Source organism: Ischnura elegans, chromosome 3 (assembly GCF_921293095.1).
Source record: "Ischnura elegans chromosome 3, ioIscEleg1.1, whole genome shotgun sequence".
In the NCBI taxonomy this organism is placed as follows: Eukaryota; Metazoa; Arthropoda; class Insecta; order Odonata; family Coenagrionidae; genus Ischnura; species Ischnura elegans.
This window is the reverse complement of record NC_060248.1, coordinates 20,635,294-21,129,425: the sequence shown is the minus strand read 5'-3', so window position 1 is coordinate 21,129,425 and position 494,132 is coordinate 20,635,294. Positions and strand designations below refer to the sequence as shown.

The window sequence follows — 494,132 nt, the reverse complement described above, 5'->3', positions numbered from 1 at the left end:
GCATACCGCTTTACCTGTACCCCACCTTCACTCCCTCCCATCTTCGCCTTCCTTCGCCCGCTTTTTTGGCCTTTTCCTATGCTCCCCCTTCCACCAAACCTAACCCTAACCCCACACCAAACGTACAAGAACCCCTACTCCCCCTCTTCCTTCAGAAATAAAAAACCTACCTCTCCTTCAACGAAAAATCATGCGACACGGAAGGGGATGGCCAGTTGGGGAAAGGAAGGGTGGGGACAAGGCAGACCCTTCCCCAAGCCCTGGCTTCTCTCGTTTCAATCGCCTGTTGCTTGCTCCTACCCCTCCGATCCCTCATCCCCGGCCACACCATTTCCGAGACTTTATAATTTCCTCTCCCTCCTGAATGCATGCCTCCGATTTCGAAACTTACATTATCGCATTGAAAAGATAAAAAGGAGGCGTCAAATTCAAGTTTATCCCGGAATAATATTTTATTTGTTGTTTTTGGCAGTCAGATCGGGATATTGTTTGCTATCCGGTAGGCACAGATCCAGAGACCCCCACAAATTACTATTCATGGACTGGGATCGCTCGCATTTCGAGTCTTCAACCAAATGCCTTCTCCCACAGTCCCCTCTTCAAGTCCCGAGCTTACCGCTCTTTCAACCCCATCCCGATCGCACCCTGTCTCAAGAAGTGTTCGAGAGAAGGGGGAGGGGGTGCAGGGAACAAAAAGTAATGTAATAATCTCGAGGAGCTTCAACTCACGAGTTTTCCCATTGGCGCGCACCTGTTTGGACGGTCGAATGCCATTGGACGACACGCTTCAAATATCTCTCCCTGTCCACTTCCCCTCCTTACCCCCTCCCTCGCACTCTTCTTTAAGGCAAAGTTACGCCGTCTACCCCCTCCTCTCTCGCCACCTCACCGTCCTCCCACCCACCTGACTTCGCTGTGAGGGGAGGCAAGAAAAAGAGAGACGGCCACCGCTTCTCAATCCCCCCCTCCTCGCCCGTTTCCAAGCCATCCTGCGAAGGAAAGGAGGGGCCCCTTGCTATCCCACCACCCACTCCCCCTCCTCAGTCAGTGGTTTTCTTACCTGAGGGACGAACGGGGCAAGTCGAGGGGATGAGGAAGAGGTACTAGCGCCGGGGTAGGGGAAACGGCGTGGTGTGAGGCTGACTTCGAAAGTTCCCCTCTGCGAGCTTGTTCGCGGAGGGGAGGGGGGGAAGAGCAATGGAAAGATTCCATTGGCCGTCGGGGAAAACGTGGCATGCGATACCTCGCAATGGCCGGTCGCTCTCGACTATCGTGAACTCGAGAGAGAGGCGAAAATTGGGAGGTGGGTGGCAGGGAGGTTGTAAAGCGCCCTTCTCCATTCTGCAGCTCCGAATAACGCATCACACCCACTCCTATCGTTTCCTGAAGAACTCGCGCATTCCGACAATGCATTCACGACAGAACAACAATTTGGCATAGCTTGTGATTCAATTTAGGCTTGGTTACGCATTATGAATTTGAAAATCTAAATTGAAATTCTGTGAGGTAAAAATTCACAAAAAAACTTAAATCGACACATTTACAGATTTAATGAGAAATAGATTTTGTAGTAACATCCACCTCCGCCATTGTTTCGGGGTAATATGCAAACTAATTGATGATTTGAAGGATAGAACTTATTTTCAGGGTTAAAATATTGATAAATGCTGCGTAGGAGTGTTATCATATGATATTTAAAAAATAGACGCAAAAGTTTGAAGAGGGGTTAGAACATTTTTGATTGTGTGATAATTAGTGAAAATTATCAGACCTCTAAAATGCAAAACTAAACTTAGGGAAACGTCGATGAGAGAACTGGATGATTTTCTGATAATCTGACTTACTTATCTAAAAATTTAATTTAATTTAAATAATTAAATAGCGATCAATAAATAATCACCGTCGTTGAAATGTAAATTAAAATTATTAAAAAGCAGGAATTTACCTAATTAGTATTTAGATACAAATATTTTGTAATATTCAGCGAAGGACTTGTCAGGATCAAGGTTAGGATATGTTAGGAAATGTTGGCAAAAGACTATTAAATTTAATGTGTGGTTCATGTGAATTCAGTGACTCATCTTGAATACAGTGACTTTTTACATCAAAAGAAACTAGGGAGGTTTTACTCAAATGAGTGTTCTGACACAAATTGAAAACAAAAGATTCGTCATTGTCCCTATCACAACCCTCTGCAACGAACAGCTATTTCAGCAACCTCCCTAGTTTCTTTTAATAGCAGTTCGTTGCAGAGGGTTGTGATAGGGTCTATGACGAATCTTTTGTTTTCAATTTGTGTCAGAACACTCATTTCAGTACACATTGATTTTTGCTACTTTAATTATTATATTCAGTTCCGTAATGATATTTTCCGGTGAAAGGGGAAGGGTAAGGAGGCGGTGGACCACAGGACAAAGGGCAGCATGTTTATGAAAGACATGGTGAACAGGGGCGCAGCTAGGAATAGGGTGGTTTCCTATTATTTTTTTATTCCCTAAATCGAAAGATTATTACTCCTGGAGTACGTATTTCACGCTTTTAGATTTTTAAATGACGATATCTATTTTTCGCGATTAAATGAAAAGTGAAAATTTTCAAGCGCGCGAAAACGAGACGCGTAAGTATGAATGCCGGGAAATCTCTGTCCGTATGGCGTATTTCTGGTTCCCGCTGCCGCCCTGTGAGGTGACCTTGAGGCGAGTTGAGCGCTGACACGACGCAGGCTGCTAGCGGGTAGCTGAGTACCCTGCTGGCTGGTAGGGCTTGGCTTAAATAAGGATTATTAATACCTTATCAAATGAAGAAAACTTTCCCACCTTAGCCAGTTTTAATAGGTGATTATTAAGACATGTTTCCCTGAGCTCTGCGCCTCATGCATGCATTGGTAACCTCAGACGATGTATAACTCCTATCTTCTCGTATAGAAACTAGGTCCCTGTGACGTCACGTGGAGCGGCATCGCATGGGCGCCAATCTGGCCCTTTTCAAATGAGGATAAAAATGGACCATTGCCATTCGTCTAAACCGGTATTTCTAAAACGAAATAATTTTTATATTATGAATACAGTAATGGTGAGTAACGAATCGCAATCAATGCCTTTCGTTTTATTTGATGAAGGAAACTACCCTATTAAGGCTAGGGGGGGTTTTAGGTGCAAATGGACCTGGGGTGTGTGGTATACCCGCCGGGATAAGCGGGGGGTGCGGGGGCCCTCCCCCAGAAATTTTTTACGATAAATGGTTCAAAATGGTGAGTTTTATGGCTCTCTGAGGGATATTTTATTAATCCTTACACTCTTCCATATTTATATTAATCAAATGAAGTAAAATGGAATAAACTTAAAAGTTTCTCTGAGCTCTGGGGGGGGGGGGGGGGGTTATCCCCCAAAACCCCCCCCCTCGCTGCGCCACTGATGGTGAACACAATCATTCGATATTGTATGGTCTGTGTACGCTGATATTTTTTTTAAATTTTAAACTCATGTTCGTATTTTTGATTAATAATGAAGGAAATTTATGGTACCATTAACGTTTTTCTTCAACGGTGTGAATGGTGTTTGCTTCAATGTTTGGGTAAAATGGATAAAGATGATTTAGAGAGGAATCAAATTGGAAATGATTCTTTGTCCACAGGTAAAGATTTTCATCAACTTATTGGAACCAAAAATTCACATTTTTAAGATACTGGCTACCAGGTTGGAAAAATTTCCTTTCAAGTGAATTTTATATGAGCTCAGTATAAAGTGGAGAACCCATAACTAGTCTTTCTAATTGGCTATAAAACAGTTGCTGTAAATAAAATTCTTTTTTCCATCATTTTCATGTCGGATATTATTTCTACAGAAATGGTTTGGTCTGCTTATGAATCATCCATAATCTCTAAATAGGACTTATGAATTTGGCACAAGAGCAAATATATTTGTTATATCAAAAGAAACTTATTGATCATTAACTCTTATACTTTTGGCATCTAACTTATATGAAAGCTGAAATGAGCTTTTGAAGTCTTATTTTGGCCTTTGATCTATATATTCACGGAACTACACAGAAAATCGGGATGGGAGGACTTAGCGGAAACAGCAGGACGAATAGGTTTTCTTACGTAGAATAGGAATCCCTTATAGCTTGGAAGATGAGGGATTCAGCTGGATTAAAGACCTTATTTCATCAGCACCAGTGGCGCCGACTCCATGGGGCCTGAGGGGGCCCAGGCCCCCTCGAAAATTCGTTATGGGTGTGAGGAAAAAATGTGTCAGGCTTGACGATTTCCCCAGTGTCCAGATATCGAGATTCGAGTTATCAGTGTTCTAATGTTGATCATATGACTCCTCTAAAATACTTTAAAACTTTAAAATCACTAGTTTTAAAATTTCCCGGGGCAAGATCCCCGGTTTGGGCCCCCCAATATTTTTTGTAAGTCGGCATCCCTGATCAGCACTAAACATTTCAAACCTACACAGTGTTCGCTTCACTTCCTTTTGAAGTATCGAGGAAGAATCTTTGATTAGAGGAATAATGCTATATTTAGTGATGAAATCCTAGCACTTTTCAATATACCTACTTACTTTCAGGGATGCCGACTTACAAAAAATATTGGGGGGGCCCCAACCGGGGATCTTGCCCAGGAAATTTTATAAGTAGTGAGTTTTAAGTTTTTTAGGCATTTTAGAAGAGTCATATGATCAACATTAGAACCCTGATAACTCCAATCTCGATATCTGGACACTTCGGGGAAAATCGAAAAGCCTGACACATTTTTTCTTCACACCCATAACGACATTTTGAGGGGGCTCGGGCCCCCTCAGACCCCAGGGAGTCGGTGCCACTGCTTACTTTTTTCCCAAATTACAATTCTGATTCCCTTTTCCGCTTTCTGTAGATCTTCCTTCTCAATCGTCTCTCTCTTAGTTGTTGGATCCATGTTTTAATCTTCAGACTGAACGGAAAGGCCTTCGCTGTCACATTCAAAGAATTGAACATTACTTCGGCGACAAGGTGCTCCGTAGTCAGGGTCTCCTTCCAAGGGCGTATCCAGGATCAAAACTAGGGGGGGCAAGCCATGGTTTTTCAAGTTGTAGGTAAGATTTAAGCATAGAAAAGGTGAATAAAATCAACATTTTAAGGAAACTGTAACAGCTCTTTATTAGTTTTTAAAATTATTTGCTTGAAAAATATTATTTTTCTCACAGACATTTGCGATTTTTGATCCTGGGGGGGGGGGGCAGCTGTCCCCTCCTGCCCCTTGCTGGGTGCGCCCATGTCTCCTTCCGAAGCGCGTAATGCATTGTAAATAATGAGGTCAACAAACGCTGGCGTCATTGTTAGTTAATAATTGAAGCTGCGGTTTATCTTACTCTGGATTGGAGCAGTTATAACATCTAGGAAGCTGTATAATAAACCTAGGGAATGTATATCTTCTAATGGAGGAGCAGGAACGCCATAAGGGCGAAAAATTTAAACTCTTAAATATATTCTAAAAATCCATTTATGAGTTGCCACTGAATTTTATTTTTATAATTGTGAGGTAAATAAACATGTCTGCATTATGAAATTGAATTTTGGGCCAATACGGAGTTAGAATATTTGAGAATGTCGTTTAGCGATTTTCTAAACATATAAATATAACAACAATACTTAAGGAAAATTTTGTGGCCTCGGCAAAGTCTTAGCTTTAAGGTAAGCCATAAGTCATCACATCTCTACAGCATTTTGGTGGTGAAATAGAAGGAATTATTGGATTCAAGTCTCATTTTTTCGGTAAGAACGCAAAAAATTAAAATGCGGATTTTCTTCGCTAAATGGCCTCGTGGTATTTAGTTTGAAGTGGACATCCATCCATGGTGGATGAGACCCACTTCAAAATTTTCAACGAAATCTGAGACTCGACGGGACAACCACTCATTTAATAGGGTGTTATCCCATTATTTTTTTAATGCCTAAATCGAAAGGTTAATACTCCTGAAATACGATTTTCACGCTTTTAGATTTTTAAATGACGACATCTATTTTTCGCGATTAAATGAAAAGTGAAAATTTTCAAGCGCGCGAAAACGCGACGGCTAAGTATGAATGCTGGGAAAACTCCGTGTGACGTCGTTCTGGTTCCCGCTGCCGCAAGTGAGGTGACCTCGGAGCGAGGCTTTGAGCGCTGATACGACACGGGATGCTAGCAGGTAGCAGTGTTCCATGCTAGCTGGTAGCGCTTGGCTTAAATAAGGATTATTAATACCTTATCAAACGAAGAAAACTTTCTGACCTTAGCCAATTTTAATAGGTGATTATTAAGACATGTTTCTCTGAGCTCTGTGCCTCATGCATGCATTGGTAATCTCAGACGATGTAAAACTCTTATCCAAGGCCGTAGCCAGAAAATATTTCCGGGAGGGGGGGGTATTATGGAATAGTAGACAAACATAAAATTATTTTAATAAGATAAATAAAATAGCGTATACTGTTAAATATACGTATTTATTATAATACCTTAAAGGAAAATATAAACGTATTATTAAATAATTAAATTTAGCCTTCTAGATTTCTTTGCAACGAACAAATTAATTAACTCCTCGGTGTCGATGTCAACTCTGCGGCAACACACAGATGGCAGTAAAATATTGAGAAATGATAATACGTCTTTGTGATTTTGAAATGTCGAGGAAAGCTGGACAATGAAATCATCCATAAGTTATCATTATAGTATCATTATAGTATCCATCCATTATCCATCATTATAGTAATTTTAAATTAAGTCTCAGACTCTTGTGTTGTAGTTCACCCTATGCTCTTGGCGGGCTGTTATTCGCGGAATTTTCATTTCCTCGTTAACAGTTCTGAGAAAGTTCTCCGCGTTCATGCAAAGTTCAGCAAATTTGTATCAACATTTTGAAGAACATCTTCAATAGTCTTAATAATTAAATCGACATGTAGTAAAGCTGCTGCCAAATCGCATAAGGGAGATTGGAGTATTTTGCATAGCGACAGTGTGTAAGGGAACAACATTCCTAAGCAATATAAGCTTACAACAAAATCACTTGAAATGACTGATCTTAGAAAAGAATCAGCCTTTAAATATGTTTCAGAATCCATGTCAATGCATAAATTGTATAGTGTATGCAGAATTGCTTTATAGATGTCTTTAAATCTTAACAACCCATTATGATTTTCAACCCGACGGGTCTGGCACATTGCCGCAAGGCTTTTCCATTGCGTTTCGGGGAAGTTTTTTAGATATTCTGTTTTAGGCACTTTGATCGTTTTGCCTAGGACTAGATAAAATTTCCAATCGATTTTATTAATCAAATAGCATTTCGAATAAGCTGAACCTGGCATAAGCTAAAAGTGATCCAAAGCTAAATTCAGATCCGATTTTCAGCTATTTGCGCGGAGTCAGGTAGAGATTTTTAAAATAAATATTTAAATAATTTTTCTTGCCATTTAAAATGCTGAATAGACCTGTAAAAATTAAATTGACTAGGTAATCGTCATATCTTCGAATCTAAAGCTATGATTTTCACTCTCGAGCGAGCGCGCTATAACGCGTATAAAGTACGCCAATCTTTGAATACCAAGGATTTCGACATTGTACGTACATTCTGGGTTAGAATGGTCCATTCATTATGGTTCCAATCCAATGGTTCATTCCTCGTCCATTATTATAATGCAGTTTGACGGTCTATAGTGCGATTTATCAAAGCTCGACGAAGTATTGCAGCTAATTTATGTTTAGATCGGCAAGAGGAACCGACACCCGTGGCGTTCTTAGTACGCCACACGACCGGCCGCGTACATCGTGCTTTGCTTTTCTTTAATGGTCTCGTGTACTCTTACAATGTAATTTTCACTATCTGCAGCGTGATTTTTTAAAGTACAAATTATTGTAGAAAAATATTTTTGGATCGGCAAGAGGAACCCGCCGGTATAAATTACGCCGCGCGACCGAGCGTGTACCACCTCTACCATCTGAGTACCCTTTATATCAATATCACCTATACAATCAAGCTTGAGCTAATTTCTACAAATAAAGATAAATTTTAACAATAATCGAGAGTTATCATATAAATGCATCTATCGTGGACAAAGTACGGCACGCGCCCGTCGAGTAAAAATATCAGGCGCGCCCGCTCGATAGTTAACTAATCCAAACACAAATATCTACATACCTTCAAATGTACTTGCCACTAAAGATTCGTGATCCTTTTTTCAAACTTTTCTGTCTCCGAAACGGCTTGTTTTTATTTAATACAGTGCTCTAAAAATACAATGCCAAATTGAAATACCTACCGATTCATATATTAAACTGCCTGATGATGATAAATTAATAGGTATATTACACTTCGCAAGTTTCACTTATTGTTAGTACGGACTCTTAAAAAATCATAACCCACTCATCTCTCTTATAATTCACAACACTATTATTTCACACACTGCACTGCAACTACACACACTGGACCTACAACTTCGCTTAGATGATTATTGACTAAAGTCGCATTGGATCACTTTCCACGACGGAAGCGCCTCTCCGTGCTTGCCGGCGCGCTTATTTATTTCGTAGACGCGGCACAACGAAACATCGAGAAAAATCTCTAAGCCAATCCAATATTCCTGAATTCAGCTCGAACACGACCCCAAAGTTTCGTTGCTTCCTTAGTTGGCGTAGTACGTGCTATCTATTGACATTTAGTAGTGAGTATTTATACTACGTAGTATCACCACTCACTACTACATGTCATTGCGCCGCAATATAAGCATAAAGAAGGTATATCTATTTAATTTTTGTTTTCATTTCGGGGGGGGATCAATCCCCCTTGATCCCCCCTGGCTACGGCCTTGCTCCTATCTACGGCCTTGCTCCTATCTACTACGATGTAAAACTCCTACCTACTCGTATAGAAACTAGGTCCCTGTGACGTCACGTGGAGTGGCATCGCATGGGCGCCAATCTGGCCTTTTTGAAATGAGGTTAAAATTGACCATTAACATTCGTCTAAGCTGAGATTTCTAAAATCAAATAATTTGTATATTTTGAATACACAAATGGTGGGTAACGAATCTTTTCGTTTTTGTTTTTTTGATGAAGGAAACTACCCTATTGAGGTGGAATTATAATTCCACCTCAATAGGGTAGTTAATATTCAACGCTATAGCGTATTGAATATTATCGAAAATTTAAAAGGATTGTTTGCGGAAATGCGTTATCAAGGTGAATATGAGGGTAACTTGATTATTCCGTCACTTTTTGAAGAAAATATATTTTTTCAGCAAATAATTGCTTTCAGTGTTAACCTCTAAGTCCGGCCCAAATCTTTTTTCTGTTCAGCCATTTCTTCAGATTTGGAAACAGAAAGTAGTCACAGGGGGCTAAAAAATGAAAGGCGGAGAATATCATAAATGGTCTCGCAGTTTGCAGCCTAATTTACGGATATTAGTCATGTTGACTACACACGCCCGCACCCGTGCCAGTGTCGGATACATATGGCCTAGGGGGTGCAAGGGGCGCCCCCCACCCTTGCGGGATTACCCGCATTGCCGAACATTGCGGAACCAAAATTATAACTTTTTAATGTCATGTGATAGCATTGTCTTAATCAGTTTAAATAAAGCTATCTTAAATTTTTCATGCAACTAGATTATTTTTATTACGATATAAGTTTAGGTAGCTCAAAACATCTTTTACTTGAATGTTTAAAATATTTTTCTGTATCTGTTACTGACCAATGCATGGTCTTCGTGAAACAGAACTTTTTTCTTTTTGTAATGCGGTCGTTTTTCATACAAATCTTTATTGAATCGGTCAAAATGCTCTGAATAATATTCGCCGGTGATATTTCAACTTTTTTAAGGTAATAAATGTAATTACACCGCGTACATCCCAATAAACTGTGGCCATGACCTTGCTGGCCGACAGAACCACCTTAGCCTTCTTTGGTGCACGTCCACCCGCCTAAACCAATGGCCTTTATTGTTCTTTGGTCTCTTGTGTGTTGTAATTGATCCATCCTTCGTCCACGGTTATGAGACGGCGAAAAACTCGTTCGGATTGCGACTGAACATCGCCAAATACTCATTTTCAGTGGCCATACGGTTGCGCTTAGGATCGCGTGGTTAGCTTTTTCATGCCTATTTCTCGTCTAAAATGTGATTTACCTGCTCATTTGAGATACCTACAGCAGTAGCGTAACTATGGGGGTGATGAGGGCATAGATTACCCCCCCCCCCCAAAAGCCTTAGAGAAATAAAAGAATATTTGAAACTATTGTCTAGTTTTGACATGTAATAAGTGCATCTGCTTAAAGTTAAATCTTTAGTTCCAAAATGATGTAAAATGTATTTCCAGGTATGTCATTTTTCAAAAAATTTCCCAGACCCCGTAGCCTGGGGGTCATCCCATTCCCCCCAAAGCATATTCCTAGTTATACCACTCGCCTACAGCATCAGTCATCTCACGTACTTACATTCTTTGATCGTCCAGTATCATTCCATGGATTTTATCGATGATTTCTGGCGTGATGAGCTCTTTCGGACGAACTGAGCGTTGGATGTCTCTTGTGCTCGTGTGACCTCGAGGGAATTCACTAAACTATAATTTCACCAATGAAATTTATGGTGCAGAATTTATTAACACATTGTGTTAATCAAGTCTTTTCTTGGTTTAGGTGATTAAATTTTTTTACACAAAAATGATGCTTGGTTAACGCATGAAATTAACATTTTTTTCCGTTTTAGTTAAAATTCGAGAATATTTCTTGCATTGATTGTCGTATGTTGTTTTTAATCTCAAATATCAGAAGACCGTTTGGCTGTCAGGCCCTTCCGCCCCCCAGAAAAAATCCTGGATCCGCCCTTCATGCGGTCTAAATGCTTTGAATAACGCGTAAATTCCAGCGGCAACCCCCGAAAAATACAAAATTAACCTCACACGAATCGTGGAAATCGAATCACCCCTCAAATTTAGCCCTGGCCAGCCGTTAAATCTGGACCGTCGATTATTTTACGTTCCGAGTGCCGTGCTTCATTATTCTTCACAGCCTAATGACCGAGGATGGGCAATAGCCACAGTCCATCAGTGATTTAGCCGGGAAATAATTTTGGCGGACGATCAGGAAAGATAGGTTGAGAGTGCAAGGTATTGAAGTGTAACTGATTAAATTGAAACGAAATCAGATGTGGGTCGTGGTGGTCTAGGGGAGAGAGCATTGTCTCCCATTGCAGGTATTATTAACAGTTAATTTTTTGGCAAATATCTCGCCTCTCAAACGGCATCTGAAAAAGGCTAATTAGCACTATTAAGTTAAGTCCAAATTGCTCAGTAGTTTCATGCTTTTCATCTTGAATTATTTTCTCAGCGATTGGTCAAGTGGAACCTAATTTAGTTTTGCCGTTAAATTTCTTGTAATTTCTTGACATTTTTGAAAGGAAATGGAATCGGACGCTACAATTTAATTGTAGATCGAGGAAAGTGGAGAGGCATTGTCCTTTCCCTCTCCTACGAGACACAAAGCAACACAAACTATGGGTCGAATTCAAACGATTAAATCTTTGATGGAACAAATTCTGTGAAGACTGAACATTACTGTGGGATTCCCCGAGTCCTGATATTTGAAAAAAAAAAAGATTTCGACTTTTCTCCTCTGCCGAAGAATTAATTGAGGCCACTACACATAACACCTTTCATATGAACACAAATATTCTATTTGTGTTCATATGAAAGTTATAAATATGAAATGAAATGTTTGAGGCTCCGTGACACACAAAAAAGAATGAAAGTAATGATAACCGTATAAAAATCTTGTCTATTTTTAAACTTCTGTGCCCCCCCCCCATCCGCCTATGTACTTCTACTCACCTTCTCTCCTCCATACCTCCGCTCGTAATAATCTCTCCTTCCCCACCATGTCTAGGACTTCCTCGCTCCTTAACATCCCCGTCAACCGTACCTTCTTCATTCTTCCAATGTCAAACAGAACATATCTAACTTTTTAGCCTATTTTCATTGCTCCTTTTTGGAGTCTACGATTCCGACTTACAGAACGCTACGCCACATATCACTATAATCTTTGCTTACATTTGCTCCGCGTAAGTGGCACCATTCTACCTCTCATGAAGCAGTTAGAATAAAAACACACCCTCAAGTTAGGATATCAGAAAGAGAATAGTGTTGGCAAAGCAGGAGTTAATGGAAAAAAAGTCGATAAGAGGATCAATGCGTTAGGGTAGAGTATGATGTGAAGCGTGTAGCGTCATTCGAGATGAGGGTATGGAGATGTTTGGAGCACGTGTGGTGGACGGAGAAGATAACTAGCGAAGATCTAGACTAGGACAGCGACGATGGGAAACTTCAGTAGAGGACTAGATAGAGACAAAGTACAGATGGACCGATTCATAAGGGAAGAGGGAGCGCTGAAAAAAAAGATAAGAGGATAGGTATTTAGGAAAGTGGCGATGCCGTTACCACTGGGCGAGGGAAGGAAAAGGACGCGCTATGGCTTTAAAACTCCCAAAACTTTCTGAGTTCGTTTCTGGTAAATCCTCCCCAAATCAACCCATCATTCCCCAATACATTCCCCTTCTACTGAAACCCTTCTTTCCAGAGCCTCACCAAGGCCTAAGCAATGCGGGGGGAGGTTGGGAGGGGATCCAGGATTTTGATTAAACGAGAAAACCGCCCCTGAGAGGGAGAAGAGAACAGGGCCAATGGATGGAATGAAGTAGATGGGCCGATGCCAAGCTAAAATAAATGTAGGGAAGGCGAAGGGATAAGTACAAAGGATGTTTTGTTTTTCCAAGTAAATGAGGAAGTGGTAGACTAATAGTAGATACGCGGTGGTAAATACCGGAAAATAAATAAATATTAAAGATGAAAGTGTACATATAAACAAGCCGGATCGTTTTTTTTATTATAAAGTCTGAATAAGGATCTTCATTAATCTCAGTAGTATTTAGTCAATTAAATATCACTAAAATTCGCAATTGCTGGATTAGGAATCACATTGACAACCCCGATAAATCAATCAATCCTCAAGCTTTCTATATACGCTGCGCATTGCGTAGTTAAAATTATAATTTTAAATAATCATGAAATTTCTAGGATGGACCCCCAAATCTGTTATGATCACCAGCCAACAAGATTATCTTCCAAAAGATAAACTATGACCAAATAAAACAGCCGCAGACAGATTTTAATGAATCGGCGCGGCGTGGTGGAACGCAGGCATAAATTTTCAGTGATAAAAACTGAATAAACGGGTTAAAAGGCTTAATAAAATGAAAACTTGCGCCGATATCACGCCTGGGAATTTTATAAATTTCTTCAAATCATGAGTCGCGGGCTCAGATCGCCGATATATTTTGTTTTCGTAGACCTCTGGCGACGACTGGGTGAACTTAGTCGTAGCATTTGCAACATGGCTGTCAAAGAAAATGCGGAGCCTGTGTCGGACGAAATTGTCTGGGATGTTGATACTGAAGTTCAGTTATTTTATGCCATGAATGGCCACAAACCTGTCGGTAAGAATATGGATTTTTCTACTTTAGATAAATTATCATTTTCTATGTTATACTAGCAGAAAAATGTTGGTGCTCTGGACCATTTAAAAGCCGATATACCTTGTGTTGTAATGCATTTTTTCTGAATTAATGGACCCTTGGTATTTACTCTTCTTATTAGGCGTGAACAAATATTTTCAAATGGCGTGCATTATTGAAAAATTTAACAACTCGATGAATAAAAACATAACATCTAAAGTTATATGGGATCACTTGGATACAATGTATGATCTGCAAGCGTTAGTAAGTATGCAGAGAGGCGTCCATTTCGTCGACGTGTTTCGTAATTTGTAACTGATGGTTAATTGTATTAATCTTGTCTTCTCAATAGGATGATTCGGAAATATTACCGTTTCCAAACGACGAGAAGGAATTCTGCCTACCAGCTGCAGAATTCGCTGAAATGATGTCACAAAAACTAACAGTGGAAACGAAGAAAGATACGAAAGAAATTAAGGAGCAGAAAGACCTGATCAAAGAACCCAAGGAAGGAAAAGAAAAGGTCAAAGAAAGTAAACAAGAGATCAAGAAGGATGCTAAAGATGTGAAAGAAGTCAGTAAAAAGGAAATTAAGGAAGTTAAAGACCCTAAGAAAGATTCTAAGGAAGTAAAAAAGGAAAGTAAAGAGGTAAGGAGAGAGAGTAGGGAAATCAAGGACGGGCGAAGGGATAGTAAAGATATCTCTAAGGAAATGAAGAAAGAAGTCAAGGATATTAAGGACGTGAAGAGTACCAAAATCAAAGTGAAAGATAAGAAAGATGAACCAAGCAGGGATGACTCGGTTGGTTAGTATTTTGTGACTTTTTTATCGGTAAAATAACCATAAATTATTGTGGAACTGCTAAGCATATATTTCTAGCAGCTAACCACATTAATTCGCCGTTTTTTAGTTACTCCTGACTGAAGTAGATGAGGGTTGATAGCATATATTCTTTTTTACTTTTCAGTACTTTCTGCCCCTAGAAAAGAAAGAGGACGAGCTAATGACACGGAATCAAACTCAAGAGCAAGCCCTGCACCTGTGGCTGAATCAACACCGAAAAGAGGGGGGATGACACCCACCCTTAAACGTGGATCAAGAGGGGGATCTCATCTTGGAAGACGTGGTGGTGATCATAATAGTGCAAGCAAGCCCTCCAGTCCTCTCTCTTCTCCTTCCCTCGCACCGTCTGGTCTATCCGCAAATGCGGTATCTGGCCTAATGTCTGGTGCTTCGCCCTCATCCAGGGCATCATCTCCTAGTGTCGGTGGCGGTGCATCTTCCGGTTCTTCTCTAGTCTCATCCTCTGCTGCAGGTGCACAATCATCGTCATCCCCATTAGTCACAAGTGGAAGCGCGACTCCTGGATCGGGACCCTCGGGCCCCAAAAGAAGACGGACATAAAGAGAATGTGACATGACAATCTATGAATAGCATTGTGACGTCTCCATAATATGCAAGAACGTTCCGACAAGTTGCATGGAGGTTTTTTGGTGATGCTAGTGTGGCACTGGCATTTGTGCTGTTCCTTAGTTTTTACAACCGGTGTGTCTCGAAAATTAAGGAGTTTTATTGAAGGTTTTGTGAAGTTCAACGTTTTGACTGCTCTCTTGCTTTTAATTGTATAGTTAAAAATCATGTTTTTAAGCCCTGATTTGTAGTTAGGTACAAGTGACTTTGTTTTAAGAGTCCGAATAAATGTACACAGTTGTTGAGCAGTTTAGCAGTCTCTGGATGTCTTTACAGATTTGTATTAAAATACCTGTGGCACTTCAAAAGATAGTCATTTCGTTGCTAGATGGAGTACTGCTGTTGGTAATTTTCGACCTCACAAACTTGGTCAGTAGTGCCATGCCAATTACTTATCGAGGAATACGATAAAAAGGTTTACTAGTGACGGTATTGGTGTTTAAGTACCGATTTTACTGTGAAGAACTTGTCTACTGTAAGTTTAATGGATGAAAATACAGATTTCGGCGAATTTTGTCAATCTGTTGATTGAATTAGTGCCTATAGTCGTGCCCTTTTCAGTGAGTGATAAGAAGCTAGTATAGTATTTTAATACCACCTAGTAAGTTTTTCTAAGAACACAGGCAAAATACTTCTTAATGTGATTCGAATATATTATGATTGTCAATTTGAGTAAATTCTCAAGATGTTTGTGTTGGTATGCTTGAAGTGCACTCATAAACGTCCAGGATAATGTTCTGGTTGAACTTGCAGGTCTATCATTTCAAACTATGTTGCGTAATTTGACTAGGGTCAGTACTTTGTTTTCATGTGAATAAATTATTGTGGTTACCATTAAATTTTAATGATTAATCTAGCTCATTATGGCACATCCGAATGAATTTCTTCCAAGTAGTTTAGCCTGTAATTGTTTAGTGGACCAAGCTAACCCTCCTTGGATTATGTTTTATATTCCAAACAAGTGCTTGGGCATCATGGGCAGACCTAAAGAGTCCCTCTATCTATGCTGTGATTGAATACCTGATGAATACTTAATTCTGCCCATCTTGTGTGCCGTACTTGAGAGATGTCAATAATACTCTGCTTCCTTCACAGAAGCTCATCAACAATCCCAAAAAATGTTTACTAATTAGAAATATTTCCAGGGCATCAAGCACTAGAGGATGTATCTTTTGAGCCATGACATGGGGTACTTTTCCATATTTAATATATAATAGCTTTTCATGCATATAATGCATTTTATTGCTGAGCATTCTATAGCTTGGAATTAGCATCTTAGAGAAAAATCTGCCTCACATAGACTAATATTTAGTTTAGTAAGAATTACCTAATAGCAATATTTCATTAGTCAAGTAGAAATATTCTATTGATGTTAGGTTCCTAGTAATTAAGTTAAAATAAATTATAAAATAGGCAGTTTTGAGGTAGTTAAATAGCCTTTCCTAGGTATGATTTGTACTATAGTCTGTTCACTTTATTTTTGTGGGTGAATTTTCGTGAGAGCCTGGACACTCTCGGATGGCTTCACGGTTAGGGGAGGGGTAGTACCAAGAGAGAGAGGAGGAAACATAACGTTGCCATATGTACATAGCCGCCGTACTATGTCACTGAAAACGTGTGAGTCATAGGTATTTTGGGCCAGGCACCGAGACCTACTCATTTGGAAGGCATTGGGGATAATCCTTTCACAGAAGCCCATGATATTGTCAGCTACTGCGCTGGATGAGGCACCGTTGGTGGAAGGCATACTTAGTCACATACAATGAGAACGCGTGGGGTTTGGCAACACTGCTCCTAGAGCAGATTCACTCGGTGGAGGTCTGAGAGCGACTCACTGAGGCCACGCCTACTGTTTGCTGATTGGCAAAGTCACGTGTCGAGAAATTTTTCCCTCCCCTCATCTCCACTTGCTTTGGTCATACCAGCTCACCCGCAGAGATAAAATGAACAAAGTATAAAGGTTGGGGAATTTGCCTTTGTTTGGCTTAGTGAGGGGATTGTATGGAGGCCCTGTGGGTCTAGTGTTAGGTTACAGGCCGAAAGGTACTAGGTGAAGTCTTAGAAAACCCTCAATGAAATCCTTGCTCTGTGAGGTGGACCAGGGGAAAGAGCCTACATACTACATATGTGTATGTGAAAGATTTCCTTGTTTGCTGCCATGTATAGCTCTTCCCTCACCCTCCAAAGTGATCCATCGTTAAAGCATAATGAGAGCGATAATTGAAGATGGAGTTAATATAAATAGAGCTGTAATCAACATATCTGTGATAAAAGGGTTGTAAGAAGCCATCACCATATATATCCACTCTCCAAAAAAATCTTGATCAATATCTCTATCTATTTCTCTAAATTTTCATTGATGTAACCACCACTCTTCTCATGAATGATTACTTCTCAGTAAGTTAACTTAGTTCCCAAGACTATACCATCTCTAACTACCACTCTTCGGAATTCATGTTTTCACAGTGATAGTTTCACTTCCTTAAAACAAGTGAATTGACTCAAATATAATTCAGAATAAATTGAAGAGATGGAAATCCTGTCTCTATTGAAATTTTTTCATTCACAAGCTTAAAAATAAACATTTGAAGCGTTGATTAATGGATACAAGCCACTTGTCTACACATTTCAGACCTCAGATGCATATCACTGAGAAGTTTTGTACACCATTTGCCTGCACTGGAAAGAAATGAACTGCCTGCCTCCCCAAAACAACCACCTTAATCTGCTCTGTGGACCTATAATATCTATGTTTTTCCTCTCTTATGCTGCTAATCCTCACAACACATCTTTGTATTTCCCTCTCAGACAAGAACTTCTCACATCATTTCCTAGCCATTCACTCAGGCCACATTTTTATCATATCGATAATCTACCACTTAACCCTAGATTATTTGACATTCACAATCCTGAGGTTGATGTGCATACATTTTGTTCTCTGCTCAATCACATTGTGCAAGTACATGCCCCGTTTATAACCGCTTTCACAATTTTCGATAACCCTTTGCCCTCAGTACCTTCTCCAGCCCGGCATTCTGCCCATCTTATCACCGCAAGCAATTTATTCTCCTTAATCACAATGAGAAAAGACTGGAGGCCTTTGTATTTGGATGAAATGGAGATGGTGAAGTAGACCAAGAGGAAATAGTACAATAAATAAAGTCTGAGAGGTGGGTAGGAGAGGAAACATAGGATGCAAAGGAGACAGAAGGCTTGGATGGAGGGAAGTAGGTAGGGAATTTTTAAGGGAAGAATGTTTGGTAAGTAAGGGAGGGGAAGAAAGAGAAGAGGATTTTTATATAGAATGAAAGGGGGTGGGCCCTATTATGAATTGAAGAGGGATCTTCAAAGTGGGTAGGAGAGACAGGCTGGGATGATTGGAAAAATGATCCATGTAAACCTACCTTGACCAGTGGAGTACTTTTTTAAGTTTCCCAATTAATAATAGTTAAAAGCATACTTAGGCAATTAGAAAAATTGACCACAATCCTATGCAAAAACTGGGTTGGTTAAAGACTTGAGTCCCACAGCCCAGAAACAGGACAAATGGTAGGAATTATTTCTCCAGAGAGAATATTCCCTTCTAATGGTCTCTGAGGAGAGCTGTGCTATCCCTCCAATCAAGCTCCATTCAGTTAATATATATTTGTGGAAAGAAATATAATTGGACATTTAGAGAGAACGAAAGAATGATGATGAATGAAACCTAGTGAATGCAAGAGAGAAGCCCCATTTGGGAGAGGTGAAGGGGCACACTTAACTCCATTTGTAGAACCACCTTAACCGGTAGAATACTTGAATATTTATAATAATAACCCATCATGTTGAAAAATTACACCCCCTTATACTTCTTCCTTTCTATCAATCTCATCTTCTCCATTCTTTCCCTCACACCTCAAAAATGTAATTCGTCACCACTAATCCTCCCCTTACTTTATTATTACCTATTCTCCCATTTCCACCCGAGGAAGTGCTGACATTCCATTTCACATTCTTCTATTAGCCTTTCTTTACACTTCACACCATTGATTCTTTCCTTTCCTTAAATGCCTCCTGTTGTCAACATTAGTCTAGTATGTATCTTTTCTAATTGTCCTGACTGCCAATTCTATTTTCCTTGAAAGTGCTGGTTCAATTAGTAAATTTTTCCACCAGCCAAGGATATTGTCTAAGGATATTGACTTAAATACTAAGCCTCATCTCATCCTATACTCTCTAAATTTTACAAAACCACATGAATTTTGAACTGGTGAATTTTTAAATGCTAACTACCTTGCCCGTATGAGCGTGGTAAAAAATCTCCATTGGGCTCCTACAATTAAAGGGCTGAATTAAATCAGAAAGTGAACGGCCATCAATAGGCATTAAAATCTGGTGGCTGAAGGTTGATTCAGCTGTTATCCCACTACCATGGTCCTTATATACTGGTTGCTATTCTTCCGACATATTCCGGCTCGGGAGTGTTGCCTGAGATTCAGCTTCCACCCCTCAAACGCTTCCCCTCTAACACAACTATGGGCACAGTGCGCTGTCACTAGGGGAAATATGGAACTAACTGCACTGTCAGCGGCGGTATATGCTTTCGCCAGCGCAGTTAGTTCCATATTTCCCCTAGTGACAGCGCACTGTGCCCATAGTTGTGTTTGAGGGGTGGAAGCGGAATCTCAGGCAACAAACTCCGAGCCGGAGATAAGTAACCAGTATATAAGGGCCATGCCCACGACCTTCTCTAGACCTTTCCTTCATTTTGAAATCCATACTCTTACCTCTTCTTCCACACCCCATAATACTATCCCTCTTCAACCCTTACCATTATGCTAGTGATTAGGTTCCACTTCCCCTCTCATCCTCTCTTTACTGTACCCCGTTCTGGGTATATGTTCTGTATGCCGGTGACTGGCTCTCTTTTGCAAAGGAGAACCAGTGCAGGCAGGAAATAATTATGGCTTGCCAATGTTTGTCTCTCGTTATGTGGGCAGGCTGTTATTGGTTCGTTTTTGCACTATGCAATGTCGATCAACTGCGATAGGAACAATTCTAAAATGTGCATTGAGAGATTCTGTATCAAACTGCAAACTATGCGATGTATTTTCAAAACATGCTTTGTGTCATGCAAGCACAAATTTACTCATCTCACCATGAGCACCTACAGGCGAGAATTTTTTGTTTGAATCAATGCCACCGGACAACATCGACTCCAGCTACGAATTACCTTCCTGCTGCTGTGATGTGGGAACGTCTGCCCCCTAAGTGTCGCTATCTTCCGTCGTTTTATTAAAATAAGCTTTCTCAGTAAAAAGAAGCATGTTGAGAAATAGTTTGATAAACTTGATATTCAGGATGCTACTATGCTAAAAGTAAATGCAGGGATATATCACTCACGCCTTTACAAGATAGAAAGCTGATTGCAAATGACAGTATATTATGTTAGTGCAATATATTAAAAGGCTTCTAAAGAGACAGCACTGAATGCTAAATTGTACCTGACCCAGGGCCAGAACTAGGAGTTTTGTCAGAAGGGCAAATATTAGTTTTCCACCCCACCTCCCCCGATTCCCCTCTCCTCCACCACTAATATGCATTCGTAAGCTATATTTTTAGCAGTAGCGGAACTTACACACCGAATTTTTGTAATTAAAAAGTTTTATTAATATTATTGTCAAATAATTTAATACGAAAAATTAAATAGCTTTTTAAAATTTCGCAACCCTCTGAAATCTGTAGTACCAGGTATGTTTCTAGTTCCGGGCCTGACCCGAGCCATAAAATTCTGAATTTTCTACCATGGAGTAGAGAAGACAAATGGAACTTTTTAAAGATTTACCAGTGTCAAAATATCCCAAAAAGAATACCTTAAAGTAGAATAACAGGAAATAAATTTTCTCAAGAGAATTTAAGTGTAATTATCACTCTTGGTTATCTTTTTCTGCATATTTAAGAGCATAAGTGGGTAAGGATATTTTTGTTCACATTTTGAAGGAATTTCCTCCAGAAGTGCAAACTTATGCCATTAACACGAAGCAGCTAGGCTGTTCACATAGTGCCAGGATTCAAATAAGCTGTTCAGTTGGATTTGTCAACGTTGCCATTTCTTTTTATCCTAATCCATAATGAATTTTGGGTCAGCATAATAAATTGATCAATTTTTCCGTAATTATTTATATTTTGGTTTTGGTAAACAACATGGTGCATGCAAGCATAATTCTAACAGAATGCCTTCTGCTTCATGGATTACCAAGTGGAAAACTGTGGTCATCATCCATATGAGCCTAAGTGACATCAACAGTAAAATGTTAATTTATGTTATGATTTTCGCAAAAAGTCCCAGAAAAGCTCTCATTCTTAGAAAAAAAGTCCTCCCACACAAAGAAGTCCACAAAAATGATTCGACTAATTCATTTAAATATGTTTTATTTCATTAAACTGGGAAAATTTTGAATAAAATCAGGACCTTTCTCTCACTCTTTCAGAAATATGACCTGTAAATTGCATATTTAATACTTCCATGTTTTAACTTCAATTTGAAAAAAAGTGAACAATATTAAAACTTGTCACAGACTTTTAAGGAATGGCAAACACTCTTATTCTTTTTACTTTAGCGTAAATCATCTTGGGCAATAATATTTTGAAAAATCACTATTAGAGCCCCCTTTCCAAGATCATTGAAGGGAAATCATGTACAATTGTTGAAATACACAAGTCTTATTTGTAGTTGGCATAAAAAATAATGAAAATATTCAATGGCCTGATTAACAACAGAAATTTTATATTTAAAACCTTCAAAATTTCAGTAATTTTTACAGATACAATAAGTAATATGGATATTTGAATATTTACAAGTAATGAGAATATACAATATCAGCATTGCAGAAAATTGATGGAGGCAAATTATTCATATAAATATAATCACAGGCATACCAAAACATCAAAACAAAAAGAAATTTTTGGGAGTCATTGTTTTGGCTTTCATAATTACACATATTGCACCCACTCAGTCCCATAACTTATCATTCAGTCATGACCACACACCTGACAACATTTACCACACACAAGCACCCATGATCAGACTCAAATGGAAAACATCATTGAACAATTAGTAGTAAATGCCACATCAAATCTAAGCTCTACTTTCTGCAGTTCAACAGTTTGTTTCAAGTGTCCAGGACTTGATAACATTACATCACTTTGGACTTTTTTATGCTTTAAATGACTTTGAAGTCACATGAAGTTTTCAGATTTTCATCATTTTTAATGATATGCCTATTCCATCATTACTAAACATACTTGAGTACACACAGACAAAACTCTACATTTCCTTGAAACATATTTACAATCGTTTTGACATAGCAATAGGAACTCACAAATCAAGGCTCAAACAAAGAAATTTTGGAAATACACGAATACGGTGATCCTTCAATATTTATACCTAATTTTGGTGTTACTGAGTCATGGAAATAAATCCATAAGTTGACAAGATTCTTCACTGTTTCGGATATAATCACTGGCAGTTTCTGTAAGAATTGAAAACAATGTCCCTCTCATATAAAAAAATTTACTTCATTCTGGCTGCTGTTGCTGAAATTTTTTTATGTACAAATCTATTAAAAATACATATTGCTTTTGCCAGTTCCATTTTGAATAGGAAAAACATCCTTCTATTATAAATTTATGCAAACTTATTTTTATCTTTTCAAATGCTAAAATGCACATGCAAATGAATCTTTACAGCAACATATTCATTACCACCATTTTTGAGGCCCCTAATTATGAGAATTGATCAAATAAAGATTTCATGACACAATGCAAGTAGACAGAATAATAAATTAAATTAATAAGTCCCACAAACCAAAGCATACAACTCCAGCCACTTCAAATGTCTCCCACACTAAGCCAAGCCTAAAGCGTGAGTTATGGAGAATTTAACATAAAATAAACATCTAATGAAATTCTACACAACATGATAAAAATTCTCCAAAATTCTTTGCACTCTCAAGAGTATTTCTCACTGAAAACATTTCAAAAGCAGAGTTGAATCATGGAATGAGACATGAATATATTCATTAAAATTTCCAACCATCTATCACATGTGGACCCAATAAATTTTCACGAAATGCTTTCCTAACCTAGTGCACTCTTCTTGAAAATAACATGGATACGCTATTCACTGCCATAAATTGGTGGAAAGAGTTTGGCCACTTGGAGCTACTTGTGAAGTGAAAGTCATTGCACTGGGATTCATCCCAGGCATCCCCATAGTCATCCCAGGAGCCATTCCACCGCCAGCTAAACTCATTTGAGCCATTTGCTGGGAGAGCTGCAAACAAAATGGAAACTTATTCATTACCAATCCCCATTACTCAATAACAGCAAAGGACATCCCAAAGTACAAAAAAACAGCATACCCCTGGCGAGCTTTTTACAGCACTTGTGCTTGATGAATCGAAATCAAGAATGAGATCCTGAGAAGGAGGTGCAGCAGTATCTGTGGCTCTGCCATTCTGGCCATGCACCTACGGTAAATCATGCACACAAAATGGAATGCAAAACAACAGCCATTGGTAAATTTAATGATCTACATGATGGTAAGTATCTATGTATGTACATACTACAATACTCACAAACCAGTCATTACTGAGTAACCTTTGCTTTGGAATAATTCATGCAGCATTACCTACTTCATCTAACAAATTATGGATTGTTAATATCACTTCAGGTTTGATAGAACTTAGGATTGCCAGATATTAAAATAAAATTAAATAAAAAACAGTAAAATAAAACAAACACAACAACTACATTGCACTTAAAATAAATTAGTTTAAACCAGAAATTTACTATGCAGCAGAAAACCTAATATCACACTATAAGACAAGAGGGTAGCCTATCAAAGAAATATGAAGGTAAAATAATGAATGGCTCTCATAATAAGTATTCAAGAAAAATTCCTGACTGACTGAGTAATCAGAGCAGGAATCCAGGCAAGGATTGATGTTCATTGTCCAAAGTGAACTAAATTATACAAAATGTGCAGAATTGAACTTTGTTATCTCTAACATTTCTACTTCTTGTTGAATTGAATTCTTACTAACCATAAAATAGGTTCTATTACAATGAAATGAAAATACCTGTGAGGAGGAAAACAAAGCTCGGAATGTTGAGTTAATGGGCATTCATTCAACATTAAATTTTTTCTTAGAAAAATCATTTAAAATTTTTAAGCCATTATATCAATGCAGATTTAAAAAAAGTAAAATAAAACCATCTATATTTATGCATATCAAGGAGGTTGTAAATATCTGGAGGTGCTGTTTCCCAGTTCTTAGCATGGTGAAAGTTAACCATCTTGTTAGATTGAAAATTTTTGGACTTAGTCTCAAACTGATATTTTGAGGTGGGTAAGTTATGTTCTGAAAATGAACTGCATTAAGTGAAAAATGATACCATAATCATTAGTACCACACTTTCCTATCATTTGCATTACTTCTATTAATGTATAAACTCTGCATCTGTTAGTGACTTTACTGGTAATCCTTGAAAATTAATCCTTTATATCCTTGAAAATATACTTTATTACTGTAATTGTTAATTTCCGTAGGCTATTATAAAATTAAATACCAGTACAAGTGCGGGTAAATGACTACTAGTTTACTCTTGTAAAATTTTATTTTCAGCTGAGCTGGTTGTAGAACATAACCGTGATGATTAGTGGTGAAACATTTTTCCCTGGGAAAAGATGTTTGAGTCATAACTTTGCGAAACCTACCTATGAAGTTAGAAAAAAAGGCTAAAATGGTGCATTCCATAGTTTATTTTAATGTATGACTGAGTTATGACCAAAAATTTCACCAAATAGTAAGCATTGACCCTTCTGGGATGGTCAATGTTTTAGTCAAAGTGGGCGTGGCTTGTCCTACCAAAGCACCCCCATTCTGGCCACACTTCACTCCACGCTCGGAACCAGTGGTGCCCCCTCCAGATATTTACAACCTCCTTGATGCATATGCTGTGTTGTCCAAGCAAGTATGGTGCCTACTTTGCATTTGACAATTGCAGGGGAAAGAATATTTTTTCACGAGGATTTACTCATTCATTTCCCATTTTACTGACTGCAATAAGTTAATAACTACAAAAATTTCTCCAAAGGTGAAATACTTTACTTTAAATTATGAATAAGTAATTAAAACACTTGCATTAGGCATTTACCTGTAACTTTTAATACATTGTTAGAAACTATGAATTCGGCTATTCTTCAAAGTTAGTAAAATCGCTGCATTAGTTACTGCATTAATTACAATAATATTACCGAACCAAAAAAATATTACACTTAAGCATTCCAAAAATACAAATGAAGAAATTTAATCCCATCAGCTACATTTTGTTTTACTTGAGACTTAATCATATTCTTAAGGAACAATAGAAAATATAATTAAGACTTAAATGTGTCCATTTTGTGAGATTGCTGCACTACAGCCTTGGCAACCTTCAAAATAAGTCATCAACCTTTTTAATCTCTTAGTTTTCATATTAAAATTGAATTTTAAATTTGGAAGCATACTATCTGGTAACTACAGAAACTCAAAATTTTTAAATTGAATTGCAAGGTGTCTCCCACTTGTTACACGAGGGACTTTCACGCTGTAGCCCAGAATGAGGCTTCTAAAACTAGCTTACCTCATAGAAAGAATACAAAACAGCCCACACAAAATTTTACAAATCATCAAGTACTTAAAATGCTCCAATTGAGATCTCAAAACAAATAACTTCTGATGAATTCAACTTGGAATTATATGAATACTATGAGCATTAAAACACTATTAGCAAGGAATATATTATAAAAATTAAAGAGCACTACTTAAGAGGTTGCTTCTACATTATAATTTACCTGTCCTAGAGCGGGTGATGCACTTCCAGCAAAATTAGAACCAGGAGGTATGAAGGGAGGGCAAATAGCCAGGAAAGGATTTGATGGAATCCCCACAGCAGGCTGAGCAGCACCCATTGGATGCTGTTGTCCCTGGGCCAAGGTGGGGACACCCACAAACATACCATTCTGATGAAAGACAGGCAAAATAAAATGGCTACTCCTCCAAATTTTTACCCTAAAGCTTAATATGAAACTAAATTAGGCTCACATAATTTACCTACAAAGAAACGGCATTAAAAAAGTCACTAAGCATGACCCATTTTGTCTACCTTAGTGACCTACATTAATGTCTAGCCCTAAATTGGAATATGATCCTAGGGGTAAAAGTTTCATATAAAAAATACATAAATTTCCATCACTAAACTAAATATGTATCAACAAACAGATAATTAACAATGAAAGCTAAGCAACTGTACCCCAATAAAATCACAGTATTACACTTCACAGTCTATGATATTAATGCCACTTCATCATCTTGAGTTATTTAATTTATTACATTGTGATGGCTTGGATATTCTTCTAAATTTGAAAATGACCCTGAATACGCTTGAATACACATGATGATGCATGGTCTTTATTTGAAATGAATTCAGAGTTTTTGTAGGATTTACAGGTATATCAAAACCCAGATAATATAAGAAATTAAATTCCAAAACATTCGCATTCGATAATATTATTTTTCCATCAAATTACATTGAAACTCGAGATAACTGAAATGACAGTTGTTCTACAATCACGGAGAAATCCATCTCCTGTAATTTCCATCAGAACCATGTTTATTTTCTGGTCCAGACAACTTTGTTACACAAGTAATTCACAGCTGGACAGCAAGGAGGCCACAAAATCATATAAGTAACATCTTTCTTTAAACTAAATTTTTAGTAGGCGTTTCATAAATAAATGAAAACAATAAGAACAACACACGGACAAAAGTTTTCACTGCTTTCTTTAAGTTTTCCCTTTTCATTATATAAATACAAAGAACTGCTTTACTATACTATCAGCTGGAAACTTCAGTAAGATTGACTGTATTTGATGGCAAATGATTTATTTTCTGAGGAATTACACTGATCTGCCAAAAAAAAAGTTCAAAAAATGCCTGGCTACAATTTAGGGTGTTTCTGGCTAATTTTGGGTCGCTGAATCCGAAAATGACCTCCGTTTTTTTCTATCACCCTCCATTTTTACGAGCAACCCCTAAATTGGGGAAAACAACCCCTTATCTAAACTTATTACTTTTCAAGGGACTTCTACTATTGTCATCTGCTTCTGATTGAAAAACTGACGTTTTAAGGCTATCAGGATCACGAGAGAGACAAACTTAAGTGGGGTTGAAAAGATTAAGGGGTGAAAATTGAAAAAAAAAAACTTATGGCTAGGCAGTAGTTATGTTATCTTATAAATAAGTTATGTTTTATGAAAAATAAAAAAGAAGAAACTTGTATTTCCTTGTCCTAATCAGTGTGTCAATGTTGTGAAGGAGGTATAACACTGCTGCAATGTGGATGTTTCCAGACAGACAAAATGTAAAATTATATGCATAAGTAAAAGAAAAAAATTATGCATGCATATACATATTGAATTATAGTCATTTCAATATACAACTATCTCTACCGATGCCATTTATAATACCATCACTTTTAATTTTCAGTTTATTGCCAATTAGACCAGTGGAACAAAGTAAATGATTTTTGTAATAACTACAAATAGTAAATTTCTTTAAACTAAGAATATCCTTGAATCCTGGAAAAGATTACAATTTCTAAAACTCAGATTCTAAAACTCTAGGAAATTTTTTTCAATAACATGAATATTTCAAATTCCAAGAAAAAACTGACAACTGTTTGCATATCATAGCTCAAAACAGTCGAATAGAAGTTTTACTTGTATCCTCCAAAAGTGGTGTGAAAAAAATGCCTATTGAAATTAAATGGAACTTGGAGCGACTGAATCCTCATTACTTATGCTATGGGTACCATTTTATCAATTGCTGCACTTCAAAGAAAGATATTTGATTTTTTAAATAATTTTATACTTATTTGGAAATATAGATTTTGAGTCAAGAAAACATTAATTTATGAGTAGGGACATGCAAAAGTCGCAAATGCGATAACGCGACTTTTAACGCGAATTCCGGGATTTTCCCGCGAAATACGCGATTTCCGGGGTTTTCCCGCGAATACGCGAATTTCGAGTTAATTGCGATTTTCTCCAATTCATGGGCGATTTTCACTAACTCAGACGCGATTTTCACCATTTTTTTCTTCTGCTCATGCTCCTCCCACGAAATTGTTTTTCGAGGCCTACATTTAAGCCGTAATATTTTCCCTGCATTGGCCGCTTTTCGACGCGACGAATTTCCATGGGCCGCCGTTCACGGCACAGCACCGTGAGATGTCTCGTTTGAAAGTGGCCTGAATTTCACGGAACCGTGCCGTGTACGGCGGCCGGCGAAAAGTCGCCGCGTTCGAAAGCAGCCTCAAGATAGCACGATGTGTATTTCACGCCATAAACGGCGCACCGCCGGGCTGGATTGAACCTTGCCTTGCTGACCGTCAACAACGCCGTGCCGTCAACTGCGCGATTCGACTCGCTTGAAGACATGCATTGAGACCAATGGTTATTTGAAAGCACAGTGCCGTGCCGTTGACGACGGCCGGAGCAAAGCAAAAGCCTGAAAGCGGCAAAAAGTGGCTGTGCGCCGTCTATTCCGTGAAATACACGCGGAGCAACATTGTGGCAGCTTTAAGCCAAAACGACTTATCGCCGGCCGCCGTTCCCGGCACAGCGCCGTAAAATTCAGGCCACTTTCCGACAAGGCGACTCTCTGGATTTCACGGCGCTGTGGCGGGAACGGCGGCCGGCGGCCGCGGAAATTAGTCGCGTCGGCGAGCGGCCAATGCCGTGAAAAAATTACGGCTTAAATATACGCCTCGAAAAACAATTTCATGCAGAGTAGAAGGAAAAAAATTATGAAATTCGCGTCTGAGTTGGTGAAAATCGCCCATGAATTGGAGAAAATTCATGATTTCCACAAAGAAACACACTCGAGGAAATAAGGCGACTTGTTTGTCCGGAGGATGTCTAAACCGCATTCTACAAAGTCGCCAAAATGCCATGGGAATCTGATGGTTGACTTAATAAAATTACTGGAGGGTTCAAACTATCCAAATACTCACATTCTATAAAGAGATAACCCTTTCGCTGCTAATGACGAAAATATGCGGCAGGACGTTTCTTGACCCGGGAGACGAAAGGCGAAATTTTTCGTCTGAGATTTTCCTACGCAGGCCTAATGCCGAAAATACGTTTCCTTGCTCTCCTCCTTTTATGACATTCGTGGGTTCGCAAAGTCTTAGTTTCGGGACCCAACACAGGCCAACACCATGGACTGGCAAAATCTGTAACTCCCGAAATCCGGAAGCATGAACCTAGACCCTCGTCTCTTATTATTATTACCCCTCTTTGCAGCAAGGGACCGCAATCATACAATTGTTCATTCAGTTAGTTTGCGAAATAAATACATGGTTCTTTCTCAAAAAATATAAACGAAGAATTGAATTCTTTGTCTTTTGGCAGAGTTTACAATTTTTAAACGAAATTCTACCATAAATATTAACTTATATCTCGATTTCAGTATAAAATCAACATGGAAATTGTTAATGCATTAAATTCGTTAATGCTGACGGTAGAGCTTCATTCAAAATTCTCAGAATAAATCGAGGAATTCAATTGGAAGTCTGCAATTTATGTGCAAGCAACAATCATCCATATAGCTAATTCACATAAACAAAGCATGAGTTGACAGCGAACCAATGCCGCTGGTAGGGCTGTAAACCACGAAAGGAGGGAGACCAATTACCCTCAGAGTCCAAGATAATGCAAAATGCCCACTAGGAAGGATCAGAAAAGGTTGGTGTTGAGAGTGTTTGATTATCTGCAAGACCTTTCTTAACAGATGTCCAACATAAATGCTCCATACAGAGGGGACCAAAGAGTCTCATGGAGCGCAGTCCCACATTCATGATAAGGAGAGAACTCCACCATTTTGAAAGAGTTAAGGAAGTTAAAAATGAGCCTCAAGAAAATTCATAAGAGTACTTTTTTAGATAAAACCACTTATTAAATCTGCAAAACATGAAAACCTCTAAAGCAGCTGCTGTAAAGTCAATTCCTATGCAGATGGCTGAAAAAGCATCAACCAAACTTAGTTCTCTTATGGTAGAAGACCTAAGCAGAAAAATAGGTATTTCAAAAGATCTCAGTTTTTGATCCCCAAGAAGTTCCGTCTACAGACATGAACCCTGACTTAAAAACAAAAAAATTCATGGCCCGGAATCAATGGAGACAGAGAATTTGATGTTGGGGTTGGGAGGATTACAGAAATTACTACAAAAGCAAAATTCCCGGGGTTCAGCGGATGTAATTAAAGCAATCCAGGAGCTAAAATGTCTGAGACATCGTTTGCATCTAAGTGCCTATAAGCAATTTGGATCCCTTCTGCAAACATGGACTGAGAAAGATTTCTTTCCTGCTATAGCACTGTGTTAACAGATAAGAGAACAAATGTAAAAGATGACAACTTGATCACAATAGCAATATTTCATTTGAAATTACAGACATTTAAAAGTAATTTCTCTCTATGTAAGCTAGATATATGTATACGCGAAGGATAAATATGTAAAATAGGTTAATTCAGTCAATACTCCATGTATATTATTGCTTTAATTATTCCCGATCAATAATATCCTAAATTTAGGGCAATGGGTGGGCCACTGGAAGGATGGCTCTCAATCAACATAAATTATTTTGCCATTAAAATAACACCGATTTCAGGGCAAAATAACATCGCTTTTGTAGAAAAATAACACCACTTTTGGCTATAAAATAACCCCACCTTTTGCATGTCCCTATTTATGAGTCACAACAGGCCTGCGTTGGACCCAAAGGGAAAAGTCCCTCAATTCCCATATCCACCCCTGCTTTCAATTTTTCTCGTTTATCTGTATGTATTCTTTAGTAGAAGAAGATGATGGGTTTCTGCGTTAACTTGGATTATCAACAATAATTTTGCAAATTAAATCTCATAAAATGATATGAAATTTATCTTGTTTTCAAACACCAAGCATCTGTGGGAATGTTATGCACAATAAGAAGCAACAGGATTACAGATCTAGCTTCATCCAGGATATCTATGATGTGCCAAAAGGTTGCACAGTGGCAGAAATCATATTCAAGACACTGCATCACACAGTCACATTGCATGAAATTGCCTGAGTAGAGGGATGTGGCACTGTGACTATGTAGGGCTCTCTGCCTTCCCTCCATCCACAATGCTTGAAAACCAGAAATATAAGAGTTTTCAAGATGGCAACTAGGGAGTGATCACTCTATCAGGTGTCACACAACAACATGTGGCTCATGGATACAAGCTCTGCTTAATTTTATCTCTTTTGTTTGTTAATAAAAGCCTTTCTGACAATACTCTGCCATTTACTTGCAATAACGAGGTTCTTGCTGAATGCTGTACACACACTTACAGGATTTTTATGTACCTACAGAATCTAATTTCACTCAGTTTCTATTATCAAACAGCAAAAAAAAAAAAAAATGGAAAATGGACTAAAAAGTTTCATTATCTTTTTCAAATTTCTATACACCTTTCTTTCTGGCAACAATCTTGCCACAGTCGAAAGATTTGCGTTCCTATTACCCCTAGTTCTGCACTGGCGGAATATATATTCTTAATTATTCCCGGTAGGGCCACCCATGCCAGATAGGTCAAAGGGTAGGAGCCAGGCTAAAGGTAGTCCACGTGGTGGAGTCAAATAAAAAACACAGTTGGAATGGAAGCGAGAAAATCTACCAACTATTTCATCACTGAGAACATGGGAGACAAATGAAACAAAGTGGACACGGGAGACTCACTGGAAAAGACAGTGTGGGAAAAAGAAAAGTTTCAGAAGGATAGATGCATTGTACGCCAAGTTAAGTTGCTATTGGACGGCAAAAAGAGGGCAGGCTAAGGCAAAAATTAAGGCTAAAGATGCAAGGATACTACCCGAGTGAGGCAAGGTTCAGTGTATTTGGAAAGAAAACATAGAGGAATTATATGACAGCCGGAACAGGCCAGAAAGATTGAATTTAAAAGAGGAAAGAGTAGCGGAGGAAGGCCAGGCATCTTAAACATGAAAATCGAGAGTGCCCTTCCTAATATGAAGGCTAGGAAAGCTGTGGGTGTGGACAATATACTGTGTGAGTTTCTAATGGATGAGGAGGATGATGGTGATGAGAGGGAGGAATGGTAAGAGAAGGCTATTTGAACTACATAGTACACAGGATCTGAGGATATGATATGATCAGGATATGAGGAGGAATGTTGGGCGGAGGATTTTGTGAAAACAGTACCAATTTCACCACTGAAAAAGAAGAAAGCTGTGAAACGTGAATATTTTAGAACTATTAGCCTAATTTTGCACGCGGCAAAAGTGGTACTGAGGATATTGAACAGATGAATAGAGGTGAGGGCAAACGAGTATTTGAGCAAAGATCAGTTAGATTTCAAATAAGGTAAGTCAACTTGAGATGTTATAGCCATAATGAGATCCCTAGAGGAGAGGAACCTAGAATATAACCTAGACATGTATGCCTGCTGCATGGATTTTGAAAAAGCATTTGAAAGAGTGGACTGGGTGAAGTTAATGGATGTTCTCTAGAAAATAGGAGTGAATTGGAGGAATTGGTGACTCATTTGTAATCTGTAAATGGTTAAGAATGCACAAGTGAGGGTAGTGGAAGGAGAATCTTTGTGGGTAAGCATTGACAGAGAAGTGAGGTTAGGCTGTCCACTATTGCCGTTGCTTTTTAATATGTACCCTGAGGAGGTGGTATGAGAGGAGTGGGATGAGTTGGAAGCTGGAGCAAAAGTGAGGGAATGATGTTTAAATCATTGAGGTTCATGGATGATCAGGCATTCATTAGCCAGTCAGCAGGAGAGCTGCAGGCTCTGGTGGACGGGTTAGACAAAAATTGCGAGTAGTATGATTGATTATTGAGGATATGTAGATTAATCTCAAGAAGACCAAGGTTATGCAGTTTTATAAAGCATAGTGAGCTAAGAGTGTAAGACTCAAGGTAAAAGTAGGCAGGGAAAATCATGAGCAGGTATAGCACTTCAACTGTTAGGTCAGCACTTTCGGAAAATGGATACATTAGTAGGGATATCAGGAAGGGAATTGCATTAGCAAAGAAGGCATTCATGAACAGGAAGGATCTTATGAGGGGATCGTTACATAAGAGTTTAAAGAAAAGGCTAGAGAAGAGTCTGACCTGGATTGTAGCACTTTATGGAGTGGAAATATGGACACCTAAGAAGGATGACGAGAGAAGACTGGAGGTGTTCGAGATGTGGGTCTGGAGAAGAATGGAGAAGGTGAAGTGGACGAAAAGGAGGAGGAAGGACTGAGCGCTGGAGGTGAAGGTGGGCAAGGAGAAGCAGCTTGTAGATGAGATACGGAGGAGACAGAAGGTGAGAATGTAGAGTGTGTTGAGTGGGAAGGGGATGTTGAAAACAGTGCTACCAAATAGAACGTCAGGTAAACGATGGAGAGGATTAAGAGAGTTGGATTTTAAAATAAAGTGAACCTGAGTAGTCCTTATTGTGAATTAAAGAGGGAATTCCATGATGGCAATGCAGAATACCAGAATATGTACTTCAAAATTACTCCATGGAAACCTACCTTAATTGGTACAATACTTGGATAATAATCAACATATAGCTAGATAACAATATCAGTACAAGGGCACTTGGCCCAGTTAATATTGGAAACAAAGGTGGGATAAATGCAATAACTTGCTTGGATGAACCAGCTGGTTGGAATTAACTGATTAGGCAGTTTCTTCTCAAGAAATCAATTATTTCTTTTCTTTTGGAGTACAATTGCACAAGGACCTCTAAGACCCTAGTCAAACCTGACATAATTTTGGCATGGACAGATTTCAGTTGAGTTATGGCTGTGCTCCAGTTAGGTGTAACTCTTTTTCCTACAGCTATAAGAAAAGCTTCAACTGAAAGACTTACCATTTTCCCACAATAGAGGAATCCCTGAGTTGAAGGGTTTCAGTTGATGCATTGGAACTGTTCCATTTTAATAATACATATTGTAATAATAAGTCTATAATCCCCATTAGTGGTGAAGAGATATCCACACAGACCAAGACTTCCCTCTCAATTTCATTGTTGAAGTCTCTTAGAGCTCTTTAATTTTAATTGAACAACGATGTAAAATTCTTAAATTTATACTGTAGTTAAAATTGATAGCTATATAAATAAAGCCGAAATTTGACCAACATTTCAAACATGAACTGTTAAAATCTAGTTACTTTGTTTTTACATCAAGTACTACTGCATTGAAGAAAGTTCAGTAACATGCAAGACACAGTAAAAACTATGAGGTAAAATAACCATAATTCAACTGCTAAAAGACAAATTGATATAATATCTGGCAGAAAATGTACTTTACAATAAGCTATAATTTATGCAATCCAAATTATCTAAGACAGGGAGAGAGATACAAAGATACAAGCAAGAGGTTTTGACTGGCAGGAAGAAAGTTTTATAACATCAAAATTATCAAGCAAGAGTACGAACAAAGAAAACCATCCCTAGATTGAAACAAGAATATCCATAGTGTAACATGTTTTTGGGGCATCTAGGTATAATAAAATATTTTTATTATGTTGTACGATACCAAAATTATTATAAAATGTCCTACAGAAAAACAAACGGAAAGAAAATACATATTTTACTACTCATATATAAGAATTAATATGTAAGTATGGATAATAATACCATAAACTCCAATGACTTTTCACTCCATTTAAAGCAAAAAATGAAATTTAAAAAATTTTCATGCACCTATTTAAATGCATGTCGGATAAACATAATGCATAATACATAACATAAAAATTATACCCAATTTATGCAGTTGATGTCTCATACAATCAATGCTGGAAAATTATCTTGTGCATGATTTATTATTTTACACCTTTAGGTGATGCAGAATGGCTTATAAGGCAAATGTGAAAATCGACAGTTTGCTATAGAGAGCCAAATTTGATAAAACAACTCCATAGGATTCTAATTTTTTCAAAAGGAGCCAATGTAAATAGAGAAATAGATCCACTTAGTAACTTTCTCAAGATTATGACAGAAAACAGGTTGATACAAAGTAAAAGTTAAAACTTATTAGAAACTAAAGAACTTACTTACTAGAAAATTTTCAATTCAAAGTCACATGACTGTCAACATGCATGATCATGATCAATAAGACATTAACCCATTATTCCCCAGACTGCATATAGGGCTTTTACCTTAGGTTATTTCGTATTTTACGGTTTATTTTGGCCAAATTAAGATTAATTTTCAGAAAAAAATATTATATTCATCATATTATATGATTTACATAATGTTGCGTTTACGCAATGCTGGGAAAACCCTGGTAAATAAAAACAAAAAATAACTTTTTAAAACTTAGGTTGCGTATTTTATTTTTCATCGTCTTTTCTGATGTAATGTTCAATAATATTCAGCGTGGAATTAAACGTAGCACTTTTCACAACATAACTTATCTTTGATTTGCACACTCAACATCTTTGCCGGGAGTTATAAGTATGCTTGCGGATGAAATGCCCAATTCTCCCTTCACGGGCATCTCTTGGTATGTCATTTTTCCTAAGGTGTCCCGCCAGCGGGCACCGATTTTTATGACAAGTCAGCATATTCATCAGCATTGTATTGGAAACGATTACTTGCCTCAGTAAAATTTTACGATCTCAGACCAAAATTCTAACAAAGGAATTGCTTTGCCCGTGACTTTGGCGTAAAATCACCACGGAATCAACTTTAGACTATCAACCCCTTTTCGGAATAGAGGTTTTTTGCCCTAAATCTGGATATGGTAACATGCAACATAATTATCGAGTAAATCTACCCCTCCCATTCCCTGATTGTAATCGTTGATGATATTTCGATTTTTCTCGCGAATCTTCGTGAACACCTTTCACGAAATAACACTTTCAAGTTCTGCCTCTCCATATGGCAAATATTGATAAAAATAGCCTGTAGAAGAGACCAGACACTACAATGTATAACCTACTCTGAATTGTTCCCAACGAATAACATTTTAGCTGTGTGCCACCTGAAATATGGAACCATTTGTTAGGAAAATTCCTAACTGAATGGAATTTTCGTTTAGTCTGTTGAGAACAGATCCGACTTCCAAAAATTTATCACTTTGTGTAGTTGAGAATTATCGGAGAGCTGTCTATATTTTTTTAGGTAATTCATCAAACCGAATCCGCGTCATACATTGCCTCACAATTGCGACAGACATCTCCTCTTAGCTTGTCCAGTACAACTTAGTGCGCAGTAATATATGATACCCCGACAACATTAGGATTCCAATTATATTTTTAAAATCTCTTTCTTACTACCTTACTCTGAGTAAATGCATGGTTATTTATCTCCTCATCGTACATAGTTATTTGAGTATCGTTGCGTAAACGCAACATTATTTACAACAACCATATTTATGCCAGTAACGACGGAAGTTTGTGACAAATATAAACATGATGAATAAAGAAACTTCGAACTAAGAGAAAACATTACCTATAGTAAGATTACTCAATAAAACTTTGTAAAAAATGATTTACAATATGTAGTACTTCAACTCTTCGAAAATAGGCAACTTTCGAAGTAAAATAAAAATTATTATTTTGATGAAAATTTTTCCAAAAATAACTGAATAAGAACAAAAGGTATTTCAGGAATTCAGAAAACCAGAGAAAAAAATATCCTGACGCAAAGGTTTTTTCTAATAATTACGATTCTATAATGTTGCGTTTACGCAACGCTGGGGATTAATGGGTTAACAGTAAAGTAGGTAAATATTTCAAAGCTTCTATTAGTTAAGTACACTACTGTTCAAAAACATCAACACTCTGGATCCAAAGCAAAAGTCTTGAGTTGATGCTGACGTGACAATGTAGCTGAAGCCTGCCCCCTTTGAGACCATAAATACTTGCACACTTACTGATTAACGAAGGCCCCAGGTAAGAAGACAAAGGACTTGGGAAAGGCAGATCTGTAACAGTATGGAGCCTCTGAGGGAAGGTAATTTACTGCATTTCCCAAGTTCAGAAGCAAATGTGAGATTCTCCAGAGATGCAAAATTCTCCAGTCCAAGAACTCTCTTAACATACAATGATTTATATGCTGAGAAAAACTAATGCATATTATGGGAGGCAGTTTATATAGCCAATTCTTTTTCATTCAATGAGTATTCCCAGGTTATTAGCAGTTAGAGTCAGTGGTCGCCTGTCATGACGATTTGTAATATATCCGGTCAGAGATTTATGGCTGTCACTAAATAGCCTTTGGCCCAATTGAACTCCACTCGTCCTATGTCAGATTCCCGGTACACATTCAATTTCTCTTGCTGAATCCTTGATTAACTGCTTGGTAACAGCAACTACGAGTGATAATGATGGAAATATCACAGAAATCATTTTTGAAGGGTTGAATCTTACCACAGCAATGATAGTTCAATGAATCCTTTCCCAGCTTCTCATCCTTACTAATACATATGAAAAAAGGGGGAGTTCCATCTTCATTTCTTTCGAATAGTTCACCACTCTCACACCTCAGACACATTCCATTCCCTTCAAGGATCGCTGATCCATTGGATACCTTCTACCCTCAATCTAACATAACTGCTTTACAAAAAAAAAACCATTGTTAGCCCTGAAATTCTAAATCATAGAGCATGGAGCATTGGGGAAAAGCTTTGTGATTTTTATACAAACAGAGGTTTTAAATCCTGTAGTGTGTGGATCAAACTTTGTGACAACATTTAAAAAAATACTGCTAGGAATGTGATTTTGCTTTGTAAGTTCTTGATGTTGAACATTTCGTAACATTATTTCTCTCACCAGATGTTAACATACTCATTAGTGACAGTAGAGATTACAACACTGCACAACTGTTGTGCGACAAAATGTTTTTTGTAAGAGACAACAGAACCAACTGAAGTGATTTCTAATTATGAGGAAATTGGAATCATGATTGAAAGCAGTAAAAATCTAGAATAGACCCCAGCAATAGTGAAAACCAATTCACTCATACTTGCATGTTGACATTAATATTTTACGGAGTCAATATGTAAATCTATTAACTTTGAATTTTTTTAATTAATTCATATTGACCATCTATAATTCCTGTATGACACTTTCATGCATGAATTAGAAGAATACAAATGTTGAAGAAAATGCTTCTTCTATTATTCTCTAATCATAAGTTTTTGAATGTGTTTTTTATTATTGACATTAAACACAAGTAACCTTTCCAATCTTTCCTTATCAGTGGACAAATTATAAGTGATAAAAAAGATTATCAACATAAAATTCTTTAATTATATATTTGAATGGATAAAATAAATATGAATTTGATCAAATTAATTGATTGTTAAAAATTTAAGGATATAACAAGACGGCCGTTCAGTGATTGTAGTCTTACACCTCATTTGTGTTCTTATCTTCCACCAATTACCACACTTAACTAAGGAATTTTTTTCATAATTATTAGACAATGTGTTACCTGAATCATCCCAGGTGATCCACCGGGCAGCCCAGACACACCACGACCAACAGTTTGCACGGGCATGGCTGACTGAACTCCCATCATCCCATTTGGCATCATGCCGTAACCAGCGACCGGGATGCCAGAACCCTGAAACACTTGTTGAGAAGGTTGCTGCTGCGGGAACATCCCCCTTCCACTTCCCCCAACATCCATCATCATACCTGGAAAAGAGATCAGAGTAGTTCGTTAAAACTGACACCCAGCATCATGACACTATCACAAACAATCCCAAAAGAAATATATTTGATAGATTATTCAATATCCATACGATTTTTCAAATATGTACCAACAAACCTGCAAAACAAATCATAATTATATAGTAACTTTTGAATGCCTTGTTTTATGTAGCACGAAAAAGTGCAGTCTGCTTGAGCTTTGATTATAGAAGGGTGGAAATGGGAATAAGTTAATGGTAGGTGAACAATATTCAAGGAATACATAATTAGTATACTAGATATTAAGGTACTATTTCTCATTTAAGGGATGTTTTGTTCGGAAAATAAGGAGTCATTTTATTCATGATCTATTTATGGACTCAGACTAAGATATATTTTTAAAGGAATTGATAGAATTAGGAACCAAAGTAAGAGTATCCAAATATCAGAAACAGAATCTGCAAATCTAATTCTACCAGTAGATCACTATTGGATAGTAACAGGAAATTGTAGCAATAACCACATACATGACAATTGATTTGTAATCATTGTTTACCCATGATATTGGTTAATGTAAATTAGAGAGTGTCAAATATATTATGCATTAATTCTTTGCAACAAATGAGGTCTGACATTTAACTCACCACAAAAAGTAATAAGGAGAGAGGACTAAATAATACACAAACCCTTGTGTACCTTGCATTGATCCAAAAGCTGGTGCAGGTGTAGCTGAAGCCACACCAGAACCTTGAGAGTACAGGGCCATGATTGAGTCTTTAGTAAGTTGCTTTTTCTCCCCTTGACTTCCTCCAGCTAGGGCTTGATTGAAAAAGCTTTCTTCCTCTGCAGTTCTTTTTCCTGCTTCATTAGCACTAGCATCAGCTTTACTGGCACCAGTGGATACCACAGCTGGAGGAGGTGGAGGGCCACTCAGAAAGCTGCTGAATATATCATCCCCACCAGAACCCAAAGTTCCACTTGAGGCAGCAGTTATAGGAACAGGTGCATCTAAAAATAAGGATTGAAGAAAAACACAAATTAAGACATTTTTTCTCACCAGATAATCCATTAGTTATACTCAAATGATTTGGGTTTACAAAATCGTAGGTTACAGGAGGATGGAAATTCAAATTTTAGTTCACTTGAAAAGGCTCATAATAATGGCACTGCAGCAATCGAAACTACAACACCAAATGTAGCAATTTTAGATTTTACAGGACAGGGAATTTTCTTACATGAATGAATTACAGTAGTCCGTACATCCTAAGCCATGGTTAATATGTGTTGACATTCATTTTCAAATCACAAACAAGCCTATGTACACATTTGCAAAATCAGCTCCATAGATTTAGTACCTGGTTCTATAATACCATGACATCCAACAATTGAATAAGTATGCAGTCATGCATTTATGTACATATTGTAACCGATGCCTCTTGGCTTGGTTCATGGGCATTCAAATTGGCGTTCACGAGGTAGGGAAGGCTAGCGTAATTTTGTGTGTGAGGAGAAGCGTGAACGAACCCAAGTGTGCAGTGTATTTCCTCCCCCCCCTCCCACGATTCTTCCGCCCATTTCTCGAGAGTGGAATTTTCCCGGGTGAAGGTGACTAGTGCCAGGTTCATCTTACCCCCCCTTCAAGAAAACAAAAACACCTGCACGCAGCAATCGGAAGGTGATGCAATTTGCCACCCCCACCCTCCACAAACTTTGGCAAAACCCCCCCTATGGACGATTAGGAGAAAACCTGTCACTCAGGGTTTCCCCTCCGACCCCAAACCCAGAAAGTTGACCTAGCGGGGCTATAAAAGCAAGAGTACAGCTGGCTAGAAAATCATTATTCGGCATGGAGATGCAGCCGGAGGCTATGTTGGTCAGCAGACGCGCATCCCTGTAGTCCTATGGAAGAGAGAGAGAAATAAGCGAGGTGTGGAGCTTGACAGAAAGGTGAAGGACGGTGACAGCAAGGAAAGAGGAGACATACGGCAGATTTCCAGCGCGCAAAAAAGAGGAGAGTCATTCCACGAGGCCAGAGTTCAGAGATTCTCTCAGCCCACAGTGAAATTAGACGCAACGACCCTGACCGGAACCAGCCAAGGAAGCCGTCTCTATCTACCACACAGAGAGCTGATAAGTACTCTTGTTACCCTACATTCTGTCCCCCCCCTGAATTCAGAAGATCCCCGAAGAGCCCCATTTTCCCCCATTCAAGACCAGAAGAATCGTGAAAATATTCCCTTGAATTTTTTAAAATTTTTTTTGCCCTCCCCTTTTCCCCGTGTGTGAGTGAATAATTGTAGTATTTAGGACAGAGTGTTTAAATTGATATTGACGTTGTTCATAATTTAACTGTTTCTTTTTTGCATCCACGCCAAGCATTTGTTAAAAGCAGAGTTTTTGCCTAATTGTTCTTATTCAGAGTATTTGTCCTAATTGTCCTGACACGGCTAGTTACTCAAGGGCCCCAGCATTGACGTGGTCAACGGGGCCAAAGAGTTTGGCCCTAGAGCCAAAAAAAGAGAATTAAGCATGGCTGAATGAGATGTTACAGTTAAAATACAAAAACCATAGGGTTAAAATATGAAAACTAAACCATACAGTGAGTAAGATGCCACACCTATCCCTGAGGTTTGATAATTATAATGTTGAGATAGTGAGGAGAAAGATAGATGAGCTGCAACCTCTACAAGGGGGTCTTGCGTGTTCTTTCATTTCACATTTTATTCTAAGCAATTTCCAGGGAAAATGGAAGGTGCTGAAAAAGCCCTGGGTTTCTGGAAGCCATTGGGAGCCTTCAGCTGTGGAGCCGCCAGTATTGACCTCACGATTTTTAAGATTTAAAAAATCTACACTGGTTAAATTTTATGGGAAAAAAATTGACCACCCTTGAAATAGGCCACCCACCACACATGGGGTGACTAAGCTTGAATGTCATCCTTTGCCACTGGCATTAAGTCATAACAATTGAACCTCGGTACTTGAGTGATCTATCATCTAATATAAATTAAGTAGATTCCATGCTTTCACATCTTACAATCACGAGGCATGCTATGAATGATCCATTTTTCTTACACCTAAAATATTGTCAAGATTGTATATAAAAATTTTTATAAGTTAGCACTATTACATAGCTTGACACAAAAATTTCATAAGGGTAATACCCTAAAAACAATTTTCAACATTACCTAGCCCCAAGAGGTCCTCAGTAGCGGAAGATGGCTTTTCTTTAGTTTCAGACACACGGCCAGCCTTAGCACCAGCTGTGCTTCCTTTCTCCGGCTTCGGAATAGGGGTGAGGGCACTCTGCCTTGGCCGTCTTTCAGTTGCACTAGTATTTGCTGCAGGGGATGAAGATGGTGATTGGGTTACATTGCCCGTGGATGATGACGGGGAAGATGATAACTGAGACGATTGGCTCCCTCCCCTCCTCTTAGCCTCCCGCTTCTTTTTTGCCTCTGCCTCCAGTTCTTTATCCCAATCTACCTTAGCAGGAGGTTGAGGAGGCACCCACTCCCGGGCAACATACTTCCGTGCCTCGTACTTGGCTCTAACAAATGCTTCTAAAGATGAATCACTTTGAGGTCGTCGGAAGCCATCAGGTAGATTTGCTTCATACACAGCCCTGGCCCTACTATTGCCCATTTGCTGTAAACACTAAATGAGAAAATAAAATTTAGAAGTCCCTCATGATAAGGAAACATTGATTTACCCAATAAACTATTACAGCGACCAAATGAGAACTATAATTCTCATCTTCATTGAATTAGCAGCTGTAATTTTTGAGTTTAAATGTAAAAATAAGCACCTAAAGAGTATTGTTAATGCTCACACTGAATGCTGTTTAAGATATACATATTTAGTTATGAATCTTGAAAGATAGAATACTAAGTACCAGGAATAATACAAATTTATACTCTAGATTTTATTAATATCTACTCTACCAAGTTATAATCACAATTTGTAACCATAACACCCCCTCCCACCAACTCTATATCATTTATTGGAAATTCATTTCAAGTTTCAAAAAGAATATGTCAGCACCTAACATTGAGCATCAGTCAAAGTGGTTCAGCAATATCAGAATGAAATATATATAACTTCACGGAGCATTAAAATGCCATCGTGCCATCTATGGACATTAAATTGCATCAGTACATAAACTTAATGCTAGGATATTTCTATCGCAACTAGAATTGGCACTATTTAAAGAAAAATTAAAGGCAGTATGATTGACACCGAAAGCCTTTATTATGCATTATAACGAAAATAAATCCCATGAAGGGTAACGGATTTACTTTGAAAATGATATAACAAGCATTTTCCAGGTAGATAGGCTGCGTTTCACTCACAATGTAGACGAGCGATGCTTTCATGGGAAAAACCAACAGCGCCTTTACCAACGATCAATTATTAAAATCACATCGCCCGTCAAGCATCGAATAAAAAGCCATTTAAACAAATACTAATGGCTGTTGAGGCGAATTACTCAAAGCCCAGTTCCCAATAGCGTTATATAACCGCAAGCTTGAACAAACCAAGAAATCAGAAAATAAGAATCAAATTTTCTTACCACAACTTGCTCAGGTGTCCAAGTGTCCAGGTTGACTGACTTAACTTTAGATATATGAACTCCAAGGTTACGGTGTATACCAGCACACCTAATGCATAAAAATACTCCCAAATTCCATGACGCCCATCGAGGACCTAAAGCATATCAATAAAACAGCAACTTTTCAACTCGATAGGTTACAGGGACATTAGAAACTACATAAATAACATGAAATACATGCAGCCAACGAGAAATTTTGACATAAGCAAGAAAATGAGATTACTGTGAATTACCTTTCGCGTCACAATCAACACAGTATTTGTTATCTTCATCTCTAAGCATTTGATTTAGTAGTGTTTGGCATTTTTCTTGAATGGCTTTCTGCTTGTCTCTTTCTGCCTTAGAAGTCATGATTAAATATTTCAGGCCACGGAAGCAGTGATCCTCCCTAATAGGACCGGAAAGCGTCACTGACCACTCGCGTCAAACTTTCCCAAAAAAAAAGCTATCGATAATGCGGGGTACATAACCTAAAAGGAGTTGCACATTTGTGTCAATAGCGTAAGTGAAAATATAGACCGTTTAAAAGATATATCGTTCCAATAATTTATTTAATGGGTTAACTTATGGTATGCATCAATAAAACCCTTATTTGGTGAATTTAAATCACTTTTATGCATGCGGTCAACTTACAAACATATCTTCCCTTAACAGCATTAGGTTTTGGTAGACAGTGGAAATGAAACATTGACATTATTGATGAAAGTCAGTTGCAAATATAATATTCATAATTCGTTTTATTAAATGCATCATTCTATGAATAGGGATGGCAGAAGTCCTCACGCTACACGTATCGGATGTTTTACCTTTTACATGGAAGGAGGACTTCTTCCACTTCTTCTTCTACGGAACATGTTACCTTCATCCTATTCAGCATATGGTTGCAAGTCAGCATGCATACCTGAACCACAATAAGGCTGGTGGGATTTACCTCAATATCCGCCTCCAGAATGCTATTATATATAACTATAGTGACCTGCTCTACACCTACCACTCTCTTACCAAACTTCTCATTTAAAACCAAGGCACCCCTTACTGATTCTTACCCCCACAATTATAGATGTCCTAGGTAGCAAGCCAAAGAACTAAGTTATCCTGAAGAATGTGACTTCAATTTATCGGTAGTTATAAGTGGTGGGATGCTATTACAAAATGGGAATTTCAAATGTTATTTCTCATTACAGGAATTGCATTGCAGAGATTTTGAGCAAACACCAACTATATTATCAGGAACATTTCTTACATGTCATATTTTGTTCTATGAAAACAATTTAACAAAGAAAACAAGAACTTGTTTTGTAGACGACCCTTATTACTCGCTTAACTGTCAAAATCTACTACAGATGTTTCCTCCATAGCCAGAGGAGGGCATGTGCCCTCACCTCCCCTTAAAAAATAGACAAGATTTTTAATATAGCTATCATTATGTTTGTTGTATTTTGTCCACTAAGGAGCCTCAATTATTTAATTTAATGTTAATATCTTTCATATTTTTTATCTATTTTATTTTTTATTTTATTTTCATACCACCGGATACAGCTCTTATTGGCCATTTTACACCGGGGTGTTCAACAAATGTAACAAGTGAATGTACACAAACGACCATGCCCTGGACCGGGGAAACCAACCCAGGCGGGACTCGAACCCGCGACCTCTTGTTTGGCCGGCGAGAAGGTCACCCCGCCGCCACCGAGGCTGGCAATATCAAAATAAAGAGAATATTTTCTACAGTAGGTAATTGTTGTACAGCTGAGGACCTCAAATCCAGAAACCCGGAAAACCAGAAATCCGGAAAGTTTGAAAATTCCTCTGGATAGTGTTTCTACTTGCCACCTTTTGGCACCACTCTCCGAGCTCTGTTCCAGGACAAGTAGGAAGAGACACCATGAACATACACTAACAACCTATAGGCAGGGACAAGTAGGGATATCAAATATTGAGCACAAGAGCCAGAACACATTTATAAATTCATTAATTAACAAAATAAAGAAGCATTTGCACATATTTACTGTCTAAGAAAGGTATCAATAGATATAGCAATGTCTGCTAGCGAATACTATCAACGGAAGCTAATGAGTAGAAGAAAAAGATGTATCTATTGCTCATTCTCATCCAGCATTAAGCACGTGTAGTTTATGCTGCGGAAGCTACGATCGTGAATTGGCGACTTATTCGGCAAGTTTTATGCCACCTTCAAGTAGTGTACTTGATTCCATCTAAGGCGATGAATGTTCTTCCAGGGATTGTTCAACAGACCATCCACACATTCACGTGTAGCTCGGCTCCTCTAACACAGCTGAGAGGATTGAGACTGTATATTTGCTATCCAACGGTTGCATACTTCAGTTGCGAGGTGTACAGTGAATATTTTACAATTTATGACTGACATACAGCAGCATCCACATGTCTGAATGACAAGACGAGCTTTGCTTTGCCAATCAATGGTTGATTGGTGATCGCTATTTGTTGAATGATACATGTTTGGTGCTGGCTTACGAGTGTTGGTTAATTCAAGCATCAGCGGCATTGTCTTGCGCAACGACTGTACATTCTGACATCAAACAGTGAATGACTACAGAAGTAAAAAGAATGCTGAGTCTGCGTTACTTTGCTACATAAGCATTTACGTAGATGTGCCATGAGTGACTGCACGCACACCCTTCACTATGGAAAAATACGAGTGATGAAACAAGTCATCAGCTTCACTCTCCTTGATCATATATGACTTAGAGAAAGGGAGAATTCACCTATCCTACTTTAAATCAAAGAGGAGTTAATAAAAATGGGGAATACCTTTCGAAGTCCACCGTCTAGAGTCATCTATCTTTCTCGTCGCAAGATCATTGTGGGTAGACAGGAGAGCATAGTGAAGCACCGCTAAGTTGCATGCTAAGTGCTTTGCCCACTATGCCCGTAGGTGAGACTACCTTAGTGTAAGAACCTATATTGTTAATATCCCTTTCATGTATAATATCGGAGTTACGGTTTTATTGAATTTTTGACAGGACACTCCAGACCAGTTCTCGTTGTCCAAACAGGGGTTGGGGGGAACAGCATACAGGCGAGGTCGTTCTCATTCTTCTCAGTGGTGACCGCTGGAAGGTTGGCGTGACAGACATTCAGGGCATTCATTGGAGATTAAGGAAGGGAAAGACATGGTAGGATGAGGTCTTGGAGGGAGAGAGAATTTTGATAGTTGAAAAGTGGAGTACATCTCATTCCAAACTGCAGATTATGCCTCAGCACCAACTTCCCCTGGATTTTCAGATCCAGGTAATCTTCAACCATACTTGATATTTAAGGCTGGTTCGGATGGCAAGTTCGGAGAGCAGATTTTGGAGACAGAGTTCCGAGACTTATAGTCTCCGAGCCTTTGAGTTGAAGGCCTTTAAGCGAAAAACCTTAGCGCGAAAAGCCCTTAGCGGGAAAAGTTCAGTGGATAAGTTCACAGGATGTTTGGAGGAATTTCTGGGGGGGTTCCAGAAATTTTGGAGGGGTACACTTGAAAATGCCCCAGGATCCAGAATTTTTATCTTGGAAAGGGGGGGGGAATGGTCTTCTTATATTTGTGTTTGAAAACAACATACAATTACTATGCAAAACATTCTCTTTATTTTAATATGAAAGAAAAAGAAACAAAACGAAGGCAATGATAACCATATTAAATATCTTGTCCATTTTTTTAAGCGTCTGAAGGGGAGGGGCACGTTAAGAGTTAGTTTTCATGAGTTAACTCTAGGATTTCTTACATTGCTTTAAGCGGAAAAATGTCCTAATTTTTCAGGAGTATGATATTTGGGAGGCAGAGAAAATACTTTTAGGATTTTGAGGGGATATCCCACAGAATGGAGTCCCTTCTTCATTTGATGAAGCTATAATTAATTTGCTTCCAGAACATCTGTGCAGAGTGCTACATATGGGCTAGGTTGGATTATCCTACTGAAGGTTCTATGAACAGGACTAGTAATGGCATAAACAACTATTTTTGTTGAGTTGCTTCACCACTCATGGCACACTCCTGAGAGCCACTCGCACTGTGGGACTCTTCAAATCGTTTCTGAGTGAGGGAAGGGGGAAGAGGGGAGTGGAAAAAAGGGAGGGGAAGATGTTGAGGGGGGATTCTGAATGAATATTTAAAATGCAACATCTCCTAGATCACAATTTTAAATACTTATTTCAAATCAATCAAAAATTGCATAATCACAGGTGATATAACTTAGGAACTATTTCTAACGATACATTATATCTTTCATGGAAGATGGGCAATATATTCTGTCTCCTGTGTGCAGAGATGACAAAAATTTTAAAAGTTCTATTGTATCAAAATATCCTATCCGAAACTACATGATCATGTTAACAATTCATAATCCATTAATCTCCATTAATCTCATGTGTTTGCGTTAGAAAAAATTTCAATTTTGTCTCGTATTATTTCCAAAAAATTGCCATCGATGAAAACTTTTACATGAGCATCTTCAACCCTTTTTCTCTCAAAATGCAAGAAAAATACAGGAGAGAGAATTAGGATAACAGTCGTATAAGATTCTTTAGAGCAATACCAAGAAAATGAATGAGGAGAATCTTTCAAGCGATGAGAAAAGCTGAGCAGTGGGCTACCCAGGAAAAGTGCCATGTGCTCCTTTAGACCCACCAAATGTGCGATGAGCCTCACAACGAAAATGTATGCAGAGGGAGTCTTGTACGCTTCAACTCCCACCGCACACGACTCCAACACACAGTGTGCGCGTAGGGAGTCATGAGTGCTGGGAGTCTGACTTTGCCTAGCACATCTCCAGCGGAGAGAATCATGTCCGGAGGAAGCCATGACTCACCAAAAAAGACTCTCTCGCCTCACAGCTCAATCTAAACATTTGAACTGACTCAATCGCATAGTGTCCATTACTAAACAGGGCCAAACTCACTCAGTAGCCAAATCCAAGTGTGTTAATGCAGACTTATTTAATATGCCACTCAACTTGTGGTGTCAGCAAGCTGTGCAACCTTCAGTAAACCATGCTGTAAATTACATTGAGAGTGGAGCACCATGAAATCCCACCAAAAATAGTTTGCCTATGCAGTGAGGAAATGAAGTTTCAAATTTGAATTGAAGCAAGTCCTGTATTCTTTAATTTGATCAAAACACAAATTAATTTTATTCCTTCAACATTGAAAGATTTGAAATGTATGTGATGTGTAGAATGTTTCTTATTTCAAAATGAAAGTCAATCTTTTATATGTATAGTTAATCGTGGCCATTCAAGAACTTGCCTCTTACCACGAACTGCTACTTTTTTAAAACTCAAACTAAGCACAAAATATATTATTTGTTTAGAGCATAATAAGATTTTGAAATATACCTAATATCATTCCACATTAACCTGATTGACTTAAAAATTTATCAAATTCTCTTCATTTTATGATTTTTAACAATAAGATTATGATCCATGTGAAGCTTCTTTTTACAGAGTATTTTTGGTAGATTGGTGGGTAGAAAAACTGGTTTAAATCAAATATGAAAATGGAAAATATATATAACAAAAGACTTTTTATTTATCATAAAAATCATACATGACTACCCTGCCGCCACGCCAACTTCCAATTTACTCCTCTTGGGCAACCAGGAATGGTTCTAGGAAAAAAAAAACAAGATTTTATACTGTTATTTCAATTCTTTCACTTTATTACATAGTAAATATATAATTAATTGAAAAGAACATGTGTGTGTAAACAAATTGTAATGCGTGCCTATTTTAGGATTACTAGCATCTAAGAATACAAAAAATTGATAAATTTTGTAAGAGGATACATACATCATTTAACATTTTTGCAAATACTTAGAGAAAAAAAAGTGTGTATAAAACTACTATGCATAACCACCGCAGATATTTCAGGCATCAAGCAGTTACTACTCACTATTAGGAGTGTTACAAGCCATATGCATAGATATTTTAACTTTTATATACCCATGTCCACAAAGGGAGAAATTTTAATGCCTAGCGATAGACACACTTTAACCCAATTAAAGCCTAGTGGTTAAAAAACCACCTGATAACCTAATATTGCAAGAGGTCAAAATCAACCTTGCAACTGGCATCAATGAGTGTAAGTATCTATGTGATGCCATTTGCATTCTTTTGAAATATGGTAGCAAAATGCTTTTTCTATTTCCGCGGTGCCGTCTGTGCCCATGAAGGAATGCTCACAAGGTACTAACTAAGGAAGGCGAGTTATTTTCATTATAAATCCCATTCTCAGATGCTCACAGTGCATCAATCCCACATAGCGGTCCATTCGCTTTTGTTGAAAAAATAAATTCTTATATACATAATTTAATTTCCGAACCAAATTTTGTGAGTCGATCATGGATATCTATCGCTTCTTGTAATGAGTAATTTAACCAAAGCAATACTTACATAAGTAAAATGACGGAATATAGATAATGTAAATTCCCTTATACTATTGGAATGCATATTATAATAAATGTGAAGCATTAGCAAAGTTAAAGTTATGTAAATTTTATGTTTCAAGTGTTTAATCAATCATGTGTATAATTAAGAACATACAATTAGAGTGCTACCATGGCTCTAGCGTTGGAGATTATAATTTTAAATCGTCAGCTTGGGCCTAAAAGTGTAAACAATAGTCCGCCATGTGGCTTAAAAAGTGCCGGTAGGTCCTACCGAGCCTTTGGAAATCGTCGGTAGCTACTATTACAGACATTCATCAGTAGAACATGTCCGGGGAATCACTTGTACCAAGAATCGTCGGTAGGATGCCCTACCTACACCGATTATTGTCGGTAGCGAGTACAGAATTCCGCCACAGTAGTCATTTTTGAGCACAGTAAAGAAAACTTTTAATAGATAAAATAATGTACTAGTCAACTTAATGTAGCATGAAAGGAACATTTTATACCATATTTTGCACTCTACTCATATAAAATACAGTTTTGAAATCCTGGGATGGGCATTCAGGGGTATTTCAGATTCCACAGTAGTGTGCTTAAATGGGTTAAATCTCGTGTTCTTAGCAGGATTTAAGTTTCCAACACATGGTATCACTTAATTTAGCATATACCACCCTATCAGGTGTAATGTTAATCAGGAACAAAAGCATATCCATCAAGCAAAAAATTACTTAAGCATATAAAAACTTGTTTCTTTTGAACTTGAGAAAAAATGAAAAGAGGAATGCTCTGATAAATTATATGCATGCATCCAATCCATGATGAAAAGCATACTAAAATAGAATTTATGATATTTAGACTTCAGTAATACTCACTAGTTTCCTGGCTCTCTCCTCCAAAATGCCGTATGAAAAGTGATTTAACTACAAAAAAGAAAAAATAAAATGACTAATATTCTCAAGCAAAAAATTTTATTAAGTACTTTCAAAATATTCTGCACATGAGGCCAAAGTTGAAAATCCCTAAGTCAATCAACCAACAACCCCACCATCTACATTTCAATGATAGTGAAAGAAAACTGATTCAGGGATCATTTACACCAATTTAGGAACATAATATTTACAATTGTTTTGACATGGGATCATAAATTACGAGCAAAGTTTTTATTCTTATTAATTTTTCAATATTGGCCTTTGATTTTGAGTGTGCAGTTAATTCAAGCACTTCATACATATAATCTGAGGTTAAGAGAGCTACAAAAGATGAATTTATTAAAATAAAATATACATGCACTTTTCCACAATTATTTTAATGCATAATGTTGGGCGAACAGAGTCATCTGTACAAGAATAAAAGAGTTTTAATGTATATCTTCATCTCACAAAGCTATCATCTGCATATCTTTGTATGTATATCTTCATCTACAATCACGTCATGTCACAAAGCTATTATCTGATATAATTGTGAAAAGGTGAACACAAAGAGGAAATTGCATGTTCATTTTTTTCCACCTTCAACAAAAAAGTTGATCAAGAATAATTAAACCCAATACAGAAATAAAAACACTTTTATCCCACCATTCCATAAGGAAATGTGTCCTCATATGAACATTGTCAAGACAGTGATGGTAGAAGATATTTACTTCTCACCCAACATTGCAGCTGTCATATTTGGTACGTCCCTTTCACAATTAGGTAGGGGGCACAGGAGAGTAAGAATAAAGAAATACAGGGTACTTAAGTACACCAACGTACCAAACTTCTTAGTCACTAGGTGATATCCAGAAGAGCTACCCGAAAAATTTAAAACATACGACTGAAAGTTTAAGGGAGACAAACGGAGAGTAAAAAATATTAAAAAATCAAAGTGACACAAAAAACGTTTAAAATTTCAAGGGAAGGGATTTCAATTGCACTTGTATGCCACTACCTCTCATAAAAAATTTCCTTGATGCTGTCATAGTAACAAATTATATCTTTCTCAGCCATTCTAATGCCTGACCAGGTAACAAATGGGTTAACCCTCAACCAGTGACGTGCAATTCTTGTTACACTACCAGTGATGTGCGGTATGGGAAACCACGATAAAACAAAAATTCATAAAATGCTGCAAAGTCATTTTTATTGCTTAGCTTCATGTTTCACTGACTTCTGAACTATCATAAAACTTATACTTAATATTAGGCATTCCCAGTACGAACTAAATTTTTCAGTAAAAATTGTTACTTGATACAGGATCTAAAAACTGATATCAAAAACACTTGAGTTATTTTTATTATGGTAATTTTTTTAAATTAAGCACTAAATTATCCACGTTATGCAACTTAAAATGCTTTCTTACAAATTATTAATAATTATTATTATTCTTGAAAAATCACTAGGAATTTGTTTTTAATAACTTTTCGAAACATTTCCACCAGCAGTTTATCGGTTTTTCCAATTTAGTGATGTGAGGTCTCACAGACCGCTACTCAAATTCAGTTGCAAATTTTCAGAAATAAATACTAATATGAACGTTAAATTTTAAGTGCGTTGTTATACAAAATTATGATGCTCACGAGGATTATAGATATTTTGAAATAGCAATTTTGAAAATATTCATAATTTTAGAAATGCAGCAGTCTCACTCAGTCACCGGTTAAGGGTTAAATTATCCCATTGAAAATTGCTTGGAGAAGCCTCCTTTCACCAACATATTACAAAAATTGTTCATTTGTTTTCCTCATCGCTGAACTTGAATTTTTCCATTCTCCTCTAGCTCTGCACTTCCGTGCCCTGGATTCTGCCTTTCTCTAGCTTATTAAGTGGTCAAGTTTAACTATGAGCTCACTCCACATAAATTTCTAATCAATTGTGGGATGTCTTCCTCTGGAAACCCTTTTCAGCCAGAATGATACTTCTCGCAATATCAGTTATCCTTATATCATCATCTTTTGTACTACACATTCCCAAGTAGCAGCTCTTTAATTGACATGTCTTCCATTTCTTTCAATGTCCATACTTTTCACCTTCATTTCTTTCCCTAGATTTTTCTTGGAATGTACATATTAAAGAGATACGGTAAAATGGAACAATCATGGAAGGCTATTCGGGAATTCCACCGCGTAAGGTTCTCCAACCCCATCTTGGCTGATGTTCCATTGTACGGCATTATGCCCAAATGACGATGGACAACTCAAACATGAAAACGTCAGATGAGATGGAGTTGGAGAACCCGACCCGGTGGAATTCCCGCACAACCTTCCATGATTAGATATGCCGGGAAAGCCTGGGATTATTCTTGTGACAAACTTGTGTGACTACTCTTTTTATTTTGACCCCCTATTCATCAACATTATTAAGAATGTCCATGATTTGTTATGGCTGAGTTTATTTACTCTAATATACTTAATGTCAATTTATATTTTTTAATAGTGTCGACCTGCAGCTTTCAATTTCACCTATAACATAGTTTTTCAAGATAAATGAAGTTATAATAAGTTCTTATCTTCTTTTCAATCATGTTAATTACAAGTGTTGTACCTCTTGATCATTTTCCCTGCTTAAATCTGAGATATTCCTATTTAAATTAATGATCAATTAGTTATATATCACATTTTTTATCAAAATGATTAGATTTTATATGCATACGATAGAAGGAAGAGATAGTTCTGGAGTTGGCATTGTCATTTATATTTTTCCTACCATTCAATCTTTGGGATCACATTACTCTAAATTTTTATACAATAAAATGAAAATACTGGATTCATGTAGCAGCTGAGAGTTATTTGATGATGAAGTTAGCATGATGCTCAATTTCTAAGATTCACTCTAAACTTAACAATCCTAGATGCCATTCTTTTAAAGGTCATTCAGTCCTAATAGGGTGGTTTCAAATTTCTTATTCATTGCCTAAATCAAAAGATTATTACTCCTAGATTACGTATTTCATGCTTTAGAATTTTAAATGACGATATCTATTTTTCGCGATTAAATGAAAAGTGAAAATTTTCAAGCGTGCGAAAATGCGACGGCTAAGTATGAATGCTGGGAAAACCCTGTGAGACGTCATTCTGCTTCCTGCTGTCGCCGTGTGAGGTGACCTGGGGGCGAGGCTTTTAGCGCTGATACGATGCAGGCTGCTAGCAGGTAGCAGAGTACCCTGCTAGCAGGTAGCGCTTGGCTTAAATAAGGATTATTAATACCCTATCAAACGAAGAAAACTTTCTGACCTTAGGCAATTTTTATAGGTGATTATTAAGACATGTTTCCCTGAGCTCTGTGCCTCATGCATGCACTGGTAGTCTCAGGCGATGTAAAACTCCTATCTACTCGTATAGAAACTAGGTCCCTGTGACGTCATGTGGAGTGGCATCGCATGGGTGCCAATCTGGACTTTTTCAAATGCGGTTAAAATTGACCATTGCCATTCGTCTGAACTGGGATTTCTAATAACAAATAATTTGTATATTATGAATACACTAATGCTGGGTAACGAATTGCAATCAATACCTATCATTTTCTTTGATGAAGGAAACTACCCTATTACCATTCTCCCTATCCCTGGATATTTGTATTTCACGCCTGTGTAAAGTTACCTATTCTGCTACAAGATAAGAAGATTCCAACCATACAAGATTAATCAAAAAAAGTATTTGTGTATTGATCTGCCTTATCATTGGATATCATCCTTCGTACCTTATTGATCGTCCCTGACCTTGTCTCTCCTCTCTCCATTTCGACAAGATTACCCACCCTATTTGAGCTCTAATCTGCAAATTGGTGGTCCTACTAAGTCTGTAGAGATCATATATTAATTCTATATTAATTCTGTCAGTCCTTTTATCTCAAGCCAGGGGCCATCAAGTTCCCATGGAAAGTATGCAGACTTCATTCCTATGCTTTATTTAGGCATTTTACGGTATGTTGGTGTTTGACAGAAATGGGTCATAACAATAAACCTGCTTCCTAAACTTAACCTCAATGCAGGTATGTAATAGTATTTTGCATAGGGCAAAAAATGTCATTATGCAATGCATGCAAGATGGTTCATAAAAATATAAATTCTATTCTCATGAGTTATAAAATAAATGTAATGTATATTTGACCTTAAAGTACTTGCTTATGGAATGTAGACTTATAGCATAATTAGAAAAAATGAAGAGTAACACCAGTGTTATTGGCAGGGATGCTGACTTACAAAAAATATTAAGGGGGGGGCCAAACCAGGGATCTTGCCCTGGGAAATTTTATAAGTAGTGAGTTTTAAGTTTTTTAAGCATTTTAGAAGAGTCATATGATCAACATTAGAACCCTGATAACTCGAATCTTGATATCTGGACACTCCGGGGAAAATCAAGAAGCCTAACACTTTCTTTCCTCACACCCATAACGAATTTTTGAGGGGGCTCGGCCCCCTCATGCCCCATGGAATCGGCACCAGAGGTTGGTTATCAGAGGAATATAATACTGAATATGGAGATACATTTGTCTAGCAACCATTGCTCTTTTATTTTTTAATTATAACTTCATCAGACAAGTCACAAGTTTTTGTCAGTTTTCAGATTAAATAGATGCATATCCATTAACAATAAATCCATTCATAAAATTCTTACCTTAATTCCACTAGGAAGAGCAACTCCTTGAAATCTATACAAGTGGTCATTACCAGATACAATCTTGTGAACCTGGAAATTGAATTTACACATCATAATAATAAAATTATGATAAGTTGATTCAATAAAAAATTATTCCATAAAAAATAAAATTCAATGATAACAACAACAAAATTCACAACTATTTGAAGATGCATCTTACCGCTGCAATGGTGCATCTACCAATAAATGCTGAGTTGGCTATCATTGGTCCTCTACTAATATCTATATGATCTTGGAACCTATACAAGGTGACTTGGCTACCTGGAAAAGCAGCAACATATTTTGAATTAAAAATAATGGCATTTATATTTGAAAAATGTTTAAAAGGCATTGTATACATAATGGATAAATTGTTAAATTTAAATTACAGTATTGTTTCCACAGGAGGTACATAATTCTTACAAAACATCTTCCTCCTTCCTTAACAATTATTGTACTGTATATCAAAATCATCCAAAGACATGGGTGAGCATCAACCAAGCCTTTAGTCGAAGGATCCTGAGAAGTGGTGTTATGATGCAAGGCAAGGATGAAAAACAACAAAATACAAAAATATTGTATATGATACTACCTAAAGGGGAATTTCCATAAGGCTAAACACAACAGGCACATAGTGTGAATCTTTGCCAAGAGATGGAACTATTATTGGAAGAACCTCAGTGCCGTAGAATAGTAACTACATCCCACATTTCCCAAAATCCACTATCCCCACACATCAGTCCTCAGTCCACCCCCCTAACCTTTCCCTCCCCTCTGTAGCCCCCCAACAAGCCTCTGGCACACCAGATCATGGCTTGCCCAGGTTTCATGTTACGAAGGCCATAAATCTTTTGAAATAAAATATCAAGTTATACGAGAACAATTGAAACATGTTTCACACCTCCCCCTTTCTTGCCAACTGACTTTTTTCAGCTAACCTTTTTCGAAGCTCCCAGTTATTGAGGCTAAAAAAATGAGTCATCTATTGGTGTGTCTAACCATGTCTTTCTGAAAATGATGAGGTATCTTCATTGGATTGAAATATTCTTATTATGCACAAAATTCAAAAGAAAATGGCACCAAACATGGTGTATTTTTGACATTTTTTTAAGCATGGAAGTAGTTTCCCGTCAAAAATTAAAAATGGAAGTGGCATGGGGAGTAGGAATTGATAGGGCCTGGAGTTCTATAGCTGGAGAAATTTTCACTGAAGTCGAGTAAAAGTTTCAAGCTGCCTGAGAACAATGGGAAATGGTTTTGTTCGAATATCTTCCCCCTCTCCTTCTTGCCACCTCTTTTCACATAACCTTACTTCCTGGTCCCCAATTTATGAAACACCCTGATAGCATGAGTCACATATGTACTGTGTTCTTCGGTGACAACTAATAACTTTCTGCAGTTAGTGTTTTACCTTTGTATGATTTCAAGAATAGGAATGCACACCAAATATAAAAAAAGAATGAGTCCAAATATGAATCATTTCCGACATAATTTAACTTTGTTAGCAATGGTTCAGTCACTTTTATTTATCGATTAATCAACAAAGCACGAATTCCTATATTAGACCATACCCAGACAGACTGGAAACTCAAACTGCACAAATCACTTAACTACCACGTTTCTGCCTAGAAAAAAAGGCTTCACAAAACTTCATGATCTTACATGCTCCTCTCTTGCACCCGTCGGTACTATCTCCAGTGCCTCGTTGCTAGGAAGGCAGAGTTCCCGAACACCCAGAGAACACTCGACATCCCCACCACAGCCACTACCCTCCCATGCTTTTGTAGGATCCCCCTTCCTCTCGCTAAGCAGTTAAGTAATTCTAGTTCCCCAAATCACTGCAGGCGACGCCCTCCAACGGGTCATATTTTTGTCATTGCTATTATTTGATTTATTACTTTACCCCTGCATATTTCTTAGTTTAAAAAGTCGCATTAGACTAGTTACTTGGCTAGAATTCTTTTGTTGAGACACTTTTTTCCAAAAATAATATATTCTTTTAATTACAATATGTAAAACTTACATATTCCAATTTACCTCCATTTAGATAAGATAGAAAAATTGCAGTGACTGTTATATATTAGCGATGATTTCACGTCGATAGTATCGTACTCATCATTCAAATTGGGAAAATTGTTTAACGGGGGAATCATCTTTTGCCTTAATCAGAGGCTATCTGAAGACAACAGCAAAAATAATGAACGTGGTAGACAATAGTGACAGACTGTGAGACATTAGATTATATTTTTTTCTTAAATAAGGGTGTGTAGCGGTAAATGTGAGGTCACAGAACAATTTTCACAAAAATAAAAAAAACGCTCGCCGTTTGCCCCTGTAAAATAGGCACCACACGAAGATGTTTTAAACCGCGATTTATCAGAGTCCAATATTGTGCAGGTGATTTTTAAAAAGTAGTTTTCTGATGAAATAAGTCTCTCACACTTACAACTTTTAAACATTTTTATCGGTAACCATGGGTCTGATGAGTAAGTTATTGAAAAAAATCAAGCAAAAGTGACGAGTTTTAGCAGAAATGTGTATTTCTTTAACTTCTTTTTTTTATTTTCACATTCGAAACGAAAACCGCATACTTATTTAGGCTCTGCCTTGTTAATGCCGAAATTTCAACGACGATTTCCATACCCCAGTTATTTTCTACCTTCCGTTACCCAGGTGGAAATATCGAACACTCTCATGCAGTTTTCGAAGTTCACACGATTGAAATGTTAATGCCGCTTTAAAATTAATTTCCTTGAAATTTTAAACGAAGGGACTTACTGCCTTGTTATAACGTAATCACTGACAGTTTGAAAAAGAGGAACCTCGCATATCGTCTTAAAAGTCCTGGCGAAAGGTTATGGGGTTGCGCGGAATACGATATCAGGACTGGAAGGGTCTATTCCCGAAAAATCGGTGGAAGGCTTGCACCGGCGGGATAAAGTACATAATATTCCGAGTCAACTTGGACATTTGCTTCCGTCCTTTCGACAAATTTGATGCTTTCGGCTATTCGCCGCAATTGGTTATGAAAGAGCCGACTGCGTGTTCCAGGTCCATCTAACGCTCACATAGTAGGCGTTAAATTGGTCTCTCCGCGACACCGCTTTCCCGCGGTTCCCGCTTCCCATATTCTGAGCAGTGCCACCCTTCGTAATCAAATATGGCTATCCGGGCATCTAGCTGGGTAATCTCTCTCCATTCGGCCGAGTTGCATTCAATCATTAGGACTTCAGCCCTAATGATTGAACGCGACTCGGGTTCCGAAACGCAAGCTTAATAGAGAGAGATGACCTGGCTAGAAGCCCGAGTTGCCTTTTTTGACTATATTCACAGGGAAACCATTAGACCTTAATTCGCACCCTCGCACAGTGAGGCAAAACCACACATTCAGCGGACAAAGGTCTAAACATTAAAGTTAGAATATGGGTTTTAAATATTAGGTTCGGTAATTGGATGTTTGAAAAGCATAACGGCGTATTTCATAAGTTGATGCGTATGCACCTGCACTTAGAAATAAGTGCCAATGTGAGAGAAAAGCGAAGCACTGGTCCCCCAGACGCCTAAATGGACTGTCGATTTTATACTATGAGTACAGTACGCTGGTCCTCTTGATTTCATTTTTTAAACTTTCAATCGATTGAAATAAGCATGGAAAATATAAATGTGCTTTTAATAATTATATTTAGGAGAAAATAACTGTGGAGCAATTAATTATCACGACTGGAAAGTCGTTGAATTTTCACGATGAAAAGTTTTATTAAATTGGAGAAAATTTATATAATCGGATGGAATCGTATCATGATTTCATTATTCGTTAAAGACTGCTCTAAATATTGTGAAAGAAATCAACTGCCATTGAGTTGCAAAAGGAGTTTTACGATAAAACAATAGCTATGCATGACAAGCCGAAAGGGAATTCATTCGGCCGCAATGGCCACATGGCACTACAAGCGTCAACATGCGGGATTTTTTCATCTTCGCCAATCTTGGGAATTATTTCGACGAAAAAACACGAAGTGCATTAGAAGTTGCTCCAACTATTTTTTTTTAATACCTGCAATCCCTCACTTTATTCCAAATCTTTCGCCGCCACGTATTCCATATTGAGTTTATCTCCTCCTTCCTCTACCACTGAATACCAATACCTCATGTCAACGATCTTTTTATGCCCCAAGAATACAATTTTTTTCTTTTTTCTAAAACCCTGTGGTTACTTATGAATATATCGTACTTATTTCACAATTGGAACCTGCTTTCCCATTGAAGGTTTACGCGCTATGGCATTTTGGAAGGGCTATGGCATGTGAATTTACGAAAACAAAAAGCTCGACTCGACGTCGGCATATCCATGATAAATGGTCGAGCGTGACATATGCAACCAAAGGGAAAAGGTGAAGAGGATAGTGAATCGCGAGAGAGACTATCATGTGATTTGATTTCTCTAAATAAAAAATTCTCAAAAAATAATAATAAAGAAAGAACCTTACTGATATAAAAAATACATGTGGGAGAAGAGGGCTAAGGAAGATGGCAATGACCGATTAAGGTCAAGGAAGGTCAGAATGGGTCATACCGAGGGCAATAAATACTAGAGGGGCACAGAAACGTGTATTTAATTCCATACTATACACGTCTTATTAGACGTCAGAGCGCGGTTGATAACGCTACATACGCAATCGAGCCTGGAAATAGCCTCCTCGGTGGAAAATAACTCAGACCCGCCACTATTTCGACACACATATTGCAATAGGTCCCTATAACGCAAGAAACACAAATAAATTATACCCTACTATAACATAAACGTACTTAAACATTCCACGTCAAAACGTTAAAAGAAATAGGTATCACCGTATTAATTTCCTAAAATATTTTTTGAGAAAATTCCTTCATTCTTTTTTTTAGCTGCTAAGGGTTTTTTTTTAATTTTCGCATTTCATAAAAAGACATTAATTTTTCACCCTATATCTCGAAAATGATTCCAAAACTTCCTATACCAATCCATTCCAATCCTCATTTCAGGTTTCAAATTTCCGTCACCGGGTGGGGAGAGCAATACGCGCACTGCGACACAAAAAGTAATCTTATTCCTTTAAAGGAAAGTCACCCTCGCCAGATTTTTATAATGGACATGACGAGATGTTAATCTATAAGACATAAAAATGCACGAAATGGAAGGGATAATTGGAGAAAAGTAAGCCGGAAATTTCATATTAGTAGTCACGCTAAAATAATTTTTTTATCCGATTTAGGGATATGACAGTATGCAGCAATGCCTCACTACATAACTCCTTTTCGAACTACTTTGGTGAAATTATTTTCAAGACACTGAATGTAAAAAAGTGGAATTTTACGGAAAGCTAAAAATTTTAACCATCTATGGATATTATTATTTTTTATTAACTTTTGATCATTATTAACTAGACAACGGATACATAATTCTAAAAACTTTTAGGAAAATAAATAAGGTGATCAGCTAGAGTACATCCTGAAATTTCTTCCCAACCCTGGGGGTAAGGCTCAGTCTATCATCAATTTGACATTCAATGACCCGAGAGGAAAATGAACATAATTTATTCAATAATAGGGCTCTACGACGGGTATGAAGTGTCTATTCCAATAAAAATAGAGGTCAGGAGCGAAGAAAATTTAAGGTTTTCCGGGTGTCCCACCGAGTACAAATAAAAGGTCCCCAGGTAGTGGGCTCCATGAACGCTGACGTTTCGGGACACTACTTGTCTTCTACGCTCTCTCTCAATCTCCACAATCTCGAATGAATAAACGATGTATTTAAAAATACACTGTAACAACAGAATAAACGTGGAGTAAGATAGTTATCAAAACTTGGGCAAAAACTCCTTGACACGTGGATTAGAAGTACGGTCCTCTTTGCCATCAACAACAAAATGTAATGGTAAAAATAGACTGACGTCCTTGCTCGGCGATACCGCGAATCTGAGAGTTCGCGGCATGGAAACTGCGGGTCGAGGATAATTATCAAGGTCGAATAACAAGTCTTAACACGCCCAAACAAGATATCGCACGGCGCGGATTTATCTATACATAGGATGAAGAAATAGAAAGTAATATCTGTGACGTCATACTCATGGCTTTTCAACGCGATCTTCCAAAAAAAAATCAAGTTCTCCGATGACATGTCCGATAAGAAAACTGTATTCTTTATAGAGAAACATTTTCGTCCGCCAGTAAGCTGGCTTTGCAAAGAGGAAAACGCGATAAGGCTGACCCTCGCATCAAAAGCCACAAAACGTCACAAGGCAAGGCTCGGCCATCCACCGCTGCTGATTGGTCAAAAACGGCCGTTATCACAGTTCACACCCGCATTCAACCGAAGCTATTGACGCGGGAGACACTAAACGTTGAGCGCGTAGTTATTTTGTCATCTATAAGAAGAAAAACAGATAACAATACTTCACATTTTTTCTACCGTTTGTCCACAACATGGCAAAGGACGGGCACATTGACCTGACGACGCTATAATACTAAAGCTCACGCCTTGAAGCATTCTCAAGATTGGTCGGAAATGAATACGTCAAAGACTGCAAGTTGCGAGGTACCAAACTAATTGGTATGAACTCCGATAGAGAACAGAAATGAGAAAAAATTCTCTGGGTTGACCATGCACACCATTTATTAGTTTTTACTCCAAAGGAATGAATTGATTTAGAGGAAGATATTTTCCTTATCCTTTCTTAAAATAATGGAAGCTAAATAGATTTACTAAATACAAATTTTGATAAAAGATATTGATTTGAAACTGACAATTCTTCATAGAGATTGTTATTTTAGGCATATTTAAATATTTTTAAATAATTAGGGATGGTTGGTTCCACTTGGTCAGTTCTTACCTTCAGTTTTCTATGTCGGTTCCTAATTTATTACTTAAACAGCACAATTTTCAATTGTGAATGGAGTATTTTGTCTGATTAGCATGCTTACCAAGGATGATACTAATGAATCAAAATGATCAATTTTGACGGCTATACATATTTTTTTTTAAATATTGTAGAAAACACACAGCTAGTAAATGAAAGTAAAGTTATCTACAAAAATGCAATGAATCAATAATCTTAACAATTACACGTGCACGAACAACCATACCCTGAGTAGAGACAACCCACCCAGGCAGGACTCAAATCTGCGATCTCTTGTTTGACAGGAGAGGACGTTTCTCTGCCGCAACCGTGGGTGGTAAAGCATGAAATCGCCCACTCAAACAAGGGCATCACATTGCAGTGAATTGGGAATTGATTCATTCAGCTGTAACAATTTATTGACATCATGCGCCGGTTTTACTGATCAGTTTTTCAGGTTAACAAAGAAAATATTAATGAATAGCTCAGTCACACCATTACAGCTCCTGTTATTATTTCAGAGAATATTCAATCAGCACTCATCAATAGACATTACAATTGAAGATAAAGTGTCACAAAATCATTATTTTCAACCTAGAGTAACAACTCGAGCAACTACAGAAAAATGATTAACTGACATGAACATTTCAATGACTGACATTGCAAATGTTGAATGATAGGCCTTTCCATATTCGAGAAATGTTCCTTTTCTATTAGCTGAGAGCATCATGACACAACCACAGCCATTGTAAAGAGGGATTCTAATGTTGGTTCTGAAAAGCTACCACTGGAACCATCCGTCAGACAGTCAAATAATTTTCTCTTTGTGTGCTTGATTTGTTTATTACCAGAGCAGGAAGTAAGCACGGAGGATAAAAGAACTCACAATTCCAAGAAGCAACTTCTTACTGCCACTAAAATGACTTGTGCCATGGTAAGCTATAGGTTCTCTTTCTCTATCTACTCTCTGCTACAGTATAATTTCAAGAATATTCTCGTAAACACATAAGAAAGAGCAGACTGAATCTACCAGGTAGCGCTTCACCCACATTTTCCGTGAATGCAAAAACCCTCCAAGTCACTTATGCACCCCTGAACATTTTCTAGCTATTCCAAAAATATTGTAAGCAACCGACCAAGCAAAACATTAGTTAGCACACGATCATGTATATGCTCAAAAATTCCTACTGACCATAAATGCATAAGTCTACAATTTTACATAAACCTGCAATTAAGTTGTCTCTTCACCAATGGAATTTGATGACTTTCAGCACAGGAAGAGTACACCCGAATTACATGAGACTTAGCCCCCATGAAACAAATGTGATGACAGCAAAGAAGTCAAGAAAGAAGCATTTTTAAAAGCAGTGTGACAGAAGTATGATGAACATCAAATACTCCAACAGAGAAAGTAATGTGGAATTTTGATGAAGAGTGAGAGAAGTTGACTGAAAACCGTTAGAGAAAGATAGGATAACTTACCTAATTAGCCACATTTTGAGGCATGATGGAGACAATAGGGTGGTTTCCTATTATTTTTTATTGCCTAAATCGAAAGATTTTTACTCCTGGACTACGTACTTCATGCTATTAGATATTTTAATGACGATATCTATTTTTCGCGATTAAATGAAAAGTGAACATTTTCAAGTGCGCAAACACACGACGGCTATAATTTGCTGGGAAAGCACCGTGTGACGTCATTCTGGTTCCCGGTGTCGCCATGTGAGGTGACCTTGGGGAAAGGCTTTTAGCGCTGATACGATGCAGGCTGCTAGCAGGTAGCAGAGTACCCTGCTAGCAGGTAGCGCTTGGCTTAAATAAGGATTATTAATACCCTATCAAACGAAGAGAACTTTCTGACCTTAGGCAATTTATATAGGTGATTATTAAGACATGTTTCCCTGAGCTCTGTGCCTCATGCATGCATTGGTAGTCTCAGATGATGTAAAACTCCTATCTACTCGTATAGAAAATAGGTCCCTGTGACGTCACGTGGAGGGGCATCGCATGGGTGCCAATCTGGACTTTTTCAAATGCGGTTTAAATTGACCATTGCCATTCGTCTAAACTGGGATTTCTAAAACCAAATAATTTGTACATTATGAATACACTAATGGTGTGTAACGAATCACAATCAATGCCTTTCGTTTTCTTTGATGAAGGAAACTACCCCATTGTTTTGGTGAAAATGAAGAAAGTTATTTGCGGACAGAAAATAGGAAAAAAGCCAAGCATAGATAAAGGAGGTTTTCTATGACTTTAAAAATCTATTAACAGCCAAGATCAGAAGAGTCAAAGATAAGAAACAATATATGTGCCAAAAATTTCATCTAGAGCACATTTATAAAGCAGTGAAGTAAGGATGACATCATCCTGTGGAAGGACTCAAACGCTCAATTTTTAAAATTAATTATACAGGATAAATCATGAAAAGAGATGACATATGTGCATCAAAAAGTTCAGCCGCTTGGATAACTGAGTAGAGAGCCAAAAACCATAACCAGGAATGTTGACAGTAGATGAGGGTGAATTGTAGGTAGCTTGATGAATTTGCATTAAAATTATTTTTACTACAAATGATTCCGATGCACCCCGATGGCCCTCACAACAGGCAATAAAATTGAATCATGCTATAAATGAAATATGTTAAAAGTAATTATAAATATGATGCCTAAGCCCCATGGATTTTCAACAATATGAAGACTAAGGTTAGTATTAGCATTTCCATTCTGTAGACCATTTAATTAAACCTCATTGAGAGACCATGGCTTTAAACTCACACTATTGCCAAACAACACTTTAAAATGATGAAAACTCAAATCAAATGCACTAACAATTAAGACAAGACAGAATAGCTCACAAGAAAAAAAAAGTAAATCGCTATCAATAACAGCAATCATCATTATTTAGGTTAGCTATTTTCCTCACACGCACAGCTAAGAGCATGAGAAAATAGCTCGCATAAGTAAAAAAAAAAGTACAGGACAAGAGTTTAGCAACTTAGTTCTTTCAAAGGCGTCACGTACAATACATATATTGGAACATAGATTTTTTGTCAACGTTTCACCTAACCTCGAATAATCTCACTTTTTAATTCAGTCATAATCAGATAAATTAAGAACCATTTGATGAATACTCACCATTGGCTTGTGCTATTGATGGAATTTGCTTCATTTTATGTCCATTATCAGAAAACATTTGCATGGCCAAATCTGCACTGACATCCAAACGCTCAATTTTAAACTTATCTTCAGAATGACTAGGATCATGAGTCAATTTGACCATTGCAGCAGAGATCACCCTCAGTTCATCCTATATTGAAAAATATAAATAACTAAATAAATCATTCACCCAATTTGTCTACAGATGTATACATAATACAGGATTAGCAAATCTTATTGATTGCCTTTGTTGAAGCATTTAATGACATTATGCGCATGTAATGTGATTTATTAGATTTTTATTAGCTCTGCCAATTTTGATTAGAGAACCCAACTGCTAATTTAAAAAAAACTCATGCAAATTCCAAAAACAGACAGAGGTATTGAAGTCTGCAGTTTAGTTAAAGGAATACTTAACATAAGTATCATTTGTTAATAGGTGAGTGTGGAGACATAATTTCCCTCATCACTTAAGCAAGAGCCACAGGAATGATGATAGAAATTCCTCCCGAGGCAATGAAGGCATTTTTAAATAGCAGGTGAATTTACTATTTTAGACATTAACCTATGAACTTTTGACTCTACAAAAGCAACCATGTGACATGATAAACTTGAAACAGCACCCAGGGCAGGCCAGCAGGTTTACACTTTTTGGGCCAGCCTTTTAAGTCAGAGACTTATATTTCCAGACCCCAGGAATAGAAAATTCGCAAGAAGTATAGTCCAAAGATTTTTCTTATGATCATTCATGTAACATGACAGTTGGATAACCATTCTCAATATTAATGAAATTGAATAAGGTTATTTTTCTTCATTGAAAAATTGCATAAAAAACAGGGAAACTCGGCAGGTAGGTAGGGCAGAGAGGCACTTAGTTTTGGCATCAGCCTAATCTTAACAAAAGGTCCCAAGGGTGGTGCAAGAGATCAGCTGCATGGACCACATCCTTCCACTGCCACCTTCTCCCCATAAATGAAAGATGTGGAAGAGTAGAAATGACTCACTCATACAAAAAAATAAAGTGCATACAATGCTCCTTCCTGTTACAGTGTTTATATCAATCACCCCAGCATAGAACCCTTGCATTGCAGACACCATCACAATGGAGAACATTGTCAGTGCTCAAAGCCGTTCTTGTGTTACAGTATTCTGTAGGTACCTCTTGCACCACTCTTTTCAGTAATGGCTGCTATTTACAAAAAGCACTTGAAACCAAGGGTGTACCCAGGATCAAAACTAGGGGGGGGCAAGACATGGTCGCTCAAGTCATAGGCAAGATGGAAAAGGTGAATGAAGCCAACATTTTAAAGAAACTGTAACAGCTCTTTATTAGTTTTAAAAAATATTCGCTTGAAAAAATATTATTTTCCTTAAAGACATTTGCAATTTTTGCTTCAACGGGGAGGGGGGGGGGAAGCTGCTGCCCCTCGCTGGGTATGCCCATGCTTGAAACAAATGACTTTGGTGCTTTTAATGTGAATAACATTTATCATTTGAAGCTATTAATTAAAAGGTTTAAAAAATCACATGTTCCCTGGCAATAATGGTTGGTCATATATTTTTGACAAAAAACTTCAGGAAACTTAAGAATTATGACCCAAATCCCTTAACCCTAATGCTCACTTCTAAAAACTGAAACTCACTTATTTGAAGTACTTTCATTCTTAGTATTTCATTTGGGTGTCACGCCCCCTGGGGGGGCGTGACACCCAAATGAAATAAATAAAAAAATTACATAAATAATTTCCTCAGATCTTTGAAATAAAGTCTTTCTAAGTTTTCATAATTGTTTTTGTATAGTTTCAATAAAGTTGTAAACTTTATCAAAGAAGGTTACAGGTAATTATATTCGTTTTTCATGTAATACTTGTTTTAATTTTCATCATACGTACAATTATTGAATCTTTCCATTCTGCATTACCGCATTCAACAGTGAACAAAAAAATCTACCGACTCACCGTATCAAGTCGGCATATCCTTGTACGAGTACAAGTAGGAGTTGGTATGTACGGCACCGTGGAAATAGGGTATTGCAAAATGGAAAGCTGATATGTGTAGCGAGGGGGAGGGGGGGGGCGTGGTACAAAAAGTTTGGGAACCCCTGATCTAAACCATTGGACTGCTTCCAACTGAAATTTGGAACCCTCACTCAATAATAGTAAATAACAATCTCTGCAATATTCAAAAATCCTTTTTCATCCCAAAGGTGAAGTAAACAATCAGCTATGAGTTGTAATTAGAATTGAATATATCTAAATAATCTCTTATTCCTAATTCAGACACTCCTTCATATCGTATATGGTTGACTTATAACATTAATGTAATTACATTCATGCATTACTGATTCTCAAAGGAGTTTCCACAAAAATAAGGATATGAAGACAGGTATCTCCATAGTTTTAACTCACTAGTTCTTTGTCGGATAATAGATTTAGCTACAAGGACTATTAGGCAACAGGAGATTAAAAAATCTCATGGGAGTAGCCTAAGTATACTCCAAAACTTGAAGCTCAGAGGATCACTATGAAAAAATCAAGTCAGACCAGTGATCAACTACATTATAAAAATTTTAGGCACATAAAATTAAAGATTTGAAGCAATGGGGAAACTGATTCATTTTACAAACAGAAATAAGACATTCTAAATGAAGAAGAGATCAAATGAAGTTGGGATGGAAAAAGATCATACTTTTAGGCATAAATTTTTATAGAAAGACAATGTGACTACCTGCAAAATTCTACTATCTGCCGAGTTTTACTTCAAGACTGGAAACGATACTTACATATACTGAATAAAGAAAAATAATGCACTGCACTACTTACTCATAACTTAAACCTATCCTTTCTACGCAAATTTTAAATGACCATGTACAAGATGAAGTAGAAAGTAACAACGAAAAGTGAAGTAAGACTTCATTTTCGATAATTAAGGAAATTATTCCCTAAATATGTACAAAGCAGTGCTAAAATCATGGTCTTAATTTCTCCAGTGGCATATCAGCAAAGTGGAATTCTACTGGTAGAGGGGGAAATAAAATTATATGCACCAGTTGATGTAATACACTTCTGACGAGAGAGAAACAAATAATTACCTGAGTTGGTTTCCAATCTTCCAAATTGAGGTCTACATCATACACAAAACTTCCGCTTTTCACTGTAAAAATGAACAAACACATTTAAATGGAGAATTGGTAATAATAGTGAACACTGGTATTAGATCACAGTAAGAACCAACCAATGTAATTTCAAATACATAAATTACGATGGAAAGGTAGCACTAAGAAGATTCAAATATAAACTAATTAATAACACGAATAGTATCTTACCGTTTGGAGAAGGAAAGCTGTGAAGTTTCACTGAAACATGTTCCTTAAAAATATTCATAATGGTTGCTCCGAGCAAAAATGAACATGTTCGCCAAAAGGCCTTGTTCAAGTGAAAAGGATCTGTATCTCTGAAATGCAACAACAGTAAGTCGCAATCTTCCTCCAGAGGTTTATGCATGTCCCACAGTTCTCCGTTGACACAGGCTAACGCTGATCGTTCAACGAGCATTGTAGACATATCTATGGAGCAAAAAAAAGTATGAATTGGAATTTTCACTTTTTTAAACGACAAATCGTCCATATAGCTTTTCTAACTTACGTTGGGCACAATGAAATGGAGTAGAGATCCCTTTATTCATCCCTAATATGACGTTTTCCGGTACTCCTTTATATTTAACTTCAATTTTTTCCACTCGTCCAATTCGTTGCCTCTGACGTTCTTTTTCCTCGTTGAATAATGCATTTCTCTCTTTCATAGCAATTGAATAACTTGAAGAATACTTCCTTGATTGCCCTAAACAGTCAATAATTACAACCATTAAATATATTAAAATTAATGAACTTTCTCAAATAAAAAACATTATAATAAAATATTATACGTACTTGATGCCACCCAATTTGTTCTTGAGTGGTAAACACTGCACCGAGACACGAATGCCGATATTAACCTTAGCTTTTCGGACGACATCTTCGCTAAATTACTAATACTTGCAGAACAGAAATGAGCAGCACATATAAAGCCTCTCAATAAAAATATTTACATCCTTATCAATCTCAACAACGCAATATTATCTTCTCAATAACCTACGCTAACCCTTACAGCCCACGAGCAGTCCGGAACACGACTAAATCTCCCCCACCTCCTATTCACCTCTGCACTTGCGCTCCCATCGCATCTCTTGTCGCGGGTGAAGCCTGACGTCATCACGTCACCATCTCTGGTTCACCAGTTGCTATGGTTATCTCTCCCCTCGTATAAATCATTGAGCTCAACTAGATTTTATGCGATCAGGAATTCTTTACAGTGAATATTTGTTCTAAACGTTACGACGTTACCTTTCAGCCATCTCTTCACCAATAGAAGTTGCTGAAGAATGCCCGCCGCTCAACTAATTTTCTTTACGATTCTTGAGTACCTTGAACGACATAAAACGTATTAACGTCTGTAGCGGACACCATTGACTTTCGTACGTTGGCTTTTCCACGTCTCCTTGTTCTCATAAATACTCATATTGGCCCAAGAGGTCTTGATTAACGAAAAATAGGGGCCGCATGTATTAATACTGTGCCTTTAAAACACAGAAATTAAAGCGCTTTTTTTAAATCACACTAAATCCATTCACCGATGTCCCTGATACGTTTGCATAATCTATCATGACAAGCAGTGCGAATATCGCACCACCGTAATGTTCATAGAGTTTATATTACTAGTGTACAGTATTTATGGTAGTAACATTATATTCTGAATTAATAATTGAGAATAAATATGCTCTTCCGTCCTGATTTTTGCCTCAAAATTTAACGCGGTCTTTCGGCAATCTTGTACATCACCTGTGTCTCGTACGTGAATATATAAATTGTAATAACATATGTTCATGGTCTCGTACAGTGGTGAGGCATACGTGACGCTGATATTCATGGACTGCATAATAGGTCCTCACTCTGCGTCAAATAATGCGCGCCAGTTTAAAACCAGCATTGTCTCATACTAAACATTTACGAGCTCGAAGTAGGATTAATAAAATTGAATCCTTATCCATTAGAAGACTCACTACTATGGCACGAGTAATATGTAAAATTTATATTACTTTCCCTCGGATTCTTCCATCAGGACCAAGTGGTGCCAACAATCACATGGTGAACTGGTTGCCATGGTTATCTCCAATCATTTAGAAATAAGATGGCTACTAATAGCTACCTTCATTGAAATATTTTCTTTCACAACTGAGAAAGATGAATGTGAAACGTGCTTTTTAATGCAATTTAACAGAGTTTTCGTTGTAGAGTTTAAAAGTTGTCCAGGATAATGTAAGTATATACTCTGCATATAGTTGAAAAACCAGAAATTCTAGTTGTCAACAATTGTCATAGGATACTACAGTGATTTTCAATGACATATGTACGGAGAAGTGGGATTTATTACTCCTTATACCTTTTACAAAATTTGATTGGGCTTTTCACTGAGTTGCCACTCTGTGGTAACTAATATTTATGGTACCATTTGACTTTTACAAATTTTAAAATTCAAAAATATTTGATATTCAGATGATTCATCCAACCAGAAAGAAATGTTCAGAAATACCAACAACGGGCGTTTTATCACTTACCGGGAAAAGGGAGAGAGAATATGTTAAATTCATTAGCAATGGTCAAATAAGAAAATTAATTGTGCCAAAAGATGAACCAGAAGTTTTCCCAATAGTAATGTGTCAAGAAAAATTTCAAGAGTTAGCAGAAAGATCAAAGGTAAGAATTAAAGAACTCCTTTAATCCACTTTTTTTATAGATAGTGCTGTGCAGTAATGCATGTTATACATCCATGGATACTTTTTTGTACTGCAGAATTTTGGAGCACTATGATCATTGGCACTGAGCCCCTCTTGCACTACATTGCTACAAAAAAAACCACAATACCATGTATAGTATTTGTATAATCAATGAGAAGACAACTAAAGGAAACGAAACCTTGGGGAGAGTGCAGAATCCCATGGCTAGGTCCTTCCCTATAAGGGAGGGCACACTCCTGAGGTGGATCACGCTCCTATGGGATTGGTGGTTATGTATGCCGAGGAGATGATAAGAGAGGCATGGGATGAATTGGAAGCTGGAGTAAAAGTGGGGGAATGATGTCTAAATCAGTGAGGTTCACAAATGATCAGAGGTTGATTAGCCAGTCAGCGAGTGGGCTGCAGGCTCTAGTGCATGAATTAGCCCTTTCACTGCTGTTCAATCTCCGAAAACTTTCCTCACATGCAGCGAAAAGGTCAAAATGCGTTTTGTTGGGCCATGGAGCAGGTACTTCCAGGATGGGCGTGGTACACCCTCATAGGGTCACAAATCCGGGACCCTTTCCTCAACGAGCTCACTCTCGATGGCCTGTCTCTTGGACCCTCTGAGCCTCCCTCCCGAAAAGTGACCGCTCGGACTGCAATTTGAAAATCGACCAATCAATCCGATCATCAAAAAATGGTTGTTTGCATCGAACTCCTGCCAATCAAGTAAGTCTTTGAACCGTGTTTCTGCAATGAAAAATAACGATTTTATTAACTTTGCTTAAAACGCGGTTGCGGACCACCAGAAATTGGCTATTTTAGCAAAGTTAACAAAATCGTTATTACTCATCGCAGACACACGGTTCAAAGACGTCCTTGATTGCCTGATTGTCAGGAGTGCAATGCAAACAATCATTTTTCTATGATAAAATTGATTGACAGTTTTTCAAAATACAACCAGAGCAGTCACTTTTGGGTAGGGAGGCTCAGAGGTTCGAAGAAAGGGGCCAGTGAGGCTGAGTCGTCGTAGAACCTGAGAAAGGGTCGTAGATTAGGGACCCTTCGAAGTGCTTCGGCGAAAGTGCCTGTCAAGGAGAAAGAAAAAGCACTTTGTCATTCCTCTTTCTCACTGTCCACTTCACCACCTTCATCCTATGCCACACCCACATCTTGAATGCCTTCAGTCTTCTCTCATCATCCTTCCACACTGTATAGTGTCCCCTTTTCCGCACTGAAAAGAGCTACACACCAGATTAGACTCATCACCAACCTTTTCTTTAAACTCTCATAAGCTCCTTCCTGTTCATGAATGCCTCCTTTGCTAATGCAATTCTCTTCCTGATGTCCTTACTACTGTATCCACTTTCCTCAAACATGCTGCCTAAATAGTTGAATTGCTCTACCTGTTCAAGTTTTTCCCCATCTATTTTTATCTTGAATGTCACATTCCTCACTCTTGATGCTTTACATAATCGCATAACCTTGGTCTTCTTGAGATTAATCCTCATCCAGAAGAACTCACAACCCTCGCCTAACGCATCCACTAGAGCCTACAGTCCCCTTGCTGACTGGCTAATCAGTGCCTGATCATCCGTGAACCTCACTGATTTTAACATCATTCGTCCTACTTTCACTCCACCTTCCAACTCATCCCACAATTCCCTTTCCATCTCCTCAGCGTATGAATTAAAGATCAGTGGCGATAGAGGACAGCCTAACAACCGGGAAAGCAATTGGATTAATGAAGGCAATTGCAGTTTCAATAGTGAAAAATTTCTCTCATACAAATGACCATATAATGCATAATTCAGATCTGCCTGTAGTACCTTCTGCAACTTTCAAATTATGCAAAAAATAAGTAAATACTGCAGTAGATACTATCTTTAATTAATTTATATATCAAACTTGTACATATTTACATAATTTCAAGTGGTGATTACTGGAGATAAATAGGAATAAAACATAACTCTAAATTCATCCTAATGTAATAAGCTAAAGATGAATTTGAATTTAATTTTCTTTGGAGAGAATCAGTTAAAAATTTAGCAAACACCTAGGGAAGTAATTCACTGAAAAAAATTTTTGACATGACCAGGATTTGAATCTGAATGCATTTTTGATCAAGAACGTTATGAGCTATGAAATATATTTCCTTTAATGGTTATATCTTTGCAACTGTGTTTGAGACTGCAGCCATGCATGGGTGCCAATATTTTGCATGTGTATTAATTGTAAATCACTTTTCTTAGTTTGTTTTCAAATATACCACATCACTCTAAGGTCCTCGAAAGAAAGTAAAGCTACTCTTGTATTGTACATTTACTTTATATAGTCCTATAGTGATTCAACTATGAATAATAATAACTTCCAATTAAAATAGGTGCTGACCCCTCAAGAGCAATGGGAAGAGCTTCAGAAAAAGGAAGAAGAAAAAGAAAAGAAGATTGCCGAATGCAGAGCAAGAAAAGAGGAAATTAAAAAATGGGACACTGTGAAGGAAAAAGGGCAAAAACTAAGCAAAATTGATCAGGAGGCTGAAAGGAGAGCAAATTACACCCTCAACCGTGCAGCATTGCTCAAAGCTGAACAAGAAGATGAAATAAAAGCAGCTAATCGACTCATTCTTGGCACAAAATGCCATGCCATCCGCTGTGCTCAGATAGCAGAAAAGGCATTGACTAAGTAAGACCCTCAAATAAGATATGGTTTCCATTGATTTCTTCGAATTCAAGTTCAGCTTGATAATCGAAGAATCTCCAACCTTCAGCACAACCAAAATTGTTATATACAAATGGAGATATGGTAATCTATTGGTTGGAGTTCTTGGCTTCTGACGAAAGGGTCCCAGGTTCAAATCTCAAGTGAAGCCTTTGCTAACTACCAAATAAATTCCCTGAGGTGGCCCAGTGGAGGGAATGGCGAGCAAGCATATAAATAATATAATAATTAACATGAGGTTTATAAGCTGTGCTCTACTTGAGTGTTTAGCTTAGGTGGCTCCCCATTCACCCGCAATGGAAATTTCTAGAAAAATCGAAGATGGTATTTATGGAAGAAGTATTTATGGTGGCCTTGCAATGAAAATTATTATTTCACCAGTTTAACAAATATCTGCAAATAATGGATGGAATTATGAAAGCATTTGCTCTAGGCATTTCAGATGCATTATTGCTAAGAGGTTTTACACAATACCAGGGGTGGTCAGGTCAGGTTGGCTGGTAGGCAATCGCCATAGGCTCCGAGCTAAGGAGGCGCCCACAACGATCGTGTCTATCTTGAAGCTTATATGAAAGGTGTACTAAAAAAAGACTCAGACTACTTGAACCAAAGTTTTTTTAGCAATTATAAAATTCTATGTTTCCATTAGCTGCTCTACACTGTATCTATACTCATGTCAGTGTAAAAAGATTATACAAAAAATAAATAGAAGAATAGAAGACGAAAAAAACCTGATGCTTTTTTGAAAGGGTTATTTGGAAAGGTTATTTTAGAGGTTTTGTAGATGTCAGCACAGTTTCAAGGAACAAATTCACTAAATAATAGAACCATAATATATTACCTATTAAAATTGATAATCAATGTAATTCTCACTTTTCATAGTGTTTATTATTCTATATTCTTAGGAATTTACCATTTTTATTAACTTTTATCTACTTTTTAAGATCTAGAATAGTGTCAAAAATCCCCCTGAACCCTCCATTTAGGGGAGGCCCTGTCATGAGGCCCCGACGAGGGCCCACAATGACCCCAGACTGCCCCTGCACACTACCAAGGCACAATGGAAAGTGATGAACTGCCCATCTGAAACAATTACCAAAAGTGGCCCCTGATCTGTGATGGGGAATTCCTGAGGAAAATTAGATGCATTAATCAAGGATAAAAATTAGCACAATATAAAGAGAATGATGTTGAGACCAAATATGCAAATGTAAGACGAGAAAAGCTCATACGTCGTAAACTGTCTTTGAATGCCCTGGAAAGATGAGTGGGTGCACTGAGAAATAGCTATTAAACCTTTAGAGGACTTATTTGTGCCCTCTGTAGTTGGTTTATGATAGATGATTATGGCAGGTTCATCAAGTACAAGAAATCATTCCCTTCATCTATTTATATAAAAGTGGATGTCAGTCAACTATGTGTTTCCATACGGTTGTACGGATTGCAACCAAAGTTCACACACAGGTGCATCTCATGCTATCGAACCCCATAGTGCTGCTTTCGGTTGCGTCCGACGTGTCCTTTGCATTGTTTTCTCAGTACTTCTTGTTGCATCAAGTCACACAACTTCTGCAGTTGGATATCCTGCCAGATAGGTACACTTCTTGTCACGCTCAAAGAGAAAACATAAAAATCCCTCTATGTGACCATGAATTCCAAGTTTCTCACTTCCCAGGAACTATCCTTCCCAAGCAACACTGGGTGGCCTGCTAGTCAATTGTATATGTAGTCTGTTCCCTTAATGGCTTTGATGGCCCCCATGAAAGATTGTCAAATCTGCCACGTTATTATTGTGGTGTGCTTGAAATTTGAGCTCAGGCAGACTGGCCCATACACATGGTTTCCCATTTATCTTGACCACCCGAAATAACTTTTTGTCCAGATGCAAATTCAAAAATATGTCAAGCAAATGTTCATTAGCCGTCAGGGGGACATTAATCAGCATGATTGCCATTCCTTGTAGCTTTGTTACTTACAAAGATATGAACAGCGGTATGTCTTTTTTAAGTGGCACCCTATATTTTTTATTCAGCAATTCATTTCCTCTCCTAAAGACTTATTCAAAAATGTACCACAGTGGACCATTAATATAAACACAGTGTTATGAAAAATGACTGACTCTCTAGCGCTTAGTGCAGGTACCATATTGGAACCACTCCACTTGCTGACGTTGACAGTGAACAAATGAAAACATAGTAAAATGCACACCAGTCATAAGAAACTCGTCCTCTTACTGTGGACTTTCATAACGTTGTGTTTATGCTAATGGTCCACTGTGCTACATTTTTGAATAAGTCTTTAGGAGAGGAAATGAAATGCCAAATAAAAAATATGGGTTCTTAGGTAAACATAAAAGGGAAGGGAAAAACTCTAAAATTATTTTTTTAAACTAAGGAAAGAGCTGGAAAAAGAAGAGAGAAGATTGGAGGAGATGATGGAACAAGAGAGGCTAAAATTAATTGCCAGTGAAGAAAGAAAGAAAGAGGAGGATAGAATTAGGAAATCCAAGTATGTTGAACACATCAAGCAACAAATACATGAAAATGAAACTCAACAAGCAATTTTAGCTCAGCAACTTGAACAGGTGAGTAAATATATTATTAACGATTGATATACACAAATTCCAATTTTTTGCTGGACAAAGGATAAAGTCATTAAAACAGCAAACTGGTAAGAATGTATTTTGATGCCCATCCACTGATGAATTCTCAGAAGAGGAAAAGTACATTACACTCAACCACCATGGTGATCAATAATCAGTCCAAGAACTCTCAAATGCACCATAGAAGTCTCGAGACTGATCAGAATACATATTTTTGATTTACGGAGTGAGAAATTTCATAAAGCTAAATATGGTATTCCATTGAATGGAAACATAATTGTTTCTATAACTGTCATAATAATTGGCATTGTTCATATGTGAAATATATATCATCAAAATTCTTACTAGTATTATTTTCTAGGAAAGTAAACTGATCCAACAAGGAATGATACAAAGCAATTTTGAAGCCTTAGAGAACATGAAGAAAAAGGCAGCAGATCAAGCTGCTATGAGAGCTGAATTACATGCAATCAATGAGCAGATTTTACAATTGAAGAAAATTGAAAAGGAAGAATCCATAATTGCCGATTTAAAAGTGAGTGGAGGTTGTAGCATAAAAATAACTCATGGATAATTTACATAAATACAGTGAATACCTCGCTCATTAAAGTAGTTATAACTTATCATCTCACTAAGATCACTTATAATAATAATAAGTGATCTTATTGCGTAAAAATGACTTTTTAATTCTCCGCATGGTATTTATGTATTCAACTCAACCTGTTTCAATACTTACTGTCATTCTCGATTATATGACTCAAAAATTTTTGGGAGCAGGAGTCATATTTCACATACCATGTGTGATTCACTTTGTACTAAGTTGTTATTATGTACTCCCAATAATGTGACGATATTCCACAAAGTTGAGCTAGCGATGATCGAATCATTAAATATACGTGAGTCTGCTATACATTTACATATGTTAAAGATGGAAGCCAACATGCTATACAAAAGAGGGAGGAAATTGTGTTTTAATATTCTATAATAACTGTAAGCCAGAATAACACTTAAAAGTGAGATACATCAATTCAGGATATGGGACCAATCCCGTACACTTAGCTCCCTAATGCTATATTGCTAAATTCTGACGAGCAGAAAATAGCTTCACAAAGATTTTTACATTGGATACTGAATAACCTAATGCTCAACCTATGATTATGATTTCCTTACTACAAAAAAACATTGATAAAGATATAGGTAACTATGTATAAAGAAGAGGAGAGAGTGTAGATATTTGATATATGAAGTGATATCAGCCTGATATCTCTTCGTGACTTCTCATTCACTCTGGAATTCATCATCTAAAATCTCTCATGAAGACATAGACATGTACATACTTCTAAGGTGCAGTAATGCCCTGATATTTATCTATAATAAGCCCTTGTTCAATAAACTTTTAATCAGTTTTTTACTAAATTTTATCCATCTCAATGGTCCTTATTTAGTACCCTTACTCCCTCCTCTACCCTTGATTTCCTACTTTCCTTGATTCTAGCTTTGACCAATACTTTTTCCTCCCCACCAATCTGCCACCATCTTGATGATCTATTTGGTCTCACATAGAGTAACCAAGTTCTAGTCGACAAAATTGATGCATCTCAGCCACAAAAAATCTTTTTTTTTTTTTGGTGGTACCTTTAAACTTATATGTGGCTAAGATGTATGAATTTTGTTGACTAGAACATGACAGCTGTATGCGAGATCAAATAGAAGTGGTTGCAGATTGGCGAGGAGGAAAGAGTAGGTTCAAAGGCCTCATCTTCCTCTCTCACAGGATTTTTATGAAAAACAAAAAGCACATATTTAAATGCATTTGGTGTAAAAGAACCAGAAAATATGCAGAATATAAAGGTACAAAACCCAAGGTCAAAATTGCAAGAAAATTGGTCATGTATCATTGTCAAATCTTAGCCTGCTAATTTTTTCTCCATGGGTATTCACTCCCGAGGCCTTCTCTTTGATTTTGCTAATGGATTTCTTGATGTGAACATTGAAAATTATGGGTGACAAAGCACATCCTTGCCTCACTCCTTTCCTAATGTTTGCTTTCTTACAGCTGGGCCCTAATTTTATCACTGCTACTTGGTTTATGAATAAATTGTGGATGATTCTCCTGTCATTGTAAAGAACTCAGACTTCTTTCAGGATTCCAAACATTGTATTCCAATCCACGTTGTCAAATACATACCTTCTGTAAGTCCATGAATGCATCGAACGTTGATTTTTTCTTTTCCATTCTCTTCTCTATGAACAGCCTATTGGGCATTGTTGCTTCTCTTGTGCCTTTGCTTTTTCTGAATCCAAATTGGCCCTCATCCAAATACTCTTCTGCTCTTCGTTCTATTCTTCTACGGATGATCCTTGTCAGTATCTTCGACACATGCGTTGTCAGACTTATCCTCCTAAAATCTTCACAGTTCTCTGCTCTTTTCCTTGGGAATTGGGATTACATACAATGTTCCACTTGAAATCCTTTGGTATCTCACCTGTCGAATAAATTTCACTAATGATTTTATACAGCTGGTTCAATGTCTTTTCTCCTGTATTTTTAATTAGCTCTGCAGTAATAAAGTCAATTCCATATGCTTTATTTATCTGAAGGTCTCTTACAGTCGTGTCAAATCCTATCTTAGAATTGGGGCTCCCATGTCTTCTTCATCCACTTCCCTCTTGTTTTTGATAGCATTGGATCTCCCCTATTATTTTTTCTACAGCTTCTTTAAAAGCCAGTTGATACTGAACCTTCATCAATTTTTCAACCTGGCATATGTTTTTCACGGCTTTCTCCAATTTTTTGGATTTCAGGCGGCATTTCATCATAACCAGGTTATGGTCACTGTTGATATCTGCCCCTTGTTAGCTTTTGCAGTCTTTTACCTGGTTCCTAAGTCTTTGTTTCACAAGAATGCAGTCGATTTGGAACCTTTCAAGGTCTCCTGGCATCTTCCATGGGTATCTTCTTCGCAGGGGCTTTTTGAATCAAGTGTTGGCAATCACTACCCTGTGTTCAGCACAGAATTCAAGTATCCTTTCTCCTCTTTCATTTTGGTTTCCTAATACATATTTCCCAGTTATCATTTCGTCATGACCTTCGCCGTCATCTATAGACATTTTTCAATTATCCATTTCCTAGTCCATTAACATGGAGAATTGGGGGTCTAATTTACTAGGTTTTCCTCTTAAAGGAATTTATAGTTGAAGAAATACTGTGGAGCAATTCTGCTGAAATTCACAGGTTTTCCACTTAGAACAATGCCAAGACCACATAATCCACATTTGAAATGGATAATTAAACAGGTCCAAGAATATATGCGACAGAAAGCTGAGAGGGAGGCTGAAAGAGAGGCAGAAATACAACGCATGAAGCAAGCAAAGGAAAAGGAAATTGCCAGATTGAGAGCATTACAGGAACGGCAGCAAGATCTACAATCCCAGAAAGATGAGCTGAAATCAAAGAGGATTCAAGAGGAGGTAAGTTAAAGAAATGAGCACAAAAATTGAGATAGTGTGATCATAATTATATTTTCACAGTTACCTTGAAAAATCAGAATACCTAATTAAAATCAAAATATATAACACTAAGATTCCTCAAAAGTAGCTATCTTAAGGAAACTAAATTAGTCACTTTCAACGAGAAGAAATGAAATGGTACCAGTTGAATAAGAATTAAACCTGACAATATTGTTCAATTATCATTATACGACTAAGGACTGCAACTCAAAAACATAATCATTATATGTATAAGCATTACTCACAATGCATACATACGAATAAGTTTTCAACCCCATTTTCATTGTTACACCTCATTACACCTCACACACAGTGTTAGAGTAAATGAAGTCCCCTCCATTTTGTTCAAAAATCAATTGGCAAAGGGCTACTACATTCAATGGCAATTGACTTATTCTTTTCTAAATAGGGTCACTTATGAGTGCACTCACACCCAAAATAATAATTCGTTTAAATTTGGCAGATGTTTAATGTCAAAGTTAAAAATTCAAAAAATTTTCTCCATTCAGACATTCGCTGTAGTAGGTTTAAAATAAGAAAACTCAAAAGTTAATGACCACTTTTCGTGAGATAGCCAGGCCATTGGATTTCCATTGCATTTTCCTATTTAGAGAGAATCTTTCATTTAGACGTCAATCACAACAATGTAGGCAATAACGAATCATGCAAGACCCATTTCCAAGCCCGAGGAGCAGCTGAGAAGTGGCGGCAATGATTCCCAAATGATACAAAAAATGTTAGAAAAATGGACGGAGATAGGTACAAGCTCAGGGTATTCCGTTCAAAATATAGGTGATAGTGATTGATTTTTTGCGAGGAAAATTTTCACTTGCGTAAGACTCTGCAACAATTTAAATCTGGCTACTATAGAGGTTACTATGTAAAAAAATGATTTGTAAAGGATATGGACAGAGGCTGGCTGCTTTAGGAGTGACTCCTAAGTGTAAAATATGGTTGATGCAGCAACGGGGAATAATGTGGGAACAGGAATGTGGCTACTTAAGGTTGTGGGCATTTAGACAACTTCACTGTATTATCCCATTAAAAATCACCCATTGTACTGCAGTGCACTCTAGCTTCAAATTATGATACATATGGATGACCATGAATATGGATAGAATAAATTTGTGGGCTGAATTACCTGAAAACTAATAAAGAAGATACAAAATTACAGATGTAAATACTAATAAAGAAGATATAAAACTAGAAATTTTGGGGTAAGAATACAATCAAGTACCTATACCAAATATATATAGTATCAAATACCTATTGATGGAGTGGAAGTGATGGAGTAAGGGGCCTAGTGCCAGAACTATTTATATTTGTTTTTATGATATTTCCTCAAACAATATATCACATAATGGCAAAAATATATATGTATATTCTGCAGTCCTAAAAAACAATAGGGTCTAAAATACCAATCGTAACACTAATTTTTTTTTGATCTATCAGGATCCACAATAACTCCTTGAAAGTATGCATACCATTACAGCTCCCAAACTCTTTCCATGACAGTAAAGCATTGAAATACAATGAAAAGAAATGAAGAGAGGGTTGTGACATTTTAAATAAACCTAAGATAGGATTCTATAGGATATATTACAGACACTATTCATCTGAATATAGGTGGAAAGGGAATGGAGACGCAAGGAGCAAGAACTTGCTCGAAGACATGCCAAAGAGGAGGCTGCCTTGAGAGAAGCAAGGGAGGCCCAAATTCACGAAAGGAAAAGAATGCAGGCACGAGATATTGCATTGGAGAAACAGGAATTTAACAGAATTTTAGCTGGCCAGATTCAAGCTGCAGAGAAACTTCGACAGGACGAAGAGAATAAAAAGAAGGTGAGTTTGCCAACAATCAGCAAATCAATTAGGAAGTCTATAAAGTACAAATAACCCAGGAAAGAAAAACTGATTTCCAACAGTTTTGAACCTCATTTGAATCTGATCTGAATCCTTAAAATCTGATTTGACTCTGGCTTGACACTGATTTCCACTGGTTTCCAGCGGACAGGAAATGGAAGGAAGTGATTTGAATCTCATTTCCATTGTAACTGGTTTCCAGCCGTCTTCCACATGGACTGTATTGACACTGAATTGTATGCCATTTGAAACTCTTTTCCTTATTTACTGGCTTGAAAGTGTTTTCCACAAGTGCTTTCCAACAGAGTTGAATAGTAGAATGAATTTGAAATGAGTGTCTTATAAAAACCTATCTCACACAGGCTTTACGACTGCGTTGATTGGAAAATTACTTCTTCTGAGGTGTCAATGAGTATATTTGGTTCAAAATCATGGTCAGAAATAATGACGTAGAGGAAATATGTACTTTGCCGTCTTGCAAAAATTCACGGGTGATGAAAAAATTTACTGTACATCATCCACATTTTGTATTGTGCATCATTTCACCTGCTGGAAGTCACCGGGCATGCAATTTAAGTGGCTAATACGGCTTAAGCACGTTTAAACCTCACTTTGCGATTTCGCTTTTTAAAAAAATATAGCGGGCATAGTGCTGCCACCTAACTACAAAAGATAGCAAGCCTAAGTAGCAACATCGATACGCCGATTCCGTTGTAATGTTTACGTGCTGTGGTTCTGTTTTGTGCTAAAGTAATAGGGCGTGGAGAAAAAATAATCATATCAGTATTATTTAACCAGTGCTAAATTCCCGCAGCGTTGAATTAAGCCATTCGTGCATCCTTTAGTGTTCAAGCGACAGTGGAAGTCTGATGTGATTTCGATCTTTTGTGTTTTCATTGAATAATTTATCTTGTGTCAACAGATTTTGAGCGATTACTAATATTTTTGTATGCAATATGTATAATATGTACTTGCGTTACGTCGCCGAATAGAACCTACCAGGATTTTCAGAGTATTGTGTATCTTGCTGGTTTGTTTGTGCTAAGTGAAACGACCGTGTTCGTGTCTTTAAACATTAATGGCAAGTTTCTGTAGTGTAACATACAGATATCGTTGGCTTAATGCTGAACCAAAATTATTTTCATAAGTCACGTAAAGAAGTCTTTCTTTCATAAAGGCATCTGAAATATTTTCTAGTGTTGTGATTTTTCTGTTAATCACGGAAAAATTTGTGCTCTTCGATAATTCAAGATTGTGGAATCTGATGTAAGTTGTTGTTGTTCTGGTGCAGTGACTGTTTCGATGACTTTTCAAGAACTGATAAACAAGTACAAAAAGTTTGTCTAACTCTCCTTCAAATGAGATTTCATCTGTAAATTCTGTGTTTCCCTAAATTATTTCTAACGCATGAAATTGAGATTTTAAGTGTATTCTGCCTCAGAAGTTTACCAAATTAGATGACTATGTATTTTCAATTGAATATGTACTTCCAATAGGATTTGTGCATACTTAATAAATACGTTAATAGAGCCTGTGTTATTTTGTTGTGGTGGGAGACTTACATGAAGTTCATTTTGTTAGGCTGTATTTTGTAAACTTTTTTCAGCTGAGTCTACATCCAGATTGATGATAGAGATGTAGTATGTGAGTATGTGAAGTTAGAAACGTTGGTTGAGTGCAGCTCTGCGAAACTTGGAACTGGCGGAAATAATTATTTCCGCCTCGGGTATCAGCAGTTACCTCATGTATCCGAAGTTAACTTATGCATCAGCAGGTCATAGGAGGTGAGAATCGAGTCGCAAACAAGATTCAGATAGGTATGAAGGTGGAAAACAGATTCGAAAAAGCTTAAACGGGGAAACCGGATTCAAATCTGTTGAACAGTGGAAACCAGAGTCAAACCACATTCATGGAAATGAGAAGGAAAACAGCCGCCATGTTGGACCCTCACAACTGATTTCCCACTGTCTTCCGACTGATTTCCAGCTGTTTCAATTTTCAAAACAGATTCAAAGGAGAAGGAAATCAGTGCGTCAAACCTGTTGGAAATCAGTGTCAAATCTGATGGAAATCAGTTTTTCCTTGCTGGGAAAGGGTAGGATGTCTGTTAAGGGACTTTCAAAGCATGATGAAATTCTTATATGCATGCGTGTTTGACCCGATTTTTTAAACTACGGCTGTAACATAAATGGATAAGAATAAAAATTATGTTCACTTACTAACTTTCATACCATTTTTCATTTGGGTGTATTGTGATGTAAATTTCACCTGAAAGATGACCCAAGAAAATATTTTCTAATCTCAACTTGATATACAAAAACAAAAAAACATTCTCCCATTTAAATTTGCTCTTTAATAACTTAAGCATCTGACATGATGTGCACATAAGGGTGTAATAAGAATTAAATTATTTACAGAAAACTGCAGATTATCGTATAAGTTTGTTGGCCCAAATAAATGAAAAAGTTGGCGAGAGAGTGAAAAATCGCCAGAAAATTCTTGAAGAGGGAGCTGCTTTGGCATTAGAAGAAGAAAAAAGACAGCAAAGAGTGAATGATGTATTGCATAATAAGATTGAAGAATTGAAGTAAGTAAATACTCAGTGTTAAGTCCCTCATCCTTCAGTTTAGTCATCCGAATCGTAACTTCTCTTTTCTTCTTCCTTATGCTCCATGTAGTCCTATCCACAGGACTTAAGGTTAATAAGACTTCATATTATCACACTGTCAAAAAAATAATTAAAAATATATTTCTTAAAACTCAACAAATATTTCAAATACTCTGACAACTGAGGCGGTGGGTAATCAGTACAAAGGTGGGGGTAGGAAGTAAAAATTTCATGAATGCAGTCACAAGAAATAGCTAGTAGTACAGAGATAGCAAAGAAATATTGTACCAGAATCATTAGACCTAGGGAATGTTCTCTAATGAATGAAAACTAGACATGTGAAATAAGAATTTATTTCCTCACTTGGGTCTAACCTTTTTCTAGCATTTTATGACAAGCTAAATTGGAAGTAATTTTAATGCATACTTAATCATAATTATCAACCACGATAGGCAGATCTAGGAGGGGGGGCATGTCCCCCCCCCAGACCCTTAAAAAATATGGAAGATTTTTTACGGTCCCATTATAATTGTGTTCGTTTTGTAATACGAGGAATCCTTGAGCCCCTTATCCAGAACAAAATCCTGGATATGGCCTTGCTTGTGCCACCCCCCCAGAAAAAAATCCTGGATCCACCCCCTGTCTACCAATCAATATTCAGAATTTGGCCTGGAAGCGGTCATGTACATTATAGAATAAATGTTTCATCAAAATATAAAAAATAGGTATTAATATGCCAATTTTGAATTATAAACACAAAAATTAAATAAGATCAGATAGTAATTACAAATTCCTGTTGTAAGGGTATTCTTCACTAATGCAGCTGATACAGAGGATGACCTGCTTTGACTTAAAACAATAGTAAAAATGGTCTATGAGCAGTTATATTATTGTAAAAATTATATTCTATAATCAATTAGTATTTCTCTTAGCCTTCCATTCTTTCAATTGGATATTTGTAATTCAAAGGTTATTTAGCCTATCACTTTTAAATTAAATGTACATATTTGTAACCCCGGTTTTTTTTAGATAAAATGCTGATACAAAACAAATATAAAAATGGAAAGGTACTGAAGACATTATCATCTTAAGTACACATTAATTCGTAAGCTATCCAAGGCACTTGAATACAAACCTGACTATAGGATTAAAGTATCACATGGGCTTTATAAATCTAATGACTAAAAAAATGGAAAAGGATGTTATACACGAGGTTAAGTTTAGCAAAGTGTATACAGGGCTCATAATTAAAATATAATGAGCCAGATATGCAGTTCAAATAAAAGTATGTACATATTTTTGTGAGCTGCACAGGTACACACATATCTACTATAAATAATGGCATAATATTTTAAAGTCCGAAATCAGATGACGTCTTCTCAGGAAATCATCTGGTTCAAGAATGCCATTGAAACATTGGTAGCAATGGCTATCTTGATGAAGCTGATTTCCTGAGAAGACTTCATCAGCACTATTAGTGGAGAAAGCACCAAATCCTTCATAAATCCTAAATCAACATTAAGTAATGAATATTCAAGGCAAAGAGTTGTATGGTAGAAGTGCACACTTTGCTTTGAACGATAAAATCCTTTCCCAGTAGCGGTAACCCCATAAACAGAATCCAAAATGCCTATTGTTGCACTTAGTGCTTGTCTTCAGTCCGTAAATCTGAAAATCTTGAACTGGCAAAACATTTCTGCAGTCAGTTTTAATATAGTGCAAGAAATCTTTAAGAGTATTAAAGGCTACAGGATTTTGTAATAGAAGCAATTATTTAACTTATAATTCCTTTCTACCATGCTTTGTAAAGAAAATACCAATTTTATATTCTTTTTCTCTAGGATCCACAAAGTACCAGAAGTTTATATTAAGGAAATAGAGAGACAGCTGAAACTGAAGTCCTAAAAGTGGAACTAAAACTAAGGAAAAAGATGTAACAGGAGCCCAATCAATAAGTGGATATTAGATCATCTCTTTTGGTTGGATATTATATTATGTGACTCTCAATTTGACATAGTAATAAGTATTGTTAAAAGAGATTCAAGGAAATAAATACTTATTTTTTGTCGTGTATTAGCTCGTATTTGTTATCATATTTCCATATTACATTGTCTGCTACTGTGAGTTTCTGAGGAATTGCAATGAAATCACCTCCACGATCTTAACCTTGAACACTCAAAAAGGTCTCTACCATGTCAGGACTCTCTTTCTCACCCGCCATCTTCCAGTTTCCAATGGATACGATCCTAGCAGGATTGGAAGGAGTGGTGGTCTATTTGGACTATGTCCTCTCCAAGCCACCAGTGAAGAGGATCTTTGGGAGCACCTGAGCAATGTTCTAAAAAAATTCAGAAAGGCTGGCCTACATCTTAGGTTAGACATGAGCAATTTTGCAGTGCCAAGACTTGACTTTTAGCGCTTTTCTATTTTGGAAGAGGGAAGTAGGCTTGCGGGTTATAAGGTTCAGTCCCTGTTCAGTGCCCCTTCAACTAAACATTTGACTGAACTCCAGGCATATTTGGGTTATATTAATTATTATGACCTGTTCATCCCTCAAAAAGCAACTTCTTTTTCCCCTTTTAAATGACTTGCTGAAGGAGTGTGTCCCATGGAAATGGACACAGAAGGAAGAAGCCTGTATTAAGTTGGCAAAGGAGGTTATGGCCTAGGGTGTTGTGCTAATACATTACTCCTGAAAACTCCCAATTGCTGCATCTTATGATAAGCCACTGAAAGGGGTGGGAGCATTAATTTCCCTGATGGCTGTGTAAGGCCATCTGCATATTCCTCAAGAACTTTGAAGGGCAGCGAGAGAAACTATTCTCAGAATGATAAGGAGGCCTTAAATATTATTTTTTCTATGCTAAAGTTAAGGAGTTTTATGGCTGGTCATCACTTTGAAATCATTACCAACCATAAACCCCTTCCGAGTATTTTTAAGCCAGGTAAAATCCTTTCTTCCATAATGTTGCATTAAGCCATTACGCTTGGTTCCTATGACTACAAACTGACATATAGACCTGGAAAAGGTGTGGTATGCGGAATTCTTCAGAAGGCTGCCAGTGAATATTGATAGAGTGAGTGATGCAGAGAGTGTGTTCCCTGTCCGAGCAGAAATTCTTCTGCTAGAAGCCCCCAAAAACTCACCACTTACTGCCTAATCAATGGAGAAGGTAACAGTGGACGATGAGTAGTTGGGAGAAGTGAGAGAGAAACTGCACTATAGGTAGGGTTGGAGCACTGCATGCGGCAATCGAACCAAGTGTTTCTTCCATGAACCATCAGGAACATTTACAGTTCTCTGAGGTTGTATTCTGCTAGGCAGCAGAGTAGTGATCCAGGGAAAGCTGTGACCCATAGTTATGCAGCTCCTCCACAAAGTGCACCAAGGAGCGGTGCACATCAAGGGACTGGGCAGGAGCTACATTGGGTGGACATTGACAAGGAAAGTGAGGGCTGGTGTTCTCATGCTCCGCCTGCTGTGAAAAAGAGGCCCCACCCCAAGCCAGCACCCATTGTCCCCTGGAATGTTCCTGAAAAGCTGTAGTCAAGACTGCATCTTGACTACACAGAGCCAATTCACGGCTTTACTTCTTTAATACCAGTTGATTCTTATTCCAAAAGGGTAAAGGTGGAGGAAACAAAGGGATCCATGAGTACGAGCACCACACTGTGCTATCTACGGAGATAGTTCTCAAACATGGTATTTCAGACCAGCTGGAGTCTAAAAATGGACCTGCCTTCTGATCAGAACAATTAGGTGTGTTTGAGAGGAAGAATTGCATCTCCCACATTAAAATGTCACCATATCATCCAGCATCCCATGGACAGGCTGAGCGAATGGTCCAAACAGTTAAGAACAGTTTGAAAAAGCTGCCTCCATTCAACTGGAGTGTGGAGCTGGCTAACATCTTGCTGGTACTTCATGTCACACCCAGCATTGTCACAGGAAGAGATTTTGATGGGTCAGTTTATCCAAAAATTGGTGAATATACATCTGATGATATAGTGTGCTTCTTACAGGATCCATTCCCTGTCCGGGATATGGATCTGAAATTTTTGGTGGTAAATTAAAAAGAGTTCATCAGGAGAAAAAATCTGAAAACGCCAAAAGGTTAGATACCCTTTGAGATAATTCAATCCACTTTGACATGGGATACGCTTGACGGTGAAAGTCACCCTAAACAAGATCAAATTGCTTGATGAGCCTCCTGTAATGGAGTACCCTTGATTAGGTCATTATGTGGACCTTTCCCTTACTTGAAGTAATTCCGGACAAATTTAAGATTATGTAATACAGTACCTAATCAATTTCATATATGCTGAAATTTAATGTTACAGGCAGTCACAAAAATACGTTTTGCAATTTTCAGGCAATTAAATTGCATTTCACATGCCAGTATTGTCCAAGATTTGAGGATATGGCAATACAAAGGCAAAATATGCCCAATCCCGAGAGCAATCAGAATAAAAATACTTTTAGGGGTGTTAGAGGTTTTGATCGAAGCTGGCTGCATGAGTGTCATACTTTGACACCTACCATGTGGGAAGGTACAATAAAAGCAACTGCAAGAGATATATGTAAAATACCAATTTTATCTTAAAAACAAAGCCATAAGCAAAAAGCCTAAAACACAATACTGTTTCAAGCAAGGCAAGATAGCGGTTAAATTTTGCTACGGACATAAGGATATCATTTCAACTTCATGTGAAGCCTTTAGTCACCTCGGGTAAAAAATCTGTACAGTCTTGGTGGTCCAAGGAAAGTATCTGGCCTCCCTACCTCTATGAGATAAAGTCAATTACCTGCAGATAAGTGAAGTTAGAGCTCTGCTGAAATAGTCTGCTTAGCAATTACAGTGTTTGAAGAAAAATATTTTAGATACGGTGGGATCCAAAGAAGTTCATGATGAAACTTGCATGGCACTGCTTTCCACCATAAATAGATGATGCTTGGACCTTTGGGAGTCTAGTGCTTACTGGCAGATGACAACTGTTTTCAATATGCTAAATGAAATTGAGTGAAATAAAATTTAATCCAATAAGGAGCCAACAGTAACCAGTATGTACATCCAAATGCAGACTTGTGCGAAAGATCCACAGAGAAAAAATCATTTGCCTTGACCGGGATTCGAGCCCGGATCCCCTGATTTCCGGTCGAGTGCTTTAGCCAGTTAAGCTATCGAGGCGTCATTCTTCCCTGTGGATATTTTTCGGACACTACCGGACAAGGTGTTACTGGGCTGCTGAGCATATGATGCCACAAGCAGTCCAAATCGTGCGCACCTTGTCCGCTAGTCCGCTTGATCAAGGCTCTGAGCGCTGATAGGACGCAGGATGCTAGCGGGTAGCTGAGTACCTTGCTGGCTGGTAGCTCTTGGCTTAAAAAAGGTTTATTAATACCTTATCAAACGAAGAAAACTTTCCGACCTTAGTCAGTTTTAATAGGTGATTATTAAGACATGTTTCCCTGAGCTCTGTGCCTCATGCATGCATTGGTAACCTCAGACGATGTATAACTCCTATCCTCTCGTGTAGAAACTAGGTCCCAGTGACGTCACGTGGAGTGGAATCGCATGGGTGCCAATCTGGCCTTTTTCAAATGAGGATAAAATTTGACCCTTGCCATTCGTCTAAACCGGTATTTCAAAAACTAAATAATTTGTGTATTATGAATACACTAATGGTGGGTAACGAATCGCAATCAATGCCTTTCGTTTTCTTTGATGAAGGAAACTACCCTATTGGCTAAATAATAATGGGAATATAAACAATTATATATTTGAGCTTATTTATTATAACAGACAAGAATTGCCATTGATAAACACTTTAATGAAGATCACAAAAGTGTTATTATATACATTATTATTTCATGAATGTGATATTCAGCTGTTTGCATGTCGACTGGAATTGGCTGGGTGCCGATGCCAGACCACATTTTGTGATTCATTTGTTCGTATAGGGATGTGATTTTTTTAAATAATAAAAAATTGAGTTACTGTCTTGCCTGGAAACTACTAGGTTGATTCTTTCATCATATCCTTCCTCACCTGTCGCAAAATTAGTTGATTGAGTTAAAACTAAAGCGATTCTAACAAAAAGAATGTAATTTTTCCCCATCAAAAATATGGTTCTGATTATTCATGACATCACTTTCAACTCTTAACATAGATAAAAATTTAAGGAAAAAAACACCAGAGTTTTAGTCCATAGGTTTCCAGTAAACCGCATACCTATGAAGACAGAAATGACAGGTTCTTCTACAAATCAGAAAAAAATTTGAATGATGACTTTGAAATGACCACTTCAAGAATTCATCACAGTAATTCCATTGAGACGGATGCCAACTTTTCCCACACTGCATGATATCAAAAGCACTGCCTTAACTTACAAATAAAACCATATGGAGGAATACTAGGAAAGAGTACATCACACTAATTCAGCCTTAATGAGAAATAGAACTCAACAATGTAACACATTATATCAATTTCAAATAATGAATTAAAAGTAGTTTATTTAGTATTATCAGAGCCATTTATCACAAGAAAAATCAACAAATTTCAGAAAAAATTAATTAATCTGATTCTGCAGTGAGAATAACTTTCTAAGTATCAGAGAAATATAGAGAGAATTTTTCAAATATGCAAAGTAACTGAAAGATATTGTAATAAATATTAATTACAGTGTAAAAATATATCATACTATAAAGCTGCCAGGATTGTTGTACTCACAATTATATTTGAATTCACAAGGGTATGACATTAATGTGCACTTTTGACACCCAATAGTTTATTTTATCATACAATCAACAAGAAAATAAAAAAACAGCCACAAGAATCACCAATAAAGATAAAATAAATTGTATTTCACCATTAAAAAATCAATGTAAGTGAAACATTACTTTACAAAAATCAAATAACCTAAAAATATCAATAGAATTAAGGATAAGCTATGTACAGAAACAGCATTGTTTCACTGATAGAAGCATGCAAAATCAAGGAAGGAAACATTTCTCAATCCTATTTAATGGTCGAGAACTTTAACAAAAAAGTAAAACATTTAAAAAATGTACAGATTCAGAAATCATAATATTTAGAGATAACTATTACTTATAAACAAAAAGTAAATCTCAGAATACTTTCGGCTCTATACCCCTGTAATGAACCTCAGCTGTCTTTCATTTGTGTACCACATACCATCATTAAACATCCATGAAAATCAAACTAGTAAATTACTATATGACCTTGAAAAATATTGATGAGCTAATACCACGTGATATTTTCGACGTTGCTTAAAGACACACATGAACACTCATGAATTACATGGAAAATTCACCAAAATGATAAATATTGATCACAGTTGACAAAAATTGGCATGATTGTGCGCTTGAAACAAGCAACTAGTTTGATAGCAATTGCAAGTACATAATTATGTAAAAGACCTACATCCAGTAACTGGTCTTTAAAAATTCTTAAAAGGCTCCATTATCAGATAAATAATTTAAGCTGTATTCCTATCACCTAGAGGCAGAAGTAGATACAAACATTGCCTAAAAATCCTATCCTTTATCAAATTATTTAGAAAAATCTTCAGTTATTTCTTGGAATAAACTTATGTTCGTTGATTAATATTCAAATTAAAACAAAAATGAGTTTTTCAAAATAATTTAAAGAAGCAGAATCCGGTCATAGATTAAAATTATGACTGAGATAACATTGATTACAGCATACGTATTACTCATACATCCAACTTTTAGAAAAAGTAATGCAGATGTAAATACAGGTGGTAAACATGGTACCTGAGTAAATATGGACATACAGCGAGTTTTTAAAGCCTTTCCTGAACATGAACCACAGAAGACAAGTAGAGCAACTACACAAAGTCCATGACATACCATGAGGGTGCAAAAAAGTAACTTAGCTGACTGAAGAGCAAATAACTTCACCATTCATATATTTAGTATGTGGAGGCAGAGTTGGAGTAAACCTTGTACACACCAATCAAAATTATGGCATTGCACACTCCATATAACAAGCAATCATAATTTCATTTATACTTCAATTTATGGGACTATAGTTGTTCACTGGGAGAAATCTTAAAACCTACCCAATTAGTTTTCCTCAACATTTATATCAAAGCTAAATTATGCACACATGATATAATGATGCACTAAGGGCATTTTACATAACACTGCCACAGAGGAATGGAATTCATGAATTTCAAATATAAACCCAATGATTGAATTTAAGTTAAACCTCAAGTCCCAACGTAATACTTTGTGATAGCATTCCCAACAATGATCAGATCAAATATGTACCAGGCTTTTCTGCTTAGTATGCAAGCAAGAACTGATAATGAAATGGTTGGCTTCAGGAATATATTTTGTCTATGAGTTTAGCACATAGCATAAATTGTCACAACAATTGCTTGTAACTTGGCCCAGCCATTAGAATCACATCCCACATCAGCAAGTCAAGATAAAATCACAGATTTCACGAATAATAACAACTGATTTGAACTAAAAACCTCGCCCAACTTTCAATACAAAAAGAAATTTGAAAATTTATAAAGATAAATTAATCTCATTAATGAAATGACCATGAAAATCAACTTCTCAATAATATACCTTTAAAAGTAGGTGCACTGAATTAATGATAAGTGCGACCTAGCCAAAGCATACTCTATTTCAAGACACAACATGTTTAGTTAATTTTACATCCAGATGAGAAAAATATTAATAACCTTTCGAACATTAAATTATGAGCAGTTTGAAGGATATTTTTTGTTTTGTTTTGGAGTAGTTTATATTTATGACCTACCTCATTCAAATCTACAGTAAACATTCTTACTTCAAGGGAAATCATCAGGTGTTTGAGAAATTTCTTCTGGAAATACAGATGAATAAGTCAAGGTTGACATGCCTCAAAAACAAAAACAAGATTACAAGAGACAATTATTAATATTCAAAGAAAATACTTTGAATGAAGGTTCAAATGATAATATTGCAGCTTCTTCATTTAACTTATTAATAAATAGGAACATGACAGTAAATATTTCAACAGGGAAAAAGTTTCCAATATCCCACAAAAAAGGCAGTGATGAAAGCCCACCTTTAAAAAAAAAAACTGAATTATTTTAAGTTGTTTGAACCTGAAATGCATTTGGCAGTCAAAAGTTTATGATTCTGCGAGATAATTCACAAGATTATGAGGAGAAATCGTTAAAATATACACACAGATACACAAGATACTCATGGATATATATTCACATACATACAATGGGAGAAAAAGCTTTTGAAAATTACGTTTAAGCGCTGGTTACTTATTTACAACTACTTAAAAAAAATATCACATTTTGGCTTTATAAGTTACCACCACAACAGCAGCTTTCCCACACATCAAAACAACAAGAGCATAAAAAAACAATGACGTATATAACATTGCCAAATGCTAAAATATGCCAAGGAGGTTAGAGTGAGAGATGGCCTAAACCTCCACGACGGAATGTCACAAGGCAGCACGAGCAACCGCATCAGCAACGCTACCCCTCCAGCTGAGGCACGGAAATATGCCTCCACATTTACTATCACCTTCCCTGGGAGAAAGACCAGGGCCTTTCCCTTGAAAGTCGTTCCCCCCGTTACCACTGGGGGTCCAACCTCCACACAGCCTGCGTAAAAATGAGCAAAACAGAGAGGAATGTGGGATTTGGGGAGGAGACGCAATCGCATTGACCCTCAACGACTTTGTAATGGGGTAAGGTGAGAAGGAAGTGATCGTGGCAGAAGCCGATGAGCATGCGTTAGTCCAATCATCATCCATCTCCTCCCCTATTTCCCTCAAACTTGCTCTGTTACAACCAATCATCTTCACCACCATTGATCCAGGCAGCAATCATCTGCCTTCACAATCTCCACTGCTATTAGTCTCCTCTGGCTTGACTATCTGGTAGGCGATCAAATATTCAGGATATGCCTAAAATTAGAGAGCAAGAATTTGTAATTTCAACCATTTTTACTTCAAATTGCAGTAATTATTTTAAAAAATTGCATAAAATTGAGCAGAATCCAGTACTGCCTAATCCAGGAACACCAATAATGCAAGAATATTTCCAACGCATGCCTTTGGGGAAACATAATGTTTTGCTGAATAATTGCATAGATCTGCTGAAACTGTTTCCCACCCTGAACAAAAAGTTTCCCAGTTGTATTCGTCAACAATAGGGCATACAGTTAATCTTATAATACTTTATTGCCAGATTAGGAATTGAGAAATTTACTCAACTTGCATTCCATAACATTTAGAAATATAAAATGCTCCCCTGTTAAGTTGCAATAAACCCAATTAAGTGAATTCATGCTTTTTCTGCTCCCAAGAAATTTTTTGTGAGGATATTTACCATATTGAGCATTTTCAAAATGGAAAACTTGTACTTATTACTTAAGAAAATTATTAAATAAAAAACATTTAAAAAGAAACACAGCTTTCTACTTGAATGTGAAATATCAGGACCATTAGATTGTTCCCTTTAGGAAAGGCAGACTATCAACATACCATTCAGCAATACTTACAAGCAAATGCTTCTGGTGATAAAATCAGGGTAATTAACAAATTAAAAAAAATAATTAATAGAAAAATGTATACGTCCCGATGTATTTTAATCCATTCAATCTAATAAGAGATGTCCACAATTTTCCTATTAATTAAAAAGTGAACATTTTTAACAGCTCACAGAATAGGTGCAAATCTTGTGAATGTTGGGAAATTTTACTCAGTACGTGAAAAAAGATCATTTCCATGCTGCTAAATGTTTTCGGGAGCACAAGCAGTTGAAGAACTATGGTAGGATGAGAATGCATGATTCAGAGTAATAATTTTCAACTAAAAAAGTTAAAATGCCCCCAATTTATTCAACAATATCTTATTTAAATTTTGAATCATTGTTTGCAACATGAAGAGTCTTAATATTGCAAAAATAGAATGAAAAACATATGTATTTGACTAGGCTCGTTAAGTTATGAATTCAAGCCACAAAGTTCACTTTCTCACCTAAAATGGAACTTTTATGCACTAAACTAGCATTTGAATATACTCTATCAGCTCTTCTATTACCTTTCAGTGACATTATCAGATTTAAGGTTGGAATAAAGTTCACAGCGATTACAATGAAAATGTACTGATTGAATACATTCGGCATAAGTAAAAACTTTTATAAGTAAAAGTAAGGAAAGACAAAAAGGATTGTAAATGAAAAGACAATCAGACAAAAGGGGAAGAAATTAAAAGTAATCAAAATTAACTCAGATAAAGCAGTTGGAAGTGAAAGCTTACTGGTGCATCTGATGTACACGTTTTAATGGGTCCATTTGTACAATTCTAACCAATTATTCTTGCTTGAATAGTAGACTCTGGTCATTTGGTCTACTGAACAGATGGGAGAACTGCTTACCAGGGACATTTCTCTAAGAACAGATCTCAATTGAGGAAATACTTCTCTCCAGATCATCAAAACAAAAAGCCATTTAAACAGGCCATACATCAGTGGTATTTGTCCATACTAATGGGAAGTGGTGTGTTCATTACAGTGAGTCCTCGTTTAACGTCACTTACCCTTCCTGAAAAATGTGACGATAAACAAAATGACGTTAATTGAAGCATAATATCCCATAAGAATCAATGTAAAAAGTGAATATCGGCTCATAGACCTCACAATTCCTGCGCGAAAAAAATGTTAGCATATCATATCTGGGGCATTTTTTACGGTGGGAATGCTAAACTATCGCATAAATATGAGTTCCTGTCTTCATCAACGACAATAGCAGCAGTGACGTAAATCCTTCTCCATTTTTGTATCTTCCAGCATTTGCTTTTCGGCTTCTCTATGGTGGTCGCCCGGGCGAGCGTCGCCTCGGCATCATCATCGCTGAAGCATCGTCGCAGTTACAGGAACCAAAATTATTGTGAACTCAGCAAAAAAAGTGATGACAAAAACTCCGAGTTCTACACGGAAAAATGCCTTGAAATCACTTTTTAGGTTCCTGAAAACCATTATGTCAAGTAAAACCTTGCGCACCTACGCAAGAATTCATTTTGCAGAAATTTTTGCTAAAACCATTATCGCAACTAAGAATAAACACACCGTTTTACACTTTGCTTAGACAGACTGTATTACCACCCACAAAACGAACAATCCGCAATGCCCGCCGCTTCACCTTTTTTTTCGCGCGAAATTATAAGACGTGACGTTATCGCGAAGCATAAATGAATGACGGTCTCAAAATTTTCGTGACGTTATCGCGAAATGACGTTAAATGGGGTGATGAAGAACGAGGACTCACTGTACTTATATGAATTTTCTAAACATTAGAAACTGATTTTTACATTCTCTCTATCCACTTATCGAATCCTAAGTACCGTATCTCATGTCTCTCCAATCAGAGAGTGAGAGCAAAGTTTAAATTTAATTAAATGCTTAAAATTTTGGATGCATAATTTTGGTTGAACTTGGCTAACCAAAAATGCATTAAATACAGTCTTCTTTGTTGGATTTCAACATCCATGCACGGATTTTAATGGAAAGTTAAAGATAAATGGGCCACTCACTTTATTGGGGAAAAAAGTATTGGTCCCGATGTGTCCCATTTAATCAGAATGCACTATATTACATAATAATCTAAAAGTTTTGTGGAGGATTCAAATAAATGAGATATAATGACCCGTATAATGCAGTGGCCTTCAATAAAGAGAGAAAATCTAATACTGGAAGAATGAATTACCTGTTCTCCTCGATAAACAACATATTCTGGAAAGTTGAGCCCTCCAGCACTGGGTCGGCCCATAACTGAATGGTGGCCAGGAGGAGCATGAGCCATTTTCATTGCACTAAACTGGAGAAATGACTTTCCAAGGGTAACACGGCAAAGAAGCAGATGCCTAAAATATTAATGATATATTACAGCTTATTTTAAACAAAGATATACTTAAGGCACAATAAAATTATGAGACTTTTCATACCTGTGACAGATGTAACATGACCTATCCTTATGTGCAGGACATCCGGTGCCACCACCAATTCCATAAACATATTGATTACTTTTAGAGGAATGTTCAGCAAAATAAATACCTAAAAAATAAAATAAAATTCTTAGCCCTTATTTGGAAAATAATTTCTGACAACTACAAATTCTGTTCTACCCATTTTTGTACTTAAAAATTCCTACTGATTATACTACTCTCATTAGCATTTTAATACTAGGATGATGATGATTTTTTTTAGTTCATAGTATGTATTTATCTTAACAATATGACAGGAACTACACATCCTTATGCAACAGTATTTCCACAATGTCAAAAAAATGAATAGTGGCTGTAATAATTTTTCTTGTTTATTCTAATAAGGCAGCACTGTTACCATATTCACTTGTATAAACCTCACCCTCGTGTACCCCATGCACCCCCATTTTTGGGCCAGCATGTGAAGAAAAGAACTTCTTAGCACTTTTTGGGTGGGGTCTAAAATAGGAACTCATGATTCATTGGTAAATCGATAAATTTATGTTATGGTACCATGATTGATAAAGTTAAATAATATAAGAAATGTAATTCCTGCGAAGGTTTCCGTGGTAATGTTCATGATGATTCGGGTTTTCACTACAGAAAAATGCACCTCGAGAACCCAGATAACTGCACTCATCATGTCAGAAGTGAGTCATATTTGGGCTCATTCTTTTTTATCCAGGCGCACATTACTAATATTGAAACCATACGGAGGCAAAACAGTAATTGTGGAAAGTTACTGGCTGTCATCAAAGAATGCAGTAGGTAGATCATATTATCAGCTTGTTTCAGAAATTGGAGACCAAGACACAGATTACGTGAAAAAAGGGGAACTGGCGAGAAGGGGAGGGGTGAAGACTCAAAGAAGGGAAAAGAAACTACTTCCTATTGCTATCAGGTAACTTAAAACTTTTGCTCGATGCCCGTGAACTTTTCTCAGGCAAATGAACTCAGAGCTCTGTCCCTTCCAACTCCCCATTCTACTTCCATTTTTGATTTTTTGCACGGAAACGACCGTATAAGCCCGTGTAAGAGCGACACACGTGTAAGAGACACACCCCTATTTAAAGCATCGAAGCTAAAGAAAAAAAAATTTTGTGGCATTATTTAAATCCTATTGCATGGTGTTGCAGACGTATGCCTGGACTTTCGACAGTCATAAAAATTTCCTCTTTCAATAATAAAATTTACGTGGCATTTTTTCAGCTAAATTTACACGATATGTATGGCATTCGGAGATATATAGGTATTCACTTGTAGCCTTAACCTTATGATACTTATATAGTCTGAGGTTTCAGGCGAGATGGAGTGGAAACGTGACATAATGAAAAGGAAAAAGCAGGAGCAATTTCCACAATTTTACATTTGTTGATACGACCGGTTTCCCTTTTCAGCATCATCAGGTCTGAACTTATGATTTAGAAATAGACCTGATGATGCTGAAAAGCGAAACCGGTCGTATCAATAAATGTAAAATTGTGGAAATTGCTCCTGCTTTTTCCTTTTCCTTATGATACTTACTAGAGATGGTTGGATCGGATAACTCCGATCCAAATATCCACGGATAACGCCTCACCTTATACTTTGGATCAATGCTGTAGTTGGGCTGGTACAGTGTACCCCCTAAAATCCAAACTCGTTATAAGCGTACCAGTTAAAATACCTTTGCAGCTGGATGTTTAATTGTTCAGCTGTTGTAATTTTTGGTGAGTACCGCCTAAATTTTTTTTCCAACTACAGCAGTGCTTTGGATCCAAATTTGTCAAAGAAATTGAATCTAAATCCAAAATTTTAAATCAATGCTTTCGTGAATGCAACTTAGCATAAGAGGGAGTAGAAAGAGTTCCGATCTTCTCTTCGCATACGCTGTTGCTCTATGATGCTTGTCCTACTCACGAAAAATTTTGTTTGAAAGCTCTCGTAGGAGTATTGCAATAGAATTGCAGCCTTGAAAATTTTTAAGGCAAAACACGACAGGCACATAGCACGAACCTTCCCAAGAGACACAATCGGGGGACCAGCACCATAGCATAGTAACCACGTCGTTGATTTCACGGAACCACACTCAGCCACTCAGCACTTTTTCTTTACTTTCCGAGACCCCAATCACCATAAATCACTTGCCTCAAAGGAAAATATCAAGTTACACAGGAACAGTGGACACATGTTTCATCCCTACCCCATCTCACCAACTGACCTTTTTCGGACTACCAGGTTCAATTCTCCCAGTTTCTGGAGGCCAAATGCTAGGCGAGTCACCTACTGAGCTCGAAGATATCTCTTCAACAGTTGTATAAGTGCATGACATGCACGAGGTTCAAAAAAGAATGAGAACTAACGCGATGCATATCTGACAGCATTTAAGTTTATTAAGCTCGACTTTATTGACCCAAAGATTAATATGTAGTCACAACAAGGCTATTAATATTCAACATAGTCCAAACAGGACCATTTCCGAAGAAACAAGCATAGCTTGAGCGTATTCAAACAAGACGAGACTGACTGGAAACTTCAGGCAACGCAAACTGCGTACATCACATTGCTGCATGCTCGCCCCTTTGCTTTGAAGGCAACGACGTCACATGCAAGATCGGACGTGTTCTTCCCTTGCTCCTTCACTTGTAGCCTCGTTGCTTGAAAGAGGGAGGGAACGTGCTCCTTCCCTTCTATCTCCCCTTCAGCTCTCTTTACTTATGAGCATTTCCGAATTCTCCTATCCACCATTTAGTCCAACAATGTACACACTCATTTGAATTTTTTAAACTCCAGGATTTGACACCAATATAATTTTCAGTTGCAATAATCCTCATAATAGCGTCTGAAGATGATTTTTGAAAACTCAGGTCCTTAGTGTAATGGAAATTACTTGGCAAGACGGATGTTGACTACTAACCAGGTATTGTCCTTCAAAACTATGTGTTTCTCTACTTTTGAAATGCTATTTGCTATTATATTGTATTATATGCTATACTATTTGAAGTATAAATGCTGCAGGATGCCCACTCATGGCAGTAAATTTAGTGCTCCCTCCGGAGCGAAAAACCCCGTGTGATCTTTTTCATGTTCACCTCTGTGGTACCCACGTGATGGCGTGATGCTTACAAGCAAGAAAAGCAAACAAGAGCATTTTTAAAAATGCGTCACAAAGGGAGAAACTCCCCTGCCTGCCGCTTCTTTTTGACCTAGGGTTTCAGATGACTGACATGCTGAAAACCAAGGCCACTCAGTTCCCCTTGGACTTGAGACCGGTGAAGGGGAGGAGGGAAGATAAGAAGTTTGTGTATGAGAAGCACCCCCATTTTTGACTGCAATTTCTGGGAAAAAAGGTGCACCTCTTTCCACATGCTTATACGCTACTTCCATGTTCAAAGGCTTCCAAAATATCAAAAATTCACATGTTTGGTCTCATTTTCTTTAGAATTTTGTGCATAATACGAATATTCCAATCGAATCAAGACACCTAATCATTTGCCGTAGGTTATTGTTAGACACTTTTGGGCCCAATAGGTGACTCATCTTGCAGTTGGCCTCGAGAAACTGGAAGCTTTGAGGAAGTTAGGCTGAAAAGGCTTAGGTCAGTTGGCGAGAAAGTGGGAGGGGTGAAACACATTTCTGTAGTCCTCGTGTAACTTCATATTTTATTTCGAAAGATTTATGGTCTTTATAACATGAACCCTATGCGAGCGATGATCTGGGGTTTAAGAAGCATGCTGGGTGGTCCAGGAAAGAGGGAAACATTGGAGGGGTGGACTGAGGAAAGATAGGTTTGGGATAGCAGATTTAAGGAAATGTGCAACATAGTTACCGTATAAGCTTGTGTAAGAGACGCACCCCTATTTTGAGGATCGAAGCTATAGAGAAAAAAAATTTTGTGACATTTTTTTTATCCTATCGTGCGGTGTTGCAGACGTATGCCTGGAATTTCGACAGTTATCGAAATGTCCTCTTTCAGTACTATTTGAAAGAGGAAATTTTGATAACTGCGGCGGCATAAGAGGGAGTAGAAAGAGTTCCGATCCTCTCTTTGCATACGCCATCGCTCTACGTTGCTTGTCCTACTCACGAACAATTTTGTTTAAAAGCTCTCGCAGGAGTATTGCAATAGAATTGCAGCCGTGGAAAATTTTAAGGCAAAACACGACAGGCAAATGGCATGAGCTTTCCCAAGAGTTTGAACAACAATCGGGGCAATCTCAGCGCCGTAGGATAATAACCACGTCGTAGATTTAAGGCCCCTTGCACACGCACCGATTTTGGACGGCTGGTAAAATATCAGCCGTCCCTATTCCAATAGTGAACAATGGGAGAGCATTGGAGCTTGCACACGTACCGACCACACGCCGGCACCGGCAAAATGCCGGTTAGCTACCGGCTATTGTCACTGTGGATCGCCGACGCCGGCTCAAAAACTTAGCAACGTATCGTTTGACCGGTAAAAATCCGGCGTGTGTGCAAGCATCGCTTCGCCAGTAAAATATCGGCCAATATTTTACCGGCCATCCAAAATCGGTGTGTGTGCAAGGGGCCTAACGGAACTACACTCGGCTCTCCATCAGCTAATGCCTCTGCCGTTTTTTTCCTTTCCGAGACTCCACAGGAAAATATCAAGTTACAGGGGAACAATGGAAACGTGTTTCATCCCTACCCCATTCCACCAACTGACCTTTTTCGGTCTACCAGGTTCAATTCCCCGAGTTTCTGGAGGTCAAATGCTTCGTGAGTCACCTTCTGAGCTCAAAGATATCTCGATATCTTTCAGCAATTGTATGACACGCACGAGGTTCTAAAAAGAATTAGACCTAACGCGACGTATATCTTACAGCATTTAAGTTTTTTGAGCTCTAATTGATTGACACAAAGATTTATAGCTAAAATAAGGCTACTAATATTCAACATAGTCCAAACAGCACAATTTCGGAAGAAACAAGCGTAGCATAAGTGCATTCAAACAAGACGAGACGGACTGGAAACTCAGGCAACGCAAACTGCGTATATCACATTGCTGCGCCTTCGCCCCTTCGCTTTAAAGGCAACGACGTCACATGCAAGATCGGACGTGTTCTTCCCTTGCTCCTTCGCTCGTAGCTTTAAATACGGAGGGGAGGGAGCCCTCTTCCCCTCGACCTCTCCTTCAGCGCTCTTCACTTATAAGCATTTCCGATTTCTTCTATCCACCATTAAGTCCAACAATGAGCACACTCGTTCGAATTTTTTCAACCGCAGGTTGTGACACCAATATTACTATATGCAGTATAAATGCCGCGGGATGCCCACTCGTGGCAATAAATTTAGCGTGCGCTCCGGAGCGAATCACCCCGCGCGATCTTTTCAATGTTCACCTCTGGGGTACCGACGTGACGGCGCGATGCTTGCAAGAAATTGAAACAGGAGCATTTTAAAAATACGTCACTAAGGGAGAAACTCCCCTGCCTGCCGCTTGATTTTGACCCAGGGTTTCAGATGACTGACTCACGCTGAAAACCAAGGCCACTCAGTTCCCCTTGAACTTGCAACCGGTGAAGGGGAGGGGGGGAAGATAAGAAGTTTGTGTAAGAGGCGCACCCCCATTTTCGGCTGCAATATCTGGGAAAAAAGGTGCGCCTCTTACACGTGCTTATACGGTGGTTCACACGTTCTGTGCTCATGACGTGACATCTACGTCATGGCAGTCCCTGCAATGATGTCTTTGGGGGTGGTTTTTTTTACAATCTATTTCATTATTAAATTCATTTTATAATGCAGAAAACAGTAATATAATCTCACGCTTGTTCTGATACCTTAAAAAAAAACTTTTACAAATATTCAAAGCGAAATAGAAAAAGATCCTTTTGCAGTTGACGAGGATAGGTAAGATACTTTATTACAAGGTATTTTATACCTAAGGTATCTAACACTCCTGTGACCAACTGATTATTCAAATTTAGCCCCGTTATAGACGCATTCAAGGAAACAATGGACAAAGTAGTGACCCCCTCACGTGACCTAAGTTTGGAAGAGTCTATGGTTCCATGGAGAGCTAGGCTGGCATATAGTGAATATATGAGGGGCAAGCGCTAAAGGCACGCAATAGGTTGTATATGTTGACGGAAGCAAAGGGTTTGGCGTTGCAAGTCCTCAAATACCATGCATCTTCCAACTCAGAAGTGTCTGGAAAAGGGCATTCGGAGAAGATGGTAAACAAATGACGAAGGATCATTTTGACTGCAGTCAATCCTTTTATATGAATAACTTTTATAACAGTGTAACCAGTTCTAGATTCCATCCAAATGGGAAAACTAACGTTACGGGGACACTGAGGAGAGGCAAGAAAGGTATTCCTCTCGTGGTGCTCTGCCAGGATTTAAAGAAAGATGAGGTGGTGGAGGCCTTTTCTGAGGATGAAATCTGTATCCTAAGGTAGAAGGGTAGGAGGGAAGTGTGGACGACCAGCACTGAATTCAGTGAAAAAAAATTATTGAATCCACGAAAAAACTAGGGTGCATGCCAAGAAAGCCTCAGGCGGTGGTTCCGCATCACGAAACCCCGAACCCTGGTCTCCTGGGTGGTAGCCGTAAACACTAACCACTACCCCACCTGCTGAATGCTGCGATATCATGGAAATATAGGCGGCTTGTGAGAAGTACCGCATGAAAATTAATTAATTACAGCCAAAGTAAGGCCCATTCAACGAAACCACTACTAGTTCAGGGATGTGTTCACCATTCCGAAGGCCATAAAAAATACGGCATTGAAAAAGGCGGAGCAAGTTTCGTGGTCTCCCCTTGTGAAACGAACATACCATTCGGATCTTTTTCTATACTACTTATAAGGTTTTATGGCAATATTTATATTTTAATTTTTATCTCACTTGGTATCAGTTCAAATGGAATAGTATTGATGAAAGTTAGCTGATAATAACAGGAAAACATAGCATGAAAAAGAGTGACACTTACCAGCTCCAAACATTCCTCCAATATATGCATGTCGTTCATCGAAACCTTTTTGAACAATTGCATTTATGAAGGGAGATCCATGGAACAACATGCGCTCATTTGCCTGATTTCCATTTTCTTCAGCAACTTCCTGACGCCGATGGGCATACCGTTCCCATAGCTTACGATTCTGAACTTTTTGGATCTGCAATATCATTATTAAATATACAAAACAGTAAGAAAAAGTAAGGCTAAAGTTGCTACAGCTTCAGTTTCAAAAAGGATAATAATATATTCTAAACATAACATTAAATCTATAGTAAAATTAATTAATGGGGAAAAATTAGACTGTGGAAGACTAAAAATAAAGTATAAAAAACAGGATTAACACAAAGATTTCTAGGTTTGATGCAATAATTATGAAGCAGGTAAGGCCTATGAAAAAATAGTGGCATCGAGGCAGAAACCCTTTTTGGCCTCGACAAGTCCATTTCTATGAAAGTCCATGACAGGGTTTGGAGCAACAGTTTGGTTCCTTCACCCTCTAGGCTGAGGGTATGGTGACCTTGGATTTGGCTGGTTTACTTATCAGCCTCTGAGTGGTGGAAATTGGCACGACAGTTGGGCAGCCATGCAGTCCCTACCTACCAGCGAGAGGTACATGGGTCACACGTTTGAAGTGTGAGAAGAAATTTTCTTAATTCCACCAGCCAAATTGCACAAGACCTCAAAACTTTAGCCAAAGAAATGGAGAGATTTAGCCTGTAAGGACCTAGAAAATTCAAAGGAACTCCCATTGCAGAGCCAAAATTTATGGAAGTGGATATGTCATGCTTTCGAAAATTTTGTGGCATAGCCCTACGAAATTGCTATTGAATAAGGGTAGGAACTCAACCTGTTCACTCTTGCTTGATGCAGGAATAAAATGATTTACTGCTAGTTTCTTTGCTGTGGTTGAAAATGTTGTCTTCTCTATTGTACGATAAGGTAGCTCCCTCCATTGCCGATGAAAATTAACAAATAACTAGACTTCAAGAACTTGAGGTGATATCATTCTAATAGGCCTTGTAAAACAATGAAATAGATGTAACACAAATCAGAGGCTCTATTTTACAGCTTTCCTATATGTGTGATTGGGACCAGGAGAGTAGTAGCATAGAGTAAGTATATATAGAGAGCTCACCACACGTACAAAAATCGGATACGTTTTTGGTGTAGTTCTAGAACAATTAACCAGATGGCTATGAACAATTTTGCCAATTTTTTAAATTTGCTCGTTCCACAAGTATAAAAATATATTCTGGAGCAGAAATGGTTGCTACGTTTAGTGGAGACATTAAATATTCGATTTTGTTTATAACAATTGTTATAAAAAATATTTTCTCGAATTTCGGCTAGTTACTTGACTTTTCCGAGTTTATATTCCTAATCCATTTTCCGGCAGACTGTTCTTAGTATAAAGTTGAAACTTGCAGGAAATGTTTATAGCACATTTTTCTCCATACTGGTAAACTTTAATTTGTTTATAACTCAGTTTCAACGTTGTTATGTGTGTTTATATATCTTTCGAACGAAAAATCTGGAATTTTGCAGGGTAAAAATCAACCGCCTACTAACTTTCGTATCTTACGATATAGGTCCATATATGCTGCGTATGAAATTTGGACAAAACTAGACTGACATATCTAGCCTTTATTCAGAGGTCCCATCCTTGAGTGGCCACTTTTCTTTTTCTGACTTGGTTGCCATTTTACAAGTTGCACAGTACACCAATACCTTTTCTACAGACAATTAAACCAAGAAGTTATTATTACTTACCCTTACAATATTGTAGCGACTAAATATACCCCCTGAGTGGCCATTATCTCTGTGCTCTCTTATAGTTGACTGCATTTCCTCCTCAACCGCCATAAATTCTTTATCCTCACTCAGCAAATCAACCAACAAAGTCCCCGGAGAAGGCAGTGGTGACCATAAATTGACTGCAAATTGAAGTAAAAAGAATAACATTTACAGTGAATAAATATGAATGATCATTTAGGTAAGCTATTAAACTTATAAATTAGCAGATATGGGAGTCTTGTTTGAAATTTAAAGTAAACAAATTAAAAAATTAAATACATCTCAAATTTCCAATAGTCGTGGGTTTAAGATAAAACAGTAAAAAAGTGATAACACATATAAGTTCCAAGATACAATAATTGTAAGAGTTGATGCATTATGCCTTTCATATATCAGCCAAAACTGTGAGCTATCTCATTCTCAAAGAGTGCACAGGGTATGAAAACATAATAGTGTAATGGTGTATCAAACCAGTAAAAAGATGAAAAATTCTTTCTTTCACATTCTTTTCAAATTATAACTAATTGAATCTGCTATTACTAAATTTTCCAACAAAAATGGAATGCCTTTAACATGAAAGTTTCATCCATACGAAATATTACAGAAGCATTAAAAGATTCAAAGTACACTTGGGTAATGAAGTTGTTAAAAAAAACTTCATTAATGGGCTAGGCAATATCGAAACAAATATACTCACCAGAACTACTGTAAAGTTTCTCAATTCCTTTTATAAGCTTGTGACGGTGGCCATATGCAGATATACCAACTTGCTTCAAGTCCTCATGGCCCATTTCAGCCAAAATATCCAATGTAATTTGTTCCCTTTCAAATAACTCTGATAAATGCTTTAGACCCAAACTGAAAATGAACACAATAATTCCATCTTTAACAAAAGGATTATAAACAAATCCAAGCATTTAAAATACTCAGCAGGGTTGTTTACAGTTTATCTTGAGGGTTCATCAATATAAGAGTACATAGTTCTTTGCCAACATTTTCATAATCATATTCTAAATCTCAGGGCTATTTTATAACAATAACATTCAAAAGTCAAATTAAGAGGTAATAATAGTATCAACAAAAAGCTTAGAACTTAATTAGGATACTCAAGAGACAAAAAAAAGCCTTTTTGTACTCAACAAATTATATAAACATCACTTAGTAACAAGTAAAAAGACAGCATATTTAATTTAGCAAGTATATCATTTAATAAAGTTAAAAAAAGCAAAGAAAACATTTTACCAATCCAACCAGTTGCTAACCCATAAGGTTAACTATAAAAAAATCAAACAAACACATTTGTAATATTATTTCACATCACCACAAGACTGAAACCCACCTGCACACAAAGCCTGAGATTGTGGCGACATCATGACCAGCACCTTCATGTTTCCCACATCCATCCGCCACACACGAGTCCACAGGTGGTGTGGGCGAGGGAGATGAGGACGATGGGGAAGGGGAAGATGATGGCAGCGGAGGAATGTTTTGAGGCAAGGGCAGGATGGGAGTGGCTGATGACCTCGACTGACGATGACTCAGGGCAGGGACCACTCCTAAAGTGATTGGAGTGCCCGATGGCATGATGACAGTTTCTGTGGTCGGAGCGGCTGGTGTTGGAGGAGGGGATGAAGGTTTTGGCAGCGATGGAGATGTGGGGGGAACTACAGGGGGAGCTGGGGCACTTGGTGGCCTCGTTTGAATGGTTGGGACATTCTGCTGAGATGCCATTGCGTCTTGGAGCAAGCAACGAACATCTTCGGCAGATGCCAAATCCACAGGAGCTTGGCCTTCTTGATTTTTAAGGAAGGGATCAGCTCCATGAGCAAGCTGTAAGTAAAAAAACTTGCATGTGGATAACAAGGTTGACTCAACATACATTAATCATTTAAGCGCCAGCCGGCAAATTTATTGGGCTGAGGGCTATGCGTGAAGAAAGCCACAGGCTGATCTATTAACCAGATTTAGTTGATTTCAAAAGTAAATATTTTCCCAAGTTGTGCAGGAGAGATAGCAACATGGGTGAACATTTTTATTGAACACAGGAGTATTAGAAGAAGAAATATAATAACAAATGTAACTTTTTTTGCTCTGATGTACAGAGTAAACAAATTTTGAAAATGAAAAGGTTACAAAATTTAAGCCAATAATATGGATGGCAAACATTATATTAGCTCCTTATTGATTTTCTGGGACTTAGTTCATTTTCTGCATCCATTTCTAAATTATTGAGTTTTTATCTATATTTATTTACTTGCTTATACTCATTTTTTATTTACTTCCACGAATCTTGAAGACTATTAATAATGAAAGACACTTTGTTTCTTCCACAAGTTTATAAAAAATTCTATATTGGAGTAGATATTAAGTTCTGCTGCTTTGAACTTTACTGACAGTCTGATATAATGCTTCATTTTAAGTGCCTAACTCACACTCGAAATTAAATCGAAACTTGAAGCTTGTGCGTGGTGGAAGGGCTCCATATGAATAATAAAAGACACTTTGTTTCTTCCACAAGAAATTTTTGTAAACTTGTGGAAGAAACAAAGAGTCTTTCATTATTGATATGGAGTCCTTCCACCATGTACAAGCTTCAAGTTTCGATTTAATCCTGAAGACATTTTGAACTCGATCACATACTCAAAGACCAATGAATGCGAGAAACAAATTGTGAGCTTTATATAAAAAATTTCAATCCTGAAGGACTCCAGTAGGAAACCAAAGGCATAGTCAGGAATCAATGCAATCATTCATGATAAGCATTTATTCAAATGTATTTTTCATCATGCACCAAATCCTAATAAGTATATATGTGATGAGTACAGTCTAAAGATTTTTAGAATAAACAATACTTACCAACAAAGCACAGAGTTGTGTTCGGCCTTTTTGAGCAGCTTCATGCAATGGAGTGAAGCCCCATTTATCAGTAGCATTCACAACAGTGCTGAACTTAATAAGAAGAGCTGCTATATCTAAGTGACCATACGATGAAGCATTGTGTAATGGTATCAAGCCACCTTTATCCTGAGCATTAACATCAGCTCCTCTTTCGAGAAGGAATTCTGCCACTTCTAAATTGTTGTATCCAGCTAAAAAAAAAATTCATAAATCATCATAAGCTGAAGTCCATAAAATTTCCAAGGCTAATTGATGATGCATTTAAGAGAGCATTGAAGTATAATTTTTACTTTAATAAGACCAAAGCATAGCCAGTTCACATGCTACTTTGATCATAAGCTTTGCAAATAACATTCATTTCAAGTTAGGAGCGGAGAATTGTAGCTAGAAGCAAAGAAATTTAAACTAATATCACTGAGAAATCCAGCTCTTAACACATTCAATGCGGGCCCCATTTTCATGAAAATTGTCAGAATTGGCCGATAAAATAAGAAAGAAAAAGAGAGAGATTTTCACGCCATAACTTCCGTTCAAATGCGGCTATTTACAAACGGTGCACATGGGTCAAAAGAGGGAAGTTTGCTGAAGGCCATTCACACGATTGGAACACTCGGAAGTGGATATTAGTCACGTACGGAGGCGGAGAAAGGGCTCCCGGCCCGACCGACAGAACAAATCAATTGACGAATCTCGGCTTGGACGGGACCACATCAATTGACGTGCTCCGCTCTGAATGTGTTAAGCAGTCTTGACAGATGACACAAGGAAACATATTATTAAAGAAAATCAGCAATTTTATTTTATTTGCCATGATAATATTAATCACCCTATGCATACCTGCAGAAATTGATATGCTACTGTTGTGTCATGCCATGAATTTTTATGCATATATGCTCAGAAAAATGCCCACCACTGCATATAAGGATACAATGAAAATGAAAGCAACTCACATTGTCCCAACTTTCCCTTGACTCTTATTCTTCTTTTTAAACATTCTAACAAGAATCTACAACAACACAACTGTTGCTTGAGATATGGCAAAGTTGCATCACAAATAAGAATAGGCATTTTCATTATTAATACAAGGTAGGTCGTTCACAAAGCCCAAATTAGTCCAGTTCTGAGCATTAGGTCACTTAGAGTGCAACTCGCGAGAAAGTAAACGTGAATGCAAATAAATAAACAAAGATTCATTGGCAACTATAACTTCCTGTACAAGGGAAACAAAGGAGTTGGCCCATAGAGTAAAGAGGAACCATTTCCAGGAATGGACTACAAGATGTAACACCGTGTGGAAACATTTTGATACAAAACGAAGACGAAGATGAGAGATGGAAAGAATACCTGGAGGAGTTATGCAATGAAAGCAAACTCAGCTAAAAAATTAAGGAAGAGGAAATTGAAATAGAGAAGGATGACGTGAGAGCCAGCATCTTAGGATTGGAAGACTTGGCTCCAGGAATAGATAATATTAAAACAGAGCTAGTCAACAATGCAGGAGAAAAGGTTTTAACTCAACAGTATAAAACTGTACGTGATATGTACTCAACAGGATATTTACCAAGTGACTTCGAGAAGAACATCAAGGATGAGCAGAAGAATTCCTGAATAAGAACCAATTTGGATTTAAGAAAAGCAAGGGCATAAGAGAAGCAGTTTTGGCTCTACAGCTGCTATAGGAGAAGAGATTGGAGAAGAACAAACAGACTTTCATAGCATTTGTCTATTTGGAAAAGACATTTGATAATGTGAAATGGAATTCAAAGGTAGCTGTGATAAAATCTGGACCTAACTATATAGAAGCAAGATTAGGAAAAGGAGTGAAACATGGGAGTGCACCGTCCTCAGTAATATTTAATGTTTACATCGAGAAGGCCATCAATGAAATCAAGGAAAATCTTTGGGAGGAAAATCTTCACAGAGAAAGAATTAGTACGCAGCAATTTGATGACGACATAGTAATCATAGCCAAGACAGAGAAAGAAGGCTTTGAGAAATATGGATAGGATAATGGCAAGGTATCAGATGAAAATCAACAAAAAGAAGACAGAGATACAATTATGCAGCAAAAGAGAGAATGCAACATGGACGAGGGAAGAAAGAAATAGTCAGAAAAATATCACAGGAGAGAAGGGCTTTCCACCAAAAAAAATCTACTTACAGCTAAAAATACAAGTTTAGAAATGAGGAAACAATTCATCAGATGTTATGTATGGAGCATGTTTCTCTATTGAAGCGAGGCTTGGATATTGACAGCAGCAAAGAAGTCAAGAGTGGAATGATTCAAAATGCAGTGCCAACGAAGAATGATGAAGATCAAATGGCACGACCACATTAGTATTGAGGAAGTTCTAAGAAGAGAGGGAGAAAAGAGACGTCTTCTAAAAACCTTAAGGAGAAGACAGGACCAACTTAGTTGGGGGCATTATGAGACATGATGGCCTGATAAAAACAATTATAGAAGGACAGGTGGAAGGGAAGAAGGGCAACGGATGGCCCCAAATGATTTACATAGGACAGATTATACAGAAAACTCTCATTATTACATAGTTCACGGGACGGAAAAACCAGAGGTTCATAATAACGAACTTTGTAAGAGCAATTTTTTCAGGAATCATCGCAAAAAAAAACACCTTGCCAAAATTCCTTGTCTTTTCAGTCTCCCATACTTGTACTCGCACTGTGGAATTAGTTTCAGAGTATGATATGTGCGATGAAATTATGTAAATACACAGTAAGTCTTCGACATTTGAAGAAGATGCATTTCAAGAGCTTGATTGTAAGTTGATAAACCTGTGCAAGGTACTGAAAACTGTGGTTATCCTGCAGAATGCAATACTGCATTACAATTTTGCGTTAACTCATGATTGTGACAAACTCATCTGGGTGTGCGTGCGACGCAGATGGAGACGAATAAAATGGGCCATCCCCGGGAAGGAAGAGTGGGCAAAGTGCTGAACAGTTACTGACTTCGCAGCTGATTTGACACTCTCCAGACTGTGTCCAAAGGGCAAGTTCCTTAACACCACACTGCGTCGCAACAGCCAACTCCAAAGGTGCCAAATTTGAAATTTTGGGCTCGCTAGAATTTTTTAAATGTTCGTTAGTTGATGCTTGCGAGTAGAGGGCATACTCATCGTAATTTACGAGCGATAATGAGCGTGTCACCATGATTCCACAGGAATGAAGCTTAATATGTGATGTTACATGGACATTGAAGTATATCCTACTGAAGAAAGAACTATAATTGATGCTCTTGGGCACACTTAGACTACGACAAGTAAAACGTAAATGTAGCTCAAAGATTATGACGTAGCATAATGTATATCCACCTTTAAAAATGCTGTTATAAAACACCGAACAAGTAAAGAGAGATGTGAAAGAGAAGAAATACGTAGGTGTGACAAGATTAGCTGATAGGAGAACTGAGTGGAGAGCTGCATCAAACCAATCCTGGGATTTTTGACCAGTGATGACGATAAAACACCATTACTTAGTGTATAAATGCTGTTGCCTATCTGTGGAACTTCGTAATAAAGTTTACTTTAAAACCCCCAGGACCGGAACTGAGGTTTATGATTTTGTAATAACATTTCTTTTAATGTAGATTGGAATAGCCTTTTCCTTGAGACCAACAATTTGCTTCATAAAAACAAGAACTTCGTAATAACGTTGTTCGTATTAACGAGAGTCTACTATGAGAATAGGTAATATGGCTCATAGAGTGGAAGTATTTTGGTCACTGATGGGTTAAAGAGAAAGATGCAGTTACTTTAATGAAAATGTTTTTGTTGAAGAGCAATGGAGAACGGATAGGGAATGCACGATTAGGATAGAATGTTCACGAGTCTTTTTCATGTGATTCTAGAGTAGCTACAGGGTGTCCAGCTCCTTCTCCTTTATTGCAAGTTGTTACCCTGACAAAATGTACAATGTATACATAAATGGACCAACAAAATTGATATCTTCAGTTCAATCTATGCTGTATTTCTCTGAATATAGTTCCCCTAATTCTGAGGCTTCAGTATCAGGAAAAATAAAAAAAATGCATTTGAATATTGTCCCCAGTTTACTTTTACCTTGGGCATTTTAGGAAAAAAGGGGGGACTATATTCAGATAAATATTATATATTGGGACAATTGATTTTTTAAGAAATAATCAAGTTAAAGGATACATAAAAATGAAGTAAATAACTTCAGAAATGGCAATTTTTTGCTAGACATAAGTATCGTGTGAACATAATCTTGACCGGAAAGGATATTTAAAATATGAACACAATAAAAGATGACTAAGAATTTTTGACACATCTAATTTACTAAGATATGAAAAACATAAATAAACTGCATTCAGTCAGAGCGAAGATTTAACGAATACAACTTTAAGTTGCAAGGGTTAAGATAAACATTCACTTATATGATCAAAAGTTAGCATAATTAAATCCAGCCACTAACTGGCATTTGAATTTCCTGTCTATGACACATTCATTACATATAAGCTGTGTTATTGTAGATTCTATTGACATTGTTTATAACCATACTTAAGATACTTTCCGTAATTTGTAAAACATAGTGTTTTACACCTACCAGCAAGGTGCAGTGGAGTTGAATTCCTTCCTTGAGCATCACGGCAGTTTATATTGTCTGCAGTGACTAGCCTCTGGACACGGGCTAAATTCCCTTTCTTCGCTGCATCCAAGAGGGCTGCATTCCCTCTTAAAAGATCTGCAACATCCTGATCACCGGTGCTTCCTCCTCCACTACCCTCACCTCGGCTCCCTCCACCACTGGAATTTCCCCCTCTCACCAGATCCAATGGAGTCGCCCCATCACGATTTTTCTTGCTTGCATCAGCCCCATGCTGCAAAGAGAAATGGTAGGCAATTAAGGACAAATTACTAACAATGATTTCCTAAAGACAGCAATAAGTAGAGCTGGTGAAAAATGGTGAATGAAATTCCAGAATTTCAGTGAATAATGGTGGATTTTATCGCAAAAAAAGCTGTAAATAGATGAAATTTCTGTGAAATTTTTTTATTAGGAAATAATTTATAGCACAATAAAACATTAATAGTCAGTTATATTTAAGCAAATTTTAATGTAATAATGAGGAAAAGATCATTAAGGCTTATTTCAGATTTAATACAATAGAAATCATGAAAATAGAAAGAAAAATAAATTATAGGTTCTTATCAATCAAAAATTCTGCCAATAATTAAAATTGGCTTAATTCGGTTCGGTAATATGATTCTACTAGTCTCTCCATATTATCCGGTTTTAGCGATGCCCTTTTATCAAACATAATGTCGCTGTAAGCTGATAATGCTCTTTTGCTGCCAACGTTACAGGCAGGAATAGGAAGTACACTCTGTGAAACTCTGCGCTATATAGTCTAGCCCAGACTAAGCAATCAAACGTAATTACTACACAGAGCAAGTAAAGTACCAACATGTTATTAACAGTAAATTCTTACCTTGAGGAGAAGTCTCACAATTTCATATTTCCCTTTGGCTGCAGCTTCATGTAAGGGGGTAAACTTCCATAAATCAGCCACATTAACACTTGCTCCATGTTTAACCAGTAATTCTGTGACTTCATAATGACCATATGAACAAGCATTGTGCAGAGGCACTAATCCCCTGGAAAAAACAAACTTTTACTTTACTGAACTCATGGACTACAGATATGGATGCACAAATATTAAAAATATACTCACCCTTTGTCCTTGGCGTGGACGTCAGCCCCATGGGCAAGCAAAAATTCAACGACTGCAACCCTGTTGTAACCAGCAGCAAAATGAAGAGGTGTGGAGTGCCTAAAACATAATCATTAGTAATATTTTTGCAGTGTTATTAAAATTTAGGAAACTTAGTGAGAAGGTGGCTTACCTCCCATCCAAATCCCTGCAATTAACTATTTGAGGGTACGCACTAAGCAGTCTTTTGACTTGCTCTGTGTCACCAGCCTTTGCCGCTTCCAACAATTGGCATTCTACGTCAACACTGCTAGATGGAGGGTCTGGAAATATAAACTCAGTTTAAATTAATAGTACTTAGTTGATCCATCAAACTATTTGGTGGTCTAAGGAATCTTTCAAGGAAAAATTCTGGATCCACTTTATAATAACTTCCAGTCGGAAGCAAGAGCTAAAAGTGTGAAAATTTATGACTTACATCCCAGTGCTTGGCATACTACATGAGATTTGATGTAATTGTGCCTGAGATCATGAATAAATGAAATTTGTAAAATTATTTTAATCGGTACATAATCAGAACATTTTGCAGCTCACAAAAACCACTAAATTTGTCCTGGAGCAAATATTTAATCATCTTAGAAAACAGAGGAGTTTGACATTACCAGTCATTCCTAAGTTACCCAGAACACTTTTGACTATATAGAGCTTCCAATATACAAGAACAAATTCTAGCACAATAGAATATTTTTTAAATAAAGCAATTAAAAAGCATAGTAGAGAAATACACCATATTTCATGGTCACCTCAAGATATCGAATAAAAGTAAATTAAATTTTGCTTCATTGAGAATAATGATATTCACCTCGTAGAACTTTCAAAACATTCTCCTGAGCAACTTGAGCAGCTGTATAGCCTTCCAAAGAGACAATTGAAGGGTCCACACCATACGACAACAGGAGTCTACAACCTTGTAGATTGTCTTTACGGGCACACAAATGAAGAGCTGAAAAATACACCACGATGATTGCATTAGAATTAAATAAAATGAATATTCATACCATATTTCTCCCAATACATGTATTTATTCATTTATTATGCATGCATAATAATAGAAAAATCTTTTCATTGCAAAGGTTAAAGAACATATTTAGTGCTTGTGGCACACATCACTATGAATTTACATTACGATTAACTAGCATCTAAATTTTTATTGACACATTTTATTGATAAAATGCATTCTTGCATTATAAATATCAATCAGAACGGAAGTACCTCCCAAAAATTTTCGTTCCTAAAATGCAATCCATTAGGGAAGGATGGATCCAGGATTTTTTTCGGATCCGCATTTGGATCGGATCCTTGAATTTTGGAACCGGATTTTTGGATACAAATGCATTTTCGAATTCCTACTATAAAATGAAGTAATTATTCAAGTTTTTCTGGGTACATAAAATCATAGGGATGCTTTTTATATTTTCATACCTATTTTAATATTTTTATAAATTGAAAATCATTTTTATAGTCTTCCAAGTTGTTTTTTTTTTTAATATCGTTACACACTCAGGACCTAAACTGCTACACTTGGGTTTGGAAATAGAAATAGGATAAATCTTTGGATAAACCATTGACCTGAGGCATAGCGAGGGGGAAAGACCGGAGGGTCCCGACCCCTCCAAAATATAAAAACACAATTAATTTCTTTTATAAAAGAAAACAAAATATTGAAAAATCATGAATTTACAAAAGAATTCTTTGAAAAATAAACTTTCTTTTATTATGAAAAGTGTTCAAATTACACTAAAACTTTGATTTTATGCAGTTTGAGGGACCAAAATATGGGCACTGTGTAAAATCAAAGTGTGTTACATCAACAGTTGGTATCGAGGAGGAGTATACATTTTAGGATAACACTTGCTCATTATTATTTTGAATGCCTAGTCATACACCTTTGTACACCCATGTCTCATATAGCGCAATTTCGATTAGCGCAATTTCGATATAGCGCAAATTTTTTCCTCGGGGAAACATTGCAACGCAGGGTAGCCTACTCACAAATCTTAAACGCTCTCGTGATAAAACGTGAACTTGCGCTAAGTACACACGAAATTTCTATCATTTTACGCATATTAATATTATTGCTTTCCTCAAATTTTCTTTTTGTTTATATATTAATCGAAATCCATTGCTGTGCAATGGCCAAAAGTATTACTCGTCATTGGGTCCAGATAGCCGGCCTACCGAAGTAATTTATCTCTTCTCCTTAACAGAATGAGTTAATATAGATCATTAATTAAGCGTTGGGCTAGTGGAAATGAGTTTTTTTTAAGCAATACTGGTTGAGACGTAATTTTTGCCGCCATAGGTTATCGGGCGATTGACTTCCAGGTAGAAGGTCTACACTAAAGCCTTCAAGGTCATCGGTATTCACGGGGGAGAAATGGAGCTGTGGCCGAGTTGCGCATGAATAGCATCAACATATAAGAGGGTCCGCTATAGAGTCTCAAACACAATAGCTTCGTTCCCTCCCCGCAGTCGTAGGCCCTCTGCATCTCAAGAATACAGTTCAGCAGTAGAAGGTGATTTCGATAGAGCCATATGCAGAGTAAAAACCAAGAGAAAATGGCAAAAAATAGGAATGCGGGTAGAAAAATCAAGAATTTATCAAGAAAAACCATAAACCTTGAAGAGAAATTGATATAGGTCAATTGCTTTGAAAATGGAGAACGTCAAAGCGATATTGCGCGAACGTTTAAACGCACGATGCCTTATTCTGAATAAAGACGATGTTAAAACATCAGTGACCTCAGCCGCACCAACTTCAACCAAGCGGTCTACACATACGGAAAGTTCATAGTGAATCAGTACAAAAAGACGAGAGTGGTAATCGCTCCGAGACATTTAGTGAAAGCTCCGGTTGGTTCCAGAATTTAAACGGCAAGCAGACATTTTCAGTGCGGCGATATCAGGTGAATCTGCAAGTGTTGATAGCGCAGTCAACACAACATTTTCTGATGAACTCCAAGCTGTGATTGAAAGTGGCTCCTTTTCCCCTCAACTAGTTTTTAGTGTTGACGAGACGAAATTCTTTTAGAAAAGAATGCATTCTCGTTCATTCATTTTCAGGGAAGGAAAACCAGGGTCAGGTTTCAAGGCATTTAAAGACTGTTTCACGTAGCTGCTAAAGACTCGGAGGATTTCAAATTAAAATGATTTATCATTCATAAACTCCGCTAGCTATAAAATGGCATTCAAAGTAGCATTTGCCTGCCATTTCGATGAGCGACAAAAGGGCCTGGGTGACACAATAGTTGTTTTAGACTGGTTTGAAAAATCGTCAACTGCCGGCAATGCATTACGAACCCCTGAGATAGCAGATGGTAGCCCACCCGCACGACAGGAGGGAATTTCAAAAGCACGTAAGAATATTTTTAACGTGAATAAAAGTCTTCAAATGCGTGAATACTATCTTTAAAGATGTTTTAAACTATAAACATTTATATAAATAATGTTTTCTAAGGCTATTTATGGAAATATATATGTTTTAGAGGAAATTCAATACCCAAGACCTATGCTACCAGGAACGCATCCCTATCTTCCCAATGTTAAAACGATCTCGTATAACGCAAATTCGTATAGTGCAAAGAACCCAAGGAACGCATCCCTTGCGCTATACGAGACATGGGTGTATAACTCTGATTTATGGGGATTCAGTAGAACCTCACTTATGAAACTTTCAGCTGAGAACCAGAACATGTTTCATCAGTGAGGAAGTTTCATAAGAGAGGTTTTACTGTAAAGGAGCATGAAATCTTTTACAATTGGGTCAGATATATGCTTCCCACATAATAACATTTGTTTCATCGCATCCATTATGAACTTGAGCATATATTATGACTATTTTCAAAGCCGTATTTTCTAGTTTATAATTCTGTGGACAAACTCCTAAAGTCGACCCAAAAATATGCTTTTATTACAAAAAAAAATTATTAGGGCTCTCCAAGGTCTAAATAAGGATGAACAATGCAAGCCTCATTTCATTAAAAACATCAAGAGAGTACTCCTTGTATGTCCTGGAAATAACTTCCTACGAAAAATTATTCTTTAACCATCCCAATAAGAGGAGAGTCACAGTCACAACACTTGGCATAAAGGTCTTGATGCCCCTTTCTGTAGATTTGAAAAGACAAAGCAGAACTTCAACGTCTAGTCTTAAAACTGTTCAATACATTACCCTATGCGACCCCAATTAATTAATGACATCTGCTTCAAAAGGGGCATTCAACAACTCTCTTTATAGCATTGATAAATTTTTCAAATCTTACTCGTCTGACATATTTTAATGCTGTATTGCATAGCACTTTATGGCTCTGAATGGGTATGTTTTTTGTACGAACATTTTTATTATATGGATTTAATGTTTTAATTTACATGTAAAAAGCCTTTACGTAAGGCAATAAGTGGATCAATAGAAATACATAATGATGGATGTATTTCTAAAGATCCACTTATTACCTTGATTATTTTGCTTTTGAACTGTGTGATATTGAACTAATGACATTTTCTTTAACTTTATTGTTGGCTGAGTGATTGAAAAATACTATTACTATAATTATTATGCTATTTAGTGAAATATCATGAGCAAGGAATATGAGGCTCAAGATAAAAGTAAGGGGGGCAAAACTTAAACAAGTAGAGCCATTCAACTATTTGGGCAGTACATTATAGGAAAAGGGATACAGCAGTATGGACATCAGGAAGAAAAATGCATTAGCAAAGGAGGCACACAAATAGGAAGGAAATTATGAGAGGATATGAGTTATGAGAGAGTTAAAAGAAAAGGCTAGCGAAGACTCTGACCTGATGTGTAGGATGGCTTTACGGAGAAGAAACATGGGCACTTGGAAGGAGGAGACGAGAAGAGTAGAGGCATTCAAGATGCAGGTCTGGAGAAGACTGGAGATGGTGAAGTGGACGGAGAAGAGGAAAAATGACAAAGTGATGGATAGGAGAGGCACTTTTTCGATGAGATGCTAAAGAAACAAAGGTTTGGATGGATCGAGTACTTAGTTGAATGGGGAAGATGAAACGATTTTGATGAGGGAAGAATGTAGGAAAAACAAGAAAGAAGAAAGAGAATAGGATTTCTGCAGAATGGGAGAGGGCCTTACTATGAATTGAAGAGGGAAGTCCATGAAGGGAGGGGATACCACCAGAATACTTAGTAAATACACCATGTAAACCTACCTTGATTGGTAATTACTTTCATACAATGAAAAAAATAACTGACTGATTAAATCCATCGATAAATAATAATTAGCCATTCCAGAGGCAACACAGAAGATAGAACCATTTATGATAGGGAATAAACACATACCCGTTTGTCCATGTCCATCAAGAGTATTCACTTTAGCACCGTGATGAAGCAAAGCTTCTAGAACATCATTATGCCGGCACTCAGCAGCAACATGAAGTGGTGTAAGGAAGTCCTTATTTTTTTCATTCAAGTGGGCTCCTTTCCTTGCAAGTGTTTCAACAATTTGTTTCCTCTTAGGAAATATTGAAGATGCAGCAGCATGCTACAAAAGTAAATCATAGAAACATAAATTGTGAAAGTAAGTGCTTCAAGATAGCAAGGAGTATGAAATTTTAATAATGCAATGATGTAACACCCCAGCAAAAAGATACAGGTTAATTAGTATGATGTTCAGTGAAATCAAATAAGGATAAATTTAAGGCATATAATTCCCAAACATGACAATGTGCCCAGATACAATTTCTTTCATTCACTTTCTTAGGAAATGAAAACAAATGGAATCTGAAATTATTTAACTTGATTTGCCAAAAACCAGTACTTTAACAAGTAGAGTTTGAAAATTTTTAATTCAGCAAACTTTGAGTCAAAATATTGAGCATCCAAATATGGTGCTCAATTTTAAACCATCAAACTGTGTTCTCATATTATGTTTGCCTTGAGGTAAAGGAAGTGTCTAGAGGTTTTTAGAAAAGTCAAGTTCTAATAGAAATAGCATTTAAAACCATGATTTGAAAGAAGTGACTCACTGGCAAAGCACTTAATTAAAATTAACCTGGCAGTTACCCAGAGCCACCCCAATCTCTTCCTGTAGGTATATATGAATTCCTATCTATAAAAAAAAAAAAAATATAATAAAAATCTCAGAATGTAAATGGACCATACATTTGAGAGTTATGCAACTAATGATCAGATATTTAAAAAATGATCAAATATATTCAAGTAGATTATTTTTAAGCCAAAAAATGATGTTAACAAACATAAAATCTCTAAGTATCACATAAAAAGTACAGTAGATGTGTGGCATAGTGAGTAAGGCATAAGGGTGATCCTTATTTTTAAAGTTTTTGAATATCTTTTGGGATGCCCTCCAGTTTTGTTCCATTTGGTGAGAAAATAAATCATGAAAATTATTTTTGCAATTGGATAACAGGAAAATGTGCTGAATTGCACTTAAAGTTTTGAAATTTTAGTATTTTTGGGTGTTTTTCGATATAACTGAAGATAATGTAACTCTCAAATTATTCTATCACTTTTTTGTCTTCCACAACAACTCGTTAGACAGTTGCAGTGCATCATTTCAAATATCTTTCATTTCTGCCCTTTGGTTCCTGGGATATCTCACCGAGAGTGAGCATGTGCAACCCTAGTCAGACAATTTGAGTCTTTGAGATCCATCACACAACCAATCACTGCACCAGCAAAAGCGGTTGTATCAGGCATAACATGCACATTACTCTCATAAATATGTGTACTTGAAATGGCGTGTGATAGATAAGAATGTTTATATCACACAGAAATCCACAATAGCAGTGAAAATGCCGAGATGAAGTGGAAACATTTTTAGCGAGGTGGTGTGTTCCTTTAGGATGTTTGAAAGAGATATTAATCTAACCAACAATATGCCCTACGTGTTTCCATAAAGTATTAATATTCCTGTACACAGCTAAAAATCTTCTTTAGCTGTATACAGGAATAAAATGGCGTGTGTATCCTGGAACATAGGCAACCCAGTAAAACATACCCACATTCATCGTTTTTTTCATACATCCCCTTGAAAAACGATAGATACGTTCCACTGTATTACTTAAAATACCTATTATGATAGTAGGCACTCATTTAAAGAAATTTCTTCTTGTAAAAATTTTTGTAAGTGCTTTTGAAATTCCCTCCTTTCCTGTGGGTGGGGTAACATATAGAAAATAATGCTTGCTATCTCAGGGGTTTGTAATGCATCGCCGGTAGTTGACAAATTTTCAAATCAGGCTAAAAACAATGCTTGTATTACCCAAGCTCATTCAAATAACAGGAAAATGCTACTTTGAATACACTTTCAAATCTTGTGGAGTTTTTGAATGATAAATCATAACAGGCTTTAATTTGAAGTCCCCCGAGGCATTAGCACCAAGCAGTAACATTAAACAGTCTTTAAATGCCTTGACACCTGACCCTGGTTTTTCTTCCCTGAAAATGAATGGATGAGATGGATGGATCTCTCCCAATACAAAGCAGTCTCGTCAACATTAAAAACTAGTTGAGGGGAAAAGGAACCACTTTCAATCACAGCTCTGAGTTCATCAGAAAATGTTGCGGCAACTCTTCTATCAGCACTTGCACATTAACCTGATATTGCAGCACTAAAATAAAACCTTGCTGTTTAAAATTCTGGAACCAACTGGAGCTTCCACTAATTGTCTTGGAGCAATCACCACCCTCATCTTCTTTTATAGATTCAAATAAAGCCACATCTTTTGCACAAATAACTGCCTGTGACACAGGAACATCATTCACCTGTTTATTATAAATCCAGGTAATAAGAGTCTTTCGATATTTTTCAGCAATGAACTTTGCATATACAGTGGAACTTGGTTAGTACATTCCTCCTTAGTACGTTTTCCTCCTTAGTACGGCGATTTCCCTCGGTCCCGGTACCATCCGAACAAAATACAGGTAAAAGAATTTGGTTAGTACGTTTGAAAAAATTGCGCTTTCCTGGTTAGTACGCTCAATTGCTTGCCGTGACGCAACCCGCAATTCGTTCTCTAGTGTCTTCTTAAGGGTCGCAAGCGTCTGAATTCATGATTTAATTTATTATTATTAGCCATTAACAGTCTTCAATTCATTCCACATCTCTTTCTTCTACCGTAATTTATCCAAATGCATTTCTGAATTCTTGTGACGTGCTGAATAATAAAATGCGGCCATTTTTCGGGAATGTCTGACTATGAAAAACTACAGCCAATAAGAAGCCCCAATTTTCCCCACTCCGAGCTCCTCACCTTCTGCTGCCTTTGGAGCGCTTGGGAGTGCCCACTGCTGCGCACCAAGTTCGTGAGTGGGCAATTGTTGCTATTGCACGAGTTATCATGATGATGAAATGAGTCTTAACGGTATTAGACAATTCCCACATTATCTAAAGCAGTGCTGCTCCATAAACTCGACATCGTGCGTATTTACTTGACTACTGTTGCGGGAGCAGACGATCCTCTGGATCTCCACACGAAGCTTAGCTTAAAAATACTTGATCTCGGAACGAAAGCAGACGACATTAGACAAATTTTGAAAGTAAATTTCAACTGTTTAATATAAAATTTTCTTGTAATTACGTCGTAATCTAATAATCTTGCGTGTCATCAGTCGATATATCGATCGATTTTACAATCGAAATGGTATAATTCCAGAAGCGAATGTCTACGGCTGTTGCCGTAATTTGAAAGTCAATATAATTTTGCCCAATTTTTATGATGTTTAAAAAACCAGTTGACTTACTCCGGGTTGTTGTTATATTCTCCGAGTACGCTGTGAGAAAGAAAAATGACGTCTTCGCTTGTCTGAGCTTCACTCGTCCTCGTTCTGTAAATATATATAGGATAAATCACGGGAGATAGACGCCGTAATCATGGAATCTCCGGGATGTCCATGAAAAATTGCGATTTTTATTCACATGGTATTGTTTTTCATGGTAGCGCTCATTTTCTTGATTTTAAATGTGAAAAGAGTTCAGGAAGGCGATCCTATGAGAACTACCGATAGTAATTATGACGACTTTTTCACTGATTGCAATAACCCCGACTGCTATTATTTACTTTCCTCGTTAGTACGTTTTCCTGGTTAGTACGTTCATTTTTCGTGGTCCCTTCAGAAACGTACTAACCAAGTTCCACTGTATGTTGACTGCTTGGATGAAGCTGGTGTGGCTGATGTCACTGACATTTTACCTTCGTCTTCATTTAGAATAATAGTGCGGACTGTCTACTTCGTGAGCTTAAACTTATGTGCAATAATGCTTTGATGCTCTCCATTTCCTAAGCAATTTTTCTTCTAGGTTTATGCTTTTCCTAGATAATTTCTTAATTTTTCTATCCGAATTCCTATTTTCTACCACAGTTCACTGGGTTTTTACTCCCTATGGCTCCACCAAAATCACCTTCTGCTACAGAACAACTGCCTTGCAGTATTCTTGAGACCCAGAGGGCTAATGACTGCTGGGAGGGAATAAATCCAATGTGTATAAGACTCTCTCTCAGATCCTTTTACATTTTGATGCTATTCATACGCAAATCAGCCACCATTCTACTTCTCCCCTGTGATCACTGATGACCTTGAAGGCTGTAGGGTGGACCTTTTACGTGGACATGTGGAAAAGACAATTTGTCCAATAAACTATGACTGCAGAATTACATCTCAAACCATAGTGCTTAAAAAAACTCATTTGCAGACTCCCAAACTTATTTGATGATCTAAATTAACTAATGTCATTCCCTTGAGAGATGAGATTAATTACTTCGGTAGGTCAGCTATTCAGACGGCATGACGGGTAGATGATGTTTTTGGCCATTGCAAAGCAATGGTTTTAAACGAATACGTAAAGACGAAGATTTGAGGCAAGCAATACTACTAATATGAGCAAAATGAGAGTAATTTCATTTGTACTTGTGGCAAGTTCACACAAAATTTGACCAAATATTTTGAATAATGAGAGGAATTTGCTCTATAACCAAATTGTGCTCAGCGAGGAATGGGTATCTCTTTAAAGTGGTGTATAAATAATAATGTAGAATGGCTTCGGGTCATTCATTTTATAGGTGAGGGCGGAAAGAATAACTCCGAAAAGAGGTGCATGAGGTTTACTTCAGTCAATAAATGCTTAAGCACCACGGACACATTGCACTAACTGTGCCCATTAAATCGCATTGCACAACTTGAATGATTACCATGCTTGTGGGCACGGAATCTATGAAAGACCCATAACATTAATGTGAACATATCTTCGTGCAGAGATACAACTTAGCGTGCTGGGATGCCTGTCGTCGATTGGGGGGGTAGTATCCACCTACTCGACGAAACCGAGGCTACATGCCCGAGCTCTATGGTAATTGCTTCTAAATATCACGGATGGCACGATTGTGCCGCATGCGCATGGGACCACATCTTTCGGTTACGTCTGCCTCTCATACAACTTAATGCATTGCGTCACTTTGGCACGGCACCTAGAATATGGTTTCGGCTGTCACACAGTGATTTGATGCCCTCACCAATCCCAGATCCGTGATCACATCACTACACATCGAACAACACACAGCCACAATTGCCAAGTTTTGAGGAAACAAGGCCAATACTTGTTTTTGTATATTTTACTAGCAAAATTATGTACAAATACACTATTCAAGGCAAACGCTTCATATTCCTCACTGAATTAGCACTGATTAGAAGAAAAGCTGTAATTAAAGATGAAAATGGGAATTTAGGTACAGTGGAATTTGGATAGTACGTTCCTCCTGAGCACGTTTTACTCCTTAGCACAGCAATTTCTCCCAGTCCCGGTACTATCCGAGTGAAATACAAGTAAAACTATTTGGTTAGTACGCTTTAAATAGTGGTGCTTTCCTGGGTAGTACGCTCAATTATTTGCTATTAAGCAACCCACTAGTAGTTTCCTAGTATTTCCGAGAGTGTAAACCACCAAATTCATGAATTACTTAATTATTATCAACTACTGACCTTCTTACATTCATCCCAAATCTCTCTTTCTACGACCGTGATGCAACCAAATGCATTCCTCAATGCAAGGAGTATGTGCGTCATTACTTGACAAGAGTTGCGGGAGCAGATGATGCTTTGGATCTCCACGCGAAACTTATTGCAAAAATACTTGATCTCAGTACAAGAAATAGAAAGCGAACTACATTGAGCAAATTTTTTAAAGAGAATTTAACTGTAAAATATAAAAATCCACTAATAATAATCTTTAAATGTCTTATTAATCGTTATATCAATCAATATATTCTCACTGATATGGGTTCATTCCGAGAACGAATGTGTACGGAATGTGCCGGGATTTATGATTAAGAAAATGTTGCACAATTTTTATGACTTTTTAAAACAACTAATTAATATACTCAGGGTTATCATCATTTTCTACGAATAATCTCTGAGAAAGAAGATATGACATAGCTAACCTTGTCCTCTTAAAACATACACGACAAATCAAAGGAGAATGACGACAGTTTTACGTAATTGTCCCTGGGAAATCTATGACAACATTTTGATTTTCGTTCCCAAGGTATTTTTTTGGCAGTTTAGCACTAATTTTCTTGATTTTAAATGTGAAAAAGAGTTCAAGAAGGTGATCTTACCAGAACTTCAGACAGTAATTGTAATTATGACGACTTTTCAATGGATTGCAATTACCCCAATTTCTATTATTTACTTCCCTGGTTAGCACGTTTTCCTGGATAGCATGTTCATTTTATGTGGCCCCTTTAAAAACGTACTAAAGAAGTTCTACTGTACTTGGTCTTTACCTTCATATAAAATGAGTCCCCACTAGAGCAAGTGATTTTCCTGGTATTTTGAGCACTTGCGAAACCAAGGTTCCACTTCATAAGTTTAACTACTCAATTATTTAAGCATTCAAGAAACACCAGGTAGCAAATGAGGCTTTTTGTCTTATCTTAATGTCTACTCTGGTTCAAGTGACAAGGCATAGTGTAGGAGTGTAAAATCAATAAGTTTTACATTTATTTATCATCGATTGAATTAGGGCCTTGAACAACAGAATAATGAAATAAAATTCATGTTATTACAAGGGAAACTAACCATAGAGATGTGACACACAGACAGTGACGCATTCATAGATAGGCCATAGTCAATATTACATAATATATTTTTCACTCTATTCTTAGGTTAAAACTTCAAAAACTTACCAATGGAGTACTACCCGTATAAGGATGCTTATAATTGACAACATCAGAGAAAAGGTATTTTTTCAACTTGGCAGGATCAGCATGAAGAGCAGCATTCAGCAAACACTCTCCTTTAAATTCATCTAGGAAACAAAATTTATTTTCATGAGGTCACGAACATTTACTTTTTCTTAAAAAAAAAAACATATAGAAACACCTGACTCTATATGAAATTATAAAATTACAAAATTATCCCAGTTCTGACAGTCATGCGAAAAGTCAGCTCGTTTGAAAGTGGCCACGGCTACAGAAATTTTACAACGTTGGCGAGAGCTACAATCTGACAAATCCTTAAATGCACGTGTCTGCAAGCCACTCTCAAAAGAAAAAGGCAAACGAACGCCATGCAATTGGAAAGTAATACATGCATTTTTTAATCTTTTTTCTATTTTTGGCTTTGAATATACTGCAGACCATTTCGGCTATGGGTACCTAATTCAAATCCTCGCCACTGCACCGAGTCTGTTCCAAAGTACCGACTTTATGGGATCGGTTCTCGATACTGATTCCACAGGCCAAGAATCAGCAGTACCGAGAACCAGGAACCAACCCATCTTTAGATCAGAGCTTAACCTACCATCTGATAAATGAAGAATTGCACTTGAATGGAGAACTTGCAAGGTTTTTCTATCACCATTTCAATCCAAACATCTCATAGATAACCAAAATTGTCCCATAAAAATACTTTTCTTTCAAATGAGTGACCTGTATTTATTGAGCTACGGTAAATCAAAGAGACAGCATAGTTTGAAACCCAGTTTTCTATGTGCCTTTTGGGAGATAGGTGCTTGACATCATAAATGCCGTTGGGTTCTGATTTCATTCCGTTCACGATGTGGTTTAACAGAGTACAGTGGAAGGTAAGTGAGTTCTATGATCTGTCTAAAGTTTTCCCCGTATTTTAATTCCTGGTTAGTCTCGTTGTCATTTACTAAAGTATTCTTGAGGAGTTAGGTAAGTATGAAATTAATATTAGTTACAATAATTACAGACTGATTTATCGCTATTGGTGAGGGATATGTTTATGGTGAGTCAGACAATCTGCCTGAAATTGACCCTTTTGTCTCATGATGAATTACTTTATGAGCTGCGACAAGTACATATCAGCTGAAATTCTAAATGCTTAAGCATTATGCTAAGTAATTTCTGTTATTTATGAGGGTGTGGGAGTGTAACTTGATTGAATTTGATTTATATAATCACATATTAATCCCAGTTCTCTGCAATGTGGATCCTGTGGGAAGATTCATTGTGTTGATAGTTCATCTGAATCAGTAAACTGTGGCACAGAAGTCAAGTAAGTGACTGTAAATCCATTAATACAACCTGAGTACAGTAGCTGGGAGGCAACTTATTAAAGGCCACAATATTAACTTAATCATTATGATTGTTGTTGAAAAATACATCTTATTAAATATTAAGGAACACCTTCCGAATAATCAATAAGAAGTAACACTACGGTTGCCACATATACTTACAAGCAAGTCGCTCCTGAAGTTCTCTAGTAGGGGCAACATCAATGGCTGACCTTGAGTGGCAATTTAAGAGAGTAGGATCGGCACCTTCAGTGATAAGCAAAGTGCACACCTCAGCTCTGGACTTAGATGCAGCTTCATGAAGGGGGGTGAACTGCCACAAGTCCATGGCATTCACTAAAGCTCCATGCTTTAATAACATCTGAGTAACTTCGAAGTGGCCGTATGAACAGGCATTGTGCAGGGGTACTAACCCTCTAAATTAATAAATAAAAAAGGAGAGCTTCTGTAAAATACATAATTTTGCATCTGAAAAACATTGCATATCTATGAATAGTTTAACTTATGAATTAATGTTGAAAAAATTCAGAAGTCGTTGCATTAAATTGTTTTAAAAAGTAAAAAATTGCTATTCATTCAACAATACATTATGAAACAGTTCCACCACATCGACCTTGATACCATTGGTTATTAGAAGTCACAATATACAGACACTCATTATAAGTAAGGCCTATAGTAAGAATGGTGCTTTGGCAACAGATTTTCTTCGTAATATCAGCAACTTAAGAAGGATCTTGTGGTATAACTTTTGTAGAAAGATAATATTTCTTTCATACTGTAGTTCACTCACCCTTTGTCTTTCGCATGAACATCGGCTCCATGCCTCAAAAGTAGCTCCACTACACGTGACCGGTTGTAACCTGCAGCCAAGTGGAGGGGAGTGGAACGCCTGCCATCACTTGCATGACAATTAACGTTTAACGGATGCAACAGGGCACGCAAACGCTCTTCATTTCCAGCCCGAGCTGCTTCCAGAAGTTCTTCTTTCCGATGATCCCCAGTGAGCACAGCCCTAACAGCCCCATCTCCTGCTAGTTCCAATGCAGTTTTCCCTTCCGAATTTCTAATATTTGCATCTGCTCCATGCTGTAATAAAGCTATTGACCCAAAAAGAAAGTACAGAATCATATTATTTTCAGAATTTTGCGTACATTTATTTTAAGAGAAAAAAATACAACAATAAAGACATTACTGCCTTTGTATGATGCAAACAGCACCAATAAATGTATGAACTCTTTAACATCCAGGGGGATCAAATCAGTCCTATTTTATTTGCAATGTATTCATATTAGAAAACATAGTACATGGAGTTAATTTTCTCTCATGATTTTCAAACATATTTAAGCTGTTTTGTCTTTGGACCTCAAATGAGAACCAAGAGACTTCGTTAGATAATTTCATTTTTGCTTTAAATTTCTATAAGGATCAAATTGATCCTTAATGATAAAAAATTGTATCACAAAAGGAGACAGCGAGTTTCTGCGATGGTACTAATTTTGTAAATGCTAATCCTTCTAACATTTTCCAGCCATTTTTTGTAGGTAAGTCCATTTTACTCACTTCCATTACCTTTCCTCTATTCATTTCTACTGCCTTCAGTCAAATAATCAAAGATATCAAAATCTATTGATTGAAGCTTGTAACCATTCATTAATTGACATGCTACTGACTGGTATCAAGTAATCCCTGTTTACAAGAAAATTATCGGTCAAAATTAAACTCATTTGAAAAAGCTCTGAATGGTGGCCATTATGGCTTTCAGGACTATGACATCGCACCAACGTGCTTTAGGTGGTGATAGATAGATATTGAACGAAGAATTGAACTTATAGGAGCATTTCAGAAACACAGATCAGAGAATCATAGAACCTTGCATGTGACCAACAGCATTCTGGTCCTCATGCCTGGCAAAAAAAGAATACAGTAAACTCCCGATAATCCGTGTTGTGGATTATTTGAACATGAGTTCCACCATCCTTCAATGTTTCCTGTGACCATTATAAAAATAAAATGGGATGAAAAAATGCCAGGATTATCATATTTTAATGCATAATACACAGGGCTTATTATTTCCATTACAAATTCCTTCGTAAAACATAATTATTTTCTTTACATGCATTTTCACATTTTCTTTTTTCTGGCAGGGAATTTGTCAAATTTACTTGTACGTCTGCTCTAGTTTTACAGAATGTGATGATCAGTGGAAAGAACTCTTTGATTAATTTTAGAATATTTCTTCAATAACTAACCAATCGTGAATAAAGAATATGTTACCAACAGTCATTAAATACATTTTTCATACTCCAAATAGGCAATTTTTGTGGCTGTATCTATTGTGGTTGAATGCAGCCTCAAGTACCCCAGATTTTTTAGCAGTCAGGCATGTTTATGCTGCGATCAGTCAAAGTATAACAGGAGAGGAATGGAGAAGTGGCAGTGAAGTCGGAAGGGGAAGTGAAAGTAGAGATCGCACACGGCAAGAAAAGAAATTGGTAACTACCCTATTTTGCAGAAGCTATGGACTGACTTATTTCATATATTTTAAAGGCTGATGGAAACTCATCATTAGGCACATGACAAAAGGTCTACAGTTGAGGATTTTGTGAAAACAATTTCCATTCCATCGAAAAAAAGAAAGCTGTAAAATGCAAAGAATATAGGACTATAAACCTTATATAGCAAACAGAAAAAGTGGAACGGACGAAAAACGAATTGCTGTAAGGCAAAGATAAGTTCTGATTCAGGAAAGCCAACTCATGATGTGATAGCAGTAATGAAGACCATACTGAAATTGGAATGTAGACTATAGGTGGGACATGCATACACTCTTTGCAGATTTTGATAAAATATTTTCTACAGTTAACTAAATGAATATTCATAAGAAAATAGGCATAGACAGCAGGATTGGAAACACATTCTATGCTTACAAAAAATGGCTCAAAAAGCACAAGTGCATATGCTGACAGAGAATCAGGGATCGCGAGCATTGGCAAAGGAGTGAGGCAAGGTTGTCCACAATCATCAATGCTGTTTAATGTGCATATGAAGGAAATGGCAAGATAGGCAAGAATATGAATTTATGCAATGATGATTCTAGTGATTTTATGTACTGTCATGGCATATACCCACAAAAATTGAACACCGTGAAATTATGGCACAGTTGGAGATACAGTGGAACCCCGATCTATTTCCCACATTGATCGTTTTCCTGCATTCATCGTTTGCCGTTCCTGGTCCCAAATAAAGTTCCATTAAGACAATGTAATTTTTCTCCCATCTATCGTACCCCAAAGTATCATTTTCCCACATAGATCGTTTGAAGATCGCGTTCCCGTCGTATAATTTTCCCGCATCCATCATTTGACGAAAATGAGACGAAGTGTTTACGATGCGTTATACGTGGCTAATGACGACAGACACATAGTTTGAATCTTCCTCAAGAGATAGAAATACCGTAGGGAGAAGCTGTGCACCGTGGGATAGTGATATTAGCGCATTTCCCAAGATCCGCTTTCCCCCTCCATTCAGCACTCGCCTCCTCCCTCTGAACCTTTCCTCTTTTACGAAGCCAAACGAAAGGTCCTAGCTAGTGCAGCGATTGTATTACGAAGACCTTAGCTTCAAAAGAAAATATCAAGTTACACTAAAACAATAGAAATGTGTTTCGTGTCTCTCCGATTCTCGCCCACTGAATTTTTTCAGCCTATCTCCATCAAAGTTCCCTGTTTCTGGAGGTCAACTGCTGTATGAATCATCAATTAGCCCAAAAGGTGTCTAACAACGACTTCCGGCAATGGGGAACATGCAAAATGTTTTAAAAGCTCTTTAAAAAGAAGGTCCCTCCCTCAAATGTACTCACCGAAAATTTCGCAGATGAATAATGTTTTAAAGTAGAGTTATGAGTCTTTAAAAATTAATATTCATCGGCTGCTAGAAAACACAACGTCATCGGAGCATGACATCACGGCAACCACTGATGACAGACTGAGGCAGTGGATAGAAAACCGGTCTACGCGAGGGCTAAAACGCAAATTTGGCAAAAATAATTGCTGTTCTTATGTCAAAATGCAGATCATGAATATATTGGGTTGCCAAGGCATTGTTGAAATAAATAAAGGGGATTGTTTGGGGAGAAATGGAAAGATTAAATGAAAATAAGTTGATTGCACATTGTGATCTACGCTGCACATCTACATCATTTGCTCAGTGGAATAAGTGTATGCAGCATGGGTATCCAATAGAAAAATGTGTGAAATCGTGCATAGTGCCCCAGCACTCAAGTACCTCTATTTTCTCACCGGAGAAGGATTGTGCTTGTGTCCCAAAGTACAAAAATAATAGTAGAAAGTAGTTGACAACCTACAGAATGGAGTTATATACGTTATCTACGGAATATTTCTCAACATAAGTACACTCTTGAATCAGGGTTACAGTAGAGTTTTATCGAATTGCCAGTTTTTCTCGGATAGCCACCAAATTTACGATTTATCACTCATTTCACTTTGTAAACAACCCTAGAAATGTACCTAATAGTCCCAAATACCTAATGCATAATATCATTTGTGACTGTTTGGTCCGCACATGTAATATTTTTGCATTCGATCCATTTCTTTCTTTCTTTGTTTCACTTCACTCGTTCCCTGTCCCGAGCTTTTGCTCATTCAAATTCGCGGGCACAGCAGCAGACAGGTGGCCTTGCTCTTAACTCATTTAAGGTTTCGTAAGTCAATTGTTTTTTTTTGTCACTTGATTTACGATATAAAACGGGCCCGGCGCAAGGAGGTGTGTGGTTGTTGAACTGTGAGTGGGCGGAGCTAGGAGTCAGAGATACTCCGTAAGCCTGGCGAGAGAAGGCCGGCAGTGCACCGAGGAGAGAGAAGACGGAGGAAGAGGAGCAGTGTCGTGGAGATTTCGTCAAGTCAAGCAATGCAAATACACCTCAGGCAACCAAAATCCTGTGGGTTGATGACGCGCCCAGCGGTGATCTCGACGAGGAGCCACATCTCGACACATAAGTACTCTACAAATCCCCTTCTCCCTGGATAGTGAATTATCCACTCTCCCTACTCCAACCAGCATTTCTTCCGCTAAGAAGACACCTCGTGTGGAGGTGATCGTTTGCAACAGTGAATCAGGGACGATTTCACTTAACGTCAAAGAAAAAGCTTGTCATGAAGCTAAAATCTGTATAATTATTCTCCCGTCCTTGCAGTTTGTGCTTGAAATTCCAATAGTGCTGGATACTGTGGTACGAGTGGACGTGGAGCATGTAAAATTCAAGTTGGACAATCTAACCGACATTCAGAAATTGTCGTAGAGATTCCTACAGAGGCCATTATAAATTTTGTTATGCACTAGTATTAGTTTTTTGTTTTGGTGGGGTATTACATTCTTTATTCTTTTTCCATCAGTGTGTCATTTAAACAGATAATCATTCCATCCCTCATTGGATTTAAGAAGGAAGTTATTAATGTTCATTTCATTTTCTTTTGTCGACAATAAATGTGTAAAACCATTCACAATCTGAGAAAAGTCGGTTTGTTTCTGCTGTGCTTCGCATCGGGGTTCAAAAATTCCTGTATTTTCCTTTTCTTTCATGATCGTGTGCCGTAGAACCCACGTGGTTTTCCTATTAGTTAAGATCCGTCCACAGTCAGTGGATTACGTGAAGGTATGCACTGTCGCCGCTGGTTTCCAACCAGTGGAGCCGGGAAATCGTCCAACATTAGAGTTGGCGAATTCATTTGATGGTACATATCGTCGCACATTGTAGGATTAAATATAAAGGAAGGTGGTTATTCACGAGAATAAATACTGATTATGATTTAACCACAGAGAAAAATAAGGAATATATGAGAAATAGGAGGCTTTTGGCAAGGTAAACTCAATATTTGCCACTGTCATCACAAAAAAGTTCACTGCATGCCAACACAAAACCTAAAATTTCGACTCGTTTCTGCAGTGGATTTCTTTTCAAAAACAGGAACTTGAGTAAATACAGCATTAATAGTACTTGAAACTTATTTCTGTGTGTATCAAATACTTTTTTATTAGCATTTAACGATCATTTGGATCTCAACTACGGCCGATTGGGGAAAGTTCCTCAAGGTTACTAATTAAATACATAAGATAGATTTTCAGCTATCAATGGATTTAATCTTAATAAACAAAAATAAATATTTAAAAACGTTTGTAATGTAATTTTGATTAACCGCATAATTATTTACCTGCTTGTTTCTACTCCACACATCGAGCTAGTGAGGAAGCAATCACTGTTTTTCAGAAATCAGCTGCCATATATAGGAGACGACCAAAAGTAAACTGTCCTATTGTGCCTTCTTAAATCCCTCTTAAGTCAATTTGTCCTATTAGGAACTACTACAAAGCTCGACGAATATTTTATTTCGATATCTTGCATTAATGCTCTACTGCTCTACTCTCTTAGCGAAGTGAATGGTGTACCGTGCGATGACGTCAAAAGTCGTTTCAAGTCACGTGATTTCAAGCGGTATTCGAGCACTTTTAATTATCATTTGCTGACGTTTGTGGAGTACGAAAAGAGTTTTGGCTTACATACTTGGAATCATGACAAAATTGTCTATTCAATGAGACTTACTAGCATGATGAAATAATTTCATGCATGTTCCCCATTGGTATAAAATATGTATTACATTGAAATATTAGTAATGTGCATGTAATTAAAAAAGAATGAGACGAAACACGAAGTATTTATAACCTTATTTAAGCATTTTCAGCAAGGAAATAATTGGCAAAATACGATGCTGATTTCTGATGAAACTCGATATACTCCCGGCTGAGCTTCTTGGCAGTTGATGCAGAATTTTTTTCCTGAAAACAGGACATTAGGTTACAATTTACGAACTATACTACAAGTCTCACTTGTCAGAGTTACTCAGGAAGGGATATCTTCTCAGGATATTTCGTTTCTCCCTACTAGCTCTCTGAATTAATCTGCTCATTTGGCAGTACGCTAATTAGAAAAGAATGTTTAAGTTGCCTTCTATTTAGGACAAAAAATTTCATGGTGCAGTCATTTGGTCATGCTTCACCCTCTGCAGTATGCTCTGCGTACGCTGTACACAATAGCATCAGTTCCGAACTTCACCTCATACAAGTGGTTCTGTACTTTCCAGGGTGGGTTGACTTCAAACTAGTGAGTGTTTTCCGTGTGTGTTTAATGAAGTCAGGTTTCATTTTTATTAGTTTTATTTTTATCCGTCTTCGGACTATGGCCCTTCCAAGGAAACAATTGAGAACTTTAAAAAATCGACTGAAAATAATTGAAGATGAAGAAAAGAATCTGGGCTAGTGTACTTCAATGCCTCGGGCAGGGGTGGGGGTAGAACAAGATACCTAGTGAAAACAAGAAGTGGGATGAAGCCTAGGATCAGGTGGGTGTGCCGCTGATGATTAATACAACATTGTTCACGCTTTCCACATTTCCTCAATTATATTAATAATTTAATTTTAGAAGGGAAAATTTCAAATAATAAACTATTTTTGGCTTTTGTGATCCATCTCAACCAATCACTGCATCGGCGAAAGCGGTTGTTCTAGGCATAACATGCATATTGCTCTTGTAAATATTGAAATGGCATTTGATGGATAAGAATTTTTACATCAGACAGAAATCCATAATAGTACATAGTGCAAATGCCGAGTGGAGTGCAAACATTTTTTAGCAAGGTGGCGTGTTCATTTAGGATATTTAAAAGAAATATAAGTTGAATCAACAATATGACCTAAGTATTTCGATAAAGTGCAAATATTCCGGTAATCAGCTAAAATCTTGTTTGAATCCCTTAATGAATATCATAATAACGTGCTGAAATCCAGCGGATCCTGGGACATAGGCTACCTAGCAAAACACCCCCACATTCATCATTTTTTTCAACCATCCCCTTGGAAAAAGATAGAACGAGGTTCCACTGTACTAAATTCTTTCCTAAGCATTACCAAGCATTCTCAAGCAGTGTTTCTCATAGCTTCAAGTACCCTTGTTAACAGTAGATTTGGGGATTTGAAAAACTCTTTCTCAAATTTACATAATCCCAAGTTCCAAGTCAACAGTACAAAGTCCTCAAGTTACAAGTACACAAATTTTATTAGTACCTTTCAACAAATACTCTATGGTAGTATATCACAACCATGGGCAGTAGTGTTGAAAGTTAAATTTGAAATGTGTGTGTCCAGCATTGATTGTTGCTATTTACAGTTTACTCATTTAAAAATATAAAAATATGTGTTGATTGATGTTTTAGTAGCCATCTTAAGAGAATAAAGAGCACACCTTTTCCCTATTAAAGATGAAAATATGCATCTGGACGTTTCTTGACCTGGGAGACGAAAGCCACAAATTTTCATCAGAGATTTTCTAATGCAGGTGAACGAATGCTGAATATATAAGTTTCCTAGCTCTCCCCATTTTATGATGGTCGCAGGTGTGCGATGTCTTTGTTTCAGGACCCAACACTGCGGGGCTTAGGCTTTACCAGCGAAATCCTGGAGCAGGTACCCAGACCCCTTTTCTTATATTATCCCTCTTAGCGGTAAAGTACTGCGGTCATACAATTGTTTATCCAGTCATTTTGCAAAATAAATATTAATTCCTTTCTCAAAAAATATAAACTAAGAATCGAATTATTTGTCATTTGAGAAGGGTTAACATTTTTTACACGAAATTCTATGATAAATATCAACTTATATCTCGATGTCGGTATAAACATCAACATGGAAATTATTGATGCATTAAATGCGTTAATATTGAAAGTGGAGCTTTGTTCAAAAATTGAAAATTCTTAGAATAAAATGAGGAATTCAATTCAAAGTCTGCAATTTACGTTCAAGCAACAAATATCCATATAGCTAATTCATAAAAACAAATCATGATTTACCGTGAACCAATGCCACTGGCACGGTTATAAACCGCGAAAGGAGGGAGCCCAACTACCCTAGGAGTCTGAGGTAATGCGGGAGTCTGAGGTAATGCGGAGTCCCCGCTAGGAAGGGTCGAAAAAGGTTGGTGCTGAGAATGAGAGATTATCCACGACACCCTTCTTAACAAATGTCCTGCAAAAATTCTCCGTACAAAGGGGACGGAAGAATATCTTGGGGCATAGTACAGCAGTCATGCTAAGTGAGAACTCCACCGTCTCATAAGGGTTAAGATGCTGAGATATTTTTTAAGAGGCCATGGACCCAGATGCGCAGAATAAGAAAAGATAATAGTTCCAAGGCATAAATTAGAAGAAAGAAAGTGATGTAAACAAGGGCCAAGTAACATAGAAATTCGAAGACAAATATATAAAATGTGCGGAAAGAAAGAACACATTGTCGCAGAAGAAGAAATTATATAGAAACATCGAAGTAAAGAAGATAAAAGTTATTCTCTGGGTCACCTCAGACTTTCAGGCCAAAAGATAATGGAGCTATAAAAGAAAACTGTTGGTAGAAATGTGCCAAGGAATCAAGAAATCAGGGGTCATAAATGACTTGCAAAAGGATATAGTGGAAAAGAATGAAGCAGAAAATCTAGGAAAAAGAACCTCTGCTAGATTTAGACATGTCCTTAAGGTGGGAGAAGAAGGAGAACAAAAACTGTTCAAAAAAGAGGAGGAGGAAAGAATCCCAAAACAACATGGTGGTAAGGAATGAAATATACAGGATGGGTTAGATGCACTAACTTCATTTGACACAAGTAGATAGAGTAGGGATAGGGTAATTGACTAGTGATACTAAAAGACATGGTAAAACCTGAGAGAATGATAGAGGAGGGCTGGTTAGGTAAACAGCAATATATATATGTACAAAACAAAGTCGTAAACCTTGTTAGTAACACCATTTATAACTCAAGAATGGCTGTACTGATTTAAATGGTACTTGATTTTTTGGATTCTTCTCAGTCCTGCATAACAGAATTAACATTAAATAAATAGTAGCAGTCGCCAAAAAATTAATCATGATCTTAGGGTTATTTTTTAGGAGTTGGTAACACTGCAACATCTGTCAAGTCAGTAAAAACTACTTAGTAAGTAATTTGTTTTTACCAATTTAATGACTAACATTAATAAAAAATTTTAAAAATAAATACATACTAAAATATTAAAAGCATTTAATTTGAGATAAGCCAAGCTTCAGTAGACACATAACCACCGTGTTTGTAAACAAATCTCCAAGCCATTGTTGACTATTGGTAATAGCCGATTTACTGTTGTCGAATTGTATGGATTGATTACATTTCCTAGGAATTTTTGCAATTTTGTTTCACTGAGAGATGAACTCATCAACAAAGTTTCCAATTAGGCTTCTGCGGAGATTATGATGATATCAGGTGATTTTTCCGGATATTCTTCCGCGTTTATCCATTCGATCCATGACGCTCCAGTTGGCAAAATATTGTCCTACAAAATGGATAAACGCAGAAGAATACCCGCAAAAATCACCAGATATCATCATCAAAGTATTTCCGAAAGTGTGTCAAATAAGCACAAACATCACAAATGGTTGAGTGAGCAGTCAATCTTTTAGTGTTTGTGGTCTTAAGCTAGAAAATCCATGTTTTTCTCATGGTCATTTACATGTGGCATGTTCACATGTTGGTACCATCCACTTTGTTCTTACACCTGATAACAAATCATAAACTGTTGTATATCAGAAGGTGTTTCACTCAAGAGAAAAAACACCATGTGTAGGGTAGACTGGGGCATGTTTATGCAGTGGACTTTTTCCGATTTGAGTTATGACTGACGTTCCAAAAGGCATAACATTTTAATGCTACTCCCAAGGGGCTATTCACACATGATATTAAGTGTCAGTCGGCCAAGCGTTGTGCAAACTTTCTCCAAGAGCGGGGTAAGTTTATGCAACAGACTTGGACCTAAACAGTTTTTAAAAGTTAAAAGCACAAATAGGCCAACAACTGAATGCATAAAATTTTGAATTAATGATCTGATTTAACTACAATGGCTAAAATTTCCTAAGTGAAAACAAATATAATAAAATTCATTTTAAAAAATCAGCCCCAGTTTACCCTACGTAGAGTGAATTAAGAAAATGTCTTTCTGACAAGACATATCAAAATTTATTTCAGTAGTTTAATTGAAAAATTTCCCCCTTATATTGTAATAACAAGTCAAATAAGATTAAAATCGGTAAAGCCGTTCTTAATTTATCAGTGGTGTAACCAAACTCTTCAATGACTGTTAGGAGGTAAGACGTTCGCCGAGTCAGCTAGTTCATGATAAATGAAAAATTCTGAAGCTGGGCAGTGGATTTCTCATTCAACATGAACGCTTAACTACCCAATAGGTGCAACACCCAAACAAAAATGGTCATTGCTATGACTAATTATCTGCCACAAAACTAGTGTAGTGATACAAATCCAAAAAATTAGTTTAGTGATACGAAAGTGTTTCACAACAATAGACTCATAATGTGGAACAAACTAAGCAGTACTAACCTATACACACGTCTACTTTTCCCTTTATTGCTGCTTCATGGAGGGGGGTAAATATCCAGTTGTCCTTAGTGTTGGGGTCTGCACCAGCTCGCAGAAGCAGACGAACAACATCTGCATGTCCAAAAGAGCACGCATTATGCAACGGATGTAATCCTCCGTCATCCCTTGCCTGAATAGAAGCTCCAGCACCAAGGAGGTACTCGACCACGTCCCTTCGACCGTACCCTGCAATTTAATTCTTTTTACTCATCGGTATCAGTCTCCCGCACATTCACCCAGCTTGGAAAGGATGAAAAGTGCCTAAATTGATAACTCTCGCTACAGACACTTTGTTACAGCTGATGGCTGGGTTTAACGCCGACCTAATCACCAATAAACTAACATGAAAGTTCAAAAGGGACAATAAATATTGGTAATACACGAGTTAATCGACTTAAACACAAAGAGAGGTTTTCTACAAGATAACTTTGCACGGAAATAAGTAACAAAGTTGAAACAATTCTATTTCCACTGCAACCTGATCAAGTCAAGGTCAGAGGAGATGGTATTGCTGGGTTATTTATAAGTAAAGTAATTCATTCAAGACCAATTAATGAGGACAAGAAGCATAATTAGAAATATCAACAAAAAAGAAAACTGTACCAGCAGCAAAATGCAACGGAGTGGACTTCCTGCCTGCAGTATCTCTTGCGTTGACACTTTGGGGAGTAACTAGTTTTTTCACACGCGCTATATCACCAGTTTTGCAAGCTTCAAAAAGTTCTCTAAGGGGATCACTGGCCGTGTTAGGCTGAGGATCCATCGTGGTCAATATTGCCGACCGACGACTCGCCATCTTATCATCCTGTTAGTCTCATTAAATGCGAGAATTCACGAGATTTGGCCGCCATTACGTATTTTGACTCTGGCATCAGCTGATTGTAAATATTTACCATTTTTTCTGTATTTCGTTCCTTTCCGACTGTTCCGGTCTCCGTTCAGTTGTCAAATAGTTGAAATTTGTATTTTTAGCAATAATGATACCCTCCCATTTCACCTTCAGCTATCCAGTAACTGCTAAAATGGTTTTGTTTTCGCATTTATGTGAGTATAAAATACTCATTATATTTGGTTCATTCCCATTATATGAAAGCATCCTCATTACCATGAGAAACTGGGATTTTAGTCGAACCTAACTTCTACGTACTAGTTGAAGGAGAAATAATAAGTTCCATGGCTTTATTTTGAGTTTATTATTGTAGTTGTAAAATTTCACAATAAATATATATATTCATTTTAATACGTACATACAACAGCTGCTCGAGGGACACCTCAGATATAAAATTACTCTTTGAACACCGAGCTATATAAATATCATAAGTTGTAACATTCATAGTGAGATCAAATTCTTACCAAAAACTTCTCAAATACATACATGAACATCAAAATGTTATATGCAACCACTCCGAGTGTACAGGTGTGGACGAATATGAAGAAGTTCGTAATCTACAAAGACATGATGTGTACACAAAATCACGAAAAATACTTCTTAAAAACGTCGGTGACAAAACAGCAAGACATTAAGAACACAAATAATTAGATTTGGACCACACATTTTACTGAATATTACCGTTACTCCATTCGCCCTGAGTTCTATAATTGAAAATTTGGAATTTTAAGGTACAAAACCATTTGGCACACAATATGACACATATTACCATATTTAACACATAAGCGTACATCAACTGATGCCACTTCAATCAAAAATATGCCAGTTAGGTAGTAACTGGGCAACTTTGACTGAAGAATGCCTTGAGATATTATACAGCAACGTTTCACCTCCAGCTAATATTGCACCCCACACCCCAAAAGTTCCATAGTCTATGATGGAATGGTTGCAAGCTGCCATTATGGCCAGATCCCTCCCTGGTCCGAGAGAAGAGCCAGGAGTCCCACTAACGACAAACACATCCCCATTGGATGTGGCTAAATGATGCTGGCACCAACGCGCTTCATCACTTACAACCACAAATGCAACATTTTCATACTTCTTGCGAAAATAGTCCATGGCACGGTGAAAGTACTCGGGTCCAGCAAGATGCATCTGCCGGGTTCTCCATAAGTAATTTCGGTAATCAGTCCGTCGAACATGGATGCCAACAAATGTAATGGATGTTATTGAAGGAAATGTGGGAGCATTATTTCTTCTGCGACCAGCAATGGAGCTTAAAACTTTCCTGCTGGCCTCTTCCAAAGGGCCTCTGAATTTGAATTCTTCTCTTATGTCATACTTGTCAGATAACACCAAATCAGGCATAACCACAAATCTGGGTAAGAGGACACTAGTTTGCAGGGATTCATTAGACTCAAGAAAACTTGAAAGGCTGTATCTATCAACTACAGTGCCCCATCTTATGATGCAATGTGATATCCTTGTCAGAGTGGGAATACTCAAATGAGTGAAAACCTGATCTAGAGCACGACGAAGGCAACGAGGTACGTAAGGTTCTAGCCCTGTACTACGGGCTACGGCCCAAACAGAAGCATACTCCCACATCTGGTTTCCTAAACGTCCTCCTTGGGCTACAGTGACAATACCTTCCTGAGGGCACCTCAACCTCATCTTACGCCGTAGATTTCCGCCTGATGGCCACCTCATTGGCTGCATATTGGAACTGCACAACGATTGCTCATAATCACCTACATATTTGAGGGTTTTTGTGGCTTGACTAGTTTCATACAATGGAAAAATAAATAAGTGTACAAAAAGAATTGTACACACAGCAAATATTAGGGCAGGCATCAATAGATTCTGATTAGGTGTCACCATGCTTAGCAGCTGTACATTCCTTCGCTTTAAGCTAGCTTCAAAAAAGCATTTATTTTTACAAAGCCATTCTGTGAGTTAGTAGGGCTTACATTAGTTGTCACAATTTTACGGTACAATGTCAAGTTGCCGAAGCAACTCTGCAGTTCTGAAACCTTACATGCTCAAAAACTTCATAAGTTACTCAATGCACAAGCTATCAGATCAACCCAAGCTTCATGCAACTCATATTCAGGCAAATGTTTTGTACATTCACTTCACTCATCCTTAAAATATGAAATTGTGTCCATACACAATTATGATCCAAAAAACTGTGTGAAAACACTTTGTACTTTTTACCAATTACTTCAGTAAAACGGCACATATTCGACATGAACATATGCTCCATCTTTACATTCTAAACTACAGCGTGGTTTGCTTGTGCTCAAAGCAGTTCCAATGATGGAATGTTATTGATCTCACAAAAATAATTTAATTCTAAATAATTACAGTGCATTATAAACTGTCTATGAATGAAACCCATTATCATGCAAATATCAGCTTAAATAAATAAGTCGTCGAAGTTTCTACTGGTTTAAATGAACGCTTGGAGTGATGATACCAGCATAGCGTTTAGGGATGTTGCTTGCATAAACAGGATCGGTGCCACTAGCAGCAATCTGGCGTACCTCCATCCCATACGTGATCAATGTTGCCACTAGTTCTACTTTCCACGGATAAATCCATGCCGATGGTTACTTTACGCGAAGCGCTTTAGGAACCCATATGAAAATGATTACCGACCACTACTGTCGAACAAATACGACACTTGTGCAACTACGACATACTACCATTTACTACCAATAACTACAGTCAACTGTTTTTAAGACAACAGCAACGCCAGCAACTGAGCAACACGACGGTTTCTCTGTAAACTACGTTGAGTAATCGAAATCAAAATGCTCACGTTGAGCGCAGTAAAGTGTTAATTTTGGAATTCTGTGTCGCCTGTATTTCAATAAAATTTTAAATTCATACCTAGTACCTACCGTTGTGGATGGTTAAGAGGAACTCAATGATTCAGAAAATGCTGTAATGTAATTAGAATGATTTTTACGGCTGATATCTTCAGTTTTACATAATATCACTTTTGATGTTAATTCTAAGTACTTTGAGCAGCAGAGCATCAGTTCGCTGCTGCCGGGTCATACACCCATCAAAATTCTGGTATCTTTTAAAAATTTAATTTTTCGTGATTTTCTGTTTATATATAAATGCATTCCCTCGTAAGGTTTTCTTATATTGACTGATCGCTAAGTGATTTCCAAATTATTTTATTTCAGGAGCATAGCTAGAAATAACAGCTACAAAATGAATGGAATCATAAAGCGTGTTGATGATATTATAAAATCCGCGGAAGACCAACGCTTATACCGCGGCCTTATTCTTGAAAATGAAATGAAAGTTCTCCTCGTCAGTGACGATAGTACTGATAAATCTGCAGCTTCAATTGATGTTAACATTGGTACGTAAACCATTTTTTATTCTAGAAATACGCCTTGATACAAATTGACTCTGAATACTTGCGATGAAATTTTAAGGCGTACGTGTGAAAGGACACGTACGTTTATACATCATCATCTCAAGTCATAGACAAGAACTACTACAATAAACAATCTTTTATGAGAGTGAGGGATAGGAACCTAACTTTGATCTATTGTGTAAATGCAGCTAATATCGACGCTGTTCCTCAACAAGTTTTTTGTGACAATTGAGATCCCTCCATCCAATAATAATTACTGAGCTCCAGACTGTCATTAGGGTATTTGCTTTTGAGTTGGTACTCCGTAGGAATGAGTGTCATTTCTTGGCCTTCATTTATTTATCTTTCTATGGTAAACACCACCAAAAAACTTGTTAAATACAAAACTTTTAGCAAACATCTAAGTACAATAAATAAAGTTAAAATATGCTTTAATTCTAGCTCATTATATAATGTTATAGTTAATAAGTTTTTCAAGATCAGGATATCCATTTCTGACAAAGCTCTGAACAAAGTGGTATTCAGTGTCCATGTGCTTAAATAAATTACAGTACTTTCACTTATCCTGCGCGTCATTGCTTATGACTGGTTGTCTTGTAACACCTTCACGTCTTTTGTTTCAACATCTTTTGTAGAAACTTTTTGGTGTGGCATTGTAAATAAAGATTAATCTGTTTCTTTGGTTGACAGGGATACTGCATGCAGTAGCATCTGTAGATTGCTTTGGAGTTGTCTATGCTATTGTTACACTATAAACGTCAAGCATATGTTGCCTATTGTTGATTAATATGGTCACTATATGGTAAATCAGCATCTACATGGCCAACAGATGTTTCTTCAATTGATTCCAATCACCATGATTATCCCATTGATGGTATTGACATTCGTAATACCATTAGAGGAATCATAGAAATCAGTAACATCCTTTATATTTAACATATATTGATTATTGGTTCCCATGATGTCAATGAGTTTTTCTGGGAAGCATGCCTTCATTGGACTTATTCAGCTTGCAGACCTCCTCCTTAGTGATCTAGCTGAACACATTTTGTTGAAGTGGAAGAAATACTCACTTTGATTACTAATTTAATGCTCCAATCAGTGCTCAATGATTAATAATTTAATGCTATTGGAGAGGTGAAATATGGTGAATAGCCAAAATAAACTTCCTGCCCTAGTTAACAACTGAGATTTTCATTTAGCTGAGTCAGGGTGCTGTATTAGAGTGCTCCAAAAACTTTATATGAGGAGCTTTAAAGCTGATTCATTAGCTGAACATTGAGAAATAGAGTAAGCAGTGAATATGTATTTTGAGTTGCTTACTGAACACAGTGAGGATGATTGGGGCACTAATCATCCAATTGATGGAAAATGGAGCCACAAAATTCACTAACTCTTGGTTAACTATGTGGTATTCCATTATTTCCTGGATATAGACAGTTACTTATACCACTTATTTAAATAAGTGGTATAAGTAACTGTCTATATCCAGGAAAAAATGGAGCCACAACCAGCTTATTGATGTTTTTTGATGGTCCATTTCCAGGAAGACTGATATCTTGGTGATCCTGGATGTGGTGTTATTATTCACAAGAGTACCTATAGTTAACCCCGTGGCTATGCTAGGGAAAAAAATTTGAGCCAGAAACAGTGGACTCTTTCACCACCCACTTCTTTTACATTGGGTACTCCTAGAAACAAACAGATGGATTGGCAGTGGGATCACTGCTTTGACCAATGATGGGTTAATTTTTCATGGAGGACTTTGAGGAAAAGACCCTCAACTTGGCTCCAACATATATCCCTTGTACTCCAATGCATTGATTACACCTTCATCATTCTGCCTCCCCCGGGGATGGACAACCTGAGTTAATTTGTTGAGCTCATAAACAACCGTCTTTCATTTATATGCTTTACTCTGGAGATGAGAATTAATGGAGTGCTATCTTTCGAAATCATGCTAACCTTATGACCTTTTTGTCATAAGGGAGATGAAACCCTGGGACACAAGGTAAATTGGAAGTCCATCCAAGGTATATAGGACCTATATCTCAATCGGAGGAATCATCACCATTCATATCAAAAGAATGTAATCTTTTCATTTCTGAGTCAAGAGGAAATATCTATCATATTAGGAAAATCTCTCGGGAGAATTGGAACTCATTCAAGAAAAGTTTTAGAAAAAACAGTACAAACAGCTGCTCCTTGATGTATGTGTGACTGAAAATCCACCAGATAAGGAATGGCTGCTGATTTCCAAGGATCGTAGGCAGGATTCTTGGAAACCAGAAGGTCCAAACAATTCATTCGCCTTTCTCTTAAAAAAAACAGAAACATGTTACTTCAGGCAAAAGATTCAATTGTCTCAAGACTAGGAGAATACTACATTCCATGGAAATGTGGCTAGATGTATATATTGTTGAGATACGTGCAGACTTGGCAACGCAGCATTTGTTTACTCCAGCATATTTTCTTAATGTCCATCTATAATTTATACTATGTATCAATCAAGTGTTATAGGATCATAGAAAAATTACTAATAAATTAAGATGTGTTTCTATTAGGGATGGGAAAAATCGATTTTTTTCAAATCCATCTGGCCCCATGAAAAAAAGTTGTGAGACTGATCCAAAATAAGGCCTGAAAATTTTGAGACCTCTAGGTGAACCACATGACCCTCGCTCAAATGCAATTTCGGGGGAAAGGCTCACAATTAAAAAAATGCAATATTTTATGGTCTCTGAGGTATTGGTTCTTTTGGACAGAAATACTGATTTACTATTGTTGGAATCAAAGCAATCATGTCTCACATCTGGTTTTGAAAAGGTATGAAGGTAAGGAAGCATCACAATTTTTTGGAGAAGTAAGCCACTGCTTATCCACAGTCATTTGAATTTTCAGTCTGTGAACAGAATTAAACTTCTTGGGGAGAAGAGGTTGATAAATATGTGCTTAAAATGTATGCTGTGAGATTATTTTGATATTTCTTCATTTGTAGGGCATATGAGTGATCCTCGGGAACTACCTGGATTAGCACATTTTTGTGAGCACATGCTGTTTTTAGGAACTGAAAAATATCCATCAGAAAATGAATATAGCAAGTTCTTGTCAGAGCATGGTGGGAACTCCAATGCTTGCACATCTTCTGATCATACTACATATTATTTTGATGTAGTTCCTGAACATCTCGATGGTGCTTTGGACCGGTAAGAAATTATATGTGCATTTGGAATTGTACTTGATTGTAATTAAATGATTTTTTTGAAGTTAAGTAAACTCCCGATTATCAGTGAACAGATTATCCATATTGCAAATTATGCATTCATGAGTTTCACCCTCTTTCGATGTTTTCTGCGATCGTTATAAAAAACAAAATCAGACTCAAAAGCATCAGGATTATTGCATTTTAATGCAATGCTAATCTGGGTTATTATTTCCATTTGAGTTCCCTTTGTGAAAGTGAATTATTTCATTTACTTTATGACAAGGAATGTTTCCAGGGTACTTAGACATCTGCTTTAGAATAGCAGATGATGAGTGGCAGGAAAAAGCTCTTGATTAATTTTAGAAGATTTTTTTCAATGGTTAACTTATCGTAAGTTAAGAAAAATTTTATTTACTACCTTTAAATGTATATTTCATATAGAAAATGTGCAATTATTGCTGTGGCGTTGAATACAGCCCAAGGGAAGTGGAGATTTTGTCACGCTCAAGCATGTTTACGTCACGACCAGTCAAGGTCAGACTGGGGAGGAAGGGAATAGTAGAAGTGAAGGCAGTGGGGGAAGTGGAGGCAAAGACGAAGGAAGTATAGATTGCACAAGTCATAGGCATGTGCTCGCCTACATAGACAGTTAGCTGCAGTATATGGAGCAGTGGGAATGCAAATACAATCATTTTGTTGTTGCATTTTTAATATTATTAAAGGCCAAATATATATATAATTAATGTATTATTAAAGGCAGAATAGAGCTGTTTTCAGGTTGATGAATATATACATTATTTTTAATGTTTTTTTACATTGTTGTATTTTCAGTTTAGCTTCATACATTCCAATATGTATTTCATAGATCAAATTTCTTTTAATTTTTGTTTCCTAAACTTGTTTCTCCCTTCATTTCAGATTTTCCCAATTTTTTCTGGCACCATTATTCACTGAAAGTGCCACTGATAGAGAAGTAAATGCTGTTAATTCAGAATTTGAAAAAAATCTCCCAAATGACTCTTGGAGGATTGACCAGTTAGAAAAATCAACATCCAAAGAAAATCATGATTTCAACAAATTTGGAATAGGTTTGTATTTCAAAGTCTGAGAGAGAAAAAAATTCTATTATTTTAAATATTAAGGAGAATTTATGATAAAACTGTGATTGTCCTGGGTATGACTAAGATATGAATAATTTGTTATTTTTATCAGGAAACAAGCAAACTTTGGATATAATTCCCAAGGCTAAAGGTATTAATGTCCGTGATGAGCTTTTAAAGTTTCATAAGAAATGGTACTCATCCAATATTATGACTTTAGCTGTGTTAGGAAAAGGTAAGTTTGGAGTATGAGTTTTCTGAAGTGCTCTTATTTGCCTTCTGAAGTGCTCTTATTATTAAGTATTTAATTAAATCAACAATGGGTTGTCTGTTACAGAAAGTCTAGATGAACTAGAAAGGATGGTGGTGCCTCTGTTTTCAAAAGTGGAAAACAAGAATGTTGTCTCTCGGTCATGGACAGAGCACCCCCTGGGGCCAGAGCAACTGAAAATGAAAGGATATGTGGTTCCTGTCAAAGATTATAGGCACTTAAATATTTCATTTCCCATACCAGACCTTCATGAGCATTATAAGTCAGGGGTAAGTCAAATTTCATTTATGTGTTGGAAAAAGTCCCTATAATTGCACAAAGGCTTTCTAAATAAATGAAATATTTAGTAATTTAAATCTTTTGCTTTGTATTGATCAGTAGTAGTTCTGCACATCAATTATCTCCTAACTAGTCTTATTTTTACCCAGATGTGTTAACAGTGCCATCTGTAGTATTTTTTTTTAAATGGCATTATAGAGGTATAAGAAAGGCACATAACCAATATATTTATCATTTTGGTCTGAAGGTTGTTACAGTTTTTAGTGCTCACTTTATATGGGCACATTTTTTCAAGGTTACACTACCGAGATTAATATGCTTTAAGAATAGTAAAAACTTTTGCCGGTTTTGGTGGCGGCAGGGCTAAGTCCTCACCTGCCAAACCAAAGGTTGTGGTTTCGAGTCATGTATGGTCAATTGCTCCTGTCCAGGGCTTGGGTGTTTGTGATAGTATATCATTCTTGATTGTCAAAAATCTCCTTATGTGAAGGCCATAAATGTGCTGTTCTTGGGGATATGAAAATAAATATACAGCAGACTCCCGATTATCTAGCTGCGGTTTATGCGGGTTGCGGATTATCCGTGCATGAGTTCTGCATCTTTATAAAAAAATTAAAACCGGACGCAAGAGCACCAAGATATTTGAATTTTTTAAATAAAATGCCACACTGGGCTAATTATTTATATTAGAATCCCCTTCTCATAGGGGAATTATTTTATCTACTTGCTGACAAGGAATGTTTCAAGTTTACTTGGAGGTCGGCTCTTGCATTATAGACGAAGATCAGTGGCGGGAAAAAACTCTAGATTGATTTTAGAAGATTTTTCAATGGTTAATCATTGGTAAATTCAGAGAAATGTTACTTAAGATCTCTAATTGTATATTTCATACTGCAAATGTGCAATTATTGCTGTGGCATGGTATGTAGTTGAATTAGGTGTAAGGGAACTGGAGGTTTCGTCGCACTAGGGCATGTTTACGCTGTTACCAGTCAAGGCCAAACTGGAGGGGAATGGAATAGTAGCAGTGAAAGCAGCGGGGAAGTGGAAGTGGAGATAGCATGAGTCATAGCCAGGCACCCGCCTGCGTAGACAATTTGCCTTAAGTCCTGATTTCCTATTATCGCTACTGAGCGATGGCGTAATTGCGTGCCTGTTGCCTTCATGGGAGTTCTGGACTCCTCTTTTCCAAGCATTGCGGTGTGGTATTGGGCTCAGTGATTACGGATTCGCCTCCCGCAGCAGTTGCATCTCATGTGAGACGCGACTCGGTATGGTGCCTGTCAGTGCAGGGTCCGGCGTCACGCAGTGGTTTCGAAGTGTTCATGCAAACCACTTCTCTGAATCTGTGATCAAGCAGCCACAGGTGTGTGGTTTTCGGAAACCAGGTATTACAAGTAGCAGTAGGAATACGAGTACAATCACATTATCATCGTGAAAAAGATCGCAGTCAGGAAGAGAAAACTCTTTACGATTTTGGAAAGCAATCTAAAATAATAGACGATGTGCATAAGTAATAATAGATTGTTTGATTTACATAAATTATGAATATTACAAGAATTAAAAGTAAACTTTGGATTATCCATGCTTTCCAATTATTCGTGTCACCTTTCCCCATCATTTGCCCGGATAATCAGGAGTGTATTCTATATGTATGTATTCAAGCTATCTTTCCATGTGATGAAAACTATATTTTGTACATATTTATCCCTACCCCCATTATTGCCTCAACATAGCAATGTACAACAGCAACAATGAACTTAGAAAAGGAAATTTCATGTTAGCTCATTACTATATTTCTTGCCTTAACCCATTAGTGCATGGCGTCCGATATATCGGACGTTTACATGTCTCACATAAACGCTTCTCGAGTCATTAAATTCAATGAGTCAACTAAAATATTAGCAGGGGGTGAAGACAGACATCCATTTGAACTTAATACAGTATTAAAATGCGGCACAAGTCAACTGGAGCACATAAAAAAATAAAATACACCCGTCCGATGCATCGGACGCTATGCACTAATGGGTTAAATTCTTATTTTCTCACATTTTACATTAAAATATATTGAAAGCACTTGGCTATGTTAACATCATAATCAACAATATGGAAGCTCCTCATTCAGAAGAGAACTGGAACTATGCTTCTTAAATTTTAATGCTGATTTAAAATGTATGACATTGTCAGCTGAAAAAAAGATGAGTTGTGCAGATTGTTTTTTGCATTTATAATTTTTCTTCTGAGAAAATTCCTCTGTGGGATGAAGAAGTTAAATGAAGGCCAGTCGTCATACTCTCCTAAGGTAGTCTTTCAGCATGAAAATCTTCTGTTATCAAATGCAGATCTCTTCATTAAATGGTAAATGATGTGGTATAAAGTTTATACCAATTGATTGAAAAATTATGTGCAAAAATATACATCAGAATCATGGCAGATTGTCTGGCACGATTGATGCATATTTTGCTGGTTCCTCTGTAAGATTTCCTTTTCTTCTCAAAATCTTAAAGACATTTTAAGTTATGTGCCAGTCAGTGGCAGAGTTGTGTACATGGGGCAGGCAGGCATGGGGTCTGCTGGGCTAAAGCCAAACTTTGAGCGCCAAGAAAGGTCACTTCTTGTCAGATTTTATTTGTGGCCATTGACTTGGCAGTTATGAGATTCAATGGAGCCTCTAGTAAGTGCTCTGAAGTGCAAAAAATTCATCAAAGAAATGGCATGAAACATACTGTGACGGAACACGCATGGTACTGCAATCATATCGAGTAACAAAATTTCTATCAGAAATTCCCATCACACTCACCTTCTTAGTGGATTAATGCCCTGACGGGATTACCTCCTTGCCATTCCCAGAGGGATTTTGGACCCTAGATTTCAATATAAATTACAAAAAGGGCGCCACTAACGCCAAATTGAACCCCTGAAGCCAGCTCATCAGTCGATAGAGCGAGAACGGAACACATCAACGGAACAAGGGCATTAGATACGATCCCGATACGTTAACGACGACCAGATTTGAGTCCGAGCGTCGAACAAGTCGAACAGGCAATGGTGGCAAGGCAAATATGTTGGCAATCATCGATAAAAAAATTACAGGCTCCTCATTCAGGACAATATGAAAAGTCTTTAGATGATAGAACGGGAGAATTGTGATATAAAATAGAGGCAAATATGACTTTCTCATTAAAATAAAAGAATTAAACACGTAACGGAGACTCGTTCGTGTGTGAGAGATGCACTCGGAAGGATTCAGTCAGAGATGAGGGGAAGCAAACACTGATCAGGACGATCTCCGGAACTTGGGAAATTCGTGAGTACTTAATTATGCGGTTCCTTACTGGATCCTTGCTCCTGTCACAGTTCATAGTACTCATTGACGTTGCACGGGAGCTGCATTGTCTCCATTCTGCATCCAGGAGTGTATTCCTCCCACTGTGGATGATTCAGCAGTCAACCCCATAATGGCTGTGGCCGGCTCAGCTAGTAGCGGCTCCCCCTTCCACTCTCTTGTTCTTCCGTCCTTATCTCTCTACGCCAGCCTCTCTCTGAGTCACACAACTCGTATGCAAGTTCGCCTACAAACTCATCTGCCCTTCATCTGCTCCATTCACACATTTCTGCCCCTCTTTATACCCCACCAAAAAAAACATGTCATTGACGAAATGCACTGTGGTTCGTAGATGACCACCAAAATAGCACCAAGTACCCACTCAACTTGAACGCCGCACGGATTGTGACCAGCGAAAAACAAACGTGTCAGAGAGGGATATAATGACCCTAACGTTACCATACCAATATCATGATAAAGCCATTATTTTCTCATGGGTAGAAGCAAGTCTTGAAAGATTGATAAGTGAAATTATGTGGTAGATAGTTGGGTGATCCTGATGTGAATATGGGTCAGTGGGAGTGATTTTTGTTTTGTGGAATGCTTGTTTTTTGTGCTATAGCAAGTTAAGAACTCCTCAAAAATTTATCTGGAGTACTCCAGGATTGTTTAAAAAATGTTTCTTGTAAATGCTACTATAATCAGCCATTTTTTGCTTGTAAATTAAAATTTTGAGGCTTGGTAATCTTAATAAACAAATGGTCTTTAATGAATACATATTGAAATCAGGTAGTGGAGTAACAATTAAATTTCATGTTTTTAAAGGCAGGAAAATATTTTCCCTAATATTCTTTAACCCTCTTATATCCTCTCTCATGATGTTGGTGACTACAAAAAAGAAATAATTTGTTGACTATTTAATTGCAAATGTTTTATTTTTCATAATCACCCATCATTGTGATAAAATACCTGATCTTCTTATCTTCTTGTGTTTCAGCCTGGGCACTATCTTAGCCATCTTTTTGGACATGAAGGGCCTGGCAGCCTGCTGTCTGCTCTGCGTGCTCTAGGGTGGTGTAGCAGTCTTATTGGTGGAACCCGCATAGCTGCACGGGGATTTGGTTTCTTTGGTATTAATGTTGACCTCACTGAAGAAGGCATCGAGCATATTGATGACATAGTGAAGTTAGTTTTTCAGGTTAGTTCCTTGCTCGAGTGCTTTAAAAAGTGCAAGTATTATTCTTGACTGGGCCTCTATCTGCTGTACAGGTTGAGGAAGAGGTTTCCCGGCTAAGTCAGGGTTAAGTGAGGTGACTCAGTCAAAGAAAGAAGTTTATTAACGGATGGGAAAACAGAAGTTGTGTTCATGTAACTTAAAATTGTAATTAAGGAATTACTCAACTTGACCACCTTTTCAAAACTCCAGTCGAGTCAAAGCAGGTGGTTGGTGGAAGAACAGCACATAACTTGATAGTAGGATATTTTTATGTCATCGTATGTCTATGTAGTAGTAGTAGATTTGAGATAAAGGGTGCGTCGACGGCAAGGTCATTTTGCACCACTACTCAATCGTTTGATTCAAGACTCATTATAAATGGATCTTTACTACGCAATTTTTAACATAAAATAGAGGGAAGCTTTTAAATTTTGTTGAAAAGACCTATTTCCTTGAGAAACAAAATTGTACTACTTAGATTGGTGGGGTGGTCTCCTAGAATAGATTCTAGGTCCCCATCCAGATTGAACCGTGTCCGCGTATGTCTATGGCTGGTAACACTTTTGGCTGGACAATTTAAAAAATTGCAAATGTGCCCCATGAAATGCATTGCAATCTGTCATACCAATATTTGTCCGATATTCGTGATTAGATCAATTTATTTCGAGAGACATTTGTTCAATTGCACTGACTGTAATAATGTTCAGTTAATTTGTTGGTACATCCTCAGCTGGCTGAGAATAAGTCCAGTTCTTAATGAAGAAGACAAGGGCTCTCAGAAAAGAGCTGAGCTCCAGATACCAGCTCACCAATTTAGGCTGCTGTTTTGATGATGCAATGTGTCTAACACTTACTTAACTGTGTTGCAGTTTATTTTAAGCATGAGCAATCACTGGAATACTTAAAAGATTATTTCATGTTACAAGCAGTAAGAACTGATTTTGCCATCATAAATTATACTGATGAAGTAAAGTGGATGAGCAAAAATAGCTTACAGTGAAAAAGCCCTTCTCTTTCTGTATTCTGCCCCTATGTATACTCTTATGTCTATTCCTGAAAATTTCACCACATCGTGCTTTGTCGTAGACTCTGCCGGGATGATAATACTGGGGCATGTGATTCAGCTGGCTACTTTATCTTCACCACATTCCTCATTTTGCTCTTTATGTTGAAATTGGATACTTTTTGAGTTATAATATATTTTTTGTTCTTGAGTTAATTTCTATGGTATCTGTAGAGGGCAGCTATTCAGGGTGTTCTCAGACCGAGAATGCATTGGGAGATCCCTCTGACCCCTGTCTAACCCATCTCACTTGAGGTTGCCCATTGCTTGCCCTGTATTCACCCAGTCTTTAACCAGAAGCAGCAAAATTTACTACACAGTCCCCTCAGAGATGTGCTTTGTTGCACATTCCCAGTTCAGTTCTTGCAGAGGAGCTATGGGAGGGGCGGGGTACTGTTTCTCCCTAAATTTCTCTCTGTGGTGAATGAGCATATTCTTCCTGTGTACAGTAACATCATGGTGAAAAGTTTACCATTTAATCACTGTCACTTTTAATTTGGGATACAGAAAACTTTACCATTAGTAAATTGTTCATTGAAAGGATATTTTGAAAGGAATGACAGCAGTGATTTATACGTCTAAGAGTCAGCAAAACCAGGAAGAAGGTGGTCTGCTCACTCAATATTAAAAAAGACACGGATGAAGATGCCTTTATGAAGATGTTTTACGAAGGGGGTTCTAATGGAAATAATAAGCCTAGTGTAGCCTACCATTAAAATGCCCTAATTCTGGTGCTTTTTCATCCGATTTTATATTTTATAAAGATCGTGGAAAACACTGAAGGAGAGTCGGATAAGCCGTAGCCAAATAATCGGGAGTCTGCTATACTTAGATATTTTTCTAGAGATGTGCGAATAGTATCCGCGAATACTCGAATACCTCGAATACTAGAAAGTATTCGATATTCGAGGTTTCAAATAGTTATGCAAAAAGTAACGCCTCGAATACCTCGAATACTTTGAATTTCGCGTCATACACTGTCGCACGCACGTCGTTGGTAGTTGACTCGGAAAAAGGTAGAGAACTGTAGTCATTTAGTGCTCGCAGCGCCGTTTTACGCAAGTTGACGAATTACATCAAATTCGTGGATTTTAGCGGTGAAAAGAGTTCCACGAGGGGAACCGAAAATGGTCGGGTGAAAAAATCCGAAAATCCCCGATTCCCCCCACCAGGAGAACCTCAGTGCCGTGGGATAGCAACAGATAGCAACCTTAGGGCATTTCCCACGATCCGCTATCCCCCTCCATTCAGCACTCGCCTCACCCACTCTGACGCTTTCCTCTTCTCCGAAATCAAACAAAAGGTCCCAGCTCGTGCAGGGATCGCATTACGAAGACCCCTGCTTCGAAAAAATATCGAGTTACACTAGAACAATAAAAACGTGTTTCACGCCCTCCCCCATTTTCTCACCCACTGACCTTTTTCTGGCTACCTGCTTCGAAGTTCCCCATTTCTGGAGGTCAACTGCTGTGTGAGTACCGTGGGATACTTACATTAGCGCATTTCCCAAGATCCGGTATCCCTCTCCATTCAACACTAGCCCCCCCTCTGAGGCTTTCCTCTTCTTCGAAATAAAAAAAAGGTCACAGCTCGCGCAGGGATCATATTACGAAGACCTTAGCTTCGAAAAAATACCAAGTTACACGAGAACAATAGAAACGTGTTTCGGGCCCACCCTTTTCTCCCCCACTGACCTTTTTTTTCCTACAAGCTTCGAAGTTCCCCATTTCTGTGGAGGTCAACCGCTGCATGAGTCATCTATTAGCACAAAAGGGGTCTAAGAATGACTTTCGTCAATTGATGTTAAACCTTTATCGAATAGAAATATTAGTAATGTGTGTGTAATTTCAAAAAGAATAAGACCAAACACGACGTATTTCTGAGTTTATTTAAGCATTTTACGCAGAGAAATAAATGTCAAAATACGACGGAGACTTAGCATTCTGGCGAAACTCGATATGAGCAGCAGAGCTTCTCGGAAGTTGATGCGGTATTTTTTTCCGAAAACATATATGAAGTTGCAATTTATGAGTGGTGCTATAAATCTTTATTGTTACAGTCCCAGACAAAGGGATATTTTCTCAGCATATTTCGTTTCTCCCTGATAGCAATTCCAATTCATCTTCTTATCTCGTGAGAACTCCCTAAGATGGACTGTAAATAATTGAAGAAAATCCGGTGGAAAAGAGCTTGTATTTTACAAAATGCCTCAGATTGTCAGCTAGCACTTGGCAGCAGGAGTGGGGGTAAAGCGATGTTAGTTGAATTAATTATATGCCCAATTGTTTCCATAAAATTAAAATATTCAATAATCAGCTAAATTTCTGTTTGAATCATTTAAAGGAAATCAAAATTACTCCCCATAATATTGTGTTGCCTGCTGCATAGGCAACCGAGTCAAACACTCCAGCATTCATCATTTAGTATTCGAGGTATTCGAAATTCGAGTTATTCGAATATTCGAGGAATGATTTAATATTGGAATTCGAAATTCGAATTTCGAGAAATCTGATATTCGACCCATCTCTAATTTTTTCTTTTTAAAGGGGAGTAGTTTTACTCCCGTATTTGATGAATTTGACATCAGTGTCAAGGCTATATGCCAGGTGATCTATTCTTTAGTCACAAAAATAGTACAATTTTTTTCTGGAACACAATTCAAATTGACTTTGGATAGAATAAAAATCAGTTTTCCTACGAATTCCTCAAAAGAAATTATAATCATTCCATATAGCTTTGATTGTAGTTTATTATAAGGATGTTGCAAGTTGATGAGAGTATTTTAGCAGTGAAAAGTCTCTCAGCTTTTAAGATTACAGATCACGTAAGAAATAAATGCTTGGAGGGAAGTTAAGGAATGAAGATAACTCAAGAAAACATTGATTGTGGATTCTAAATTTCAGAATTCCTTCAAGATCTAGGAAAGTCTGGAAATTCCTGAAGAAGAAATGCAATGATAATCTATTTAAAGATAAAGTTTTAAGCTTTCTTTTGTGAGTTGGGAAGGTCATATTTTTTTAGAAGTGGACTTGGGTATTCATAAACTTTAATTATATCTTACAGTATGTCAACATGTTGAAGAAGGAGGGGCCAAAGGAATGGATTTTTGAGGAATATAGGGACATTGTGGCTATGCACTTCCGCTTCAATGATAAGGAAACTCCTAGAAGCTATGTGTCAAGTTTAGTTCATAGCCTGCAGGTAAATAACCTCTCCACCCTTATCCTTTTTGAAAACTGATTGAGGAGTTCTTAATGTCCTCCTTGTGAAAGTCTCAATCAGGAGTTCCCCTTGTTCGAGTCATGTTAGTGTTTGGCAGCATCCTTTTCTCCCCTCACTCATGTGATGTAGTATTACTTCCCTTTTGGTGTTTTTGTTTTGTAGCAATTTAAATGTTTATGTCTGCAAATTTTGAACCCCATCCCTCAAGAATTATAATAATAATATCCAGATTATGCGGGGGTCCGGATTAGTGAGAACTATATTTATTTTATTTTTTTATTTTTATAATAGCAAATGTTTGTACCTGATTTGCAACTGAGAAGATGCCCATTTTAATATTATTATTATTATTTATTGACAGGAATTTCCTCTTGAAGAAGTGCTGTCAGGAGGGTACCTCATCAGCAGTTGGCGACCAGATCTTATTGAGATGGTCATGGGTTTTATTAATCCGGAGAATATTAGGTAATTGATATAGTTCCCAATTTCGTCAGTATTCAGAATGTTTAATGAAATGTGATTATTTAATTGAAGTTTTAGTGATGAATGCATTGGTAATGTTCATATCAACTTATATGTTCAACCATTTCCTTGCTCGAATCTCACAGTGGGCAGTCAGACTCTTCAATGTGTTGGTTAATGCTAACAGTACCAAGCTTGAGCATAGGAGAGCAATATTGACTGACCTCATACCCAAACATAAATATGGCCTTCGCTGCAGTATTTCACTGCCTATAGAACCCTTAACAGGTTGTGTTATAGTTATCGATGTGATCAACGTAATTCTTAAATCTCTAAATTTCTAAATTTGCTTCGTTTTCTTGTAATCTCTTGTTAGGGCAAATGCCACTTGTGGGTATCTGATAGTGCTGCTAATTATGGCTTTGTGTAAATGTAACCAAATCTGAATATGGATTCAAATGTCGAAAGGCTTTCAAATATGTACCTGAAATCTTGGAAATATACTCTCTCTAAAATTGTCCATGAAATAATTATAAGTAGAAAAGACTTTATTGAAATGCATGTATTTTCATTGATGGAATGATAAATACATTCATGAATGCTTTACAAATATATTAATTTAAAAGTTTAAATTTTATTGGCATTTGCATTAAATTTTCAGTGGTAAAGTTTCATATTTTCATCATGTTTGGAAGAAATTTTTGTGGAAAATTGTTTCTCATGAACTTAAAAAATATAAGCGACTGTTTGAGTAGCATGCTAGGGGATCACAATTTTAAAAATTAATGATTAAAATTCATCTTTAAAGGTGTTGTTAACCAATTGATACAATCATAAATGGCATCCCACCCTATAAGATGCAGTTTAATGTTTTAGGTTAGATTTTATGAAGAATACTTGAATATCTGAGACCACCACTGAGATCAATGAACTGTTGTGCGGGCTGACATAGATTCATCACGTAAAGAAGATATAATTCAATTTATTTTTTTTACTTTTAGAAATATTTACCATCATGGAAACAGTAGAACCCTTTATCTTTGCACTGGCTCAAAACAGAGTTTCGATTGATAATGATAACTAGGACAACCATATTCTTAGCAAATTAGCTTGTGTTTGTAGATGACAAAGTTGGACCCTCAGCCCAGTAGATGCTGGCTGATTTTAGGGCTCATTTTCTAGTTAAAATGTTTGTCTTAAGAGCCAGGAAATACAGTACTTTTTAGAAGCATTGATATTCTCCTGTTAGGGGTTGAAATTCTTTATTAAGTGTTCATTACTTACTTCAATTAGTAGTATTAGTTAATTTTTAGTAAATCTCAACCAGGCAGAATTTTAGCTCACAATTCAGCTACCCTAAGGATAGCTAACGCTCTCTGCATAGCCAAAGTTTCCATTTGTGAGCTAATGGAGATGCATTTGACAATTTTTACTCTTGTTTTCTTGTTTAGTGATCATTCTTCAAATCTTTCTTAGAAAAGCCAGATACATCATCACAAAATATTTTGTAATTATATTATGGAATCTTCACCTTTTTCATTATTGTGTATTTTTAATAAAATTAGGTAAGCATATGGTTTATGTGTCTCCTTAAATCGTAGTTTTGATGAAATTGTGAAAAACGTGTTGTGAAGTATTGCTTCCAAACTTTAATTTCAATTTCTTTTATATACATCAATTCCCAACAGGATTGCTGTGGTTGGAAAAAAATTTGAATCTATAGCTGACCAAGAGGAGAAGTGGTATGGAACTAAGTACAAGCTTGAAAAAATTTCCAATGAAACTATCAAGGTAATTTAAGTTTTAATAATTTGCAGCCTAGCTTCACAACTTTGAAGGAGTTCAATAGCTATGAAGTAAAGGGTCTTCACTGGGAGTTTATGCACTTCATTCATGATTATTCTAGATAATGGCAGGCCTACTGAGGGGGTTGAGGCTATTTCCCAGAGATCAAGGGTCAGTGTGGCATGTGTCTGATGGATTGTTGTGGAGAGTTGGCTGTTTGGAGAGGGCAAATGCTAATGCATTACTTACCTAAGCTTCAGGTCCAGCTTGCTATTTTAGTAGTTATAGCTGAAGCAGAATTTTTATACAAATTGTATTGCTGGGCTAAGGATATCGGGATATCCATTGATCCAGAGGAAAGCCTTCAAATATTTGAATTTTCAGAACCAAGAAATTTATATGAATTATGGATTCATGACTTTCTCTGTTATTGTCTGAAATTTTTATACATAAAACCTCTTTAGAATGAACTTCTAGAGAACATATTTGTAATGATAACATATTTCAAGTTGGTTATTGTGGTGTATATAAATACAGCCGGATCCAGATTTAAGGTTTTCTTATTTAATGTTTTTCTGCATTTAGTGTTTATTTTTTGGGGGTTTACTTTCATTCCCTATGCGAGCAATGTAAAAATTATCCTCATTCAGTGTTTCCGCATTCTGCGTTTCTCTGCATTTAAGGTCATAAAAAATTTTCCTGCACAAAATATTTTTGCCCGATTTAATGTTTATTCATTAAGGTGGATTCAAATAATAGGGTAGTTTCTTTCATCAAAGAAAACGAAAGGCATTGATTGCGATTCGTTACCCGCCAATAGTGTATTCATTATATACAAATTATTTGGTTTCAGAAATCCCAGCTTAGACGATTGTTAATGGTCAATTTTAACCTCATTTCGAAAAAGGCCAGATTGGCGCCCATGCGATGCCACTCCACGTGACGTCAGAAGGACCTAGTTTCTATTCGAGGAGATAGGAGTTTTACATCGTCTGAGATTACCAATGCATGCATGAGGCACAGGGCTCAGGGTCACCTATTAAAACTGCCTAAGGTCGGAAAGTTTCCTTCGTTTGGTAAGGTATTAATAATCCTTATTTAAGTCAAGCACTACTAGCTTGCAGGATACTCGGCTACCTGCTAGCATCCTGCGTCGTGTCAGCGCTCAAAGCCTCGCCAGCTGAAAGCTGAAAATTTTCACTTTTCATTTAATTGCGAAAAATAGATATCGTCATTCAAAAATCTAAAAGCGTGAATTATGTACTCCAGGAGTAACAATCTTTCGATGTAGGCAATAAAAAAATAATAGGAAACCACCCTATTATCAAAATATTTTAATTTCTTCTCAACAACAAGGTAATTCTCATAAATTTTAGATTGAGTTGATTGAATCTACCAGGGAATGCTTCTTCATCAGCATTCTTTCGCAGATGTAGTGCTGGGACGTGCAAGCCCAGTTATTTGTCTACAGGTAATGTTTCGCTCCCCTTCTTATCCAAACACTTCTTGTATCAAATTTGATGTAAAGGAGTTAAGTCATCCTTTAATAACATGTAACGACCTTATCTTTCACATCTTGAACTTTACTTCGATGATTATGTGATGACTGATGACACGAGTTATTTTCTGAGGGCCGCTACTATGATGGTTTTCTAGGAAGGTTTTTCATTGATGGCTTATGCATAGAGGTCTGCGAATTTCGTGACATGCGATATTGCGAATTAACACGAAATAACGTGAAATCGGTATATAAAAACAAAATTTTGCATTTTTTGGTGAATTTGCAAAAAAATCACTGCTAATGAGTCACTATCTATTGAAGCCTGAATCTTCATTGTTTAATGCTGCCGACATTCACTTGCTCTATCTCATTATGATTCCAAGGTTAATCGGCTTGTTTAGTCTCGCACACAATGCATCCACGTAATATTGTGCACTGTAGTGATTTCTCCACTAGAATTTGCTGTTAAATTTATCACAGCCTCTCTCTTCGATTTCCCATGTATCAATCATGAAATATTTAGAATGAGGCGCTTACTCACCTGAAGAATTAGATATTATGAATTAAAAATGTGCTGAAAGAAATTTAATGCGGCCGTGGAAGAGCGGAAATACAAGCTCACATGCCCGGCATGTGTCAATGCCGAGCAGCAATTCCAGTGACTCACCGCGATGCATTAGACAGCGTTATCAGGTAACTTGTTGCAGGAAAACCTTGAGTGTGGGTCTAATGTAACAATTCTGTTGGCTTAAACAATTCTTTGACTGCTGGCTGGGAATGGGCCGCCGTTCACGGCAAGGCCCACAGTGTGGCAGAGAGTTGTCTCGTCTGAAAGCGGCCTGAATTTCACGGCGTTGTGACATGAACAGCGGCCGGTAAAAAGCCGTTTCGTCAGAAAGCGGCCTCAATGTAGCACTGCCTGTATTTCACGCCGTAGACGGCGCACCGCCAGGCCGGATTGAAATGGGCGACCGTCAACTGCACGATTTGATTCCTTTAACACTAGAATGCCGAAGGGTGTCATTTTGACACCCTACGCAAACATTTTTTTTTAAAGCTGGCCTTTAAAGAGTTTTTTAGAATAAAATATGTCATGACTTTTAATCATTTTTAAGGCTTAATAAGACAACAGTGTTAGGGATACTCCCCTCTCTTTTTTCCGTCTTCAAATTCAAATTTACCTTGAATGTCGGAGGGCGTCATTTTGACACCCTGTATATTTTATCATTTCTTCATTCGGTTTAGGTGTTTCGTGGGATGCAGTTTGATTATTACAAGCCAAATTAGTATTTTAGAATAGTATATCACCTTCATGATTGTTTATGTTTTACATAATTTCAATAAATATCAGCTGTTTATCATTTTTTCGAAAATTTATTAGCTCGTGAGGTAAGTATATTCCGCTATATTTGAGAATGATTTTCCTTGATACCAGCCAAATTTTACCGCGACGACACTTATTTGCCGTGAAACATAAGTTTAGTGACGCGCGTAGCAATGCAGGTGGCTTCTGCTGAGCCTTTGTGTTCGGCTGCCTGGCGCGAAGTTTGACAGACTGGCTCGCTGGCACGTCACGACCAGTCGAGACGTGCTTCTCGACGTGCATAGGCAGTTTGGTCTTGATAATGACACTGTATAGACGTGTTACGTATAGACGTGTTACGTATAGACGTGTTACGTTACGTGTACGCCAGAGAAAATTATTCCAATACTAAATGATATTCCTGTCTTTGATGCCATGCATTGCGTGAATGGGCATCTAGCTTTGTTTGGAAACAGCTCTTCGTCTAGGGTTATGTGTGGTCCAGGCTTTGGTTGGGGCATTGTAGTACTTCAGTTATGAAAGATAAACATCTTAGCATGCACACATGATTGAGTATTTGTATCTGCTACGTACGGTATTAGCGATGTGTTCCTCGTGTTTTAGACGAACCTGAATCAGCACTGGCTATCGGACAGAAGATATTTTTGCGTAGTCGTGAGGTTGTGCGCCGACGTGGAAGGGGCGCTGGCCAAGCCTCAAGGAGAAGACGCCTTCTCGTTCAAGATCCTACCTGAGAAGGAGATGGCTATGCTGTGGAACCATAGTCTGGGCCACACATAACCTTTGACAAACAGCTGTTTCTAAACAAAGCTATATGCCCATTCACGCAGTTCATGGCATCAAAGCCTGATAATTATGGGCAAAAATACTGACTTTTAGTGGATAAGGTTAGTAATTATTTGATAAACGGATTTCATTACCTTGGAGAGGACGACTCTCGTGAAGCTGGAGATCGCTTTACAGATCATGCTGTATTGAAACTTATGCGGCCCTACTTGACCAACGGCAGAAATATCACTACTGGCCAATTTCACATTACTTTGCTTGGTTTTGCTCGAAAAAAAAAGGATACAAGCCTTTTGAGTACCATAAATAAGAGAAAGAAGGATATATCCGCTGGAATAAAAGCTTCTCAGGAAGAGTTGTATTCAAATAAATTGCATAAAAATGGTTATGTTACACTTACCGTTTATCAGGGCAAACCGACAAAATGTGTTCTTGGTCTAAGCTCTCTTTGCCCTCATGTTGTCAGGGAAAACTAAGAATTCTCTCGCAACTGAAGCAGAACGGACTAGAAACTGTCACGTAAAGATAGAATACAATATTGGTTTTTGGTTTTTGTAAGCTGTGTAAAAGTCAGTATGTATGGCGAAAACAGTGAGAAAGTGCCAGAAATGTAAAGAATCTGCAATTTAGATAAAGCTTTTTGGAAGTCTGCACAAAAAAGTATTCGATTATTTTGTGTTTTTTACAAAGTGTTTGTTTTCTTTTATACAATTTTGTAGTTAAATAGTCGTAATTGATTTATCATTTTCAAATGTTCATCTTTAAAAGCAAATTTCCACATTCAAAAACGAAAACGAGATGCTAAAAAATATGCCGCAGTCCAACAGAACTGAATTTTTTCCATAATATTTTTTTACAGCAGTGGAAATCCCTTAAAAATCATTATTTTTTAAAAATACATATTACAATGACGATGACGCTTTAACCTTAGCGACTAAGAAAAGAATAAAGTGCAACATAACACGGCTATAAGAACATGGGTGTCAAAATGACACCCTCCCGGCATTCTTGGGGTATACCAATTTCCCGGCATTCTAGTGTTAAAGACATCCATAGACACGTATGGTTATTTGAAAGCACGAAACGCTAGCAGTTGGGGGAAGGGAAGGAACAGAAAGGATAGGAGGAGAGGGGGTTCTCCTTATTAGCGGACAGATCTTCGGATATTTGGCTCTCCACTGAGCTTAATTCCAAAAAAAAATCATTTCGACATTGGCCAAATCTAATATCTAATTCTTCAAATGAGAAAGTGTCTATTTCTAAATGTTTCAGGATTGATAAATGGGAAGTAATTTTTCAAGTTTCTTTCAATCTGATTATTTTTAGTTATGTGTGATTCTTTCATTGCCTATCCTGACGTATTGGCAACAGCTGTAATCAAAACTAAGTGATTTTGTTGTATCTAGCTGCTGTCCTACCTTCCCTCAACACCTGGGTGAGGGGTATCAAAAGAGAGCCCACGACCCTTCAATTCGGCCAATTTTTAAGTTATACAGTACTATGGTTATACTGTAGTTACCCCTCATTGGGTATTTTAAGGAAAAACCAATAAGAAATTGCTTTCCTCCCCATTACTGGGAAGGCAATAGGTAAAGTAAACAGCTGAGAAAAGAAATATCCATAAGGATGAGTATAGGCACTGAAATTTTCATAAGAATTGACAAAATTTACTTGGTTCTTCGAAAATGTGTTTTGGCTTTTTTTTTCTTTGGATTTTGACTATGATCCAAGGGGCACACTATTTGCTTGGAATTCCTTTTATGGTTTAGTTAGAAATAAAATCATATATTATTTCAAAGTTAAATGCATTGCTTTTTCACTCCTTAAATTGATGTTTTGCCATGATTTATGTCTTTACCTTCACCCCAATGGTTTCTTTCTCATCTGAATGTGATGAGGCTGGCAAAGTTATTTAATGATCTGTCATGTGTGGTACTTGCTACCATTTTGAAAGTAAATTTAAATACACCATGTAAATCAGTGTGATTTCTTATTTTGAATCCATCTTTTGTATAAATAATAAGCATCTTCAAAGTTAAATGTATTCAGCTGTACACCATCCAGTTATGTTTAATTTTTGTTTCAGGAATGGTCTCGTGATGACTTATGTGATAAGCTGAAGCTGCCCCCGAAAAATGAGTTTATTCCTACTAGCTTTGACATTTTGCCAAAGCCTGTCAATGTAAGTAGTGAAAGGTTGGATTTTTTATATGTAGTATTTTTTGCTCCACTAAGTTTTGTGAGTTGCCAATTTCTAAAAGTTGGCTGAGTGACTAATGTTGTGGGAGTCAATTTTATACCCCTCATCTGGAAGTGATGGATTTTCCTATTGCTGTAAAACTAAGTAGACAAAAAACATAGTAGTAATATTATAGCTAACAAGATGCCTGAATTGCATAAATTGTAAATTGACTGAGAAAGGTAGTGATTGGAGTTCACTTAACTAAGGAAAATTGAAGCTACAAAATTTGGAACAGGGTGAATCAAAGATAATTTTGAATGCATTGGAATACAATGCAGCACTGATTTTCCAAAAATCTGTTTACATACTGCCTGTATCCGTCACTACTAGCCTTTTTTTTCCACCCCTGACTCACATGACATTAACTTAATGGCTCGGCCAAATCCACTCTTTATATATGGTGAGCTTGGGGATGAAATTGGCAGATGAATTTAAGCCTATATGAAATATCTGGAAGGGTAGGAATGGTGGAGGGGACAGTATTTGGAGTATGTGTTTACAGAAATGGACTGAATGAGGTGGACAAAAGGATTCAGCACTTTGGACATGATTTTTTGTATCTACTCAGAAAACTCCTGTCTCAGACAAAGAAACTATTGGTACATTCCTGAGAATTAAAATTTTAGCCATAAGCTGTAAAATGGCTAGAATTAACTGGTTGCTCTTATATCTTCTGGACTTGCTTTTAAGAATAATAAGAAAAATGCACTTGCTAATGAATGCCATGAGTTTTAAAGAAAATAAAATGATAAGGTAGCACAGGATAGAAATTTGATGACAAAATTTAAGCTTTTAAATTACAAATTTGCTATGTTTTGGTTCATTGAAGTTCATTACATATATTGTAGTTCTACGGCATTGAAAATTGGTTTTGAGGAAAGTGTCATTGCTTCATATATCTGTTACATCCCTTTGGAATTCAATTGATATAAACATTTGTTTCTTGTACTACTTCTAACTACTGTTCTAAGTGTAAACTTAACCCATCTTAGAGTGAATGTGATGGATTTCAGTAATTTTACTTCCAAAATTATTTACTAAGATTGTGGAAATCGTTGTAAGTAGTACTAGGATTGTTATGATAATAGCTTTAAAAAAGAGCAAAAATATCATGCCATCAGGCATACTTCGTATTTTCACTTGAATAATTTCACGAGAACCTTTCAGTGAGAAGTTTGAGAAAAAATGGTTCATTTTGGATATAAATGCATGCCTCCATTAATTTCTTCTACACTTGTTATAATTCTGAACTGCATATCTCTAAGCTCTTCATTTGTTTCAGGAATCCGTTTCCCCTTTTGTCATTCAAGATATACCATTGTCGAGAGTATGGTTCAAGCAAGATGATGAATTTCTCATGCCAAAGGCAAATATCAGCTTTGAATTCACCAGGTGAGGCCTATGTCTCATGCATATTTGCTTAATTTATGTACCAAACCCTGATTTACATGATGCAGTGGAGGCTCAATTAAATGTATATTGTAGTAGATATTTTGGAGCTTATGCTGTGCAATCAATGAACATTTGTGTTCTTTTTACATATGAGGTTGAAAGTTGTTCATTTAGCATTTCTGAATCATGTCATGTGCTCTTTATCTTGGATTAGCCTCAAAGGTAAAAGTTGAAAATCGTGCCTAATGCATTCATCACTTAACAATTTTTTTTTATTAAAGAAGACCAAAAGTCTTTGAATTCAATACCTGTCCACCATAAATTGTACAATCCCCAGAATTGCAAAATTGCTTAGGGGTCAAAAATATTATCTCTATGGCCTTCTGGTGTTAATGTTTTTACCTATCTTCCACTGATTTCTTGGTGAGACCCTTTACGTCTTGGCTACTTGAAATTACAGCTGATGTTGTAACTTTCTCTTATTTTTCTACTTGCTAAGTGTTCTTTAGTTTCTATTCTAGTTCTTTAGAATTTTTAATGACAATTTATCATCAGTAAATTTTGCCAATGTTATCTTCCCTTGTGTTGCTCTTGCAGCCCTGCACACCACTTTTATCAATGCTTTCATTTTATTTTGGTTTTTATGGGGCCTCAGTCATTTACCTTAATATTAATAACTTTCATATTGAAATAAAGAGAATATTTTATACATAAATTGTTATATTTTGTTTTTAACGAGAAGACCTATCAGACCCTTGTGCCCACGCCCCCCCCCCCCTCCCCCAAAAAAAATTCCTGAATCCGCTCCTGCACGTCATCATCAGTTATTAATCCAAAGATTGGGTTGATGCTGCTCTCTTCCTCATTCTCCTAACACCGAGTTACATACTTCACCTGCTGTATTATTCTCTTCCCCACTGTTCTCCCCTTCCACCTGTCCTCCAATGATTATTTTCATCATACCATCAGATGTCATGATGCATTAGGTTAAGTTGTCCTGTTTTCTTCCCAAGGTTTTCAGAAGCCCTCTCATCTCGGCTATTCTTCTTTAGACTTTAAAATTACTCACATGATCTATCCATTTTATCTTCATCATTCTTCAGTGGAACCACATTTCAAAAGCATGACTTCTCTGCTGCTCTAATAGGGTGGTTTCGTTTTATTTTTTTATTGCCTGAATCGAAAGATTATTACTCCTGGAGTACGTATTTCATGCTTTTAGATTTTTAAATGTTGATATCTATTTTTCGCGATTAAATGAAAAGTGAAAATTTTCAAGCGTGCGAGATCGCGGCGGCTAAGTATGAATGCTGGGTAAACCCCGTATGATGTTGTCCTGGTTCCCACTGCCGCAAGTGAGGTGACCTTGGGGCGAGGCGTTGAGCGCTGATACGACGCAGGATGCTAGCAGGTAGCCGAGTATCCTGCTAGCTGGTACCGCTTGGCTTAAATAAGGATTATTAATACCTTACCAAACGAAGGAAACCTTCCGACCTTTTCCGGCAGTTTTAATAGGTGATTATTAAGAGATGTTTCCCTGAGCCCTGTGCCTCATGCATGCATTGGTAATCTCAGACGATGTAAAACTCCTATCTCCTCGTATAGAAACTAGGTCCTTCTGACGTCACATGGAGTGGCATCGCATGGGCGCCAATCTGGCTTTTTTGAAATTAGGTTAAAATTGACCATTAACATTTGTCTAAGCTGGGATTTATAAAACCAAATAATTTGTATATTATGAATACACTATTGGTGGGTAATAAATCGCAATCAATGCCTTTCGTTTTCTTTGATGAAGGAAACTACCCTATTGTCCATACTTCACCTCCGTAAAGAAGTATGTTCTATGTAGAAGTCCTAAGAAATTGCTCATCTGGTTCATAATTCACTCTTTCAGCAAGATGTACCCTTTGTATGAGTTTCATACTCCTTCGATGTTTCCCGCAATCTTAATGAGAAATAAATTCAGACACCAAAGCACAAGAATTATTGCATTTTAATTTAAGGCCATACCAGGTTTATTATTTCCATTAATATTTACTTTGTAAAATAAAATTATTTTATCTACTTGCTGATAAGGAATGTTTCAAGTTTACTTGGACGTCTGCTCTTGCATTGTAGATAACAATCAGCGGCGGGAAAAAACTCTTGATTAATTTTAGAAGATTCTTCAATGGTTAATCATTCATAAATTCAGAGAAATGTTACCCACGATCTTTATTAGTATATTTTATATCGCATATGTGCAATTATTGCTGTGGCCTCACATGGGTTAAAATACGGCCCGAGGGAACCGGAGATTTCGTCACACTCGGGCATGTTTACCCAGTTACCAGTCAAGGCCAAACCAACAAGGCCAAAAAAGGAGAGGGAGAGAATAGAAGGAGTGAAAGCAGTGGGGGAAGTGGAAGTAGAGATAGCATGAGTCATAGTCAGGCACTAGCCTGTCGAGACAATTTGCCCCAAGTCCTGGTTTCCTATATGCTAGCGATGGCGTAATTGTGTGCCCATTGCCAGCACGGGAGATCCGTGCTCCTCTTTTCCTAGCATTGTGGTGTGGGATCAAGAAGCTCAGTGGTTAAAAATCCGTGTCCCTAAGCAGTTGCATCCCGGGCAACTTGTGCGAGGCGCGACTACTCGGCATGGTGCCTGTCAGTGTTGTTTCCAACATCGTGCAGTGGTTTCGAAGCTTTCGTGCAAACCACTTCTCTGAATCCACGACCTCGCTGCTACAGGTGTGTGGTGTTCGGAAACCTGGTACATATTACATGTAGCAGTAGGAATATGAGCACAATGACGTTATCATCGCAAACAAGATCGCGGTCGGGAAGAGAAAGCTTTTGATGGTTCCAAAAAGCAATCTAAAATAATCGACAGTGTGCGTTAGTAATAATAGATTGTTTGATTTATGTAAATTATGAAAATTACCAGAAATTAAAGTAAAGTTTGGATTATCTGTGTTTTCCAATTGTCCGTGTCACCTCACCTCATCATTAGTTTGGATAATCGGGTGTGTACTGTATTAGATTAGATATTTTATACCCATTTTAGCTGTAAATAGTTTAAAAGTCATATTTCAGACCTTGCACTGTGGCCAATAGTCATAATCTTTCTTATTTAGTGAAGTCCGCAAACCTGATTGTCAAATTGTGCTAGCTTTGTTTAACTCACTTTCTGTATTAGTTATGGTACATATTTAGTGCCTTGAGCAGTAAACATGAAGTCATGAAATTGTATTGCCATATGCATTATGGAAACCTGTGGCCGAGTATGTTAACAATTTACAATGAGTGAGGAGGGGCTGGAAGGAAAACGACGTATTTTCATTGTGCTATGCATGATAAAAACTTTTCATCACTACTCCTTTGTTATTACCATTGCCATACCATCGATAATGAAAATTGCCTGTGACAAAAGTGCTTGTGGAATAAGAGCAGGTTTTTGTTCCTTAATTACTGATTTGGAACAATTTTATATTTAATGGCAAATATTATTTACATAATGCTACTAAAAAGGGTTTATGCTGTGGTTGACTCTCTCAGTATACTATGTATTACTGATAAATTACTCACCATCCAACTCTGACCTTTGCTAGTACTGTATTGGCCCTTAAAAGTCTCTAAAGGTATTGTAAATACATACCTGCTGTTCAAACTGTGGCAAAGTTTTCATTCCCCTTTCTCAATGTGCTGACAAACCTGTGAAAGTTGTTTACATGCTGCATAATATGTAATAATAAATGTACATTAATAGTGGCTGCCAATGGTGCAGTTGCCTGTAGTCAAGATAGATAAAATACAATCACATACATATGCAATAAAATATTGGAGGATATCCTAAATCAGAGGTGACTTCATTTGAATTATTTAATATAGAATTTCTCAATGACTGACTAATTGTTGCTTACTTTCTTTTCCTAGCCCCCTGGCCTATTTGGATCCTCTTCACAGTAATATGTTGCATATGTTTGTCCATTTATTTAAAGATGCTTTGAATGAATATGCATATGCTGCTGAATTGGCTGGACTCAAATGGGAGCTGAGTAACACAAAGTATGGAATGATTGTGAGTACATGTACATAAATTTGAGTACATTTGAACTACAGTAGACTCTCATTTATATGAATAACAATGGTATTATGAAGTTAAGTCATGGTCTTTGCGAAAAGGGAATGTTAACATTTGGTAAAAGAAATGATATTACAAAATTTTGATGTTAAGACATTACAAACCTAAGTTGAGGTCCCAATGGTATTTTATTTATTGAATAAATATATAGCACCGTTTTGGTTAACCACTGACTGATTGATACAAATTCAGAGCCAAAACTGTGATATGTGTGGGTATTTGGCTCATTGGACGTAAAAGTAAAAAAAAATTCTAAAAATGGGACTAAAACTTTTTGGCTTTTATTTTGTACTTTTAAACGTCTGTGGAACATGATAGTCAATGGACATAAACTAGATTTTTTGGTATGGCTGCCATTGCGACGAATTGATATTTAGTATTTTTTTAAAAACGTTTTCTATGCTTTTCTTATGGAAAAATTTTAGGAATTCTTTTTTGACCATCTTGCAATAATCGTATGACAAATTCCTTGAAATATAAGTTGGAGGATTTTTTGGTTGATTTTTTGGCTATCTTGGAATTTTCATACGTCGAAACAATTCCGAGGAATAAATGATTTTGATTGAAGGGCGAATTTTGTGAAAGTTACCAAGTGGTAACAGTTGACTCTTCCATGTTAAGAATGTAAACTTTCAAGGCTTGAGGAGGAGAGGGATTATATAGGGAGGAATGCATTATCTTCATTTTGTAAACTCTGCAATTACTGTTTTTAAATCTATGGTGAAAGCATAATTACTATATGCAGCAGACTCCCGATTATCTGGCTGCGGTATATCCCTGTTGCGGATTATCCGTGCATGATTTTTCACTCTCGCTCTATATTTTCCGCGATCTTTATAGAAAAATAAATTCAGATGCAAAATCATCGGAATCACTGAATTAATGCTAGGATACATCGGGCTTATTATTTCCGTTAGAATCCTCTTCGTAAAACGGAAGCAATCTAAGCGCTAGCTGCATTCATGGGAACTCCATGTTCCTGTTTTCCAAGACTCGCAGTGTGCGACCCCACTCCTTGATCACAGATACACATCCCGCGGCATTTGCAACCCAGGCAACTGGTGCAAAACACGACCACGTAGCGTGGTGCCTGGCAGTATAGTTTCTGACGTCGAGCAGTGGTTTTGAAGCATTCAGGCTGACCACTTTTCTGTATTCGTGATCACATAGCCACGGATGTGTGGTTTTGGAGACCAGGCCTTACGTGGAGTATTAATAATACGAGTACAACCATGTTATCACTGCTAAAAAGATCGCGAACTGGCAAAGAAAGCTCTTAATGAGTCCGGGAAGCACTCTAAAATAGCAGAATAGTGGCATAAATAATAATATATTGTTTGTTTTACATAAATTATGAACATTACAAGACGTTAAAGGAAAGTTTGGGTCATCCGTGTTTTCCGATTATTCGTGCCGTCTCTCCCCATCATTAGCTCAGATAATCGGGAGTGTACTGTACCAGGTTCCTCTCTATTTGGGGCCTCATCACCGTAATTGCATTATGGGTTATGTTGTTTGCTCTTGTGTCCGTTCTTCTTTTGATGATCCTCAGCATTACTTTTGCAACATGCTATATTGTTTATATTCTATGGCTTTCTTCATTTTCAGTATCAGAAAATAATTGTCCACACACAATCTTCTGGTCAATGCTGTAAATATTTGCCTCTGTATATACATATTGGATTGTGAAATCAAACGTGTCACAGTTTTGTTGCCATGTATGATTAGCTTTGATAACAGCAAAGTACGTATTTTAAGTTTCAATTTTTATTGAAAGTAAGTTTCTGTGATGTCTTATTTTGCAGCTTGGAATTGTAGGCTATAATAGCAAGCAGCATGTGCTCTTGGAAAAAATTATGGAAAAGATGACAAATTTCCAAGTTGATCCGAAGAGATTTATGATCCTGAAAGAAAATGTAAGTGGAATCATTTAATTTGTTTTGAATTAATACCGATTGGAATGAAAAAAGAAAGGATGTTTGAACACACCTGATCTGTGGAATAGTTACTCATAGGATCATTTACAGCTAGGTAATATTTCTACTGGAATATATGTAATGCCTACTGCAAGTCTTAGTGTTCATACCCTTAACTCCAAGTTATGCATGCTCAACATTTTTTCCTGCAATGTGTATGTTTAATTCTCACTTTGTTAAAATTTAGTATTGACCTTAATAAAGGATTATTATTTAATTTTATCTATTAATTATGTTCTGAAATGTAAGGGTTATACATAATTAGTGATATTTGGAATCAATGGTTTGTATTAAAATGGAACTTTTAATCGAACTGCTATTAAAAGTAATCTTATTCATTAATGTAAACATCTGCCGTCATAGTAGTAAGTCCTTACTTATGGGCATCCGGCCTATGAACTCTTTGGAGTTGGCTGATGCAATGCTGTGTGGCATGAAGGAACTCTCACTTTGGGTCTGACGTGTACGTGACAAAGCCTTTGATGTGACGAATTCTATGCCTCATCAAATGTGAAATCTAATATCATATCACATAGATCCTTTGGGGACAAGCATTCAAAAATATCGCATGATGTACAGCATCACAAAGTATGACTGATAGAGTATAGCAAAACTGATGGCTATGGAATGGTACTCCAGAACCAATCAAAACCGCAAAATCGCTGATGTCTTTTAAATATCTAATGTTCACTAAAATGCTATTACAAGAAAATATGTAATTGTACCAATATTCCACTATATTCTGTTACAATTTATTTTTTATTTTTTTGCATGTATCTTATTCTTCTGTGCACTGAGCTCTAATATGAATGTAAGCCTTTGTATGTTCTTAGTGGACCATAAAGGTCCAAGAACAATAAATATTTCTTCTTTATCTTTATGGCCAGTAGAGAATTGTGTATTACTTTTGAGTACTCACTTTGATTGATGTTAGTAAAATTGTGCTACTGTTTAAATCGAATAATTTCTGCTGGTGCATTTTGTTGCAGGTTACCCTGCTTATCTGGTTAGTGGAAATAATGTAACAGTGGGTGGTGATATACCACCCATCACTCAGTTATTTTCTGTTACATCAATTTGCAACATTGAGTGCATTAAAGTACATAGCGCATTATTTTGGCATGGTGTTTGATCTGCTATTTCATTGATGCTTTAAAAGCAAGGCGAAGTACCTAATTAGCATACTTGTGTTATTACTCATCTACAAAAATGACTAATATTTCAGTGGTTATAAATATTTTGAAAGGGGTCATTCATACATGAAGATAAATTGGCATTAAATTTTTCTGATTTATATTTTTTCCCTCTGTTGTGCATGCAATAAAGTTATTTAAAGTGTTCCATGTAATTGAACAGAGTTTTTTAATAGGAAGTGAGTGTATAGCATGCATTCATTTTGTATCACTTTCCATATCGAAGGACATGAAATTTGTGAATTTGATGCTCTCGCTCTTCTGGCTGGTAAATGTTATCGCTTGCAATGCAGCACCTAAGGGCTTCAGATGGGAATTAAAAAAGTGCCTGCTCTCCTCATTGCAGTAAAGTCAGTTTGTAGGGGGAAAGAGAGATACAGATGGAGATGGGTAAGAGGAGGGAGAGAAAGACCTTAGGGTGTGGAGTTCCTTCCTTGAGAGTGGGGGAAATTCTATTGCCGAGGCAGAAAAGATTTTACAAGCTCAATTAATTACACCACAGCATATTCGAGGGACAGATATTCTTTGAAATTTATTTCATTGCTAAAGAGGGGGATGGATGCCCAGGGCTACCGCAAGAAATCTTTAATTCACGCTTTCTACGTTGCGGAAATAGAATGAGAAAATTGGCTTATGCTACATTTTTGAGTGCCTTTTGCTATTTGTCAAGTACTTTCCCAATAAAACTGATTCACATGTCTAGGGCATTCATATTTGCAGAAATCATCCTCTAAAACAGATATGTTGTGGAGAAGTTCTGCTCAAAATGAGCTATTGGCGATGAAAACAGTGTGTGCAGAGCCATTTCCCGTGGGTGTACAGTTTTGTGGAACAAACTCATATTTTTAAAACTAAAAGCTCATTCCCAAAAATATTCCCAAAGTGGAAATAACTTAATAGATTACTAAATGTCATCAAATTTAGAAATAAAGTGTCCACACTAAGGGTTTTGAGGTATTATGCATGATATTATGAAATTAGTCATAGGATATAGGTGGAATACAATTAATTCTTTATGCATGAAGGCTGTTCTGTGGCTTGAGTAAATTACAAGGGAAGATTTAAAGATATTTTCATTCAAAGTGTTGTCATGTGTGCATTTATTGCGACAATGCTGCAGACGAACACAACCAAGGTGAAAAGCCAGTGGTGATTCATAAACACATAGTGATTTTTTTTAAACTATTTAATTTATGCGTCAATATTACAGTTGTTAATTTAGGCACTGTTTGGCCCGCTCTTCCTTTGCAAGTGCGGGAAATTTGTTTCAGCCTTAGCCACTTCGTGCAAAATTGTAATGCAGTGTTGCGTTATGCAGGATAGTATACGCTGTTTGATGTCTTGCTTAGGTTTTTCAAAGTGTGAACAAGGTCACGGCACACATCTTTGTTCGTATGTTGAGGACTTACTGTATTTAAAATCATAGTGTTTTTGCTGGCTACACATTTTGTAGAGTTGTATTATATTTTGTTCATGTTATTAATATTTTTTTGATTTTTACAGTATATCAGGACTTTAAAAAATTTTGATGCTGAGCAACCGTACCAGCATGCTGTATATTATCTGGCAGTATTATTAGTTGAACAAGCATGGACCAAGAAGGAGTTATTGGCTGCTGTTGAAGGTATTGTTTTAGGAAATAGGTCATGAAATGAGATATACCTATACCTTATTTGGAGTATAGTTGCATTCTCAAATGTTAATATTCCCTTGATATTCTCCTTAAGAATGTAATTTTCAAATAAACAGTGTATTTAAGGTTGTTTTAAGAATACGAAGTGTTATACATTTACGATAACATCTGTGGCAAAATCAACTCGCTATAGTGCTAGCGCAAAAACGATCGCTGGTTATAGGTGATGATTTCCCTATGCTTTTCTGTGTGGGATAACCAACACAAAAAATTCATTCTCTTTGTTATTAATGGGCCATTTCAGTGAACTTATTATTAACCTTAATTATTATGGAATTATTTGAATTTTATGATTAATTATTTGAATGAATTTTAGTTGAAAAATACTCCAACTTTTCAACCAAAACTAGAAAAATTGTTAGAAATTTACGCATTACATTTATTTTTTTGATCAAAATAGAATGAATTTTCATTTTCGATGTATTTTGCACCAAATTATGAGCGTAATCAAATTATAGAGAGGTTGATAAGATTTATGGTAGAGAAGTAGATTATGGTTCAAATGAAGTGGTTCGTATGCTATTTTCTGCATAGCACTCCATAATTAGTCACTGAATCCTATCGCTGGAAAAACCATGATTGCCCAAGGCGTTGCATTTGATAGGGAATTTTGTTTGCATGCAACTGGTTTTTTGGTTGTGAATAACTGGAAGTCTTTACTTGATCAGGAACGAGTGACTTTTGTCGCAATTTATTGACAATTGATATACTCAAATCAGTTGCGTGTGATCAATGACTGACTTCAATCGTGAATGATCAATGAATGAAATTGATCGCAAATGGCCACAAAAGGGCTCTATCATTTGTCAGAGTTATCCCATTCATCAATAAATCTCACAAAAGACCTCAATTGTCCATGTTGGTCATTCACGACCGACCCATCACTAGCTATCATGCCACCCTCACTATAAGCCACACTCATTATTACGGACTTCTATTGAATATAGCAAGGTTTTTAGATCCTATCAATAGGATTAGAGAAAACAACACATGATACGTTGAATTAGGAGTAATTTATTACTCATGGATATCAGAATATCATCAGGCATTGGAGGAAAAAATGCAATGTAAGTATGTCATCTCTGAGAGGAACATCAGGAGATGAGCTAAGTTTAAGTGGAATCTCAGTGAGAAAGTTGGATTAGAAAAGGGTAAAAAAGAATAGATATCCCATCAATTATTCATGTGAACATGCCAAAATGATTATATTTTAAATGCAAGTGATTATTTTGTCATTTCAATATAATCCATTATGTTAGATTTTTCATGCTAATTTCTTATGTACAATTTTTGCAGAGGAAGGTCCTCCTAAGTTTTCCATAGCTGCAAGGTATTTCATGTAACCGCGGGTGCACCAAAAATGATTTATCTCTACCCCCCTTTAATCCAAGCGATCACCAGAATGTCTGTATGAAAGAGTATATGCATCAGTGAGAGTAATTCATTAAAAAATAAGTAATGTAGAAAGAGATTTCTGTTGATTCAAATATTAGTGGACCAAATATGTTCAGCCAGCACCAAAATGGGAAATTAAATTTGAGAATGAAGCACAGAAGTCTACATATAAGGACTAGTAATGAATTTGAGATAAATGGATAAATGAAAGGGAGGGATTTTTGGACTTATCTGGAAGACAAATTAAGTTGGAATGTCAGCTGAGGATGAACTGGGGAGGGTTTTGATGCCAATTCCATAAAAGGAAAAGGCTGAAGAGTTGACATTACTTGTATATTAATTGTATATATTTTGAAGTTTAAGTTAACCTTTATCATTTGACCATGATATTCAGACAAATGGATTATTTTAATTGCTATTATTTATATTTCCAGAATTGACATTGGAAAGGGTTGAGGCATTCATTCCACAGATGCTATCCAACATGCACATAGAATGCTTCTTTCATGGAAATGTGAATAAGTCTGTAAGTTAATTAGATTGACAATAGTGTAAATATTCTCATTATGTAATTACCTTAAAAAAAAAAGTCTACTTCCTTTGCTAACTTGAATGAGCAGCTTAAAATTTTTATTTCAAATATGTGAAATTTGAAATTTATTTCCTTTTAATGCTGCATCATACCTATCCTTTCTTGAATTAAAACAAATGATGATAAAATTATAGAGTTATTTAGGCAGGACTTTAATCAGAGGGAGCTTGAAAGAAGTACCCTGAAATTTAAAATCAACAAAATAAAAATGGCTGGTAATGCCTGTGAATTTCCAATTTTTTTCCGATTTTGGTATTATAGAGAATTTTAAGTGACATTTAGGTGTGCTATTTTCTTATGCTTATAATGCTAAAATGGTGCTGCTTATCCATATTGCTTCTACCACAACTTAGAGTAGCTATTAATTTCAGTTAGTTGCTATGGTTAGTTACTTCAGTTCTCAGTTCCGGTTCTAAATAATATCTATTATATAAGATCATTTTTCAACAGCTGAAGAAATTTTTTGCCTAAATGTTTTTCTTACCTATGGTAATATCAATTTCATTAAATAGATCATCTAATTAGCAAAAAGTAATCCAAAATACATTAGTTCTTGGAACCAGCTCTTGGTTCCTGTTTATTCTTCAGTATTTAATGCATCAAATTAATAATTTATGATTATTTCGCTTGAATGTTGATTTTGTCTATGATAGCATTAATTTCATTTAATTGACCCTCAAATTTGCATAAAACAATCATCTCAGAGATGCTGGTTCTTGGCACCATTTCTCAATTCCTGTTCGTTCTAAAGACTTTAATATGCTGAATTATCAGTACTTATAGATGATATTCAGGCTGACTGTCGATCTTCTTTGTGATAACATCAATATCATTCAATTTATAATCTAAATAGCAAAATAGTCACCCCAAAGACACTGGTTCTCAGTTCCAGGGACGCAGCTAGGATTTAAGGCTAGGGGGGGTTTTAGGCACAACTAGACCTTGGGTGTGTGGTTTGCCCGCCAGGATAAGCGGGAGGGGCGGGGGCCCTCCCCTAGAAAAATTTTAAGATAAGTGGCTCATAATGGTGAGTTTTATGGCTTTCCCCTTCCTGTCCCCTAAGGTGCAACTTTGCCTGAGTTTGTATGATGTATTTTGTATATGTATGTATATTTTATTAATCCTTACACTCTTCTATAAGTATATTAATCTAATTAAGTAAAATGGGTTAAACTTAAAAGTTTCTCTCAACTCTAAGGGGGGTGTTTTATCCTCCCAAAACCCCCCTCGCTTCACCACTGCTCATTTCCTGTTCCTTCACTCGAGTTAGCTAAATTACCAATACCGAACTGACACGTAAGTTGAGAACCTACTTGAAGACTATCATTGCTCTGAGAAAAGTTAGGATTGGGATTTTCATTTTTCATGGAGGAGTCGAGGGTTCTGTGAAAGTTGATGAGATACAAACGTCGAGCAAGTGCTTAGTTTAGAGATGTGCTTCAGAAGAGATGATGAGCTGAAACAGAAATCTAGATCTTTATCTACACACCACCCTACAAGCCGCCACAATAGGCATGTCACACAGATTAAGTCTTTCTGTACCAGTTGCCATATGCTCGCTCCATATTCAAGGTGTAACCGGGTTAGTGTGAAATGGCACTTCTCTTTTCTTTTTTCTTCCAGAAATCTTCCTACAACACACTTGACGAATCCTAGTTTCTTAAGTGCTTTGCCTCTTCTAAATATGTGCTCCCCATGATTGGTTTGAAGTTGTCGTAACTCCCAGATACTTTGCTTCATCTGTCACCTTCATGTGGACACCATTCTCTACTTATATATATGTGGATTCTTGGCACTACCATCCATTTCCTCAAATTAAGTTCTAGTTCCCTATCTTAGCCCCAAGCATGAACGTTGGATAAATGTGATGATAGAACTTCCAATTCCTAGTGTACACTAATTTCATAATAAAGAAATAGCAAAGATGAAAGGATTACAAAGAGAAGAAGAGAAAAGGAAGGAAATGAGATAGATAAGTTAAAAGTAGAGAATCGAGCTCTAAAAAGAAAACTGGAAGAAATAGAAAATTTTAAGAAAATGGAGAAACCAAAATCTTTGCTTTATTTTAGTAAAATAGTTAGTCATAACCCAAATCATTAAAGTCTGGTCATTCAATTTTAGACTGCATTATTTTCACCCAAAGTTTCAAGATAGAAGATCAATTGACATGTTCATTCATTTTTCTGTCCGCACTGTCACATTTTTTAAATTTTTAGTTCTTATCAGAGCATTTTTTCGTAAAAATCAAATTCTGATATGATGAGAAGTGTGTTTATTCTTATTGGACGATTTTTTTTTATAAAAGTGTAAATTTATTATGATGAGAAGTGTGTTAATTTCTGCTCCCTTTTGCCCAAATGTAATTAGGTGCACAAAAAAAAGCCTGGGGTATGAAAAAAAGTAATTAAAAATCAGTTGGAAGCAACATCATAATGGAGAAAACTGTCCAAGAAAATTTAGGGGAAATACAAGGAGTTGATGCAGAAAAAAGTTTTGGTTTCCTTGAAAACGGAAATAGGTTTTAGCTCTGTGACATAATTTTTAAGGGTTTTGTTCTGCTTTGCATTTTAAACAAATAGCTTTTGATATAAGATTCGTGGCTACGTTGCCGTCAATTGAAAATTCACACAGACTAGTAATTTGTGTGATAATCCAATGTTTATCGTATCAACTATCAAATTCTAGACATACACAATTATTTTACCAGTAAAATAGTGCACTTCTGGTGAGATACCTCATTGATTAAAGTGCCTCTAGTGCTGAGTTTGATCATCTGACATGATTGTTGTGACTTGCATTTGAATGTCAAAATTTCGACAAGAAGTCAATCAGCTAAGTTTGTTAGATAAGGTGTACTAGTTTATGGTTTGTTAGGTAAGGTATACTTAGATAAGGGGCTTGATTCTCTGCTTTTAACTTATCTACATCGCCTTTTCCATCCAATATCAAAGGCTTCCTCTTATTGGCAGTCTTTACAACCAATTTCCTACTTATCATAATCAGGCAATAGTTCCCCAATTAATAAATAGCAATAGGCAATTTTGGATGTATGGTCTTTCATTTACTTTTCAGTTGTAATATAGTCAGTGTTAGAAATGATATTTGGGGTATAGCATTCATATAAAACAATCAAATGGACCAGAAAATGATTTTGTGTCATTTATTATTAGGAGATGTTATGGCCTTAGTTTGGCAGCCGGCTTTCAAGTGTTTATTGTCCCTGTCAAGGGCAGAGCTCTTAGGTATTGTCATGGCTGGCTGAACTCAGTATTTATATATTAATTAGCCTAGGACTAGTAACAGAGTTTTTTACTGGACTGCACAATTTATAAGATATTAATATTAAATTTATAGCTATTTCAGTACAAATATTTGTATTCTTATTTCTCTCGAATAACCTTTTCCTTTACAGTCCTTGGTTTATTAATGTATATGCTATTCAGTGATTAAAAAAATTCTTCTATTTATTTTCATCTAAACATTTCTCTTGAGTTTTGTTGAACATAAAAAATATGTTACAATTTCAATGGGCACCAAATTTAATTATCAAATAATAATTTGACCCTAATTGATATTTTCTTGCGGTATGAAAATGATTGTAAGTTTCATTTACAAACCCTTAATGTGACTTTTTGTCTTTTTTTTAACAGAAAGCTTTAGATTTGATACATCTCGTGGAGGAACGGCTAAGCTCATCTGTGTCCATATGACCATTACTACCCTGCCAGCTGCTTCGAAATAGAGAGCTCCAGCTGGTAGATGGTAAGTTTATCAAGGGAATACATTGTTACAGTTACTCATCTTCTTCAGCACATTTAAAAGTGTATGGAAATTAATATAATATAATTATTTTATTTTTTTTGCTCGATTCTTCTCTCAGTGCGTCAAGTTGCACAATTGATAAATCCATGGTGGATTTTAAGCTGATTATTTTGCTGGATAAAAATGATTGGTATGGATAGGATAGTCTTCATTATAAATAATTATGATTTATGTTGATTAATAGATGGCTAAAGTGAGGAGAAGCCATTTCATTGGAGAAGAACATTTCATTATCATAGGTATGCCATTGTAGTGAATTTGCCTAGTGTTCCATGTTTTTAATGGCCATTACTTAAAAAAATCATTTAGATAAATATTTTTTATTTTAATAGTTGTGTTTTAACTTACTTCTGACTTACACGAGCGTAATTTATACTGACTGGTAAAAATTATTACCTTCAGCTGAAATGGCTCAATAGCATTTAAATGTAATGCCTGTGATGGCGATCAATGAGTATGCTGAAGAGAGGAAGAGAACCAAGGGTAAACGACTGTCAAACAGTGGATGGAGTTTACTGCGTCTGCTTATTTATATCTCGTATATGACTGCAGTAACTTGAAGTCTCGGAAGACCCCTTGCGACTTTGTGCGAAGCGTCCATTAGCTTCTGATGTTGTTAGTGCATTGCATGTCTGGGTACAAAGTATGCTGCTGACCCCATAGGTGAGTGGGAGGGACAGAAATGCTAATGAAAAGGGAGGAAGTTGGCAAAGGTGGGTGGAACGAGGAACGCCAACTCAGGCTAAGTTGCATCTTAGGGGACAGGAAGGGGAAAGCACTGGCAAAGAGGTGAACACAAAGTCATTGGCTGGTCAGTGGTACTATACAATCATATTTTCTTAAATTGAAATATTAGCCTAGAAAAGTCACGGTGTTGTAGTTCAATATTTCATTGGCCAACCTAAATTGTTTACTGATGACCTTTCGGATGAGAAAACCTGATGCAAATAAAATCTTCCATATCGTAAAGCAGTCCGAAATAAGAACGGTGGAATATTAAATTATCATTCTCACAATGATCTTAAGTGTATCCCATTTTCTGTCCTTAAGTAATTCCCTATAGATTATTTTATTAATCATCATGATGTTATGTCTGTTGATTCTTTGGCGAATATATTTTATCATTTTTCCCAAAACTTAAGGTTGCCATTTTGTGTATGAAGTTGAAAACAACTTGCATTTGAGCTCGTGCACCGAAGTGTACTACCAATGTACCTTAGAATCAACGGAGGCCAACATGTTACTTGAGTTACTGGTACAGATCATCAGTGAACCTTGCTTCAACATCCTCAGAACAAAAGTAAGCTCATTAATTTTTTTCATTTATTGTACTAATTGTAAGTAATTCTTTTGTAGTACATTTTGGTTTTTTTGCTTTAGCCTATTTAGAAGTTAGTATTTGGTGGTGAAATTCTTTTTCTATGAGTTCTTTGACAATTTTGAAGGAAATAAAATTAACGCACAAGGTTATTGCTTCTTCAAAATCAATCATTCCTTGTCAATTAGTCTACTATTTGAAAAATAACTTCATCATCTCAGATTTTGGTTTACTTTACCTCTAATATTTAATTATTATATTCCAAATGAAACTCTGTAATTTTGCTGGCCTTTTTATGAATCAAGTTTGTAGGTGTAGTACGGGACTACAAGTTGATTTATAGTAATGAGTGATATCTGTATCTCATGTTGTCAAGCCTTCCAGTAAGACAACAGGAGTATTTGGGCCCTATTAAACAACATCCTAGTGGCTTTTTATTTGGAAATTTACCTGTTGGTTGTAGTTCAGAATTATTTGGCTTATTGATTAATTTAGAAGGAATTTAATTCTGTACCAGCAACTAACTTATTATTTGTGAGCAGTACATAAACTTCCTTCTGGAGAATAAAGAGGAGAATAATAGAATTGTGTTTCACCCTTCCCTCTTTCTCCCCCACTGACCTTTTTCTGCCTACCTGCTTCAAAGTTCCCCATTTCTGGAGGTTAATTGCTGCATGAGTCATCTATTAGCCCAAAAGGTGTCTAACAATGACTTTTGGCAATTGATATTACACCTTTATTGGATTGAAATATTAGTAATGTGCGCGTAATTTCAAAAAGAATAAGACCAAACACGACGTTTTTCTGACTTTATTTAAGCATTTTACACGAGGAAATAAATGTAAAAATACGACGGAGACATAGCATTCTGGCGAGACTCGATATGAGCAGCAGAGCTTCTCGGAAGTTGATGCGGTATTTTTTTCCGAAAACATATACAGTAAAACCTCTTTACATCGTAATGGAGGGGACCAAAATTTGGGCATTTTGATGTATGGAGGTTCACTATAGAGAGGTTTTAGTGATAGGCACCATTTTATTGCTAAACCATAATATTAATATATTTAAACATACATGCATGCATTAGTGAACATGTATGTACAATTTAATGATTACACAAAGGTAAAAGTAACTTGTTCAAGAGGGCTTTTTAGGAAAGAAATTAGTTATTGGGTTTGCTTTAACCTTTTTAAAACTCTTTCAATATAATGTTTTTAATTCTATTGAATACAATCATATTATGGCCGCATTCCTCCATGCTTAATAAAAACCATTTAATTATGTTCAATAAATCCTCAACCTCTGTTTTGGTGGGAACTGTAACTGATTGCTCATTACCAACATCTTCCTCTAAATCCATCTCTTCCTGTATCCTGCAAGATATATACATCTCCTTCACCACTATCTTCCAACTCATGTGGGGAACAAATGAATAAATCATTATCAACATTTACAAAGTCTTCAAATGTTGAATTTGTGTCAACTATTTTGTTGATTTTATCGTACTCTGTAGGTTCATTCTCAAATATTTCACTTTCCTCCTGTTTGCTACCACCCATAATCCCATCCTTGATGAAGCATTTCTCAAAAATTGAGGAAAGGCACAGCCTGTGCATTGGTCTGAAGGATGTTCCCTGAGCACTTTTAACCCTCATATGGATTTACAAATTTAGTTACGTCGTTGGATTTTCGGCGCCGCAGCGGCGCCGCGTCATTTTCTGTTATTATCTTTCAAATTCAGCGTGAATTTACAAGTTTTGTGATTGATAATGGTAAATACATCTATTATCTTTATTTCTCACCGTGTTTTGCTATATTTGACCCATTATTGAGGAAGTTATAACAAAAAATCTTGAACGCTGCATTCTTTTCCATTTCTTGCCGTAATGCTCTTTATTTCAGTTCCCTTTGTTTGTTATTTTTGAGTGAAAGTTTTAATTTCGTGTGTATTTGTTGTTTGAAATATTTTTCTGATATGCAGAGCTCGACAAACTCCGCTTTTTAATGTTTATATTGTTTATAATTTTATGTATCTAAATACTAAAAATGATGACCGAATAAAATTCGTTTATGCCCATATGACATAATTTTGCTTTATTGCGTCCACCCATATGTTATATCTTTGCAGTGTTTATAGAAGGATAAGTTATTAAACGTTAATAATGGAACAGCTGTAGGTTTAGTGAGAAGAGACGAGTGTTTCTTTCATGATTTTTACAAGATTCTGGCGATCAAGACAAATGTTACGAATATTCTGGGAGCTAATGTCCTGCAATTAAAAAAATCAAGTCTTATGGGTTTTGAAATATAAATAATATGAAATGATAAGCGACGTGTCAAGGAACCCAACGCTTCTTTGGAGTTGGAGCTAGAAGAGTCAGTACTCTTTTCCTACCACGGAGCCCTATTCCCCTTCTGGGGACGTGTAGCCCAAGGGGAAGGTTTCCTTAGATATGGACGGGTAAATGTTTTGCGTGGGAGTGCATCAGATTAGGTTTTACTCCTGGATTGGTGGGAAATCCAAAAAAAAAAAAAATTCTTAGAAGTATGTGTTATTGGTGGTAGGGGAGAAGGAGCAGCTGCCTTTTTTTCGTCCAGCCCTGCGTGAGAAACTGATGAAAGAATGCTCTGGGGTGACTAAAATACCCTCACTTTGGAAGGACTTCCCTTACATTTTCTTTCCGTTTCCTTTCTTAGCGTTTCACTGACCCAAACATTGAGACTGTCCATACCTTCCCACTAAGCTCCCTTATTTGTAATTCACCACCTTCTTCCCCCCTCCCACAAAACTTGATTGAACTTCTCTCCACCCTAATGACCCACCCGAGCTGGACCTTCTTGGAATGAAGGGAGGGCCACCGTGGGGCGTTTTGACAAGGCTTTTGTTCCCTGTCCCTCATGCAGCGTTGGAAGGATGAAGAAAAAGCAGGCTTTTGTATCTAATTGCCTCCTTGCACTCCCAACCTTTTTTGCGACAAGGATTTTCTACTCCTACCTGTCCTAACGATCTGGGTATTCCCCGATCCTTGGCAGTCGACACACTACCACCCCTTCACCTCAAAACAACCTCCTGGCATTCCTTCTCCTTTCTCCTCCTAACTCACCCCTTTACGTTAGTAACACCCCTAATGCATAAAACATCTGTGCATTTCAGTACACGAAGAAACGAGAAATATGTTAACATATTTTCACCTCACGGTAAATTGTCTTTTCACCTATTCATAATGAAACGATTTTTACCATGTAATGTCTAAACTCATCGTCAGGAAAGAGAAATTATTTTCTATCACACAATTAGTTGGGTAGTTATATTGATTTCACCCCATTTGTAAACTGTCACGTCATCGGTAGCTATATAAACGCCTGCAATTTTTTATAGACTATTGTAGCCGCAAAGGGATTTTTTTCGAATGAAGGGTACAAGACATATAACAATAACTGTGCGATGTGTTCTTCATGGTAGTCGGTGAAACTTCTTAATCTCCTTGCAAGTTACAGTTACTCATTCAGCGAGAAATATTCACACAACGGTGAGGAAGCATTATTCTACGAATTCGGATAATGCATTGCGTTAAACTTTTCTTAGAATTGCTGCATGGAGTAATTCTAAACAGAGTCACCCTAGGATTTACCCAAAGGTGACTATCACCACGTCAGGTAGGTGGACGCGGAGCGGAGAAGGTTCCCAAGCAAAACTTAGTCGGAAGTCACGGAAATAACAAGGAAATCTTGGCTTTCTATGAATAATTCTTGCGAAAAGATGAAGTTTTGTCAATGAACATTATAACGAAGCAAGCAATGGTTCTTAGCTAAAAGAGGAAGCACAATTGGTATTGTAATATTTTCCTTTTGTTAAATAACTTCACTTGGTTTATAAGTTTAAAAAAATAAATAATAGGATTATAAATAGATTATAGCATTTCATATGAAACATAATTGCTTTGACATTAGCGTTGAGAGTGCAGACCCTTACGTAGCGACGAGGAAATTCTCGGCCCAAGCAAAACTAAGTCGGAGGCCCATGAAAAAACAACTTCGACTAGCCATGAGTTTTTATGAATAATTCTTGTAAAAAGATGAAGTTTTGTCAATGAACATCAAAACGAGGCAAATATTTTGATTCTTAGCTAAAATAGAAAGCAAGATTGGTATGGTAATATTTTCCTTTTGTTTAACAATTTCATTTGTTTATAATGTTTAGAAATATAAATAATATGATTATAAATATATTATAGCATTTCATACGAAACATAAATGCTTTGACATTAACATTGAGAGTGCAGTCAGCGACGTAGCGACGAGGAAATACTGAGCGCCGCAGCGGCGCCGAAAATCCAACGACGTAACTTTTTCCATTAGAGGCCAATAAAATGTAACCTATCAACTCTATGCTAACAAAATTTTATACGTACACGAAGAAAGCAGAAAAAGTAGACTACTGAAAATTTCAAAATGATTCATTGGAATGGAAAATTTTTACACCATTTTTAAAACCACGAGCGCCGCTAAGGCGCAGCAAATCCATATGAGGGTTAATGTCGTTTTCACTTTCCACTCTCCATAAAAAATAAATCACTAGCTGTTTTCGATAATGCCTTTTGACCAAAGAAATAATTCCCTGGTCTAAGGGTCGTAATTTACTAGTAGTGTTTGGAGGGAAGTACACAACTTTTCTATTTCTTAACATAATTCCTTCACCCTCTTATTTCACTGCCCGCGTTTTTTATTTGTGCAGCCTAGATATACAGTTTCTTCTGTTTTTCCTCGGTTGTTTAAAATAGATGGTATTCCAAAGGTCACTGCTGCATCTTTCTTCTGCCTGCCCTCGTCGATGGCTTGGAAAATTCCTCTGAATGTGGTAATGTCAAGCAGCCGCCTTGTTTTATTTGTCGAATCCATCATCAGCTTATAATTAATTAAGTAATTTTCGTATGTTTTCATATTTTATGGTAAATAATTGAAAATATTCCTTATAATATATTTTAGAAAATTGATTCATTATTCTTATAGCATATGACTTGTTAAAGATTAAAAAAATAAATAAACATGTGACTATTGCAAAAAATAAACAAGAAATTGAGCGTAAGTTTGAAAATTTTGTTGAATTCCCTTTCTCTAAAATACAATGCTCGTAGAGCTCCGTAGAAAAACTCTGTTGAGGGCACAAAGAAACGCTAGGTCTGCAAAACTACGTGATTTCCTGGTGAGAATGCTGGGCGAACTACTTCAGAATGCGGCGGCGACGGTAAAAAATTTCATTACTCTACCGCGTATCAACTAATTAGCTGTCTCCTTCACCTAACATTGTCGCACATGGAGTGATGTTCGTCAGTATTGCTAGAAATTGACGTCACGGACCCCCGATGGAAGAGTCAGATTTCGCGGCATAAATACGCACGCAAGACATATGACTGTCGCTAAGCGCAATAAATTGTAAACTACGATCGTTCACGAAAGCATCGAAAAAATTACCAAGGCGGCAGTGAGAAAGTTCTAAACCGGGAATTATGGGAATAAAATAGTTGCAAAATTGTATTTGATTTATTTCGAGTCCCAGTAAATTCATGAAATATTTTCATTTTAAAAACGGAAGTAGCAATGCGGTTGAGTAATTCTGTCTCCATAAATGGGAGTGAAGTTAGTTGAAATATTTTCGCCGGCAAGGGATTATAGGCTGCGCTGGTCGCCTCTTTTATTAACTGAACTTAGTATGTAAGCACTTACAGGAAAATAAAGCCATAAGTAATAGAAAGCAAGTGCTATCGCGCAATTTTTACCATGATTCGAGAGCAAACGATGCGTTCTGTCTTCATTTACTGTCACTTAAAATGATTGGGATAGTTCGTTGCCTTTTCCTTATTTACTGTTAGGTATGCTCTCGTATCAATGAAACCCTAGGCAGGTTGTCGTCTAAGTCTCTACCCAACCTTTATGACAGCAAAGGAAATCTTATAACGAAGGGTCACACTGTTTCTAACATAATTAACGAAGTGTTCTCAACTGCTGTAAATTTACAAAATTCCAGTAATATTTCAATGGAGCAAAAAAAGCATTCAGAGAGCTACGTAGGCGGATCATTATACCTTTATCCTTGTGATGAAAGAGAGATTTTGTCTTGTCTTAAGAAGGTTGGAAAGAATTTCACCCCAGGTATAGATGGCATACCCGGAACTGTTCTTCTAGACTGCAGTAAACACATCATAAAACCTTTAATTTTCTTGATTAATAAATCCCTTAGTAGTGGGATATTTCCTCGGGCATTAAAAATATGTAAAGTTGTCCCTATTTACAAGAAAAAAGGTGATATCAATGACTTGGACAATTATAGACCAATCTCACTCTTACCTCAATTTTCTAAACTGTTTGAATTGGTTTATTCACATAGGTTCATAGGCGGATCCAGGGGGGGGGCACGGGGGCACGTGCCCCCCCCAGACCCTTAAAAATATGCTAGATTTTTAATACGGTCCCATTCTCATTTCGTTCGTTTTGTATGATGAGGTATCCTTGTGCCCCCCCCTGAACAAAATCCTGGATACGGCCGTACTTGTGCCCCTCCCAGAAAGAAATCCTGGATCCGCCCATGCATAGGTTAATCACTTATCTAGAGAAGCACAAAATTTTGACTAACTCTCAATGGGGATACAGGAAAGGTAGATCCACCGAAGCTGCACTCCTTGATAGCTTCCATTTCATATCAAATGCATTGGACACGAACCACAAAGTTCTTGCACTATTTTTAGATTTTTCTAAAGCTTTTGAAATGGTTGATCATTCTATCCTTTTTCAAAAATGTTATAAGGTTGGAATCAGAGGAATTGCACTACACTGGTTGACATCCTATTTAACAGGGAGGACACAGAGAGTGGAAATCACCCTGAGGAACAACAATTATATATCTGACCCCTGTAAAATCACAACAGGAGTACCTCAAGGGTCAATTTTAGGTCCTATCCTATTCCTGTTATTTGTCAACGATTTACCATCCATCAGTGAAAATGCCAATGTGAAATGTATTTTATATGCTGACGACACTAATTTCATTCTCTCTAACAAGAATTCGGACTCCCTCTTGAATGATTCACAGCATTTAATTGATAATATATGGAAATGGTGTAATGAAAACAAACTGAATCTAAATTGCAGCAAAACACAGGCTCTCTTCTTCAACCAACTAAACACTCACAACTTACAAAATTTGTCTCTAAATTCCTCTGATATATCCTACACCTCACATACTAAATTTTTAGGACTACACATTCAGCATTCAGGCAGCTGGTCCCTCCATGTCAGCAACTTAATTACCAAACTGAATTCTGCCATTTACCAAGCAAAATTTCTCCGAGATTCTGTCTCCATAGGAGTTCTAAAATCCATTTATTACTCCAATTTTCACTCCAAAGTGTCATATGGTATAATATTTTGGGGATCATCTGTGAGCCTACTAAATAAAGTTTTTTTAGTACAGAAAAAGATGATAAGAAGCATGATGGGAGTCCACTTCACTGCTCCTTGCAGACCTCTATTTCTAAAATTAAACATCTTAACTGTACCATGTTTGTATATTTTCAGCACAGTTGTAGTTGTAAATAATAACCTTCATCTCCTCATGTTCAATAATAGCATCCATTCATATGGTACTAGAAATAAAAACGCTATCCATGTAAAACACCACAACTCAAGGATATCCAGCAATAGTGTATTTGCAATGGGGACAAAAATGTATAACTCGCTCCCTGAGAGCATCAAATCTACCAAATGTAGCAATAGCTTTAAAAATAAGGTGAAAAAATATTTATTAATGAAATCTTTTTATTCACTGAGAGAATTTCTGACAGACAAAGTTGCCTAAGAGAATTTTATTTTACTGTATCTTGACGTACCCTATACAATTACTAATTGTGAGCTATTGTATAACTTACTTTGTAAATTGTCTACCAGGGAAAATAAATTATTATTATTATTATGGAACAAAAGGGCCCTAGGTAATGGTTAACATGAAAATTGCAGTAAAGTAAAGGTGTAAAAGAGAAAAATAAGCGTGAAACATTTATCGCTGAAAATGTCATTCCATGTTCGTTATCGTGGCTGCATTAATGGTCTCTAGTTGTCTCGGTACGAAATGCGGAGGTAGTTAGGCCGTCTCGGGGGTCTCTCGTTGCTATGATATATAGAGGTTTTACGATATAAAGAGGTTCACTATAGAGAGGTTTGCCTATAAATTTACATGTAAATCTAACGGGACCAGAGGGTTGGTACGATGTATAGAGGTTTACGATGTAAAGAGGTTCACTACATAGAGGTTTTACTGTATCAAGTTACAATTTATGAGTTGTGCTATCTAATCTCTATTGTTACAGTCACAGAGGGAAGGATATTTTCTCAGTATATTTGGTTTCTCCCTGATAGCAATTCGAATTCATCTTCTTATCTCATGAGAACTTCCAAAGATGGATTGAAAATAATTGAAGAAGAAGAAAATCCGGTGGATAAGCGCGTGTATTTTGCAAAATGCCTCAGATTTACCGCTAGCACTTGACAGCAGGAGTGAGGGTAAAGTGAGCTACCTGTTGAAAATAAGAAGTTGGATGAAGCCGAGTATCAGATGGGCGTGCCGCTGAGATGGCGTTTGGTAGATGAGAATGTATACATCAGACAGAAATCCATCATAGCAGTGTAAATGCCGAGATGGCATGCAATCATTTTTCGCGAGGTGGTGTGTCCCCTTAGAACATTTGAAAGAGATGTTAGTTGAATCAACTATATGCCCAATTGTTTCCATAAAATTAAGATATTACATTAATCAGCTAAATTTCTGTTTGAATCCTTTAAAGGAAATCACAATTACATACTCGCCAAAATCTTGGGTTTCCTGCTGCATAGGCAACCTAGTCAGACACTCCCGCATTCATCGGTTTTTTTTTTCGTCCATCCCCTTGAAAAACGATAGATCGAGGTTCCAGTGTATAACTTTTTATTTATACATTCATCAAGTGAAATAGAAGAAGAAACGTAAGTTTAATTTGCTTTGCGCAATTCTAGTATTCGAGGTATTCGAATATTTGAGCAGTGATTTAATATTCAAATTTGATATTTGAGTTTGAGAAATCTGCTATTTGTCCCATTTTAATCAAAAGCTTTCTCTTCTTTGATGGTGTTCTTTAAGGAGCAACTGGGGTATATTGTCTTCAGTGGGCTAAGAAGATCAAATGGCGTCCAAGGACTTCGAGTTATTGTGCAGTCTGTGAAGCATCCGAATTATGTGGATCAAAGGGTAGAAGCTTTCCTTGTTGCAATGGGGGTATGTGTTAATTTTCAATCTTTGTACTTGTAATGAAATTTTTTGAATTCTCTGTTCCTATATGTAAATTGTTATTATCTGTTCTTTACAATAAATTTATCAGGTTCTGCTTGAAGAAATGCCTGAGGATGAGTTTGAACGGCATAAGGAAGCATTGGCAGCCCAGAGACTTGAAAAACCAAAAAAATTGGTGGCTTTGACTGCTCGATATTGGTCAGAAATTCTTTCTCGGCAGTATAACTTTAACAGAGCCGAAATAGAAGTGGCTCATCTCAAGACTCTCACTAAGAAGGATGTTATAAAATTCTTCAAGGTTTGTTATGATTTGATATTTTTCTGGTGCTACGGTTATATGGATGGGAGTTTAAAACTGTTTTAGATTCAGTTTTTATCTGTATTAATTAATCTTCAATTCATGATTATATTTTTCACAAATAATTCTTTAAGGGTTGACTTACGTATTTATATTCAGTGGCATACTAAGACTTAGGTTGGGGAATGGATCAGATTGAATAGCACATTGCACTGGGTAATATGTATTCTACTAAATTTTGCTTTATCACGTGAATTTATTTTAGAAAAACATAGCGACATTGAATATTTTTACAGAAAGTTACAAGTTAAGAATTTATTAAATAAACCTGTTATAATTTTATAATTATGCTAATAAACTACTTATTTGAATATATTAGAGTTGCCAACTTAAAACTATAAATAATTATCACTACATTTCTAACTAGTGCATTTGCTTTCATACCAATATTTCTATTTTTTAGGGTTCTGGAAGAGAGTGGGTTTCTATCCCCTCATCTCCTCCTCCCCAAAGCTACAACACTGTTTATAATCATCAGTGTTCTCCTTAACCTAGTTATGGATAAACAAATATTCAAATATGTTTACAAGCACCTCATATGCATTGTATAATCAAATTTAATCCTGTTATCTATTAAAAAGTAAGACAGTTGAAATTAGTGCTCATAATATCCAATAATCAATTGTTTTATGATTGACTCATTATAGTCTCTTAATGCTTGCATGCAAGTTTTTTATACAAGATTTGGAAATATATACAATGAATTGTGTATAAAATCTATTAATGAAGGATGAAATATTTGTTGGCATGGTAGGCTGATATGTTAGATGTGACCCCTCAGAAATTTTGTGAGAGTGATTATAACTCAATTAAGTAACCTTCAGCTTAATAAGATTCAATGTAATCATTCAATTTCTAAAATGAACTGTTGTACTTTTTATTCTAAAATTTTACTATTTTATTTCAAGGATTATGTGAGCTTTGATGCCCCACATCGCCACAAAATAGCTGTCCATGTGCTGTCAACTGCTGAGGGTGGTGCTGGGAATAATCCAGAGGCAGAAAATTACACGGATCCATCTGATATAGTCGAAGATGGTGTTATAGATAAATTAATGCCACCTCCAAAGACTAAAACGGTAAGCATATTTTTTTTCTGAGAAAATCGACTCATAAAATTATTAAATTTGACTGTAGAGTAGGCCAGCCATTATTTTTCAGAATTTCGAAAAGTTATAGTCTCGTAGGCTCAAAATAACGTAATGAATTCAACATTCATGAGCTAAAAGTCTGGAAAAATTACGGGAATCTGTGCTCTGAGGACTGGAAGTACTAGGTATCTAAAATAAGATTTTTTGACTGAAAAAAATTATTCTAATGAAAAAGTGAAAGTGTAGCTCTTTACGCCCTAATTTTTGTTTGTTCTGACTTATGTCTTAGCATTTTTTAAATACAGCCACCTGCAACCTATTTCACCTCCCTGAGCTGTACCCCACACTGTGGCGCCTCTGAAGTATGACTCGTACCACTTACTTCCGCTGCTAGGTATTTCCCATCAACCGCCTGCCCTACTTTGGCGAAGTCAATATTCCTTGTTTAAAAGATCTTTCCTGTGAAGGCTTGTCCTTACTTTAAGATGGTTTAAATTGACATTCCTACGTTTCAAATTATGTATGTACAATCAATTTATTTTCACAATGCCCTTGCATATCAGTGTTTATTAACCAAATTAAAGCTTACTGTAAACGTATTACTAATCTGCCTCTGAAAATCAATATTTGGCATTTAAAGAGCTTTAAACATGTTAGGGGTTGTGCTATGATGAAAATTGTCACTCCACAATAAATTTTGTAAGCTCTTTATCTTGCTCATAATTGAGGGGGTGAGAAGCCAAGGGGTACAAGTGATTTTTTTTCTCGACAGAGCTAGGTGAAGTTAATTGTTGGAAAAAATACACAAAAATTGGTTGCCAAGGGATACGAGTGAGTCTCAGTTCTGTGCTGACATCGAGTGGAAAATCAAATTCTTTACTAAATATCCAACTGATCTTGTTTGTTTTCTATTCCTAATTTCTCTACCTAACTCTGTATAGAAAAAATAAATCACTTGTATCTCTTGGCTTCTCACTCGCTCAATTGACTGAAAATCTTGACATTATGTTACACGTATCTTTGTACAATCATTTATCGCTTGAAGAGTTCACAACTAGCAAATCTTTTTTGCTGTCTGAATTTTCATCCCATTCTTATATGCAGAATGCAGTGCATATTCTAGGATATTTAAGAGCTTTCTGGAATTAATTGCAGCACAACAAGTTATGGATAAGTTATGAATTGCGGATAGCTATGATGGGTAGCTTAGTTAGGGGTTGCTGTTTTATAAGATGTCTTGCTCTTATATCAACACTTGAAGATTCCCCAGATAGTTTATTTTGGGATATTCCCTTCCTGTTTTTAAAACATGTTAACCATCCATCATAGCATTTAAAATTGCATACACCATGCTTGTCAATCAAATATTCTGCTTTGGCATCAGGCCTGTGATCGAAATTTCCATGGCTCTTTTTTTTTGGCAAAACCATGAGAAAAGGGAAGTTTCTAGCTGTGGATGTTCTCCTGGCTGCAAGCGTTTTTGGGTTCTTGGTCATCATTCTTGAAGCACTGATGCATGAATTTGTTCCTTTTTCTTTACGATGGTGAATAACGTCAATGTTATCCTTCCAAATTTCATTCTTGGAACTCTCACCACTTTTGCAATCAGCAATACCTAATTTGCATTTTGGTTTTTAGATACATGGCCATGACATTATCAGTCAGGCTGAACAATTTTGAATCTGACTGAAGGAGGTGCACAAGGATGATGAAAGAACAATGAAATGTGTATGCGAGAAATTAATTAAGTGGTGAATTAAGAATAGAGGCATAAAGAACATTTTAATGTTGTAGTGGATGTAAAAATTTTAGTTTCATTAGCATTTAGTGCCAGACATGCAGCACGTGATCATAAAGTCTACCTGTCATAATTGCAAATGGTGCAGGTGAGGAACTGAGCCATTATCGCCAATACAAATTTATTTTACATGTAAAGCATAGGGTTTTAAATGGTTCCTTGGCTACCTCTAGCCATATCCCTTATTTGTGACGTGGGACTTCCATTGTACCTCATTACACTTTATCCAGTTGGCCTCTAAGGTCTTCACTGGTTGGCTGACTTTTTAATTGACAAATGATCGAACTCTGTGCTTGAACTACAGATATCATTATTAATGAATTTAAAGTTGTTTTTTTGGACTTAGCCTGCTCCAGGTTCTATGTTATTTTTGTAATCATTAATCAAATATTTTTGTTTCATTTCAGGCATCGGTGATTACAAACATAACAAAGTTTAAAAGTAGCCAGAGTTTATTTCCTTTGGTGCAACCATATGTCAATATTAGTCCGCAAGGTGCTAAGTCAAAGCTGTGAAGGTATTATCATTTGGAGTAAAATGAATAATTTTGGTGCAGTGAAAATGAAAAAGGTAAAACTGTATTCAAGCTCAGGAGAAATGAAGGGAAACTTTCCCATGCAATATTGAGGTAAGAATTCAATTTTTTATCTAGGTCAGCTTTACCCCTAGTGAAGCTTGAGCTAAATTTTTGCAATTGACATATTGGTTTTCATGCACAAAAGTAACAAAATTCTAAAAAGAGTGTGGGGAAAATTTGAAGTGATTATGAAGTTCAAAATTAATTTTTTAGCCTCGTCTACAAGTTGTGAGGGCAAGAGAAAATGTGTGTGAATTTATATCAGGGATACATCATTTTAGAGGGATAAAATAAGCTCTAAAATGTGGTTCTATATTGGTGAATAATTTCTCATCAATTCATTGCTAGTTTACGAAGTACTTAGATGTTTAAATCATAAGGTGAATGACTCTGAACCCTTAGTCAAGGTGGTCAAGGTTTACTTGCTGAATTGTATTTTGAAACCTGTGACTTTCACTAGGAATCCTAGAGTGAATTGTTTTGCGGTAGAGTGCTGTGTAGATGGATATTCTTCAATTCATCCACTCATGGCAGAAATTTTCCAAGATTTATGATGTACCTTCAGGTAATACAGACTTTGAATCATTTGGAGTTTTAATTCTTTATGCAAGGATATCTCATAGTGTATGTGAGTGTGGTGAAAGTAACTGTGATGTAAACATGAACAACTTTTGTACCGATCATCTATGAAGTTTCTGTTATGATCAAGGTTTTTTTTCTGGAATTTTATTGTGATTGGTATGGGAGACTTGTTGAAATTTGACATTTGTGTATTATTTGGAGGAAAATGTTGAGGTTATTGGGGAGGATATTTCTTATTGACATCTTGTTGCTGTGATTTTATGTAAACCGCTTGTTCTTTGTTAAAATGATGTACCGAATTCCATTATTTTGAAATTGGATTGACCTCATCATTATTTTGATGTAGTCCTCTGTTGATGCTGCTAGTATTTCATCAAAATATCAGGATTGAAGGGGAAAATTTCTTGTAATAATTCTATTCAGAACAGTCCAATGAGTGTTCACCTGAAATTGGAATCAAATTTGATTGTTTGCGAAATCAATAAAGTTGATTCTATTTGTTCAAGAGTTATTTTGTAATTGCCCTACAAATAGCCAAATTAAATGAACAATTTCTTTGGAAAGGGATCCAATGATGTATACTTAAGCTATTTTTAGTTCCTTGATGTATGGTAAGTTGTTTGAATGTTTCTTCTCAATTTTGTACTACTGGTTCAAGTTAATTGTTCATCATTGATGTTGCGATTGAGTACTATGCTCAAGAACCTAATCATTGGTCCAACCCTTGTTTTGGTCATACAGTACTTTTTATGCTTTTGATTATAGCAGACTTTAACTAGTATGTATTCATCTTTGCAATAAGATTTGCCAGTCTGTTTCCCAGCTAGCACACTTTAGTCATTGGCATATGTTCAAAGGTTGACATAGGTAATGTGCTCTCTATATGACTTCCTGATTTTTAGCATGAATAATTATGCACTTTAGGGTAGTGATAAAATGGAGGTCTGAATTCCTGCATCTCCTAATGTGCTGTAATTATTTTATTATGTCATACAATTCTTGAAGGTATTTATAATTTGTATGAATGAAGCCGTTTGGTTCTTCGATTCTCTATTTCACAAGTTCTTGAGGACAGAACAGGAACTGGCACCAAAAAGAATTGGTACCAAAATCAGATACACCCATGTCTCGTATAGCGCAATTTCGATATAGCGCAAATTCGTTCCTCGGGGAAACATTGCAATGCAGTGTAGCCTAACCAAAAATCTTAAACGCTCTCGTGATAAAACGTGAACTTGCGCTAAGTACACACGAAATTTCTATCATTTTACTCATATTAGTATTATTGCTTGCCTCAAATCTTTTTTTTGTTTATATATTAATCGAAATCCATTGCTGTGCAATGGCCAAAAGTATTACTCGTCATTGGGTCCAGATAGCCGGCCTACCGAAGTAATTTATCTCGTCTCCTTAACAGAATGATAATAAATAATTTAGATCGTTAATTAAGCGTGGGGCTAGTGGAAATGAATTTTTTTTTCAGCAATACGGTTTGAGACGTATTTTTGCCGTCATAGGTTATCGGGCGATTGACTTCCAGGTTGAGGGTCTACGCTAAAGCCTTCAAGGTCATCGGTATTCACGGGGGAGAGGTGGCCAAGTGGCGCATGAATAGCATCAACGCAGCAAAGGGTCCGCTATAGAGTCTCAAACACAATTGCTTCGTTCCCTCCCAGCAGTCGTAGACCTTCTACGTCTCAGGAATACAGTTCATTAGTAGATGGTGATTTAGATAGAGCCATACAGAGTAAAAACCAAGAGAATATGGCAAAAAATAGGAATGCGTGTAGAAAAATCAAGAATTTATCAAGAAAAACCATAAACCTAGACGAGTAATTGAAAGAGGTCAATTGCTTTGAAAATGGAGAGCTTCAAAGCGATATTGCGCGGACATTTAAACGCACGATGCCTCATTCTGGATAAAGACGAAGTAAAAACATCAGTGACCTCAGCCGCACCAACTTCAACCAAGCGGTCTACACATACGGAAAGTTCATAGTAAATCAGTACAAAAAGACGAGAGTGGTAATCGCTCCGAGACATTTAGTGAAAGTTTCGGTTGGTTCCAGAATTTAAACGGCAAGCAGGTATTTTCAGTGCAGCGATATCAGGTGAATCTGCAAGTGTTGATAGCGCAGTCACCGCAACATTTTTGAATTTGATGAACTCCAAGCTGTGATTGAAAGTGGCTCCTTTCCCCCTCAACCAGTTTTTAGTGTTGACGAGATGATATTGTTTTGGAAAAGAATGCAATCTCGTTCATTCATTTTCAGGGATGGAAAACCTGGGTCAAGGAAAGCCAGCCTGGAAGGTTTCAAGGCATTTGAAGACTGTTTCACGTAGCTGCTAATGACTCGGAGGACTTCAAATTAAAATGATTTATATCATTCATAAACTCCGCTAGCTATGAAATGGCATTCAAAGTAGCATTTTCCTGTCATTTCGATGAGCGACAAAAGGGCCTGGGTGACATAATAGTTGTTTTTAGACAATTTTGAAAAATCGTCTACTGCCGGCAACGCATTACGATCCCCTGAGATAGCAGATGTTAGCCCACCCGCACGACAGGAGGGAATTTCAAAATAACGTAAGAATTTTTTTTAACGTGAATAAAAGTCTTTGAATGCGTGCGTACTATCTTTAAAGATGTTTTAAACTATAAACATTTATATAAATAATGTTTTCTAAGGCTTTTTATGGGACTATAGATGTTTTAGAGGATATTCAATACCCAAGACGTATGCTACCAGGAACGCATCCCTATCCTCCCTATGTTAAAACGCTCTCATATAACGCAAATTCGTATAGTGCAAAGACCCCAAGGAATGCATCCCTTGCGCTATACGAGACATGGGTGTATAAGAAAAGCAGTTTTTGCCTCGTTCATTCTTTTTAAGTTGAGGAATTGCTTCAAAATCATGTTATAAAAAACTGCGTCGCTTATAAGTTTTATCAAATTTACCAAAATGTCATTTTAGTCGCAGTGGAAGATTGGTTTGACGAGTGCTCACCATCCGCGGAAAACTTGTTGCTATATCAGAAGGTGAAGGATGAAGCCCCTCAATATTCTGATTTACCTTCACTTTCCACTTTTCTTTTATTTTTATTTTTTTAATTTTATTCTCAAACCACCGGATACAGCTCTTCTTGGCCATTTTACACCGGGGTGTTCAACAAATGTAACAAGTGAACGTACTCAAACGACCATGCCCTGGACCGGGGAAACCTACCCAGGCGGGACTCGAACCCACGACCTCTTGTTTGGCAGGCGAGAACGTTACCCCGCCGCCACCGAAACTGGGAAATAAGAGCTGTATTTGCCTCACTTTGCATACTGTTTATGACTCTGTGAATGAAATATCGTAATACATGTAATGGCACTTGTTTCCAAAAACCATGCATCTGCAACTACATGTTGCACGTATGTAATGACAAGATCACGGATCCATTTTTAGTCCAAAGTTTTGCACAGGGGCGAATGATGCCTCGGTAGCTTAACTGGCTAAAGCACTCGGCCGGAAATCGAGGGATCTGGGTTCCAATCCCAGTCAAGGCAAATGATTTTTTTCTCTGTGGATTTTTTGCACAATCATGAATCCAGATGGTCTGGGATTGATATGATGTTTCAAATTGCTTCAGTAGAACCCATATTCCGTACACCTTGCTAAACAGTCACATCTCACAACTTTGCCCAAGAGGCATTCATGTGGGATGTGGCTCCACGAACATGCGCCACAGTCATGCCATCCCCGACTCACCATAACAATAAATATAGACCCATTGTGAAGGCAATTAATGAGCAATCATGCCATCATAAGTCATGCAGCCACAGATATGCTGCTCTTGGATACAGGAACTTGCTGCTGCTGATATCTTATTTGGTGGTTGCCCCAGCTCATTGTCAGTCATTGTCACCTGTCAGTTTTGCTCTAATTTTTGCTCTTTAAGATTGATATGCTTTAAGCTGTGGAGTTGAATATTGATGATGAGGCAGATCCCATATTTATCAGATGCAACTTTGGTTAACTTCCATCAATCATTTCATTGTTGGTTGTAATAGCTCCTTGTAATGGTTACAGAGCTTTGGAAGGTGAACTTTTTCATACACTTAGAAACATGGAAAATCCATTGCTCTAGAACAGGGGTCTCCAATTTACTAGGCCACAAGGGCCACATTCCAAGTTCCGAATTGCCCTGCGGGCCAGATAGCAAATTTGTGGGTGACCGAAGTGTTCGATACCAACGTCTACTGAAGTATCCGGTGGCGTATTTCTTATTTACGAACAGTTGAAGGCGACTTTGATGTGTAGTACAGCACTGCAATGCTCCTAGAGGGGTCTCACTGAGTTAAACGAGCGAGAATCGTGCTCTACTTGAAACGAAGGCGCGGGCCGGATAAAAGCCCCCCGCAGGCCGTATTTTGGAAACCCTTGCTCTAGAATTTAAGAAGCCATACTGAGAAGGAATGCATTGGTGAAGTTGAACACATTGTATTGGGGAATTATATTTTATGGCAATAAGTAGCAGAATATTTTTGCCTGCAACATTGGTGGTGGGGTTTGGCCTTTGCGTGCTAGTCTTGGGATTACTGGTTTCATTTACACTTGAGTGCATATTTAGTTAATCAAGGCATTGATGTATGTCAAGTTCTGATCATTTTGTTCCTGAAAAACTGAAAAAAAAATTGGCAGGGACATCTGAAATTTAGCAATTTTAAGTGGCTATTTTATTTCTTTTTAATTTTCATTGTCTATTTCAGCATTTATGCTAAACAGCAAGGGTAGCAGTGGATAACTCATCTCACTCCTCGGCTTATGCTTGCCCAACCTGATTCTATATGGGGTACCTTGATAATGACATAGTGTACTGTCGAAACCTGGGTCGGTTATTAAAACTCCTGTGGAGCATACTAAAGTGTATCTTCATTATGTTTCCTATATGGGGTACTTTAACTTGTGCTGTCTGACCTTAGTACAGATTACATATAAGTGGTCTGTCCCTCCGGCCTACACTTATTTTCTTAAAGATTCCCATCGGTGTTACCCAGTCTACTCTAGAATACACTTTTTCAAAATACACAAGCAAAGAGATACATCCTTGGTATAAATACAGTCGGATTCGGATTTAACATTTTTCCTCAGTTAACATTTATTTTTTGGGATCCCGATTCATTCCATATCTGAGCAATGTAAAAATTATCCTTATTTAGCATTTCCGCATTCTGAGTTTTTCCCCATTAACGTCGTAAAACTTTTTCCTGCACAAGATTATTTTGCCCAATTTAATATTTTTTCGTTACGGCCAATTCAAATGATTATCGAAATCTTTGAATTTCTGCTCAATGACGAGAAAATTCTCATGAAATTTTAGCAAGAGTTGATTGAATCTACGAAGGAATGCTTTTTCATCTGCATTCATCCACGAATGTGGCAATGGGATCTTCTGGGACTTGCAACCCAGGTTATTTGTCTTCATGTAATGTTTTGCTCCCCTTCTTATTCCCCTCCTCCTCCTCTCAAACACTCCTTCAACAAACACTTCCTTGCCTCCCCTTCTCAAACACTTTTTGTATCGAATTCGATATAATGTAGTTTAGTCATCCCTTAATAACCTGTAATGACCTTATCTTTCACTTTTTGAACTAGACTTCGATGATTATGTGACTAATGATGACGGAAGTTATTCTTTAAGGGCCGCCATAATATGATGGCTTTCTGGGAATGTTTTTCGTTGATGCTTTATGCCCCTCTCAACTCAACTCTCTAGGGGAAGTCCATTGTTTTTTCAATATTTATCCAGTCTGCTACTTTCCCTTCAAAAGAGGAGGTCTGATATTATTTGTGCATTTCACCCGAAGATTCTCTCTATTATCCATTCCAAGGTCAGTTTCTATGTATGAACTGTAAGAAAATCGAGGAAGTGTGTCCCCTGACATGATGGTGGATGAGAGCATTATTTCTCTGTGAAGCAACGTTATATTACATAGTATTTAGTAGTGATGGGTCGATTCCAAAATTTTATCGATTCCGATCCCGATTCCGATTCTGACATTTCGATTCCGATTCTACCAATACCGATTCCATCGATTCTGACATCATAGACTCCAAGAAAAATAGGCAACAAGACAACCACTTAAAAAAATATTACTCAGTGAAAAAATCAGTTGACAAAAGCATCTTTCATATCATCACTATGTAATAAAAATATAATAGCTAAATTTCAAAACAGAGCTTTTCAAATGACTGTTGGAAACGCAGTCGTATATAAATTTGTACTTTCAAAAGCTACTGGAATCGGAATCGATTTTTCAACTTGGCAAGAACTCATTTTCGATTCCGGTTCTTGGTCGAGAATCGAGGAATCGAACCGACTCATCACTAGTATTTAGATAACTGGGGGCTCATTTAACAACATGCGGATGGCTATATTCAATGTTGATTCAAAGATCTGCTACTATTTAATGTCAAAAGAGAATGGGAATCAGAGTTTTGATGATTGTATCACAGTTCATGGCTATAAATAAATTGTGGGGGTGGGGTCTTGAATTCCCCCCCCCCCCCCCACCCCAAAAAATGTAAAAAACACAATTCCTTTGCTTCACCATTAAAGAAAGCAAAATGTTAAAAAATCATGTATTTACAAAAGATTTCTACAAAAAATGAAATTTTTTCCAATATGAAAAGTGTTAAAATAAGTTTAAAACCCTCTATTTTATATCCTATTTTTCAAAAATTTTTCCCTGCGCACCCTTGGTTTTGGACCCTTCCAAACGAAATTCCTGGTTTCGCCAAGTGACCATATGGCTCTGTGGCACCTGTTAGTGACTTAAAAATATATTATTTATTAATAGAAAGTCATTCCAATCATCACAGATCCTAAAGTCTGAAGAAAATGGCTGGTCCTCATTCAGTGTTTTACATTTCCCTGGAAAAAATTAAATCAGGATTCTACTGTATATTCTAAGTTCCCTTCTTATGGTCCTCGTAATTGTTATTATACCTGTGGTTTATTTCCCTTTCCTGAAACCAAACCAATCATCACTCAAGTAATCGTTTGCTCACTGCATTAGACTACTAGTTATCCTCAACACTACTTTCCCTGCCACCCTTGTTAGGGTAATACTCTTGCAATCTCCAAATTCTCTTACTTTCTTTTTCTAAGTAGGAATTAGAACAGTCTTCACAAAATCCTTAGTCCATATCTGGCTCAGAACTGTTGAAGGCATGAAATCCTATTATCACGTCATTTGAAAATAATGTAGCTTGAGCAGTGAGATCCTTTCATGTCAAATGTACAATACTGAAAACCTTCAGCATCCCCTGAAGAATAAAACGGTAAAGAAGAAGTTGTGCTCAAGTGGTCTGAACCAAGCAGCAGCAGGCTGCTATGACCAGACTCAGCGGAATATTTTTGAGCTTGACTAGATCTAGATGCTCAAATTTTTTATCGAGATCCTACTGATTAATTTTTGCTTTGGTGGACGAAAAATATTTTCTTCGTATGGATAAGCTGACCAACAATGAAGTGACCAAAATAATTGAAGCAAAACTAGATTTTCACCCTCTTCTAGTCAAGTCAAGTTGGCTCCCACCAGTGACTGAGACGAAGAAATTTTTATTAGCTGATTCTCAAAATGAGTAGTTAAGTGAAAATGACTGTGATAGCTCCATCCTGGAGCAAGGAACAATTATAGTATACATATTAATAAATTTGTAATGAAGGTGATCTCGAGAAATTAATACAAGTTCTTGCTAGTTATGGTTGGTTCCTACCATGGATTGCTTGAACATAGTTCATGCTCTTCTTGCTAAGTACTCTAAAGCCCTATAATATACCGGGTGAATGTCTTGTGCTAATGGAAAATTTTTCCCTGCAGAGGTTGTCTCACTATGTATCAACACCTAATTGGGAAACATCAAAAGTGTGGGATGAAGCTTTCAAGATATATGTGTGGTTAACTTGGGTACACTTATGATTATAAAATTTAGGCATGCAGAAATAGTGATTGGAATGACGGATTCAAAGCTAGGCACTTAATTTCGTTTGCAAAAATTTGTGGTGAGGCAAAATCTGTCGATCCAAGTGTCACCAGTGACTGGCTAAATGAAACATGGCCAGTGGTGATACAGCATCACAAAGGTGAAAACATTCTCAACGGAGATAAAGCAGGACTTATTTTACAAATAGACGGTGGATAACTCCCTCCTATTTAAAAACAATAAATGTGTCAGTGGAAAATTGTTAAAGCAAAGATTGACTGCATTTGTTTGTGCAAATATGATGGAATGGAAAAAAGGAAGCTTCTACTTATTGGCAAAAGTGCACAGCCTAGATGTTTTAATAATGTGAAAAAGCTTCCTGTAACATACTCAGCAAAAAAAAGTATGAATGACCTCTGCCATCTTTGAAGAAGAATTTAGGAGGTGGGATAGAGAGCTGCCATCAAACAACTGTGCAGCCCACCTGAAATTGAATTTGACCAACATTAGTCCTGTGTTTTTTCTGGCCAACTGTACAAGTGTCTTGCAGCCAATGGACCAAGAGGTTATCTGAAGCTTCAAGTGCCATTACTGTAAGCAGCTTTTGAAAAAAATCATCTTCTGCATGGATACTGCACAGCGAGTCAACATAACCGTGTTGGTTGCCATCCAGTTCATTGATGTTGCTTGGAGGTGCGTGACACAAAGGATCATTTCCAAATGCTTCAGGAAAGCAAAACTTTTAGCTGAGTTTCCTGATGAAAAAAAAGAAGATGATCTGCCCTTCTCAGAATAGATTAACCCATTAATCCCCAGCGTTGCGTAAACGCAACATTATTGAAGTGAAATTATTATAAAAAACCTTTGCTTCAGGATAATTTTTTCTCAGGGTTTCTGAATTCCTGAAATACCATTCGCTCTTTTTCAGTTATTTTTGGAAAAATATTCATTAAAATAATAATTTTTATTTTACTTTGAAATTTGCCTATTTTGAAGCGCTGAAGTACTACAAACTGTAAATATTTTTTACAAAGATTTATTGGGCGATCTTGCTTGAGGTAATGTTTTCTCTTAGTTCTAAGCTTCTTTATTCATCATGTTTATTTTTGTCACGAACTTTCATCGCTACTGGTATAAATATGGTTGTTGTAAATAATGTTGCGTTTACGCAACGATGGGAATTCTCTGGTAGACCAGAGGGCTTGTCCCAAAGCATAACGAAAATCGTCAATATGGCTTTTAATCGACAACGTAGTCTTTTGGAGGCAGTTTAGATACATTTTTGGCACTCACAGGTTGTGAGTTTGCATAGTAAAGGGTGAATGGTATCTTGAATTCCAACATGGCCATCGGTACGAATTTTACATTGAACACCCTGGTACTTCGTGGAGTCAAACTGTTGCGCACACACGTGGAACCGATACAGGGCAATGTCATTCCCATGTCGTTGAGTGAAAGGATTACTTCGTAGACGTTAAATTCAGCTTCAGATGCATTCACTTTCAGAGATGGTAGAATGAGAGGGTGAGAAACCTATTAGTTGAAGCAGGATTGTGATGGAAGGTGGAGTGTTCCTCTAGTCGCTCATTGGAATTTTCTCCGTGCAATCCTGAGTTACCTATTTTTTCTTCTATCGCTTAGGTGATGTAAGGCTTATAATCTAGCTTCAGTTGGGTTCGTATCAATGAAATTGTCCTCTGAAATGCATCTTTAATTCTCATCCAGTAATTATATCAATCATACCACAGTAGTTTTTGCTCGGATTTTTGCTAAATAATTTATTCAGGGGTTTCCTTCAGATTTAAAATTGAAGAAAAATTTATTCGTTATTTCTACACGCCTCAGACCTTATAAGAAGCATCAAGAAGGTAACTGAAGAATATAAATTGACAGGAGAGGCGATTTATAATATTTTCTTAACTTTGGAGCTACAATGGGGATTACATCTTCTCAGTTTTTCGAATATTGCAGGAGGTGCTGCAAGGTAAATCATATTTTACTCAAGCAGTATCAAAAGAAAAATCGTCCAGTAAACGCGCACGCCCAGGTAAAAGATGCAAAGAACAAACAGCGGTTCATCTAAATGTGAAAAAATAGAATCTACCTCCGTAGGAGTCCCGAATTTCTGTGTGAAAAAGGGAATAGAAACATTTATTACTCAGTATGGAGGCCACTCACCAATTGAGCTCCATCACTTATTTCTCAGCGGAAAATTAATTGAATTAATTTTGAGCTACTCAATAATTATGCTGAGGAGATAAATAACCATATATTTATTCAGAGTGAGGCAGATATAAAAAAAATAATTGGAATGGTAATGTTGTCGGGGTATCATATATTATCACGCACTAAGTTGTGCTGGACAAGCCAAGAGGAGATGTCTGTCACAATTGCGAGGCAATTTATGACGAGGATTTGGTTTGATGAATTAAATAAATATCGACAGCTCTCTGATAATTCTCAACTACACAAAGTGATACATTTTTGAAAGTTGGACTTTTTCTCAATAGACTTAACCAAAATTCCATTCAGTTAGGAATTTTCCTAACAAATGGTTCCATATTTCAGGTGGCACACAGCTAAAATGTTCATTCGTGGGGAACAATTTAGAGTAGGTTATACATTGTGGTGTCTGGCCTCATCTACAGGCTATCTGTATGAATTTTTGCCATATGGAGAGGTGGAACTTGAAAGTGATACGCCTAGGATTTGTAAGTTCACTAGAAGAAAGGGTTGTAATAAATTTTCTGAATTTTTTTGTTAGTCTCCGGAAATTCTTGCCAAGTATTTTGATAATTTCTTCATCAGTTACAATCTATTAGTAACTCTTAAGTGATAATTGTTATTTTTCAACGGGAAAAGAAAGAAGAAATCGAATGGAAAACTGCGCTCTCAATCTTCGAGAGATTTGACAAAAAAACCTAACTGGGATTTCTTCTATTCGTTTGACAGGTCAAAAAATATTCTCTTAGTGCGATGGCAGGATAACTCTGTCATCGCTGTTGCTTTAAATTATGGGAATATGGTACCCATAGTAAGGACAAAAAGATATTCCCGGAGATTCCCGTAGAAAATCGAAATATTATCAACGATTACAATCAGGGAATGGGAGGGGTAGATTTTCTCGATAATTATGCTGTATGCTACCGTATCCACTTTATGAGCAAAAAATGGAGGTGGCCTCTGGTCCAAAAAGGGGTTGACAGTGCAGTGGTGAATCCGAGGTGATTTTACGCCTAAGTCACGGGCAAAGCAATTCCTCAGTTAGAATTTCGGTCCGAGATCGTAAAACTTTACTGAGACTAGAAATCGTTTCCAATACAATGGCTGATGACATTTGGCATAAAAATCGGTGTCACCATGTGGGACACCTTAGGAAAAATAACATGTATGTGAGGTTAACCGCAGCATGCCCGTCAAGGGAGAATACGGCATTTCATCCGCAGGCTACATATAATTCCCGGCGAAGATGTCAAATTTGCAAATCAAGGATTATGTTGTTCAAAGCGATACGGTTCATTCCGAGCAGCATATTATTGAACAGTACATCAGAAAAGACGATGAAAAATAAAATATGCAATCTAAGTTTTTAAAATTTTTTTGCTTTTATTTTCCGGAGTTTTCCCAGCGTTGCGTAAACGCAACATTATGCAAATCATATATTATGCTAAATACATATAATAATTTTGTCCGAAAATTAATCTTAATGAGGCCATAACTAACCGTAAAATACGAAATAACCGGAGTTAAAAGCCCTATGTGCAGTCTGAGGAATAATGGGTTAAGCAGTTTCGTGTTAACCAAGATGATTTTGGACATGATCTCGATGGTTATGCATCAGTGGATGACCAGATAGAAACTTTTCAAATGCTGAGTGATGCAGATATTGTAAATGAGGTGTGCAAAATATGGGAACAGAAGAAAATTCAGAAGAAGAAGATGATGAATGCAAGGAAGGCAATGTCGTCTGTTCGACAACACAAGAAGCTTTCCAAGCAGCAGAGACATCGTTTTTTCCGCGTCAGGGATGCGTCTGTTACCATACTAGAAGCAACTCAGCATCTCCACAAAATGGCCAGGAATATCTTCTTCTTTTTGAAAGGACTGTCCAAAAGAAAATTACAGATTTCTTTCAGCAGCAGGACTTCATTTAAATGTGCTTGTAAGTTTTTAATTTTATTAGCATACTGTATTATGCCGTTACTTACATTTTACTGTAAGTCACAACGTAAAAAAGTAAAACACTTCATTTTGATAACTATTTTTACATAAAATTTAAATAGAATGACACTATTACTCATAAATTTAGTTTTACTTACACCAATAATCTCATTAAAGTATGTATTTCTTGAAAAATCATAACTTTTTATTTCTCCTGTGTTATTGATTATTTAGTAAAGTAATCCTTTTATAGTGTCACTCTGAAATGGCATCAATAATTGCGTGGTCCCTTAAATGATGATATAACCAAGTTATAACTTGCACACATTTTAAACCTGTATTCAGTAAAGGTTCTCTTATTTTCAACTCACAAAACCAACACTTTATCAAGTCTCACCACTGAGCCTTTCAGATGTTATGCATACTCACTTATTTGTGCTCCAGACAATTATGAAAGCAATACCTCGTCCCTACATTTTAGCAGGAAAAATTCAGTGTCACCAAAAGCATAATCATGACATGGCATCACTGACACAACATCATCTTTGAACTAGCTGAGTTAAATTTAAAAATAATTACTTTCCAGTTATCTTTCAGCTGATTGTAGACTGGATAGCACTTGCATTTTTTTCCTGACTCATGGGTGACTTTAACATTTTATTAACACTGCAATCAGTGACACTTGAAAAGCTAGAGCCATTTGATTCACTTCAGATATCAATTCAATTCTTTTCCTGTGTGATAGCTGACTGGATAATATTACTGGCAATAGCTAGAGAGACAATCGTCATCTATCCACGTTTGGAAAATATGGGGTGCTGCTTTGTCTTGTTTGGACCTCTTGCCCTTTTAGTTATGAAGTCAGATACTGTGGAGCTTTGCCTCATCTCTAAGGGGCAAAGAATAAGAAGAGTTCCTGACTAAGCAAATGTAAATCACTTCAAGGGGAAACAGATATCTGTAGAGATGCATAGAAGATAATCTTTACAATAGCAAGTAAATTTGACTGGTTTTGTGCAACTTATGTGATAGGAGTTTAAAAACCATCGACCAGTTTAGGGTAGGTTTGGTAAGGTAACATGTTGATACAATTAAATTTTGGTAGGGAAAGAGTAAAAAGTTGACAAGATTCAGAGAAAATGTGTTTTAGTCACCCATTTTAGTCATGAGAATAATGAACATGCAAGTCCCACTCAAAGTCTCTAGTGTTTTCCTTGCCTTTGAACTACTTATTATGAAAATTGAATATTTTACATTTTTAGATTCACAAGCCACCAGAAAAACTATGGAGCTAACTTGTGAAGATTAAGGACAAAAGTAGACTCGAGACCTCTGGCATCTATCACATACCCTGTGAATGCGGAGATAGCTATATCAGGGAAATGGGAAGAACAATTGAGACCAGGATATTGGAACACAAACGCTGCATTAGACTGAGATACCATAGCCAACCACTGTATTAAATACGACCATTCCATACAGTTCAATGGAACCAAAATCCTTTGCAAATCAAAGGGATATTGGGATTGATTTACAAAGGAGGCAATTGGAATAAGACTCGCAAATAACGCAATGAATAAAGACATGGGTTTCAACCTGAGAAAATCATGGAATCCCATCATTCAACGAATGAGTAAGCTGAGAGGATGAAGGACACAAAAAATGGACCAATCATAGAAGACTTGACCGCCCCAACTGTGTATATAAGCCCAGCACCAAACCAGACCCATCATTGGCCCTGATGATGATGGCAGAGAAGGTCGTCAAATCTTTGGCAGCAATGTTTATCCTGACCTGGCTGATTTCCCGAGAAGACTTCATCAGCAAGATTCGCCAGGAAAGCACCAAATCCTTCATCGAAATTCAATATGATCATTTGGGTGAGTTGGACCTCCACTGGCAAAATTTTATTTTCATTAACATTCATTATTCATATTATCACTGTCAGTGATTTAGATACATATTAATGAATCGTAGTTGAAATTTTGGCTCAACTCCAATAAGACCTCGAATATTATTTTGTATCTGCAGTTTTTTCATTCTTATCATAAATATCTATTTGCAATTATCAAATCAATACTTTCATGTTAATTGGGAATTTTTTCTGTCGACCAGGTGACTATCAAAGAAATGGTGGAGTCTCCTAATTTGGGTTTATTAGAATTGGTTATTGGTCCATAAAAGTTGACTACAAAGAGCAAGAGACCTTCATGCAGAAAGAGAAGGGAGGGGCGAAATTGTGGGGACTCCTATCCTTCAGACAGTGGCAGAAAGCAGCAAGGGCACACAAATGTTCAGTTTCTTCACCTCTCATTTGGTCTCTTCCAAAGACTATCGAGATTTCTCCGTCATATTTGTTCTCCCCATTTTTGTAGTTTAAGGACTTTTGACTTTTTCAACCCCCACTGTGGAACAAGTACTGGTTTGGTTGATCCAGAGTCAGAACAAGGATAAGGAAGATGTTTCATTATAGCCTAAGTAAGTATGTATATTGATAATTATTTCATCCTACTTCTTAGCTATTTATGTATGCCTGCTACCTGTAATTGCTTTGTAAAATTACCTGGTCTCTTCATTGAAATGCAGTGCACACTATTTAGGCTGTATTTGAAATTTATTTGGATTTCATTGTGTAACACAAACACCAGAATTTTGTTTTTGAGGATTATACCATGCCATCTCAATTGATGATAATTCACTTTCTGCTTTCATAGCAAATCTCTCCTGACCAATTTTTATTTAGCTGTTTGTACACCTATCATAGTGGTTCAATTATAGCAACACACTGCATTTATAAGTTTGTCTCCGGATCTTTTGTCCTGCGACTTATGTCACCATAACTTCCATTGCCTATTGTGTAGTATGCCTCATTAACTGAGTGATCCTTGCTATTCATTTATATGTATATACTCTAATCTAATTCCTCCTCATTTTTCAGCAAAGCTTGTATAGCACAGTGGCGCAGCGAGGGGGGTTTTGGGGGATGAAACCCCCCCAGAACTCAAAGAAATTTTAAATTATTTCCATTTTACTTAATTGGATAAATATTACTTATATAATAGTGCAAGTATTAATGAAATATCCCTCAGAAATCCGTAGAACTCATAATTTTGAACCGTTTATCATAAAAATTTTCTCAGGGAGGGCACCCACACCTCCAGTATTCCATGCCCCCAGAATTGGTTGCTCCTAAAACCCTCCCCCCCCTTACCTTAATGCCTGGCTGTGCGCCTGGTATAGCATACTTTTTCTTCAAACACCTTGAGATAACATAATATTTCTTCTTAAATATTGAGATATTCCATTGTTCATTTTAACCTAAACTTTGCTTATTGAGTATAGCTTCTTCACAGTACTTATCAAGTTATTAATTTTGGCCATATTAAGATACTCTTATTCTGTCTTCATTAAGGTATACCACTGGTCATTCCATGATTATTTCCTTGAATAATGTCCCTAGTTCCTATGTGTCCTAAGTTCTGGCTTTTGCCTTGGTACTACGGCACTATTCACACAAATGTGCTGGCCTGTGGAATTGTATGCCTGGCACCATAAACCATCGTGTCCTCTTAAACTTACAATACCCCACAGAGAAAGAAGATGACTCATGTGATAGAACCCCTGGAATGCATAAGAAGGATCCAGATATGAATCCCGGTCGAGGAAAATGATTTTTGTTCTACAAAATTCTCTTAGTTAAGCCACCAATCACTCTACCCACTAGGACTCCGAGCTCTAAAGATCACAAAACCTATATGCCCAGATGCAGAACATTCAGATGAACTTTTTCACTAATATTTATACAGGTACCCCTTGCTTAACACAAATTTACTTTTCACAGTTTTCGCTATGACACGACTGGATTCCTCGATTGCTCTCTTTTTGTTCTAGCAATCTTCCTGCTCTATCTTAATCAAGGAACTTGCCAAAACCCTCTTTTCGCCTCTTTATAAGCATGGGAAAAGCAAAGAAGACCATTGTTCAAAATATTCAAGAAGTAATTTGCTATACAGAAGGTAATAATAACTAAGATTCTCAATCACTGCGCCATATCAACTGTGTTGATGCCGATGGATGTGAAAGAGCTCCCAGAAATGTCCGCATATGGCGCACAAAGTGTATATTGCACTGCCTCAAATACATCTCTACCTCAACTCGGAATTTGTTTCACACGGCACTTTTCAGGAACATATTTATAGTGTTAAGTGAGGGATACCTGTGTAATGGGAACGTTTAGAGCTATCCTTTGAAGTTACTTTTGTAGCACTGTGCGACGGAGGGTGCGCTATAGTTGCCGGACAGGAAAATGATCCAGATAAACCGTAAATTCCAAAATGGGGGAAAACCAGGTCGTATGATGAAAAAGGTCGTTTACTTATCGTCATCATGTTTTTGGTTCTATGGACCCTAAATTTGCTCTGGCATTAAGCAAAATAGGATTAAGCGGGATCGTATTACTCGTGATACAATAGGGTGGTTTCCTATTATTTTTTATTGCTTTAATCGAAAGATTATTACTCCTGGAGTACGTATTTCACGCTTTTAGATTTTTAAATGACAACATCTATTTTTCGCGATAAAATTAAAAGTGAAAAATTTCAAGCGCGCGAAAACGCGACGCTTAAGTATGAATGCCGGGAAATATCTCCGTACGTCGTATTTCTGGTTCCCCCTCCCGCCCGGTGAGGTGACCTTGAGGCTAGGCTTAGCGCTGATACGTCGCAGGATGCTAGCGGATAGCATAGTACCTTGCTGAATGGTAGCGCTTGGCTTAAAAAAGGTTTATTAATACCTTATCAAACGAAGAAAACTTTCCGAACTTAGCCAGTTTTAATAGGTGATTATTAAGACATGTTTCCCTGAGCTCTGTGCCTCATGCATGCATTGGTAACCTCAGACGATGTATAACTCCTATCCTCTCGTGTAGAAACTAGGTCCCTGTGACGTCATGCGGAGTGGAATCGCATGGGCGCCAATCTGGCCTTTTTCAAATGAGGAAAAAATTTGACCCTTGCCATTCGTCTAAACCGGTATTTCAAAAACCAAATAATTTGTGTATTATGAATACACTAATGGTGGGTAAGGAATCGCAATCAATGCCTTTCGTTTTCTTTGATGAAGGAAACTACCCTATTGTTGCTGATCCCGGTCGTGGCGGGGTAAATCCTTCTCCTGTTAATCCTGCGATCGTGGGTTTAGAACCACCTGAGTGGATTTTTAACCACTAAGTATGCATGTAAAGTTTTGCGGTCTATTTCCTGGAGAATCTAAACACAGCGTACGATTTGTTTAAAGGATTTCGGGAGTATACCTTCGCGAAAACGAGGCTGAAATAACATAATCACCCGATATTCAAATACTCCTGGAATTGTGGTTCGATATGTTAAAGGAGATTGTGTCGCCATGAAATGAATGTTTAAAGTTTGGGGAAGCTATTTTTGATATTTTTTGAGCTTGTGCTTATCTTGATTTTGTGGTTTCCTGTTGCGGAATCGTGCCAAAATTTCAATTCAAGTTAGAAATATTATGGTACGGGTGATGCGTGAATTTTTTTTCCATATTTGATTTTGAATGGTCACTGAATATTATAAACTATTTGATATCATACAAAGTTGAAATGATCCCACGGTCATTATATTTTTTTATAAAGCTCTCCGTGATTGTAAAGTTGTAACATTTTTCTGTGACATCGTACTTTTTTTCTGTTAATGATCGTTAATGAACAGAAGATAACTTGTCTACGGTGCAAGATTAACACGCATGGCGGCCTGTCGGCGGTTCGAGCAATGGGGTCCCTTGGAGAAGAGCTGAGAGAGGCTGGAAATCTCAAGAGATGACAGCGGTGAAACTCTCGAGATGCTCCTTTAGAGTCTCCAAAACCTATAGGAGCTCATGGAGAACGGCATATTTCCTCTCGGTCAATCCAGCACTTCTTGTCCTTTTTAACAATTTTTTTGTCGGGTAAATGGCGTGAGTTTGAATTAACGAGAACGGCATTTAGCGAGTTCGTCTACCTTGTGCACGACTTCATTCATGGCTTTCGGTCTGGGACCCCCCTTGCTTACTTTCCGGCCACTCTTCCTTTCTCTGCAGCCGTTAATGTACTACGCCGGCCTATTCACTTCCGCAAGCATCCATCCGCCCTTGTTTCCAATGGTCTACTTTTAGTTTTGGCTCGGTTCCCTATCGGAAGCAATACCGACGAGGGGGGCTGGAAGTCTAGGCGTGTGCGGGGAGACTACGGTGTTTTTCGTGTACGGGGGTGCACTAACCTTTAGGACATCCATTCCGGTGGGGATCATCCAGAAAGTAAGTGAAGGTTGACCTCACTGTCGGGGTGGTTTCAAAATGCATCCCTTCACATTTCGGGCAACTCTCTTTCGACTTTTCCTCATTTCAATTGCCACCTGCTGCGGGAATTGTTGGAAAGTCCCAGCTACGGAATCTAAGTCACCGAAAGTTGAAGTAAAACCTGTGCTTCCCGTGGGCGTCAACTTAGTGGCGAACGAAAGCGCAGGTCAAGTATTGGAAACTCACCACACTACGTGCCAAATAACCACGGAAGAGTTAGTGGCTACTGCGCAAGCAACGGCGACCCGAGTACTTACTGGATTGTGCAATTCAAGTAAGTAATTATTTTTTTAGTAACTACTTTGCATTAATTTTTATCGACACCTCATTAGTGTTAATATTTTTTAAATATTTTTCATCCTTTTCGGAATCAAAATATAAAAATCTCCCCTTTAAATTAGTTTCCGAGTACCTTAATGGGCTTACTAAAAACTTTCTTTGCAAAATATTATTTAGTGAAACAAATAGTAAAAATTTTCGTCCCAAACAAAGATGTGTAAAGGAATGAGGCCTAAGGCAATCGCGCGCCACACCTCTTTCGCTTGTGCAAAAAAATCTTCCTCATCCTATTTTATTAGCGTTCAGTAACTTCTGGATCTAAAAATGTTTAATTTATTAGGTTTAACGGAAAAATTAATTTTAAAATACACCTTTCAGGCATCGGTTGTATTTTATTGTTAATATTTAATAGAAAAATACTTTGTTACTTTACAGATAACTTTATTATTCGGCTTGAGTGCATAGATTATTCATTCATATTCGAGTGCATTATCAATTTCATTGAATAATACTCTTCTCATAGTCAAAAAAAGGAGGGAAATCAAGGAAACAAGGCTTTGTAGCTGAGGATATTTTTTAGTGGGTAATTCACTTGATGAACGGATGGATAATGAATGTTGAGGAAGGTCGGGGAGACGGCTGACGAAATGGAGTGGAGGGGGGAGAAAGGAGATTTTTGGAGGTGGAGAAGGCCTCGGAAGTTTTGAGTGTTCATTCATACAGTGTTAAAAATTTAAGGTTAGTTTTAATAGTAGTGAGGATTGACCCGTTAAACGCATCCGTTACATTCCTTCGGCTATACATAAATTCCAACATCCTGTAAATTCAATATTTACGAGAAAAAAAGCACTCATGTCGATACGAAAGTGTTCATCTGTATTCAGCGTATAACGCGTAGTAATTAAACTGCTTTTTGCCTCATTTTTCGTTAGCATAACGTGACTTAAAAGTGGGTAATGTCCGGTGCCCATTAATCGCGTTTCGGCGAGGGTGCGTGCCCCCTAGATAACCGCAACCCTGACGACTTACCTGAGTGAAATGAGTATCATATTGCAGGATACCTCACTCACTCTTACGTTTGAAGGCATAGTTTACGGGAGTATGGCTATAAGACCTGGAGCACCTAATGAAGCCAATGTTTATCTGTGATTTATGTTTCTTGGGTGCTTATTTTTGAGGCATAACAAATTAGTGAGCAAAAAATGAACTGTATCAGAACAATTCCTGCCTGGAAGTCTTAATTTTCTCAATAGAATGACGAGGGACTGATGGACTATAGTCTGATAAAGATTTTTCCTTTTCAACTATCTTTTATTTATTATGCACATAAATTGTTCCATTTTATCATCCATCCATCGTCTTCTCTCTAGAGTGCTCCGTAGAGACTTAAAATACATGCATGGTCCACTTTAAATACATTAAATTTATTATTACAGATTATTAGTATTATATTTAATAATATTAGTATTATATTTTTATTTTATGTAATTTCATCATAGCTATTTATTATATGCATTAATTATTTTGTTATTATTGCTTATTATTAAAGATTATGTTCTCTTAACGTCGTATTCCATTATTTTCTTATCAGGGCAGATGGAAGACAGATTCAAGGCTCTAGAAGCGCAGATAACGGATCTTATGAGCGTTCTCAAAACCAAATTTGCTGATCTGGAAGCGAAAATTGCGAGTCAAAATTATGTTTTCCACAATGGTCCTTCGACTTCCCAGCTGCAGGCGAGATCCTGCGACTCCTCCACGTCTTCTGCTGGTCACCCGTGTCCGCTGGAAGGTGATGAATCTGTTCGGGACACTTTGCCTAAACTCGAGAAAGAGGCTGGCGTTGGTGGAGATTTGCCACCACTTTCGGAGACCATCGGACCTCGGGAAGAGGAAATAGCGAAGTACAATGGCACTGTTCACCTGGAGCCTTACCCGGATGGGACATTGAAAAATGCCGCATCTCAGCTGTCGAAGGTGTTCACGTATTATTGGCGAATCCATGGGATCGCAGTGAAGATAAATAGCTGGGATCCGCGTAGGTCTCTACGATCGCCATCTTTTTATGTTAACGCCGGTGGTTACAGAATGTATCTACTTGTTTTCCCTAGACAAAACTACGAGAATTTATACGTCCACGTAGGCATCACTTTGGGTGTGAATGATGCTAATCTTCAGTGGCCCTTCCCTTTGAAACATAGGATACAACTATTGGATCAAGTCAGGGTGCCCAGTAACAGTAGCAGGAAGAGAATTTCGTTTCCATCCGCGACTATGACCCCAGTGGACTTGTCCTCCCGCTTGTGGAACCCTGCGATGTTGTGCAGTGCTTCCGTGTGGCGGAGACCTGTTGCAGGAGACAGTACAGAGTGCGTCGGCCTTGGTTTCCCGCACGGTGTCCTAAAATCAAAAAACTACATACATGAAGATAGTATTGTGATAAAACTAACTGTGTACCTTACCTAGTCTGGATTATCCTCTCTGTGATGACACTAAATCGCAGGTATATCCCATTGATTTTGACACTCGTGAAATGGCGAAATCCCTCATTTAAACTTATCTGGTGGACAGTACATTTCGTGTATGCTGCTGACATTCATCTTAAATACTATTTCTTCCTCTCAGCACCACTGAGGACTTATCAAAATATTTTGTAGATGAGAAGTATTTTGTGATTATAAAGTAAGAATAAATGCATAACACGCTATCTGTATGCACTCATCAATACTTATTGAGACGGACGGTGGCATTTTGGAACCCTTTATAGAAGTACCCGTCGTTTTAATCATATATTTGTTTCATATAAATAAAATCGTGGGGAGAATATGTACCCACATAAACCATGGGAGAGAAATGTACTGCTCTAGAATTGCTCATAATAGTAACTAATTTATTTACATGTAATTTTTTGGTAAATTTGTCGTTAAGATAGCATGCTATATTCGCGTGAAAAGTATAAGTACTCTGTGTAATATGCATGCGTTGTCCGTGTTATGCACCGATGTAATCCTTAAGTTGTACTTTCCTCCAGTAGTACTTTCGATGAAGGTGGCTCAGTAGAACACATAGCTTTGAAAGGAAAAGAGGAAAAGACCTGTCTTTGACGCCTGTTTGCATTGTAGGCCAATCTAAACTAAGCTCTGAACGGACAATCTGACCTTACTTCTGATACAGGCCGTACAGTCTTATCCCCTAATCGCATCAAAGACCTTTAAACAAAATGTACTTCTCCATAGGAGGGCGTGCAATGCTTAAGCAATGGTTATTACTTTGGCATTGCGTCAATTCACGTGCTCCCTTCACACAGAGTGACTTACCGTTCATATCAAACTAGTCACGCTTAAGTCACACCTCTGGCGCCGGCACGTGGTCGGGAAGCGCTTCAGATCCCCTCAATCCCTCCCTCCCCAAAAAAACTGTTTCCCTTGTTTTGACTGTCCTGTAGCAATCTTTAAAGTTATGGTCTCAGGTCAGGGTGTCAGATTCGAAATCGAATAGTATTAACAACTACCACTTTTAATGGCCTAGAATTTAATTTTTTTTCGAAATGATATCTTTATTTCGCCCACGCACAAACGCCCATGGAGACCAAGTCCGAATTACTACGGTCATTTTGGTAAAAACCGTTTATGACTGTAAATTCAGGTCAATGCAAATGAAATGTACAGCTTATTTAAGGGACATAATGATTTTACGAAGCGTGTAAATTAAAAAAAATTGTTAGTGTGGGCAACCCGCATTCAAACAACCTCGCCCCTGAACCAAATTTCTGGCTACGTGCCTCTGTCGGCGAGTACCTGGGTAAAGCTGAGAGAAAGCTAGCCCGCCAGTCACAGTATAATGGCACCCCTGGATTGTATGGTGTGAGAGTAGAGGCGCGTCCGCTCGGAGCGGTTGAATTACTAAACTGAGCTCGACCTTCGTTCACGGGTCAGCTTCATCGCCGTCGTCACAATGAAACGCCACTCACGCTCTTTATCTCTCAGCGAGGGTCATCGTCTGAACTCCTACTCATTAGCGTGTACTGCTGCATTTATAATTATAGACTGCTTAAGAGTGCTAGGCTTCGTATATGTTCTTTCATATATTGTCTTTCTAAATTAATCATTGACAGATGCTTTGCGATTTTTCACAACGGTGTGAAGTTTTTTTTTCGGCTGAAATGTGTGAAACTCTTATCCCTTCGGTATTTGTTTTAAACTAAGCAAACGACGTACTAATCGCTCAATTTGCAGTGCCATTTCTTGGGAGTAGTTATGACATCAAGATGCGGATTCGTAGTTTTGCACGTGTTGTTTATTTTGTCTGTGTTATTACACTGTGGCTACAGCAGCCCAATGCCGAAAAGTGAGCAGCAGCTAAAAGCGACGAACGTGACTGAGCCGTCTATGAGTATTTTGCAGGACGAGAAGTTGGTTAAAAATCCAACTGCACGGGAAAATATCCCCGTGAAGTCAAGGGCGGATGTTCTTGGCGGGACTCTGAGAAGGTTACTGAGGAAACTTAAAGAAGGTGAAGATCCAAGGCTGGAATTAGTGTTCCTAGTTGATTCCTCTGCAAGTGTTGGAGCTGAAAACTTCTTCAATGAAATCCGGTATGCGGTAACTCAGTTAAAGACGACTTTTTGGATTTTTTTGATATCTTGATTCGTAACCCCCTTGACTTACATTTCTTGCGCGATGTCAGTATCAGTTGTTAAAATATAAAGTTATCCTAATTGGTGGTAATAATTGGATGTTATAAAACTGAACATTTGTGGGTGAAATCATTTCTGTTGCATTATTTTAATGGCGGGAACAATGTGTTAAAAAGGATTAAATTACTAATTGAAGAATTCCAGTATTTTTAGTTGGTATAAATTTATTTCAGTCTTAATGATATAAACGACTTCTTTTACATCTAACATGTTATGGTTCATGTATTAGATAAGGAGAGAAATTTTTATATTGAAATCGCCAAGGTATCTATGAGAATATTACGATATTAAATTGACATAGACGCGAGGAAGTAAATTTTTTAAGAGAATCCTCGCTTATATTGATGGGAACCTGCACGATGGGATGGGAACCTGCCTTAATTTCAATACATAATTTGATAATGTGTCTTCAGTGAAAATTTATGCAGATGAATAGTTGAGATTGATGAATAGTTGAGAATAGATGAAATTGAGTTCCGTGTTGTTGAAACGATTTTTATTGAGTGGCTCTGTTAAATTTTTCACGTTCAGGTTCATTTTATGAAGTTGGACTTTCGTGGCAATTAGAACGAATTAAATGACCGTTGAAATACTTTTAGGATCATTACCACGACTGATTGCTCGTGTAATCCGACATGACTAATTAGATGGGAAGCACCCAACATGCGGTTAAGACTGAATTATCTTTCCCTTTAGCCAACTAAAGCTGGCCCTCAGGAAACTAATGCGACAAGAGGCCTTCTATATTAGTTACCACGAGTAAAAATGTGGCAGTTTGCAACGCATTGAGGTCTCAGCGGCAATCGCAGATGATGAAGCCTTCACAGAAGCCGAACACGATCGGTATTCTGTTTGGCACACCCGTTCTTCTGTACCAATACGCTGTACTATCTGCAGGTGCGCCTGGTAATATTTGAATCCACGCCCTGTCGCCGTTCATCCAGTAATGTAGAGCGGAGCGATAAACGGATCCGCGCGGAGCGGAGTAATAGACGCAGCGCGCGAAGCAATAGACGCAATCGTGGGCTGGAATCGAATAAAGCTGGCCAAAAATCGCTGTAGTCATAATTATAGGTGTTAATGAAAATTTTTGCATGTTGTGTACTTTAAAGATGCAATGAAACTTATTTAGGATACTTTAGTCCACAATATTGCTTAGGAGGCCGATAAAAAGTTCTGCGGGAAGCATAGTTGCCTGGGGCACGTCGAATTTTTTTTTGCAGAAATATTAAGAGGAAGATAGAATTTCTTCTATTTATAACAACGTTAAAGCTATCAAATAGCTTTTCAAAGGCTAAATGATGATTAAAAATTGCTATTGGGTGTTAACTTGAAATTTTAGTAATTGAAGCGTAATAATAATATAATAAAGAAATATTTTTTGCTAATTGCCCAAAAACAAAGGCTTAAACTCCTATTCTGAGTCAGAGGATGAAGACTCCTCATATTCCAAAATATTTTCTTCTATCGTCAGTAGATTTTTCACGTCCTCTGGTAACTTTTACTTCATGGTAGACTCCCCGCAGATTAAGAAATAAATGGATAGAATGTAAGTAGAAGCCTATGGAAAAGGTCATGGTTTGTAGAAATTGTAGACACTTTTCTGGTATATTTTTCACAATATATTCTTATATCTTTGAGCCGTGCTTCCAATGCATCTGCCCAAGACAAATAATGACATGTTTTACTATTCCCGCTCCATTTATTAAAAATTTGTGATTAGTTGGTGGCATGTGATGCCATGGATGAAGTTTTTCAAGATTTCAAGTTTTTAAAGATACACATCAGCTGTTAATTAGAAAGTAAGCCAAAAAAATTGTATCATTTACTTGAGTCCAACCAATGCAATTCTCATAATAACTGAGAAGCGGATAATTAGACTGTCCGAAATTTAAAGGATTTATCGTTGCACTCTATTTGGATTGTAGATTAATAATTTTACCAGCTCAAAGATATTTGGGAGATATTTTAATACAGTGGCAGGAAGTGTCAATGACTTTTTTGGCCAAATATATTCAAATTCGGAAATCTACTATTCACTCTGATAGAACTCACCCCAATTTCGAAAACATTGAAGAAAAAACATTTTTTTGAGTAAAGGCCGCAAGCAAAGCTTTTAAGTTTATGTCTCCTTCCAAAAAACTTTTTTGTGTGAAAACTCTAACACAAATGATTTCTTCTGCTTGATGGACCCCCCTCTATATGTAAAGCTTGGTGAGCCATTTTTGTTGTATCCAGAACTGGGAAACTGCACTGTAACTGCACGTTTCAGCCCTGATGATGAGCGCCGAGACGGAGCTCGAAACGTCCGTTATGAAAGAATTAACCTGGTGGGAATCCCGAGAACAGCTTACCCAAATAATTCGCCGGGAAAGCATCAAATCATATTTCATAAAGCGATTGTTTTTTGCCATCTTCTGGTATTGTTGACTTTTAGATTTTTTTACCTGTTAGTTAAATATTGTCCAATACTCTATCTCCGAATCTGCTGAAACTTCTATTTTACCATCTATACAAATCTACCTTACTATTTCAAAAATAAAATTTAGTAGCTACTCATAAATACATTAAAATATTTTGACTTTTACCCTTATGGATACCCTCTGTAAATGGATAAGAGGTTCAATTATCAGATGAGCCAGCTCTATCTCATAGTGGTGGAGACTTCAATGATTTAAATCAAAATACAAGTGTAGTCCCTCCTGGATTGAAATAGAGAATCCAGTGGTGAAGAATCATCACTGAAGAATTTGTTAATAGGAAAAATTTCTTGCATGGTTAAAATTTTTAAGCTAACTCCTTGCATGATTAGGACAGTCAAATAAATTTTTCGTCTCGGTTTAGTAAAGCATCATTGCTCAGACGCTGTTTTAAGTGGTATGTTCTAAAAAATGGACTAATTTTATTTCTGCTGATTTCCTGGAATTAAGAGTAGCATTGTGATTAACCTAACTTTTAATGGATTGTACATATTTACCTAAAAATTAGCTTGATCAAAACGTTATTACCTTTCAAACAGGTTTGTGAGGAAACTATTATCAGATTTTACAGTTAGCAGTAATGCTGTTCGTGTTGCACTTGTGACATTTTCTTCACGTAACCGAGTCATTCGCCATATTGATCATTTGAGCCCACAATCGTCGAGACAGAGAAATCATAAATGCAGCCTAATGCAAGAAGAGTTTCCTCGAATCACCTATACCGGTGGAGGTACATATACCCTTGGAGCAATGCTTGAAGCAGAGGTGAGTAATTTTCCTATATTTTACAGAAATGGTTTGAATATTCCCCAGATAATTTGAATATTTACAGTAGATTCTCGTTATTACGAAGTTTGCGGGACCGAAAACCGGATGTTCGTAATAACGAAGTTCGTATGAACGTTTCTTTTAGGAATCGTCAAAAATAAATAGAGCGGGTAATATACGCGATTAAATTACACGCAAATATGTAAAAGAGAGAAAATTCGTTTCAGTTTCTCAATAGAAGAAGGCGGTACGAGGTAATTGAGGGTTAATATCTTCTCGAATACTGTAAGTCCTCGATATACGAACTAGATGCGTTACAAGACCTTGTTCGTAAGTTGATAAACCTATAGTCCGGCCGCCGAGAGTGGTCCGATGACAGGCAGAAGAGTCTAGTTCGAGGTAGGGTGGAAGATTACCATGTAAGAAAGGGAAACGCCCACGTCACTTGTAAACAAAAGGGTTCTGTGAAGAAAGGAGCCGGAAGGGACGACGAGCGTGTACGAATCAAAGAAGAATCACTTATTTTGGTGATTCAAAGAAAGAGCTTGTTTTTGTGGTTCAGGCTTATTTCGGTGCTCCATATACATGTGGCAACCTTGTATGACTATAGGCGCGGGTGTGAGGTGCGTTTGGGGGACCGCGATGGCTGCAAACCATGCTGGCGCAGGGTTTTCCGCCTCTCCTTTTGTGCTGTCATCGGGCAACTCTCGCCGGCTGGACTGTATTAAAGGCATCGAGGAGTGCTGCTATCCTGCAGAACACAACACTGCATCACAAGTTTGCGTTAACTCACGATAGTGATGAACTAATCTAGCTGGGCGAGCGAAGCAGCCGGAGCCTAAAAAATCGCTCTATGCGGTGAGGAAGAACAGGCGAATCGCTGAACAGTTCCTAACTTCAGAACGGATCAAAAGATTCTTTGTTCAGATTATGCCCAAAGTGCGAGTTACTCTACGCCACACCGCGTTCATCGACCAAATCGAAAGGTACCAAATTCGAAACTTGACATTTTTTAATGTTCGTATCTTGTAAGTTCGTAAATTGAATGTGTTTTGTTAGAGGACGAACTGTACGTCCAATTTACGAGAGGTAATGAATTGGTCACTATGACTCCACAGGAATGAAGCTTATTATATGATAGTGCGTTCATACTGAAGAAAGAACCATAATTGATGCCCTTTGGTACAGTACACGAGGAGAACTTGGCGCAATTATTAAAACGTAACGTAGCGTATATCCACCTTAATGTTGTTGTTTATTCGTGGAAATTCGTAATAGAGTTCATTATGTAACCGCCGGGACCGGGACTAATAACGCCTCTTTTCCTAAAGATTGGATAGGCCATTTCGACCGGACCTACGATTTTATTCGTAATAACGAGGTCTTTGTAATATAGCTGTTCGTATTAACGAGAGTCTACTGTATTTGAATTCCATTGATTTTGTCAATGCCATCGATCTATGGGAAAATAGGTATAAGCTTTCCAATTTTTGTAAATATCTTATAAATACAGCAATGAAGGATATTTTATAATATAATAATACATCCATTTTTCCTTGGTAATTGATGAACATTGAAAGGAGTATTTATATGTGTTTAAATAAAAGATAGTGCATAGCAATTTTCCGCAATATTTTAATGCGTACGCTGTGTTTTGGCTCACAGAGCCATTATCTGGTACATGGTCTTACATATAGCTCACCCCTCGGTTTCCCACCCCTTCTTCAAACATGTGAAATCCTCCCCCACCCCTTTCTCAAAGGTATAAAGGTGATGGTTATATATAAGACAGTGTCTTGTATCAGATGATGGCTCTGTGAGCCAAAACGCATTGCGTACAAAAAAAATTGAGGAAAAGTGCTATCATCTTATATTTAAATATATCAAACTTCCACCATATAACGCCTGAATCTCGATGACTGCTAATTTTCGGGTTCTCCAGCTGCATCTGTCATTTATGGTTGACAACAGTTTCGAAAGCCATCCTGCTTTCGTCTTCAGTTCAAAGTTGAGAAGTTTTGATTTTTTGCCGTCTTATATAGCACTGGCCGATCTCCCCCTGTGCGCTAATTGGTCAGTACTCTCTTCCACACGTTGCTGATTGGGTAGCCATTGTCCCTGTTAATATTTTGTGTTTTGTGAATTTCAATTGCTTCCCTGATTTGCCTTGGCAAGAGTTGCTAGGCATGAACATAGGTATGAAACAAACCTCAAAGCATTCATGAGGGTGTATCTTTGTTGAGTGAAATAAAAAAAGCATGACAAACAGATTCATCACTTTTATCCACCATAACCTCCACATGCAAAATGTTGTATTGTCCTGTGAAAATGATAGGACATTGGGTGAGGTAGAAACACTTGGAAAGGATAGTAACAATTCCATCAGGCTAGTGAAAGACTTTCACATATCCAATGTCAATGTGATTTTAATCATAAATTTTGTCCTGCCAGCATTTTTCTGGGTTCTCTGTTGGGTAACAATGAATGGATAGTATGGTGATGAAATTAGCACTAATCTGCAGCTCTTCATCTTTACCAATGGCTATTTATATGATTCAAATGAGTATTTCAAGTCATCTTACTCTAAGTACCACGTAATGGATTATAGGCTTTCCTGACAAATTCAGGAATTCTCCATCGGTTCTCCTCCCAGTCGGGTCTTCCATAGCCAACAATTCGATGCTCAACTGGGGCATCATTATCAGGGCTGGTGAGGGATGAAGATGCCCTCTCATCATACCTTAATTATAATAATCGAGTTGAGCATCATAGCATCAGCTAAGGGAAAGCTGATCCTGAAGAGAACCCAAGGAGAATTCCTACTGCCATGAAATTGCTTCATAAATTGCCCATGATGCTTACCCACAATGATGTAAAAGTTATGTACAATCCCATGAAAAAATGAACGTATGTGAAATGAAATTATGTAGTAAAAGACAGATTTTAACCTAAATGTTGTGCTTCAGAGGAAGTGACTACTCTGGGCCCACAATGGTTGGACCTTGCAGCATTCTACCTGGGCAAAAAATGACTACTCCAGAAAATTTGCTGTTAAGGAGAGATTTGCCCAAAGCATGAGAGCAATGTGATATGCCGGCTTTACTTCCTTTCATGTGTCAGATTCAGTTGCCAAAGTTTTGTTAGCTCTCAAAATGTGTGAAATCGCAAATATTAACTATTGAACATCGATCAAAAAACTAGAGTAATCAATATTCAAAGAGAATAATGTGAAAAGCCATGATTAGCTGTAATGTTGCATATTCTAAAAAGTAGAAATTATATTGGAGGTAGTTAGATTTCTGTGATCTTACCCCCACTTCAGAGCCAATTACCAGGGAAGGTATATGAATTTCATGGGTGGGATTAAATTTTTATATTAAAAAATGTGATAAAACCTGAATCTTATAATATTAAGAGGTTTTCTTATTACAAAGACAGTTTTCATCGACAATCTTCCCAACATATAAGACTCATAAATATATCTCTATGTATGAAAGTTAATTATTGATATCATGCTCATTGATGAATGCAAAAATGACAGTGAGTCTTTTGAGATGGTTTCTGGATAAAAAGTACATACTTATGTTTCCCAATTTTGCTCATGTGCTCTCCGTCAAGTCCTCTTCACTTAGATAAATTTTAAACATTTACCCTTGGTGATTGCCTATGCCCCCAGCAAGTCCTTTCCTTGTGATTACCTCCAGTTTGAGGTGAGACTGTCATGAATGAGCCCTCTGAGGGCAAGGGGTGGGGGTGCAGGTTTGTGAAATAAGGGCTAACAGCAGAGCTTTCGAGAGTGGCACCGCAGTCCAACCCCAAGTGGCTCATATTTTTGCCTGGGACTGTAGGTACAACCACCATGGTTATTAACAGTTTTAATTGGTCAGCTGATTTATGTGATGAAAACAAATTTCAAAACAAATAATGTCCCAGACGGCACAGAACCCTCCGTATCTAATTCGTATGTACATAGTACCCATTGACTACGGGGATACTGTGCCGCTCCGTCGCTTTTCGTCAATGGATAATTTCCATTCGCGGCCTGTTGACGAAGCGTGTACGAAGCATGTGAATGTCCGCTATGAAGTACGTACGATAGGATACGAAGCGCGCAGGAACACAGCACTCAGGCTACCGACTGTAGCGAGAACCTTAATACGAATCATTATGAATTGTAAGTTCTCAACAGGTAAATAATACTATATCATGGTATTTAGAATTCATGATACAGTATTTTTTACCTATTGAGAACTTACAAAACTTATTCGGCCACTTAAATAACTGCGAAAAATGAGATTCTCAAGGCTAATTCACGCATCCCCAGCATCCTTAAGTGGCTCGTACTTACTTGGAAACCTTGAGATGTTAATAAGAGTAAATTCTTATTAATTTTGACACTAAATAAGACATCACATAGCCCACGAGCATTAAAAAGCTTACCCTAAAGCCTGACGAAATAAAATTTTTAAATAAAAATTGCCGATGAAACAGGATTGCTGACACATCTGCTATTAGTATTATCGAATTCATCAAAATGCAAGCAAAAATTAACATATAGTTCAGTCTCAGCTACTAAAACTTACCCATATCAGGCGCTAAAGTATTTGAAAAATTATTTGGGATGAGTAAAAGTCTCTAGGTCACTGCAGTAAATGTATCAACCTATTAAAAATATGAAAGTCCTGCCAAATCACCAGCATAAACACTTGTAAAATAAAACATGGTATCTCTTAGATCACACCTCCGATTTTATACTTACTTTGCATGAAGTCACCACCACAAGAAATTTTAAAGAGGCAGGAAAGAAAAAACCCACAGAAATACAATACATATATTATGTATTTTCTATTGTCAACCACAATAATATTTCCAATTTTCTCTTCTATCCCACATCTAATTTAGCGAAACAATTACTCTTATTCTCTTTCGAATAGAAAATTATTTAAAAGAGGACTGGTCGATACATAAAAACTATCTTCAATACTTTCTCCGATGAACGTCCACTATCACAGCATCAACTTGCACAAATCAAATCCACATCCACAAATATGTCACTTCTGCCACAATGTCTGTCTTCTTGGCGACAGGTAACAGTGAAGCAATGGTACCTTCCTCCAATCTGGGCACCTTCAATTCAGCAAGAATTTTCTCCTCGTCTTCTCGTCCAAGGCCACAGATTATTTTCTGATATCACAAGGTGCGATGTGAAGCTCACACACCTAAAATTAATAAATAATAAAATACCATGTAACTTGTTAGGTCAAATCATTTCCAATTTTTGGTATTTCTGCATGAGAAATCAAATTACTAGGCTCGTAAATATATTAAATATTTGTATGCCTGATATTTTTATTGTTTTAAACTATAGCATAAGATAATTTGAAATGATGAAAGCCGACGTGTAATACACCATAGGGCAAGCTAAGAAACAATATTCGATCCTATAAACTTGGCAGCTTATTCCTAGTTTCTCCTTTAACCACACGTTTACCGAATGAACTAATACAAAAAAGACAACTAAAATGCAAAAATTTTCAAAAGAATTGCTGTTACAATATTTTGAATCACCATTTTTAGTACTGAATAGTACTATAGTACTTCAGTACTGAATAGTTCGGGATGTTGATGCATCAACATCCCGAAGCCACTTCTAACTTAAAATTACATCCAAATAATTACAGCGAGAAAGAGTACATACCTCACAGTTTTTCGTAGGGGTGAAATGTTTTCTTCTTATCGCCCAAATGCACTTCTTCTTCAACTCAGGATCTTTTGGAAAGCTAAAAACTTGAACCATGTCCCGGAGTTTCCATTACATCCCGACAATACACACACGAAAGGCATTTTTAACAAAAATATCTCACAAACACGTTTCTGAAGCCCAGTGAATGAAATTAAAGAATAAGGGAAACTTCACCATTACCAGACACTCTATTTTTCACAAACTTAACCACAAAAATCCCTGAAATGTGGTGAGACGTGACGTAAACGATGCGATCTCCAACGGCTTGTGCCAGCTTGTGAAGGCATGTGATCTTTCTAGGAGGATATGGCACGATGGCACCACCCGCGAAAGAAAATAGTCCCAGACCGAATACAGTTTTATCGATGAGATACAATTTTATCGATGCATATGAATTTGCCAGTCCTCTTGCATCTTTTTTCGTCATTAAAGGAAATAAAGAAACAAAACCTTTTTAGTAACTTCCTAAGCGCGATTTTTGTATCTTGATGGTCCACCCTCGTATTCAGGTACGAAAACTTCCTGTGCCGTCTGGGGTTAAACATTATCATTAAAAAAGAGTTTGAGATATGTTCGCTAATTTTAGGCTTGAATTTCTCAACAAAATTAGTACCTCAATTTTTGCACAAGTTTTTATCATCTCTCTAAAAAAAACCAACTAGCATGGATAAAAGCTGCATACTTGTGACTATATCTATATGCCATGCAATAATGAATTAGAAGTAGTTACATAACAACCATAAGTCTTTATCTGGCCCCAAAATGTGCTTCATAATATTTTACAAATATGCCTTTGCTTTTGGAAAGGGTTATTCGAAAAGGTCATTTTAGGGGTTTATTAAATTTCAGGGCATTTTCAAGGAACAAATTCACTAAATACATAATAGAACCATCATGCACAATTAAATTTTATAAGTTGTGAAGCCTATAAGTTGTTGAGTTGTGAAGTTGGAGCCGATGTACTGAAATTATTTTTGACCTTTATTCTAAGTGTGAATCACTTTCCAATTTTTTTTTTCAGGCAATTCTTCGCCATGCTCGCCGAGGAGTAAGAAGAGCTGTATTTTTGATCACTGATGGTTATTCAAATGGTGGTGATCCAAGGCCTGTGGCCCAAAGATTGAAGGCAACAAGATCAACCAGAGGGTCACGGAGAAACCTGGAAGGTGGAGATGATAACAAAGAAGAAGGAAGTGGTGGCAGAAAAAGCGATAGAAGTAGCCAGTCAAATGTGGAAATATTTACATTTGGCATAAAAAATGGAAACACAGAAGAGCTCTTAGCCATGGCTACAGATAGAGAACATACTTTTATCGTTGGAAGCTTCAGAGAGTTTGAAGCCCTGGGCAGAAGAGCGTTTCACCAAGGTCAGGAATGAAGGAAGTAGGGCGTTTTTCATTGGAAATTGTATTCTTTATTTGGGAACATTGATATTATCTGAAAATAATGGGGAGAACCGATAAATATACTGCCATGTAGTGGTTAGTATCTATTTTCATTGTGGAAATTTTTACTTTTTCCCTGTGCTGGTTTATGCATTTGATATCAGATAATTGTTCCTATTATGAATGGCATTAAGATGGGGTGGGAACATGGTAGCCTAGTGGGTAGAGCGCTTGATTGCTGATTGATCGGTCTTTGTTTCAAATCCTGGGAGAGGCCTTTGAATACCAAACAGATAATAAATTTTCGTAAAGATAGGTGCATCAACAACAGGAACTGGCCTTCCCTCTCAAAATGAGTAAAAATTCATATGACTGTAGCCTAGTGCAGAATGAGCTCTACCCTCACCTATCCAAACCAACATTACCATTGAGCCACTGAGGGGATGAGTGAGGTGTTGACTATTGAATAGGTTTTTTTGGATTAGGTGTCACTCAGATGGCTGGAATGAAATGCTTGATTAAACTTGATTAAGGCTATCCCAGTAAATTGCTAAATAAGTACATGGAAATCAGCCATAGATTCTACTGCGGCAGTTGTACAGCTTTTATTATCAGCCATATCTGTCATACATAACAGCACATTGGTTATAGAAGATATCAAATTTATAGCCACTCAAACTTAGAGGGGGTAGAGTTGGGAAGAAAGAAGTTGGGTTTTAAATGCTGTGGAGGCAGGGTAGTTGGGGAGGGGCACATGACTTTCAGTTCTAATTAGGAGCTGAGACACTAATCACAATATTCCAGATCTGCCCTCCTCTACCATGTTCCATAATTAGAAGATTGATTAATAATGTAAATAATTATAAGATTTGGAGAAAAATTGGCCATTTCGAATTAAGATATAAAGGTGAAAAAGAATTACATATTATACTCATTTTTCATCCTATTTTCTTTGTGCTTTTCCACAAATTTTTATTAAATTTTCATAACTCAATTAAAAAATTGTTGAAGAAAGTCCAATTCCGACAATGAATGCTAGAAATGTCTGTGTAGACTGTATTTCCATGAAGGGCAGGTGCCTTGCATTCAAATTTGATTGAAATTATTTGGTTATTAAATGAAAAGATGCAATCTTTCATAAGCTTTGTACAGATAATTTGAACTTGAATTCTAATTAGCATGTTTATTTTTGCAGATCTTCAAATAGGAAGTTTTCTTCCAGTGAATTCAACAATGTGCAATAACTTGTGCACCATTGGAAATATCTCCATCAACGATGAAGATCCACAAAAAAAACAATGTTGCGATATGATGGGAGAATGTGCTTGCGGTACAATATCTGGGCATTATTCTTGCATCTGCCCTCCAGGTCATTATGGAACTGGCCTGAGAAATGATTGTCATCGTAAGTAAGATTATTAACCATGTCTTGCATGCATATTATTATTTCAGCCATGATATTTCTGAAAACCAGCCCTGAAAAAATTTGTTAGTCATGAACAGCATGACCAAAATGTACTGAACCATGTGATTGAGTTTTTGCCTACCTAAATATTTGCAAGATTTTACCATTCACCTTACCTACCATCCCTATCCTGACCCTGATTACATTGTCCGGCTCACTTTGTGGTAGCGCCTCTTTCATTTTTCCTTCCTGTTTCCTCCCATGATTGGGGTGCTGGGAATAAAAGTGGAGGGCTTATAGACCTGACCTTAATGACATAAACCTGTGGAATCCACCTGATGTCAGTATGCATCCAGAAGGCTGTTACCAGCATGGTGGGGAAAGGGTAGAGGTTCAAACACCTTCCACATCTTAAGTTTGCCCCTTCCCAATTAACTCCCCCCAAAATCTATGCCTCTCCAAATGAGTCCTTCTCCCCAAACAATATCCTGACTACAGCCTGAAAAAAGTAATTGGGTTGAATTTGAGGTTGAATACTGAGGTTGAATTTGATTGCTCTGACCTTTTAGTTTGATAGTAGTTTTCTCAAATATATAGTATCCTGACACTAAGTGAGTTTCATTGAATCTTTTCTCGAAATAGCCTGTCCTTTGGGAACCTACAATCCTGGAGGATTTCCTGGTGACATGCATCTCTTATGTAGACGGTGCCCAGACCCTAGCCATACAACTGTGAAAGTTGGAGCAGTATCTGTCAATGAGTGTATTTGTGGAGAGGGATATATCGCATCGGATGAAAAACCTTCAAAGTGTACAGGTAGCAACTTTATATTCCTCTATTAGTTACTTGATTTTAAGGAGACCAAATCTGTTCTATTATTTTGATGGGCTAAGCACATATTTACATTTCTTGTGAACTTCAAATATATCCCAGTTCATTGCTTGGAAAAAAACTGTGGATGTGGACACTAGCAGAATGTGATGGTATTGATGACATTTTTAATTCATTTAATGTACCTAAGCTACTTTTATCCTTTTCAAAATCACACAAGAGAAAAAATTTAATAAGAACTTGATTTTTATCATAGTGACTTAAAAAATATTTTATATACAGTTAAGATGTAAAGAGCTCAGGGGTAACTGAGGAATAGTTTTTCAATGTGATAGTACAATATCATTTTCAAATATTTTTTGTACAGATAACCCCAGTGAATGGCTTAGAAAAAACATGTAATGATTTATCAACAATCAGACTAGCACATCATGTGACTTGAATGCAATGTCTACCAGTTAACAATATTTTATATTAATATTATTAATGACGTGTCAGTTGGCTCCACTAACCCCATGACTTAGGGGTAACTGGATCACCCCATGGCAAATCCCAATTGAGCATTGCCATAACTATTTTGGGTAACTCAACCTGTCAAAGTACTTTAAATGATCAGAAAAAATATTGGTTAACGCAGCTTTTTTTATTATTATGACTGTTAAGGCAGTTGTATTAGGGTGGTAATGGAGACCTCACCAATTTTCCTTTCAAAACACATAATAAAGGAAGCATATTAAATTAAAAGAAGAAACACTAAGCAATGTTGCCATGTTTTCTCTACCAGAGATGATTGTTTTGCGTTGAATATTATGATTAATAGTGCCCTTAGGTTTGAGGGAGGGCACTTTTTGGAAGTCTCGTCACATCAGGGTTTTCTTCCGCATCAGCTTATTTGTAGACAACAGTTTCGCTGGCTATCCTGCCATTGTCTTCAGGTCAAAGGTGTCGGATGGTGGTTTCTGAAGAAATGTAGAGATCAAACCATCGCCGCAGAAACCTACGTTCTAACAGTCTCGTCACAGTTGAATATTTGGCCTGGCTTCCCTTTCAAACCAAGTTTCTGAACAGGATCCATTAATTTTAAGAAAAAGTCATGAATTACTCCAGAGTTACTTTGGTCACAACAAGAGTGTTGAATGCTTTGTGGAAACCTTAATGGATAGGCTATTTCTTTTTCGAAATGAAAAAAAAACAGCCTGGGCCAGGCCGCTGATTTTTGAATCTGGTATCGAGTTTGTTTAGAACAATGTAACACTGTACAATGTCTAATACCTTTTTGCCAATGAGGCCAAATCCATTTTTTTCCATAACTTTTATTGCATTGACAAATTTCTCTTCCTTAGCAGCAGAGAAATAAGAAGTCGCACACCCACCCTTATTTGGGTATTGAGATATGAGTGCTTTCCCCCAAGTTTCAGAAATATGATGTTATACCGTACTCCTAGAAATGGGATAAAATAATGCTACTCCACAAGCAATTTTGTTCCTGTTTTCTACATCATTTACACCATTTCCAAGATCTTCAGTTGAGTAGGTTAGTCCAGCACCCTTCTGAGTTTTCCTTATATTTTCGCACCATTATCTGCAGCTGAGCAAAAAAGATTATGTTAAAGAAATTTTTAAGCTATTTCAGAGCTAGGTGAAGTTACATAATAAATATCTCTGTGCAGTTCTTATTCAAATTAAGTGTTGGGGTAACTGGATCATTACGGACCCAGTTACCCCAACAGCATGCCCCAGTTACCCTATTTATTAAAAACGTTTGGGGTAACTGGAATACCCCAATTACTAAAACTACAGGAAGTTTAAGAGTTATAACAACCACATACATGAACACAATCAACCTTCATGTTTATCCTGAAGTATTAAATAGTTTGAAATTACTCACCACATAACAATGAAAACCAGCTATTCTGTGACAGGTCGTTGCTTTGAAAAATCTCCATACTAAAATTCCACAGCAGCCCAAACTCACAAAATGGCTCCAAATGAGGTAAGGTGTGCTGTTCTAGGAATGAAAGAAGGAGAAGTATGTGTGCCAACCTGATAAATTTAAAATTCCCCTAAATATGCATTTTGTTGACCCATGCCCCAGTTACTCCGGAGCACCTTACAGTAACATAAAACAGGTAACATGGTTTCAATTTATCATTTATGATACACATCATTTTATTTTTCTCGCAAGGGTTTAACGGCAATAGGGGCTTTACTTGTTATATATTGTAACGGTTCAAACCGCGAGAGCCGCCCGCTCGCCTCCCGTTCGATATCTCCCCGTACATGTGATTGTTAACTCTCCACTCCCCCAAAATAGAAAATTGCCCCTACGGAGACTTACCGTATCCGGGCTTAAAATCAAGTTCCCCAATTGTTCGTGCCTGCACGCACACTCACTTACAACAGGATCTAAGGAAATCGTGGCAATAGCAAAACAAATAACTTCAATGACATCCCTTTTACAATTGATTTTAATAATTGAACTACCATAGGTTCCAAAATTTACACTGACACTAAAGCATTCCCAACACACACAATAAATCCCCGTTCCAAAATCCATCGGCGTCACCTCCAACATGAAATATTCACCTTCGGCTTCTCCTTCCAAAAATGACAATAGCACTTTCTCAATGATTATAAAAAATTGATGTTTCCAACAACAAAATGTACCCACGCTCTTTAGCGAATAAGCAACGTAAAAAATAGTGACATCAAACTTACAAAAAGAACTTTCCGTGCAAAGTAATTATAAATTGGGCGTTACTGTTCAAATGGCCACCCGTTTTGAACTCGGGCTCAATGATCCGCCAAGTGACACTAACATTCAGAAAGTATGCTCAAACTTCACCACGTGCCACACTTAAGTCTTGCAGGGCCGTGACTAAAACCAGCCAACAGTAAATTCACTAGGGCCTTATTGTGGGGAGCACACTTGGGACTTTCAAAGGGGGGAACCATCTGGACACCAAAGGATCTATTCGGGCTTTGGTAATTTCCAAGCTTACTTCCTTTATCCGATGTTCTCGCCACCCCTGAAGAGCTGTCCGCGTATCGGCCTCCACCACGTGCCGTAGCTTGGCTGCTGCTGCTTGTCACCGCACGCCACTATGACTTATCTTTGTGTCACACCGTAAGAGAGAGAGAGCTATCCTTCTCGTCTCTCTCTTTTATAAACTCTTCACTACCCACAATCACCTCTGGTGCACCTCAACGCCCTCTTTTTTCCCCGGCCGTAAGGCGGGTTTTCAAACGTATTCCGGGAGAGAACCACTGCGTCGCCTCTCCCGGAAATCCACTCTCACACCATGTCACATCCATAAAAAAAAATATACTACAATGGAAAAAACAAAATAAACCCTTTACATAAATTCAGGATAGAACTCCGTGAAAAAAAATGCTAAAAATGTGAGTGTGCGCGCAGACGTAACCCCCCCCAGCCGCGATGTTTTATATGATGCGTCGGGCCGGCTCCGGTCCGTACCGCTACAATATGGTATATGAGACTGCGTATTTTCTAAAAATGGAGTAGAGCACTGGTATGGAGATTGCCAATAATTGATATTTCTAGATTTAAAAAGACTCTTTTATTCTTAAATTTGATATGTACAAACACATATTTGGGTCCTTCTTGGTTAGTGACCAACCCTTTGTCTAATAAATTGTCCTGAATTGGTCTGCAGAAATTAAAAGAAATATTATTTTATTCTATATGTTTTCCTGACTAGTTATGCAATTTGCAGTTTACTAGAGTAGTAACCGGTTACATACATTAAGGATATTGGCATGAAAGAACCACGTTGCAATGAAACTTGCCCATAAGCAATATGCACTACAGAGTCTGAGTTATATGACTTTTTGGATGAGATTTTAAGGAAAGACCATAGCACACTCTTCCCCTAATCCTCTCCTTTCCTAATCCAAAGTGCATGGATAATTTTTTCCTGTGGAACCTTTCTACTGAGTTCCTTTTAGGTTGTTGTATGAAGCGGTGAAGTGCTTGCTCTTTCCAGGGATTGTGTGTATGGTTTTCACAAATAAGTAGAATCAACCCTTTTCTAAGTGTATAAAATCGTTTCAGGTTTGATTTTGTGGAAGCTTGCTATATCCATGATAAAAACACAAATGGTAATTTCCACACTATTTAATTTAACACTCAACGACCAACCATGGTTTCAACACTTTGAGTAATTTTTTTAAATCTCTTCTAAGTGGTTTGGTAAACTAGGGATATGTGCTTGGCTGAATCTCTCCAGCAAGATATCAAAGTATGGTACAAGACATCATATCATGCATTGATAAATATGAGGTATTAGAAATAACAGCTGAGTAAAAAGAATGTATGTATACAGTGGAACCTCGATTTATCGTTTTTCAGGGGGATGGATGAAAAAAACGATGAATGCGGGAAAACAATCAATGCGGGAATGGTTGTCCGGGTTGCCTATGTCCCAGGAAACGCTTCATTTTTGCGAATTATGATATTCATTAATGGATTCAAAAAAGATTTTAGCTGATTACAGGAATATTATTCCTTTATCGAAACACTTAAGTCATATTTTTGATTCGGATCATATCTCTTTCAAATATCCTGAAGGAACCTTGAGCCTTGAGGAAGGAGCCTTGCTAAAAAATGTTTCACCCCACTCGGAATTTTCACTGCTATTATGCATTTCTGTCCGATGTAAAAATTCTTATCCATCAAATGCCATTTCAAGTACACGTATTTACGAGAGAAATGTGCGTGTTATGCCTCAAACAACCGATTTCGCCATCGCAGTGATTGGTTATGAGATGGATCAAGAAGGCCAAAAATAGTTTATTAATTGAAATGTTCCTTTCTTGCAATTAAATGTTTAATATGATTGAGGCAATGTGGCGTTAATCGTCAGCGGCACACCCAACTGATCCTCGGCTTCATCCCACTTCTTGTTTTCACCAGGGATCTCGCTCTACCCCCACCCCTGCCGTCATGTACTAGCGGACATACCGAGGCGTGCTGTAATATTCACGCATTTCTAGCCCGGATTCTTTTCTTCGTCTTCAATTATTTTCAGTCTTAAAGTTCTCACTTGTGTCTTCGGAAGGGCCATGGTCCGAAGACGAATAAGAATAAAGCTAATACAAATGAAACCGGACTCTATTGAACCCACACGGAAAACACTCGCCGGCTTTAAGTCAACCCACCCTGGAAAGTAAGGAACCACTCGTACGAGGTGAAGTTCGGCACTAATGCTATCGCGTACGGCGTAAGCAGAGCTTACTGCAGAGGGTGAAGCATGACCGTAAGACTGCAATATTTTTTATTCTATGGAGAAGGCAGCTTACCCACTCATTTGTAACAATAAGTAGCGTAGCTCTAGATGAGCAGATGAATTCAGATTGCTAGTAGGGAGAAACAAAATATCCTGAGAAGACATCGCTTCGTTAGCACCTCAGACAAGTGAGACTTGTAGCGTAACTCATAAATTGTAACCAGATGCCCTGTTTTCGAAAAAAATCGGCATCAACTGCCGTGAAGCTCACCATCAGCTGCGAGGATATATTCACCAGAAATCACAATCGTATTATTCCAACTATTTCCTTGCTTAAAATGGTTAAATAACGTTAGAAATACATCGTGTTTGGTATCATTCTTTTTTGAATTACGTGCACATCACTAATATCTCAATCTAATAAAAATATAATACCAATTGCCGAAATTCATTTTTACACAACTTTTGGGCTAATCGGTGATTCATGCAGCAGTTGACCTCCAGAGGTGGGGATCTTTGAAGCGAGTCAGCTAAAAAAAAGTCAGCGGTCGAGAAAGGGGGAAGCGTGAAAAAGGCTTCTTTTGTTCTCGAATAACTTGATATTTTCTTTTGAAGCTAAGGTCTTCGTAATGCGATCCCTGCTCGAGCTGGGACCTTTTTTTTATTTCGGAGAAGAGGAAAGCTTCAGACGGGGAAAGGCGAGTGCTGAATGGAGGGGGATACCGGATCTTGGGAAATGCGATAATGTAACTATCCCACGGCACTCAGCTTCTCCCTATCAAATTTCAATCTCCTGGAGAAGATTCAAACTTTGTGTCTGTCGTTATTAGCCATAAACAACGTACGCTGTAAACACTTCGTCTTATTTTTGTCATACGATGGATGCAGGAAAATTATATGATGGGACCGCGATCTTCAAACGATCAATGCGGGAAAACGATACTTCGCGGAACGATAGATGCGGGAAAAAATTACATTGTCTTTATGGAACTTAATTTGGGACCAGGAGCGGCGAACGATGAATGCAGGAAAACGATGAATGCGGGAACGATAAATTGGGGTTCCACTGTTTAACGTGTATGTATGAATGTATCACATCATCATCTTAAGTCAACAATCTTAAGATTTGTTTGACGAAGCTCTCCATTCCACCCTCCTATCCCCTAGCCTTTTCATGATACCAATTTGAAAAAATTGGAGTAGCTGCAACTCCTTGGGATAATAATGTGGTGGTTTCCCCTTGCCTTCCACATCGCAGTACTACAGCCGTTGAAGTACATGTTGTGAAGCCTGTAGTGAAATGGGTGCCGCTGTACTAACCACTGTGGGCTCCACCTTCATTCACAAGAAGAAAAGCTTCTGCCCCCTCCCTAGGGTGATGGGAGGCATAATTAGGTATTGGCAACCTCACATAGCTAGCTCCCAGCATCTTCACAGGCTCAATCTATTATTTATATGGGTTACTAAGGGTTTACCGTCTTACCTAGGGTTAGACTCATACCACCTTAGAATGCCGTTGTTTTTTGTCCACGACTGCTTATTCAACAAGTAAACTTGCTTATATCGCAGCTAACCTCTATACCTAGAGGTTGACTGCCATCCGCAACCCATTGGACGCACTTGGTGGCTTAAAGCTAAGCTGTGAGGAATATATGAAAGAATATCAAAAATGTCATGTTATTATTCAAAATACATATAAAGAAAATACAGCATTTTCAATGCATGAAAAGTATCTTGTGATCCATATACAGAGTGATAAATATAGTTCAATCAGATGTCTGCATAGTCAACTCTATCAACACTCACTGGTGAGCAGGTGCTACCATCTTTCCAAATATCCATAGCAACCCATAGATACATCAGGAGTGACTGATAGAAGAAGATTCTTGCTGGTAGAAAAAAGATATCTTTACACAGACCACTACAAAGCAAACAGACTATATTTCTACTGCTCCATCTTCTAGTGCCAATCTCCAGCCAGATATTGCTGCAATATGCTATGCATTGATACATCTTCAACTCTTTAGCAGAGATCTGAATTGTACAGTACTTTCTTACAATTCTTTGGTCATTTTTTGCAATGAGCAATAAAGAGGATGCATTAAAATTCTCTTCCGTCTGCTCTGCAGTGTGCCAAGCCCATGGCCCTTGCAGTGGGTTTAAGTCCCACCTGGGAAAGTCAAGTTATCTCTGCATCACAATGGCAGTGCATATAATAGTTCCTGGCTTTGTAATAAAGCGTTATAAGAATAACTGTGCGTCGCAATGTCAACGGATAGTTTAGAGAGTATTTTTGTAAAGAGTGGGAAATAATTTCAGCTGGTGAAGATGAATGCATGCCTTGAAAATATTGCTGAATTATGGATGTTCCCTGATTAGGAAATTTGGTGTTTGCAGTGCTCAACTGTATTGATGTTCTCTTAATCCAGATATGAATTTGGTGTGGAATTAAGCCATATCTTGCTATTTTTATTATTTATATTTTCTTCACCACAATGTCATGAAAAAAATTTTTAAGTCAGAGTTTTCAAAATTTTATTTAATTTGTTTAACAATAACTGTCAAAATTTAAAAGGTGAAGAAATGGTATCACCACAAATGAGCAACTTGCTAAAACCTGCAATACAAAGAGTGAGGCAGTCACCCTAAGTATCAATCTAATCACTTCATAAAATATTTTCATAAGTGGTTCAAATACTGGGTGGTAAATTGCCTCTGTGGACAGTCTTTGGGATGACAGTGTATAATGCAAATGAAATTAAACCATTCATAACTCACAAAAAATTTTATTTGCAGCCATTACTTGCCCCCCATTGAGTCCTCCAGTAAATGGCTACTTCACAAGAATGATAAGTGGAAAAAGAAGCGCTGGTCGAAGACAAGGTGGAGTGAACCGAAATAAAAAAAATGGACTCAGAAGAATACAATCTGGGAGCAGAGATCAATGCCCGAATCTTACATTTAAATCAACGTGTGGAGTTCGGTGTAAATCAGGCTACACTCTGATAGGCTCTCACGTTCGAGTATGTGGCCCCAATGGCCATTGGACGGGGCATGATGCTTCGTGTGTAAGTAAGTACCCAAATTCCTATTTAGGTACCCATTAAAGATGCACATTTACCCATTTTAACATTTTTCTATGTGCTGATAACAATATGGAGAAGACACATATCAAGGGTGGTACATATGTTTACTAACTCCTTTGTAGAAAATAATCAGTGCTCAATTGGGGCTTATGCACCAATCATGGTTAGCCAGGATGGAAATGGGATTATCTCCAATACATAATCTTCTAAAGTTCTTGAAGCTGCCATACTTCTGCTCCCTCTCCTCATCTTTGCTGCATTCTTTCCTTCGTTTTCCGCTGTTTAATTTCAGAATCCCTTTTTATTCATGATTATTCCCTTGCATAGCAAAAAAATTCCCCCTGGACCCAAACAGTTAAAACCTAGCATGTTGAGCCTTGGTAAATTCCCAAGGGAATCAAGGAACCTGGATAGTGGTTTCCGCAGTAACTTGGAAAACCAAAGGTCTCTGAGTAATTTCCTGGTCCAGGGGAATTTTACCCCATGGAAATTATTGTAAATTTGATCACAGTTCATGTGGTGGGTGAGAAATGTAACATCCTTTTTATCCTTTCTGTCCTTCTGCTCTGCTGTTTCCTTCCAAGATTCTCCCTGACCCATCTTCCTGCCACCTCCTCATTGATCTTTAATTAATCAAATGGACTCTCCCTATCATTTGTTTTGATTGCTTATTATTTACTCTTATTCACCTTTCTGTTCAAGTACATACTCCTTCATACATTTACACAGTGCCTTAAGTGCAAACATACAAATAAATTCATAGTTAAGGAAAGAAATGGATAGGAACATTTAATAGAAAAAGGACGAGGACAATAGGGTAGTTTCCTTCATCAAAGAAAATGAAAGGCATTGATTGCGATTCGTTACCCAACATTAGTGTATTCATGATATACAAATTATTTAGACCTGTTTAGACAAATGGCAAGGGTCAATTTTATCCTCATTTGAAAAAGGCCAGATTGGCGCCCATGCGATGCCAATCCACGTGACGTCACAGGGACCTAGTTTCTATACGAGTAGATAGGAGTTTTACATCGTCTGAGGTTACCAATGCATGCATGAAGCACAGAGCTCAGGGTAACATGTCTTAATAATCACCTATTAAAACTGGCTAAGTTTGGAAAGTTTTCTTCGTTGGATAAGGTATTAATAAACCTTTTTTAAGCCAAGCGCTACCATTCAGCAAGGTACTCAGCTATCCACTAGCATCTTGCGACGTATCAGCGCTAAGCCTCGCCTCAAGGTCACCTCACCGGGCGGGAGGGGGAACCAGAAATACGACGTACGGAGATATTTCCCGGCATTCATACTTAAGCGTCGCGTTTTCGCGCGCTTGAAAATTTTCACTTTTCATTTAATCGAAAAAAATAGATGTTGTCATTTAAAAATCTAAAACCGTGAAATACGTACTCCAGGAGTAATAATCTTTCGATTAAAGGAATAAAAAAATTATAGGAAACCACCCTATTGTGCTGTGGTAGATGGAAAAAGCCAGAAAATCAGAGGGTAAAAATGTGGCCTGACTGGGACTCGAACCCAGAACCTCCCGGTTGTGTTGAGCATCCGTCAGCCATCTCTTTGCCTCCTTAATAATATTCAATGCGGAGTTCTTTTTGTCAATATTTACGTCCTGAATAATAATATAATTCATGCCATTTCATTCTTTTTGGTTCCATCTATCAATCCAATATTTTTCCTCCTCAAATTAATTTTTTTATAGATTCTTCAATTCCTTTTACATATGTGGAGATAGTTTAATCCTAGAACCACCAAATTTCCATCTGCATTCGACATGATGGTAGATTGTGATTCAAACCAGGGTCTCCTGAATGTGAGCTAGGTGTTTTACCACATGTGCTACCATCACATCTTCTTCCTCTGTGGAATTTTTTTGGCTTAAGAGGACAAGAAGCGTTAATCCAGGGTATCAAGGTTCAAATCCTGATCAAGGAAATTAATTTTCCTGTGTGTAATCTTTGTATTATTCTTTTTGAAATTATGTGCACATTACTAATATTTCAATTCAATAAAGGTGTAACATCAATTGACGAAAGTCATTCTTAGACACCTTTTGTGCTAATAGATGACTCATGCAGCGGTTGACCTCCACAGAAATGGGGAACTTCGAAGCTGGTAGGAAAAAAAAGGTCAGTGGGGGAGAAAAGGGAGGGCCCGAAACACGTTTCTATTGTTCTCGTGTAACTTGGTATTTTTTCGAAGCTAAGGTCTTCGTAATATGATCCCTGCGCGAGCTGTGACCTTTTTTTTATTTCGAAGAAGAGGAAAGCCTCAGAGGGGGGGCTAGTGCTGAATGGAGAGGGATACCGGATCTTGGGAAATGCGCTAATGTAAGTATCCCACGGTACTCATGCGGCAGTTGACCTCCAGAAATGGGGAACTTCGAAGCAGGTAGCCAGAAAAAGGTCCGTGGGTGAGAAAAGGGGGGAGGGCGTGAAACACGTTTTTATTGTTCTCGTAACTCGATATTTTTTTCGAAGCAGGGGTCTTCGTAATGCGATCCCTGCGCAAGCTGGGACCTTTTGTTTGATTTCGGAGAAGAGGAAAGCGTCAGAGTGGGTGAGGCGAGTGCTGAATGGAGGGGGATAGCGGATCGTGGGAAATGCCCAAAGGTTGCTGTCCCACGGCACTGAGGTTCTCCTGGTGGGGGGAATCGGGGATTTTCGGATTTTTTCACCCGACCATTTTCGGTTCCCCTCGTCGAACTCTTTTCACCGCTAAAATCCACGAATTTAATGTAATTCGTCAACTTGCGTAAAACGGCGCTGCGAGCACTAAATGACTACAGTTCTCTACATTTTTCCGAGTCAACTACCAACGACGTGCGTGCGACAGGCGTATGACGCGAAATTCAAAGTATTCGAGGTATTCGAGGCGGAACTTTTCGCATAACTATTCGAAACCTCGCATATCGAATACTTTCTAGTATTCGAGGTATTCGAGTATTCGCGGATACTATTTGCACATCTCTAATATAAATATCTTCCATGGAGTGAAGCCTGTTGTTAAATATATATTTAGGCTTAGTATTTTTCTTTTCTTTTGAGTTAAGAAATGCCCAGCCCTTCAACAGCCAAGAGATGGCATTGTTCAATGTGAACAGAAGTTGAGTTCTCGCCGGGATAACTCATCACTGCTACTAGGGCCCAAAGATGGTTTTCTCCCCAACACTATTTGTCAGTTTGACTGCAATCCTGGCTATCACTTAGTTGGCTCAGCAAAACGGACATGCTTACCAAATGGAATATGGGATGGACTGCAAGTTTACTGCAAAGGTATGAATGAATATCTGCGGTTTGAGGCATATATTTATGATTTTTATAGTTCACTTTTTTCAGCTAACATTTGTTTACATATTTAGATTTCTTTGATAATTCAGAATTCTCAAGAGGGATTTTGAAACTTGTGGTGGCTAACTAACTGCGTAAGTTAATTTTCAGCTAAGTCATGCCCCTCACTCCCATCTCTGCCTCATGGGAAAGTCTTTCCACCAACTTGCATTGGACGCCAACATCATTCAGTCATAATCACTAGCTGTTTACTAGTGTGTGACCCTGGATATGTACTCTGGGGAGTGAGGGACAGGTTGGAGTGGGAGACCAACCAAGGCAAACTTGTTTGTGGGCCTGATGGCAACTGGGAATTGACCAACCCAGAAATTGCAAGCACGAAGGAAGCGCTAGCGTGGAGGCAGGGTAAATGGAGCGGTGGAAGGTGTGTTGGTGAGTTCTGCTCCTTCTTTCTTAATTTTGCGTGCAAATTTTTAACTGAAGAGTGGAGCATGTTTTTAAGGTTTCAAATTGTGAAATCATGTCTTTTATGATACCTATGCCTTACTCCTGTCACTAATGTTAATAATACTATCCATGCAAAAATGTTTGGACCATCATGATGATTTAGTAATAATTTTATGTCATGAAATACTCATCTACATTAGCCTCACAGTTAAGTGCACATGATATGCATTCTTGTGAGTTGTGAGATAATCCAAATATGTACATACTATCAATTAACATGCCCCTTGTTTCTAATAATCCATTTTGGACCAGTTATTTAATTCTTTATGACCCATGTGGTTTATATGAAATGCATGCATCATGTTTTTATTTTAGAATTTCAGAGCATGGAAAGTGAGGCAGTGAGTTTACATATTTTTTAACGATTCATTGTTAATTATAAGAAGTATGTTAAAGCACAGCATGAAGCAAGTTTTTGGGTGGTAAGGCTATTAAATATGCATTGTAACATAATGACAATTGGTGCTACAAAGATATGGACAAATGTTTTTCCCTTCTTAGATATAGAGGCGCCTACCCTTCATTGCCCCAATAATATATCTGTTGTGACAGATATGGATAAGAAATATGCAACAGTTCACTGGGACCAGCCTACAGCTATAGGTAAGTATGTCGTATCATAAGTTTAGCTTGACATGAAAAAAATGTCTCAGTTCTGTGTTTTTACCACATATTTTTCATTACTTTCTGCGGAGATGTGGAGGAAGCCCATGGGCTTGGAAATGGAAAGCGATGGGTTGAGTTGTACTTCATAGAAAACTTCATTATAACACAATGGGACCATTTTTTGCATTATATAAATCAATGCCCCCTCAATAATCTTGAATTTTTTGCTTTCCAGATAATTCTGGTATCCCTGTTACTTTGACAGTTATTCCAGCAATTTCATGGCCAGCCAAATTTCCCTTAGGAGCCAATGATGTGACAATTGTTGCCAGAGATGCTAATAGGAACAAGGCTAAGTGCAAGTTTACTATAACTGTGAAAGGTACAGAACATTTTCTTCTTACTAATCTATTTTATGAAAGCAATTTCTTGATTTTGTTTGCATATTGTGGCTCACTATCTTCATGAATGCATGTACTTATTTATATCTGTAGGCTAAAAAAGCTGCTACTATAACTGTCAGAAAAATCTTCTTCAATCAAAAGTCTTGGTATAATAATTGATGGAATATTACAGCCAGTGTGTTAATCAGGGAAAATTTTTCTTGTCAAAAACAATTTCATTTATGGGCAATTAATCTCAATGGGCAAGTATCATTATCTTGGCAAATATGTGCAATTTTTTCCCATGAAAATAGTGTAAAATTGTTATAAGTATTTAAGTATTTCATTGTGTAACATTCTCATTTAGATGCTATACTATGTTCTTAATAATCGTAAATACTATGTATTCGTAACTATGAAGTCTTGAGTAAAATTGACCTAGAAAATTGAGTATTCTAAATAAAAACTACTCTTTCGAACACTCATAGACATATAAAAACTAAAAATAGGCATTATGAAAAAAATCTCACGTGAGATTAGCAGAAGTGGAGAAGGTCAAGCCAGAACTTGAAACGTCTCACAAAGGAGGGAGGGGGGCCTAAAATCACCGCACATTCATGGATGCCTCCCAGGAAGGAGCGAGTGGTAGGGATGGAAGAAGGGAGTGAAGTGATGTAAGTGGGACCATGCTCTCTTTTATCTACCCTTCTCTACCTTCTAAAATCCTGATAAGGATTTTTAAGGACCTGCTTGAATGATGGTAGGGCCCATGCACAAAACATCTTCCATATCTGGGTGTTCCTTGGTGGAGAGGAAGATGAAAGTAGAGGGAGAAGCAGAGAATGTAAAAGCAAAATAGTGTAGAAGAATACTGATCAAATGAGTGAGACATCCATCCACCCACAAGTTTAATTTGCAGTCAAGATGCACCCTCAGGAGTTTTTTTTTCAGAAATATTTTTCCCTGACTTTCTGTTCACTTGCCACCAATTTTAACATTGCATTATCAAGTGGCAACCAGGTGCACTTCAGGAACAGTATTTTCATATCAATTCCTCCATTTTTGGTGTTTTGACAACCTTTTATATGGCTACGGGAAACTTTGCTGTAGCCCATGCCCACAGGAGAGTGAGATTTCTTCATCACACATGATGGCGCTGACTAGCAAGTTACTTTTCTGTTGTTGATCGTGGTTTTTCTAACATTGTAGCATTTAGGTTGTGAATCACACATAACTGGGGTGGGTTGGAGGATGACAGGTCAGTGTGTTCATTAAAATTTGTGTTTTTTCATGGGAAGGGCTGCATAAGGCTGAGGTGGGTTGGAGGTTTTTGGGTAAGATGGCTTAAATATTTTTTTGCTTTATTGGAGAATCACAGCAGGGATGGGTTAGAGGGTATTTGGGGAGGGTATTCATTAAAATTTGAAACATTAGATACCTATCCAAAAACTTAGTGATCTCTACATAGAATCAGAAATTTCCAGGAGTAAAGGAATATGGACGTTGTGAAATCACTCTTTATCCCTCTACATGACGAGTTTTGGAATACCAATTTTTTGACATTTTTAAACTTTTTTCATAAAAATCATTGATTCCTTCAAATTACTATTTAAAATATTAAGCTCAAGCTTTTTGGAGGTCTGACGTTCAAGTCCCCCAGAAATGCTCGGGAGACACGATCTTAGTGTTCCCCTTCCAAATGAAATGCCCCCCCTTTCCATAAATCCTCTCAAAAATGTTTGCAAACATAATTTCTGAGGGATAATACAAGGAAATTAAGAACAATTGAAGAAATGAGAAAAGTAGAGTGGGAATGAACGAATAAGCCCAGTGAGAAATGGGTGGTGGAATCCACGTTGAGTGGTGGATATTTGGTGGTGGTGGATATTGAGTGGTTGGACCCACGTGGAATCCACGTTGATTTCAAGTGGATTTGTGGTGATTATCATAAAATGTTAAACAGAATTTCTAATATGTGGAACTTAACTCTCTGGTGACATTGCGTCATTTATCATCCTGAAACCACGCTAGTTATGTGAAAATGTATCGCACATTCTATTTTTATATAATTCGTGGAAAGGCAGCCATGAGAGCACATGAAAAATCGTAGACACATATATAGAAGGTTTAGATTTAGAAGGGTTCCACGTGGATTCCACCACCCATTTCTCACTGGGAGGTGTGTGATACTAGGTAGTATGAGGCTCAGCGAGAAACAATTGATTATTTTTCCATGTTGTGGATATAGGAGGGGGTCATTAAAATCAGAACATGTTGGACTTTAGAAGTATTAAAAAATGTTGATTTTAATTTTATTTGGCCACATTGAGGGAATGGTCCCATCCAGCAAAAATGGAGTATATTTAGTTAGTAAATGGAAAGATGTAATATAGAAACTACCAAAAATAATCTAAAAAAACAAAATACTTATGTATAAAAAAATTAGGGAATAAAATTGAAATAAATGTTATTTAACACAAGTGTTTAGTAGATTTTGGGGAAAAAGTGCTGCTCATAATTTCTACTGTGATGAATTTAATAAGTTTTATGTCGGAAAAAAAACCAGAAATTTACTCAGTGTATCAATTCTCTACATCTGGTGCATATATAGATTTTACAATACTGAGGTTTGAATCTTAAGTTGAAGGGTTGAATTGAATATTGAATCCCTACCCTAATTTAAGGCTCATACAATATCACACATATTTAAATTAATTAGTATAATTATCTTACAGATATGCAGCCACCAACTGTGCATGCATGTGAATCCCCACCTGTGTTTATCCTTCCATCAGAACCAGCTACGAGCATGGAGCCAAAGAGTGAAAAGCCCGTGATGGCCCATGGCTTGACTTGGGACAGACCCGTGTTTGAAGACAATTCAGGGGATGATGTAAGGGTGCAGGTGAAAGCCATTGTGCCTGGCAAGCCAGAAGCCACAGTGTGGGAGGGTTTAGATGGTGGACAAGGAGAAGTTTTCCCAATAGGGGAGACAGCAGTACATTACACTGCATTTGATAGGTATGGGAATAATAAATCCTGTGAAATCACTATAACAGTTAAAGGTAAGTCTCCTCCAGCAAACTGAACCTTAGTTGGCGACACTAAGGGGAACTGTTCGTTGAATGAAATAAAAATATTTAGTATAATCGACTCTATAAGATACAACTGTCTCATCATCTTCGCTGATCAACAATCCTTAGATTTGTTTGACGCAGCTCTCCACTCAGTTCTCCTATCAGCAAATCTTTCCACACCTACGTATTTCTTCTCTTTCACATCCTTCTTCACCTGTTCCATATATTTTGCTCAAGGTCTTTCTTTTCCATTCTTACCATCCATTTGACCCTCGAAAATTGTCTTAATCAGACCATCACATCCCAAGATGTGACCTTAAGGTTGTTCTGTCTTCTTATTAAGGTTTTCATCAAGCTTCTCTTCTCTCCCTCTGTTCTCAGGACTTCCTCATTACTAACTCAGTCGATCCATTTCATCCTCATCATTCTTCTGTGGCACCACATTTCAAAGGTCTCTATCTTTGCTTTCCCCACTGCTGTCATTATCCATGCCTCACTACCATATAGAAGCATAGTAAATTATAAATTGTATCTTGGAATATCTTAAGTTTTTATTTCATTTTTAATTCACAGATCTAATAATTAATCATTTGAATTTTGCTAGGAGAATCTTTTGCATTCATATGTTGATAGTGTTAATAGAGTAAATTTGATCAGGACTACTTAATTAAATGAGCGGTATGAATCAAGCCCACAGTGAGTGGTTTTACAAGTACCTGCACTTATTTTGTCTCCACAAGTTGGTGCTACACTTAAGAAGCAAAATCAAAAGCAGAGAACTTCATCCATGCAAGTCCTTCCAAATACTATGCTTCCCAAGACATTAAAGGCAGAGTAGAAAGATTTTTCATGTGTGTTCACTTAAATAAAACATTTACTGGTACGTTAAAAAGCTCATTCCATATCTTTCTAAAAGGATTTAGGTCAATATCACCAGTGCATACAGCTATGTTTTATCTCCCATCCTCTTCTTCAGCTCCTTTAAATGTGTTATTTTACTCAAGGAGATTGGGCATTGAAAGGCTGAGTCCTTTCCTGTATAGATGATGGAGTTGTGCATGGCAGATTACTATTTAGGTTGGCATTTTTTTCTCGGGACTTCTTGTGGGTGAGATAAGTCTGTAATCACTTATGTTTTGAGGTCCTAGTTGTTCTAAATCTTCTGGGAGATTTTCAATTTCTGGTTGATTAGGAAGGAAAGTATTATGATTATATAATGTTTATTGGATTATGACTAAACTATATCATATTAGTTTTTATTTACAAGTTGAAACATTGTAGAAAGTCATAGGAGACTAATATAACCATTCATATTAACACCACATGTCTGTTACTTAATTAACCTGTAAGAAAAAGGATGGGGGCAAAAATGCTGCATTATAACGGGAGTGTGTCAGTCCAGCACTTCACCTCCTCAAAACAGAGGCGGATGCAGGATTTGTTTCTGGAGGGGGGCACAAGCAAGGCCGTGTCCAGGATTTTTTTCTGAGGGGGGCACAAGGATACCTTGATACAAAACGAACACAATGATAATGGGACTTTATTAAAATCTTCCATATTTTTTAAGGTTCCGGGGGGCACGTGCCCCCGTGCCCCCCTCCTAGATCCGCCTATGCCTCAAAAGGTTTCAAGCTGCCACTGTCCAGCAGTATCACTTTTAACTGTGGCATTTTTTCTCAAGAAGCATTATGGTGTACATTAATATGGAATACGCATGAAAATGATTAGTGAAGCAGCATGAAGTGCAGTGGCGTAGCCAGTGGGGAGGTCCAAACCCCCTCCCTCTCCCCCCCAAAATATTAAAAAACAATTACATATGTACTTTGCTTCATAAAAGAAAAGAAAATAATAAAAAGTCATGAATTTACGAAAGATTTCTTTGTCAAATGACATTTTTTTATCATGAAAAATGTTTAAAAGTAGTTTAAAACCTCTCTCCTCTGCTGAGTGCTCTGTTTTTCAAAAATTTTCCCCTTAATTTTGGACCCCTCCGAACGAAATTCTTGGCTATGCCACTGATGAAGTATATTCTGACAATTTTCTTCAGCCTGAATTGCTTTCTCTTTCAGACCATGCATGCCCAGAGCTTTCTGGCCCCATTAATGGAAATTCCAATTGTAGTAAAGGAAGGAAAAAGGATACCACCAGTTATCTTTGTACGTTGACTTGCTCTGAGGGGTATGCTTTCCCAGTGTCAACACCTCAAGAATATTTCTGCTCTGATCATGAAGATCTAGCTCAGAGGAACTCTGTCAGTGCAGGCTATTTAGATACAGAAGGAAGTACTGTACATAACCTTCAGTATCAAGATGCAATGAATTTTCATAAAAATGTCAACTCTGAAGTCATACACTGGGAGCCCAGAGAGCTGTTACCCTTTGCTGACTGTATGGGTAAGTAGTGTTACATATTTTCCACTATGACTTCATGTACTTCAATATTAAATTTGGGCAAGAATGCAAGACCATAAGTTGTACGGGTGTTCTTATGCAGATAAATAGATAGTTGAATACGTAGCTGACTAGAAACTGAATAGTTGCAGATAGATGCAGAGAAAGCATGTCTGTGGGTCCTAGATCAAAAGTACTAGAAAATTTGATCATTAACCAGTAATCTGTCTTTCTAATCATCTGGTTTGGCTTACCGTTGAATTACCCAATTCACAATACTCTAATGTGTAGGTTATTTGGTTTTTTTAGGGCGTGTTTTATAATGTATGATTAAAATTTTGCAGAGCATGAAAACTGGAGTTGTTATAAGAGAGATTTAATTGAGAACATCATGAACCATTATTTAAGGAGCTAGGGGTCATGACATTGTGTGGTAAAAATATATTTAAATGTCTAATTGATGTAAAAGTGAACCTTGACTGCCATAAAAATGGTGCTGATGTCCACCATCATATAATGCAAGGTTCTAAAATAATTTGATACATTCCCAATGTAGGCTGTCAATAGCAACAAATTCTTTTGACTAATTGTAAGTTAACCTTTGCCTTTTTAACCACCTACACTATGAGGCCAGAAAATGCACATTACCAAAGTATAAACCTATACCCTTCACTCTTGGAAATTTAGTTCTATTCACCACATGAATACCTCGAGAGCAATACAATGAATAGAATTTTTTACATTTAGCTTTTACATATTTATGAAGACTATTACACCATATTGTGTTCAATGTTGAATTAAGCATCCTTATTATTACTACGGCCCCTCTGTTCATAATAGCAGCCTTGTGAAAAGGTTTCCCCACTCTCTGGGAAGGGCAAGGGATTTTAAAATTCAAATTATGCCACGTCCTTAGCAAAAATTTTCATGTAAATTAATGAAACCTAGGTGTGCCAAATGAATTAGTGCCATTGGTTTATTCAAATCATTCCATGGCGGAAATGCTTGGGACCATATTGTCCACTATTCAGAGGTGTTGGTTATTCAAAGAAGCTGCAATTATGACAAATCTCTCAATGCAGTTACTACATCATTTAAAAGGTATTGTAACCGTACGGGCGCCTTCCCTCCGGTACAATGAACTACAAACTAATATGCCGCGCTAGCGTCGTCGGCGGTGGGCCGTGAAATAGGTTCTCTCTGAAACACGTGGCAGGTATAGGAGCGGAGGCACAAAGACTCTAAGTTTTTAACATAATCATATTTATTGATCTAATAGGTACCACATGTAACAACAAAAAAAAGAAACAATGCCACAAAGAATCCCTTCATTGAACAAAACTAACCAAATCATGGGCTGAGCTCGGTTGCGGGTAGATTACGAGAGCTAAAGCACGGAAACATAAGCAAAAGTGCCGTTGCGACCCGACAAAAATTAAAAGGACGGAAAACCCACGCTTCACCCCAGCCCACCCCAATTCTGTAATCAATTTTAATGACCTAGTGCGATAGAGTTTACCAGCGTAGGATGGAAGGTCCGATGGTATTGGCTGGAGTTTGGGAGGCACCGGGAAGTCGATTACAGGTCAGGTGGCATTGGCTGAGGTCTCTGGAGGAACCGTGAAGTTGGCTACTGGTACTGCCCGGTCGTCTTGCCGCATCTGTCTGGCCACCGGCATAGCATTCCACCGACTTCCTCACTACTGGGCAGTCAGCGATCGAGAGAGAAAACTCGCCTGTCTCCTCCTTGCGGCCACCGCACTCCCCTCCTTCCCCTCTTTTCCCGTGCCTTTCTCAGCTGACTTCCTCTCCGCCGCCTCACTCTCCTCTCCCTTCCCCCCCTCCGCCGGTCGCTCACTCACGCCGGTCTTGGGCCAGGTAAACTCTATCGCGCATGGGTTCCGTCTTTAACAAACCCTTATTAACCGCTCATGCCCTCGCTCTCACAACCACCCAGCGACCTTGTGTTGTTACAGTATACAAAGAATAAAATGCATTTCTTAAACTTTTTGCTTTTGAAAATTTAAAATCAGATCTTTTAAGTATTTTATTCTATTTACTATGCCGTGAAGTGAGTGTGGGTACTTTAATAAAGTTACTATTCTTAGCCCATATTTTTGACTGTAATAGTATATTGAATAAGAGGTCAAAACATGAAGACTATTTATTTAATCGATAAAAAATTCATTTATTAGTAATTATGTATGTATTCCCAAAATCATCAACAGATCATAGACAGAAAAATGGTTCTTTTCGACTCTCTGCATTTGCTATTAAGTTTCTTCTATTTGAAGCTGTTTCCATAAAAAATTTAATACTCTGCTGCTTGCGTGAGAAAAAAATATCTGCTGATTGGAGGTGTCCTCTGGAAGGAAGGTTGCAGTGTATAAAAGCCATGGAGTGTATTCTGGAAGTATGTACAAACATACATCCTCTTCTATGTTCGGCAGTAGTTTGATAAATATCACTGAATTGAGCGTCTACCGCTGTGTACTGAATGCATATTATGCCTCTCATTTTTTCTGCAGTTGCTGCTATTCCTAATACTCTTCAGCAAGATGGATTAATTTTTATGGATGGAGATAACTCCATTTGTAGTGACTCAGTTTCATTCCAGCAGGTAGGCCATTTTTGAGTTCATTGCTTACCAATAAATGATTATTATTTTACTTCTAAATAAACTTTTCTCTGGTTGTTTCCACCCGGGTAAGAAAATCTAAGAGCACCAACATTTTGGGTTCCATCTCGTCACCCATTCTCAAGGCTATTGATTAAAAATTTTAAGTGGCCGTTGAAGCTCCGCATCAGGAGGAGTGGGATTGGTGACTGCTTGACTTAGGTTTTGTTTTACCTGTCCCAGGTGAGGCCACAATCTTGTCCCCTCTTCCGCTGGGCTAGTGAGGTGAGTCTGGGTGAGTCCTGATTGTTGCAGTGGGGGACAGTGGATCAACAAAGACTTAGCTGTGGCAATCATTATTATTTTCAGAGTTGGATTCCAAAAGCTGCTGATTGAATATTCGTTATCTCTGTTGACATTTTTTCTTTGGAGTTTTATCTCCATATCCTTTTTAATAATAATAATAATAATAATAATAATAATAATAATAAGAGGATAAGAAGAATCGCTTCCCTTCGCTATACCAAAACCTACCCCTTCTCTCCTCCCTGACACACTCAGAAACCATCATCGCAAAGCCGCTGCACTTCCCTCCCCTTAATAATAATATCTGACGAAAGTATGCAAGTTAGTGAAACCACTGTTACTATAGACAGTAAAATGTCAATATGGAAAGCTAAATCCCTTCACGGAAGACACCCTCATGCCCTGGAGGCCCCTGAAATCGATAAAGATGCATCGCACGCATGGCTCAGGCATGGGCAACTCTTCCCAGAAACAGAAGGATTTATGATCGCAATACAAGACCAGGTGGTGAAAACAAAAAATTATGAAAAATATATAATTAAAAACCCAAATTTATTGGATGACAGATGCAGAAAATGTGATAATGCCTCTGAGACGATACAGCACATCACAAGTGGATGCACTAACTTATCTCAAAAAGACTACCTACACCGTCACAATCAAATATGCAACATCATACACCAGAAATTAGCTCTGAAGTATAAACTCATAGAAAATGGAGTTCCTTATTATAAGTACACACCTAAAACCATCCTTGAAAACGACCACTGTAAGATTTATTATGACCGTTCAATTATTACCGATAAAACAGTCCATAGCAATAGACCTGATCTAGTAGTACAAGATAAAACTCACAATGAAACGTACTTGATAGACATTACCGTACCTAATTCGCATAATATCACTACAGCCTACACCAGCAAAATGGAAAAGTATGAAGAACTTAAAAATGAAATCAAGAGATTGTGGAAATCAGATAAAGTACACATAATACCCATCATTATCTCCGCCACAGGAGTAGTGCCTCATTCACTCCATCAAGGTCTTCAAACTATTGGACTGCCGAAAAACTTGTTTATTACCATACAAAAAGCAGCAATTTTAAATACTTGCCGGATTGTCAGAAAATTTTTCAAAACAGAGTAAAGAGACGAGAGTACTTGGTGATACCCGTACCTCGCCTACAACCAGCAAAAATGCTGTGAAAACATAAAAAAAATAATAAAAATAATAATAATAATAATTTATTTTGTCTAGAGACCTTACAGCAAAAGATATAAGACACGTCATAAAAGGAAAAAAATGCATATATATATATATAATAGATTATAAATAATTGTATGTTCACAGGATATTAATGCTTAATAGGAGGAATGAAATAGGTATTCGTTAACAGAATAATAATTCTTCTCGTGAAGAAAAGATTTTAACTTCCTTTTGAATGACTCCATCGACTGAATTGATTTCAAATGCGCAGGAAGTTTATTATAAATTCTGAGGCCTAGCTCGTGTGGGCCCAGCTTTGATCTGTTAGTCCTAATGGAATGATAATGAAGGTTATTACAATTCCTAGTTTCATATTTGTGAACATCACAATTGAGCATAAACAAATCAAGATTATAACGTACAAAAATTAAAATTGATAATAAATATACACACGGGAGTGGAAGAATGTTAAGTGCTTTAAAAATAGGCTTGGAGGGAGCATCAAAAGGTTTTTTTGCAATGATTCTAATTGCACGTTTTTGTAATGTGAACACCTTGGAGGCATGAGGGGATGAGCCCCAAAAAATTATATTGTATGACATTCGAGAATAAAAGATACCGTAATACAATGTAAGAAGAATATTTAAATCAACAGAGTTCCTAAGGTGTCTTAATAGATAGCAGATTGAACTTAGTTTGTTGGCTAAGAAGTCAATGTTCATCTCATAGGACATATTACTACATAAGTATGCACCAAGGAATTTTGTGTGGGACACATTCTCAATAGACTTTTTATCCAATCTAATTAGGATGCTCTCGAGAACATTGCTATTACCACAAAATTGAACAGTGTGTGTCTTTTGTGTGTTTAAAATCAATTTGTTAGCTGTACACCAGCTTAAAATACTATATACTACTAATTCTGATGTGTATCACTAGTCTTGATAATGGTACAGTGTAACCGAAACTAGTCGGCAATAAAGTGTGTGTTTTGTAGAAAAGCTAAGCAATTTCCTTTCCAAACATAAAATACTATCATTTGCATTTTTAGAGCTCATAATAATGTCATTTTGAGTTGGAGAAGAAAGTAAAATATTCGTATCATCAGCATATAATATGACTTTAGAAGCTGGAATATTACTGAGGGAATGAGCTAAATCATTTATGTAGATTAAAAATAAGATTGGGCCTAAGATTGAACCCTGAGGAACTCCTACGGTGGTAGAAGTACTTTTGGAGGAGTATATATGTACTGCCATTTACAGACAATGAGACAGCCTGTGTCCGATTGCTGAGGTATGACTGAAGCCATTTATTGGCAATGCCTCTCACTCCAAAATATTTAACCTGAAACTACTATTTATTTATTTCCATACCACTAAAAACAGCTCTATACGGCCTCTTACTTCGGGGTCATTAATACGTTTACAATTTAACGTCATAAATAACCATGCCCTTGGTAGAGGTAATAAACCCAGGTAGGACTCAAACCCACAACCTCCTATTTGGCAGGCAAGTACTTTAGCCCGCCACCACTGAGGCCGGGGAGTACTAGTAAACTAGCTTCTCATTTTGGAACTTTTTTCATAACTCCAACACTTATCAACCCTTAGTTTCTCCATGATGAAAAAGTTTCATTGTCAAAAACTGCTAGAGAGTGCAGCAAAGACAGAAGCATGAACCAAACTCTAGCTCATTCTATTCATGAGATCTTGTAGGCCAGCACTGATTAACATTGACTTGAAGAATTTTTCTGTGGCAAGGGTAAAAGAAAATTGAATGAGGAAATATTTAGGGAATTAGTAGTATAACATCCTCTATCCTCATCCTCTCTTGCTCTTCTTAGAAGTAATGCAAATGCTAATCAAAATTATCTTGTTTTTGGATGCTATATTCAATTAATTTCAGCTTACTCATCAAATTTATGGTAACTGTATTCACATGTATGAAAATACTTGAATATGGAAACATAGTTCCTAATTTTGGTAACTTTTTCATTATTTTAGGTCGAGGATACAATAAGGAAAGAGATTTCACAAAAGTTAGCCGAGATATGTGGCACTGGATCTACTGGGCTTCAATGTGAAATCATTGGTGACTTAGAAAAAGTTTGTGATAACTTTGTTCCAGAATCAGGCATTGGAGGACATTTAATACCCTCAAGTTCATCCCTAGCGAATGGAGTGACGAATGAGGGAAAGGAAAGGGATGGACAACAAGCTCGAAAAGGCCGGAGGAGTGGCTCAGGAAAGGGTGCCAGGAAAAGGAAACTGAGAGACAAAGTACGAGTGAAGGGAAAGAGGGGGGGCACAAAAGAGGAGGGGAAAGGAGGGGAGGCAAGGCGGGCTGGGGGAAGACGGAGGGAGCAGCAGGGGAGCAGGAGAGGGGGTAAGCAGAGAAAAATGAAAGAATTTGGTAAAGGCAGGAATGGTACCGAGGGAGAGGCAAGGAGAGCTAAAAAACCAGCTGGACCTAAGGAAACTTCTGAAATTAAGCATCAAAGCAATAGGACCAGGCGGAGTGTTGAAGAATATCCTTCAGAGGTGAGTAAATTCTGGGAAGATAAAAATCCATGTATTCACTTTTATTATTTTTACTCTCCCAGGAACTTACAGCAAGATCCTAAAAAAATAAAGACTTTTTAAAAGCCCAATCAAGGAAACTGTATGTTGTAGTAGTCTGCTCAGTGTCCCAGAAAACCAAAAGTTTGTGGTTATATATTCCTGGTTGAGGGGAATATTTTCCAATTGCAATGGTTTTTTTAATGGTTGTGAACGTCTTCATTAACAATTGTTTATGTCAGGACTGAAAATTCCAATTTCTAAAGATGGGAAGCCACGGATGCTACTTTGTACCTATTTTAAGTCATTGCCTGAGACTGCTGCTGTCTAGTTCTCATAAATATTGTATGCAATTTGTGCCCTCTTTTATAAAGAATTGAAATTTTTTAATTGATGATTTTTAATATGGCAGTATCATAAAATTTCTTACATGATTTTTTGCTTATGGAGTGACAGTGTCAGAAGCTCTCAGAAGATTCAAAAGTTAATAAATTTTTCTGCTGCGTTGAATCCATAGTGTCTGCAAAATGTTTCAATTCTGATCTGGATCATGATTGCCATAATGAGTATGTACGTGATAATGAGTGGGAGTAGGGGTGGGTAAGAGGAGAGCTGATTAATTGGTGCACGGACAGATCATTGGTTATCCAAGGGTTAATTTATTTAACATCCGATTGCCACTACTATAGGAAGGTATGGTAGCCTTGTGGGTGTAGCTCTTGACTGCTGACTGAAGGGTCCCAGGTTCCAATCCTTTGGATGCCCTTATAAATAATCCTCAAAAGGTGAGGTGACCCAAGGAAAGGAACTGGTCCCCCTGTTCTGAATGCATGAAAATTACACGCTTATGGCTTTGCCCAGGGTGAGGTCTACCCTCACCTAAACAAGCAACCTTCTTGCTGAATTGCTGAGTGAGAGTGTTCCATAATATCTTACCATGTATTGTATCATGACTTTCTTCTCTTTCACCATCTGAAGGTTGAGGTCGTGAGTGAGTCACTACTTCTGCACTACGTGAATCACCTTATTTGTCAATGACTTGGTCATGCAGAGCCCAATGGGAAAAAATTTGGCTATAAGCTCAGTTCTGATCCTTTATTAAATACGTATTTGCAATCATTTAAATTGATTGGTCACCATACTCAAAATTTCCCGCATTTAAGCTCAAATACTGGCCGTAAAAAGTAAGAGGGAATATTTTAGAGCATAATCATTTGGCTACCTGATGGTTTATGCATATATGTAGACCATAACAAAAAAAAGTAAATTCAAGTTAACAAATACAACGATTGACAGAGTTAAGACTTTGCTATCCCTTTGACTGGGTAAATTAGCAGTTCTACTTTATGCTGAAATTTATTATGAAAGAAACATTTAACATGGTAATATTTGTGGGGTCATAGGTTGATTTTAGAAACTCTTTTCTAGGACTCTTCAGAAGGCTCAAAAGTTGATAAAGAAGAAAGTGAAGATGAATATGATTATGAAGTATCAGAGGAGTCAGAGGAATCTGATAGGAAATCACCGGGTGTTGGAGTCTACTTCAAGATGGTTGGTCAGTTCCCCTGTAAATTCCTTCAGTATGATATTGCATATCAAAATGATAGCTTCTAATAAAAATTCTGTGGTTAAAATCAGTTGTATGTAGGTATTACATCTATTTCTACTTGAAATTTTTTAAACTTCTAGTAAAACATGAAAAGACAAGGACATTTCAGTTCCAAAAGTTTTGTGTGGCAACAGTTTTAAATCAAAAGAAAATAAGAGAGAATAAATAAGAAATACCTGAGGACCAGCTTTCTATGTAGCCAGGGTAGTATTCTGTTTAGAGTGAAGATTATTCAGTTGTGTATGGCATTATCCATTGCGATTGATCTATTAAATACTTGAACTTTCTTTGACATAATAATGTCATTTCATACATGTTTAATAAACATGAATTTAACAAAATATCACTTCCCGAGGGCCTGAAGAAAACATTTCATATCATGAACCCTTACATTTTTACTCCATACTATAACATTTGGGAGCCATGTTTTCACTTGCAATTATAATTTTTTTATTGCAAAGGGCATTGGTAGAAGAGGGTAGAGAGAGCATCTAACGATGCAGAAAGATCAATCAGATGTATTAATTTTCAGGCAGAAAATGAGTGATAGTGATTCTTACTAGGAGAGAATTATGTAGCATATGTTGTGCAAATAAAACGCTTCGCTTCTGTTTGCCTGACCCTTTGTCTACTTAGCTTTTTTTTGTTTATTAAATCTTGAAAATGAATTATGTATATGGAGAACGGAACTCCATTACCAAATAATTATAATAAATATTGTCAAAGTACTCTACCCATTTAGGTTGGTTTGCAATGCATTTTGGAAGTATCCTTTCTCCTCATGAACTTCCCTCTTCAATTTACAAAAAGGCCTACTCCCTTTCATTTCATCTGAAAATCCTATTCTCTTCCTTCCTCTCCCTCATTTACCCAACATTCTACCCTCTAAGACTGTTTTCAACATCCCCATGAGTCATCTGTCCCTCCAATTTGCAACTATTTTCACAAGGATCTCTATTAGCATCACCCAGTCCACCCTATCAAAGCTTTTTCAAAATCACATGTCCTGGTTATATTCTAGGTTCTTCTTCACCAGGAAGCTTATTACTGCTATTGCATCTCAGGTTAACTTCCCTTTCCTGAAAACAAACTGTTGCCAAAATGCTTGTTTGCCCTCACCTCTATTAATCTGTTTAAAATACTCAGAACAACTTTTGCCTCATGCCTTGTTAGGTTAATACATAATCCTATTATCTCTGCAATCTACAGCTTTCTTCTTTCTTGGTAGGGGAATTAGGACCATTTTCATGTAATCCTCCATCCAGGCCCTGGGCCACCCACCAAACATAATTGTTCCGCCAATATAGTGGTTAATCTCACAAACTGGAAAAAGAGAAGAAAAAAACCATCATGTATGAGGGGATTCGAAGAGAAGCCAGGTTGTTTTTTGGCTAACATGCAGTCGTCAACATTGACGTTAATAAATGGTTAATGCTGCTGTTAAAAAACACATTGCTTCAAATTGTGTTACTTGTATTTCCTGTTATTGCAACACCTTGAAACATTGGGCCTCCCGGCCTTGGGCCACCTACATCCTAAATCTGGCCCTACCTCTGACATAGACACCTCATGGATTCTGCATGCAAGTTCAAAAAACCTTCTCTTACCATCCTTACCAGGATTCTTCAGAAACTAACACCTGATATTGTCCATCCCCACTGCTTTCCTATCCTTTGTATCATGGAGGGCTCTTTTGATATCTGAGTCTAAGATCCCTAGCACAAGATTATACTCCTCTATGTTCAATATTGGCAGCTTGTTCCTGCTGCCATACTGAACCTTCTATATACTTTACATAACTCTATGGCTGAAACTCGCCGAGCTAGCAATTCCAATTGATGATATTATTAAATTATGACGAATATATAAAATAAATATGTACTTATGTTTGGCTCTATCAATTTATGTTTTGAACTCAGGAAAACTTGGAAATGGAACACATGGAAATCAAACAAATAATGAAGCTACCATGAGAGCTATTATGGAAAAGGTTCAGCTGTCCATTCAGGAGGCTGTAAACAGAGGTGATTTTGATATCAAGGTTCAAATTTCCAATGTATCCACAAAGGGAGAGTCTACTGCATCCTTCAAAGAACTTAGAAGCCGTGTGGGATTCGAAGAGCCACAAAAAGCATGTGATAATGGCAGTGTGATGGTTAATAACATATGTGGTAAGTATATATAGTGATGGAATTTGAAGACGATTTTGCATGGAGTCAATTGAATTTTACTCCTTTCCTTTTTCATGAAGTTAAATGTCCACCTGGCACTCATCATGATGAATTTGAAGAAGAATGTGTGATATGCAAGAAAGGTACTTATCAGCCCCTTGAAGGTCAGTCTTTCTGCCATCAATGCCCAGAGGGCTACTCCACTAATTTTGGATCTAGAAACAAGATTAGAAGAAAGGCTACATCCATTACAGATTGTATTGGTGTGTACTATATCTATATATATTGATTTTTAATTATGTTGTAATTTTTAAATACATTTAATCACTTGCTTACACTTTTGAGAGGAATGCTCTTACGGAATCAATCATTCACCATGGTACAAATATGGAGGTATGATAGTGTTGAGCAATTATTGGTCAGATATTTGTGAGAGTATCAGAAATGTTTTTGTGTTATTACTATGGATGGATGGATCTAGGATTTTTTTCAGATCTGGATCGGATACTTGATTTCAGGTATCGGATCATCAGATATTTTTGGATCCAAATGCATTTTTAATTTCCTGCTATAAAACAAATTAATTATTCAAGTTTCTTCTGGGCACATGTGATCAAAGCAGTGGGGTAGCCAGAAATTTGGTTCGGGTGGAGCGTCCAAAGCCAGGGGGAGAAATGTTTGAAAAACAAGGTACTAAGTAGATGATTTACAACTAACTTTAACACTTAAACAATTGAAAAACTTTATTTTTCAATGAAATCTTTGTTAAAGTCATGATTTTTTGATATTTTTCTTTCTTTTATGAAGCAATTTAGTTATGCTAATATGTTATTAATCACTACCACTGGATCAAAGGAATGCTATTTATATTTTCATACACATTTTAATATTTTAACTGATTAAAAATTATTTTTATAAGCTTTCAAGTTATTTGGCAGAATTCAAATTTTCCTATTGCACATTTCCCCCAATTTTGTCACTTCCTCGTCCCATACAGACTTGTGTTTCACTCGAAAATACTTCAGTTGTGGTGAGGTGGATTTTGCACTTACAATGGTTTCACTCCATAGTGAACGCACATGACATATGTTAAACTCTCCTTATCTCAATTAAAATGTTCAATAAAAAAATACCAATAGATCTTTAAATTAAATTGCAGCTGGGCAATCTGAGACTTAATTGACAACGTTTAGAACAAAACTGACTTCACGTGCGACAAGGTGCGGAAACAGAGAAGACCGCTCAGCGATCTTGGGAGGAAGGGGTGGGTAGCAGAAGCGCGTAAAGGAGAAGTGGAGGAGAAGGAGTGCGATCCCTCCATCTTTCAAGGAACGAGACTACGAATGAGGGAGTCAAGGATGAACATGTCAGATCTTGACATTTTGTGACGTCTTAGCCTTCAAAGCAAAGCCAGGCCAGCTACGTGATATATGCAATTGTCGTTTCCAGTCCATCTCTACTTGATTGGGCTAATGCTACACTTGTTTCTTTGAAAATTGTGCTTTTCTTGACAATGTTGAATATTAGTATAATGTAGTAGTAACTAGAAAGCTTAGTGGCAATCAATTGGAGCAGGAAAATACTAAAATATTGTCAGAAATGCATCGCATTTGGTCTCATTCGTTTTTAAATCTCACTTATGTCATTCAATTGCCGAAGCTATCAAGACATCGATGTCCCAATAGATTCAGGCCCAGAAAGTCATTCACCTAGCATTTGTCCTCCAGAAATGGAGAATTGAAGCAGGTAGGCTGAAAAAGGTCAGTTGATGAGATGGGGTAGGAATAATACACCCTTCGATTGTTCTCGTGTAACTTGATATTTTCCTTCAAAGACAATGAATTATGGTCTGTATGATCTCGGAGACGAAAAGAAAACATCAGAGGCATGGGCTGATGGAGGGTTGAGGGTGGTTTTCTGAAACCTGCGACGTAGTTACTTTTGACATGGTTATTATCCTACGATGATGAGATTCCCCCAATGGTTGTTCAATCGCTTGGGAAGAGACACCTATGGCTATCATATTTTGCCTTAAAATTTTTATGACTGCAATTCTGTTGCATAACCCCTACGAGAGATTTAAGCAAAATGGTTTGTGAGTTCAGGACAAGCATCGTAGTGTGACGGCACATGCAGAGAGAGGATCAGAACTCTTTCCACTCTCTCTCATGGATCGCTGCATTCACTGAAGTATTAATTTAAAATTTCGGATCCAGATCCGATGTCTTCAGCAAATTTCGATCCGAAGTATCCAGTGAAGGGCAATATCTGCAGATATTTGGATCCGAGGTATCCGATCCGACCATCCATAGTTATTATTATGTGTATAGTATATGTGTTTGTGTAAAAGTGATAATTTTGCGGTGCATAAACACCTAATTTGGAAGCTCAAACCAGTTACCATCTAAATGACTAACAAATGTGAAGGCTGTTATTGATGATAAGTCCTACATATGTAATACATATATGGAATTTTTGTTTCTACACTCTTCTCAGGAGTTACTTTACCTGGGCAGTACCAAAAAAGAAATGCATTTGCAACTCGTGTTCAAACTCGCCACTCTGAGTGGAGTGAGATGGAATGTTGTTAGCTAGTGATTTTCATGTAAACAATTTCTATCTAGAAGAATTGACTATGTATTTATTTTTAAAATTTTAATCCAAAGTCATAGGTTTTTGAGCTTAATAGTTGAGCATATTCATCAAGCGACTAATTAGAAATCAATGATTATACGTCAAAATGCATTTGAACTCACCACACGCTACGGTAATTTTCTCCATTTAGAATACCTTTGCATTCAGGCATATTCAATAAAAACTCATTGTTTGTTGTAGATTTGACATCAAGCAATAACCCCTTTAGTAGCTATGGAGTAAGAAGTTAATTTCTTTTTATTGCAGCTGAATGTGATCCTGGGACTTACTCAGTGGATGGTCTTCTTCCTTGTACCACTTGCCCAAAAGGGTACTTTGCATCTCACCGGGGCTCACTCAATTGCTCCAAATGTCCTGAGAACACAACTACTATTTCCCGTGGAGCTATTGGAAAAAATCTGTGCCAAGGTAAGAGCTTAAAGGTCGCAGATTCAATACTTGATACAATTTTTTAACAATTAAGAGCGACTTGATTTGTTAAAGGTGATATTGAAATATTCCTTAGAGTATCAATTGTTGTGATTTATAATCCATAAACTTCATCTAATTTCTCATTACAAAGCAGTAATAAAAATTATTATCTCATCCTTATTGAGAGCAGAAATTTAGACAATACTAATGCTGAAGAGGTCAGAACACTTCCCCGCCACCTCCAAAGTGGACAGATAATGTTATGTTGGAGGCAAATGCTTCCAATTTCTCTTTAGTTCATGAAAGATATGACGTAAAACTCCTCATTAATCTGTCATGCAGGGGCAACTCCAGGATTTATTTTTTGGGTAGGCCCAAATTAGTGGAAACCCTGGCTATATTTAATATTAGAGAGAAGCCTGCATTGTTCAAAATATTTCAGAGGCTAGACTGATTTCAATACCTGAATCTCAACAGCTACTTTACCACTCAAGCTACCAAAGCATGTTTTCCTCAGTGGATTTATCCTCCTCCCCTTACAATACAAGGACATACCACCAACAACACATCAAAGGCTCAACTATTGCTTGGTGTGCAGGATAGCATTACAGGGTGCAATATGGCAAAACTAGGATGGTATATCTAGAGTGACTCTTTTGTCAGTAATGAATGGAATACCTTATTTTTATCTCTTAGTATTATTGCAAATCACTTTATTGCTTATATACCACATTTTACAACTCAGCTGAGACTTTAAATGAAAACCAGATAAATGTTTTGCAGAGGCATACAGAATGAGATAAAGTTTTATTTGTTGTGTTTAGATTCATTTTCTTTGGCATATTTTTTAATAACCATTTGCTAAAGGTATTGATGTTTTCTTTCAGATATTTGTCTGGCAGGAACAATTTCAGAAAGTGGGGTTCAGCCTTGCTACTTATGCCCAGCTGGTTATTTTCAACACAATACAGGGAAAACTTTTTGTATGAAGGAGGTGTGTGCAATGCATATCACTTGTGAGAACTTCTCACAAGTGAATATGAGTGATTGATGCGGAGATTCAAAATTATAGTGTTATTTTATTAAAAACTGATCATGCATGGTGAATTTCCTTGATGATGACGCATTGTATTGGAAAATTGCTTGATTCATCCAGTTGTGCTAAAATTATTAGTCATCAAATACTTTTAACATAAGTGATACGAAAAGCAGGGGCTATTCCTGAAGCATGTAGAGGGAAGCCTCCCAAATAGCATGGATTACCCATTAGAGATATCATAGAGGTTTGGAAGGCATCGCCTGAAGCCAATTTATGCTCTGTAAATTAATACCCCTGGTACAGTTCCAGATAAAAACCTCCTCCAAGTGCAGCTGGAGACTATTCATTAATAATAGTGCTTCATGCCTGTAAACATCTGATTGAATGATTTTTGTATCAGGTACAGTGTACCTCTTCATTCCCACCAACCCAAAAGTCATCTCTACCTGCCCTTATGCATGTCTCATTCAATAAAAAAATATCAAATGCTGCAAGTCTTTCTCTCTCTAACTGCCATGCATTATCAATTAAAGGCAATGGAGCATTCAGAGACATTAAGACATTAAACCACGTTCGCAGCCACAGAGAGGGTTACATTTTCACGCCAATCCCGTTGTCTTTTTTACAATGAATAGCTGATTCAATAGGCATTGGATTGAAAAATCAAAAAATACAGGTCTTTATATTTTTCAAACTCTATCAAAATAAATAATAAATCAGACTTTCCTCAAGAGCACTTTCTTCAGATTTCCACCCACCATAAAATTTGACTTCTCTGCCTCTCTTTTCGTTTTTTTCCTAACATTTTAAATAAATTTCTTTAACACTTTCCCTCATGCAATGCTTGGATCCCAGTATTCCTCACAGCCTTTCACAGCTTCCACAGTCACCCCTGAGGTTCTTGAACTTATCTGATTGTGTGCATTAATATTATTTATGCATTTTAAAGGCCTTTCTTTTGTTTTATTATTTCAACGCAATTTCAACCTCATGGATTTCAGCATGAAGAAGGTGATGAAGAGAGTGCTGGGGTTATCCTTCCATTCAACGGTTGTCTCACACTGCCTTGTCTAAATGGTGCCACATGCATTCCTCTATCGACCCCTGGATATTACTGTAGCTGCCCTGATGGTTACACAGGTAAGCATTTCAGACCCACTATATGTATCTACTACAGGGGTGGATCAAGGGACAAGGTAGAGAAGAGAGGGGTTGGCCACTCCAAGCCATAATAAATGGTAAAATAGAAAAGATGTTAAACGTTAAGGTGTCTCTTTGATGAAAGTTTTTATTTCATCAGATATTTGAAAAAAGCCATCTACAAGACACAAAGAGTACTTTAATAATTTCTTCCATGTCAACCTCAAGATCTACAGTCAGCAAAAAATCACTGCTAATATGTTCAGGTCTTTTGCCAGCATTATTTAACAAAATGTCTAACTACCTAATCTTTAACTACCAGCCATGAGTAACATCTTCTATCTATGGTGAAAATTCAGTGTCAAACAAAGTTAACAATGCTGTTAAATATGGTATTATTATTATTATTATTATTATTATTATAGTATTCTACCGATTAAGGTAGGTTTCCATGGAGTACGCAAGAAGTGATCTGGGAGCCTCCCTTTCCTTCCAGCACTGCCTTCTTTAACTCACAGTAAGGCCTACTCTCTTTCAATCTATCTAGAAATCCTATTCTTTTCCTTCCCCTCCCTCGTTTCCCTAACATTCTACCCTCTAACACCATTTTCAACATCCCCTCACCGCTAAGCACCAACTCCATCCATACCTTCTGTCTCCTCCGTATCTCATCTAAAAGCTGTCTCTCCTCGCCAACCATATCCAGCACTTCGTCATTCCTTTTCCTCTCCGTCCATTTCACCCTCTCCATTCTTCTCCATACCCACATCTCGAATGCCTCCAATCTTCTCTCGTCTTCCTTCCTCAGTGTCCACGTTTCCGCACCGTAGAGAGCTACACTCCAGATCAAACTCTTCACTAACCTTTTCTTTAAACTCTTACATAACGATCCTCTTAGAAGCTCCTTCCTGTTCATGAACGCCTCCTTCGCTAATGCAATTCTCTTCCTGATGTCCTTACTACTGTATCTGTTTTCCTCTAACGTACTGCCTAAATAGTTGAATTGTTCAACCTGCTCAAGTTTTTCATCACCCACCTTTATCTTGAGTCTCACATTCCTCGCTCGTGATGCTTTACAAAACCGCATAACCTTAGTTTTCTTGTGATTAATCCTCATCCCATACTCCTCGCAGCGCTCGTATAACGCATCCACTAGAGCCTGAAGCCCCCTCGCTGACTGGCTAATCAGCGCCTGATCATCTGCGAATCTCACTGATTTGAACATCATTCCTCCCACTTTTATTCCAGCTTCTAACTCATCCCACGCTTCCCTTACCATCTCCTCAGCGTACACGTTAAAGAGCAGCGGCGAAAGAGGACAGCCTTGCCTCACACCTCGGCCAATGCCTGCCCACCCGGATTCTCCGTCCGCTACCCTCACTTGTGCAGTCTGGGCCATATACAGATTACGAATCAGTCGTCTATCCCTCCAATCTACCCCCATTCTCTGGAGAATATCCATTAACTTCACCCAGTTCACCCTATCAAACGCTTTTTCAAAATCAACGAAACACGCATATACGTCCTGGTCATATTCTAGCCTCCTCTCCACGATGGACCTCATTATTGCTATTGCATCACGAGTTGACTTCCCTTTTCTGAAACCAAATTGATCTTCGCCCAAATATTCGTTTGCCCTCGCCTCCATTCGTCTGTTCAATATCCTCAGCACCACTTTCGCCGCATGCGATATTAGGCTGATAGTCCTATAATCTCCGCATTCCACAGCTTTCTTCTTTTTCGGAAGCGGAATTAAAACCGTCTTCACGAAATCTTCCGGCCAACATCCCTCCTCGTAGATCCTGCGCACTAGTTCAAAAAACCTTTTCTTACCTTCCTTCCCTAGATTCTTCAGAAGCTCACATGGGATATTGTCCATGCCTACTGCTTTCCTAGCCTTCATATCACGAAGTGCTCTCTCTATTTCCGAATCTAATATCTCCGGCCCAAGATTATCCTCCTCCACTGCACTTTCCTCCTCTAGAGTCAGTCTCTCTGGTCTGTTTATTCCGTCATACAGGTCCTCCACGTATTCCTTCCATCTACTCTGTACCTCTTCTCGCTCGGTTAGCATCCTTCCATCTTTAGCCTTAATTTTAGACATGGGTTGTCCTCTTTTACAGCCCGATAGCGACTTAACTTTGGCGTACAACGCGCCTACTTCTCCATCCTTCTGGAACTTTTCCATTTCCTCACACTTTCTTTTCCACCAAGCCTCCCTTGCCCTCTTAGTTTCACGTCGTAATCGATTATTCAATTCCCTATACATTCTTTTGCCCTGTTCTGTGTCCACGTTCTTCCACTTCCTCCTCTCCTCCATTTCATTTACCATTGCCTCCGTTATCCGCGGCTTCTTTATCCTTCTACTGTCAACGTAACCAATTGACTTCTCCGCCGCTTTGACTATTCCCGTTTTTATATTATCCCATCTTTCCTCTACCGTCTTGGTACTTTCAATCTCCCGTATACTAGTGTCCACTAGTTCCTGATATTCTCTCCTCATAATTCCCTTCAGTGCTTCTACATTCCATTTCCTCACCCTCCTGCCTTTCATGAGCCTTTTGAATCCTAAATTGCATTTCATAAGTACTAAATTGTGGTCTGAATCCGCATCTGCTGCTGGGAAGCTGCGCGAGTTTTTCACACTATTCCTAAACCTCTGTCTTACCATAATGTAGTCTATTTGATATCTCCCCACATCCCCTGGACTTTTCCATGTGTACCTTCGCACTTTATGATGTTTGAACCACGTGTTTGTGATGAATAACTTGTTTCTCTTGCAAAATTCTGCTACTTTCTCGCCCCTGTCGTTTCGAATTCCTAATCCAAATTCTCCTATTTCATTTCCATCCCTACCTTCCCCGACTGACGCGTTCCAGTCCCCCATCACTACCAGATTTTTCTTACCCGGTGTGTCTCTAATTATTTCCTCGAGCTGTTCATACACCTCATCTACTTCTTCCTCCCTATGCTTGCTAGTGGGCATGTAAACCTGGACCACCACAAGGTTGGTGGGCCGCGCCTCAATTTCTACCACCAGAACCCTATCGCTTACCTGGTTTATACCTACCACACGCTTACCCATCTTCCCGTTTAATACTAAAGCTACCCCTCACTGGCATTCTTCCCCTCCACTATATATAACCCTATACCCATCACTCCAATAGTCCCCCCCATCCCTCCACTTCACCTCGCATAATCCTAAGATGTCTATCCTCCCTTTATCCATTTCCCTTTTGATATTTTCTAATTTCCCCGCCCTCATCATAGTCCTCACATTCCACGTCCCTACATTTACAGCCGACTTCTTCTTCTCCATCTTCTTGGTCTTCTTTTCTTCTTTCTTCATTGCTGCTGCTGCTGATGGTGATGATGATAAGTCTCTGCAAGGATTTCGCATGTTGACGACCCCGAGGACCTTGCCGACCTCGCTGCCGTGCCCGACACCCGCCCTTTGCGGACGGGTCCCGGGCGATGAGATTCCGAGGCTCATTTGGTTGTACTCCATGTGTTCAGGGAAGAGATAGTTGGTAGGGTTTCCCACTTCCATTCCAACAGTGTTTTTCACGTGACACCATCACGTGGACTACCTTTCGTCTGGCTCCTACCCTTCGACCTATCTGGCATGGGTGGCCCTACCGGGAATAATTTAGAATTAATCCCACCAGTGCAGCTCTAGGGGTCATAGGAACGTGCAAGCCTTTCCACCGCGACAAGGTTGTAGCCCAAGGGAAAGGAAATATGGTATAAATTTTATATTTTTGATTGGTCAATCAATCTAAAATAGGTATTGTGTTAAGAACAGTAATCAAATTAACCACAGAAGTGTGACGATGGTCAACTTTTAATAGTATACTTTTAAAAATAAGAGCCTGTTGATGACCTTGAAGTTTTTATTGATGCCTTGGTCCATGTGGTGCTTTGAGGATTAAAAATTAATTGAAATGTTTTAACTATGTGTCAAAATGGATAGGAGCATTGTCAAGATGTATCAAAATCTTTCTTTCATCTTTTCACATTTTTTCATCAAGATTTTGCAACCATCCTGTTGACCACTCAGCCTCCTCCTGCTTCAGGATGTCATCGATTTGAGTCTTACACCGAAATGAACCACAAAATTATGGACTTCTCTCATTTCTTTACCCCATGTTCTAGCACCTGAGCTTTCTCTCTTAAGGAAAGACATTTGCCCTTCAGCATCCCATATCGAGATGCCCCAGGAACAGTATGAAGTGTCACAATGTACAAATGAAGGCCGTACCTTACCAAGGCCTATCTTCTGTCCTGCAACCCACAGTGCGGAGGCTATCATGAGGCACTCCCTCATTTGGGAGTAGCATTTCCTAGAATTAATTCCAGGACACCCTTTTGTTTATTCACCCTCAGCTAGTTCTGTTGTGTGTAGACTGCTGCATACAAATCATAGGCAACCACTTGCTTGAGGATCCCACATACGTTTGGTCGGGGTGCTCTTCCATTTGGTATCAGCATTTCCAAGATACCTTTTCGTTCATTCCTTTGTATGTGCATTGTTATATCTACATAGGTTGAATCATTTTTGCTGTCTTTCCCCCAGTGATTCTAGACACTATTTTTAGTGGAAAAAACTTTCAATTTTTGAGATATAGGCCTATGGTTTGATTTACCACCTATGATCTGATTTTAAGAAGGATGCTGTTCTAAGTAGCTGACCTGCTCCTCAAACTTAGATGTTTGTCTAAAAATATGTATTGTTGATTTAATACCATAGGTGAAAACCAGATTGGGTTATTGACCTTTGAATTTCAAGTAGGTGAGTTAGTCAGTGAATACCAATATGTATTTTGAAGAAGGAATCATTTCTCGTCATAAGGGTTAAATATTTCTTTACATGAGGTTGTGGTTTCAGATGGATTATAAAGGAAAGGTTAACTTTTAGGGATTATCATTCCATAACCATTTTATTGAGCCCCATGTATGAATCATTCATTTATACAGTAGTTGAAAAGCTGTTGGTATTCAATCAGTAAATTTTTAAGAGTGGAAAATTTACTTTTTTTGGGCAACTTTGATTAGAACAAAATACTATGTCTCCAGTAATTCTGGAGGATAGTCTCTCAGTATGTCCTTTCAGTCAAGTGACATTAACTTTTCAGAATCAAGCATAAAATATCTATTTTCCATTTGATTGATTTTCATTTTTCAATCATAAGTCAGACTAAGATTCATATTTTTTCTTGTAGAGAAGAGTGGAATGAAATTTTATTTCATCGCGTGAAATAATTTTTTTACAGGAACTTTCTGTGAATTACAAGATGATGCTTGTTTAACTGAGCCTTGCTTAAATGGGGGATTATGTTCATCTAATGGCACATCTTACTTATGTTCATGCTCTCAAGACTTTACAGGCCTGAATTGTGAGGTAATTTTTTGGTAAAATTGGTATGTATTGGATCTACCTTTTTATAATAGACTGCAGATTTTTGTTGTTTTTAAATTGTTTTGTGAATGTGTTTAATATTTTCTTCAGAAATTTTTATTGTGTCATGACTTTTCACCCTGCCTGAAGGTGTTTCCTCTATGTTGGTGGAATTATATAAGTGCCTTCCCTTTAATTAGAATAATTTTGATGTTTGCCTAGAACGGCAGAAATAGCTATTTTTGCTAGAGTGATCCAATGTTAATGTATAGAATCATTTAGCAGACTGTGAATTGCTTCCTTTCCCAAATGTTATTCAATTACTTACCTCCATTCAATAATAAGTTATTTGAAGTATGTAGTGGCAACTACCTCACTCTAACCTTGTCTGTGGTCAAGTTAAGACATATGTATTCTCCTCCCTGATGATGGTTACTGAGCCAACCAAAAACCTATTTTCAAGCCTTTAATTTCTTATTTACTTGGCCTTAGGACATTCAATTCTAAATTTCATACCAGCCAATTAGCAGCTCCACCCAGTATTTTTAGTTACTCAAAGAGTTATGCATATTGTTGAAGATTAAAAAATACATTTTATTATTAATTGGAAATTCTCGAATCCTTTAAGCAAAAGAATATTCTTTTTAGATTATATCAGATCCATGCAGCTCAAGTCCTTGCAAGAACAATGGAATTTGCATGACATATGGTACCAGTTTTGAATGTTCCTGCACTGCAGAGTTTGAAGGTATGAAATACAATAGTATAGCTCACAGTATACCAATTACCCATGATTAATTACTTGAGAAAGGTATCAGTTGAAATAAAATTTGGAGTGAAAGAAAGACATTTCGTACACTGAAATTGACAATATCCATTACCTATTCTTATGGACTTAACTTTCACTTCTACTGGTGTTCAGTGGATGCAAGGATGTGTTTTCATGTGGCAACCAAGGATGTATGTACTGGTATTTCTTGCTCTAGCACAATCAGTTGTAGAGTTTTCATGCTGGCTCATAACTTGATTGACGTAAGATGTTCTCATTATTGTTGCACACCATAACTTCCACGAATATGTTGAAGTACTGATTAACTACCACTTTTGATTTTCCTATGGTGTCCATGCATTAAAAAGTATGGAAAATCAGCCTATCAGGTATTTTGCATGATGCCATAAATATGTAAGTCTAGAGCAGGTGCCGTGGCACTCATGCACAATCTCCAAGGGGAACAGCATTAGCCCTGAAAACACAAACAATCTAACATGAAATTTTAAGTTAAATCCTGAAAACCCAGTATAAGAAATAGGCAAAAGCTGTAACTGCGTAATAATAGATAGTTAAACTTTTACTCTGTATTCATTAGGACACTTGCTTCATAATCATTCATATAATAGACCTATCTTTTAAGTTTAGGGGGCAATCTTAAACACCGTTGGCAGTCAAGTAAAAAAATCTAAATGTGCTTATGATGCCATAGTTTATACTTTATTGTATTTAATCATAGGTATTCAGTGTGAGAGGATGGTCTGCCTTTCACCCCCTTGCACTTTAAATGACTCCTGCATATTAAATGGTGATGAGTGGGAGTGTATTTGTGGGAATGATTCTGCTGAAGATGAGTGCACAGATGAAGAGGTGAACTTATTAGAAGAAAAAATATCATCTGAATATGAGGAACTACAAGACATCAAGCCTAATTCGGTCCTTCATTTTCCAAAGCCGAGCACAACTAACTATATTCTTGTAACAGGAGACATGGAAAGAAATTACGCTAAGGTACCCATGTATGGATAACCAAAAAACTTATGGATAAAATTCTGTATAGGGATATAAAATGCAAAAATTTGAAAAATGTAATGCCAATTTCTAATCCTTGCAGGTCACTCTATGCGGTTGGATTAATACCAGAGATCAATCCAATTATGGCACAGTATTTTCTTTAGCCACTGAAAATACCCCCAATGCTTTGGTTCTCACTGATTACAGTGGGTAAGTCCTTCTAGAAGTGCACAATTTCAGTTGGTATTCATATTATTTATGCTACGTATTCAAGTGTTTAGTGAGGAGAATTTTCTCTCACAAAGTTTTACCAAACCACCATGCAATATTTCATAAATTTCAAAATTTATATTTTGTAATTCACATTTAGGGTCTCTGTGATACTAGGTGAAAGGAGTATCTTGACTTCATATAAGTCCCTCATAGGGCCTTTCCATTGTTAAAAATGTCTCTTGGAAAGAGTATTTCCATCTATCAGTGGCTTATAATATTAATTTAATTTAATATTACACTACTTATAAATAGAATAAAAACTGGAGACGGACTGTTCTTTTCTTCCGCTCCCCAGGATCAATGCCATCTATCTCCTCATTTATACTGTGCATTTTTGCCTAAATCTTTGATGGAAAGTCTTCTGGAGTTCCCACACACTCCAACAGGCACCAAACCAAGGGCACAATGCTCTCTTCAAATTATGTCCCCCTTCCTTTCTCAAGCCATAGGCCCAAACCACCTTTCCATCCCCTATAGTTCTTCATTACTACCCATCTTCTTTCAAATGTCACAAATCATTATTTCCGTTTTTTGCTCAACCCAAAGCCGCATCTCTCTCACCCTATATCTGCAACCATTAAAAACTTCGATGAAATTCTAAAAATTATCGTCACCTCAGCAGATAAAGGTTCCACAGTAATAGTAAGCAACACCTGTGACTACACTGCCAATAGCAGTGGGCTTATGGAAGATTTCTCATCTACGTTTTCCTCCACTCTCTTACGCAGCAATCCTCTTTCCTAATCATAAATGTCATCTTTGATAAACCTCTTCTCAACCTGATGTCCTTACTTCTGGGTCAGTTTTCCTCTATTATGGTCAAATAGTTCAATTGTTACACCTACTCCAGTTTGTGATTATCAACTTACTTGCATAGCCTTATAATCCTTGCTCTTGACACTTCATGAGTTTTTTTGTTAACATGAGTTTGGTGTTTTTTGTGATTAATTCTCCTGATGTATTCTTCACACTGTTTTCATACTTTATGCACGAATACCTGCAAGCCTTGCTCAACCTGGCTTATCAATGCCTGATCAAGCACAAACCTCACTAATTTAAGCATTAATTCTCCCTCTATAACCCTGACATTTAGCCCCTCTAACCATCTCTTCTGAGTACACGTTAAATATCCAGAACCCGTGCCTCACACCTAGATGAATGCTTGCCCCCTCTTAGTCTCTATTAACTACCCTCAATTGTGCAGTCTGACTATATGCAGATTATGAATGAGTAGAGACCCTAAAATTTTGAGGACAGTTTTTTGTCAGTTTGCTAGAGCATTGGTGTTATTATTTCAATGTCATCAGCCGTATACATATTAAGTTAAAATTTTCCATTCTGAATTTTGCAAAATAACCCAAAATTGTGTGAAGAACTTTTACTTTGGGTCCTGCCTAGCAAGTTGTCTGTCTTGATAATTCTTGTCTTCACTTAAAATTATTTTGTTCTCAAAATTCATAGGTGCTGGTCCTAAAGTAGAATGGCTAATTTCTTGACATGGTGTGAATGAAATGAAAAATACTTATTTTTGAATTCAGTTTTTAAAATAAAAGAATACTATGATTTTTAGATGATTGAGATATATCATTAGGTATTCTAAGGAATTTGTGAGAATGATCATGATGATGAAACATCCTCTCCTCTGTACTTTTAGGTTTGTCATATACGTTGGTGGAAATTCGACGGTTACAGATGTGTCTGCAAATGATGGGAACTGGCACCATTTCTGTTTATCCTGGTCATCTCAGGGTGGGAATTGGCAGATATTCTTGGATGGAAATGTGGCAGCTCATGGTGAAAACCTCTCACCAGGGTATACTATTTCAGGTACCTTCTCAGTAGTACTGATCTATGATATCTACAAAAGTAGTGGCACTAATGCATCTTGCTGTATTGATGAATTTCCTCAAAACCCTGCCAGGTATGTCCAGTTATTCACATTGAAAAAATAAACAATTTTCTAAATTAATATTTTCAATGTACTGTAAGACTGTGCAGTGGCATATTGTGATAACTAGCTTCACAAAAGACCTCATTCATGATTTGGATATGCATCTGGCAAGGTGACCATGTGTAATTTGTGTGTGATGCATTACTGCTGATCTAATCTTAAGAATATCAGAGTCAAACGGTTTATCAATTTCAAAGAATGGAAAATAATTTGCATAATGCTCATGGAAAGCTCCTGAGTGTACTCATAATGTTTCCTCTTCTAAATATTTCTTGGGTGAATACAACTCGTTTAACTGCCCAAGAAGAAAGAGACTTTTTTGTGCAAATTGTGAATGAAGAAACTGTGTTAAATTTAACCTAGTTTCTATTTACATCACTTATTGTTTGTAGGAAAAATGAAATATTATCCAGAAAAATCTAGTCATTCCATAGTTTGTTAGTATGGGATGTCAGTTGAGGTAAAACCAGCAAAAAATTGACTTTCATAGCCAGTTTGTATGGGACTTTAGAAGTGGGGACACTAGCGTAGAAATTAATCAGATGCACATATAATTATTGGTAGCCTCCTCTCTCCAAGTTGTAGGCACAGGTTTCAGTATCATTTTATGCAATACCAATGCAAATCAGCATGTTAAAATAGTTCTTTTTCATCTTCCTTGCGCAACTGAAACTCCTGGGAGTCCTGTTCCTTTAGTCCAGAATGGCTTGCCTATCAATGAGTAAACTTGCATATATCACAGCTGAGGCTTAGCCCCCTATTAACCCAAGTAAATGTTATGACAGCTCAACTTCTGAAACATCTGATACAACATGGTCAAGCTCAGTGGTGGTGCATGCATAAACGCATGTTAGCAAGTGCACACCCAAAGGTGAATGAATTATAATAGAAAAATATTCTTTTACAACAAGAAAGATAAAAATCCTGTCGACAAATGGACGAAATATGAAACTCTGAACTCTACACCCATCTCGTTGGCGAATTCACTGCTCTACAAGTGTGCGATCCCGTGGCATGGTGCCAGTCCCATATTTGGTCCACGCGATCGATTGTGGGTGCTTGAGCATGACGAGGTATGCGGGGGCATGCACTGTTCAAATGGGTGATGGGAGGAGACTAAAAACGACGCGAGTGTGCACACGCATATTTTGTATCTCGTAGGTAGTATAGCAGTGTAGCTGCCACCTACACTACCTGCGCCCAGAATTCATCCGTCTGTCCATGCATCCAGTACTATTTAGCGGCATTCATTTGAACGTCATGCTAAAATAGTTTTTTTTTAGTGTGCTTCTAGCTGCTATTTGCTGGTGTGCTTTCTATACTATGCTGTGAATCTGAAATCTATTTGTTGTAGAATTTCTCTAACTCATCGTATATCTGCTCTAATGCACACCCTGGTTAAATTACCACCAGCTGCCACTGGTGAAGCTACATCTTTACCATGCCATTTCAACATCATAAATCTTCCTTTCAATTACTATCTTCATCCGTAATGTGTATGTTTCACATCTCTTTCTTAATTATATTATATCAGTGAATTTTGTGTCTATACCTAATGCTCATTAACACCTTGCTCTGAAATGACGAGTTGAACTTGCCATCAGATTTTCATAATTTTAGCACTATTCAAGGTAACAATATAAATATTTTCTAAGTTTAATAATGTTAAAACATCCTCACTGTAAATAAAGAACTCATATTTCATAAAATATGATGCATTGGAAGGAATAAATTAATTTTACACAAGTGGCGAAAGCTGTGTTCTTGATGTTCTCACAGGAAGAGAGCTCATTCGTGAACAATATGAAAAAATAATCACTTTTTAAAACCATAGTTGTATCTTTTCCCACTGTCTCTACTTTGTACACCTGTTCCCACCCCCTTTTTCAAAGATGTCAAATCCTCCCCAACACCCTTCTCTCAAGGGTATAAAGGTGATTTTCAAATGCTTTGCAGTGTCTTGTGCCAGATGATGGCTCATTGAGCCGAAACGCATTGTACGCAGTAAAAATTTTTGTGGAAAAGTAGTACGATCTTTTATTTATTTAAATATGTCTAACTTCCACCAATTGAAGCCTGAATCTGTTGAACTTAATCACTTTTTATTTCACTGTTCTAAGTTGATCTATCATTTCACTACCTCCAATTCCATTTAAAAAAGAACCACAAAAAATAATAGAGGATGGGAACACAATATTCAGAAAATAAATTGTAGTGGAAGGGGTTAACTGGCTGGCTGCACCACATGCCCTTCGTTATGATCTTGAATTTCCATCATCAGGAGAGCAAGTTAAGAAATGTGCTTTCATAGTCATTGTCAGCTATAATAAAATGAAATGTAAACATTTTGCAATTCAATTGAATTGATACATTTCATCATGTTAATTTGATTCAATGAAGTCACACCCAAGACGAAGAATTAATACATTTTTATTTGTTGTCTGTGATGTTACTTATGCATGGAGAAAGTGATGGAAAATTGCATAACTAGGTGTGTGATATTTATGATTTTACACTTTTCCAGCAAACAGAATAAATAAACTTTTCTCGGGTTTCCGCAGAGGTAAGAAATTCTAAGAGCGCAGACATTTTGGGTTCCGAAGTCACCCATTCTCAAGGCTCCTACAATAAGTTGAGAATGGGTGATGAGATGGAACTCAAAATGTTGGCGCTCTTAGAATTTCAAACCCTCACGGAAACCCAAGAGAAGTTTCTTGATTATGTGTGTGATAGTTGCTCTTCACTGGTAACTTTATTTGTCATTATAAAATCCCTCATAACAAAATAAAAATATTATATATTTTTAGGCTGTACATAATATATAAAAAACCACAGTTAAGAGATTGCAAATTTTCATCCCCAATTGGATTAAAATCATTTTTCTTATGATTTGATCAGTGTAATCAAATTTTATCATTCTAGGGCAAGTAACCATTGTCATTGGGCAGGAGCAAGACTGGGCAGGAGGAGGATTCAGTGAAACTGAATCATTTGTTGGACGAATGGCTATGTTGACCATAGAGAATAACATAATAACAGCTGAAGAAGCTTTTCAAAGAGCTTCATTATGCAGATCAGGAAACAAAAAGTTTCTCATTTGGGATTGGGCTGATTTTTTAACTGAAATTCATGGTAGAATCGAGGTGAGTAAAAAAATTTAGCCATTGCGATATATTATATATTTTTACGATATTTTAACCCACTGCTCTCACAGAATTCTTAGTTCTCGGTTAAATCACATTCAATCACTTTATGGAAAAGTTACGCACTAAATAAGTTGCAACACAGGTCACTAAATGGGCGTTTAATATTTTGATCACCTAAAATAACTGTATTCTTAAATTTCATTAGGTTACATCCTTTTGGGTTGTAAAAAAAAACTCGAAGGTGGTAGGTGAGAGATGAAAACTATAATTTCTAGATGCTGCTAGAAACAGCTTAAGAAGAAGACACACGCCCATTTAGTGACCTGTGTTGCAACTTATTTAGTGCGTAACTTTTCCATAAAGTGATTGAATGTGATTTAACCGAGTACTAAGAATTCTGATAATTATGATTAAATTAAGATGATTTTTGGGAAAATACCAAGATTATATTTGAAAAGAATGAGAATTGAAGAGAAAATTCTTCAAGAGTACGATACTTTAGTAAGACAAATCTTAGCAGCCATTTATATGAAGTGCCTCTTTTCCAGCACTTGCGTCAACACTACACCCTCACCTCTTCTCACTTTTTTTTTATAAATGTGGTACATTGTGGCAAAATATTCACTTTTATTGCATATTCATTCAGCACTCCATCTCTATGAGTGAATAATATAAAATTAAATTTGCTTTCCCCTAACAGATTGAATCATCAAACTTGTGCCAAAGGTGCAACATACCGTCTTCACCAAAAAATGGCAAAGTTGTAAATTTAAATGAAGGAACATATTCTGATGATGACGGATCAAATGGAGGGCTAATCATAAGATACTCCTGTGAACCTGGCTTTACCATCACTAAAGGGCCAGAAATAAGACGTTGCCTAAGCAATGGCACGTGGGATGGTAAACAACCATCATGTAAACGTAAGTATGTATGTATGTGCCTACCAAATTAATGAAGAATGAATGGCAATGTAGATATCATGAATTCATTATTTAATAGAAGTGTACAAACCTAAATCTACTTTGGCTAATGGTGGTCCAGGTCAATGTGTTGTGTTATTATCTATTCCTAGCTGTGTGTCTTCTTCTTTTTATTATCTTGATGAATCACAAATCCTCTCTGTTTATAGGTAACTCATGTGATGTGATGAATCTAGATTTTCTTCATGGAATTAATCAAACTGTCGACACTGCTCTCCAAATGAAGTGCAAAGGAAGAAAAAAGGCTGAGTTTAAAGAAGGGAAAGATGTAGAGGTTAAAAACTATTCCAATCATCATCACAGTCGTACCAGAGATGAAAAATTAACTGATCCAGGAGCAAGTTCCTCCAACAATAAAATGGAAATTATCAGTGGAAAAGATGTCAACCAATCATCGGCTGCTAGTGAGGAGGGTGTTGATTTCAATTCTGAAAACTTGATGAAATTAAATGAAGAAGATCCCAGAAATAGTGAAATGAAATGTAAGGGTCCATTGGGATCAGGCAAGTTAAATGATAAATGGACAAGTTATAGTGAAGCTCATAACCTTCAGGAAGTTCTAGGAAGCAACAACCATAAGCAATTCCTGTTTGATGCTGGAACTGTGCTACATGTTTCGTGCGACAATGGTTTTGAATTAATTGGAGTCAGCTACATGGTGTGTGGTATAGATGGGTACTGGAGGAAAGATTCAAAATATCTAGAATCAAAACTAAACAGCAGTACATTTAATATAGCAGATGAGGTAGAGGAAGGAAAACCAGTGGCAGTGCCATCATGTAAGCCAGTAAAATGCAGTTCACCTCCTGATATCCATCATGGAGAGTGGGAGTTAATGGAAAGGAAAAGGTGGAATAAAGGGGAAGGTCTTAAATGGCGCAGGCTTGGGGAAGACCTGGGGTATGAAGAGATAAGTAATCGAATTAATATATCCGAGCCCTGCACTAACAGTTGCTCGAATCAGCAGGATAAGCCTATCAATAAAGAGGAAGAATTCAAGTTCGGAGATATCGCTGAATATGATTGTGAATATGGGTATGCCTTAGTAGGTCCACAATCTCTTCATTGTTCAGTAGATGGGTCTTGGGTGTGGTCCAACCGCTATTCAAAGTGGCCTGGGCTCGAGTATGCTCCACAGTATTACCCACCTCATAAATGGCCCTTTAATAATGAAAATCCTCATGCACAGGAGGGAACAAGTAAAGCTCCACGTCCTCCTGTTTGTTTGCCAGTTAGGTGTCCAACTCCTCCGCCTCCTTTGAATGGGGGTTTTGTTCACAAAAAAGAAAAATCACATCCAAGAGCAATAAATGCAAGTTTAGATCATTCTGAAGCGTATTATGTTGGCGATGAAGTTCTAAATACTTGTAACGATGAGGATAATAGGGAAAATAATTCTCACAAGAGGCGGCAACTAGTTGGACCCCGATTACGGCGGTGCCTTCCTTCAGGTCAGTGGTCATCATATCGTCCAACATGCAGAGATTTGTAATCAGTATACAATAGCTTGTGAAATAGTTTAATGATTTTTTTTCGCTGGGAAGGAAATGTATTCTTCACATCTCAAAGCTTGTACTTCCCACCCATCTCAATGCGGATTACATTGTTTCAAAATCAAAGACTAAATACTCAAGAAATACCGCCATCTACAATTTAAAAATGGTGTAGTAAATTATGGCCAGCGGCAGTGGCGCCATCCTTAATTCACCACTGCCAAAAGTGTATCTTCTGCTGTCTTAGAGCACGAAATTCGAATTGGATAGCCTCTCTTCCCCTTCCCCCATAGGGATTTCTACTTTTACAATGTGGGCCAATAACCTGTAAAATATATTAATGCTTCACTACAGAAACACATTATAGGGAAATACAGAATTAACCTACCTGATCTAGGAACATGAATTATCATAACTGATTTTTATGAAGGTTCACACTAGTACGAAAACACGACAAATATTTACGATCAAAAAATTGAGAAAGAATTGAGTTACACAAGGCATATTTATTTTGATTTTCTTGCACATACATTGTGATCACATTGCAGTATCCCTTGACACTGAACAATGAAATGATACAAAAGAATGAAAATAAAGATGTTGGAGTACATTGAGCATTGTTAAGTAATAACCAAGTGCCTAACAGAAAACTTTACGAACTGCAACGCGACATTAATTATGAAATGAATCTCTTAAATGATTTCTAACCTTCTGAATACTTTGTATGGCACTGAATGACATAATTTAATAAATGCTAATTATATACAAACATTTCCTAATAATTAATGACAAAATTAAGTGGTCACATCCCTACTTGGTTATGTATCGTTTCAATTCCAAATAGGGTTACACCATTGATATAAAAACGTTGATTTTATAGGAGTACCTTTGATGCATACTATGACAGTGCCAAAATTTTTACTTTTGCACATTTTCCTATTGAGGTATGTATGTAATTTGATAGAGAGCAAAGCTTCACTTCTATTTCCATAACCATGGGAGAAATCCATAGGTTGAACCACTTCAAAAGCTTCAGTTTCAAGATACTGTTGGAGTAAATAAAATAGATAAGAATACATCACCCAGTAAAAAGCAGGTAGTCATAAATATGAATGTCAAAGTACATTAACAATCCCATCAAGTTGATCACCTCCAAGCTCCATGTCTTGGAATGTTAGAAATCAAGGGAATTTTTCAATATTCAATGACATTCATCAGTTTAACAGTTCCATCATCCATATCTAAAGTTTTTCATTGTACTTGGGTTATGAATGACATCAACTACGATACTGTCAAGGTAAAAAAAGATGACAATATGTTACCTGGTAAAAAAGAGATAGTTATGGAGGTGAATATCAAAGAACATTGCCAATTCCATCAAGTTCAATGCGAGCCATTCCATGTCAATGTAACACACTTTAAATAAAATTTTTACCTCACCATTTTTAGATTTTTAGAAATTTGGTACAATGATATTGATCTCTAGGGGCATATCCGGAGATGGGGATGGTATACAGATGCTTGGTGTTGCTCCTCGAAGAAGCGTTACCCTGTGGTAATCGCGAAACTGGCTACTGTCAAAGTGACGAGCGCAAAGATATGCAGCCTTTTGCGATCCATTGATTAGCCTTGGGTTCTGAGAAACAGCTGCCCACTGTGCAAATCTAAAATGAGAGAAATGGAAATACTACATAGAATTTAGGATAGACAATAGAACCTACATTTCTGAAATTATTACAGAAATGGCACATGATGTCTTTTCTGCTTTTAAGCAAAGGACTATTTTTCAATTGAAATAAGTAAAGAATGAACAGCAAGATGACTTAAAGGTAATTGTAAGGAAAATGTGGAATGGGGAAGGAAAGACTTTCTGTCTCACATGTGGTATATTAGAACATCCTGTGTACCATTGTACAGTACAGTACCAGATTGATGCCATAAACATTAACTTTGCAAAAGCTTTTGATCGGGTTACCCACGACATTTTGCTGCACAAGCTTCAGCTTCTTGGGTTTTAAAGATTTTATGCATAAATGGCTGCAAAGTTATTTGGTTGATTGGAAACAATTATTGAAATTTAAGGGCATTACTTCCTTAGCTTTTAAGGTACGTTCAGGAGTTCCACAAGGGTCCCATCTCAGAAATTTGTCGTTTTTTTATATTTATCAATGTTTTAAGCCATCTCCTTTATCACATCTTATGTATGTCGATGATGTACAGATGTTTAATGTAGTTCAAAACATCAATGATTTTTTTATTTACAGTATTCTACCGATTAAGGTAGGTTTCCATGGAGTACTAAAGAAGTGATCTGGGAGCCTCCCTTTCCTTCCAGTGCTACCTTCTTCAGTTCACTGTAAGGCCTACTCCCTTTCAATTTATTTAAAAATCCAATTCTTTTCCTTCCCCTCCCTCGTTTACCTAATATTCTACCCTCTAACACCATTTTCAAAATCCCCTCCCCGCTAAGGATTCGCTCCATCCATACATTCTGTCTCCTCCGTACCCCATCTAAAAGCTGCCTCTCCTCGCCAACCATAACCAGCACTTCATCGTTCCTTTTCCTCTCCGTCCATTTCACCTTCTCCATTTTTCTCCATACCCACATCTCGAATGCCTCCAATCTTCTCTCGTCTTCTTTCCTCAATGTCCACGTTTCAGCACCGTAGAGGGCTACACTCCATATCAAACTCTTCATTAACCTTTTCTTTAAACTCTTACATAACGATCCTCTCAGAAGCTGGTATGGTATGGTATTTGGAGGAGGCGACCGACAACTTAGGTCATTTGCGCCAAGAGGGAAGGGTAGGTAAGGAAGGGTTGAGAGAAACCCGGCGTCGGCATTAGCCTGCTCTTAACGAAAGGCGCCAAGGGGACCACGGCTTAATGTCCCCTCCAACGGACGGAGTGTTGCACTTGAAATGTCCTCCACACAACACTCAAGTAGGGATCGGGCAATCTCTGAAAAATCTCTGCCACTGCTGGGATTTGAACCCGAGCCCACAGGATGGGAAGCCAACACACTAGTCACCACACCAACCCGATCCCCTCTCAGAAGCTCCTTCCTGTTCATGAACGCCTCCTTTGCTAATGCAATTCTCTTCCTAATGTCCTTACTACTGTATCCGTTTTCCTTCCTCTATATTTTATCTTAAGTCTCACATTCCTCGCTCGTGATGCTTTACAAAACCGCATAACCTTAGTTTTCTTGTGATTAATCCTCATCCCATACTCCTCGTAACGCTTGTATAACGCATCCAACTAGAGCCTGAAGCCCCCTCGCTGACTGGCTAATCAACGCCTGATCATCCGCGAATCTCACTGATTTGAATATCATTCCTCCCACATTTATTCCAGCTTCTAACTCATCCCACGCTTCCCTTACCATCTCTTCAGCGTACACGTTAAAGGGCAGCGGCGAAAGAGGACAGCCTTGGCTCACTCCTCATCCCATTCTTGCCCACCCAGATTCTCCGTCCGCTACCCTCACTTGCGGTCTGGGCCATATACAGATTACGAATCAGTCGCCTATTCCTCCAATCTACACCTATTTTCTTGAGAATATACAATAACTTTACCCAGTTCACTCTATCAAAAGCTTTTTCAAAATCCACAAAGCAGGCATACACGTCCTGCTTATATTCTAGGTTCCTGTCAACTAGGGACCTCATTACTGCTATTGCATCATGAGTTGACTTCCCTTTTCTGAAACCAAATTGATCTTCGCCAAAATATCATTTTCCCTCGCCTCCATTCATCTGTTCAATATCCTCTGTGCCACTTTCACCACGTGCGATATTAGGCTAATAGTCCTGTAATCCCCGCATTCCACAGCTTTCTTCTTTTTCGGAAGCGGAATTAAAACCGTCTTCACGAAATCCTCGGGCCAACATCCCTCATAGATCCGGCGTACTAGTTTGAAAAACCTTTTCTCACCTTCCTTCCCTAGATTCTTCAGAAGCTCACACAGGATATTGTCCACGCCTACTGCTTTCCTGGCCTTCATATCACGCAGTGCTTTCTCTATTTCCGAATCTAATATCCCCAGCCCAAGATTATCTTCCTCCACTTCACTTTCATCCTCTAAAGTCAATCTCTCTGGTCTGTTCCTTCCTTCATAGAGATCCTCCACGTATTCCTTCCATCTACTCTGTACCTCTTCTCGCTCGCTTAGCATCCTTCCATCTTTAGCCTTAATTTTAGGCATGGTTTGCCTTCTTTTGCCACCCGATAACGACTTAACTTTGCCATATAACGCACCTACCTATCCTTCCTTCTGAAACTTTTCCATTTCCTCACACTCTCTTTTCCACCAAGCCTCCCTTGCTCTCTTAGTTTCACGCCGTAATCGATTATTAATTTGTCTATACATTCTTTTGCCCTGTTCTGTGTCCACATTCTTCCACTTCCTCCTCTCCTCCATTTCCCTTATCATGTTCTCCATTATCCACGGCTTCTTTATCCTTCTACTGTCAACGTAACCAATTGACTTCTCCGCAGCTTTGACTATTCCCGTTTTAATATTATCCCATCTTTCCTCAACAGTCTTAGTACTTTCAATCTCCTATATACTAATGTCCACTAGTTCCTGATATTCTCTCCTCATACTCCCCTTCAGTGCTTCTACATTCCATTTCCTCACCCTCCTACCTTTCATGAGTCTTTTGAATCTTAACTTGCATTTCATAAGTACTAGGTTATGGTCTGAATCCGCATCTGCTGCTGGGAAGCTGCGCGAGTTTTTCACACTATTCCTAAACCTCTGTCTTACCATAATGTAGTCTATTTGATATTTCCCCACATCCCCTGGACTTTTCCATGTGTACCTTCGCCCTTTATGATGATTGAACCACGTGTTTGTGATGAATAACTTGTTTCTCCTGCAAAATTCTACTGCTTTCTTATCCCTGTCGTTCCGAATTCCTAATCCAAATTCTCCTATTTCGTTTCCATCCCTCCCTTCCCCGACTGAAGTGTTCCAGTCCCCCATCACTACCAGATGTTTCTTACCAGGTGTGTCTCTAATTATTTCCTCGAGCTGTTCAAACACCTCATCTACTTCTTCTTCCCTATGACTGCAAGTGGGCATGTAAACTTGGACCACCACAAGGTTGGTGGGCCGCGCCTCAATTTCTACCACCAGATCCTATCGCTTACCTGGTCTATACCTACCACACGCTTACCCATCTTCCCTTTTAATACTAAAGCTACCCTTTGCTGGCTTTCTTCCCCTCCACTATATATAACCCTATACTCATCACTCCAATAGTCCCTCCATCCCTCCACCTCACCTCGCATAATCCTAAGATATCTATCCTCCCTTTATCCATTTCCCTTTTGAAATTTTTTAACTTCCCCACCCTCATCATAGTCCTCACATTCCACGTCCCTACATTTATAGCCGACTTCTTCTTCTCCATCTTCTTGGTCTTCTTTTCTTCATTAATGCTGCTGCTGATGATGATGATAAGTCTCTGCCCGACACCCGCCCTTTGCGGACGGGTCCCGGGGGATGAGATTCCAAGGCTCATTTGGTTGTACTCCATGTTTTCAGGGAAGAGATAGTTAGTAGGGTTTCCCACTTCCATTCCAACAGTGTTTTTCACGTGACACCATCACGTGGACTACCTTTCGTCTGGCTCCTACCCTTCGACCTATCTGGCATGGGTGGCCCTACCAGGAATAATTTAGAATTAATCCCGCCAGTGTAGCTCTAGGGGTCATAGGAACATGCAAGCCTTTCCACCGCGACAAGGTTGTAGTCCAAGGGAAAGGACATCAATGATGTCAGACTCGGAATATTTCCCTAAAAATCTATCAGACTGTTGTAAAAATAAGTTAATATCAATTAATAACCAGAAATGAAACATCATCTCATTTCACCATATAAAATCACATATTCTATTCAATTAACCCCTCAATGGTGCCACACTTACAGGAACACAGGCTCTCAAAGACTTAGGAGTTTTTCTGGACCAGTCACTTACCTTCAACCATCATAAAAGTGATATCATATCGAAGTCTCTTCGCATGCTTGGTTTCACTGTACAACTTTCGAAAAAGACAAAGGACATTAACATATTAAGAACTATATACACTTCCTTAGTACAAACCACACTTGAATTCAATTCCATAATTTGGTCTCCCCATATCAAGAGCCAAATGAATAATCTTGACAAGAGTATAGTAGAGGTTTCCAAGAGTAGTCAAATTTTATGTTGGTGTCGGTGGTACCCACCCTTTGTTTACCATACTAGCAAATACTGGAAATGTTGAATTTACACCCACTATGGGTCGCCATTGCTGATCTTTTTTCCTCCATAGACCACGCAATAATAAAACCAACTGTCCTTCCCTTATACAGCTTATCCCACAACTTCATGAGAAAAACCATTCTTTTCCATTCGAAATTTTGCTACAGAAAGTCGATACACAACGTACCCATTCTCAGACTATAATTTAGTGGTACCATCCCCTGTTTGTATTGTAATTGTATAAACCTGTTTCAAATTTTTATACATTCTTATACATTACCATGGCAATGCATATGAATGTATAAAAAATGTATACAATTTTTTCATTGGGGATCTGTTGATATCATGACTTCGCTCCTATCTTTAAGAAACAATTATAGAAGATATTGTTGGCATTTCAATATGCGGATTCCATCCCGATTGTATAAATATTCTAAGTGTATCTCTATCCTTGTATTTGTAAATAAATTCTATCATTGCTTATTGTTCTTATGTTTGAGATAATTATTTTGTTCAAATATTGTTGATTGCATAAGAGAAATATGCTTGTGCAATAATTACTTCACTATCTTTCACTGTGTCTCTTGTTATTTTGTAAAACGGGCAAACACTGGTAATACAGATAATTATTCCTCTTTAAACGCGAGCATATGCGTTTCCTTCGAAGTGTAAACCTAAGTAACAGCTTCTAATAAATTAGATATGTGATGTATCCGTACAGCAAGATTGTAAGCAAGTTCAAGATAGGTGGGAAGAAAATGTGGTTTACTTACCTGATCGGATCGTTTGGGAATCGGAAGAGTTTATCCTCACAGGACACCGAATCGCACCCTAGGGCCGCACATCTTCTCGTTCTCAAATACTGAACATCCATTATCACGAATTCCAGCTATCTGCACACTTCAATTCAATGATTTGCCCACATCTGGCGAATAGCTCGAGCATTAACGAATGCATAAGAGTTTATATTACTGTCGTGTAGAGTATTTATGGTATTTATGAACGAATGCATCAAAATTAATACGTTCATGAACGTGCAGGTGAAGCAACTGCACAATGTCCAAATAGTACAGTGGCGTAGGTTAATTTTACGCAATATGTGTTAATCCGCTTAAAATATCGTTCAAAATATCCACAAATAACATTACACGATATACATGTATCTAAAATTTAAATATTTTTCCGCTACAACGGTCTTTATTTTGTCAACTAAAATGAATTTATCACTAAAGTAAATATGTTGGTATAGATGGGAAAAATCTGCACTTGCGCCATTCTTTTTTCACGCTGATTTACCTACGTCATCCTATGTTCCCGTCGTCGTCCAATACCGCTGATGCTGATACCGCTTTGAGCCAGCCCCCTGTTCAAAATGTACCGCAAGGAGCGTGGTATCGAGCAGAGAATCGAATATGGTAAACGCTAATACACGGTGAGCACCCGGGTGGGTTATTCGTAGGCATAGGAGCAGTTAATCTGGGGAGTAAGGTAACACTGCATCGTAAAACCTGTTGTTATTTCAATATTTCGCTGGTGTTCTTTCTCATTATCTGAAGTACTGACTTTTGACTCGGTGTTCTTGTGTGAACAAGTAAGATACCGCTTATGCATGCATAGCAACATTGAGCTCTTGAATATATATGCTATTTGTTGCAATAAAATTTTTACATTTGTCAAAACATTCTTGTTATTTTCACATTTAAAGGGGCAATCACTATTTCTCTTTTTACAGATTATAAGGTATTTACTTCTACGTGATATCATAGGCAACTAATGTATACAATGCAGTCGTCTCTTATGTTCGAAGTTCTCCTATATCTCAACTCCTTCTACTTCGGAATGCTGGCTCTTTGTGAACTAGGCTTGGTGGCTTTTAAAGTGGCCAACTTGCCCTATCCGGAAAGTGCTCTCGCTACAGATATGACCGTGTTACTTTTACTGTTTTTGGTTGAAGCTCTCCGGATAACTCTCGGTCGCAATGGAAATTTAACAGAGCGAAACGGCCCCCTGCTTGCATCATTAGGTCTACTTATTCCCTCTCTTCTCGGCGTTCTTCATATCTTGCTTTGGCAGACTTACGTACTCCGTTTGGAGGTAAGCAGTGGCTTCAAATACTTTGCACAAGGCCTTCATGCTTGGAGTAATGATGAAGGTTAATGACCCTGTAGTTGAATCACGAGTAATAGCATGTTATAGTCGTTATCGATTGAGTGTGTTTCCTTTTGCGTAGATAATCATTTTACTTATGTGCGAGGTATCTTACTTATAATTAGAAGCGATTTCGATTTTCAAGTTGAAATAACACCATAATCCTGCTTTTTTTTAGAGTAATGCATGTCTACAGAAAAAGTTATGCTTGCTAACGATTGATTCATCGCTGCAAGACGAGATATTGTCTGTTGAGTTGATTTCTTGGGCAGTGTTTCCCAGGTTTGATTAGCGTTAAGAAAGCTAGCAGAATATAAGTGCAAATTTCGGGGTTGATTTGTACTGCCTGAAGTGTGAAAACTAACCAAATGCACGCATGTGAATCAAGTTAGAACTTAATAAAACTTATTTCAGTTTTAAAAGAGTGTATTTATACAAGTGATGATAAGCTGAGCTTCTCTATAAAAAGTTTTTCAGCTACCTCTTCCAACTCTCAATCAATCAAATCAACTGTGACATTCGTAGCACCTCGGAAGTTTGTGGTTCCTTCGGTGGGGTAGCACTTCATTGGCGTACCCAGCGGTGGGGCAGGAAGGGGGCAACTAACCCCCCCCCCCCCCTCCCTATTGCGAAAATAAATTTGGTTCAAAACAAAAGCTATGAACAATTTTTCCTTTTAAAGAGAAATGATATATAGGTATAAGACATAGAAATAAAATGAAACTCATTATTTTTTTCAAGCCAATAATTATAAATACTCATAAATTACTACCATGATTTCCTTAAAATTTTGGTTACATTAATTATTTCTGTGCAAAAAAAGTTACAACTTGAACTTGACCACATCTAGTTTTGCCCCCACCTACTTCTGATTCTGGGTACGCCCATGTAGCACTTGGACTCACATTACTATACATACAATCCTTGTTAAAATAAGTTTTAATCGTCTGAATTACGTGCAAAATAGTTTCTCCGTATTATCCCAGCCAATTACTTTTAATAGCACATTTCAAGTAGATGGGGTTTGCTGTTCAACTAAAAATCTTCATACTTTCTATAGCTGCATTGGTTTACCAGGAACTCGTGAGTCAAAAGAATTTCCATCACAAGCTACCCTGAAATTGTCCTCTTCTTGTGCCTCAAGTTTGTGATACCTTTGGATGTTCAGGCATGATTTTAATATTTATAGCACTGTTTACATTGCTTTATAATGCCGAATAGGAGGAAAAAGGGCAAATTTTATGGCAAATCTTTACTCACAATTTTTTTGGGATGGCTAAAGCAGAACCTTTCAACAGGCAACCAAAATCTTGAATAAAATATTCTTTTCAGGTCTAATAGTGGCGCCACGGGACCAAAATTTCTAAAATGCCCTGGCCCCTCATCTTATTACTTTTCTCCGTAAAATACATCAAAATACAGCAGACTCCTGGTTATCTGGCTGCAGTTTATCCGTGCATGAGTTCACGCTTTTTTCAGTTTCCGCGATCTTTACAAAAAATAAAATCAGATGCAAAAGCACCAGAAAAGTTGCATTTTGATATAAGGCTACACTGGGCATATTAAATTTGTTAGAATCCCCATTATAAAATGGAATTGTTTTATTTATTTGCTGACAAGGAATTTTTCAAGTCTAATAGGGTAGTTCCCTACATCAAAGAAAATGAAAGGCATTGATTGCGATTCGTTACCCAACATTAGTGTATTCATGATATACAAATTATTTAGACCTGTTTAGACAAATGGCAAGGGTCAATTTTATCCTCATTTGAAAAAGGCCAGATTGGCGCCCATGCGATGCCAATCCACGTGACGTCACAGGGACCTAGTTTCTATACGAGTAGATAGGAGTTTTACATCGTCTGAGGTTACCAATGCATGCATGAGGCACAGAGCTTAGGGAAACATCTCTTAATAATCACCTATTTAAACTGGCTAAGGTCGGAAATTTTTCTTCGTTTGATAAGGCATTAATAATCCTTATTTAAGCCGAGCGCTACCAGCTAGCATGGTACTCTGCTACCTGCTAGCATCCTGCGTCATATCAGCGTTCATAGCCTCGCCCCAAGGTCATCTCACTTGCGGCAGCGGGAACCAGGACGATGTCACACGGAGTTTTCACGGCATTCATACTTACCCGCGTTTTCGCGTGCTTGAAAATTTTCACCTTTTCATTTAATCGCGAAAAATGGATATTGTCATTAAAAAATCTAAAAGCGTGAAATATGTACTCCAGGGGTAATAATCTTTCCATTTAGGCAATAAAAAAATAATAGGAAACCACCCTATTGGACTTCTCTATTCTAGAATTGCAGACTATGATTAGAGGCCAGAAAGAAACTTTTGATTAATTTTAGAAGATTCTTAAATGGTAAACCAATCTTTAAGTAAGGGAAATGTTTTACGATCTCTAAATGTATATTTTATTCACAAATTCGGAAGTAATGCCATGTGGTTGAATACAGCCCAAGGGAACCGGAGAATTCATCGCACTTGAGCATGTTTACGCCACGACTAGTAAAGGTCAAATTCGAGGGGAAGGGAATAGTAGAAGTGAAAGCAGGTGGGGAAGTGGAAGTAGAGATAGCATGAGTCATAGCCGGGCATTCGCCAGCGTAGACATAATTTGGCATAAGTCCTGGTTTCCCATAACTCGAACATAATTTGCCGGCCTCAGTGGTGGTGAGGTAAGGTCCTCGCCTGCCAAACAAAAGGTGGTGGGTTCGAGTCCTGCCTGGTTAGGTTGCCCCTACCCAGGGAATGGTTGTGTGTGATAATCGCTGTTCCATGATATTTCCTCTGATGGCCTTTAATGAACTGTTTTCGGGGCGATGAAAATAAATAAACTGCTGCTACATGATGGCATACCTTCACAGAGGTACGTGCTCCTTTTTTCAAACATCAAGGTGCGCAATCGCACTCGGTGATTACGGATCAGCAGTTGCACACAGGGCAACTTTGCAAGATGCAACTACGCGGTGTGGTGCCTGACTTCTATAGTTTCCCACGTTGCAGAGTGGTTTCGAAGCATTTGCCCAGACCACTCATGTGAGTATGGGATCTGGCAACCACGGATGCCCGGTCTTCGGAAACTAGGTAATACACGGAGCAGTAGAAGTGCAAGTACAATTGCGTAGTGCCGCTAAAGAGATTGAGGTCAAGTAAAGGATGCTCTTTATGATTCCGGAAAGCAATCTAAAATAACAGATAATGTGCGTAAATAATAATAGATCAATTTGCATAAATTTAGAAAATTGCAAGAAATTAAAGTAATAATTCGGATTATTTGTGTTTTCCGATTATTCGTGCCATTATCTCTCCATTATTAGCCCGGATAATCGGGAGTATGCTGTACATTAATTCATCATTTGCTGAGGGTCATGCCAGTCTTTTCAGTTAACTTAGAATTTTTCAACTTTTTACAAATACCTTCTCAGATCAAAATTAATATACTTCAAATAAATGTTTTTTCATGACCAACCGTTTGGACTCTAGCGCCATTTGAAAATTGTTTTTATTTCTCTCTCAGCAAAACCCCACTTTCTCAGTAATTTACTTATCAAGGCAGCGGTGTCTGTGATTTTAGTTTTCTATAACTGATTACTCCATAATTGAAGGACTGTATCTGAAAAATAAGCCTTCATTTTCTTCCATCGCATATAATATTTTGCAAATACTTACAAATTTAACCTGGAAAGATACTCACTCACTCTTAATTCTCTTGTTTTTATAATCACCATTAACCTCTTCCTTTCATGAAAAGTAAAACGTGTGCCTTCACTTTATGGAAAGTCATTGTGATGCAAATGAATATGAAACTTAGTAAGATTCTGCTTGAGTATTCATTAACTAACTGGCTATGGATTCCATTGTTGTTTGTCATTTTCAAGATTCTTGAGGTAGTCATGCGAGCTCATTGCAATTTGATACCTCCTCTGCTCAAACACTCAACAATTGCCCACCTAATCAAATCCGGTCATCTAGTACTACTGGCGCTACTAGAGCGGATTTGATTCGGTGGGTTATAATTGAGTGTTTGTGCAGTGGAGGTATCGAATTGGTATGAGAAGGTATGGATAGGGGAAAAAAGGGAAAAGAGAGGAAGATATGAGTCAGAAATTGGCTGAAAAAGTGAGGGGCTGGGGGAATGAGAGAGGTTGGGGTGTGCAGTAATGAGAGGAATGTGAATCAACTTGAAGGGAATGGTATGGTTGAAAGGATAGTGGGAGAACATTCCTTTATATGGTCAGTATCACTCGAAAAATATCCTGAAGTGAAAGAACTGACCTTTTAAATGAGTAGGGGAGGGTGGGGCACAGTGAAACAAAAATTATTATTTTGCCTATAAAAACATTGCTTTTGAAAATAAAATAACAATGAAAATATATAAATGGTGCTTGTCATTTTCTTCACTATTCCTACTTTAAAAAATGGAATTATTTAAAAAAGCAATGGATTTACATCAATTTTTGTAGTGATATGTCAATTGTTTCACTGTGCCCCATGTGTGGGGCACAGTGAAACAGGGCCTTTTTTACTTATGGGGCACAGTGAAACACATTTTTTCAGATTTTATAATACCATTTATTTTTACCTTTGGCAATATTTTCACTAGAATGAAACTCACAATGCATGAATACAGTAATGGATTAAAAAACATGAAACAAACTGCACCTTAGTCAGTGATAATTAGAAGCTTAACGAACATCTAAATTGGCAAATGAAATTTTAAATGAAATAAACCTTTTCATTCTTGCAGTTCCTTTGCGATAAGAAGGAGGTGGTAAAACTAATTTAATGTCTTTCATGCTGACAGATGCTATATCTTCAATATGTGGGAAAAAAAATGAATTTGGCACTTTGGAACTTTTTCGTAAATATGTAACTTCAGCGCCATTGTGTTTTCTTGCTTCTTTAATTATTCTACCTACATAGTAGAATTTTTTCTTCGATGAAAACTCAATCAAAACATAATCACCAACTTTTACTGTACCTACTTTATTTCCAAAACCTTCTAAAATATCCTCATTACCTTCCAAGGGGTTTGAAAGTCCTCCCTCTGACGTGGTGTCTGAATTTTGATGGGGCCCCTCACAGTTATCAATGGCAACATTGGCATTAAATAAACTTCTGCATGATTTAGTTGCCTCAGAAGTTTTTTTTCCTATAGCTGTATTTTTCTTTTCCATCATACGGATTTTTTCTGGTGTGTCTGTTATGATCATACTTTTGCCTGGTTCTCTTTTCCTGGTTGAATTTTTCCTTGGAGCGGCTTTAGGATAGCCCTTGAACTGAGCAGGACTTTGAAAAGTTCTTTTATCTTCACCTTGACCATTGTTTAAACTGGAAGTACTTGCAGTTGCTCTTAATTCTTGGCTCAATAAGTCACACTCTTCAGTTTCAGGAGAAGGCTGGTCTGTTACAGAACTACTCAAGAAATCTGCCTCGGTGAAAATGTGCCTATTATATGGATATATTCCAGTTTTTTTGAATCCATTAATAATAGTAGCTGGAGTCATAGCCTTTTGATGGGCAAAATTGACGCATCCTGCAATATGGTAGATGGAAAGAGCTTTACCTGGATTGCTTTTGTTCCAGGAATCAACTGCTGCGGCATAATAGGTCTTAAATGGAGCATAACAGGAAACATCCAAGGGCTGTAATTTGGCACTGCAATGAGGTGGAAGAGTCACAATCATTATGCCATACTCTTTTGCCAAATCTATTACTTGTATACTAATATGGCTTTGGTGATTATCCATTATTAGCAGTGTAGGGTCTTCTTTACTTGTTTTTGTATGTTTGATGAAGTGCTTAATAACTTCAGGAAATATTTCTGCTGTCATCCAACCACTTTTCGATGTCAGTCCAAGAGAGCCAGGAGGGGCATTGATCAACATATGATCACTGAACTTGACCCTTGGGAAAACAAATGCAGGGGGTATGGTGTTTCCGGATGCACTCACAAAACAGCATGTAGTAACTAGAGTTCCCCTTTCACCTGCTGTTACATTATTTACCCCTTTGGATCCCTTTTCTGCAATCACCTTGGCAGACTTATTTACGACTGTTGAGGTACCAGTTTCATCTAGATTCCATATTCTGGAACCATCACCAAAACATTCTGAACGTCTTAAGGCTGCACCAAGATTGTCAAAAAATGTTTTCACTGTGTGTGCATTAAATGATGTGCAACGAGAAAGAGAACAGTTTTCAGGCTGCCGAATGCTTAAATTTGGATTTCGCTTCAAGAACAATCGTAGCCAGTCTAAACCTGCAGCAGAGTCATCATGCCAGTTTTTTGGCACTTGTATAGAGTTCACCACTGCCATTTCATAAGCTAGCTCTCGAGTGTTACGAGTCGACTGACCATAACAGAGTTTTGAGCATGTTATCAAATAGTCAGCCAAGCACTTTTCTTGTTCAGCTGTAAAAATCAATCTGGATTGATATTTTGGTGTCATGCGAACATGTTCACCAGTCCCTTCATCACTAGCCTTTTTTTGCTTACTCACATACCTGAAAAGAATCTTTTCAAAATTATTATTTGGAAAATTTGAATGTCAGTTTACGTTTACTGTTTATTTGAAATTTAAAAAAATTTTCAGAAAACTTTCAATGTTACAAGATGTTCACATGCAAAAAACAAATAAACATACCGACTGAGTGTTACATAATTGACATTACATTCTTTGGCTGCTTTCCTGATTGAATAGTTTTCATGCAGAACAAGATGAACTGCAGCGCGCATTTCACCATCTGTGAAGGATCCAATATGGCTCTTTCTTATTCTATTCCTCATTTTTGGAATCTTTATTCTGAAAATAATGAAATTCCATCAGAATAACAATAATAATTACTATAGTAATCCACACTGCATATTTCAAGTCAAATAGTTCTTCCTAAATGAGACATGGGGCACAGTGAAACATGTTTCACTGTGCCCCATTTATCTTGTTTCAGTGTGCCCCACCAGGCCATCTTGAATAAATAAACTTACTGCATGAAAACAAATGAAGATATAGAAATATGTTTGGTGGTCTCCAAAACTTAAGAAATGGTAACAGTAAATACAATGATAAGTTAAGATTTCCCATGAAAAGGAAAAGTTTTTCAGTGTGAAATAATTCTTTGGAATTATTTACTTTTCTCACCTTAAAATAGGTTTTGATCCATCAACAGGAGACTAGAAGAGCACAAGCCATGAGACTGCAGCAGCTGTTGTGGTGTTAGTTCCTTAATATAACACAGAGAGCACTAATTCATAGAATTGTCAGGAGGAGGGAAATTTGAATTGTTTCACCCTGCCCCATGTTTCACTGTGCCCCACCCTCCCCTACATATCCATTCCCTTCCCACTCTATCTTCTTTATCCTACCATTCCCTCCGAGTTGACTTACATACCTCTTATAGCTAAATAGCCCTAACTGTAATTCCTCTCAGCCACCTTCTCCCTCATAACTTGCTCTTCCTTCCTATAGCCTTGAATCCCCTACCCAGATTTGGCAACACAACTCAAACTTTGTATGATATAATCTCATATGCAAGGAGCTTACATGACTGCCCTCTATGTATCGAAAATGACTCAAAATAGTTTAAACTATGGCCGGTTAATTACTCTGTATTCAGATGGAAATATATAGTTTAATTTTCATTTTTGTCCTACCTCCATATCTATACCTCATACCAATCATCATCAATTTTGAGCAACCATCTCTGTTGCTGTATTCAAAAATGCCAAGGCTCAGCAGTAATACATCTAGCTAATTTAATTGCACAGCCATGGAGCTAATGTGATTTATTCATAAATTTAGAATATCTTTGTATTCTGCTAGTGAATATTGAAGAATTCAAAAGAGGTCATGATTTGAAGTAATTCGATCAATTTAGGAATAATGCCACTGAAGATATATCTTTATACATACAAAATTAATAGAGTTTAGAGTTACTTCAAATCACGACTCTTTTGAATTCTTGAATATTTTTCACTAACAGACTACTAAGATATTCTAAATTTATGAATAAATCAATTTCTCCACTTGGCTCAATCCACATGCCAGAAGACGTCCTGGATCTGAGATCTAAAAGACTGAGCAGAACAACAGATCCTGCAATAGTGAGGGGCCAAATGCTAGGATGAAGAAGAAGACCACTGAAGATATACCTCAGAATGACATTGGAGAGATGTATTTAATTTAGATATAAATTTCAGTCTCAAGGGAATCCCTGAACGATTTTGTCGGTATTCCATTGGAAATATATTTATACAGGCCAGAAAACTTCTCCCTCTGTTGAGATATGATATTGTGACAGCTTGCTCGACCTTCATCATAATTTTGAACTTCCCTTGACTAACCAAATGTAATCCTACTGTCTGAAAGTGAAGTAGTACAAAAGATCCCTTGACTTTATAGTAAGAAAGGCATGAAGGAATACTGGGTTTTCATTGGCTTGCAAACTTAAACAAATCTGTAAAGTTCTTTGACTCAAAAATATTGAAAGGTTCGACAAATCACTTCATTAAAAAAAATTGGTTCTAGCGAAAGAAGGATATTACTACAACTGGTAATTCTGTGAGGCTACCTATGCGGGCCTTGGTGACTGTGGGGTAAAGTCCTCACCTTCTAAACAAGAGGTTGTGGATTCGAGTCGCGCCTGGGTAGGTCTCCTCTATCCAGACATGGTTGTTTGTGTAAGTTTAATTGTTACATTTGTTGAATATCCTGATATAAAATGGCCAATATGTGCTGTTTTCGATGGCTTGGTAATGAAATATTAACTACGCACAAATACAGTTAATGGAACAAGTTCTAAGCTCTTAAGTGTAGGTACTGTTCTTGCTCTTTAGCAAGAGACCGCACCAGGAATATTGCAACTGGTGCCTGACATGGAAAGGGACCACTATACAGATCACTCAACTACTATGCGGACTAAGGGTTACAGGAGTTTGGATTACAACTACATATTTTGATGTGATTTCCAATATTCTAATCACACCTGATGATGCACCAGTTGATAATGGCTTATCTCGAATCATTACAATACATGCTTGGTTTCCATCAAATCGTTTGACTTGAAGTGTGAATACATTAACGATTTTGGTGGCCCAAAATGGAACACGAACAAATGCATGGTCTAAATTAGAACATGCTCTATTTTCTGTTTGTATGTACAAGTTGGCTAGTTTATATGTTAGATTTTCGTGTTCATTCTTGCATTCAGCATTTACACGTAAACTCATACATATGTGATAATGTAGCATGTGCCTGACCTTCACACATTTAAGCTTCAATAGAAGAGTGTTTCTGGGCTTTAGTGCTAAATCGAGGCTTTTATATCCTCAGCAAGACATTGATACTCCAGCTAATTAGGAAGCCCAAGAGCACCCTCCAACCATGAATACTGTTTATCCTGTCATCATACTGTGGCCACCTTATGAAGCTGAAGAATGTACAATCTGCATTTAATTTGCTGCACATTAGATGCCATTAGCTGGCTAGGTGCCAGGCTATTTATCATTAATCCCATATTATTAGGAAGGCTACTCACTCAAGCTAGATTGATCAACCTCATTAGCATGGAATTTAAATGTGTGTATCTCGCATAAATTGTTTCATAATATAATGTGGTATAACTTTGCATGTTTAGTGTATCATCATGATTTTGTTAGGATATAAATAGTAATGGCTTTTAATTAATTCTTACATGGTCATTGGGCTGAAGCATAATTGGGGATGATGCTCTGGTTAAATTTTCTTGGGTTACCTGTGTATAATTTGTTCAGGAATTAAATAGGATATTTATTCTATATTAGAGAGTTATGTATTATGTATACCAACTTTTGATATTAAGTATATTTTTAAAGGCAGTCAGTTTTTTGATGAAATGAGCAGTGTCAGGGTTCAGTTAATTATTTTATTTATTGCTTGACATAATCCTGTTAAATTTATTTCAGATTCTCACATCTTTATCTTTTAAAAGTAGAGGTGTTCCCATGTACTTGTAGGGAACCAGATCACCAGTAAATTTAGCCGTCCATGGAAACCATTGATCATAAATGCATTATTCAATCATGTCATTAGGAATGAACAATTTCTTTATTTTCCTGCAAATCAAAATGCATTAAGAGACTATTTATCACAAGGGGTAGGTAGTAAAGGGATTCTTGGAAACAGTGCAGTCAGGCTGGGGAATCTGACCTAAGGGCAGAGGACTCATCTGGCCACTGATGGCAATTCAGGTATGACCTCTTTGAAGTATGTCTCATGATTATGGCTTAGGTGTCATCAGATAATGAGTGGGTTATTATTAGGCAGGGAGATGACTATAAGGGGTTAGGTGGAAGAGGGGACTTTTTAGTCTCAACCCCGCCCGAATAAAGGCATTTTATTATTATTATAAGGCGTATGAATTGGGATTAGAATTCCAAATTACTTGAGCACACTGAGGAAATGCTTTGGTGTGAATCAAGGAGATCACCAGGTGCACCACTTCAATCTTATTTTGCTGCATCTACTTTCTTCAGCACATCTCTTCTTGACTTTGCACAATATTATCTGCTCCCGGGGTAAAGAGGTAGGTTCTGTGCATAATAATCATGAATTCCAAGGATCTTCACCTGCAGGCTCATTATTTCAATCCATATCACAGAATTTGAGGTTTAAAAGAGCTTCAAATATTGTGGGGCGTAGTCGATGGTCATTGTAAATTTTTAATTTTCTCCACCAGTGGTTTTTTAGTTTTTGGAAAAGTAAGTTAGTTTTGGTGGGTAATGTGGAAGGAGAGGATTATTTTCTTTCCTGGACTGTCTTATTTGGATGGGGGTTGTTTTTTTTTACTTTTATTCCCCTTTTCTAACTACTTCACTCCCATTCATTTGTGGCTGATTGCATTGATGATTCCCTTTTCTAAACTGAAATTTAATTACATAATGTTTTGAATTAGGTGGTCCTTGCATCCTTGCAGTTGGCAATAATGGCTTGTGAAGTGACAGCAGCTTTCCTGTGTGTAATGTCATTCTCCCGTTCTCACAGGTCACTCTAAAATGGCATGTCTAGACATTTATTGAAGTAAGTGTAAATCCCTCTATATACTGAATTGGTTTTTTAGAAATGGAATTGTCGTTGTAATGTAATATATGAATTGTGTGCATTAGTTTTTTAATTCCTGATATCTAAGGCCATCATTTCAGTTACTGTACATAGTGAATGTGTTAGCTTTCATGTGACTTTTTTTAGTGTTTACTTTATAAGTTTTATGAACTCTAGAATTTTGCATGCTCATTTAGATGCAATGATGGAAAATCAGATGAAGGAATGGAGTGATTAATACTTTAATGTCCACATGATAGTTAATGAAGTTTTAATTGGTGGACCATTTTCCTCTGGGCCACATCAGAAAGTTCAGCTATATCAATAGAAGATGATGCACTTGGTAAATTCAAGCATTAAATAAAGCCATTCTATCTAGGTCAAAAATTCTATTGCTGGAATTATTACTTCGCAAGATGTAGTTCTCCCAATGATTGTGTAAGTAATCAGCTAATTTAGTAACTGAGCCATCTATCACAAATGTTACTTAAATTACAAGAAAATGTGACCAACTTCTTCACTTGAATGTCTTTTCACCAAAAGCCTCCCTTATTTTTATAGTTAGAAATTTTTTGTTGACATCTAAATGTCATTTCTCCTACTTAACAACTAAGTCAACATAAAGCTCTGTTGTCCTGGCTCGCAACCTGTTCGTGAAAATATATTTTAGTTATTCTTAGTACGTACACCAAATTAGTTAAATGCGGTCCAAAAAAAGTTCATATCTGAAATTCCATTGTGGTCTACACAGCTCATTATCACAGGTCTAACTACGACTAACGACTACATTAATAAATTCAATAAAACATGTTAATAGGTACTTTGAAATTAACAAATAGTGACATGATTGTAGACCATATTTTTCTTGCCCTATTGCTGGCAAAGACAGGTATTTTAAATTAACATAAAGATTACATAATTAATGATTGTGTTACCATTTTATAAGGGTGGCCTTATCAAGGTTTCATAATAAGCAATTCCAACATCACAAATACCAAGTTCCCCCGCAAGGTTGCAGTTGGTGGGTTGACCTTAAGATTTAGAGGTGAGCTGTGTTCAGAAAATAGCTGTTTTGTATAATAGATTACATATTAATTTTGGTTTTTTGAAAAACTATTTCTTTTTAATTCATCTACATAAATTTTGTCTCTTTTCAAATATATTTATTCTTGTTTTGAGCTCCGCCTAGCAGGCAAAACAAAGCAACAGAAAAGAGAAAGTCTCAAAGCCGTGCACAGTTGCCATATCATGCATCACGACACACAGTAGCCTGGCAGTTTTTCAATCATCATCTGGTTGCTTTGGCCAAGTTGGTGGCAACCACGTGCCTCTTTTCTCCTCCCTCTACGATGATGGAGCTGCCGGCATGCCTGTTAAACATTTAGATAAATGTTAAGTGATATTGACTTTCATCATCATCATCTCTGGTCAACAATCCTAGGATTGGTTTGACGCAGCTCTCCACTCAGTTCTCCTATCAGCTAATCTTTTCACACCTACGTATTTCTTCTCTTTCACATCTCTCTTTACTTGTTCCATATATTTTGTTCGAGGTCTTCCTTTTCCATTCTTGCCTTCCACTTGTCCTTCGACGATTGTCTTCATCAGGCCATCATATCTCAAGATGTGGCCTATAAGGTTGTTCCGTCTTCTTATTAAGGTTTTCATGAGGCTTCTCTTCTCTCCTACCCTTCTTAGGACTTCCTCGTTACTAACTCGGTCGATCCATTTGATTTTCATCATTCTTCTGTAGCACCACATTTCAAAGGCCTCTATCCTTGCTTTCTCCTCTGCGGTCATTGTCCATGCCTCACTTCCGTATAGGAGCATACTCCAGATGTAGGTTCTTATAAATTGTTTCTTTACTTCCATATTTAAGTTTCCCGCTGTAAGCAGGTCTCTCTTTTGGTGGAATGCTCTCTTCGCCTGGGCTATTCTGCTGATAATTTCTTTCTTGCTTCTCCCGTCACTAGTTATCTTGCTTCCCAAATAACAGAATTCATCCACCTCTATCAGTTTTTGCCTCCCTATTTTAATGTTGGTCTTGACTTCTTCTCTTCTGCTGCATACTAAGATCTTGGTTTTCTTCGTGCTTATTTTCAGTTGATATCTACTCATTACCCTACCCATATTAACCAGAATATTTTTCAAATCATTCTCTGTATCTGCTATAACGGCTATGTCATCAGCAAATCTTAGCATGCTAATTTTTTCTCCATGGATATTCACTCCCAATTCCTTTTCTTTGATTTCATTAATGGCTTTTTCAGTGTAAACGTTGAAAATTACGGGTGACAATGTACAGCCTTGTCGCACTCCTTTCTTAATTCTTGCTTCTTCACAGCTGGGCCCTGATTTTATCACGGCTACTTGGTTTTTGTATAAACTGTGGATGATTCTTCTGTCATTATAAAGAACCCCAATTTCCTTTAGGATTCCAAGCATTGTGCTCCAGTCCACGTTGTCAAATGCTTTCTCTAAGTCCACAAACGCAACGAATGTTGGCTTGTTCTTTTCCATTCTCTTCTCTATGAGCAGTCTTAGGGCCAATATTGCTTCCCTTTTGCCTTTGTTTTTTCTGAATCCAAATTGGTCCTCATCCAAGTACTCTTCTGCTTTTCGTTCTATTCTTCTATAGATGATCCTTGTCAGTATCTTTGACGCATGTGTAGTAAGGCTTAAGGTCCTAAAATCTTCGCACTTCTCCGCTCTTTTCTTCTTAGGAATAGGGATTATAATGTTCCTCTCGAAATCCTTTGGTATCTCACCTGTCGTATACATTTCACTAATGATTTTGTATAGCTGGTTCAACGTCTTCTCTCCTGAAATTTTAATTAGTTCTGCAGGAATGTCATCAATGCCAGACGCTTTATTTATCCCGAGGTCTCTTACAGCCGCATCAAATTCCGATCTTAAAATTGATATTGACTTTATTAGCAATATTTACTGTAAATGTTATAGATACTAGTCTTCAATGCATCGTACATCATAAATTAGTACAATTCAATTTTAAATTGATTCATTGGTTTTGAAGTTAGTAAAGATTTGCATTGTTTACAACAAATCTATCAATTTTTGTGGTATGAACAATTTCTTTTCTCCAAATTGTCAATAATAATTGTCTGGCTTTCTTATATCAAAATGTGAAGTTATTGGAACGAAAACTATGTAAATGCCAAGTGCTCAAAGTTGGGCAACTTGATTTTAAGTGCAAAACACGAGTACTTTTTTTAGAAAAAATTTAGTACAGGAAATACTACAAGTACTATGAAGCAGACATTTTTTTGAAGTAAATGATCCAACATAGAAATAAATTTTATTTCCTATGCTTTTTGTTGCATTGAAATTGATTACCTCATTTATACGATAGAGCTCCTCAAACTAGGGGTCTTGCATTTTTTAAAGACAGTAAGTTATTTTGGCAAAATCATCGGGAGCAACGACGCGCACAGCCAAACACCACTCTTTTCACATCCGTACTCATATATTCTCTCTTCCGCCCTGTTAACAGCAAGTCTCGTCCATCTTTTCTTGACTCATAGTTGTTTTCCATTAACATTTAACTCAACATTAACTGTTACAACTTGGAACAGTATTTCCTGTAAATATATATGAGGAGAGGGATTTTGCCTGTGGCATAAACTCCTAACATAGATGTTGACATACTTGGAAATGGACATCAGTAACTGAGGCAACAAACATTTGACTCTGCTGTGATACCATGTGCCAACTTTCCCAATAGTCTTGCTTTTAAGCAGTGGCGGCTCGGGGGTCTAATGCTGGGAGGGGCACACTCCACCGGGAGGCTCAAAAGTTTTGAATATTTTGTATATTTTTGAGAGATTTTACGGCAATCTAAAGACCATTATGACTCACTAATACACATAACAATCACTGACACTAAAACACTAACTCGAATAACTCAACTACAACTAGGCCTAATTACTTTAAAACAATTTACTCATAATAAGTCAACTGGTCACCAAAACAAGGTATTCTGCAACACTGCAACACAAAGATTAAACGGCCTCCAGCCAGCATGGCGAGATTAACTCACTAGATACGTCGCTCTGCACATGCTCGGACGGCATCCCAAGACTTCCATTCGGCACAAGCTTTGACGCGTCATAGCACCAGCAGTCCCCACCACTACCACTCTTCATATAACTGCATGGCGATGGATTGGGATGTTCTGGCATGCGCCCCGCGGCTACAAATGCGACCTTCTCGCACTGTTTTTGCTACATTTTCAGTGTATGCGATTGAAAAAAACACTTTGGTTACTTAGATGCATTATTATATTTGAATGAGTACATATTTAATTTCTTTCCTTTTTCAAATCTTTGGGAGGGGCGGCGTCCGAGTCCTTATGGGCAAGCCACCACTGCTTTTAAGCTTCCAAAAAATATATCGAATTCGAATCATGTTCCCCAATCAAGAAATCCAATTTAGTTCATTATCAGCCCACACGAATTATGCTTGCCAAAAGTGAATGAGCATCATACACACTCAAAGGTTGCAGTGTTTTTGACAAGCAATTATGATACATACATATATTTTGAAACCAAATAGGAGAGTTTATGAGTATGGGTAATACTTTTTAAAAGTTAACTAACAAACATTCTGTCGTAACAAGCAAATAATTAGTATAAATCACTTTTCATGACTTTCAGGACGTGTAGCAGCATTGACTGAAATTTGCATGATGTAGCTGTGATGGGGTGCAGAGCAAAGTGAAAATAATGGCAATACAATGCCTAATACTGTATGCTTATAAAACAATGTATTCAATAAATTTTTTTATACAAGAGATGGTTTTTCAGTAATTCACATGTTAAGTACAATCGGACAGTTGTTGCATTATAGATCTTGCTCGCTGATGTTTTTCTTCCTTGTCATCTTCCTCTCCCTCCAAGCACTGCATAATCTCTTTTTGTTCATCATGTTCCGACTCTTCTGCAGAAGCTTTCTCCTCTAACTTCCGAATAATATTTGCAGCTGCCTCGTACGTCTTTAAGCGAGCACCACCCTTGCTTGAGGCAATGTAATCCACCAGAATTGGAAACATGTTTGCTGGAATCTATGAAAGAAGCCACATTGGAGAAAGAAAAATATTAATGAACAAGCTTAAGAGAAAAATTACTCTCAACATGAGTACACGAGCTCTACATCTTAAGCCAATATAGACAATACCGATTCACCCTCATCCAATTAGACATTTGCATTCACAAGGAAGGTATTTTTACACAACATTTTAAGTTGAATTCCCTCACCTTTCACATTAGTGCTCTTCTAAGTGCTGCCATGCATAGTGATATGTAGCTGTGTGTGTGCCCTTCACCAGAAAACTTACCATATCTTCTTAAATAGCTCAACATTTTCTCAGCATCATGACTTTTAAATAGCAAAACAGAGACAATAAGACTATCATCACTGACCTGTATGAGCAATAAATTCTTAAAATAGACCGGGACAGCCAAATAGTAACTTTGTAAGTTCAGTCTCCAAATTAATCTTCAACTATCCCAAAAATGTTTTACTTATAGGTACTGCCTTCGGCATGTGCAGAAACCTTTTTTAATACAACTATCCCATACACAATGGAGTACTAGCCAATATACATAAATATTGAAATACAACTTAAGAGGCAACAATGAATTCACTTCACATATACCCTTAATTAAGTTAACAATCGAGCCATTTTCAATATTGTAGTTCATTGTTTTGAACCCTGTCATGAAATTCTAATCTCATGGTATTCAAAGTAACTAATTTGATAAAGTTGTCTTGACTTAAAAAGTAAAGATTAGTAAAGAGAGAAATAGGAAAATCAACAATGAAGTGATGATACTATGCTCTTGCTCCAAAATATTGAATTTCTCTAACCTGGAGCACCTCGTAGAGTTGAGTTAGGACGTGACGCATATACTATAATTTTTTATCTTTGTTGGTATGAGCACCGATACGATGCAGGCTGCTAGCAGGTAATGCTTGGCTTAAATAAGGATTATTAATACCCTATCAAATGAAGGAAACTTTCAGACCATAGGTAATTTTAATAGGTGATTATTAAGAAACGTTTCCCTGAGCTCTGTGCCACAGGCATACATTTGTAATCATCTGTAAACTCCTGACAACTCATACAGCATCTAGGTCCCTGCGACATCACATGGAGTGGCATCACATGGGCACCAATCTGGCTTTTTTCAAATGAGGTTAAAATTGACCATTAACAATCATCTAAAATGGGATTCCTAAAACCAAATAAATAGTATATTATTAATACACTAATGTTGGGTAACGAATCGCAATCAATGCCTTTAGTTTCCTTTGATGAAGGTAACTACCCTATTGATTCTTTACATATTTTATTTCATTGCATGCAATTCCATTAACGGAGGTTTTCCCCATATTTTGTATGCTAAGGAGTATTCATGAATATAAATTTTGCACCATAGTATAGGATTAAAATATTAATTAGCAATCCTTATTGTACAGACATGGTATTCTAGTTAACTGCTTACAATTAATCTCCACATACGACAGTGAGAGAAAAAGTGAGGTACGTCAACAAAGTCACATGGCCGTCTCTCACTTTAATCATAGAGGTAACAAGCTATGTACCTTCGTTCCCCTGCCAGTGAACAAAATGATCGAAAATACTACTTGCTACAATGTTGTGACATTCAAGCGAGAGGAAAATATCAGTCATGAATTCTAAAATTGGTGCAAATTCTAAAATCCCCCGTGGATTTTATAATACAGGCAGAGATCAGTGCCAAGCCACAAGGGACGATGCTTGTGGTGACTGCCCCAACATTTATAGGCATTTTGACTAGTGAGCGAGGCCTGAGTAAAACTTAATTAAGGTTTTATTCTGCAATAATGACACAAAGTAGAACTAAACAACTTAAAGCATTGCCACGACAAATAAAATTATTATAATGATGATCAACAACATAACAACAGAATAAGTTTCATATCACACTCGCATGCCGCATAAGTGGTACAGAGGCAAGAGCAAGTGATTGCTAGGGCGACCATCAGTTTTGAATTCAGGAAAGGAAAGTCAAACCTTGATGAGAAAGTGGTAAGTAATGAGATCTCTAGCAGAGAGGAACCAGTAATAATAAACAATATGAGCAAGCTTACTTCTTGGATTTTGAAAAAGCATTTTATAGTGGACTAGATAATTTTAATAAGCATTTAAAAAAAAAAAATGGGCATAGATTCGAGGGACAGGCAAATCATGTGAAATATTTAACTTATGGCTCACACTGCACAAGTGAAGACAGCTGATGGAGAATCAGGGTGGGCAAGCATTGGCCGAAGTGTGAGACAAGGCCGTCCACTATTCCATGTGATGCTCATTGATAATGCAGTGGAGATGGTGAGGGACGTATGGGATGAGTTTTAAGTAAGAGTTAAAGAAGAAATTGATGTTTAAATGAGTGAGGTTTGCAGATGATAAGACAGTGATTAGGTAGTTGCCTAAAGCATGGCAGGCACTATTTGATAAATGTTGCAAAGAAGATGGCATGAAGATTAATCACAAGAAGACTAAAGCAACGCTGTTTAATATTCATTCACAAGCAAGGCATGGGAGACTCAAGTAAAAAGAAAACTGGATCATAAACTTGACCAGGTGGAGCTGTTTTGCTATTTGGGCAGCACACTGGAAGAAAAGAGATAGAGGATGTCAGGAGGAGAACGGCATGAGCAAAGGAGGCATTCATGAATAGGAAAGGGCTATGAGAGAATAGTTATGTATAAGTACAAAGGAGAGACTAGAAGAGTCTAATCTGGAGTATAGTGCTTTACGGAGCACAAACGTCGACACTAAGGAAGAGGGAAAGCTGGATGTGATCAAGACATGTGCGTTAAGGAGAATGTATAAGGTAAAGAAGACCCAGAGGATGATTGCAATACATTGCGGGCATATAGGGGATATGAGATACCTAGAGGGTAAGAAATACTTATGGGTTATTATAAAATTTGTATTAAGGAGAAATATGATTGTGTAACAGGGAGGTTCTCTTCCCCCCAAACACATGAAAAGTATTTGTGGCTTGGAGGAAGCAAGAGATTATGTTTTATAGATGGAATGAGAGAGAATATGCCTAGTTGTGAATTAAAAGGGAATTCCAAATTGGGATGGGTGACAGGCCTTAGTAATTAGCAAAAAGGATAAGTCAACGAAATACAGCCAGTACAAAACTTAAGTAAATCATAATGATTTAACTCTATTTCTATCGATGTTTAAAAAAAGTTAATTCCAATTACATGCACAGTTTCAGTGTTTATACAGAGTTAATAAACATGCATGTTTTGTTACCATATGCATATGATTGTAATTGAAGTAACTATGCCATCATTATAGTTTAACATATTTCTTTCAGCTCACTACACTGTATTCTGCATATATTACTTTGATGAGAGTGTAAGCAAATGCAGTTTCCAATGAGTCCATACCAACTGGAAGTGTGACTGACTTGTAAATAGTTAATATTTATCCTAAAATGCATAAAATCAATGCTGTTAATGTGCATGCTAAATCAATCTTAAAATTGAGGCAGCATACAACGCCGAATGTCATCATTAAGAAGGTAATAAACTAATTTGAGTCGGTAAGAGAAATCAGATGGGATTTCTGAAGGCCAAAAAAGGAGAAGGCAAAATTGCTATTATTCAACTTTGCGTGTCTTCAGATACATAAAGATCTCTGGCGACCATGCATTTTCATCAACCTAATCCCTCTAATTTTTTTCTATTCACAAGAATTTTAATGACACGCATTTTATAGTAAAACCCATTCTTCATGCACCTACCTATGAAGGACCTTCCTAATGCCCCGTTCACACTACGTCCTTTTTACGCCGGTTAGCCCTGACCATGGTTACAAAACGAGGTGTGAACGCAAGTTCCCGTTAACCGTGGTTGGGATTCTGACCACCGTTTTCCGACCATGGTTGGCGGTAGTTCATGCGTGTGTGAACGCAAGTTGGTTAAAAGCTGGTTAGAAAAAGAAGAAGGCGAAGCAGCAACGAAGTGGGATAGGAGGAAAGAAAACAGAAAATAAAGTTTCGAAGAGGAGACGGCCGTTATTGTTGAATTATATTCGTCAGAATTAATTCAAAGGAAAGTGCTATTGATTCATTCCGTAATGTGTTGTATAGTATGAGATTTTAAACCTGATTTAAGTTATGCGATATACTTTATAGTTCGTAGTGAATTAGCTATTAGCTCGTATTGAATTGTTACGGACAGATTGAATAATCTATATTAATATTTTGCTAGAATTAAGTAAAATGTGCGATACTACCATAATAAAAATCCAAAGGTCACAATGATTTTAATGTTTTGGTAAGAGTTCTTTGTCCCAGTTTGAAAAAGATCACTTATGTTCATCCTTGAACAAAAGTTCTTCCCATATCAATATAAAGTATCAGGCTAACGGCTAGTCAGATGTAACGATAGAAAATAAATTTAGAAACGTCGGGTGATACCACATATCGCAAAAATTACCACGTTCTCTCTCTTATTTCATGAGTTAAATTTCAACAATCGTCATATTTCTGCAAGTTATTTGTCCACATTTGAAGAAGAGGTAAAAGAGTTTTAATTTACGGTATAGCATTAGAGTGGATCATGTCCTTTGTCAAAGTCAGAAAACAATAATAGCTAAGAATTTAATGCAGCAAAAAGTGTATCTCCATCCCAAATCACAAGTGTCTCAAATTGAGGCTCGAGTCTCAAGGTTAGGTCCTCGATTTTCTTCACCTACATCAATGATTTGTCGACACATCCGAATCAAGGGCAAGTAGTAGTATATGTTGTTGATATCAACCTAATTATCAGTAATATTCGCTTTCATTCGTATTAAATAGAGCAGTAGAAGAATGCAAGCCACACTATGGATGAAATGATTAGTTGGACGAACACATTTGAATTACCTTCTACGTAGCAAGGAACAATGATTGTCGACGCTGGAATGCAATTTTTAATTCATAAGCAGCTCATAATATGCACATATGTTTAAATTCATCATTTATATCATTGCAATTAACACAAGAACTTTTCCCTGCACATTCTATATTTCCTTCCAACAAGTTATTCGCTCTTGTCAATTCATTTTTCACTTGGAATTACTCTACCACTCATCAGATGTCGCCAGGGTCTAACCATGGTTGAGTGTGAACGCGCGTTGGTTCTGACGTCATCTTACGCTGGTTAAGAAAGATGGTAATGTGAACGGGGCATAATATGAAAATGGTTAATAAAATCGGACATATTACTACATCCGTATTTTGATAATGCCACAACTGTGTATTAATTTATAATCCTGATTGGAGGCATTTAATTGTAACTTAAAACAAATTAATGGCATGGCTTGTTTATTGATTGATTCCTGCAGAGCAACTCTAATGCCCCGTTCACACTACGTCCTTTTTACGCCGGTTAGCCCCGACCATGGTTACAAAACGAGGTGTGAACGCAAGTTCCCGTTAACCGTGGTCGGGATTCTGACCACCGTTTTCCGACCATGGTTGGCGGTAGTTCATGCGTGTGTGAACGCAAGTTGGTTAAAAGCTGGTTAGAAAAAGAAGAAGGCGAAGCAGCAACGAAGTGGGATAGGAGGAAAGAAAACAGAAAATAAAGTTTCGAAGAGGAGACGGTCGTTATTGTTGAATTATATTCGTCAGAATTAATTCAAAGGAAAGTACTATTGATTCATTCCGTAATGTGTTGTATAGTATGAGATTTTAAACCTGATTTAAGTTATGCGATATACTTTATAGTTCGTAGTGAATTAGCTATTAGCTCGTATTGTTACGGACAGATTCAATAATCTATATTAATATTTTGCTAGAATTAAGTAAAATGTGCGAAACTACCATAATAAAAATCCGAAGGTCACAATGATTTTAATGTTTTGGTCAGAGTTCTTTGTCCCAGTTTGAAAAAGATCACTTATGTTCATCCTTGAACAAAAGTTCTTCCCATATCAATATAAAGTATCAGGCTAACGGCTAGTCAGATGTAACGATAGAAAATAAATTTATAAACGTCGGGTGATACCACATATCGCAAAAATTACTACGTTCTCTCTCTTATTTCATAAGTTAAATTTCAACAATCGTCACATTTCTGCAAGTTATTCGTCCACATTTGAAGAAGAGGTAAAAGAGTTTTAATTTACGGTATAGCATCAGATTGGATCATGTCCTTTGTCAAAGTCAGAAAACAATAATAGCTAAGAATGTAATGCAGCGAAAAGTGTATCTCCATCCCAAATCACAAGTGTCTCAAATTGAGGCTTAAGTCTCAAGATTAGGTCCTCGATTTTCTTCACCTACATCAATGATTTGTCGACACATCCGAATCAAGGGCAAGTAGTAGTATATGTTGTTGATATCAACCTAATTATCAGTAATATTCGCTTTCATTCGTATTAAATAGAGCAGTAGAAGAATGCAAGCCACACTATGGATGAAATGATTAGTTGGACGAACACATTTGAATTACCTTCTACGTAGCAAGGAACAATGATTGTCGACGCTGGAATGCCATTTTTAATTCATAAGCAGCTCATAATATGCACATATGTTTAAATTCATCATCAATATCATTGCAATTAACACAAGAACTTTTCCCTGCACATTCTATATTTCCTTCCAACAAGTTATTCGCTCTTGTCAATTCATTTTTCACTTGGAATTACTCTACCACTCATCAGATGTCGCCAGGGTCTAACCATGGTTGAGTGTGAACGCGCGTTGGTTCTGACGTCATCTTACGCTGGTTAAGAAAGATGGTAATGTGAACGGGGCATAACAGGCTAGAATCTAGGCGAAAAAGCAAATAAAGTAGAAATATGCTGGTCAAATAAAATATGACTTACTTAATGCACTAAGATTAATATTTACCTTCCTCGAATCAAAAGTATGCTTTAAAAGCCATGTCTGCTTCAATTTTGAAAATTTCCAACTGCTTCGATCATAACGCCAGTGCTGAAGGTACTGGAGAGCTGATGTAGACAATCCTGATGTGCTGGCAACAGTTTCAGGATGAAAGATCTTGTTCTTCTTCTTCCTTTTCTTTTTAGGTCGTGGCTCTTCCACCTGAGTGACCGGGGTTTCCTCTGCTCTTCGTTTCCTTTCCTCAATTTTACGTTCATCGCTCCATCTAGGTTTTCGAATTTTCTTTTTAGGAGGCCCAACTGCTTCACCCTTCTTCCCTGGATCCACTTCAGGCAATGTCTCCCCTTCGTGGCTGAATCTCACCTTCTTTTCTTTATTGACCGAGTCCGTCTCTGTTGTACTATGAATTCCAAGGTTTTCCTTCACCACCTTGCTCTTCTTCCTCTTGGTCGGATTGACGAACTGCACAATATTACCCTCGCAACCCTCTTCACTTTTACGTTTTACATCGTCGTGTCCATCATCACTAACAGTTAGCTTTGTCTTCGCACGTGTCATTACTACTACTAATGCCTCGTAAACAATGTAATGGAAAAGCGAATGAAATAGGGCTTTACACTCCAATATCTAACGGTAACTTTGTCCATATAGTAAATAAAGACAACCCTTAACTACTTGGACTATAAATGATAGTTATGAAATTCCCATATCGACCGCAAACGGACATGACCAAGAGTACAGAGGCCGCAATTCAAAACAAGCAGGGCACCACATGGCACATAATACCCACACCGCCCACACTAACCCAAGCAAGTCTAGCCTAAAGGAGAATCACAACGATCGCAACTCAATCACAGAGCGATCTTCCTCGCGTCCTTGCTTTAGTAGTTAATTTTTAATGCTGTAGATGTCCTCAAGCCTGTACTGGTCATTTCGCTAGGTGCTCATAAAGAGAACAAAATTTTTTTTATGGCCTGGAGAAATGTAACGTTGCTCGAGAAAAAATACACAAGACAGAAGAAGACGAAGTAATTTTGGTGGATCTTAAACTTATTATATTTGAATTTCATGAGCAAATAATACAAGCCAGATACAGGTGCAACCACGTGCGTGCTGCCCTCTCTAGGCAGTATGGCAGAAAACATATAGGATATAGGAAAGTAACAATGTAGTATCGAAATAGGATTTCACTCCCTCTTTCTTGTTTGTTTCGTGCTATCTGTTCATGACGTCTAGTTTGTTTATAATTCATGTGTGATCCGATTCTTATCAGCGAAACCAAGTCATGTGAATCTAGCCTCTGTAGTTAAACAGCGTTTGGCCGTGTCGTGTGGTTTAGTGCGTGAAGCGATCAGATTTCTGGTCCTTTCGTGATCATTTTCGGTTGTAGCACATTTCTTCTCACAGTACATTTTATCTTTAGCCTCTGTGTGATATTTTTGCCGGAATTCGTGTGGTCTTATTTGGTGAACACGGCGCGGGCTCATTAGATTATTTGGTAATTTTAGCGGTTAGTCTTTATATAGTCTTTGTATAGGTGCGGATAGCAATATTTGACGCTAGTCCATTCATTTCATCGTGTCTTGAGAAATAATGGGTGCCCAGGAAAGTAAAGGATCTAAAGAAGACTTTTCTTTAAGCAATGACGAAAAAATTAGTTTGCAGTCCTCATTTGATGCCGTGATCTCTGATTCTTCCCGAGAATGTGTGAAAAACGAACTGTTGGTAAGGCATATACTTAGTGAATACCCCTTTTGCCAATTTTACTTTTCGCATTATGGAAGAATAACTTCTCTCACCTATATATATTTTTAGGACCAGTGGTCTGCCAAAATTGACGTTGAATTAGCTGCATGGTTGTGCGACTATTTATTCACAAAGAATCCTGGAGGAGTTACCTTTACGTCTTATGTGTACTTCTACAATAAATTTGTCAAAGGCTCGCTGTCGGACCAAATTGAGATAATTAATTCTTTCTTTTCGCCGCAAAAGGAAGATTTAACAGTAAATACCACAGACATGTTAAAGGTATGATGGTATTTAACAAATAATGATACTACAATATTCTGTGTATTTTTTTTAGAGTACGGACCCAGTTCACACACATGCATGAGAATAATACGTGGTTTATGTGTAAAACATGCATGCATGATATACGTATTAAAAAAAGAATACATGAAGTATTAATCAGAGTTGAAAAAGTGGCAAAAAATACTTACCCATTATGATTTCTTCAATCACTCTTAAAACTATCCACAGACTAATGAAAAAATCAATAGGTTAAGGAAGTGTATTCGTGTCTCTAATTATTGTAGCTAATTATATATATATTAAATTATATATTCAAACACCACATTAATAATTTTTAACATTGCATGATATATTTTAACCTTTCTGCACATTACATTATTCATAACAAAAAAATATATACCCTGATGAGGTTGAAAAGAGTGAACTGATTACACTTAATGAAAAAAATCGATTATTTGAATGGGACGTTCAATTTTTCTTATACTAATAAATGGAAATTACCCCATATTTCTTTTTGAAGGGGTTGTTTCGTTACATTTAAGATTGAGGGCCAAACGCTGGCAAGAAATGTGAACAGGGAATGGGAAGAGTCAGGTTTTGCATTCACTTGCAAATGCTAGTAATAATCAGTCCATCTTGGCCAGTGCTTGCCAACACTGGTTGTCAGTTGGCTACCCTCACTTATGCAGTCTGAGTACCTACAGATTAAAAATGAGATTCTTATCCTTCCAATCCACACCTGTGTAAGAATTTTTCAAAAAGTATCCCTAACTTATTCCTATTTATCAGTTGCTGGTATAAACTAAACTTAGCAGGAATACACATTTTGCTTATATTTTAGGTACCTCTCTACTAGGGGCATTAACATCGCTATAGCATTTAAGGTTGATTTTCATATTCTCACAAGTCAGTACCACTTTCACCACATAATATTTTTTGCTAATATTCACATTTTCACTCTTTAGTATAGCTCTCATCGTCTTTGAAATTGTTTTTAAAGTATCTAAATAAAATCTCCTGGCCAAGAGCCTTCCTCATATGCCATAAAACAAGTTTGAAAAATCTTCCCCAATCCTTCCTAAATTCTTCGCAACTTTTTTTTTAGTGAGTTGAAGTCAATCCTTACCACTATTCTTGCCTTCATATCCCGAGGGCCTTATCTCAATGTCAAAATTCTCAGTCACAGGTTACCCTCTTTCCTGCAACTGTTTCCTTTACGCACAAGATTTCTGACCTATTCCTTCTATCATGCAAATACATAATCTGTATACTCCTTTTGTCTATTCTTTAACTCCTTTTCTGTTTCCTTTCTTCCATTCCTATCTTAATTCTTGGCATGACTTGTTCTTTTTTGTTGCTCATTAATGATTTTATGTTGACATTGAGTGCATCAACTCCATTTTATTGTAATGCCTCTCACTACACCTCCCTTGCTATCTTTGTCTTCTATAGGAGGCTGTTGTTGATTTATTTGTTCTCCTGTCTTCTTCTGTCCTTTTCATTGCCCTCTCTCCTCATCGTTTGCTCTTCGATCCACAGTTTTAATCCTTCTTCTCTCTATCCATCCCTTTGATTTCTCTGTCTCTCTACAACTCCTGTTCAGCCCTTTTCCACCATTATTTTATACTCTCAATCTCCTTCTTCTTACATGTTGTGATGTGTTTACTTGTTCCTAGTATGTATTCTCATCTCTTAGTCCCTCTCCTTGTTTCTGCATTGCACCTCTTCTGTGCTCTGGTTTTTCAAGCTATTTTAACCTTAAATTACATCTCATTTGATCATAGTTTGGTCTGAATCCACATTTTCCACAAGAACTTTGTGCTATTTTTCTCATTATGTCAAAACCCTTCTACTATCATAATTTATTGTGAAAAATATCTTCCTGTATCCTCTGATTTCTTTCATGTGTATGTACTTGCATCCATTGTAATTTCTAAACCATCTGTTTGTTACAAAGAACATTTGTCTTACATAAAACTCTAATGTAGTAGTAGATTAAGATCCGAAAGGGCTATTCATTAAAAGAATTCAAGGGATAGAAGTGAAAGATATGTAACAATAAAAAAATCTCCCTCTCTTAGCTGCTCCTTCATAAGTTTAAATAAAAAATGCTATTGTTGCCGCCATCACTATACTTTTCATAAGATGTTCATGGTACAGTGTTCTGGTTCATTTACTTGCTCAGAGTGAACTTTCATTGAGGGAAGGAATTCCTCACATGAGTGTAGATGGCAACAAGCCATGCAAAGCCCATGCACCAGGCCAAGGAGTGGTCGAGAAGCAATGAAACAATCAGCATAAGCTCATTGTGTCTGAAACTTGGAAAAATGTTTAAACCATTGCTTTTATTGCCATGAATAGCTCTAGAAGATGCTGGCAAATTGAAAAACATGTTTTCCAATCTCTCTCACTATCAACAATTTAAAAAATTGCTGAACAAATCCCCCCTCTCCCGCCTCCGGTATGGTTTCTATCCTTCCCATCCCCAATGGAAGTCTTCCAGTCCTCCATCAAAACTAAATTTTTTAAATCTCTATCGTAACAGGCTCAACTTTGTGGAGGTTCATTCTTATAAATAAAAGCGAACAAACTATGTATAAATCCACCAATTTATTTATGTGGTACTACTAGTTTCGATGCAGCGGTGTCATCATCAGGTACAAAGGCTACAAAGAAACAAATATCCTTATATATCATGTGGTATCAGGAGGAAGAAGGTAGGTGGAAGGGGTGGCTGGGAAATCTGAGGTATGTGATTGGGCGTTGTGGGAGGGTGGTGAGAGTTGGAGAGGGGCGGGGTGTAGAAGACCATTGGTGGGGAGTAACGGAAGGTTGTTGGTGACTAAGGTAATGACGGAGGTTACAAGTCCGAAAACTCCTCTTGTGTTCCTCCGCTCTCTTCCGGAAAGTGCGGCCCGTTTGTCCGATGTACGCTGCAGAGCATTCATTGCATTCCAATAAATAAATGCCACTATTGTCCAATGGGTCACTCCTTTCCTTAGTGTTGTTAAATATTCTTTTCAGGTTATTGTGGTTATAAAAAGCAATCTTGTAAAGGTTTTTAGGAAAAGGTTTACAAGGTTTACTAGATACCAGGTGCAGAAAAAACAATGGACCAAAATGGTTTGCATGTTTTATGAATGCCTAGAAGCAGATACTAATTAGAAGTTCTACATTTTGGAGATTTAGTTTATGAATCATATATTTACATAGTTGTATGATTTGTTTTTTTAGTGTACATATCTATTCTACTATAAGTGAATGTCACATACATATTGGTTTCTAGGTAATAAAATTTTTTCGGGGTTCATTTTGCAGTACGTTGAAAAAATTATATCATCGTACATCAAATGCCATGGTAAACATCCAAAATTCCTCAGCTGGCATGCCATGCTTTCCACAACAACAGATGACCACCTAAAAAATATTGCCCAAGCATGGTTGCGTGAGTTACTCTATGGTACAGCATCCTCTGGAAAGGATACATTTTCTCTGACCGAGCCTATAGGAGAAACTGTATCATTCGATGATGTAGAAAAATGGTTGAATAGATCTGCAGAGGTTTTATATATGCAGAAAGATCTACTTTTGCACTTATTTAGGCCTGTGAGTAATACATTTGATATTTCTATTTCCTGATCTGTATTATCTGCCCTGGTTATTAATTAGCCTTTTTCTATTTTAGGAAGAGAGTATTTTTTGTAAGACAGGATTCCTTATGCCGTCATGTGTAAGTGTTCCTGGTCATTTACAGTTTGAGTCTTTGCTGGATGCGACAAACGTTATCCTGCTTAACAGTGCCCTACCTCCCGAGTACAGGCAAGAGTGGCATTTTCTTTTCTCCACTTCCATCCATGGAGAAAGTTTCTCAAAAATGCTGGGCTGCATTACCAATAAAGGACCTACACTTATTATTGTGTCAGACACGTTGGGAAACGTCTTTGGTGGCTTTGCCCCCGTTTGTTGGGATCTTGGGGCTAAATTTTATGGTAAGTTTGTTTGACTTTGTTTGGGATTCCTTATATATTATATTTTTTTTGCTTGGTTATGACTCAAGCATAGTAATTTCAGACTTTTATTTAAAAATTGTCAAATTTCCCATCAGGACTAGAATATTTTTTTAATTGTTTCAGTGAAAGAAGCTTAACTCCTATTTTGAATTTGAGGCTGTTATAGGCATTGGATTGTAGTGGATTTATTTTCCCTATGGTTCAAGCGTAAGATAACGTGGTTAAATTCCCAGTCAAGTCAAATAATGTATTCCCCATTTAGAAGTTTCATGTGGTGATATTGTTGTACATTGATACCATATTTCACAAAGTTACATATGAGGGAACATTTAGTACATATAATATTTTATCTGATCTTTCACCCAAATTTCCATTAGTCCTCTAATAAAATCCTCCAAAAGTACATTTTATTGATATAGAAACAGCTTTAATTTGAATCATCAATGAGGAAGTTTCACTATACTTAATACATACATACATATACATATCTATTTAATTGTTCAAGGGTTAACTGGAAAAATTATTAAGTGTGAACTTTTCCACCTTTTACTCAGGTTAACTAGTGATTTATGATATTTATTAATGCAAATCATTTATAAGCCTTCATTTTCTGCTTTCATGCAGTCAAGACTTAATTTATTTGACTCAAATGATGTTTCAGCTTTAAGTGAACATATCTTGTCTTTGATTTTTTAATGGATTATTAAATAATAACTCCACGGGTCTTAACGATGTACATCCCTATCTTGTGCATTCAGTTATAGTTGTCTTATGTTGAAATACTTGTTCTGACTTTTTTATTTAGGTGATGATAGAAGCTTCCTCTTCAGCTTAAATCCAAAGATGGGGATTTACCGATCTACTGGATATAATGATCATTTCATGTATTTAAATGTACAGCAACAAACATTACCTAATGGATTGGTAAGTGTAATTTTTGGTATTCAATTTTTTTAAATGTCCATCCGAAAATTTTATTTCCCAAAAAATTTCATATTTATTTGATACCTCATTTTAATGATTACTCTGCATTAATATGGCATCTATTATTTTAAACGTATAGGGAATGGGTGGGCAGTTTGGCTACTTTGGATTTTGGTTGGATGCTGAATTTGGTTCTGGGCATTGCAGCAAGTCATGTACTACATTTGATTGCCCTCAGTTGTCCAATGAAACAGAATTCAAAGTGCACAATGTCGAGGTCTGGGCTGTGGGAAAGCCTCCCCCAACTCCACAAGAATTGGTAAGCTTTTAAGTAGATCTGTTGTAACACGTTTAGATGTGAATTTCAAGTTTTCACAGTAAATTTGGGCAGGAATATCTCAACATTAAACGTAGACTTTGAAAATACTAAATTTAGAAAACCACTCACCCCCAATATTTTTTTATTGAAGCTGTTGCGGTTCATAATGATAAATTAGATGTATGCCGCATGATGTACCTGGAGTATTAGCTCGATGTTTTCTGACTCACTGCTGGTCATTTATTCAAGGGAATTGTTAATAGCCTGCTGTGTTGGCTTACACATATTTATTTCAAGTGGAAGAATTGGAAAGAATTATGTCTGGAAGGATGAGTAGAGAATTTTTTTCCATGTACATATTGTGTATTATAAAGCCTGTATTTCTATTGAAATATGTTAGTTTTTCTGTATTTCGATGGCTTCAAAGGAATGATCCCCTATGAAAAAATTGTATAAACCTGTTTAAAATTTTTATACATTCTTACACATTGCCATGGTAATGTATAAGATTGTATAAAAATTTGAAACAGGTTTATACAATTTTTTCATAGGGGATGGGATTTGACATTTCCCCCCCTGATTGTGACTCGACAAATTGGAGTCAATTGCGTATCCTGTGGCTTCATTCTTTGCTACAGGCGACTTTGTTTTTTACCCAAGTTGAATGGCCTGCTTGTACTTTCTGCTTCTCAAGTTTTGACTATGCATTCCATTCCCCTGATATGCATTTTTACCTCCAGTTCTGCAAAGACTTTTGTTTACTCTTTTGGTTTGTGGCAGTTTTCCGCCCTTGGCATTTTCCAAATGCTGTTTTTCTTGCTTATGGTATTTAAAAATTGCCTTAATGTCAAAATTTGAAGGATATTGTTGATCTTATCAGTCATTCCTCTCAGTACAGCTCAAAAGCGTTCCTCTGGCTGAATATATCCATAGATTTGGATGTGACACTGTTGTAACTGTTAAGACAAAGAATAGATTTCATTTTTGTGTTTCTGAGGGTAGACTCTTCATATCACTCAGCTGGATATATTGCTCAATTAATGTGGTCATGACAGCATTAATTTGAGGAGGTCCTTGAAAGGTTAACATAAAGGCAATTTTTAAACACCATGTACAAGTAAAACACCATTTAGAAGATGCAAAGGGCAGAACACTGCCACATATCAAAGGAGTATACGAAAATCTTATGAAATGAACTTTAGGAATGACTGATTAGATCAACAGAGAAAATGCTTTATGGATTTCCTAGGCTTCCACAGTCATTTTTCTCCTCCAAGATGTAGAGGAATTAAAGTTTCAAATGAAAACTTCCAGTGTTCTTTTTGTTATTTTGAATGTTCCTTTTCCATTTCCATGTTGAGTTTAATGGCTCTAATTAGGTTATTTAAATACCTAATCATTATTTTTATTATTGTTAATCACACATCCAATTAATAAAAGTGTCATCAATATAATGCATAGTCGTGTGCCTTCTTTAAGTACGTATGTACCTTGGACAAGCCATGGATGCTATGTGTTTTATGCTCCTGTTGTACTAATCTTTTGCTTTCTTCTGATTGAAAATTTTGTTGTATAATGACTTCTGTGGCTCTCCTTCTAAAGCAGGACAGCGATGTGGATGAAATTGCATATTTTATATTTTTAAAATAAATATTAAATTGTTTTGCAGGGAGAGCGCCCTAGTGTTTTGGAGGGAAACTATGAAGCCAAGGCCTTGTTAAGCATGGCTGGCAGAGAGGAGCATAGTCTTGGATACAGAGAAAAAGAGGATTTGGATCTGTAATAGATTTTTTTTATTGGTATGAAATTGGTAATGTTTCTGGGGTAAAAAATACAGAAAGTAGTTTCTTGAGTGGATCTTATAATTTCCTCAACATTTTTTAAATATATATATTAATGTCTGTAATCTAAGTATTCAGATGTTGCCAAGAAGACTGATAAATTAGGATTTTTTTTCCAAAGTTATGGGTGAATACTCTTTGTTTGTAATGTAGTTGGTTGTATGTGATGCTTATAACAACATGCAGCATGCATATATAATTTTTATGCAAGATTACACCTTTTGCAAGAATGCTGTAGTCTTTAGTGGAGTAGAATCAATTTTCTATTAATCCCATGAAGTTAGAAAGGAAAATACTTAAGAATACTGTGGTTACTCTGTTTAATATTTTCTTCGGGAAATCTTTCTCACCATTTCATTTGAAGGCAAAAAATCTATATTCTTGTCTGTGTTATTGCTGTGAATTTTTCACCTTGGAGTAATGCCAGACATTAAACAAGAGTTAATCATTGAAGCCAATTTTTGAATAGCTCAGCATGCATGAAACTCCAGTTGGAACAATTGATTAAATTTGAGACTGAACTCCTTTAAAGACTAAGCTAGACTATAAACCAGACTGATGATATTTATGAGAATAATTTAATGTTGGAAGTAATCCTCACATTTGTGAATGTTTTGTCAGTTGGCTCCGCTTATACCAATCAATGAAATTGATGATACATATTCCTATGTTTGTGATACTATAATCCTAATTTTCATGTTTACAACATTCTGTGATATGTTTCAATATTTGAATTTATTTTGTTATAGCACCCCTCTATGTTATTGCACTCATCATCGTTGGGTATTTTTTTATGGACAGTTTCAAAGTCTGACAGAGTTTATGTATATGTAACTTAGTTGTCTATTTTTAATTTTAATTTATTTTTGATGCATTGGGTTTTAAATTTTAAGTGTATGTATTCTATAATCCTACATAACTGTAGAGTACCAATTATCATAGTTATAGGGTGCTATGCTCAAAAAAGTGATAAATTTCATATTAGTGTAGACCTTGGTTTGAGGGCTAATCTGTCTCTGCATCTTATATACCTACTTCATTGAAATGCATTTTTTTACATTATTCAGTTGATTTTTTGTGTTTTTACACTATTCAGTTGACTTTTTGTATATTTCATCACCAAAATATTTCTTCTGCTTTAACTGTTATTATAAACTGTGTCAATTTCATGTAATTTATGTGCTCCTTGAATTCATACAGTATTAAGTAAGAAATATTAACTCAATCTTTATTAAGGATTTTGTTACCATCATCTCTTCTGCGTTCATGTGACATTGATAAACCCTTTTTTAATAAATGAACGGTGAATAAGCACCATTTTCAGTAAAATAATCACAGTAATTAAATGTATTGCTTTGTTATGAATGAATATACCTGCTGTTGTACACAGTGCATATTTATGACTGTTTACAACCTATTAACTTATATGAACAATTTTTTTGCCCAGAAAAAGTGGAAAAAAGTTGAAAGTTGTCTGCATAATACATTAATTTGATAAAAGTCATCAGGAGAAATTAAAGGATGGATGTAGTCAGTATTTGGGTAAAACATGGTCTGAATAGTGTTGTGTCCTAATGCATAGTAGTGTGTAATCCAGTGTGTATTTGATTCAAGGCTTTGTTAAATAATGATCATCAATGGCCTTTAAGATGGAGAATTCTATTTCTGATTTACCTTAAAACGTTGTTGTGAATTATTTAAATGTGTATAAAATTAATTGAGTTGTATCCATATTTTTACCTGATTAGATGTTTTCATACTTTACATTCCAAGGACTCCCTTTTCTGAACTTTGTAATAACGATTAATAATAATGTATGACTTAAGTAAACTTTTGCATTAGATTTTACTGTATTTTCATTTGACCTTAAATCTGAATGGCATTATCATTTTTTCCATCCTTCAGAATGTTAGCTCCAGCATTAGGTTTTCAGGGATCAAAAGAGTGATCACTCAACCCATCATTTTCCGAATCATGCGGTCATTCTTATCACCCTTTATTCCATCACTTTCTGTATTTACAACTGTCATTCAATTATAAGCCAAGCATGACATTACAATTGCTGTTTACAGTGGCCGTATGTTCTGATTGGATGAAGGACAACACCAGCAATGGTTTCACCAATGGAAAGGGGAAGGGATTTCAATCCCCACAACCATCGTGGAGCATGGTCACATGAAATGATCATTTTTCCCACCATCATTTGAGCAGTCACTGGAGATGTCCCTCAAATGGGATGGAAAAAGTGATCGTGCGATTCAGGCTTTAGAATCCCATGTAGCTAGCATATAATGGCGTCTAGCTTTGACTCGTGGAATTACCCTGTATTGATTCTCATAATAGCATTGGGAGTGAAAGGGAGATATGTGCAAATTGGGCTTCGGTCAATTTCCTCATTTTCAATTGGGAATGAGGCTCAGAAATTAAAGGTATTTAAATTGGTTTCAGAGTGAAGCTATGCTAAATGTGATGGTGTAAAAATGATATCATGCATTTTATGACCACCACTTAGCTAAATTTTAGTGAAGCAGAAGTTTAGGAACCAGATAAAGGACTAAAAAAGCTACCAGGGGGCAGATTTCAACAGTGATCATAATGTAGCGATGATGAAATGCTATCTGAAATTTGGCTATAATAGAAACGCTTTAAGAACTCATGGCAAATAGAGAAAGTTAAAGAGCCACAGAATCAATACACATTTCAAGAAGTAGTGAAGATCAAGATATAATTTGATCGGACTGAAGAATCAGTGGCTAATACCTGGAAAAATGTCAAAACTGGGCTTCAGGAGGACGATAGATAAGTTCTTGGTAGAAGACTATTTGTAAATAAAAAGCCATGGTTCACAGATGAAGTCCTAGACCTCATTGAAGTGCAGAGAAAATATGAGAATGCAAAAATTGAGGAAGAACAGGCTTGCTACAAGAGAATAAGGAACCAAATGAGTGGCAAAGCGAGGAAAGCTATAGAAGCGTGGATGATAAACCTCTGCCAGGATATATAAAATAACCTTGTTCAAGGGAAAGTAGAAGCGGCCTAAAGAAAAGTTTATAATTGTTTCAGGGAATGGAGTACAAGATGTAATACCATACGCGACAAGTATGGAAATATTTTGATTGAAAATAAAGTTTAAGTTAATAGATGAAAAGAATACCTGGAGGAGGAATAACACTGAAGCAAAGACTGTTAGTATCTTATTACAATGAATTTCCACAAAGTGAACTCATTGAGAGATCTATTTAGGATTGTTGACTTTTATGACATTGGCAACAAAGTTATAATAATTTTTTAATTGATAGGTAAATTTATGTAGTATTTAAATTCACTATTAATTTTTGTCTTGGTTTGCCAGAAATCAACGAATCTCGCAGAGACTTCGAAGTGCGCGCGTCCACTCATTTCGCGATCGCGTTGCCGCGTCTTTTTTTTTATAAAAAGATTCGAGACTCAAATGACCGATGGCGGCGCTGCTGTCAGTGACGTCAATTTCCAATATGGCCGCCAGAGTGATGGTAAAATCAAAACAATCATAAAGCTTTGGCGTACGGAGAGAACATAAACCATAATATCAAGAGCTAATAAGATAGAAATATTCTTTTAAAACCTTCGTAAGGTGTATTTCTCGGCTTCTTTCGTCCGTAAGAAGATCTAGAACTGAAGGGAACTGCTTGACGATGTAACTAAAGGTGTTTATAATGTACCTAATCATTATGAGTCAGGTTTGATTCTCGACTCTATCCGACTCGTATCGCGTTACTTCCTAGCCATTTCTATGGAATACACTACAAAAGAACTTAATAGTATTTCATGCTGCTTCAATACATGGAACCATAATCCATTTCAGGCAGTTTTCGTGTTGTATTTGGGTGCCAAAGCCGTCTGCTTCAGTGATGTGGATTGCTGTGTTCACCTATATTATTATCATATTTCCGGATAAGAAATGAACTAAATAGTTATGTGATGTGATTTACCATTGGGAAATGAAATTGTTTGGTATGATTTAGAAATTTAACGACGACTTAAGGATATTTACTGTTGATTCCCTGTTCTTGGTAAAATCATGGAGACTACAGTTCTTCATTCTTTATCCCCATGTTGAAGTATGTACATACGAGTTACTGAACAGCAAGGTTTCAGATAAATAATGTCTACTACTACTAATTTAGCTATATTTAATAATTTTTTTTAATAATTCCTCAGATGAAATTGTACAAGTGGGTGTAATTAATAGGTTGTAATTAATAATTTGCAAAAGGTTCGTATGTATGTTAGGTTCTATAAATCGTCTGCTTTGAGTAACAAAAACACATTCATTTGCTCAAAGTATTGCATTCAGAACTGGTATGCCCTATTCTCGAATTTAACAGAGTTATATGGCATCCTTATTATAAAGTGTAAATGATTACAACTGAAAGGGTACAAAGCAAATTTTAAACTACTATGGTGGATTCAATACTAAACATACCCCATACAGAGAAACAATGCATATTTTGGATATCCAACTGCTGATGGTTCGAAGGAAACGGAATGACCTGATATTTTTACATGAATTATGTCATAGTATGATATGTTGTACTTGTCTTAATAATATTAGTTTTAATCGTTCGGCTACCTCAGAAAGGAATTGAAATATTATCTTTGTAATATTCTGTAGAAACAATATTACTTATAGCAATCTTATTAACACCAATTTATGGTTATTCGACAGAGCATCACATGAAATTGGCTAGGTTTTGAATTTAAATTGGGTGTCACAGTTAAATAATAATCGGTCGAATGAGTTATTGTAACTGTCTACGGGGAAAGGAATTTGGGGACTAAGTTTATTTGCCCACTATTACATTTCAAAGTCGAAATGAAACTTGGCATTGCCTATTGAATAAGTGAAAGTCGTCCATTTCTTGTCTGAAAGCAGTATGTTCTGTGACTATGTATGACTTCGAATTGACACCTGGAATCAATCAAAATAAGCTAACAATGTTTACCATAATGCATATATCACTAATTTACATCGTGAGACGCTGTTAAAAATCGTTCGTTCAATGGTACAGTAGGTTAATCATCCTTGCTATTGAAACTTAACGTAAATCTTGAGTTACTATACTCAGCAACTTTAAGTAAATTGTTCAATAGCACATCGCGCACAGAAGAAAAAAAAAACATTTATCAGACTAACACGGGCAAATACCATCCCGCTCATAATAATGGCGATGTAAATATTCAAACTTTATGCTTCACGACCCCTTATTATATATATATATATATTTTTTAGATCACGAGATGTGGGTCAATTGGGTGAGATTGACCCACATCTCGTGATCTAAAAAAAATATATAGATGTAAATATTGAGTGTGTTATATTGAAAATCTTGAAAACAGCGATCACGGATATCGGATACTTTGATGCATTGGATATACGCTATTTTTCTACTTTTTTCTGCGTAACCTGACACATGAACGATTTTTAATTGAAATAACACTATATTAATAGATATAACATGTAAAACCAACGTATCTCCATTAAAATCATCCTAAGCAAGAGCTTTCTGCTCCTACCTACGTGCGGGAACAACAGCCGTCGCCTAGCTTTGAAACAATTCCACTTGTGCTGCAGTTATAACAGGGTCGTAGAATTACAGAATATTTAACCTCAAGTAACGGTAATAATTGCTTTGAAACCAAAAAGTAGGCATCGCCCCGTAACTAGTCAATAAAACAGTGTAAAGGTCACAAATACACTATTCCTCGTAGCACTACCGCGTCATGACCATCGTTCCTCTGTTTCGAGCGTTCTCCGCCAGGTGGTGTCTCCCTTGGCTGGAATCGCGAATAGCTAAATGTGACGTCACTCCAATAGTTTCAAAATGTTTGAAAAGTAGTCGGAAGTTTGAAATGTTAACCACCTAGAATTTTGACGGCAAATCCGGATATGTCGTTTTAGAAAATTGCTATACCTTTTCATAATTTTTATTAATTGTGAAATCCGTCGCAGTGATTTCCAGCAAGCAGTGGCAACAGCAGACCGCAATAGAGATGCAAGCAATTGCAGGGGTAGTACTATTTGGTCGCTTTTCGCCAATATTTTTGAAATCCACTGCCATCTTCAGTCCAGATCATTTATATGGAGGAAGCGTTTTGATTCCAGGTACGGTTTTTAAATTTTTTTATCCGTTATGCAACTTAAAGTTTCGCCGTTAAATCTAGAATGTGGACCGAGACATTATTTTGATTTTGGTAGGAGTATCCCTACTAGAGAACGTTGCCGACAGTCTAAAGTGATTGTAAACTTTAACAGCGTATGCAAATCTGTTTGGCAGAGAAACGTAGCTACGGCATGGTGACTAAGATGTAAAAGGCAACCCTTGGAAGTGCGCCCGAAAAGGGCTCAAAAACAGCCTGTATGTATTAGGTGGATGTAGGTGAAGAAAATAAGGCTAAAAGTGTAGTAGTAACAAAGGAATTATTGTCTCGGAAAATAAATTTAGAACTAAACCTACAGGAAGCTAAGTAGGCATTAGCATTATTCCCTTAGCTCCCAAAATTCGTAATAAAATTACAATGAGACAAAAGAATTTGTACTGATTCAATGAAAAGTTGGTAACAATTCGAGACCAACCAATTGGCAATTTTCATGTAGTTGTTTGGCAATGTGGAATAGGTTTTTAGAGCCATAAGAACACAACTTCTATTCAACAGAACGAAGGTGCTTTTTTTACTATTTTATGAGACAATTAAATGCAATATGTACATCAACGTGTACAGGGCCAGCACTACATAGCTCTACATGATCACCAACTTAGCACTTCATGCCGAAAGCTTGGTATCCTTCAAACATTTTAGCACCCTTTTCGCATATTTTCTGCAAAGCAGTGAAAAATTATCAACATGCAATGCAGTGATTGCAGTTTCGCCATTTTTGAGAAAAAACATCCAAATATCACATCCAAATGGTGATAATGTAAACAGTAGTCTTAGGTGTAAGATCTGATGGTTTCCCGGCTTCCAGCGGGGTGGTCTCTCTCCATTGGAAGCCCGAACAGCCTTTTTCGAGTAGTCTTAGATATTCAAAATGCACAACAGGAGAGAAAGTTTCATAAACAGGAGAGAAAGTTTCATAAACAGGAGAGAGAGTTTCAATTGGAGCCCTTGCCATTGCATGGAGCCCTTCACTACTCATCTTTCTTTGAATTTTGCAGCCTCTCCATTTTCATCTCACCTTATTTTACATGCATACTTATTCTAAACCAAGCGTTTGCCAGCAGGCAAATTTGCAAGATCCCAAGTGTGATTCTTTCAAAGCCCTGCCTTAACAGCAATCTTCCGTAAATAATTATTATCATCAGACATAGCCCTTTTGAAACTACCAGGCTTTTCATCAACCGGAACAGAAAAACAACAACATAACTGAACTCTTTAGGATTTCTAAATCTAACAGGCTACCTACTTCCCTCATCAACTTCTACAAAGTCCACATTTCTTCTCTGACTTACTGTCAGAGTGAGCATCTCCTCCTTATCACTACCCTTAAGATTTTCTCATCTCGCAAGTAGAATCTCGGGCTCTGCATAATCTACAGGAATTTCCTTAAAATTCTCAATTTTAACAATAGTCCCCTCTGGATCAGATTCAGGGTCATTTACTTTGTCAATATATTATTCTACATTATCAATTTCAACATATTTTTTGGGCAGTATATATTGCAAAGAAACCAAGAGAAACTTTGCATCTCTATAGAAAATAATTCCATGGGACTAAACAGCTCGACAAATTTGTAATTTTTTCCTGATAGGACAGTATTCCTCAAACAACACAGTTTGAGTTATAGAGTCTAATTTGTATCTCTTTTCATCTGGAACAAAGACCTGTATTCATGCATCCAAAAACTCTCAAGTGACTCAAGTGTATTTTACTAACAATCTATCCCTCATACACTGTGGTGCCAAAAATAGCCTTAGTGGGAGATTTTTTTTTTTTTCAAATAAATAGCCACATAAAAAGCATACTGCCAATAAGCTTTACCTGAATTAGTTTGACTAAGCTTACTCCTCACCTTTTACATCACCGTCTAATTTACACATTCAGACACTCCATTGCATTGTAAAGAATATCCAGCAGTAATTTCATGCACAACTCCAAATTTATTGCACATACTCTCATACTCCCCATTATATTCTCCACCATCATCAGTCCTCATCCTCTTGGTTAGACATCTGGCACAGGTTCTATACCCCTTCTCTGGACGGACAATATCTACAACAGCAGTGTCAAGAATTTGGAACATTTCATGGAAATCATCAGAGACACGGAATTGGAAAAGCTAGTAAGTAACCTTGTTAGCCTTAACTTGGTGTCTCTTTTCACTAATGTTCCTATTATGGAAGCTGTCAACATAACTAGAAAATTGATGGATCATGGCCTCCCGAAATATTTTCCTGGCCTTGCATGGAGTTTTGCTGGAAAAAGTCCCATTTCTTCATTTCCAGTGAGAGTGGAACATTTTCAAGGTAAAAAGGATTTCCAAATCAATTCCAAAATGAAAATGAATTTCCAATGGAAAAGAGAGTTTTATGAACCAACAGAAGTATGACCAACAGTGGTAAAATTTGTGTTGGAGGTTGTTTTCGGGAATTGCTGCGTAGGTAACATTTTCTCACTCAACGTTTCACTCCTCCTACTGGGAGCGTTATCAAGAGAGTGGGAGGGAAACCGTTCTTGTCCCGAGTTTATATATGTTTCGTTAGCCCATTGTTGACCCGATTTTGAATTTTTGCGGAAAGTGATAGCCATTGGTCATTATATTCGGCCTTTGGTCCTGAAGAGGGCCTTTTGCTTGAAGAACCCATCTCCTGAGGACAAAAATCCTGATCCAGTTGCTCGTGCTTTCATCCCATTTGTCAGTGGAACTGCAGAGGGGATATCACAAGTCCTTGCTTAACATCACATTGAAACCAGGTTTGGATATGGAAATAAAATGGCCAGTTTACTCCGGTCAGTGCAAGACTCTCTCCTATCTGAGATTCATAAGGGTTTATACAATGCAGGTGTGGGAAATCATACATAGGATGAACCAAGAGGGCCATACAATGCAGAATAAAAGAAGATGCTTGAGCACTGAAGAATAGACAAGAAGAGAAATCAGCAGTGGGGAACTTGCATGGGTCGTCGATTGCTCTAAAAACCATTGTGAATAAGTAAAATGGATACATTAGCTCACAAAAATACCTTAAGTCTCTCCATTCATCATCAAAAGAAATAAAAAAAATTGACTTTAAAATAGAGAAAAATTTCTGTGAGCCGACCACTGCACAAAGACTCTCGAGCATTGCGGAGGCCAGGCGTGACATCATAGATGCCTAAACAACCTTAGTGAGTTGGGAAATACACTTAGTGCATGCTGTAAAATTTGTTTTGAGGGAGTATTCAGCCACTCATTGTCAATTTATTTTGTTCTGTTAATCTTGGGCAAATTTTCCTATTGCTATTGTGCCACGATTATTACTTGGGATATTAATAATGCGACATCAGGATGATGAAATACAAGCGTATCACTTCGTATGTTTTAGTCATCAGAAAAATGGATGATAATGTTGCTGCTCGTTCGATTAGTATACCTGAAATTCATCTACATCTACATAATACCCTGCAAGCCGCCTAAAAGGCATGTGGCAAGGGGTGTTAGGACACCAAAAATTGATACCACTGCCCTCATGGAATTTGTTATGACAAATTATTGCTATACATCGGCAGCAAATCGAGATATAAAAGAAACTTGTAATACTAGAGGATAACGATCGTAAGCTTACGAGCAGTGCTGTTTAATTTGGCAACGCCATATTAGATGAAAAGGTAGCCCTATCTGTCCTACGGTACGAATTCACAGCAAAACAGTCTGCACACAATCTACATGTGAGATCGCGAATCGGTTCCGCTGTCAACACACTCACACAAGCTACAACCTATTTCAATAATATAGGTAAATCTATAAACAATATATGTACTAGCATATACCATAAAAAGATAGTGGGAAATAGGCAAATACAATTATCAAAGCTAGGTCATATGATCGACTTTCATGAGCCAAAAATCCTGGCCAAATAAAAATGATATTTCCCTAGAATAATCAGAGAAGTGGTGGAAACAACCAAAAGACCATACAACATGAATTGGGTAGATGGCTACACCCGTCCCAGCACTTGGAAACACGTATTTCTGGACCCCAGAAAGACCTCCCCCCTTCCCATGCTTAGTAGATACGTGAATCAGCAATCGGCATGCTCGCCTTCAGTCTGGTATTACCATATACTAAATATTGGATATACTGGAAACACTCTCCACTTCAGCCTGGCCTGAGGGTGCCTACAGCTCAGCAGATGAAACGTCGCCATCAAAATGACAATGCGGATGGAACCCAGAAATCTGCCCTAGTGCTAACCTTATTTTTATAATTGAGGTAATAGCAGAAAGTCATTGTAGAAAAATTATCAGTGAAGGGTGAAAAGTCTAAATTACCCTAAATGATTCTTCTTTCCTATCATCACAAACATCTGAAAGAATTAACTCTTATTTTCCCTCTGCTGTGTTGGAAGGAGGACTCTGATGGAATGGCGTTCTATGTATTTTGCCTTAAAGGCAAGGTAAACATGGATTTTTAAATTGCAATTTCAATATCTCACACCAGTTGCTAGTCCAATCCTAAGTATCCTTTGGTGTTTTTAAATTCATGCTTTTAATATTTAAATGAGCAATTTTCAATTGCCACAGAAATTGTAAGTCAAAAACATGTAATTCAGTAGATATTGCTTATTTATCTCGTAAAAGTAATGAGTGCCAAATAACTTTGCAGGACTTGTAAAGTTGTTTTAGGATGACATGCATTGATGAGCTCTGATTTAAACAATTTATAGAGGTGAGAAATAAAGTTTTATTCTGATAAACAAGGGTCTATGGACACAATAGTTTAAATATTTATTGATGAAAAAGCTTAAAATTATAGTTTTTAAAAAATTCATTATATTCAATCCTAGGACAAACCAGTCAGTCATTTCAATCCTCAAGCTGTATCAGCTTTTCACTTGAGTATAAATAATTTGCCTATGTTTCTTGTATATTTTCAAGAATCTATGTTGTCCATAGCCCTTGTATTAACAGAAGTTTTGAAGGAAAATAATTGGTGATTTCATTGCTGAAATAATTTATTGCACTCTATCTTTCATTTTTGGGTAGCATAAAAAGTTATAACAATTAATGTTTTTGGAAATACAAAAATAGACAGATTTTGGAATATGTCTACGAGTGTGCATCAAGCAATCGAGTAAATATTCTTACAAGTTGTGACCTTTCTCTTGTCCACGCTGTGTATCCACATTTCTAGTTCATTTTCAACTGAGAACATGGTCATTAATTTCATCATCTTTGATATTAGCTGGCTTACTATGAAGAATGCTGAATATAGCTTTAGTTGAAATTGTATTACGGTGCTGCTGTAAGCAATATTTTCGGCAAGCTTCTATTTGGTGGCGCTCCATATATTTTCTCTGGGAGAAAGCTTTCCCACAAGAAGAGCAGTTCCATTCCCAAGTATGATGGTTCCTAGTTCGTTGATGTGCTCTCAGGTTGGACCTGTTAAAAGAATCATTCAATTTTGCAATTATGCCATCATCATATAATATGAGATTCATGGCATGGCCAGTAGAAGACCTATGCCATAATTTTGGTTTAGAGGGCTGGGAATTATAGCTATTATATAAATATATTACATATTTAGCCTGTGGTTTAGAGAGGTGAAGATTACCATCAGTGTGCACATTTTTTTAACGGAGGCAGGGATGGCCTTTATAGTTAGATGGAAGTTATAGAAACCAATAATTGTATCTATTATTCATTTTTGAGCATCAAGCTGTTATATTAAATGTGAAGTAGTGAAATGCATTATGCTGTAATATGCATCAGAAATACTAACATGAAGTAAAAAATGTATCAGGAGTCAGGAAAGATGAATAAGACTTAAAATTCTCCACGTCAAAATAACCAGATTTCCTTAGATGATATTGGATTTAGGTCTTAAGCCTTAGTCTTAGAACTAAATCATTTCTCTCAAACTTTTTCGTGCCATGGCTACTCATACTTACGACAATTGCCCTACCCATACCAAATGCCCATGCCCTCTTGTTATTAGTTCTCTAATTTCAGAGAAAGTTACTTTTGGATCTATAGATGCTATTCAAGGGGCATTGCATGATTCAGTGGAACAGACTGTAACTCAGGATGAATACTTAAAATAGTCAATGTGTTCATTAATTTACCTTTTTATGTAAAGCAGGTTAGTTACCCTTATGGAAAACGTGGAAAATTAGGGAATTTCATTTTGTCTGGAGAGTCCTTGAATGTCAGGGTATTGTCTTCTCGGGAAAGTCCTTTCTGAGGTATAAGTCAAGTTATGAGATTTTCTCAATTTCTTAAAATTGGCTATATCTTTGACTTTTGAAGATTTATTCCACGCTGATTTCCATTTTGACTTCTCAAATATTATTTTATTGACCAATTAACCTCAAGAATTTTGCCGATATGTTTAATCCGCAGTAGCAATCAACACTGCAGACTAAATTTGCTTTCATTTTTCAAAATAGGGTGGTTTCCTATGTTTTTTTTATTGCCTAAATCGAAGGATTATTACTCCTGGAGTACGTATTTCATATTTTAGATTTTTAAATGACAATATCTATTTTGGCAATTAAATGAAAAATGAAAATTTTAAAGCGCACGAAAATGCAACGGCTAAGTATGAATGCCAGGAAAAGCCCATATTACGTCATTCTGGTTCCGGATGCCGCTATGTGAGGCAACTTTGGTGCGAGTCTATGAGCGCCGCTGTGATGCAGGCTGCTAGAAGGTAGACCTTGGCTTAAATAAGCATTATTGATACCCTATAAAACGAAGGAGAATTTCCGACCATAGGCAAGTTTAATAGGTGATTATTAAGAGATGTTTCCCTGAGCTCTGTGCCTCAAGCATGCATTGGTAATCTCAGAGGATGTAAAACTCACGACGTCACGTGGAGTGGCATCGCATGGGTGCCAATCTGGCCATTTTCAAATGAGATTAAAATTGACTATTAACATTTGGCTAAACTGGGATTTCTAAAACCAAATAATTTGTATATTATGAATACATTAATGGTGGGTAACGAATTGCAATCAATGCCTCTCATTTTATATGATGAAAAAAACTACCCTATTACCATTCTCCCTTTCCCTGAATATATTTCATGACTGTGTAAAGTTACCTACACTGCTAGAAGATAAGAAGATTCTCACCATGCAAGACTAATCAAAAAAACGTCCTTTGTGTATCGATCTCCATTATCATTTGTAATTTTCCTTCGTACCTTATTAATCGTCCCTGATCTTGTCTCTCCTCTCTCAATTTCAACAAGATTACCCAGCCAATCCAATCAATCTTCATGTCCCACCTAAGGACCCTCCTCCCTCCCAACTATCCACAAGTGCAGAACCTCAGTAAGCTCTGTTGCTAAGCTATGGGGACAGATAAAGATTTGAATGAGCTTAATTTATCCTCCACCATTTTAACTGAGAGAAATATCTCAGTTTTAATCAAAGGTCTCTTCTTCCTACACCCAAAAAATATAATCACGTTCTGGCTCTTTCTGATTTAATTTCCTTTTGCATAAATTGATGGCGGTACCACTATTGGAGCGAGAATCAATACTATGCTATACAACTGAAGGCCTAAATCAAATGTTGAACCTGAATCTCTTCCCCTTAACCTTCCTATTCAAGTAGTCTGCCCCCAACTTTTGAATGTCTGATGGCGAATTCCTCAATTCACCAGCCACTAGATTCTATCCAGCACCTAGATTTTGGTAAACATCTTCTATCAGCACCACTGATATTTTGGAATCTACCTGTGCTCAGTGGCAAAACAATTTGTCATGCCAAGGATGTGACTAAGCAATGAGTTGGGTTATTATAAAGCAGCCTTCAGAGTTATTATAATTTAATGTTAGTGTACAGTATTCCAATATAATGCTTGTTCTTAGCAAGAAAAACGTTCCTGTTACATTTTGGTACCTCAGAAGTAACACCTATGAATGAATATGGTTTACCTGTCAGCAAACGTCTTCTTGCACACTGGACAAACAAATGGCCTTTCGCCGGTGTGCATGCGCAAGTGCCCTTTCAGCACCCAAGAGCGATCAAACTTCTTGTTGCAATGTGGACAGCAGTGTTGTGGTTGGCGCTGTTGGCCATTCCAAGTTGTCCCCTGTGACATGGCTTCATCCTCTTGCTTCTCTGATGAATACATTCTCGTTAGAGGTGGAGGTGTGGGTAGAAAGGAATCTGGAGCACTTGTTGTCTTAGCATTTGTCATGCTGTTTTGGCCACAGGAGTGAGGGCTACCTGAAATTTGCTTTAGTGTGGGTGGTGCTGTAGCTAATTGTGAAATGCCAAGTGAAGGTGATTTTTGGTTGTGGGCTATTGGATTCATGTAATCTTTTGATGTTAGTCCATTTTTGTCCTTGATTGAATTAGAGATTTTTGTTTCACTTTTGTTTGTGATACTTTGAATTTTAGTATCTTTCAGAAGTAGCTGTTTAATTTCAATGCATGATCCTTGAAATTGTGTTGCTGCACTAAGACTTGAAGAATTACATGAATTTATGTCACTGTATGTGGTAGTTGTTGGAGTTGGCAACTGAGAATTTTTTTCACGAAGTAATGCTTCAGAAGTGGCTTTCACAGGCTGTATGCTGGAACCATCAAAGTACCGTTTTATTAGTGGTCTCTTGGCATGCTTTAGTTTTTGTTCCCCTCTTGATCTATTTTTCCTTATTTCATCATTAGCCGTTGCCTTTATGTGGAGAGATGGTTTAGTTTTGTGTATACAATATGGGTTTGTGTACTTCCTTAAGTTATACTCTGTATGGACTGCTCTACCTCTTTTCATTGGGAGTTTTAGTTGTAAATTCTCACCTCTGCTATAATTTATACAGGGAAAGGCATCCTTTGAGTCGCTTGAGAGCCTTGTATTAAGGCATCTCTTTTTTGTTAAGTTTTTTTCTATTTTTAAATGAGAACTTTCATCCTCGTCTTCCATGGAGTCTTCGCTCATTGGGGGTGATGTGGAATAGTCTTCATGAAAGGGCATTACATAATTGTTTATGAAGATATCCTCTTCATTTAAAAGAAGAACTCTGCTTACAATAGACATGTTGTTGTTACTTGGCTGACCAATAAGGTATTGCTTCATCTTCAGTGCCTTGTTTTTTTCACTGCCAAAGTGTTTTGGTTTGCATTTTTTTCTTTCTGAAAATTAAGTGTTCATTAGTATCATTATGTGAAACAATTATTAAATCTACTAAAATTTCTGGGAAGTGCTTGATGGCATGCCCTTTTTAAATCTTCCTTAGAATACCCTTTTAGCCTGTTGGCTATGGGAAAACCCTTAACCCTCTTAGTGCTATGGGCCGATATATCGGCTTTTGCTCCACGGGTGAAAAGTGCCATGAGCCGATATATCGGCTTGAGCGTAGACTGGATTTTCAAACTAATATTGTTGTAATAATTAAATTATCCGATGCTTTATCCAATTTATTAGAATATTATAATCAAGAAATAATTCCTTTTTAGTAAAATGAAAAAAGTATAACAGTAACTTAAAAACAAACAAAAAAGTAACTTCATATTGTGTTTTTTCATAAAGTTCTACAAAACTCTTAAATTTAGATTGGCACTTTTTGCTAAAACCACCAAATTTCGGTGGCACTAAGAGGGTTAATGATAATTTACTCAAAGAGTCTTAAAATGAAGTCCCTTGATATACGTAGGAATTCCTAAGCGATGGAGAAAGAGATTGAAAATTTATGTATGGTAGGGACGAATTCCTTTATGAGTGTAGTTGGTATAAGAAAATGGTGAGCCTAGAAATGAAAGATATCTCAAGAAGAGAAATTATGCGTGGTTCGGCATATCGGTAAATCGGCATCAGTCAATTTTTTCCAGTCTGCATTTATTGAAGAGTAATTATTAAATCATAATTTATGTGGAGGTTAGTACTTTGCGAATCCCTTTTAAGATATTTAATTAGAAATGGCATATCCCATGAAAGACCTGTTGAGAATTTTCTGTGGAATTTGATTGGTAAAACCAATTCAGTTTTGTTTTTTTTTCAACGTATGAATGACGAATTAGATAATATCCTTGGACAAACTTGTTGGCGAAAAATAAGGAGCATTTCTCAAGTGTTACCCTGCTGCATGCCCGGATTATTTCCTTGTTTGCACGCCTGCGTGGCAAGCATAACCTGCACGAAGAATAGGATTGTATTTCTTCGTATAGCTTCGTTTCTGCCGCAATTAAAATGGGAAACCCCTTAGCGATAATTTTCTCAAAACGACTTAAAACTAAAGGGTAAGCGTCCCTGGAGTGACTTAATAAACATATATCGGCCCTTATGGCATTAGAGGGCCTCTAAAGTATGATTTGTAAGCCTTATTTATCTCTTACTTAATTAAATGTAAGAATAATATGTATCATTCAAGGAAACAGCGGTTGTAAATGTTATAGTTTCAATCAAAATTAAAAGATTCTTATTTTTTCGTCTATCCGTATATGTATTTCCCATCGTGGCTTTGGGGAGCCTGAAGTGTGCTTTCGGTTAAATAGGGATACTGCTACCAATGGTACTTTGTACTACGGGAACAGTTTCTCTGAGTTTCCCGACTGTTTTTAGAAGTGAACACCACAAGAGATACCCAGCAATATTTTTAAAATCATCCTATGTGTAAGTCAGAAATGGTTCAGGATACCTTTTAGGGCGAGCGATTTCCGTTCGATGTTTTGGTAGATGGATTTCAAGAAACAGTGCGGCATGCTTAACATTTGATCATGAATCAAGTTCAGACAAAGCTGCTAAAGTGGCTTCAAGAGACTCGAGCTTCGACCAGTGTATTGCTCACTTGAGCGTAATTTATTGTTACGCTGGTGTCAATTTATTTTGACGAGAACCGTGCGTATTGTTGTCTTAAAAGAAGAATGAATGCCTAATAATTGGAATATATTCTTAATTTAAGCCATTTATTTGTCTCTATTGACACAATTGTGCCTTTCCGTGACTGAATAAAGCGTCGTTGCTAGTTATTAATGATTTCAACCTTTTCCGCCGGTATCTACTAATTATTTAATTTCCTATTTTTCCCTACGCCTCGTACCGTTCTATCCATTTTCTTATGCCCTCTATCCGTAATTCTGTACCTCCAGGCATCCCCCTGGAAATGACGTACTCTTTGGAGCAGCAGCATCCCCGGAGCATGCGCCAGAGAGACCCTTCCTCTCCCTCTCCGTCGACCAACGCCCCCTTCCTCTACGCCCTCTCGCTCCGTAATAATTTCCCCTTCATCCTTCGCTCTCTCCCCGAGAGCGAACCAAGGCGACTCAAATCGATTGTGTCCCTGCCGCTTGTTCCCTCTGATGGGGTTCATCCCACAACCGTGTTCGTTGAAGAAGAAAGACGAAGGATTCATCAAGTCGAAGCGAGCCCAGTAAAGGTGAGGTATTTTTACAGTCTTCGCTGTTATTTACCTATCAGTTTCTTCTTTCTATGCGCAAATGTAAGCAAGCATAGCTTCAAATCGAGGAGAGTAGACGGAGTGTGGCAAGTGATTTTAATGTTTGTGTTCGTAGCCGTTTTGAGGCGTGGAGTGTGTTCATCTGTGTCGTGAGTTGAGGAACCCCGATATGGGCCAATATTGTGATGTTTCCAAGTCCTACGAAAGTGAATGAGAGGCTAGAATCCGGGCGCCGCGGTCGTCCAAATTTAGACGATGGTGACTGTAGTGGCAGCGGTAGACGTTCCAGAGAAGGTCGTCGGTGATACCGCCCGTTGGCAGGGAATTGCTTGTTGTTCGTGATGCTTTCTGAGGAGTCCGCACAATGTTCGATTGCCAGTGTCAAGGTCACCCATGGTCAACAAGGAATAACCATTTTATGTATTGTTTCGAGAATATATTCCATGATGGCGATACTCTCGCCGCCATTTCTGATGTTGTGAGGTAGGGTGAGGGTGGGCTGTGCTCTGCTAGTACTCAGCAATTCTCCCCCGATATTTATTTCATTTTGTTTATTCTCCTCCCCGCTGATTTGTTGAGGATGTAGTCAGCATGTATTGCTAAATAAAGCATTATAATTTTTAATCAATATTTTACGTTAATACCGAGCGTTTATGGAAACATCTTGTCATGAAGTGACGGTATAGTATCACGATTGACTCTTACTACGGGGTGGACGGGTCAGCTCTAGTACGACCCAAACATTAATCAATAAGCCACGACTCTCTTCCGTCTCTTTCTGTGCTAATGGTGCGTATTTGATTCTTGTACTTTTCATTCTTTTCATCGTTTACCTCTTGTAATTTTACCCTTCGGAAGTGATAAAGCGGGGTTTGGTTAGTCACTGAGAAAATATTTTTAGTACTATTCAACAGTCGATAATTTGTGCCTATAACTTTTTATAGCATTTTTTCCATTAAGAACTTTGCTTTCCATACGCTTCAAATGTATTTTTTTTCCTGGAAAAATGTCAACTGAAGTGTTCCAGGATTCCGTTTTTATTTTTAGTAAAGCAATTTATGTCAACTTATTTTTGGCGCGTATTTTAAGATAGTGAGAGCGAGAGAGAGAAAATCTCAGGAAGAAGTGTCGCAAGGATTTTAAGATTGCTTTTCAAAAACTGCTTACGTTCATATCGAACCTTTAGGAATCATTTTCGAAATTTAAGGTAGCATGCCATGCTTGATGTCAGCTTTAGTTTTAGGCGGGAATGAAGAGTTTTATCTTTTGAAGAAATTAAGAAATGATGTGACGAATGATGAGGTGATAATGCAAAGAAATTGATCTACGAAGTTGCATCTTCGCGTTGTGTATAAAATAAGTTGTTTGCATGTCTGTTGTTCCTCTGTATGAATCTACACATCAAATCTAATGGGTGCAAAATGATAGTTCAAGATGGAAATATTAAAATAACATATTAATTTGCGATAAGTGAGAAATGCTAATCGATGGAGATGTTTAGTTATTTTGTACTTCAAATTATTGTCACTACAGATATTCGGTTGGGTTTTTTGGGTTGAGAGAGATGAAATTATTAATAATTTCGGCCTCCGCCTAGTTTTCCTTTTAGATAATAATGTTGTTGAAGCCAAAATTATTATTTTTTCAATGTCAACAATCACTTATTTCATCGGTAACGACGACGACATTGTATTTCAAACAGGACTTCATATTATGTTACATTGCTGACTAGGGATTTGATCCATCACAATGAAATTGGTCACTGTTGAATGAGTATCAATGTCTACAAAAAAACTATTATGATCATTTGGATGCAAGCTGTCGTTTTGGCTCTCCCGTTGAAAATCATCTGTATTTTCAGCCGTTATGAAAGCGGGGATGTAATAGCTCCTGCTATAACTCTTTTCATAACTTTCTATTTTTTATATTTATATTTCTTATAATAGCCCTTTTTATTTAACAGTGATTTATTCACCGATATCGGCATATTTGATCATTTATAATGCTATCACTGTAAACATTGTACGCGGAACTTCATAGCTTAGTTTTGGAGCCCGTGATTAAGAAATGAAATTTGAAATTATTCAGGAGAATTATTTAAAACTATTGTGCCACTCGCAGCACCGTATCATCTGATACATAAACTAGGATGTTTTTCTTCCTTACTTCTTATTTTTATCCTTAAAATGGTATAGTTTTTATTCGACCGAGCTGAAACTATGCGTTTTAATAATCCAACGCTGGAGGAATCAGTAGCAACATTTTACGCAACGGTAAAGGCTGTGAAGCCCTAAAGAGCACAAGTATTATAATCGTTATATCATACAATATAGGAGGGATCGATGCAGAAGTGTTTTCATTTCATCTTTAAATGCTTTCTCTTGAAATATATGGTAGCAAATTCCACAAATAAACAAAAAAACAGTGGTGTTTTTCCAGTCTAGTTGTCTATTTTATTACTCATTTTTCGCGTGATCTTTGCATTTTTGAAGCAAACATTTTTCTAAATCATAGGCTATTTCCATGGTAACCAGGGCATTAGATTTATCAAGGTACGTTACCTAACTTGAAAAATTTTCCGGTAAAAATATCATGCGACATATTTCCATGTAAATTTGTGGACACGTCCTCCATTACTGTTCTGGCAGATCAATCCCCACTAAACAAACGAACAGAAAAATGAAATAATTAATTAGTAGCAATGCTACATACTCCTTATTAGGATTACCTCTTAGTTCTAATTAAATTAAACAAACTTTACTAATTATATCCATTTTTTTCTCCGACGAACCCTTAATTCGGTCATCCACGCACTTTGAAATTTTGCTTTGTGTTCATGTCTGCACGAACACACACTTCATATTCTTGTATTAACTAGCGTACTGTGTTGTATTTTTTGTCTTCAATGGCCAAATCTTTCATACTTATCAGCGCTGAATCCGATGAAGACCTTTGTTTTCGTCGATTACGTCAAATATTTTGCCAATGCAAATTCGCAAGAATTAAACAATTATTATTATGGCGACTAAAAAAGCACTCAAAACTAATTTTATGTTGGCAATTCATTCTAGATTTACCTGATGGATGCCTTTTTATCGTAAATAGTTGAATAGTATGAAGAGAAGCTATATGAGCTTTTATTGTTAATTTCGAATAATTGCCAAAAATCACTAGATTGCTATTCTAGTGCACTTTACTGCTATGAAGTATTACTCATGTAATTAATTAATGCGAGGAACATAATGTCATTAAAATCGCTCTCTATACGACTATCATATTTCGAATATCAAAATACTTTCTGTGTATTGTTACTCCAGGTTATCATCTTAGCTCTTTTTACTTTTATTATCTTTACAAAAATCGTTACATTCCTAATCATTAGAGAGGATGGCATAGCAGTCGTAACTAAATAGCACTACATATGGACATAACTGAGTTGAATCCTGGTTGGTTTAGAAATTAAGGGTGTATTTAAAAATAATTAACGTATTTTGCATTTAGATTGTAGCAAACTTCCACAAATTTGAGGGTAATATGGTGTTCTAATTGCGATGGATTATAGAACATTGAATGGGTAACATGAGCTAAATTTGATTGATGACATTTTTCTTGTAACTTATTCCGTCACACCTATTCTACTGTTTAAGTTTGGTTTTATTGGAATACTGTACTAATCACCTCGGCCTGATTCCTACGTCGCGATACGCCCCGAACCAGACTCTTCAATTTATTTTCTTAAGAATCATACCCGTCAAACCCTCGTCAGCTTATTCCATATCACAATAATTTTATTTGCTTACGCAACTCTATGATATATTTGCTTCTCCACTTTCTTTGCATGTGTTACCCAAGTACGTCCTTAACCATCCTTTAGATTTTGGCCGTCTTCAGATAAGTCATACGATCCTAGATCTCGAATTCGTAAAAAGCCAAATGGATTTTGTCTTCTTGTTATTCATCCTCATGCCGTAAACCGCATGCCGAAAATGATGTGTAATATGTCACTTGTGACTGGAGCATAATTGGTATGTCGTCGTCCTTGTAAACTTATTGTTACCAGTTGATCAACTGTAATGTAACAATCGAAAATTTAACTTAGGATTTGACATTTCATGATTTTATAATTTATGTTTTTAATGGGTACCGGTAACACGATTATTAGTATTTGGGAATTATCGGGTGAAAAATTGTTCTTAATGGCATTTAGATTCGGTAGATTTTCCGATGTAATTTTTATTTGAACTTGTTCGATAGCCTTTTCATGCGAGAAGAATTTTGATACAATTTTATGCGATGATCAAGATTTTATTGTAGGTGAATATATACATCGCTAACCACTGGAAAGGATTACATATTTACCCCACTCGACTTTACACACATACGGAACACATGCCTTACCTGCCGGGATTTTTGCTTCAAAAATTTCCTAATTTTTTAGTTTCACTCAGTAAACTGGATCGCTGTTAGTTTTCCCGCGTGGCTGTTTAGATTTTAGCAGAGCTGTGTACTGTAACATTCTATTTTTAACTAAGTCATGGATGGCAGATTTTGCTCTACTTGTTGCGCCTCGCGTGACAGCCCTCTATGCTAGCCGGTAATATATTATATCGATTGAACCAGATTGAACGCCTTTGAATAGAAATTTACGATATTCTTGGAATGAACTTAATATGTATATTTTTTATTGGTGGGAGTTGTTCAACAGCCGCTTCGAACTTTATCGGCGGATATATGCAGAATCGTATTGATTTACTGATGGAACAGAACTTTGAAAAGAATTAAAAACGCCAAGTTGTACTGCAGATAAACAAATAAAGCAGTAAAGGAATTCGTTAGATGTAACACAAATATAAGTTACAACGAACAAAATGCTTCCTCATTCAGCCATCGTCTCACAAGTTTTAAATGTAAATGGCGTCCAGTTGACGCCCATTTTTCATATTATGGTGAGGTGGTAAGCGTGTTGATTCATTTATTCGAGCTTGAAAAAAATACTTTCAGAGAGGAAACGAATCATCCACCCATCGAATATTGCATTGCTATACATCTTATTTTATCTATTCAGTTTCCAATAGAAATTGAAACATACCTTTGTTAATTTGGTTTTTTAGTTAAGCACTAAAGCATTTTCTGTTAAGATGAGGACGAAAGATTTTTTTATACGGCCAAAAAGATGTCCTTAAAGAAACGTGTTGCTTTAATCTTTGTGGTTTGCGTGGAAATTCGCCTATGACTTTCAAGCGAACGTGTGAATTGTTACCACGTCGCATGCTCATTATACCTTGGTGCGCTTTTTACGTTTAGGTAAAGGATCACCTACGTTGTCGTCAAAATTAATGGATACCTACTGCTTTAAGATAGTCTATTAATGACCAATTCACGGGCGTATCGGTGTAAAATTTTATTTTGAACGACCTTTTAAAATTTAAAACGGTTTTTTTTCAACGAATAACCTTGTCATCGTCATGTATATTGATATGCAATCAAATGTGTCGGAAACGCTTGATGAAGTTATCATCGTAATTGGTGGGATCGAGAAAAAAGCTGAGATGTTAGGCGAAATGAGGTGTTTACATGTACATAGTGTTGTCTAATCAACAGGAGACGACAAGGAAAGACTTGAATGAAGTGGTCATGCTGTTCCATATCTATGATGCTTTTGGAAGTATTTAGATCAAACAGATATGTTAAAATGTACTCGTAAAAAGTCTTCTTGGTGAATTATCTCCAAAATGCAGTTAATGATTAAATTTATTGTTCTTTTATTTTTTCAAAAATTTCCATTGACCATTGCTTGTGAAAATCGATTTGGCTGTGCTGCCGCTCGGAAGAGTAAGTCCTGTGTCTTGTCCTTAAGTTCTGAAAAGATAATTTAAAAACTACAATGATACCTGCTTGTTTTTTGTCACATTCTAAGCCACTTTTCGAGGTGAGGATGGAAGAAATGACCTCGTAAAGTAGAGAGTAAAACAAGGCCGCTTGATCATTTTGATTCTCATAATTGACCGTTTTCTCTTTTAGTATCTCATAGATTTATTTTTTAATCTCCTTCAGAGCTATAAGGTCTTTGTGGTCATTAACTTTATGTTTCTGCGTGTTAGTCCTGAAGAAGGTTGCTATGAAGGAAAAGGTAATTTAATCAATGTCGAACCCTTTATAATTTTATAATTAGAGTGGCTAGCAGTAGCAAATTCTCAACCTGGTTATTCCTGGTGACTTCAGAACTTTTTTTTATCCATGCAATATAGACGAGAGATAAGTGAGGAACACAGCTGATGTGCAACCGATGTAATATGTGCATTCTTTGAGACTTAAGCCTTTGTTGAGGTAAGTCAAGGTAATTTGATTTTTTAATTATGTATGAAGTGGAACTACTAGGAAAGTGATATATGTGATGTTCACACAGTTTGTGGCTTATCTGCAGCTATTTTTACTCACAATTAGGAACGGGATCGAGGCCTTACTTTCGGAATTTTTATTCGTGCCCGCATGTTGTTTCTCGATGAATTAATTGAATATATTAGTAGCTCAATCTAGTTCTTCTTAAATTTCTCTTTCTTCGTCAATAACCTTGGTATAAGGACTGTCGGCAATGCTGATCTTGGAATGTGAGCCATTGTGACAGTTACGTGGTTGGACATCTGTCCGATGATTACTTGTCTGGAAAAGGATTTAGGTTGCTCGGAGAATTTGAATAGGTCGTAAGGGGGCATTTCGAACTTGATTTTTGTTGTCAAATGTCCTTAGCAAGCTCACTCGAATACGGCCTGTATATTCACCTAAATGATGGTGTAAGACGTCGCTCATCTATTCATCCCATTGTAGTATAAAACGCAAAATATTGAAGAAAGATCTAGTTCTTTCCCGGCGAATCTATTGCATGAACTTTTCTCGGAACTCCCACCTGGTGAGTGTGTCCATCTTCGTCGACGTTTCGATTGCGGAATCGGTAATCATGCTGATTTACGGAAGTCCTGATGATGTTTACCGAGTCGGCAATCGAAACGTCGACGAAGACGGAGAAACTCACCTAGTGCCACGAGAAAAGTTCATGCATTGGAAATACTGGTTTTTAAAGCACTCACTCATTCTCATTTTTCAACCATTTTGAAAGTTTTATTGTATAACTTTTGCAGCATATTTAATTATATTTTATACCTAGTAAATTGGAATATAAATATAAGCTCTTATCGATTCTTACAAATTTATTTATGGAATCAATCCGAAATCCAGATGCGGAAGTTGATAGGCGTCGTGCTCATAATCCAACAGTGAAGCAAACTGTCGTCCAAGAACTAAAAACATTTCTTCATCAGAACAACGATTTAGTCAAAATTTTCAAAATAGTAATGGATCAGATGCCATCCGACAGCCATAATATCATCATAAGAGCTGATAAAACACCTGCCGGCGACCATGCAAGGAGTTTCAATCGACGAAGTTGCTATTGTGGTTTTGGTAGAAAATTTGCAATCTAGATATATCGTGCTTCATCGTCGGAACAAAGAATTGAACCGTGTCTCGGGAATGCACTAGACTTAAAAATATTTTAATCTTTTGGCAGGGGGAAGACTGATACCATTTTAATATAAAAATGGTTAGTGAAGTCTGCAATTGATTTTTTCATATATATATATATATATATTATATATATATATATATATATAGATAGGTGTAGGTGATCCGAAGTTCACTGGGTCATCTCGTCGTTAATAAACTAATATCCAAGTGAAAAATTCGGTATATATCGCACTCTATAACATTTGCACCTCCTCCATCGCTATACATAATTTAAAATTCGAATACAGTTTATTTTTTACTAATATCTAACAATTATTTGCGTTCCTTCTCCAACGCATTCTCCGCAGTATTTTCCAGTTACCCGGGAAATCGAAGATTTGATTCACGGTGTCGTGGTGATGGAAATTTGTGAGTGATCTCATCAATCGTTCCGTAAAAAACAAACCTTATTTCTGGATTTTTGTAAGCGGCTTAGAGTACCTTTTCGTACTTAATTGCGATCACACCGTGTCTTTTAACCATTTTATCTGTATCTTCTAACTACGTAACGGAAATATCGTACGTCTTCCTTCCTCATACATCCATATTAATTGCAAATTCAGATACAAGTACAACGTGAGGGATAGTAAAACTCCTCTCAGCGAAACATTTTCAACCTATGTTGACTTGTGGTTACTGGTAGCTCACCCATTGCACGTAAGAGGGGATTCACTTGTAGAGAAATGGTTTTAGGGGTTTGAGATCTGGAGCCGATTTCATCGAGGAATTCTTTTTGTTGGAACCTGAAAATATTTTGACCGTAATGTCTAGATTTATCTGTATATTTACATTTCGAATGGCATCCATTAGGTTTTTCCATCGAGATTACGTCATGTAACACCATCGAAGTCGCTAACCTTTTTCACTCTGCCGTAATTATCATCTTTTACTCTATTCATCTTTCGTTACACATTCATGTCACACGCGGCATTCTGTGACATATTCTCCGCCCATTTGTTCTTCGACGATTGTCTACATCGGTCCATGTTTAATGATATGGCCAATTGAGCTCTCCCGTCTTCTTAGGATTTTCGAAATACTCGGACTTCCTCATTACTCACTCCTTCGATCCGTTTGATTTTCATGATTCCTGCGTGGCCGAGTATTTGAAATGCTTCCTCCTTCAACTTCCCTAATTCCTACGCCTCATTGCCATTAATAAACATTCTCAAGATTAGATACAGAGTCTAAACGATTTTTTTCCTTCCTTCACTGATTTCATTCTGAGCGATGCATTATTCATTTATGTAGAAATATTTCCTCCCTCTTTGACTGGGTTCTTCTATTTATTATTACCTTCGTACTTCGCCCCTGTCGGCTTCCCAGTTTTCATAAATCTCTCTCCTGCTGTTTACTAATCTCTAAATATTTACCTTGTTGATTTTCAGCTGAAATGTGTTGCTTTTCAGTTCCATGTTTCCTTTAGTCGTAATACCTCCTCTCTTGACTTCCTTACTTCCCTCTCCTCACTGCTATCAATAAACATGATTCAAATCAGATGAAGTGTCTAAATAATTTTTCCTTCACTGATTTCAACTTCAATTTCATTCATAGTTTTCTCATTGTAAACAATGAAAATCATTGAATAGAGTTTGCATCTATTTCTCACTCCTTTCCCTATTCTTACTTCTTCACATTGGGTCTTGATTTGACAACCGCTTCATTGTATTTTTTTTTGTAATCTTATGGACCGTTCTTTCAATTCAAGACTGACCGATTTCTTTACAAATTCAAACTCATGTAGTTATCCCTTAATTCCATAAACGAAAGAATGATGATACATTTTTATTGGTTACTTTTTGTGGGTTTATATCTACATCTTTGATTTTTTTGACTCAGAATTGGTCTTCAGGTCTGGTTACACGATACGTTAACACGTACGGGTTAATGTATAAATGTATGAACGCGTGAATGAACACGAAAATGCACCGTGTAACCACCCAACTTGTGCGAATGCTTGAACGGAAAATAGAACCTGTTCTAATTTGGTTCATGCATTTGTACATGTTCCTTTCCGGTCCACCAAAATCATTCACGCAAACGTACGTTAACTTGTACGTGTTAATGTACCGTGTAACCAGACCTTTCAACTAGCAACTCCTGTACATTCCTTTCTTAACCCTTGTAGATGACCCTTGTCTCTATCTTCGACGCAGTTGTCGTCATGCTCAAAATTGTAACATGTTCTCTATTATTCGATATCAATTTAGTGGGAAGAAAGTTACGATGATGCCATTCTTGAAGTCCCGCGGTTTATCTCATCTTGAGATCATGTTGAAGGTGATATTATCTCGCACGTATTTTATCAGCTTAGCAAAATTCTCGATTACTTATCCCTTTTGTGTGCCGAAATCTAGTCCAAAGATTCATCTTTATTGTCCCTCTACTTCACTTTGCTCTTTGATTAATTTCTTGCTCATGTTGTTTTCTTTTTATAAAACTCATGTTCTGTCGATCACCTCGCATTAGACAGTGTCGTGGTGCACAATTCGTTAAAATTTTGCGTACAAATTTTTCTATAAAAACCATGCCTTCCCCATGGGCGATACATGTGTATGAATTGTCTTCCTAAATTGACAGTCTTAATGCGTAATATTGGAGTTGATTGTATTCAGTAGGTTAGAGAAGATAGAATTCATGAACTGCATTGAATGTAGTTGTTAGAATACGACGCTAGAATCCTCTCTAGCATTACTTTTACGTTTTAAATTTCGGTTCACTTCAGAAATAAAACTCTAGCAGTTAGTCCAACGAGTTAACATTTTATATTCACTTATTCACATTCTTTTTACCCACAATTCAATGAAACAAACAAAAGACATACAAAAATCATTCTATAGGGCGGGATTAACTCAAACAAATTAGGAACAACAGTAGTTAATGCGGATATTTTAGAAAGAGAGCGCTTTATTTGAACCCCTGCATATCCTTACTCACCCTGGTACTCCATTGACTACTCTCACTTTTGCGATCAGCGCTGTATTATAAATCTATACTGGAATAAGTCTTTTCCCGCCAATTACGCATGTTTTTTATTAAGAATACCAGTAATATCGGACATTCATAATCCTAAGTTATTAATTTGACAACATTTTAGCGTATCCTATCGTATTTTTCTACTTTCTCATCGGATAGTAAAAACACTTTATTACAAACTCTTGCTCATCTAACCTTCTAGCACTCGCACCTATTTTATACTTGTTGCTAAAAAAGGGATTGTTGGTTTTCTCATCGGCTCCTAAGCTTGCGGGCAAGATTAGCATGGAAAAATACGTGATTGTGTTAGCTAATAGGTCTGATTGACTGAGCAAGACGATTACGTTTTTTTTCATGTTGCTTATTTCGATTAGAAATTTATTTCCATAAATTGGGTAATCTTGAAGAAGAAGATTTTTTTCAAGATTTTATGAAATCCATTTGTAAATATTTAGTTTGCCGTTTCCATATGACACGAGATTTGGGGTTTGAATTTTGACCTTGGCTTTTGGTTATTGCGCACCCACCATTCGCATACTTGTATTTCCTCTGAGGTTTTATAAAGAAGACAGATAAACTGAGATAATCACTGAGTAGCCACCAAGTATGCTAAAGATATGTTTGGATTATAAGAATTTATTTATGAAAGAAGTCGCAATTGGAAAAAAAGAGCTACAAGGTAATTTTATAGGCTTCCCAAATTATGCAATATAGCTGTAGAGCGGCAACCGATGACCTGCACGTCAATACAGATCCAGTGAAAAAATATAAACAATACTATCTAGCAATCACATGTGCTCTAAACTCATACAGATGACTGGTTTCTTATAAAATTGCTACAACATCCAAATAATTTTTGAATTTCATGGGGCCACTATCCCTCTTTTGATTCTGCGCCTATTTCTCGTTCGTCGTTCTTTACAGTTACCTCGAGTTTACCTAGTGAGGCTTTAAACGTCAAGCACTGGCAGGAGAATTACCAAACAGTCATCAGTGTTTGTCTAGTTTGAATATAATATTTATCTCGCTACATGTTCGCTGGGTAACTTTAAAACTCTAATTTATAACATTGATAACATTTGAATAACACGCAGTACTAATGCATATATTCTTTGGAGTGGATGGGCCATAGAAAACTGTGTTCCATTAAAATTTTGGAATAGGAGCACATTCCAAAATTAAATTTGGTGGGGCTTCAAAAGTTAAATTAATGTATTAGGTTACTGAACATATTAGTAAAAATTATGAGGAGTATCACCCGCTGAAAGTTGTTTTTTTTTAGGAATCTGCATAAAAGGTTTAAGGAAATGGGGTGAGCTATTTGTTTTCGGTTTACTGGCTTATTTGGTTATTCTGAGGCTCGCTCTTTACTTAGTTAGATGAGCGTCCTTTCTTTGAAAGTCTGCGATTAGCGACGTTAACATAATCGCCTATTCTTTTCGTGAATCGTCAAATACCTTTAATTCGTAAAATCCACCTTACTATAGTTGATGTCACAGCCATCTCTAAAAATAACGACCAGTGTCTGTCAAGTCGCATGGGTATACTAAAATCTTAACCTAAATATATGCGGCGGCCTTTATCCGCCAAAGGTATACATATGGTTATGCTGCCAGGTCCCCCCAATCTATAATATTGTTTTTGTTGCAGGTGGAGTTGGGGTAAAAGGAAATCATGGGTACCATTTGAAAGAGCTGGCTCTTAGGTGGCTGGCTCTGGTTGGCCGTGAAGAACTCCCTGCGCTAACATGGGCAGCAGCTGTTCATCCGGTCAGGCTCACAAGGACAAAGATAGTGTCTCCACCCATTCAGAAGAGTGAGTATGCATCAAAATTATTCAAGCGATGTATTAAATGAGACAAATGAGCTCTGTGTTTCATTATTTGGCCCTTGATTCTGCAAAATGGGGTTAGCAACACAAGTCATAAGAGCCTAGCATGCAACGCATACAGTTTCCTTCGGGCACATTTTGGAAAGGTGCTAATAATTATATATTAGCTTAATGATGTGCTTACTTTTAATTCCCACAATATGTTTGCGCGATCATTCCCCAATTAAATAAATGGGGAAAACATGAAAAAAAACTCTGTAAGGGTTGGCACGAAAGACCTAAGAACAGTAGCCGTCACCCCTGCAGAGTTGAAGAAAGATGGTACTCCAGCGGAAGGAATGCTCTGAGATCCCTCGAGCCTACGCTTGCACCTATCGGCATTGGCGCGTCTTCAGCAGGCGTGCTATGGCAACCACGTGTGGTCTCCAAGGAGCGCCAAAGTATTCGTGACAATAACGAAGCACGAAAACTAAATTAAATCCTTCAAATCCATGGGAATAAAAAGGATAAATCTATAACTTCTAAAACGCATATACGACACTCTATTTTTCATTTTTATCCATCATGGCAGTTGCTTCGTAGCAATTCAGAGAAGAGATTAAATTTACTTGGGGTGGGAGGCGCTCATAAACACTCTTGTTACCCACGCCAAAAAATTCCTACGCGTGACTATGCCTATCGGGGTTCATACTAAATTTTCAGTTTTAAAGGATTTCCTCACCCTTAGATATACGTATAAAGTTAAAAAATTTCTGAATAAGCAGGCAATAATAATTTTCTAACTATAATGATAAAATCCTATGTCATGCAAAGTCCGTGACAATTTGTATAAAAATGTTTCTGAGCGCATGATTAAAATATCGGGTTTGATATCTCTGAAGTCACAATTTGCTTCTAAAAAATGGAACATTAGAAATGGGAATGGCCGTAAGGTAGTGCGGAAAACTGATCAGATGGTACATCTTGAATAACATTTTAAATTTTCATTATGAAGCTGGACATTAATAAAAGGAACAATTACTGATGAAAATATTTTGATTTGGCAGGTAGCAAAAATATTTGAGAATGATTTTGGCAAACAAATAATTTCGAAATATTTAGAGTACTTTACTTCATGAAGGTATATCATTTCTAGACACTGGGTTACTCTTACTGTATACCTCAGATATATACTGACATCTGTGCTGTATACTTTGTCAGTCGATGTGTAAGACGTGCAGGTACTTCTCGGGATTCGAATATGGCGGACAAGTGAACTAAAGGAAACCTTAGTCTGCTCCGTATTATCTTGATTTCTGTGGCTCAATAGAGCTCATTTTAATCGGTTTTAAAAATGGCCGCAGAGTGGCGATGAGTGTGGAGCGAACTATTTATTCTTATTATTGGCAACAGAGTTTTTGAACGCACGAGCATTATCAATGAAAATTTATGAATTTAAAGATTATATCACCTCAATTATAAATGTTGAGTAGTAGTTGAGTTTGTAGCTTATTTATCTGTTAAATTCGGATTATTCTGTCCGTCACCTACGCGAGTGGCGGCTGTTGCAAACCAATTTTAATGCGCGATGGGTGACAACGTTCCTCTCAACGACAAGAATCCTCCAATGTAGAATTTATGATGGAAGAAAACTAAAGTTGACCGATAGAAAATGTATGAGGTCATCAATATGATTAGGGCGGAGGAAGTGCTTTGAAATCTAATGGGATAAGAAAGATTTGTTTTCTGAATGAGCCTGGGGAGCTAACATATCGTGATGCGAAGTATTTGGAAAATGGGGCAGAGAGTGGTGAATGGGTAAGCTTAAGAGGCGAGATGAAATCGTGTCCGCTGAAAAATAAAATAAAAGGTAGTGAAGCTCATGGAGGTTAGAATAGATGTATCGAATTTCGTTAAAAACCTTCCATGGCCTGTTGATTACATCGATCGGTTGAGAAGCATTGTTTGCTGAAAGCCACGTAATTTTCATTGTAACATTGCCACGTATAATTCGTGTTGCATAGAATTATGCGGTAGAGAGCGTGAATGTATAATTAATCACGCTCTCTGTCGTAATATCCCACGATTACCCAAATTTGTAATGAGAATTAAAGGACTTGGGCTGAGTCCTAGTTTACTGGAATTATTTCCTGTTAAAATACTAAGTCGCTCGTTTAATGTGTTCGTTTAGCCTAACTGCTTCGTGGTTTCATTTTCATACGTTTAGGGGAAATGTGTACTTTGATACTTAGCGGTACGATACTAGTTACGGCAGGTGCCTCATAATGACTCGTGCGCCGAATCATATGTAGGCCTCGGTTTACGAGCTTTGAGAGGTTGTGTTGAACTCCGCTAGAACTGTCACTCCACTCACCCCAATAGAGGGTGGGATCCACGATCTTTTGCTGAAACTAAACAAATACTCTTTCTCTATTTTTAGGTCTATCGATAGAGCTTAGAGCGCCGTGTTTATAAATTTCCTATCCCTCGAATAACCTGAATCTTTATTCCGGATTTCAGTAATGGTCTCACAAGCTGTACTTAAATTTTAATGAATTAACTTAAATTTCCATAAATTGAAACCTCAGCCTCCGACCGGGAGTCCACTTTCTGTACCACTCGAGACACCTCGGTTCCTGGTTAGAAGTGTGGAGATGTTGTGAAAGCTCCCGAATTTACGTGATAACTTGTTGGTGGTTTTATTAGAGGCACTCGTCGTTTGGCACAATGAATTTATCTCATGGTAGTGAATTTCGCTGTAACCGTGTAAAATATGTGTGTTATGATCCTTAATCTTCTCAAGAGCGGCACTTGTTCAACATTTGGCGAATTAATTATTTTCAAGCACGTACCTCAAAAATATCGCAAAGTAATGGCTAAGTTGTCTTTTACAAGCAGTACCGTTGTGCTCTATTTCATGGTTCTATGGCCTTCAATGACACTGTATTTCAGAATAACCTATTTATCAGTTTACTCTGCTAGTGAGCCGAAGTCCATAGTTACTGTATACATCATCATTGGCCTACTGCAGTATCGCTTTCATCCTTATTTGTTATTTTATTTATTAATATTATTGAATGTCTCATTTACTAGAGGTAAGAATTATTAATCAAATTCTGAAATTAAGCCACCTAATTGAAACACTCGTGGATTAAACGGGGAGTCAGTAACGGAACGTGATGGTTTAATCAATCCCGGAAATTTCGGAAGAGCACCGGTTGATCCCAGAGCACACAATTCATGCGTACCTGTGAATGTAAAAGTTATAGCTATCAATTCTGAGTTCTGATCCGTAAATAGACAATTGTGTCTTACTCCTCAGTACCCTCTTTATGCTCTGTCCCCTGAGGCACTTCATATGCATTTGGCAAATGGGGAGAGTCATTTGTAATTCCATCGACCGGAGAGAAATTCTACAGCGTGCATAAAAATAAAGATATCGTCATCGTTCGAGGGGTGCGGCACATTTTTAAGTTACTTCGAATTCTGATATTTATGCTTTCAGGCTGGCACAAACTTTGTCTGCTCTTGTGACGTTTGTGAAGTCATCTTCTGCCCCATTCTTCCGAAGTGTTCTTCCCCGGGGCTGTAAATATATGCTCGGTTGCAATGGTTGTGATTTGGCTGGGATCGCTCTGAATACAACGAAGAATAACGAATCAACACTGCCTACATCCCTTCGACAAGTGCCATCGGCTTCGCTCTGGCCATATTGATTGGATGCTCCTACGGGATGTAAGGTCATTCACTGCTTCTGACGTCATCCGCTAAGAGGCTACGGACGTCAGAGAAAGGCGCGTGTCCCAGCCAGGGTGTACTTGGGGCCGGGGAAAAGGGGAGGAGGCAAAGAGGGAGAGGGGAAGGGGTTCGTTGTTAGATGGCAGCAGGAGGCGGACTGGAAGTGAGAGCGTATTTCGTGTCAGTGGAAATATTTACATGTTCGCTTTCATGGATCGCGATATGTGTGTCAGGGATTAACGTAACTGTGATGTTACAGTCGCTTTCTTAACCCTGACTACCTGAGTAACGGTCGCGTATTAGTAAAGTGTTATTGTGGGGTGTGACCTTTCTTATCCCGTTGAAAAGATTCGAGTGCCTTCATTTTTTGCCAGCTGCAGTTTTAAGACGAGTGAAAGAAAACCTATTCCCCTTTTTAAATTGCAAATCACCACCAACCCGCGTGGATAACGCTCTGTGTACATCTGCATACTGCGATTCTTACGTTATCGACTTCGTCCTCATAGTTTTGCTAATAAGCAGCAGGTGGTTGTATCCGTGGGATTGCATTTTAGTTGTGGTGACATTTTTGTAGAGTGTAGCAGCTTCCAATCACATTGATTTCAAATACCAATTCTTATAGATTGCCGATTTTTCTTACTTCTAAGTGCTTAAGAATATGGCGAGTATAGAACTTAAACCTACTCTGATGCTGTCGTAAATCACTATAAACGACGTAAAAAGAGAATTTCGATTTAATGCCTCTCTTCTACTCAGAATTAATACAGCTGCTATTAATGTTTCGCTCGATAGGCGTCATAATCTGGACTTGAGTTTTGGGATCGGAAACTTTATCGTGTCCACGGGCTACACGTTCTTATAGACTCATTGCGTAAGCCTTTTTCTTGGGGCACAAAAAACTTATTTTCTTCGGGAATTTTCATGGGTTAGTAGATTATCTTGTTAATTTAAACATCGGACTTTTTGGTGGTGGTGGTGGTGTCTTTATCTAAAGTAGGAGCCAGATCTCCGCGACCTGGATGCCCGCGGAAGTATCTTGCGGTACCACAGACGTATGCGAGCGTAAATGTTATAGCTTTCGCGGTGGATATCATAAACATTTATGGGGGCGGCGACCACCCCCTTAATTCCCGGATAAATTAGGAAGAAATTATAATTTGGTTATATATTATGGTCATAACCATAAACTTGGTTTTCCGACGCAAGTTTGATTAACCAGTTCAGTCTACAATTTTTTCTAAGGAGGTACTCTAAAATCCAAGCTCAGTTGTATACCGTTCAGGTGTCCTGAAAAGTTGTGACTCCAAAATAGCTGCGCCATTCTACCGCATATTAAGGGTTAATGATTTGGCCACTTATTGTTATCCTTCACCCTGGCGCACTGGCGAGAAATTCAAAGGGTATTTTAATAAAATGTACTACCTTGGGAAAAACCAATATACATAAAGCTATTTTTTTTACAAATCTATTTCCTTTTTTAATTGATGAGGTTAAACTGGTTCATAATGGTATTTTTTACGTTTACTGAAATATAAATGTATTTCTTTCAATGTCATAAAGTTAACAAAATATTATGTAATTGAGTTGGGTCGATATTTTGGCCCACCTTCATTGATGGGTTAAGATAAGGAGAGAAATTTTTGACAGTCCTTTCAGAGAGTGTGTGTGTATTGGTTAAATTTATCAGTGAATTTATTTACTGAGAAAAATAGGCCATAGGAATACAGTTACATAAATCCATATTATGTAGCCATGGAAATTTGAACGTTGCATGAAAGCATTGAAATGTTGCTGACCGCCAAAGTATAAAAGTTAAATATAGTATGTAGATTTCATGCAGTCCTTAGATTGACGTTTTTGTTAGAGTGCTTTGCATTTAAGCCACTAATTTACTGTTCATTCCCAAAAATCTGGCAAATACTGGAGATTTTCAAAGTTAAGCAGCCCTTGCTACATGCGTTATGCAACCTGCGATACAAACATTTTTTTAAATCACCCTTAATTCTCATCAAACGTCCATATATTTCTACTAATTTAGCAAAAATATAGATATATTTAAAAATTTTGGAGCATTCGAAAATGAAAAAAGAAAAATATTAATTTTTATAGAAATAATATTTTTGCCGTAAAATAATTACAAACTTATGATTTTGGGATAACTTTCAAGAATCATACTGAAGGAACACTAGAATGAAGAGCATAATTAAATTCTGCGATAAATTTAAGACTTATTTTTAAACAGTGATGAATACTCATTTCAATAAATCAAAATACTCACTCGAAATTATAAAACATTATTTTGTATTATATATATATTGTGACGGAACATGAAAACGCCACATATTTTATTTGGTGGGAAGGGCATCAATGGTCCCGAGTACGGAATGATCGAACAATTATTGAGTACTTTGAGACACAAAAAAATATATTTTCCACTTCAGACATAGCATACACACACATTTATCGAACTTAAATGCCCTGATGAAAATGAGGTGAACGAAAAATGCACAAGATGATATGATTCAATTGCCCCCCCTCCAAAAGATTACAAAAAGAAACAATTTGTGATTTGTAGAATTCGTGGGCCGAGTTTACAATTTGCCCAAATTAAGTTTTTAGACTGCTTTCGTGGTAACACTGAATCAGATTTCTGACAAGGAGTCAACAGTTTGGTGATTAGATACGGCGCACCGGGATAGAGAGAAAGAACCCAAATATTTTGGCTACACAGTTTGGGGATTAAATCGGGTCTGGGCGAACGAGCACGGGGACGGGTCGCTAACTGCGACGTTCTTACGGTTTCGTCGGAGCCTTGAGCAGTAGGAGCCGTCGATGATGCGACACGTTGGACCCCAAATGTCCGTGGGATCGAGGGCTGTCTTCCTCCCGACCTCTGGGCGTTGGTCCTGTCTGTCGCTCGTCTGCAATCTTTATTTCCGCTGCTGGCTACCTCCGTAGACAATCTCGTCCCGCTAAACAGCACTCTCTGGATACACCCAGAAAAATGACGACCAATCTGGCACGTCACCAATCCCATTCTCTGTCGATCAGGATAGCGTTTCTCGCCCCGTCGACCAAACTAGCATTTCTCGCCTCGAGGCTCTCTCCGTCTGCGGATTTATAGTGATGTGGAGGGGGATGATACACAGGGGATGGGTATTTTTGGGACAAGAGGGGTTACATTTGAGCCTCACTGTTGAGTGGGGCAACCACCGGTGCTGACCAAACACTAAACACTTGTGAGTCACTTGTACCTCATGCCCGGGGCATGACAAACTATCCACGCACACACTCAGACATACGCACGCTCATCCACACATATGGATCAACCGCGCCCACTAGAAAGAACAACCAATCCCCGTCCACCGTTTTTCCTCCCTCCATATTTGCCCTCTGCCTTGCACCCTTTGCCTTATGCCCTTTCCTCACTTTCCCTCCTCTTCTCACTTGAGAAAGATGGGCTGCGTCCCATCGAAAATTTGTAAAAACAACCTTTCCCCGTAAGTTCCTCACTTTTATTTTATTTTTCGTTTTTCTGTCAATTTCTAAGTTATTTTGTGTGCCCACCCCAGGGCAAGAAGAAGTTCCTTTACATTATTTATAATGCTCGTGTGAGTTTATTTCAAACGTGTGTATATATATATATATATTCTCTGCATAAGCCCATTTTTTTCGGGCAATCTGGATAGTAAGAGCTAACATCTTTCCTCACTCTGTTTTTGGCATATACTATGCACTTCTTTCTTCCATTTTTTTAATTTCCAAATTATGTGGTGAGTGATTACGTTTAGGGGAACTAATTCAAAAGAAGCAACCATGAAAATTGTCCAAACTAATGTGTTCACATAGTTTTGCTATCTTCATGTATGACTACACATTTCCGCTGTTAATATATGAATAAATTATATATAAAACTTTATTTGACAGAAATAATATTCAGAAGAGTTTTGAATGCATACGAGAAACATTTATTTCTGGCTCTGAGATGATTACGTTCAGAAAAATGAAAATACCATAAAAATTAAGAAAACAAGCAAGAAAAAATGAAAAAGTAGTTAGATAAAAAAATCAATGGTGATTTCTAGAAACGATGGCCAATACTGAATTGTACAGAATATAATAGAGTAGCGAGAGGTATTTTGGAGCGCCCAGGACATTCTCGGCTGATTCCGGGCACATTTGAAAATATATGGAGGCATCCTCCACTCAGGACTATAGTTTGCACAGACGCACCGGTGTGTGTGCCGCAGCGAAAGTGTTAACTTATGTTAATGCTAAAATATTATACAAACACTACAGTTGTTATAAATAAGAAATGCCCTGCGATTTTGAGTAATATGTAGACTTTTAAAAAGCCATGTCACATGGTTACTAGAAGTGGACAGCAGATATTTTCCTGCACACAGATAACCACTATAAGGCCCGGGACAGAATTTGCTTGAAATTACTATAACAAGCTGCACAAACCATATGATACCACACTAAGCTTTCATATACTCCCTGCCTGATAAGCAGTACTTTCTACCTGAATGACCCTGACTTTTTGCCATGAACAGATATTTTGAACTGTTATTTTTACTGAACAGGATCAATGTGAACAGCTTATTGAAATGAACTGTTTAACCCGCCTCTAGTTGACTGGACAAGAAAGTGCTTAGAAATTTTCTTTTTACAAACATCTTTGTATCCCTCCTTGATGTCCTATGAGAATCAGCATGATTTTCATTTCCCCAAATGTAGCACACTTATTAAATGGCTTTAGTATTTAATTTTAACAAGAATATATTCCATTCTTTATTTACTCCAATAGATAAATGCAAAGCTTCCTACATTGTTAGGAAAAGGGTCAGTATTCAACTCTGTCCAAACAGCACTACCTTCAAGGAAACAAGTGTTGTGTGAGAACACTAAATGAAGATAAGATGGAATAGAAACCCAAACCTCATAAGGCATATGGATTGCCTGAATTTGCATTGAATGCAAAGACATCGCAAAATAGCAAGGTTGTGCATGTTCATCCCTTGACTCCCTTGTCTGTAACCTCTCCTGAGCCTTGCTGCTTCAAAGATAGTTCAGATCTCGCTCCTTCCCTTCAACACCCCTCTCCTCACGCGCTTCATCTGTCCACCCCTTCCTTCTGCTGAGTGGTCGTCTCCTTCCAGTTCCCCAACTCACTACAGGTGGCACTCTCCAAGGGGGCATATATTCCTTTATTCATCCATTTTGAATGGTTAAAAAGCTTGCATTAGGCCATTAATGTAGCCAGCATTATTGTCATCATTTTATTTTTTCAAAAACTATAAATCTAGACTTTGAAATTTGAACTTTCAATTTCCATATTCTTTTTATTTGATTATCATAGAGAAAAATAGGTCTGTAAACCACATGTCTTAAATTTTATGGTGATAGTTTTATCCATATCGTTACAGTGGTAAAACTATTCACAGGGCAATCACCTTTTGTCTTAAAGATAGGTTCAAATAGTCTTGAAAAATTAGGTACATAAAAATCAATAATGGTCAATTGGAGTCTTTCTCTGAATTCATAGCGTTTAAAATGGAATGGCTCGTAAGCCCAAAATTACTATCAGAAAAACGTATCAGTGCTGCTCAGATTGCTTTGGTAATGGAGTAGAGATGTTTTTACTATATGTTCATTTAATATTAAATTAATCTTCTCCATTTTTATAAATTAAAATTATTTGTCTCACAGTTTTTGTGCTTATCTCTAGTCTACAATATTCATTTAAGAAAACAATTTATTATTTAGGTCTCCAAGCTACAAAGCTGCCAGCGGTAAAGGAGGGAACGCTCAACATGAGACATCAGTTGGCGGAGGAGGTAGCAGTGCTGGGGAGTGTAGGGCAGAGCGCGATGGCACCTCCTCATCTTCTTCCATCGTGGCAACTTCTGCTGGCAGAAAGAATGACCCAGGCCCACTTTCCCCACCTACTCCCTCCACTCCATCTACAGCCAATGCTGGACCTCCATCATGTGAGCCAAAAACCAATAGAGAAGGATTCTTCCGGGCTCTGAAAGATGTGGGCCCGTCGACCGTTTCAGGTACACTTGTTCTTAACTGTCATTTTATTTCCCTTGAGTATGGTTTTTATATATTTTTCACACACTGTTTTATTCGTAAGTGTTGCTACTATGTTTTAACTATCCTTTCTTTTCGATGTATCATTAATTTCCCTTGCTCAGATATCATCCACTTCTCATACCCATATTGCTGTTCACCTAACTCCCATCCATTTTCTTAACATAAGTTTCAAACTGTGAAGCCTGATCTTTCAAGTCAATTTCTGAAACATTCCCTCTAATTCTAATATTTATACAATGGCCTGTGACTCTCCAACTGGTTGCATATAATTTAATTCTAATCTAATCTAATTTAATTTTAATTGAAAAAAAAACAAACACTAATTATCTTATTCATGCACAAACAAAATTATATAAATATATTTTTAAAGAGGTTGAAATATATTTCCGGATAACTTGACAAGAATGGGGATAAATTCTTCATGAAATTTCTCAATTTGATTTTGCTCTAATCTGGGAGCAGTTATCGTCATAGATGTCTCTGCTAGCTTCTGGATCTCCCCCCTTAAATTTTAGCAGGAGCTCTTCTTTACGTCTTTGATTTCCTTCCATGCTTTTCATCTGCACCTATACTCAGATAACCTCTTTAATGTATTTCCATCTTGTACATTTGGCTCCTGCCTCTCTTTCTTATCTCCCATTCTTTTTCTCATAAATCGTTTTTCTTTTCCTTCTTCCCTTCTGTGAGGTATGTCCACTCACTTTCTCAATCGAACTTTCTCTTCCTTTTCTTTGTTTTGCTTTCTTAATTGGTTTATATTGTTAAACCAGGTGTAATGCCAAATATTTGATCCTGTAATTAAACTTGGACTGTCCTCTGGGTGAAAGTCTCCATTAATGCCGAGGTTTTGAAAACCCAGTCAATTTTTGTTATCAGGGTGAGTGACATGACTAAAAATGTGACCAGAATATATAGGCCAAGGGTGAATGTCAGGTGGCTGCTGATTGGTCCAATTTTCCTGCCTTTTTCTTTTCTTATCCCTCATTGATCAACCTCAAAATTGGCCTCTAGGCAGTACTAAAGTTCTAGCCGTTGCCTTGGTTGATATGTTTCTTTTCCAGCCTGATCTCAATGGCTACCTCTGTGAGTCTTTCCCAATAATAGTGTGTCACAGAATTCATGCCTTGTCCCAATGGTTTGGAAACCACAGGAATCTTTCGCCTATACAAGGTGGTTCCTCAGGGTCTTGTATGACCGGAAATAGGTTTCAATCCTGTGTCTGTGAAGTATTCCGGTGATTTTGCCTGAGATGGTGGAAATATACTACTGTAGTTCAACTACAAGACATCATTCTCTGGGAAACGATGAAATCATACTTCAAATATTTGGTGTTTAACTGATACCAACTGCCTACTTATACCCAGGTGTTACCAACCATAGGATTACAGACCCATGGATGGCATTTTTATTCAATCATATCACACACCGTGCCTTTAGCTACCATCATAACATGCATTGGTGTTCAAGTTCTAAGAACCCTAATAAATCATTTTACATAATATTCCTAATCTCAATTCAAACTTGACTAACATCTTTTAGTCTTAGATATTTACATGAAGACATAATAAGCTGGAGTATGAGGACATGACCTATTTTTATTTTCTATTGGAGGACCTAATAGCATTCCTTCCAGCTGTAAAGCATGTGCCTTTAATGGTTACTTGCTGGTTGCTCCATTTCAGCTGATTCCTTATCAATTTCCTATACCCTGGAAGCAAATGTACAAAGTCCAAAAGGTTTTGACTGGCCTATACCTTTGACAGGCAAAGGCGGTGGAGGTATTCCTGGGATTAACCAGCTAGCTATTCCACCTGAACTTCATCAGCTTCCATCAGCCCTGCTGGCGCTGCTGACTGGCCGTGCTCTTGGTGCGCCTGTTGTTTGCACACCAGGAGCAGTCTCTGGGACAGGAGGGCAGATAGCTCCAGTGGCTGGTATCCCTGCTGGATTGCCTAGCTCTGGTTCTGGCGGTCTTCTTCGATCACCTGACAGATGTAGTAAAATCTCTATTTATGTCTGTGCTGCTGACTCACAAGGTAGGGTTATATGCCTCTTGATTAAAGTTGTATTAGCACTGAAATTTCTGTTTGGAAATAACTTTTTGCTCCAGAAAAATTGTTAATTACAGTAAAACCTCTTTACATCGTAATGGAGGGGACCTAAATTTGGGCAATTTGATGTTTGGAGGTTCACTATAGAGAGGTTTCAGTGATAGGCACCATTTTTTCATATCCTTCAGAAATGAAAGGCACTGTCTTTTAAACTATTAAATTTTTGTGTTTAAACAAATATTCATGCATTAGTGAACATATATTTAATATTAAATAATTACAAAAAGCTAGTGCTATCGCATGATTTTTACCATGATTCGAGAGAAAAGCATTTTGTTCCATATGTGATCTCTCTTAATTCAACAGTCACTTAAAATGATTAGGATACCATATAATCGCGTGTAAGAGGTGCACCTTTTTTCCCAGAAATTGCAGCCGAAAATGGGGGTGCGCCTCATACACAAACTTCTTATCTTCCCCCCCACCCCTTCACCTGTTGCAAGTCCAAGGGGAACTGAGTGGCCTTGGTTTTCAGCGTGAGTCAGTCATCTGAAACCCTGGGTCAAAACAAGGGCAGGGAGGGGAGTTTCTCCCTTAGTGACGTATTTTTAAAATGCTCCTGTTTGCTTTTCTTGTAAGCATCGCGCCGTCATGTCGGTACCCCGGAGTTGAACATGGAAAAGATCGCGCGGGGTTTTTCGCTCCGGAGGGCGTGCTAAATTTACTGCCACGAGTAGGCATCCCGCGGCATTTATACTGCATAAAGTAATCGCTTATCAAACGCAGGGAAGCGCTTAGTTTTGAAGGACATTCCTGGTTAATAGTCAACATCTGTCTTGCCGAGCAATTACCATTACGCTGAGGACCTGATTTTTCAAAAATCATCTTCAGACGCTAATATGAGGATTTTTGCGACTGAAAATTATATTGATGTCAAAACCTGCTGTTTAAAAAATTCGAACGACTGTGTTCATTGTTGGACTAAATGGTGGACAGAAGAAATCGGAAATGCTTATGAGTGAACAGCGCTGAAGGAGTGGTCGAGGGGAAGGAGCGCGCTCCCTCCCCTCTGTATTTCAAGCTACGAGGCTATGAGTGAAGGAGGAAGAACACGTCCGATCTTGCATGTGACGTCGTTGCCTTCAAAGTGAAGGGGCGAAGGCGCAGCAATGTGATACACGCAGTTTGCGTTGCCTGAAGTTTCCAGTCCGTCTCGTCTTGTTTGAATGCGCCTATGCTATGCTTGTTTCTTCCGAAATTGTGCTATTTGGACTACGTTGAATATTAGTAGCCTTGTTTAAACGATAAATGTTTGTGTCAATCAATTAGAGCTTAAAAAACTTAAATTCTGTCAGATATACGTTGCATTAGGTCTCATTCTTATTAGAATCTCGTGCGTGTCATATAATTGCTGAAAGATATTGAGATATATTCGAGCTCAGTAGGTGACTCACCTAGCATTTGGCCTCCAGAAACTGGGAGAATTGAACCTGGTAGTCCGAAAAAGGTCAGTTGGTGAGATGGGGTAGGGATGAAACATGTTTCCATTGTTCCCCTGTAACTTGATATTTTCCTATTTTCCTGTGGGGTCTCGGAAAGGAAAAAAATCGGCAGAGGCATTGGCTGATGGAGAGCCGATGGTGGTTCTGTTAAATCTACGACGTGTTTATTATCCTACGGCACTGAAATTGCCCCGATTGTGGTCCAATCTCTTGGGAAGGTTCATGCTATGTGCCTTTCGTGTTTTGCCTTAAAATTTTCCACGGCTGCAATTCTATTGCATTACTCCAGCGAGAGCTTTTAAACAAAATTATTCGTGAGTAGGACTAGCATCGTAGAACAACGGCGTGTGCAAAGAGAGGATCGGAACTCTTTCTACTCCCTCTTATGCCGCTATTACCGCCGCCGCTATCAAAATTTCCTCTTTCAATAGGTATTGAAAAAGGAAATTTCGATAACTATCGAAATTCCAGTCATACGTCTGCAACACCGCACGATAGGATAAAAAAATGCCGCAAATTTTTTCTTTATAGCTTCGATGCTCAAAATAGGGGTGCGCCTCTTACACAGGCTTATACGATAGATGGATACCTCTTCTCTTATTTACTGTTAGGTATGTTCTCAATGGAACAAAATGGCCACAACTAATAATTAACGGGAAAATTACAGCATATTAAAGGTGTGCATATAAGGAAAAAAATAAGGGTGAAACTTTTATTGCTGAATATGTCATTCCATGTGTCAATTGCGGCTGCATTGATGGTCTCTAGTTGTCTCGGTATGATTTGCGGAGGTAGTTGGGCTGTCTCGGGGGTATCTCCTTGGTATGATAAGTGGAGGTTTTACGAGATAAAGAGGTTCACTACTAAGAGTTTAGTTTAGTTTTTTATAGTCATTCTCCCCATGCATACGTTGGTCTTTCATATTCAGATTTTTGTCGATTAACCCATTCACTGTGGTTTGACCCTCCAGTGAGTGGGTCCTCACATGATGGCAAATTTAATATTTTTCTTCATTTTGCTATTGTTGTCATTTAGGGCAATGAGAAGCATGAGGCATAAATCTTGGTGTGTCTGTGCCATTGATGGTAAAGTATGTGGTTCAACTGGAACTTTAGTGTAATACACCAATGGATCGCTCCACCGAGGAGGAAACTTTTGCTCAAGGGCGGAGCATGATCCACTAGTTGATCGCACTCTTGCCAGACTGGATGGCACCACTGTAAGTGGCTACCATCCGCTAATTAGTCCATTGCTTACAATCAGAGCAAACCCATCAATATGCTACTTTGTATCCAATATGTACTTAAATTCAGTGTGTTACATGACCTGACCAGCTGATGTCCCTTCAGAATTGATTTTGACCGCTAAAGTTGCAAAACTAATGAGATTTGTGCCGCCTGGGTGGTGCATCAACCTGACGCTAGCCTCAGCATTAGGACCAAGTTGTGAACATTTTATTAGAAATTAATAGTATCAAGACCCGCCAAGGTGCATGCATGTGGCTTATTGTAAAGTATCTGTACTGGGAGGGTCTCAATAAAGGGTTAAAGAGCAACACAGAGAACATCATCGAAGAACCTCATTTTATTTTCAGGTCTGACAGAAATTATAATATATGAGAGATGGAAATTCAATTAGAGAGAAATTGCTGAACAGAAAGGTGTATGAATTCTTTTTTATCCTGTATATCTAATCCTATGTGTATCCTGTATATTAAATATATTATTTTTTATATTATTATTACATATTTAAAAAGGGCTTCAATTGGCAAATTTTTTGTTGGAAGAGAAAATCTCATTTGAATGACCGAAAAAACTTAATTATCGGGGTTCCTAAGGTGTATTTTAAATCTTTCATTTGTATTGTTTTACAAATTAGCTAATAGGCTATTCTTTATTTTCACAGATTGCTGTGTTGAGAAAGGATTGCTCCACAAAGTTGTCTATCCTAAATTGAGAGATTACTGTCGCAACTCTGGATTTGAGGTGCACATAGTTGACTTGCATTGGAAGACAGCACTTGAGAAACAACAGGACCATGAATTTCCTGAACTCTGCCTTGGAGAACTTTCCCGTGAGTTAAATCTCTATACCTTTTTAGCTCTTTCACTCCCAAGAGGATGATGATGTGATAGTGGCCATTGTGTCCATAGTCTTGGCAGTTAATTGATGTCGTCATATCTCTGATCATTTTGAAAACCTATTTTGACAAATAGTTGGGAGAGAAATATGTGATAATGGCTTATTTCTCTCCATCTTCTCTTGTATACATTTCTATTATTACTGTTAAAATCTGCAACTCATAGGCTAGCAGATGATGTCCTAAAAAAAACCCATCTTGGTAGCTACTAACAGTTCATGATATCACAGTCAGTTATCTTTGAAAGAGAAGGTGATTCATTTCATTACCCGTTGAAAACTTGTTTGTTTACTCAGGCTATTTCATCACTGGCTTCATCTGTAATCATAAATTTCATTGATATCAACTATACTGAAATTTTGCAGAAGAGAATTTAGGTTTTTGAAAATCCTTCATTTGGCTAGATCATCGGGATAGTTGTGAAAAATCTGTATGACATTTAAAGATGTTTTAAGTTTTGCTGTTACTGATACTGAATATTCAAATGAAAAACACAGCTCTCGAGCTGGCATTTAATATCTTCATCAGGTGACGTGTGTACTAATATTTTGCTTCTGCTCACTCTGATCTAATTGGGAGAGCAGGACAGATGGAGGTTGCATTTGTCATCCCTGTGCTATTCTTAAGCCATTCCCTTGGGACACCCCTCCTGCCAAAAACAATTGAAAATCAGGACTTCAAGGCTGCTGTTGGGCGGGCTGTGGATCCGGGAGATCGAGATTTGCTACAGAAATGGTACAAGCTAGACAGCCATGCACAGCCTCCATGCTACAGACTTCAACCAATAGCATCTCATATTCCAGGATTTAAGGTTTGCCTATTTTATTGTCTATGCTGTCCTGTTATTTTCCATTTTCCTAACGCTGACTTCATTTTAAACAGTCAAGGCTTGATAGTATCACGATTTGGCCGTTTGGTCACAATGATTGTTTTCCCAACAATCATTATTAATTTTCATGAGTAGGCATCAATCATTACATATCACTTATATAAATATATTGGGGCCCAATTTAAGTTCAAATTTTTGGCGATAAAATCCACAACCTGCCAATATGGTACAGTTTTCTATGTTCTTAAAGAACCTGGAGTTGAAGAGCATAGGCTGAGGGATGATGGAGGTGGTTTTGTGAAATCTGGGTCATAGTTACTTTTAAATGGTTATTATCCTGGCACTGAGATTCCCCAGATGGTTGTTCAATCTCTGGGTATTCCAGTTACGATTTGTTTAGCAAATTTGGATCTGGTATTCAATCTGACTATCCCTAGTAGTAATACAGTAAACTCTTGATTTTACGAAGCAGGATTTTACGAAGTTTTCGATTATACGAAGTGATATTGCGGTCCCGGTGAAAAGCCTATGCTAAATACATAGCGCTATTCGATTATACGAAGTTTCGATTATACGAAATTCTTTGAATTTACGAACCTCGGCTCGGTCCCTAGGAGCAAATGGCATTCGTTTATACGAACTACGGCGAAAAATTTGTCAACAAAACTAGTTACGCCGGCGTAAGTAGCTAAAAAATCAGCGCTTCCAACTGTGGTCCATCAAAAGTGCGAAATCGTAAATGATAATGCAACTTTGGAGAGAAATGGGTCGCCAAAAACCTCACTGTGGGAATTTAGGGGGAGTAGGAGTTCAGTTAAAATATCGCGGCTGGCATTGTGCCCCTATTTACGCGCCTGTTCGTAAACATAGCATCGACAATAATTCGTAGTTTAACATGTCAGGAAGGTCGCGCGGAGTATTTCGTACACCCCTAATTAACCCTTTGCACTGCTGTGAACGTACTTCGAAGACTACTTGACTACTTTTCGCCGAAGCACTTCGAAGGGTCCCTAATCCGGGACCCTTTCCTCGACGAGCTCACCCTCGCTGGCCCCTGAAACTGGGCTATTTTTTAATGCATTACCTGACGCAATCCTGGGTTTCAAAGGGCAAAGGTGCCATGGGGGGAAAAAGAGTAAAGTGCGTGTTACTGTGGGGCTGTGCGTCAACCAAACGGGCACGAACAAAATAAGCCCGTTGTCATTGGGAAATTTGAAAGGCCACGGTGCTTAAAACATGTAAAATTGGAATCCCTCCCCGTTTTTTACCATGCAAATAAAAACAGCTGGATGACCCGAGAAATTTTCCAGCAAACGGTTATGCGTCTACAGAGAAAAATTGTTGGAGAGAACAGCAAAATTGTTTTAATAATGGATAACGCCACCGTTCATAAATACGTGGAAGATCTAAAATTGGCTAATGTTCGAGTCCTCTTTTTACCCCCGAACTCGACTAGCAAGTCCCAGCCCTTGGACCAAGGCATTATCCAGAATTTTAAAGTCCTATACCGGAAGAAGCTTGAGCGGTATTACTTGCGATGGATCGGTATGTATACATTCATCTATTTTGCTCATGTGCGTTTGGATATCGATTTAGATATTTTTATTCATGATTATCATTCTTTCAAATCTATTTGCTACTTTTATAAATGGGAACAGAAATTAATAACATCCCGAAATGGACGTTGATACATCCAATCCGCGCCATAATATCTTTTCGTGTATATATTGGCCTTTGTGAATGAACAACTTAAATATCTTAAGTACTGGGCTCTATTTACCGCCAATTTATATTTCAGGCTTCTCGTTATGAAGACGCACTTCCAAGTCTAACCATGAACTTTCTTCTCACGCGCTTCCCCGTTCTCCCATGCTGGGGTTCTGTCTTTCCAAAGCCGTCCCTTCCCTCCTGCCGCCTTTGGCTGATCTTGCTGACACCCACCTTACGCATCCCAAACCCCTCCTTCCCCAGCATTTCCCATTCACTCCCTCCCTAAGGAGACTGAGCTTGTGTGCGTCGCAAAAAAATACGGCCCCCAAAAGTAGACTGAGGCAGAGCTGAAGGCCATTTCCCCACCCTTATTTGTCCTGCCCCCTTCACCAGTGCTTGTACTGACCACACTTCTTCCCTCAGGCAATCCCCATCCCACTCTTATTCACCCCACCCACTGGGAACGTTCCCCAATTGTGGAGAAGGGCATGGTTCATCTTTACCTGCAACGGGGGGAAGTTATTAACCGGAGAGAGGCGGAAGAAGTATCTTCCACTATCGGGAAAATGGTGCCGCGCTTATAATTGTCTCTCTTCTTCTCAGCTGACTTTTCAATTGAAATTAATTTCTTTGCTCTTTCCACACTATATTTATTTACGATTATGGCGCCACTATTTTTTAGTGCTAAAACTAAGAAAATCTTTTCTCTATGTCAATGATCCTTTGCCTAACTTTCAATACGGCAGAGAAAGGAACACGAAAACTAAATGAGGTGACGGTACAGGTTTTTGCGTGTCATTTTTTGGGAATTCACGCTAGCGAACCAATACTTAACCACGTTGAGAAATGATAAAACGTCTCTTGTAGGAAAACAATCAATGTGGATAATAACGTTTCTATCTATATTTCTCCGATACTGTAAGATGTTTCTCCTGTCGTTTTCCGGTTGGAACCTTGCTCCTGTCGGCATAAAAGGGCAGAAACATACTATATGAACAGGTCACCTCACACCCGGTATGAAGAATACAGTCCTGATGAAGAATTAAGTCTTTTATGGCAACGTCTGCGAAGATGATGGAACACAGTAGTCGGACGGAGAACTCAAACAGAATTTACTTCAAATATTCGCCAGAAGATAATCACATCCTACGTTATTTATGATCGTAATTGAATCTCAGTGAAAATAGAGCACATTCTGCTGAAAATACGAAGTAACTCGAAATATTAACTTACGAAGGTTATTTTGGAAACGGGCTAAGACCCTTGTATTTCTTTTTTTCTCGTCACTGAGCGATAGAGGGCGACATAAATGGCGGTTAGGCCGGCTGCCGCTAAAATGCCGTGGGTGTCAGAAACAAATATCTATCTTTTGCATACTTAATAGTAGCTATTGGCTCCTAACCACAAATTTATAACTGTTAATTCTTATAATAAACATTGCAATTCATTATTTGATTACGTTTTCTAAACTAGTCGGGAATTTCTTTAGCGATCGTTAATGTTGAAGTATGAACAAGAAATGGGAATTTTATGGTGGTATAATTATTTAACGATTTTTCACATCATAAATCGATAGCAAAAAGTATTTTCTATGAATTATACCGAGAATAACCACCGAAAACATTTAAATAAGACCACTAAAGACAAAAAACGGCGGAAGAAACAAAAGCAAACATTTTTTTTGTGACTTATGAAAAAGGTTTGAATTTACGAAACTCGATTTTACGAAGTGCCAATTTTCCGGTCCCACTGACTTCGTAAAATCAAGAGTTTACTGTATTTTTATAACGGCAATGATTTGTACACCAGTTGGAACTTGGACTCAAATTGCAGATATGATATATTAATGTTAAACATCAATATGTTTTTTAAAGCATAGGCCAGCGGTCTCCAAAATACGGTCCGTGAGCATGATCCAGCCCGTGGAGGGCTTTCATCCGGCCCGCGCACTCGTTTCAAGTAGTGTGTGATTCTCGCTCGTTTAACTCTGTGAGATGCCGCTAGGAGCATTGCAGTGCTGTACTGCACGTCAGAGTCGCCTTCAACTGTTCGTAAACAAGAAATACGCCATCGGATTCTTCAGTAGACGTTGGTATCGAATACTTCAGTCATCGGCAAATTTGCTATCCGGCCCAGAGGGCAATTCGGAACTTGGAATGTGGCCCTCGTGGCCTAGTAAATTGGAGACCCCTGCCATAGGCAATATATAAATTTAGGAATACTCAATGAAAGAGAGATAATGAGATCCAGAAATGGCAGCCTATCCAATGCATGCTGTTTCCTCTGCTTCTATGGTAAGGAATCTAGAGAGCATTCTTGACTTGAAATTTTCCAGTTGCTGAGAGCTCTTTCTTTCATGGGTGGATCTAGGAGGAGGAGGGGGGGGGGGGCAAATGCCCCCCCCTGCCCCCGATCCTTAAAAAGTATGCAAGATTTTTAATATGGTCCCATTATCATTGCATTCGTATTGTATTATGAGGTATCCTTGTGCCCCCCCAGAACAATATCCTGGATACGGCCTTGCTTGTGCACCCCCAGAAAGAAATCCTAGATCCGCCCCTGCTTGCTTTACAGATCTTTAAAGAACTCCCCTGAAATATTACGAGAAATATATGGGCTGGGGAAGATCCAGGATTTTTTTCTAAGGGAGTCTGATGCGGGTCTGACAGGTCTTCTCATATTTGAGATTAAACTGGAAATACAAAAATTACTGTAGAAAATATTCTCTTTATTCTGATAAGAAATTTATTAATATTTAATGAAGTGATTGAGGCTCCGTAACACAAAATATAAAACGAACGTAATGATAACCGTATAAAAAATCTTATCTATTTTTTAAGCATCTGGGAAAATAATTCTTTATTACGTCATTTCTCATTCATAATCTTCTTTCCACAAGGAGGACTCATCAGAAGAGAAGGAGAAAGCATTGAGGGAATGGAGGACTGAAATTGAGCGCACCTTGGCTGTTATGGTGAATGTATTCCCGCAGGAACTAAGGGATACATACCTAACCACTGTGGTTGAGCAGGTACGATTTTACATGCATATCCCTATCTCATTTTAGTTCCACTGTGTTTCCCTTTTTTTTCTTATTTTTGGAGGACTTGCTTAATTTACTATCTGTGAGTGGCGTACCTCCTCTTTTGGCAGAAGGTATGTCCTTACAATTCACTCGCAATCACTTTCTGCTGTATTATCACATTTGGCTGCCCATCTATTTATGTTTAGGTCCCAGTGAAGCAAGTCTATCTGCATCCTTAGTAATTTACAAAGGTATAATTAGTGCGCAAAAAAATATAGGATCTTTAGAAACTGTCCTACTGATGTTATTTCTGTGGATCCTAACACCTCCTGGCAAATTAGAGACCACATTTTGTAGTATATTTTTATAGGTAAATTGTCACTTAACTGGAAGATTAATTAGCCACAGAGGTATTTAATTGAGAGATTTTTAAAAAAGCATATAGGGGTTGGGATAAAGTATTGCATTTATAAAGGTGCAAATTTGGGAGTAACGCACTCCTAAACTTGTGCTGCAAACGGGTGTCAGGAGCGCTGTACAAGCATTTCAGTAGTGCTGCACATGCATATTAGGATCGCTGCCTAAGTGTGCCACGATCACTTCAAATGCATGTCAGAATCGCTGAAAATGAATTCCTGATGTGCCACTGGTAATCCTAAAAAAAGTTTGTCAGGGGCAGTAAGAATGAATCGATAATATAGGGTTGCAATAAATGATTTTATTCATCATTATGATCTTTGAAGGATGAGTTCAGTAGCAGCCTTTAACTGGACCCTCTTCATCCTTGTTCCAGTCTGCCTAAGCCACTTCCCCCATTTTCTTTTCAATTTTCACAGTGCCCATGTAGGAAAGATCTGGTTTTCTGGAGAATACATCTGAAACAAATCAAAGGATACCAATTTCAGCAATCAAATACCAATTTATAAATGGAAACATTTTTGAAACATAGATTCTGGAACAATACAAGAAGAGAGATTCCCATTATGACATCGCAACTTGATAAACTGCAAAAGATAACAATTACATGCCAAAATTAATCAGAAATTCACGGAAGGAAAAATCTACGAAATAGTCCTAATAAACTAAATTGTACCTCATCACTATAATGAAATAGTCATTATGAAATGAATCACCTATCTTTCAGTTCTCTACCTTCTCCTTAACCTCTATCTGTTCTCTTGCAAGCACTCACAGATTACAATTTTTGTCACCACGTCGTGACACTATAATATAACGTGTCTGCAGTGCTGTGGCAGTGCATCTGCAACTTGCAGCTGCAGCATGTGATACATGAGCTGCAAAGGTGCATCTGATGAGTTTCTTGACAATTTGCTTTATCAGAGTGCTGCTAAGATGCTACTGATGTGCTTCAATTGATATATGCACTGTACAGCAGTGCTGACATCCTTGTGAAGCGCTGCAGCAGCTCTGTGTGTTTACTGGGAGAGAGAGAGAGGAAAAAATAATATGCCCCAATCTCCTTACTGAAATAATGTCTAAAATTAGGAATAATAGAGATAATTGTAATAACCTGAGGAATGTAAACAGTAGACTCTCGTTAATACTAGTGATGGGTCAGTTCGATTCCTCGATTCTTCGATTCCTCGATTCTCAGCCAAAGCGGGGATTACACGTACGAGTCGACTCGTTGGTACTAGCCGACTCGGACGTGTATCATATCAACTTCCGGCCGAGTTCACTATCGATTGCTGTGGTTCTCGATGCTCGGACGAGGTAGCCGCCATCCTAGTAGCTATCCGAGGGTTCTCGATTAGATCGAAAAAATCGCACTGGCCCGACAGCAGTGGATCGCTGTTTAAAAATGGAGAACGTTGAGAGAAGTGTAAGCGTGTACGCAAGAGGAGGGAATTTGAGTTCCCCGAGGGGACCGTTTACCGAGGCAGACACCATAAAGTTTATCGAGGAATATCAAAGGCATGAATGCCTTTGGTTTTTACTATTTAATCCAATCACTTGAGGATGGTTGTCAAATTGATGTCCTCTATACTGACATTTCTAAAGCGTGTGATAGAGTAAATCACATCACTCTGATACACAAATAGAAATCTCTTGGATTAGTGGACTCCATTGGTTTCATAGTTATGCATATTACTGTAAGTAAAAATTGAATCCTCTTTCTCACAGCCATTTATTGTAAACTCCTCACCGAATACTCAAGACATGAAACAAGCGAATGAAAGGAAGATTAATTCTTCCTCCACAAGGAACGCAAATCACGGGCGAGAAGAAGCAGAAGAAATTTGTACACGATTTTTACCCTACAGTATTAAAATATTCGTGAATTGTACATGTAATGGATAGAGTTAGAACATGCATGTCATGACATCCTATTGTAGTTCTAACCCCCTTTCTCTCCTTCCAATTGGAAATTTTGGACTATCATTCTTCCCTTGATTTATGGACGACATTTGTCCTTTACGCATCGACTTACTGAAGATTGCCTAACTGCCAAAAAAAAATGTGTTGCCCTATGTTTCTCCCTCATGAACCGTAATGCTACGAGAATCTAAAAATATAAAAAATTCAATAGCGGATATTTCTAGCTACATACAGCTTTTCGAAACAAATAAGTAAGAAATATGCTAGCAAATGTAGCACAGAAAGCAAATAAAAGCCCGTTCTTCCGTTCACTTTAACATGGAGCATCCATTAAAAAAGTATTTCTAACTTTTTAACTACAAGCGAACTTTTAGTTCATCCACTATATCTATTTACGAATTAAGTAACAGCTTCTTTTGACGCGTGGAAATATTTAATGAAAATATCCATCATCGTATGCGAACGGATTACACGTATCCTATATACTCCTTCTTTCCTGATGAAATCGGCGTCTTTATTTTATATATCTAGCCAATGCCCGTTGAATCCGTATATGCTCCCCCGCAATATTCATATATTTCTTGAAACAATCGCTATATAATCGACGACACTCCGTAAATTTCTTCTATAACAGCGCGACTCTCCTTCGGTCAATAGACATCGCCTCAAACGAATAATTGGTTATATGCTTGATACAAAAATACCGCCAACGACAAGACTTCATTTGCGATAACGTGCAATCGACAGCGCTAGACGTGTAGACACAACAGTGAATCCAAGTGGAGTCGAAACTCACATTCGATTCAATATAAATCGATCGACTACGAGTTAACTCGTGTGTGTAATCCTCGCTCAAGAACCGGAATCGAAAATGAGTACTTGCCAAGGTGAAAAATCGATTCCGATTCCAGTAGTACTTCAAACCCTAAATTTATATACGACCGCATTTCCAACAGTCATTTGAATTTTTGCGCCGCGTAATCGTATTAACAAAACACATTATCTTCTAGGGATGTGCAAGTACTTGAAAGTTCGAGTCGAGTCGGTGGTACTCGACTCGAGCGTTTCGAGTAGCATTACAAATTTCGAGTCGAGTAAGTTACGGTTACAGAGCTTTCGAGGCTAGTAGGTCCAGCAATCTGGCGACAGGAAGCGCTATCATGAAACTCATGTAGTAATACAGTTTTTAAAGCCAATAAGTCATTCTAATGCCTTGGCTTGGTAGTTTCAGCTTGCTGTATACTCTATAGTTGTCGAAGTGGGCGCCGAATACCTTTACGCCAGCCGCGGCAGCCGATAGTCTTCCGACCCGGCGCACACCGGTCCTAAATCGGAAAAAGCTGGAATAAAGTCCAAAATCACCTTTTTGGGGATAGAGACTTGAAACTTAGTGTAAATATGTACTCATAAATCATTACCAGATATAGGTTTATATGCCATTTTACATAAATACGACCCTTTAGTGATGATACAGTGGCCCAAACATGACCAACTTTTTCAAAACCACGCGCGATCTCGTTAATCCTCGAAATTTTTTAAATTTATCCAGGTGGTGTTGCATTGGTATGATTTTTATGGAATAAAAAATGCAATATTCTTTTCACCTGGTGCTTTGCCTATACTTCCAATGACTTATGAAAATTTTGGCTTTCATCTGACTGGTTTTAAATGCAAAATGGTCGACCCGTTTTTCACTTGAAATTTGACATATAGTAGACATTATCTTTCGTTTACGAAAAATATAACTCGGAAAATTTGAACCACAATATTAAGTAGTGATTTCTAAAGAGTACTAAGAAGAAATCTTGGAAAAAAACGTTTGTGACCAAGGAAATAAGAGCGATTTTTCAATTGCGCGTCAAGGCTGAGCTACTCACCGCGGAACTCTGGGGCTCGGTAACTGAGGCCGATTTTTCAAGTTTTTTAAAACTTTAGTCTTGAAAATCGTCATTTAAATCACGGATAATCGTCTTCATTGACATAAAACACTAAACTGAGGGTGTTAGAAAGGGTTATGTATAGATCGACTTGACCATTTAACGCATTACTCGAGTGAAAATACTATAAGGATTGGATATTTTTCGGAACCATCCCACGCATAAGAAATATGGCTCGGGTATTGAAGTAAAGTGAAGAGATTAAGTCGGCATGCTTAAGAGAGAGGAAAATAAACTGTTTCCTCTAGGGATGGGTCGAATAGTAGATTTCTCGAATTCGAATATCAAATCATTGCTCGAATATTCGAATACCTCGAATTTCGAATACCTCGAATACTAAACGATGAATGTGAAAATGTTTGACTAGGTCGCTTATGCAGCAGGAAACCAAAGATTTTGGCGAGTAATAGTGACTGCCTTTAAAGGATTCAAACAGGAATTTAGCTGATTAATGGAATATTTTAATTTTATATAAACAATAGGGTAGTTTCCTTCATTAAAGAAAATGAAAGGCATTGATTGTGATTTGTTACCCACCATTGGTGTATTCATAATATACAAATTATTTGGTTCTAGAAATACCGGTTTAGACCAATGGCAATGGCCAATTTTACCCTCATTTGAAAAAGGCCAGATTGGCACCCATGTAATGCCACTCCAGTTGACATCACAGGGACCTATTTTCTACACGAGAGGATAGGAGTTTACATCGTCTAAGGTTACCAATAATCACTTATTAAAACTGGCTGTGGTCGGAAAGTTTTCTTCGCTTGATAAGGTATTAATAATCCTTATTTTAGCCAAGCGCTACCAGCTAGCATGGTACTCGGCTACCTGCTAGCATCCTGCGTCGTGTTAGCGCTCAGAGCCTCACCCCAAGGTCACCTCACTCGCGGCAGCGGGAAGCAGAACGACGTCACGCGGAGTTTTTCCCGGCATTCATACTTACCCGTCGCATTTTCGCGCGCTTGAAAATTTTCACTTTTAATTTAATCGCGAAAAATAGATATCGTCTTATAAAAATCTAGAATCGTTAAATACGTACTCCAGGAGTATTAATATTTCGATTGAGGCTATAAAAAATAATAGGAGAGCACCGTATTTGAGCATTACGCCAAAATGCTAAGCCTCCGTCGTATTTCTTCGTCTTTCCGGCATTTATTTTCCTGCGTAAAATGCTTAAATAAAGTCAGAAATATGTCGTGTTTGGTCTTATTCTTTTTTAAATTACGCGCTTATTACTAATATTTCAATCTAATAAAAGCGTAATATCAATAGCCGAAAGTCATTGTTAGACAACTTTTGGGCTAGTAGATGACTCATGCAGCAGTTGACCTCCAGAAATGGGGAACTTCGAAGCAGGTAAGCAGAAAAAGGCCAGTGGGTGAGTAGAGGGGGGGCATGAGACACGTTTTTATTGTTCTCGTGAAACTTGATATTTTTTTCGAAGCTAAGGTCTTCGTAATACGATCCCTGCGTGAGCTGGGACCTTTTGTTTGATTTCGGAGAAGAGGAAATCGTCGGAGGGGGTGGGGCGAACGCTGAATGGAGGGGGATAGCAGATCGTGGGAAATGCGCCAATGTCACTATCCCACGGCACTGATGAGTTCCTCCATATGGTAGTTTCATCTCCTGGGGAAGAAGGGTGAAACGCTATTCTTATTTTCCGGTAACTTGATATTTTTTTCGAAGCTAAGGTCTTCGTAATACGATCCCTGGGTAAGCCGGGACCTTTTGTTTGATTTCGGAGAAGAGGAAATCGTCGGAGGGGGTGGGGCGAACGCTGAATTGAGGTGGATAGCGGATCGTGGGAAATGCGCCAATGTCACTATCCCACGGCACTGAGCTTCTCCTGATGGGGGACACCTGGGATTTTCGGATTTTTTTCACCCGATCAATTTCGGTTCCCCACGTTGAACTCTATTCACCGCTCTAACCCGCGAATTTGATGTAGTTCGTCAGCTTGCCTAAAACGGCGCTGCATGCACTGAACGACTAGAGTTCTCCTCATTTTTTCGAGTCAACTACCAACGACGTGCGAGCGACAGTGTATGACGCGAAATTAAAAGTATTCGAGGTATTCGAGACGGCACCTTTGGCATAAATATTCGAGATCTCGAATATCGAATACTTTCTAGTATTCGAGGTATTCGAGTATTCGCGGATACTATTCGCACATCTCTAGTTTCCTCCAAAGGCAACAACCGATACCCTTTTTCCCTTTCCACCTTCGCCGAGATGAGTCGTCCAGAAAGGGGAGTTTTCACACCACAAGGCATCTTTTAGTCTTTTGTATTACTGCGTCCGTCCGATGTGATATTCATTTGTAGCGTTTAGTTTCTTTCTTGAACTTAAAACAACATGATTCTTTAAGGTTGACTAAACGACGTGAGAAGTATAGATTTTGGCTCTACAAAACTAAAGCTAAGTTCTTTAGTCCATTCGCTTAGTCACTTGAGTTCCATGAGGACTCAAGATCCATAAAAATCGATGATATAGTTTTTAATAAAAATTCCAGTTTCCTAAATCTTGCAATTTTGGTAGGAAAGTACTTGCCCAGTCACACAAGTGTGTTGCAAAAGGCAATTTTCTGCAGGCAGTAATACTGTAACATGGAGACATCAAAACCTGCTGGCTGATCATCAGCATGTTGGTTTTTCTGCGTGAGAATTTGAAAGGGCCAAATATTACATGATTCATATACATAGATAGTATTTAACCTTTATTATAACTGTGAATACGACTATACTCAGGGCTCTCCCTTGTAGTTATAAGTGATATTTTTCTTGGAGCCTGTGGTGTCAGAATCGATGGAATTGGTATCGGTAGAATCGGAATCGGGATCGGAATCGTTAAAATTTTGGAATCGACCCATTACTAGTTAATACAAACAACGTTATTTCGATGTCCTCGTTATTACGAAGGAAATCTTTGGCCCGGATGAAAAGCCTATCCATTCTAAAGTAAAAGAAACATTATTGTGAAATTTTCCTTGTTACAAAATTACGAACCTCAGTCCGGGCCCGGCGGTTACAAAATGAACTCTATTAGGAAGTTCCACGAATAAGCTATGGCATTTAGGTGGACATACACTACACTACGTTTTAATAATTGCATCGCGCTTAAGTTTTCGTCGTGTACTGTTCCAACAGCATCAATTATGGTTCTTTCTTCAGTATGCACACAACATAATATAATAAGTTTCATCCCTGTGGAATCATGGTGGCCCACTCATTACTGTTCGTAAATTGGACGAACAGTTAGTCCTCTTCCTAAGCTCATTCAATTTACGAACTTTCAGAAATATGGACATTCGAAAAATTCAAGTGTGCCCGAAATTCCAAATTTGGCACCTTTTGAGTTGGCCGATGCAACGCGGTGTGGAGCAGAGGAACTTGCACAATGGGCATAATCTGAATATAGCACAAAATTGTTATGGAGTGTTGCATTCTGCAGGATAACCGTACCCCTCGATGCCTTGTATACTATGTACAGTTCAATCTACAGTCCGGCCGGTGAGAGTTGTCCGATGACGGCACAATAGGAGGGTCAGAAAACCATGCGCCAGCACGGTTTGCAACCAATCGCTGTCCTGCAAATGCACCTCACACCCTCGCCTAGTCATACAAAGTTGTCACATGCATATGGAGCACCAAAATAAGCCTGAACCACCAAAAGAAGTCCTTTCTTCAAATCACCAAAACGAGGGTTTCTTCCTTTGGGTCCTTCACGCTCGTCGTCCCTTCCAGCTCCTTTCTTCACAGAATACTCTTGTGTACAAGTGACATGGGCATTTCCCTTTCTTACCTTGCAACCTTACACCCAACCCCAAACTAGACCTTAATGCCTGTCATCGGACAACTCTTGGCGGCCAGACTGTAGGTTTATTAACTTACGAACAAAGTCGCCGAACGCATCTAGTTCGTATATCAAGGACTTACTGTATGTATTCGGGAAGATATCAACCCTCGATTGTATCATGCTGCATTCTTATACTGTGAAACTGAAACTAATTTTCTTGTTTTTATATATTTGCACGTGATTTAGTCGCGTGTATCAAAGATTTTTAGGTATACACGGTTTTTATCGAAGATTCGTAAAAGAAACGTTCATACGAACTTCGGTATTACAAAACTCCGGTTTTTCGGTGCCGTGATCTTCGTAATAATGAGAGTCTACTGTAATGTGATTCATCTCTTTACTTTTTTTCATTTTATTTTACTCCTGCTTTTCCTAGGAGGTCCATAATACTGTGTTTATGAGTCAAGAGTTGGCCAAGCGCTGTATATGGCTTTGTAGAGTGATTAGTAGCATGGAAAATTCAGATAGAGAGGATGCTACAACAGGAGGTGATGGTTCCCCGCCATCCTGCTCTCATGGCCAAGCAGAACTGAAGAGGCGATTGAAAATACTTCAAAGTGATCTTCGAGTAAGTATAAATTTTATCAAAACCTCAATAGGTGGGATGAGTTGTGATGATGTTTTGTAAGATATCCAGCCAGAGATTTGTAGCCATCGGTAAATAGCCGGCATATTAAAAATCCATTTGTCCTTGGTTCGACCCCAGTAGATATTCAATTTTTCTTGCAAAATTCTTCTTTAGCTGCAGAAAGCATCAGGAGTTCTCGATAATCACATTCACAGAGCTAAAACATTTTTTAGCTACTCCAAAACAGCAACTGTCAGTGATAAGTGTAACAGAATCATAGGTCATATTTTGGAAGGGTCAACTGTTACAGTGGTGAGGTTGGTCAAATAAGTTTCCTACAAATGGGGGTGCTCCACTCCCTGTCACCCTTCTTTATTGCCTGTCTTAGTTGTAGCTGCTATTCACCAGTGCATACTAGCTGTGAAATTAAGAAATAAAGTGGAAGACCATTCCATTAACCTCTCAAGAATTGACGATCTTAATAGGTTTTATGGGTAGACCTTTACCCCAAAGAAATGATTGTTCCTATGGATGTTTCCTGAATGGGAAGAGATGTATTTGTGTGAGTCATTCTGAGAGAAAAGGATGAGTGTAACCCATGAAGTCTTTGTAAAGCAATCACCTTTGTACAGTTTCATATCACTTCTGATAAACACAAAAAAAATTAAGACCTGCATCTAATTTCCTTTGAATAATTAGCCCCTCTCAGACTCCACGCACTTCTAGTGCTTTTCAAGGTTTGTTAATCATTTTGAAACCTTCTACCCTTAACCTTTCTAAATGCTTTTGTGGAACATCCATTGTTGACCAGAAATTCTTAGGTGAGGGGCATATGGCAAAGCCATGTAATTTGATAAAATGCGGACGTTTTAGATCCTGTCGTGGGCACACAGACTTTGTAAAAAAAAATTTGCGATACTATTGGGACCGGGACTTAGGTCTATATTGTTGTTGCTATATCATTTATTTAATCATGTATTGACATATCCCTTTTGGCTGTGACCTTAACTTCAATTAAAATGACATTGTTTATATTAATGAGAGCTTACTTTGTTATTATCATTTGAATAAATGACTTTACTTCCAAGATTAAGTATTGCTACAATATGAAACTTTCATAAAAATGATACTGTGCAAATATGGATGATACTAATCATATTAGATGCAAAACTAAGTTTCTGCTGTTTTTCAATAGATGACACTATCATTGATTTCTGGTCAATTGTGACGTATCCAATATGCCATAAACTAAGCTTTGACATTTGGTATACAAACTTCTTGATGACAATATTGAGTTTGTCTTGGGTTCATACTCTTATTGTAGTGTCTAAATATACTAATAATTTACTGGAGGTGCTGATTTTCTTCTTTCATTCAAAGAAAACGGCAGCTGAAGTGCTTCAAGAGCTCCAATAATTTGGAAATTCTGTTTTTATTTTGTTATTTTTTAAATACATAATAGCTAGGATTAATTTGTTGCTATTTTTGGATGTACTAGTTGTTCCTGTACCTGTTATTTGAAATTTCTATAAGAATGTATACTTGAGGCAATGTTGGTACGGATTGGTTAGATCTTAATTTTATGAATCTTAAATACACCTTTTTTTCATCAGTTCTAATTTTTGTTCAGCATTGTAACAATAGTAATTGTACTTTCTAGAATCAGCTCTCCGAAAAGCATATACTAAGACTTCCTGTGGAAGGATATCACATTGGAGATGATGATAAGAAAGAAGATGGACAAGATTGTGGGGTCTTTTCAAGTAATGGTACAATCAGCCCAAGTGTGCTTGTGGAAAATCCTAGTTATGTGGAGGAAGTGACTGAGCGCCTTTGGCATCATCTAAAAGAAATATCTGAAGTTATCATGGAGGAGAGTCAGGTCAAGGTAAGATTTCATAGCCATCCATAGATGAGTGCATAATAAGATTTAAAGCTGACTGTCAGTGTATCATGTACTTATAGTATTTTATCAGCCTAATTATCTATTTATTTTTTCCACTTTGCTAAATGCTTCTATCAATTAATATTTGTATTTATTATATGTTTAGTAAATAAATATCTAGTGAGCGAGACATAGCAACTCAGAGCAGAAAATTGTTAATGTAATTATATTATATTTTTAATGATAATGATTTGCTGCTACAATTCACTTTTGCAATAGTAAAAATATGATTAATAATGAAAAGGACAAGGAGAGTGAGTAGTCTCATTGTCTCCAAAGGGGCTTTTGTCTTCAAATAGACTCCAACTGGGCAATACACCGGGAGATTCAAATTTTTTTCTTTCTCAAATGGAGGAACACCCTCCTACTTTTTTAATTATTAGTTGGAACCCACCAAATCTGGCACGTTTGGGACTTGGGCGATGCCAAATTTGGGATTCTGGTAGATTTTTGGTTCTGCGGTGGTAAATAAAATAATAAAGTACCGTGCAATATTTTTTGTGAAAGACTGGTAATTTTTAAGAAAGTAGGTAAACTCTAAATTAACTGTTTAATTTTCAAATAATTAATAATAAATGAATTCTTTCTAAATTTCAAAAGTTGGCCATTTAATATGTTAACTAAGCCATTAGGGAGTGTCACAAAATGGCATAGTGAAAAGAATACTTATATCATATCTTTGTAAATTTATTGCAAAATATCAAACATTAAATGTTGGTATGATCCTTTTCAAATATCGGAAATTTTCGAGAGGTTTTGTGTTAAAAGTTGGGACCTTCAAATCTAGGGGTGTGGAGGTAGGGAGAGAGAGATGCGAATGTTAGCATTATTCCTCGAAAGACTTTATCAGTGAATGGAGAAGGACTGTCTGAGAAACCGTCTTTCCATCAGCCACCACGTGGCTCATTGGGAAGGGTGGCAAGTCAGACTAGCTCCTCCTTCCCATCCCTTTCACTCACTGGATCATGGATTTACAGATTCCTATAATAATCAGCTACAATATTCAAAGTAGAAAAAAGTCTTATGCATTGAAAATCAAAAATGTTGAAAATTAAAATCATAAAAATATTTTTATTTCTATGAATAAATTTTAGAAAGAATAGCTAAAAATCAAATGTTTAATTTTTAGGTTTTTCTAAGAATGTAGTAAGTAAATAATCCCTCAATCATTTGTTTACATTGCCTCCTTCTTATGAAACATTTTGAAAATTCTGTGATTGTGAAAAACCGTTATTTTTGCCAATTCCAAAGTGTTTTTTTTTTGCAATTTTTCAAAAAGTGCTTCAATTGGTACAGTGGAACCTCGATTTATCGTTTTTCATGGGGATGGATGAAAAAAACGATGAATGCGGGAAAACGATCAATGCGGGAATGTTTGTCCGGGTTGCCTATGTCCCAGGAAACACTGGATTTTTGCGAATTATGACATTCATTAATGGATTCAAAAAAGATTTTAGCTGATTACAGGAATATTATTACTTTATCGAAACACTTAGGTCATATTGTTGATTCGGATTATATATCTTTCAAATATCCTAAAGGAACACGCCGCCTTGCTAAAAAATGTTTCACTCCACTCGGAAATTTCACTGCTATACCACTGTAAAAATTCTTATCCATCAAATGCCATTTCAAGTACACGTATATACGAGAGAAATGTGCGTGTTATGCCTCAAACAACTGATTTCACCGTCGCAGTGATTGGTTATGAGATGGACCAAGAAGGCCAAAAATAGTTTATTATTTGAAATGTTCCTTTCTAGCAATTAAATTTTTAATATGATTGAGGCAATGTGGCATTAATCGTCAGCGGCACGCCCACCTGATCCTCGCTTCATCCCACTTCTTGTTTTCACCAGGGATCTCGCCCTACCCCCACCCCTGCCGTCATGTACTAGCGGACATACCGAGGCGTGCTGTAATATTCACGCATTTCTAGCTCGGATTCTTTTCTTCGTCTTTAATTATTTTCAGTCAATCTTTTAAAGTTCTCACTTGTGTCTTTGGAAGGGTCATGGTCCGAAGACGAATAAGAATAAAACTAATAAAAATGAAACCGGACTCTATTGAACCCACACGGAAAACACTCGCCCGTTTTAAGTCAACCCACCCTGGAAAGTACGGAACCACTCATACGAGGTGAAGTTCGGCACTAATGATAGCATACGTACGCGTACAGCATAAGCGGAGCTTACTGCAGAGGGTGAAGCATGACCATAAGACTGCGCAAATTATTTTATTCTATAGAGAAGGCAACTTACCCACTCATTTCTAACAATAAGTAGCGTAGATCTAGAAGGGCAGATGAATTCAGATTGCTAGCAGGGAGAAACAAAATATCCTGAGAAGACATCGCTTCGTTAGCATTTCAGATAAGTGAGACTTATAGCATAACTCGGAAATTGTAACCAGACGCCGTTTTCGAAAAAAAATCGCATCAACTGCCGTGAAGCTCACTATCAGCTGCGAGGATATCAATATTCGCCAGAAATCACCATCGTATTATTCCAACTATTTCCTTGCTTAAATAACGTTAGAAATACGTCGTGTTTGGTATCATTCTTTTTTGAATTACGTGCACATTAGTAATATTTCAATCTAATAAAAGTATAATACCAATTGCCGAAATTTATTGTTAGACACCTTTTGGGCTAATTGGTGATTCATGCAGCAGTTGACCTCCAGAGGTGGGGATCTTTGAAGCGAGTCGGCTAAAAAGAAAGGTCAACGGTCGAGAAAGGGGGAGCCGTGAAAAAGGTTTCTTTTGTCCTCAAGTAACTTGATATTTTCTTTCGAAGCTAAGGTCGTCGTAATACGATCCCTGCTCGAGCTGGGACCTTTTTTTTATTTCGGAGAAGAGGAAAGCTTCAACCGGGGGGAGGCGAGTGCTGAATGGAGGGGGATACCGGATCTTGGGAAATGCGCTAATGTAACTATCCCACGGCACTCAGCTTCTCCCTATCGTATTTCAAACTCCTGGGGAAGATTCAAACTATGTGTCTGTCGTTATTAGCCATAAATAACACGTTGTAAACACTTCGTCTCATTTGTATCAAACGATGAATGCGGGAAAATTATACGACGGGACCACGATCTTCAAACAATCAATGCGGGAAAACGATACTTCGGGGAACGATAGATGCGGAAAAAATTACATTGTCTTTATGGAACTTAATTTGGGACCAGGAGCGGCGAACGATGAATGCGGGAAAACGATGAATGCGGGAACGATAAATCGGGGTTCCACTGTATATTCTTTTTTAGCTGGAAAATAAGTGTCAATTTTCATATAAATCTGAATGGTCAAGGGTCAACTCCTGTCCAAGTGGGGGTGGAATGACCCCACTGCTACTTATCACAGTGGAGTTTCAATGCTACACTTTATATTTCAGACCACTCCAAAGCCAACATATGGCATTGAAAGCAGCTTCTTTCAAGAACTTGATCAGCAAGCAACATTTTGTCAGCAAGCGGCTCAGTGCAGTGTCAACAGGGATTCTTTGTTGTTGGATATCAAAAAGTGAGTTGTCTTCATTTGATGGTCACCATGTTGCATAATCGTCCTCAGTGAAATGCTCCATGAAAGGAAATGGATATGTGCTTGAAAGATCAAATTAGTTTTGGAATGATGTATTTATTGTCACCGAAGTTTTTACATGTTTTGAGAAGGCTGCAAATAGGCAAGTACACTTGAGATGTTGCATTGTTCTGAGTAGGCCATGTTGGTGCATTTTTATTTGAGATTGGATCCTTTTTGCTGTTGGTAACAGGTTCAAACCTTTAGTCGATCATACATTGAGAAATTGTGTGCTCGCCTTATGGAAGGGTATAAGATTTTTTCCCTTATTAAGGTACATACTAATATTCAATTCCCCGTAACTTGAACAAATAGTTTGCTTGGATTCAGTTGCATAAAAAAATATGAACCTTGTTGAAAATGTGGCCAGTAACTTGTGATTGTTTTGTAAATGCATTCTTTATTGTTATCTGTAGTGAAAAAGTTACCAATGGATGCTCTACATTGTCCCACTTGGTACCTGACACATTGGCCAACATGTCACCATTGTCTATTGTATTTCGCTAATAATCTTGTTGTTTGATTATCAATTAATTTTATAGTAAGAGTTCATGTACATATGTCATTCAGTCATTAATCAATATTCAAGAATAAGTGGTATTGCATGTTCAAAAAATTTATTTAATCTGTTGGTTATTATGCATTCACTTAACGTAAATGCTTGTAGAAAAATTAGTGAAAATTGAAACAGTTATGTAAGTAAGTATAATTTATTAGTAATAATTTTAGATTGCAAACCTTTCTGTTTACATTCACTGAATAACTGCATATCGAATGTATGAATTATGAAACTTTTTACCATTGCAGCTATGTTACAGGGGATAGTCACTGTCCTATGATTGTGCATGGTCCAACTGGCTGTGGCAAAACAACCCTCTTGGCAAGAACGGCCCAGTCTTGTCTGACTTGGTGCCCTGATGCATTTGTTTTAGCACGATTTGTGGGTGCCACTGCAGAGTCTTATATGATCGAACAGATACTGCGTAGTCTCATACAGCAATGTGCCATCATTGCATATGGTCAACCCTACCATATAACTCATGTAAGCATCAAGTGAGTGTAATCCTATTTATGAAACCTAAATAAGTGCCCAACTTTTACAATCCCATGATTGCAGATTTTTATCAGTCCATTGTGTTTTTTCTTGGTTTTTTTATTGGTCTCGGCTGGCTGGGTAATCTCTTCCATAATTATTAATAAATGATATCATTAGGGTGAAAATCTTGTTGTAGCAGTGAAGTTATTCAGTGTAAAATTTAAAAATTGTTTTTTTTTTTATGTTTCTGAGAAGAAAGGTTAGCATTAAGTTCATTATAATGAACCATTTAATGTTCTGGGGCCTTATTCAGGAACAAATCGGAAATTTCGCCTCGACAATGATAAGCCGTCGAGGCGACAATGTCGAGGATCAGGAAATCGCGTTCCGTGCTATTCACGAAGCGAAAATCGAGGACTCGATGAATTTAGAAGGTGGGCGAAATTTACGCTTGTGACGTCATGGATTATCGAGGGATTGATATTCGATGCTCTTCTTTTTCCCAAGATTTCTCGCTCGAGCTTCAATTGGATTCCGAATAGAGAAGTAAGTTTGAATGTTTTTCCGCTTATATTCAATGATTAGGGAAACCAATTGAAACACATTTTCATAGATTTTGGGTAAATGGTTAATTATTTCAAATATAATAATTGGGGTAGTTATTATAAACTAGTATAGATGTACATTTTTTTCAAATATAAGAAAATGATGCGTGTTATTCAACATTCTCACCCCAATGCTTGATAATTATTGCGAACTTTACCGTAACATTGTACATTGCAAGCGACAACGATTTTCCTCTAATGCAAAGTAATAGAATACGTTCTTCCACAAGGTTTTAGGTAAATATGCGGACCTAATTACCAATATATATTATACAGAATAAGACGTAGCGATATCATATGATAGTTGCAAACTAGCTCATTAGAACTAAAATTAGCTAAACATGTATTAAATGCACATTAATTAATGCATTTCACACGGTGAGAGTCGAGTGACAAGAGTATGAGTCTCCTAAAGGCACATCTAGCATAAGCAGAGGGAGATACTTCATATGGGAGCACCCAGTGGGAGTTCCAATTAACTCCTTTGAAATATTCGTGGTATCAACTGAATCCCACCAACTTCCATTCCAAATCCCTGTAAATTTTTAATTCATCCAAAGCCATGTATGTATTAGCAGTTGCAAATACAATTACCAAGCACGTTGAAATATAACCATTGGCTTCAACCTTAAAAACGTTCCCAGCAGTAGAGAATCATTCCCCTGCAGCCCTTCCTTACCCAAATCCTCCAAGTGTCATATAAGGGCCAGAAAAAGGAAGCTGCTATCTACAGCTTGTAGGACATATTAATTACAGATATAGTAGGTAAATAGGGGACAAAAATATCCCTAATTACTCGGCTGCTATTGCAATAGAAATAATATGTCATGTTGCCTTACAACTCATGAACAACCATTAGTTAATATTATTATGTATTCTGGTATTAATGCATAATCCAAGAACAATCCATGATTGAGATATTAGAAAATACATGGCGTTATAACAATTTTTTAAGGTACTGGGGGTAATAATTACATGAAAGACTTCAGATTATTATAGAACAAGGCTTTTATTTTTGCAGATGATTTTTCCAATTATAATAGGTATGACATCAAAGGAAAGAGCAAACCAGGGGTGCCGACTTGCAAAAAAAATTGGGGGCCCACACCGGGGACCTAGCCCCGGTAAATTTTATAAGTAGTGAATTTTAAGTTTTTCAAACATTGTATAAGAGTCATATATTCAACATTAGCAATCTGATCACTCGAATGTCGATATCTGGACACTCCGGGGAAAATTGACTAGCCTGGCACATTTTTTCCTCACATCTGTAACGAATTTTTGGGGGGGCTCGGGCCCCCTCAGGCCCCATGGAGTCGGCGCCACTGGGGCAGAGCACAGCAAGGCAAAGGTTAGAGCTGTAACTAGTTTAGCAGATACTATGAAAGAAATATCAGTATATTTTATGATGGCCTGCCGCATAGAATAGTATGCCAGTGACAAGTGTAGGATTATAATTCAATATTGAATGTAATGCATCCAACTTAATGAAATGAAATCCCTCCACCACATTTTGTTCCCATTAAAATCACTATTTTAAAGTATTCCAAGGTAAAAGATTATGCCGGGAGCAGGGCTGAATGTATAATATCAATAAAATCATCAAGAGGGAAGAGGGATTCTGAGGGCAGTGAAATATTTAACTGAGGCCTTGGTGTGGAAGGTTGTATATGATACCCATAGTCCACCATATTTCCACCTCAAGTGGGGAGGTGGGAAGGGACCATCTTTCTTCACTTGTGCTGGGACAGGCACTTCTCTACTAACACAAATAGTCAAGCCCAGATGAAGTAATAAGTAGGCATCAAATATGATTCTTCATCACAAATTGCTCCTAGCTTTGGTGAGTGAAGAAGTATGCTATTATTCTGAGAGACCCTTAGAGTTCTCAACTTTAATTGATGAGAGTAACTGATTGGCCCATAAATAATGAATCTACCTGCATGTGGAAATAAGATAAATGAGTAAAGAAGATTGTTAAAATATATGTCATTATAAATTCATGTCTCATAACATTGAAATTTACATTCATCTTTTAATCATGCAAGGCTAAATTATTGATTTTTTTGTCACATCATAGCCAGAGGAGGGCCAACATTGATTTCATTTGTAAATATATCATTTGCTTCATTAAAATATTCTATATGCAAATGGTGTATTGTTGACAATATCAATCCCAATTTCTGCAAAAAGATAGTGCCTTAATGATCTAATAATAATGATAGCACCTTACCCTGGTATGACTATTCTGTAAGTTTTATGACTTCATTAGCATACCTGTATATCACATGCATTTCTCAAAAGTGTTTTTTAAACCCTTTGGTAAGTTTTCACTATCACATAATGACATATTTTAATGGCTATAGAGGCATCAGGCTCAAGATTTCATGAAATAAACTTTATGGTTATTTTCTCATATGTGTCCATTGTCCAAAAGAAAACGATGTAAATGCAATGCATGAACAACTATTAAATATCCCTAGTAAAATATTCTTACGTATGGTTTAACTAACAATCCATAATATTATTCTCTCTCACCCATTGTGCCTCATGAATTAACTCTCTTTCTTGGATAATAGGGGAATTAGGAGTAGGGAGGGGTTTATCTTCTTCCTTTATATGCTGAGGGAGAGATATACTTCCTCTCACACATGCGTTATGTTGTATGCAACATGCTGTTATTATTCTGCCAACCTTAGAGTAGAGCTATAGTGCAAAAGATGGTGTTTTAAAAGACATCTAAAGCTATTTTGAATTGCTCTAATACACATCTCAACAGTGGATCGAGCTTTGCAGCTTTGTGTTCGTGACACAAAAATAACTTCAACCTTTACAAAAGGCAGTACTAAAAGCAGCAATTTAATAGTTGTCTGTCCATAGTACTGTTAGAACTATATCATTCTATTATTTTTATGTAAGAATTGGTTGAAACAATCATCTATAATCAAGACTTACTCAATTACATGTTCTGACCTAACACCGCTCTCCAATACCCTTCTCATTTCATCGTGAGCTTCACTATGGCCCCAGACATATGAATCATGAGAGCTTCAAGAGAATCTTGAGACACAATTTAGTATCATGAGGTCACTATCACATAGATATAGAAAGGTGAACACTCATTTTATTCAAGTTGGTGAAAATAATTATCTATATAATGAATTAATCCAGTACATAATGATCTGGGCATACTAAGATTAACTAACTGTTTTCAATCGGGTTATTTATTGAATGGGCGTACCCTTCTCTTCTATTTACATTTATGTGTTAGTATGTAGAAGGAGCCCTTATAGAAATATGAGTTCCATCAACAAAGCCAACTACCCCAGGGAACCTAGATTCTCTGTAATTCCTGTAAAATAATTGTGGTACATAAAATTTATCATGGTGTTACATTTTTTAAAAAATCTAGAAAGAGGAAGGAGTTAACATAATTTTCAAAGTATGAATTGTTACAGGCAAATTTTATGAGACTATATTAATCTACTCCATATAAATTACATAAACATGCTTTAACAGCAGTTTCTACCTCCTTACACTTTGAAAACATGTATCTCATATGACTTTACACTGGCACAAAGATCCTGGTAAATTTGCTCATTAAATTATTTTTACAAGATCATCAAAGTATTTGAACTAACTCTCGACTCATCTCCCTTCTTTCCTCTGCTCTCACTATAGGAAAGGTAGCCAATTGGCAACTTTATTAAAGAAGTTAATAGCTTCAGTCAACTCATCCATAAAGCATCTTATTGAACTTTGGCTCAAACCTAAATACCTGTCACTGCCAGCTGACTTTTGATATGACCCTTGGCCACGAAAGTGGAGAGTGCGAAGTACCTACTTCATAAAGAAAATTGATTTGCTTAAATTAAAATATGCAGTTGCATAAGAAATTAAAAAGAAGCTTAAAAATTCCTTGATAGTATATACATCCCCATAAAAGCTTCATCAGGCATTTCAAAAGGTACATATCCCTCTCTATTCCTTAAATTTCTTCTACGATATCATCATCCATTATTTGCTACAGAGGTTCATGAAGGGTGGTTATAAATGTTTAATCAACTTTGAATGTATCATCATTACTTTCAGCCTTCTCATAAGTTTGCAATAGATAGGAGCATGAAAAAATTATCAATATGCATGCCATGCAAGAACACTTATCATTTAGAACAAAAACTTATTATTCATAATTGAGTATCAATTTATCATCTAAGCTTTCAAAAGTAAATAAAACCATCACTTATATTACATGATGTCACCCAATCAATATTCTTACTTGCCTATTGATGCATCCTGTAACCTATCCCTCTTCCAATTACATTGTGCTTCAATATCTTTGTTTTTCTCATGCTAAATCTAAGTTCTGATTCTAATGATAAGTCAGATCATATACCATTCTAAATAAAGCTCATAGTTATAAGTTACATGCATCGAGTGCATTGATTACATTCTTATCAAATAAAATATTCATCTTTCATCGTTAAAAACCTGTGCTAACGTTTATACTGTGATAACGTTTATTATGATTTCTGTTTCATCATTCAAAAGAGAGGTACTTACTCTCAAATCTTGCGAATCTTAATCTTTATTAAAAACCTCTTATGTTAGTATGTAAGGGTATTCTTATCAATAACACTCCAGCGAATTTTATATAAAGCCTTAGCAATACCTACGGGTGACGCAAAAACATCTCACAATTGTCGTCCCTTAATAGCTTAGGAAAGTGTTAGTGAAACGTAAACACTATAGGATTTATGATAAGGTACACGGTCATAAAAAATGCAACGTCAGGATATTGATACACAATGAAAACAATAATTTATAGTCCACACGAAATCACAAGATAGTACCAATGAAATGAAAGGCTATGCACAATATCATGAACGAATATTATGAACACAATTTGTAAAATTGTAATATCATACTACCCATATATACGTATAACCTACTTGGTACTCTATAAATGATGAAGTTCGAAGAGAATAACCACGCACTGTTAAATGCAAACACATTCACAAACGTCATTTACATCTATAAGTTGCTCCGATGTTGGCGAGCAAGCGTATAGGTAAAAAAATAAGCCTCAATTAAGTAGTTCATTTTCTCAATTATACAACAGAGATTTTCCAGTATAGCTACAGCGATCACCGACAGCAGAAAACAGAGCTAACATACAACAGAATGAAGAGCACGACCCCTAATAATAATCACAAAATCAACACGAGCGAACACAACCCAAAATCAGTTACCGGGAATTCATGAGTATTGCCTATCCCCAAAAATTTAGGGGCTGTGAAATCCGCTATAAAAATATAGTTCTATTGTGACTCGTGGTGGCGAATATTTAGTCACGATTCTTCACAGAAAATAACTGAAAGGCTAGTTCACAGGTGATAGCTCACGAAACAACCGTATGAAACTTCGGTTTTTGAAATAATCATATTATAAAATTATACAACTATACGTATCATTATACCTATTTTGCCTTCTTAAATATATGAAATAAGACCGTGATCACCGTCGTACGTACGTCAACTTTTGAACTATGAACTTCTAAATATGCCAGCTGCAGTTGCACTCCTTGTAAATCGAGGATCAACAAGACTCGAAATAATTGTCGAGGCCTACGTCGCCTCGATATTTTTTCCGTCTGGCGCGGCCTCGAAACGGCGACAATAAGCTTCGTGAATTGCAACTTACGGAAACGTCGAGGCTTGAACGTCGCCGTCTCGACATTGTCGAGGATTCGACAAAATCGAGGCCTTCGTGAATAAGGCCCCTGGTCACACAAAAATCATAATAACGAGAGTATGTCATAGATAAATCTAGTAAACTCCCATGCTGCAGTTAGCTCCATCAAATTTTATTCTTGGAAGTTCATTTACAAGTTTTGTATTTTTAAATTTTTTGTATTCATGCCGTGCATTGAATTTGTTATTAACCCATTTTGCTGTCCAACGTCGAGGCTGACTCAAAGTCTAGTGCTACAAGCACCAGGCTAGTCATAGCATCAGGTTGAACTTCGAGTTGACGGCAAATCAGGTAATATCTTGAAACATTGCCCTTGCATAAATCGCTTCGCCTTGTGATGTCGAGCTCAACTTGAAGTTAGACCTGATGCTACGACCAGCCTAGTGCTCGTAGCACTAGACTTGTTGAGCCAGCCTCGACGTTGGACCAACCACAAGGATTAAGACTGCAAGTTGGGGTTTCTCATTATGCACTTAGAAATTTCAAATAGAGACACTATCACAAAAGTATTAGAAGTATAAATTTAAGTGTTAAAAACGATTACTCTAATGCTGTTTCATTTTCCATAAATAAGTGGAAAAGAAATAGTTACAGCAGTAATTGTCAAAAGAAGTTGAGTAATGGTAAGTTTTCTGGCATGTATGAAATAGAAGTATTTTGGTTTGGGTGGTAATTATCCTTCATTAATTGTGTGATATGTTTAATTATTATTTGAATCCTTAAAGGACATTTGAAAAGTATTGTTACTCTCCAACGATACTTGAATATGTGTGGGAGGGGAAACATTCAGCATATTATGCATAAATATTTTTAATTATTTACAAGCTGAAGAATAATTTTATTTTTCAATTGATTAATAATGATTTATAATTTTTTTCATTTAAAATATTTTTAAACATTTAAAATACTGTACATTTATTATTTAGTAGAAATTGTGAATTAAGTTCTGGGTTGGGGATCAGATTGGCTTGGTGTGGCTAAAGTCTTAGCTTCTCACCCTGTGGCCTTGGGTTCAAATCCTGGCAATGGTAGAGAATTTTCAGAGACTGCCCAATCCTTATCCTTATTATTTCTTATTTCCTTATTTTTCTATTTTTCCAATTTCTTTAGGGACACCCTCTTATTTTTTGCCAACTGGTGTAAAAACATATCCTGTAAAATATTATTGAAATTGAATAAAGGGAAGACATTGCCGTATTGCACTCAAAGTTGAGAAATTTTGGCATTTTTGGCTGTTTTTGGGATATGAATGGCGATAAGAAGGCGCTGGTATTTTTCAACTGATTTTATATGGTAACCAACGATACATAAGTTATTTTACATGCTGCACCTAAAGTGTTTTCCAATTTTGACCAGTGGTTCCCGAGATAAGACCCCAAGAGTGAGTGTGTGCCACCCCAGGCAGACACTTTGCGTGGCACGCGGGTTGCATACGCTCAATATTTGTTGATCATTCTCACTCATTGAAAACCATCTTCTGCTTAATGTTTTTAGGAGGCTTCTCTTTTCTCCTACTCTCCATAGCACTTCCTGGTTACTTACACGGTCAATCCATTTTATCTTCATCATTCTTCGGTAGCACCACATTTCGAATGCTTCCACTCTTGACTTCTCTGCTGCTGTCAACGTCCAAGCCTTGCTTCCATATAGAAACATACTCCATATGTAGCATCTGATGAATTGTTTCCTTACTTCTATGCTGGTATTTTCAGCTGCAAGAGGATTCTTCTTTTTGTAGAAAGCCCTCTTTGCCTGCGCTATTCTACTGTGTATTTCTTTCTTGCTCCGTCCATCGCTGGTAATTCGGCTTCCCAGGTAAGAGAACTCGTTCACCTGTTCAAGCTTATGCTTTCCTAGGTTGATGTTTGTTTTAGCCTCCTCTCTTTTACTGCAAACTAATATCTTAGTCTTCTTTTTGTTGATTTTCAGCTGATATCTGGCCATTGTCCTTTCCATGTTTGTCAACGTCTTCTTCAAATCCTTCTCTGTCTCGGCTATGACTGCTATGTCGTCAGCAAATCACAGCATACTAATTTTTTCTCCGTGGATATTGACACCCGAAGCTTTCTGCTTGATTTCGTTGATGGCTTTCTCTATGTAAACATTAAAAATTAAGGGGGAAAGCGCACAACCTTGTCTCACCCCTTTTCTTATTCTCGCTTCTGAACCGTTTGGTCCACATTTGATCACAGCTACTTGGTTTTTATACAATAGAATTTTGATAGAAATCGGCGTACTCTACAATGATCGTAGAATTATTCATAGTTTGTATAAAAACCAAGTAGCTATTTTTATTTATGATTTGAAATAAGATATCTTTACCATTTTTATGAAAATGGAATATTGTTTTAATGGAGCTATGATCGACCAAAGCCCCATGACAAGAAACTATATCAATATAATTGTGTGGTGAAACCTCTTTCAAGAGCCTTCCTAGAGACTATGGGGAAAGTGCAAAATAGAGTAAAATTGTTCATATGAGGTATCAAGTTGGTCTTAATATAATATGTGTGAAATGTTATAAAATCTGAAATAGAAAAACACATTTGATAGAGTTTAGAGACTTCAATTTGGTATGAAAAGTTTTGAATGCAAGTGCAGGTAATTTAAAGTTCCGAAATCTAAGTAATTATTTTTTCCACAGTTTCATTTTTATGATAATATTTAATTTTTATCTGTTTTTGAAATTTCAGAACCTCAGGACATATACGAAAAGTTTGAAGAAGATCCTTTTGCAAGCATCAGCAGCTCAAAAAAAGCTCATAATAATCGTTGATGGAATTGACCAGGTTTGTTTCAAAATAGCTGCTGTTTAGTAACTATATACTATATTTTTATATTTTAACCATAACAGTTTTCCTTACAAGTATCTCCTTATTTTTCTCATGATTCAACCAGGTGAAAAGATTGGACGATTCTCTTTCGACTTCCTGGGTGCCACTCGAATTACCAAATTTCATCAAAATTATTCTGTCGGCAGATGATAAGGGTAAATGGTATGAAGATCTCCAAACAAAGCTGAATGAAGAATCTCCTAAAGTTGAGGTTAGATTTTGTATAAAATATTTTCAAATATGTAATTAGAAAAATGGATAAATATTAGGTATATGCCAAATACAGTGGAACCTCGATCTATCATTCCCGCATTGATCATTTTCCTGCATTCACTGTTTGCCTTTCCTGGTCCCAAAATAAGTCCCATGCAGACAACGTAATTTTTTCCCTCCTCTATTGTTCCCTGAAGTATCGTTTTCCCTCATTCTTTGTTTGAAGATCATGGCCCCTATGAATAATTTTCCTGCATCTATGGTTTGACGAAAATGAGACGAAGTATTTACAATGTGTCATTTATGTGTTTGTATCTTCCCCAAGAGATGGAACTGCCATAGGGTGAAGATCAGTGCCGTGGGATAGTAGCTACGTAGCACATTTCCCAAAATCCGCTTTCACCCTCCCATCAGCTCTCGGACACCACTCCGATGCTTTCCATCTCTCCGAAATCAAACAAAAGGCCCCAACTCGTGCAGGGTTCGTATTATGGAGACCATAAATCTAAAGCTTCGAAAGAAAATATCAAGTCACATGAGAATAATAGAAATGTGTTTGACCCTTCCCTCTTTCTCCCCCACTGACCTTTTGCAGCCTACCAGCTTCAAAAGTTCCCCATTTATGGAGGTCAACTTCTGCATGATTTATCTATTAGTCCAAAAGGTGTTTACCAATGACTTTCATTAATTGATATTACACCTGTATTGGATTGAAATATTAGTAAAAAGGGCTTAATTTAAAAAAAGAATAAGACCGAACACGACCTATTTCTGGCATTATTGAAGCATTTTAAACAAGGAAATAAATGGCAAAATACGACAGAGACTTAGTATTCTGGAAAAACTCGATATCCTCGCAGCTGAGTTTTTCAGAAGTTGACACGGCATTTTTTCCGAAAACTGATATCAAGTTACAATTTATGAGTTATGCTATAAATCTTTCTTGTCACAGTCACAGACAAAAATATTTTCTCAGGATGTTTAGTTTCTCCTTGCTAGTCATTCCAATTCATCTGCTTATCTGGCGAGAATTTTTGAAGGTGGACGGAAAATAATTGAAGAAGAAAAGAATCCGGGGTGAAGTACATGAATATTGCAATACGTCTCAGGATGTCGACTAGCACATGACAGAAAGAGTGGGGTTAGAGTGAGCTACCTGTTGAAAATAAGAAGTTGGATGAAGCCGGGTATCAGATGGGTGTGCTGCTGAAATGGCATTTGATAGATAAGATTATATATACCATGCAGAAATCCATTGTAGCAGTATGAATGCCGTGACAGCATACAATCATTTTTTCATGTGGTGGTGTGTTCTCTTAGGATGTTTGAAAGTATTAGTAGAATCAACAATATGCCGAAAGTGTTTCCATAAAATTCAAGTATTCCATTAATCAGCTAAGTTCCTGTTTGAATCCTTTAAAGAAAATCATATTTACTCCCCAAAATCCTATGTTTCCTGCAAGGCAACCTAGTAAAAAATTTCTGCATTGATCGTTTTCCCAAATTCATCTTTTTTTTCGTCCATCCCCTTGAAAAACGACAGATCAAGGTTCTACAGTAACAAAATAATGAAGTGGTGGTGATGGGGCCATTTGGTCTTGAAAGCATGCACAATTAAGAACTTTCATGAAAGTTCAATTTGTTTTCTCTCAGTTGTTTTGTAACGGAAAAAAGAAAGTCAGATGTTATTGATCCGAGAGTTTCATATTTTTTTTATTTGAATAGGTATTGCCACTTAAAAAGGAGGAGGCCCAGACAATATTAATGGCATCTGTCATGCAATATAATCATATTCTCAATAATCACTTGCAAGACTGTGTTCGCTCATCTGTACAAGAATGTACTCTACCACTGTATGTGAAGGTAAGATAGAAAATCAATCTCTTGACTCTTGTTGGTTTTTTTTCCTTTCAATTGCCTTAGAGAGGGTTGAGTTTGAATGAGTGGGGATAGTTCATACAAATTTGGCCTCTTGGGAGTACATTATATTTACTTCTAAATGCCTTGTTTCACTACAAAGCAATCTAATTTTCCCCAAACATTAGTTTTGTTTTCAATGTATTTTTTTTTCAAAATTCCGTAGAAACAGACTTTTTTATGCTTCTGATGGTGTGGATGAGAACATAAATTGCTACTCAAGCAAATTGTCCTTCAGCAGGACCAAACCCTGGAAAAAAGTAGTGACCACTAAGTTTCAAGGCTTTGTGAAATATTAATAAAATTGATAAGAATCGTTAATTATCCTGTTTTATCCATTTGTTGAAAATTTCAAGGTCTCCTATTTTTTTATTTTTTGTAATTTTTGCTTTGAAGAAGCATTGAGACAATTGATTCAATTAACTGTCCATCATGATAAATCAAAGTTGCTGAAATAAAAATTTTTTCTCCACCACATGGCATAATTTATTTATATAATAAATACAAACTTTCAAACGTTATAATTCCATCATGGCAAATAAAATTAAGCCATTAATTTGGCTGTGTCATATTCAAATAACTTGCATTAAAGTCCTACGAGTTTGCAGCAAAATAAATACAGCAGAATCCCAATTATCCGGCTGCTGTTTATCCGGGTTGCGGATTATCAGTGCATGAGTTCATGGTCCTTCGAAGTTTTCTGCAATTTTTATAAAAAAATAAAATCGGATGCAAAAGCAGCGAGATTTTTGAATTTAAAAAAATACAATTCTACACCGGGCTAATTATTTCCATTAGAATCCCCTAATTAAAGGAGAATTATTTTTATCTACTTGCTGATAAGGTATGCTTCTAGTTTACTTGGATGCCTGCTCTGGCATTGTGGACGACGATCAGCGGTGGGAAAAAAGTCTTGATTAATTTTAGAAGATTATTCAATGGTTAATCATTCATAAATTCAGAGAAATGTTACCTATGATCTTTAATTGTATAAAATTATTATGGAGACTTAATTGTATATTTTATATCGAAATGCGCAATTATTTCCCTGGCCTCACATTCGGCCCAAGGGAACCGGAGATTTGGTCACACTCGGGCATGTTTAAACTGTTACCAGTCAAGGCCAAACTGGAGAGGAAGGGAATAGTAGAAGTGAAAGCAGCGGGGGAAGTGGAAGTGGAGATATCATGAATCATAGCGAGGCACTCGCCTGCGTAGACAATTTGCCCTAAGTCTTGGTTTTTTATAACCACTACTGCGCAATGGCATAATGGTGTGCCCATTGCCTTCACGAGAGTTCCGTGCTCCTCTTTTCCTAACATTGAGGTGCGGGATCAGGCTCAGTGGTTACGGATCTGCAACCTCGCAGACACGGGTGCGTGGTTTTCTGAAACCACGAATTTCATATAGCAGTAGGAATATGAGCACAATCACGTTATCACCGCTAACAAGATCGCGGTTGGGAAGAGAAAGCTCTTGACGATTCCGTAAAGCGATCTAAAGTTATAGACAATGTGCATAATTAATAATAGATTTTTGATTTACGTATATTATGAAAATTACTAGATATTAAATTAAGTTTGGATGATCCCTGTTTTCTGATTTTTCGAGCCGCCTCTCCCCTTCATTAGCCCAAATAATTGGGAATATACTGCAACTAATTTGAGGACTATTAATGATGGAAGGACCAATTTTTTGATTCTCCAATTTTCTTGGGAGCGACTTCAGCTGCGCAGTATCAAAATAGAAATGTAAGTTGCAACAAAATTAGTCACTGATTTTTAGACAAACTATAATTTCTGAAGGGTTTTACTTCTATTTGAATTGTGAAATAAAAATTCTATTAATTGAACTTAATAATTGAGGGTATTGATCCTACAGCTGATTAGTAATCAATTATAATATCTCCATTCTTCCGGTGCTACCGCATCGGTTGTTGGTTTAAGACAACAGTTTCGCTGGCACTGCTGCCAGCATCCATTATTTGCCACCGGGCCTATCGCATTTTGGATGCTGAGTTGCTGGCATAGGAGGAAAGACATCTAATGGCGACACTGAAACAGAATGGTTACCCAGATTCGGTCCTGAAAAGGACCAGAAGAAAACTACACTTGAGTGAGAAAACAGAAGATGGAAAAGGCTGTGCCGTCATCTCCTATGTCAGAGGAACCACAGAAATGATTGTGAGGGCCCTGAAAAAGCACGGCGTCACTACGAGGTTCAACTGCATGACGACAATTGGTGACTTGCTGCCTACAGCCAAAGATAAAATCCAGCATGTCCTTCATGAAGGTGTGTACAAGGTGCCTTGCCTTTGCGGGAAAATGTACATTGTTGAGATTCATCATTCACTGAAGGCACGAATACAAGAGCACTGAAGGGCCACGAAGAATAGGCAATTCCAGTTGTCAGCCTTATCAGATCATGCCTATGCCCCAGGACAGGACATTGAATTTGACGAAGCCAGGATAATAGTAAAAGCAGGCAGATATTATCCCAGAATCAATTGAGATAGCCCGGAGAGAGACTGTTTTCAATAGGGATGATGGATGCCAATTGGAGGAGACTGATTAAATGGGCCAATGAGAGAGGAGCAGCCACAACTGGTGGGACTGAGCCCGTAGATTAGGAGGACGAGGATCGTGGACCGGCATCTTTGACCTGAAGTCGCTGGCAGCAGTACCAGCGAAACTTGTCTTAAACCAACTACTGACGCGGTAGCACCGGAAGAATGGAGACATTGAAACCTCGACACTGTGGAAACCTACGTAGTCACATCAATGATTGTAGATCAAAATGCGTTCTAACTCGCCTCACATTGGGGTATGTATTTTCAAACTCCTTGGGGCCTGCCCACAGGGAAGGGAAGAGGAACGGGTCCATGAGTACCATGTTCTTGGAGCTTGGGCGCATGCACTTTAAATGCAGTGGAATGTGTTTAAACAAAGCTGGAAAAGCCAGTTATTTACGAAGCATAAGTAGACTTCATTATGTATTTATTGGCCAGTTATTCTGTGCACCAGTTTGAATCACTTTGAAGTTATGTCATGGTGGATTTTTGATTATTTATCCATGGGTGTACCCAGTGAGGGGCAGGAGGGGGCAGCTGCTCCCTCCCTAGAAGCAAAAATCGCGAATTTATTTGAGGAAAATAATATTTTTTCAAGCAAATAATTTTAAAAACTAATAAAGAGCCGTTACAGTTTTATTGAAATGTTGGTTTCATTCACCTTTTTCATGCTTAAATCTTACTTGACCACAACAACTTGAACAACTATGGCTTGCACCCCTTCCCCCCCCCCCTAGCTTTGATCCTGGGTATGCCCTTGTATTTATCAATAGCTGGATTGATAGAGAGTAGTTTGAAAGCATTTAAGTGATACAAGTTAAACCATTGAAATGTCCTGAGAATTTTATTTTAAATTGCCATTATAGTGGTGCTTCTTATGATCACACACGTATTGATTTTGGGCTGGTCTGAAATCCAACTGATGAAATTTTCAGTGATAGTTTTGCCTTCTTTTCAGATGCTTGCTTGGCAGACATCATGGTGGTCTGATAAAGATCATGAAATAGTGCCTAGAGGAAACATAAAGGACCAAATTAATAGTTTCCTTGATGAGTTGGAAATATTTTTGGGGAAAGTCAGAGTAAGTTACTTATATTTATACCTACTGATTCTTTCAATACTAGACACAATAATATATTATAACCAGAATACCCTTTTGAATGGCTGTGAATTCTGGTTTACTGGTGCACTAGCAACTGCTCTTCTGAGACCCTCAGGGACTAAAAATGAAATACAGTAAAACCCTCATGTAACAAACCTTCATACAGCAAAGTTTTACGAAAACAGCCTTCATGGCCTCAGGCCCTTCCCTTGTATAATGAATTGAGAAAAACTTGCAGTAACAAACTTCTAAAATTATGAAACCTTCCGATATCAAAGTCTGAACCTGAGATCCTATCTCTCTTTCTATTGGAATACTTATCATTATGCAGTGAAAATTTTCACTTATTAATCAATTACCTTTGCATAAATGTAATTTCACCACAAACTTCTATATTATCCTCAGAGTTTCCCTTTGTTGTAAGCTACAGCCTAGTTTTCATGCATTTGACTGGGTGTTATCTCAAGTTGTGTAGCTTATTAAAAGCAGGGATGCTAGGGATGTCATCAATGCTCTCGATTTCACCATCTATGTATTGGCATTTCATGGATATTGAATCTAGCTCAGGGGTAACAGTGTGTTATCAGACATTTATTCATTATTTGTACCACAAAATTTGTAATTTAGAAGTTGAGGGTGCATAATCCAAAGATGCCAGCTTGGTCAATAAGGAAATGTTGCCTAAAGACACCCTAATGCAAAGGAATGCTTGTACTTCTGGTGTTAGAGGCTGTCGACCAGACATCTTCTCTGAAATATGTAAATAAATGTATTTTGAATATTTTTGAGAGGAAGGTGGGAGTATTTCCAGATATTCAATACTTTCTCAGGTAGCATATCTGGTGGGGTACATTTAAGTGGAATCCTGAAACTGTGTTTTCATCACTTGTCACCTGGGTCGCATAAACTAGGATATGGGATGGTTCATCAAAATTCAGGTTCGAAGACTTCTCTCTGCATTCCAGGGGATTATGGAAATGAAATCACACCACTAGTACATAATTTATTTGAAAAGAGGGGAGGTGGAAAGAAAAATGTAGTCTTGATCTACCGGGAATAAGAGAAGTTGTGTGTCTTCCCTTCATCAATTAAGTATGTACTTGCAAAATTAAATATGTGCATAGCCAATGTATTCCCTTGTTTCCGAATATGGGTCATGCTTCCTCAGTTCAATGATTGATAGTCCCCTAGGTTATAGTTTCTTATCAATGCTTGCGTATGGACTGAAATTCACTGAGAAATAATGATGCTGAGACTGTTTTTCAAAAATTGATTTACACCTATTTTGATCATTTTTAAACAATAAGCTTTATTGCTCCTGTAACTAGGGCTTGGAGCTTACAGTTTATCAATTGGCTCTAGTTCATCAATTTACTTCTACTATTTCTCTGCAAATCAAATGCCAAACAGGAGAAAATACAAATACTATCAGGAAATTTTTTTCAGGTCTTTTCTCTGTATTTTTGTGCTTGATTGCATATTATTTTACATGTATGAATAGAATCCTGGCCTATCTTTAGGTTTCATTTCCTGTCATTCACCCTTGGATTCATCCTTGGATATCTGTTTTCGTGAGACCTCTTGTCTTATAATATGCCTGATTACATTTTTATCGTCTTCAAATTTATTGTAGTAGCTATCTTTAAACTCCCTTCCTTTGGCAAAGTTGTACGTATGTGGCCCTTGGTTTTGCTTGAAAGTGTTTGCAATTGTGAAGTATATCATTTATATACATTTTATTTCAGTGCTTATTTTGATGGCCATAGGGCCACAAAAATTCACCCTAGTATACATACATATGTACTTATATTGAATACATATTTTCTTCAGGTACAGAATGCTTTAGCTTTGATGGCTGCATCAAGGTTTGGTCTAACTGATTCGGAAATGCTTGATCTCTTGGCGCATGATAAGTCATTCCACAGTGATGCCACTTATGGTAAGCATAAATGTTCTATTACTTCATCTTTAAATTGAAATAAAAATGGGCACAAATAGGGCTAATTGATGCTGAGCTTACGCTATGCTATATAACACATACATACCACGTGAACCATGACATACCTAAGATTGAATAGACATGAATGTTGCAGAGTCTTGGACCACACCATATGTCAATTTGATGTGACCTCTTCCCTTTCCAACAAGTCTGAGCTTTCTCCATTCCATGTATCCCAGAAACTCTCTTTGCTGAATCCCATCAGATTCTGTGACCTTCAGTTTAGTCCCTTCTTATATTGTCTGCATTCCATTTCTAATGTTAAAAAAATAGGATCTTCATTTGGGAGAAGTTAAAAAACACATTCTTTATTTTATGTGCTAACATATATGTACTTTGTTTCGGAATGCCTTCAGAAGTTATTTACTCAATAGTTATTTTATCAATCTGTTATAGAAACTAACTCAATAATTATGATGCGTACATCTACCTACATTGCAAATTAAAGTATGCTTTTGTATTTGCACATTATATCTGCATTCTTTGATTCTGTATATGTAATGTACACCATCCCAGAAAGTAGGTATGCAATAGATTATTTTCTGGCAGGTGGAGTTTAATTTAAAAAAATATATATTCCAATTTTTCATATTTCCTTTTCATGTTCAGATTTTCACCAATACGTTTGTCAGTTAAGTGAAAAAAATGACACGAATACACATATATTTTATGCAATTAAATTTCACTTGTATGCAAGTATGAAATGAAGCAAGTGTTTTAGCACTTTCAGTGCCTGCCTTTTTTACCCAATATATGAAAAGAATGTCAGGGCTTTCTTGTCTACTTTGTATACTTTTACTGAGAATTTTATTAATATTACGGTACAACAGTGTTGAAGCTAATTATCTTTTCCTCTTCTAGTACTTATCGATAAATAAGTTCAACAATATCACTATCTCCTCATAACTCCGGAAAAATATTTAATCTTGAATTTTTTTAAAATGCTCACACAATAGATTGGCCTGCGGCATTTTACGTACATAACCCTCATTCAGGTAGATCAGCCAGCTTGCACGTTAAGGATTAAACAAGTTCCTTCTTTTGGCAGACTACCTTCAAGTTTTCTGCCATTTCTATTTCTAAGATTTTTTTCTAAAATAAAGGAAATTAAGGAATTTTGTGGTGGTTAAATATTTCCATTTTTCATCATAATATGCCATTTTTATATACAGTTCCCTGGGCACCTGCCTGCTTATTTTGGGCTCAGCTTAATAAATTTCTGCGCCCATTGGTCCGATGGGTTCAAGTTGGTGGCTATGGTCTTACACAGTGGAGGGACTTTTCACTTAATTCAGTAATAAAAGACCGATATTTGCCAAAAGATACGTCACAAGGGCTTGGGACCTCACCACATTCCATCTTGGCAGACTACTTTAATGTGAGTTTTTATCAAATTTGTAGCTTTATATATGTAAATATGGTCTAAGTATATGCTGATGTGGTTTTCTTTTATTTTATTCTAGGTTCAGTTTTATTTCTAACTATTATGATATTCTTTGCTAGTTTCTACCATTAATTGTACATCTTTCACCATATCTTCCATCTATCGCAATGTGGAAATTTGACCTTGTATCTGAAATAGTTTCCTCTTTGATATCCACCCTATGGGAAATATTCAATTGAAAATTTTTACAAATATACAAATTCATCCAATATGATAAATTATAAGGAAGGATATACTTGTAAATCTAAATTTCACAAATCCCAAATTCTAAATAAATAAAATATATAAATAGAAATTACAGTTGAAATCTTTTTTGAAGCAGCGTCATAAAAACTTTAATTATGCTTTTCCACATCGTCTATCAGTTCAAACAATCTTGAATAGTTATGGAAAAGCTGTACAGTTTTGCCATGATTACCAGCAGAACAGCTCTACCAGAGCCACATCTTTTATCAGTTCTAACAATCTTGAATAGTCATCGTAAACAGTGGTGTCATGGCGGCGGAACGAGCTGGAACCCAGTTCCGGCACTGGTTAATAAAAGACATACAGTAAACTCTTGATTATACGAAGTCAGTGGGACCGGAAAATTGGCACTTCATAAAATCGAGTTTCGTAATTTCAAACCTTTTTCATAAGTCACGAAAAAAATGTTCGCTTTTGTTTCTACCGCCCTTTTTTGTCTTTAACGGTCTTATTTAAATGTTTTTGGTGGTTATTCTCGGTATTATTCATTAAGAGCTTTCTTTTTGCGACTGCAATCTTTTTACCAGCGATGACGTGATCGCACCCGTATTCTTACTGCTCCGTGTAATACCTGGTTTCCAAAAACCTCGCGTTCGCGATGCAGCTGCTGTAGGACGTACATCCGTGATCATCAAGTGCGATCGTGCACTGCGATGCTTGAAAAACAGGAACCCGGAACTCCCGTGATGGCTACAGGTGCACAATCACCCCATCACCCAGCAGCAGTTATGTTAAACCAGGGCTCATGGCAAACAGTCAACGCAAGCAAGTGCTTGGCTATGACTCATGATATCTCTATTTCCACTTCCTCCATTGCCTTCACTTCCACTCATCTGCTTCCACTATTCCCTTCCTCTCCCGTTTGACCTTGACTAGTCACGGCGTTAACATACCCGAGTGCGGTGAAATCTCCAGAACACTTTCTCCCTTGGGCCGTATTCAACCGCATGCAAATCCACAGTAATAATTGCGCTTTCCCGAGATGGAATATACTTTTAATGATCTTAGATAAAATTTTTGGAAATTTACGATTGGTTTACCATTGAAGGATCTTCTAAAATTACTCAAGAGATATTTTTCCCGCCACAGGTCATCGTCTGCAATGCTAGAACAGACGTCCAAGTAAACTTGAAACATTCCTTGTCAGCAAGTATATAAAATAATTCCATTTTAGGAAGGGAATCCTAATGGAAATAATGGGTCCGGTGTAGCCATGCATTAAAATGCGAATATCCTGCTGCTTTTGAGCCTGATTTTACTTTTTTGAAAAGATCGCGGAAAACATCGAGTGTGAACTCATGCATGGATAATCCGCAACACGGATAAACCGCGTCCTGATAATCGGGAGTCTGCTGTACTTGTATTTTCCTAACATATATCTTATGATAGGCATGTAGCCATAAATTTGATTTGGTGTGGGGGAGGGCCTCAGTCTAATGTTTCAAGACACTTAATAACTGAATTTCTCTCAGTCACCTCTGGTGTAAACATTTTGTGGGAGGGGCTGAAGCCTTGCATGGCAAGCCCCTGGCTATGTGCCTGTCTTGTGGGTTTCTGAAGCAGCGTTTCCAACTTGAACACCAAACATTAAAGGCCACCCCTCACCTGATCAGCCATGCTATGTGGCCAAATACCTACCCTTCAGTGGTCTGGTTCCACTGGTGTCTCATTAAGAGTTTTCCAAGTCATGCAATTTAACGAACCAGTCTTCTTGTGTCACTAAATCAAACTGAATGTTAACTCACAGTGGCATTATTTCCAGTGATATTTCAGAGGATAATTTTGTACATCTTATGGTCGTTATCTCTCATCATAAAACTTCAGCGTTAATTGTAAGAAAATATACTTCGGCAGAAAGGCCAATTTACGAGAGAAAGTAAATTGAAGTTCTGGAGGTGTATTTATTATCTAGCATGAGCTGCACAATTTATGTGGTATTAAGCATTGCACAAATCTCAAATACATTTCCCTTTAATAATGTTGTAGTACAAATATTGAAGGAGGTGGGAAGTTGTTCAAATTTCCCTCCTAATAGTACAATAGAAAATACCGAAACTCGAAACTTTTACAAAATGCGGTGAAAGTGGCACCACTTTATTCATTGCAGTACTTTTGAATCTGACTGTACCTCAAATGAAATCATGTGATTCATCCAATATAATATGTTTAAAATTATTGCTAATACAGTTCAGCATCAAGCTTTAAAATATCTTAGTGACACTAGATTGAATAGATGTAAGTTGATAGTTTGAGATGTCACTCTAAATCCCAGATTTATGGATATGCATGAATGGCTAAATTTTAAATTATTTAAGATGCCAGTAGGTAGAGACTGATTTAACAAAACAGTCAGTGGTTAAGCAAGATAACATCTCTGTAATAGAGCTATAATGTTAAAATTGTGTTAATCTGCGAAGTTTTTGGCTATTTTTCCTTTAAAAAAAACCATTTCAGAAACATAAAAAAACTGTTATTTTATGTTTCTGAAAAAATGTTCCTTTAAAGTTCTGTACATAATACAAAGATCAAAATTTTAGGTCCCATGAACTTTGTAATAACGAGTCTACTTTATATGACATCTGTTTAGATGGTAAGTTATTGTTATTAAATTGGTCAGAATACAATACATTTTGAGTTCCACTGCATTCTAGTTGGCTCAAAGACTATCATGTAACAGAATACTTTCTCATCCTCCACCCCCACAAATATTAGGTCTGCCTCCTAGTGCCCAAGATATTTGAAATCTATTATGACCCCTATTTAGAAGAATTCCTGCATATTCTGTCTCTAATTGTGGCATTTTTGAAAATGATCATCTTTAAGTCCTGAGGTGAAAACTTAGAATAGCTGTTCAACGTGATATATCTTCTTGCACTCCAGAAAAAAAATTATTCATAGTTTGGTGCAAAGCATTGATATTTTAATTTCCTTATGCATTGCTGTTTTTATTTAACGTAGGAATGCAAACTTATTTATGTCTATCATTAAAGAAAAATTATTTTTTAAAAACTACTTTCTTCCACTACAGTTGTGCTTTTTGATTCTCCTCATAACTGTCTATCATTTGTGTATCAGGTCACCTGAGTCACCGCATTCATGGTGGTACGTATCCCACCAAAAAAAGAATCAATAAATGCATCTAACTAAATGCTGCTATTGCTATTTCAAAAACTGGAGAAATAAAAATTGGTGAACTACCTGTCATCCCAAATAAAGGCTTTTCTAATTTTTCATGAATACAACTTCTGTGACTGTGAGGGTCAGCGGAAATAGATACCATGGCAGTCATGTGAATGTGGTTGTGACATACTTATTCTTCCTTTTAAATGCATGTTATCAAATGAAATTTATTGGCTTATCTACTGTTTTGAATCATGCAGACAATTATTCAACAAATTGGTTAACAATTTTGCTTGACTGCTCCTCACTAGTCTCATGGTATTAGGTTTTCAGTTGGTCCTTCCAACTGTGTCAAAGTTAGTGTGTCCTGTATAACTGTGCATTTATTCAATATTTGTGCCAATGACAAAGCTGAAGGATGAAAAAATTTAATCATTTCATTTCTTGATGCATAATCTAGGGTAAATGGGTGGAAGAAAATTTGCCTGAGATGACAGGCCGTCTAATTACCCAGCCCATAAAGAGTGAAAATTGGTAAGACCTCTTGCACACATCATGATTTGCCTGACCCATAATTGTGCTCGATTGTTTGCATGGCTGCTTTTAAATGTGATAAGTGAATGCATTAAGTTAAATTTTCAGTTTTGAGTGATAGTCTACGTAATACTTATTAGGTTTTTTGAAATAAATAAACGCTTCATTTGTCCAAGGGAAACCCTCAGTCTAATTTCCTCCTAAAAGCAGGCACTGGTCATTCCTTGATGCCATTCCATGCATGCCCTGACCAAAAAAGGTGGCTGCCCAGGAACTCCACCACCAGCTTTGCACATCATTTCTTCATTCTTTATGCATCCTTATGGCACAAGCGACAGATATATTCTGTGAAGCAAATCAATGGTATTTGGTGTGTATTTTTATAATTCGTAAAGAATGATTAATTGCCAAAACATTTGGTGTGAATTTTGGGAATGATTGTTTAAGTCCATGTCAAAGGGAATAATATTTCCTTTGATTTTCTGTAGAATTTTAGAACTTACTTGTGACTGAAAAGTTTTCTTACTGGACAGTGTATGGTTGCTCATGAAACCAATTAATATCTACTCATCGTTCCACTCCCTAAAGTCTGTGACCACAGGATTCAGTTTGAATAAGGTTGATCATAACCTCTAGGGTCTTTTGGTCATTGTTTATTGTACATTTATGTTTTATTGACCTATGGTATTTAGCATACAAATTTATGCTATTCTTTTGCAGCAATCATCAATAGGAAATTATAATTGTATATTTTATAATGTTCTATCAATTGCAGTACAAATGTCATGAGCTGTGTATTTTGGTTCTTACTGAATTCTTTATGTAACCATGGGTCCCAAAATTCTTGATTACTCAGCCTCACCCAAATTTAAAGCATCTTATTTTCCCAATTACAGAATACTTAGTGGTCATTTTCAAAATTGTCAAGAAGCTGTGTTTAGGAACTCCCCATACATGCCGCTCAGTCACTTACATCATATGATCATCAATTATTGTCTCCCCTCGCCATCATCACAGTGCGTCATAGTTTTTCTCTTTCAAAACTTGATGGATCATGGCTCTCTCAGGTCACCCTCGGTTACTATCTTTTTGCCTTTCCTATTTTTACACTTTTCAAGGGCTAAAGACATTATAACAGCTGAGAACTAAAGAGCTAAAGATGTTCCAATCTTCCATCCATTTGTAAGTGCTGAGGTTAAATTAAAAGGCTGGCTAAGGGAGCAAGTCAGGCATTTGGTTTAACGTTTTAATTTACACACACAACAGATACATGGTTTCCCTCAGACACACAGTTCGAAGCTCCCCAAGTCTCCCTGCCCTCAAAGCCACACTCAGTGCCCGTGTCATCTCGTGACACTCTTGAAGTCTCCCTATCGGCTGGAAATAGCAGCAGCATTTCACATTACCTGTGTAACTTCCCACGGATACCAGATCCCATGCCAAGATGTTACAAGGTGTTAGCGGTGTAAGGTATTGGAGCCACACCTAAACATGACTCCACATGCAGATCTACTGTAACTCCGAGAGCAAAACCGAGCTGATACGAGAACGGCATGCGCAGGCACTCTTGCACATTTCATATAATGTGATGAGTCTTAAGTTAATGACTATAAGTGGCAGAACTAGAAAATATAATAATTGTTTCATATGAAATGCACCACAGTGATACATAACCTATGTATTCATTTTGACCTGCCAAGGAGGATTATGTATGGCTAAGTATAGTTAACAGTCCCATGTCATTCAGATTTGTGGGGTATCTTTTTTGTGTTCACCAGCTTGAAGGCTGATTATTTACATGTAAAATAAATGGAACACAGCATCAGTGGTTCAGATTACTGATAATATATTATGATTTTTTGGTGTATGTCTTTGTTATTGTGTTTTTCTATAGTCTTCTCTTCCTGGGATTATTTCCGCTATTAAAAGCAACAATGCTCCTCACACTCCTAAATCACTAGTGAACCAGCAGCCGTGGCATCCAGGCATTTCAAATTGACAATGAGGATGCCGAATTTTAAGGAAAAGTTTGTGTTAGGAGGCAATGACTAGGAGTTGTACGAGGAAAGGCTGCGCAAATATGTAGGTAATTACGTTGGATCTGGGAGACAGTGTGGCGGAGGAAACAAAGAAGGCAATACTGTAATTGTTCATAGACAAAGAGATGTACAAAGTGCTTCGAAAATTTTGCAATCAGAAGAAACAGTGCGCTCTATTGCAAATTAAGGAGATACTTTAGACTTACTTTAGCGAACAGAAATAGGTCATTGCGGAATGACACACTACTAACCTGCGAGTACATGGTAGTGCAACTGAATTAGAGTATGCCATGTGGTTAAGAGAACTTTCACAGTAGTGTAAGCATGGTGCAGTCCTCTATTAAGTCTTCTGTAACCAATTAGTGTTAGGCTTGAAAGATAGGGCCATAGTTCAGGCGGAGAACAAGGACCAGACGTTTGAGAAGGCTGTGGACATTGCTGCATTGAGACAAAAGAAATACACAAAGCTCACAAACAATAGACTCATTTGTATTACTTCTTGAGCATGTACTAGCTTTAGTGACAGTGTGGGCTCTTATGGAGAATCATTTTTCTCCTTAAGCCACCTAATGAGTTGTTGCCAAATCATATAATCAGTAAATTTTGCAATTTAATGATTTATTTCAATGCATTATCATACGCTACATTACCAGGGATCTATCATTTCCATAAAGTAAATAATAAAAGTTTTAAAAAAATTTTGAAATTTTCCTATACTAACAATGCTTTATAGGCTTCTTCTTTGACTATCCCCTTCACTCAAACATGGCAACTGGTACCTTGCATTGCCTTGAATCTTTCACAGAAAGTTTTTTTGAACTCTATTTTCCTGGAAAAAGTGCTGTACTTTATGATTATGTAATGGGAAATTCCACTGAAAATGGATGATTATGCGATAAAAAAATATCCTCCTCACTGAAAATTACAGTGAAAGCAGTTCTTCTCTTACCTGCATGTTATTCTAAAAATTCCAATTTGAAAATTGCTTAGTAATCATGCGCTCCAAACGACCCATCGCCATGCTTGCTGAGCATGATGTCGAGTCCAATTAACAATACGTTTACCTGGTGCCAGTAGACTATTTTTCCCAGTTTTAGAAAAACATATGCACATCTCTGCACTTTTTTCTATGTACAGTTAATTTTTTTCATAGCAATAGATATCAATGTCATCATAAGTCATGTGAAAGATTTACACTGAATAATTGACAGGTTTAAAGAATGTATGCATACTGGAAAATGCAGCACAGTTTTCACAAGTAGCGTTTATTACATTTTCATCCTCCTCATCTACGGCAATTTCCACAGTATAAGATTATTGTTCTCACTTAACGTTCTGGTGCTACCTTAGCCCCAACACTGTAAACCCTCAAATTTATTATCACTTGAATCTATCCAATTGCTGAATCACCATATATCTCTCTTCCAGACTTTAGGAATGCTGAGTAAATTGGCATCAAATGTGTTCCATTGTATTTATCCAAAACGCTAACTTCACTTATTCCAATATTGTACTCATTAGACATTAAAAGCAGTGAGTAAATGACAGTAGTAAAATGAGATAAAAACCAAACTCTAGATTACTAGTGGAAGAGATAGTTCATTCGATTTACATATGTTACATTTTAATTTTGTGGCTTCTCAATTCCGCACCAAGAAATCTTCATTGCTGGAGAGTAAATCAGCGACCATGAATTAATCTACCTTCAGAATCTTCCCAGAATGTGCCTTTATAAAGTCTGAGTCAGCCATCGCACAATGCATGCACCGTAAAATATTTAAAAGCATTCAAAACTGTTTTTGACACACCCTTCAAGTTATGAATCAGTATCGTCGTAGCTGTTTGTTAAGGTCGTACTGTTTGTTATTGCCATGAAGCAAATCTGCTTACTAGCATTCTGACGTCACTGTGCGTTTTTGTAGCGTGAAAGAATTAAGTAATTTTCGCAAATTTTGAAGCTCTGTAGCTACAAGAATATTTGGAAGTATGAAATCATATTTTGCTAACGTTATAACTTTTTTCTTTATATGCAGCAAATTGAATGGCTTCATAGCAAAAGCTCATAATCAAAGTAAAATTGGATTTCAATGACATGGCAATCATCGGTGGTAATAATCGTGTTAAAAAATGAGCAGAAGGTGTGTAATAAGGTTGAAACAACTAGTGGCAGTTGAGGACTAGAGCATTTCAATGATAAATAAGGGAAGGTCAAAGTGTGAACAGTGCTGCAAAAGAGTGCTATTGGGGTGAATCAATTTTCTGCATTTGAAAGGTACTGTAAGAGTATCATAATTCAAAATCAGTCCTCTAATTTTCTGAGGCGGATGGGGAAAGTAATATCTACAATATTTTTGAACTTCTAAGCTGACATGTAAAAGTTCTTTGGTCAATGAATTGTCTTTATGGAAAGGTACCTATTTTTAAGTGTGTGATGCTGACCATTTATTTTGTAATAACACTAATTAGCCACAATCGACCACTTTTAGTTTTGGTTATTGTCTTTTATACACTTTAAACACCTCTTTTTGTGGTACTTTTCAACATTCTTGAGCATACTTCTATTTTCCCTTCTTTCAAATTTATTTGCATGTCATTAGTATACTTACTTAACATTTATTATCTTTATTATATCTTATAAGAGCTATAAAACACTCCTTTTGTATTAATTTTGTTATCTGGTCTCATTATAAATGTGGGTTTTGTTTATTGAGTAGACAAGGTTGTGGCCTGAAAATTTTTTGATGGGAGGGGGCCAATTGGAAGATAAATTGCATTAAAGGGGGTTCATTTGAGTGGGATGCTCCTAAGACTGTATCTGCTTAACTTTGTGAGGGATTTGAACCCCTTAACTACTCCACCATTGGCTACTACCATGTATGTTGATCAACACACTCCTGCTCTAAATGTAAATGTTTATTTCTTAATGAGAGTGAATCCTTGTTTGGAAATTGGCTTTTAGGGAATAATGAATATCAGTTATTGATTTGTAAATGGAGCAAGTCTCAGTCCTTTACAGTACAAATTACAATCAAGCCTTGTGACCCTCGTATTTGAAAACATGATGATGTAGATTAGGATTAACATCCTGAATGGCAGTCTTCAAAATGGAATAGAAGAACAGACATGAATTAAAATTAGCATGGTTATGCCATCAGCCAATTTTAGTTTCCTTTAATTGTCATCAGTGTCTCTTCATTATTCTGTTACTGATGCCAATTTCTGATGTAATTTTCATTTTGTCATGTAAATATTTTAGTGCTGGAGTTTTAATGATTTTATTGGCGGAGATAATTCTTTCTTAATTGAGGATATTTTATGAAACATATGTATGTATTGGAATTTCAATAAAAGTGAGAAATATAATCTCCCAAAACTGGTTTTTGGTGATGTAGGAAAACAGTAATGGGCATGATGATGGGCACCTGAGGTTATCTATGAACAGGAGAAGTGTAAAATCACTGAGTTTGAAGCAAAAACTCCAGAGAATCCCAGTTAATAGATATTTCAGTAATCTACATAGAGCTGCAGTTACTGCATGTGTATTGATCCAAAAGTTACTAATCTACAAAATAATATTTTTGTTCATTTGTATACGCTATTAATTACATACATATTTCATTTCCATTACAGCTATAACAGAAGGAAGCTTGATGAATTGCCGTTTCAAGTGTTTTCTTTGGTGGGAACAATAAGGGATAAATTCCTTTTTGATCCTTCCTGGCTGGTTCACAAACTCTGTGGTTCTGATGTTTATCAGGTTTGTAATTTTCATTTAGATGTCAATATCTCAATCTCATCTTGATAAATCATCCCTGTCTCTTACCTTGCTTCCGTTTCTGCTGTTTGCTGCTACTCTTGGGAAAAAAAATTCTGTGTAAAATGTAGGGAAATTTAAAAAAAATTCTGAAGCTAATTCAGCTGAATCCAGCATTTCCTTAATATGGATAGGTAAGGCTACATCACAGTAAAAATAGTTTAGTAGCTCGTCATGAACTTCCAATGCCAAATCGCAGGATGGCGAGTGTAGCTCATCATCAGATTTTTATAATTTTAGCTCTAATTACGGGAAACAACATAAATATTTTTAGAGTTTAACAATGTTAAAACATCCATAATGTTCATAAAGAACTCATATTTCATGAAATATGATGCATTGGAAAGAATAAACGATTTTATATGAGTTCTGATAGCTGTGCTCTCGATGTCCTTACCAGAAGAGGGTTCATTCATGAACAATATGAAATAATAACCACTTTTTATTCCACTGTTTTACATTGATTACAGACTACAAAATAGAATTTCATTACCTACCATTCCCTGTAAAAAGAACCACAGAAAAAATAAATAGAGGACAGGAGCACGATATTCAGAAATTAAACTAAAGTGGAAGGGGTTAATGCAAAGAAAACATATTTATGTATCCTGTGTTTTTTAATGCTGTAAAATGAAACCTTTGGATGATTAAAAATTTTGGACAAAATCTTCTGAGCAAATCAAAGTACATGATAACAATGCTGTAACTGTATGGCTTGTAAAACAATCACACCAGTTGATGTTAGCTGACTCAAAATTTTCCTCTCTGATGATTTGAATTTTAAATGGTTTTTATCAAAATGATAAGTAGGGGTAACCATGGTGTTTGAATGATGAAGGCTATTAAGTGCTCATGATGGGGGCTGAAGGTGTTAAAAAATGTCCAATCTTTGACTCTGTGAATAATGAACAAGCCCTTACACTGGTACTGAAAAAATTATGAATTTGAAGTTGTTATGTACTATTGCTTTTGATATGAAGGTGATATGCATATTTTATTGCCACAGGAGCAGCAAATTGTGCTTGTGTTACTATAAAACTCACAGTAAAGGGGTCGATCACCTGGACCCAAAATTACAATTCTTAGGAATTACTCAATTTATGTGAGGGAAAATTTTGTTTCAATGTAGTATATATATATATTGTAACCTGTCTCGTTGGGTTTTGGGGTGGGGGAGGATTCTTTGGAGGGTTCGCTCAGGGCGAGCGGGTCGTGGTTCGGGAGTAAGAGGAGGTGGGGGAAACAAAAAGGGAAAAGTGGGTGTGGGGTGGGTTTCAATTGCTGAATGGAGGCTGGCGTGCACGAAATAACGAAGGCTTACGTGGCAATTTACAATTTCAACAAAACTTTTAATACACAATTTAACTTTGAAATGAACAACAAAACACATAAATGGATTATTCTTCTGCATATAAAAAAAATACTGCTACTGGCCAGTTAAATGCAAAGTGACAACAATTATAAAACAATAAAAGAAAAGACACTCTGTTTTTAACAAATGTTGTCGTAAATAAAAGAAAACGGAATAGTTGAATAATGACAAATGCCAATATCAAATTATCACATTTTGTCCTAATCACTATAATTAACTGTTTACACACACGCGGGGAAAAAGGGGAGGGCATAAAAAAATGCACGGGAATGTTTCTCAGTTCTTCTTGTCTTGAATAGTGGGGGGAAATGGGGCTCTTCGGGGTATTCTGAATTCAGTGGGGGGGGATATAGGTGACAGGAATACTTATCGCTCTCTCTGAGTTGCGGATGGAGATGGCTTCCTTGGCTGGCTCCGGTCAATGTCGCTGCATCTCCTCTCGCTATGGGATGAGAGAATCTCTTCACTGGGCATCGTGGAGTGACGTTTCTCTAATTTGCGTGCTGGAAATCTCCCTCTCGTCTCCTCTTTCCATTACATAAATTCAAAGTCAACTTCTACGTCTCGCTGCATCTCTCTCTTGCTCTCGTCCACAGGTTTACGGGTTTGCCTCAGATGACCACCAGAGCCTCCGGCTGCGTCTATATGCCGAATAGTCTCTATTTCGCTGGCTGTACTCAGCTTTTATAGCCCTGTGGGCCACTTTCTGGGGGTGGGGTAAGGAGGGGAGATTCGGGATGGCAGGTTCTCTGACTCTTCAATAGGGGAGGGGGGTTTTTGCCAAAGTTCGTGGAGGGTGGGGTTAGTGGGTTACATCACCTTCCGTTTGCTAAGTGCAGGTGTTCTTCTCTCGCTGTGGGGTGGGGTAAACTTGCTGCTAGTCACGTACACATAGGAAAATTCTGCTCTTGAACTAGGCGGAAGAATCGTGGGAGGGGGGGGTATGGAAAAACACGGCACCTCATGGGTCATTCACGCTTCACTTCACATACACACGGACACATTCACACAAAATTACATAAGCCTTCCCTACCTTGTAAACGCCGATTTAGACGCCCATGAACCGCACCAAGCGGCATCCGTTACAATATATATAGTAGATCGTACTTCACGAGAAAACCTGATTTGTGATAGCCTATCTTTTCTTCATTTTGAATGTTTTCTTCTTCTTATTTTTCAAAGTTACTTGAAGATATTTTAATGGAAAAGGATTGGTCTGAATGTGGAGACTTATGCCTTCTAAAAAGATGGCTGGAGGAGAGTTCAGCTGCTCTCAATTATGATGGTAGTCAGTTCTACACTCAGGCATATATACGTTTGCAGAAGATAATTGACACTGCTAAAAGTGAGGGAAGGGGTAAGTATCACCCTCAAAAACTCACTGAATTATTGATACTTAATATCAACACCACTTGTAAATATGTAGGTAAAGATTTTTGATAACTTAAAATCCTTTTTATTACACTAGTGATTGGTCAAATATTTTTTATGCAATGCCCAACTATAAATCTTGATTATAATTTTTTTAATTAAAGATTATCAATTCAAATATTGAATTCTCATATTGGAACAGGTCAGAATAAATCTTTAGGAATTGAATTTTTTGCCACTAATTGCTATCATACAGTTTACTTCTAAATTAAATTACTGTAATTTTCTTTCAATTATGAGAGTAACACACAGATTTTATCTACATCTTAATTCTGTTGATACAAAATTATTTTTCTTTTTGTAGGTGATCAAGATTATCCTTTCATCCAAAGTTTGTTGAAAGCATCTCTGGATCCTCCAATAACATCTTTAATTCCTGGAATTCCTGACAAGGTTGATGATATGAACAAGTACCTGATGAGTTTAGTTGAATGTGAGAATGAAGAGGACAAGGAAGAAAATGATGAAGAATATGATGAAAAGCATTCCTTTGACTTTCTTTGCCGTTTGCCACCAGGCAAAAATCTTGTGGCCACTGCATCATCAGCCCATGAAGAAATTTGTGTGTGGGACGTTGGGGGCAATAAAAAGGACAGACATTATAGGCTTGAAGGTCCAGTGAAGCTTTGTAGCTTGAAAGGTGTTCCTCATCCTGTAGCTTTGAAACCAGTGGATGGACGACGTGTTGTAGCTCTCTGTCGCAGAGAATTGAGACTATATGATTTGGAAAATGGTTGTTTGCTTTCAAGGCTAAAAGGAGTAATGAACCAAAAAATGCCATATTATGGTCTGCATGGACAAGGGTATGTGGCAGCCCTTTCACGGAATCGCATGCATGTAAATCTACTCCATGTGGATACAGGAGACTGTGTTGCCACATTCAAGGTAAATTTACTGCACATTAATTTACAGTTTCAATTTTGTAATGGAAAGAATTTCAAGCTTGCTGCTAGAAGTAAGGTACTTCATATCATTTCGGATATCTTATTATTATTATATTCTTTTCTCTATGATAATAATATTAATAATTTATTAACCTTCAAATCTTACAAGGTAAGTCAGTATAATAATTATATATAAGTATACGTATTGAGAACATTGAGAGGAATATAATGTTTACAATGTGAAGGCACTTTTGTCCTCTACAAATTCATTTAATGAATAGAAAGCTTTTTTTGCATAGCATTTGTTTTATCATAGAATGGAATATTTTAATGTCTTTTATCGTTTTGATTGAATCACCTTATTGAAATAATGGATTCCAGTATACAATACACATTTTTCATAAAGTGATCTTTTATGGAATAGGTATATGTACTATTGAAGTAATTAAGACGGTTTGGTATTTGTGATGACTCAGATGGGGTGTGTATAAATGAGGGTTATTTCTAACAAACATCATTATATTCAGTATGTAAATACATGGAAGAGAGGTGTTATTAATGTGGCAACTCCAGTTCAGGTTGTTATCTATATTTAAGCTTAAAAATCTAACATTATCAACACTAATAAATGGCAAACTATTTTCTAGCCTTGAATAATTTTCTTTATGCTTCAAGTAATTAGGCTCTGAATAATGCATTTAATGTGTGTCGTTATCATTGCTTATTAAATCATTGATCGAAACCAGTTTTTGGCTTTGCTAATGGTTGCCATAGGGAGGGGGATTAGAGTCAAAACGGCTGACCTTTCGACACTTTCCTGTAGCTCTTGCTCAAGTAATTTTGATGGTAAAAGTATTATTATTTCTTGCTACTTTGGTTGTATGGCTGTATATCACTTACAGTGTACGTCTTCCATCTCCATACCATCTTCTCTTTACCATTGAGTTCACTGGTAATGAAAAATTTTTGGATTCTTTTTTGTTATATACGACCAATTTGGCTGTGAAGTGTTTACTATTCAGAAAATTTCCAGCTCTCCTTTCAAACATAATGCCACTAACACTGTTGTAGCAGTATTAAAAAATGTGATGGGTGAAATTTTAAAGCGTTATTGAAAAGCACATTGAAAGAATTCCCACTGTGGTTAAGAGAAAAAGGAATTTCAATGAACTTAGAAAAGCATAGTTACTGATGTTATCGTTCAGCATTGGTTAAATGCAAATGAAAATTAATGCAATGATATATTGCGGACGGCAAATCATCTGCGTGGGAAGACGGTAATAATTATATTTCCAGTAAACACGTATGACTCATGCATGAGGTCATAAAGAAGTCTGACGAATTTGTAGGACTCCTTCAAAAGAGTCCCAAATGGCCTCATAATGATGTCTCCGTGAGGTCATATGCACTCGTATAGGAATTCTTTTCGCGGTCTCACACGACTCTGAAGGAGCTCATACAAGAGGTCTTATAGGACTCCTATAACAGTTCCAATATGATATAGGCGCAAATGTGGCGCCTACACGTGTGTGATAATGGAACTACCTGGAGAACCAGAAAAATTACCCACTTCGTATTAATTCCGATAGATGGCTTTGAATTAGCCTACAAAAACGCCGGGGCCCCTACCAGCCCATTAATTAAGATTTCAAAATACTTTACACACCTTTATTTAAGAAAACTCTCCGATGACATAAGTACCCGACGTATCCAATTAAAATAAAGCAAAAGAATACATATAATGAGAACCATAGGTGGAAATAAGACAGAAAAACAAAATGGAATAGACAACTTCATGATATGTATAAATTTATTCTTCATAATATTAAGTCAATAAACAAACATCACGAGTTTTTGAATTCTTCCTCTCTGCATACTTTACGCGGTCTCCGCTTGATACAGCCACTGCCTCTCCACTCTCTCCAAGGCGACACCACTTGCTGATGTCGGGTTCCATTTCATAACAGAGGCTGAAAAAAAACATTGAACTTAATTAAGTTCAATGTTGTTTGTTGAGTTATAATTGATAACATGATAACATCAAATAAACCAGATAAAGACTATTTATCTCATAAGCAGTCCCTAAATACTCCCAGGGCCGGTTTTAGCACCGAAGATGACCATTTTAACTTAGTTAATTTTAGGAGTAACCGAATTAGTGAAATACTTTTGATTAACTCTTACACTTAATTACATTCCTATTGCATTAGAATGCTCTTAGAAGTTAACTTAAATACATGGTGAACGTTATTTCCATGCTTTATCGTTCCATAAGTTACATTACGAAGTGAAATCAAGCAAATTATAAATCGTTTAGCACTTTTGTTTGTTTACGTCATGATTTTGAGAACTGAGAAGTTTATAAACTTCAATGATCTTAGGGAAAACTGTTTTGTGAACCCGAGATAATAAAAACACTGCTTGAACACGTACTAGATATGATCGAGATAGTGTATATTAGCGGAGATAATTTAAAATGCGATAACAGCAAATTTATAAGGATACGATGAATGAATGAAATGAAACATGAACAACAACAAAGGCACGTTACAATACGTGTTCCACCTAAATATTTTACATGAATATTTACCGATACTCAATGATAAGCATGAACTTAACCAGCTTGGAAAATAGTATAATTAATGGATTTTCTCATTAACAAGTGGATAAAGAATCGTACACATAAAATCATTGAAACTTACCTTCCAAGTCTCCGTGCACGTAACACATCATGATGTCCACAAGGTTCGTGCCGATCTCAGATCCGATGGAATCCTGATTCACGTTCGTATAGACACAAGGAAAAACACGAGCAAGAACTAAGCCATCGAGTACACACGATATTAATCATAAACTAGACGTCTGAGCTCAAGGCAGTAGAATAACACGACAACACAATGGCGGACCCAGCGGAAAGTGGAAGTGTCAGCCTATTTAATAGAATCGGAGGGAGAAGTTTACGAACCCATCTCTTAATATAAAGAGTTAATTGAAGGAAGAAAAAATATTATACACGCAGAAATATGTAATTACGATTGATATTATAATTCATTAACATATACATGACTTGATTTTTCAGGACTCATGTGTGTGAGATCTTGAAGACCCCATGAAGTGTGAGGTCTTCAAGACTTCATGAAGTATGCGGTCTTTAAGACATCATTCTTGTGACCTCATGAAGTGTGAGGTCTTAAAGGCCCTTTCATGTCTCTTAATGTGGAATCTTAAAGGAGTCCAACGTATGAGTTCATATAAGACCTCATTACGAATACTGTGTTGACTGGGTTATTACCGCAATGGTTATGAGAATCTGGAAACAGGTCTATGCTTCTATATTTTGCCAAATCATTGCCCTAATAATAACACACTGATCAATTTGCTGTCTTTATTTTGTTTTATGTAGGAGTTTAATTTTTAATGAGACAAATGAACTTATACCAGTCTTAATCTATATCTTATCCTTTATTTACAGGCAGGAGAAGATAGATTTCTTGACTCGCTTTTGGTGTCAGGAGATGGAAGAATTTTGGTTTGTGGAGATGAAACCCAGAAACCATTTCCACTTCTGGTGTGGGACTTGGCTTCAAGAAAACTGTTGTATGACCTTAGAATACCTCGGCATGATTTTGTCACCCGGTTAGCTGGCATAACTTATGAAGGACATTATGTGTGCTGTGTTTGCAAGGTTTGATATTTTATTAAAAACTTTTACTTGTTACTGTCATCACAGAGTGATAAGATAACTGAGAATTAACTTCATAATTTGTTGAATTACCTTCATAATTTTACTGAAAAGCTTACGCAAAAAAAAAACGCTTCAACAATACCTGCTCTTGCCAGAAAGCAGTAGACTTTGACCAGAAAATTACATGGTGGCTAGTTGCAGACTAGTGACAAATAAATTCCACTACAGTAGTGAGTTAATGACAAATTCTCAAGAATTAATGAGGGAATATGTTGCAGAGGTTATGTGACCAACAGGGGCGGATCCAGGATTTCTTTCTGGGAGGGGCACAAGCAAGGCCGTATCCAGAATTTTGTTCAGGGGGGGGCACAAGGATACCTCGTTATACAAAACGAACGAAATGATAATGGGACCGTATTAAAAATCTAGCATATTTTTAAGGGTCTGGGGGGGAACCCCCTGGATCCGCCTATGGTGACCAACATGCACTGGTTGCAGAGGCACCTTTATCTTGCACAAATGAAAGGCAAAAGTAATTACATAAATCACATAGACGGATGAACTCAACTGTTAATAGGCACTTTTGATCCTTGCATCCTTCTCTTTTTCATTCCAATGAATTCATTTCAAATTGCTGGAAGCAATTATCCTTTATCTAAATTTTAATGATATCTATGTTAATTCCTATAAGTTTTATATCTTCCTATCTCCCCACCACATAGGCATTTACTTAGTTGAACACATCTTAATCTAATTAAACTACTTGCTTGTTAATTTTTGCTGTATATATGCTTCAACCAGTCTTATTTGCATTACTTAGAGATAATTGATCTGCAACACCATTACTGATAATATTGAATTTCAGCAAGATAGCCTTTGAATCTTCTGATATATATCTCCAACCTTTCTCTGAGTGTTGTATCAGTATGAAACAGCTGTCAAATGCTTCATTGAAGCTACTCAATATAAGCGGAGGATTATATTTAGCCATTATCATGAGGTTATGTAGATGCAAATCTTATATTTAAATTTTGTAATCGTTTTTCAGGAGGTTGATGAGCCATCTCCCAACTTTATAGTTGTTTATGATTTACAAAGTGGAACATTATTTAAAAAATGGAAACCTGGTGTGGATACTGTGTCCATTGACATATCATCTCCCGAAGGATGTGTTTTGAGTGGATTGGAAGATTCAAGGATACTTGTATGGGATCTCATCACTGGTATGTTTCATGAATTATGTTTCATAATGATAGGTGTCAGTGGCGCAGTGAGGGGGGGCTTTAGGGGTTAAACCCCCCACCCCTAGAGCTCAGAGAAATATTTAAGTTTAATCCATTTTACTTCAATGGATTGATATTACTATTAGAATAGTGTAAGGATAAATAAAATATCCCTCAGGAAGCGTAAAATTCACCATTTTGAACCATGTATGTTAAAATTCTGCAATATATTAACCTGTTAACCGGGGAATCCCCTTTTTAATTACGCAGCATACAACGGGCGCGCACACTTTCGCTAGGACGTATCGGTACGTCACGCCCGGAGGACGTAATTTCATATTATTATTTTTTTATTCATGCTTAAAATAAATGAAAAGACTATGAAATATATATTTTTTCGTTTATTTATACATATGGCACAAAGGAATGTACAAAATTACAAGCAAATAAAAAAGAATACCAACCATAAAATTGAAACATCGAATTAAAGAATTATAACTTTCAGAAGTAATGATAAAGATTACAATATATATTTTTTTATTTAGATAACAAATAAAAAATTTAAAAAAGTTATGAATTACAGAACAATAAAAAACCAAACAAATAAAATAGAAATGTTGTTTAAAACATTAAATTAAATATAAATATATACGTAAAAACTCAAAACTCGATTTCCGTGTGATATATTTTAAAACAATTGTTGATACATAGTGCTACCTTACAATCTGGACACCAGTTTGTAGATTCTTTCCTAAGACCTTTTTTGTAGCAAACTCGGCATTTTCTGGATTTAGTTTTTCCTACATCGCTTTTCATTTGTTCTGGAAAATGCCTTTCAACTAAGCGTGATGGTTTAGGTGTAGAGCTACTTGTTGATATCTTTGGGTGGATTTTCATTATGTTGTTATCTACCAATTTCTCTACACACTCTATCAAAAAGTGTAATCGATCCAAATGACCTTTATCTTTTTTGTATATAACATATGCATTGAAGCAGCACATATCAATTAATCATAGAAAAATTTTCTTATAAAATTTTTTTAGCCTATTACGGGCAGCCGTGTAGGCCACCATAACGCCATCTCCCAAATCTACGCCGCCCATATTCTTGTTGTAATCCAGGACAACATTCGGTTTTTCTTGCCTTCTTCCTCTCTTTTCAATCATTGTCTTTTCGTCATTATGAATAGAACTGAGCATCAACACGTCTTTTTTGTCCTTCCATTTTAAAACCATAAGTTTGTCCTTGAATCTTACTATATGGTCATTTTTCTGTAATTTTTTTGTTTTTATTTCCTTGGGGATTCCGACTCTGTTTATCCTCATTGTTCCAACAATATCTGTATTTTTTTTACACAAGAGTTCAGCCAAATGAATTGAGGTATAGAAATTATCTAAGTAAATCCTATATCCTTTATTCAGTAAGTCATGTGTTAACTCCAAAACAATTCTTGTTGATTGTTTTTCTTGTGGGTAGTTCGAACCATAATTTGTGTCCTTCCCTGTGTACAAAATTATATTTTGGACATATCCAGTTTGGCTTTCACTCAAAATAAACAACTTCATTCCAAATCTAGCTCTTTTTGTACATATATATTGTTTCCAAGACAAATTCCCTTTCCACAATAAAAGAGATTCATCTACGCATATTTCTCGTTCACATGCGTAAAAATTTTTAAACTTTACTGACAAATTATTGATGATTGGATCAATTTTATATGCTTTTCTATTACATGTGTTAGGATCAAAACTTAGATTGTCTGCAAAATGCAAAAATTTACATAATAAACCAAACCTGCTTTCGCTCATAGTTTCATAAAAAAATGGTGTTTCAATTATTCTTCTCCTTGAAAAATAAAGTTCCAAAGCCGGTTTTCCGATTATTCCTTGTAAAATTAGGAGCCCCAAAAAAATCTTCATTTCAGCTTCATTTGTATCCTTCCATTTTCGAATTCTTGAACGTGGTTTTAACTCAGGATTTTTATCAAAAAATTGAGCGGCGTACAAATTTGTTTGCTCTGTAATTAATTTGATAAGTTTCTCATCTAAAAACTTCTCAAGATAAAACAAAGGAACTTTTTTTGGAGGAGTATCGAAAGTTTTTCCAGGATGTGCAGTGAAGGGAAATGGTGGTCTTTCTGCATTTTGAGGTAGCCATTCTTCAGAAGCAATGCTGTTGCTAGGGCAAACTTTATCAACCTCTTCACTCTCTTCATTCTCAGTATCACTCAATTCCGTATCATAGTCAAAATTACTGTCAGATGAATCCGATGACGAACTCATAATACGTTTCCTTTTTCTACCTGCCGGTGCATTGATTTCGTCATCGCTGATATCACTTTCATTCATTTTGATGGATAATTATAAAAATGTATTCTAAAATAAAAATGTTGGAAATGTAAAAAATATAAGTAAATGATATATAATACGAAAATAGGTAGGAAAGTGTAAGTACGTACCCGCCACCGCTCACGTCCAACAGTCCACGTCCAACACAGAACAGAACACGTCCAACCACTCCCAATAGCGAAATGATACTGATTTCCTCCGTATCTAAAGTTCAAGTCGAGACATGTATGGATGATAAAAATGTATTCTAAAATAAAGAGGTTAAAAATGTAAAAAATATAAGTAAATGATATATAATACGAAAATAGGTAGGAAAGTGTAAGTACGTACCCGCCACCGCTCACCCAGAACACGTCCAACCACTCCCAATGGCGAAATGATACTGATTCCCTCCCTGTCTTAAAATCAAGTCGAGACGTGTATGGATGACTAATACCTTTGTCGTTCGAAAATATACGCCCCGCCCGTTCCAGGGCGCAACTTATATTTCAAGGACGTATTCATATGTCCTACCCGTACCCGATATTGATTATGTTGGACGTATATATACGTCCCGCTCGGTTAACAGGTTAATCTCGCACCTACCGCTTATCCTGGTGGGTATTCCATACCCTCACACACCCCCATATTATTTGCTCCTAAACCCCCCTCCCAGCCTTAATTCCTGGCTGTGCCCCTGATAGTTGTAATTATCCTTCTAGCATTAGCATTGATTTTTTAGTGATGCCTCTCAGGAAAACTATTTGTGTATCACTTTGCTGAAATGTAATAAAACATGAGTTTTTTGAAAATAATATTCACTTTAATTGACATTTGAAATAATTTCAACTAGGAAACTGCCGCTGGCGATTAAGTGGACACACAGCACCAGTAAATGTTTTGCGGCTTGATCCATCTGGGACTTGTTTCATATCTGCAGATTCGGAGGGGCGAGATCGTTCTCTCAGACTTTGGGATCTTCATGAAGGTATAATGGGATATACTCTTATTTGTTTATAAAATCTCCATTTATTTTTTCCTAAAATTTTAGTGAAAAAAGTAAGCACATTGCATAGATAATCATCCTGATTTTTGTGATCTCATAACCATTAATTGGTGTAAGTGAAATTGTATCTCGAGAGATGAATGTAAACTATATAACTGTGTTCAAGCTCAAATGCTCTACTAGAATTAAAAATTTTAATGTGGAAATTTATCTAGATAAAAATTCTCTGGCCAGATAGGATGATAAGAAAAATTGGATAAATTATTGAACCTAGTAAGGGATGGTATTGATCAGAAGATCAGTGGTAATGATGTATAGTGCCAAAGAAAACATTTTATTTCCTTTTTTTCCAGTCTGCAACTGGGTCTCCAGGTAGCAGGGTGTGTGGCTTGAATGTATCAATATGATAAGGGGCAATGTTATTGAATGTACACATTTTGGATTTTCTTGGGAAGTCAATGTCACAATTCATTTTAATGGAGACTCAATCTCCTGAAGAGTTAGATGTTTACCTGAAGCTCAAAACTACCAAGGAACACCAAAAATATTTGCATAGAAGTTCACTTTTTTCACTCAAGTTTTTTAAATTATTTTCCATCAATTTCCTATGCTAAATTAATCATAGCTGATCACATTTTATAAGTCTACCACTTACATACTCTTTTGAACTCTGTAAACGAAGTTAGTTTTGGCCTTACCTATTTGCTGCCTCCATCTCCTTCAGTCCTCTGCAATCTTAGTATCGCCCCCAAGCTTCCTTATGCCTATCTTGACTTCATAACTTGAACTCATGATGGGTCTTTCTTGCAGGTTTACTTGGAGAAGAAAATATTTACAGGCAAAATGCTTCAAAGTATTTCATAAGATGAAAATTGTAGCAACTTTGAAGACTTGACCTTGACTATTGTCTGTGGGATACATAGTGAATAGAAGGGAGGATTTGGGTGAATTTTAGAGGGACTCATAGTCTGAAAGATGGGTTAATCGAGCATTAGATAATCAGTGCTCTACTGTATTTTTTGACTACGTATACCTTTTGCTGATTTCTTATGTTGAATGGATGATCTGACTGTTTATCTGAGCATGACTATGGTGTTTTGGATGGTGTGAAGTTATTCTGTAATGGTGAATTTGTATGACAAAGAGATCAAAATAGGGCATCTAACTCTACTGTTGACTTCTATAGCATGTAATTATTGATTTTCCCTATCAATCTGAGTGTCCCAACCTCAGTTTTCTCTAATGGTACAGAGTCATAATTTCTCTTTCCAGGAGTCTTCTCTACCCCCTCAGAAGTTCATTCTTCCTTTCTTTTTTTAATTAAATCAATGTCTTACTCTTAATTTATCTTTCAGGAAAACTTATGGCTGTTTACACCCCAAAGAAAATGGCCACTGCTTGGGAGGTCTTGGATCATGGTAAAACTATTGTTCTTGCATTTAAAGACTCTACTATTATTTCTGCACTGCATCTGAAAGGAAAGGTTGAGGGGGAGGCAGACAGAATTATTGGAGAAGAACCTAAGGAATTTTTTAATTGGGATCGTCGGGAGTGTCGTGTGTTTAATTTATGTTCAGAAGAAGGCACAGTCACTTGTCCAACCAGGTGACATGAAACTTCACTCCCAATGAATGAAAAAAAACAATCAGCCCTAGCCTTTTCAGTTGGGCTGAACAGCACCTGTCGAAGCTCTTCATCTGATGGAATGGTGAAGCCAAAGCTGATGCAAACCACCCATCCTCTGCTTTCACTGTGAAAGATAAGGGCTGGATGTATGGTGCACAAATGATGCTAATGCCTCATAAGCTCTGTGGGCGTATCTAAAAGGAACATTGCAACTTACTGCTGGCTCAGTAGGAAAGTATTTGAAAATTTTCTTGATTTATTTGTATTGTACTTTGAATTATACATTTTCCCACATCACTCATGACTTTCATGATCCTGGTAAATAAAACTTTTAGTGTATATGAATACTAACTTAAACCTTTGTGAGGCCACTTACCAGGAAGACTGAAATTAATTTTTGGAATCTGAGCATTTCTCATCTGCTATTAATAAATTTCAGCTCAGCAGAGCGATAAAAGCCATGAGTTCGAGAATAATCATAATTGATACGCATAATTTAATATCAATATTGCCCTTCATACATCACTACTATTTCATTGGTTATCCAATTTTGGAATTGCTACTATTTTCTTACTGTTTATAATCAGAGAAAAATATTGAGGGGAGAAAAAGAGAATTATTTATTGAGCAAAAATTTCCCAATTCATTCATTTTCATTATTAAAAATACAAATGAAGTTAACTCTAGCAAGCCATTCCATACATAGTAAGTTGAGAATGGTTTCTGTTGAATGAATCATGAACTGCATACTATCCATCTTCCAATCACATCTCTTTCAAAGCATGCAGAAATGTTGTCTGCGCTCTTGATTATTCATAAGCATTTATGAGCACGTTAACATTATTCAATTGGATCCCCTTTCAAATCAAATAGTTTCCTCTTCTACTACAGCTGTTAAAATCTAGACATGAATTGTATATTGTGTGTGTATTTGTTCAGATATTATTGTTAAATTATAAATATACTAACAGATGTTCATTTTTAATAAGCAACTTTTGAGCTTATGTTTGGTATCTATGAGAGCGATAGGTATTTTTATGGTAACGTGGTAATATTTTCAAAGCCTGGGATTGAGCCTCCAATTGTTACCCAAAAGAAACATATCTGCCCTTTAATTTAGTAGCTGTACCGTCATTAATGTTTTAGGCTACCATGAATATTTGAAATTATGTTCTAATGATTTATAAATTTTACTTGTTGACATTTTGTCTTTTAAGCAAAAAATTAAGTTTATGTTCATAGTTTCAACTCTACAAATATTGGGAGTATTTTCAAGGTAATTCATTGTCCATGGCATTAATTGTGAATGAAAAAGTGATTCCATGATAACTCTGGTTCATGTACGTGTGTTCATGTATATATGTATCATCGTGTATGTATATGCACATATGTATATATAACTCCAGATTCATATATAAGAAAGTCATATAGGGACTTGTATAAATATTTTAATGTGATTAAGAGAATGACAAAAATAAAGAGGTAAATTATTACAATTTTTTATAGTCTTCCAATTAGGAATAATTGATTTGAAATTTCCACCTTCATCGATTAGAATATCATTCTCTTGATGATATAATTAATTTTTCTATCCCTTATGGTCATAGTTTCTACTTCACATTCAAATTGTTTGTATACATATTGTCTCACTGAAGAAGTGTAGTAATGAAATGTGTGTCATACAGAGTAAATGAGAGGAGGAGAAATAGAGCTTAATATTTTTTCTTTACCTTTTAACTAGTCCCCAAATGGCCTGCTGTCAATATCAAGTGATTTTTTTCAGAACCTTATATGTAATATTATGTAATGACTAAAATTTGAATACCTGCCACTTGCAACCATTTAAACACTTGCATCACAGTAAATATATGACTGCCAGAGGCTAATGGGATAACTAGGAAGTGGGAAAGGGATCCACGATTGGAGTGGCTGCGGAGGCAGTTCTGTAAGGAGCTGCAGCCAAAAAATTGGTAGGTATAAGACGTTGTTGTTCGACTGCAGGTGCAATCCTTTCACTGTGAGCAGACAGCACTGCCTCAAGCCTCACCGATGACTGTGCTACTGGTACTAGTGTCATCGCCATCATCCATGAAGTCATTCATCTAGGACAAGCCTGGAGGATGGTCAAGGTATGTGAGCTGTCTGGAGTTCAGTTACACTGCTCAGGGGGGCATCAACCCTGTGATGAAATGAGCCTACTACTTGATATATTTAGCAGTTAGCATTATAACTCATCATCTTATAATCATCTTGGTATGTAACATAATGTTCCCTAGGCCATTGGTGGAGATTCCTTTTGAAGGCATTATAACATATTTTATGGATTATTTCTGTTCCCAGATTACATGAAGCCATGGGATATTACTATTTCCACCACACAATGCAAATCTCTTCCTACCAAATTTGTGGTGAAATTCCAAAAACCCACAATCAATTGCTGTTTTGGTATGCTATTGGACAAAATTATTATTTTATAATTTGTTTGTGGACTCAGGAAGTGAGCATCAGGTATTATCTCCTCCATCAATCCAGGTTAATGTTGATGGCCGGAATTGATGGCCCATTGAGCACCAATTCTTCCTCGGCACACGTGTGAAATGTGTGCTTGTGCACCAGTGCCCAGCGTGGCTGATGCAAAATCTATGAGCATGGCTCCCCAAGCAGCTGTTCTGCAGGGACTACCCCCCTACTATCAACCTTTTTTCACAATGATTCAGGAGCCCACTGTGACTGCTCCAATCTCCATGGTAAATCCCTAGAACAATCTGGCCCCCTTCAATCTGTCAAGGATCTGCTCAAAAGGCTCCTCTTACCACTGTGGATAGCCTCACTGTTCTTATTCCTGCCTTCTGGGCTCTTATTTTCTCTACTGACCTGACTGCAAAAGCAGAGATATGTTCCCAAAGTAAGCCAGTGAGCTCATAACGAGGGACATGCATAAGTCGCTAATGGGTCATTCCATGTCAGTTCATCCAGGCATGACACCCACCGACTCGGATTTTAATGAAACTTGGCAATTTTCATCCTTCCATGTAGGAATGAAACAGTGTAAAATATTTCTTGGCTGTCTCTCATAGTTTTTTTTTTCACGACCATTTGAAGTTTGGGTGAAACTGCAGTTTTTCAACGAATGCGGCACTTGTACCTCCAGAGGAAAATAATTTGTCTCAGCCATAGTTTTCATCCGATTCTTATGAAAATTTGCAGGTTTACCATAGAAGTCATGAGGATTCCAAAAACTAATTGAAAAATATCCTAAGGGATATTGGAAATTCTCTAAACTAATATGTTTCATAAGATTTTAGAAAATTTTGCGTCATAAACATGGTTCTATAAAACATCAAATTTTGACCTGAGGTAATATCTGAATCAAGCTAAATTATTTTTTATAATATTCCTTAAGGTATGACCCACCACCTGTAAAAATAAAATTTATGGCTTTTTGCTTGCTTTGTTGTTAAAAAAATTATGTAAAAAAAATCCCTTTTCACGACTCTGGTAGTCGGTGTTGGGTCCTCCTTCAAGTGTGATGAAATGCTTGTGTTAACTGTTTTCTATATCTAAGCAAATATTTACAACATGAATCTAGTACATATAATAAGTTCAAAAATTAAAACATTTTTTATGTGCAGGTTGTTTTTCTCCCGATAAGAAAAATATATTTTTGAAATAGAATATTTTAAGGAGTTCATAGCACTTACCCATCATTGCTGGGGATAACTTGATCCTTGCTTTATAAAACACATCAAAATACAGGATACATGTCAATACAAGTTAACTTTCTCCATTTTGTATTGAAAAAAAACTTCACGAATGTGTTTCACTTCATTAATGTTGCACAACTTATAAATCAACAATCACAATATATAGTCACTTTTGTCTGTGCATCAGTTTGTGGTTAAATAACATAGTATCCAAGGTCTTCACTGTGGCCTATCTCTGAGAAAACTAATATTTCAGTTGACACTAGATCTAGAGTTACATTTTTTCCAGTAGTGGTAATTCGAAGTTTTCCTTTTAAATCCAACAGCCGTTGGTTCACACGTTCAATGTCTTTCTCTGAGAAGTAATACATTTGTCCTGAGCCTGTTGTGGTAGGAGTTTCCACATTACAAATGACATTATTTACAGGAACATGGCAAATATCTTCTTTCTCTTTTGGCCAGTAAAATGATCTTGCAGGCCCATAAGGATGCAAGAATTTCACTTTTATTTCACATTGATCAACATCCTTTGACATAACTAGCCCAAAAAACCAGTGATCATCATACAAGCAGGCCACAAAAGAATTAGTACAAATTTTTGTCATATTTTCTTCCCAACTTGGCTTTATTAAGAAATTGTGGACAGAACTGTATTTGGTATCAAAGCTAATTTTTTTGTCGCAATAATGTTATTTGAAATTGGTACAGTAAAACCTCTTTACATCGTAATGGAGGGGACCAAAATTTGGGCAATTTGATGTATGGAGGTTCATTATAGAGAGGTTTTAGTGATAGGCACAATCTTTTTCATATCCTTTGGAAATGAAAGGCTCGACTGTCTTTTAAACCATTATATTCATGTGTATAAACACACATACATGCATCAGTGAACGTATATTTTTTATTTGATAATTACAGAAAGCGAGCGCTATCGCATGATTTTTACCATGATTCGGGAGAAAATAACTAACCAATATATGAACTGTAAAAACTTTATAAACCTGTGCCATCATCACTTTGACTTGCATGCTTCTTGGTCATTTTTTGCAACTAGTCATGGGAAATCTCCATGTGATGGGATAGGTGGAACAGTTAAGCGCATTCTTACAAAAGAAAGCCTTCAGCGGGATCTGGGTAACACAATGACTTCCATTGAAAAGGTGTTTGAGTTCTGCAAGTACAAAGTGGATAAAACTTTATTTTATGTTTTAAAAAAAGAACAATTATCAATGATTCGGCAACAATTAGAAACTCGCTGGTGCTATGCAAAAACAATCCCAGGTACTCGTAGCTACCATTCTTTTATACAGTAAAACCTCTTTGTAGTGAACCTCTTTACATCATAAACCTCCATACATCATACCACCCCTGCGGTCCCGTCAGATTTACATGTAATTTTATAGGCAAACCTCTTTGTAGTGAACCTCTTTATATCATAAAACCTCCACTTATCGTACCAAGGAGATACTCCGCAGACCGCCTAACTACCTCCGCAAATTGTACCGAGACAACTTGAGACCATTAATGCAGCTGCGATCACGTACATGGAATGACATTTTCAGCAATAAATGTTTCACTCTTTTTTTTATTATATACCTTATCATGCCGTAATTTTCAGGTCAATCATTGGTTGTGGCGATTTTGTTCAATATGAGAGAATACCTAACAGTAAATAAGAAAAGAGGTATCCGACTATCCCAATCATTTTAAGTGACTGTTGAATTGAGAGAGATCACATATATCTGTGCCTCTCTTTAGTTGACCATGGCTTCTAGCTCAAGTGAAATATGCGATGAGAAAGGGCTTGACGCTTTAGAAGAAGAGAGTGCAGAATGCTCAGAGAATTTTGAAGAGAATAATTGGCAAGAAATCGACAGTGCAGACCCTCTTCTACCTTTTGCCTGTGAATTAGTTGGAAAACAATTATTGCCTGTTCCGTGTATAGAGTACATACTTGGCATATTTTGAGTTATTTTTTGATGATGAAATAATTTCAATAATAGTGACCGAGACAAACTGCTACTCGCGTCATTTACGTAAACATCACCTTACTGTGATGAGAGTCCGTTCGCTAATGTCGTAGATAATTTCCAGTTTTTATCCCATTGCTTCAAGGCGTACTTAGCAGTTACGAGTTCGTAGCTTAAGGTAAAGACATACAGACATATAATTCGCAATATTAATGTACAGGAGTGTTAGACTCCCAGTGTAAGTTCATACAGTTCACATGAAAGAGTGGTTATTGAATTTAAAATAATAAGATTTGGCCTTATTTCTCTAGAATCCAACATATTCTCCACAAATTTTTCCTTAATTTACGCGGGTTTCAATGCCATGACGTCGTGTGCCAGGGCTGCGGACAAGTGCTGCCAATTAGTTCCGACCAGTTCCGACCAAGCCACTTTTTACTCGGGGGCGGCTGCTGTCAACAAAAGAAGAACGAAATTGTAATTGCGGAAGGAGGAAAGAAGCAAAAGTGTAGAGTGATCAAATTTTTTATATTCATGGATCAAATAATGGGGTTACTATAAAAATGGAGCAGGACGACGGAAGGGTGGTAACCTCTGTCACTAAGGCGAATAATTACGGAGAAAATGCCACTGGAGATGCCCTAGCTGAAGGCTTAATGTGCCTCTTTAAACCTACCATTGATGCACTTGATCAAAGAATAACAGCTACGAGGTATGATTTTATTTGTGTTTTGGCTTGATTCTCTTCGACCGGAGTAATTCTTATTCATTTAATATTACAGGGGAAGTCAGTTGGAGTTGAAGGAAAAAATAGACACCCTTGCAGAGGAGCTGAGAAAGATTTCAGAACTTCATAAATGCCCTTTGGATTTAGATTTGTACGTCAAGAAATTAGCTGGTGCTAAACGAAAAGTAACTGTCGTGAGCAGCGTCTTGCAGAACACGCAGGTAAATATGTTTTGTTTGTTCATCATTTCTGAAGTCATTCTGGCGTAGCCATCCACTTGTATATTACTCATACATCTTTTCCTCTGTGCTCTTCTCCATCTTCCATCTATACTCATACATTTTTTCCACTTCAGCACTCTGAACTTACCCAAAATTTCATATTTCTTCGATGGAGATTCTTATCAATAATATCCTAGCATACGCCAGCTTTTGGGAAACGTTCTGTTGTATGGGTGAATCCTTTAAAAATTTCTTCTTCCACGATTTTTAGGAGACTCATGTTTCATGTGTAGGAAGTGTTCTTTACACAACCTACACTATTTGTGTTGATACGGTATCTCTATGATTATTATGAGTAAGTAACTTCGTCTCAAATTGATTACCAATATATGTTAAGTTCTCTGATTTTCACGAACATAGATAGGATTAATGCAGTCAGCATGCAGTGGCGTAGGCAGGTGGGGTTCGGATCCCCCCCTGTAATATAAAAACACAATTATTTTTCTTCAAAGAAGAGAACAAAATATCGAAAAATCCTGAATTTACAAAATATTTCTTTGACAAATGAAGTTTTTTCGATTATGAAAAGTGTTATAATTAGTTTAAAACCCATTACTTTGAACCCTGTTTTTCAAAAAATTTTCCCTCGAACAACCTTGCTACACCACTGCAAGTATGTAAGTTCAAATGCCTATTTTCAACCATGGGTAGTTGTTTGATATATCTGCATTTCTAAATTAATTTTTATTATAAAAATAAAAAAAATCTTGTGTGCTCTATAAATAGTTGTAGCTTTTGTTCTTATTTAGAGGAAATAATAATTCTAACATTACTTAAAGCTTTAAACATTTAACTATTGTACCAATAAAATAAACAGAATTGATTGATTTTGGACAAAGAATCAGAAGCAATGATGCGTACAACCGAGCGCCACTATTTCCATTGCCTTACTCTCTTTTTGTTTATTTTCATGTCTGTTACAAGAATTGTTGGCCACTGTTATTTGACTCCCATTGTCAAGGATAATTGTTTCTTTAGCCCCGTTTTAAAGAAACTGTGTTAGGGACTGTAACCATTTTCTTTGGAAAGCCTTCACAAATCAACTGTTAAACATTGATAATGTGACTAAATAATTTTTTACTGTATCCTTCCTTAACTTTTACAATCGAAGCCCCATCATCTTTGAGTTCGATCTTCCCGCATTTTTTTTTTTGAATGTATGAATTTTTCAGGCACCTAAGTATTTCACGCTTCAGTGCTCATTTGATCAGGTACAAATTGACATTATAAATTCTACTACAGAATATTTAGAGCAACTATGAAAATATACTATAACTATGGAAACATTTACATATTTCCTTCCACAGCTGATTTCACTTTACTTCTCCCCTCCCCATTCACTTATTACTCTTATCAATTCACTTGACTCATTCATTCTTAAGTTATCATTCATGCCATTAATTCTTCTCTATGTTCACTTATTACCCAACACGGTGACTATGCAACATTCGACATTCACACCATTTTTGCCTAATAATCCCTTTGGTTTGTTTTCTAGTTGGAACTAGAAAACAAACCATGCGATTCCGCTCCGCGTGACGTCACAGGGACCTAGTTTCTACACGAGAGGATAGGAGTTATACATCGTCTGAGGTTACCAATGCATGCATGAGGCACAGAGCTCAGGGAAACATGTCTTAATAATCACCTATTAAAACTGGCTAAGGTCGGAAAGTTTTCTTCGCTTGATAAGGTATTAATAAACCTTTTTTAAGCCATGCGCTACCAGACAGGAAGGTACTCAGCTATCCGCTAGCATCCTGCGTCCTATCAGCGCTCAGAGCCTCGATCAAGGTCACTTCACAAGGAGAGAGGGGGAACCAGAAATGCGGCGCACGGACTTTCCTACTTACGCGTCGCGTTTTTGCGCGCTTGAAATTTTTCACTTTTCATTTAATCGCGAAAAATAGATATCGTCATTTAAAAATCTAAAAGCGCGAAATACGTACTCCAGGAGTAATAATCTTTCGATTTAGGCAATAAAAAAATAATAGGAAACCACCCTATACAGGACATTAACGAGTTTAGCAAGGTCATTCTCCTCACCAGGAGCGCAGGGTTTTCCTACAAATGCAAATGGCTGATCAGTGGCTTGGCATTGGTGACAATGTGGGAAGTATTTTCCCTGATCAGTTCTATTGTGTTGGAGTGACAATGGTGAGGCTACTCCTCGGAAGGAGGGCTGAATGCGGCAGGGAGTGACAGGGTTCCCCACTTACTGGAGGCTGGGGAAAATACAAAAATATGGGACAAAACATAAGAACTGAGGAGAAGGAAGAGGAGAGAAGCTTGAAGAGAAAACACGTGAGAGGAGGAGCGTACTAGTGGGAGAAGGGGCGATATGCAGTGTGTTTGAATCACCTCATGATTCATTGCAGGAAGAAGGAAAGGAAGTGATGCAGATTATTAAATAACCTGAAGTTGCAGTCACAGTGAAAAGAATATGGTTTATTTACAATTATATTAAGTGTCTTGAAACAAAATGCTTTAGTACCTTAGTGACGTTGATCAAAGTGTTTTGACTATATATTAAGTCTATGTATTCATGCTTGTTTGTAGTGAAGAGACAGCTGAGAAGGAACAGATATGGTTAATATAATTGTGAGACAAGTCGTCTCTCGAAACGTTGGCTTATATGAAAGAATTAACCTGGCGGAGAACCCAAGAAAAATTCATCAATAGTATTCACAGTGGCGCCGACTCCATGGGGCCTGAGGGGGCCCGAGCCCCCCCAAAAATTCATTACAGATGTGAGGAAAAAATTTGTCAGGCTTGTCGATTTTCCCCAGAGTGTCCAGATATCGAGATTTGAGTAATCAGGGTTCTAATGTTGATCATATGACTCTTCTAAAATGCTTAAAAAACTTAAAATTCACTACTTATAAAATTTACTGGGGCAAGGTTCCCGGTTTGGGCCCCCCCAATATTTTTTGTAAGTCGGCACCACTGAGTATTCACCAGGAGAAATTAAAATAGTTGAAATAGTCAATTAGTTACTCTAACTGATCCAGACACTACCAGCTGCTTCCTCCATTATTAGTCAGAAATAATGCATATTTTAGATACAGGATTTCACTTTCATCACTCAGTGATACAACTTATTTTATGCTTAATTCTTGCTTTTAAGTTGAGCCACAAAATTATGATGAATCATATCCTCTCCTGCTTCCAGGAGCCACCAACGGTGGTGGTGAGATAAAATTCTTGGCTACCAAACCGAAGAGATAGCATGTTCATGTCCCGTCTAAGGGGGATGCCCTTATCCAGAGCATGGGAATTTGTCATCCAACTTTGTTATTCTTTACATTTGTCCATTATAAAGGCCCTAAATGCACTGTTTTCGGGGTTGTGAAGATAATTTTTTTAAATATCACTTGTGATGCAGTCATTTCAAGAAATGAATTGGGAAGCTTTTTAGTTTTTTATCTTCTAGCCTCAATTACATTGTGAAGTACAGAAAATTAACCAACAAAGTCTGTTATTTATTTGTGCTAGTTGATGAAAATAAATTTCAAAATATAATAGGGTGGTTTCCTATTATTTTTTTATTGCCTAATTGGAAAGGTTATTACTCCTGGAGTGTGTATTTCTTGCTTTTAGGTTTTTAAATGACGATATCTATTTTTGTGATTAAATGAAAAATGAAAATTTTCAAGCATGCGAAAATACGACGGCTAAGTATGAATGCTGGGAAAAGCCTGTGTGATGTCATTCTGGTTCCGGCTGCCACCGTGTGAGGCCACCTTTGTGCGATCCTATGAGCACCACTGCGATGCAGGCTAATCGCAGGTAGCAGAGTACCCTGCAATCTGGTAGCGCTTGGCTTAAAGAAGGGTTATTATACCCTATCAAATGAAGGAAACTTTCCCACCATAGGCAAATTTAATAAGTGATCACTGATCATTAAGATATGTTTCCCTTAGCTCTGTGCCACATGCATCTCAGATGTATGCATCTCACGTGCATCTCAGTAATCTCAGATGTATGCATCTCAGTAATCTCAGATGATGTAAAACTCCTTATTACTCATAAAAACTTTTCTCGGGATACCGCGCGGGTAAGATTATATGAGAGCGCCAATGTTAGTAGCCGTGAGAATGGGTAGCGAGTCGGTACGCAAAACGTCGGCACTTCATATAATCTTACCCACGCGGTATCCCAAGAAAAGTTTTTACATATTGTTCGCCGGGGAAGTGTTAAATCCTGATTACTCGTGAAGCATCTAGGTCCCTGTGACGTCACGTGGAGTGGCATCTCATGGGTGCCAATCTGGCCTTTTTCAATTGGATATTGGTATCAATGAACCCAAGTACTACCATTTGGACATTAAAACTTTAAAACAAATTCCTTCAATGAACTTCAAGTGAAAGATAAATTTGGTATACAAACTGAAGAATATTATTTTCGTTTCTATGCCATTGAAGGTATAATCACTCCATTTTGCTCTGTGCGACAAATATCTGAACAAATGGAATCCATCTCTTTTTGCAAACACTAGCTTCGATTTTTTTCTTTTCTCCTAAGTCAAACAATTTCCTTTCTATCTTGGTGTTGAAATTTCCTGTTAGAGTCCAGACTTAGAGTTGAATAAAAACTGTGATTATATTTTCTAAAAATCATTACCTTATGCGCGTTAATGAGGCCTTGATGTTTTGACAATATGTGATTGTTCTTCTAATCAATACAGTCTTGTATAAAATGCTTTGAATGCTATGTTTTTCATTTATTCACTAAGTTCACAACTCTCTGACTCAATTTCTTATTTTTAGGAACGACTGAGTAAAGTTCAAGTGCAAGTGGCCAGAGAAGCCCAAAGGCGAAGAGCTCTCTTGGAACCGTCTCCAGCCATGAGTCCTGTGTCTGTGGAGTCAAATGCTTCTATTCAATAGCATTCCTGTTGCACAATATAATTTTGTGATTATGCTTATTTTTGCTCCATTAATACTGTAGCTACTTATCATATTTGACTTTTGATTTATCTGCTATTTTTACCATTGTTTCTTTTCTGTCAAAAATTTATTTTCATGTCATTATTTTATTTTCTGTTGAAAGTGTAAGAAATTGTGGTTATTCAGAATGGAAACACCATCTCTGAAACACTTAAGTCTGAGTGATTATGAGTATGTTTATGAACCAGCTGAGGACACATTTCTAATGATGGATGCATTGGAGAAAGATTTGGGTTGTATATCATCATCATGTCCCAGGGTAATTGTTGAAATTTGTTGTGGTACGGGTGTCATAATTTCTGCTCTGTCTCGTGCATTACATGATTCAGCTTTTTACATTGCAGCTGACATTAATCAGTATGCCTGTGAAGCATCCAATAATACAATTCAACTAAATGGAACCCACACATTCCAAGTAATTCGTTCTGATCTCTTAACTTGCCTCAAAACTGGAGTTGTTGATATTCTTATATGTAATCCTCCTTATGTACCCACGAGTAATGAAGAATTAAACTGTAAGGATCCATTGACATGCTCTTGGGCAGGAGGAGAGAATGGGCGACAAGTTATGGATCGTCTTTTCAGTGATGTACGTAGACTTTTGTCGCCTGGAGGCAAATTCTACATACTGGTTCTTAAGGAAAATCGTCCTAGTGAGATAATTGATTTATTCCTCAATAAAGGGTTTAAGTACGATACTATACTATCAAGAAAATCTGGAAGAGAAAGCTTATCAGTAATTAAGTTTACCAAATTGTAGTTTTTGGAATATTTTTTGTAAATTGCACACTAACATTGAATAAAGTTTTACTTAATGGGACTACTGAATTTAAACTTCCCGCTAACCAGTAATGGCCGAAACATCCCGTCAGGAGAGCCAATCATCTGTGCGGATTCTGCTGCCTTACAACGGGCCCCTCACAATTTCATCATGGCGCAACGGTAAATGAAGTTTCTGGTGGAGGTAATCCACTTGAGTCTCTGGCCTCCTTTCAGTTATCGGTTTGTTGGAATTTAATCAAATTCTATGTGTGCCATATTTATCGTTTTGGGGGACATTGTTTATGCATGCGTTTAAAGGTCGATAATTTCAAGCTAGCCTCATCCCAGGCTCGGAAGTAGAATTTTGTAATGGCGTTGGAAGAGATTGTATTTTCTAGCGGGCTTTCGACATGAGTGAATTGTTTACACTCTGTCAAATTTGAAATAAATGACTCTTGAATATGCACTTTTGAATGGGCTAGTTGGTTAGCTGGTTAATATTACGATTGTGTACCACATTTGTTGGGTTGAGCAACTCATTGTCTGAAATGTGAGGTATATGTTTAGAACCGGCAAGTATCTTTAAGAAAGTCGATACTTATAAATATAATGGTTTGCTTTTTTTAGTTCAGTGCTGCGAGCATCTTCATCTTTTGTATGGTCGCAGTGATTATGTTGGTGCTAATTGTGTAATCCCATCAAATGTTTACAGGTGTTTTAGATGAAAATGAAAGTTGCTAAAGACACGCTTATCTGCCCAACCTCAACGGGTGGAGTGAAAAATAATGACTGCTTATCGGGACTGCATGTGCCAGTGGACCAAGAAATGGTGGAGAACATGACTATGCCTCAAACCGATAGACCCGGGGGATCAATTAATCACGCCCCTGATGGAGTAGTTCGTTTGGAGGAAGTGGATTCCAACGCTGTTACTGCTATGTTGTGGCCTTCTGATGGAATTTTGCGACAGGTAAGCCCAGTATTGTTATTGGAATAATTTGATTTTGCACTTGGCGATTCGTTAAAGATAATGTGAACTAGTTGTCTCCAATAGGTATACTAATGAATTGTGTAACTATTTTCAGACACTTCTATCTCCTGCGTTGTTGGCATTTGCATATCCAGGACATGAAAAACCTGTAAAAGATATGGACATGGTAATGAAAGGAGTCTCGACTTGTAACTCAGGGCTAGTTCAAGTTTTGTCTCTTTCGCCTGGAGAGTCGGCAAAGGAGACCCTCTGTCAAACGGTAGAAGGCTTGACTGCATCTCAAGATTTAAGAACTCCATTACTTTCCCACAGTTCCGCTTCACAAGCACCATTCTATTCATCCAGCCCTTCTACTCCGGAGGCAATTGCTGCGAAAAAGCGAAAGTGTGTGGGAGATCCACAGAGTCCAGCTGATCCAGCCATTTCTTTACCCCCCATAACGGAGCTGACATCCAGCCATATGCTCGTTGCTGTAAATGAGCTGAATCTACAAAGGTTACAGCGGAGTGTTTCTGGAAAGCACAAGTCAGAACACGATGAAATCGACCACAATGCTGGCTCTCCCTCTCGTTCGTGTGTTTTTTCTCCGCATAGTGACTGTTCTCCATTATCACAACAGCACCACGGCCCCCAGTCCTTATTGACGTCAGAACTCATGCTAGTATCCTCGGATTCCAGTGGAATTCATCATGATCATATACACGATCACGATGAAAATTTAGCTGATGATTCGCCATCAAACTCCGGCCTACTGTCTCATTTACCATCTCGTGAAGCGGTACTACCAGCAATAAGTGGTAGTCAGGTGTCATCTGTTCTCTCTGCTCTTGCTGATGGTGCTAGTGTGGATTCGACCTCTGCAAACGAGGATGTAGACATAGGACAAGAAGATAGACACCATTCACCCCATATGTGCGTTTCAGTTTCTTCCCCAATTACTAGGGATGCGCTCCCTGTGTTTTCACAATTGAAAGATTCTTCGAACTCCAGTCAGTGCTCAGGGTCTCAGAAACTTCAAGGTGATGAAGGAGATCAAATTGTTGACCCTCTTCATCAGTCTTCTAGAAGTGATCTTCTTTCTCTGCACGGCGTTAAATGTGAACCATCTTCTGTGATGCTTGGTCATATTTCTTCCTCAAGCTCTTCGCAATCCTTAAGCGAAACTTCCAACGTTCCCCTTGAAATTATCTCGTCTTCCTCGAAGCATAGCAGACTTTCGCCAAGTTTAAAAGAAAAGCCTGAAAGTAGCCATTACAGAATCGCTTCTAATTTCTCAAGCTGCAAGACTCCCACGGATGATAGTAATGGGAAGAAAAAACATTCTATTAACCATAAAAAGCCTCATAATTCGGATAAGTTCCCGTCTCAAGGCCACCCATTGTCAAAACTTAGCCGCCAGAGGAGGAAAACAGTTCAATCCAAAAATTTACCCCAGCAATCTGCAAAATGTTCTGCTCAGGAGCCTGTGATAAAACCACTGAGGAATAATGATGCTGATGTCAGCCTTGTGGAGGAGGTCGCTTGTTTCAAGTGCAGGTTTTGCCCTTTCCTCAGCCTTGACAAAATGGGAGTGACTAATCATATACAAGAAAATCATTCCACAGAAATACCATCGAAAAGTGGTTGTGCGTTCCCCGACTCAGATGGTGCTGATGCAAGGGATTGGAATAATCACTTCAAAAGACGTCGACTGAAGTGTCCTGGTTGCCCAAATGTCTTTTTCAGTTCGAATCCCTTGGAAGTACATTTATCTCAAGATCATCAGGTAAGTCATTTTTGCTATACTAAAGGGGAAGGTTTTTATCCCATATAACGTGTGGAATTGGCCATCACTTGTTGATTATTAAACTAAACAGGATGCTAAGTAAATAGATTTTGGTCTAGATAGCCTTTTTTCTAGCATCTTGTGGCGTGGTTGACTCTGGTATTATTTAACCCGTGAACTCAAATTCACTATGACCGGTCTTCATTAAGTCCTCAGTTCTAGGGATACAGAAGGAATTTCAAGCCCATGGTTTTGCATTGCCTGAGCATACCAGTCTCGCTGCATTCAGGTGCTGTTATCACCTCATAGAATGGACCGTGAGAATCTTATGCCCGAAAATAAAAAGAAATTATCTTTATTTTTCATGAATAGGTCATGACCGGCATTAATTTCATTTATAGACACTCAGAAATAGGGACAGTCACAATTTTATCAGAGGTTAAAGAAGAAAAATACACTGTTCTCAATGAGAGAGAATGGTCTACTGGAAGCCTCTCTTGACAGTCTTGTGTCTGTGGGAGGGATGTTATGGGGCAGAGGAAAGTATTGACTGTTGCAGCTAGTGCGTAATATTTAGCCAGGGTGGTTTGAAAGCTTGTTCTATCCAGATATGTGCCTATTCTCTAGTTCTCTCCTTAATGCTGTATTGGCATTTTCGGGAAGTTCATATTTCTACGATGCTAAGCAGTAGTGAATCCAGAGAGGGGCTAGAGTGGCCATAGCCCCTCTTTAGGATATCCAATTTACACTAGATATAATGGTAATTTTGTTCAGTTGTCAAATACATGCAGAAGAGGAATACATAATGTATATAAATGTTTGTTTTAAAATTTTTTGGAAAATTAGTAATCTTATTGTGTTGCCACAAACCTTTTTTATTCTCAAAATTTTCTTAACCTCCTGAACCCCAACTACTACTGGGAGGTTACCTACCTAGCCCACTAACCTGGATCTGCCTCTGAGGGTAAGGGAAAAACTTTTGTCGAAAGTAAAGGTGTGACAGGTGGTGTGCTTGAAATAGCCTCATAGAATTGGGGGACTTGTTGGAGTGGCAGTAGTTATCAATCGCAGTGGTACAGCGAGGGAGGGGGGGTTTGGGGGTTAAATCCCCCCCCCCCCCCCCAGAGCTCACAGAAATTTTTAATTTTAATCCATTTTACTTAACTGGATTGATATTACTAGTAATAGAATAGTGTAAGGATTAATGAAATATCCCTCAGAAAGCCGTAAAAACTCACCATTTTGAACCATTTATCTTAAAATTCCGTAAGTTATTAATCTTATCACCTACCGCTTATCCTGGTGGGTATTCTATACCCCCACACACACACCGGTATTAGTTGCACCTAAACCCCCCCCCCCCAGACTTAATTCCTAACTGCGCCCCTGATCGATCAAGCTGCATGCTGGAATGGTGCATTCTCCAATGGAATAGGATGAGCAGAAATTACATTAAAGGCAATACAAGACGTTGTCAGAGATGAGGTAGGTACAAGGGTGTATTTGTAAACAACTAGTGAGGAGGTGGAGCCAATCATGAAGCAGCTTTTGTATCTTGGGTGATCCTATGGCAAGGAGGAAGAAGAAGGGGGCAGCATGGTTAGGAAGGTGGCGGGTGTTTTTTAAGTCGTTGCTCAGGTTAGGTCTGTATGTAATGTAGGGGCTGGAAGGGAGAAGGCTGGATTTATTATGGCTTGTGCTGATGATTGAGTAGAGATCTCTTATGATATTTTTATTTTTTGGGTGCTTGAGAAAAATGTGGTGGTGAAGTTGAGCCAGCTGGATTGGTCTGCCTCGGTGCATGGGAAGTATTTATTGGAGAGTGGTAGAAGTTTCATTTTAAGAGGAGACGTCTGCCAAGTTTTACTAGGGCTTAGTGAAGGTTTTGTTTGGCATGATGTGGGTTAGTGAGAGGTAAGGCTGAAATGGAGGAAGTGAAGGAAACTGTGAAAGAAGAGATAAGGGCGGTGATTCAAGAATTGAGGGAATCACGCCCATGGGTCAATAACAGAAAAAGCTCTGCCAGGCTACATATTTATGAAGCCAAGCATTTTATGAATTAGAATGTGGTGGTTGTCCTTTTATAAGGAAAGGGTTGAGAAAATCGAGGCCAGGTGTTGAGGAACCAATTTATAAAGAGATATAATGCTTCCAACCATAATAAGGCAGCTTGGCAGGTCATAAAAAAATTAAGGAAATTGGTCATTCAGGAGGTTCCTCTGACCTACCTTTTACACCTGATCATACGAATAAGAATTACATCTACTCAATAGCCAACCTCATGTCAAATCTTGATGTGGCTCCAAACTTGGCCTTGCCTCTTTTCCATAAATTTCCAACAATCACATCCCCCTTCAAATGGAAGTGGGTTACAGAATATGAAATTCATCAAATTATCTTAAACTTAAAATATTCAAAGTGCACAGATGTTTATGGACTATAAGTAAATTTAATCAAACATCCGCTAAATATTATTGGTGAACCCCCGGCTTGTTATTATTAATCTTGAACTTTTGTCTTCAATGAGGCATCTTTCCTAATGCTTTGAAATTTTCAAAAACAATACCTATTTATAAAAAAGGTGATAAAACCTTACCTTCCGAGGCCAATCTCTGTAATACCAGTTTTTCGAAAAAAATTCGAAAAGGCCATGAAGATTCATGTATATGAACACAAGTTTACAACTTATTTTTTACTTGGCACTGTAGGAACAAGTGACTTTGTACGCAGTCACGCGCACGGTTTATGTATTCTTAGAAATCAGTAGGAGACAATAAGTTAATGTCTGACACGGAGCACATCTGCAGGACCAAAGTCTTTTGAGAAAGGTGAGGATCTCCTTTTGACATTGGGAATGGGGTTGCATTTGAGGAGAGAATAGAAGATGGGGTCATTTAATTGCCTCAAGCCTTATACTGCATATTCATCTTCATCAGGAACAAGGACCCTTTATCAACAGAAGTTATAGTAATATGTTCATTGGAAGAAAGATTTTTTAGTACAAGTAATTGATTTCATGTGAGGTTTTTGGGTGGAGTGTGAGTCTGTCGGAAATTATAATTAGTGAGTCTGGTGAGTAAGAGTTTCACGAATAATTCTATGGTATAGTTAGTGCGGAGCAAAGAGATAGATGAAACATTGAGGGGTAGACTGGCCACCATCTTTGAAGCCACTTGGCATTGGTGCTGCCTTGACAGATAAAGGCAAAATAAAGACAGCGTTTGAATATGATACCATGCTAGCACATCTTTTAATAATAGAAACACTGAAAGACTGGCTGTATTAATTGTCTTTTTGGCAGTAAGTTTAGAACTACTAACTGCAGATATGGTTCATTGAACTAACATCCAGTTTGAATCTGAATCCTGAAAATTAATTACTAAGTTATCTAATGACAGTGTGACCATTCACAGCACTTCTTACTCTACATAATCGGGGATTGGAAATTTCATTCTCCTGATTAAATTTTAAATTTTTCATTTAATGAGGAAGGGAAAAAGGAATAGTAGCCTCAGACACAGCGTTTCCTTCACCTTCTCCTTGAAGTTCCACAATTCCTTCCTTTTTAAGCAAACTCCCTACCCATCCAAACTATTTTGGCAAGTTAAACAGTAGGGATGTGCGAGTACTCAAAAATTCGAGTCGAGTAGTTTCAGTTACATAGCTGTCGAGGCCAGTTGGTGTAGCAAATCTGCTGACGGGAAGCTCTATCATTAAATTCTTGTAATAATATCGTTTTTAAAGTCAATAAGTCATTGCAATGCCTTTGCTTGGGTGTTTCAGCTTGCTGTAGGCACCGAATACCTTTTCAGCAGCCACGGCTTCCTGCCCAGTGGCGTATTCGGAGTAATCAGAGTGTACCGCTGCATTGCTCATACTTTCTTATGCGATACTTTTGTACCCTACCCAACTCTCCCTACTCAAAGCCGAGATAATGCTTAAAAACTTGTTAAGATTTCTGAAAGAAAGAAAAATGTGTAACTTTAAGGTTCAAGCGGACAGTGCCGGTTTGAAAGGATTGAATATTACATGATTCATTTATGTAGTATGTAATTTTTATTACAGCTGTGCAAATTCCTTTACTCTGGGCTCTTCCTTGCAGATAGGATAAGTACATTACTTCAATTGTCAACATATTGCTAGAGATTAATTCATTTCAGTTGTGCCTATGGAACAGTTTAAGACACATTATTGTTCATTTATCTCCTAATGTTGACACAATTACCATCAACGTTCCTCATTACATTTTCCTTTTTACATCAAGCTAAGCATTTAGAATATAAAATTCATAATGGGATTGGAAAAATGAGAATATATTGGCGCATGAATTGTTGTATTGCCTGGTTCAGAAATTATCATCCTCGACTCGATACTCGCGATTAATTTTCAACTCGACTCAATGCTCGACTCGAGATCAAAAAGTGCTACTCGCACATCCCTATTAAACAATGGTTTGTGTGTAGATGTATTGATGAGAAAAAAAATATTGCAAATACTTTGGCATCTATGTATTTAGTCAGTTAATAATTTTGACTTGATTTCAAAAAATGTTCAGAAACTTTTCCATGCATGATAATCACTTGTCAAATTGGAATTGTTGCATGAAATGAACATTATATAGAATTAAATGAACTTAATTAAATCCATTTACTTTCTTTGTCTGCTCTACCATTATCTTAAGTGCTGAAATTTTAACAGGAAGTAGTTATGCAGGCTGCATAAAAATTTTTAAGGGTCGCATGCATGACCTCTATTGATATTACTTGTATGCCAAACCCAATATCAAAAGAGGTAACAACATATTGTCCCAATTAGATAACAATATATTGTCTCAATAAGTGAGCATGAACTAAAAGGTACACTGGTAGGAATGATTGAGGATTTTGGCATTAGCCTATTTTTTACATTCCATGAAAATAAACTTTAACCTACAGACTAAAAAATTGAAATACCTCCATCTTTAAATTAACTGTTAGTTATAAATTGTCTTTTTTATTAAAATTCAAAAAACTAAACAGCACTAAAACAATTTGTTATGTTAAAGACATTAGGGTCATTCCATTTCAAATACCTAGTTTAAATAAAATTTGTTGCTCGGTATTTTTAATTATCCTGATCTTTTTATCATTGGTTCCCTACAAGTAAACAATCATAAAACACTAATTGAAAAAAATTTACAAGCCATACTTTTTTTTGGCAGCCATGTTTAAAAGGGTGGCTGGGCAAATTTTGATGAGAAGTGTGGTTTGCATAAAGTGTAATTTCGTAGCTATTTTAAAAGATATCAGAAAAATTCAAAAGCCAGTGTGTTCATCATGAAAAGAACTTTAGGTAACCATTTTTTAAAATTTGCTATCATAAAATACTGTCATTCAAAATCTTGCCATAAAAACTCAGGAAAAATTTGTCAATACTAACTTTGTAACATCATAAATTTTTATGAAGGAAATGAGACTCACTAATAAAATGTTATTTCTGAGATGAATACTTAAAAAACTACTTACAGTATAATTGTTAGTACTGAGAGTGCGTGCACTCCTTTTCTTTTCTAGAGCTTGTAAAACAATGCTGAAAGCCTTTTAACATCGATTTTTGCAGGTCAATATCCCAAAGGGGACTGAATGAAAACTAATGAAAATTTTACAGAAAGTTCTCTATGCACATAAAAGTATCTCACAGTGAGTGAGTCAGTCTGTCACACATTCTATGTTTGTGTATACATTTTCTCGTGGTGCTCCACACACACTTGCAAAGGGGCTACGCCCCTTAGAAATCCTGGATCTGGCTTTATCATCTAATTTTGTGTGTTCAGATAATTTTTTACGAGTGATCTGACCACAAATCATAGGAGGGTAAGGAGGGGGAAGGGTAGCACCCACTGCAGCTGGCTTCACTGGTCAGGGGGGGGAGGGAAACGGACTCTCAGCTGCGCCATGTCTGGCTTAGCCGTTCATCGAAGCGGTGTCCACAAAGTCCGAATGGTTTTGGCGTTCCTCGTTCTTTCCCGCTGACTGCAGGAGCCCGAAATTGGACTTTTCCACCATTTTCTATTTTGGGGAGGGGTTATAGGATGATATTGGGATTTTTTTAGTTTTTTTCCCAGTTCATTCATCTAATTACAAAATTTAATGGAATTGGATTGGCCACATTATGAGGAAATTATGACCTACTCTTTCAAAAATCGTAATTTTTGGCAACATTCAGAATGTCCTTATGTTTATCTCGGTAATTAAGAGCGACAAAAAGAAACCGTTTCCTACATACAGTGGAGGATGTTGTAATCATTTATAATAATCATTTCTGTTGTCCATATAACCATGAAGCTACTTCGAGGACAGTGCTAAGCATGGGAAAATGTAATTTTTTTCCTTTAATATATATTTTTGGTTCGAATTTTTGTAAAAAAAAACCCACTCCAAAAGTAACGAGTGGTCGCTATCATAAAAATTCATTATCAACGAAACCCTTCAATTAGCATCCATATCTTGGAAGTATTGAAGTAAATAGCCAACGTCTGCCCGGAAAAAAAATTTCAAAAATGACAGAAATACATGGTTACATTCATAGCAAAGGTCTGTTCAGAAAAAATGGGAAGTGTCCGTGTTTTTTATTTTTGTGGTAGAATGGATAATAAGAGTTTAAAAGTTAACCATTTCTGAATTATCATGGAGTGCTTCATGTAATTGCGAAGTTAAAAATTAATCTATCATGTAAAAGTTGACAAAATATAGTGTTAATCTTTTGGAAATGGTAATTTTTGTTGATTTTTGGAATTGTTTAATTTTTTTTCTGGAATACCAAGGCTGACAAAAACTGACTGTTACCTACATATAGTTAAGGTCCATGTGACAATGAATAAATAATCATTTTTGTTGTCCAACTCACAAAATTAGATCAAGGGCAGCGGAAAGTATGAAATTTTTTCTGAAAAATTAATTTTTGGACGTCTCTTTCGCAGCTATGAACTTGAAAATAAACTAAAAAAATTACATGAGTATATGGCTACATTCATCGGCTTTGAAAACGTACAACAAACATTTGGGTAGCAGGAACGGTTTTCATGCATAAAATTAAAAAACGGAAGACCATTCCAGAAAATGCAAAATTTTGGCCATTTTGACGTCATAGAAAGGACTTGTGGTGGAAACTTCCAGTTTTTGGAATTTTTCTTGTGAATCGTTTGCAGTCCCCCGCATGTGTGCCAAATTTCAGCTCTCCAGCATATATAGAAGTGGTCGGGACTTTGTATCCATGAGTCATTGAGGGAGACACACACCGGGATGTAGGTACATATATATTGGAGACTCAAATCACTGATGGCAGCGCTGAAGGCAGTGAAGTAATTTGCCAGCATGGCCAACGCATAGAGAATATTATTGTGATGACAACATAGGATGAATTGACGAGCCATTGCGAAAATTATGAGTAGAAAATATCAAGGAAGATTTTTCTTGACTTTGAGGAGGTATTTCGATTCCTAGGAGCAAAAAAACAAATAGCAGTCAAGATTTAGGAATAAACAATTTTTGCTGAAATATCGTCTACTACCTCACGGCGATTACTCACAGGGTTCCTTATGACCATAAATGAGTGACTCCGATTAAAAACATTTTTCTTAGGCTAGAAAAGAAAAAGTGCAATACGTTGGTTACCCCAAATGCATTAAACAAACAAACCACCACCCCAGTAAATGATGAATTGTAGCTATGAATGGCAACTTTTATATGGCATTTTATATAAATATGAATGCATTAAATATATTACTTACGACGTTATGATAGCTTAATACCAAAAATATAATTAGAAAAATTGTTAAATTCCCAGAAATACCAAGGATTTGTCAACGTTGTTTCCTTAGGGAATTGCTTGGTATCCTCGGAATTCTACTTCCGTATTCAGCTAATAGTTGGCATATTGCTTTTCTGGATTCTTGAATTAGAGATAAGATTAATATCATGGTAGTGCACAGTTTTGACTTGACCTTTATCATAATATTTATCACTCAATAAAGAACATTCCTTATGTTTGCATTTCAAGTTTGTCCAATATTTTCTCTATTATTGGCCATAGAAAGTGATAAGGGTGATTTCAGAGGGTTCCCTTCTCAGTATTTACACCTTGTAGGCAGGAAATGTTTCTTTAGAGCTACCCGTCATTTGTTAGTATGTAATTACACAATGATATATTCTTGAACAAGTTTTGAAGCTTACCATATGCCATCAAAATATCCTTTTTAGTGTTGCCTTAAATTTTATAGTTTTCCTTTTTTATTACTTTAGGTTAGTAGTGCTGAGCTTCAAATAATACTGAAGAGCATGGAGATAGAGAGCCCAGCATCATCAGTCACTATAACGTCTCATAAATCATCTCAGTTGAAAGAAGAAAAATTGGTGAATAGAAATGGAAGAGAAAATGACTCAAAGTCAGCTGAAGTTTCTCCTGCTGAGGTTGTTGAAGTGGTTGAAAGTGATCCATTCCGTAAAAGGAAGTGCTCTAATAAGAGACACCCTAAAGAAAGTAAGGCTGTGAAGGAATTATCTGAAAGTAGTGTGAATGAACTTGATACATATATTGATCAGCAAGGAAAAGTAAGTTATAATAAGCAGCAGGTGGGCAACTCCCTGGTGTATGAAAGGGAAAATTGTGATGAGGAAACACAACCGCGACCACCCTCAGTAATGGGCTTACTTAGTGTGGAAACTGCACTAGAAGCAACTGAGGAAGATGATGATGAAGAAGGAAGGGCTAGTTCTGGAGGAGAGAGAGACTATGTTAATGATTCAGAAAAGAAGAGTGTGGGAACAGACCCTCTACCGGTTACATCAAGGAGTACACCGAAGAGAAGGGGTCGACCTCGTGGTTCTCGTAACTCTGGAATAACAGCACTTCGGAGGTTGAATCCATCTGTGAGGCTTGGAGAGAAGGAGTTGGGATATTGCTGTGGAATTGATGGCTGTGCTGTGAGGATGAGGTCCCTGGATAACATCGAGTACCACAGGTAATAAAATTTTTTCCATCCCTGCCCTTTGCATTGATGCCCTGTTTTAAAAAAAAATGCAGCATCAACTGCCGAGAAGCTCAGCTGCGAGGATATAGAGATTCATTAGAAATCACCATCGTATTATTCCAACTATTTCCTTGCTTAAAATGCTTAAATAACGTTAGAAATACGTCGTGTTTGGTATCATTCTTTTTTGAATTACGTGCATATTATTAATATTTCTATTTGTTAAAAGTATAATGCCAATTGCCGAAATTCATTGTTAGACACCTTTTGGGCTAATTGGTGATTCATGCAGCAGTTGACCTTCAGAAACTGGGAAATTTGAAGAAAATGGTCTGAAGAAATTCAGTGGGCGAGAATCGGAGAGGCGTGAAACATGTTTCTATTGTTCTCATGTAACTTGATATTTTCTTTCAAAGCTAAGGTCTTCGTTATATGATCCCTGCACGAGCTGGGACCTTTTTTTTATTTCGGAGAAGAAGAAAGCTGCAAGGGGGATACAAGTGTTGAATGGAGGGGGACAGTGGATCTTGGGAAATGCGCTAATGTCACGGCACTCTGCTTCTTCCTATGGTAGCTCAATGTCCTGGGGAAGATTCAAACTATGTGTCTGTCGTTATTAGCCACAAATAACACGTTGTAAACACTTCACTGGAAAAAACTGCATTATCTTTTTGGAACATTATTTGGGACTGAAAACGGCAAACGATGAATGCAGGAAAACGGTCAATGCGGGAACAATAGATCGGGGTTCCACTGTATTATTGATTTTGATCGCAAAATAGTATTTGAGAGCAGCCAATAAAGATTTTTAGGTCAAAATATTGTTGTTTTCCCTAAAAATACCTATCGAAATATTTTCTTGCTTGAATTGTGAAACTAACTTCCAGGAAAATAGTTGTTTTCCAACTAAGGCAGCTGTGAAAGACAGATAGCAATTGAAATATTACTATAAAAGATACTAGATTATTGTGAAGTGACTGGGACATTGCTTTTACATTTTCTCTCAAACGTTACAAAAAAACCAACAAAAATTGCATTTAAAAATCAAATCTTGCTAAATACCTTCAGAGAATAATCTAAATATTAGAATCATGAAAAGAGTGAATTTCTTCCTCAGCCTCTGGCAATGATGTTCTTCAAAAGTTTAAAACCAAAATTATGAATAGGTAAAATACTCTCCATATGGAATAAATAGCTGTCCACTTGAACCTATAATATGATGTTAAATGTTTATAATATGTTTAAAAGGAACAATTGCAGATTAAATAACAAATTTATATTAATTGTATTACAATTTGCCATTTAAAAATTCTCACAAAATTAAAATTGAAAAACGCAATATTTTGGAGCCCGTTGAAAACTGCAGAGAGATGTTTCCATCAAAATTTTAAAGCTTGTATTGAAAAAGAATGATGGATCCAAGAATGATTGCTTCCTTAAGGGCTCTATGTGTTCAATTAATGATCATGGGCCCGAAAAGAGAACCCTACCCTGCAGCGACACTGTGGGAGGATCGAAAGAACTGTCGCAGGCCACATGACTGTATAAGCAGTCATTCGCCATGGGCTGGGAGGTGGCATTACTGCTTAAGCAGTCTTCCACATGGAAAGAGTTAAATCATATTGTCTTGTAGGAGGTGCCATGTAGTTGGTGGTGGGTCTGCAAATGGTGGAATGCAGCATGTCTGTCCAGAATGTGGAGAGCTGTTTTCTCATTGGAGATCCGTCGGTGTTCACCTCTGGAGAGCCCATGTAATTGATATGGAGCTGTATTCTTGTGACCAATGTACATATAAAACTAACAGGTAGGTATTAATTATTTGAGAATAGTCCCTTTTGTGTCCATTGTTTTCTATTAATATAGTTCAATATTCATTGCAATTTGGCAGAAAATCCTCTGGAACACCTTAAATATTTTTAATAAAATTTGTGGTGCAACTGTTAGAGAAAGATATCCATCATGTATGGAGAGTGTATTGATGGGAAAACACAGGTAACTCCTTTGCTTTCTTCATGTTTTGCTCTTGTTTATGTGGATCATCCAAACCAACCTTTGGGTTGAATCACTTGGGTGAGTTAGTCATTGATGTGGGGTAAATTTGTGGAATTAGTAGGCTGTATTACAATCATAAAAATATCCCACATTTAATTGAAAGTGAAACAATATTGAATGACAACTAAAATTATTTCACAGAATATTGGAGCATATATTTACCTTCAATTAAAAAAAAAATTGAATGAGTTAACTACTCAGCCTTTTGGTGATAATTCTGAAAATATGAGGTAATGTTTTTGAGTTAAAAAAATCGGTTAATTAATAACTGTTGAAATTATTTTGGCTAACATAGCAATGCCAAGGGAATAAAAGACATTACTATGGAAGCTATGTACTTGGATATACAAGGGGTCAAAATTTCATTGAAATATATGATGTGGTTTCTGAGCTATGAATTTTTACCTTGCACTCTGGAATTTGAATCCCACTCCCGCCACTTCTGAGGATACATCTCTAACTTCGACCACTCATATCTTGCAAACTATGAGAGTGAGAGTGGAAATATTTTACACGGGTCATGAAATAGGTGATAGTAGTCAGTGACAAAAATTTCATGAAAATCAGAGTCGGTGGGTGTCATTTTGAAAATTTTTGGGTGATTTCACGTGGAATGACCCGGTTAAGTTTCCGAAGGGTGGCCTGAAGCAAAAGGGTTAATGGTAAACAAGTATTCAAAATGTTATGAATGCATGATATTTATGATTTCTTTCTTGATTGGGAAGCATTTGTTCGATAATTATCGATAAAAATATTGATATTCTGATACCAAAGGCACATAATGCATTGATTTAATTATATAGTTAAGAATTTGAGCCAATTTTTTGTCCAGCACAAATGTGCATTTTTGTGTCACGCGTTCAACCATAATTCTCGGCAAAGTCCATGAAAACCAGAGCTTCATCATGTAATAAGTTTGCCTTCCTTTCCTTCATGTAGGTGTTTTGTGATAAAAGAATTTGGAATGAGAGATTCAATTTTTGCTACCATGTATTCTTGATGCGGAAGTAGTATTGTCTGCAACTTCATTCTGCCATCACTTATCCTCTGTGAAAATTTTATTTTTTCCTCATCATCGAAATCTAATAAAATATCTTCCAGATAAAATCTTAGTGGCTCACATGTTTTAGGACATTGATGCATCGTAACATACATTCCCTCGACTGCCTATAACATACTAATTTTTCCATCATTTTATGGAATGATTTTTTGTCATGCTTATTTATTGCATAAGCTAGAAGTTCAACATTTTGGTGATACAATTGAACCGGCCAGGACACACCATTTTGGTCTCAAAGGACAAAATTTAGAAATTTCTATTTTTAGCTTTGTCTGTTTTTCCTTGAGTACTATAAATACTTCATCTAAATTGCATAAAATAAGTCTTTTATACTGTACATATTTTAATTGTACCTACTCACACGGTCTTTAGTGCCAGGCAGCATGTATGAAAATTCATTGTCTTCAAAAAAACTGTGTTACTGCAGCAATTGTCTCATCAGTCAGTTTTCTTCCTTGTTTGGGTTCTGGTATAGCCAAAAATCTATTTTTACTGTAAAGAGCCCTGGATTTTCATACTGATTTTCAAACTTTTGTCTTTTAAAATATTGTTTTTCAAACTTTTGCTTCTCAAATTTTTGTTGCTCAAACTTTTGCTTCACAAATTTATGTTTATTAACTTTTATTTCTCAAACTTTTGTTACTAAGTATTCCGAAACACCAAATTCCTCCGCTACTTTCCTTTGTGACCATGATTTAGGATCAATTGTAAACAGTTGTATTTTTTCTTGTCTAGTTATGTCTGTCTTTAGGTTTTGCTTATTAGCTACCATCAAATAATCTAGATCCTCAGATTTTTTCATTAACTTATCTTGCATTGCCTCTTCTTCATTTTACGACAAATGCCGAAAATACACGTTTCCTTGCTCTCCTCCTTTTATGACATTCGTGGGTTCGCAAAGTCTTAGTTTCGGAACCCAACACAGGCCGTTACTGCCGAAATCCGGGAGCATGAACCTAGACCCCTCGTCTTATATTACCCCTCTTTGTGGCAAGGAACCGCAGTCGTACAATTGTTCATTCAGTTAGTTTGCGAAACTAATATATGCTTCTTTCTCAAAAAATATAAACTAAGAATTGAATTCTTTGTCTTTTGAGCAGCAATTTTTAAACGAAATTCTACCACAAATATTAACTTATATCTCGATTGCAGTATAAAATCAACATGGAAATTGTTAATGCTGACAGTAGAGCTTCATTCCAAATTTTAAAATTCTCAGAATAAAACGAGGAATTAAATTGGAAGTCTGCAATTTACGTGCAAGCAACAATCATCCATATATCTAATTCATATAGACAAAGCATGAGTTGACAGCAAACCAATGCCGCTGGTAGGGTTATAAACCGCGAAAGGAGGGAGATCAACTACCCTTGGAGCCCAAGAGCGAAATCCCCACTAGGAAGGATCAAAAAAGGCTGGTGTTGAGAGTGTGTGATTATCTGCAAAACCCTTCTTAACAAATGTCCAACATAAATGCTCCATACAGAGAAGACAGAAGAGTCTCATGGGGGGCAGTCCTGCATTCATGCTAAGGAGAGAACTCCACCGTTTTGAAAGGGTTAAGGAAGTTAAAAATGAGCCTCAAGAATATTCTTAAGAGTACTTTTTTTTAATAAAACCACTAATTACGTCTGCAAAATATGACAACCTCTAAAGCAGCTGCTGTAAGACGATACCTATGCAGATGGCTGAAAAGGCATCAACCAAACTTATTTCTCTTATGGTAGAAGGCCTTAGCAGAAAAATAGGTGTTTGAAAAGATCTCACTTTTGGGTCCCCAAGAAGTTCCGACTACAGACATGAACCCTGACTTAAAGACAAAAAATTCATGGCCTGGAATCAATGGAGACAGAGGAGTTGATGTTGGGGTTGGGAGAATTACAGAAATTATTACAAAAGCAAAATTCCCGGGGTTGAGTGGATATCATTAAAGCAATCCAGGAGCTCAAATGTCTGAGACATCGTTTGCATTAAAGCGCCTTTAAGCAGTTTGGATCCCCTCTGCAAACGTGGACTGAGAAAGGTTTCTTTCCTGCTACAGTACTGTGTTAACAGATAAGAGAACAAATGTAAAAGATGGCAACTTGATCATAATAGCAATATTTCATTTGAAATTACAGACATTTAAAAGTAAGCTAGATATATGGATACACGAAGGATAAAATATGTAAAATAGGTGAATTCAGTCGATAATCCATGTATATTATTGCTTAAATTATCCCCGGTCAATAACATCCTAAATTTAGGGCAATGGGTGGGCCACTGGAAGGATGGCTCTCAATCAACATCTATCATTTTGCTGTTAAAATAACACCGATTTCTGGGCAAAATAACATCACTTTTGTAAAAAAATAACACCACTTTTGACTTTAAAATAACCTCACCTTTTGCATGTCCCTAGTTATAAGCTGGGATAATTTCTTGTATTACAAAGGGTGATATCACGGAGTGCTGCCTACTTTAGACTTTTAATATGGCCTATACACTGCTATGACCCCTCTTTGCTATATGGTCCTCAATAGTTCCCTTTCTCCCCTTATTCTTGCCTATAGCTCTTATTTCTCACTCTATCCATCCAATTGATATACAGAACTCTCTTCTAAAACTAGGTTTTTTTAATGTTTATAAATAAGGGAAATAATTTATAGTGAATAAAATCCTTTCGCTTTTAAGTTAAAAATGGCAAATTTTATGCCAGAAACAGTGCATTTCGTATATTAAGTAGAATTTTCTCAGAGTAAAATTACTTAATGTAGCACCATTAACATTTCCACCTCAGGATATTGATTATAGTATAGACATGAAATGTAATTCACTAGCTTAGCAAAAGCCATTTTTGTTCCAAGATCAGTAAAATATTTGCTATCAATTTTCATATGTCTGGGAAAGCTCCCTAATTCTTGCTTTGGCTTTCAATGAAGATTGAATTCTATAAGTATTCTAATTTTTTTTTTCACACTGTCATTTGAAATAGAAATTTTAATGCTGACATTTTGTATCTTCATTTCCAGCTACAGTAAATTAATGAATCTCCACAAGCGAATACATAGCAGTGAGAGACCTTTCCTTTGTGATGCCTGTGGCAAAGGCTTCAAAACAAGCAAACAGCTGCGGAATCACAAGGTTAGTTTATGCTCCTCCTTCCACTATTTTGCATGGGACAACAACGTGTCATGGATCATGGTAAAATCATTTTCATTTTTATTAAATGGGTGATCCAGTTTTCTGAGTTGTGGTTGTGCACTATAACACCAACTACCCTTTTCTGTATAATCAGTCCCAATTTTATGGCATAAAAGTAAAATAATGCTTTTGAAAATTGAGTGGGAGATATCTATATTGAAGGCTTTCTGGAACTTAAAAATGTTAAAGAAGCGATAAAATACCTGTTATTCATCACTTTATAGTAATCATGGAGTTAACACTCTACTAATGCCCGTACTAATTAATTCGTCAGCTTGATATTAATAAAAAGGGTATGCCTTACTGTAATATATTTAATACAAAAAATTGAGCTATGACCTAATATTTTTTTTTCTCAACATTATTATTAACTTTGCAAAGTAATATTTTTCTATAATGGAAGTATGGGTAACTTGTTCATTGTGATTTTTGTTGCTTCTCCACATTTTATGTTTCCCCTCTTTGTTCTTTTGAATGTGGAAACATTACAGTAGACTCTGGTAAATGCGAACAAAGTTATCATGAAGTTCTTGTTATTACGAAGTAAATCGTTGGTCCCAATGCAAAGGCCTATCCAATCTTAAGTAAAATAAACATTATTATGAAATAACGAATCACAGACCGGGTACCAGCGGTTACAAAGAGAACTTTATCACTAAGTTCTATGATCAAGCAACGGCATTTAGGAGGATATACACTACGCTACATTTAAGTTCTCCTGGTGTGCTGTGCTCAAGAGCGTCAATTATGGTTCTTTCTTCAGTAGGAGATACTTTAGTATCCACGCAACATCGTATAATTAGCTTAATTCGTGTGGAATCATGGTGATCCACACAATTATGATCGTAAATTGTTATAACATCGACTTTCAAAGAATCAGGCATTTGAAAAGTTCGAGTGTGCCGAAAATTTCAAATTCGTGGCTTATGGAGTTGGCTGATGCGATGCTGTGTGGCGTAGAGGAACTTACACTTTGGGGGGCTCAGTCTGAACAAAGCATTTATTAATTCGTTGTGAAGGAAGGAACTATTCAGCATTTTTCCCGTTCCTCCTTCCTGTGGGCAACGAATTATTTTTGGTTCCAGCCACGTGGCACACACGGCCACGTGCCAGGAAATTTAAAAAAATATATGATCAAGAGTCACATTCACTAAACTACATGTTTGATCTTAGATTTACTGACCATTATTTCAAATATATCCTCATGAAGGTATGAATGCACTTATACTAATTATCTTACAGTATATGTCAAAAATCCCCCTCACAGAGACAGAAAAGAAGTAAAACCTTAAATACAGTCGGATCCGGATTTAACGTCTTCGCATTTAACGTTTTTCCGCATTTAGCGTTTATTTTTTTGGGTCCCGATTCATTCCCTATTAGGACAATGTAAAAATTATCCGTATTTAGTGTTTCCGCATTTTGTGTTTTTCCGCATTTATGGTCGTAAAAATTTGTCCCGCTCAGGATTTTTTTGCTCGATTTAACGTTTTTTCATGACGGTTCATCCAAATCTTCGAATTTATGCTCATCAACAAGAACAGTCTCATGAAAGTTTACCAAGAGTCGATAGAATCTACCGGGGAACGCTTCTTCAACTGCTTTATTCCGCGAGCGCAGCGCTGCGACCTTCAACTCGCAAGCTGGGTGATTTGTCTTCTCGTAATGTTTCGCTCCCCTTCTGATCCAAACACCAGGCACTTTTTGTATCAGATCCGATCTAATGGAGCAAAGTCATCCCTTAATAACCTCGAACTACCTTATCCTTCACTTCTTGAACTTGACTTCGATGATACGTGACGACACGAGTTATCCTCTGAGGGCCGCTACAATAATGTTTTCTCGTAATGTTTTCAATTGATGGCTTATGCCCCTTTCAACTCTACTCCCTACGGGCAGTCCATTATTAGCCCAATATTTTTCCAGTCGGCTACTTTCTCTTTTCAGAAGAAGAGGATTTCATATCAATTGCGCAGTTCACTAGAAGATTCTTTCTGTAATCCATTCCAAGGTCAGTTTCCACGGAGGAACAGCGAAAGAACAGAGGAAGTCAGAGGAAGTGTTTCCCCTGTCATGACCGTGAGTGAGAGCATTCTTTCCCTGCGGAACAACATTATTTTACATCGTAATTTAGATATCCCGGAGCCAATTTACCGACATGCGGATGGTTGATATCGATTCAAAAATATATATCTGGTGCTAATTAATGTCAAAAGAAAATGACAATCGGAGTTTTGACGAACTATCACGGTCCATGACTCAAAATAAATCGCTCATACTGGAAAAAGAATCACCGCATACTCATGGTAGAATAGATGAGCGTGGAAAAATACGAAAATCCGGCAGGTGTCCCTTGGTGGTTGACTTCGACATCATAACCCTGACGAAATTGCCAAACTCCAGAGGCACTGACAATTTTTCTGATGAAATCGAGTTTTGTTGAAGATTAAACCTTTTCACTTAACTTAAAGTTTAGCTAATCGTTATTCAAGGTCCAACCAAATTTCATTAAAAGCTGCCGAGAAACAAGGTGAGTTGGAGTCAAGGTGATCAGCGCGCCGCGTAAACAACTTCTCCCGGTTCCATTCGACCTGCATGAGGCCGCGGATATATGACAACGAATCTGGTGCCATCATCGACTTGAATCACCATCGACTTGTACGCATACTAGAAATAAGATTCTCCTTTTTTGGATGACCTCGAAATCCAAAATGTGCGCACGGGAGGCTTTTTAAAGGCTCATACATCTCTCGTTTCGCCGAGGCAACAGAAAACGTTAAGTTTTTATAATGCCAGAAAACCTCCCTTTTACTAGATATTCGGTAGTTTAGATTTCGGGATTAGCGATCTTCTGCTGTCCCTTTATTTCACTCATCTTTATAGATGCAATGACGATTTTTCGAGTACCTACTTACACCTTTTCTTATTATATTAGAAATGCTATAGTCACCTACATGTCACTTTTACAGAAAAAAATTTAAAATTTCATCGAGACCACTGAAATATAAGTAAAAATGGAATCACTAAATTTCCATAATAATATTCCGTGTGGGAATGCTTTTCAATTGATGCATATTAAAATGTTCTTAAAATATTTCTTTAAAACAATTGTCATCCTCTCATTACTTATATTTACAATCCATTTTTTTAGCTGATTCCTGAAAAGTATTATCCAACCTTCATAGGGCTGAAAACGCTTAATCAATGAATTTTTGCTGCATGCTGCACCTTTTAGTTACATAAAATAATATTTTTTATTCATAAATAGCCATTTCAGTCATTACAGACCCTAAAACCTGAAAAAAATGGCAGGTCCTCATTTAGTGTTTTTCCGCATTTAGTGTTTTAAAGTTTGTCCCCCCTGAAAAACCTTAAATCAGGATTCTACTGTACTCATTGTGGCAGTCAAAACACCACCATTTTTATTTCACTGTATGTTTGAGCACATATTTACCTCCTGTTAAAAAAAAAATGGATGAGTTAACTACTCTGCCTTTTGGTGATACAGTAGAACCTCGATCTATCATTTTTCAGGGGGATGTATGAAAAAAAACGATGAATGGGGGAAAACGATCGATGTGGAAATGTTTGGCAAGGTTGCCTATGTCCCAGGAAACACAGAATTTTGGCGTGTAATTATGATATTCGTTTAAGGATTCAAACCAGGTTTTAGCCAATTACAGGAATACTAGTACTTTGTCGAGACACTTAGGTCATATTGTTGATTCGAATATTATCTCTTTTAAATATCCTAAAGGAACACACCACCTCGCTAAAAAATGTTTGTTCTCCACTCGGCATTTACCCTGCGATTATGGATTTCTCTCTGATGGAAAAATCCATGAAACTCCATTTCCAGTACACATATTCACGAGAGCAATGTGCATGTTATGCCTTAAACAACCGCTTTCGCCAGTGCAGTGATTGGTTGTGAGATGGATCATATAGGCCAGAAATAGTCGATTACATATTTGTAATGTTCCTGTCATTTGTAGTGTTCCTGTCATCATGATTGGAAGGTAATTCTCTCCAATGTTTCCCAATCCTCTGGTATCAATTTGTTGCTAAGCTCTAGGTGAAGGTGGTAGGGTTCCGTCGAACAAAAATGGAGAGCAACTGCGTGTGTACTGCACTCGTTCTCTCAGTAGAGCAAAGCTCGCCCGGCAGAGAATTCTCTTCGTCTTCTTAGACTGGATAGGATGCTTGATGTTTAGAAAAGATGAAAAAAGAAATTACCTTCCTATCATCCTTCAACATCTTTACAGAAGAAGAAATTAAATGAGAGAGAAGCAATTAAAAAGTTCGAAAATTTGGTGAAAAAACAACGTCCTTCACCCGAATCCACCTTCAGTAAAACAGATCGTGTGGTTGTAAATCCTACTCAGGTGAATCTTAGTGAATCTGCTACCTTCATACTATCCAAAGGACTTAACTTTGCCATAGCACCCAGAAGTATACCGAAGGAGGAAATAATCACTGGGATAGAAAATGCTCTATTCAAGCTAAGGGAATCAGAGGCCGATGAAATCGGGGAGGAAGTCAGCCATATTATTCGGAAAGCGAGGCCTCCAAAACCCAATTTGACCAGGGCAGAGAGAGAACTCAGGAAAATTGATAATTTACTGATATTGCCAGCTGGCAAAGGGAACACAACTGTGATCATCTCAAAGGATGACTACAGAAAGAAGGTTTGCGGTTTGTTAGACGACCCCACCTATAAAGAACTGAAGTCTGATCCTACGGCAAAAATCCAGAGGAACATCAAGGACCTCCTGAAGCATTCGTCAATACCCCAAGAGGAGAGACAACCACTGATCCAGTCAGCTCCTAAACCTCCACGACTTTATGGCCTGCCTAAAATTCACAAGGATGGAATAGCACTCTGGCCCATTGTCACTTTGTTTCACCGACACATGCTTACAAAGTATCTAGCCCATAGCCTGCGGCCATTCTCAGGCCTAACTTCCACCTATGTGAAGAACTCCTCCCATTTCATCAAAATTATAAAGGAAGCCAAGATTACGGAAGATGATCTCCTTGTTAGTTTTGACGTGGTGTCTTTGTTCATCAAAATACCTATTGAAGATGCCATCGAAGTCATTAAGACTATGACAGAAAAAGGCCTTCCGAAAGACATTCCGAAAATGGTGGAGTTTTGCCTTCGTAATTGCTATTTGCCTTATATATTGCCTTATATATCAGATCATTTGCCTGCCTGCAGATCATTTGGACCTAAAGACGGGAGCTGGAACGTACCCGAAACTGTCGTCCGCAAAATATGAGTCAACGTGGAATGAACCCGAAAAATAATCACCAAAATATCAAGTTACAGGAGGATAATAGAATCCTGTTTCACCCTTCCCTCTTTCTCCCCCACTGGCCTTTTCCTGCCTACCTGCTTCGAAGTTCCCCATTTCTGGAGGTCAACTGCTGCATGAGTCATCTATTAGCCCAAAAGATGTCTAACAATGACTTTCGGCAATTGACTTTACACCTTTATTGGATTAAAATATTAGTCTTGTGCACATAATTTAAAAAAAGAATAAGACCAAACACAACAAATTTCTGACTTTATTTAAGCATTTTAGGCAGGAAATAAATGTCAAAAATGTCAAACGACGGAGACTTAGCGTTCTGGCAAAACTCGATATCCTCGCAGCGGAGCTTCTCGGAAGTTGATGCGATATTTTTTCCGAAAACATATATCAAGTTACAATTTATGAGTTATGATATAAATCTCAATTGCCTCAGTCACAGATGAAGGGATATTTTCTTAGGATATTTGGTTTCTCCCTGCTAGCAATTCAAATTCATCTGCTTATCTCATGAGAACTTCATAAGATGGACTGAAAATAATTGAAGAAGAAGAAAATCCGGTGAAGAATCATGTGTATTTTGCAAAACGCCTCGGGTTGTCCACTAGCACTTGACAGTAGGAGCGGGTGTAAAGCGAGCTACCTGTTGAAAATAACAAGTTGGATAAAGCAGAGTATCAGATGGGCATGCCACTGAAATGGCGTTTGGTCGATAAGAATGTATATATCAGACAGAAATCCATCGTGGCAATGTAGATGCCGAGACAGCATGCAATCATTTTTTTGCGAGGTGTTGTGTCCCCTTAGGATATTTGAAAGAGATGTTTGTTGAATCAACTACATGCCCAAATTGTTACCATAAAATAAAATATTCCATTAATCAGCTTAATTCTTTTTTGAATCCTTTAAAGGAAATCCCAATTACTCGCAAAAATCCTGGGTTTCCTGCTGCATAGGCAACCTAGTCAAACATTCCCGCATTCATTGTTTTTTCCGTCCATCCCCTTGTAAACAATAAATCTAGGTTCCACTGTATACCTTTTTATTTATGCATTCATCAAGTGAAAAGAAGAAACGTACGTTTAATATGCTTTGCAAAATTCTAGTATTCGAGGTATTCGAATATTCGAGCAATGATTTAATATTCGAATTTGATATTCGAGTTCGAGAAATCTGCTATTCGACCCATCTCTAAATTAAAGCACTAGTAGATTACTTAAATCATTTTACAGCATGCATTAAAAATTTCACTTGGATGAGAAAATATCACTAGAATTGATACCAGAAGTCTGGAACCCATACATCCCTAGTATTTATTTTTTTGAAATAGTAGGTATGAAGAGCATTAGGTAGTGAGTTGGAACAGTAATACAACTTTTACTGAAATTCACTGATTCATCAGTAAAGAAACGAAGGAAAGGTAATGTGACTGTTTTCAACACTATTTGTAGTATCTGAAGTATCGTTTTACCGCATTGATCGTTTGAAGATAGCGGTCCTGACAATTTCCTCACATCCATCGTTTGACGAAAATGAGACGAAGTGTTTACTACGTGTTATTTGTGGCTTATAACAACAGACACATATTTTGAATCTTCCCCGGGAGATGGAAATACATTGGGAGAAGATCAGTGCGGTGGGATAGTAACATTAGCACATTTCCCAAGATCCGTTATCCTCCTCCATTCAGCTTTCGCCTCTCCCCCTCTGACGCTTTCCTCTTCTCCAAAATCGAACATTAGGTCCCAGCTCATGTAGGGATCATATTATAAAGACCTTAGCTTTGAAAGAAAATATTAAGTTATGTGAGAACAATAGATGGGTCATTCCATGCCAAATCATCACAGAAAAGTGGACTTTTCAACCCGACCGTCTCATATTTGCTTGAAATTTGGTAGGAAGTTAAAGCACATGAAATTGTACTCATGAACAAAATTTTAACCCTCGGCTTTACACGGTATGCATACAGCAGGGTTGCAAACATGACAAAAAAATGCAAAATTTTCCCTCGCGTTTAGATTTTGAGATACTGATTTTTTTTATTCCGAGGTCACACTGTGTGACCTTTGACCTTGAGTATCAAAAAAATACATCTTAAATTTTATTGGGAAAAAAATATGTTAAACAGTTAAATGCATTCTATCGTTGGTATAAATTTCATTTTGGGATGGCTTTGGCAACAGGAGTAAAAAGGAAACAGGATTTGTTTCAATGGTACTCTATAAGAACATTTATTTTTTTTAAATATTAGGACACAAAACCAGTATTTAAAAGAAGTTGACACTATTGACTCCGAATTAAAACTAATCTGCAATGTAACATGCATAAAGAACATGGGTGTCAAAATGACACCCTCCCGGCATTCTTGGGGATACAAATTTCACGGAATTCTAGTGTTAATGAATATCATAATTACGTGCCAAAATCCTGTTTTCTGAGATATAGGTAACCCAGTCAAACATTCCTGCTTTCATCGTTTTATTTGTTCATCCCCCTGAAAAACGGTAGATCGAGGTTCCACTGTATTCCAAAATAGGTGCCCTCCAATCTTGTGGATGAGTTGGTGATGTTGTAGCGTGGTTAACTTCCACCATGGGGACCAGCTTGCTATTTAAGTTTAATTGTAGCAAGCATATGCAAGATAATGCTTTATCATCATTATGCCTAAAGGTATTTAGCATTGTTATTTTGAACACAGTACTAAAAGTGCTAAATGAAAAATAATTATTTTAAGTCAAATTAAGGCCCATTCAATGAAACCACTGCCAATAGGGTGGTTTCCTATTATTTTTTTATTGCCTAAATTGAAAGATTATTACTCCTGGAGTATGAATTTCATGCTTTTAGATTTTTAAATGGTGATATCTATATATCTAGAGCTGATATGCCGCAGGCTGCTAGCAGGTAGCTGAGTACCCTGCTAGCTGGTAGCGCTTGGCTTAAATAAGGATTATTAATACCTTATCAAATGAAGAAAACTTTCCGACCTTGGACAGTTTTAATAGGTGATTATTAAGAGATGTTTCCCTGAGCTCTGTGCCTCATGCATGCATTGGTAATCTCAGACGATGTAAAACTCCTATCTCCTCGAATAGAAACTAGGTCCTTCTGACGTCACGTGGAGTGGCATCGCATGGGCGCCAATCTGGCCTTTTTCAAATGAGGATAAAATTGACCATTAACATTTGTCTAAGCTGGGATTTCTAAAACCAAATAATTTGTATACAGTAAAACTTTGATTTTACTCAGTTGGAGGGACCGAAATATGGGCACTGTGTAAAATCAAAGTGTGTAAAATCAAGAGTTGGTATTGAGGAGCAGTATAGTTTTCAGGATAACTCTTGCTCATTATTTTTAGAACCCTTAGTCATACACTTTTGTATAGTTCTGATTTGAGCCAGAACCGGATCCAGACAATCAAAAGGTCTCATATGTGTGCCTTTACGGTAAAAGGGCATGAAATCCTTTTCAGTCGTATCAGATATATGTTTCCTGGATTCAATTACTCATTTGGGGGCAAGAAAATGAAGCCTAATCATCTTATTTACTCACAAGCAACACCACAGATGACGTGTTACCTTGAGAAAAACAACGTTGCATTCCTGAACAATGTTTCCCATGGTTGAATAACATGGTAGAATTGCTAGCATTTCTGGTACTAAGATTACTTCTGTTACCCAGGAGAAATGTCGCAATGGTGATACTAAATGCTCGCGGAGCAGAGGAGCTAATTTTCGAAAATATTGTCATTAAAAGCAGTTTTCAGGAAATCCGTTTAACCACCTGCAGACAAACAAAGATTGGAGATTGAAGAAATGAGATATTTGAGGATAGTCATCCAAATTAACCCCATTAACAGGGAGCAAAATTTTGCTAATACATCACAAAGGCTTTACACCCTGTGGGCCTGGGTTCAACTCCTGGCAGTAGCAGAAACTTATCAGAGATGGCACCTTCATCTTCGACCTGAAGACGCTGGCAGCAGTGCCAGCGAAACTATTGTCATCACCAACAAACCTATGCGGTTGCACCGGAAACATGGAGAAATTGTTATCAGAGATGGCCCTATCCCTACTTGAGAGTATACTTTATTATACGTTATACTTTTTATACATTATAATGTGGAGGACACTTCCAGTGCACCAGCAGATGGGACGTTAACCCCTTTAAGGCCTATCATTACAACCTGGCTAATGCCAATATAGGGTTCCTATCCCCCCAGCCCTTACTTCATGGCACTAATGACCCCAGCTATCAGTATCCTCCTTCCAAATAGCATACCAAAGATAATACGGAGCACATAGGACCCGGGATATTCGGAAAATCAGATTTTTCCGGTGTTTAGATCACTTTTTTAAAGTGAGCTATTTAAATAACCGCGCAACTACCGTTAAAAATTATTAATAGTCGGAACAATCTTTCTTATTTATAATTTTCACGTATTAAAAAACCATTTTCCCATGAAAATTTAGCATATAGGGTATAGCTTCTCTGTCGGCATTCTTCCGCGAATTCAGCGCCGAGACCTTCGGCTCACAAGCCGTGTGACTCATCTTAACGCAATATTTTGCTTCCCCATGTCTGATAACAACACCGGACACTTTTTGTATTTCGATTTAATTGCACTAAGCCATTCCTGAGTTTAAAGGGACTGCCTTATCACTCACGTCTTGATTTGACTTCAATGATTGCATGACGATTGACGACGCGAGTTATTCTCCGAGGGCATTAACTCCCGTTCCGTTAAAAATAAACGCTTGCCACCTAGCGGAGTTAAGATAATAGCTATCGATGTTCCAACCATGTTTCACTTAAACCCACTGAAAATGAGATACAAGTTGAATCAGCTCTAATAAGCGCGCCGCGCAATCAACTTTCCCTCGCCTCCATTCGTCCCGCAGATGTGGGGTTAGCCCGCGGAATGAAACAATGCATGCTGCCTTTACCATCGTGTTGAATCACCATCGACTTACGTCCATACTAGAAGTACGACTATCTTTTTTGGATCACCTTGGAAGCCAAAATGTTGGCACGGGAGGATTTTTAACGGCTAATTTCGCCCTTATATTTCGCTGGGGCGAAGGAAAACATAGCGTTCGCAAAATTCTAGAAAACCTTCCGTTAGGGATAGATATTCCGTAGTTCATAATTCCAGATTAACGACCATCTACTGTAATTACAATATATATGTTATAAATAGCGTCGATCAATAAGTCGAATAATAAACGAAAGGTGATAATGTTAACCCTTTCACTGCTGTGGACGTACCTAGTACGTCCGCACGGCAGACTGCGGTGGACGTACTTTTTCTTCCTCCCTGCCATGCGTTCAGCACTTTCACGGAAGCACTTCGAAGGGACCCACTAATCCGCGACCCTTTCCTCGACGAATTCTCCCACGCAGGACCGTCTCATCGGCCCTACCAGCGGGGGCCCTACCTCCGGAAAAGTGATCGCTCTGACTGAAATGTGAATATCAATCAATCAATCCGATCATCAAAAAATGATTGTTTTCATCGAACTCCTGCCAATCAAGCAATCAAGTACGTCTTTGAACCGTTTTTTTGCGATGAAAAATAACAATTTTGTTAACTTTGATATAATGGCCGTTTTCCGGTGCTCCGCAGCCACGTTTTGTTGCAAAGTTAACGAAATCGTTATTTTTTATCGCAGAGACACGGTTCAAAGACGTACTTGATTGCTTGATTGGCAGGAGAGCGATGAGAACAATCATATAGTGATGATAGGATTGATTGGTTGATTTTCAAAATGCAGTCAGAGCGGTCACTTTTCGGGAGGTAGGGCCCCCGCTGGTAGGGCCGATGAGACGGTCCTGCGTGGGTGAGTTCGTCGAGGAAAGGGTCGTGGATTAGTGACCTCTCGGAGGGTGTACCACACCCATCCTGGAAGTACCTGCTCCATGGGCCCAGGAAACGCATTTTAACATTTTCGCCGCATGTGAGGAGAAGGTTTCCGGAGATTGAACAGCAGCGAAAGGGTTAATATCTCCGGGGATCATTTGTCTTAATCACGCATGCACGGCGATTGCCGTATATTTTAGGTTTCGATATCCTTCTACGGCAAATATTAACTAAGAGCGATATTCGCGTTCGTAAAGGAGCCTAAAATATTACTGAGAGGTCGTAGTGGGAAGCAATAATTAGATTCACGATGTTTTTAGTTTCACGCTCAACAGCGCGACGTCATTTCAACCGTTCTTGTATTCATTTTTGTAACTCATTTAGACGAATAAATAACCTAACTTCATATTGCTCCAGTCGGGATTTTCAAAACAAGTCGAAAGACAACTGCGTAAAATCAAGATTAGCGGCCTCTTTGGGGCTGGGGTTATGCTGCGCAAAATCGAAAAAACTGCGTAAAATCAAGAAAAGATGTAAAATCGAAGTTTCACCATTGGAATTCCCTATGCTTTCCGGCCGGACTTGAGTGTCGCTGCGTAAAAACGAGACTTGATGTAAAATCAAAGTGCGTAAAATCGAAGTTTTACTGTATTATGAATACACTATAGGTGGGTAAGGAATCGCAATCATTGCATTTCGTTTTCTTTGATGAAGGAAACTACCCTAATACGAGATGTTTTTGGCATTCCAAATGCCATGAATCCCAATCTTGTGGATCATTTGGGAGTCCAATTGCATGCTATATGCTGGTGATTGATCACCATCTGCCAAACATCCTAGAGATGGCTCGCAGGGTATTATGTAGATGTAGAATAATATGGCATTGAAAAAGACACAGTAAGGTACGTGGTCTCCCCTAGTTACAATTAGAATTCTTTCTCTGAAATGTAAAATTTTAATGCTGATTGTTCGTACCGTCCTTGTTACAATAATCCAGCTAATGAGTGAATAATCTTATTTTCCTACAGACCATACATCTTGTTAAACTTAAGCAGAGAATTATGCATTGTGGTGAATGCGAAGTTTGTCACCGTAGTTTCTCAGATAGAAGAATGCTTCGCCTTCATCGGGACACAGTGCACCATAAGCTTCGACCGTATCTCTGTAATTTCTGTGGGTATGCAGCATCCTCAAGGTCAACCCTGAAAATGCACATGCGTCAGCACACAGGTATAAGTGAAAGTTTTTATTGCTTTTATAAAAATTACTTTTTCACTCGATATGAGTACTGGATAATATGGCGACTGGCTTGTTAAAGTCTTTCTCACCATATTATCGCCATTTTTATTTCAATCTACATCCACAATCAAAATCTTCAAGTGAGTTCCTACTTTATCAGAATTATTAATTTTGTGCTTTTGATCCAAGATTTGGTTCATATATGCCAAATATGGTACAACATTATAAGGAATTAAATACATCACATACTCATTAATGACGTAAAACATTTAATCTTTAAATAATTTAAACTTTAAAGCATTCCTTTTTGAACAACATTCTCTTGTTGACAAGTTTCAAAACACTTTGAAGCTTGTCATTAAATAATAGGTAATTCCATGGCCATTGGTCCAAGGGAAGCATTGAGCTTATTATTTGTTTTTAATTGATAGTGAATAAGTGGTAATACTGGTTTTGAATGTGACTTGTATGAAACCTTTAAGGCTTTGTGAGTCACGACTTTCTGAGATACGAGTGAGATAAAATACTACTAGACTCCCTCTCGATTTCTCGATTAATATGCTTGATACACCGAGTCACGAGCTTTTCTCAAGATGATTCAAGATCTCTGTTGTAGTGGATGCAATTTTTATGGGCCTTGTAGTATCATGCATTGTAGTAGATTAATATTAAGTTCCTTACACTTGCGTGACACTTTCATGATAATACCAAAAATATGGAGATATCTCTTAGTTCTACGCCTAAAATTGAGAAGATAGCAGAGCCTTGGCCTCAACATAGGGCCTGCTATCAATGGCCACACACAATTTGCACTTCTAGCACTAGCACTCATGCAATAAGGTAAAACAAGATATTAACTTGATAATTTAGGCTTCTGTCTGTCACAGTTGCGAAGCACAATTTTCATGATCAAAATTTTCACCTAACACAAATATATGATCCATCAAATACACGCCATCATCTTCGATAATGGCGTGTATTTGATGGATCATTTGTTAGACACGCTACCAATATGTCCCTCCTCAGCACAATGTGTCTTCTATGTCTCTTCCCTCCTTTCCCCATCCTTCTACTTTTTCTACGTGGATTTTGATGTCCTCAAGTCAGGGAGCCACCTTGTTCATTTGGGAGCATATGGGAGGAACTTGAATATAACTATTTTAATTGAGTTTTTGTTAAAACTTTCTGAAACAAACTTTGTTTTTTATATATTCGAAATCGCGAATGTATGTTTAAAATTGCATTAAAATAACTAAAATATTTGTATTTTATATTATTTTTACATTTTTTTTGTATTCCAATGACTGTATTTTGTTTTTAGCAAAAATGTGCATTTTTAATTTTATCTTTTGGTTGCAAAAGCAAATATTGTTTACCGTGTGAAATATTTTATTGCAAGATTGCAATATTTTAACAAGCTCTAGATAAAGGTTGTAGCCAATCAAAGAAATAATCACTTCACGAGGTATTTAACGAGTTTAGCAATAATGACAAATATTTCGCCGTAGTTCGTATAAACGAATCCCATTTGCTCCTGGGGACCGAGCTGAGGTTCGTAATTTCAAAACATTTCTATGATCGAAACTTCGTACAATTGAATAGCGCCATGTATTAAGCATAGGCTTTTCGCCGGGACCGCAATATCACTTCGTATAATTGAAAACTGTGTAAAATCCTGCTTCGTATAATCGAGAGTTTACTGTATGTAAATAACTTTAACTTACTTATCTAGACATGTAAAAAAATTACCTTTTGAATTTTATGAGAGCACCCAATTGACATATGTATTTATTGTTATAAAAATGAATCAAGTGTTGTTATAAAAAAATAGGCATGGAAGCATGGCAAAATTTCTTAGTTGCTGACATGGCAAATTTAGTATGGATAGAGTATTTTGTGCTGGGAACCTAAACTTAAGCGGGAAAAAAACCTTTACAAAGAAAATCTCAAGCTTTAATCTCACTGTAGATTCAAAATTTTTTCAAATTTTGGCAATTTCCATCATGCATAATGAACTCAAGTGGAGAATAGTAAGTATAATTACATGAATAAAAACTTGTCAAAAGAAGTTTCACATCTTGTGGAATGAGAAGGAACTCTTATGTACATTTCACTTAGTTAACCTGAGGAATCAACCAGGTTATTTGACAGGTTATGGATAAAAATAACATTAGAGCCCTGCCTGCACTTGTACATGGAAGGAAGATTAATTATTAGCAAAACACTAGAATAGCTATAGACTTCATGTTACCAATAGTTTTTGGAAACCACATGAACAAAGTTGCGTTGAATAGACTCAATGGCATTAATATGATAGACCAAGACATGAGCTTTCCACGGAACAGTTCTCACTTATATATAACACTTGAAAGATGTACAGAACCTTATTAATTTCAAAACTTCTATTTAGTAAAATTGTTTGAGGCCAGTCCAAAGTGCTAGATGTTCGCTGATTCTCAGAGGAGTAAGTAATGAATCCTCATCCAATTTGAATACTTAAAATATTATCAGGTTACTGCTATATTTGATTTTACTTTCACTTCACTTAAGGAGAGAAAGAAAATTTCAAATTTCAGTTAGTGATAGTTTATTTTTATTATATTGATGTTATGCTAAGTGCTCTAATATTTTTTATTCTCTTGTACTGAATATGTAGGTGAGAAGCCATTCCAGTGTGATGCATGTGATTACAGAACAGCTGATCATAATACATTGCGTCGCCACAAGATGCGTCACTCTGGGGAAAAACCATATAAATGTCCTTACTGCTCATATGCATGCATTCAGTCCAGCACTTACAAGACACACCTAAAGAATAAACATCCAGGTAAATAGATAATTGTCCTGTTTAATACAGCTTCATTTTTCAGGTGTAGTTACATTATTTTATAGGGAAAAGTTCGGTTTTGATTCCTTTTCCTTGATAAATTTGAGTAAATTATTCATCAAAAGTTTTGCTGAAGTTCCCCCTCCCACCCCACCTATTGGTGTTAGCCTGTAGATATTGGCATTAGATAAGTTAAACAAAATTATAGGGGGCACTTTGTGAATGTTCTTTGTGGCTGTTCAGTTATTTTTTAGAGTTACTGTCTGGCAATGAGGATTTTTTGTTGAAATTCTCAATTTTTTCAGAAATAATGAAATCAATTGAAATTTCATGGCCCTAAAATGCTTTTTTAGAGATTTGTTTGTGGTTCAGTTCTTATGTTTATTTAGTTCCTGAGGATTATTAAGTCTGTGGTTGGTCTCTCTCAAAATGCAACTGAAAATATAAAAACTTCCTTTTTACAAATTAAAAAATTAATGCTTGTCAATGAAAGAACTTCAAAATTTGCAATTTACAGTGAAATGTTCTAGTTCGTTTTTACTTACTCATCTATCTTCATGCATATATAATTTAATTCCTGATGCCAAATACACCTCCCTGATAAAAGTCTTTCATGTATTACATTGGTAGATGAAAAAGATATTCCTTGGCATTTGTGGCCCCATGTGTTAAGAAATTTAATTTTAAAAAAATTGATGATATTGATTATGGTATCTGTTGAATTTTTTTACCGATACATCATGTTGCTACTGGTCCATTTCTAGTTCTTTTTGTAACAATAAAAAATCATCCCTTTATTCCCTAGTGTATTATTTAAATTGTATTGAAATACTGTGGAAGTTCAGTTTAGCAATACCTCATAATATTACGGAGGCTTCCGCGGTTAGTTGATTGGTGATGGTTTTCCGGGTTTACAGTAAACCCGGAAAACCATCATCAATACCTCATAATCTCTGTAAAATCTCTCGTTATATCCTAAGGTAAAGGTTGAAGCCTTTCAATTCTCTTATTCACCTTTTTTTTACCAATTTTCTTTTGTAGCAGTGCCATTTCACTTAGGAATAAGATTGTTTGCCTTTTAATTGTGTATTTGTGTAAGTTTGTGAATGAAATATGGCATAACAATTGTTGGTGCTCCCCTCCAACAACCATGTATCAGTGGCTGTTTCCTGCACAGAGTAGCGATGTGATTACAGATCTGGGATTGCCTGGGTGGCAATGGCAGCAACAATATCCCATACACAGCACCAAACAGTTATATCCCACAATGCAGGATGTTTTTTAGCAGGATGCAGGTTCTGTGAACATGCTGCGCAGTCGTGCAGTGCAATCCAAGACACTCATAAACAGTAAGCATAGGCTCATGTGAAGGCAATCAAGGCAAGATCTTGCTTTGATCGGCCTCCAGAAACTGGGAGAATTGAACCCTTTAAGACCTAAAAAGGTCAGTTGGTGAGGCAGGGTAAGGATGAAACATGTCTCCATTGTTTCCATGTAACTTGATATTTTCCTTTGAGGCAAGTGATTTATGCTCTGTGGGGTCTTGGAAAGGAAAAAAAATGGCAGAGGCATAGGCTAATGGAGGGCTGAGTGTGGTTATGTTAAATCTACGACATGGTTATTATCCTACAGCGCTGAGATTCCCCCGATTGTTGTTCAATCTCTTGGGAAGATTCACACTGTGCGTGTCATGTTTTGCCTTCAAATTTACAATGGCTGAAATTCTATTGCTATAATCATATGAGAGATTTTGAACAAAATTGTTCGTAAGTAGGACAAGCATCGCAGTGCAATTGCAGATGCGAAAAGAGGATTGGAAACTCTCTACTCCCTCTAATAGGACATTGTATACACGAAAACATTGATTTAAAATTTTGGACTCATTCAATTTCTACAAAGAATTTGGATCCGAAGTATAAGGTGAAAGGCATTATCCATGGATATTTGGATCCGAGGTATACAACCCGACCCTCCCTTGTAAGCATCATAAGGTTAAGACTACAAGTGAGTACCTGCTTATCTACGAGCACCATACATATCATGTATATTTAGTTGAAAAATGCCACGCAAATTTTTAGTGTTGAAAGTGGAAATTTTGATAACTGTCAAAAGTCCAGGCATACGTCTGTAACATCGTGCAATAGGATAAAAAAAACCACAAAAAATTTTTTCTTTAGCTTCGGTGCTGAAAATAGGGGTGTGTCTCTTACAGGTGGTTATGTGGTAATTACAGCTTAACTCGTTATGCGATGCTCTGAGGCATTATATCTCGTAATACCAAGGGCATAGGGTGGCTTGGACTTAGAACCCTTGATATATCCATATTGTTTCATGTAAGTAAATCGCAGGCTTTTTGATGGTACACTGCCAATCACTTGTTACTATGTGAACCTTGCTATATACTGTACTCACTAAAACGAGCTTCCATTATACCTTGGAAATACCATAGCAATAGTAACAGCAATGGGACAATATTTGGTCCATGTTTATAATAAAGTAGTGTTCAATTTAAAAAAACAAAATTTGCTGATGATCAATGTCTCTGGATATAGGTAACACTCTGAAATGTTAATCATCATTAATTAATTAAGGTCAAGAAAAAGAAATCGCTGTAATAAATTTTGGTAGTTTATGTTAGTAATTATTATGTTAATATCTTTTCCTACCAGGTCAAGATGATGGGTTAATGTTCAGTTGCCATCTTTGCTCCTTTCGCTCGATTAAGAAGGAAAATTATATTACCCATATGGCAGATCATGAACATGGTGCAATTCCTGCAACAGGCAACATTGGCGTTAAGAGGTCACATCGCACAAATGGTGAGACTGCTGATTGCTCCAGTACTGAGAAAACTGCAAAAACTTCCACCAGCCAGCGCTCAAAAAAGAAAAATGATGTAAGAATCGAGCTTGACTTTTTCATGTGTGCATGAGTGAAGCATGATAGATTTTGAAATGATGATCCTTCTTAAGCAGCAATGTTATTGCATTCATTGTTGCGAGCAACACACACATACTGTCTCTTCTGGTGGGCCCCAATTAAATGTAATCATCTCCAAGTATATGTGCATATTCACTGCTGAATGCTATACTTCAGGGAATGGGTCGACTTTAATGCATAAGTGATTCAAATGTAAGTCATCATCAGGAACACGCACTACACATGTATTAAATTCTTTATCCCAACCTGCCTTCGACTGTTCTAGTCAGGCCACATTTTCGCCCTATTATTTTTGGCCTGTACTATTTTCGACTTTACCATTGCCCTTTTATATGGGTGTTGTGTGTTCCTATCCCTTTCTTTCCCTTTCTCTCAACTTATATGTATCTATATGTGTGCTCACAATGCTGTGGGAATGTATGAATGGATGTATGCTCTTTCTCAAATACATTATCTACACAGTTTATTGAAATAGTCTTTTTTTGCAGAAATCTTTAAATAAAGGTGCTGCTCCTAACTCAAAGAAAGGGAATAAAATGGCTAGCAATGTTGAATTAGATAAAACCAGCAAATTGGTTCTTGTTGAGGAGCATCTATCTGAGATTTGTAACAATGACAGTGAAGGGTCGGCTCTGCAAGTTGAATCAGACTTGGATCCTTTAAGAACTCCGGTAAGTTTAGGTGGTTCATAGTAATTGTCATTTTTGTTTTGGAATGCCCTTTGTCCCTGTTTTCATATACAAGAATTGCCATGATAAAAATTCCCCTGGACCGGGAATCGAACCACGGACCTTTGGCTTTCCGGGCCACTCAACCGGCTGTGGCTTCTTGGAAGTCCTTTCTACCTCGCGTTGCCATCCTTGATGGACCGCGAGGGCCTAACACCTAGTGCCATGAGCCTCAGTATAATTGCCATCAGAATTAAAGAACCTGGATAGTGTGGTGGTCTGTGCAGTGGCCTGGAAAGCCAAAGGTCCGCGGTTTGATTCCCGGTCCAGGGGAATTTTTTCTCATGGCAATTCTTGTATATTTCACCGCCGTTCACGCGGCAGGGTTAGAAATATTACAAACCCTGTTTTCATGTTTTTGTAAATGAACTTACATTCACAAGTAAAATCATCCAGCTGTGGATCAGCTACCTATGTACAGAAAACTCTCGATTATACGAAGTCAGTGGGACCGGAAAATTGGCACTTCGTAAAATCGAGTTTCATAATTTCAAATCTTTTTAATAAGTCATGAAAAAATGTTCGCTTTTGTGTCCTGTGCCCTTTTTTGTCTTTAGAGGCATTACACCCATGTCTCGTATAGTGCAATTTCGATTAGCGCAATTTCTATATAGCGCAAATTCGTTCCTCGGGGAAACATTGCAACGCAGTGTAGCCTAATCACAAATCTTAAACGCTCTCGTGATAAAACGTGAACTTGCGCTAAGTACACACGAAATTTCTATCATTTTACGCCTATTAATATCATTGCTTGCCTTATATCTTCTTTTTTGTCTATATATTAATCAAAATCCATTGCTGTGCAATGGCCAAAAGTATTACTCGTCATTGGGTCCACATAGCCCGCCTACCGAAGGAATTTATCTCGTCTCCTTAACAGAATGATAATAAATAATTTAGATCGTTAATTAAGCTTGGGGCTAGTGAAATGAGTTTTTTTTCAGCAATACGGTTTGAGATGTATTTTTGCCGTCATAGGTTATCGGGCGATTGACTTCCAGGTAGAGGGTCTACGCTAAAGCCTTCAAGGTCATCGGTATTCACGGGGGAGAAATGGAGCGGTGGCCGAGTTGCGCATGAATAGCATCAACACATAAAAGGGTCCGCTATAGAGTCTCAAACACAGTGGCTTCGTTCCCTCCCCGCAGTCGTAGGCCTTCTGCGTCTCAGGAATACAGTTCAGCAGTAGAAGGTGATTTAGATAGAGCCATACAGAGTAAAAACCAAGAGAATATGGCAAAAAATAGGAATGCGTGTAGAAAAATCAAGAATTTATCAAGAAAAACCATAAACCTAGTAGAGGAATTGAAAGAGGTCAATTGCTTTGAAAATGGAGAGTGTCAAAGCGATATTGCGTGGAAGTTTAAACGCACGATGCCTTATTCTGAATAAAGACGAAGTTAAAACAACAGTGACCTCAGCCGCACCATGGTGGTGGTCATCAACACCATTTTGGTGTTGGCACTCACCATGGCGAGTTTCCAACGCCGGAAAACCTTCACCAAGAGTCCTTAATCTCTGTAATTTCTGGCGATCTGTTAGAAATGAAGTTAACATGGAGTGCACAGTCTCAAATTCATGTAGTAAACTGTCGTTTGATAAGTAAATACAGCACGCTCCCGATTATCCAGGCTAATGATGGGGAGAGACAGCATGAATAATGAGATAACATGGATAACCCAAAATTTTATTTAAATGTCTTGTAAAGATCATAATTTACCTAAAACAAACAATGTATTATTATTTATGCATTTATTCTGTTATGTTAGTGTGCTTCCCGGACTCATTGAGAGCTTTCTTCGCCAGTTCGCAAACTTTTTAGCGGGAATAACTTGGTTGTATTTGCATTAATAATGCTCCATATTAGGCCTGGTTTCGATACAGAAAGGTGGTTTGCACGAATGCTTCAAAACCACTGCTCGACATTGGAACTACACTGTCAGGCACCACGCCACGTAGTCGCATCTCGCACAAGTTGCCTGGGTTGCCACTGCTGCGGGACGTGCATCCATGATCACAGTGCGCGATCAAGGATATATCAAATTTTAGATCAGAACAAAGAAAGTGAAAAAGTTTCTAAATTTTAAAAGATAATTTTAATAAGAGAAAATATAATTTTAACTTTGAAAATGGGTCAAACTACCCCTGCTGTCCTTTTAGTGTTAAGGAATAAGAGGGACTGTAATTGTGGAAAAAATTCTTGGTGGGTAAGCCTTGTATTCTCATCATTAGAGTCAATTGCTGGCTGAATCCTTGCATTAACTTGCTGTTCCAAGTGTTCTTTCTAGAAACTGTCCACTGAAAACATTTGTACTCAGTATAACTTTATTGTTATGTTTATCTTGTGCAGTAAGGTCAATGGTAGAGAAAGTCGTGCTCCCTTTTCTCTTTGTCTCTCCATTCTTTCACTTGATTTGACTTCGTTGTTTTAGTAATGAATAATTGTAATTTTTTTCATTTGAGGAGCTTGATGAAGGTCCCATAATCCTCAGTGTTCACTCTGCCCCATCTATTGAGGATTCAAAGGAAATAATTATTCCTGATAGAAGCCCACTTCTCAACCACCAAGGAGATAGCCTTAGTGAATCTCAGCAGCAACACTTCATGTATAGTTCTTCTTTGGAAGGGATTATTCAGCAGATACCCGTGAGTATAATATTTCCATGATTCTTTGTCAACTTTCTAATTTATGGATGTAATCTTTGTCATTAATTTTGAGGGATGGACTCAATTTGTCTACTCATGACAAAGAATCAATTGAATTCATTAAAAATCTTACAAAGAATATCATTTTATCAGTGACATTTTATCCATTGACTTCAATAAGAAGTCCTCGCTCCCTCTTACAGCAATGTCAGTGCACTTAGTCTTTGTGAACTCCAACAAAATTTGAATTGATATGGCTTAAGAAAAGTGGTAGTTTTTAGGTAATTATAATTCCCAATTAACGAGCCTCCAAATTATGATCATCCTTAAATACTAAATGTCATATCAAAGTTATTTCAAAAATGAATTTTGAACTTCTTTGGAGGTACTGTGATAAACAGTTGCAACATATTGGAACATGATGTATGAATAATTATTTTCGACATAATAAGTATATCATGATGCTCTCAATATTTTGTGGTGATTGGTATTTAATAATACAATTTATCTCCCCTTTAGATGCATCATTTGTCGAATGTTGTGGTGTCTCCATGGCAAGCATATATACCTGGACCACACAGTAGAAATGCTTCGTGTGAAAATGATCCTGATGGAAAGGAAGATGAAGTGACTCTGGAGCCCGAAAGTGCTCTCTCATCTAATGGAGACACGATAACCTCATCTCATAATATTCTCTTTCCAAGTGATGGTTCAGCCAACATTAGACCCAATATGTCTGCATCGTACCCTATATCCAATACTAGTAATTCATCATCTTTATCTAGTAGTGATGTTGTGCATTTTAGCAAATCTCAACAGCAAATGATGAAGTTAGCAATGGGTCAGATTCAACATGGCTCTGTGATTCGTGTTGTGGAACATCTGTGCTCATCTCCTTCTCCTGTTGTCACCAATGATGCAGCCTCATTAGCTTCTTCAGGCTTACTGAGGTCTCCTACGCAAGAGGAGAGTATCACCATTTCACATGTTAGTACTGGATTTGTACTTGTTGTTATAACATATATTTTTATCTTCATTATTATTTTTCACTATGTGCGGAAAATAATTTTTGCAGGACACGTTTATATTGCCACCCATCAGACATACTTTCCAGGATTGTATTCAGTGTGTAATTGTTTGCTTGTGTTCTAATTGAACGACGTCACATAGCCGTAATGACTTTAAATGAAGTGGGGTGTAAATAGTTGGACAAAATTGTTGAAAAACTTGATCATTAGAGTCTCTGTTTGTGATAACACTTAAAGTTGAAAGTAAAATGACTTTGTAATATTTGGCGAAAACATTGTCCCGCAAAAATCTGAAGTGCTATTGGAAAATTTTATGGTGTTATTGAATTTTGGAAAAATGAAATGGTGGGTATTTTATGAGGTCTCATCAATTGAAGTTAATGATACCAGACAGTTGTAAAAGGAATCCCAATGTCAGGGGTTGAGGGTGTAAATTGTTGCAATATTTAAATTTTGACCCCTTCTTGAATACAATAGATTTTAGTTTTCTCTCAAACATCAGTAATCACCCAAGCTTTAGGTCAAGCCTCATTGAGATGAAGCCAAAATTGGTTCAATATATGCTTAGGGTTTATATTTTGTGCAATGTCTAACCAAGTACTTGATCTCCTCACAAGTGTTTAGTGTTATTCAGTCAAGAATTGGATATTTACTTCTATTTTCCTGATTCTGTTTAAACTTAACAGTTCTACGTGGTGGAACCACCATTAGGTGAAATAAACTTCGCTTTGTTTGTTCCAGAGTGACCATAATTACACACCATGGTTTTGATACTTACATCATTATCCTTGATTCAGTGTTGAAAACATGGTTGATAATTATCAGTGTGGAAAGTTCAAAGTAAATGTTCTTTTCCTATTTGTCTTCAGCTGTTGCTTTCAGGTTAAATCCTTTGTTAAACCCTCGGGGAAATATTTAGGATGGTATTGAAAGGCAATTTACACCATATATTGGCTCAAGTAGGTAGTTACTTTCAAAATGTACTGTTCATAATACAATGAGTCCTCACTTAACGTCACTTACCGTTCCTGAAAAATGTGACGATAAACGAAATGACGTTAATCGAAACATAATATCCCATAAGAAACAATGTAAAAAGTTAATATCGGCTCCTAGACCTAACAATTCCTACGCGAAAAAATTTTAGCGTATCATATCTGGGGCATTTTTTACGATGGGAATTCCACTGTATTGGAACTGGGAACTGTATTACCGCCCACAAAACGAACAACCTGCAACGCACGCCGCTTTGCGTTTTTTTTCTCGCGCAAAATTTAAAAGCCTTGACGTTATCGCAAAGCGAAGGTGCGATAAACGAATGATGGTCTCAAAATTTTCGTGACGTTATTGCGAAATGACATTAAACGGTGTGACGTAGAACTCTCACTGTAATATCCCATTTGCTTAGCATTTGTTTTTCTGGATTTGAGTTTGTATTTTTGCTAGTTGAAATATTTTCTGAGGTATTCTTTGAGATTTTATGTAATAAATACTTCAAAGTTATGTTCACTTTTTTATTGCAGATGTCCATGGCTCACCGTGATGAAAATGCTTCTGAACACATCCGTGGCGATGTGTTAGTCACTACTGAAGTATGTGATGATGAAGAGGAGCTCAAGTACAAAGTGACTAATGAGTTGAGAGAAATCTCATAAAGATTCAGATTTTCGTGATGGTCTGGTATGTAAACCATGTTACAGCTGTTAGAAGGATGTTTTTTCCAAGATTGTAATAATTCAGTAAGTGGTGAATGTGTTCGAACATTTGAGAATTTTTGAAAACTCCAATGTTAATAATCAGTATTATGAGAATGTCATAGAAATTTTATTTTTTTCATAGTCTTGTATATATTATGAAAATGCATTAACTTATGTTGCTTCCTGAGTTACTATCTTTTGTAAAGAGTATACCAGTGTAGTTTGTCAATTAAGTTATGTATCAGACATTCCAATTGTGAATTTATAAGATAATATTTTATCTATGTCTTTTCATGTAATTTAAATTCAATTTTATTATAGCTGTCAAAATGTTTTTACTGTTAATTTAAAAAATTTGAACTTCCAGTGTGCAAGAGATCTTCCATTGAGGTAGTGAAATAAATATTTTTAAGAACTGCTCTCTTTGCTATTTCTTGTTGGCTTGAGATATTTGTATAATTTGTGCGTTTAAGTGGAAGGTGAGTATTATGTATTGATGGTATAATATGTTAACCAAATATGATAAAAACTCGTGATATGCAATTCCTGCTAAGGTTTGCACGACAATGCTCATGATGACTGCAGTTTACAGGGTACTCTAGTTACAGACAAATGCTGTTGGAATACCCAGAAAACTGTGCTCCAACTGATAGCATACTTCAATTAACATCCTTTGGTTTGAACAGAGTTGGTTTCCTGTAGGATTCTATTAATGCTGAATTGTGACACATAAAACAAATATGTTGCTTATGGTACAATATAATGAGAGTAAATTGCACATGAATATGATTTGAAGGAGGTGGATATTTGCACTTCATCACTTTGCACTCATTATGGCCTCTTCAGCTGTGGAGAACCTCGCATTTCATAATTTCTTTGCATTGGTTGCAATCGGGGGGAGTGAGATAATTGCTAATTTCTGAAATGTTAAACAGGGTTCGTACCAGTCGGGGAAATAAAATTAGCACTTAGTTCCATTCTCTGGTATGGTAAATTGGAAGATGGTCCGGGAAAAACTCCAGAGGTGCAGCAAAAAGATGAGAATTGTGTCTAATGTGCAGTGTTGCTGCACTAGAGAGGTTCGGTAGGCATTTTGCATTTCTGGGCTGAAAGGCATTGAGTGGCACAGACTTGGGGCCATTGGACTTTAGTTCTTCTGTTAAGACTTCATTTCAAAGTATAACTTGCAGCATTATTCCATTTCCTATGTAAAACTTCTTTGCCATTAAAATGAAGTCAGTGAAATTATAGAAATGGATTGGAAATGGAAACTTGGTTTGAACCCTTTTGAAAGATAAGTTAATGTAGCCATGTTTTTAATATTCAAAGTGGTAGAAAATACGTACATATTTTAATGGAGTGAGTTAAAATAAGTAAAAGAGTCTCTGGTAGCTTTTTCCTGTCTTTAGGTTTATGCTCAAGAACAAAGTAATTTACTAACATCTTTCATATGATGGTTGTCAAGACCTAATGTGTGGTTCATCTTGAGCTTTTTGTGCTGCTTTTTTGTATCCAGTGATAGCACATGTTGCCTATTATGTGGGGACAGACTCCATCCCCTAAGACCCACATTGTTACCAGATTTTTCTGTAATTTGACATTTGTACAGTCACTTTGTCACCCTAATTAAGTTTTAAATCCCATACTGAAATTTCAAGCCTTATGGCACCCTCAGAAAATGTCTCATATGTGGCTGGGAGGGAATGGACGTATGACTTCCGTGTGTGCATGTGGTTTGGTCTGGAGTGAACTCCACCCTTGTTGATACTAAACAATCATTGCATTGTAGTACTGAATTAGAGAGTAACAGGCCTGTGTATTTCCATATCAACATACTAATTGTGTGACAGGGTTAGCTTAGCAGAGCCATTAAGTTGCGAAAACAGATTTTTCATGAAGTTTGGGAAGTCTTCAATGTTCTGAGATCGGACTGGTTTTTTTGAATGAAATACCTCAGTGAAACTATGAGGAGATTACGAAGAATCCAACTCAAGAAATGCCAGATTGCCTGTCAGCTTTTATTATATCCAATAGCATCTATATTTGCACTGTAGAATGGATACTAAATGCTAGTGGGTATAATTAATGTGGTAATCTCACACTGCTCATTCCCTATTATTAATGGCGATACCAAATAGGTGCGCAAGTTCACTATGTTCCGTGATATATGGGAGCTCAGTCTCCATTTCCTTGGGACATAGGTGTATGTGATTTGCCAAATTTTAGATGGATGGAAAATCATGGGCAGTTGTAACAGTTTTTATGAGATTTATTTTTACTTTAATGGTTGATAAGGAATACTTTTTTTTAACTTCAATTGGTTAGGAATCGTCCTATGCCATTAGCGATCTCTTCCTAACTTGGGATCGTTTAATTAGGAAATAACTCTTGGTACACCGTGTACTATTATTATTACATATTTATTATTCTCTAACAGGCTTACAAAAAATATTGTTGGGGCCCAAACCGGGGATCTTGCCCCGGGAAATTTTCAAAGTAGTGAGTTTTAAGTTTTTTAAGCATTTTAGAAGAGTCATATGATCAACAAGAGAACCCTGATTAATCGAATCTCGATATCAGGACACTTCGGGGAAAATCGACCAGCCTGACACATTTTTTCCTCACACCCATAACGGATTTTTGAGGGGGCTCGCGCCCCCTCAAGCCGCATGGAGTTGGCGCCTATGTTCTCTAATGGAACTATGTATATTGCTATGTTTTAAGAAAGGGCATTATTCCGTATAATAAATATTATTACTAGATAATGGTCAGAATTGTAATCATCCCCCAAAAATAGGGCTTTAATTCGATAATTGTGAGCATGCACATACATAATATGCATGTTCGTGATTGTGAGTATAAGGGTGATCATTTTTTTCCTTTCGATCAACATTGTATAATCCTTCAATTTTTTGTACGCAATTCTTGAATTTTTTTCGCATTCATTCGTAACGGAAATGGTATTGCGATTAAGGAAGAGTGTAGAAAGATAGTCTTCCTAGCTTCCTGAGTCCCCTTTACGCTATGAACTTTGTGACAATGGTCGCAACCACTTGCTCGTTGACACTTCCGTGTTACATTCGTAATCCCCTGTTTTCACCGCGCATTTACCGACAATTTTGCGTACCATCGTATCCTAAAACGTCGTGTAAATACGCTAATATGCAATCATATGGCGTAATGCCTATCCTTTACACTACAAATGTGCTGACTACGGTGACAGCTACTCGCGCGTTTACTTTCAACAGTATAATCGTAATTTCCCGTTTACACAGCGCATGTACGATCGGTACCATTGTAACCTTAAACGTCGTGTAAACGCGCAGATCGTTTTTCTTCTGTCTACTTATAATTGCGCCAGTGCGCTTACCATATAAGCAATAATAAAGTTCTTAAAACAATTATTTACAACTCACGGTATCCCAGAAGTTGTAATTGTGGTATAAACATACTATGTTGTTGATCTTAATTTTAATAATTGTATTTGTCGTGGCAACACTTAAGTTGTTTACTTAAACTGTGTTATTCTTGCTGAATAAAACCTTGATTAGGTTTTTACTGAAACTGATATTTTACTACAATTTATTCAGCAAGAATTCTTTAGTAAGATGGAACAGCTTTTAAAGCCAGAAAGATTTGATACTGACCCTTCACATGTGGGTGCTGAATCGAAGTGGAAACACTGGAAAAGAACATTTGCTAATTTCCTGGGCCAAGTGAACAAGGTTTCAGAAGATGGTAAACTGCAATTACTCTGCAATTATGTATCTGCTAACGTCTTTCGGTATATTAGTGACTCAGAAAACTACTCAGATGCCATCAAAATACTAGATTCATTATATATCACAAAACGAAATGAAATATTTGCAAGACACTGCCTAGCATCTAGAACTCAGCAGACGGGTGAATCAGTCGATGAATATCTCCAGGTATTAAAACAAATGAGCAAAGATTGTGAATTTCAAGCAGTAACAGCTGATAAATATAAAGATGAGTACATAAGGGATTCTTTCATACGAGGCCTCAAGAGCTCTCGTATTCGAGAAAGATTACTGGAAAACACCAACGTCACATTAGAGAAGGCCCATGACCAGGCTAGGTCACTTGAGCTGGCTGAGCTACATTCAGCGTCTTATCTGAATACAGCAGATTCAACTCCTGTTGCTGCTGCTGACCATAGAGAAGATAGCCCTGAAGATACTACAACAACATCAGCTGCTTTGGTACGATCTGAAAAATGTTTCTTTTGTGGTAACAAACGGCACCCAAGGGACTCTTGCCCAGCAAAGGATATTATCTGTAGAGGTTGCGGAAAAAAAGGACATTACCAAAAAGTATGTAAATCAAGATTTAAACATTCATCTACAAATTCAACAGCTTCTACGTCGTTTTTGGCTTCTGCAGTAACAGCACCTCTATGCCTTCAAAAATCCATGACTAAGGTATTGATCAATGGAGTGGAACTAAATGCACTTATCAATACTGGAAGTTCTCTTAGTTTCTTGAATGAACGTTTTGTGGAGAGATGCGGAATAGTCGTTAAGCCTTACTCCGGTAAGATAACCATGGCTAATTCTTCTTTGAGTTCTGATGTTACTGGATGTGGTACGCTGACCTTGAAGATTCAGACCTATACATATGCAAATATTAAGGTGTTAATCATGAAAAATCTGTGTGCTGACTTCCTGATTGGGCACGATCTTCTGAAGAGTCACTCATCTGTAGAAATAGAATTCCATGGAGAACAAACACCTCTTAAAATCTGCTCACTAGCTACTGCTCGAGTTCCAGCAGCATCGCTATTTGCCAATCTCACACCAGACTGCAAACCCGTCATAACTAAGTCAAGACGTCACACAGAATCCGACAAAATATTCATCGCTGCTGAAGTGGAAAAATTGCTCAAAGAAGGTGTAATAGAACCTAGTAACTCACCATGGCGTGCTCAAGTTTTTGTAGTTAAGGGAGAAAATCATAAACCTAGGATGGTAGTTGACTACTCACAAACTATTAATAAATTTACAATGCTTGATGCCTACCCTCTCCCAAGAATAGAGGAGTTGGTACGGAATGTATCACAATACAAGATATTCAGCACCATTGACCTCAAGAGTGCCTATCACCAAGTACCTATTCTAGAATCAGATAAGCCATATACTGCTTTTGAAGCTGCTGGAAAACTTTACCAGTTCCGCAGAATTCCTTTCGGGGTAACTAACGGTGTCCCAGCTTTCCAGAGAAACATTGACAGAATTATCAAGGAAGAAAAGCTCAAAGGTACTTTTCCTTATCTAGATGATGTAACAGTTTGCGGCCATGACCAACAGGAACATGACCAAAATTTGGAAAGATTTTTAGGTGCAGTAGAAAAGTATAATCTGACATTAAACCAAGATAAATGTAAATATTCAACTAAATCTGTGAAAATATTAGGATATCTGATCGAAGATAGAGTTATAAAGCCTGATCCGGATAGGCTTGCACCTTTGATGAACCTACCTGTCCCAAATGACATGCCAGCCCTTCAGAGAACCTTAGGTATGTTTGCTCACTATTGCCGATGGATTCCCAAATTTTCAGAGAAGATTCGCCCTTTTCTGGTAAAAGGACCATTCCCGCTGTCTGAAGAAGCTGTGACAACATTCAATTCACTCAAGAAAGATGTAGCAGAGGCATCACACTCTGCAATAGAAGAAAATACACCTTTTCGAGTAGAAACTGACGCTTCAGAGTTTGCCATTGGGGCCACCCTGAGTCAAGCCGAACGTCCCATTGCCTTTTTCTCTAGGACACTTAATGCAGCTGAGCAAAGACATTCCTCTGTTGAGAAGGAAGCTTATGCTATTGTGGAATCACTGAGGAACTGGAGACACTACCTTATCGGAAGACATTTTGAGGTCATCACTGACCAGAGGTCTGTTGCCTTCATGTTTGATCAGTATCACTCAAGTAAAATAAAGAATGAGAAAATTATGAGATGGCGACTTGAATTAGCTAATTACAAATTCGATATCATTTACCGACCAGGCAACCAAAACACAACTGCAGACACAATGTCGAGGATTACAGCAAGTACCTACTTAGAGGGAAGAATGAACCTCAAAGAACTACATGATGCTTTATGTCATCCGGGTGTAACAAGAATGCACCACTGGGTTAGAGCTAAAAACCTGCCCTACACACTAGAAGAAATTAAAGGAGTGATTAATTCTTGCACCTGCTGCAATGAATTAAAACCTCGATTCTGTAGAAATGAAGGGCAGCTTATAAAGGCAACTTCTCCATTTGAGAGATTAAGCTTAGACTTCAAAGGACCCTTACCTAGCTCATCCAAGAACCGTTTTCTACTGACTATTGTTGATGAATATTCAAGGTTCCCTTTTGCATTTCCTTGTACAGATATTTCGGCATCTACTGTTGTGAGAGTATTGACTATGGTGTTTTCGCTCTTTGGTACACCAGCTTATATACATTCCGACAGAGGAGCTTCGTTCATGTCACATGAACTGAAATCATTTCTCACCTCCTTAGGCATTGCTACAAGTAGAACTACTGCCTACAGCCCCCAAGGAAATGGTCAGGTCGAAAGATACAATGGAATAATATGGAAGACTGTACTTTTGACCTTAAAGTCAAAAGGGTTAAAGACAGAACAATGGGAAGAAGTGCTTCAGTCAGCACTTCACTCTATTAGATCACTGTTGTGCACCTCAACAAATGCTACCCCACATGAACGTATGTTCACTCATCCCAGAAGATCTTTCAATGGTCGCTCCTTGCCTACATGGTTAACTAAACCAGGTCAAGTTTTAATGAAAAACCATTTGCGGCACAGCAAGTATGACCCGATTGTTCAGGAAGTCGAATTAATAGAGGCAAATCCAGACTATGCATATGTAAAGCTTCCCAATGGGCAAGAATCAAGTGTTTCCATTAGACATTTGGCTCCAAGAGGGGACTTCCCAGTCAAGCTTGACGGACCTCCCTTGAGCCCATCTATTGACTCCGGAGAACTGACATCACAAAACTCCTCATGCGATGAAGAGACAGGGCAAGATAAGGGCATACCTAATTCGAGTAAGAGTGTCTCTGAACAACCCAAGAGTCCATCTCCACAGAAAGGTTCTCCACGTGGACGGCAGCGAAGGCTACCAGCCTATCTAAATGACTACATCAGATACTAATCGATTTTTAGTGGGGGTGAATGTGGTATAAACATACTATGTTGTTGATCTTAATTTTAATAATTGTATTTGTCGTGGCAACACTTAAGTTGTTTACTTAAACTGTGTTATTCTTGCTGAATAAAACCTTGATTAGGTTTTTACTGAAACTGATATTTTACTACAGTAATTGCCGAAAAAATTCAATGAATTCTCAAGAGTTCAAATAATTTGCCAATGACTGGAAGTTCAGAATAATTGCTACAGCCCTATAATTATCTTAAATCGAATGGCCAAGTTGAAAGATATGTCCAGACAGCAACGGCATTCATTAAAAAATGGTAAGATAGTAATCAGGATACTAATATTGCCTTGCTCAAGTATGGAAATAGATGCACCAGTCATTTGGCATTTATCACCATCCCTTTGCACATGAATAGGAGGTTGCGAACTAAAATTCCATTTTCACAACAGTTGCTGATACCTCAAATACCACAAGATGCACATTGATGAAAGTAAATTAATTGCCAAAATCAAGCAAGATAAACACCTAGGCCCTGGAATTGTGGAAAGGTCAAAGGATAACGGATTTTTCGATAAGGTAGACGAGTGCAACACACTAAAAAAGAATTGAGAGCTAGGACAATTATATCTACGTGCGTAAAAAGTAACATCTCCTCATTCACTCAATTCATGGTTAATTCTTATAAAACTAGCAAGAAAACCATTAAACACATGATTTAAAGATGATGAATTTCTAAACTTCCATTAATATTTCAGAATTTTTTGGGATTTAAACATTCGTCTCTGCCCTTTGTTAATGCATATTCCTAATATATCAGCGTAAAAAGTAACATCTCCTCATTCCCTCAATTCACGGGTA

The 494,132-nt window shown here is 37.3% G+C and overlaps 19 protein-coding genes and 1 long non-coding RNA gene across 39 annotated transcripts; 12 read left to right on the top strand and 8 right to left on the bottom strand.

Moving 5' to 3' along the window:
* Positions 1–13,364: 13,364 nt before the first annotated feature.
* LOC124155543 (chromatin modification-related protein EAF7) lies at positions 13,365–15,828 on the top strand. The gene is made up of 4 exons (XM_046529452.1): positions 13,365–13,500; positions 13,661–13,782; positions 13,871–14,324; positions 14,487–15,828. Exons 1-4 carry the CDS (start codon positions 13,398–13,400, stop codon positions 14,921–14,923), a joined length of 1,116 nt encoding a protein of 371 aa, XP_046385408.1. The 5' UTR covers positions 13,365–13,397; the 3' UTR covers positions 14,924–15,828.
* A 5,555-nt stretch (positions 15,829–21,383) lies between these two features.
* On the bottom strand, positions 21,384–43,807 carry LOC124155541 (stromal membrane-associated protein 1-like). 4 transcript variants are annotated; one of them, XM_046529448.1, is made up of 8 exons: positions 43,608–43,805; positions 43,336–43,469; positions 41,951–42,419; positions 39,462–39,773; positions 38,566–38,771; positions 25,869–26,036; positions 23,392–23,499; positions 21,384–23,303 (listed from the first exon to the last, which is right to left on the bottom strand). In XM_046529448.1, the coding sequence occupies exons 1-8, from the start codon at positions 43,723–43,725 to the stop codon at positions 23,151–23,153; spliced, it is 1,668 nt and encodes a 555-aa protein (XP_046385404.1). In that variant the 5' UTR covers positions 43,726–43,805; the 3' UTR covers positions 21,384–23,150. The 4 variants fall into 4 exon arrangements, with proteins under 4 accessions (XP_046385404.1, XP_046385405.1, XP_046385406.1 ...); XM_046529449.1 differs by lacking the exon at positions 23,392–23,499 and having other exon boundaries at positions 43,608–43,807; XM_046529450.1 differs by lacking the exon at positions 25,869–26,036.
* A 5,095-nt stretch (positions 43,808–48,902) lies between these two features.
* On the bottom strand, positions 48,903–69,623 carry LOC124155540 (39S ribosomal protein L39, mitochondrial). The gene is made up of 9 exons (XM_046529447.1): positions 69,359–69,623; positions 69,075–69,269; positions 68,756–68,995; positions 68,522–68,583; positions 65,410–65,581; positions 55,576–55,676; positions 55,374–55,445; positions 50,656–50,703; positions 48,903–49,003 (listed from the first exon to the last, which is right to left on the bottom strand). The coding sequence occupies exons 1-9, from the start codon at positions 69,441–69,443 to the stop codon at positions 48,947–48,949; spliced, it is 1,032 nt and encodes a 343-aa protein (XP_046385403.1). The 5' UTR covers positions 69,444–69,623; the 3' UTR covers positions 48,903–48,946.
* Positions 69,624–69,646: 23 nt separating this feature from the next.
* LOC124155539 (cilia- and flagella-associated protein 45-like) lies at positions 69,647–86,621 on the top strand. 4 transcript variants are annotated; one of them, XM_046529446.1, is made up of 10 exons: positions 69,647–69,713; positions 69,819–69,942; positions 71,021–71,221; positions 73,628–73,929; positions 76,360–76,549; positions 76,929–77,102; positions 79,865–80,038; positions 81,704–81,919; positions 84,358–84,527; positions 86,390–86,621. In XM_046529446.1, the coding sequence occupies exons 3-10, from the start codon at positions 71,021–71,023 to the stop codon at positions 86,451–86,453; spliced, it is 1,491 nt and encodes a 496-aa protein (XP_046385402.1). In that variant the 5' UTR covers positions 69,647–69,713; positions 69,819–69,942; the 3' UTR covers positions 86,454–86,621. The 4 variants fall into 4 exon arrangements, with proteins under 4 accessions (XP_046385402.1, XP_046385400.1, XP_046385401.1 ...); XM_046529444.1 differs by having other exon boundaries at positions 69,709–69,942; XM_046529445.1 differs by lacking the exons at positions 69,647–69,713; positions 69,819–69,942 and adding an exon at positions 69,961–70,783.
* Positions 86,622–90,322: 3,701 nt separating this feature from the next.
* Positions 90,323–140,896, bottom strand: LOC124155535 (poly [ADP-ribose] polymerase tankyrase). Its single transcript, XM_046529441.1, has 19 exons — positions 140,660–140,896; positions 140,018–140,242; positions 129,329–129,635; positions 128,701–128,954; positions 127,184–127,305; positions 120,321–120,522; positions 115,809–115,949; positions 115,140–115,269; positions 114,968–115,066; positions 114,725–114,890; positions 113,839–114,112; positions 109,213–109,445; positions 107,696–108,186; positions 107,054–107,214; positions 106,333–106,496; positions 104,536–104,719; positions 97,562–97,670; positions 97,324–97,480; positions 90,323–94,522 (listed from the first exon to the last, which is right to left on the bottom strand). The coding sequence occupies exons 1-19, from the start codon at positions 140,850–140,852 to the stop codon at positions 94,442–94,444; spliced, it is 3,693 nt and encodes a 1,230-aa protein (XP_046385397.1). The 5' UTR covers positions 140,853–140,896; the 3' UTR covers positions 90,323–94,441.
* Positions 140,897–141,752: 856 nt separating this feature from the next.
* On the bottom strand, positions 141,753–142,664 carry LOC124154927 (galactoside alpha-(1,2)-fucosyltransferase 2-like). Its single transcript, XM_046528702.1, has one exon. The coding sequence runs from the start codon at positions 142,662–142,664 to the stop codon at positions 141,753–141,755; it is 912 nt and encodes a 303-aa protein (XP_046384658.1).
* Positions 142,665–143,746: 1,082 nt separating this feature from the next.
* Positions 143,747–197,862, top strand: LOC124155538 (insulin-degrading enzyme). The gene is given in 22 exon segments (XM_046529442.1): positions 143,747–144,029; positions 144,146–144,327; positions 147,344–147,551; positions 148,469–148,638; positions 148,763–148,885; positions 148,988–149,190; positions 153,523–153,723; positions 157,868–158,005; positions 158,388–158,491; positions 160,177–160,279; positions 165,971–166,066; positions 167,409–167,518; positions 171,439–171,583; positions 173,452–173,562; positions 176,319–176,439; positions 178,338–178,429; positions 182,146–182,257; positions 183,460–183,617; positions 192,802–192,936; positions 193,040–193,249; positions 194,218–194,388; positions 196,606–197,862. Coding segments are annotated over 22 exon segments (3,075 nt in total). The 5' UTR covers positions 143,747–143,955; the 3' UTR covers positions 196,714–197,862.
* Positions 197,863–210,765: 12,903 nt separating this feature from the next.
* Positions 210,766–218,834, top strand: LOC124155534 (TNF receptor-associated factor 6-like). Of its 2 annotated transcripts, XM_046529440.1 has the most exons (3): positions 210,766–211,377; positions 211,613–211,975; positions 217,719–218,834. In XM_046529440.1, the coding sequence occupies exons 2-3, from the start codon at positions 211,957–211,959 to the stop codon at positions 218,591–218,593; spliced, it is 894 nt and encodes a 297-aa protein (XP_046385396.1). In that variant the 5' UTR covers positions 210,766–211,377; positions 211,613–211,956; the 3' UTR covers positions 218,594–218,834. The 2 variants fall into 2 exon arrangements, with proteins under 2 accessions (XP_046385396.1, XP_046385395.1); XM_046529439.1 differs by lacking the exons at positions 210,766–211,377; positions 211,613–211,975 and adding an exon at positions 215,177–216,122.
* A 1,285-nt stretch (positions 218,835–220,119) lies between these two features.
* On the top strand, positions 220,120–284,225 carry LOC124155528 (sushi, von Willebrand factor type A, EGF and pentraxin domain-containing protein 1-like). Of its 2 annotated transcripts, none has more exons than XM_046529428.1 (28): positions 220,120–220,721; positions 223,843–224,068; positions 230,836–231,181; positions 232,395–232,604; positions 233,247–233,420; positions 241,481–241,756; positions 244,836–245,063; positions 245,229–245,510; positions 246,087–246,188; positions 246,427–246,573; positions 249,310–249,639; positions 251,721–252,044; positions 254,570–254,661; positions 258,177–258,713; positions 260,160–260,286; positions 262,260–262,511; positions 262,592–262,774; positions 265,413–265,574; positions 266,465–266,568; positions 267,618–267,756; positions 273,030–273,157; positions 273,803–273,902; positions 274,663–274,934; positions 275,038–275,147; positions 276,865–277,037; positions 280,084–280,304; positions 281,008–281,230; positions 281,440–284,225. In XM_046529428.1, the coding sequence occupies exons 1-28, from the start codon at positions 220,384–220,386 to the stop codon at positions 282,780–282,782; spliced, it is 7,149 nt and encodes a 2,382-aa protein (XP_046385384.1). In that variant the 5' UTR covers positions 220,120–220,383; the 3' UTR covers positions 282,783–284,225. The 2 variants fall into 2 exon arrangements, with proteins under 2 accessions (XP_046385384.1, XP_046385383.1); XM_046529427.1 differs by having other exon boundaries at positions 266,465–266,571.
* On the bottom strand, positions 283,270–290,223 carry LOC124155533. Its single transcript, XR_006864198.1, has 2 exons — positions 289,811–290,223; positions 283,270–284,447 (listed from the first exon to the last, which is right to left on the bottom strand). It is a non-coding gene; the product is annotated as an uncharacterized LOC124155533 (long non-coding RNA).
* A 138-nt stretch (positions 290,224–290,361) lies between these two features.
* On the top strand, positions 290,362–307,085 carry LOC124155532 (transmembrane protein 216-like). Of its 4 annotated transcripts, none has more exons than XM_046529435.1 (4): positions 290,374–290,469; positions 290,770–291,131; positions 302,130–302,254; positions 306,949–307,085. In XM_046529435.1, exons 2-3 carry the CDS (start codon positions 290,811–290,813, stop codon positions 302,226–302,228), a joined length of 420 nt encoding a protein of 139 aa, XP_046385391.1. In that variant the 5' UTR covers positions 290,374–290,469; positions 290,770–290,810; the 3' UTR covers positions 302,229–302,254; positions 306,949–307,085. The 4 variants fall into 4 exon arrangements, with proteins under 4 accessions (XP_046385394.1, XP_046385391.1, XP_046385393.1 ...); XM_046529437.1 differs by having other exon boundaries at positions 290,421–290,525; XM_046529436.1 differs by lacking the exon at positions 290,374–290,469 and adding an exon at positions 290,476–290,628.
* Positions 295,764–298,534, bottom strand: LOC124155529. 3 transcript variants are annotated; one of them, XM_046529430.1, is made up of 3 exons: positions 298,340–298,534; positions 297,845–298,003; positions 295,764–297,704 (listed from the first exon to the last, which is right to left on the bottom strand). In XM_046529430.1, exons 2-3 carry the CDS (start codon positions 297,985–297,987, stop codon positions 295,883–295,885), a joined length of 1,965 nt encoding a protein of 654 aa, XP_046385386.1. In that variant the 5' UTR covers positions 297,988–298,003; positions 298,340–298,534; the 3' UTR covers positions 295,764–295,882. The 3 variants fall into 3 exon arrangements, with proteins under 3 accessions (XP_046385386.1, XP_046385385.1, XP_046385387.1); XM_046529429.1 differs by lacking the exon at positions 298,340–298,534 and having other exon boundaries at positions 297,845–298,242; XM_046529431.1 differs by lacking the exon at positions 298,340–298,534 and having other exon boundaries at positions 295,764–297,715; positions 297,845–297,935.
* Positions 307,042–315,122, bottom strand: LOC124155531 (uncharacterized protein C7orf50 homolog). Its single transcript, XM_046529433.1, has 2 exons — positions 314,203–315,122; positions 307,042–307,355 (listed from the first exon to the last, which is right to left on the bottom strand). The coding sequence occupies exons 1-2, from the start codon at positions 314,752–314,754 to the stop codon at positions 307,110–307,112; spliced, it is 798 nt and encodes a 265-aa protein (XP_046385389.1). The 5' UTR covers positions 314,755–315,122; the 3' UTR covers positions 307,042–307,109.
* Positions 315,123–315,370: 248 nt separating this feature from the next.
* On the top strand, positions 315,371–325,164 carry LOC124155530 (MTOR-associated protein MEAK7). Its single transcript, XM_046529432.1, has 7 exons — positions 315,371–315,921; positions 316,012–316,224; positions 319,546–319,833; positions 319,913–320,216; positions 321,043–321,161; positions 321,301–321,480; positions 323,150–325,164. The coding sequence occupies exons 1-7, from the start codon at positions 315,790–315,792 to the stop codon at positions 323,261–323,263; spliced, it is 1,350 nt and encodes a 449-aa protein (XP_046385388.1). The 5' UTR covers positions 315,371–315,789; the 3' UTR covers positions 323,264–325,164.
* Positions 325,165–329,236: 4,072 nt separating this feature from the next.
* Positions 329,237–433,066, top strand: LOC124155526 (NACHT domain- and WD repeat-containing protein 1). Of its 2 annotated transcripts, none has more exons than XM_046529423.1 (26): positions 329,237–329,466; positions 340,598–340,884; positions 353,092–353,256; positions 362,758–363,050; positions 364,854–365,126; positions 368,549–368,716; positions 369,367–369,593; positions 374,224–374,352; positions 382,861–383,052; positions 384,713–384,940; positions 388,390–388,517; positions 389,382–389,616; positions 398,663–398,758; positions 398,868–399,014; positions 400,742–400,879; positions 404,461–404,583; positions 406,435–406,543; positions 407,776–407,981; positions 411,874–411,947; positions 417,617–417,743; positions 420,355–420,529; positions 420,908–421,488; positions 424,960–425,172; positions 426,221–426,395; positions 429,577–429,711; positions 431,085–433,066. In XM_046529423.1, exons 3-26 carry the CDS (start codon positions 353,189–353,191, stop codon positions 431,336–431,338), a joined length of 4,494 nt encoding a protein of 1,497 aa, XP_046385379.1. In that variant the 5' UTR covers positions 329,237–329,466; positions 340,598–340,884; positions 353,092–353,188; the 3' UTR covers positions 431,339–433,066. The 2 variants fall into 2 exon arrangements, with proteins under 2 accessions (XP_046385379.1, XP_046385378.1); XM_046529422.1 differs by having other exon boundaries at positions 329,238–329,466; positions 374,221–374,352.
* Positions 334,486–343,692, bottom strand: LOC124155527 (zinc finger protein 33B-like). Of its 2 annotated transcripts, XM_046529426.1 has the most exons (4): positions 343,667–343,692; positions 343,467–343,564; positions 337,444–338,644; positions 334,486–334,940 (listed from the first exon to the last, which is right to left on the bottom strand). In XM_046529426.1, exons 2-4 carry the CDS (start codon positions 343,537–343,539, stop codon positions 334,700–334,702), a joined length of 1,515 nt encoding a protein of 504 aa, XP_046385382.1. In that variant the 5' UTR covers positions 343,540–343,564; positions 343,667–343,692; the 3' UTR covers positions 334,486–334,699. The 2 variants fall into 2 exon arrangements, with proteins under 2 accessions (XP_046385382.1, XP_046385380.1); XM_046529424.1 differs by lacking the exons at positions 343,467–343,564; positions 343,667–343,692 and adding an exon at positions 340,147–340,332.
* Positions 433,067–437,488: 4,422 nt separating the features above from the next.
* LOC124155525 (SNARE-associated protein Snapin-like) lies at positions 437,489–443,053 on the top strand. Its single transcript, XM_046529421.1, has 3 exons — positions 437,489–437,741; positions 437,812–437,977; positions 442,807–443,053. Exons 1-3 carry the CDS (start codon positions 437,593–437,595, stop codon positions 442,924–442,926), a joined length of 435 nt encoding a protein of 144 aa, XP_046385377.1. The 5' UTR covers positions 437,489–437,592; the 3' UTR covers positions 442,927–443,053.
* A 60-nt stretch (positions 443,054–443,113) lies between these two features.
* On the top strand, positions 443,114–443,806 carry LOC124155523 (methyltransferase N6AMT1). Its single transcript, XM_046529420.1, has one exon. It carries the CDS (start codon positions 443,114–443,116, stop codon positions 443,744–443,746), a length of 633 nt encoding a protein of 210 aa, XP_046385376.1. The 3' UTR covers positions 443,747–443,806.
* A 36-nt stretch (positions 443,807–443,842) lies between these two features.
* Positions 443,843–486,505, top strand: LOC124155522. 5 transcript variants are annotated; one of them, XM_046529418.1, is made up of 13 exons: positions 443,843–443,928; positions 444,461–444,718; positions 444,834–446,504; positions 454,784–455,502; positions 457,145–457,315; positions 461,635–461,746; positions 474,010–474,211; positions 476,877–477,047; positions 479,717–479,943; positions 480,476–480,658; positions 483,179–483,361; positions 483,881–484,348; positions 485,913–486,505. In XM_046529418.1, exons 2-13 carry the CDS (start codon positions 444,470–444,472, stop codon positions 486,042–486,044), a joined length of 4,488 nt encoding a protein of 1,495 aa, XP_046385374.1. In that variant the 5' UTR covers positions 443,843–443,928; positions 444,461–444,469; the 3' UTR covers positions 486,045–486,505. The 5 variants fall into 5 exon arrangements, with proteins under 5 accessions (XP_046385374.1, XP_046385375.1, XP_046385371.1 ...); XM_046529419.1 differs by having other exon boundaries at positions 443,899–443,988; positions 483,182–483,361; XM_046529415.1 differs by having other exon boundaries at positions 443,900–443,988.
* A 3,189-nt stretch (positions 486,506–489,694) lies between these two features.
* LOC124154926 lies at positions 489,695–493,270 on the top strand. Its single transcript, XM_046528701.1, has one exon. It carries the CDS (start codon positions 489,695–489,697, stop codon positions 493,268–493,270), a length of 3,576 nt encoding a protein of 1,191 aa, XP_046384657.1.
* The last annotated feature ends 862 nt before the right edge of the window (positions 493,271–494,132 follow it).

Coding starts and splice junctions, on each gene's coding strand:
- LOC124155543 (XM_046529452.1), top strand. CDS start 13,398: ATGGCTGTCAAAGAAAATGCGGAGCCTGTGTCGGACGAAATTGTCTGG. Junction 13,501..13,660: donor GAATGGCCACAAACCTGTCG/GTAAGAATATGG, acceptor TCTTCTTATTAG/GCGTGAACAAATATTTTCAA. Junction 14,325..14,486: donor AAGCAGGGATGACTCGGTTG/GTTAGTATTTTG, acceptor TTTACTTTTCAG/TACTTTCTGCCCCTAGAAAA.
- LOC124155541 (XM_046529448.1), bottom strand. CDS start 43,725: ATGACTTCTAAGGCAGAAAGAGACAAGCAGAAAGCCATTCAAGAAAAA. Junction 39,774..41,950: donor TGAGGACCTCTTGGGGCTAG/GTAATGTTGAAA, acceptor CCTTATTTTTAG/ATGCACCTGTTCCTATAACT. Junction 26,037..38,565: donor GATCACCTGGGATGATTCAG/GTAACACATTGT, acceptor GTCTTTCATCAG/AATGGTATGTTTGTGGGTGT.
- LOC124155540 (XM_046529447.1), bottom strand. CDS start 69,443: ATGTCGTCCGAAAAGCTAAGGTTAATATCGGCATTCGTGTCTCGGTGC. Junction 55,677..65,409: donor ATCAATAGCACAAGCCAATG/GTGAGTATTCAT, acceptor CTGCTTTTCCAG/GTAGCCAAGTCACCTTGTAT. Junction 50,704..55,373: donor CTCTTCCTAGTGGAATTAAG/GTAAGAATTTTA, acceptor TCTTTTTTGTAG/TTAAATCACTTTTCATACGG.
- LOC124155539 (XM_046529443.1), top strand. Junction 73,930..76,359: donor GCAGAAAAGGCATTGACTAA/GTAAGACCCTCA, acceptor TTTTAAACTAAG/GAAAGAGCTGGAAAAAGAAG. Junction 77,103..79,864: donor CCATAATTGCCGATTTAAAA/GTGAGTGGAGGT, acceptor ATAATTAAACAG/GTCCAAGAATATATGCGACA.
- LOC124155535 (XM_046529441.1), bottom strand. CDS start 140,852: ATGGCGAGTCGTCGGTCGGCAATATTGACCACGATGGATCCTCAGCCT. Junction 128,955..129,328: donor GTTCATGCGAAAGACAAAGG/GTGAGTGAACTA, acceptor TTATTAATTTAG/AGGGTTAGTACCCCTGCACA. Junction 115,950..120,320: donor TGATGGACATGGACAAACGG/GTATGTGTTTAT, acceptor TGTATTTTTCAG/CTCTTCATTTGTGTGCCCGT.
- LOC124154927 (XM_046528702.1), bottom strand. CDS start 142,664: ATGCAGCCAATGAGGTGGCCATCAGGCGGAAATCTACGGCGTAAGATG.
- LOC124155534 (XM_046529439.1), top strand. CDS start 215,846: ATGCATCCCTTCACATTTCGGGCAACTCTCTTTCGACTTTTCCTCATT. Junction 216,123..217,718: donor TACTGGATTGTGCAATTCAA/GTAAGTAATTAT, acceptor TTTTCTTATCAG/GGCAGATGGAAGACAGATTC.
- LOC124155528 (XM_046529427.1), top strand. CDS start 220,384: ATGACATCAAGATGCGGATTCGTAGTTTTGCACGTGTTGTTTATTTTG. Junction 260,287..262,259: donor AGTCTACTTCAAGATGGTTG/GTCAGTTCCCCT, acceptor TTTTGAACTCAG/GAAAACTTGGAAATGGAACA. Junction 265,575..266,464: donor TGGAAAAAATCTGTGCCAAG/GTAAGAGCTTAA, acceptor GTTTTCTTTCAG/ATATTTGTCTGGCAGGAACA.
- LOC124155532 (XM_046529435.1), top strand. CDS start 290,811: ATGTATACAATGCAGTCGTCTCTTATGTTCGAAGTTCTCCTATATCTC. Junction 291,132..302,129: donor CTTACGTACTCCGTTTGGAG/GTAAGCAGTGGC, acceptor GTTTTGAATTAG/GTGGTCCTTGCATCCTTGCA.
- LOC124155529 (XM_046529430.1), bottom strand. CDS start 297,987: ATGAGGAATAGAATAAGAAAGAGCCATATTGGATCCTTCACAGATGGT. Junction 297,705..297,844: donor AATTATGTAACACTCAGTCG/GTATGTTTATTT, acceptor GATTCTTTTCAG/GTATGTGAGTAAGCAAAAAA.
- LOC124155531 (XM_046529433.1), bottom strand. CDS start 314,754: ATGACACGTGCGAAGACAAAGCTAACTGTTAGTGATGATGGACACGAC. Junction 307,356..314,202: donor ATACTTTTGATTCGAGGAAG/GTAAATATTAAT, acceptor CTTCTTTCATAG/ATTCCAGCAAACATGTTTCC.
- LOC124155530 (XM_046529432.1), top strand. CDS start 315,790: ATGGGTGCCCAGGAAAGTAAAGGATCTAAAGAAGACTTTTCTTTAAGC. Junction 316,225..319,545: donor ATACCACAGACATGTTAAAG/GTATGATGGTAT, acceptor TTCATTTTGCAG/TACGTTGAAAAAATTATATC. Junction 320,217..321,042: donor TCTTGGGGCTAAATTTTATG/GTAAGTTTGTTT, acceptor TTTTTTATTTAG/GTGATGATAGAAGCTTCCTC.
- LOC124155527 (XM_046529426.1), bottom strand. CDS start 343,539: ATGGAGGACGTGTCCACAAATTTACATGGAAATATGTCGCATGATATT. Junction 338,645..343,466: donor CGGAAAATTTTTCAAGTTAG/GTAACGTACCTT, acceptor CTTAATTTTCAG/AAAGAAAAAAATGCAAACCA. Junction 334,941..337,443: donor AAGAAGACGTTTGCTGACAG/GTAAACCATATT, acceptor TTCTTTTAACAG/GTCCAACCTGAGAGCACATC.
- LOC124155526 (XM_046529422.1), top strand. CDS start 353,189: ATGGGCAGCAGCTGTTCATCCGGTCAGGCTCACAAGGACAAAGATAGT. Junction 404,584..406,434: donor TATTTTTGGGGAAAGTCAGA/GTAAGTTACTTA, acceptor TATTTTCTTCAG/GTACAGAATGCTTTAGCTTT. Junction 417,744..420,354: donor GTGGTTCTGATGTTTATCAG/GTTTGTAATTTT, acceptor TATTTTTCAAAG/TTACTTGAAGATATTTTAAT.
- LOC124155525 (XM_046529421.1), top strand. CDS start 437,593: ATGGAGCAGGACGACGGAAGGGTGGTAACCTCTGTCACTAAGGCGAAT. Junction 437,742..437,811: donor CAAAGAATAACAGCTACGAG/GTATGATTTTAT, acceptor TTAATATTACAG/GGGAAGTCAGTTGGAGTTGA. Junction 437,978..442,806: donor GCGTCTTGCAGAACACGCAG/GTAAATATGTTT, acceptor TCTTATTTTTAG/GAACGACTGAGTAAAGTTCA.
- LOC124155523 (XM_046529420.1), top strand. CDS start 443,114: ATGGAAACACCATCTCTGAAACACTTAAGTCTGAGTGATTATGAGTAT.
- LOC124155522 (XM_046529418.1), top strand. CDS start 444,470: ATGAAAATGAAAGTTGCTAAAGACACGCTTATCTGCCCAACCTCAACG. Junction 457,316..461,634: donor TGTACATATAAAACTAACAG/GTAGGTATTAAT, acceptor CTTCATTTCCAG/CTACAGTAAATTAATGAATC. Junction 461,747..474,009: donor AACAGCTGCGGAATCACAAG/GTTAGTTTATGC, acceptor ATTTTCCTACAG/ACCATACATCTTGTTAAACT.
- LOC124154926 (XM_046528701.1), top strand. CDS start 489,695: ATGGAACAGCTTTTAAAGCCAGAAAGATTTGATACTGACCCTTCACAT.